We start from the raw sequence: 576,716 nt of genomic DNA on the forward strand, positions 1-576,716 counted from the left end.
CTTCCCTATATAGGGTTCCTACATCCTGGGTCAGATTTCCATCTTCCTTTTGTGACTTCAATTTTTGTCTGACTCCATTTTCCTCACCCTGCTCAGGCTCTGGTGATAGCCCATGCTTGGTTACCCTCTCATGTTGACATTCTCAATGTAGTCATGTTCTGACACACTGTGTCTCTGTCTCCCCTTTCTCACTCTGGAGATGCCATGCTTTGTGGGCCCATTAAATTATTTCTTCACTCCCTAAGTTTATGGTATATTTCTTTATTACTTCTAATTGTCAAAGTAAGCCTATGAGGTAGATGATGTCATTGCCATTTCACACCAGAAAGCTAAAATGGTTGAGTTTTTCCCAGGGTAATTCAGCAAATGATTGAGCTGGGATTTGAACCCAAGTCTGTCAAACTCAGAAGTTCTGAAGCACTCTTCATACTAAAACACCTCCAGAGAAGCAGCCGGAGGTGCAGATAAAGGGGGAAAGGTAGCCTGTTTCAGCAGAAAAAGCACCATGTTTTCATTATTGTCTTGTGTTTGCATCCCATTTTCTTCATTTTTAAGCGGTGTGACATTTGGCAGTTAATCTTTCTGAAACTTAGTTTCTTTATCCGGAAAATGGAGCCAAAAATAAAATCTGTCATGCCTACATTATGATTTTGATTTGAGATTCCAGTGAGGTAATGGATGTAAATACACTGAAAAATTTAAGGGACAATACAATGGAAGTTGTCTAATATGCATTTTTAAGGGAACCAAAAGGGATCTTGGGGAGGGGGTGGATTGTCCAAATCAAATGCCACATCATCATCACCTTTTTCTGAAATCAGCCATTCATTCAAGATAGGTCCAGAGGGTTAATTTGGGTCATTTGGACTAGAAATATATTTATGTTATTACAAATGAACTGATCCCCAAATGTCAGAGGAACTTGAAGTTGTCACTTTTAAGTTATGATTTGTTTCAAGAAGTTTTGCCTGGAAATATAAATTTTGGAGTTATCAGCATGTAGATAATATTAAAAACTATCAGACTGTATAAGATTATCTGGAAAGTTAGTGGAGATAAAAAGAGAGAGAGTAGTAATCCAGTACTGAACCATAGGGTACTCCATAATTAAGAGTCTGAGGAAATAAGGAAGACTCAGCAAAGAATACCAAACAGAAATGGCCAGTAAAACAAGAAGGAAGAAGTGGATGGATCAAACAGAATACCAACAATAAAACATAGACCTAAATCCAGACATAATAACTCAATTACATGTAAATGTCTAAACTTCAAAAGCCAAATCCAGTCCCCAGTCCACTATGTGTGGTTTTTTTGTTTTTTTGTTTTGTTTTGTTTTTTGAGATGGAGTCTCACTCTGTCACCCAGGCTGGAGTACAATGGTGTGATCTCGACACACTGCAACCTCCGCCTCCAGGATTCAAGCGATTCTCCTGCCTTTGCCTCCCGAGTAGCTGGGATTACAGGCACCTGCCACCATGCCCAGTTAATTTTTGTATTTTTAGTAGAGACGGGTTTCACCATGTCGGCCAGGCTGGTCTTGAACTCCTGACCTTAGGGGATCCTCCTGCCTCAGCTTCCCAAAGTGCTGGGATTACTGGTGTGAGCCACCACCTCCAGCCCAGTCCACTATGTGTTTTTGTAAATAAAGTTTTATTGGAACACAACTATGCCCATTTGTTTACATGTTGTCTATGGCTGCTTTCCCAATACAACAGACTTTAGTAATTGCTACACAGGATGTATGGCTTGCAAAGCCCAAAATATTTACTTTCTGCCTTTACAGAAAAAGATTGTCAGAACGGATTTTTTAAAAATGACCCAACTATATGCTGTCTACAATAAAGTCACTTTGGTGAAAAGTAAAAGGATGGGAAAAAATGCAACATGCAAACATTAAACAAAAGAAAGATGGAGAGGCTATATTAATAATAAAATAGACTTCAGAGCAAAGATAACTTCAAAAGATAGAGTCACTGCATAATAACAAAAGGGGTGACTTGTTATGACATTACAATCCAAAATGTGTACACATTCTAAAAACAGTGAATCAGAATATGAAGCAAACACTGGCAGAACTGAGACAAGAAATAGACAAATTTACAATTATATTTGGTAACTTCAACACTCCTTTCTTAGTAATCCATACAACTAATAGACGGAACAAATATATAGAAGAACTGAGCAACACTATCAGTTAACTTGGTCTAATTGAAATTTATTGAATATACCTCAAACAAGAGTAGAAAACACATCCTTTTTTTTTTTTTTTTTTTTGAGATGGAGTCTCTCTGTCGCCCCAGCTAGAGTGCAGTGGTGCAATCTCTGCTCAATACAACCTCTGCCTCCTGGGTTCAAGCAATCCTCCCGCTTCAGCCTCCCAACTAGCTGGCATTACAGGTGCCTGCCACCACACCCGGCTAATTTTTGTATTTTTAGTAGAGACAGGGTTTTGCCATGTTGGCCAGGCTGGTCTCGAACTCCTGACCTCAGGTGATCCGCCTGCCTCTGCCTCCCAAAGTACTGGGATTACAGGCATGAGCCACCTTGCCTGGCCAAATACATGTTCTTTTCAAGTGCTCATGGAGCATTGACTAAGATAAACCATATCTTGGGTCATAAAATAAAACAACAAATTTAAAAGTATTGAAATAATTCAAAGTCTATTCTCTGTACATAATGGAAGTAGATTAAAAATCAGTAAGAAAGCTGAACACAGTGGCTCACACCTGTAATCCCAGGACCTTGGGAGGCCAAGGCAAAAGGATCACTTAAGCCCAGGAGTTTGAGACCAGCCTGGAAAACAGAGTGAGACCCCATCTTTACAATTCTTTTTTTAATCTGCCAGGCATGGTTCTGTGCACCTGTGGTTCCAGCTACTTGGGAGGCTGGAGTGGGAGGATCACTTGAGCCTGAGAGGTTGAGGCTGAAGTGAGTCGTGATTGTGCCACTGCACTCCAGTCTAGGAAACAGGGTGAGATCTTGTCTCAAAAAAAAAAAAAAAAAAAACAGTCAATAAGAAAGATAATAGAAGCCCAGGCACAGTGGCTCACACCTGTAATCTCAGCACTTTGGGAGGCCAAGGGCAGGTGGATTGCTTGAGCCCAGGAGTTTGAGACCAGCCTGGCCAACATGGCAAAACCCGGTCTCTATAAAAATTAGCTGTGGTGGTGTACATCTGTAGTTCCAGCTACTTGGGAGGCTGAGGCACAAGAATTGCTTGAACCCAGGAATCTCAAGTCAATAATCTAAAATGGATTAGAGCTAGAAAAAGTATAGCAAAATAAATCCAAAGCAAAATGAATGAAGGAAATGAAGACAACTGTAGAGATCAATGAAACTGTAAACAGAAAAATAATAGGGAACATCAGTGAAACCAAAGCTTTGTAGGTCAAAATCAATGAAAAAAAGTCAGTTAAACCAAGTTCTTTGTAAAGGTCAGTAAAACTGATAAACTTTTAGGCAAACTGATAAGGAGCAAAAGAGAGATGACAAAAAATACCAGTGTTAGGAATGAAAATGGGAACAGTACCAGAAATCCTGCAAGAAATGAAAGGTATAAGAGAATACAACAAACAGCTATATGCACACAAATTTGAGATTATAGATGAAATACACCAACTCCTCTAAAATCACAAATGACTAAACCCATATAAGAGGAAGTAGATAACCTGAATTAGTCCTTGTAACTATTGAAGACATTGAAGTCATAGTTTAAATTTTATACATAAGAAATCTCCAGGTTCAGATATTTTCACTGGCAAATTCTACCAAAATTTATAAAAGAAACACCACCAATTCTACACTGTCTCAACATTAGGAAGATGTCAATTCTCTCCAAATTAATTTAGATTTAATATAACTCCCATAAAAATCCCCAAATAATTTTTTGTACATATAGACAAGCTCATTCTAAAATTTATATGGAAAGGCAAAGGAACTAGAATAGTCCAAACATTTTTTTTAAAAGAATAAAATTTGAAGACTCATGCTAGCTGGATTTTAAAAATTACTATAAGCTACAGTAATGAAGATAGTGTGATACTGGTGAAGTGACAGACAAACATATCAACTTAATGGATTAGAGATTCCAGAACTAGGTCCACACAAATATGAGCAACTGATTTAATTGGTGTATTTAGACTGTTATTTACATTTAATGTAATTATTGATATGTCAAGACTTAAATTTGCCATTTTATTATTTGTTTTGTTATCTTTGTTGTTCTTTTTTTCTTTTCCTGCTTTCCTGTGGGTTACTTGAACATTTTTTAGAATTCCATTTTTATTTCTCTATAGTATTTTGGAGTGTATCTCTTTGTATAGTTTTTTTAGTAGTTACTCCATACATATATAAAATTTATGCATATATAACAGTCCAAATACACTTAATATAATTGCTGGTAAGCTAGAATTTTATGTTTGACATTTTGTTATTGGCTTTCTGAGTGTCATGTCCTTTTTGTTTCTCTATTCCTCTATGAATGGCTTCTTTTGTGTTAAATATATATATTTTCTAGTCTATTATTTTAATTCCTTTGATATTTATTTTACTATAGCCATTTGAGTTATTTTGTTAATGATTGCCCCAGGGATTATAATTAACAATGTAAAACAATCTAGTTCAGATTGACACCAATTTAATTTCTATAGTAGACAGTGAAAACCTGTTCCAATATGGCTTTTTTCCCGTTTCCCTCTTTTGTACTATTTTATTTATACCAATTAAATTTGTATACATTATAAACTCATCAACACAGTTGTATAATTGTTGCTTTATGCAGTTGTCATTTAAATAAGGTAAAATTTAACAGTGTCATAAACAAAAAAATATTTATATTGTCTTTTATATTTACTTACATAATTTCCTTTATTGGTGTTCTTTATTTCTTTGTGTGGATACAAGTTACTCTCGAGTGTTCTTTTGTATCAGCCTAAAGGACTCCCTTTAATATTTCTTATGTGGTATGTGTGCTAACAATACATTTTCTCCATTTTTCTGTATTTGAGAATGCCTAAGTTTCTGTTTTCTTGAAGAAGAGTTTGGCTGATATCGAATTCTTGGTCAACAGCTTTTTTTCTTTGATCTCTTTGAATATGTCCTCCCACTGTCTTCTGGCTTCCATAGTTTCTGATGAGAAGTGACCTGTTACTCTTATTGAAGCTCCCTTATACTTGAAGTCTTTTCTCTTACTAGTTTAAAAATTCTTTTTGACTTTCAACAGTTTGACCATGATGGGTCTAAGTGTGGATCTTTTTGTCTTTATCCTGCTTGGAATTCTTTTAGCTTCTCGGATGTGCATATTAGTGTTTTTCATCAGATTTGGGGAGTTTCCTGCCTTATTTATTCAAATACCCTTTCTTTCTTTTCTTACTATCTTCTCCTTCTGAGATGCTTATTATACATATATTGATATGCTTGATGGTGACCTCACAAATATCTAAGGCTCAGATAGTTTTTCTTTTTTTTTTTTTTTTTGTTCCTCAAGCTGGATAATATCAATGACCTATGTTTAAATTCACCGATTCTTTCTTCTGCCTGCTCAGATTGTCTCTTGAGCCTTCTTGTGAATTTGTTATTTCAGCCTTATACTTTTCAACTTAATATTTCTATTTGTTTTTTTTAAAAGTTTCTATCTCTTTATCGATATTCTCTATTTGATGAGACAACCTCCTTTAGACATGGTTTTCTTTACTTTTTTTGAAAATATTTATAATAGCTGATTTAAAGTCTTTCTGTAGTAAGCTGATATGGTTTGGCTGTGTCCTCACCCAAATCTCATCTTAAATTATACTCCCATAATTCCCACATTTTGTGGGAGGGAGCTGGTGGGAGATAATTTGAATCATGGGGGCAGTTTCCCCCATACTGTTCTCGTGGTAGTGAATAAGTCTCATGAGATCTGGTGGTTTTATCAGGGGTTTTTGCTTTTGCATCTTCCTCATTTTCTCTTGCCACTGCCATGTAAGAAGTGCCTTTTGCCTCCTGCCATGATTCTGAGGCCTCCCCAGCCATGTGGAACTGTAAGTCCAATTAAACATCTTTTTCTTCCCAGTCTCAGGTATGTCTTTATCAGCAGCATGAAAACGGACTAATACATAAGTTCTGAGCTTCCTTAGGGATAGTGTGTATTGACTGTTTATGGATGGGAGCATACTTCTTTGGGCCCCCTTTTTTTGGTAAGTTCATAATATTTTATTGAAAATTGGACATTTTAAACAATATAATTTGTCAACTTTGTCAATCATACTACTCCATCCAGGGTTTGCTTGTTTCTGCTTATTGTCATTGCTGTTTGTTTAGTGTTTTTCCTGGACTAATTGTGTAAAGTTTGTATTTTTTTATTCTGTATGACTATTGAAGTCAGCGCTTAGTTAGCTTAATAGACAGCCCTTGTTTGGGCAGAGATTTTCTCAAATACCTTGAACATATGAGTCTTCCAGTCTTCATAGAGGAACTCTGTGTGTGAGTTGGAACATACCTTCAATATTCTGGCTGAGAATTTACAACTCTGCCTTAGGCTTTACTTCCTGCATGAGAAGTACCTCAAGCTGGCCTGAGATAAGAACTTAGGACCCTTTCAGGTCTTTCTTGGGCATGTTCTCATCCCTGCACATGCATGGTCTTCTAGATTCCCAGGGATGTGTCAGAGCTTTTCAAAGCCCCCTGTAGATATTTCATTTCCCAGTTTTTTTGTTTTTTTGTTTGTTTGTTTTTGTTTTTTGCTCAGCCTCTTGTTGGCTCTGGAGGTAACAACACCTCCAGTTGCAATATTAAACAATTGCTACTGATTGTTTTTGACAAATGGTAAGGCTGTTCACACAGAGTGAGCTCTTGAGTCTAAGCCCTGAGAAGGTAGCTTTTCAGTAAGCTGTGAGATCAAATAGTGAATTTTAGTGGGGGGTGGAGTTTTTGAGAAGCTCCCAACTTGTTCTACTCACTCCAGTGACTAGTAGGTACTAGTTTTCATAGCTGTTAAGGTTGCAGGGCTTTCAGTCTTCAAGGCTCATACTGTGGAGCTGGGGAGAGGAGAATGACATTAGAGAAGTTAAAATGCCACAGGCATTTCACCAAGATTCAGCTGTTTTGCTTGAATAAATTCTCTTCCAATTGTTGCTAGCCTTCAGTTAATTTCCAGATTCTGAAAAAGTTGATTTTTGACTGTTTTGGCAGTGTTTTTATGTCTTTCATAGAGGAGTGGATTTTTGAAGATTTTTACTCTGCTGTTCCAGAGGTAGAAACCTTAACTCACTTTTAAGTGTGGTTTGACATCAGAATACCTTTTAAAAAAACCCTGCACTTAAAAATATATATATTTCTAAATATATTTCATATCTATATATGTAATATATAAATAGAAGTATATATATAAATAGAACTATATATGTATTTATGACTGGTATGAAAATTGAACATGTCGTCTTCTAGCACTTTTATTTCAAAATCACCTTTCCTTGCCTGGCATGTCCAGAGACTCATCTTCCTGGGGAACGCAATTGCACTCAGAGGAATAAGACAGTAAACAATTAACAGATAAAGTGCACATGACTGTTAGCAGGAAGCTCCTAGTTCGTAAGAATTTGGGACCTTTACTCCATGCTCCAAATTTTTAAACTACCTTTTTAAGAGATTCCACAGAAGTAGTCTTATTTGCCATTCCCATAAGTCTTAAATAAATACAAGCTTTGTATCCCAGCTGTATCCTACATAAAAATACTTCAAATTTATTTGCCTGGATGTGTTGCTTGGCAGGTATATTTGTTACATAATAATATAAACTAGACTTTAATCTTGGACTTCCTGAATGAATTTGTGATTCAGCCCCATATCTGCTGACACACCAGCTCTTTTCAGCCTTCCATATGCCCACAGACTGTAAGCCAATTTAAACTTCCTCATGTAGCTGAACTCAGTTAGGTAAACCTGGAATCAACAGAAATGCTCCTTATTTCAGCCAAATGCACATAAAACAGTCATTTCAGTCCATGAAGGAGGAAAGCCTGCTTGCTGTGAATTCCTTATTATCTCAGAGACTGAATGCCTGTCCTTGTGTAGCTGTGAAGGATTCTATGTTCTCCCTAAGTTGGGGAGATGATGTGAGTGGCCCCTCAGGAAACAGAAACCTTTCCAACCTCCCCTGGCTCCTGCCACTCTGGACTGCCTGCAGTTCTGGAGGGCTGTGTTCTTTGGGATGTGTCCTACACCTAAATCTGAACCAGGGGAGGAAAAAAAAAAGAAGGGAAAAAATGCCCTTGACTTTTAAAATAAGATGTGCAGGCCTTCTGCCAAGGAGCTGGAACGGCAAGGCAGGGAACAGGGTACCCTGGAACAAATGGGAGACCTGAGAGATCTTCACCTGGGAAGACACTGCTGGGGCCCATGGCCTTTGTTCTGTTAAATCTTGGCAAGGACCTGTGACAGGGCTGTGGTGTGGGAGCTGCATGATGGTCCATGAAACAGGCCTTCTGGGCCCACCCATGAATGAGGAAGGGTCTGTTGTTCAGAACTCTCCAGGTCAAATCACAGGATTTGTAAAGAGATTCAGGACAGCAGTCACTGGGCCCTGCCTCCCGCCTCAGAGGCCTCACTCACATTTCCTCTGTTGTCAGAGGCAGCCTTAGTGAACCAGGCAAGGGCACATCTCGCTTTCCACCCTCCTTTGATCTCAGCAACCCTCACACTCCTTGTCTCAAATTGTCCTCCCTGACATTCTGGAAGCTGTGGAAGGGCATTTAGTGTACCTGCCCCATCCAAAGCTGTATTCTCTGCAAGGATCAAGCACATAAAAGGCACTTGCTCAATATTCATCATTAACATTTAAAACATTTAAATGGGTGCTGCTTTTTTCCATCCAACAATATGAAAAATGGTGACCTTTAAGTGAAAGAGAATAAATAGGATTTTAAAAAACATTTAGGCTGGGTGTGGTGGCTCACACCTGGAACGCCTGTAATCCCAGTACTTTGGGAGGCTGAAGCAGGTGGATCACCTGAGCTCAGGAGTTCGAGACCAGCCTGGCCAACACGACGAAACCCCGCCTCTACTAAAAATGCAAAAATTAGCCGGGTGGTGGTGCACCTGTAATCCCAGCCACTTGTGAGGCTGAGGCAGGAGAATAGCTTGAATCTGGGAGGCAGAGGTGGCAGTGAGCCGAGATTGTGCGACTGCACTCCAGACTGGGGGACAGAGCGAGACTACGTCTAAAAACAAAATAAAACAAAAAACAAAAAAAACCATTTACGCCTTATCCATGAAACAACATAGATGGAGGTGATGTGTCCTTCTGCTCAGGTAATTCGAGAATTCCCCAGACAAAGGCAGAAATGAAGGAGAATGGCCAAGTATGTAGCTAGTGATTCCCTATGCATAAGCCAGCTGCATACATGCCACCCCTTATGTGACATTCCCACGAACATCTGAGGTGTCCCCCATGGCTCTGCACAGTTCCTCCTGAGCAAGCCATACTCCTTTGTTATTTCCAAACTTGAGAATCTTAATTAGTACTAGCCACCAATTACCTAATACACACTTCACAGCTGATCGGCACACTCCAGTGGATCAGGGATTGCAGTTGAGAGCACTGGTTGCTTGAGTTGGGAGTTGATGTCTCTCAGTCAAAGACCACCAGGAACCCACATATAGTCAACAAAGTCAGGTTTACTATTTGCTGCAGCAAAAGAGATTGCATATGGGGGGTGTCTTTGTTTTCTGTTGCTATAACAGAATACCACAGACTGGGTAACTTACAAAGAAAATGTTTAGCTCATGGTTCTGGAGGCTGGGAAGTTCAAGAGCATGGAACTGGCATCTTGTGAGGCCTTCTTGCTGCATCATACCACGGTGAAGGGCATTACATGGTGAGAGGGCAACAGCAGGAGAGCCAGAGAGAGCTCGCTTCTATAATAAAGCCCTTCCCTCAATAACGAACCCACTCCTGTGATAGTGACATTAATCCATTTATGACCACAGAGGCCTCATTAACCCATTAATCCATTCATGAGGGCAGAGCTAACACTAATTCATTCATGAGGGCAGAGGGATTAATTTTCCAACACATGAACATTTGGGGACACATTCAAACCATAGCAGAGAGGAACTGAGGAACATCTTAACAGGAGGGAATTGGGGACAGACAGGGCATTTGAGACCAGAGAAAGTCATAGGATGATCCTGGAAGGGATGGGTGAGATTTTGTAAACTAGAGAGTTTCTGGAAGAGTCAGTACTCTTGTCTGGCTGTGTGAGTGAGTGGGTGTTAGGAGAGTTTATGCTTAGATGATTTGTGACATTCATGTTCTGAATGGGTGCCATTTATGGGTTAGCTCTAGAGCAGCAATGTTGAAAACTTGTGGCTTGTTTCAACTCTCAGTTCTCCCTGACAGCCTTGCTGCCAATAGAGCAATTTTTCACTCCGTCACTGGAAAAGTGACGATGAGAGAAATGAGAGAAATGGACACCAGGAAATGACTCTGCCCACCGTACAACTGTCTGTCACCATGCAAAGAGGGAGAGTTGCATGCAGGGATGCTAAAGGAGAAAAGACACCCTGGGCAATTTCTCAGGGGGACCGCCTTGACCTGGGAGGCATTTCTATGGAATTCCTGTCCATTTGTCTTTTGACTCACTTTTGATCTTGATTATAATTTTTTCCCTTCTGTTTGTCCAAGAGGAAAAGGAAATGTGGGTCATGCATCCTGGTTCTTAGGGCAGAGCCTGGCTTTAATTAGCATGCAGATGGAACCCACATAGTCCTTCACTTGCTCTGTAATGTCACCTGAAGTTAATAAAAGCAGAGATTCCAATTAGTTAGCCTGACTCACTGGTAGACTATAGTGGAGGGAGGCTTCCCTGGCTTTACTGAGGGTGTATCTTAGTGCATTCGGGTTGCTATAATAAACTACCTTAGGCTGGGTGACTAATAAACAATAAAAATTTATTTCTCACAGTTCTGGAGGTTGGAAAGTCCAGGATCAAGGTTCCAGCAGGTTTGGTGTCTGGTGAGGACCTGTTTCATGACCCATAAATGGTGCCTTTTTACTGTGTCCTCACATGATGAAAGGTAGCAGACATACTCTGGGTTTCTCTTTTTTTTTTTTTTTTTTTTTTTGAGACAATCTCACTCTGTCACCCAGGCTGGAGTTCAGTGCTGCAATCTCGGCTCACTGCAACCTCTGTCTCCCAGGTTCAAGGGATTCTTCTCCCTCAGCCTCCCAAGTAGCTGGGATTACAGATGTCTACCAACACACCTGGCTAACTTTTGTATTTTTAGTAGAGACGGGGGTTTCACCATGTTGGCCGGGCTGGTCTTGAACTCCTGACCTCAAGCAATCTGCCCACCTTGGCCTCCCAAAGTGCTAGGATTATAGGCATGAGCCACCGCACTCAGCCTCTGGGTTTCTTTTATAAGGACACTAATCCCATTTATGAGAGCTCCACTTTTATAAACTAATCACCTCCCAAAAGCCCTACTTCGTAACACCATCACCTTGGAGATGAGGTTTCAACATATTAATTTAGGTGGTTGGGGGAGACATAAACATCCAGACCACAGAAAGGGGTAAGAGCCGAATCAGCTGCTGCAGGAATATTGTTACAGAGGAGGGAGACAGCAGGCCTGGAAGAGGAGGTTTCGGGGAGGGAGTGTTTTTGATCCTGCAGATTCTGAGGAGAGAATGGCTTTGATTTTGTTTGCTGTTCTCCAGGCAAATCCAGGGTGGGGATTAAGAGTCCATAGCCCTTCCTGTTCCTGGAGTCAATGAATCTCTTTATGAAATATGCTGATTGAGCCCCTTGTTTCATCTTTTTACTGCTGAAGTGAGTAGAATCATGTCATTACTAGTTATAAAATTAGTCCATGTCTTTTTCAGAAATAGAAAAAGAAAAAAGTCCACGATGTTTGAAAATCAGCTCCCTGAATGTCCCAGTATGACTCTGCCCTCATTGCAAAATGGCTTTCCTCTCTGGCTTTAAATTTAGCTGCAGTTACACTAATAAAGTCATCATCTTGCTCCAAGATCATTAGCAAAGAAAGGGATGGCTGAGCTAGGATGTGGACTTGAAGTGAAGTGACTGGTTGGCAGTTGGTGGCTGTCTATGTTCCCTAGGATGGGGATGACCCCTTTCAGCAATAGGTGATTTACCCTCAGCTGGTGTTTGGAGGGGAGGTTGGGATACTAGGTGTGTTCATTTCCTAGGGCTGCTGGAACAAAATACCACAAACCAGGTGGCATTCTCTCACAGTTCTGGAGGCTACAAGTCTGAAATAAAGGTTTATACAGGGCCACACTTCCTCCAAAGGCTGCAGGGAATGATCCTTCCTTATCTTTTCCTAGCTTTTGGTGATTGCCAGCAATCTCAGCATCCCTTTGCTGTGAAAGCATGACACCAATCTCTGCTTCTGTCTTTTCTCTCTCTCTCTGCATGTTTCCCTCTCTGTCTCTCTCTCTCTCTGTGTGTGTGTGTGTGTGTGTGTGTGTGTGTTTTCTCTTATGGATGCCAGTCATTGTATGATGATTCCATCTTAACTAATTACATCTGCAAAGACATTATTACTAAATAACATCACATTCATAGGTACCAGGTGTTAGGACATTGACTTGGTTTGGCTGTGTCCCCATCCAAATCTCATCTTGAATTGTAGCTCCCACAATTCCCATGTGTCATGGGAGGGACCTGGTGGGAGATAACTGAATCATGGGGGCAGGTCTTCCCCATGCTGTTCTTGTGATAGTGAATAAGTCTTAGGAGATCCGATGGTTTTATAAAGAGGAGTTCCCCTGCACAAGTTCCCTCTTGTCTGCTGCTATGTAAGACATGCCTTTGCTTCCCCTTTGCCTTCCGCTATGATTGTGAGGCCTCCCCAGCCATGCAGAACTGTCAGTCCGTTGGACCTCTTTTTCTTTATAAATTACCCAATCTTGGGTATGTCTTTATCAGCAGCATGAAAATGGACTAATACAGACACAAACATATCTTTTTGAGAGACACAGTTCAGCCTACAACACAAAGCCTATTATGCTCCTCAAGCAAGAGGCTGGGACAGAGCTAAGGCTGGCCCTGATCAGACTCTTCCATGATGCTGGAAAGGATATTCCAACCTTTGATACAGGCCATTCTAGCCTGAGTTTTGCAATTTAAGTAATCAGGCTGGGCACTGTGGCTCACGCCTGTAATCCCAGCACTTTGGGAGGCTGAGGTGGGAGGATTGTGCGAGCCTGAGAGGTGGAGACTGAAGTGGCATGAGAACATGCCACTGCACTGGCATGAGAATATACCACTGCACTCCAGCCTGGGTGACAGAGCAAAACCCTGTCTCAAAAAAAAAAAAAAAAGAAGAAGAAGAAGAAGAAGAAATTAATTTTGGGGGAAGGGTAAGGCAGGTGCACAGAGTCAAATGTGTTCTGTTCCTCAGTCCACAGCATAATCTCCCCATCAATGATAGAGGGATCTTGTCATTTTATTTTCTCCCTTTCTGCCCTGACTCAGTCAGGATAGTTATGCTGGAGCAACAGACAACCTTAAAATCATTGTGGCTTAAAACAACAAAGGACTATTTTTTGCTCATGCTTTTGTGCCTCATAGATCAGCAGTTCACTGTGATCACTCACACACCTGAGCTGACAGGGCAACCTCCACATTGAGTGGGGCCATTGGCCATATGAGAGGAGCGAGAACTCTGGGGGTCCCAGCATCTGTGAGTTCCTTGGCCTGGAAGAGACTGGCACCATTTCTGAGCCACCACTGGTCCCAGTGCCATGCCCTCCCATGAGGGCACAGAGTGCCAGCCTATCATGGGCCCAGAGGTGGGAGACGAGGAAGTATTAGGCCAAATTTGCTAATGTCTACCACAAATGCCAACTGTTTTGTGCCTTGTCCATCACCTGGCCCACAGGACAGGCTGGCACTGGAGCTGCCTCAGTGAGCATGCAGACAAGATGCCTGCTCTTGTGGAGCTGGGATCCCAGCAGGTCAGGTCTGTAGGGATGCTTTTGGCTGCAAACAAGAACTCCAACTGAAACCTACTTAAATCATAACCACGTTATCTCACATAACAGCAAGTCCAGCATTAGTATGAGAAAGACTCCCTAGAGGGCAATGTTCTTGCCTCCTACAGCTTTCAAGCCCAGGTCTGGCACTCCCTGGGAGCTGGACAGGAATGAAGGAATGGGAGCAGTAAATTACCTTGCCACTCAGGGCCCCAGCAAGGGGTGAGGAGTGAACTCTTCCTATGATGGAGGTTTGCCTGGGTCAGGTGGACAAACGAGTCAAAGAGGCAGAGATCTTTATTTGCAGAAACATGTCTGGCCACTCAGCCAACCATAAGAAAGGAAGGCAAGCTATTGCGTAAGTGCCACCGCGTGGCTGAGGTGAATCCTGGCATAAGCAAGCAAGGTATATGACAGAGCACACTTTCCCCCTAAAGAATGCATCTAAAGCGCTCCCTGAGCTAAGAAACTAGATTGCTACGATCTACTTTCTCATTAAACGTGGTCAGATTCAGAAAATCCCATCAGCCCAAATCTAATTTTCATCATCATAGTCTCTTGTTTGCAAGTCAGCTAATATTTCTGCGGTCTGGCCAATGCTGTGTTTTCTTGGAAATCCTCTTTGTGACAAAGGGTGGCCTAAGTTTCTCATTAGACTTCCTCTAATAAGAACCAACTTCTCCATGAATCAAGTGCCAACTTCTCCATGAATTGGTCTTGACTCTTCCAGTGATCCCTTTCCCCCAACTTCTGACCTTGGTGAACCTGCAGCACCACCCACATTGGATTTTTCACTCTGTTTCTACCATTGTTCAAAGTATCCCCTTGTGACAGATGTGGAGATCTTACTTCTGAACTAGAGGGTAAGTTTTATTTTAGGCAGAAATCATTTGTTTGAAAAGAACACCCAAAAGAATGCATGCAAAGGAAGACTGAAAGGACACAGGGCTATCTGATAAAACCCACTGACGGGAAGCCAGGTTGCATGAGGCACTGGAAACCCAAACAGGAAACCAGGAGTGGCGTTTTGAAAATTGGCCCTAAAATCCTTTGAAACCTCTCAGCTCAATTCAATTTAGTAAGTACTCACTGGCCTAGGTCCACCTCCCAGGACTCAGTGGCTTCTTGTGACTACTTTGACCAACAGAGTATGGTGGAGGTAACAATATGTGATTGGGTCCTAAAAGGCCACGTAGCTTCCACATTGTTCCCTGGAACACTCATGCTAGTAACACGAGCCACTGTGTTAGAAGCCCAACTACTCTGAGGCCACCTGGCTCAGAGGTGGCTTTATTGGGAGTCTGAACTTGTGCCCAAGGAGAGATATGAGGAAGTCAGACTCAAATGGGTCACTTTCCACCAACCACTGCCTCAGCTTTACCAAGCTCTCCCTGCAGGGAAGGAAAGATGAATTTTTGTGACTCTTAGCTTGTACATATGAAAATCTCTAAGTGTTTACGAGCTGCATAAATATTCCTGAATGTCTGCTGTGTCCTACACACACTGTTCTAGGTGCTAAGCCACATGGAGAGCCCAAGGGTAGATGTTCCAGTTATCAGTCCTAGTCTTTAGGTCATCCCAGCCCAGGCAGACATGTGAGTGACCCTTAGGTAACCCCAGCCCCCAGGCATGGAGTCTTCCCAGCTGATGGAAGCAAAGACATTGTGGAGCAAATAGAAACTATTCCCCTGTGCTCTCTCTGAACTACTGGCCCACCGAATCCATGATAATTCATAATGAAATAATTGTTTTAAGCCACTAAGTGGTGGGATATTTTATGCAGCAATAATAAGCAGAACACAAAATTAAATTCTATCCTTCCAAGCCCTATGTTCTATTGTTTCCTTTCTTCCCACATCAGCATCATTGTTCTGTTTGTAGACAAGTTGTCTTTCCCTTGTGCACATGAGCCCAATATGGCCATCCAAAGCTTTACACCACTGCCTCATTCAAACACTCAGGAGAGATTCTGAGTCCTAAGGCCAAACTCCTAGGATATGGGATCCAACTGTCATTGCACACGATTACGGTGTTTGCAACACCCAAGTGACGTGGATGATATACATTGGGCCCTCCATACCCACAGGTTCTGCACAATCAACCAACTGCATATCAAAAATATTCAGAAAAAAGGAATAAAAATAACATACGTTTTAAAACGTATAGCAACTATTTATACAGCATTTACTTTGTATCAGATATTATAAATAATCTATAGATTACTTAAATTATGCAAGAGAATGTGCATAGGCTCTCTTCATATACTATGCCATTTCTGGTTTTTTTTGAGACAGAGTCTCGCTCTGTCACCTAGGCTGGAGTGCAGCAGCGCTATCTCGGCTCACTGCAAACTCCACCTCCTGAGTTCAAGTGATTCTCCTGCCTCAGCCTCCAAGTAGTTGGGATTACAGGCATGTGCCACCACACCCAGCTAATTTTTATATTTTTAGTAGAGATGGAGTTTCACCATGTTGGCCAGGCTGGTCTCAAACTCCTGACCTCAGGTGATCCACTCGCCTTGGCCACCCAAAGAGCTGGGATTACAGGTGTGACCCACCGCACCCAGCCCTATGCCATTTTTCTATCAGGGACTTGAGCATCCATGGATTTTGGTATCTATGGGGGGTCCTGGAGCCCATCCTCTGCAGATACCAAGGGATGACTGTAATTACATATATTACACATACATTTACTATATACTGACAAACACCTTTCACTGCTTTTGTTTTTGTAGTTCTCATCCCTCTTTGACATTACACATTTTTTCATTTACACATCTATTGTCTGTCCCCTTGCCAAAATGTAAGCTCCATGAAGTCAGTGTCTTCAGCAATCTTATCCACTGTAACTTCAGCAAGTAGAACAGTGCCTGGAATGCAGTAGACATTCAGGAATATTCACGCAGCTCATAAACACTTAGAGATTTTCATATGCACAAGCTAAGAGTCATAAAAGTTTATCTTTCCATCCCTGCAGTGAGAGCTTGGTAAAGCTGAGGCAGTGGTTGGTGGAAAGTGAGCAACCCATTCGAGTCTGACTTCCTCTCTCCTTGGGCACATGTTCAGACTCCCAACAAACCCATCAAGTTGACTGTGACTCTGCAGTGGTATTTCATTGTTGGCTTATTTTTCTTTTTGTTTGCTAGTGTTGTAGGTATAATAATTCTTAAAAAGTGATTTTTAAAACCCATCCAGAATCCTAGCTAACTTTCTACTGCTCAAGTGCCCAGGATCTATTTGGCTTGCCTCTTGTCTCTTCCTGGTGGCAGCTGACTGATACCCAGATACCCAAGTCAGGCAGGTGGGCTAGCTGTAGAATACCCCTCCACTCAGGCCCCTCTGTCCTTCCAAAGGAGGGTTTGGTGGGTGGGGCAGATGTGAGAACTGGAGGCGTCACTGGGGCCTTCTTTGATTCAGGAACAAGAATGCTCATACATTGCTGTTGGGGGTGGAAAATAACATAATTCTTACAGAGGAAAAATTGGCCCTAAAGATACAAAGGCAAAAATACAAAAAGACATATGCATATTGCTGCAATATTTTTAATAGCAAAGGGCTAGAAACAACCCAAATGTCAATCAGGAGTGACTGGTTGAATAAACAATGGTATGCTGTCATAATGAAGCATTACAATGGAAAACATACTATATGGTTCTATGGAGTGACAGCCAATATTTTAAGCAAAATAGAAGGGTCCAGGAAAGTGTGAAATAGCATGCTATCATTTATCATTTGTTTATATTGCTTAAATGGAAGGATAAAAGGGGAAATTTGATTACAGCAGAAGAGCAGCAGGAAATAGGGTGGAGGGAACCGGTCAGAAGATAAACTCTGAATACATTTTGTTTTGTAGATTTGACTTTGAAACCATGTAAATAGTTTACATTATTATAAAACAAAGTTAAAATTAAAAAGCAATTTCTAAAAATTTCAGGAAAATGAAGGAGGTATAGTCAGTAAATCCTGATTCTAGTTTGGAGCATGCCACAGAGAGGGGAACCATTCCAAGTAACTTTACAACAGTAAGTTGACTGTCTGTCCCTAATTGCATAAATGCTGAGGACACAAAGAATTGAAGAAAAAGAATGATTTTAGCTGTCTTTAGTTATCACATTTGTGTGTTAAGGTTGGCATTGTTCTTATAAGAACTTTTTTAAATGTGTAGTTATTTTTAAAAGGAGGTTTTCAGAATGAGAGAAAGAGAGCAGATAGAGGATCAATGAAGCTATGTTAAAAATGAAAACAAGGCCAGGCGCGGTGGCTATGCCTGTAATCCCAGCACTTTGGGAGGCTGAGGCGGGCAGACCACTTGAGGACAGGAGTTTGAGACCAGCTTGGCCAACATGGCAAAACCCTGTCTCTACTGAAAATACAAAAATTAGCTAGGTGTGGTGGTGCATGCCTGTAATCCCAGCTACTCAGGAGGCTGAGGCATGAGAATCACTTGAACCCAGGAGGTGGAGGTTGCGGTGAGCCAAGATTGCACCACTGCACTCCAGCCTGGGCAACAGAGCTGGACTGTCTCAAAAATAAAATAAAATAAAATGAAAACACTACAAAAAATAAAAATTTGCTGGGCATAATGGCATGGACCTGTAGTCCCAGCTACTCGGAGGCTGAGGTGGAAGGATCGCTTGAGCCCAGGAATTTGAGGTTGCAGTGAGCTATGGTTGTACCATTGCAGTCTACTCTGAGTGACACAGAGAGACCCTGTCCCTATGCCAGTTCTCCCCTCTAAATAATAAAAAACCCACAGTAGTCCTGAATTAAATTGGAAGTATCAGCATGAACGCATGTAGTGTTTTATCTTAAAAAAATACTAATAATACATATTTCCTAGCTCTAGCCACTAAAGCCAAGGAACTATGATGTAGCCGCTACCAGTGAGCACTCTGAACACTCAGACCTTGATGTCTAATTACCATCCCCCACTAGAAGGAACCAGGCATTACTGGGAGAAACAGCTGATTTCAGGGCAGGGGCAGAAAATATACAAGATGAAAAAGACTACTAGGGTCATGTCAAAAGGAATCAGCCACCTCGAAGCAGCTCCCAAGAACCAAAGATAGAACAATTTGAGCAAAAACAAAGACAGTAACTGTAATTACTATTAATACAGATGATAACGCACATGATAACATCAGATATGTTTCAACCATGAGTTCATAATGTACTCAAAGAAGAAAACAACTCTCACAGGGCATATTGGAAAGATGCCTGTGAACCATCTCATTTTGAAAACTGAAAAATAAAGGGAGGAAAGCCAAGAATCAATCCTACTTTTCTTATACAAACCAAATCTCAGGGTAACCAAAGAACTGATGAGAGTATGTTTCTCTTTATAAAGTATGTCAGCTAATAAACAAAGAAAAAATCAATAGCACTAGAATATTAATTGCAACCCCTACAGAAGTAATGGATCTGTGCAATCTGCGGGTGCTAACATCAGAAAAGAGAGGCAACCAGATATTTTGCTCCTCCTACTGGAAGGATCTGTCACCACCAATAAAGTAGTCTTGCCTAAATAAATCTAACTTGAATCTGACTAACTCTCTAGATTTATAAGAAATAGAGAAGACAGAGATGCACTCAGAAAAACTCATACTGTGAAAAATTCTACAAGATAAATGACCCTATATTTTGTCTTCCAACAAACCTTCAGATTATTCCAATATATGCTGAAGTGTGAGACCCACTGCTACAGATTTAAAAAAGGCTTAAAATGCATATCAATAAATCACAGTGCATAGACCTACTGCAAGTAAACAAAAAAATATAAGCCACTCAGAGAAATGTCAACGATGGCTGAATATTTAAAGGTATTAAGGAATTAATGTTTTAGATGTGAATGGTATTTTGGTTATCCTTTTTTTAAAAGTTGTCTTTTAGAGATACATTCTAAAATATTTATAGATGAAATGATAGGATTGGAAATCGTCATGAGGTGGGGTGATAGTAGATGAAACAAGTTGGCCATGTGTTCATTGTTGAAGCTACTGATTCAGACATGGGGTTCATTATACTATTCTTTCTACTTTTGCATATGTTTGCAACTTTGCATGATAAAAAGTCTTAAAGCCCCTCCCTCAAATAATATGAAACTATATTACCTGGAAAGGGGTGCAAATGAATTCTGGTTAACCAGTAGTTACTCTTAGTACAGAGTGGAGCTCTCAAAGGACAAAAGAGAAGTTGATTCCATAGAGGAGAGTGAGGAGAGAGCATACAGAGAACAAGACACTCCACAGGGAGAAGTGCCCAGCCATTATCCACAAAAGACCCATCATCCACATCATCCACAAGAAGTGCCCAGCCATCATTGTCCACAGCCATCATCCACATCCTAAGCAGTCAGCCATTTATACTTTGGTGCTGTGGGCACCGGGGCTGGGTGCGTGATTTCATCAGTGGGAAGCAGGTTTGATGACGGCAGGTCTTGGTGATGGAAACTGTTGCTTTAAACTGGGCTGTTTGGCATCGAAGTCCTATCATATACCAGTTTAGAGGGCACCTGCTCTGGAGACTCCCCAAACACTCCCCACCTTCTGGCATGTGAGAGGCTTGTCCCCCTGAACACATCATATCTCAATATATCCCACATATATCCCACATCATATGTCATCATATCTCACATATGATGTGTGTGATGTGTGGGCTGTCCCTAGCCCACAGCTGTGACATCTCCCATTCAGGAACCTGGCCAGGCCCTTAGACTCTTCCGCCTGGTGTTGTGCACATGGGACTGGGTGGTGTGCAGGCTTCTGGCCCAGCATAGCTACATTTAGAAACATAAGCCTGTGGATAATGTTTTAATGAAGTCTTGTAACTTTAGTTTGCATGTCCTTTTTCTGTTGTTAGAGATCGCAGCTGAGCCCATGGGAGAAGAAACATTTCAAAAGCAACTCTTGACTGTGTCTCAACCTTTGTCCAAACAACAGTACAAGAATAAACCATCTTAGAAACCATCTTGATGTAGGGCTTGATCATTGAACTAGTGACACACTTCTGGCTCCATCTCATACCAGGGCAAACACAAAGATTTAAATAAAATATGTGTGAGGAAATCTCACCAGCAGCTTGACATGTAATTAGATAATGAAACTTTCTTACAGCTTCGCTACCTCTTAAGTTTTAGCTTGAATGATCTTCCCCACCCTACCCCACACCCCATCCTACCACACCCCACTCAGCTCTGGCCAGTGTTTTCTCTCTTTGATCACCTGGAGGGCGTCACCCTGTAGTGAATTCATCAGAAACAAAAGGCCATGGAATCTATGACAACTCAAGCATTTTCCTAAACTCTCCACGGCCAGGTATTGTCCTTACCAATCTCCCATGTGGTCAAAACAAATTTATATTGTGGAACAGTCCCAAACATCACCTCTGTGTTCTCTGACTCATTTATTCCAGTGTATCCAACCCAGACAGGAAGAGAGCCAGCCATCCCCTCCTAGAAGGAAGTGGGCTGTCTCATGCTCAGGTAGAAGTCAGGCGGGCAGGAAGGAGCAATCACTTTTATTTTTTCAGTTATACTACCAGGTTATGTATTTGAGATATGATTTCTCAAAAGGGAAGTAACTCAGGCAGAATCCATGCTTTTAACAATGGGTCCTTGGTCTAGAAGGATCTGCGTGGGGTTTAAGGCCCTCCTGTGACTCTCTGATGAGAAGGCAGGCAGGCAGGCATGTCACAGAGGAAAAGGCAGATAAGAACAACGTGCTGGGTCATGGGAGGAGACTCCACTTCCTATGCCACATGCGCAGAGGCATGACTAGGGCCCCCCGCACGACTAGAACCGTTTCATTCATAGCAAGCCTGGCTATAAAAATGCAGAAGGGCTGATAGTCACCTGACACACATTGCCACCTTTTCTCTCCCCAGCTAGTTCAAACTCACAAGGCCATTTGCACAGCATTTTGGAAAGCCACCCGTCCCCTGGATGAAAAAGTTTTAAGAAAGTTAGTGCATAATCTAAGAGAAGGGCCTCAAAGCAGGAAAAAAAAAAAAAAAAAGTGATGGCAGCAGTTGAGTTTTGTGGCTGCTCTTCTGTGCTATTCCATGGGACGCCGTGCAACGCTGCCCTAGAAGCCTGGGTGCACTGGCGAGAGGGCGGGAACAGGCGGGAGGGTCCACGCAGTCAGTGCCCGAAGCTGAGCCTTCGGGGAAGAGCAATGAGGTCAGCTCTCCACACCCCAGTGCCCCTGTGTACCCTCAGAAGTCATAGGGGGATACAAAGATGGTGACCTTGGACACATGGTTGGCCTGGAAGGAGCGGTCCAGGTATTCCGACATGTCGACGTCCACCTCCAGCGTCTGAGGCCCCTCCAGGGTCTGCACAAGGATCAGCTCCCCAGTCTGCCGGTCTGAACGCTGCATCACAAAGTGGCCGCGGCTGTTCCCACCCACGATCCCAAACCGCAGGCTGTTGGGCCCAGCTCGGCCGGGGGCAGAGGCTGTGGCCATGCGGAACAGCGTGACGGGCGTCTTCAGGTTGGAAGGCAGAGAGAGGTAATGGAAGGAGATGGTCTTGGGCAGATGGCGGCAGGGCCTGCTGTCCATGGGGCAGGGGTTCCGCTCACACTGGCTGGAGCGGAGAGGCAAAATGGAGGCAGTCAGCCTTGGGGAGTCTCATGAAGAGCTGCTCTGACCCGGCTGCCCACCTGCCCTCTTGCAGAGGCCACCTAGATGACCTTTCCCAGCCATGGGTCCTTCACCCAGGAGCTATGGAGCTGCAGACGAGTGAATGTAGCTGGTGTCAGGCATGGCAAAGGAAGGGCTGCTGCTTCTGTTCCTGCTCAAGGGTGCTCCCTGCCCACCTGGGTACGTGTGTCTGTGTGCACATACATTTATTTATGCTATTACTATCATTTTTACAGAAAAATAAAGCCTGGGAATATTAAATAACGATGGCAATGCTGATATTCAAACCAGGTGCCCTTTCTCCATGTGCTGCGACCTCGCTCAGTAATGGCAGGACCTCAGCAGTTAGCCAGCAACATCCTGTAATGCAGTGCTTCCCACACGGTGTACGGTGAACTTCCTAAACACAGCAGCATGTATTTTATTTATTTATTTATTTTTAGACAGAGTCTCACTCTGTCGCCCAGGCTGGAGTGCAATGGCATGATCTAGGCTCTCTGCAACCTCCACCTCCCAGGCTCTAGTGATTCTCCTGTCTCAGCCTCCTGGGTAGCTGGGATTACAGGTGCCCGCCACCACGCCCAGCTAATTTTTGTATTTTTAGTAGAGACGGGGTTTCACCATGCTGGCCAGGCTGGTCTCGAACTCCTGATCTCAAGTGATCCGCCCTCCTCGGCCTCCCAGAGTGCTCAAATTATAAGCATAAGCCACTGTGCCTGGCCATCATGTGTATTCTCAACGCAGGAAGCCCTGTTTTCCTTAATCGTTTGGAAAGAGGGTCTTGTGGAAATGCTTTCGATATTTCTCTATCTTGTTAAAAGACAAATGCAATCTAGTATATTTGGTGATTCTGTAGCATCATGATTATGCAGTCAACTGTCACATCCAGCTGTTGGTCGAATGCCCCAGAGGCCATAATAGACCCGTTCCCTATCCCTTCACCGAGTGACTTCATGAGGAAGGTTCTGATGTCTTCACTCTCTCTAAAAACTGCCATGCTTCAATGCCACTAAGTTTCTTGCTGCTTCTAATCTGCTTTAACTCAACAGCAATTCAAATAATTAAGTTACCCTCCATGGCTGTTACTTCATTTCAAAGACAATGCTAGGGCTCTTGTGATCTCTTTTTGAGAGGAAAATGTAAGTGCTTTGTGATAGTTGTAGTCATTCCCCTTAAAGGCCCATCTCCCAACTTAAAAAAAAAAAAAAAAGCTCTACCTGCTGTTTAAGAGTTGCAGTTACTAGATGTAGAACCTTCTAGTACTATTGGAAAAGCAGAGTGATATAATACAGGGTGCACGGGATATGCAGTGTAACTCAAGGGAGTCTATAGTTCCTGGCTATGTGAATGCTGTCACCTCCCAAATCCATGTGATCTATACCTGTCTCCTGGGCTGCTATGGGTTTATCAGGGTAATGTCACCAACAGCTTCTTCCCTTCAGTGCCTGCCCTGGCTTTGCCATCCTGGGGTGGCAGCAACCCCATCAACCTCTATGTAGTGGGGGTGCACTTAGTATATTACTCCCATGGGGAATGGGGTTCTTATTTCTCCAGAGCAGCAACGCATTAAATGCAACCACTAAGCGGAAATGGAAATTCAGAGACACCAGCCTCCCAGCCTCCTGCCTCTCATCTTTCTATGGTATAACTGTACCTTCTCCCAAGAACCTCTAGGAAGCATCCAGCCCAGCCACACTTGGAGGCCTGGGTGAGGGTGTGCCTCCCCTGGAGATACTCACAATGGAGACGTCTTCACGTAGCTCACATTGCCGCTGCCCTCGGGGCACTCAGGGCTGACACACTGGAAGCTTCCACCGGTGTTGATGCATGTGGTCCCCTGGGGGCACACCGGCTGCAGGCCCACACATTCATCCACATCTGAGATACAGGACATACAACAGGTGAGAATCGCCCTGACCTTCCCTCCATTGCAGGCAGAACCACATGAGAGACCCTGCAGGTCCTGTAATGTGGTGCTCCCTGCTCCTGGCACTTATTCTTAAAGCAGAAAGCCTGCCTTCCTTAACTGTGTGGAATCAGGGCCCTGAGGAAATGCCAGGGAGTGCCCCTCCCTGGGATCCTGTCCTCTTTCCCTGGGGTATGACAGGTGGCAAGGATGGTGGAAAGCACCAGGTGAGTGTTACTGGTCACAATGCTTCTCTCAGACCTATCTGCTTCTCAGCCCAAGTGCCCCATTACCCTCCATGGCTGTTATTCTTCATATATATATGTGTGTGTGTGTGTATATATGTATATGGTATATATATATGTATATATGGTATATATATACACACACCATATATACGTATATATGGTATATATATGGTGTGTGTATATATATATACCATATACATATATATACATATACCATATACATATATATACCATATATATACATATACCATATACATATATATACCATATATACCATATACATATACATACCATATATATACCATATACAGCATATATATACCATATACCTATATATACTATATATACACACTTTTTTAAATTAGAATCTTCTAGAAAGTCTTCCCTGCCAGCCTCACCCCATGCGAGTGCAGACACCTCAATATCATGATTTGCATGAGTTCTCTGCTCCCTTTGCAGACATCCAGAGAGTCTCCCCAGCTGGAGGCCGTCCTTCCCAACCCCAAGCAACCCCAGGTGGGCCTTCGTGAGCACTGTGGGAGGGAGGGAGTGTGGGTGGCTATCTGGATGCCTTCTCCTGCTCCAGCCCCAGGTCACCCACTCCTCAGAGCCCTGCAGCGGGGCCCCAGTGGGATGTCACCGGGGAGCCACCTCTCCCCTCACATTCCCACGTCAGCCCATGGAGGAGCCCTCTGCCCTCTCTTCTCCCGTTCTCCCTTGGTGGGTCAGAGCTGTTGTCTGGAGCCAGCAGGGCTCCCCTCTGTGTCCTGTTTCCATGGGGGAAGTCCAGCTGGGGAGGTGGGCCTGTCCACCCTCCTAGTGTGAGGTATGCCTGCAGGAGCAGAACCAGTCCCCCCGAAAGGCCCACTGCAGCACGGTGGTTTAAGGGCCAAGGGTCAGGATGATCCCGCTTGGGCTTCAGGCCTGAGATGTGTGCTCTGACTCAGCTCATGTGGAGATTCAGCATGTCTACATCAATTGACATCTGTATTTTCCCTAAGTGGAGGTGGGGAAACACAGGAGGCTTCCTGTTAGGCACCCAGTGTCCCTGGGACTTGTCCTGTAGTGATGATGGTGACTGTTGCGAGGGTTCTCAGCCTCTCTGTTCTACAACCAACCCACTCTGCACACATCCTTCCTAATCTCTTAGGTGCCTCCCATCCCTGCTGCAGACATTCCTTGTCAACTTAAGATGTTCTTTCCCACTCTGCCAGGAATCAGCCTCAGAAACCTCAACCCGGCCCTCCAGGAAACCACTGCTGACGGACAGGATTCAGCACTGGGGTGAAACCTGAGCCAGTTATTTTCCATCTGCGCCGCTGCCCCCCAACCCACTCTCTGCACCTGAGAGGCTGACTGGTTTTTAGCTGGGGTTGGCAAATGACAGTGACCCAGCCTGAGGAGTCCTGACCTGCCTGGATGTGGTTCTGATGGAGGCTGTGTCCTTGATCAGAGCCACAATCTTTCAGGCTCTGATAAGCCCCCTCACTTCCTGTACCTCACAAGCCAGGGGTAGTGATGCCCCCGACTCTTGTCCCTCCCTGGGTGCTCCGCCTCCCTTGTTGTCCTCAGCTACCATCAGACAAGGCTGGTGCTGTAGCGCCCGACCTCACTAAGACATAAGTGCCTGTAAGGTGCTGCCCCTTTCAGAGGTGGACTTACAGGTGGACACAGGGTCACGGAGTCTCACGGGTTCCTCCTGGCCACCCATTAGCTGGGCCTTTAGGCCCAGCCCTAGCTGAAGGAATTGTTGAGTGGGTAGAATTGACCAGACCTTGAAGAAAACAAAAAACCCATTTACTCAAATAAAGTCGGAAAAGACTAGTTGCCAAGATGTTTAAGGAATTCATTTTCCTATTTATGTAGATGATGATGTGGCCTGACCTTTGAGAAGCCCTTTGGTTGGTGGCTTTTTAAAAATCCAATGTATCTGAAACTGTGACTCTCCTAACCACCTCACTCCCGATTGTGAGGTCCTGGGGGTTCAGCACAGCAGCAGGTGGCTGGGTGCAGACGACACTCTGTAGCCTCACTCACCCTCACAGCTCTTCCCGTCGGCCAGAGTTCGGTATCCACTGGGGCAGGTGCAACGGTAAGAGCCCGGGGTGTTCACGCAGGCGTGCATGCAGAGCCGGGGGCGCCCCTCCTGCCCGTAGAGCTCACACTCGTTCACATCTGCAGACAGAAGTGCTCACTGTGACTTTAGGAGCCATGCAGCAAGTGTTGCCAGCTGTGACCCAGAACAATCATGCTTCAATTCCTGGAGGCAGTGGCAGCTGCAGTTAAGTGGCTGGGCCTCGGGCAGCCGCCATGCCCTACCCCCAGCAGAGCACGCACAAGAGGAGCAGGTGTGCTTCCCTTTCTCCTAAGCCGAGGGCCCAGAGGGCTAAAAGGAGGAGTAAGAGGGAGCTGAAGTGCTAGGCCCTAGAAAGGCATCACTGTCTTAGGCTGAAGACACCTGGGGAGACCCTGCAGAGGCTGGCAAATCAAGCCTATTCCCAGAAAGTAGGGATGGGTTAACAGCCCCATGTTAACTCTCTTTATCTTTGGGAATCCTCCTTTCTGTGCTGTAAAATGAGGCTATTAGCACCAACTGACCAGATCTCAGATTCGAACTCCTGCTTTGCGTTGTTTGGGGAGAGAACTCTGGTAATCGGGAGAGCACAGCAAAACTGAGCCGTCAGGAAAGCTAAGCCCAGAGGGGACCAAGGAATGAGTCCCACACCCCTACCCAGCTCCGGGCCCGCTCTACCAACACAGCGATTTAAGCTCCTCCTTGCCACCCGTAGATGTGATTCCAGCCAGGACGGAGGGGATGGAGGGTCTCAAGGCTCTCCTGAACCAAGCGCGTGTGGCTTGGGCATAGGCTGGACCAGGTTCTGAGGTGGGGCGAGCTCTGATCTCTATGAATTAGCTGCCTTCTAGCAATCATTAGGTCAACACTTACCTATAATGCAAAGTGGCCAGGCCTTCTGAGACCGCGCGCAGGAAGCCACCCGTGCCGGCAGGAGGGCGGTGGGTGAGAGCCCCTTCCCCGCCCCATGTCCTCCCCGGGCTGTCCCCAGTGTCCTGGCGGAGCCCGCGCCTACCCTGGCAGACGCTGTCGCCGGCGGCGCCGCTCAGGTGGAATCCGGCCTCGCAGCTGCAGTGCTGAGCCCGCTCCACCTGCGCACAGCGCGGCGCGCGGCTGAAGGCAGAGTCGCCGGCCACGCTGCCGTCGGGGGCGGCTGCGGGGAGAAGACACGCTCAGTGCCGGGCCCTGGCGCACCTGCCGTGGGCCCAACCTTGGGTAGGGGCCGGGAGCAGAACCAAGACGGAGGCACGGCCCCTTCTCAAAGGGCTTACTCTGGAGTAGGGAAAGGAAAGACAAGTAATTAACCACAAACCCAGACGACCCGTCCAGGGCCTACCCAAAGGGGGCGCAGGGCAGGAAGCGCACTCGAATAGAAAGGTGCATGAAAATGCAGGCCGCCAAGCCGCACCCCGAGAAGGACAGCTAGGGCAAATCCACGTCTTCACTTAAAAAGACTTGAACACCCCAAAATTCTAACAGTGATCACTAGAGTTTAAAACCACGGGCCACTATTTTTTGTTTCTTTGTGTGTGTGTGTGTGTATTTTTTATTTTATTATTTTTAATTTTAGGTTTGAAGACCTTCAACATGTGAAGGTTTGTTACATAGATAAACACGTGTCACAGGGGGTTATTGTACACATCACCCAGGTATTAAGCCCAGTACCCAATAGTTACCTTTTCTGCTCCTCTCCCTCCTCCCCAACCCCTCAAGTAGACCCCAGTGTCTGTTGTTTCCTTCTTTGTGTTCATAAGTTGTTATCAATTAACTCCCAGTTATAAGTGAGAACATGCAGTATTTGGTTTTCTGTTCCTATGTTAGTTTGCTAAGGATGGTAGCCTCCAGCTCCATCCGTGTTTCCACAAAAGACATGATCTCATTCTTTTTTGTGGCTGCATAATATTCCATGGTGTATATGTACCACATTTTCTTTTCTTTTCTTTTCTTTTTTTTTTTTTTTTTGAGACGGAGTCTCACTCTGTCGCCCAGGCTGGAGTGCAGTGGCACGATCTCCGCTCACTGCGAGCTCTGCCTCCTGGGTTCATGCCATTCTCCTGCCTCAGCCTCCCAAGTAGCTGGGACTACAGGTGCCCACCACCACACCGGGCAAATTTTTTTGTATTTTTTTAGTAGAGACAGGGTTTCACCATGTTAGCCAGGATGGTCTTGATCTCCTGACTTCATGATCTGCCCGCCTCGGCCTCCCAAAGTGCTGGAATTACAGGCATGAGCCACCACACCCAGCCCCATGTACCGCATTTTCTTTATCCAGTCTGTTATTGACGAGCATTTAGGTTGGTTCCATGTCTTTGCTATTGTGAACAGTGCTGCAACAAATATTCGAGTGCATGTGTCTTTATGGTAGAATGTTTTGTGTTGCTCTGGGTATATACCCAGTAATAGGATTGCTGGGTCAAGTGGTAGTTCTGCTTTTAGCTCTTTGAGGAATCACCATACTGCTTTCCACAATGGTTGAACTAATTTACACTCCCACCAACAGTGTATAAGGGTTTCCTTTTCTCCACAACCTCTCCAGGATCGGTTACTTTTTGGCTTTTTAATAATAGCCATTCTGAGGGGTGTGAGATAGTATCTCACACCAGATAGTTTTGATTTGCATTTCTTTAATCATCAGTGATATGGAGCTTTTTTTTCCATATGCTTGTTGGCCTGTTGTAGGTTTTCTTTTGAGAAGTTTCTGTTCATGTACGTTGCCCACTTTTTAATGGGGTTGTTTGTTTTTCTCTTGTAAATTTAAGTTCCTTATAGACGCTGGATATTAGACCTTTGTCAGATGCATAGTTTGCAAATATTTTCTCCCATTCTGTAGGTTGTCTGTTTACTCCTTTGATACTTTCTTTTGCTATGCAGAAGCTCTTAAGTTTAATTAGAATCCGTTTGTCAATTTTTGCTTTTGTTGTAATTGCTTTTGGTATCTTTGTCATGAAATCTTTGTCCATTCCTCTGTCAGGATGGTATTGCCTACGTTGTCTTCCAGGGTTTTTGTAGTTTTGGATTTTACATCTAACTCTTTAATCCATCTTGAGTTGATTTTTGTCTATGGTGTAAGAAGTGGTTCAGCTTCAGTCTTCTGCATATGGCTAGCCAGTTATCCCAGCACCATTTATTGAATAGGAGTCTTTTCCCCATTCTTGTTTTTGTCAGCTTGGTCAAAGATCAGATGGTCATAGATGTGTGGCCTTATTTCTGTGCTCTCCGTTCCATTGGTCTACGTGCCTGTTTTTGTACCAGTACCATGCTGTTTTGGTCACTGTAGCCTTGTGGTATAGTTTGAAGTTGGGTAATGTGATTCCTTTAGCTTTGTTCTTTTTGCTTAGGATTGCCTTGGGTATTCAGGATCTTTTTGGGTTCCATATGCATGTTAAAGTAATTTTTTCTAGTTCCGTGAACAATGTCTTTGGTAGTTTGATAGGAATAGCATTGAATCTGTAAGTTGTTTTGGGCAGTGTAGCCATTTTAATGATATTGATTCTTTGTATCCATAAGCATGGAATGTTTTTTCATTTGTCTGTGTCTTCTCTGATTTTTTTGAGCCATGTTTTGTAATTCTCATTATAGAGATCTTTCACCTCCCTGGTTAGCTGTATTCCTAGGTATTTTATTTGTGTGTGTGTGGCAAATTGTGAACAGGATTGTCTTTCTGATTTGGCTCTCAGTTTGGTTGTTGTTGGTATATAGGAATGCTAGTGATTTTTCTACATTGATTTTGTATCCTGCAACTTTGCTGAAGTTGTTTATCAGCTGAAGGAACTTTTGGGCTGAGACTTTGGGATTTTCTAGATATAGAATCATGTCATCTGCAAACAGAGATAGTTTGATTTCCTCTCTTCCTATTTGGATGCGCTTTATTTCTTGCTCTCGCCTGTTGCTCTCGCCAGGACTTCCAATACTATGTTGAATAGAAGTGATGAGAAAGGGCATCCCTGTCTTATGCCAGTTTTCAAGGAGAATGCTTTCAGCTTTTGCCCATTCCGTACAATGTTGGCTGTGAGTTTGTCATAGATGGCTCTTATTATTTTGAGGTCTGTTCCTTCAATACCTAGTTTGTTGAGAGTTTTTAACATGAAGAGATGTTGAATTTCATCAAAAGCCTTTTTGCATCTATTGAGATAATCATGTAGTTTTGCTTTTAGTTCTGTTTATATGATGAATCACATTTATTGATTTTTATATGTTGAATCAACCTTGTATCCCAGGGAGGAAGCCTACTTGATCATGGTGGATTCGCTTTTTCATGTGCTGCTGGATTTGGTTTGCAAGTATTTTGTTGAGGATTTTTGTATCAATGTTCATCAAGGATATTGGCCTGACATTTTCTTTTTTTGTTGTGTCTCTGCCAGGTTTTGGTATCGAGATGACTCTGGCCTCATCGAATAAGTTGGGGAGAGGTCCCTCCTCCTCAGTTTTTTGGAATAGTTTCTGTAGGAATGGTACCAGCTCTTCTTTGTACATCTGGTAGAATTTGGCTGTGAATCCGTCAGGTACTGGGCTTTTTTTGGTTGGTAGGCTATTTATGACCAATTCAATTTCAGAGCTCATTATTGGTCTGTTCATGGGCCACTATTTTTTGTTCCTGGTTTTTTGTTTGTTTCCTTTTTTTTTTTTTTTTTTTTTTGTATTTCTTGTACTTTTCTAAAGTGTTCACATTTTTGGTTTTTACCAGGAACATAAATTTCTCTTTCTCTCTCTCTCTTTCTTTTTGAGACAGAGTCTCGCTGTGTCACCCAGGCTGGAGTGCAGTGGCACGATCTCGGCTTACTGCAGCCTCTATCTCCCGCATTCAAATGATTCTCCTGCCTCTGCCTCTGAACAGTTGGAATTACAGGTGCACGTCACCACACCCTGCTATTTTTTTTTTTGTATTGTTAGTAGAGACAGGGTTTTACCATGTTGGCCAGGCTGGTCTCAAACTCCCAACCTCAAATGATCCACCCACCTCAGCCTCCCAAAGTGCTGGGATTACAGGCATGAGTCATCATGCTTGGCCAAATTATATTTCTAATCAGGAAAAAATGTTATTTTTCTGAAAGTTTTTCAAGGATTGATGGGAATCAAACACAAGTGGACAAATCCTGCATGATTCTACTTAGATGAGGTCCCTAGAGCAGTCAGACTCACAGAGACAGAAAGAAGAATGAATGGTGATTACCAGGGGCTGTGGGGAGGGCAATGGGGAGTTGTCCTGTTATGGGTACAGAAGCTCAGTTTTGCAAGACAAAAAGAATTCTGGAGCTGGATGGTGGTGATAGTCGCACAACAATGTGAATGTGATTGATGCCACTGAGCTGTACAGTTAAAAAGGATGAAACTGGTAAATTTTATGTTATATATATTTTATCATCATAAAAAATAGGGTGAATGGATTTTTAAAAAAGGAATTGGAGGGATGCTCCTCCAGGGAACTGGAAAGGCATGGGCCAGCTGATGGGAAGGAAGGTGTCAGGCTGAGGGACAAGGTGAGCAAGAGCCCAGATGCGTGATGGCTGTTCATGGAGACTATGAGGATAGGAGCTGGCTTCGGATATGCCTGCTTGCTTCCCCTCCTTCCCATTCCTGGGGAAGATTCTGGCCATGGGGACAGTTTATAACAGGCCCCCCTGGACCTGAGCAACAATTGTCTAAAGATCCTTGGGCGGGCATGGTGGCTCACACCTGTAATCCCAGCACTTTTGGAGGGCAAGGCAGGCAGATCACTTGAGGTCAGGAGTTGGAGACCAGCCTGGCCAACATGGTGAAACCCCGTTTCTACTAAAAATACAAATATTAGGCAGGAGTGGTGACAGACACCTGTAATCCCAGCTACTCGGGAGGCTGAGGCAGGAGAATCACTTGAACTCAGGAGGCGGAGGTTGCAGTGAGCTGAGATGGTGCCACTGCACACTCCAGCCTGGGCAACAGAGTGAGACTCCATCTCAAAAAAAAAATAAAATCCCACAGTGGGAGGAAACCCTAAAGAGTGGGGTTTAGAACATTCAGTGACCAGGACTGGCATATTTAGGGCAGAAGGGAACCCATTTCTTTTTCCCTCTTGTTTGTAAACAAGGGGAGAGGCAGTGAGGTCTCCAAGAAAGCCCTGTCTCTGGCCTCAGTTTCCATAGAAAGCAATCCCAGGGATAGGAGCTGTAAGGGGCCTCTGAGCTCGGGAGGACAGCCTCATTCTGAGAAAGTGCCCAGCCAGCTGACTCAGCTGAACTGAATCAAGGCATATTAAGCAGCAAATCTCTTGGGGCACTATTTAAACCTGACCTTGGGCTGGGTCCAGGGCCAGGATCATAAGTATTGATAAAGCTCTTATCCACTGGACACTGCACTAGCCCCAATGTCCCTTCCCCCCACAGATATTTCATACAGCAATAAAGACAAACAGGCATAACACACCAGACTTTTCTGGCTAAGGAATAGGATATCTTTGGGGCTGAATGAAATCTTGGTTGCATCATGGTGCGGGAACCCCTGTCCATCCTCCACAGATTCCTTATCACTGGATTTTCTTGCCATATGCAAAACCAGGCACCACGTGACTTCTTAGACTCTCTGGGTCGAGATATGTTGAGACTCAAGATGTGAATAATAATCTCAAAACCAGTCAAATGTATAGTTATCCAGCTCTCAAAATACTTGGGCCTGCATCAATAGCTGCTAATTTTGCAAGATGTAATGGGAACACTGGAAAGAAAAGGTGGTTCTGCTGTAAGAAATGCTGACCAAGCAAAGGTGGCAACAGTGAAACTTCTCGGGCCACATTCCCAATCTAGGGGATTTTTACGTTGGGAGTCAGTTCTTGCGCTTGTGTTTTCTACCATAAGAAGGATCAAAACTCTGGTTGCATCAAAGAGCTAAGCTCTGTCAAGTGACCACCTTAGAAAACCAGAGGGATCGGTGGATGTGAAACAGAGAGGAAAAGCTACATCTTTGAGTGGGGGACTGAGCTCCCTACATGTCTGCATTTGGGGACCTATGCCTAGGGTCCTCCTCTCCCCACAGCAGGATGTCCTCACCTAACCCCATGGTGGCTACATACCAGTCTGGTCCTGATGCTGACAGCGGTTCCCAGTCCTTCCTGGAGGACAAATGCATCTGTACTGGTTGACTCCTTCTACACATGTACCACCATTTTGACAAGGCTGGCTGGAGCATTCACTGATACCTAGGAAGATAAATAATTTTCAAATATAAGGATGCGAGTTCTAGGTCTAAAACAAATACAATAAAAAACTGATGAAGGGTTAACTTCCTCTATGTTGTAGGATAACTCCCACTTTCTACCTGACCCCACCCACTCTTTCCACCCTCTCCACCCGCAAGAGCTGCCAGGGGGCCGATGGGGCTGATATGCAGCCCTATTGCATCTCCATTCAGCAGGCCCTGCACCCAGGCACACACTGCCCACCTGGGGCTCTGCATGCAGGAGCTGGCCTATGACCTGGCCATACCCCACCCACAGGCACCATTTTCTAATTTGCAAAGGTGCAGTGTAGACAGCTGTAGCCAGACAGAAGTGGCTACCTGTGGGCATCTGCCCACATTGCCTTTGAGTCAGGCCCTGCAACCCACAAACCTTCTGCTCCATCAGCCAGCACCTGGGAGAAACATTTTTAAACAGGAACAAAATTCAGTGCAGTTATAAAGGGGAGGGATGGCCCACTGGAATGTCCAGGGTTGGGGAAAATGAATTCTCCAAATTCCCAACCAGAAGCCCTACTGTGCTTGACCAGGTAAGAGTTTTTTGACATTTCCTTAACATTGGTAAAGGGAGATGTTCCTTGCTCATCTACACGACACTTCTGTGGAAAAGGTCTTTGTAGAGAGAGATTGTTATTTTAAAAAGCTCAGTAGACTTTTTTTCTCTGAGTGGTAGGCTTACAGGTGATTTTTCTTTGCTAGTTTATAATTTTTTGTATTCTTCCCTTTTCCCATAATAATCCTGTATACATTTGTTTTAATTAGAAAAAAAATGATTGTTTTAAAACCTAGAGGTCACGTGTTAGCGGGGCATGGTGGTGCGCGCCTGTAATCCCAGCTACTTGGGAGTCTGAGGCAGGAGAATCGCTTGAACCCGGGAGGCGGAGGTTGCAGTGAGCCGAGATCCCGCCACTGCACTCCAGCCTGGGTGACAGAATGAGACTCCGTCTCAAAAACAAAAAACCAACCAACCAAACAAACAAACAAAACCCCATAGGCCACATGTGCTTGTTATGAATTCCCTAAGCCCAGTTTTAGTGCACAGAAATAGGCCATTTCCATCAGAGAGAGGCTTGTCAGTTCACTGACTTGACCACATTATCTTCGGAAAGAAAACTGAAAACACCTCCTTGTTGGCATAAAAGCAGCCTTTCCTGTGTGTCTATCAAGAGGAAGAAACAGGTGCTTTGCTCCTAATGAGAACGACAGACTTGTTTTGGGTGGAATGGGAGGGACTTAGGCTTCCCTTAAGCCTCCTGGAGATTGGGATGTCATTAGACTCTTAAACAGTTTCTATCTGTTGCAAAAAGACAGGCTGCCCGAATGCTGCTCATCCCTGGAGAAGGAGCCATTTCAGTTTCTCAGTAACCTCAGCCTGGTTGCACTGTCCCTCATACATTCTGTTTGCAGAAGACCGGTTTCCAGGAATGTGTCTGAAATGACTGTACACAAATGCTTGGGGTTGCTTAGAGCTTGGGGTTACTGTTATCCATTGTCCAGCTCCATGGTTGCCCACCAGCGTAGTCTGGAAGTGGACAGATCACTAGGCCGTGAAGTTGTGGGCAGAGAGCCAGAAAATGTGAACACCAGTATCTTGTAGCTTGGCCCCAGTAGGGCCAGTGCCGTGGTCTCTCCTTTGCTGCCTGCCAAAAGAAGGCATTGAGCCTGATCTGTACCTGAACCATGTGGATGGGGGTTGGGGATCATCGGTGCAGCAGAGAAACGCACAGCTGTCCCAGGACCGTACACTCTGTCTCCCTCTCTGGATCCACCCAGTGTATTCATTTCTAGACAGGCTGCATTCAGACTCTCTTTATCTGTTATCTTGATCTGCAATCAGAGGCATCCAATGGCCTGATGTCCAGCCCGGCACCCACTCTGTGTCCTGATTGAAGTACAGTTGTCATCACACCCACGTATGTCCCAGGCTGTGGCATTCAGTCAAGTGCATGGCAGGGGCTGGCAAGCCAAAGCCCAGATGATAATTCTGCTTTCATCTGCTGTTTCGTGAAGATGAAACTTCACGTAAGTAAGTTTCATCTTACTGTTTTCATGAAGCCTAGCTAAGGATTTTATATGCATGACCGAACTTTTTTCTTTTATTTCTAATTCCTTCCTGACTTTTTTCTTTTATTTCTAATTCCTTCCTGGGTTCTATCAACTCATTTCCTGTTTTTCATTTTTCCAATCACCTCATTTTTGAGTGTTTTCTCATTTTTATCTAAACTGTTCTTTCCTTGCTTTTATCTTTTAAACATTTCTTTCAGCTTGTGATACTCTAGGTTATAGTTTTTATCTGTTTTATGGCCATGTCTTTCCGGCATTTCTTTATTGTCTATAGAAATTTTACTCTTTTTTTTATAATATCCTCTAAGGAATTTGTCAAGAATCCTTTTCATTACTCAGAATTAAGTGAAATGTTTTCCCATATAGCTTTGCTAACTTCATGACTCTGAAATTCTCACTTCACTTCTGTTGTTTTTCCAACGTGAGCAAACACAGGGCCTCACACTTTCTCAGCTCTGCCTCCTTTGCACTTTTGTCTGGATGACCATCTCTTTCATTTGCACCTATTTTCCTTGTTGTGCACAGTTTGGACTCTCCTCCCGTTAAAGTCTCCTTAATATTAAGACTTTGCCCTGGGAAATTTTGGAGGTTCCTGTGGGGCAGGCTGTTCCAGCAACTGAAACTTCCTATTGAAAAGATGAACTTACAGCCAGGTGTGGTGGCTCACACCTGTAACCCCAGCACTTTGGGAGGTTGAGGCGGGTGGATCACTTGAGGCCAGGAGTTCAAGACCAGCCTGGCCAACATGGCGAAAACTTATCTTTATTAAAAATACAAAAAATTAGCCGGGCATGGTGGTGGGCACCTGTAGTTCCAGCTACTTGGGAGGCTGAGGCAGGAAAATCGCTTGAACCCAGGAGGCAGAGGTTGCATGAGCCGAGATCGCACCACTACTCTCCAGTCTGGGCAACAGAGTGAGACTCTGTCTCAAAAAAAAAAAAAAAAAGAAAAGAAAAGAAAGAAAAAGAAAAGGTGAGTTCCATACCTGAGAAAACTGATCCAGAAAGGCTGGCACTGAGACAGATCCTAATCAAATGACTGAATTTTAGAGAAAAAAAATATATTTTGGGGGCATTCAGGCAAAAAGACAAATATAATAGCACAACAGCATCAGTTTAAAACAGAAGACACAGAGTGACATAAGATACTCAAGAAAAATGTGAGATAGGTGTTTTATATCCAATGGAACTAACAACCAGTAAAAAAGCTGCACACTTTTTGAAAGTGGGAAAACTCAGGAAATTGCTCTAACTAAACAGACATCAGAATAAGGATGGTAGTGACATTCGCTGAGGCAGAAGAGACGTTATCAACCAATTCTAAGTTATAAAACTGATTTTGACCCTGATTCAAACAAAGTGTTAAAAAAGTGTGAGACAATTGGGGGAATTTTTACTCTAATTAGATATTGATGATGTTAAGGAATTTGCTGTGTTAATCACTGGATTTTAGGTACATAAGTTCATTCTACTATTCTCTGTAGTTTGGTGTGTTTGAAACTTTCCATAGTGAAAAAATCTTTTAAGATGCTTAATGGCCGGGTGCGGTGGCTAGCGCCTGTAATCCTAGCACTTTGGGAGGCCGAGGCAGGCGGATCATGAGGTCAGGAGATCGAGACCATCCTGGCTAACACGGTGAAACCCTGTCTTTGCTAAAAATACAAAAAAATTAGCTGGGCGTGGTGGCGGGCACCTGTAGTCCCAGCTACTCGGGAGGCTGAGGCAGGAGAATGGCATGAACCCAGGAGGCGGAGCTTGCAGTGAGCCGAGATTGTGCCATTTAGTAAAGCCTAGAATAGCCCTTAGGAGGAAGTGCTTCCTAATCATAAAGAGTTACATGTAGAAAGAAGAGGTAATGAAAAATTGCTCACGTTAATATCTATACACAGATGATACTGAATATGTGCAACTTGGATGTATGTGTATGTGCTTAGATAAAAGACTAGAAGGAAATTCATCTTTTTTTCATTAATTTAATCATTTGGTAAATCAGCCAGCCAGTCAGTTACTCAGTAACTATTTATTGAGTGGCTACTATATATTTAAAAGGCAGCTCTTTCTACTCAAATTTTTTTTATAAAGGTCTCGGGGGAAAGGCCTCATGATACAGAAGGTGAGATGGACTGAAGCTCTGCTCCCTTCTCACTGCAAAATGCCCTTCCAAAACTCCATCCAGCACCACTGGCCCTGCTTTCCACAGCCTCCCCGAAGTCTGCCTCTCCCGGCCCTTCCTGTCTCCTTTCGCCCTCCTCCTTCTCCATTTGACTTCTCAATGCCCTGCAGGTCTCTGCCTGAGTCACGTTTCTGTCTCCACCCTCTCCTTGCAGGTCCTCCTACCACTGCCCATGGATTTCAGTACTATCTTATGCAAATAACTCCCAACTGGGTACCTCCAACCCTTCTGCTGCCTTGAGCTCCAGACGATGTCTACCCATCTAGGGTGGAATGAATGGATCTCCACTAGGGTGTCTGTCGCACAGCCATTTTAACGTAATATGTCCAAAATGGAATTCTGATCAATGACCCACACACGAGCTGTTTAAAAACAAACCACATCCGTCGCTCAGTCTTCATTATCTCTGTAAATGACACCCGGCACACCATCATCCAAGCCTGAGCCTGGGAGCCTTGATTTCTCCTCCTGGCTCACAGCCCACATGGGATGGCAGCAAATTCCATCGGTTCTGTCTCTAAAAATACCTAGAATCTCCGCTGCCACAATCTCTCCCCTGGACTTCTGCAATAGCCACCTATGTGTTTTCCCAGCTTCCATTCTTGTCATCTCCAATGCATTCTCTATGCAGCAGCGACACTTGTCTTAACCCTGTTTATTGGGCTTAGAACTAAAATCCCACCACCTGCATGGCCCATGACTACAGTGCTGGCCTGCACGTCTCTCCACCTCACCTGGCTCACTCTCAGCTCATATAATCTCCAGCAACAAGGTTCTATAATTTCATTTTTCATTTCTTCAATTGTGCCAAATTCTTCCCTTCCCTGGGGGTCTTTGCTCATTCTCCTTCCTTTTCTTTTCTTTTTTTTTTTTTTTTTCACTTTCGAGACAGGGTCTCACTCTGTCACCCAGGCTGGAGTGCAGTAGCATGATCTCGACTCACTGCAATCTCTGCCTCCCGGGTTCAAGTGATTCTCCCAGCTCAGCCTCCAGAGTAGCTGGGATTATAGGCGCATGCCACCATGCCCGGCTAATTTTTGTATTTTTAGTACAGATGAGGTTTTGCCAAGTTGGCCAGGCTGGTCTCGAACTCCTGACCTCAAGTGATCCACTCCTTTTCTTTTTCTTTTCTTTTCTTTTCTGTTTTTTTGTTTTGTTTTGTTTTGTTTGAGATGGAGTTTTGCTCTTGTCACCCAGGCTGGAGTGCAATGGTGCGATCTCAGCTCACTGCAATCTCCGCCTCCCGGGTTCAAGCGATTCTTCTGCCTCAGCCTCCCAAGTAGCTGAGATTACAGGCGCCTGCCACCACAGCCAGCTAACTTTTTACATTTTTATTAGAGACGGGGTTTCACCATGTTGGCCAGGCTGGTCTCGAACTCCTGACCTCAAGTGATCCATCCACCTCGGCCTCCCAAAGTGCTGGGATTACAGGCATGAACCACCGCGCCTGGCCCCTTCTTCCTTTTCTTAAAACAGTGTCTGCCCTGTGCTGCCCAACTACCTGCTCTTTGCCTGGCTAGATCCCATTCCTCCTTTCATCTCAGTGTCATTGTCCCCTGCTCAGAGGCCCTCAACTGCTCCTTGCCCCATGCTGTTTACTCTGTCCCTTGTTAGGTCATGTGTGGCCCTCACCACAAACGTCAGCTCGCTTCCCTTGGTGTGTGGCTGCCTGCTTTGCTTTGCCTCCCCTCTTAGCCTGTGCACCCCAGAGGCCAGGGTCGTGTCTGTGGGATTCGACATTGAGTCCCTGGCATCTGGCACCAGCTTTGTGAATGGCTGGTGCTCAGTAAAAATTGGCTGAATAAAAGAATGAAGGTTAAAAATAAAGGGTGGGGACGACTGACAAAGATTCCTTTCCACCAGCATGATGATAAGTGACAACGGTATTTATATCTCTCCAATTCGTTTCTTTGGTTATCCACGTTGTCAAAGGCACAAGATCTTCAGCTATGGTTACCAATTCAGAAAGCTTTACGTCTTAAAAACATGGCCTTCAGAGAAAGTAGGAGGAAAAAAGGAAAATAAAGGAGAAATGGAGAAAGCCAAGTGGCTGCTTTCCACTCTGGAGTTCTGGAGTCCACCTACGCCTGCTGTTTGTTTGTTTTCTTTTGTTTGTTTGTTTTTCTCCCGAGACGGAGTCTTGCTGTGTCACCCAGGCTGGAGTGCAGTGGTGTGATTTCGGCTCACTGCAACTTCTGCCTCCCAGGTTCAAGCAATTCTCCCTGCCTCAGCCTCCTGAGTAGCTGGGATTACAGGTGCCCACCACCACGTATTTTTTATTTTTTAGTAGAGATGGGGTTTTGCCACGTTGGCCAGGCTGGTCTTGAACTCCTGACCTCAGGTGATCTGCTGCCCTGGCCTCACAAAGTGCCGGGATTACAGGCGTGAGCCACCGCTCCTGGCCTGCCTGCTGTTTTTTAATGGCGTAATTGTGTACACACAATTTCCTTCCCTGCCAAGTTGGGTTCATCACTGTCTTTCCAAGCAGCTGACTAGAGTTGGAGTGAGGGACAATTATGACAGCACTGCCAAATTTGTCACTGGCACTGATATTTTGGGCCTTGAAATGAATTCTCTGTAATTAAGAAGATTATGCCCCACCCCCACTCTGTGGTCATAACACATGGCAACCACACGACTGGTGGTTTGGAACATGCAGTGGGTGTGCTCAGTGGTTGCTGGTAAGTTTCTAGGTTTGGTCACTAGATTGTTGAGTTCCAGCCTGTGTCCCGTCCACACCCTTAATACTGTCACAATTGGTCATCAAACAGCAGTCAGGAGCACTATTTCTCCCTCCTGGCAAGTTTGGCTGACACCGCTTTGAGGCTCTTGCTGGAGACAACAACCATGAATCACATCAATTCCTGCTGAGAACAGAAGTGTCGGTGCAGGCAGAGTCTACTCACTTAGGAGGGGCCGTGGCCAGCAGCTGCTGGAGCAGCTTGGTTGTAACACATGAGTATTTTTGTTCAATCACCACCATGGGGTCAATGCCCAGGCCCCATCTATGCTTCAAGAGAAGAAAAATCTCCATCTAAGATCTCATCCTGGACTGGCCATCACCTTGTTCCCTGAGTTAGTCCTTCCCAAGTTTTTGATAGCACATGCTGCCCGAGTAGGCATCCCGAAGGTGGGCTGCATCATGCAGCTCTTTGGTGTGGAAGTCAGGGTAGAAGGGAAAAGGGCTATGCAGGAGGCTATGGGGAGATGAGAGACGAGCACAAGGTGCATCTGGAATGAGCTGGTACGTCCAAGGGCAAGACTCGGGAGGATACCACGTTGGACCACGGGAAAGGTCAGTAGGCTTGCTGGACGCCTGGCAGGTGGGACCGTCTGCTCTGCACCATGGTCCCCCAGGCAAAGTCCGCCCTCCACATCTCAAGAAAGGGAAGTCTGCCCAGCAGGGCTGTGGGCTCTGATCTTTGCAAGAGTTGGCTTGGCCTTCCCAAAACATCAGGGCAAGTAGCAGTGAACATAACATAACATAACATAACATAACATCATAACATAACATAACATAACATAACATAAATAACATAACATAACGTGTCTTTCCTGGACAGAGATGACACACATACATCTGTCTACTGTTTTACCTGTGGCTGGCAGTCATTCTGACCGGTTTGGGCCCAAAATGCATTAGCACTTCAAAATTTTCAATATATTTTCTGCTTCTGGCAATAGCAAGAATGAACCAAGTGGTGCTTCTCAAAATTTAGTTAACGGCAGTATTACTTAGGGAACATATTAAAAATGCAGATGTTTTGGGTCTCATCTATAAAAGTTCCGACTGGATCGGTCTTTTGAGACCTCAGAATCTATCTTTCATGAGCTTCCTGGGTGACTCTGGGGGACCTGAATGTTTGAGATCATGGCACAAATTAGGACGCGGCAGGACCCTCTTTTCCATTGAGGGGGTCCTGCTGCAGCGAGGCAGGTGCAAATGCATAACTAAAGCACCCAAGGTCAAGAAGGAAGCTTGTGGACACACCCAGGATCCTCTAGGAAGGCATTCTTGGCCAGCCACTAGGATGGAGATGGACTGTGGGGAGCGCTTTGGGTCTCCACCTTTGTCAAGTAACCACGTGTTCCTTTGCTTGAGTCACTTCTCACGACTATGTCTCTGGGCCTCCAGTGTTTTGTATCTATCATCTCCCTAAAAAGGCATTCTTTCTGCTATCTTCTCTGATGAACTCATCTTTTTCATTTTAATCACATGATGTGCATTGTAGTATGTCGCCATTGAGGACAGAATATTTGGATGATATCTGAGCAAGCAAGAAAAAACAGCACACACATAAGTAAGATGTGCTTTCACTTGCAGCACCGCTTGGGGGCGCGTGGGCAGGTGCAGCCCTTCTGCTGAGTGGCAGGCAGTGCTCAGTTCAAAGCGAGCCTGAAGCCAGCGGGCCCCCTCCAGCCACAGATACACAGCCCAGAGACAAAGTAGGGCGATAAGAAGGCCTTGTCAACATTGTTTGTGGTGGCCGGGAGTTGACTGCAATCAGGTGCCCATGGCAGGGGGTGGACAGATCAGATGTGGGGGTGCACCCCAGAGAGGACGAGGCAGCTATCAGAGGCACTGGAGCAGACTGCACGTGGTAATGCAAATGGGTCCTGAAAGTGCTGAGTAGACCGAGAAGGAAACCAACCAGGGTCTGTCACTCAATCTGTAAGTTAAAAATACTGACGCCCAAAGCAATAAAACTGAAATATCTGTGTGTACCCATCTCCCCCGCCATGGCTTATCACCCAGGAGGTGCTTAACCTGGCTTGAGATCTTTCAGAGTCAAGTAAGTAAATACCAGATATTGGCATTTCCCCTGTTTTGTTCGCATGTTACATGACTTGTACTTCCTGACTGGTTCCTAAGTGGGTCTGAGAGCCGGTCATCAACCTTTGAACCATCATCACTCTTTCCAGGGGTCAGGAAAGAGAAGCCTAAATTGTAAATGTGATTCTGGTTTCCCTGAGCTTCTCATGGCAATCCATACTCATCTTTAGGGATGGCATACTTTCTGGAGTTCCTCTATGTTTTCAAGTAATTTAAGCATCCAAAGTCCTCTCTTGGCCAGGTGTGGTGGATCACACCTGTAATCCCAGCACTTTGGGAGGCCGAGACAGGCAGATAACTTGAAGCCAGGAGTTGGAGACCAGTCTGGCCAACATGGTGAAATCCCTTTTCTACTAAAAATACGAAAGTTAGCTGAACGTGGTGGTGGGCACCTGTAGTCCCAGCTACTCAGGAGGCTGAGGCAGGAGAATCGCTGGAACCCGGGAGGCAGAGGTTGCAGTGAGCTGACATTATGCCACTGCACTCCAGACTGGGCAACGGAGCGAGACTCTGTCTCAAACAAAAACAAAAACAAAAACAAAGTCCTCTCTCTACTCTGCTCTTTGCAATCTTCTTGTTTATATAATGTCCATGTTTCTCCTTCAACTCTTTGGCTAGAATCATGGACATTCTGCCTCAGCAGATGTCCCACGAACCTTGCTCTGAAAATGACTGGTGACTGGTAGCCAAGATTTTTTTGACCATGGGTTTTTGAAAAGCCAACAGATTTTTTGTGCCAAGGCTGATTTTCCTCTATATCAAAAAAGTGCTGTTTTTAAACCTAGCACAGACAGAAGCCTTCTCATGCCTCCCCCACACAGTGGACTCTCCTGGAGCCTGTTGATACCAAGTCCCAATGCAGACAGAAAGGACACCTGAGGAGTTTCCTCAGCCCCAGAGGTTACCAGCAGCCTCACAGACAGACTGCAGGCCCAGAACGGAGCAGCCACAGCAGCATCATCCTGCAGTACCTTCCTCTGGTCCCTTTCCCCAACCCATGAGCAGCTTCTTGCCCTCACATTGATAAGAACAAGTCACTGGTGTCCAGAGCAGAGAGTGGTGTGAAGGAGCGCAGACTCTGGGGTCAGAGTGTCCAGGTGTGAAGCATCTTAACTGTGCCCCCCACCCCCTAGCTGTGTAACCTTAGGCAAGTTCTTGAACCTCTGTGTGCCTCAATTTCCCCATATGCAAAACAAGACTAAATTATTGTGAAGATATAGTGAGCTCATACAGATAGAGACCAGCGCCAACCCGGCATGGAGGTGAGTGATCAGGCACATTGGCTGCTGTTCTGTGGTTGAGGAATGATTAAAGAACCAAGCAGAAAATGTTCCAAGCAATGACCCTTTCTATGCAAGAAACCCTTGCTATGCTGTGATGGGTCCAGCGCAGTGGGATGGGAAGGAGAGACGATACCTCTACAGTGGGGCTGCTCCCCTGTCCAGGTGCCATTGGGAAGACACACCACGCTGCTGGGCCCGACCAGCCGGAACCCAGGGTTGCAGGTAAAATGGACTTCGTGATCCACTAAGTACTTGCTTCCAAACTTTCTGCCGTCTGCGGGGGTGTTCAGAGCCGGGCAGGAAACTGTAAGGAGAGATGGAAGGATTACGAGCTCCTCATCCTGGACATAGCCCTTAGACATTACTGAATTACAGGACTTCCCATCTTGAAGTGCCCTCTGTTGCATGCCTGCTGCAGGCTGTGCACTGTGCTGGTCATTCTGCATGCTGCGTCTCATCAAGTCCTCAAAGCTCTCTTGGGGTTGGGTGGTACGATGCCTGCTTAGCAAAAGGTGATGAGACTGGGGCTCAGAGACACTAAGTGCTGTGTGCAAGGCCTCGAAGCATGGGAGGCCCACCCTGCAATGATCCGCTTCATCACTGCCACCTACTCACTCTGATTTTCTGGAGCTCCAATCCCACTGGGTTTCTTTAGGTCTCCTGAACAGGCCGGGCTCAGCCCCAGCTCCAGGCCTGGGATTTTGCTCTTCTCTCTGCCTGGAATGTTCTTTCCTCAGAGCTTCCACACCTGGCTCCTTCTCACTCTCCAGGTCTCCACTCATATGCCACCACCTCCCCGCGTGTTCCCTGGCCACCGTGCCTAACCCAGACCCCCCCAGACACTCTTCCCCAGGCGCTCACTCTGCTGTCTTCTCAGTATCTGTAACCATCCGAACTTTCTTATTGACTTGCCTCTTTCTAGATATGTTGTCAGTCCTCTCCATCAGAATGCATCTGGCCTATGTTCCTGTGTATCCCCAGCACCAGCCCACTGCCTGGCACATAGTGAATACTGGATAAATCAGAAATCATTCTTGAACAAATGAATGAATGGAGCCTTATTTATTGCATCTTTACTATGTGCCAGGCACTATATTAGGGACTTGGGCTATATCCATGAACAAAATAGACAAAACCCAACCCTCAGGAAGCCCACCATCTAGCAGGGGAGATAATAAGCAATGGCGAAGTGTGGGGCCATGTAGAAAATGAAAGCAGGGAATGATGCTGGAGATGCCGGAGAGAGGGCATCATTTTGAATACAGTGGTCAGGGCAGGCCTCACCAGAACGAGTTGAAGGTGAAGGCACAGCCAGACAGATGTCTGGGGAGGGCAGAGGGACAGCTGGTCAAACATCCTGAGGTGGGGATGTGCCTGGCAGGTCTGAGGAATGTCAAGGAGGCAACAGGACTGGAGTAGAGTGGACGAGGTGGAAAGTAGTTAGACATGAGTCAGGCAACAGGATCAAGACAGCTCAGAGTTACACGGGGCATTGGAAAGAAAACAAAAAGGCCATGCAACTTGTTCTCCGTGTGAGACCGGGCCCCTGGAGGTTTGAGCCCAGGCAGGAAGCAGCCTGACTCTCAGCAGCACTCCTGCTGCGGTTTGATTGTGAAGTGCCCGTACAAGAGGAAGGGGAGGGAAGCTCAGGCCAGGGTAGTAGCTGAGCATGAGGGACATGGTTCGAATCCTGGCTGCTCTGTGAAGATTTCCCAAAGGACTGATGTGGTTGGAGAGAGACGGAGTGAAGCTAGCCTGTTCCTCTTCTTTTTGCAACAGAGCATCACGCATGGGCGACGAGGGAATGCCCAAAGTTAGGATGGCTTGGATTTGGATTCAGTTTAGATGGAAATTCAGAGCCACTTCTGAAACGCATTTAAGGTAAATTCCAAGTGTCATTTGCCATGTTCATATTTTAAACAGGCACAAACAGAACTGTTGCTTCAACTGTGCAGGTCAAAGCAAGTGACAGAGTCACTGAGCATCCCCCATGAGGATGCACTGATCAGGGGTGTCCTGGACCAGAGGCCACTAAGGAGCGTGATGGGCCTCCCTGTCCAGGAGTGCAGCTGGCAGGATGGTGTAGCCCTGCCCAAAATCCCACCTGGGCCGGACACAACCTGGGGTTCTTTGAGGAGCAGCCGTGGCAGCCTGAGCTGGGGCGGAGGGAGGTGCCGGACCCTCCGAGGATGCTCGGTGGCCTTTGGTGATTGGGGAATATCTGCCCATTGCTGCATCGCCTTCCTTGAGTAAAGCTCCAAGTTGGCCCCCAGTGGTAATAACCTTGTGAGTAGCAAGCGAGTGAGAGCTCACGTCCCAGGACTCGGCTGCTCCCGGGGTTCTGCCTCAGCCTCTGAAATAAATTACTTTATAGTTCTTTTTTTTTTTTTTTTTACATCTAGTACTTTATTGTGTTAAAGAGTTTTAAAATGCATTGGGGGAAAATAGTAGGGTCTCTTTGGGGATGAAAAATCTTTAAAAACCTCGACAAAAGAAAACTACCTGCAACTCACAAATACACCATACCTGAATAGATTGAACAGTATCTGGCACTTAATAGATGCTTAATAAATGTGAATGGAGTGGATTAATGGATACAAATTAATTAAAAATCAATTTGTAGTCACATCCCAAATGGGAGCTGAAGGCCCTTCTCTAGTGACAGAAGGAGAACGTGTCCTTTGGTTGATTCTGTTGGCGAGAAGCACATCCTACTGAGTGTGCAGAGCCACAGCGAAGCTCCCTGCGCCTTCCGAGGTGAAGTTAGCATGTAAGGAGTGAGACCCACAGTTAAGCAGTCTCAGCAACATGGGAACATGAATCCGCTGAGGCTGCTCTGGATGAACCCTGAAGCTGATGGGTTGTGATGATGCACCCAGGAAACAGGAGGGAGGTACTTCATATGGAAGCCAGAGAGGAAGACCAAGAATTCTCCAGAACTGGAAATTATTCTTCCTGACTCCCAGCAAATTCCCTTAAAAAAAAAAAAGGCAAAACAGGCCTGGCACGGGAGCACCTGCCTGTAATCCCAGCACTTTGCGAAGCTGAGGCTGGAGGATCGCTTGAGCCTGGGAGTTCAAGATCAGCTTGGGCAACATAGTGAGACCCCATCTTTACAAAATTTTCAAAATCAGGTGCAGTGGTGTGCACCTGTAGTCGTAGCTACTTAGGAGGCTGAGGTGAGAGGATCGCTTGAGCCTGGGAGGCTGCAGTGAACTAGGATCACTCCACTGCTCTCCAGCCTGGGTGACAGAGCGAGACCTTGTCTCTCTTTTAAAAAGCAATAAGGTAGTTTTCCCACTATGTGCCATTTGATCTGGGCAGGTGTCTGGCTTTCCTCCAGGTGCGGGCCCAACCCCCACCACACCCTGAAAAGGGATCCTGACAGCTGCCTGTCCTCTGCAGGGCTGTCACAGGATCAGCCTCTGCACGCATAAAGTACCCAGCACAGGGTCCCCCACACACTTAGAGATACAATACATGATGGCAATTTTTTAAAAAGGGAATTTGGCACTTTAAAAAATGTTGTACATTTCAGAGATGAAAGCCCCTGAATCTTGGGAAGGAGGATGAATAATGTAATAATAACTGCCTTTCTATCTGTCCAGCGGGCAGGGCCCTCTCACATGGGCAGGGGAATTGTATAACATTCCCTGTGGGCTCCACTGAAACTCCCAGGGACCACAGGCAGCTCTGACCCCATGAAAACAAGGAAGGCTTTGTGGAGTCAGGCCTTGAGCAGGAAAAAAAAAATCACTAGATCAGGGACCTCTGACCGCTAACTTACTTGTCTTGGCCTCAGTTTCCCCATCTGGAGCAGGAAGGAAAGTCACCCTGCCTGCCCCGTGGAGTTGGGGTGTGTGGAGCCCCAGTGAGGGCTTGGGCCTCACAGTGCCTTGGAAAGTGTGAGGCTTGGCTGGTGGTTATTTCTGCAGCTGTGGAGCCAAGGAAAACAGGAACGGACTCAGTGCCGTTGAGAGCTGGATTTGCCACCATCATCTCCGAGAAGGTAGGAAATCCAACGCCTTCCCCAGGAAACTTCAACTCACTCAACAAAGACAGCCCTTGATAAATGTGTCTGCAGTGAGTAAATGATGTCAGATATTCCACAGGCTCCTGACTTTGAATGAACATGATGACTGGCCCCTGCCCCTCAGCACCCTAAGACACCGGAGGAAACCAGCCGCCAATCTCTGGGTCTTGGCGGTGTGAAAGCTGTTACAGGGCAAGCATGAAAAAGTGCCCCTGTGTCTGTCAGAGTCCTGCCCTCATGGGAGGGAGTCTGGGGTGTCGGCTGTAGCCTCATCAGACAAGTGGAGCTTGTCCTCAGCAGCCCTTCCCTCCCAACCGTCCTGGTACTAACGGGGACTCCCTGGAGGGTGCACTTTCACGCCTGAAGCACTGGAGCCAACCTTGGTCATGGACTGGAACCAGTGTATTGCACTGGCGCGGGCTGGGGGTGTGTGTGTGTGCGCGCGCGTGTGCATGTGTGTGCGTGCGCGCGCGTGTGTGCGCTTGTGTGCGTGTGTGTGCGCGCGTGCGTGCGCGCGCGCGTGCGCGTGTGTGCACGCACAGAGGGTGTGGAGGAACTCAGTGCTTTCCACTCTGCTATGAACTTAAAACTGCTCTAAAAAATTATATTAAAATAAAATCAAAAATGAAAACAAAACCAAAGCTGGATCCAACTTGTGGATGGGGAAGGGAAAAGCAGTGCGAGACCTAAAAGTGGCGCCTCGCAACAGTTTGGTCAGTATGAAGACATGATAGTTGTTAAGGCCAGAATGAAAAGGCTTAAGAAGAAAAGGGGTGACATTCAGGCTGAGGGAGAAGAAAGAGGGCAACTGCCTTTCTAATGTGCTCACCCCACCCCCACTGCCACCAACCAGGCTTACAAATGGGCCACAGATTGGCCCGGCGCGGTGGCTCGCGCCTGTAATCCCAGCACTTTGGGAGGCTGAGGCGGGCGGATCACAAGGTCAGGAGATCGAGACCATCCTGGGTAACACGGTGAAACCCCGTCTCTACTAAAAATACAAAAAAATTAGCCGGGGCGTGGTGGCGGGCGCCTGTAGTTCCCGCTACTCGGGAGGCTGAGGCAGGAGAATGGTGTGAACCCGGGAGGCGGGGCTTGCAGTGAGCCGAGATCGCGCCCCTGCACTCCAGCCTGGGCGACGGACAGAGCGAGACTCCGTCTCAAATAAATAAATAAATAAATAAATAAATAAATAAATAAATAAATAAATAAATAAAAAAGGGGGGGCCACAGTTGGAAGATGGAAGGTGATGGGGGAAGGGTGAGGGGTGACGAGGGGGCCTCCGGCTGGGAGCATCTCGGGGAGAGTGCTTGAGTGCTGCGCTGCCACCCCAGCAGTGCCGACGTGGGGACCCACCTGGAAGGGCATCTGGGGCCACCCTGCTCACAGAGTTCTGCAGCGCGGCCAGCCGGCTCTTCATGTGGCGGATGCCCTCGGCGAAGCGTGTCTCCTGGCCCTTCAGCAGCTGCTGCAGCTGGCGGATGGCCGAGAGGAGCTGCTGTTTGCTGAGACAGTTCTGCGGAGAGAAGACATCGCCACCACCACCCATTGAGACTGACTCAGTCTCACATGCTCGTCTGAGCTTCCGAAGTCACCGAAGCCACGGGGTCCAAACCGCGTTTGAAGCTCACTAAACGCAACGTAAAAGTGACCTGCCGCTGGACAGCCCCAAGCACACGTATGGTAGCCCCAGTTCACCCCTTGACAAAAACAAAATGCAGGCAGGACGGATGACTCTAAATGACCGGGTGGATGAACAGTTATTTGAACCCAAAGAGCCTTATAATCACTACGCTGCCACTCTGAGAGATTCTAATTCTTCACTCTAAGTTAATGCTCTGAAAACCCTCGGCCTTGGCAAACATTTTCTTTCTGTCACTCTTAGACATTTTTAAAAGCAAAGGGCCAATAATACATGTAAAACAGGCAAAACAGGAATGCCCAATGGTTCCTATTCTTTAAAGACATATAACATGGGAAATAAGAAAAAAAAAACCCACTAGAGTTAAAGAGGCATTCAATAAAAGTCAATGTTCGTTCTGATGATTTTTTTTAAGCCATAGAAAGGCAGAAAATGGAGGATCATGCTTATCATGATAAAGGCTACCTAACTTAAAGCAGCATCAAGCATCATACTTTTTGTTTGCTTGTTCAAACAACAGAAACTTATTTCCTCACAGTTCTGGGGCTAGAAGTCCAAGATCAAGGCATCGGCAGTGTTAGTTTCTAGTGATGTCTTCTAGATGACAGATGGCCACTCTCCGGAGGTGCCAGCATTCTACTTAATGCTAAAATTCTCAAGGTTTCCTGGCCGGGTACGGTGGCTCATGCCTGTAATCCCAGCACTTTGGGTGGTCAAGTTGGGTGGATTGCTTGAGGCCAGAAGTTCGAGACCAACCTGTGCAATATAGTGAGACCTCATCTTTACAAAAAATTTAAAAATTCAGCCAGGCTCGGTGGTTCACGCCTGTAATCCTAGCACTTTGGGAGGCTGAGCCGAGCGGATCATGTGAGGTCAGAAGTTCGAAACCAGCGTGGCCAACATGGTGAAACCCAGTCTCAACTAAAAATATTTTTTAAATTAGCCGGGCATGGTGGCAGGTGCCTGTAATCCCAGCTACTCGGGAGGCTGAGGCAGGAGAATCGCTTGAACCTGGGAGGCAGAGGTTGCAGTGAGCCGAGATTGCACCACTGCACTCCAGGCTGGGCAACAGAGCAAGACTCTGTCTCAAAATAATAAATAAAATAAAATAAAATAATTAAAAACAAAAAAATTAGCCAAGCCCGGTGATGTATGCCTGTAGTGCCAGCTACTTGGAAGGCTGAGGTGACAGGATTGCCTGAGCCTGGGAGGGAGGTTGCAGTGAGCTGCAATCACATCACTGCACTCCAGCCTGGATAACATTGAAACCCTATCTCAAAAACAACAACGACAACAAAACCAAACTAAATATTTCCAATCTCAACTGCCTTTAAGAACCAGGACAGCCTGGGCGCGGTGGTTCACGCCTGTAATCCCAGCACTTTGGGAGGCCAAGGCGGGCGGATCACGAGGTCAGGAGATCGAGACCATCCTGGCTAACACGGTGAAACCCCGTCTCTATTAAAAATACAAAAAATTATCCGGGTGAGGTGGCGGGTGCCTGTAGTCCCAGCTACTCAGGAGGCTGAGGCAGGAGAATGGCGTGAACCCCGGGGGGCAGAGCCTGCAGTGAGCCGAGATCGCGCCACTGCACTCCAACCTAGGCGACAGCGAGACTCCATCTCAAAAAAAAAAAAAAAAAAGAACCAAAGAACCAGAACAGGCTGGGTGCAGTGGCTCACGCCTGTAATCCTAGCACTTTGGGATCACTTGCATCCAGGAGTTCAAGACCACCCTGGGCAACAGACTGAGACCCTGTCTCTACAAAAAATAAAAAATTAGCTGGGCATGGTGGTGCGTGCCTGTAGGCAGGAAGATCACTTGAGCCTGGGAGGTTGAGGCTGCAGTGAGTCATGATTGCACCACCGTACTCAGCTTTGGTGACAGAGTGAGACCCTGCCTCAAAAAAATTAATTACCTAATTAAGAAAAAGAGCCAGGACATGAAAAATAGTAAAGGAGGGTGAATCAAGTGGGGAGGGATGGGACCTCGGCCTTGTGGAGCAAGCAGGTCTCTACTAAGGCCATTCACATTCACTGGGGGCTGTGTGTTACAACAGCACAGCCTGGACTCTGCTGCCTGCACAGGAGACAGGAGACACATCAAGACAATGATGATGGTTATCTTTAGGGATAGGCTTATGGATTATGTTTTAATTTAATTTAATTTTTTTTTAATGAGATAGAGTCTCACTCTATCACCCAGGCTGGAGTGCAATGGCACAATCTCAACTCGCTGCAACCTCCACCTCCCGGGTTCAAGTGATTCTCATGCCTCAGCCTCCGTAGTAGCTGGGATTACAGGTGCCCGCCGCCATGCCCCGCTAATTTTTGTATTTTTAGTAGAGACGGGGCTTCGCCATGTTGCCCAGGCTGGTCTCGAACTCCTGACTTCAGGTGATCTGCCTGCCTCGGCCTCCCAAAGTGCTGGGATTACAGGTGTGAGCCACCGCACCCAGCCTTAATTTTATTTTTTCTACTTAATTTTTTTTCTACTGAGTATTGGTTTTATAATTCAAAAAAACTCTCTAAAATACAGTGGGACAGTAAAGTGGCAGGGAGGTGTGTGGCCCCCACAGCCAGGGTGGCTTCCAGCCTCACCAACGAAGCACCACAACCACAACCACCACCACCACCGCGGTGGGAATGGAGCCAGTGCTGCTCTCCCAGGGAGGCTGCCAGGCCTCTGCACCGTGGAGATTTCACCAAACAGATGACTCACAGGCCAGACTGAATGGATGCTTTTGACACAGTTGAATCCCCAGTTGCCCCTGGAATTCGTTAATCCCGGGGGCTCCTGGGCCTCCACCATACCCAGGGCCTGACGAGGCACAGCCCCAAACGCAATTGCTCGGAAGAGAAGTTTGGTTTGTTTTCCTTCCTACTCCCACATTGTGGTCCCTCCCACGCAGGTCCTGGGGCACTCAGGAGCGACCTCCTGCAACCCCGTACCTGCCCAGCACCGTGCAGCCCTGCCACCCAAACCTGATTTCCCACACTCACGTCCCCTTCCTTAAAAAAGGGGGGCTCTGCTTTTATAGATGACTTCATGGTTTATATGTCAATTGCATTTGTGTACTTCAGTCTACAAAGAGCTTCTTCGCTGTAACAAAGAATAGTTCAGCTACTGGCTGGCAGCAACCCTGTGGAGAAACGGGGCTTGTCTCCATTTCATAGAGAAAGATATGGAGGCTGAAAGTCAAACACCTTCCCCCAAATCATGGGGCTTAGGAGCAGTAGAGCCAGGCCAGGAAGTCTGACTCCCACCCAGCCCCGCCGGCCACCCCAATGGACTGCCTCCTTTGTTCTCACAGGCTCCTGTGTGGTGAATGATCTTATTGATGAATTTGCACTAGGGATTGATAGGACTGAGCCCAAATGCCCCACAGTAGATTTCTCACTCCCGTGCAAAGTTCAGGTTGGGCACCTGGGCAGCGGGGGCAGGAGGCGTGAAGGGAAGGTGGAGGAGACGTCCTTGCCCACATCCAGCCAGGCAAGCAGCTGCCTCCTGCGCTACGAGCTGGCCAGGCCCTGACAGCTGAAAGTGGGTTCACGGAGCCGCAGCTGCCCCGGGTACATGGAGGGCTCAGTTTTGAAGCCGGGAGAAATCTGTGCCAAAGGCTGTGCTGGGAAGGGCAAGCATACTGCCAGGAACCTGGGGTGATGGCCTGGGGCTCCAGGAAGTAAAGGAAGCAGGGGAGTGTGTGTGGAGGGACAGGGTCTTGTCTTCTACTTGGCCGCTGGGCAGCCAAGTATTTCTAACCCCAGTGCTGCTGGCTCCGGGCACAACTGCCCTCTGCTTCCGGTGGCACTTCCTGCTCCGTGGGCAACAGGCGCCAGCTGCTTTCTCCCCGGTGCTCATTGAGGGTGAGATGTGCCCAGCTTGCCAGTTACCACGGAAAAACCTTAAACATCTTCAAGACCAAGCAAACCAAGGCTGCATCTCCATCCCAGGCGGGGAGGGAGACAGAAAGGCTGCAGGCTGACTTGCCGAGGGAAGGTGAGGAGGCTGTGGCCCATCCCAGCCTCCAACCTCTCTGGAGTGAGGCTGATGAAACAGAGCGTGGTACAAGGAAGCATCTTGCTGCTCTCGGCAAGCCAGCATGCCGGGGTTGGGGCCAGGGAGCCCGAGAAGCAGAGAGTATCCGTGCCTTTGACATGAGGTTTGAGGGTCTGAGCTGCAGCTGCTCCTAACAGGGCCGGTCCTGGATGCCATGCTCATCTGTCACCCGAGTTGGCATAGCACAGGCATCACCGAGCTCCTTTGCAAAGCTAGATGATGAAGCTGGAATCCTTACATACCAAGACATGCACCCATGAGACCCACATTATGGGGACAAACAAGGTCATGTGAGGTCAATGCCCCCTTTTGCCAAGCTGAGAAAGCTCTATCATTTTGCTTGATCATAAAAAGAAAGCATAATCTCTGCAAAACAATTCAAAATACAGAAAAATGCATTCAAACAAAGAACAAGTCCCACAACCAGAGACAACCACTGTTAGCTTTTCGTTGGGTTTCAAGTCTTGGGTTCGACACAGGTGCTCCCTTGCACAGACGTCACCACGCAGCCACACAGGATGCAGGCTCTATGTCAGCTCTTTCCCCTCAACACTGGCTGTGGCATCATTTTCATGTTAACGAGCAGAGCAACCGGCCTGTCTCTGAGTCTCAATTCTCATTCCTCAATGCACTCTTTTCAGTCTGGGCAGGGGGCTCCTTGCCCACAGCCACAGTTGTCTGCCATTCCCCTCCCAAACCCACCACCCTCCCCTGCTCTGAGCCATGCATGGAAGCAGGCCATTTCCTTCCATGCACATGTGGCCCTTGCCGAGGTCAGGCCAAGGGTGCTGTGAGGGGCTGTGGGATGGACAGGAAGCCGGCCGGACCCTCAAGGGCTGTCCACCTGCTGCTCAGTGAAGGGCTGGCTTTTGGGCGAGGCTTTCCCATCTCAGGGTTCCAGGTCCCAACTGTGAAAAGCAACCCCAGGCTCTGCACAGCCCTCGAAGCTGACCTCCCACTCTGCAAGGTGGGATTGGGTGAAGGTCAGATCCAGACAGGGCAGCAAGGGGAGGCCCCTGCACCCCAGGAAGGACAGAGCGTGTTCCAGAGACCGTCCCCTCGAAGCTGAGGAAGCTGCCATGTCTGGGTCCTCACTTTCCCAGGCCTCTTCCAGGGCTCTTGAGGTGCCCCGTTTTAAATCTTTTTCTTAGAGAGATCCCCTCAAATGGTATAAATTTTCATCCCCTCAAAACCATTCGTGGCCCAACTTATGTCATTGACAGTAAATAATGACGAATAGTTTCCATTTCTTTGAATTAATAACTTCTTTGAAATGGAACTAAGAGGAGACATGCAGTGAAACCTTCCATCTTTGAGTAGAAAAATATCAAGGTTTACCGTTTCTGTTATGAAACTCTTTAAAGGGGTGAGTACTTCATCTAACTTGACACCAATGGCAATGTTTGCAGAGAACCAGTTAGAGAAGGAACAAGAGATGTCACCCCATCCAGGTTTTTCCAAGCTGGAGTAGAGGTGGCATGGATGGTTCTGGAAGACGCAGACCAGTGCTGAGAGCTGGGCGAGGGGAGGAGCTGGTTTTAAGGCTCTTGGAAGCAAGAAGGCCCATGGAACGCTCCATCCACCCCTGCCCTTCTCCGGGAATTCTTGTCCATCTCCCCTCCAGCCCCTTCTCACACAGTGTTTACTCCGGCGGGTCCACGGAAGATTCCTCAGAGATCAGGAGGCTCCCTTCCTCTGAGAACTGACTACCACTTGCAGGATGGCTGGGCCTCCAGAGACATTTCGTACCCCCAGACCCTACCTCCTGGTCCAAGGGTGGACACAGCCAAAGATGGGTGTGTGTCCCCCGGCTCACCCGGTCCCCTGCCAGCAGGCCTGACCCCTCCCATCCCATCCAGGCCCCCATGCTGTTTGGGCTCATCTGGAACCTGCTCTGAAGGCAACAGAGGGTACGGAGAAGCTTCAGGGGTATGTACGGAAACATGGGGACTGGTCCCTGGGGCTTCTGTTCTCCTGTAACCTGGCTCGATGGTCCTCCTCACAGTGACAGTCTTGGTACAGTGACACCTTTTGAGAGCCTCTTTGGTGACAATAGAGCTCCAAGACCTCCAATGGCCACGGATGACCCCTAGACTTGGAGGGGCCGTCTCCCACGCTGGTTTCTCCCAAGCCACAGCTATGCGTCATGTCAGCATTTTGTTAATGGGAACACAGATGTTTTGATGCCTTAGGTCTCTGAAAGGACCGAGCAACTTGCCAAATGTGTGCCTGCTGGCCAAGGCTCGGAGTCTTCAGCGTCTGAGTCATGTCGAATTCGTGAATGTGCTTTCTACAGAACTTATTTTTATTTTTCAACCGAGCCAGAGGCGGGTTATAAATCCTCGACTACTCTTCATGCCAGAGACCTCTGCTCAGCACCCACATATATGAGGAGAGAAAGTGGGTGCTTCTGGAGGAAGTGAGAGAATTTCACTTGGGGAGTTGCCTGAGGCCTTTGGATTAGTCAGAACTCTCTACAGAAACAGAAGCAATAAGAAAGAGATATATATTATATATACACACACATGCATACATATATATATGTAATATTGTAATATATAACATACTTATTAATATATGGAGAGAGAAAGAGAGATTTTAAGAGATTGTCACGCAGTTGTGGGGGCTGGCAAGTCCAATTTTAAGGAATTTTAAGGAACTGTCGAGCAGTTATGGGGGCTGGCAAGTCCAACCTCTGCAGGGCAGGAGCAGGCTGGAGACCCAGGGCCAGCTGCAGGTGATGCTGCAGCTCAAGGTCAAAGGCAGAAGGCAGTGTGGAGGCCCAACTCCCTCCTCAGGGGACCTCAGTCTTTTGCATGAGGGCCACCCACATTAGGAGGTGAATCGGCTTTTCTCAAAGGCTGCCGATTTAAATGCTAGTCATATCTAAACAATCGCTTCTCAGCAACATCTGGACTGGTGTTTGAGCAAATATCTGGAAACCATGTCTTAACTAAATTGACACATAAAATTAACCACCCCAGCCCTCCAGCTGGAGGCTCCCTTTGGGGCTCTGCACCCCAGGATGCTCAGGGTACTTCGAGTTTGATCCCTGCTGGCTGCCTGTAATTCTACATTTACACTCCATGCGCATTCCAGTCTGGTTTTTAAAACAGCCACAGGAGCGATGACAAAAACAGCGGGTGCCAAGAGCCGGCACTGCGGCCACACTTCACCCAGGAACCCATGACAGCACAGGACGTGGCACCATTACAACACCCACTTGACAGGGGCGGAAGCCGCATAAGTCTCTGAGCCACGGTGGCCTATCCAGGATTTAAAACCCAGTGTGCCTTCTCCAGCCGCTGGTGTGACAAGATGGCTGGACTCACCTTAGAGAGGGGTGCACAGAGAACCTTCGTGAGTCCTGCCTCATTCACCCTGTCACCTCACAGCACCCCCTTGAAAGCCTTGGTGTCCACCTTTGGTCACCCTCCCAGCCACCTCTCCCCTGGCCGCTTGGCATTCTTGAGGACAGAAAACAAATTTTAGACAACTTGGAATCCTTGACACTGAGAATAGGATCTGAGTGTACACTAGATGCCCATTTGAATGAACAAACGAGTGAACGAGTGAATGAGGAGTGAAGGAATGGCGTCAGTATGAGCCAAAGACAATCTCTTGCTCATCTTACCACCAAACTCACTTTCCCCATTTCACCTGCTTGCTGCCCAGCTAACCTTTGTCCAGAGGCCACCTGCACCTGTGGATTGGGTTGTGCCTTTCACAGCCTCGGTATTATCTTCAGGAAGTCTCTGAGGTCCCCAATGCCCAAGCCAAGCGAGGAGCTTGGGGTCCACACACATGGCATCCAGCAGCTGCAATCCCCTCCTAGGTACACAAGCCGGGTATTTGAGCCTTCTCCTCACATCTCACAACCTGAGAGCCTCCTACCAGCAAAAATGGCAGCACATTTTGTCTATTTCCTTTTGGGATTTAACACAATATGAATATAGAAGGGAGAGAAAGTTTAGTAGATAAAAAGGAATCAAAGAAGGCAGCAATGAAAAACTAATACATTCTGTCAGCTCCATGGTAAGGAGTTTCCCTTTATTCTCAGCGGCGAGGAGACTTGTGGGATGTAGGCAGGGGCGTGATGCAGCCTGGCCTCTGACCTCTGTCTTTGGGAAATACAGATTTTACGAAAGCAAGTGAGGATGCAGGGAGGAGAGATGTGACAGGACTGCCGTGGTACAGGAGAGGATAATTTCTGTTGCACCACTGCCAACCCACTCAGAAACACTTGGGATTTTCCCCTAGAGAGAGTAGGAAAATCAGAAAACACACCCCACTTTTTATTTAGCCATCATCACCATTCATGTTAGTTATTCCAAGAATAAAGACTCCAAGACCCCGGACCCTGACAATGTACTCAGGCACACCGCCATCATTTGACCCTTCCCTTCCCGTTTGCCCACGGAATCCAGCGGAATCCGTTCTGCCAGCGGAATCCAGGCCCTCTTACCATGAACCTCCCCAGGCTATACCCACCTTGGGGCCTTTGCACCATCTGGGCCCTCTGCCCGGAGAATCTGCCCCCAGGTCCTCTAGAGTGGAGTCCTCTAGAGTTGTCTTTCCACTTCGACTTAGAAGTCCCCTCCTTAGAGAGCTCCCTACCTGCTTGCTTAACCTGGAGTAGCTCGTGGCCACCCTCCAATGCAGCACCCCGCTTAGGCAATCGTTGGCCCTCTGATACTTTTCTAATTTGTCTGGTTTTTCTCTTCCTGCCTGGTGAGCTAAGTGGCAGTGGGGACTGTGTCAGCTGCATCTTTCTCTCTCCTGTCACGTATTTAGCATTTGTTATGGACCTGGTCTTTGAATATTATTCATTTTCTTCAACTATGACCCCATGAGATGGGAATGTCTATTATCTCCACTGTTCAGAGGAAGAAACTGATTCACAAGGGGCAGGAACTTGCCCCAGATCAGTCAACCAGGAAGGATCCGAGCCAAGATCAAGCCAGGCCTGGGAGTCTTCACCACCTGCTACGCTGCCTCAGGCCCTGCTGCCTCCCAGAACAGCATCTTTCCTGTGCTAGCCTCTCAGGACATAGTTGTGGGATGAGCCCACTATCTTACTAGTTAGATTCTTTTTGTCATGCAATCAGAGAAAAGGCCTAAATTGCAGGAGGACTGAGGTGATACTGACCCGTTCAGGAGATACTAACATGTCTGTATGTTTTTACACTACAGTCTGATGCTTCTCTGGATGCATTTTTTTTTCTTCTGGTACAGCAGAGACCCCTGTCTTTGAGCTCAGTGGTCCTCTGTCTTTGTTCAAATCAGCCCGGGAGTCATCTGATGCTCTCAGCTCCCCAGGGGCAGTTGAGGCTTTCTGGACAATGCAACCAGTTGCTGGTCTTGCTCTCTGACCCCAGCCCCTCCTTCAGAGATGGGGTGCGCATGGGAAAGGGCTGCTCCAGAGCTCATAGCCCCCTCCCCTTCCATCTAAGGTCCAGAGGGAACTGATTTCCAGCAGACGGGGAAACGTCTCAGATAGTGGCCAACCAGATGGCAAGAATGGGGCCAAGGGTGGCTCAGGGACTTTCCAGTTCCCTCCCAGTCACCACCAATATCCCCCATGCCTCTGGTCTTTGATGTGAACAACTGTCATGTCTCAATCTTACTACTTAGGCACCCAGCCCTACGCTGAGTTCCTTGGGTCTCACTTCCCATCGAGGCTGCCTCCTTTGAGAGATTCTGGTGTCCAGAGAGGAACACATTTTCCTATATACAGGAGGAGAGATGATTACTTCCTTGAGATACACATTTTACTTACTTGAGTTACAAATTGTACTTGAGAATTGTGCAAATGGATGGGTTTGGGTCCAGTCAAATTTTGGGTGCTTATTTTTTCTTTAACAAAAATGTGTGTCGTGTCCTTATTTTAGGTTTCAGGCAGTTACTGAAGAGCATGGAAAGTCCTGGCAGGGAGTTTGAAAGGATAAAGAAAGTTCAACGCACCCTGGGAGTCTTCTCTGGAGCCCCAGGGCTGCACAAACCCTTGCCCCGATGGGTCAGGGGAGAGTGGCCAGCACAGTCAGGACTTTGTCAACAGCTGTGCCCAAACAGTGGACCCTGATCCTGGCACAGCTGGCTGAGAGGCAGGTCTGAGCCAGCATATGGAGGGAGGGCTGGTACCCAAAGGGAAGGGGAGCAGCTTCAAAGGCATCTGGCTCGATCTGCCTGGAATCAAGTCTAGTGCCAAACAGGATTCCCCAGGGTGAGCAGACCTGGGAGGACATCCGTTCCTGATTGAAAGACTCCAGGCTAGCCCAAGAAACCACTGAACTGGCTGGCCACGTCTCCTTTCCCAGTGGGCCATGGTGTGGATCGGGCCCTTTACACTCACTGCCCAATGCCCCCAGGGCCAGAAATGACCCCAAGGGAGCAAGGGGACTTCCATTCTCCTCTGCAATCAGGGCTGCCCTTGACAGGACATAGATTTCATTCTTGAATGTGCCAGGGAGAGGTGGAGGCTGCTAGAGAAAGCAGAAGATGCCAGGAGGACCTCCCCATCACCACCCTGCCCTGATTCCACCCATCTGTCTAAACACAGGTGCCTGTGGGAGTAAGTCTTTGTGTCACTATGATGGAGGATTTGCAAAAATCACCCCAGGTCTTCCTCCCTGTGCCAATGCCATATGCAAGGAGACTCTGCTCTCTTTTCATCAAAAAGGAAGTCTGTTTTCCCACCTTTCATATGTGGGCTGGACTTGTGGCTTGCTTTGGCCAACAGGATGCAGTGGAAGTCATGCTCCAGTTCCGAGCCTGGGTCTCAAGAAGTCTGTGAGCTTCTGCTCAGTCTTGGTGCTCTACAACCACCATCACCACCACCACCACCACAACCACCATGAGAAAAGCCCCAGCTAGCCTCCTGGAGGATGAGAGGCCTCACGGAGCAGAGCCTGCATGCACCAGATGAACTGCCCTAGACCAACCAGCCCCAGCTAGCTTGGCAGCTGACTACAGACAAACGAGCAAGGCCAGTCCAGATGAGCTGAGTCTGGCCCTGACTAGCACAGCAGACCAGCTGAGCTTGGCTCAAATTGCTACCCTGGCCTGCCAACTTCAGATCCAGAGCTTCTCTCTTAAAATCAAAGCAAGATCACTGTCTGTTTTGTTCCCAGTGCCTGGGCCATTGTAGGCACCAAATATCTGTTTTATGAAATACCTCATTTTAGATAGCGGTATTTATCTCAGATCAATAGATCTGAATGATTCACAAGCCCCTGCTGTTTCAGCTCATCTTCATGCATTAGTATTAAAATCTCTACTTCAGGGTTAGTGAACACTCCTGGTGCTAGGATGAGGGCAGATACCCCTGTCAATCATGGTGTCCTTTCATGCCAAGCTCTAGAGTGACTGAGGAGCCATCTCAACCTGGACTCTAGGCAGTCCCAGGCAATCAATCCGAATTGACACTGATGGGCTGACTTCCCAGGCCACACTAGGCCGGAAAGGAGCAAGCTTTTGTTTTCATTTTTCCACCCTTCAGCTCATTTTTTTTTTTCTCAGACCAAGAAATAAGTCTCAAGTCCTGCTCCAGCGCGAGGTCTTGATTTTCCCTGGGAAGTCAGTGGGGAGGAGAGCTGGCGGGCAGTGAGTCGGAGAGAGCGCGGGTCAGCTTTCCTCCTCTCACTTCCTCCTCTGGCCTTGCTCCCAACTGTAGGATTCAGCCACCACTTTTTTTTGGCCACAGCAGACCCCCCACCTACGACCCGGGATCATGATGCTACTGTTGGCTGCTTAAAAGTTTCCGTGTAGAAAAAGTGTGATATCTACTGTAGGCAAGTGATTTGACAAGCCCAGCAATAATGAGTTAAAAATCATTTTCCTAAGGATGGGTTCAAAAAAATAAGGGAGTAAGCCAAAGAAAGAGGAAGACATGTGATCTCGAAAATGTAGACTCCAGCTCAGGATAGCAGAGAGACTCTCTCCCAAAGCCCCTGTGTAGCCGCAGGGCCACGAGCCCAGGGAGGGCAGCAGCAAGGCGGGAGCCGAATGCAGAGAGGCCGGGGGAGTCTGGGCTCCAGGGACAAGCAGCCCTGGCAGAACACTGACTGGGAAGGAGATCCTGGAAACAATTGTGCTTGTGTAGACAGCAGACTGAGGCAAAAGGGAATAAACTCTAGGAAAATTAAAAAGTTACACAAGAAAGGAAATTAATCATAGGGGACTACTTGGCTCTGTAGTGGATTATGGAACAAAGCACTTATCTGTCATTATAGGAGATCAATTGTGTAGAAATGCGGAGTGGTCCCCAGAGTATTTAGAAGTAGGTGCCTCAAGAGAGAGGTGCTATGGACCAATTTCTTGAAAGATACAAACTACCAAAACTCACCCCAGGGAAGAAAAATTGCCAACCTAAATAGCTCTGTATCTAAGAAATTGAATTCATAGTTAAAACTTTCCAGAAGTCTCCAGGCCCACATGGTTTCATTGGTAAATTCTACCAGACATTTCAGGAACTGGCACCAATTCTACACCATCTCTTCCAGAAGACAGAAAATCCACTTTATTAACAGACTAAAGAAAAACCACAGGACCATATCAAGTGAAGTAGACAAAAAGCATGTGAAAAAATTCAATGTCCATTCATAATAAGTATTGTATCAAACTAGGACAAGAAGGAAACCTTAGCCAGACAAATAACACCTACAAAAAACCTACAGCCAGAACATACTTAATGTTGAAAAAACGAATCCTTTCTTCCTAAGTTCTAGAACAAGGCAAGAATGTTCGCTCTCCTGTTAAAAACTGTACTTGAAATTTTAGTCCATGTAATAAGGCTAAATACATAAATAAATGACACATACATTAGAAAGGAAGAAATAAAACTGCTCTAATACATAGATGACATGATTGTCCATGTAAAAAAACCCCTGGAAATGTATTTTTTTTAATTCCCTATAAATAATGATCGAGTTCTACAAGGTCACAAGATACAAGGTCAACGCAGAAAAGCCCATTGGATTTCTCCATACTAGGGATATCCACTTGGAAATGAATTTAAAAAAAAAAAAAGCTTCAAAAATGAAATAATTAGGTATAAGTCTAACACAGCATGTTTGTGTTGAAAACTAAAAATATATATATACTGATGAAAGAAACCAAAGAATATCTAAATAAGTAGAAAGACATTTTGTGTTCACAGGTTGGAAGACTCAGTACATTTAAGATGCCAATTCTCCTCTAATTGATCTATAGATTTAATGCAATCCCAATACAAATTCCAGTAGTTTCTGGTTGTTGTTGTTGTTTTTGAGACAGAGTTTTGCTCTTGTTGCCCAGGCTGGAGTGCCATGGTGCGATCTCAGCTTGTGGCTCACTGCAGTCTCTGCCTCCCAGGTTCAAGCAATTCTCCTGCCTCAGCCTTCTGAGTAGCTGGGATTACAGGCATGTGCCACCACGCCTGGTTAATTATGTATTTTTAGTACAGACGGGGTTTCACCATGTTTGCCAGGCTGGTCTCAGACTCCTGACCTCAGGTGGTCTGCCCACCTTGCCCTCCCAAAGTGCTGGGATTACAGGCGTGAGCCACAGTGCCCGGCCCAGTAGAATTTCTTATAGGCATAGACAACTGATTCTGAAATGTTAATGAAAAGGCAAAGAAACTAGAATAGCCAAAGGAATTTTGAAAAGGAATAATAAAGTTGGAGGACTCACTTTACTCAATTTTAACACTTACTGTAAAGCTACAGTAATCAAGATAAGTGTGTTTATTGGCAGAAATTTCTCCATACATGTATGATGAACGATTTTTGACAAAGTTGCTAAGGCAAGTGTGTGAATCAGCAGTCTTTCAACAACAAATGGTATTGGAACAATTGGATATCCACATGAAAAAGTGGCCCTCAAGATGAATCTCACACCTCATTTTTAAAAAGTAACTCAACATGGATCATAATAAAAATGTAAAACTATAAAAATTTTAGAAGAAAATTTTCATGACCTGAGGTTAGGCCAAGAGTGCTTAGACTTGACACCCAAAACACAATCCATTAAAATAAAAAATTGATAAACTAAAGTTCATTAAAATTTAAAATTTTGCTCTGCAAAAGTCATTGTTAAGCTACAAACTGAGAGAAAATATTTATAACTCACATATCCAAAAAAGGCTTTGTATTTAGAATATATAAAGAGCGCTCAAAATTTATTAAAAACAATCAGGATTTGCCTGTAATCCCAAATACTCTAGAGGCTGAGGCAGGAGGGTCACTCGAGCCCAGTAATTCCACGGCTGGCCTGGGCAACATAGAAAGACCCCATCTCAAAAAAATAAAAAGAAAGAAAAAGAAACAAACAATCAATTTTTTTAATGGGCAGAAGGCTCGAACAGACGTTTTGCCCAATAGACTATTTGGCAAATAATCACATGAAGAGATGTCCAATGTCATTAGTCATTAGGGAAATGGAAATTAAAACCGCAATGAGATACCACTGCATGCTTACTAGAATGACTTGGAGAAACAAATCAACCCAAGAACTCTAAGTGCTGGTAAGGATGCAGTGTAGTGAGGTCTTTCATAAATGTAAAGTGGTCAAACTAATACAGAATATAGTTGGGCAGCTTCTTACAAAGTTAAACACACATTTACCATATGACCCAACAATCCCACTCCCAGGTATTTGCCCATAAGAAATGAAAATACATTCACATGAAAAGCGTATTTTGAATGCTTACACCAGCTGTATTCACAATTGCCCAAAACTGGAATGACACCACGGGTGGGTGTTGTTCAGTGGGTGAACCGATAAACAGTAGAGGCCAGGCACGGTGGCTCACGCCTGTAATCCCAACACTTTGGGAGGCCGAGGCGGGCGGATCACAAGGTCAAGAGATAGAGACCATCCTGGCTAACAAGGTGAAACCCCGTCTCTACTAAAAATACAAAAATTAGCTGGGCGTGGTGGCGGGAGCCTGTAATCCCAGCTACTCGGGAGGCTGAGGCAGGAGAATCGCTTGAACCCGGGAGGCGGAGGTGGCAGTGAGCCAAGATCACGCCACTGCACTCCAGCCTGAGTGACAGAGCAAGACTCCGTCTCAAAAAAAAAAAAAAGAAAAAAGAAAACAGAAACAAAAACAAAAGCAAAAACAAAAAGGAGCCTGTAGCTTGGGTGATTCTTACATGCATTATACGAAGTTAATTTTCTTATTTAGAATCAAAAAAGTGCAGCTCGCTGCCAGTGCTCATTTAATTTTACAGAAACATGTTTTTTGAAGCTGAAGCAAATCTGAATGATTTTCAATGTGAAAATAAAATATAAAAACTGTTCTTGTAGTTATTTCAAAGCAGAACTAACATCAGAATTGTCTGAATCATTAAAATCGTCTATTTGGGAAAAATCGGATGCATCGATTGAATCTTCGGCCAACAACTGTTCCAGAGCGATGTTAATATCACGCGTAGGAGAGCTATGTTTTCTAGGATTTGACATTTTCAGCGATCAAGAATTACTATATTTTGTAAATGGAAATACCACTACTAAGAACAGAATGCTATAAATAGAATGATGTCTGTTACTTCCAAAGTTGATATACTAAGCAATGTGAAAATAATAAAAGATATTTTGTGACAAAGTTATCTCGGGGTAAATGCTGCAGCCACAAGAACTGCCCAACACATATTCTCAGAGAAAATGAGATTAAAGAAACTAAACCCAAAAGGCCATGTACTCTTTTCCATTTATATGACATTGTGGAGGCCGGGTGCGGTGACTCACAGCTATAATCCCAGCACTTTACGAGGCTGAGATGGGAGGATTGCTTGAGCCCAGGAGTTCGAGACCAGCCTAGGCAACATGGCAAAACCCTGTCTCTAAAACAAAATAAAATAAAAAATTGTATGACATGATGGAGAAGACAAAATTGTAACGATAAAGAATAGATAAGGGCTGCCAAGGCTGGGGTGGGCAGTGGGTGTGACTTCAAAGAGCAGCATGATGTAGTTTTGGGGGCGGTGGAACTGTTCTGTACCCTGATTGTGGTGGTGGTTGCCACACATAGAATATAGTTCCATGGTTAAAATCATGAAATTATACATGAACAACATTTATTTTTATTTAATTATAAAAAGCAATGTATCAAATGGGAGGAGGCAACTAAAAGAATGAACCTCTCATGGTGGAATTTGGAGACCTGTGACATCTGATCACAGGGAGAGGGTCAGGGAGGGAAGCCTGCTTAAACACCATAGCAGCTCCCCACACAGGCGAGGAGGTGGCCGGGAGCCTGCATCCCCTGCCCGCCCAGAGCTACTGTGGGCTGAAGGTGAAGTGCGAGATGATGGTTAGATATTTGTTCTGATCTCCCCAATGAGGTGTTTCTCTTCCAGTGGGAAGGCCACAGGGTGGGCACAGTGTCCAGAAAGGGCTCCTGCTCTCTGCACACCCCATACTTCTCAGCCTCCCTTCCTTCCCCATGACCACCTGCTCTTCATCAGCCAGTGACAAAAACCTGCAAAGTGACTTGGGACAGATGCGCTGACAAGAGGGACACAGTGGATAGCCACAGAGGAGAGCAGGAGAGAGATGAGACTCCATCCCCGCAGGACCACTGCTCTGGACCCTGCAGCACACAGCCTCCCCTCCCCTGTAACACATACACAATCACAGAGACACAATCACCAACACACAAAAACATGTGCATACCCAATCACACACACAGCACAGATATGCACACCCACATACACTTACCATCACACATACAATCACTCACACAGACAGATGCACACACAACCACAGGTACCAATGCAAAAAGGTGTGTACACACAACCACACACAGAGACACATACATCTATTGACACACACACACACACAAACACACACATACACTCATGATATTACCCTTGCGCTGTATCCTAAAACACAAAGCAAGCACATTTGCCAGCAAACGGGAACCCCAGACAGGGTTGTGGCCCACCCCCATGAGGAGCACCGCAGTCTCCATCTAGAGCTCCTTGGAGCTGCTGTGTCAGTGGGCCTTGGTCGAGGAAGCCTGTCCTCAGTGCCTCCCACCTGACCCATCTCATCTCCTCCATGGCAAGATATGATCCTGTGGGCACAGCTCATTCTCCAAACTTGCTGAGTCTCCACCAACCAATGGCTCTTACTGGTGGGTTCAGGGGTCCCAGGGCTCACACTACTTTAAGGCCAGGTGGGTCCCTGCCCCTGGAGCCCTATAGTGGGAATACAGACAATAAACTTGAAACCTACCAAAATATACCATTACAAATGGTGATCGGTACTATGCCAGAGCCCTTCAGGGGACCCAAACAGGAAATACAGGGGCAGAGAGAGGACTTGTTTAGAGTAGAGAGAGTTCTGGAAGGCCTCTGCAGAGGATTACTTATTTGAGCAGAGACCCAAAACGTGGAAGGAGTCAGGTAATGCTTGTTCCAGCATGCACCAGGCCCTGGGGCCTCCTTTACAATTCACCCTTTAAGCTTGCCCGGACAGGGTTGAGGGTGGAGAAGGGGAGACCCCTGGCCACATAGGACTGTGGGTGAAAGAGAGTCTCACTAGAATTTTTAAATGACCATCTATGGGCAATCTCTTTTGTTCCCTTTCCCCTCACAAAGCACCTAAGACAGGTGTTTTGCAGCTCAAGACAGTAAGGTTTAGAGGATAAGAAACTTGAGAAAGACTGGATGTGGCGGGACAGGGATTGGACCCAGAAGTTCTGGGTACAGAGTCTGGGTGAGCTCACTTTGCCTCTGCAGCAGCTGCAAACATATGACAAGGGCTTCGGTCTCACCTGGTTTCTAGGTAACCTCAGGAGACAGGTGTTTACCTCATTCCCTGAGCAGCAAAGGTCACACAATGGCAGGGCCTGGTTCTCAAGCATCTCATCACACATCCTGTCCACGCTGCCTCCTTGGAGCCTAGGCTGGGGAGCCGGCTTAGGGATGTACCCACCTATGCTTCTGGCATTGGGCTCAAGGTCTGAGGTGGGGTTTTACTTTGTTCTGTAACCTGCAAAGTTGATAGGAGACCCCATTGCTCTGTTGGGTGGGTTTAGCGTGGCCCCAAACTGGGCCTCTGCTGCCTGGTCACTGAGTATCTCCCTGTGGTGCCCCCTCACCACCTTCTGCACTAACATCACCACGTCTCGTCTGAGCCAAATTCTGCCTGCCTGGAATCCCTTCCTGCACCGTAGGGGCCTCTAGGTGGCCATGGGCATGCCTGCCTGGCCCAGGAAGTCAGTCTCTGGCCAGGGAGTATGGGCAAGTGTCTGCAGGCCAGGAAGAAATCTTGGAGCCCAACAAGAGAGACTGGGTTTATTCCTCTCATTTCTGGTTGTGTGACCTTGAATACGTCTCATCCTCCCTGGGCCTCACTTTCATCATCTGCAAAATGGGGGTAACAGTCCCCACTTCACAGGGTTGCTCCGGGAATGAAGTGACTGGAAGATACCCTGCAGGGAGCCTGAGACACACCAGGCACTCGGGAAGCGTGTGCAGGCTCTCCGCCACCCACTGCTGTTGGTATTGTGCAGGTGGCGGGGTCGCCAGTCCATGGCCGGGCCCCTCACCCTGGCTTGCCAGGGCTACTCTGCTGGATGTGGGTCCCGGACTCGGCAATTCAAGTTCTCGCCTTAATTTTAAAAATCAGTTGCTAATGGTTAATATAAAAGCGAATCTGGTCAAGTATTAAACAAATAAATCCGGTGAGATTCGAACAAATGCCAATGGCAAGAACAGAAAAATTAAACAGCAAGCCGCCTGTATATGTGTTTAAGAAAATGTAGTCCCACATCCAGGGCCTCGCCGGCTCAGGAAGGGGCCGCTTCAGAAACCTCCCGGGCCACCTCTGCCTGGGAAATGCCACCGACTGCTAAGAAAGTCCCGCGAGTGTTCTCATATTTCGGTTGGAAATTTAACTGTCGGAGTTTGGAGGGCGGGGGCGTTCTCTAAGCTAATTAGGGGACCCGGAGCTCTCACGGAGACCCAGGAAAGACCAATGTCTCGTAACTGCCCGAGAAATCTTCCTCCCCCCGGCGGTTCTCACGCGGAGTCCTCTCCCACAATGGACCGACGCTTTCGCACCCCAGCCCGGGTCCTCCCAGGGGCCCGGCCAGCGATGCATCTGAGATGACAGATGGGGGACCCTGCACCTCTCTCTGAAAACTGAACCCCAGCCCCAGGCATCGCTCCAAGCTCTCAACCCAGGCATCCGAGTGGAAAGTGGCAAGCCCAGGCCCCCCAGCCTTGGTGCTGCCTCCCCTGCGCGCGGGACAGGGGAGACAGGCGGGAGGGACACTGACCTGGGAAGCCCGCGGCTCGGGGCAGGCGAGGATCAGGAGCAGAAGGAAGAGCGCGCGCGGAGAGCTGGGCACCATCTTGCCAATCGGAATCCTGCCGCTTGGGAGGGGGAAATAACTTTGTCGGCCTCCCCTGCCGAGTGTGTCCCAGCGATGCGGCAGCCGCCCCTGCAGGGTGCGGGGCGCCGCGCGGCCGGGGGGCGGCTGGGGCAGGGAGGGAGGCAGGAGGCCCCCGAGCGCAGTGCGTCCCGCGGGGATCGGCGCCGCCCGGCCCTTGCTAGGGTCCAGGTGCGCCGTGCACCGGACCCTGGAGCGGCGCGGCCACGAGCGTCCGCAGCTGCCCGCACGAGACAGTCCGGGCGAGGCGGGGAGGCGCCAGCCCCTTTGGCTAAGGACGAGGGAGGAGGGGCCGCCCGGCCAGGAATGCGCCTGGGAGCGCGCCCAACCCGCGCGGCTCCCCGAGGAGGCCGGGCGCGACGCCGAGGACGAGCGCGGGCATCCTCAGGGCCTGGCAGGGATGGGCGGCCAGTGCCCCGCATATGTGCGGGTGACTGGAAGCCCACCCTGGGCAGGTTCACTCCTGACTGTCCTATTTCCCAACCAAGTAGACTGAGGCTCAGTCACCAAGGACAAGTGGCAGAACAGAAACCCAAACCCAGGTCTGTCCTACTTCAAAGCCCACGCGACACCCTCCTCCCGACATTCCTAGAAGGGGGCCAGGAGATGGGCTTCATAAGCTTGACATGGGGTGGACTGAGTTCTCCATCCGAATAAACTAGTGTCCCTTTAAGTAATGCAACGGGGGTGTGAGAACGCGCACGCACAGTGAGGAGATACACACACAGTGATACAGTGAGGGGATCTACAGTCCTTCTGATTCACCGTCCTCCTTGCTCAAGGGAAGGAGAAACTCAGTTTAAATCGGAGGTCAGGTTCTAGAACACTGCATGCCTTGCTGAAGTCGAATCAGGAAGTGCCAGGCCGGCATGAGCAGTCTGAAGTCCCCTGCCATCAGGGCTGTGGTACAACCAGATGCCTCAGACCTGAGCTCCCGGAAGGCATGACTGACGTTCTTCCTGGAAGGTTTTCTGAAGGCAGTCACTGCAGATGTCCTGGGACACACAAGTCTGGTCAAGCCCCAGATCTCTTTTTCCTCTTCCACATTTCACTTTGTTGAGCCCACTCAGAGCTCAGGGAATGGGGAGCCCACAAGACTGTGACCGCAGAGCAGGAGCTGTTTCCCAGCAGAGGCCAGAAAGGAAAGTTGGAGTCCTGGCTTAGTCCCTTCAAACTGCTATAGCAAAATACCATAAACTGAGTGGCTTATAAACAATAGAACGTATTTCTCACAGTTCTGGAGACTGGGAGGTCCAAGATCAAGGTGTCAATAGATTAGGTGTTTGGCGAGGGCCAGAGTTCTGGTTCCCGTGTCCTCACAGGGGAAAGGCAGCTCTCTGGGGCCTCTTTTCTGAGGGCACTAATCCCAATTGTGAGGGCTCTGCACTCACGACCTAGTCACCTCCCAAAGGTCCCACTTCCTAATGCCATCATCTTGGGAATGAGGTTTCCAACATATAAATTTAGGGGAGACACCAACATTCAGAACCTAGCCAGTGCCCCAAAAAGCAGGGGACATGGTTTAGGCTGGCCTCCTGGGCATTGGTTGCCCAGGAAATCCTACAGTGCTGCTCCCCCAACCTTCCCATGCAAAGGAGGTGGAACGGGACCCATGTAAACTTTTTTTTTTCTTTGAGACGGAGTCTTGCTCTGTTGCCCAGGCTGGAGTGCAGTGGCCTGATCTCAGCTCACTGCAGCCTTGCCTCCCTGGTTCAAGTAATTCTCCTGCCTCAGCCTCCCAAGCAGCTGGGGCTACAGGCATGCACCACCACACCTAGCTAATTTTTGTATTTTTAGTAGAGACAGGTTTTCACCATGTTGGCCAGGCTTGTCTTGAACTCCTGACCTCAAATGACCCACCCGCCTCAGCCTCCCAAAGTGCTGGGATTATAGGTGTGAGCCACTGCAGCCTGCAAGGGATCCATGTAATTTTATTTTGCATTCCTGGTTGAACATCCTGAAGAGAGACATGGTCATACCCCTGCTTCTCCCTATCCAGGTGGAGAGGACGGGACAGCATGGCCCGATCCAGGGCAGCCTGTGGAGATGGTGGTTTTCTGCCTCGATCTCTCATGTGTTTGCTGTCTATACCAAAAGCCAGTGCCCTGCTCCCTCTCTGTCTCTCTGTCCTCTGCCCTATCCTTGAAAAGCTTCCTCCTGGTCAGTGTGGCTGCATTTATTAATATTTTGTGTCCTATCCCACCTTGTGTTTACATGGCGACCTTCTCTGGAAGGCCAGCTGTTCTGGCTCTCAGCCTTGTTCTGGCTATGCACTGGGAACCAGACATCGGGCAGATGTAAGCAAGCCTTCTTTTCTCTTCTCCTGCCCTTTCTGTGGAGTCATAAAGCTGGAAGAGATTCTTGATTTCACAGATGAAGAAGCTGAATCGGGGCATGGTTGACTGACTTGCCCAAGGAATGCAAACTCTGGTCTCAAGATCCCCCTCCCAGAGCGGTGCTGTTTCTAGGACAGACTACCTTTGACTTTATCCCACCTCTCATTTTAGGGCTACTATGTTGCTTATATTAAATATATGATCATAGCATTTCAGGAATTTTATTTACAGTAATGGGGGGTTTTCTGTTTTTTTGTTGTTGTTGTTTTTTGTTTTCTTGGGTTTTTGCTTTTGTTTTTACTTTTCAAATATTTCTAAGTTTCAACAGGATTTTTTTTCCTATGTAATTATTTATATTTGTAACCCTTTCCCTATGGCTGCCTTCCCTCTAAGTGTTCTGGCATCTGGTCTGAATGAACCTTCTAAGATCTGACTGCCCCAGCAGCACTGTCCTTTCTCTGTCTTTGTCCTCAGCTGCCCTGGATCTGCAGTAATCAAGGCAGAGCCTATCAAGTCCAGAACCTACCAAGGCTGTCTACAAGCAGACAGCCCATGAAAATCAGCTGGGTGCTCTACCTTTAAGCCCCCAACCCTCACCTTTAACTGAATACAATGGGCCTATCAGCCTTTTTTTTTTTTTTTTTTTTTGAGACAGTCTCACTCTATCGCCCAGGCTGGAGTGCAGTGGCATGATCTCAGCTCACTGTAACCTCTGCTGCCTCACAGAGGCAATCTAGTCTCCTGCCTCAGCCTCTCAAGTAGCTGGGATTACAGGCACCTGCCACCACGCCCAGCTGATTTTTGTATTTTTAGAAGAGACGGGGTTTCACCATCTTGGCCAGGCTGGTCTTGAACTCCTGACCTCGTGATCCACCCGTCTCGGCCTCCTAAAGTGCTGGGATTACAGCCATGAGCCACCATGCCTGGCCCTTATCAGCTATTTTATTCCTCTATTTCCCCTCTATTTAGTTTTCAAGAGAATATTCTTGAGTGTCGGGGGATTGGTTTGGTGGGGTTCAACATGTCTACAGAAAGTATTTTAAACGTCTTTTGGTAAGATCAGTTGCCATCTCCTTGGATTAGTGCTCTGATACATTCAGGTTCTCTGTGTAACATAGGCATGCAACACAAAATGGGAAGATTTGTTGCAGAAATTTGTCTTTAAGACCCCAACAGAGGCCAGGTGCGGTGGTTCATGCCTGTAATCTCAGCACTTTGGGAGCTGAAACAGGCGGATCACTTGAGGTCAGGAGTTCGAGACCAGCCTGGCCAAGATGATGAAACCCTGTCTCTACTAAAAGTACAAAAATTAGCCGAGTGTGGTAGCAGGCACCTGTAATCCCAGCTACCTGGGAGGCTGAGGCAGGAGACTCACTTGAACATAGGAGGCAGAGGTTGCAATGACTTAAGATTGTGCCACTGCACTCTGGCCTGGGCAACAGAGTGAGACTCCATCTAAAAAAAAAAAAAAAAAAAAAAAAGCTGGGTGTGGTGGCTCACACCTATAATCCCAGCATTTGGGAGGCTGAGGTGGGCGGATTGCGAGGTCAGGAGATCGAGACCATCCTGGCTATTATGGTGAAACCCCATCTCTACTAAAAATACAACAAATTAGCTGGGCATGGTGGTGGGCACCTGTAGTCCCAGCTACTCGGGAGGCTGAGGCAGGAGAATGGCATGAACCCGGGAGGCGGAGCTTGCAGTGAGCCAAGATTGCTACTGCACTCTAGCCTGGGCGACAGAGTGAGACTCTGTCTCAGAAAGACAAAAATAAATTAAATAAATAAACAGATGCCAGCAGAAGCAAGATCCAGTCTGAAATTATCCTTCCAGAGCTGTCCTGGGGGCTCCTCTGGGTCCCCAGTGGTGCCCCATACCATGTTGCATACCAGTTTGGGTTCATGGACTTACTGATTCAGCTATGGCTGAGTCTTACTGTCAGCTCATTTGCAGCTGCTTCTCTCCCTTTTCATCCTTTACCCCACATTTCTCTGTGGTTCTAAATGTCATCAACCCCTACGAAGCACCTACAGAGGTCCCGGGAACAAAGTCCAGCATGTTAGCCTGACAGGATAATAGGGTAGAAACAGTGTAGGGAGAATGGTCTAGCAGGGGCGCAGTGACTTCATCCAATTCATTCATTACAAAAATATCTATCAAGTGCCAACTCCGGGCATGGCCCTGTGCCAGGCACGACATTCTCACATTATATCTAGAGCTTTAGCCAACAGAACTGTGCAGTCCTGTGCTGAAAGGTGAAGAGACTGTCTACTTATGTATGATATCAGGACTGCCAGTAAAACCGTTCCCCCTAGAAAAGCATTTCCAATTTTACAAGATGAAAGCCTGTAGAAAAGCAGATTTCACTGTGCTGTGACTAAAGACCAAACACCAGTTAACATCTGCCAAAAGGAGCAAGACATTGAACATCCACAAATGCCATTCCACATGCCTTTGGAAGCAGCAGAGATGGTGGATGCAGTCAGGCACACACAGCCTTTGAAGTCAGACGTGCCTCGGCCAAATCTTACCCCCTTCTTGCTGCCAGTGTGAACTTGTAACCTCTTAATCTTTACAGGCCTCAGCTTCTTGATTTATATATGAGAATACAAGTATTTATCAAAGAGATTATGAGATTTCAAAATAATAAAGTGCCTAACACAATGCTGAGCATAAAGTAAGTGCTCAGTTAAAGGGACATTGCTTATACTGATGGTCCTTCATACAGGGACAACATAAGAAGGAAACAAACATGTCTTGAGCACCTACTGTAAACCAGTCACAAATGCTCTCATTTGTTCTCATGACAACCCAGTGAAATGGGTCCCATTATTAATCTCATTTTACAGATTGTGAAACTGAGGCTTAGAATGCTTCAGCAGGTTGCCCAAGATCAAACTGAAATTGAGTAAATGCTAAGCAAAAAGAAAACCTGGATAAAAGGTGTAAGTGCTAATTTTGCAACTTTTAAGTCTAAAATTATCTTTAAATAAATGTGTGTATAATTTAATATTTTATTTCACCTTATGTCAGTTATACATTATAGTTTTCAAGGAATTCTTTAATTTTATCTAATTTGCCAAATTTAGTGGCATAAAATGGTATTATTCACTTATCTTTTTCATGGCTGTAGGATCTGTAGTGGTAGCCCTTCTTTTATTCCTAATATTGATGATTTGTGCTCTTTCCCTTTTTTCTTAATTATTATAGCTAAACATTTATAAATTTTGTTTTTCTTCTCAAAGAGCCAACTTTTTGCTTTGTTAATTTTCTCAAGTGTTTAAAATTTCATTGGTTTCTGCTCATATCTTTATTTGTTTCAATAGCACCTAGGATTTGTTTTAATCAGGTGTGGTAAGATACATAGACATGAAAATAATTTCCATGAAGAAAGAAGTTTTTATTATACTCACAGTCTCCTAAGAACAAGAGGGATGGTATATCATGCAGGATCACACAGGAAAATGCCCAGGTGAGATGAGCAGGCAGAGAGAGAGGAAAAGAGAGAAAGGGAGAGAGAGAGAGAGGAACTGTGGACAAGTGACTTTATTGTGGTTTTTGCAGGAAGGAACAATTGAAACAAGGTAAGCAAGCTAAGCAGGTTTAGGATTGGATAGTTTGAAGAGTTTGGATGGGCTCTAGGCTCTAGGGGTGGTCCGTAGTTGTCCAGTACCCAGCTTTGCGGTGTTTAGGGCAAAAGGATATCGTAGCAGATAAAAGGAAGCAAGCAGGAGTATGAACTTGGGGTTATTTGGTTTGCATATAAAATGCATGCTCTAGAGCAAGTCATTTACTATCTTTCAGAATTTGCAAACTCCAGAGGAGCAGTCCTTTCAGGTCAGCAAGGCCCCAGATGCAAGAATATTGAAAATACAGAAAATAAGAAAATACAGCTTATATTATATTATTATTTTATTGCTTTCTCTTTCTTTGGGTTTACTCACTCAGCTCTTTTTTTCCTAGATTATCAAAATTGAAATATAGGTAATTGACTTTATACCTTTCTTCTTTCCCAATATAAGTGCTTAAAGTTACAGCATTCCCTCTAAGTACTACTTTAGCTGCATACCATAAATTTTGATATATGGTGTTTTTATTTTCATGTAGTTCAGAATGCTTTCTAATTTTTCTCATAATTTTTTCTTTGATCCATGGGTTACTTAGAACTGTGTGGTTTAATTTCCACATATTTGGTTTCTTTCAGATATCTTATTATTTATTTACAATTTAATTCCACTGTGGTCAGAGAAGACATTGTATGTTTTCAGTTCTTTTCTTTTTCTTTCTCTTTCTTTTTCTTTCTTTCTTTCCTTCTCTTCTTTCTCTCTCTCTCTCTCTCCACTGTATGTTTTCAGTCCTTCCTTCCTTCCTTCCTTTTCTTTCTTTCTTTTCTTTCTTTTTGGACAGAGTCTCACTCTGTCACTGAGTGTGCCTTTTTTAGATAGCATATAATTGAGTCTCACCTTTTTATCCAATGTGAAAAATCTTTGCCTTTTAAGCTGAGTGGTTTATTTAAATTTAATGTAATTATTGATATGTCTGAATTTAGGCCTACCATTTTATCATTTGTTTTCTATTTGTTTCCTCTGTTTGTTTGTTTATTTATTGAGACAGAATCTTGCTCTGTCTTCCAGGTTGCAGTGCAATTTTGGCTCACTGCAAAATTTTGCAATTTTGGCAAAATTGCAATTTTTGCAATTTTGGCTCACTGCAACCTCCGCCTCCTGGGTTCAAGTGATTCTCCTGCCTCAGCCTCCTGAGTAGCTGGGATTTCAGGCACCTGCCACCACACCTGGCTAATTTTTGTATCTTTAGTAGAGACGGGGTTTCACCATGTTGGCCAGGCTGGTCTCAAACTCCTGACCTCAGGTGATCCGCCCACCTCGGCCTCCCAAAGTGCTGGGATTACAGGCGTGAGCCACTGTACTCAGCCAGTTCCCTCTGTTTTTTTATTACTCTGTTTTCCTTTTCTGCCTTCTTTTAGATTAATTGATTGAATGTTTAAAATTTCACTTCAATTCTTTTATTGACTTTTAACGTGTATACCTCTGCATTATTGTTATAATTGTTTAATGTCTGCCACTGGATCACAATATACATTCTTAATTTATCACAGTGTTTTTTAGCGTTAACAGTGTATACAGCATATAAAATGTAAGATTGCCAGATGTGGTGACTCATGTCTGTAATCCCAGCACTTTGGGAGGCCAAGGCAGGTGGATCGCTTGAGGCCAGGAGTTCTAGACCAGCCTGGGCAAGATAGTGAGACCCTGTCTCTACGAAAATAAAATGAAAAACATTATCCAGGCATGGTGGTGTGTGCCTGTAGTCCCAGCTACTTAGAAGGCTGAGGCAGGAGGATCACTTGAACCTGAACGGTTGAGAGTGCAGTGAGCCGTGATAGAGCCACTACACTCCAGTCTGGGCAACAGAACAGAACAAGACCCTGTCTCAAAAAAAAAAAAAAAAAAAGTTAATAAGTAAATTAAATAAAATGTAAAAAGCTTGCAATGAAATGGGCCAATTACCAACTCCTGTCATTTATGCTATGGTGGTCATATGCATATTATGTCCATATATGTTAAAAACCCTGTAGTGTAATATTCTAATTTTTGCTTTAAATAGGCATATGTGTTTTTAACAAATTTTTAGCAAGAACACTCTTATATTTATAGATAGATTTACAATTTCTGGCGCTCTTCACTTTGTTTTGAAGACCCAAGTTCCCTTCTGATATCATTTTCCTTCAGCAGGAAAAACACTCATTAGCATACTTTGTATTGTAGGGTCACTAGCAACACATTTTTAAAAATATGATTTATCTGAAAATGTCTTTATTTTGACTTTGTCCTTGAAGACTATTTTTGGTAGATATAGAATTCTGGGTTGACTTTTTTTACATTCGGCACTTTAACAATATCACTGACCTGTTCTCTAGCATCCATTCTGTCTGATGAGAGGTCAGATTCATTTCTGTCATTGTTCCTCTCTATGTGGTGTGCCATTTCTTCCCGTTCATTGTGGTTTCAATATTATATTTGTGTCTTTGGATTTCTGCAGGTAAAACATGCCTACATGTACTTTTCTGCATATTCTGGTTGGAGTGCACTTAGCTTCTTGAATCTATAAATTTGTGTCTTTTACCAAATTTAGGGAGTTTGGGCCATTATTTAACCCAGTAATTTTTCTCCTTTATTCTCTCTTTCCTGTCCCTTTAGAATTAGTTTAGCGTTAGAACTCTTACGATGGTCCCACAAGTCCACAAGGCACTGTTCTTTCTTTTTTCTTTCTTTCTTTTTTTTATTTTGAGATGGAGTCTCGCTCATCTCGGCTCACTGCAAGCTCCGCCTCCCGGGTTCACGCCATTCTCCTGCCTCAGCCTCCGGAGTAGCTGGGACTACAGGCGCCCGTCACCACGCCTGGCTAATTTTTTTTGTATTTTTAGTAGAGACGGGGTTTCACCGTGTTAGCCAGGATGGTCTCGATCTCCTGACCTCGTGATCCGCCCGTCTCGGCCTCCCAAAGTGCTGGGATTACAGGCGTGAGCCACCGCGCCCGGCTCTTTTTTCTTTTTTCTTCGTGTATTTAAGGTTGAATATTTTCTATTGGTCTAACTTCAAGTTCATTGACTCTTCTGTCACCTCAATCCATCACTAAACACATCCAGTGAATTTTTTATTATATAAGTTGGTCTCATATTTCCATTTTTTGTTATTGTTTTTGTTTTTTTTTAAATATTGTTTTCTATTGAGATTTTCTATTTGGTTATTTATTATAAACTTTGTCTTCCCCTTTAGCTCTTTGGGCATAGTTATAACTGCAGTTTTAAAATCCTTTTTTTGGTCATTTACCATCTGGTATGCTCTGAGGCTCAACAGCTATTGCTTGTCTTCTGAGTATAGGTCACTTTTTCTGGTTTACTAGTATGCCTAGTTATTTGGGATTGTATCCAGGGATTGTTAATGATATGTTGTAGATGTTCCTTATTCTGTTGTGTTACCCTGAATATAACTTTTTAAAATTGAGGTATAATTCATTTACCACAAAATTCACCACGTTATAGGGTATGACAGAGTGGCTTTTTAGTATGTTCACAAAGTTGTGCAATCATCACAAATATCTAATTTAAGAACATTTTCATCATTCAAAAAAGGTATCCTATGCCCATTAGCAGTCATTCCTCATTCTTTTATCCCTTTGGCACTAGGAAACCACTAATCTACTTTCTGTCTTTATGAATTTGCCTATTCTGGGCATTTTGTAAAAACAGAATAATAAAATATGGGGCTTTTGTGAGTGCTTTTCTTTCACTTAACATGCTTCAAGAATCATCTATGTTGTCACATTTAACAGTACTTCATTGACTTTTATGGCTGAATAATATTCAGTTGTATGGATATATCATATTTGGGTTATCCATTCATCAACTGATGAAAATTTGGTTTGTTTACAATTTGTGGCTATTATGGCGAATCCTACAATGAGCATTCGTGTACAAATTTTTATGTAGACATGTTTTCATTTCTGTTAGGTATATACCTAGGAGTGGTATTGCTGGGTCATATGGTAACTCTTTAATCATTTGATTAACTGCCAGATTGTTTTCCAAAGGGGCTGTACCATTTTACTTCCCACCAGCAGTTTAGAAGAGTTCCAGTTTCTCCATATTCTCATGAACACTGTTATTTTCCTTTTTTGTTGTTTCTATTATGACAGTGATCTTAGTGGGTGTAAAGTGGTATCTTATTAAGGTTGTGATTTTCATTTTCTTGATTAGTAATGATTAGAGCATCTTTTTATGTGCTTATTGGCCTGTCGTATATCTTCCTAAAATGTGTATTCAGAACCTTTGCCATGTTTTGGTTGGATTATTTGTCCTTTTATTATTGAGTTGAAGGAGTTCTTTATACAGTCTAGATACAAGTCCCTGATCAGATATATGACTTGCAAATAGTTTCTCCCATTCTGTGGGTTGATTTTCATTTTTTGATAGTGTCCTTTGAAGCACAAAAGTTCTTAATTTTGATGAAGTCCAATCTATCTGTTTCTTTCTTTTGTTGCTTACGCTTTTGGCGTGAACTCTAAAAATAGTTTGTCAAATCTAAGGTCATGAAGATTTACCCGTATGTTTTCTTCTTAGAGATTTATGGATCTAGCTCTTAAATTCATGTCTTTGGTCCATTTTGAGTTAATTTTTGTATATATTCTCAGGTAGGAGTCCAACTTCATTCTTTTGCATGTGGCTATGCAGTTGTCCCAGCACTATTTGTTAAAGAGACTGTTCTTTCTCCATTGAATGGTCTTGGCACTCTTGCTGAAAGTCATCTGACCATAGATGTATGGGTTTATTTCTAGACTCTGAATTCTATTCCATTGATCTATATACTATCCTTTTGCAGTTACTTAACTGTCTTGATTATAGTTGCTTTAAAGTAAGTTTTGAGATGTGTGAGTCCTCCTCTTAGTTCTTATTCAACATTATTTTGGCTATTCTGGATCCCTTGAAATTGCATATGAATTTTAAAATCAGCTTCTCAATTTCTACAAAGAAGTTGGCAGGGATTCTGGTAAGGATTGCATTATCAGAATCTAGGTCAATTTGGGGAAGACTGCTATCTTAACAATGTTAAGTCTTCTGTGAACATGGAATTTGTTCAATTCATTTATAGCTTATTTAATTTTTTCAACAATATTTTACGGTTTTTAGTGTATAAGTTTTGCACTTCCTTTGTCAGATTCATTCCTAAGTATTTTATTTTATTTTATGTATTTTAGAGAGAGAGTCTCACTCTGTTGCCCAGGCTGGAGTGCATTGGTGTGATCATAGCTCACTGCAACCTCCAACTCCTGGGCTGAAGTGGTCCTCCTGCCCTAGCCTCCTGAATAGGTAGGACCAAAAATGTCCATCATCATGCCTGGTTAATCTTTTTTTTTTTTTTTTTTGAGACACAGTCTTTGTCACCCAAGCTGGAGTGCAGTGACGTGATCTTGGCTCACTGCAGCCTCTGCTTCCAGCATTCAAGTGATTCTCCTGCCTCAGCCTCCTGAGTAGCTGGGATTACAGGCGCCCACCACCATGCCCAGCTATTTTTTATATTTTTAGTAGAGACAGGTTTTCGCCATGTTGGCCAGGCTGGTCTCAAACTCCTTACCTCAAGTGATCTGCCCGCCTTGGCTTCCCAAAATGCCGAGTAATTCTTTTAATCTTTAGTAGGGTCTCCCTATATTGTCCAGGCTGATTCTGAACTCCTGGCCTCAAGCGATCCTTCTGCCTCAGCCTCCCAAAGTGTTAGGATTACAGGCAGGAGCCACTGTATTTTGTTCTTTTTGATGCTATTGTAAATGGGTTTCTTACTTTCATTTTTGGATTATTCATTGCAAGCTTAAGAAATATGATTGATTTTCATATGTCAATCTTGTATCCTGAAACCTTACAGAACTCATTGTTGTTCTAATAGTTTTTTAGTGGATTCCTTAGAGATTTTTATATACAAGATCATTAAATCTGCAAATAGAGATATTTTTATTTTTCCATTTCAATAACTTTTATTTCCCTTTCTCTCTCTCTTTCTTTCTTTTCTGATTTCCCTGGCTAGAAGCTCCAGTACAATGTTGAACAGAAGTGGTGAGAGAGGACATTCCTGTCTTTTCCAGATCTTAGGGGGTGTCTTAGTCTGTTCGGACTGTTATAACAAAATATCTTGGACTGGGTAACTTATTAACAACACAAATTTATTGCTCACAGCTCTGGGGGCTAGGAAGTCCAAGATCAAGGTGCCAGTAGATTCAATGTCTGGTAAGAGCTTGGTCTGTGCCTCATAGATGGCAACTTCTTATTGAATCCTCACATGGCAGAAGGGGCAAACAAGCTCTCTTGGGCCTCTTTGATAAGGGCAGTAATCAAATTCATGAGGATGATGCCATCATGACATAATCACTTTCTATAGGTTGCACCTCTTTTTATTTTTAATTAGACTTTAAGTTCTTGGATACATGTGCAGAACGTGCAGGTTTGTTACATAGGTAGGTCGCACCTCTTAATACTATTCCACTGGGGATTAGGTTTCAACATACGAACTTGTGGGGGACACAAACATTCAGACCATAACTGGGGGAAAGCTTCTAGTCTTTTGCCATTTAGTATGACGTTAACTATGGGTTTTTTTCTGTAGGTACCCTTTGTCATGTTGAGATTTCACTCTACCTCTAGTTTGTTGGTATTTTTTTTTTTATTATGAAAGGGTATTTCATTTTGGCAAATGCTTTTTCTACAACTATTGAGATACTCATAGCATTTTTGAGTTTCTGTCCTATTCATATGATGTATTACATTAATTTTCAGGTGTTAAACCATCTTTGCATTCCCAGGATAAATCCTGCTTGGTCCTGGTGTATAATTCTTTTCATATGTTGCTGGATTTGGTTTGCTACTATTTTGTTGAGAACATTTGCTTCCATATTCATGAAAGATATTGGTCTGTAGTTTTCTCATGTTGTCTTTGGTCAGTTTGAGCATCAGGGTAATTCTGACCTCATAAAATGTGATGGGAAGTGCCTTCTTCTATTTTTGGGAAGAATTCATGAAGAATTGGCACTAATCATTCTTATTCTTTTTCTTCTCTTTCTCTTCCTTCCTTCCTTCCTTTCCTTCTCCTCCTTCTCTTCCGTCTTTTCCGTCTCCCTCCTCCACCCTCCCTCCTCCTCCCTCCTTCCTCTTCCTCCTCCTTCTCCTCTTCTTCTTCTCCCTCTTTCTCCCTTCTCCTTCTCCTCCCTTCTCCTTCTTTTTGAGACAGGGTCTCACTCTGTTGCCCAGGCAGGAGTGCAGTAGTGTGATCATGGCTCACTGCAGCCTTGACCTCCTGGGCTCAAGCAATCTTCCTGTCTCAGCCCCCTGAGTAGCTGGGACTACAGGTGTACACCACCATGCCTGGCTAATTTTTTAATTTTTTTTTTTTTGTAGAGAAGGGATTTCGCCATGTTGCCCAGGCTGGTCTCGAACTCCTGAGCTCAAGTGATGCACTTGCCTTGGCCTCCCAAAGTGCTAGGATTGCAGGCATAAGCCACTGCACCCAGGCTAATTCTTCTTTAAATGTTTAGTAGAGTTCAATGGTGAAGTCATCTGGGCCTGGACTTTTCTTTGTAGGTAGTTTTTACAAATTACTAATTGAATCTTATCACTTACTACGAGTCTATTCAGATTGCCTATTTATTCTTGAGTCAGTTTTGGTAGTTTTTATCTTCCAGGAATTTGTCCATTTCATGTAAGTTGTTTTACTGACAAAATGTTATTCATTATATTCACATATTCCCTCTCCTTTTTTGCTCTTTGTTTTCTGTATGTCTTATCTTCTTTGTTCCTCCACTGCTGTCTCCTGTTTTGTTCAAAAAATTTAGTAGTTTACCATTTTAATTCCTTTCCCATTTCTTTTAGTACATTTTTTAAAAGTTATTTTCTTAGTGTTGCCTTGGGGTCTACCAATAATGCCTTATTTTATTTATTTATTTATTTTTTTGAGACAGAGTCTCACTCTGTTGCCCAGGCTGGAGTGCCATGGCACAATGGCGGCTCACTGCCACCTCTGCCTCCTGGATTCAAGCAATTCTCCTGCCTCTGCTTCCTGAGTAGCTGGGGTTACAGGCGCGTGCCACCACGCCCGGCTAATTTTTGTATTTTTAGTAGAGACGGGGTTTCACCATGTTGGTCAGGCTGGCCTCAAACTCCTGACCTCGTGATCCACCCACCTCGGCCTCCCAAAGTGCTGGGATTACAGGCATGAGCCACCGCACCTGGCCAATAATACCTTAATTTATAAGATTTTAGTTCTGAGTAAAACCAGTTTTAATAGTATGCAAAACACCTGCTCCTGTATGGCTTCTCTCCTCCTCTCCTTTATGCTGCTATTGTCACGAGTTGTATTTTTACACATTATATGCCCATCAACTTAGATTTATCAATAATACATGTTTCTTTTAAATATACTAGGAGAAAAAAAGAGTTACAAACAAAAATACATTTATACTGTCTTTTATATTTGGCTAGTTATCTTTACTGGTACTGTTTATTTCTTCAAATGTATTCAAATTACTGTTTAGTGTTCTTTAATTTCAGCCCAAAGTACTTACTTTAGTTTTGTTTTTTTTGTTTGTTTGTTTGGTTTTTTTTTTTTGAGATGGAGTTTTGCTCTTGTTGCCAGCTGGAGTGCAATAGCACTGTCTCAGCTCATTGCAACTTCTGCCTCCTCAGTTCAAGCGATTCTTCTGCCTCAACCTCCTGAGTAGCTGGGATCACAGTTGCCCACCACCACGCCTGGCTACTTTTTATATTTGTAGTGGCGACAGGGTTTCACCATGTTGCCCAGGCTGGTCTCGAACTCCTGACCTCAGGTGATCTACCCGCCTCAGCCTCCCAAAGTACTGGGATTACAGACGTGAGCCACCGCACCTGGCCTACTTTAGTATTTCTTGCATGGCAAAACTACTAACAACAAATTCAGTTTTTATCTCAACTGTCTGTATTTCTATTCATGTTGAATGGATAGTTTGCTTGGATATAGAATTCTTGACTGACGGTTTTTCTTTCAGTACTTTAAATATATCATCCCATTGCCTTCTTACCATCATAGTTTCTGAGGGGGAAAAATTAGTTGTTAATGTTACAGAGGATTTTTACTAGGCAATGAGTCACTTCTCTCTTTCAAAACTCCATCTTTGGTTCTGGTTTTCCATCATTTGATTATGATGTTTCAGTACAGATCTCTTTGAGTTTATCTTATTTGGAGTTTGCTAATCTTTCTGCTTAGGTAGACTGTTTTTTGTCAAGTTTGAAAAGTTTTCAACCACTATTTATTCAAGTATTTTTCTTCCTCTCTCTTCTTCTTCTCGTACTCTCACCATGTGTGTGTCTGTATGCTTGAGGTTGTTCCACAGGTCTCTGAGATTCTGTTAATTTTTCTTCATTCTATCTTCTTTTTGTTCCTCACACTGAATAATCTCAATTGACCTATATTCAGATTCACTGATTTTCTTCTACCTGCTCAGATCTGCTCTTGAGCACCCTCTAATAAATGTTTTGTCTCAGTTATTGTACTTTTCATTATAAGAATTTTCATTTGGTTCATTTTTATCATTGCTATCTCTATTGACATTATTTGGTCAAACACCATTCTCATACTTTTGCATTTATACTTTTTTAGCTCATTGAATACTTACAAAACAGCTTACAGTTTTTGTCTAGTAAGTCAAACATCTGGTCTTTCTCAGGAACATTTTGTTTTGATGCTCTTTTTTTTCTTGTGAGAGATACACTGTCATTTCTTTGCTTATGTCATAATTTTTTGGTAAATACTAGACATTTTAAGTAATATAATGTGGTAACTCTGAAAACCAGTTCCTTCGCCTTCAATGGTTTGCTATTGTTACTACTTGTTATAGTAGTTGTTTAGTGAGTTCTCTAAACTAATTCCGTAAAGTCTGTATATTTTGTGATATGTGGTCACTGAAGTCTCTACTCAGTTATGTAATGGTTAGACAATTATTGGACAGAGACTTTCTTAACCTCTCGGAACCAGTAAATCTCCCAGTCTTTGCCGAGGTGCTTGTGTGTATGGTGGGGCACACCTTCAGCACTCATTCAGGCAGTTTACAACTAACTCTGCCTTAGCCTTCACTTCTTGTTTGTGGTCTTTGCTGAGCATGCAGAGCCCTATGCATGCATGTGACCTTTTAGATTCCTGTAAGTATGTTGAAGGTTTTTCAAAGGCCTTATGGTCATCTCATTCTTCAGACTTTCCTTTTAAGGTTTTTGGTCAGTGTGTTGTTTGCTTTGAATGTTATTTTTTGCTTTAGGCAGCTGTGACATTAAAAAACATGCCTGTGAATACTTTTAATAAGTATCCCCTGGAAAGAGGCATTTAGCACTGGGAAAGCTGTGACTCAGGTCAAATAAAGACAAGCCTTTCTAGCAGACTCCACTGAACCCCAAGGAAATCTCCACTTATCAAATGAAGAAACAGAGAACTGGAATTATGACCATGTAGAGACAAGAATTTGGAAGCTGAAAAGACAATGAAGTCATATGAAATGACGTAGCAAGTGGTCACCAAAGCATATAAAATGTATTTCAAGTTTTGATGCCCAGTCCAACCCTTCTGTGGCATCTCTTTCCCCCTGACAATAAGGACCAGAGGTGAGAAAAACAAACTAGGAGGCAGTCTTCAACCCTGGTCTGAGGGAACTGTAGCCAGTGACGCTTTCCTGGTCCTCCATTTCCTCATTTGTAAAATGATCTTAGAGGCTCTTTCCAGCTTTAAAGTTTTAAAATATACCAAAATAACTGTTTTTCCAGGGCAGTGCTGTGTGAATTATTTTTAAGTTTTTTTTCTTCATCCCCAAATTTGTTTAGTGGCATTTGGTAAGTAAATTTATAAAATCTGTAAAGGGAAGAATTAGAGAAAAGAAAAAAGATTAGAACTCTTCAAGAGACATTACTTTGGCACCACCTGCTGGATAGCTTTCACATTTTTTCCTGTGCATAAACTTCCATTGCAGCTTCTTGTTTTTTCAAAATGATTTTAAGGAAATACTGTCAAAATTATTTACATCTGAAATCAGATATAAATCAGGTCAGCCTCTGACCAGATGTAAATATCAGGTCACCTCTGTTAATGTAGCTGTACATTCCCTATCACTTAAGGGGCATAAAACTTGCTCTGGGTAACTTCATCTCAACACAAGTGAATCAATCCTGGAATGTGTTTGAATTTCATATGCCATTTGTTTCAATTGAGTCTCAGTCACACCTCAATCATTGCTGTACCTTCCACGTTAACCTTAGCTGCCTCCTGAAGGCTATGCACCAGGCACTTTAGATACATTGTCTTACTTAACCTTCTCTAACAAGCAAACAGCACTTTGTTAACCGAAACTCCTCTCTCCTCAGGACTTCGAGGACAACCCTTCTAGGATGATTCCCACCAGTATTATACCAGCCTTGCCACCTGCCAGGATGGTAAACTATCAAATTATTTAACCTCTCTCTCAGTTTTCTAATCTATGAACCAAGGGAACTAATACTTCATTGGCTACTGTGAGAATACAGTGGTTACCAAAGCCTGGCACTCTGCAAGTGCTCCCAAGTCTGCCAAAATTGTCATCAGTCTTATGACAACAGCCCTTCCTTTCCCTCTGGGACTATCCATCTTGTCCCTCTCACTCCTCACATGTCAAAGGTGGGAGAATGTCCATGAAGAAAATTCTCCATGTCCCATCTACTTACAGCAAGATGGATTTTTTAAATTAATAAGATTAAGCTGTGAACCAAGACACACTTTTCTAGATTTTCTGATACATAGTCTAAGGCACTATTATTATTATTATTATTATTATTATTATTATATTATTATTATTGAGAGTCTCACTCTGTCGCCCAGGCTGGAGTGCAGTGGCACAATCTCGGCTCACTGCAAGCTCCGCCTCCCAGATTCACGCCATTCTCCTGCCTTAGCCTCCCGAGTAGCTGGGACTACAGGTGCCTGCCACCATGCCCGGCTAATTTTTTTCTATTTTTAGTAGAGATGCGGTTTCATCGTGTTAGCCAGAATGGTATTGATCTCCTGACCTCGTGACCCACCCGTCTCGGTCTCCCAAAGTGCTGGGATTACAGGCGTGAGCCACTACGCCCGGCCTTTTTTTTTTTAATTATCTTTATTTCAAAATAATAATTAATTATGTAATTATTTATGTAATTAAGAATTATGTAATTACTTAATTCTGTAACTTTACAGAAAAGTTGGAAGATAGAATGCATTTTTTCTGAACCATGAGAGTAAGTTGCTCTACCTTATTTTTACATAGATAAGCATTCACATATGTGCCACTGCATCACAGTTCTTATAAGTATTTTTATTATAAATTCATCATAATTTAATGGCTATACAATATCTCATAAAGTAGCTGGTTAAACCATAATTCACTTAACTATGATATTGTTTGTCTCTAATTTTATTTCTACTTTAATATTATAATAAACACTTTTGTGGAGAAACTTTATTCTGTATTTTGAATCATTTTTTAAAATATCACCAGAATTGACATTATTCAAAGGTTATAAACACATTGTTGAACTTTTCACAAAAAAGGAAATCAACTATATTACCATCATTAATAAGTGTGCTCATTTCATCAGACTTTGAAAGCAAAGGGATTTTACAAATATACCATAGTACAAACTTATGTTAATTTGATTTTTTAAACTATCCCCTATCTTTTGTTTTGCATTTCTTTACTACTACTGAGGTTGAGCACTTTTCCATGTTTGATTAGCTGTGCCTCCTGTTTTAAGAATTTTATGTCCTGCCATCTATTGGAGTCTATATATGTCTATATGTCCTACAGATTTATACAATCTAGCACCAATAAATACTATCAAGAATCAATCATTCAAATTCAGAGCATTTTTATTAAAAGAACAAAATATTAAGGCACAGAATACATCAATCTTTCAAATGAAAACCCTTCAAACGGTTATGTCCTACATTCAACGAAACTTCTTCCAAATTACGGAATAATTTAACTTTTTAAAATAGAAAAATACAAGTTCTTAAATGCCTAAAATTTCTCCCCAAATAAATGTTTTCTTAGTTTTAATGAAGTCTCTTCATGCAGTACTGAGCTCCAATATTATAATGTACACTTCCTTAAAAATCTAGTTTTGCCACTTATATACATTCAATATGTTTAACCAGTATATTAACCAGTATATTAACCAATATGTTAAACTTCTTTTAAGTATAAGGCTTGGTATTTTGTATTGCTTATTGCATGCTTTGATCATACAAAGACACAAGTACCAGAACTAGTGATTATAAATCTAGCATAGCATCTGTCAACTTTAGTCATGTACAGCCTAGTGCAACAGACTCGAACTTTTTTTTAAAAAAAGGATACATAACTCAAAATGTATATGTACTTTTTTATACTTTCAGCTTGACAGTATAGTAATGTAAACATTGTACTGTAATACAAGGGGAAATGGTGGTATTTTCTACAGGATGTGTAAGTTAAAATATTATTTTCTTTACAAGAAAAATATGGGAACATTCTATCATCTCTCAGGCTTAAAAAATTCACATATTCACATATTTTTCCTTATTTTTACAATAAAATTAATTGCTATCTAAAGCAGATATTTAAATACTAATCTAAATCAAATCATGAAAATTCCCTTTTAAGCAAATGTCACACATCATATGAATGAATGGCATAACCAGAACACTTAAGCATTTTGCCTAGAAAAACATCAAACCAGACCCGTATCCTCACTAACAGTGAGACCCATCCTGACGGGGGCATGCTAAAAGTAAACTGATTTGAGTGCCTCAGAGGCCCTGATGGCCAGTTTCAGGAAACTGTGCAGAAGCAGGGATGATGAGCTGCTCAGTAGCCCTAGGTATAACTTCTCCTGGTGTCCTTCCTGTGAACTACAGCTATGGCACTACAGCACCCCTCTTGCGTATGTAAGGGGCCTAAGAAGACCCTTCATAGAAATACTCGATCCAGGTCATCAGTCATCAAGAGATGGCACAAATATTACTGAAGGTGACAGACAGCACATGCCCTTCTAGTAACAGTATTTGTAATGAGGTTACTAGGAGGGAATTCTGCTTTCTCTGGATGGAAGAAAAGTTTGCACTGCAGCCTGTAGCTGAGCTACAGAGGTAGCATCATTTATCCTACCAGCTGTAGAACGACATGTTTTGGTAAACATTACTGAGATTCTGTCAGAGACAGTTTCCCTTTATTAACATACTCACCATTAACTCCACACTCCCACTCTACCAGATTTGCAGCTCCTACTGCCTGCAAGCCCAATATTCCACATTTTAAAATTCAACTAGAGCCACATAATGAGTAGGGGGTCAATCTGTCTCAAAACTTGGGGAATGGGGTATTAGATAAAAATGTTACTGGGCTAAGGGGAGAATACAACAGAACATAAATGCTGGGAATTATAGTGGGTGGGAACCCATTACTGCAGCAGAAACTGAAATAAGAAATGGAATTCACAATTGTTAAACTACTTTTTTTTTCTCCCTAGGAAGGATATCCCAAAGCAAGGGCATCTTGAAAAACATGATTTTCTCGGTAATGTTTGCCAATACCGTTCACTTTCCACATGGTCACGACTGAAAACACATTTACCAATATCTTTCAAGCGATATGACTACCAGAAATAGATCTTCTTTACTACCCTCTCTGAAATGAGTAAACAAGAAATAAATTCAGAAGGTAGGCTTTTGAAAGAAAAAGAAAAAAAATTGCTTGCGGCTTCACAGTGAAAAAAATTGGAGTGTTTGTGCCGGTTAAGATTTTAATGTTTTCTTAATCAAAATTCTCTGAAGTCATTCTCAATTTACAAGGTTAGAACTCCTTCAAAGAAAAGACATACAAGACTCTAGCTTTAATTATTATTCTAAATGTCCACTAGCCCTGTATCTTTGGTCATGAAAGCAGCAAAACATTCACATTTTCATCATACTACATTCAATTGCCTTTCAAGTTTAGAACATTCTACATTTTAAAAAAAGACATTAAAGCAAAAGATTTCATATTACACATTATAAATATATGATGTAACGAAATAAGGTATAAAACATGGTTGAAGCTTAAGAAATTAATTATAAAATCAATAGTGATGTAGCATGCAACTAAATGTATGTTTTTATTATGAAATGTAATATGCCAAGATTATGTAAAAGATACAGTTCTAATTTCCACAAAGTTCACCAGTAATGGGTCTCCCAGCTTGCCAGTTAGGAAGTGCTCTGGGGGAGCCACGTGGCCACCACCCACCCCAGCAGACTCAGCAGCATCGCATGTACACATGGCCTGAGTGAGGGACAATGAGGGTAATTCTTTGGTAGTGACCCTGAAGACATCTCTCTCTGTGCACTTGTGTTCCCCTGAGCTCAGAGAAGACCTAACTCCATGATTTGATGTGCATGATGAGACTCAAACAAGGGCTTTGTATAGATTTTTTAAAAAGGGTGGGTGGGGGGGAGTGGAAAAAACCTATAAATATGCCTATATTCAAACATTAACTGTTTTACTTAATATCAAATCACTTCAGTACAAATGTCAAAGAAAAGTATTATTGCATCTAGTAAACCCAAGACACAGAGACACGGATATACTATACTCCAGAAAATCACAATATCTACCTCAAAGGTGACTAGAAAAAAGACCAAGGGTATTTATTAAAAAACATTTTTCTTTAATCTGGAATTGTCATATGTTCCAGAGAAAAGAGGGAGAACCCAAACCCACAGGCCTGCCACCTATCAGCTAAGAGGCATCTGTGCAGATCTTTATCATAATACTTTCCTCAGGTTATTTCCAAATCCAATTTAACGGATATTCAACTGACACTCAAGAGTCAGCTTTAAAAGGACTGTAGAACCTCCTACCATCTGAATTCTTCATTTTGATACACAGACTTCCAAGATAACACAATAAAAATTTTTAGGCAATATCAAATCAAAGCTCACTTTCAGTCTTGATGAAGGATAGTCCTTCAGGCTTAACTACATTTCACTTATACGGGTTCCAATCACATTATCTTTTCTGAAGAGAACATTTTTTCAGCCATTTCAGATCTGGTCATGATTTCCTGAAGAAAAAAAAAAGAAGATATGTATCAACATGTTGATACTACTTCCAGAACCCTAACAAAAATTTTCTAATCTTTCAACAGCCACATTTAGGGAAACTAAATATATTCCATAATATACATGGAAATATTACATGCAGAAAATAAAAGGCCAAGTACAGTGACTCATGCCTGTAATCTCAGCACTTTGGGAGGCCGAGGCGGGAAGACTGCTTGACGCTAGGAGTTCGAGACCGGCCTGGGCAACATAGAGAGACCTCATCCTTATAAAAAATTTAAAAATTAAAAAATAACCATATAATCCATACTCTCCAATAATGTATAGTCAGTTATCTGCTGAGAAGTTCAGAAAACTTCAACTTCCTGCTAGCTAGAAAACATGTCAAGTTCAGAATCTCCAATGAGAGGCAGGAATAGAACTAAAATGGATTTCTTAGGCCTAGCTCATCTAGAGATTTGCCTCACTTTACTAAATTAATGTATTATTGAAATTACAAATGAATTATTTACTAAAACTTTAAATACAGAAAGATGTAGCATAAAATTCCTTTTAAAGGGGCATTTAAATTACTTTTAATCTACATGCTACATCTTTCTGTAGAGTTATGAATCTTTCTGTAATGCTACATCTTTCTGTAGAGTTATAAATCTTGAAGTTTAACTGTTTTGCAGCAAGGCCTTCTCAAACCTTCCCATCCCAGTACAGTCAAATAACAGACTGATGCCAAAATCATTTCCTTCTCTTTCAACGTATACAGCTCTGGCCCCTCTTATGTGCTACAGCCACCATACAAGTTACAACTTAGCTACCACTAACTTCCCTCCACTCGTCCTTTTTGAAAGTTAATGTTCCGTGCATCCAGTCTTTAATTCTTACACTTCAGATTTCTTCCCGCCTTGTGCCACACAACTTAATGTCCAAGTGATCCACAGCTAATTTTTTTCCCAAAAACTTTCCTAAATCCACATCCTCTATCCAAATTTCCTGCTTAGTAAATGAAAATGAGATTGAAACTTTAATATCTCAGCAAAATGTCTACAAGTATCAGAGATTAATTTAGATAAACTGCCATCTTAAAATCTTTTAAACTCAAGATTTCATAAAATAATCCTTCATTTCTTTCATACCAATAAGTATTTATCTTGTTCTTGTTTGAAATGGGGACTTTATTCATAAATCCTTTCAACTTTACCCACAAATCAATTCATAGCATCTTTCTGTCTGTTCAATTTATAATAATCTTAAAAAGTAGCTTTCAGAACTTCTTTCTGAAATACATCTCTACTTTGTGAAAATATCAGCTCCAAGGAAATATGCAAAAATATATTTTACCTCATCTGAATCCACTAACACTGGAAGAGCTCTGAAATAAAAGGGAAAAAAAGGTGATAATGTTGTTAACAGTAAGGCCAGTGTATCCACGAAAGCCGAATACAGGCACATGCCATGGCCCACTAATTCTCACTCCTGGGTATCCACAGGTGACAGAAGGGAGCATCTAGGCTCGCAGACAGACATGCAGGAGTTTTCGCAGCAGTGCTGTTCTCAATAGCACTCAACTGAAAATAACCCCAATGGGTAAACTGCGGGTTATTCAGACAATGGAATACTATACAGCAAAGCAAATGGATGATGTATTGAGGGATAAAATTTTAAAACCTGACACAAATAATCTACAGTTGTAGACTTCAAGACAGCAGGACCTTTGGGAAAGTGGGCTCCTGACGTGAAAGGGAAATAGGAAATGGGCTTTTTAGAGCACTTAGTGTTATTCTGTTTCTTGATCTGGGTGACGATTACACAAATGTGCTCATCCAAAAATTTTATTGCGGACCTAACCCATTTATGAGTAAACACATTATGAAAGGTGGTATTTACAGAATCCAGCATTTGCTTAACTTCTGTGTCATTATGACCACTGCCTGGATGTCTGCCAGCAAAGGGTACCAGAGAGAAGTGTTATATAACAGAACTTTTGCTCAACAAAGATAATATAGATAAAAAGAAAAGACGAATGTAACAAATGTTAAGTAAGTTTAATCTAGCCTCAATGTGCGACAGAGGTCTGAGGGAGGAGAGCCTGAAGGAAATGTCCAAGTTCCACAGTTTTGCCATGAAAGAGCCACGCACAACGCCAGAGGATGCTACCTACGGTGCGGTCCATGGTGAAGCCAGGAGGGCCAGGAGACTGACTAGGTGTGAGGAAGGAGCCAAGGCAGACTGTTTGGAATAATACGATTAAGGAAAATATGGGGGAGAAGACGGCGTTAGAGGAAAGGTGAACCAGAAGGCAGTCTGCTACATGCTTGGCACCTTGTTTAGAGCTAAACACTAGCAATATCAACAACGGTCCCTGCTATGACGTTAATGACTACTTAAAACTTATTAAGAACGATTCAGTGCATTAAAGAGGGAGATAAGCTATGCTAATGTCACCTTCATGGGTTATCGAAGATGAGGAAATTCACAGTGAATATCATACCAATATCTCATAATACATATCATGTGGTTATTCATGATCTGTTTAAAATGTCCCATGACTTATAAAATTTTTGTTCCATTTCCACAGATGTATAAGGGGAAGGCTTTTCTCTGTGTTTAAAGTCTAAATACTAAACTTGCTATGTAAATTGTACATTAATTTTGGATAGTATTGGGCTACATTTCTTGTGTTAATGTTTTCATAAGTGAAGAAGCAAAGGTTCCCAAGAACCTAAAATTTTGGAAATCATCTTAGATTATAGAGCTCTACTCATTTCACATAAATGGTTCATGAAGACATCAAATAAGAAGTTCAATCTTCTATATTTCAAAGGATTTTTTGTAACCAAGAATATATTTCTATCTACAGAAAAAAATAGTAGAGAATGGTGACTTCCTCACATGCAAAGAGAACTACCTAGGAGCCTTATTGGTTTCCAGCAAGAAGTGATGGCACAGTAGGAGGTAAGCCTGCTTAAATAATTTCCTTCTAAAATGCTTAGTTATGAGTTTCCAAATCTGGAAAATAATGGTGGCCACCTAATTTGAATCTCTCCATATAGTCTTGCTCAAAAAACCATAAAATTACTAAGGATCACAAACAAAACCACAAAAGATACATGCCTTCAGCATTACCAGAAAAACACCACAAACTTGAAATTATATGTAAATAGAGAAATAAATGTCAAATTCCAACAGATTCCCTGCTGTGACTGCAAGCTCATGGGTACACAGAGTAGGGAAACAGAGGGTTGAGAGACTTTGGGAAAAATAGTAGAGGGGTGGGAGGACTCAGACAACCATAGACAAAATTCAACCCCTCCAAAAAAGCCCAACACTTAGTGCCAACAGACTGAATAAAACTAGTGACTTGGAAGAAGTTCACAGCACCTGCTACAAGGAAGGGGCTCAAATCGAGTGCGACAAAAAGTAGCACCCTTGAACGATCATTGTTTTCAGGAAAGGATGATATATAAAAAAGAAGAATATTCCTTGGAGATGTGATCGTGTAGTAAATAAAAAGAAGACAGTAAAAAGTTGGTGGGGGGGCGGTGGGAGAAGGTCTGCAGAAATAAAAGAAAAACAAAACAACACCAACCTCTCCTACTCCATACCATCAACGTCATCCATAAAAGAAACTACAACTCATGCGCACTGATGGAAAAAGGCACTCAAACCAGGAACCTTCATCATAAAATCTCTCAGAATGGGAAAACAAAATCAATTCCATATAACAGTGCAGGAAAGAAAAAAGAAGGAAAATGAAAATCAAAACATTTTACAGTAGAAGAAAACTATAGTTATAACACACAATACTCCAAATTAAATACAATAACTTAAAAAGAACATTTGGCAATATTAAAAACATTCTACAGTAAGAAATCTAAAAACCAAGAGCAGAAGTAGATAAAAACAAAGCATGAAGAAATTCAAAGAATCAATCATAATCAGAAAAAAAATTAAAGAAAAAGACAAAAATGATTCCAGTGCAGTGATGCAGAAAATTACAAGGCACCCAAGGGAGAATAAATTCAACAAAAATCTTAATGTGTGGTAGGACAACAACATAGAAAATGAAACAAAGAAGGAAAAAAGGATCACAGAGAATGTGATTACAATACAAGAGAGCAAGTAAAGCTGGACAGAAAAGGTCAGATGATCCCTTCCACAAAAAACACTGACAAAACCTGGACCAAAATGTCAAAAATAAGTAGCTGGCCGGGTACAGTGGCTCATGCCTGTAATCCTAGCACTTTGGAAGGCCGAGGCAGATTGATCACCTGAGGTCAGGAGTTCGAGGCCAGCCTGGCCAACATGGTGAAACCCCGTCTCTACTAAAAATACAAAATTAGCTGGGTGTGGTGGCGCCTGCCTGTAATCCCAGCTACCCAGGAGGCTGAGGCAGAAGAATCACTGGAACTTGGGAGGCAGAGGCTGCAGTGAGCTGAGATTACGCCACTGCACTGCACTCCACCCTGGGTGAAAGAGCAAGACTCCGTCTCAAAAAAAAAAAAAAAAGTAGCTGAAGGCACTGGAAAATGACCATGGGACATGGATCTGAGAAGCTCAACAAATTCCAAGGAGGATAGACAAAAAAAAAAAAAAAAAAAAGACCATACTTAGGCATATCATAAACACAATGCAGAAAGCCAAATATAAAGGAAAAATCAGAAAAACAGCAAAAGATAAATGTCACATCACACACATGAGAACAATACAATTAATGACTACTTTCTCCTCAAAAACAACAAAAGCCAGAAGATATTGGAAAGACATGTTGGAAGTGCTCAAACAAAAGTCAATCAAGATTTCTATATCCAGCAAAACTATCCTTTAAAAAGGAAGGAAAAGTAAATACATTTTCACAGAAATAAAATTGAGAGAATTTGTTGTCAGCAGACCTATCCTATAAGAAATATTAAAGAAAGACCTATAGGAGGAAGGTCTTAGCTCATATATAGAGGAAAGAAAGAAGAAAAAGTAAATACATGGGAAATATAAAAGAATATATACACCCATATTTTCCTTTTCTGACTGCTAAAATAAAAAAGTATAACAGTGTATTGTTAGTTTCATAATGAATAGGCAGTTCTTACTTTGCACAGACTATTTATACATTAATTTCAGTTACCACAGTTTAGTTAAATAACACTAGTCCCCCAACAAGACAGTTTGAATTCCATAGTTAAATATATTTAACACTAGTCCCCAACAAGGCAGTTTGCATTCCAGTAATTCATAAGTGCAATGACATATCACTTCATAGTCACTAAGAGCTAAAATCAAAAAGGTGGACAATAATAAGTGTTAACAAAAAGTTTGGAGAAGTTGGAACCCTCATATATTGCTGATAGGATTATAAAATAATGCAGCTGCTTTGAAAAACAGCTTGGCACTTCCTCAAAATGTTAAACATAGAGTTACCATATGATCTAGCAATTCCACTTTAGGTATACAGCCAAGAGAAATGAAAATATATGCCCACACAAACCTAGAATTATCATATTCATAATGACGAAAACTAAAGAGAAAGTGAAAATCCTGAAGGCAGACAATTCCCCAGCCCTTGTCACCCAAAAAAACCTCAACCCACACAAACAAAACCCATATAACATGTGGAGGAACACAGATAAGAACTAAAGCAGACATCTTTCTGAAACTATGAAAGCCAGAAGACATTCAAGTGACCAACCTTTTAAGTGTTGAAAGAAAAAAAAGGTCAACAAAGAATTGTATTCCCACAAAAATTTATTCAATAAAGGTGAAACAAAGACTTTTTCAGACAAACAAAAATCTGACAGATTCACTACCAGCATACCTGCACTACAAGAAAGAAATGTAAAGGCAATTCTTCAGGCAAAAGGAATATCATAGTACACAGAAGCTATCTAAACAGAAACCAGATGGGGGCTAGGGAGGGAAAGACCAATATGTAAAAAAATTTTATCATACTTGGCTATTCTATTTTTCACTATGGAAACAGCTATCTGGAATTCTTGTGTCAAACAGAACATAGATAAAGAGGATCCTGAATAGCTCAAAGTTTCCAGAGGCGATTCCTATACTCATGTTTTTCCTCCAAAAGCCTCCTCACAATACATGGTGCTGTGGTTACCTTTAAAAAAAAAAAAGTTTACATACATTTGACGATTTCCATAATAGATAAAAAATGAAATGATCCTGATAATGGCAGATCAGAAAAAGCTAGAGTTGGTTAGAGGCCACTAGTTTTAAAATGGTTGCTGTACTGTGAAAAACAAAACAAGCCAGGGTTTTGTTTTCTTTGTAGTTCTGTAAGGGCCATGGACTGGTGATAGGGGCTTACCCAAGTACATGGAAGTACGAGGTTTGAAAAGCACATGACAAAGGATGAGAACGATCCCTTTTAAACTACAGCCTAAAATTTACAATCAAACTGTAACAGAAGATAACTTACACATCTGTGAATGAAGAGGGAATATTTTCTTCTACCCACTTCAAATCTTCATCCTGTAGAAATATTTATACTTAGCATTTGCTTAATATCACCTGACAGCAGAATTTTTAAAACAGAATATATATATAACTTAAGTGTTTAAATGTAAATATTTGACATTCTTTTAGTTTCTACATATGTCCTAAGTTGGCACTCATGCCATACAGAAATTATGCCACTGTTTTCTTACACACGCAAAAATTAGATTTCAGATTTCTACACTTCTTGGTTTTAGTTGGATGTATGAAATATTATTTTTTTTGTCCTGAGAAATCACAGTAAAAACACAAAGTTCATTTGTAAGATAGAAAATAGCAAGGATATTGAATTTTTGCTTTGCCACACTCATTATGCCTCCTAATTTGTTCAAGTTCTTATATAATGAGTTTATAACTTTAAAAAAAAAAGATGATAATACAAACATTCTTTTTTTTTTTTTTTTTTTTTTTTTTTTTTTGAGACAGAGTCTGACTCTGTCGCCCAGGCTGGAGTGCAGCGGTGTGATCTTGGCTCACTGCAACCTCCGCCTCCCAGGTTCAAGCAATTCTCCTGTTTCAGCCTCCTGAGTAGCTGGGATTACAGGCACCTGACACCACATCCGCCTACTTTTTGTAATTTTAGTAGAGATGGGGTTTCACCATGTTGCCCAGGCTGGTCTCGAACTCCTGAGCTCAAGCGATCTGCCTGCCTCAGCCTCCCAAAGTGCTGGGATTACAGGCATTAGCCACCGGGCCTGATCTCAAATATTCTAACTTTAGAAAAGCCTATTTATTTGTATCACTCATTTATGCTCATCTCCCTACAGGAGGCAAGAAAAGGAAAGCAGGTCAGCTGAGATAGCTATCTGTCTATGTCTATCTTATCTAACTACCTAGCTATCTATTTTATCTATCCATCTATCCTTTCTATCCATCCCTCCAGTCTATGTTATCCATCTTGTTTATTTATCCATCTGTCGAATCTATTAGAGAATCTGCCAAATCTAACAGATAAAAAATGTCTTCACATATTATCTATCCTGTCAGAACTTATATATGCATACATAAATTTTTACATAGTATTAATCACAGCACATATAGTTATAAGAAAGGAAAGTATAAAACTATATGATAGACATTTCCATTTTACATCGTTGTCTTCAAAAACATTTTTATGCATAAATAACATGCAGAAAATATTTTTTAGCTCATCTCTGCCCAATGTTTTACAATTTTATTCAAGCTTCCCACTTCAAAAAAAAAAATCTGTTAATTTTGGTAACCGTGTAGGTAACACATAAAGTTCTTTACCAACAGATAACAAATGTTATTTTAAAATGGCTTCAAAAATCACTTTCATATGCTGAAAAGTTAACACAAGCTTTTATTGGAACAAAGCTTTCCCATCTCGAACGTGCAGATGAACAGCCTATGGAATCTTTTCGAAAAGCAGATTCCAATTCAGGAGGGTCCAGGGTAGGCCTGAGACTCTGCATCTCTAACAAGTTCCCAGATGATGCTCATGCTGCTGGCCTAGGAACAGCAGGTGAGAAGTGAGATCTACAATGAAGGTATTTCAGTTATGGACAACCAGGATTGCTACTTGGCAACACTAATTTTTATAACAACAACAACAAAATCTTAGTAAAAACTGTTCTTCTGAGAGTCAATGAATATGACACTCGTATAGCCCTCTAAAGTAGTGAAGACTAAGGAAGACTAAGATTGTACTAAATATATACCATACTCACAAAGTTCTCAGAAGTGGCAGGCTTAGCTGTTCCATTGGAAACTGATTTTGAGGCTCTTAATTTTATTCCTTCGGCTACGAGAGACATTATAAACATATATATAAAATCACAAAATAATATTTTCCTTTAGAAATTTAATAATCTAATAAGAAAAAATACTATATCTTTTTAGAAATGGAGGGTTAATAATGGACACTTTAGGCAGGATGCTGGATTTACCATTTGGGAATGTAGGAAAGATATATGAAAAAAGGTCACAGATTTTTGAAAACTATTTGTCAGAACCACCAGGTTTTCAAGTTTCTTGTTTGAATCCTAGTTTTAGAGTTTAAACAAGGATACATGCATACATATTTCCTTAATTGCAATTATTTTAAAGTTTATGGATTTAAAAATCTTCAGGATTCATGGTACATTCAAGAACAAAACACATCTTTGGGTATGCTTTACATCCCTGATGTACAAATTTTGAAATGTGCGTATGGCATAAAGAAGATAGGAAAGATCAAGATTTCTTTCATATTTGACCAAGGCTCTTCTGCATGTTTGCAGTTTCAGTGGAGCAAAGGCTAAGTGTCTGCCTCACTGGAATCTTGGGCAAAGCAATTAACTTCCTGTGACTTAGTGTTTCTGACTATAAACTGGGGATAATAATAATTTCTACCTCATAGAGTTCTAGTGGCCATTGAACAAGTTAGCACATATAAAATGCCTGACACACAGTCTATGCCCAGTAAGTAGTCACTTTTGTTATTACCCTAATTTACAAATATTGCTTCTCCATAAACTAGAACAATTATAACATAAGCTGATGTAATAAATAAAAATGAGGTTCCTCAATCCAAAAATGTTTTCCTGGGACATTCGAAACCCCAACATTTCTCTCAGAAGGGGAATACAGTGATTTTTGAACACTGAAGCGTGTGTGTGTGTATATATATATATTACAAATTTTAAGTGTACAGTCTGAAGAAACCTGACAAATATATACACTTGAGTAACTGCCATGCCAATCAATACAGTTAACATTTCCATTATCACAGAAGGTTCTTTAAGTTCCTTTCTGGTCAATCCCCACCTCACCAAAAGCAACCACTGCTCTGATTTAGATAATCATCTAAATCATGCAACACTTTCATGCAAGATAAACATTTTTGAGATTAAGTTATGTTATAGAGTGTTGGTTACTTTTTATTACTGAAAAGTATTCCATTGTATGGATATACAGCAATTTATTTATCTTTTCACCTGTTTGTAGATAATTGTGTTACTTCCAGTTTTGGACTATTAAGAATAAAGCTGCTGTAAACATTCTTGTGTTTCTGTAGACATCTGCTTCATTTTTCTGGGTAAACCTTAGAGTGGAACAGTTGAACTGTATGGTAGGTATATGCTTAACTTTGTAAGAAGCTGTCACATTGCTTTCTAAAGCGGTCATGCTATTTTACATTCCTTCAAGTACTGTATGAGAGAGCCAGCTGTTCCACATCCTCTCCAATAGTTCATGCTATCTATCAGACTTTTTAATTTTAACCATTCTAGCAGATGTGTGGTGGCAGCTCATTATGGTCTTAATTTGCATTTCCCTGATGACTGATTATATTGAGCACCTTTTAACGGGTTTATTGGCCATTCCTATGTCTTCTTTGAAGTGTCTACACTAGTCTTCTGCTCATTTTTTGCAACATAGGTTATCATTTATTGATTTACAGGAATTCTACTTATATTCTGGATATAAGCCCTTTGTCAGATATGTATGTACTGAGAATATTTTATCTCCCACTGTAGCTAGCCTTCTTATTTTCTTAAATTCTTCCTGATGAGCATAGATTTTAAATTTTGATAAAGTCTCATTTTTTAATTTAATGGTTACTGTTTTTCGTGTCCTAAGAAATTACCCCATCCAACGTCATTAAAATATTTTCCTTTTTTCTTCTAGAAGAATAACAGTTGAAGCTTTTCCATTAGGTCTGTGATCCATCTTGAATTGATTGTGAGATGTGCAACAAAAGTCTAATGATTTTTTTTTCTACACATTTATCCAGTTGTTCCAGTACCATTTATTAAAAAGACTATCCTCTCTTCATGTAAGCCTTGGTGCCTTTGTCAAAAATCAACTGACCACACATGCATGGGTTTATTCCTGGACTCTATTTTACTACCTTGATGGATTTCTCTATCCTTATGCCAATACCACACTGTCTGGATTGCTGTAATCTGAAATAATTATGTCTTGAAATCAGCATAAATCCACTAATTTTATTTTATTGAGAGATAATTCGCATACCATATTGAAGTACAGTTAGATTTTGAGATATTCACAGAGATTTGAGATATTCACCACTCTCCAATTTTGGAAAATTTTCATCACCCCACAAAGAAACCCCAAACCCATTAGCAGTCAGTCCCTACTTTCCCCCTCCTCTAACCTGTGACAAGCACTGATCTACTTTCCGCCTCTACAGACTTGTCTATTCTGGACCTTTCATATAAACAAAATTATACAGTATGTGGTCTTTTGTGATTGGCTTCTTTCACTTAAAATAATGTTTTCAAGGTTCATCCATGTTGTAACTACAAGAATGTTAAGGATCTTCTACGTCTTTTGCTTTTCCATATACATTTTAGAATCAACTTAACCACTGTATTTTTTTTAAGTCAGCTAGAATTATAATTGGGATTGCACTGAATCTGTTTATCAGACTGGGAAACTGACAGCTTAATACTGAGAGTTCCAATTCAGACACAGGTTCTATCTCTACATTTACTTATTCTAAAATTTATCTCTGCATTGTTTTATAGTGTTCATTGCAGAGGTTTTACGTATTTTTCATTAAACTTATTCCAAGTATTTTATTTTTGAAGGTATGGTAAATAACATTTTAAACTTCACCTTCAATTGTTTTCAGTTAATATGTAGAAAAACAACTGACTTCTGTACATTGGACCTATACCCTATGACTGTCACAGTCACTTAGTTCTACCGTACTTTTTCTTCTCTTTAGACTCCTTGGGATTTTTCCATACATAACCTTGTTGCCTGCGAATAAACACAGTTTTACTTCCTCCCTTCCACATGTTCTTTCTTGCACATTCTTTGGAGTTTTGTTTTGCTTCTCTGCACTAGGTAGGACCTCCCATACAATGCAGAATCAAAGTGGTATGTACATACCCTTGCACTTTATCCCTAATCTTGAGAAGAAAGTGTTCACTATTTCACCATTAAATAGAATTTTAACTGTGGAGTGTTTTCATACCATTTTAGAATTAGTTTGCTGAGGCTTTTGTTATTTGTACCCACTGAGATACTTTTGTCATTTTTTTCTTCTTTCTTCTTTTATTTGTACTATTTTATTTTTATTTTTATTTATTTATTTATGTTTTTGAGACAGAGTCTTGTTCTGTTGTCCAGGCTGGCGTGCAGTGGCTTGGCTCACTGCAAACTCTGCCTCCTGGGTTCATGCAATTCTCCCGTCTCTGCCTCCTAAGTAGCTGGGATTACAGGCACACACCACCACGCCCGGCTAATTTTTGTATTTTTAGTCAAGAGGGGGGTTTTGCCATGTTGGCCAGGCTGGTCTCAAACTCCTGACCTCAGGTGATCTGCCTGCCTCAGTCTCCCAAACTGCTGGGATTACAGGCATGAGCCACCGCACCCAGCCTTATTTGTACTATTTTAATATGATGAATTATACCGAGTGATTTTCGGAATGTTAAAACAGCCTTGCAACCCTGGGATAAAGTCCACTTGATCATGATTGTCTTTCTATATTTTGCTAGATTTTATTTGCTAATATTTTTAAAGAATTTTTGTATGCCCACTCATTAATGATATATTGGTGTATAATTGGTCTATAATTTTTGGTCTATAATTTTTTCTTGTAACGTCTGTTAGACTTTGGCATTTCAGTTGTACTGGCCTTTTAAGTACTCCCACCTCCTTTACATTCTAAAGATTTTGTGTAAAATTAGAATATTTCTTCCATTTCTTCCTTAAGTATTTGAAAGGACTCACTAGTGAATCCATTTGGGCCTGGTACTTCATAGGAAGATTTTAAATTAAAAAAAATTTTTTTAAATTTCTAATAGATCAGAGCTATTCAGACTTAGTGGCACAGGGTTAGAATTAAAATTGGGGTGTTGTATGTATTTTTCAATGAACTTATATTTTTCAATGAACTTGTCTGCCTCATCCAGATTGCCCAATTTGTTACCATAAAGTTGTTCATAATATTTCCTTATTTACCTTTTTTACCATAGTAATGTCCTCTCTATCATTTCCAACATTAGAAGTTTGTCTTACTGTACTACAGTTGACCTTTGAATAATATGGGTTTGAACTGCTCAGGTCCACCTACATGCAAGTTTTTTTCAATAAAAGTGACACCATATATGTCTGCCTTTGCTGCCTCCCCTTTCCTTCTACCTAATAACATTTTCTTTGCTCCACCTACCTTATTGTAAGAATACAGTATAAAATACATATAATATACAAAATATGTGATAACTATGTTAACAGTAAGGCTTCTGGTCAACAGTTGACTATCAGTAGTTAAGTTTTGGGAGAGTCAAAAGTTATAAGTAGATTTTCAACTGCTCAGGAGTTTGGTGCCCCTAACCCTACATTGTTCAAGGGTCCACTGTACTTTCTCTTTATTTCTGGTTTAGAGTAGCTAGAGGTTAAGCCACTTTTCACTAAGCTTTTCAAAGTAATTACTTTTAGATTTGATGATTTTTTTCTATTTCTTTTCCTGTTTTCTATTTCATCGATGTATTAGAGAACCAAAACAGAAGGTGAAAAAGAATGTTACTAAGAGAAGCAAAAGTAAGAGGACAAAAAAATGAAACAAAGATAAAATTACCCTCCACATCTGAGTTACTTATTGATGTTGCCTTAACAGATGCTTAGATTACAATAAAATTAATAAAATGATAAAATGCTATGTAGAAAATAACAGAAAGAATGAAAATATCATTAAAACTTTAAGTAGAAATGCTTTCAGCATGATCAGAAATTACAGGTGTGCATACTTTAAAAAGAGCAAGAAGATGCAACTCAAAGAAACTTAGCAATCATCAAGATGAACATTATTTAGCAGCTAAGCACAATATACATCAAACCATTCTTATGAAAAACAGTGTAACTATTTCAACATTTTACGAAATGAGTAACAAGCTCAAACTACAATAGTCTTCAAAATTTCATCACTGACCTTTCTGTTACTGTCTACCAAAATAAGGTTTCTGAAGATAAAAGTTTTTAAAATATTTTATAGAAAAAAACAATATATGTGACCTTGCATCACGGGTAAAGGTACAATATTTCTGTTGCAATATGTACAATGGTCATTTAAAAAGAAAACATATTACTCACTTAAATTTTCAGAAGTTACCATGAATTCCTCAATTTCATCATCAGAATCATCTATTAAGGGCATGAAGGCATATCTATAGCAAAAACAAGGAGTAGTTTTACTAGTATGTTTAAACTTGTTCAATTTTCAGTTTATATCTAAAAGCCATTGTATAAAAAATCTACATTTAAAAAATTTCTTATACTTTAAAATAATGAAAACATAATTATTTTCAAATTAGCTAAAATTATCATTAAGAAATTGTGAAACTGGAGCTCTCAAACCCTGTTTGTAAAAGCATAAGTGGGTAAAATCTTTCTGCAAAGCAATTTTGCAATATTTAATGTTGAGGGAAGGGAACTTTCTGCTGTTTCTTTCTCCATGTCAGGTTTACCTCTCTGCCCACCACTTGTCAGTTTATTCCCTAAAAAAAGAAAAGTTGCTAATCTGATTGGTGAAAATAAAGCCCACTGAATGGGCCACAATTCCTAGGGTGATAAGCTCAAAATACTGCTGATGGAGTGTGAATCAAGACAACCTTTCTGGAGGGTCATTTGGCAATAGCCATTAAAGTAAAAATTCATTTACCTTACATTACACTAACAAAAGTTTGCCAAGATGATGTCCAACAGCATTCTGAAAACATTATTGATAATAGCAAAAATCTATTTTTTAAACAAAATGTCTAATAACCAGGGACTGCTTATATAAATTATATTACATTCATGTTATAAAATGCCATAAAACCATTAAAAGTAATGTGGTAGATCTATACATGCTGATATGGAAAGATAGTTGTTTTTTTTTGTGGTTTTTTTTTTTTTTTTTTTTTGAGACAGGGTCTGGCTCTGTTGCCCAAGCTGGAGTGCAGTAGCAGTGGCATGATCTCAGTTCACTGCAACCTCCACCTCCTGGGCTCAGGCCATCCTCCCACCTCAGCCTCCCAAGTAGCTGGGAGTACAGGCACATACCACCGCACCTGGCTAATTTTTGTATTTTTTTGTAGAAAGAGGGTTTTGCCTTGTTGCCCAGGCTGGTCTCGAATTCCTGGGCTCAAGTCATACACCCACCTTGGCCTCCCAAAGTGCTAGGATTATAGGCGTGACCTTAAACAGGAAGGTACAGAACAGTATGTGTATGTATATGCGTGTGTGTATATATATATATATGTATTATTGTATAATTTTAAAAAGGACAGGAGAAACACACTGATAGAGGTTGAGTAGCCTTTATGCAAAATGCCTGAGACCAGAAGTGTTTTGAGTTTTGGATGTTTTCAGATTTTGGAACATTTGCATTATCCTTACCAGTTGAGCATCCCAAATCTGAAAATCTGAAATTCAAAATGTTCCAATGAGCACTTCCTTTGAGTATCCTGTCCGTGCTCAAAAAGTTTTGGATTTTGTAGCATTCTGGATTGGGATTTGGGATGTTGAATCTGTACATACTTTTTCATTTTTTCCTAAAGGATGGACAAGAACTTAAGTTCTCTCCTTGGGGCAAAGGGATAAAGCAAGGAAGCTGAGGCTTCCTATCACATGCAGTCTCAAGTACAACTTTCTGAACTTGACACTCAAGTCTTTTGTCATTTTGGCCGTACTTCTCCCTTCCAGCTTGATCTCCCTCCAATATGAGTATGTGGTATTAACCAAACTGCATGTCTCACTGGCCTCCAAAGTATCTCATGCCTTTCCCACCATCCCAGAAAATGGACACTCTTTCCCAGTTCAGTCATTCGCCATCCTATTCCTTTCCTCAAGGTGTAATGTAAGCGCTGTCGCTTCAAGAAGTCTTCCTCAACCCTCTTCCATCTTCCCCTGGACTAGTCTATACATCTCTTTTTTCACTGTCTTGCATTTGTTTTGCTTATCTCCCTACTTGACTGTATACTCCTTAAAAGCAACTATTCTCCTGGTTTCTATAAACGTGTTCTTGACACTATAGAAGGTGATCAACAAATCCTTGACGACTTGAAATTGCCCATGTTAGGTACCTCTGATTGTTTGCTGATGGTCTCCACAAAAACATGATTACAATAAGGATAAGCGAAAAAAGGAAGCTCCAAAATGCATCGTCAACCCAGCGTTCCATCCAATCCTAAAATAAGGACAATTCAAGCATGAAACGTTAATTTTCTGATAAGCATATAGGTTTCCCATTCAAATAATGTACAATGACAAGTACTAATGAAATCTTTCCAACCAGTAAGTCTTCCAAATAAACAAGCACATATTTTTTCAAGAAACCTATATTGTTCAAAATGTTTCTAAAGGGTTGTTTAACGTTACAAATATTCCCTGCCATAAAATTTTTGGGTTAACAGAAAGATTTCAAAATCAAAAGATGCAAAACATATACTTAGGATTTCAAATGGCAAATACTAAGGTCAGAAGGCCCAGCCTCTTCTTTTATTAAATTGTCTCTAAGGCAGCAAAAGCTCTGGATTTTCAGAGGGCTTTTTGTGATTATTTATATGGCACTAGAGACTAGCTCCAAATCTCGACAAATCCCCAAAAGAGGACCTTTCATATTCTAAGTGTAAGAATATATCTTCTTCCAACATGAGAACCCATAGAAAACATCACTCGACTCGGGAGGCTGAGGCAGATAATTGCTTGAACCCGGGAGGCGGAGGTTGCAGTGAGCTGAGATCGCACCACTGCGCTCCAGACTGGCTGACGGAGTGAGACTCTTCTCAAAAAAAAAAAGAAAACATCGCTCGAATGCCCATACTGAACACACGATCCTAGAAACATGCCAGTCTTAAGATTTCTAGTCCATCTAGATACAAACCACTCAATTTCACGGTGTGCAGGAAGAAAAGGATTTCCTGTTAGGGTATACAGGAAGAGAATTTATTTTCAAAATATATAAAAAAAACTTGACAAAAGGGCATAATAGGAAAAGGAGATTTCGGAGGAACTTTTTCAGACTCACTTGGAGGAGTTAAAAGTTTTTTTTTTGTTTTTTTTTTTTTGAGATGGAATCTCGCTGTGTCGCCCAGGCTGGGGTGCAGTGGCGCAATCTCAGCTCACTGCAAGCTCCACCTCCTGGGTTCACACCAGTCTCCTGCCTCAGCCTCCCCAGTAGCTGGGACTACAGGCACCCGCTAATTTTTTGTATTTTTAGTAGAGACGGGGTTTCACTGTGTTAGCCAGGATGGTCTCGATCTCCTGACCTCGTGATCCACCTGCCTTGGCCTCCCAGAGTGCTGAGATTACAGGCGTGAGCCACCACACCCAGCCAAAAGTTTTTATAACTCTGTAAAAAATAGTTCAAAGTAAAAACGAAAATCTCCATTAAAATCACCTCTATTTGCAAGCATAAACTAAATTCTTCAAAATTCTACAAAATAGTATAAATAAAAATAACTGTTTAAATAGGAAGGTTATACTTACTGATTGGCATTTTGCAATTCTAAATGTCTTAGTTGTCCACCCCATAAACACTATAGAAGCTGAAACACACACAAAAAGTCACCTTTGAAGGAATACAACAATACTAAGATAATTTACTGTAAGAAAAATTAAATAGCTTACCCAGCACAGCAAAGATCAGAGTATTTTTAAAATGTCTATATAACGAAAATTTCACAGTGTTCTTTCTTAGCCTTAGGGTCTTCATAGTTTGTGCCAAACTAATAAAAATGTGAAAAAAGTTAAGGAAAAACATTCCAGGTAATAATAAGAGGTTACAAAAAAAACCAGAATCTTCTACTATGTTTCCAAAGTCAGTACTGCTAAATACAGTTCCTAAAATTTGAAGCTAATGAAAACACAGAAAATGTTCTCTTGGCCAATACTGTACAATCATTATGCTTTATCACAGATTTTCTTTTACAATTTACCGTTGTCTGAACTAAGAAAACAAACTCCAAGGAAAAAACACGGAAGACCCATGATGCGTTCCACCAATGCCACGCACCCGCAACACGGGATAGAGCAGTGCACGCACTAAAACCCCTCCAAGTGAGACACTCTTTACAGATCACATTGTGACATGCCATTTGGCTTGTGCTTTTCCGGCCCTATTTCTTTCTTATTTTGTTCTTTCTAGTCTATTCTCATTTTATTATTTGAATAACCATAATTAAGAGGTTAGGTCATCTACCAATTCCATTTTATAAATTTTAAAACTAAAATTCATCAGATAAGACAAATCTGGACTTAGTTAAAGGCTTTATTTGAAAGATGACTGCAACGGGGGACGATTATTGCAACAGGAAGAATACTGCGACTATAAGATCTGCAAGAGTCTCAGAGGTCAGGCAGAAAAGGGTTTTTCTTTTATAGAGCACAGCAAACAAGGATAAAAAGCAGTAGGTGTGGGGAGTGAGTGGTGGGACTAGACACACTGATGAGGGAATGTCTTTTCTTGAGGTCTGCAGATTCTCGGGAGGGCTGTGTGTTGGCTCAGGCTGACGGTGAGTCAACGTTTACGGCCTGGAGGAAGAAGAATACTTACAGTTTGGTTCAGTGTTTTGTTCAGATCGATCAGTGGATATAAAGAGTTCATCTAATTATTCGTGATGCAAGGAATGGGAACTCAGAGGGTCTGTGCCCGGCCTTGTCATAGGTAGACAAGCGGGCCTCCAGGAGTCTTACCTAAGTCCAGTGGGGAAGGGGGTTCTCTGAGGTAAGTCTTTTCTCGGAACACAAATAGGGAAGGGGGTTTGGAGGGGGGTGTCTTAATCTTGGCTGTTTTCCAGGAGCACAGGGCTCAGGTGAAGTTCAACATTGCCAAGGATGAAGAAGCAAAAAGAAGACTTTTCCACTGACTCCTCAGCAGTGAAGCAGAATTCAAGCCAGCTCTCTCTGCTCTTAAATGAGAATTCCTTCCTCTGGAGCAGACCAACAAGCTTTGTTTATGAACCAAACACTAAAAATAACAGAGCTGAGCAACAGAATGGATGTGGCAAGTTTTAAAAATGTTAAATATGTCATTAATAAAAGACTTCGTTTTAGTACTAAAGCTACTTTAGTACAAAACTGCTTTTTAATCTTCTAAATGACCATCAAATTACAAAAGATCAATTTCTAAAGCAATACAATACAACCAATTCAGGTTACTATGAGAACTTTAAAAATGCAAATATACTTTATTCCTTAAATACATCAAAACATATACTTTTAACAATTCTTGACTAAAACCAAATTTTTAGGATTAAAAAAAAATCTGGTCTGGTTTAATAATTTAAAAAAAATGTTTTTAAGCTAAGGAATAAAAAGTAAATTTGAAATTGCCTAAGCCTCCACTTACCAAGACACTGTTAAATTTAGGTAAAGTGTAAATCATTCCTGCCATGGAAGGAAAGTAGTCACGAAAACAAATAGCCCTTCTGATCCTGAAGTGAGAGCGCGCTACTGTGGTAGGAAAAGGATATCCACCAGCACAAGCCAGAGTCAAGGAGAGAGAGGGGGAGGCTGGCCAGAAGAACAAGATCAGAATCACTCACCTGCAGCAAAACAGCAAAAAAAAAAAAAAAAAAAAAAAAAAGAAAGAAAGAAAAGAAAAGAGAAACAAAAGAGAAACAAGAAGAAAAAAAGGGGAGGAAGGGCCACAGGAGAAAGGCTAAGGCTATGGCTTTTGAATTTTTCAGCCTACTTTTTTTCCTATGACTTTAGAATTAGATTCTTAGAGGACTGGTTATAGTAAGTTCATCAAAATCAAAGGAAGCAGGGTCATTTTCCAAAGCACTCAATTATATACGTATTTAGTTCTGCTTTTTTTTTCTTGTCATTTATATCATTTAGGAAATCTGCTATCTTTCTGTATAGAAAAAGCAGACATTTCATTTTAGTGATAAAAATTACCAAACAGCAATCTGACAGCAAACTTCACAAATTCAGGCTCATGCAGAAATAGACATTAGACTTCCTTTGTCTCACCATGAAACACTAAAGATCTTTCACATTCTAGATTTGTTTGACTATTTCCTGAAACATTTTCATTATAAATATTCATAATTAAGCAAACTAAGTCTTTCATCTGTTTTCCTTATTTTCCTACCCCAATCTGACTAATCAGATACTGGAATGTGTGAAAGTCAATGCTGTCCATAAAGGTAATAAATTACCCTCACTCAAATCCAGATGGATTAGAGCCATCAGAGCTGCTTTCCTTTGGAATTTTCTGCCAAGCTGCATTACTGAGTGTTTTTCCCAATGAACTACCTTGTGGATGGTTAAGAACAAGAAATCGGCAGGGCACGGTGGCTCACGCCTGTAATCCCAGCACTTTGGGAGGCTGAGGCAGGCAGATCACAAGATAAAGAGATCAAGACCGTCCTGGCCAACACGGTGAAACCCCGTATCTACTAAAAATACAAAAAATTAGCTGGGCGTGGTGGCGCTCGCCTGTAGTCCCAGCTACTCGGGAGGCTGAGGCAGGAGAATCACTTGAACCTGGGAGGTGGAGGTTGCAGTGAGTTGAGATCACGCCACTGCACTCCAACCTGGTGACAGAGCGAGACTCCGTCTTAAAAAAAAAAAAAAGAACAAGAAGTATTTGAAATAAATATCTATAAATTACCAGAAAAGATAGTTTATTTTTTTTAAAAACGCAGTCTGCAGCTTAATTAATTGAATGAAGGACCATACTCCCTAACTTGTTAAAGTTCCAAGCATACATGGTTTTAGAAACAAGACAATTCTAAATTGAATAGATATAATCAGCTCATTTTCTAAACACACAATGACAGAAAATAAGACACTAAGATCTAAAGATAATCTGAGGTCAACAGGCAGGTTCATCTCCACTGTCATTCTGCCTATCCCAATGCAAGGTATGTTTATACCTCCTGCCCATTCTTAAGGCAGGAGAGTCCCCTTAACAAGCAGTCCTGTGGGACCTACAGACTTTGTGGTGAGTACTCTCTCTTATCACTGGAACACTGCTCACATGTAGAACTGAGGAACAGACTTCACATTTTTAGCAAATGAATGTCTTTAATTTTTTTTAACATAGAAAATATGAAAATGACACCAGAGGAAGATATTTATATTACTCTCTGAGAAAATCAGATTTATTTAACTATAATTTTATTCAACAAACTTGGATTCTGAACTAGCAGCTCTGAACAAAGTAGAATATGCTTTTTTAAACAAGTTCAGTCAGAAACAACTCTTTAGATCAGTTATTATTCCCTAAGTAGGCTCCTCAGACTCCTAAGATGTCCACAGATATAATTTGGTAAGTCTTTAACTGCCCTGTCATGCAAAGCTCCTTGTGTCTGTGTTCTGTGAAGAGAGGCTCCACAGCTGTTAGCAGATTTTCCAAGGCATGTCTGATCCTAGTACCCAAACAAGGTTAAGAATCACTGCTTTGACGAGTGAGGATAATGAATTACAAATTTTAGGTTTGTAGCACTCTTCATAGGCTTTTTAAGTTGGAAGCATATTGAGAATTCACAAACAGGGAATTTAAAGAATAGGTAGACCCAGCTTAGAAAACAACCCACAAGTGGCTCAGAAGAGCCTGTGAGGAGTGCTACGTTTGCCAGCACACCTGAAAAATGGGAGACCTTCCTTCTAGGGCATAGTGATGAGATCCAAGCCCTCTGGCCCTTCCTATGAGACACATAGATGAGAAAATGGAAAAAGATACAAGAAAAACAATTTTTTAAAAAAATTAATGTCAAAAAACTAAAAGACATAAGTATCAAAAACAGAGGAAACAAAGAACTTGGCAAAAAATGAAACCTATCGAACAGGAAAGCACTTCAAAGAGGACATAAATATAATAGAAACAGATCCAAAGAATGTTCTGGGATATGCATAACCCTGCATTCCACTCTGGTCAGTCACATTTTCTCTGGAATTCCTCCCATTTCCACAAGTGCCCCCATGAAGAAAAAGCAATGGGATTCCCCAGACTCAACTTGAGTCATCGAATCAGAGAAGACCCTCGAGGATCCAGTACTTACTGCCTCTAAAACTTCTCCTGCAATATGGCTGCAGCCCCTAAACCTTCTCTGAACCTGCTCTGTTCCACCCATTTCTAGCAAGTCTATCACATGGGTTCTTCTTTCCATACCCCCTACCCTACTTCTGACCCTCACCATCTCTTCTTTCGACCACTGCAAAGGCAAAGGAATACTGACTCACCTTCCTGCCTCTAGATTCTCCTTTCCCACGTCATCTTCTTCTGTCACCAGAGTTCTCACTGACACAGGTTTCATCACATTACTCACCTGTGCAGCTTCAATTCCTCTCCAGCCCCTGCCTCTGGAAGGCACTCAGCTCTTGAGCATGCCCTGCCACCCTTCCCTGAACCGCCTGCCAAGGCTCTCCCACGCATGTCCACCCAGAGGCAGGCTTCCCTGGACATTCTGCCACTGTCCCCCTCTGTTTTCCTGCTTCAACTATTTGCTCCCCTCCGTTCCTCCTAGAATGCCTCTTCCCTAATTACCTCCTTATTAATAGTAAACCCCTACTTGTCTTCCCAGTCTCAATTTAAATGTTGCCATCTCTGTGAAGTCTTTCCTGATTTTTATGCCAGCATTAACTTCTCTCTTCCCCTGTTGGCACAGCACCTCTCTAAGATGGCAACTACTACTGCTATATTGATGCCAGTTATGTATCTGTCTCCCCTACAAGGCTGTGAATCCCTTAAATTTAGGGACATCTTTTTCACCCATGCCTCGTCAGTATGGGGCACATACTGAGAATGAGCACTAACTGTTTGCTAAACTACACAGAAAAAATAAAGATATTCCTTGTTTGGGGAGTTGCTACTTTTTCACCTTCAAGTGAACCCTCGTATTAAGGTAACAAAAATGCATAACTGTATTTCTTTCTATTGTTATTACAAATTACATGTAATCTGATTTTCATGATACAACAAACTATTTTGAAGGACACAGTAAAGGATATGAACCACACAAAAATGGAGTCAATAACTGCTAAAATAATGTCATCAAGAACAACAGCTAAATGGTTAGAACCCTGAAAGATAAAAATAAGGGAAGAAACCTGAATGTAACACCTTCATTGCACTATAGCAATTATCATTTGATGAAGAAAAATAATTTAGCTTATCTCATTACTTTACAAAGCCACATAAAAGATTTAATTTCCTAAGAGGATTGTGTTTAAGCACATGGAAATGACCTGTTTTTTGATAGCAACAAGTGCTAATTTATGTGATGATAGCAACATAAAACTGTATTATGTAATGGCAAATAAAAAGCATCGTGTCCCCAACCTCACTAACACCAGCCATTTCAATCTCTCTCCTCCATACCAAACCGACAGCCAGGGCTATTAACGAAACAAACTCCCGATCTTTCCTGACTGTGTTGTGAAGGGACACAGAAAAAGTGAAGGGGGGGGTCCATGTTAGACATTTACTCTGACTAGTCATCTTTAAAAGTCACTATCTAAGATGTTGGCTATGTAAAATTTTTTTTTTTTTTTTGAGATGGAGTTTTGCTCTTGTTGCCCAGGCTGGAGTGCAATGGCGCAATCTCAGCTCACTGCAACCTCTGCCTCCCAGGTTCAAGCCATTCTCCTGCCTCAGCCTCCCAAGTAGCTAGGATTACAGGCGTGTGCCACAAAGCTATGTACAATTTTAAAGGAATACAATATATATGGTGTATTTACATGTGGGATATTTATCTTTTCTATTTCCTTCTGGCAAGTATTTATTATTATTATTATATGAATGCAGAGTTCTTCATGATCATACAAACGTGGAAATAAATATACTCAAAGACTAAAAGAGCATCTAACACAGAATGCAGGTGTATCAAAGACAACAGGGAGAAGAATGAGGCTTTTTAGCATTATTGGATAAATATTTATGATCTGATTTACACAGCTAATCCAAAGACATTTTAGGTAAAATGACAAAGGTCTTTGGATTAGGTAAGATATAATAAGCTTCTTAATCACTCAATCCTCAACCATTTATTCAAAAAACTGAAGCAACCATTAGTGGTAGCTCATATCTGTAATCCCAATACTTTGGGAGGCTGAGGTAAGAGGATCACTTGAGGCCAGCCAGGAACTCAAGACCAGCTTGGGCAACATAGTGAGACCCTGTCTCTACAAAAAATACAAAAATTAGTCTGGTGTGGTGGCCTGCACCTGTAGTCCCAGCTACTCGGGAGGCTGAGGTGGGAGGACTGCTTAAGCCTAGGAGATGGAGGCTGCAGTGAGCCATGATCATGCCACTGCGCTACTGCACCACTGCACCCCAGCCTAGGCAACAGAGCAAGACCCTGTCTCCAAAACCAACCAACCAACCAACCAACCAACCAACCAACCAACCAACCAACCAACCAATGAGACAACCAAACAAAAAACCGCACAAAATAAAAGTAAAAAAACTGAAGCTAGAAATCTAGGGGTCTTTGCAGACATAAATACTGATACTTCTCCAGAGAATAAAGTGCTGCTGCCCACATCCAGAGTCACCTTCCCCTTGAACATCACTTCCTCTAGGCTTTTCCAATGGTGGGGTCTACTGAATCCTCAAAATAGCTAGTCCCCAAGAGTCAGAGAAAATGAATAAACAAATGAGACTTAAAAGAGTGATGGAATGTACTGCATGTATACCTGAAGGGTGTAATTAACTTTCTGTTCACTTGATACATTTTAAAATCCAGGGTTAAGAATGATATTAAGGTATACCAGCTGCATAATGATAAAGACAAATGTTCTCTATGGAGAACAACCATGAACCTTTCTGGGATGGGACTGATACCTGGGATGATATCAAGCGGTGCCTTCGCAATCAGTCATATCATTTTAAGAAGCACTCTGTCTAGCCTTTGCCTTTCAGGAAGTATTTTAAAAGGGAAACATCCCATAGAAGAAAAGTTCAAATTGGGCCTTTTTCACAAGTTTCTATCTAAAAATTCATCTCAGGAGATACAAAGTAAAACCACATTTCACAGCAATAACAAAAAGGGGTGGTAGAATTATGTAGTTTTTACCCCAATGACTCTCATCACGCCTTCAACAGCTGCAAAGATTAAGTATAGAAGCCCCAGTCCGATCACCCGGTGCATGACTGTTCCTAAACGAGGCCTGGAATCAGGAAGAGGAAACAGAGAAAGAAGAAAAAGCATGGGTGAGTAAAATGCACCTGAATACAGTAACTGGCACCATTTCCAATACCAGGAAGTCACTATCTAATCACATCAGTCTGTTCCCGGCTCTGAGGTACTTTGTTTTAGGAAACAGGCCCAGGAACAAAGGGTCTCTTTCTCTAGGACCTGAAGCTATACTGATGCCTGTGAAGCAATATTTGGAGGCCACAAAGGTGCCAGAGGATTTTGCTGCTGAAATTCAAGCAACAGAATGAATATAATTCAGGTACTGTTTCTATAGAATGGAAGAGTAGGTTGATGAAATCTAGGAAGGTAAATGCCAACTTCTAAGTGCCACTGAGAAGTCTAACTTAATTCTTCCTGAGGTCTGTCTTTTCAGAGATAATTCACTTGTCTCATGACTTGGGCAGAGGAAGAGCAGGACAGGAGGAGATGGAAGTCCATGACCTCCTTTCTGATCACCAGCTCTCAACCAGAACAGGAGTGCTAACAGAATTTCATTTTCATTCTTTAAACTGAAAGAGTTAAAATAACATTTTTGGGCCAGGTGCAGTGGCTCATGCCTGTAATCCTAGCATCTTGGGAGGCCAAGGTACACAGATCACTTGAGCTCAGGAGTTCGAGACCAAACTGGCCAATGTGGTGAAACCCCGTCTCTACCAAAAAAAGCAAAAAATTAGCCGGGGGTGGTGGCTCGTGCCTGTAGTGCCAGCTACTCGGGAGGCTGAGGCACGAGAATCACTTGAACTTGGGAGGCAGAGGTTGCAGTAAGCCAAGATCGCGCCACTGCACTCTAGCCTGAGCGAGAGTGAGATTTTTGTCTCCAAAAAAACAAAAACAAAAAAAAAATTTTTTTTTGGCTCTTTCAAAATATAATTGAGTTGGGAAAATACAAAGATGGTGGTTTTTGCAATTAATAATTTAAAATAGAATAATTTCATGATATTTGCAAATCAGAATTTATTGCACATACATTTAAGGCTGCTCAAAAACCCTCCTCTCAGAGTAATTAGAAGAAAAAAACTGATTTAAAAAAATATTTAAGATAGTCAATTCAAAACAAAATATAAGTAAAAAATTAAGTTAGTGGTCATAGCTCATATTTAATTAAGACTATTTACCTAATCTAAGGAATCTAAATTCTGATTCATTATAATCAACTAACCAGAACCTCCAAATAACCAGAACTGTTACTGCTCTCACTTTATGGGTTGAGCCGAGCAAGCTAACAGTGAAGGGATTCATTTAAAAAGGGTTTGTATCTGTACCCATTCATTTAATCTTCTATTCCTTTCACAGTAACAACACTGCACCTGTTGGTATCTGATGTTCATAACCAGAGCTGTGAAAGGTACTGCAAGATTCTTCAACAAGAGGCCTTCGTTTCCTACACTGTACTAAGAACACAAAAGGCATTTGAGAAAGAATCTCCAATAAAAGTCCAGGGGGATAAAGGCTTCCAGGCTAAAATCCTGCTAACTCCCTAATCCCCAGCTCACAAGCAAACGGGCACGCACACAGGAGGAGAGCCTAGGGGTGCGAGTCACAGAGCAGAGGCCTGAGCCTGGGCCCCCGGGGGCCGGAGCTCAGGAACACAGGAGGGTGCAGCAGAGGAGGCTGGGGAGGAGTAGCCAGTGACGTGAGAGGATGGAAGACGAGCTCCCAGAAACCAGGCAAAGCTGGCACTCCTTAAAGCTGCTCACGGGACAACTGGACGAGGGCTGAGCAGGGCCATGTGATATGGCAGGGGGAGGTCATGGTGGCCTTGACAAGAGCAGTCTCAATAGAGCAATACTGGGGAGGCTGAGGTACAGACTACTCGTGTGAGAAGTTATGCTGCACAGGGGAAAGGTGAATGAGGCAGAAGCAGAGGAGAGGGCCATGTGGGGTGGAGGGAGGGCTTCACTTTAAAAAATGGTAGAAATAACGAGATGCTGATGGGGGTGACCCACCAGAGAGGAAAGCTGATGATGCAAGAAAAAGCAAAACCGAGCACTAGGACAGTTTCCCTTACAGTTGAGTGGGCACAAAGGCAGGGGTGGCCCGTGACTATCAAGAAGAGGAAAGTGGTTCATGCGGTCCAGATGTGGGGGAAATGACAGGGTCTGGAGGCACAGATGCAGTGGAATTCCCCTCTGATGGCTTCTACTTCCTCAGTGAAAAAAAACCTAAGGTCAGGGTAGAGTCTGAGAGAGAAGGGGTGAAACGGTCTTCTGCAGACAGGAGAGTGAGAAAATAGTGGCAAGGGGACTGAGTACAACTGCCAGCAGCACTGAGGGTGCACGTGAAGTTTAGGGTCATGAATGGCAAGTAGGCCCCCTCAGTGTGGTCCAGGGCTCTTTTTGGGCAAATTCCCCTGCTCGGGTGGGAGCCTGAGGCAGAAGGAAAGCTGGACTTAGCAAGGCTGGGGTTTTGTCAAGAAGGCTGACAAAGAGAAAGGCAGGGGTCTTTGGCTGTCAGTGTCCTGCTGGACCAGGGAATCCAAGCAAAAGGAAGAAGGTAAGGATATAAGATGGGGAGGGACAATGGAAGGTGCCAGGGTCAAAAGGCTGGAGGCCAACGTACAGTCAAAAGAGACTGACACCGACACGTTAAAGAAAGTAACAGGAAACAGAGAAGGTTGACAGTTGAAAAGCGGATTGCTTAAAACTGAGATTTTGAAGAGGGTGCAGTTATCCATATAATAAAGTCTAGAAAATGATACTGGGAATCAGTAGCTGAAACGTGGTGACAGGCAAGAGCAGGAGAGGTGGGGAGGTGAGGTCAGGTTACTTAAAGGGTCATCCACGTGGCTCCTGAGACCCCATGGCCTTCTGACAGATGAAATGCTGAGGACGACACCTGTGAAGCCAGTGCCCACAGAGCTGAGGGATGAGGGAGGGTCTGGAAGCTCACAGTGACCACAACAAGATGCAGCAGGTGACCCAGCCTGAAGAGTGAGCTTCTGGGAATCAGGGTTTTAGGAAAGAAGCAGGAAGAAAGGTCTGAAAAAACACAACAAGGATAGAAATCAAGTTCTCCCATAGTTATGCCCAGTGATTCACAGGTGAGAAGAGGAAAAGACCCGCCGGAGAGGGTCCAGAAGCAGGGTCCTCGAGGGACAGACAGGTTTCAGTCAGAAGTTTTGCTGACTCGGTGTTTAATCCACTCTCTCTTCCAACACTCAAATAGGACCATCAAAGCTTAATGATACTGTCTAAAAAACAGAAAAGGGTTTGAAAATGGTTTGAATCATTTTAGATTTTCCATTATCCTTAAAGCTGATTATTTATTCATCTAACTATATAAAGTTATCGAAATACAAATTCAGGGTCTTTATTGGAAGATAATATAAAATAGCAAGTATGTGGAAATCTTTTAAAAATGTGTTCTTGTAGATTTTTCCCAAAGGGATTTGTACTACAATACTTAGAAGTTCCATTTTCACAAAGGTCATAACGTAGACGGACTGAATCACTGGGCTGGGACCCAGCATTTTTCCCACACGCCAGTACTTACTTCACAATGCCATAGCCCAGGCTCACAATGATCACGAGAAGGCGAGCCAACGTCCTCTTAATCGCAGAAATCAACTCCGCAAATATCAATAAGCCTTGGGCTGAGGAAGAAAAAAATAAAATAATTCACTTTGTGTACACCTGGAAGCCTGCCAACCAAGATTCTCGACAACATGTCCTGTGTATAACTACATTCGAACTTCAGACTAATCAGCCACATTTGATTTAAAAGTCATTGAATCCAACTGATGTTTGAAAACTTCAGTGAAGGATTCACACTCTCCTAAAGAATTCACTCCCTATCTATCTAATCTGCTCCACTGGGCACAGCTTTCTTCTATCAGCCTGAACACTGTCTCCCTGAGCTTCCCTCTGTTCTTGCTCTTTGCAGAACTCTCTCTTCTTGTCCTGTAAATATTTAAAAACCACAACATCCTCTAGAGTTCTCTTTTCTCCAGGATCTCCTCATCATGTATTCATTTAAAATGTATCTGATATGCTCCTACTGTGTGGCTATAATAGTGAAAAAGACATCTTGATCCCTGCCTTCATGGAGCTTGTACTCTGGTTAGGCTAAGTAAATAGAACTCAGTGTGGTAACAGCAAGAGGTAACACATCATCCCTCCAGACTTGGAAGAAGGCCAGTCTAATCTACACCTGGGGGAACTAGAATTGGGTCCCGAAAAACTCAGAAAAAGTGACATCTAAATGAGGACTTGAAGGCTAAGCAGGAGTTAAGTATTTGGTGGTGGGGGATGACAAAGCAAAGAACATGGCACGTGCAAAGGCGTAGAGAAGAAAAGAGGAAAAGCAAACTATGTTGCAAGAAGTCAAAATTCATTATGCCTGCAGCAGAGAGTGTAATGGTAGATGTCAAGAAAAGAGGCTGGTCATAAAGGCAGGGACCAATCGTGCAGTTTGGAGCCCCTGTCATGGAGTCTGGACTCGATGTTAAGGGCAGTGGGAAGTCAATAACAATAAACAAAAGAACAAAGGAGGGATTGGTAAACTATGGCCCATGGGCCAAATCTGGCCCTACATCTGATCTGTTTTTGAACATAAAGTTTTATGGGAACACAGCAATGCTCATTTGTTTGCATGCTGTCTATGGCTGCTTTTATGCTTTGATGGCAAGGGTGAATAGTTACAACAGAGACCATATGGCCTGCAAAGCCAAAATATTTCCTCTATGGCCTTGACAGAAAAAATGTGCTGACTGCTAGAATAAAATGGATGGCTTTATTTTATCAAGATTGCTCTACCTACAATGGTTTGGAGAGGAACAAAACTGCAGGCAAGGAAAATGCTCAGGAGACTATTCCAGAAAACTAAGAGATGATGAGAGTACCGGCAGTGATGACGGAGAGAAGTAGAAAGAGATTCAGAAAGATATTCAGAAAATACGGTGGCAAAACCAGTTGTGAATCCATCTGATGTTTTCAGTTCACATTGTTTTCAGCTCCATCTTGCCTGCAAGAACTCACAAGAGACCTTGTCAAATGCCTCGAAGATAGATCTAGAACTACAGGCAGAGCAAGAAGCCAAGGAAGATGTGAAAGATGGTCCTGAGGTCTCCTGGCAGTATCATGCAGTGAGAGGAACACCTGGAAGGGCAGCAAGTGTGGGCTGGGGCGAGGTCGCCACACAAAGGCAGAAAGGATGAGCTCCATTTTTGCCATTCAGAGGTTGAGAAGATTGCAAGGCATTGAGAAGCTGTTTCGTAGATGACTGGATATATATGTCTGTAGCTCAGGATAGAGAGTTCCACAGGAGAGAAGCTTTAGGAGGAAAACAATGGATGAGCTCTCCGAAAGAGTGCAGAATGTGAAGAAGGGGTTTATCATCACAAATGTTGAGGGATGAGTGTGCTGTCAATCCCTCCATGGGCTGTCTATACTCCTCTTGAGGTAATGTGACTACAACCTTTCTGGTACAGTGTGGCCTGTACAGCAAGATTCTCAACTTTCCTTCCAGGCTCCTGCTGCAATCTGAGGTTGTGGGAGCTTGTGGGAGGCAACCACCCTATTATTACCTATGTTGAGTTTGCTTTTCATCAGCTTCAATTTTTAAATTCTTTTTAAAACTTTTCCATTGGTATTTTTGCAATTTGTACTCCAAACCTAAGTTCAAGGTCTTATCCATCAGATTTCACCTTTCTATTCAGCATGTCAACTCTCTTGCCTCTCATCACGTATCTTCAAGTGAAAAGGGTCTATCTAAAATGATTCTCTATGCCCCTAAGTATTTACGACCGTGGCCAGCCTCACATCATCCATAAAGTTTAAGAGAATGCTGTCTACATAGTCACACAATAAATGTTAGTTGAACAAACCAACAGATCCACAAGAAGAATAAAACAGCAACAAGGCCTAAAATCTGAGAGAGACACCATTCAAAGCCTCCTAGCTCAATGGTTCTCAACCCTAGATGCATATTGGAATCACCTGGAAGCCTCTACACAGCCCCAATTCCTAGGTCTGCCCTAATCAGACTCTCTGGCACTGGTACCATTTTAAAGTTCTTCAAGTGATGCTGATGCAAAACCAGGGATGAGAACCATTGCTCCAGACCAGTGCTGTCCCACAGACCCTTTTGCAATGATGGAAGTGGTCTACCTCTGTGCTGTCCAATACAGCAGTCACTGGTCACCTGTGGCTACTGAGCACTTGAGATGAAGCTAGAACAACTGAGGAACTTAATTTTTAATTTAATTTAATTTTACTTAAGTACCCAGATGTGGCTTGTGGCTACCACAGAAAACAGCAGTGGTCTAGACTGACCAGTGATTATCTCCATGAACTCTTTAGATATGGCGGCACCACCAGTTTTCAGCTCATCTTGTCCACAAAAAGTCACAAGAGACCTTGTCAAATGCCTTGAAGAAGTCAGCTATACTAAGTTTACTACATCTTCCTGTCAATCTAGCATCCCAAAACAAAAAAATTAGTCTGACATGATATTCTTAACGTACCCATGTTGGGTCCTAACAGTCAATGCTTCTCATCCTTCTAATGATTTTTCTAAATTTGATACTTCAAGATCAATGCTGGGCAAGACAGCCCCTGTCACAGAATTCCCACTTGGGAAAATCAGAAAGGACATCAGCTCCTGCCCACCTCTCCTATTGGACAGGACTCCTCAAAGACCCTGACAGCGGTCTGGGTATCTCTTCCAAGCCCTCTGGTGCCATCTCAGACAGCTTAGATTCCCTGAGGATGGCAGATGGCCTCTTACCTCTTCATGGATCTCAGGTTTTTGCTGCTCCTCACTAAAGTCCATGCCACCCTTTACCTTCACTAAACAAGAGATCACCACCACTGACAGCAAAGCATCAGAACTGCCTTCTCTACATTCAGGAATGCTTCAATTCTAAGCAGCAGATCTACCCTTCCTTCATCATCTGGTTTAGAGCACACATGCATGCACACGCACACACACACACACACCATAAAAAACTTCTTACAGAGTAGTGATATCTCTAATATGCATCCTGGATGTTTGTCCTTTCTTTATTCTTTGGTACATGTCCTTTTAAACTTTTTATTTGGGGAAATTTCAAATACTCCCAAAAAGAGAGAAAGCAATATAATGATTTCCCTTGTGCCCATCATGCAGCTTCAATAATTAGCAACGTTACGCCAAATTTGTTTCATCTATTGTCCAATTCATTTTTTTTCTAGAGTATTTCAAAATAAGTAACAGACACATAGTGCCAGCTACTCCAGAGGCTGAGGTGGGCAGATCATTTGGGCCTGGAGGTCGAGGCTGCAGTGAGCAAAAATTGCACCACTGCACTCTAGACCGGGCAACAGATCAAGACCTTGTCAATCAGTCAATCAATATCAGACAAAATCATGCCCTTTGAAAATCTGCACCAAGATCATTTGTAACTGGTCACTCAGAAGTACACTCTTGAGCACCGTCAACCCCTCTGAGCTCTCTCTTTCCAAAGGTTTGGTGGGAGAGTTGTACCTTTACTTCTCTGGCCTGAAATCTACTTTCTAGAAGTCTGGGGCACACATCTGAGGATGCCCAGCTGTATGGCCTCCCTGCTTCACATATTCCACTGCGTAAACTGTGATGGTGCCTCCACTGGTTATATGAAGATCTTTGTGGGAGTAAAGAGGTGGGGAGAGCACAAGGAGGCTGCAGGCACCATCCATTCCAGCACCCCTGATTTTACTCCCTGCGGCCAATTTCCTTTCGTTTTTTGAAGGAGAAGCAGAAAGAAAAGATGTGGGGGGAAGGAGAAGTATGTTAAAAGGATTGACAGCACCTGAAGTCTCCCTGTCCCGAACTTTGTGCTGCTTTAATGCAAGCTGAACCTTAGGAAACGGGACTTTTATTTTTCCCAGGAGGAAAGTGAGGGGAAATTTAGCAAGAAGGAAAACAGATAATGAAGAGAAGACACATGCTTGGCCAGATCAGAGGCCTACTCTGACATTCTTTTCTTGGCTTTCCTTCTCTTCATCTATAATATATCTGTTTCCAAACCACTGTTCAGAAGGGGGCCTCCCACTGCTCTGCTCATAAATACTGGGGAACTCTTAGATCATACTATATTTACAGAGACAGTCAAAACTTACTTGACAGTCCAGTGTTGCTGATGTTTTGGTATTCACTATAAAAAACTGCTTTTTCAAGCATTCCCAAAAAAATAACAGCTGCAATCCAGAACTGGATTCTTAATATATCTTTCCAATAACAGGCAGACCACGTCAGCCAGAGTATGCCATATAATATATAAACAATACACATCACCATGTAAAACTGTAGGAAGAGAAGCAATTGTAGTCAGTTAAGCCTTTTGGTCATTTGAAAGTTGGCACTTCTACATTCAAGTATCCAACCCTTCATTTTCCAGTCACTCTGGAACCAGAAATACAGGATATGTCAAAGCATTAACTACTGAGGAATTACTACCACAAAGCTCTTAGGGTATAAAATTCATTTTTTAAAAAGGAAAAAATGATGAGAAATACTCACAATCATTAGGGGCCAATCTGATGCAGAGATATATCCATGAGGCCCAATCATAGAAAGAGAAACTAGGATAGAGAAGAAGAGAGAGTTAATTAACAGTCAGTCTTAAATCTTTAAATGTAAGTTCATTTCCCAGAAGGCTCCAAGAATACAAACCACACTAACAAATGCTGAATTTGTATGTAGCACATACATGGTATTGGACAATTAGTATTTGTTTGATTATGTAACCTTACCAAGATACCTTTACTGTAAGACCAGAAACTGTAAAACTGCTAGAAGAAAACATAGGGAGAACACTACACAACACTGGTCTGAGCAATGATTTTTTGGATTTGATCCCAAAAGCACAGGCAACAAAAGCAAAAATAGACAACTGGGATTACATCAATATAAAAAGCTTCTTTGCAGCAAAGGAAACAATTAACAGTAGACATGGACAACTTAAGATACTGGGAGATAAAATTAGCAAGCCATATATCCAAGAAGGAGTTAATATCCAAAATACATAAGCTCAAACAACTCAATAGCAAGAAAACAAAAAACCCAATTAAAAGAATGGGCAGGCCGGGCGCGGTGGCTCACGCCTGTAATCCCAGCACTTTGGGAGGCCGAGGCGGGCAGATCACGAGGTCAGGAGATTGAGATCATCCTGGCTAACACGGTGAAACCCCGTCTCTACTAAAAATACAAAAAATTAGCCGGGCGTGGTGGCGAGCGCCTGTGGTCCCGGCTACTCAGGAGGCTGAGGCAGGAGAATGGTGTGAACCCAGGAGGTGGAGCTTGCAGTGAGCCGAGATCACGCCACTGCACTCCAGCCTGGGCGACAGAGTGAGACTCCATCTCAAAAAATAAAAAAAGATTAAAAAAATTAAAAAAAAAAGAATGGGCAAGGGGCCGGGCGTGACAGCTCACACCTGTAATCCCAGCACTTTGGAAGGCCAAGGTGGGCAGATCACTTAAGGTCAGGAGATCGAGACCAGCCTGACCAACATGGTGAAACCCATCTCTACTAAAAACAGAAAAATTAGCCAGGTGGGGTGGCGTGCACCTGTAATCCCAGCTGCTTGGGAAGCAGAGGCAGGAGAATCACTTGAACCTAGGAGGTGGAGGTTGCAGTGAGCTGAGATTGTGCCACCACACTCCAGCCTGGGTGACAGAGCAAACTCCTGTCTCAAAAAAAAAAAAAAAAAAAAAAAAAAAAAAGGCAAGGGACCTAAATAGATGTTTCTCAAAAGAAAACATATAAATGAGCAAAAGATATTAATACATGAAAAATGCTCAGCATCACTAGTCATTAGAGAAATGCAAATTAAAACCCCAATATCATTTCACACCTGTCAGAATGGCTTTTATCAAAAAGATGAAAGAGAGTAAGTGCTGATGAAGATGTGGAGAAAAGGGGTGCTTTGTGAAAATGTCAATCAGTACAGCCATTATAAAAAACAGCATGGAAGGTCCTCAAATAACTAAAAACAGAATCACCATATAATCCAGTAATCCCACTTTACTATTTACCAAAAAGATCTAAAATCAGTTTGTCAAAGAGCTGTCTGCACCCCCATGTTCACTGCAGTAGTATGAACAATAGCTAAGTTATGGAATCAAGGTAAGCGTCCATCAACAGATGAATGGATGAAGAAAATGTGTATATATACACAATGAAATACTATTCAGCCTTTAAAAAGAAGAAAATTCTGTCATTTGCAACAACATGGATGGAACTGGAAAACACTGTGCTGAGTGAAATGAGTCAAGCACAGAAAGACAAATACTGCACATTTTCACTTATATGTGGAATCTAAAACAATCAAACTCCTAATACGAGAGCAGAATGGTGGGTACAGAGGCTGGGGGGTAGGAGGCATGGGCAGATGATGGTCCAAGGGTAAAAAAAAATCTCACACAGGAGGAGTAAGTTTTTTCTTTTTTTGAGTTCTATTGCACAGCATGGTGAATAGTTAACAGAGTACTGTATGTTTCAAAATTGCTGAGAGAGTACATTTCAAATGTTCTCACCACAAAAAATGTTAAGCATTTGGGGTGATGAGTATGTTAACTAGTTTGACTTAATTATTCCACACTGTATTTATAGATTATAACATCACCTTGTACCCCATACATTTATGTCGTATGTAATTGTCAATTTACAATAAAAAGAAAAAAAGAGATCCCTCTACTTGTATACACGCTATTCTAAAAACCTGTGCCAAATCTGATCATATACAAGAGCACAGTAGTCCCAGCTACCAAACAAGACCTCAGACTGGCCCCCTTGCTAATTTACTCATCTCACCGGGACCTTGTCTTCCTTGACGTAACTTGGAATAAATTACCAAACTCACACATCTAGGTTGGGTTTTGTCTGAGACAGCAATAATAAACCATGTGCCGAGTACAGTGCAAAACATGCAGGGCTCAGTGACAGCTCCAGCTACTAATTAGCAGGGGCTCAAAACTGCCCGCTGGTGTCAGGGGAAAAGACACAATGCCTGGGAAAGAAGTGGACACAAGCCTAGTTCTATGGTCTGAATGTCCTCAAAAATTCATTAAAGCTTCATACCCACTGTGGTGGTATTAAGAGGTGAGGCCTTTTGGGAAGTGATTAAGTCATGAGGGCTCTGTCCTCATGAATAGATTAATGCCTTACAAAAGGCCTGGAGGGAACTAGCTTAGGCCCTTCCTTGCTCTTCTGCCTCCACCCCGTGAGAGCAGAGTGGTTGTCCCCTTTTGTGCTTCCTGCCCTTCCATCCTTTCTGCCATGTGAGAACACATCGTTTAAGGTGCCATCTTGGAAGCAGACACCAGGGACCTAACCAGACACCAAACTTGCTGGCACCTTGATCTTAGACATCCCAGCCTCAAGAACTGTGGGGAAATAAATTTCTGTTCTTTATAAATTACCCAGTGTCAAGTATTCTACTATAGCAGCACAAACAGACTAAGATAGGTGACAGAATGACATCAGGGTCCCTGCTCCCTCTACTTGGCACAGTCTGGCTCATGATGCCATCTCCAGAAGGAAGCCTTACCTCACACTCTTCCAGAGCAGCCACCTTGCCAGCTTCCCTCCAAGGGCCATGCAGTACACCAGACCGAGCCTCCTCTGCAGCAATGCCTACCTCACCTCATCAGTTTCTGCCAGCTGACTGGCTGAATCAGAGCAGTATCAAATCCCCAGGGCCCTCACATGCTGATTGGCTACTGCTGGCCCCAGCAGACACCCACTATGGAAAACATCAGCCAAAGTGATTCTAGAATACGGGAAAGCATTCATTCTCTTGAAAACTGCTTATTGCAAGTCTACTTTTGTGGCACTAAGGAACCACAGGTTAACAAGGCACAGAGGGTCTAACTTACAGTGGTGGGGGTGCCTCACAGACCATAGAAGCACATGCTGGCAGATATGCTGCTTCTACTCCTAGGCTACAGACAGATCCTTTAAAATAAAATTTGTCAAATAATAAAAATCTTAAATCCCTGATGATGGCCATTTTCAAGAAACAGAGAACATAACCTACTTGAAATACACAACTAAAAAGTTGCCTACACATTTCTACATGTTAAAAAAATTTTTTTAATCTGAAAGAATGGAGAATTTTATATCCCACTATGAAGTTTGAAATTTTAAAAATTTATCTTAACACAGTAAAATTTTAAATCAATTAAAAAATAAATAGTAGCAATAAGATAACTTAATGTTACATTTTAAGTATCTAAAATAAATGTATGATTAACAGAAATTCATTTTTGAATGATGTATTTGAAACAGAGAATGTTGACTCAGGTCAGTGACAAAAATACAGAATACAGAAAATGCAGACAGTAAACATGCATGCAGTTTAACTATACCATTCAAATTCCAGCTTGCATCTGTATTCTCCGTTTTAATAGAAACAATAAAGATATGAAACCCATCTTTTTGTGTTCTGGCTACAACATCCTGAAATAGAGATGAAAAAAATTCTTCGTTATTTTTAACAAATTGCTATGTAATATAGCTGAACAACTGTTTGCCATATTTTAAAATAATTGAATCGGGTTACTTTTTAAATTTTTCTATTTTTAAATTTTTTCCTTTTTTTTTTTTTTTTTTTTTTTGAGATGGGGGTCTCACCATGTTGCCCAGGCTGGTCTCAAACTCCTGACCCCTCATGTGATCCTCCTGCTTTGGCCTCCCAAAGTGCTGGGATTACAGGTGTGAGCCACTATGTCCAGTCATATTGGGTTTCTTTTAAACACACACACACACAGACACACACACACAGACACACACACACACACACAGACACACACACACAAATAAAACAGAAAAGGAATGGCAGGTAGTGGAAAGATAGCTATTTCTCTTATTTTTTAAACACCATCCTTCCAGACCTAAAAAGGTAAAGGAGGAAAGAAGCTTTTCTCATTCTTCAACGTTTTCTATCTTTTATATTTTTACAGGTTCCCTCTAATATTACCAATCTATAAATTGTTTAATATTATCAATAAAAAACTTTTTCTAGGGCTGAGCAGGGTGGCTCACACCTGTAATCCTAGCACTTTGGGAGGCCGAGGTGGGTGGATCACTTGAGCTCAGGAGTTTGAAACCAGCCTGGCCAACGTGGCAAAACCCTGTCTCTACTAAAAATACAAAAATTATCCAGGTGTGGTGGTAGGCACCTGTAGTCCCAGCTACTTAGGAGGCTGAGACAGAAGAATCGCTTGCACCTGGGAGGCGGAGGTTGCAGTGAGCTGAGATCACACCACTGCACACCAGCCTAGGTGACAGAACAAGCCTGTGTCTCAAAAAAACCTCTTTTTTCTAACAATACCCTTCTCATATTTTATCCTAATTTTATCAAACATTTTGTTTTATTTAAATGTGTGGTTTTCATTATTCATTTATTTTTTGAGATGGAGTCTCACTCTGTCACCCAGGCTGAAGTGCAATGGTGCGATCTTGTCTCACTGCAACCTCAGCCTCCTGGGTTCAAGCAATTCTCGTGCCTCAGCCTCCGAGTAGCTGGAATTCCAGGCACCTGCCACCACACCCGGCCTAATGTGTGGTTTTTAAATTGAATTGGGGGAAGAGGAAGTTAGATAACATTGTCAGAAATGACTCAGATTAAGTACATAAGCTAAATGATGCAACTTTCTTAAGGCACTATGTTACTTGCAATTCCACTAAGGAATAAAACTTCCCACTGTAATGCTTGTAAATTCTCCAGTGCCCTCCCATAACTGGATCACACTTCTTATACTCCATTTTCCTGAATATTTCCTATCCGTTTCTTTCATTTCCTACTCCTCATCATATGACAGATTTTGTACAAAGTTTGTCCTGGCCACTGCAGAGCGAGTGTCTTTCCATTATCAGACTTCTTTAGGGTGGTTGAAGAGAAAACATGAAGAGTCATAGTATAAAAGCAAACATTAAGCTCTCCCAAACCGGTTTTCAGTCCCTACACATAACTCCCAACCCTTTCGACCTCTTACTCAGTCTTCTGACTTTTAGTAATTCCCCAGAATGCCAAAATTTCCCTCCCACATGCTACATTCATGGTTTCTATTTCTTTAAATCCTTAATGACACGCACAGCCCATTGCTATGCTGTCTTGCACATTTAGAGGGGGAATTTTATTTTTTAAAGAAAAGAAAGGCTGCACAGAAATTCATCTTAAATTGCTTTAAGGATATTTTCAGACAACGATAGAAACATATACAAAATTCATATAGACATATATAAGAAAACTTTTTTTTGAGGCAGAGTCTTGCTCTGTCACCCAGGCTGAAGTTTAGTGGTGCAATTTCAGCTCACTGCAACCTCCACCTCCCAGGTTCAAGTGATTCTCATGCCTCAGCCTCCCAAGTAGCTAGGATTACAGGCATGTACCACCATGTCTGGCTAATTTTTGTATTTTTAGTAGAGATGAGGCTTTGCCATGTTGGCCAGGCTGGCATCAAACTGCTGGCCTCAAGCAATCAACCTGCTTCAGCCTCCCAAAGTGCTGGGATTGCAAGCAGGAGCCACTGCACCTGGCCTGAAAACATACGGTTTTAAATAATGTTTCCTTTTCCTTCCACAGTTCTAATAACCCTACTTTCTATCACTCTCCAAGTATCTATCCATCAGCGACTTTTTTCAGTCTTACGTTAACTTGTGTATATTTGATTTAAAGACAAATCAAACTGCTTACCATTGATCTTTCCTGGTTTGAAACATTTCTGATATTTATTAGTTCTTTATTCTGGAAAAAAAGAGTAAATAATGCCATTTTATACTGCTGCATTTCTACGGAGAAAAATTGTTTTAATAATTAAGAAAAAAGTTAGAAGAAAAATGAAAAATTAAAAAGCTAAACATCAAAGAACAAATCTCACTGTATCCCAAACACAAGTGACAAAGTTCTGCTTTTGAAAAATTGCCCCTATTATATAAAGAGATGGAATCTATGACTCACTGACACTCCTGAAAGAGATGGGAGAATGGAAGCAACTTGAAAAACCTATTTCAGTATATCATCCATGAGAACTTCCCCAACCTAGCTAGAGGGGCCAACATTCAAATTCAGGAAATGCAAAGAACCCCCACAAGATACTTTACAAGAAGATCATCCCCAAGACACATAAATCATCAGATTCTCCAAGGTCAAAATGAAGAAAAATGTTAAAGGCACCTAGAAAGAAAGGTCAGGTCACCCACAAAGGAAAGCCCATCAGATTAACATTAAGCCTCTCCACAGAAACCCTACAAGGAGAAGAGAATTGGAGGCCTATGTTCAACATTCTTAAACAAAAGAAATTCCAACCAAGAATTTTATGTCTGGCCAAACTAAGCCTCATAAGTGAAGGGGAAATAAGACCCTTTTTAGACAAGCAAATGCTGAGGGAATTCATTCAGACCTGCCTTACAAGAGCTCCTGAAAGAAGCACTAAATATGGAAAGACCATTACCAGCCACTAAAAAAACACACTTAAGTATACAAACCAGTGACACTATAAAGTAGCCACACAGATGAGTCTGCATAATAACCAGCTAACAACATGATGACACAATCAAACCCACAATGTCAATACTAAAAGCCCCAATTAAAAGGCACAGAATGTCAAGCTGGATAAATAAGCAAGACTCGTTGGTTTGCTGTCTTCAAGAGACTCATCTCTATAACGACACCCACAGGCTCAAAATAAAGGGTTGGAGAAAAATCTACCAAGCAAATGGAAAACAGAAAAAAAGCAGAGGTTGCAGGCCTAATTTCAGACAAAACTGACTTTAAACCAACAAAAATCAAAAAAGACACAGAAGGGCATTATGTAATGGTAAAGGGTTCAATTCAACTGAAGACTTAACTCTCTTAAATATATATGCACCCAACACAGGAGTACCCAGATTCATAAAGCAAGTTCTTAGAGACATTTAAAGAGACTTAGACTCCCACACAATAATAGTGAGAGACTTCAACACCCGACTGAAAGTATTAGATCACTGAGGCATAAAATTAACAAAGATATTCAGGACCTGAACTCAACACTGGATCAAATGGAGCTGATAGACATCTACAGAACTCTTCACCCAAAAATAATAGAATATACACTCTTCTCATCTCTGCATGGCACGTACTCTAAAATCAGCCAATGAGAAATAAAACAATGCTCAGAAAATGCAAAAGAACCAAAATCATACCAACCACTCTCTCAGACCACAACAATAAAATTGGAAATCAAGATTAAGAAAATCTTTCAAAACCATACAATTGCATGGATATTAAACAACCTGCTCCTGAATGACTTTTGGGTGAATAATGAAATTAAGGCAGAAATCAAGAAGTTCTCTGAAACTAATGAGAACAAAGATACAACATACCAGAATCTCTGTGACATAGCTAAGGCAATATTAAGAGGGAAATTTATAGCATTAAACACCCACAGTGAAAAGTTAAAAAGATCTTGGCTGGGTGCGGTAGCTCACACCTGTAATCCTGTAATCCCAGTACTTTGGGAGGCTGAGGCGGGTGGATCATCTGAGGTCACGAGTTCCAGACCAGCCTGGCCAACATGGCGAAACCTCATCTCTACTAAAAATACAAAAGTTAGCTGGGTGTGGTGGCAGGTGCCTGCAATCCCAGCTACTCAGGAGGCTGAGGCGGGAGAATCACTTGAACCTGGGAGGTGGAGGTTGCAGTGAGCCGAGATTGCGCCACTGCCCTCCAGCCTGGGGAACAGAATGAGACTCTGTCTCAAAAAAAAAAAAAAAAAAAAAGAAGAGTTAAAAAGATCTCAAATTAATTAACAACCTAACATCACAACTAAAAGAACTAGTGAAGCAAGAGCAAACCAACCTCAAAGCTAGCAGAAGACAAGAAATAACCAAAATCAGAGCTGAACTAAAGGAGACTGAGACATGAAAAACCATTCAAAAGATCAATGAATCCAGAAGCTGTTTTTTTGAGAAAATTAATCAGATAGACTGCTAGGTAGGTTAATAAAGAAGAAAAGACAGAGGATCCAATAAACTTAATTAGAAATGACAAACGGAATGTTACCACTGAGCCCACAGAAATACAAATAACCATCAGAAAATACTATCAATGCCTCTATGCACACAAACTAGAAAATTTAGAATAAATGGATAAATTACTGGACACATACACCCTCCCAAGACTAAACCAGGAAGAAACTGATTCCCTGAACAGACCAATAAGAAACTCTGAAATGGAAATAGCCTACCAACCAAAAAAAGGCCCAAGACCAGATGGATTCACAGCTAAATTCTACTAGAAGTACAAAGAAGAGCTGGTACCATTCCTACTGAAACTATTCCAAAAAACTGAGGAGAAGGGACTCCTCCCCAACTCATTCTATAAGGCCAGCATTATTCTGATACCAAAACATAGAAGAGACATGACAAAAGAAGGCTTCAGGCCAATATCTTTGATGAACACTGATGCAAAAATCCTCAACAAAATACTAGCAAACCAAATCCAGCAGCACATCAAAAAGTTAATCTACCATGATCAAGCAGGCTTTCCCCTGGGATGCAAGGTAGGTTCAACACATGCAAATCAATAAACATGATTTATTACATAAAGAGAATTAAAGACAGAAACCACATGATCATCTCAATAGATACAGAAAAGGCTTTGGATAAAATACAACATCCTTTCATGTTAAAAACTCTAATAAACTAGGTATTGAGGGAACAGATCTCAAAATAATAAGAGCCACCTATGACAAACTCATAGCCAACATCATACTTAATGGGCAAAAGCTGGAAGCATTACCCTTGACATCCGGCACAAGACAAGGATGCCCTCTCTCATCACTCCTATTTAACATGGTATTGGAAGTCCTGGCCAGAGCAATCAAGTAAGAGAAAGAAATAAAGGGCACCCAAATAGGAAGAGAAGAAGTCAAACTATCCCTGTGTGCAGACGACATGATTATATATCTAGAAAACCCCATACTCTCTGCCCAAAAGCTCCTTGAGCTGATAAGCAACTTCAGCAAAGTTTTGGGATACAAAATCAATATATAAAGATCACTAGCGGCTGGGCATGGTGGCTCACTCCTGTAATCCCAGCACTTTGGGAGGCCAAGGCAGCAGGATCACTTAAGGTCAGGAGTTTGAGAGCAGCCTGGCCAACATGGTGAAACCCCGTCTCTACTAAAAAAAAAATTCAAAAATTAGCCGGGCATGGTGACAGGTGCCTGTAATCCCAGCTACTCAGGAGGCTGAGGCAGGAGAATTGCTTGAACCTAGGAGGCGGAGGTTGCAGTGAGCAGAGACTGCGCCATTGCACTCCAGCCTGGATGACAGAGTGGGCAGTGGTGGTGGCGGCGGGGGGGCGGGGGGGGAATCACTAGCATACCTGTACACCAACAACAGCCAAGCCAAGAGCCAAATCATGAATGCAATCCCATAGGAATACAGCTAACCAAGGGGGTGAATGATCTCTACAATGAGAATTACAAAACACTGCTCAAAGAAATCAGAGATGACACAAACAAATGGAAAGATGTTCCATGCTCGGCCGGGCGCAGTGGCTCATGCCTGTAATCCCAGCACTTTGGAGGCCGAGGCGGGCGGATCATGAAGGCAGGAGATCAAGACCATCCTGGCTAACACAGTGAAACCCCATCTCTACTAAAAAAAATACAAAAAATTAGCCGGGCATGGTGGCGGGCGTCTGTAGTCCCAGCTACTTGGGAGGCTGAGGCAGGAGAATGGCATGAACCCGGGAGGCGGAGGTTGCAGTGAGTGGAGACTGCACCACTACACTCCAGCCTGGGGGACAGAGCAAGACTCCGTCTCAAAAAAAAGAAAAAAAAAAAAGATGTTCCATGCTCATGGATATGAAGAATTAATACTGTTAAAATGGCCCTGCTGCCCAAAGCAACTTACAGATTCAATGCTATTCCTATCAAACTACCAATGACACTCTTCACAAAACTAGAAAAAACTATTTTAAAATTCATATGGAACCAGAAGAGAGCCCGAATAGCCAAGGCAATCCTAACCAAAAGGAACAAAGCTGGAGGCATCATGCTACCTGACTTCAAACTATACCACAGGGCTATAGTAACCAAAACAGCATGGTACTGGTACAAAAACAGACACATAGACCAGTGGAACAGAATAGAGAGCCCAGAAATATCGGAGCACACCTATAATAATTTGGTCTTTAATAAAGTTGACAAAAACAAACAATGGTGAAAAGACTCCCTATTCAATAAATGGTGCTGGGATAACTGGCTAGCCATATGCAGAAGACTGAAACTGGACCCTTTGCTTACATTATATACAAAAATCAACTCAAGATGGATTAAAGAGTTAAATGTAAAACTTAAAACTATGAAAACCCTATGAAGACAACCTAGACCATACCATTCTGGACATAGGACAGGTGACGATTTCATGACAAAGTTGCCAAAAAAGCAATTGCAACAAAAGCAAAAATTGACAAATGGGATCTAATTAAACTAAAGAGTTTCTGCACAGCAAAAGAAACTATCAACAGAATAAAAAGATAACCTACAGAATGAGAGAAAATATTTGCAAGCAATGCATCTGACAAAGGTCTAATATCCAGTGTCTGTAAGGAACTTAAACAAATTTACAAGAAAAAAAACAAAAAACAAAATTAAAAAGAGGGCAAAGGACATGACCAGACATTTTTCAAAGGAAGACATGCATATGGCCAACAAGCATATTTTAAAAAGCTCAATATCACTGATCATCAGAGAGATGCAAATCAAAACCACAATGAGATACCATCTCACACCAGTCAGAATGGCTATTATTAAAAAGTCAAAAAATAACAGATGCTGGCAAGGTTGTGGAGAAAAGGGAATGCTTATACACTGCTGGTGGGAGTACAAATTGGTTCACCCATTGTGGAAAGCGGTGTGGCAATTCCTCAAAGAGCTGAAAAGAGAACTACCGTTTGACACAGTACTTCCATTACTGGGTATATTATATACCCAAAGGAATATAAATCGTTCTGTCATAAAGACACATGCACACATATGTTCACTGCAGCACCATTCACATTGCCAAAGATATGGAATCAACCTAAATTCCCATCAATGGTAGACTGGATAAAGAAAACGTGGTACATATACATCATGGAATAATATGCAGACATAAAAAAGGAGATCGTGTCCTTTGCAGGGACATGGATGGAGCTGGAAGCCATTTTCCTTAGCAAACTAACACAGGAACAGAAAACCAAATACCGCATATTCTCACTTATAAGTGGGAGCTAAATGATGAGAAAATGGACACAAAGAGGGGAACAGCAGACACAAAGAGGGGCCTACTTAAGGGTGAAGGCTGGGCAGAGGTAGAGGAGCAGAAAAAATGACTATTGGGTACTAAACTTAGTACCTGGGTCATGGAAATAATTCGTACAACAAATTCCTGTAACATGAGTTTACGATACAACAAACCTGCATATGTACCCCTGAAAATAAAAGTTAAAAAATAAAAATAAAACCTTCTCCTTAATGAGGATAGTGTTGCCATTGGCAGGGAAAGTGTTAGGAAGTAAAAGGGGGTTCTAGGTGCTAAAACGTTCTATAATTCATCAGGGTCTACATGGTTGTGCTCAGTTTTGTTGTCTGTTTTTTTTGAGACGGAGTCTCACTCTGTTGCCCAGGCTGGAGTGCAGTGGCGTGATCTCGGCTCACTGCAAGCTCCACCTCCCGAGTTCACGCCATTCTCCTGCCTCAGCCTCCCAAGTAGCTGGGACTACAGGTGCCCGCCACCACGCTCGGCTAATTTTTTGTATTTTTAGTAGAGACGAGGTTTCACTGTGTTAGCCAGGATGGTCTCGATCTCCTGACCTCATGATCCGCCCGCCTTGGCCTCCCAAAGTGCTGAGATTATGGGTGCGAGCCATTGTGCCTGGCCTTTTAAAAATTCATTGAGGAGTACACTGATGTGTACTTTTCTGTGTTTATTATATTTCAACACATTTTAAAGAGAACTCCTTTAAAACTTTTACTAAAGACATTTTTACTTCAGAATTTACAAAAGAACAAAAAATAAATTTAAATGCCTCATAATCTCACTAACCAAGGCTGACTGCTAGGTTTATTTTTGTTTTTGTTTTTGTTTTTTGAGACGGAGTCTCGCTCTTGTCCCCCAGTCTGGAGTGCAATGGCGTGATCTCGGCTCACTGCAACCTCTGCCTCCCGGGTTCAAGTGATTCTCCTGCCTCAACCTCCTGAGTGGCTGGGATTACAGGTGCGTACCACCACACCCAGCTAATTTTTTGTATTTTAAGTAGAGATGGGGTTTCACCATGTTGGCTAGGCTGGTCTCGAACTCCTGACCACAGGTGATCCACCCACCTCAGTCTCCCAAAGTGCTGGGATTACAGGTGTGAGCCACCGCGCCCAGCCACGTATCTTACTTATTATGTACTACTATACACACAAACAAACTAAACCTAAAAATTTACAAGTTAACCACCTTTATCAAAATCCTGATAAAACAGTACTTCAGTTGATACTTGTATTCAGTGGGAATAAAATAAACTTTATTTTAACATGGCAAGTCAGATACCACCTTTATCAAAATTCCCATAAAACATTACTTCAGTTGATACTTGTATTCACTGGGAATAAAATAAACTTTAACATGGCAAGTCAGATACTCACATTCAAAGAGGGAAACACCTGTGAATCACTGTTGCAATCTAAGTTTTCATTTTTTGTTGTCCAACAGTTGTCATTCTTCAAATAATGACAAAAGTCTTCATCAACACTAAGTTTATGTTTTTGGAACAGCTCCTATATAAGGTAAAATTCTGTTATAATTTATTCCCACACTTCTTATCCTAGAATATAAATAAAAGTTAATGTCTAAATAATACCTAAAGTATATTCAGTTTGAAATACCTGGAAATACACAATAGAATAAAATACCAAATAAAAACTGTTTCAAATATAATTTTAATATAATTGAGATAATCATAACCTTTTAGCCATTCCAGTGTGTTCAGATACAGTAATACATAACACAAGCACACTTACAATAAGAAAACTGACTAAGATACTACAATGAAATAGTTCCCAGAGAAATAAAACATACTTTGTTCTGGGGCTACTTGTATTTTATCCCATGTGTAAGAGATTTTACAGAGAAAGAAAGTAGCATTCAACTACAAAAAAGAGAAAGCAAACAGTAAGATACAGCAAAGGTAGCTGAGTGCAGAGGAGACGCTCATTTACACAACTACCTGAGGTTCCTGGCATCCTTGAATGGATGAATGAACCAGGCTCCTTAATGGCAGCTCCCAGTCATCAAAAAAAGTGGAGTTGGCTCCCACAGACCAAATATGGGACAATATGAGCAAAATATATAAAAACAGTAATAGATTATAACCTATATAACAAAGTAAAAATCAACAAGTCCAACCTGATGACTGACAGGTAAGACAGATTGATTAGGGGAGTAGAGAGAGTGCATCCTTATAGTAGAATGCTAATAAAGGAAGTAGAAAATCACCATTCAGCAATCAGCACAGTAATGACTGACTCATCAGGCAAGAATCATGAAAGGATGCTAAAACAAGTGGCTGAAGGTTTGATGAAAACCACAAGATATTTACATAGTTTCAAAAGTTTTTCCTCACAAGTTGTTGTTAATAACAAAGAGAAAAGTAGTAACTTTGGAATGGAAAAAATCTTGCAGATATGTCCTTGACCAACTGATCAAATTAACATCACCAAAAATGAGACAAATCAGTATTCTGTGGTATTCCTGCCAAAAATGTATAACTTGAATCTGATCATGAATAAACATCAGAAATATTCAAATTCAGGGGCATTTTGCAAAAATAAATGGTCTGTACACTTCAAAACTATCAATGCCATGACACACCAAAAAGGGGGGAAATCCAGATTATCAGGAACTAAAAACAAAAACAAGGAAAGGAAATGAAATGCAAACCTGAATTGGTTCCTGTACAGGGTGTGGAGTGTGTGTGCAGGGGGTGTGGGGGGGGGCCTGCTCTAAAAGACAATATTGGGACACTGGTGAACTTTTTTTTTTTTTTTTTTTTTTTTGAAGACAAGGTCTCACTGTCTCCCAGGCTGGAGTGCAGTGGTGCAATCACAGCACACTGCAACTTTGAACTCCTGGGCTCAAGGGATCCTCCGGCCTAAACCTCCCGAACAGCTGGGACTATAGGCACATGCCACTGTGTCTGGCTAATTTTTTAATTTTTTGTAGAGACAGGGTCTCACTTGTTGCCCAGGCTGGTCTTTAACTCCTGGGCTTAAGCGATCCTCTCGCCTCAGGTTCCCAAAGCGCAGGAATTACAGGTGTGACCCACCCTGCCCAGCTGCAAAATCTTAATAAGGTTTATATATAATAGCATTTTATCAGTGTTAAATTTGAATTCTATAATTATACTGTGAAAAAAATAAATGAGTATCTCTGTTCTTAGGAAATTTACATTGAAGTATTTAGTGTGAGGGTGTAAAATATTTAGAGATGAAGCCAAAAAGGCAGTTCAAGGAAAACGGCATGGTTCAATCCAAATAGAAATATAATACTAATAACAATACAGAAAGCCAGCTACAATGGCTCACGTCTATAATCCCAGAGACTCTGGAGGCTACCTGAGGCAACCTGCCAGGAGGGTCACTTGAGCCCAGGAGTTCAAGGCTGGAGTGAGCCATGATCGCACCACTGCACTCCAGCCTGGGTGACAGAGAGAGATCTCATATGTATTTACATGCATATACATGTATAGGTATATGTACATATATATGTATATGTATAGGTATATACATATATACATATATAATTTAAAAAGATATGGAAACCCATATATTATTCAAGGTAGAAGCCAAACAGGTAACAGAGAATCTGAAAAGGAAACAATCCCAAGCAACTATCATGAGAATCATCAAGAGAAACACCTTGCTGAGAGCCCAGTGCACATCCCAGGAGGAAGAAACCCAGGCTTCAGAGCCAGGTGCAGGAAAAGCCTTGCTCAGCACAGCCACTTTCTCCTTCTCTCTCAGAATCCTCTGCCTTTCCCCAGATACCTCCTTTCTTCTCCTCACCTCTTTCTGCGATCTACTTGTGCTCACTAAATCTACTTGTACTCAATACAGTTCTAGTTTCCCTATAATTTTTTTAAAAAGTGAAATATTTAAACTTCTTTTGCAAATTAAGCATTTATTTGTATGTACAGCATCTTTATCAATGACTCCTACGAGCCTGAATTTAAACATTTACTAACATTTTTCATATCATACAAGGCAACTAAAAGCTCGTAGTATTCTCAGCATGTAACTTGGTTTATTGCCATAAGTCCCAAAATTAATCTGTAGCACTTCTAAAACTGTAATCTCTATTTCTAGCCTCCTCGCTTGATGAGCTAATCTTTATACCCATAATTTTCCTTCATAGCTTTATATACATTAAAAACTTGTGTTTTACTTACTTCCAGATTAGAATGCTCATTGTGACAGGTATGATACTTCAAATGCCACACTATGGTAAACTTCACAGGCCCAGAACAATGGAATGACTTCACTGTTTAGAAAAAGAAAGTCTTGTTTTACATGAATAATACATACACTCTAATATAAACTTAAGGTTTTGAGAATGCAATTAAAAATAGGCTACTTTAATGTAACAATGAGTAAAACATTAGCTAATTTCTCCAAAAAGTCACTGTAAAGTGAGACAGATAAATTCATTAAATTGTTACAGTTAACCAAAAGCTGCTGTAATACTGCTCATTTCATGTATAAGTCTAAAATTAAATAAACTGAGTGGCCCGATATGCTAAGTCACTGCTTATTTCACTCTCAAACATTTTTCTCACTCACATATTCATTCAAAATATACTGAGTGAGCCCCATCCTGTGTGCCACCCTGTGAGATATGATGGTAAACAAGAACAATGCCTGTCTATGACTTAAGAGGTACTGGAGGAGTGAGTTTTAACAACTAAACAGGCACTCTCAGTAGTCCCAGAGGCTGAGAATAGTCAAGGGAGCACTGAGCAGGTCACCTATCATGGCCCAGGAGAGCATGAAGAATGGGTTCTGGGTAAGCTTGCTGGAGGAGGAGACCTGTAACTTGAAGGAAGAGCAGAAGTTAGCCTGGTGAAGAGAAGGGTGGACCAAACATGTAAATGCCCAGGGTGAGTGAAAGCACAGCATGAGTATGACCCCTGAAAATAGTCTGCTATGCTTAGAACACAGGCTGGGGAAAGGAGAAAGAGTTGAAGCTGGAGAAGAGTGCTGGGGAAAATTCATGAGGTCTTAGACCCTGCTGAGGAGTTTGGCCTTTCTTTTGAATGATCCAGGTAAGAGGGTGACACAAATAGGCAGACTGAAAAGCATTAAGTCTGGAGTTAAGGAGAGCTCTGTTGGGAACGTCCTCATGACATGGCAGCTGGCTTACCCCAGAGTGAGTGATTAGAGAGAGCAAAGATGCAGCCACAGTATCTTTTATAACTTAGCCTCAGAAGGGATGTGCCATTATTTCCACCATGCTCTATCAGTCACTCAGACCAACTCTGATAAAATGTGTTAGAGGACCACACAAGATCATGAATAACAGGAAGCAAGGATCACTGGGAGTCATCTCAAAGGCTGATAATGACAAAGAGCGAAACCAAACTGAGACCAGAGATTCAAGTTCAACAAACTGAGGCTGGTAGATTTTCTGGGGGACAGTACCCAAGAGATGGAAGCTACATAAAGAGAAAGAGAAATCTGCATAGTGATCCCCTGGAGTTTCTGGCTGAAGGGCAGCCTGCCCATGCATAGGAACAAGCCCAACAATTCTCAGAGCTCACGCAGAGTTGGGAACTGTTTGAGTTTCCACTAGCCAGAGTGGAAAGGCCTCGGTAAATATACCAGGTATTTGGAAGACAAGCAGAAAGACCACACCACAGAAGCACTGCTAAGTTTGCCCTAGACAAAAGGCTACTGCAGAACCATCCTAAAAGAACTTAACAAGAAAACTGGAAAGCATCAAACTGACTCACCAGGAACTTAAATGTCTGCTAGAACAAAGTCGTTAAAGGACTACAACGTCCTCCAGCACTCAAAAATGTGAAATTCACAATATGCACCAACCAAACAAACAAAAAGCCTGCTTGGATTTTGACTGGGATTAAACTGAATTTATAGATCGATCTGGGAAGAACTGACAGTATGATGTTTGCTACAGATTTTTCATAGATGCCTTTTATCAAGTTGAGGAAGTTTCCTTCTATTTCTGACTTTCTTTGAGTTTCTATCATGAATGGGTGTTGAATTTTTTTCAAATGCTCTTTCTGTATACTTTGAGATGATCATATGGTTCATTTCTTATATTCTGTTAATATGGTGAATTACATTGAGATATTTTTTAGCACAGGCTCCACATGACTTGAATGAGACAGCAGAAGAGAGGTTGCCTTAAAAAAGCCAGATATCTGATCTCCCAAACAGCATCGACATATATCCAAGGGACCAGTCCTTAGCTTAACAAGCACTAAAATCTGGCTCTGTGAAAACACAGATTCTCATCTCACCCTTTCCCAATGGTAGATGTGTACATTAGAATGCTCAATTACTCACTTTCATGATTACCATGTAGATGTATAAATTAGAATACTCAATTACTCACTTACAATGAACAGAAACCGTAAACTGGACTAGTAATGATCAACTCTTTCCCTTCAGCATGCCTCCCTGGAGGCCCAATACGGATGAGAAGGTGGTTTGGTGAGCATGGCACCAGACCAAGGAGGCTCAGGTGGATGCTATATCCACACCTGCCAGCCCCATGTCATAGCTGTGGTCATGGTTCAAGAAAACCTCTCCCCCAACAATGCTGTTGGACATGACCAGCATTTGCCTGACTAAACCCTAGTTTTATTATGCTTTTGCTCTTAAATCCCTCATGCTGTCCCATTCTTTCTTTAGATAAGTTAATAACAACGTCTTGATTGTAGTCTACTCATATGTTGATCTCAGGCATTTGTAATGATTTTTAAAAATCAAATTCTGTTTCAGTGGCTGACGTTACTTTTTTTTCCCATATAACTTTTTGTCAGCACCAGACTGAGGTTCTTTTAAATCCTTTGTCTAGACTTTGAGACATGAATTCATTAAATAAACAGATGCCAAAATTTTTTTCTCTCTCACCTTGGACTTCAATTTCCTCTTACCAAGCTCTTATCACAACTGATGATTGATATTACAGAGCTCCTTGAAACCACCTCTGCTTTCTAGCTGCTGGCTAGCCTGACTTCCCTCAGGAAAGACCCATAAAAGGAAGAATTGCCCCCAACAAATGAGCAGAGCATGATCTGTTGTGTGAAAGGAAAGAGGCATGACTTTGGATCCTGTAGAAGCCAGTTTGCTCTACCCAGCAAAAAACTGCTCCTTATCCTGAGACTTTAACTCTGGCAACCAATTTTCCTAGTTAGGTTACTGGAAACAATAAGAGGAATTGGGCCACAGTGAATACGATCCAATGAAAATCCAGTGAAATTCTTAAAAAACCTTGGTAGTTCTGGTATCTCAGTATTGACACAGAAAAGACAGGCCCTACCTAATGAATATTTTAACTTTTATCAACCTTAAAACTCTAATTAAAATGTTGTCCAGCAATTTTTACTTCTTACGAGGATATGTACGTTTTGAAAATTTTCAAGGCCATAAAGGGTTTATCACAATCATGACATTTCATATATTCGTAAAAGCAATTTATCTAGTTTTAAAAATCTGAGACTCAAAGTTAAATTTCACAAAAAACAAATTTTTTTTGTTCCTCTATTAGACTTTAATTATAATTTTCATAAAATGATTCACATTACATTTTCTGAAAGAAGATCAGAAAAATCCATTCTTGTGGGCCATGCACAGTGGCTCATGCCTGTAATCCCAGCACTTTGGGAGGCTGAAGTGGGTGGATCACCTGGGGTCAAGAGTTGGAGACCAGCCTGGCCAACATGGTGAAACCCCATCTTTACTAAAAATACAAAAATTAGCTGGGCGTGGTGGCATTCGCCTGTAATCTCAGCTACTACGGAGGCTGAGGCAGGAGAATCACTTGAACCTGAGAGGCGGAGGTTGCAGTCAGCCGAGATCTTGCCACTGCACTCCAGCCTGGGTGACAGAGAAAGACTCTGTCTCAAGAAAAAAAAAAAGAAAAATCCATTCTTGTAAATAACCAAGTGCTGACTGAAACAAAACAAAACCTTAAAATGTTAGAACTACTTAAAAACAAAACATTTGCTTAGTTTATTATATATGTTATATTCATTTACATGAATGTATTTGTTTATATTATGTTGTTTATATATATATTAGTATTTCATTATTCTTGTTTGTTTGTTTTTGAGACAGAGTCTCACTGTGTCGCCCAGGCTGGAGTGCAGTGGCGCGATCTCGGCTCACTGCAACCTCTGCCTCCCGGGTTCAAGTGATTCTCCTGCCTCAGCCTCCCAAGTAGCTGGGACTACAGGCGCCCACCACCATGCCCAGCTAACTTTTTTTGTATTTTTAGTAGAGACGGGGTTTCACTATGTTGGCCAGGCTCGTCTTGAACTCCCGACCTTGTGATCCACCTGCCTCGGCCTCCCAAAGTGCCGGGATTACAGGCGTGAGCCATTGCGCCCAGTCTAGTATTTTATTGTTTTATTATACTTACCAGATAACTTGATATCTGTAGAGTTAAACATAGTTTTCCTAAATATCAAAGGTCCTGATTTCTAAAATGAAAAACAAACACAGGAAGATCTTGTTAGAAAGTTTTTTTTGCAACTGTTTTACCCCACAACATATAGAGTTCTAAGCCTTGCACTCCTCTCTCTGACAAGAGTATTTTTTTTAATGTAAATCTGATCACATCACTAACTTGCTTAAAACCTTGTCATGGTTCTACTTCCTGCAGTTACCCTGAGGATCAGGAGGGCTCTGGCCTCTAGCAGACTCAGTTAGGGCCAGTGACACATAAGAGGTAAAAGATGCTGCCATTGCAGGATTAGTGCTGCTCAGACGTGACATGAACTGACTGCATTTGCATGTTGCTCTCCTGGCATCAATTTGAATGTACTTTTGATAAGGAACTGTCCCCCTCTCCCAGCTCCAAGTCGCTATGGTTTACCAATGCAATTACAACAGACCGAAATTCTTACTGTAGCCTATAGGACGTGAATAATCAAGTCCTGCCCACCTCTCAACTTTCCAGTTCCAGAAAAGCATGATATTCTTTCCTGCCCTCAGGATTAGTGGTCAACCTGAAAAATTTACTTTAAAATCCTTCCTTTCACCCTTTGTTCATCTAGTTGGCTCCTTCTCACCCTTCAAAGCCCAGCTCAAAAGCCCGTTCTGCAGGAATTCTTCCACTGTGGCCCATATCCGGCCAGGCCCTCCCTTATATAATCCCTAGCACCCTTTCTTCTTCACAACCTTTCCACAATTTAAATCAAATAATTGATTAGTTGTTTAATGTCTTCTCAGGAATAAAAATCCTGCAGTTAGAGACTGTGTTAAATGTACAAATGATTAGGCATTAAAAACAAAACAAAACAAAACAAAAAACACTGATAGGACAAGTGGTAACCTCTTCCCTTCCCCAACAGAGTTTCAACAACAACAATAAAATTCCCAACTTGGATCCTTCCTTTGAGCTCCAGATCCAAATACCCAACTGCCTAAAGGACATGTCCACTGGCAGATGTCCAACAGACAAACCTGTTTTAAACCAGACACACTCCTCTCTGCTCACCAACTTTTCCTACATTGTCCACCTTGGCTGGAGGTGGTACCATCTACAGTCACCCAAGCCATGGCTCCTTCCAGTTCCCCACTTCCATCACCCAATCCCCAAGGCATGCCTACTTTATCTCACAAACATTTATCAAATTTAGTTCTTCCTCTCCATCTCTGTCACCACTGCCCTAATTTAGGCCCTCTGCATTTCCTGCCTAATTTCTGCAATAGCTTAACTGGTACTTCTACCTCCAGTTCTGATCCTATAATTCATCTTTAGACAGCAGCCATAGTGATTAGCATTATGTCTAAGATCTTTCAATGGCTCCCTCATTCACATCCTAAAGTAGCTACTGGGAGTCTGGAGGTCTAATCCAACCTAAAAATGGGATATATTGGGCCCACAAGAGGCCTTTTTAAAACTTTTTAGTTGACATAATAAAAAGATGGATTCCAGTCTCACTTAAAAAAACGAGCTGGGGCAATTCTGTGCCCACTCTGCTAGAGTGTATGCAGAGTAAGCTGAAGCCAAATGGCAGCTGCTCTCTTCAGAATGGGCATGCAATCTGTAGTCCACAACATTCCTCACTACCCCCTCCAGTCCTGAACTTAGCCCACTGTGCTTAATGATATGACTTGCCTTGGCCAACACAGGTCCTTGAGTTTGAGGCCTCTGGCCTCAGGCTCAAGGCCAAGGTCAGGCATGGAAAGCTTGTGGTGACCTGAGTCCCCTCTAACAACCCTGCCAGAACTTGATGTAGCAGGAACACCAATAATTTCCTGCACTGCTGCTGCTCTGCTCCCCTCCTCTTCTTCATCAAGGTAGTACTTATCCATCTTTTAAGACTGAGGAGGCCGAGCGCGGTGGCTCACGCCCGTAATCCCAGCACTTTGGGAGGCTGAGGCGGGAGGATCACCTGAGGTCAGGAGTTCGAGACCAGCCTGATCAACATGGAAAAACCCTGCCTGTACTAAAAATACAAAATTAGCCAGGCGTGGTGGCACACACCTGTAATCCCAGCTACTCGGGAGGCTGAGGCAGGAGAATCCCTTGAACCCGGGAGGTGGAAGTTGCAGTGAGCCAAGATTGTGCCACTGCACTCCAGCCTGGGCAGCAAAAGCGAAACTTCGTCTCAAAAAAAAAAAAAAAAAAAAAAAAAAAAAAGACTGAGGCAGGTCTCTCCTCCAGGAAGCAGGGTTAGGTGACCCCCTTGGTGCTCCAGTAATATCCCAAGTATATCACAGTGTATATGACTATCTACTCATAAATCTGTTATCCCTATTATTGTGTGAACGTCTTGGGAGAAGGGGCTATGGCTAAAATTCATCTTTGCAACAGCAATGACCAGTCTAACATATGACACACAGTGGTGCTTCAACCATTTGCTCCCTTGTACACTCAAAAGAACCATTTCTTGGCCAGGTGTAGTGGCTCATGTCTGTAATCCCAATACTTTGGGAGGCTGAGGCAGGAGGATGGCTTGAGGCCAGCAATTAAAGACCAGCCTTGACAATATAATGAGACCCCTATCTCTACAAAAAAATTTAAAAATTAACTGGTGTGTGGCATGTACCTATAGTCCTCGCTACGTGGGAGACTGAGGCTAGAGGATTGCTTGAGCCCAGGAGTTTGAGGCTGCAGTGAGCCATATGACTGTGCCACTGCACTCCAGCCTAGGTAACAGAACAAGACTCTGTCTCAAACAAACAAACAAAAACAAAGAAACAAAATTTCTTGATAGATTTGCAGTACAAATGAAAGAAAGCCCCACTCTCCTTTCCTGTTTCTGACAACCTGAAATGAGGAAAATATAAGTCCACTCTTGGGAGAGAAGGGCTTTTAGACTTCTAGCGGCCCAGGGGCACACAGGAGTAAAATTAGCCTAAAGGTCATGCAGCACTCAAGGAGCAAACTTCTCTTTCTCATGCAGGAAGAAGTACACTTGGCAAAGATCTTTGCAGGTATGTTCACAGTACACTTGGCAAAGATCTATACAGATATGTTCAAGTAATCCAACAATATGCATGCAACTGATTCACTTCCAATATAGTTATATTGACAATTCACTATCGTAGCAGCAGGAAGCCATGAGAGTAGTTCACTGAGTTCTACTTTTTCCCGTTCAGGAAATTAAATAATGGAGATGTGCAGACTATATAACTGGCACACAAATTAGGTCACCAACCCAGAAGAATCCTGGAGGAAATGGCTGCACTAGGTCTTAAAAGATCCAGAAAGATACCCAGCGTGTTCCTCTGAGTAGCTTTTGTGTTGTGGGAAGTATTTGTAGTCCTTGGAACTACTTTCTTTTTCTGGTTAAGGAAATCAAAATATAAGTCTCATCTTTAGAACCTGGACATTATTTCATGCATGTGGAAAATACCCATCCCAAACAGTGCTGGATGAGTCATCTGACCCCAGAGAAGCCGGAGATAATGCCTCTTCCAGACTTCCTGTCTCTCTTTTGCAAGACTTTCCATAATTCTGCCCCTGCATCTCTCCCACATCATCTCCTCTAATTACTGGATGCCAAGTTTTCTAATAGCCTGCCTTGGAAAGAAGGTTTCCACCCACTCATGCCTCCAGATTCGCCTTTCAAGCACTCCCTAATCACAAGTCCCGCCCCACCTACACACACACTCTCTCTCCCGGAACTGTGACAGGAACTGTAGAGAAATTCAGGAACTCAAGAAGAGAGAAATAGAGGTAGGGTGACTACTGCACGTTTCCCCCTCATTTAAATTTTTTCTTTTCTTTCTTTTTTTTTTTTTAAGGAAGCGGCAGACCCGCTTTCTAAGTTTATGCAGAAACTGAAGCGCTGGCAAGTCCTCCCCGCGGCCTCAGGGGTGTGGCCCACTGTGGCTGCATCCGGACAGGAAGAGTCGAATCCCAAAGATGCTGCTAGATGTGCCGAGAGATTCCTGATCCAGCCAAAACATGTCAGAGCAGAATGAGGGCCACGGCGTCGGGCATGGTGACCCTCAGTAACAGTCCGAGCGCTCGGACCGGAGGGCCGTCCCACGCGCAATCCTGACGGCTCCTGCCTGCAGCCTAGGTCGGGCCGGAGGAGGGGCCGCTCCCCGCTCCCCGATTGTAACAGACAAAAGGCTCAGGGAGGGTATCAGGGGACCCGGTGCTGACCCGGCAGAGGCCAGGTGAACAAGCCCGGGGTCCCGGGGTCAAGCGAAGCCCCACGACGGCCCTGACGGCCCGAGACGTGCCACGCCTGGGTCCCGACACTCCACTTACGTCGTTGACTGTCTCTAACCAGAGCCCGAGCTCAGGGACCGCGCGCACAGCCGCCGGGGCCCAGCACAGGAGGCAGAGGGCGACGCGCAGCAGCGGGGCCCGGGCGGGAAAGCAGCGGCGGCGGCGTGGCAGGAGCCCGGCTACCGAGCGGCAGGCGGCGACCATCTTGACCTGGAAGCGGCACCTGGCGCTCCGAGACGCCTGCCACACCCGCACCTGGTGCAGCACCGCCCCAGGCAGGCGGGTCCGAATCCGGGACGCGGGGCTCGGACTCGGGTGTGGAGGAGGGGCTCGCGCTTGGGCCTGGGCGGAGAGGCGCCGTGCAGTTCTGGGAAACCCGGCCAGGACCGGGAGGCAGGGCTTAGGGCTCTGAGCCGGGCCCGAGCGTGCAGCTGGGAGATGCCTGGAAGGCAGAGATAGGAGCCAGGATGTGGAGTTGGCGCTGAGACGTGGAGGCTGGGCTCAGGGCCTGGCGTGGGCGTGAAGATAGAGGAGGAGCCGGAACGTGCAAGGGAGGGCTGGCAGCCCGAGCGCGGAGGCGGGGCCGGGTAGGGAGGCGCGGCCGGGTAGGGAGGCGCCGCCGGAGTGTGGAGACGAGGCGGGGCTCGGGAGTGTGGGGGCGGGGTGGGAGGCGTGGCTCGGGGCCAAGCTGGGTGTGGGGACAGGGCGGGGTTGGAGGCGGGCTCGGGACTGTGGAGGCGGGGCGGGGCTCGGGACCAGGCCGGAGTGCGGAGACAGGGTGCAGCAGGAAGGAAGAGCTTGGGGCCAGGCCGAGCGTGGAGGCGGGGCCGTGTGGAGGCGGGGCCGTGTGGAGGCGGGGCCGTGTGGAGGCGGGGCCGTGTGGAGGCGGGGCCGTGTGGAGGCGGGGCCGTGTGGAGGCGTGACGTGGGACAAGGCCGGGATTTGGAGGCAAGACCCGGCGGGGAGGCGGAGCCTGAGCGTAAAGGCGGGGCTGGTCAGGGAGATGGGGTCGGAGTGGGGAGGCGGAGTTGAGGACCAGGCAGTAGTGTGGAGACGGGGCTGGACGAGGAGAAGGGCTTGGGGTTAGGCCGTAGTGGGGAGGCCAGGTTGGGCGAGGAAGCAGGGCTTGGAGCAAGCCCTAGTACGGAGACGGGACTGGGCGGGGAGGCGTGGCCTGAGTGAGGAGACGGGCCTGATTGGGGAGGCGGGGCCTGAGTGGGGAGGCGGGGCCTGTCTGGGAGATGAGGCGCAGTGGGGAGGCGGGGCTCGCCGCCAGCGAGCGCGAGTGTCAAGGTCCTGGAGTCGCATGCCTACTAAGTGCTAGGGTTGGAGTGCAGTCTAGAGTTCTTTTCCCAGGGTGTCTCCATTTCTTGCGTCTTCTACACTTACCCCTGCCTCGACCCTCTCAGCTGTATGGAAACCGTTCTTTAAATTCAGGGAATGTGCCAGGAAATTGCTTTGAGGCCAAGGCCAGTTGAACACAAGGCATTGTGTTGTGAAGGTTAACGTTAATAGGACAGTTAATACTTTTCAGAACAAGTAGTTACTTGACTGGCTTAAAGCTCAGAGGGGTCAGGGCTTGGATCCGTCTTATTGTGTGCCTTCCCTTGCATTTTCAGCTGTAAGCTGAATACATGTTTTGCTGTCAAAGAGAATTAGTTCATTCATTATCAAATGTAAATAATATCCAGCAAGGGAATAGAATCCTGTGCTAATATTGTTATTAACGTAGAATAAGATCGATTTATAGTCCAAAGGCCTTGGCTGCTTTACCAGTCACCAGTAATTATTGAGGACCTACTATACACTAGAGATTGCATGTGCATCTTCCCAGCAAGCAATGTGATCAGTTCTGTTTAGGTCAGAATAACTGTAACAGGACCACAGGGGAACATCCACCAGAGATTTAGGAAGTAAGTGAGGGACAGGAGGAGAGAACAATACATGAAATTTAAGTTCTACAAGAAGAGTTAAGGGCGAGTTACCTGTGGGAGTGAGGGTTAAGTCTGAAGTTGTTTTAGTTACGAGAGAACTGGAGGAATGGAAAGATCTTCCAGATGACTGGATGTTGGTGTGAGACGGAGAGTGGCAAAGCTGAGAATATTTAAACAGTACCAAAACATACAGGCATTCCTAAATTAAGTTAGGCAGATGGCACCTTTAGTGTAAGAACACTGGAGAGGCAATGATTTTTTGTTTTGTTTTGTTTTTGAGACGGAGTCGCGCTCTGTCGCCCAGGCTGGAGTGCAGTGGTGCGAACTCGGCTCGCTGCAAGCTCCGCTTTCCGGGTTCACGCCATTCTCCTGCCTCAGCCTCCTGAGTAGCTGGGATTACAGGCGCCCGCCACCACGCCCGGCTAATTTTTTTATATTTTTTAGTAGAGACTGGGTTTCACCGTGTTAGCCAGGATGGTCTCGATCTCCTGACCTCATGATCCGCCTGCCTCGGCCTCCCAAAATGCTGGGATTACAGGCGTGAGCCACCGCGCCCGGCCCCAATGATGGTTTTTAAGTAAGGATGAGCTGATCAGAAAGATCGTGTTGGTTGTCAAATTGGGAAACAGGAGCGTAGGAGAGCCAGGGTGACACCATTTTAAAAATAACTCCATCTTAAAACTAGCAAGGTACATTTCTTGCTAGTCACCACCCATGGTCGTAAGATGTTTACGGTGGCTGGGCACGCCTGTAATCCCAGCACTTTGGGAGGTCAAGGCGGGTGGATAGTTTGAGCTCAGGAGTTTGAGACCAGCCTGGACAACATGGCGAAATCCTGTCTCTACACGAAATACAAAAATTAGCCAGGTGTGGTGGCGTGCCTGTGGTCCTGGCTACTCAAAGAAGCTGAGGCGGGAGGATCACTTGGGCCTGGGAGGCAGAAGTTGCAGTGAGCCCTGCACTCCAGCCTGTGTGACAGAGCCAGAACCTGTCACAAACAAAAAAAAAAAAAAGAAAGAAAGAGAAAGAGCTTTTCCAAGAGGCTGCCGAAGATGGCGGAGGTGCAGGTCCTGGTGCTTGATGGTCGAGGCCATCTCCTGGGCCGCCTGGCGGCCATCGTGGCTAAACAGGTACTGCTGGGCCGGAAGGTGGTGGTCGTACGCTGTGAAGGCATCAACATTTCTGGCAATTTCTACAGAAACAAGTTGAAGTACCTGGCTTTCCTCCGCAAGCGGATGAACACCAACCCTTCCCGAGGCCCCTACCACTTCCGGGCCCCCAGCCGCATCTTCTGGCGGACCGTGCGAGGTATGCTGCCCCACAAAACCAAGCGAGGCCAGGCCGCTCTGGACCGTCTCAAGGTGTTTGACGGCATCCCACCGCCCTACGACAAGAAAAAGCGGATGGTGGTTCCTGCTGCCCTCAAGGTCGTGCGTCTGAAGCCTACAAGAAAGTTTGCCTATCTGGGGCGCCTGGCTCACGAGGTTGGCTGGAAGTACCAGGCAGTGACAGCCACCCTGGAGGAGAAGAGGAAAGAGAAAGCCAAGATCCACTACCGGAAGAAGAAACAGCTCATGAGGCTACGGAAACAGGCCGAGAAGAACGTGGAGAAGAAAATTGACAAATACACAGAGGTCCTCAAGACCCACGGACTCCTGGTCTGAGCCCAATAAAGACTGTTAATTCCTCATGCGTTGCCTGCCCTTCCTCCATTGTCGCCCTGGAATGTACGGGACCCAGGGGCAGCAGCAGTCCAGGTGCCACAGGCACCCTGGGACATAGGAAGCTGGGAGCAAGGAAAGGGTCTTAGTCACTGCCTCCTGAAGTTGCTTGAAAGCACTTGGAGAATTGTGCAGGTGTCATTTATCTATGACCAATAGGAAGAGCAACCAGTTACTATGAGTGAAAGGGAGCCAGAAGACTGATTGGAGGGCCCTATCTTGTGAGTGGGGCATCTGTTGGACTTTCCACCTGGTCATATACTCTGCAGCTATTAGAATGTGCAAGCACTTGGGGACAGCATGAGCTTGCTGTTGTACACAGGGTATTTCTAGAAGCAGAAATAGACTGGGAAGATGCACAACCAAGGGGTTACAGGCATCACCCGTGCTCCTCACCTGTATTTTGTAATCAGAAATAAATTGCTTTTAAAGAAAAAAAAAAAAAAAAAAAAAAAAAAAAGAAAGAGAAAGAAAGCAAGAAAAGGAAAAAAAAAAAAAAAAAAGGAAAATGAGGAAGGTTAGAATGAACTATAATGCTGGCTTGCAACTGAAGATATCAGTGTGAACTCGTTTTTAAAATTTAGTTTTATAAATAGATGTAGATATGTGTGTGTGTGTGTGTGTGTTTATATTTTCTTGCACTGATTCCCAGGAGGACCTAGAAGCAGCGAAACCCCAGTAGCAATAGGTACATCTAGCACCAGATCTTGCTTTATAAATATCATTCTCCACTAAAATAAACCAGGGATCCTTGGAGAAGTGGCTGAGCCCAGGAATGGAATAGAGAAATTCATGATGAACTTGAGAATCTTGTTTTGCCAGAAAGTAAGGAAGTGGGTAAAAAATTATGAGGACACGTCAAAAAGGCATAGGAGCCAGTTTGAAGGAGCTCCCTTCCACTTACCAGATCTGGGACAATTTGGTCACCAAAATGATAGTAGTGGATTGTAACTCATTGACTCAAATAGGAATCCATGAGTCTATACTAACATAAATAAATAAATGATTACATAAATAGGAAAGAAAATCACTTTCTTACAGTTGGAAAACTAATAAATGCAGAAGGAATAACAAATTTAAAATATCACCATTTGGCAACTATCACAATTAAAATTGATTCAGAAAGAATCATCAATTCTATTCTAAAGTTAGTTGGCAAAAGCTTCATGAGGAAATATCTTCCAAAAATTACTTATTAATTACAAAGAGAAAAACAGTAATTATACAGTGGAGATACCTGGCAGACACCAACTTAATGATCAAGGTTAATCCCACAAGGATTGGGACAAACAGACATGATATGTATCATGATTTGATTAACTGAAAAGAAACAGCATGACTTCTGTGATATTCCTGCCAAAAATGCATGCCCAAAATGCAAAAATGCATCTAATCAAGGTATTCAAGGAAATGAGGAAAAAATTCACATACTTAAATCTAATCACAAGGAAACATCAGACAAACCCAAATTGAAAGACATTCTACAAAGTAACTAGCTGGTATAATTTACAAAAAAAAAAAAAAAAATATATATATATATATATATGCCAGGTTCTTGAAACAGCTGAGGAAGTTAGAGGTTAAAGGAGACCCAATAGACATGATAACTAAATGTGACATATAGGCCTAGCAGTCTGGAGCCTACACCAGAAAAATTGTTTTTGCTATTAAAATTCTTTAGACAATTGGTGAAATTTGAACAAGGACTTTAAGAAAATGGTATTGTCAATGTGAATTTCCTGAATGTGAAAATGGCACCGTTATCACACTGAGAAGGTCCTTTTTCTAGAGAAAAGCACACTGAAGTATTTAAAGGTAAGCGGGCACCACATCTGAACTTATTCTTTGGTGGTTACAAAAAACTTTTTATATATTATATATATAAGCTTTATATATGTATAACATGTATACCATCTCTAACTATCTATCAAGATAATCTAATAAAACCAATTTGAATGAAGAGTATGCAGGTGTTCTTTGTATTCTTCTTGCAACTTTTCTTTGAGTCTGAAATCATTTCAAAAGAAAAATTTCCAAAACTAAGAAAGAAGGGGGTAATCACTCTGTGGTTCTCCCTGTATATATGTTAATAAAATTTATATGCCTTTCTAAGAAGGAGGAGGAGGAAGGGAGAAGGAAGGGAGTATCTCACACCTCTCACATCCCATACAGGGATCCAACTTGGTGTCCTCCACAGCAGATGGAAAATTTATGATTACTTGGTAAAAATAGATTGACAGTCAACTGATTGCCAGAGTGCTTTACTCATTCTCTTTTGAGTCTTATGGGATTTAGAAAAACAAACAAATAAACAAACAAACAAAACAGCTACCATATAATTTTTAATTTGAAAAATTAAATCCTGGAGCAAACAAAAATTGTCCAAAGAACAAATAAGGAAAAATTTGGCAATAGTTGACTGTAAGCTAGAACTGAAAGGCCCCCATCAATAGACCAGTCCTTCCTCTAGTGGAATTTATTGCAGCTGTTATAAAACTGAATCACAGTTCAGAGGTTGCTGTGCAGGGAAATGAAAAGGCATTTGAGAACATGAAGTATCATGAGATCCTGAATTCAGTGCTATTAATGAGAGACTTTGGGGTATGGCTAACACCAAAAATGAATAGATGCTATTTTTGCATAAAAAGCTGTACATTTGATTCATTGCTTTTACTTAAAATATTGGATTGTATGAGAAATTTTGAGAGAGTATCATATAAAGCACCTTTTCCACATACTTCCATTTGCCTTCATTTAACTTTTTCTTCCCTAAATCAAAACTGATTTTAGTTTTGAGTTGAGGCTTATGGATAGGCAAACATAAAGGTTGTTTTTCTGATATTTCCTCTTCATGTGCAACTTATATATCACATAAATTGTAGGGACCAGCCCCACAGGGTCAGTGGGTCTCTCCCCGTGTGTGGAGATGAGAGAGTGTAGAAATAAAGACACAAGACAAAGAGATAAAAGAAAAGGCAGCTGGGCCCAGGGGACCACTACCACCAAGTCGCGGAGACTGGTAGTGGCCCCGAATGTCTGGCTGCGCTGTTATTTATTGGATATAAAGCAAAAGGGGCAGGGTAAAGAGTGTGAGTCATCTCCAATGATAGGTAAGGTCACGTGGGTCACGTGTCCACTGGACGGGGGGCCCTTGCCTGCCTGGCAGCCATGGCAGAGAGAGAGAGGGCGAGAGAGACAGCTTATGCCATTATTTCTGCATATCAGAGACTTTTAGTACGTTCACTAATTTTGCTACTGCTATCTAGAAGGCAGAGCCAGGTGTACAGTATGGAACATGAACGCGGACTAGGAGCGTGACCACTGAAGCACGGCATCACAGGGAGACGGTTAGGCCTCTGGATAACTGCGGGCAAGCCTGACTGATGTCAGGCCCTCCACAAGAGGTGGAGGAGTAGAGTCTTCTCTAAACTCCCCTGGAGAAAGGGAGACTCCCTTTCCCGGTCTGCTAAGTAGTGGGTGTTTTTCCTTGACACTTACGCTACCGCTAGACCACGGTCCGCCTGGCAACAGGCGTCTTCCCAGACGCTGGCGTTACCACTAGACCAAGGAGCCCTCTGGTGGCCCTGTCTGGGCATAACAGAAGGCTCACACTCTTGTCATCTGGTCACTCCTCACTGTGTCCCCTCAGCTCCTATCTCTGTATGGCCTGGTTTTTCCTAGATTATGATTATAGAGCGAGGATTATTATAATATTGGAATAAAGAGTAATTGCTACAAACTAATGATTAATGATATTCATATATAATCATGTCTATGATCTAGATCTAGTATAACTCTTGTTGTTTTATATATTTTATTATACTGGAACAGCTCGTACCCTCGGTCTCTTGCCTCGGCACCTGGATGGCTTGCCACATCTTATATATCATATAAATATTAATACTTTTTCTATTTTGTTGAATTTTTATTGTTTACTAATACTTCCTACAGAACACTTGTTATATAACCATCAAAATTCAAGAGCTCTAAGAAATGGATAGAATTGTTTCCACAGCAGTAGCCACTTTTCACCAGTAGGTGACACTAGCAGACTGATGATATTTTATATAAAATTGGGTCTTTCCTAAAGGTCTTTTAAATCTAGTCTTGTTTTCAGTTTCTAACTTTAATTGGTGACACTATATTTCTAATATATTTATTTTCAAATTAATAAACTTTATTTTTCAAGCAGTTTTAGATTCACAGCAAAATTGTGCGGAAAAGTGCAGACAGTACGCATATACTCCCTGTCCCCCCGCAACCTCTCCCCACTATCAACATCCCACATCACAGTAAGTAGCCCTAATTTAAGACATAAAAACTTTAATTTATTTGGAAGACACTATGTGCCTTACTGAGTGCTAGGTATTGCACAAATAGCTAGTAATGAAGGCAGCAGGGATTTTTGCATTATTAAGGAGCAATTTTATTTGTTAGTGTTTTTTTCTATTTGGCTATAACCAAGTTTCCAAGGAAGATTAGAACTCATGGCATTTAGTTAAGCAAATCAAGCAGCGTTTGGTATCTCCTACATCTGAGGAACTGCCTACATAAGAAGATCCATAAAAGGTAGTCCTTGCCGTCACCGGAGGGGATATGCATGTAAACAGCACGGTGGGAAAGTCCTTAAGTGTGGATATGAGGAGTGCTTTTGGGGAAATGTGGTTACTTTTTTCAAAAGAGGACTTATCTTTTAGAGGTTTCCTTCATTTGGATTTTCCTAGAAGTCGATCCTGAAATAAGGGCTTGAGTGGCAGTAGCTGATTTGGGAGGTAGAGTAAATGCCAGTAGGGGAGTATTATGGGCTGAACCCTGTCCCCTCCACCTCCCAAGTTCTTATGTTGGAGTCCTAACCTCCAGTACCTCAAAATGTGTATTCAGAGATAAGCCCTTTAAAGAGGTAATTACGGTAAAATGAGGTCATTAGGGTAGGCCCTAATCCAATGAGACTGGCATCCTTACAAGAAGAGGAGATTAGGACACAGAAATATGCAGAGGGGAGGGCCATGTGGAGATACAGGGAGAAAACAGCCATCTACAAGCCCAGGAGAGAGGAAATCAACCCTAATGACACCTTGATCTAGGACTTCTGGCCTCCAGAACTGTGAGAAAATACATTTCTATTGCCTAAATCAGCCTATCTTCTGGTACTTTGTTTTGGCAGCACTAGCAAACGAATCCAGGGAAAGAGCAAATGTGACAGAGAAAGGAATGCAGACATAAAGGGGACATTATCAAGTCAGCTACCACTGTGGGTGAATGGAACGCAATCCCACAGAGAAACTTAGGGAAAGGTGTGAGACAAACACCATAGAATTATCTCACACAAGGGTGAGGGAGCTGGGATGTGGAGGGCTACGCCGGGGAGAGCACCAATCACACTGGCGGTTCCAGCCCACTATGCGCAGGGCAGAGTGGCTTTTCTGAGCTTTAAGGAAAGCCTTCAAGCAAAGAGATGCAGATCATGACAGCTAGAAGTCAGCTCAGGCACACTGAAATGAAAAGGCAGGATAGACACAGGTGGAGCACTGGCAGGGACCCCTACAGAAACTCACCCTGAAATATTTACAGATGAGCTTACATGATGTCTGGGATTTGCTTCAAAATGCAAGAGGGAGGCTGGGCGCAGTGGCTTATGCCTGTTTTCCCAGCACTTTGGGAGGCCAAGGCAGGCAGATCACTTGAGGCCAGGAGTTCAAGACCAGCCTGGCCAACATGGGGAAACCCCGTCTCTACTAAAAATACAAAAATTAGCCAGGTGTAATGGCACGTGCTTGTAATCCCAGCTACTCAGGAGGCTTAGGCAGGAGAATTGCTTGAACCTGGGAGGTGGAGGTTGCAGTGAGCCAAGATTGTGCCATTGCACTCCAACCTGGGCAACAGAGTGAGGCTCTGTCTCAAAAAAAAAAAAAAAAAAAAAGCAAGAGGGAGAGAAGTGAGTGGGGGCACAGATAAAACAAGATTGGCCCTGATCTGATCATGTTTTAAAGCCTAGAGATGAAGACATAGGCAGTGACAAAACTATTCTGCCCACTTATATAAGCTTGAAGTTTTCCCTAATAAAACATTTGTTAACAAGTACATTCAAGACTTCTGCTAGATGTAATAATGGGTACCAAATTTACCCTCCTGCCTAGAACAACAACACAAAACCAGACCAAATAGATGAAATAACAGTTCTCAAGACACCGGATATCAGACAATGAAAGACAGTTACCCCTGAGTGAAGGAAAAAAAAGAAAGTTGAGTCCTATGACTGCCTCAGCTTACTGGCTTGAGAGAATGTTCAGACCACAGCATGGGGAGGAATAACTCTAGCAGAGCCGGGCAGATTCCCTGAGTTGAGAAGACAAAGCTGGGAGTTCAGTGTGAGCAAAGCAGCAGTGGTTTGCAGGACAATATATATGGAGAGGTGAGAGTGGTACAGAGAGAGTTCCTGAGATCTGCAAAAGGTCCCCTTTAAGTCTTCAGCAGAGAAATTATCAGCCACTGTATGTGAAGAAACTACATGAAGTAGAGGAAAGAGTCAGCAAAAAAAAAAAAAAAAGAAGAAGAAGAAGAAATAGTATCACAACAGGCTGGGAAAATAGCCTGTTCTCACCAGCTAACCTAGAAAACTTCCTAATTCACAGGGCATTGGTAGAATACTCAAAAAGGTCTTGCCTCAATAGTACAGAGTAATTAGTTTTAGACTAAACAGGGCTTGAGTCTCTTTTTATTTTTTCACCTCCTCCCAGATGAATTGAGCCTCAACAAACAAATCTTTAAAGCAAAACCCAAATGAACCAAACAGTTTCCAAGTAACTTAATTATGCCCTAGAACAAAGCCCAAGAATATTTATAGGAGTACAAAAATCTGTAACACTCAACTAGTAAAATTGTAATGTCTGGCATCAGTTGGAGATTACTAGGCATACAAAGAATCAGGATACTGTGAGACATAAAGAGGAGAAAAATAATCAGTTGAAACTGGCCAGAACTGACACATATGTTAGAATGAACAAAAAAGTCATTAAAAATTATAACTGTATCCTATATGTTCAAAAATTAAGTAGAAATATTAAAAGAAAAAACATGAAATCCAAATTTCTAAAGATGAAAAATGCAATGCCTGAAATAAATACACTGAATGGGCTTAATATAGCAAATTGGCTACTGCAGAAGATAAGATTAGTGAAACTGAAGACATAAGGATAGAAAATAACCAAAATCTAGGAGAAAAAAACTTAAAAAATTAACAGACTATTAGTGAGTATTCGAATGGCCTAATAAGATTAGTAAAACTGAAGACATAAGGATAGAAAATAACCAAAATCTTGGAGAAAAAACTTAAAAAATTAACAGACTATTAGTGAGTATTCAAATGGCCTAATATATGTGTAATTGGCTCCAAAAAACAGTGGAAAAAATAGAAAAATATTTGAAGGAAGAATGGTTGAAATGTTTCTAAACTTAATGAAACAATAAACCCATAGATCCAAGAAGTTCAATTAGAGCTAAACAAAAGAAACATGAAGAAAACTACTTCAAGGCACATCATAAGCAAATTGCACAAATCAGTGAAAAGAGAAACTCCTAAAAGCAGTTAGAGGGGAAAAAAAGACATGTTTGGTACAAGGGAAAGAATAAAGAGAAGGATGACATCAATTTTTTAGAAACATTGTAAGCAAAGAAGACAGTAGGGGGCCAGGCACAATGGCTTATGCCTGTAATGCCAGCACTTTGGAAGGCCAAGGCAGAGGGATCACTTGAGGCCCGGAGTTTGAGACCAGCCTGGTCAACACAGTAAAACTCTGTCTCTACCAAAACTACAAAAATTAGCCAGGTGTGGTGACACATGCCTCTAATCCCAGCTACTTGGGAGGCTGAGGTACAAGAATCACTTGAACTCGGGAGGCAGAGGTTGCAGTGAGCCACGATAGTGCCAGTGCACTCTAGCCTGAGTGACAGAGTTAGACTCTGTTTCAAAAAAAAAAAAAAAACAGTGTGGGGACATCTTTAAAGCATTGACATGGGCAACCCCCTTTGGGTCCCCTCCCATTTTATGGGAGCTCTTTTTTCACTCTATTAAATCTTGCAACTGCACACTCTTCTGGTCCGTGTTTGTTACGGCTCAAGCTGAGCTTTCACTCAGCATCCACCACTGCTGTTTGGTGCCATCGCAGACCTGCCACTGACTTCCATCCCTCTGGATCCAGCAGGCTGTCTGCTGCACTCCTGATCCAGTGAGGTGCCCGTTGCCCCTCCCAATTGGGCTAAAGGCTCACCATTGTTCCTGCGTGGCTAAGTGCCCAGGTTCATTCTAATCGAGCTGAACACTAGTCGTTGGGTTCCACAGCTCTCTTCCGTGACCCACGGCTTCTAATAGAGCTATAAAACTCACCACATAGCCCAAGATTCCATCCTTGGAATCCATGAGGCCAAGAACCCCAGGTCAGAGAACAAGAGGCTTGCCACCATCTTGGAAGCAGCCCACCACCATCTTGGGAGCTCTAAGAACAAGGAGCCCCCGCCACCCCCGGTAACATTTTAGCGACCATGAAGGGACCTCCAAAGCGGTAATATTGGACCACTTTAGCTTGCTATCCTCCCTTAGAATTGGAGGAAAATACCAGGCACCTGTCGGCTGGTTAAAAATGATTAGCATGGCTGCTGGACTTAAGACTCACGTGTGAGGCTGTCTGGGAAAGGGCTAACAACCCAACCCTTCTGGGTTGGGAGCATTGTTCTGCCTGGAACCAACTTCCGCTTTCAATTTTCCTGGGGAAGCCGAGGGCCAACTAGAGGCAGAAAGCTGTTGTCCTGAACTCCCAGCATTAGCCAGTTGAGATCATGGTGCAGCCAGAACTCTCTACTCAACAGTTGCCCATGCATGCACCCCTACCTTTCTTTCTGACCCATACATCCTGGGTCCCAACCACAACTTTCTTGAAAGTGTAGCCCCAAAATTCTCTTTACCTCTGAATCTACTTCCTCCAATCCCTGCCTCCTAGGTACTAATGGTTCAGACTTTCATTTCCTCTCCCAAGTATTAGAGCAAGTTGTATCTCCAAAGGGATCTAAGGAAGCTCTACACTGTGTCCTTAGGCATCTAGGCTATGAACCCAGGGAGTCTTGTCCCTGGTGTCCCTCCCAATTTAGGCATATAGCTCTCGACATGGGCAGTTATGTGGGACCTGTTCCCCATCACCCTTGCCAGGGCCCCAAGTTTGTAAATGGCTACGAGGATTGCTCTCCCATTGTGTAAGATGCTCTCTTCCCCCAATTTCTACCCAGCTTACCCCTCTGCAATACAATCTCCAAGCCTTAGCTCCTTTGCCAGGGCCTTAGAACTGATGACCAAGTACTTTAACAACTGGAACTGGGTCTACGACAACATAACAGATCAGGATGAAAGCGACTTGAGTAAGTCAAGGAAAGAAGAGACAGAGAGAGAGAGTGAGAGAGAAAAGAGAGGGAGAGAGAAAAGAGAGATAGAAGTAGTAAAGAAAAAACAGTGTGCCCTATTCCTTTAAAAGCCAGGGTAAATTTAAAACCTATAATTGATAATTGAAGAGCTTCTCCATGACCCTATAACACTTCAATACTACCTTGTTGTCAGTGTAAACAAGGGCGTTGCCTGAAAACACTGAGACCACTGACAACCAGTAACCTTCCTGTCAAAAATCCTTAACCCAGGAACCCGCGGATGACCCAAATGCATTCAATCTGTAGCAGCAACTGCTTTGCTAACAGAAGAAAGTAGAAAAGTAACTTTTAGAGGAAACCTCACTGTGAGCACACCTCGCCAGTTCAGAATTATTCTAAGTCAAAAAAGCAAAAAGGTAGCTTACTAACTCAAAAATCTTGAAGTATAGGGATAGTCGGTTAAAAAAAAAAAACAACATAACATTAACCACTGAAAATTCCCTTAACCCAGCAGATTTCCTAACAGGGGATTTAAATATCAATTACCATACAAAGGCCCAGCCAGACCTAGAAGGAACTCCCTTCAGGACAGGACAATAGATGGTTCCTCCCAAGTGATTGAGGAAAAAAAAAACACAATGGGTATTCAGTAATTGATAGGGAGACTCTTGTGGAAACAGAGTTAGGAAAATTGCCTAATAATTGATCTGCTCAAACGTGGGAGCTGTTTGCACTCAGCCAAGCCTTAAAGTACTTACAGAATCAAAAAAAAATTCTATCTCAATCCTGACTCAAAAGGTTACCTACACCCTCTGAAATGAATTTCCATAAGAACTGTTGTTTATAGGAATGCATCTTAATGGGGCAGCTGGGTTGTTATGAAATACTCAGGAACCCAGCCCAGCTTTAGGACTCACCCCTGAGCACAAAGGCAATGTTGGGCAGGCTGGTAAAGGACCACTAGAATCCAGCAGCCTGGACCCCTTTCTTTATGGTCAAGAAAGGCAGGAAAACAGGTGCAGGACTGCTACATTGGTGAGCGTAACTAATCCAATAAGCAGAAGTCCATGGGTAATTACGCACACTGGAAAGGAATAAGCATTAGGACCATAGAGGATGCTCTAGGACTAATGCTCATCGGAAAATGACTAGGGGTGCTGACATCCCTATGTTTTGTTTTGTTTTTTTTTTTCAGATGGGAAATGTTCCCTGCAAGGCAAAAACGCCCCTAAGATGTATTCTGGAGAATTCGGCCCAGTCAGAGTGTATGTACCTTTTTCCCTGTCAGACTCGAAGCAAATTAAAATAGACCTAGGTAAATTATCAGATAACCCTGATGGCTATATTGATGTTTAACAAGGGTTAGGACAATCCTTTGATCTGACATGGAGAGATATAATGTTACTGCTAGATCAGACACTAACCCCAAATGACAGAAGTGCCATCATAACTGCAGCCCTAGAGTTTGGTGATCTCTGGTATCTCAGTCAGGTCAACGATAGGATGACAATAGAGGAAAGAGAACAATTCCCCACAGACCAGCAGGCAGTTCCCAGCATAGACCTTCACTGGGACGCAGAATCAGAACATGGAGATTGGTGCCGCAGACATTTACTAACTTGTGTGCTAGAAGGACTAAGGAAAACTAGGAAGAAGCCTATAAATTATTCAGTGATGTCCACTATAACACAGGGAAAGGAAGAAAATCCTACTGCCTTTCTGGAGAGACTAAGGGAGGCATTGAGGAAGCATACCTCCCTGTCACCTGACTCTATTGAAGGCGAACTAATCTTAAAGCATAAGTTTATCACTCAGTCAGCTGCAGACATTAGAAAAAAAAAAAACTTCAAAAGTCCGCTTTAGGCCTGGAGCAAAACTTAGAAATCCTATTGAACTTGGCAACCTTGGTTTTTTATAATAGAGATCAGGAGGAGCAGGCAGAACAGGACAAACGAGATAAGAAAAAGGCCACTGCTTTAGTCATGACCCTCAGGCAAGCGGACTTTGGAGGCTCTGGAACACGGAACGGCTGGGCAAATGAAATGCCTAATAGCGCTGGCTTCCAGTGCGGTCGACAAGGACACTTTAAAAAAGATTGTCCAAATAGAAATAAGCCACCCCCTCGTCCATGCCCCTTATGTCAAGGGAATCACTGGAAGGCCCACTGCCCCAGGGGACGAAGGTCCTCTGAGTCAGAAGCCACTAACCAGATGATCCAGCAGCAGGACTGAGGGGGCCTGGGGCAAGTGCCAGCCCATGCCGTCACCCTCACAGAGCCCCGCGTATGCCTGACCATTGAAAGCCAGGAGGTTAACTGTCTCCTGGACACTGGCACGGCCTTCTCAGTCTTACGCTTCTGTCCTGGACAACTGTCTTCCAGATCTGTCGCTATCCGAGGGGTCCTAGGACAGGCAGTCACTAGGTACTTCTCCCAGCTGCCAAGGTGTGACTGGGGACCTTTACTCTTTTCACATGCCTTTCTAATTATGCCTGAAAGCCCCACTCCTTTCTTAGGGAGAGACATCCTAGCAAAAGCAAGGGCCATTATACACTAGAATTAGGAGAAGGAAAATGGGTAAATATATATACAGACTCTAAGTATGCTTACCTAGTCCTCCATGCTCACGCAGCAATATGGAGAGAAAGGGAATTCCTAACTTCCGAAGGAACACCTATCAAACATCAGGAAGCCATTAGGAGATTATTATTGGCTGTACAGAAACCTAAAGAGGTGGCAGTCTTACACTGCTGGGGTCATCAGAAAAGAAAGGAAAGGGAAATAGAAGGGAACTGCCAAGTGGATATTGAAGCCGAAAGAGCCACGAGGCAGGACCCTCCATTAGAAATGCTTATAGAAGTATCCCTAGTATGGGGTAATCCCCTCTGGGAAACCAAGCCCCACTACTCAGCAGGAGAAATAGATGGGTTTCACCTGCATCCGCCTCTGTGGGAAGAGACCACCAAACAGGCTTGGTTTGAGCAACAAGGCTATTTATTTCACCTGGGTGCAGGCGGGCTGAATCCGAAAAGAGAGTCAGCAAAGGGAGATGGGGTGGGGCCGTTTTATAAGATTTGGGTAGGTAAAGGAAAATTACAGTCAAAGGGGAGTTGTTCTCCGGCGGGCAGGGGTGGGGGTTACAAGGTGCTCAGTGGGGGAGCTTTTGAGCCAGGATGAGCCAGGAGAAGGAATTTCACAAGGTAATGTCATCAGTTAAGGCAGAGACAGGCCATTTTCACTTCTTTTGTGGTGGAATGTCATCAGTTAAGGCAGGAACAGGCCATTTTCACTTCTTCTGTGATTCTTCACTTGCTTCAGGCCATTTGTATGTATACGTGCAGGTCACAGGAGATACGATGGCTTAGCTTGGGCTCAGAGGCCTGACAATGGGGAACCTCATGAGGACATAGTTTCCTCCCCTCAGGACGGTTAGCCACCAAAGAAGGAAAAATACTTTTGCCTGCAGCTAATCAATGGAAATTACTTAAAACTCTTCACCAAACCTTTCACTTAGGCATTGATAGCACTCATCAGATGGCTGAATCTTTATTTACTGGACCAGGCCTTTTCAAAACTAACAAGCAGATAGTCAGGGCCTGTGAAGTGTGCCAAAGAAATAATCCCCTGCACTGCAGGCCATACATTTCAATCCCTGTATCTTTTTAACCTCCTTGTTAAGTTTGTCTCTTCCAGAATCGAAGCTGTAAAACTACAAATGGTTCTTCAAATGGAGCCCCAGGTGCAGTCCATGACTAAGATCTACCGCAGACCCCTGGACCAGCCTGCTAGCCCATGCTTCGATGTTGATGACATCAAAGGCACCCCTCCCGAGGAAATCTCAACTGCATGACCCCTACTGCGCCCTAGTTCAGAAGGAAGCAGTTAGAGCAGTCGTTGGCCCGCCTCCCCAACAGCACTTGGGTTTTCCTGTTGAGAGGAGGGACTGAGAGACAGGACTAGCTGCGTTTCCTAGGCCAGCTAAGAATCCCTAAGCCTAGCTGGGAAGGTGACTGTATCCACCTTTAAACACAGGGCTTGCAACTTAGCTCACACCCGACCAATCAGGTAGTAAAGAGAGCTCACTAAAATGCTAATTAGGCAAAAACAGGAGGTAAAGAAATAGCTAATATCTATCACCTGAGAGTACAGGGGGAGGGACAATGATTGGGATATAACCCAGGCATTCGAGCCGGCAACGGCAACCCCCTTTGGGTCTCCTTCCATTTTATGGGAGCTCTGTTTTCACTCTATTAAATCTTGCAAATGCAAAAAACAAAAACAAAAACAAAAACAAAAAAAAAACGTTGACATAAAAAATTCTTTCAATCTACAATTCTATACCCAGCAGAAATATCTTCCTAAAGCAAAGGAGACAGTGATGTCAACAAAATGGCAGACTAGAAAACTTGAAGGATTGTTCTTCACTTCAGAACATTGAAAAAACAAGCAGGAACTGTCTGAACAAACTTTGTTGGTGCTCTGGAAAACAACCCAGTGTTAACAGCAACCAAGCAAATGCCCAATCAAGAAAAAGACATCTTGGCTGGACATGGTGGCTCATGCCTGTAATCCTAGCACTTTGGGAGGCCAATATGGGAGGATCACTTGAGGCCAGGAGTTCAAGATCAGCCTGGTCAACATAGTGAGACCCTATCTCATTTTAAAAAAGAAAAGAAAAGAAATGAAATCTTCAAAGTGGTTGAAAAGTTTTGTAGTGATTTTATCTTTGCCCAGCATGACCCCACCCCCACCCACTGCTGCAGTGGCAGTCTCAGTCTTGAAACTGCAGAAGCTGGATTCCCAGTTCTCTCTCTCTCAAAGCAGAGGGGACAGAGCAGAGTTTATTTACAAATTATTATGTACACCTGTTCTAACTTCTCCACGGGATATCTGAAGGGTGAACACAAGGTGCTTCTCTCTGTCTTCCCTAACTTGGACCTCAGGAAGAAAAATGGTGAGTATCACTCATAAAAACTGCCAGGTGACTACAGACCCATGGATGCCTAAGGCAAGAGATTCTGGGTAGAGACGTACGATAGACCATCAAAGGCCTAAAGGAGAATCTGGGGTGAGATTTTTTGGGAACTTAGGACATGCAAAAGCAGCCATGTATACCAAGGAATTTAGAAAGCCACAAACACACCCAGGCAAAATCTATGCTTAGAAAAGACTTGAGAAGATACTAAGTGTTCACTAAAGGCTGACCCTAGGCTCAGGGTGAGCCTTGCTAAGTGCTGAAGGTGCGTCCCAGCATAGAGCTAACTTGCAAAGATTGGGAGAGGTGGTTGGTTTTTGGTTTTGTTGTTTATTTTGAGTTTTATTTGTTTGTTTCAGCTCCAAGTATTAAATTAACTCTCTGTCAAAACATATAAATTTAGTTTTGTGAGAGTTTTTATTATGAATGAATGCTGATTTTTACAGATATTTTTTCTGTGTCTACTGAGATAATCATGTGGGTTCTTGTCCCCTTTATGCTATTTGTTTGGTGTGAGTCATTATTTTTTACAATGATTTAATTAAGATATAATTCACACATACCATAAAATTCACTCTTTTTTATTTGTGGTAAAATATACACAACATATATCATCTTAGCCATTTTTAAGTGTACGGTTTTATAGCATTAAGGAAATTCACATTGTTGTGCAACGATTACCACTATCCATCTCCAGAACTTTTTCATCTTCCCCAGCTAAAACTCTATATTTGGTAAACATTAAGTCCCCATTCCTTCCTCCCCACAGCCCCTGGCAGTCACCATTCTGCTGTCTCTATAAATCTAATTACTCTGTGAACCTCATATAAGTTGAATATCATACAATATTTACTCTTTCCTGACTGGCTTCTTTCACTTAGCATACTATCTTCAAGGTTCATCCATGTTGTAGCTTGTGTCAGAATTTCCTTCCTCTTTAAGGCTGAATAATATTCCATTGTACATATATACCACATTTTGTTTTATCCATTCATCTATTGATGAACATTTAGTTCCTTTCTATCTTTTGGCTATTGTGAATAGTGCTGCTATGAACATTTATGTACAAGTTTTTATTTAAAGACGTGCTTCAATTCTTCTGGCTATGTAACTAACAGTGGAATTGCTGGGTCATATGGTAATTCTATGTTTAACTTTTTGAGGAACCGCCAAACTGTTTTGCAAAGCAGCTGTACCATTTTACATTCCCATCAGCTGCCTTAATAAAATAGCATAGACTAGGTGGTGTAAACAACAGAAATACAGTTCTGGAGACTGAAAGTCTAAGATCAAGGTGCCAGCAAGGTTGGTGTCTGGTGAGGGTTCTCTCCTTGGATTGCAGATGGCCACCTTCTCAATGTGTGCTCTCATGACCTATTCTTTGTGCATGCATGCAGAAAGAATGCAATTGAGCTCTTTGGTGTTTCTTCCTATTAAGGACACTAATCCTATCAGATTGGATCCCCACCCTTTTGACCTCATTTAACATTAATTATTTATTTAGAGGTCCCATCTAATAAAAATACAGCTGGGATTCAGAGCTTCAACGTATGAATTTTGGAATTTAGAATAATTGGAACCCTCATTCACGGCTGAATTATGAACTGAAAGTTTATAATTCAGCCATGAATGAGGGTTCCAATTATTCTACCTCCTTTCCAACCCTTGTTGTTGCCTGTCTTTTAGATTATATCCATCCTAGTGGGTGTGAAGTGGTATCTTGTGGTTATAATTTGAATTTCCCTAATGACTAATGATGTTGAGCATCTTTTCATGTGCTTATTGGCAACTTATAACCCTTCTTAGGAGAAATGTATATTTGAATCCTTTGCCTATTTTTAAATTGAGTTATTTGTCCTTTCATTGTTGAGTTGCAAGTGTTCTTTATATATTCAGGATATACATCTCTTTTTTTTTTTTTTTTTTTTTGAGACAGAGTCTCACTCTGTCACCAGGCTAGAGTGCTGTGGCACGATCTCGGCTCACTGCAACCTCCAGCTCCCTGGTTGAAGGGATTCTCCTGCCTCTGCCTCCCGAGTAGCTAGGATTACAGGCATGCTCCACCACACCCAGCTAATTTTTTTGCAGGATATACATCTCTTTTTATCTAGCATGACAACCTTTGTCTTTTTACTGGAATGATTAATCCATTTACACTTACTGAATTATTTACTCCTGGATAAACAAGAAACTTCCTGAACTTGCACTGTATTCTGCAAGCCACAGAAAGCAAAATGTAGAAATCATACTGGCTCAAGATGTTTAAGCACAACCTCTGACCAATCAATTGGCTTATTACTAAGCTACGTTGATCCAGGGGTGCCTTGTTGAAAGTCAGGCTTCAACATTTAAAAAAGTATAATTTTTAAAAAGCAACTGAGCAGAGACATTAGTGCTCAAACACTACAGGAGAAACACCATCTATAGAATTAATTCAGGCAAATTGCTAAACAAACACACAGCGATAATAACCACCTCTGGGAGAGGGGTACTTTAGAATCCAGAGTTTCTGAAATCTATGATCTGAAATACCCAGTTTCAACAAAAACATACAAAATATGCAAGTAAACAAGAAAGTTATCTCATATGGAGGAAAAAAGCCAATAGAAACTGTCTCTGGCGAGGCCTAGATATTGAACTTAGCAGATAAATGCAGTCATGTGCTGCATAGCAAGGTTTTGGCCAAAGTCAAACCACATGTCCAACTGTGTTCTGATAAGATTGTAATACAGTATTTTTACTGTCATTTTTCTATGTATAGGTATATAAATACTTGCCATTGTGTTACAATTGTCTTTAGTATTCAGTAGAGTACACATGCTGTACAGGTTTCTATAGGAGCAATAGGCCTAGGAGCAATAGGCTATACCATATAGCCCAAGTGTGTAGTCGGCTATGCCATCTAGGTTTGTGTAAGTACACTCTATGATGTTCTCACAATGATGGAATCGCCTAACAATGCATTTCTTAGAATGTATACCTATCGTTAAGTGACACATGACTGTACTTCATTATAGAAAAGCATCTATTTGTAGGCCGGGTGCGGTGGCTCATGCCTATAATCCCAGCACTTTGGGAGGCTGAGGCAGGTGGATCACCTGGAGTCGGGAGTTCGAGAGCAGCCTGACGGACATGGAGAAACCCCAGCCCCACTAAAAATACAAAATTAGCCAGGTGTGGTGGCACATGCCTGTAATCCCAGCTACTCGGGAGGCTGAGGCAGGAGAATCGCTTGAACCTGGGAGGTGGGGGTTGTGGTGAGGCAAGATTGCACGACTGCACTCCAGCCTGGGCAACAAGGGTGAAACTCCATCTCAAAAAAAAAGAAAAAAAGCAAAAGCATCTATTTGCAAATATGTTTGGAAAACTAAAGAACACCACGTTGTATATTTTTGAATTTAAAATTAAACAGAGAATATCAATTAAGAGATAGAAGTGATTAAAATAACTGAATGGAATTTCTGGAGTTGAAAAAGTACAATAACTGAAATGAAAAACTCACTAGAGGGCCTCAATAGTAGCTGTGAGCTGAGAGAAGAAGAATTAGCAAACTTGAAGATAGATCGTTAGAGATAATCTAGTATGAAGTATGGATGAAAAAACTGGCGAATTACACATTTTTATGATGAGAAACTATGTTTGTTAAAACAAGCCATGACTACTTGTGGAGTTAAATCAGCAGCCTGCATCCCCTTGAACTGCTCAGACTGTGGTATAATGGGATTTTGATTTTTAAGCCCCAGCTGATGGCCCTTTAATTTTAAGTCATGTGGGGCTGGGCCTTGGAGCTTGCTTCCAGGAAAGGCATTCTGTCCCTTTTCCGGAGGTTTCTTGTAGAGTCTCTAAATAGCATCTACAGGTGTGGCTGCTCTGCTTCACTATGCTACGAATGGACTTCAACAAAATGTGGAAGTCAGAGTATTCTGAAGAATATTCTTTAAAAGAAAATGATGGCTGGGTGCGGTGGCTCATGCCTATAATCCCAGCACTTTGGGAGGCCGAGGCAGGCGGATCACGAGGTCAGGAGTTCAAGACCAGCCTGGCCAATATGGTGAAACCCCGTCTCTACTAAAAATACAAAAATCAGCTGGGCGTAGTGGTGTATGCCTGTAGTCCCAGCTACTTGGGAGGCTGAGGCAGAAGAATCGCTTGAACCTAGGAGGCAGAGGTTGCAGTGAGCCGAGATCGTGCCTCTACACTCCAGCCTGGGCAACAGAGCGAGACTCCGTCTCAAAAAAAAAAAAAAAAAAAAAAAAGAAGACTATAGTTAAAAGAAAATGATTCATCCAAAGCCACCTGTTCCCTCCTTTGGACTGTTATTCAAGACAGCAAGGACTAGACTGCCTTTCTACACTTGATCTTAGCCAAAAGGCCGAGAAGCGATAAGGCCTAGACTGCCTTTCTTTGCAAGATCCCAATGCCCAGAACAGGGCCTTCCTCTCAGTGAATATTTGCAAATGGATGAGTGGGTTATAGGTGACCTCATATGATTGTTGTTCGAAAACACTTTCTTCATTAGAAAGTTTAAGTGTATAGTCTCAAATCTATTAATTAACAGTTATCATGTCCTTAAGGAATAGAAAGAGTTAATAGATATAATTCTCTGGTTTCTCTTTCATATATCTATCCATGGAATCCCATTTAAATAAGAGAGATTGTATGTAAAAATATTCTAAAATAGTGGTCCACAGGTTACAGTTTCTAGAAGTAATTATTACATTTATTTATTTTGAGACAGGGTCTCTGTTGCCCAGGCTGAAGTGTAGTGGCATGATTATGACTCACTGCTGCCTCGACCTCTGTGGCTCAAGTGATCCTCCCACTTCAGCCTCTGAAGTTGCTGAGACTGCAGGCATGTGGCACCATGCCCAGCTAATTTTTGTGTTTTTTGTAGAGATGGGATTGCACCATGTTGCCCAGACTGGTCTTGAACTCCTGGGCTCAAGCAATCCTCCCACCTCTGCCTTCCAAAGTGCTGATATTACAGGCATGAGCCACCATGCCCAGAATTATTGCATTTAAATAACAAAAAATTAAGTAATTATATATGCCTTTTAAAGTTAAATAGAATGGGAGTTTTGCTGCTATTCTCACTTAGAGCTTTAAAAGAAAGAAAATAAAATCTAAGGATAGGAACATTGTGCATCATTGAAACATTTATTAAAGAAAACAAAACTTCCCGTTTTCTCATTTGTCACTCAGTTACTAAACATCTTTAGAGAAGTTAAGTTGCTGTTGTAGCTAGTTTATTATTGGGTCAGTTACTTTCCCACGGACTCAGCAGAAGTTCCAACTTGCTTTTGCCATTGACCAGGAAAAGTTACAAAAGTCTTGACTTTCATGAATCAGAACTGGTCTGGCTAGAATCAGCCTGCTCTGTAAAAGAAGAGACTGTGGTTTGGCCCATTTCCCAGGTGGGGAACCTCTGCTAGGTCTGGCAGACATGGAGGCAGAGAGGGAATATCCCCTTCCTGGGATAGCATTCTGACCCAACACATGTCCCCAAATGCTCCTGGTAAAGCAAGCCACCATTGCTTGTCATAACCCACATATTGGGGAGAGGCGCAATGAGGCTTGTATCATCAGTAGCTAAACCCCAGGATAGACAAGAGGAAGGTAGTTCCAGCTCCTGAGCCCAGTGGCTGTTTGAGGTGAGGACTGAGGGCCTCCTCCTTCACTCTGAACTTCCCGAACTGTGCATTTCTGGCTAAGGCGAAATACTATCTCTTTCTCTTTTCAAATTATGAATGACTGTGTTTATTTTGGAGGGAGTTGATGAAACAATCAGCGAAAATGTTTCTTTTTCTTTTTTTGAGATGGAGTCTTGCTCTGTTGCCCCATCTAGAGTGCCATGGTGTGATTACAGCCCAGTGCAGCCTTGAGCTTTGAGGCTCAAGTGATCCTCCCACCTCAGCTTCCTGAGCAGCTGGGACCACAATTGCATGCCACCATCCCTGGCTAATTTCTTTTTTATTTTTTATAGAGACAGGGTCTCCCTATGTTGCCCAGGCTGGTCTTGAACTACTAGGTTCAAGCAATCCTCTCTCCTCGGCCATCAAAAGTGTTGGGATTACAGGCGTGAGCCACCACGCCTGGCTGAAAATATTTCGAATATGACAAATGTTGCTGGGTTTGCACTGCATAAGGAATGATGCCACAAATTGAGAACAGCCTCTTGTGAGTATAACATTCTTTCAAAGACCTTGCCTCCTCCCCTTCTTACACAGGGTATTGCAGAAAAAGGCATTGGTATGTTTACTGAACACTTGAGAAAACTGGGGCTCAAGGAAAGTCAAGTGACCTGCCCACGATTGCCCAAGGACATCTGGCAGGGTGAGCTCCTATCCAGCCCACCTCTGACCATATGGCCTGGCTCACGATGAAGAGTGCTTTGGTGTTTTTTTTTTTTCTTCAAGAGTTGCCCTGATGCTTGATTCTCATTTCTACTCATTAAGAAAAGTAACAGAAAGGAAAAAAAAACAACAACACAAAAGAAAGAAAATCCTCACAAGGGAGGGCAGGTCTCAACGTGCCAGTCACGAGTGCTTCTGGCATATGTCTGTTTCCTTGTCCTTTCGACCTCCTGATCCTGAGCCCCAGCATGGTTAAGACAATTAACCCGACTTGTTTCTTCCTGTTTCCTCTCTCCCTCTTTTTGCCTATAAGAGCCACTTACAAAAGTAATTTGAGTTTCTATGAAAGAGAATTTGAAAGGCTGTTTTCAGTTTATGCTCAGAAGACAGTATGAGAGTTTGCCAATGATTGGATCGTCTGAAAGTTAGTTCTTTCCAAATTTTCAAATATTCAGATGTGGCTAAGAAGAACACCAACATTCTCAGCGCGGAGACTTAAATGTGAAGAACAATGGTAGCCCAGCTTCATTCTCATTCATCACACCACTTTTAACCAACACTTGGGTGCATCACGCTGTGTGCTGAAGTGAATTTCTCTGCTACGTTTCTTGATGTCTCAAGAAAAGCCAGAAGCCGCAGCTGGCTCAGCTTTCTACACTCTCCTGCGGCAGAACTGGCCCAGGTTCCCCAGCCCTGCTCAGACCACACAGAAGATACTGGACAGGATTTAGAGAGCTGTGGGGCGTTTGATGAACTATTCATTGTACATTTTTTACATTATGCTGTTAAAATTAGAAATATAAAATACAAAGTACTGTATATGAGCATAGATATTTAATATTAAGTTTATATTAAACTTCCAAATAACATTTTTCAATGTTTATAATTACTTATTTTGCTCATAGATATGAGCATACCTTTCTATTTTGGGGTGGGTTTTTTTTGTTTGAACTAGTCACCATCAGGTTCTGATCAAGACTTTAATGATCAGTTCTTCAACTTCCTGCTACTTACCATCGATAAGAAACTGTTTGTACAAGTAGGTGATAAATTTTTTTATTTTTTAATGACCCAAAATTTTCAACAGTGTAAGTTATCTTTATAGGAGCTACAGCTTTTTTTCTTTCACGAATAAAATGTAATGGTGGCATTTTACAGATTCTTTTCAAACCCTCAGAACTTTTTTTTTTAATTTTTAGAGACACAGTCTCCCTCTGTCACCCAGGCTAGAGTGCAGTGGCACAATCACAGCTCATTGTAACCTCAAACTCCAGGGCTCAAGTGATCCTCCTGCCTCAGCCTCCAGAGTAGCTAGGACTATAGGCACACACCACCATTTCTGGCTAATTTTTTCTTGTAGATATAGGGTCTCACTATGTCGTCCAGGCTGGTCTTGAACTCCTGAGCTCAAGTGATCCTCCTGCCTTGCCTCCTGAAGTGTTGGGATTCCAGTTGTGAATCCCCACATCTGGCCAGAACTGTTTCATATGGAGCATTTCACAGTAACAGAGGAGCTGGCTCACCCTGGAGATTGGGTGCCTGGGTGGGCAGCTGGGACCAGAAGCTGGGTGAGAGCCACACTGTTGGACCCCATGTAGATTCTGATTCTTGAAGACTGTGGGAGAGGCCTAGGCGAGGCTGCTCACTGGTGGGGAGTAAACAGGCCTGAAGATGCCAGTGGCTCGGGGCCTGCTCAGCTGCCCCGAAGGCTGGGAAATCAACAATTCAACTGACTGCATCATTCTGCTGCCCTTACTAGCAGCATAAGTTAGCCTCTTCCTGCCTCAGTCTGCCCATCTGTGAAGTGGAGATAATAGTAGTACCTATCTGGTAGTGTTGTTATGAAAATTAAATGAGTGCCATGCCTGGCACAGAGTAAGAGTTATATGTTTATTAAATAAAGTAAAAGTGTTGAGAAGCTCTGGAGTCGATTTCTAATATGGTTTTGATCTGTGTCCCCACCCAAACTTCTTGTTCAGTTGTAATCTCCAGTGTTGAAGGTGGGGTCTGGAGGGAGGTGATTGGATCATGGGGGTGGATTTCTCATGAATGATTTGGCATCAGCCCCTTGGTGCTGTTCTCGTGATACTGAGTGAGTTCTTGTGAGATCTGGTTGTTGAAAAGTGTGCAGTACCTCCCCTCTCCCTCTTGCTCCTGCTCCTGCATGTGAGACATCTGCTCCCCTTTTGCCTTCTGCCATGATGGCAAGCTTCCTGAGGCCTCCCCAGAAGCTGAGCAGATGCCAGCACTGTGCCTCCTACATAACCTGCAGAATTGTGAGCCAATTAAACTTCTTTATAAATTACACAGTCCCAAGTATTTCTTTATAGCAATACAAGAATGGACTAATACAACCCCCAAATCACATGCATAGAACTAGCCAGAATCAGATGTTCTAAATTCTGGCTCCCCCACTGTTTAGATGTGGGCTACAAGCAGGTTACTCAGTCTCTCTAAGCCTGGATTTCTTGGCTCATACATGATGATGGCATTTGTACCATGTTATAATGACATACAGATTAAATAAGATGGTTCACATAAAGTTTCTGAAACAAGTACTCTACAAATGATAGCTATTACGAAGTGGCAGAGGCAGAACGTGAGCTCAGCTATGCCCTGCCCCACTGCCCATGCCTACCTCCCATGAGCTACGCCTCCCAAACAGAAAAGTGCTTCACCTGCCAGATTCTCTTCTTCAGCTGATTTTAAATCTTTCCATTCACATAGTATTTTTCAATCCTTTAATATTCTTTATTCCTTATCTACAGACCCTGGTGTGGTTTTTCCATATCTCTATAAAGCAATGCCAAGAATGGTCAGAGCAATTGCCCCAAGGACCAGGCATTAAGGGAATTCCTTTGCAAAGGCCACAAGTCTGCTGCCGACCACTGTCTTTCAAGTCTCAAGTAAGTTCAACATATCCTTCCTTATTCATATTTTATTAGGAAGCCATATCAGAAAATTAATCAGTTATACAACTTTAAACATTGAATGAATCATTCTTATCAAATACATCAAGACCAGAAGCCAAGTCAAATATGGCATTTCATTTTACAAATATTTTTACATTTAATAGTCATGAAAAAGAAAAGAACTTGAAAAAACAACTTCAACTCTGTACAAATGTTAATATCAAGGAGGAGCTGAAGCTTAATTTTAAGATATGCAAGATAAGTGAAATGAAATAAGTAATGTTTTATTAAAATATTCCTTGTCTTTTTCCATGATATACACATATTTTTTCTCTTTAAATAAATATATATTATGTATTTTTAATGACAGCTTACTTAACAACATTCATCTGGTGCTTTGGGGCCATGGAGTTCACTTGGTAAGGAAGACAAATACCAAAAACATCAGGTACAATTGGATTCTCCTACAGCAGAAGAATTGGCTTGATTTTTGGAATGTCTCCCCGCACCTCTCCTCACATCAGGACTTCTGAGCCTTCTGAGGAGTCGTCAGCAAACAAAAGTTCATCGGGCAATGAGCTTCCCAAGGGCAGCATGCTCGAATGGGACCAGGAGACCCCATTCCTAACAAGTCTCTCCCCCGGTAAAACACTGTTCTTTTCAGCTGTGACTGCAGCAGAGGGGGCAGAAGTCAGATCTTCCCATTCCTCACTGCCCCCATTCAGGATGTACCGTCCTTCATGAGGTTTGCTGTCATGAATTTCTGCTGTGACCACACTGATGGCAGCGCGGGGAGTGCAGGAGGCAATTATAGAGTCAGGGTCGATGTTCAAGTCTAGTGCAGCAAGGGTGGAGCCCTGGGCCAGGCCCTCAGAGCTCTCCAGCAACTGTGTATTGACGTAAATAACGTCTGCTTGGTTCCGAACGTCAGGCAAACTTTCTAAGAGTTTTTCTAGCTGCAGCCTCAATACTGAAAAGGTGGGGCGGTGTAAGGGATCGGTTCTCCAGCAAGAGCACATGATTTCATAGCTGAAAGTTAAAAAGAAGTGGATTATCTCCCAGCATAGCACCCATCTCTTTGTGCAATCCACGCCTTTGTTTTTACAGAATCTTTATCACATTTTAATCAGCATTCATTCTACTTTTTATAAAAATTATTGAGACTTTTTTGGTGGCCTAATATTTATACAACTTTTGTAAATGTTCCATGGTATTTGACAAAAAAGTGATTCTGTTTCTAGGAAGAGCACGTATGTGGCAATTACATCTAACTTTGCAGATGAGGAGTATTTAGGTCTCTTTCTTTATATAGCGGCTGGCAAACTATGGCCCATGAGCCAAATCCAGCCCACTGTCTACTTTGTAAATAAAGTTTTATTGGAACACAGCTATCCTTATTTGTTTACACGTTATCCGTGACTTCTTATGTCACAATGGCAGAGTTGAGCAGGTGCTAAAAGGCCTGCAAAGCCAAAAATATTTGCTATTTGGCACTTTATAGGAAAAGTTTGCTGACCTCTGTCCTATGCCGTCAAACTGAGTTGTTACCAGGACAGCTGAGTTAGTTGGGGCCCTGGGGCTAGGGCTAAGAAGATCAGGAGCAGGGGTGAGGGCAGGGGGTAGTTGTGTGCTGTGTATCACTCCATCTAGTCTTCTCAACAGCCCTGTCATTGTCACTTTGTAATGAAGATGACAGTGGGCTCAGGGACATTACAGAACGTGCCATGGCCATGTGGGTAGCCAGGGATTCAGATTCAGATTGGACAACTCCCGTGTCCAAGTGCTCCTCACAACCCCTTCCACTTTGTTTTATAGAGGGCAACTCTCTTCTGGGTGGTTTTTTCATCCCAGTGTCTAATATAGTTAAGAATTCCCAATGGAGGGACATTTAATGGAGCACAGTAAGACAGATGACAATTAGGAATCAATAGGCTGAGATGAAGAGTGAGTTATACCATCATTTCATTAAAAATGTTTTTTTTCTTATAATTGATAGACCTGACATTTCAGGGCCAGGCATGTTAATTGGCATGTGTGTATATATATGCCATATATGTGTGTGTATATATATACACACACACACATATACACACACACATATATGGCATATATATACACATATATGGCATATATATATATATATATATATATGCATGCCAATTAATATGCCTGGCCTGAAATGTGTATATATATAAAAATGTGTGTGTGTGTATATATATATATAATTTTAAAAATAGATGTATTTATGTTTTTAATAAGACGAAGTCTTGCTATTTTGCCCAGGCTGGTGGAGAACCCCTGAACTCCTGGGCTCAAGTGATCTTCTGCCTCAGCCTCCAGAGTAGCTGGAATTACAGGTACACACCAGCATGCCTAGGCATCATTTCATTTTGATTCTTTTCTGTTTTGAGAAACTGATAATTCATACGTCACTGGACAAAAAAATGACCCAAATTTAAATCATCTGACCCATGCAATAAATTACTAGCATCTTATGAACAGAAATATGCAATTTCCATATTGACATTTAGTTACAGCCTATGGAACCTTTGGCTAATTCTACTAACATGCTACTTCACACACAACATGCACATCTCATTCACGTAGATGTATAATAATATCTTTTCATCTGTCCACTTTCCAGCCTTTATCAACACTTGCACACGCATCCGGAAGCTGGAGGCTGGCAAAGTGCCATGCATGTAAAGAGCTTGATCCTGAATGTAGGCCTAGACAACAGCACGGCGCATTTCCCTGTCTCACAATCCTTGTTCTCATCTCAGGCTTAGGGGTTCTGTTTTGTTTCCCTGTCTTACCTTCTTTAGATGGTCACTTAAAGACTTGACAGACGGTTTCTGTTTTTATTTTTGAGGTTTTCAGGCGTAAGTCAATTTGCATGACTCTGTTTTCCACACAGCCTTGATTGTTTGCCATCTAAGATGAGCTTTGAGACATTCTGTTCTTAGGGACATAATCTCCTTTTCATTATTTCATCAAGAGGCTGTGGTATTTAACTTACTTTCATTTATTTCATGTCTTAGGAGAAAGTATTTAAATAATTTATCTTTATTTCCAAGTAGAATAGTATCAATATCACTTTGAAACTTCTTTTCCTTTAATATTCAATACCTTATCAAATGTATAAAAATATAAATATGACTTTTAAAGACATGGTGAACATGTATACTGTCTAACCTACTCCCACAAATGGGCAATTTCATCGTAGTAGAACAAGGAGATTAACAAGAAGCCCCCATCTGGTAAGTAATAGGAAGGCTGTGATATTTAGTGATTTAGATTTTATAAAATTTTATGGATGGAAAGAAAAATAAGTTTGGTAATTGCTTTTGTAAATGGTCATTTTTATTTTTCTGCTGAGATTTTATAAAAGATGTGATCATATAGGTTGCCACGGGCTGTATGGAGGAGAGAATGGGATTAGTTTAATGGGTAGAGACTTTCAGATTTACAAGATAAGAAGAGTTTTGGAGATAGATGGTGGTGATGGTTATACAACAGTGTGAATGTACTTCACGCCACTGAGCTGTACGCACTGATTAAGAGTACATTTTATGTTATGTATATTTTATCACAATTAAATGCAATCATATGAATTTACAAAATTTGTAAATGTATGACTTTACTCATATTTTTCAAGCACCTGCTTTGCTCCTGGCTCTGAGGATGGCTGAGTGCAAGGCTGCAAGTCTGCACGGGAAAATGATGCCCGTCTCCTATCAGCTGTGCTTCCACTGTGCTAGCCAGTATCTACCCAGCTCTGCCACTCAGCCCACTGTGACTCCCACCTTGTCCCTTCTCCAGATCTCAGATGCTTCAGGTGGCAGTGGAGGGAGGGATACATCAATGGGTAGAGGAGGGTTTCTGAGATGGGGAAGGTGGATGTAAGCTGGGGTTCTTGGGGCAGACAAGAAGCAGGCAAGAGGCAGGGCCAGCTCTGTGCCAGCCAACACACCAGGTCCTGGGTGCCAGGGTGAATAATAGTGTGAGGGCAATGCTAGGCTGGTCAGGTGTGTGAAGCGCGAGGGTGGTGCTGGGATGGGCATCAGGTGAGTCCCGGAGAGCAGCCCCTGAGTCCGCGCAACTGCAGCTTCAAGGTGGCTGATGCAGGTAGAACATGACCAGCAAGTGCCAGCTGTGTGTGGGCTGATGGGCCCTAACCGATCACTCCTCACTGCAGCCCCACAAAGGAAGAGATGCAGTCACACTCACAGACAGGGCAGCTGAGGCCTGGAGAGGAGAGGAACTGACTGAAGTCACGCCAACAGTCGGCGGCAGTGCCAGTCCATCTGACACAGGGCTCCTGCTCTCATCCGTGACCTTGACCTCCTTCACTATGAAAAGAGTCACTGACCTTTCCCTCACGTTTACTATTTCAGCCATCATGTGAAACACTTTAGATTGTTTTTTGGGTTTTGTTGTTGTTGTTTCTTTTTTTGAGACAGGATCTTGCTCTGTTTCCCAGGCTGGAGTGTGGTGGCACAATCATAGCTCACTGCAACCTCGACCTCCTAAACTCAAGTGATCCTCCCACCTCAGCCTCTTGAGCAGCTGGGACTACAGGCATGCCCGACAACACCCAGCTAATTTTGTTTATTTTTTGTAGAGATGGGGTCTCACTGTGTTGCCCAGGCTGATTTCAAACTCCTGGCCTCAAGCAATCCTCCTGTCTTGGCCTCCCAAAGTGCTAGGATTACAGGCATGAGCCACTGCACTCAGCCTGAGTTCATTTTACAAAGGAAATGTCTCAGAAATGGAACAGAGGCCTCTTTGGGGGATGCTGTTGTTACCCAGCATCTAGATTCGAGAGGAGATGGAAGAAAGCCTGGCTCACAGGGGCCCCGAGGCCACAGCACAGCCATAGCCCCCTTAGCACATTCAGGGCACAGAGCCCGCAGGAGGCGGGGGTGGCAGGTTCGCCCCTTTCTGCCTGACTTCCCCAGCCACACGGCGTGTGCTGACTCTGCTGCTTTGTCCCCTAAAATGTCTCACAGAAAACCGACTCAGCATTCACTTGTTTTGGCTCCAAAAACCACAACGTGACACAGCTTAGACCTTGCTAAGACCCAACATAATCACCGCAAATATCAATTTATTTTGGTGGGCGAGGAAAGCTCAGAAAGAAACTGCAACAAAACTCTTTCCATAGTCAACATTGTTTGACTGAAATGCTTCCTTATTTTCAGAAGCAGGCACTTCATAAACATGGCACTTTTAAAAACTACCATGAAACCCTAGAACTAATTTTATTAGCATTTCAGGATGTTTTAAAGGTTTTGCAGTGCTTGTTTCTCTTCTTAATGTTATACATCTACCACCACAATAAAAACCAACCACTACCAACGGGACGAAGCTCTGATGAAAACAGTTTCCTTCTTTTTGGCTTAGAAGGGACCTGGAAAGCCTGTGGGCAAATGGGCCCAGGCTGTCTCCCCCATATGAGGCAGCAGGGCGTGTGTGTGTGTGTGTGTGTGTGTGTGTGTGTGAGTGTGTGTGTGTGTGTGTCTAGGGAGGGTGCTGCCATGGACCCAGGCTCTCTCTCCCATGTGAGGCAGCAGGGCGTGTGTGTGTGTGTGTGTGGTGTGTGTGTGTGTCTAGGGAGGGTGCTGCCATGGACCCAGGCTCTCTCTCCCATATGAGGCAGCAGGGCGTGTGTGTGTGTGTGTGTGTGTGTGTCTAGGGAGGGTGCTGCCATGGACCCAGGCTCTCTCTCCCATATGAGGCAGCAGGGCGTGTGTGTGTGTGTGTGTGTGTGTGTGTGTGTGTGTGTGTGTCTAGGGAGGGTGCTGCCATGGACCCAGGCTCTCTCTCCCATGTGAGGCAGCAGGGCGTGTGTGTGTGTGTGTGTGTGTGTGGTGTGTGTGTGTGCCTAGGGAGGGTGCTGCCATGGACCCAGGCTCTCTCTCCCATATGAGGCAGCAGGGCGTGTGTGTGTGTGTGTGTGTGTCTAGGGAGGGTGCTGCCATGGACCCAGGCTCTCTCTCCCATATGAGGCAGCAGGGCGTGTGTGTGTGTGTGTGTGTGGTGTGTGTGTGTGTCTAGGGAGGGTGCTGCCATGGACCCAGGCTCTCTCTCCCATATGAGGCAGCAGGGCGTGTGTGTGTGTGTGTGTGTGTGTGTGTGTGTGTGTGTGTGTCTAGGGAGGGTGCTGCTATGGACCCAGGCTCTCTCTCCCATGTGAGGCAGCAGGGCGTGTGTGTGTGTGGTGTGTGTGTGTGTCTAGGGAGGGTGCTGCCATGGACCCAGGCTCTCTCTCCCATGTGAGGCAGCAGGGCGTGTGTGTGTGTGTGTGTGTGTGTGTGTCTAGGGAGGGTGCTGCCATGGACCCAGGCTCTCTCTCCCCTATGAGGCAGCAGGGCGTGTGTGTGTGTGTGCGTGTGTGTGTGTGTGTGTCTAGGGAGGGTGCTGCCATGGACCCAGGCTCTCTCTCCCATATGAGGCAGCAGGGCGTGTGTGTGTGTGTGTGCGTGTGTGTGTGTGTGTGTGTGTCTAGGGAGGGTGCTGCCATGGACCCAGGCTCTCTCTCCCATGTGAGGCAGCAGGGCGTGTGTGCGTGTGTGTGCGTGTGTGTGTGCGTGTGTCTAGGGAGGGTGCTGCCATGGACCCAGGCTCTCTCTCCCATATGAGGCAGCAGGGCGTGTGTGTGTGTGTGTGTGCGTGTGTGTGTGCGTGTGTCTAGGGAGGGTGCTGCCATGGACCCAGGCTCTCTCCCATATGAGGCAGCAGGGTGTGTGTGTGTGTGTGTGTGTGTGTGTAGGGAGGGTGCCGTCCACACTCACCTGTCCCAGCCCAGGCATGGCACTCCATGACAGAGCCAGCGCAGGCCCACAGTCCTGAAATGTTCTCGCTAAATATGGTGAGAATGCCCCTCTCCAAGCCCATGGCCCTTATTATACAGGGAGGAGACTCCCCATTAGGAAGGTTCAAATCACCATCACCAAGCTACCAGCAATGCCACAAGAAATTATTTTAATAAGGTCAGCAAAGTGCTTGGGGAAGATTAATTGCCATAGCCACTCACAGGGCCAGTTAGGAAGCAGAGCGTGGCCTGTTGACTCCGAGGCCTGGGTCTCTTCCCCATACTGCCTGGCCTTGAAGACGGGGGCCCTGTCAGGATGGGATGTGTGCTGTGTGTGTGTCACAGCTGGTAGTTCTTTCTACTGTCTAAACACATGATCTCTCAGGGAGCACTTTATTTTATTATTTTTTATTTTTTTTGAGATGGAGTTTCACTCTGCTGCCCAGGCTGGAGTGCAGTGGCACGATCTCAGCTCACTGCAAGCTCCGCCTCCCGGGTTCACGCCATTCTCCTGCCTCAGCCTCCCGAGTAGCTGGGACTACAGGTGCCCACCACCACACCCAGCTAATTTTTTGTATTTTTAGTGGAGACGGGGTTTCACTGTGTTAGCGAGGATGGTCTCGAACTCCTGACCTCGTAATCCACCCGCCTTGGCCTCCCAAAGTGCTGGGATTACAAGCGTGAACCACCGCACTCGGCCTTATTTTATTATTTTTTAATAAAGACAGGGTCTCTCTATGTTGCCCAGGCTGGTCTTAAACCCCTGGGCTCAAACGATCTGCCCTCTTTGGCCTCCCAAAGTGCCGGGATAACGTGCATGAGCCACTGCGCCCAGCCCCAGGGAGCATTCTAAAACACACATTTCTGGGCCCACTTTGTACCGAAAGCATCATAATTTCCGGGAACAGGGCCAAGGAATCGTATTGTTACACTATCTCCCAAGCGATTCTGATGAGCAGCCTGATCCCAAAGTCATTGGTTTAGATTTCTGAGTTTCCTGATGAAGGCTACTACGGTGAGTGGAGTGTTTGAAATGCTACATAGAAGGAGAAAGATAACTGGACCAAAAGAAGGTGAGGAATCATTCAAGGACCTCATGCACTATAAGGCAAAGCTATTATCTGTGGATATATTTCCTAGAGGTGTGTAAGGAATTTTAGGACAGGTGCCATTGCCTTGTCTTGACCGTGCCTGTCGTTGGAGACTGAGGCCCTTTGGATGAGTGAGCCTCAGTGGGCTCACTGGAGATACCACACACTATCTCCCACATCAGGAATGGCTCCTGGGCTGGGGTGTCTGTGGGTTCCACCCCTCTGCACATGCCCACCTGGCTAACAGCAGTCCCTTCCCCTCCCATGGCTGTGTTTCCGAGATCAGTGCAGAGCCAGGTGGCTGCCCCATGCAGAGTATGGAAGGGAGACACAGAAGCCCACTCACAGTTCATCCAGGCAGTCTTCGGGCTGCTTCAGCCTGTGGCCATGGAGAAGATAGTCATACATCTCATGGTTCTGGACCCCAGGATAGGGAGTCATTCCCCGCGTAGCTATTTCCCACATGGTCACGCCAAATGCCCACTGGGAACAAAGCAACAACAAGTCAGGATGCAAGCCTTTCCACAAAGCCTGAATGGACTTTTTCACTGGGAAAGGTCATTTCCTTAAACACTGATGATCATGCACAAAGCTGGCAATTATGTGTGAGACGCACTGCTCTCCCAGCGCGGCAATAACGTGGGGTTGGAGTGTCACAGTTCCCCACTTCTACAAAAGCTGTTCTGGGAAATCTGGCAGAGGCAGAAACAGCCTCGTCACACATCTGCTTAGTGCTCTCCTCCGCTGTTGCTGTGAGGTGCTTTTTTTTCCTTATCTCGGGTCAAGGGCGTAATTACACAGCACCTTTCATATAGCATCTAGGTTCCAAGAGCCAGTGGATGAACTCATTCAATTTAATGTGACTATGAACTATCCTAGTTGTGGGCAATGAGTCATCCTTTGACGGCAAGGAGAAATGGGAAGAAATTAAGGGCTTTTGCAAAGCACACATCTTCTGAATGTCAGGACACTTCATCAGAATCTACTGTTCCACTTGAATTAAAGTATCTGATGGTAAGATATAAAAGAGAGATCTGAGCAAGCTGCCAACCCTCAGTTTATCAAAGAGTAAAATGTCTTGCCATACCAGCTGAAGTCATTTCTTTCAATACACCCTACTCTTTGCGCTGTGGGACCCCTGAATCAAAGCTGTGTACGTACCACATCACTTTTACTTGTGTAGACTCGGTCTGCAAGACTTTCTATGGCGATCCATTTAACAGGCATCTTAGCAATGCGGCCTTGGCGGTAATAATCGCCACTGTAAATCTTCTTAGAGAGGCCGAAGTCCGCAACACAGACAGTCATGTCATCTCGCAACCTACAGAGAGCAGGTTATGTCTTCAGCAGCGTCAGAGGCAATGCCTTAAATTACTGGTCTGTATCAGACACAGGTGAAAACACTTGTGATAATTGACCAAAAGAACACAGAGACACCACCAGCCTGTGAGCATGCTGCATTGGGACCAATGGCAGAGCAAGTGAGGACCAACGGCAGAGCAAGAGCAAGAGCAAGTCATGCAATTTTTTTTTTTTTTGAGACTTTTGAGATAGAGTCTCACCCTGTCACCCAGGCTGGTGTGCAGTGGCACGATCTCGGCTCACAGCAACCTCTGCTTCCCGGGTTCAAGCAATTCTCCTGCCTCAGTCTCCCGAGTAGCTGGGATTACAAGTACACACTACCACAGCCGGCTAATTTTTTTTTTTTTTTTAGTAGACATGGAGTGTCACCATGTTGGCCAGGCTGGTCTCGGACTCCTGACCTCAAGTGATCTGCCCGCCTTGGCCTTCCAAAGTGCTGGGATTACAGGTGTGAGCCACCACGCCTGGCCTCAAGTGATGTAGTCTTGCATCACTCTGATCTGTGTGGGATGTGGACCAGCAAGGGCACCTGTCCACAGTGGATAGAAACAGCTGGAGAACATGGAGACGCAGCATAGCAGGAGCAGAAAGAGCAGCAGCTCAAAACCAGAGCCCTCTGGTGGACTGATCCAGGACCCCAGCAGCCTTCCTCCCAGAGGTCTGGAAGCAGCACTGGCCCTAAGGACTAAGTAAGCCCCCTGAGAGTTTGGGGAAGATGGGGAATTACATGCAGTAAGAGCAAGATGCTGGGCTTCTTGCTAAGATGGCCAGGTGGGTGCTTGAGGAATTAAATGAGAAATTAAATGGCTACAACTGCATTTGTAGCCCAAGCTACTAAAACAGCTCCTACACAAGAAGAAGGAAGAGGAGAAGAAAGAATAAAAGGAAGAGGAGAAGAAATAGATATAAAGTAGTCTGGGGAAGGTGACTAACTTGTCCCTGTTTGCCTGACACTGACTTTTTACACACAAAATCCCTTGTCCTGAGAAACCCCTCAGGCCAGGGTAGACTGCAAAGCTGGTCACCCTACCTACCTGCTGGGAAAACATGAAGGAAACAGTAAGGGAAAAAGAGTTTTCATGATTCTCCCTCCATGGTCGAAAAATTATTTAAATAATAACAATAACAAAACCAAAACCCCTTTAGTGTTTTCAAAAATGAGGTGAAAGGGGTAGGAGCCCTAGGGGCAGGGTCAGCTGGGAGGCGGGAGGGGGCAGGCCCCATTGTCACATCTCTGACCAAGAAAAACAAATGACAAAATACATTGAAGGACCACTCCCTCTTCTTGCAATAAAAAACTTAAAATCAAGACATAGTTATTGTTTTTGAAGATTTACAGCAGACAATGGCTCTGCTGAAGCAGGTTGAAGAAATAGGGAGAACCTAAGTCCACATTTCTTGTATAATGAAGCCATTGTCTGCTGTGAAAGGACAGCTTCCATGTATTCAAAGTACAAAACTTCTTCCTAAGGAAGTGTTGTGAAAACTTAGGGAAAAGCCTTTATGATTTTCACTGCTGTCTTTAAGAGGAGCTGATGTACACATAACTCTAGGTCCAAAGCTAGCTGATGGCTGGGGAAGGATCACAAGGGTCACACCTCACATTCCTACCGAGTGAGAGAGTGAAGGTAAAACTGGAGTCATAAGGGAAAGCTTTGGAAGCCAACCTGACTCTCTGATGCAGAGGCAGTGAAAACTCCCAAACACCCAGCCATATTTCCATCTTCGGAGCAAGCCACACCATCCCCCGCTGACTGCAGCTTCCTTGCCTATCTAAACAGGAACAGGTCATCTCCCTAACCCTGCAAAGACCAAACACCATGAGGTCCAAACCCTTCCAGGATAGCCGAGGACTCTTACATGCAGTTTCGAGCAGCTAAATCTCGATGAAGAAAATTCCTGTTGCTCAGATACTCCATTCCCAGGGCAATATCCACCATGAACTTCAATAGTGTCTGCAGAGGAATATGCTAGATGATAGAGGAAACAAGAAGAAAGACTATCTTTTAAAAAGGAAAACTTGCAAGCAGTTTCTGCCTGGGGGGGAAACGATGCTTTAATTTATTACAGTGCAGTGATGAAATAAGGAAACAAATCTTTTATTTCCATATCACTAATATCACAAATAAGGTTTTTAAAAAGGAATGAGAAAAACCTTAAACTTTTTGGCAAACATCATATTCTCTTTTCCCCATCTTTAAAAGTATTTACAGTGAATGACATTGTTTCTTTTCAGAAGGTATGAGGTCAAATGTGATCCTTCCCTGTATCCTTCAGAGTGGGACAGAGCACACGCATTGCACAGAGGAGGGAAAGGGACAGGTGGTCTGGCTTCAGCAGCGGCGAGGTGTGTGTGTGTGTCAGGGGTCTAATGTTTGGGAGGGGAAAAGTCCACTTAGGATGAGCTGTTTCCAATTAGGCACCCCTCTCTGCTACCATTTTACTACGAAATGTTTTGAAAGATACTCGTTTCTTCTAAACAGAAATTAGGAGAGTCTTCACCTCTTCCCACAGGGCCAAAGCACCACAAGGACATACTCAGGAATTTTCATTTTGCTCCCGTAGGCCCTGCCTATAAGTTTCAACAGTCTAGTGTTTTCTCTAGCTTATAAAAATCAAACTAGATCGCTATGTTAGAAAAGCAGCCACTGTTGGAATCAGTTATGAGGATGACTGCTGACAAAACTTCCATGTAGTAATGAAGTGTTTTAGTGCAATCATGGCCCTGCAGAAAAGGATTTGCACAAGTCCCTGGCAGTCATGAATGGGTCCCTCCATTATGTACCCTCCCCAAGGCACTGAATTTGCCATGGCTTCCTTTCCAAACGTGAGTTTTCCAAAATGGTACTCACGAAGACATTGCATTTTCCATGATTTTATACTCCAAGACACATGTCAATTACATACTGTATAAATAAATGAAATGTCTTAATCTTAAAGTATGGAAGTTTTATGCCTCTATTCTGTATTATTTGGGTATTTGGTTTTCTAGATACTGATTTCCAGGAAAGGATTTGGGTCATAAGAAATATTGCATCTTGCTGTCATTCATGAAGATGTAATGAGTATCAGGTACTATTCATTTGTGCTGTTTTTTCCTAGAACACTTCTGTTACTCCTGGAGACTGTGACCAAAAGTCACTTAAAAAATAATTGTGTAGCAGAATTAATAAATGAGTTCAGCAAGGTTGTAGGATACAAGATGGACATACAAAAATCAACTGTATTTTTATATACTAGTGATGAATAATCTGAAAATGAAATTAAGAAAATTCTTTCTTCTCCTCCTTCTTCTTGTGTAGGAGCTGTTTTAATAGCTTGGGCTACAAATGCAATTGTAGCCCTTTAATTTCTCAATTAATTCCTCAAGCACCCACCTAGCCAACTCTGGAGCTGTGCTACTTCTGGGCTTTATTGCATGAGATCCTGTATCTCCGTTGAAAGTCATTTTGAGTTGGGTTTTGTATTACATGCTGGTGAAGTCATTCTACTTGTTGTAGAACCTAAACATTGACCCCAACTTCTCTTTCCTGTTTTATCACCCCTCCTCCTATCCTTCCATTGCTTTGCTGTTGCCATGTGAGACAATCTGCTTTTCTTAAAACATAGGTATGCTCCCAGATCATTTGGTCTTTGCTCATTCTGATCTTGTGTGCTGCTCTTAATTTTCCACTGTACTCCTCCTACCACTCTTTTGAGGATATCCATGATGGCAGTGTGGAATTTTTTTTTTTTTTTGAGACGAAGTCGTGCTCTGTCACCCAGGCTGGAGTGGTGCAGTGGTGCGATCTGAGCTCACTGCAACCTCTCCCTCCCAGGTTCAAGAGATTCTCCTGCCTCAGCCTCCCAAGTAGCTGGGATTACAGGCATGCACCACCTCGCCCAGGTAATTTTTATGTTTTTAGTAGAGATGGGGTTTCTCCATGTTGGCCAGGCCAGTCTCAAACTCCTTGAAAGGTGAAGCCAGCTGGACTTCCTGGGTTGAGTGGGGACTTAGAGAACTTTTCTGTCTAGCTAGAGGATTGTAAATGCACCAATCAGTGCTCCATGTCTAGCTAAAGGATTGTAAAGGCACCATTCAGCACTCTGTAAAAACGCATCAATTGGTGCTCTGTGTCTAGCTAAAGGACTGTAAATGCACCAATCAGCACTCTGTGTCTAGCTAGAGGGTTGTAAATGCACCCAATCAGCACTCTGTAAAATGGACCAATCAGCACTCTGTAAAATGGACTAATCAGCAGGATGTGGGTGGGGACAAATAAGGGAATAAAAGCTGGCCACCCCCAGCCAGCAGTGGCAACCCACTTGAGTCCCCTTCCACACAGTAGAAGCTTTGTTCTTTCACTCTTCACAATAAATCTTGCTGCTGCTCACTCTTTGGGTCCATGCCACCTTTAAGAGCTGTAACACTCACTGCAAAGGTCCGCGGCTTCATTCTTGAAGTCAGTGAGACCAAGAACCCACCAGAAGGAACCAACTCCGGACACATCCTGACCTCAGGTGATCCACCCGCCTTGGCCTCCCAAACTGCTGGGATTACAGGCGTGAGCCACCACACCCAGTCAGCAGTGTAGAATATTTTAAACATTTCTCCAGTCAGAACTCATTTCTTCCCTGAAGCTCTAGCAGGCTGCTCACATCACTGTGTGATGCATATGTTATTACAGCCTATCTCCCTTTGTGCTATCGATCTCCATGAGAACTGGGGGTCATGTCTCATCATCTGCCTGTCTGCCCTGCACAGCTCCAGAGATGATGTCTGCCCTGGGCAGAGTGGCACTATGGGTCCAGCACCCAAGCCCTCCTGGAGAAGCATGTTTAAATACATTGATATTGGGCCATTGCAGTATCAAATACACTGATAATAGTCTTGGGCTGCTCTAGCAGGAGCAGGAGCTATTTATTCCAGGCAGCAAAGAAAAGATCTGAATAAAAGCTTGATTTTTCTGTTTGTCTATGCACTTTGTGTCTTCCACCTTATCTGTGGCTACTAAGCAACAAAATAGGAAACTACATTCCTTTTTATCTTTTTAATACTTGAAAGTTATTTTCCATCATTGAAAATACACTTGTATTTTTTTGCAAATGGAAACTATTCATCGGTCAGTAAAATGCTGTGTACTTGTTTCCCTTACTTGTTATTTTGTTCAAAAGGATATAAGATTACAGCAGAACTTTTGCCAGGCACAGATAAGCTGATTCTAAAGTTTCAGTGGAAGGGCAATGAAACCAGAATAGTTAAAACAATTCTGAAAAAGTAGAACAAAGTAGGAAGAATCACACTGGGTGATTTTAAGATTTATAACAAGCTTCAGTAATCAAGACAATGTGGTAGGGGCAAAGGATGGGCACAGAGTTTAATGAAACAGAACAGAGGACTCAGAAATGTACAACCAACTGCTTTTAGACAAAGGTACAAGAGCAACTCAATGGATTAAGGACAGTCTTTTCATGGATTAAGGATAGTCTTTTGCTATTGGTCATCTATACGCAAAAAAAGCAAACCTTAAACTAAATCTCAAACCCTATACAAAAAATAACTCAGAATTGGTCATATACTTAAATGTAAAATGTAAAAGAACACAATCTTTAGAAAAGAAATAGGAGAAAATCTTTTTACTAGGGGTTATGCAAAGAGTTCTTAGACATGAGAGCAAAAGCATGATTCATTTAAAAAAACTGATAAATTGGGCTTTATCAAAATTGAACTATTTTTGCCCATGTTAAGAGGATGACAAGCCACAAACTTGGAAAACAGTCTCTGGAAACCACATATCCAACAAAAGAACTGTATTTAGAACATATAAAGAATTCTCAAAATATGACAAGAAAATCAACAACTCAATTAAAAAATAAACAAAATACTTGAACAGCAGACACTCATCAAAGCGGATGTAAGGATGGCAAATAAGCACATGGCAAGATGCTCAACATCATTAGTCATTCGGGAAATGCAAATAAAAACCATGATGAGATATCACTCTACATCAATCAGGACAGCTATAAGGAAAAACCAGAAAAGCCAGCAACAATATTAAGTCCTAATAAGAATGGGGAGCACTGCATTTCTCACACACTGCTGGTGAGAATGTAAAATGGAATGGCCTCTCTGGAAAAGAGTTCTTATAAGGTTAAATATGCACTTACCATATGACCCAGCATCCTACTCTTGGGCATTTACTTTAGAAAAATGAAGACTTCATCCACAAATCTGTACATGAATTTTATAGCAGTCTCATTCATGATTGCTAAAACCTAGAAACAACCCATAAGTCCCTAAACAGGTGAAAAGATAAACTGTGGTAGAAGCATACAATGGAATACTACACAGCAATAAAGAAGGAATGAACTATTGATATACACAGCTTGGCTGGATCTCAAAGACATAATGCTGAGTGAAGGAAGCCAGTCTCAAAAGGTTATAAAATGGCTGGGTGCAGTGGCTCACACCTGTAATCCCAGCATTTTGGGAGGCCAAGGCGGGTGGATCATTTAAGGTCAGAAGTTTGAGACCAGCCTGACCAACATGGTGAAACCCCGTCTCTAGTACAAATACAAAAAAAAATTAGCCAGGCATGGTGGCAGGCGCCTGTAGTCTCAGCTACTCAGGAGGCTAAGGCAGGAGAATCGCTAGAACCCGGGAGGCATAGGTGGCAGTGAGCCAAGATTGCGCCCCTGCACTCCAGCCTGGGTGACAGAGTGAGACTCTGTCTCAAAAAGAAAAAAAAAAAAGGTTATAAACGTATGACTCCATTTATGTAACATTCTTGAATAGACAAAACTATTTGGGCCACCAAATAGCCCTGTGTATTTTTAATCTTTTTGCTACAAAATGCACTCTTGTACAATAACATGAAATTTCCACACCCCCAAGAAATTATTAGAAAAATTATACAACATAACAGCTAGGCACGGTGGCTCACGCCTGTCATCCCAGCACTTCGGGAGGCCAAGGCGGGCTGATCACTTGAGGTCGGGAGTTTGAGACCAGCCTGACCAACATGGAGAAACCCTGTCTCTACTAAAAATACAAAATTAGCCAGGCATGGCCGGGCACGGTGGCTCATGCCTGTAATCCCAGCACTTTGGGAGGCCAAAGTGGGCGGATCACAAGGTCAGGAGATCGAGACCATCCTGGCTAAAACAGTGAAACCCCGTCTCTACTAAAAATACAAAAAATTAGCTGGGTGTGGTGGCGGGCACCTTTAATCCCAGGTACTCGGGAGGCTGAGGCAGGAGAATGGCGTGAACCCGGGAGGCGGAGCTTGCAGTGAGCTGAGATCACGCCACTGCACTCCAGCCTGGGCAGCAGAGCGAGACTCCGTCTCAAAAAAAAATTAGCCAGGCATGATGGCGCATGCCTGTAATCCCAGCTACTCAGGAGGCTGAGGCAGGAGAATCACTTGAACCTGGGAGGCGGAGGCTGTGGTGAGCCGAGATTGAGCCATGGCACTCCAGCCTGGACAACAAGAGTGAAATTCCATCCCCCCGCCACCACCCCCCTCCCAAATTATACAACGTACCATAAATTAAATGTGAGTAAAATCACCCATCAACATGAAACAAAACCCACTGAAGATGTGGTGCCGCCACTCACAGGGATGTGTGGGGGCTGCCCTGCTGGAGAGGGGTGCACACAGAATGGGGCAGTCAGAAGAGCATTGAAGGCTCACAGTCTGCAGCCTAGGGGCCAATCCTGCTTTCACCATGGCCCCTTGTGCCTCAGTTTCCTCAGCTTAGATTCCACTAGTAACTACTTTTTAGGGTGGTTGTGCCACTGGTGCATTAATACATACAAAATACAGGCTGGCCTATGCTACATGCTTGAGAAAGGTTAGCCACTGTCATCCCAGGGGCAAGTGTGTATGTAGTGACGTGAAGGCCATGAGAAATGTAGGCACTGAGTGAACAATGAGAGATGAATGTCTGAAATCGCCAACAATTGTACTAAGGTGTTGGGAATTGTGGGTAATTTTTTATCCTTTTACAGACTTCCTATAATGCAATCATCTTTCTTTTTGGGGGAAAAAGAGGAGGAAAATACTCAGCCCTGTCTATTATATTTTCTGTGTAGGACTAGGCCCCTCACCTCTTTGGAAGAGTCTCGGTGATTTTATAACAGCTGTGTGATGCGGCTGCAGCTTCCTGTCTCTACGGTTAGTAATCATGTTGGTGAAAGACAAGTGCATTCTCATGGAAGAGAACAGGAGTACATGTGGGCATGGGGCCAGGGGGGAACTGGAAAAAAGAAAGGGGGCCACTCTCCTGTCCTGATCACTTAAGCTGTCCCTAGGAAGAAGAGAAAGAGTAAAAGGGGGAAAAAAAGCAAAGCAAAAGTCCCCTCCCCTCCATCACACACAGGCGTAAGATACCAACAACGTCAGCTGGAAGTGGAAGAGGAGGCTCCAGCATGTGCTGACCCTAAATTGGGTCTCACATTTTTGCCTATTTGTTTCAGCTTTCCCAAATTTTAAATAAAGGGCTGTTTCTACAGATGGACCTGTCTCTTGGGATGAGGACTAGTGTTTTTCTAAGCCGACTTCCCCCATGAAGGCCCTCAGTTGTCGTTCTTGTCATCATGGTTCACTGTAACTCTATCAGTCACCTGTGACCTGTGGTTATTAAGTTCATAAGTTACCGGAGGTCGGGGCACTTCAGTCTGAGGTTCCGCCTCTCTCTAGTTTCTCCATGCTGGAAGGATTCAGGGCAGGGGTTGCTGCCCCTCTTAGGGGCACTGCTGAGGCAAGCAAGCTGGCCTACCAATTCCCAACACATCTTCTGATCCTGAGGATGGATAGGCTCATGACAAAGAGAAGATGAATGGAGGGAGCATGTTCACCCTCAGTGAACAACTAGAAAGCAACTCCATGCAGCCTCCACCGGGGAACTGAAAGGCACCCTGCATCCAGAGATGTTATAATGAACAAGCCAAGAAGAGGGGACTCCAAAAACAAGAAGCTTCTCTGACAGCACATGGGGCCCAAACATCTTTTAGAAGGAATGTGGCTTCCCTGACATGAAGATGCTCAATGGCTGGGTGTGGGGGGTGGGGGGGAAGTGAATGCACATTTCTCTGTGTGGCTTCCCTGACATGAGGATGCTCAGTGACTGATGTGGGGGGGCGGGGGGAAGGGAATGCACATTTCTCTGCACAATCCCTCCTTCTAAACGGCAGACCCCGCAGCATATGGGGCTTCATATTCCAATCACCATCTCTGATCTATCTGCCAACATTCTCCAGGTTACTGAAACGAAGAAGTCCTGGCCCTGCCACCATGAGGTTCTGCATCTGTGCACGGACACCACAGCCCCCCAGTCTAGTTACCTTGCACACTTCCTGCCCCTATGCCCCCACTGGGCTCTGCCTGGCCCACTGGGCATTTCAGCCCCTGTGCTCCTGGTGCCCATGGCTCCCTCACTGTGAATAACCAATTGTCTGTCTCCTGTTCTCCTCTCACTCACCACCAGCAGGTCAGCTCCATGGGGCAGGAACCGCATCTGTCATGTTCCCTCCAGTGTCCCCAGAGCTCAGTGCCCACCTTAGAGTCAGCACTTGTTCACAGAGTGAACTAATGAACTTAATAAACCTTGTTTTTTTTATTTTTTTCAGATGGAGTCTCACTCTGTCGCCCAGGCTGGATTGTAGTGGCGTGATCTTGGCTCACTGCAACCTCAGCCTTCCTAGTTCAAATGATTCTCCTGCTTCAGCCTCCCAAGTAGCTGGGATTACTGGTGCCTGCCACCACACCTGGCTAATTTTTGTATTTTTTCATGAGAGATGGGGTTTCACCATGTTGGTCAGGCTGGTCTCGAACTGACCTCAAGTGATTCCCCCGCCTCAGCCTCCCAATGTGCTGGGATTACAGGCGTGAGCCACCGCACCTGGGCAGAACTTAATAAACCTCCTTTGGTTAATAGTTTGTGAGTGAGTCCCATGGCACTGCTTCACTTGGAAAAGTGACCTGGCTGACCCTAGGCCACTGTCACCCCAGGTTTGTAGATACAGGGGAGTGTTCAGAACTCCACCACACTGGTGCTGCATGGGACATTTTCCCCTGTGTTTTGTCTGCAGAGCCAGTGGGAGTGAGTTTTCATGGTCCCTAAGAACTAATTTCCTTGCACTTTCATCCTGTGGACTCATCAGACCATCAAGCAAGAGCAGCAAGAATTCTTTCCTGGAGCCATCGCTGATGCAGTGAAGGAAGCAGTTGTTCCTAATTGCACCACTGCACTCAGCGGTCCTCATACTGATGGCAGCTAAAGGGACAAAGGTGGGGTGTGTCCGAGAATGCCAAGGTGTAGACTGGGTGGTTCGGTTCCTTCCCAGGACCTGTGGTTTCTTACAGCTGTGATTAAGGGCAGTGATGATCTGGAGTGACTTTTGCCTTTTGCCCAGTCAGAGAATGACTGTTGACAGAGGCCAGCCACACCCTGTTCCCACATGTGTCCCAAGCAGAACCCCACAGGATCGCTGCCTTTTGCAACAGAGAAGATGCGTGCAAGGCAGGAAGGGGCGTCCTGCTTAGCTGGGCATGTAGTCAGGACACACACCGCCTGCTCGCAGTCCACCGTTTGTCCACAAAACATAACAGGAGGATACTGTTTTTGTTTCAGATAGGGAGGCCTAGGAAATGAAAGATACAATGTCCCCAGTGGCTATGATTCCTTAATGCTACAGCCCTCGAAGTCAGTACTGAAAACTGACCCTGAAGAAAGGCAAGCGTCTCTGTGGTCCTAAATTTCCTAGATGATCCGTAACTGCCTCTACAGCTACATCCAACATGCCCAGGGCTTCACAGTGCTCATGGTGGGTAAGTCAACATAGGGAGTGAAATGTTACAAACAGTTTTCAGAATGTCAGTTGTGCAGTCTTCTTTGTCACCAACACTTCTTCAAAGGTTGAAATCCAGAATGAGCTCTGTACAATTTCTTTTAGGAGAGTCACCTTCAATGGCCTTCCCACAGTCTGCAAGCTCTGGGGAGTATGCGGCCATGAGGGGTGTGAAGTGCAGAACCAGGAGCCTGGGCCACCCAACTTAAGTTGGTAAGGCTTTGTCCATAAGACTGTGCACACAGCCACTTACCCACCATAAAGCAGGATAATAATACCTGGAGCAGGCCTGCTGTGAGGATAGACCCCACATTTCAACCCTGGACACACAGGGAGCACTGAACAAAAGTCAACGTCCTCTCCTTCCTGGCTTCACTTTCAAGATTAGACTATTTGCTTGTCCTGGCTAAGTCACATAAGCCCTGAGAAGCGTTCAGGGGTAACACAAGGAGATCATTACCTTTGGTCCTGTCTCCAATCGGGAATAAAGTAAGTAAGTATGCAGGTCCCCGTATTTCATGAAGGGTAAAATTACCATGGGCTTTGGGATGCCTTGAGAGCTCATTTCTATACACACACCTGAAATTACAAACACAGCATCAATTACAAAGAGTCCTTGTTACTGTGACCAGAAGAGCCCTGGTGGACCACTGGACAAACTGAAGCCATGTGTTACCAAGTTAGCGGTTTGAAAAAACCAAGAGCGCCTAACTCACACTCTTCTAGAAAATGGAACACACACAGGGTCCACTACTGGTATTTTTTTTCCCCCTTTCAGATTAATGAGGGCATGAGGGCTGTCACAAATTAAACTGTAACAAGTATAGCCATCTAGAAACCTAGGAATTTGTTAAACTGAGTCTGAGGGGTAGTGACCCCATAAGATTTTTGTTTCAGATAAGGAGGCCTAGGAAATGAAAGACACAATGTCCCCAGTGGCTATGATTCCTTAACGCTACAACCCTCAAAGTCAATACTGAACTAGTATTGAACTAGGGCGAACTAGTTTCATGTGATAGATATTTAATCATGTGAAGAAGTCCACTGCAAATACTTAAACTATTACAATAACTTTGAAGGGCTATAGGTAAAATTCACATCCCTAAATTTTAACAGTTTTGCAAAGGAGAAGCTACAATATCATTTATCATGGAATCTGAGAGCCAGAGGCTGTCACCTGATCCCATGCTTGGAAAGCTCCTGCACTCTGTGGTGTGATCACAAAGTGCAATTGTTCTCATAGTCGGCTGAAGCCAACAGCAGTGAATGAATAACAGTAGCTTATTTGACATAATACTGTATACAAACATTGATTTTCACATCTCTCTGCAGTGTCAATCATATAAAACTTTGAAAGATCCCAAAAGAATTTAGCATGTATCCAGTCACAGGATGGCAAAACAAAAACAAAACACCAAGGTCAGCAGAAAATTCAATTATTTCCAGGTTACTCTTCTCTCTTGGGACAGAGCCACTTACACAGCATCCACTCCATACTTAATCTCCTGTTTTGTAATTTTTGGCCAATGGAGCTGCAAAGCCAAATTACGTTAAATCATGTTCTATGGAACTGTTAAATCATATTCCATGAAATCATCAATGTATCATGATCTTAAGAAATCAGTACTTTCAAACAGGTTAATAAATTATTTCTCAAAGATAAACCTACGTAATTTGTCTACTTTTTCACCTTTATCCCACTGCTATCTAACTCATGTATAACCTTAAATTAATAAAAATTATAACACAACCACCTCTGTGTCTTGCCTTTGAGTAACTGAGGACAATTTAATTCACACTCTCCTAGAATTCTGTGGAAAACTCAAATCATTCCTGAGCCCATCAGCGTCCAGAAAATGCAAACTCATTATTGCTATTAGCCTCAGAAAACATCATTATGAAGAAAAGTCTGGGTGAAAACCTCAATGTTATAAGTTATGTTGGGGTTATACAAAGTGTAAACTTATCTACACCAGAGATTTTTTCCTTTGGCACAGAGCAGATCAGCAGAGCCCTCTTGGCCACCCACTCCCGCATTTCTCAGAAGTACCTAGAAGTCGAATGACATTTGGGTGGCTAAAGTCTTTCATGCACGCTGCCTCACTGAGAAACTCCTCGATCTCCCGCTGCGAAAAGTTGTCCACTAAAGGAGAAAATAGGAAAGGTTAAGTATGGATAATTTACTCAATTAAGGGGAGTGGGTGGGCAACAGCAGTTCTGTTCTCTAAAACCCAGGTCAGGAAGAGATGAAACTATAGAGACAGGAAACAGATGAGTGGTTGTCAGGGGCTAGTAGGGCTAGGGGAGATAAGAGGGGGGCAAACAGGCAAAGCACAGGGGACTTTTGGGGCCAAGAAATAATTCTGTATGATACTGTAACGATGGATGCATGACACTACACATTTGTCAAAACCCACAGAGCTGTATAACACCAAGAGTGAACCCTAATGTAAAATATGGACTCTGGTTAATAATAATGTATCAGTATGGGTTCATCAATTGCAAAAAATGCAGCTCACTAATAAAAGACATTAATAATAGGAGAAATTATGTGTGTCAGGAGGGGACCTATGGGCATTCTCTGTACTTTCTGCCCAATTTTTCTGCAAACCTGAAACTGCTCTACAAAGTTAAAGTCTAATGGTAAAGAAAAAAAATTCCAAAAAAAAACCCCCAACACCAAAACAAACAATTCTAACTGATCTGTTGCAATTATATTTGCTTTTTTTAAAAAAAGAAAGAACCCCACACCTCTCTGTTTCTATTGTTGTATGTCCTGCAAGTCTGGTTCCTCAACCACGCCTTGTGAGTTGGATGCATTTTCATACCAAATTTTTTGAATTAAACTGGCTTGAGAGACATTTAAAATTCTGTATTATGCTAAGTGAAACAAGCCTGTCACAAAAGGATGAATACTCTATGACTCCACTTACATGAAGTACCTAGAGAGTCAAAATCAGAGACAGAAAATAGAATAGTGCTTGCCAGGGCTGGGAAGAGAGGGTAGTGGGGAGTCATTGTTCGGTAGGTGTAGAGGTTCAGTTTTGCAAGATGAAAAGTCTTGGGGCCGGGCGCAGTGGCTCACGCCTGTAATCCCAGCACTTTGGGAGGCTGAGGTGGGTGGATCACGAGGTCAGGAGATCGAGACCATCCTGGCTAACAAGGTGAAATCCCGTCTCTACTAAAAATACAAAAAATTAGCCGGGCGTGGTGGCGGGCGCCTGTAGTTCCGGCTACTTGTGAGGCTGAGGCAAGAGAATGGCCTCAACCCGGGAGGCGGAGCTTGCAGTGAGCTGAGATCGTGCTACCGCACTCCAGCCTGGGCGACAGAGCGAGACTCCGTCTCAAAGAAAAAAAGAAAAGAAAAGTTTTGGAGATGGATGGTAGTGATGGTTGTATAACATTATGAATATGGTTCTTAATACCACTGAATTGTACACTTAAAATGGTTAAAATGGTAAATTTTATATTATGTATATGTTGCCACAATTAAAAACAAACAAATAAAACAAAAAGTCTGGCTTGCCTTAGGGAATTTGCGTTAACAGGGTAAAACTACTGATTAAAATCATGCATGAGGGCATCTAATGCAGTGTCTATACCATCCTATGGGCTTAATATATATTGATCTTCTTTCTACTGAAGGAAATTTAGAAAAATTAAAAAATTTTTCTAATTAAAAGAAAATCTATACATCTGCAAAAATTTGCCCTCACCTATTCCTTTTGCTGCAAACAACCAGGTGGGGGAATAGAGGGGTAGGGCTCTGCCTGCAGACTATTCCCCAGGGGTCCAACCTGCAGGTAAAAGTAGCTGAGCCTGGGGATTTTGAAGCTAGAGATTATACTCTCAATCTTTGACAATTAGCAGGGGTGTAATCCCTATGCAATTTACCCTAATGAAATTAAATAACTGCAGAGTCAAGCCAGAGAAAAAGTGGGCTCCAGGCCCAGCTCCTCCCACCAGGCCTCCTAATATACCTGCCTTATATCCCTAATAGGGATTATGGAAGGACTCCCCACAGATGCACTGTGAGGCTCAGATAAAATCATACAAGAGGCAGGAACGGTGCAGAATATGGCTCAGTGCTTGGTTCAGCTCCAGTGAGTATTCTAACTTCAGGGTGTTTTAGTTTCTGGGGGCTAGTTCCTGAACCTCCTTTTTAGTTATGTTCATTTTCTCTTCCTGTTGTCCTGATGAAATACAGGAATAACTGCAATGTCCTTTGGCTAACAGTGAGTATTACATAAATATTAGTCATTATGGTCTACTTAAAAAGAAAAAGTACCGGTTCATGTGACTAGTTGGTTATTGTGGTTCCTTTTTATAGCTGAATTAAGCTTCAGCCTCCAGGCCAGGCGTGGTAGCTCACGGCTGTAATCCCAGCACTTTGGGAGGCCGAGGTGGGAGGATTACTTGAGGCCAAGAGTTCAAGACCAGCCTGGCCAACATGGTGAAACCCCATCTCTACAAAAAAATATAAAAATTAGCCAGGCATGGTGGTGCATGCCTGTAATCCCAGCTACTCAGGAGGCTGAGGCAGAAGAATTGCTCGAACCCAGAGGCAGAGGTTGCAGTGAGCCGAGTTCATGCCACTGCACTCCAGCCTGGGCGACAGAGCAATACTCTGTCTCAAAAAGAAAAAAATAAATAAACTTCAGCCTTTTCATTTAAGAGTCTCAGTACATGCTTATAATCTAACTTATGCTTTAATGTCCAGTAAATAGTGGATTTAAATTTTAGGAAGAATCCAATTTTACTTTATTCCCTGATCAAAAATATATTGAATAGGTACAAGGGGTTAATAAGGAAGCAACATCAAGAATATTGACAAACTGAGCACCAAATAATCTCCATCCATGATTCATGATGAAGACTGGGTGAAATGCCACGTGACCACGACCTATTTTCTAAGTTCCCCAGTGATAGGCCATGCCCAGCCAGACACCTATAGAATCAAACTTATACAGCTGTGTGGCCCCAGCTCCAGAAATGCACTTCCTGGAAGAAGGACATGGAGAGGAAATGCTGCCTTGCTCTGCCAGTGAAATCTGGTCATCTTATGGTAATGAAGAAGCCCAGCACAACCTGCCCCCTTTCTAGCTATTTCAATTAGACAAGTCAGCAAGTCACTATAGTTTCCTTAACTATATAGATTTTAAGCTGGGTGAGGTGGCTTATGCCTGTAATCCCAGAACTTTGGGAGGCCAAGGCAGGTGGATCATTTGAGGTCAGGAGTTCGAAACCAGCCTGGCCAACATGGAGAAACCCCATCTTCTCTACTAAAAATTCAAAAATTTAGCCAGGCATGTTGGTGGGTGCCTGTAATCCCAGCTACTCAGGAGACTGAGGCGGGAGAATCACCTGAACCCAGGAGGTACAGGCTGCAGTGAGCCAAGATGGCGCCACTGCATGCCAGCCTGTGTGACACAGTGAGACTCCATCTCAATTAAAAAAAAAAAAAGTATTTGAGAGGGCCTAGACTGCATAGATTTTAGAGTGTCCTAACTGGCATCTACCACTATTTTTGTCAACACTGTAATTTGTTCTCCTCCACACTGACATCAAAGTGAACTTTCTGGAATTTAACCTGCTCTATTCTTCATTTGGTTAAGACTCTTTTTTTTTTGAGACGGAGTCTCACTCTGTCACCCAGGCTGGAATGCAGTGGTGTGATCTCGGCTCAATGCAACTTCCGCCTCCCGAGTTCAAGTGATTCTCCTGCCTCAGTCACCTGGGATTACAGGTGTGTGTCACCACGCCCGGCTAATTTTTGTATTTTTAGTGGAGACGGGGTTTCACCAAGTTGGTCAGGCTGGTCTCAAACTCCTGACCTTGTGATCTGCCCGCCTCAGCCTCCCAAAGTGCTGGGATTACAGGCGTGAGCCACCGTGCCCGGCTGGTTAGGACTCTACTCCTTGCAGGATAAAGCAGGTTCTTGGCTGTGACTTACAGGACCCTCCCTGCCCCACTGCTGGCTCTCTTCCCAGCTTGCTTGGAAGTTCTAGCTTATGATAGCAACTCTTCATATGCCTTGACCAAATATTTCTCCTCTTTCTGGGGAACTTACTTGCCAGGCAGCCCGCAGCTTCCTCAGGGCCATGCAATCATCCTCAAATGAGGAAGTGGCCCCACCACACTAGACAGGCCGGCCAGAACAACCCCTGGGGTCAGATGTTGCTATTAGATCACCCCTGCCTCAGCAACTGATGCTCTACTTTGGAGTTGTTAGCTGTACTAGATGAGAGTGAGAGAAAGAGAGACAGTGAGAGAACGAGAGAGAGCAAGACAGACAGTATGTATGCATAGGCATGCAGGAGTTAGTAAAAATAAAAAATGTTATTGCCTTGAGTATAAAGAATATGTAATGCATGCATGAAGAGCTCATTAAAGTAAGTCCCCCTTGGTGACCAGTGTTCCACATTGCCTTCTGGCCCACTGGCAACTGAGATTGTGACATATGGCCTCATGGAGCACCCAATACTGAAGCAACTGCCCACCCTAGAAGAATGGGATTCATCACTGATAACTCACACTTCATGGTCTTCACTGCCACTTTCAGAGAGGTCCCATCTTCCTGCTTAAGATTTCCTTCCATTACAGACCCAAACTCTCCTGTGAAGTGAAAGAACACCTGTATGGACACTGTGCAAACTCTTCCCTGACCACAGAAATGCTACAGTGCCAGAGCTGCTGGTTTCATGTGGTATGAGAGCAACTCACCCACGGGCAGCCAGGCAGAGCCTGCCCAGGCCACCCACATCGCAAACCAGGGTGATGCGCCACGCTCTAGTCTCCTGCTTGTCACGAGCTTGGGTGGCTTGGGCCTACCTTTGCTCATCACTTTATTAAGCATTATAACCAATCCAAGACACTTAGAAGAGAACATGAAAAATATTATTGAAGTTTTTAAAGCACAAACTTTTAATACCATTATCATTCATCCTAAGAACAACTTAACAAGTTAAATACGTATTTTCATTTTTGTTCCTAATTAGAAAGGTGCCAAGAACAATGAACTTAAGAACTAGAGGAATAAACTTAAAGTACATAGGAAACTAATCATGAATTACATGCTTTTCAATGAAGAAAGAAAATTAATATTTTTCAAGGACCTGTATGTGCTAGGCATTGAAGAGAATCTTTTCATTTGCCAGATCTGAGTTTCAAAAATCAATAGTCTATCATTTTAAATAATAAAATATAACTATCCATAGTATAACTCAGAGTCCTGAGATGCTATTTTATTTAATAAATATATGTTAAAGAATTATTCTAAACTGCTACCTTCTTATCCCACATTTTAAAAGGATTACTTTAAATTGCTTACCTTCACCCAGAATTTTTCCAAGAATTAGAAGATTCCTGTCAATCACAACATCTTCTAGTTTATTTTGTAGTTCCTCACTGACTCCCAAGCTATGTACTGAAAAAGGAGTAACATAGTATGTACAAAAATTGTCAGCGTGTTTTCTTTCACTTGATAATTAAAATGAAATAAAGTCCTGTATAATAAAACATTCCTTATTTATTTATTTATTTATTTATTTATTTATTTATTTATTGAGCCAGAGTCTAGCTCTGTTGCCCAGCCTGGAGTGCAATGGTGCAACCTTGGCTCACTGCAACCTCTGCCTCCTGGGTTCAAGCGATTCTTGTGCCTCAACCTCCCAAGTAGCTGGGACTGCAGGCACGCACCACCACACCCAGCTAATTTATATATTTTCAGTAGAGACAGGTTTTATCATCTGGGCCAGGCTGGTCTCGAACTCCTGACCTCAAGTGATCTACCCACCTCGGCCTCCCAAAGTGCTGGGATTACAGGTGTGAACCACCATAGCCGGCCCCTTTTTTCATTTTGTATCTATTATTTCTCTCCCAAAAATGCCAGTAGTAAAATTTCATACTTTAGAATGATTAAACTAAGTATAATGAATCCTTCAGGGCAAGGTTAATTCTGAAGAATTACAAAAATCAGAACCACATTTCTCTTTCTGTTGTGTGGTAGCAGCAGCCGGTAATCAGATTCATGTAGGGGTGATTTGCCTTTGACTTAAAGGGGTAAGGAAGATAAGTCAATAGGTACTTTCTGGTGAATTCTTTACTATTAATATTATACCCTTGACTACAGTATACAAAAGAACCACACGTCCCCTACCCTCCCATGCCATGGACGGAGTCTCACAAACCACAGGAAACATCTAGAGAATAAGCTCTTATTTTACATACTGTATATGAAACCTATTATAACAGCATAGCAAGGGCTAAATTGAGCACTTTGAGGAATTGGAGAAAAAGATTTTTCTATAATAAAATATATAATATAGTAAGGTATATAATAGATGAGTCGTGTTGGCAACAAGAGAAATTAACCAGAAGGAGACCAGTTCAACAACTCTTGGCAAATGATTCAGTCTGGACCACAGTTAAGGCATGAACAAGCTCTTGAAAGATCAAAAAAATGTGGATAACTAGGACACATTAGTTCTCAGAGAAAAAACTTTATCCAGTGGTTCTCCAATAAAGGAAAGAAAGTGGTCTAAGTGACATATTTTAAAATTTTAAATTAAAAAAAAAAATTGAGGCTATCTAAAAGTCAAAACTTACAGACCAGAAAGGTAAAGAAATTAATAATATTCTACACCAAGCAAGTTTCTACTTCATAGCAACCTGTATTCTGTCATTCTTATGTATTTTCTTTATTGGGGGCAAACATCCAGAAGCATGAATTTGTTAATATTTGCATGTCCTTTCTATACTTTTTCTGAAATTATTCAGGAACACTAGTGTCTGTTTATTTCCGCTGTTTAAACCAGAAGCCCCCACTCTCTGATTCAGCAAAGCTCAAACCATAATTACCATAAAGCATGTTGGCAAATCATCCTCGGAGTTGGTTGCCAGGAAAACAGGAAATGAGGCTTGAGATTATGTTCGCTAGTTAGAAGTTTTCTTTAAATCCCTGGCCTCTACCCATCTTCTGTCGCCCTAGAAGGTTCCTCTTTTCTGCCACATTTCATGACATTGTGAGTCCTTTTAACCCCAGGTCAAGCTCCTGATTGCAGTAAATTAGCCCACAGAGCTGTGCATGGCAATGTCTGGCTATCTACTTGCTGCTTTTAAAGACATTTTGTACATTAAAAATATCCATTCTTCTTCGACATCTTTGGCTTTTGTTAGAAATCTGTCTATTGATCCTTCTTTGTTCTCAACTATTTTAACTTTTGCCAAAAAGGGAAATGAAAGTCAACTTACAGGTAAGTTCAATGGCTCGCCGACAGAAGGATTTCTTGGCTATATAATTCACCACTAATTCAGAATCCTCCTCTGTGAATGCATTCCTGGGTGAATGAAAACAAAGATACTTCACTATAAAAACAGGGCTACTGGGGCAGGCACTGATTCCACAAGGATGCTACAGAGCTTCCGCTTTTCAATGGGCTCTTCTACAACAAAAGCTTTCCCCCTAGAAGAAACGTGTTTCTTTCCTTTGATTTATTTTAGACTTACTTGGCAATATTGAAACTACTCTAGCCAGGTACCGCCAAGAACAGAGAATAACAGATAAGCTCCCAGTGGCCAAAGCTGTAACAGTCTGAGCAAGAAACTAAAGTAATACTAGACTATGAGTATAAAATGAATATCCATAAGTCTATACTTATGAAAATATGATTGAATGAATGAACGGAAGAAAAGACACCAATCTCCTGTGGTGAAGAATTCCAAATATTTTATGTAGCTAGTAAGGGGTGGAGGGAGTTAAACCCTCATGCTGTCAATATGGGCTATGCATAGTGACTTGCTTCCAAAGAACAGTAGGGAAAGGGAGAAAAAATAACTTCATGGTAGAGAAACCCAGCAAATACTACTTCAGCCAGGTGATCAATGTCAACACCAACAGTGATAAATCATGTTAATATGCACCCTTGATAAGAAGTGATGACAATGGCATTTTAATTCTGTGCTCCTCCTCTCAATCACCCATAACCCCTGCTCATTATCAGCAAAACATCGAACACATTGCAATAGAGGGGCATCCTACACAACACCCGACTAACACTTCTGAAAACTGGCAAGATCATCAAAGACAAGGAAGGTCTAAGAAATGGCCATAGCCAAGAGGAGCCTAAGGAGATGTGACGACTGACTGTAAAATGTGGCATCCTGGAAGGGATCCCAGAACACTAAAGGGACATTAGGTGAAAATTAAGGAAATCTCAAGAAAGTAGAGATGTTAGTTAATGACAATGGATCAATATTGGCTCATTAACTGTAACAAATGTATTGTACTAATTGTCAGGACCCTGAGCCCAAGCTAAGCCATCATATCCCCTGTGACCTGCACGTATACACCCAGATGGCCTGAAGCAACCGAAGATCCACAAAAGAAGTGAAAATAGCCAGTTCCTGCCTTACCTGATGACATTCCACCATTGTGATTTGTTCCTGCCCCACCCTAACTGATCAATTGACTTTGTGACAATACACCCTCCCTGCCCTTGGGATAATGTACTTTGTGGTATTCCCCCACCCTTGCGAATGTACTTTGTATGATACACCCTCCCTACCCTTGAGAAGGTACTTTGTAATATTCTCCCCACCCTTGAGAATGTAGTTTGCAAGATCCACCCCCTGCCTACAAAAAATTGGTCCTCCAGTGGATATTGGATATTGGATAACTCCACTGCCTATCCCAAACCTATAAGAACTAATGATAATTCCACCACCCTTTGCTGACTCCTTTTTCGGACTCAGCCCACCTGCACCCGGGTGATTAAAAAGCTTTATTGCTCACACAAAACCTGTTGGTGGTCTCTTTACATGGACACGTGTGACACTAATAATGTAAGCTGTTAATAATAGGGGAAACTAGGTATGGAGCATATGAGAAATCTCTGTACTATCTTCTCAATGTTTCTGTAAAATTAAAACTGTTCTAAAAAATAAGGCTGGGATTCATGCCTGTAATCCCAGCACTTTGGGAAGCTGAGGCAGGAGGATCACTTGAGCCCAGGAGTTCAAGACCAGCAAGGGAAACAAAGTGAGATGCCTCCTCTCTATAAAAAGTAAGAAAATTAGCCAGACATGGTGGTATGTGACTGTGGTCCCAGCTAATCGGGAGGCTGAGATGGGTGGATCACTTGGGTTCTGGAGGACAAGGCTGCAGTGAGCCATGAATGCACCACTGCACTCCAGCCTGGACGACAGAGCAAGATCATGTCTCAAAAAAATAAATTAATTTTAAAAATAAAAAATGAAGTCTATTTTAATAATCCATTTAGTCACTGTTTTAGACTAATTGGTGGGAAAGTATTATGAATTAGAAAGTCTAGATTACAGATTTAATCTCAAGTTACCTTAGGTACATAGATTATTTTAAAGAGATAACACAATTTTGAAAAAAATACTGATGTACACAAAGCAAAGCACTTGGAAAGACGTATGCCAAAATAGCAACCAACACCATCTATGGGCCTGAAATGGGCCTCACTTTCTCCTTTTGACTATTCGATATAATCTGATTTTTAAAAAAATATAATGTTACTTTTATAAGTAAAAATAAAAGTATTTTCATTTAAAAATGAGCTGGAAAGTGGTTTTACAAAAGGAACAAATGAATAGATCTTGTAGTAAGGATCCATGGGAACTGACTTCGGCATAGATAAAAATAACCTGTTACAAGTCTTTCATTTGTTTTAAGCTTCTGCTGAGTTTAATGGTTCCTGGAAATAGTTTTATTTCTAAATATTTGAAATAGTATTGTAATCTTGTTAATATATTTGCTGTACTCAGCAGCCCCACTTTTTGGTAATGTGGCATGTGCTGCTCCTTCTGGCTGGAATGCTCTTCTTCTCTCTCATCTAATGAATACCTGCTCTTTCTTCAGATCTTAGCTCTGGTGTCAGCCACTTCTGCACAAAGGCCTTCTCTGACTTTCTTACTGCAGCCAAATTTTTCTGACACATTCTTACCCCTTTATATAGAATGTATTACAGTTGCCATTTTTAATCTATTTTGTGATTGCTTGACTACTGCCTGACTCCCCATGAACTGTGAAACCCACGAGGGCAGGATTTTGTTCACCACTGTATTCTAGGCTACCGCAGTGCCCAGTGCCTAGCAGGCCTTTAATACATATTAATGAGCTACTCTTGCAGCTTCTGCAGAGGTTCTCTGTACTTGTTTTATGATGAACCCACATGTCACACCAAGATCCTGGGATGTATTTTAGTCAATTATATGTTCAAGATTTAGATCAGATTTTGTCCACTTCTTTAAAATAGTCATTCTTAGAATTCACATACTAAGGTATAACAATTGTAAGAATAGGCTTATAAAGACTAAAGTAACTGACCCCTAAGACTGGGATGAACACAAATAAAGGGTAGCCTGGCTGCCAATCTTAAGCCCTTCCCACGCCTATGGCAAGTCTTGGAGCGAGTGGGATGTTCTAGTAGCATTCTGAAGGTGGAGCAATGAAAGAGGGAGGCTCAGCCCCCTCCAAAGTATAGCCATACACCCCTCACTCATTCTGTCCCACTCCAACCTGCCAACAACCCTCCTGGGTTCAAGCAATTCCTGTGCCTCAGCCTCTAAAGTAGCTGGGATTACAGGCGTGTGCCATCATGCCCAGCTAATTTTTGTATTTTCTGTAGAGATGACATTTTGCCATGGTGGCCAGGCTGGTCTCAAACTCCTGACCTCAAGTGATCCGCCTGCCTTGGCCTCCCAAAGTGCTGGGATTACAGGCGTGAGCCACCGCACTCGGCCTATTTTTAAGGCTTCTAATAAAAGTCCTCACTTAACAGCAACCCAGTTTGAGTAGCAAAGGCCTACTGATACTCTTCTCTGTAAAGGAACCCTTTTCAGGGCTGGCTTTTGCTGGCAGCTGCTTCTGTAGACCATGGCGTAAGTCAGGAAGCTGCCTGAGCCCAGGGTATGCATAAGGCAGGGCAGCCATCTGGGAGCAATGTAAGCAGCTGGCCCAACAGGAAAGGCATAATCACTTGGTATAACAACCTTGTCAATACCAGTGGGCAAACATTTTTAGCTGGGAGACTTACCCAAACTTTGTCTCCTGGACTCTTTTTCTGATGGCCAAGGAGATGTATAAAACCAACCCAATCAAAATAAATCCACAAAAGCAGCCAAAGATGATGAGCACAGGATCTGCGTTGCCAGGCGCTGGAGTTGAAGAGGGGGCATAATCTACCCAACCTGGTGAAATACCAATAGACCAATCATGGGTTTGAAATATATGAGAAACACTGGCTTGTAACAGGGAAGAACAAATAGTCAAAGCTTTCAGAACTCAGTTAAATCTTTTATAACCTACAAATATAGGCAGGCCTCACTTTGTGTAAGCTGAGACCATGCGAAGAGATCTTAATAACTGATGGGAAACTAGCTTGATTTACTCATTCCACAACATATACACAGATCAAAATGTCACACTGTACTCCACAGGTATATACAATTTTTCAATTATTAATTAAAAATAGTAATTTTAAAATCAATGAGAAAACTCATGTCGTTATACATGTACAAGAAAATAACAAAATTACAACTAATATTTACTTCTACTGTAGTTTAAAATGTTAGAAACATGAAAAATTAAAGTGTCATTTCTTTGTAAAAAAAGATCGAGAGTAGGTTAAATAGTTTGCCTTCTAGTCATGTAACTTATGATACAGAGAAAATATAGTTTCTCTGTTTCGAAGAATTGTCACATTCCTTTCTAAGTTTGGATCGACTGCTAATGTTTTAGCTTTTGTTCTTTCAATGTTGTAAAATATCTCCCAGTATTCCTTCAATGCTGTTTTTTGACAGTGTCGCTTTCTCTGGGACATTTTCAACCTTTTTGTCACAACCTCTTGATGTATGTGCATAAGTTCACCTTCACTAAGGACCGCTGGTTCACATCTGAAGTTTATCAGCGGGGGCAGTTATCAACTTCCCACAGTCTTGCATTCAATTCAAATTTTACGTTGAACACTATCACTTTGCATTTCTTTACTGCACTTTTACCTTTGTTCACCAACTCCCTCTTTCAATTACCCATTTCTGTAAAATGTCATGTGGGTTTGTCCCTGGGAGACAAGGAGGCAACACAGCCACATGTCTCCGCAAGGTGGGCACAAAAAGAATGACAAAGGCGCAGTGACCAATCACAACAGACTTTGAAAGAAATGATGCCGTTGGTCATGATAGGATGTGCATCTGTTATTTCTACGATGGTTGGTGGCCTGAAGAGCCAGCAGCCCGAGTTTATGCTTTATGCCATTATGGTTAATATAGAATGGTAACTAAAATTTGAACTATATTTTTGGGGAATGGGTGTTATTTAACCGTGGTAATTGAAATTTGTGCATACTGGAGCCCTGCAAGGTAAGGACTGCCTGCATAGCAAACATGGCTTCCCCACGTTGGCCAGGTTGGTCTGGGACTCCTGACCTCAAGTGATCCAACCGCCTCGGCCTCCGAAAGTGCCGGGATTATAGGCATGAGCCACTGCGCCCAGCCTAAACTCCGATTTTTTAAAGCTGTCCCTTTAGAATCAGAATCTCATTGTCTTTGTTCTTGTTTTGTTTTGTTTTGTTTTGGAGATGGGGGCCTCACTCTGTCACCCAGCCAGGAGTACAATGGTGTGATCTTGGCTCACTGCAACCTCCACCTCCTGGGCTCAAGCTATCCTCCCAAGTAGCTGGGACCACAGGCGCATGCCACCACACCCTGCTAATTTTTGTTGTTGTCGTTATTTTAGATAGAGATGGGGTTTCACCATGTTGGCTAGGCTGGTCTTGAACTCCTGAGTTCAAGTGATCTGCCTGCCTTGGCCTCCCAAAGTGTTGGAATTACAGGCGTGAGTCACTGCGTCCAGCCAGAATCTCAGGGTCGTTGAATTTCTACCAGGTAGACACATCTTGCCTCCCCATCACCAGTTACTAATGTTTCCCAGAAACTGTGCCTATGTGCTGCAGGAACGTAATATGGTTCCATTTCAGCACCAAAAGGGAGAGCAAGTTTCAGGGTCACTGGGAACAGACAGGTGGGAACTCAATCATTTGCTCACAAGTTCTGTCTGCTATTGGGTACAAAGGTCATGTTTGGCAAAAACTTAATGTATAAGCACACTGATCTAGATGCCTATGCATGGACTTTATGACAGCCGTTTAACATTAAACAACCTAGGGCAGGTGAGAGTCAAACAAAGGTGGGTCCATTGGGTTATGGAGTGAGCAAAGCACTTGGTTCACTTGGGGTACCACAGTGGCACCGTGCCAAAGGACATTCCAGCAACATGCAAAAGCCAACACGCATGGCTGGGCATTTAGCTCCGTGGGCCCAGGGCAGTCTGAGGATGGCTTCCATAGGAAATATTTCATGTTCCGTGCAGACCAAAGCACAAAGCATGTTACCCAAGGCTTGAATGGGTAAAAACATGGCAAAGCAGTACTGTTTCAAACACAGCAAAACAAGCAACAGCAAATAAGCTGTCCCAATTGTAGACAGCTAAGGGTTAGCTATATTGCCTGTCTAAAATTCAGTCATGTACAGTATACATCATTGCAACTAAGTTCAATAAGTAAAGCCAAAGTTGGCATCTGAAAAGACTAATCTTCCAAGTAAGTTATTACCATTAATAGTAACTACAGGAGGGACCTATAGGTATCAGCAGTTCTGTAAAGCATGTTATCATATCATATCTTTATCATTGGAAAAATTATTTTTGATTCTTATTTTTCCCTTCTTTTTTTTTTTTTTCTTTTTTTGAGACAGGGTCTCACTCTGTTACCTAGCTAGACCACAGTGGTGTGATCGTAACTCACTGCAATCTCTGCCTCCTGGGTTCAAGCACTTCTCCCACCTCAGCCTCCCAAGTAGCTGGGACAACAGGCATGATCCACCATGCCCAGCAAATTTTAAAAATACATATATTTTTTGTAGAGACAGGGTCTCACTATGTTGCCCATTGCCCAGGTTGGTCTCAAACTCCTCCTGCTTTTGCCTCCTGAAGTGTTGAGATAAGCCCAGCCTTATTTTTCATTCTTTAATCAGCCATCCATCCCCCAGGTTACTTTCTGGCAATCTGTGCACTGCCTGGACCATCACTTCCTATCAGCCCTTACTGGGTATAGCTCTCACCGTGTGCAGGGATAAATATTTTCACTGGATCACTGAAGGGCCCAACTCCCCCTTTGGTGACGGCTGCGATCCTCACTGTGCACGTAGCATTGTGGACTTGAACAGAGATCCGAGCTCGGCTGCCATTCTGGCCAACTTCCTCCAAGAGCTCTTTCTGGAGACAGAGAGGAAGAGAGGAAATGAAAACACTGAGGTCTGGGCAAACTGCAGGTGCATCTACAGTTCCTTCTGAGGGAAGCCATCTCGCCCACGTCCGAGGCCAGAAGCCACACTTCCACAGCATTCCTTTGTCACTCAGGCCATGGCCAATGGAACCAAAAGTCAGGTAGGGACAGGATGTAACATCAAGTTTTGGGGGGCATTGGCAAGCTAGGGCCATGAGGGCATGGCACTTAGAGTGGTCCTAAAGAAGCTTCTGGAAGAGAGGGAGCACGTAGCAGATGCACCCAGACGGTAGAGCAAGCCTGACTCCTCAAGCCCTCGATCCTCAGAACCACCCACAGCACAATATGCCAGTCACACTGTCCCTTGACATTGTCCACCTGCCACCTGCCCTTGAACCAGCATGAGTGGCCTCCTATTCCTTGAAATTATTAGAATTTTGACTAAAATCTACCTGGAAGAGGGCACTGACACTTTTTTTTTTCTTTCAGTGTGACAAATGTACAACTTGCTCAATTTTCAAAACTCTGGTTTTACTTTTATGTGTATGTTATTTTAAAGTCACTGTCATTCAAATAAAGGGAAAAAAATAACCAGAACTAAGGGTTTATACAACACCTTCCTCCCCTTTTCCAAACCTCTGTAATCATAATGTTCTCTGGCGTAGGAAACTAATTTTGTGTTTGGGCCGGCTTTTCAAATGGAAATTGTAGGGGTTGTGAAAGCTGAAATGAAGTTCTAGGAACATGTCTTTATCTCTGAATTTTGGAAATTTGATTTCAGAGACAGAAAGAGATCTCAGGTCATGCAGGTCACAGATGTCACAGGTCACAGATGTCACAGGTCATCAATGAACAGCAAAGGCAGTGCTATTGGTAACTTTATTTCCTGGTCACTCACTCTCAAGCCAGTCACTTTCCTAGCAATGGTGAAGGATAGAACCATCTCAACCCTTAAGTAGAGAGCAGTCCATCATTCATGACCAAGGGGGCACCTGGGTTGGCCATCCAGAGACTGTTTCTAAATTTAAACAGGCAGTGGACATCATGGCCCAGAAATGCCCCCTGCAGAAAAAAACAAGCGGTTTTCTCTGCTCCCACACCACAAGAGTCAACACAGAAGACTTCTGTGACCTCTGGTCACCAAGAAGTGTATGAGAATTTTTCCCTACCAAAAACCAATCAGTCAATTCCACAGCAGACACCAGCTGGGCATTCTCCAACCCAGTTCAATTCCAACACTATCATCTGGAGATAGTGTCAGATCCCACAGGGTGAGGGCTCAGCCCCCAAGAGTCCCCCAAGTTTCAGGCACAAATCACAAGCCCCAGGTAGTTTGACCTGTACTTCTGACTGGCTGGCTATATAAATCAGGGACCCCATGACCCCCTCCTTGAGTTTGTTTAATTTGCTAGAGTGGCTCACAGAACTTAGGAAAAGACATTCACTGGTTTATTATTTTTTTCTTTTTTCTTTCTTTTTTTTTTTTTTTGAGACGGAGTCTTGCTCTGTCACCCAGGCTGGAGTGCAGTAGCGCTATCTCAGCTCACTGCAACCTCCACCTCCCAGGTTCAAGCAATTCTCCTTCCTCAGCCTCCTGAGTAGCTGGGACTACAGGTGCACACCACCACACCAAGCTAATTTTTGTATTTTCAGTAGAGACGGGGTTTCACCATGTTGGCCATGATGGTCTCAATCTCTTGACCTGGTGATCCACCTGCCTCAGCCTCCCAAAGTGCTGGGATTACAGGCGTGACCCACCATGCCTGGTCACTGGTTTATTATTAAGGATATTGCAGAAGATACAGATGAAGAGCTATACAGGGCAAGGCACATGGGAAGGGGTGCAGAGCTTTCATGCCCGCCCTGGGTGCACCACCCTCTGGAAACCTCCACGTATTCCACTACCTGGAAGCTCTCTGAACCCCATCCTCATGGGCCTTTCATGGAGGCTCCATTGGATAGGCGTGATTGACAGCCATGTAGAATTGTGATTGGACAAAAAAGGCATGGTCTAGTCCTATTAGACTGAGCGAGGAAACCCAACAAGACCTATCTGTTCAGATTCTTCTTGGCCTCTCTGTGCGTGGCTCCTTCCTCCAGGGAATGGAAACAGGACTCCTTCCGAAATGTGAGTCTTACGACTTCTAATCAGATCAGGTAGGTCAAAGAATTTCTTTATGGATGAGGGCAGGGGAAAATTAGAGCCCTGCCTTGGGGAGACAAAGGAGTACATGAAAGGAGGGCAGGAGAAGATCAGCAAGAGAGATTCTGTTTTCTGAGGCCTAAAGTGCCCAAACATTATAGCAAAAGACCGTCTTTCACCGTTAAAGCTCTGAAGCTACTTCAGAAACCAAGGACAAAAGGCCAATACTTCAACAAAAGATATGCTTGTTGTTTTAGTCCCTTAGGAAACAACAAGGGCTATGGGAGTAATAAGCCAGGACCCCGGGATGGAAAGCTCCCCTCCACACACATTATATATATATTGTGTGTGTACACACACAACCAGACACACAGTATATCGTAATATCACACCCCCAGACAAGGGATGAAAGGGAAAATATGACCGTTAAGAATGTTGGTTTTTCTACCCCACTGGACTCTGAGTCTATGAGATTTGCCATAGACTTTTCTTGGTTAATTAAGTGAACAAATTAATAATTAACCTTTTTTAAAAATATTCTCGTGATATCTTTTTCAGAAATACAGCATTGGGCTGGGCGAGGTGGCTCACACCTGTAATCCCAGCACTTTGGGAGGCTGAGGTGGGCAGATAACCTGAGGTCAGGGGTTCGAGGCCAGCCAGGCCAACATGGCAAAACTCCATCTCTACTAAAAATACAAAAATTAGCTGGGTGTAGTGGCATGCACCTGTAATCCCAGCTACTCGGGTGGCTGAGACAGGAGAAAAGTGTTAACCCAGGACACGGAGGATGCAGTGAACCAAGATCACGCCACCGCACTACAGCCTGAGACTCCGTTTCAAAACAAGCAACAAAAAAACATAAATAGAGCATTGTATTTACTGCAAACTAGTTTTGATTATGAGTTAGTTGGTCATTCTGTGTTTAATTTGGGAGCGGGGCAGAAAATCATCAGGTAGAGTAACTCCATGGACCAAACCCCCACGGTCATGGAGCCGTTTGGTGACTCAGGCCATTGCTGAGACATAACTAACACATCTGCTTCACAGTAGACAGTTCCTCCAAAGGACAAGCCTCACGGCCTGATGCGGAACACTGGCCTGCTTCTGGCTGCAGGCTCAAATATGATACCTCACTTATGAGAGAATCATCTCAAAATAAGAGGAATTACACGATTGGGAAAGAATTAAATGAACAGAAGAATAGAAACCCTAACAAAAACAAATTATTCTTTTGGAAATAAACATTCAAGTAGGCTATAATACAGTTTGAGCATCCCATATCCCAAAATCTGAAATCTGAAATGTTCCAAAATCCAAAACTTTTTGAGCACTGACATGACACAAAGGAAATGCTAAGTAAATAAGTTGAGATTTAGGATGCCCAACTGGTAAATATAATGCAAATATTCCAAAATCAGAAAGAATCCACAATCTGAAACACTTCTGGTCCCCAGACACTTTGGATAACGGATACTTAACCTGTGTCTACTCACTTAGGGCCTATGACTCAGTAGGAAACCCCAGAAAGGTTACTTTTTAAATTTCCACTTCTTATTCTCCTAAGTGAGTTAACAAATGTGTAACAGTGCCTGGCCCAGAGCAAATGCTCCCACCGTTCGATGATGGCCAGCATCATAGCCGTTGCCATCATTCTGAATATCAAAATATGACAAAGATGCTGGCCAGTGTTTATCAGTCACACATTTTGGAGATGGTCAAGGGTTATCATATTTTAGGGGTGGAATTATAATAAATGTTGCCATAGTGATTAGAAAGATATATGACATATATTTTAAAAGAGGTTTAACAATTTTCTCTAAGGATATCCTTAAATGGTAAACTTAAATATAGTTTTAAAATGATTCATGTTTTTTTAAAATGGATGTAATTTATCCATACTGTTTTGGTGCCAAGTATGTAAAGAACGGTGTGCCCCAATTCATATCCCCAAGTATTTAAGTCTGATTTTTCAAGTTGTCAGAGAAATCCACTAAAATCAGATGCACACAGGCGCTACCCCATGTGTATTATCTCTGGTGCTGTCAGGGTACAGATCACATAAGTTGGGGACATTTCTCTGACATGAGGTGGTCTGGTCATGGGGTGTATGCCACGGGCCAACTGCATATTTTTCATTGAGTGAGTTTTCATTTTTCACCAACACCAGGTTCATAGCCTCAAGGACTTAAACATCTGAAAGCATTTCCTGGTAATAAAATCAGATTTATAATATGGCACTTGATTGCAACTTTACTTACATGTAAGATAAGACACAGTGGATCTTGACAGTCAGAAAAGTAATAACACATCTTTGGAAAGTCAATTTGTTTTTTATCCTATGTGTGGCATTAGAGTTAGGCAGGGCAACTGCGGTGGTACTTGTTTTCAATGATCAAAAGACTTAAATATCCCCAACTACTTTATAAGAATTCACAACCCGTCCAGGAGTGGTGGCTCACGCCTGTAATCCCAGCACTTTGGGAGGCTGAGGCGGGTGGATCACGAGGTCAGGAGATCGAGACCATCCTGGCTAACACGGTGAAACCCCGTCTCTACTAAAAATACAAAAAATTAGCCGGGCATGGTGGCGGGCGCCTGTAGTCCCAGCTACTCGGGAGGCTGAGGCAGGAGAATGGCGTGAACCTGGAAGGCGGAACTTGCAGTGAGTGGAGACCGCGCCACTGCACTCCAGCCTGGGTGACAGAGCGAGACTCCGTCAAAAAAAAAAAAAAAAAAGAATTCACAACCCTATAACTGGTAACTGCATTTAAGACTCTGGCCTATTCTATAACCTCAATGAGATAAAAGTTTCTGTCTCATGACAACAACAAAGGTGACTTGTTCAAAGGGGTTTCAAATTCACAGGTATCAACACAAAACTCTCACATCTAACTCTTCAAAACACGTCCTGTTCTTCCTTCTTTCTACGGAGAGGCCACACTGTGGAATTTGAATGAGGCTGTATTATGAAGAAAGCCAAGGGCGCCTGGGAACGAGTAGGGGGGTTCTGAAAAGCCCTGGTTTTGGAGTCAGTCGGAGTGAGGTTTTTAGCCCACCTTTATGACTCTGCGGCAGTTACCCAGCATCTCTGAGCTTTAGTTTCCTCAACTGAAAATTGAGCATATTATCTTTCTCACAGTGTTTTTTGAGATAGAGTCTCGCTCTGTCCCCTAGGCTGGAGTGCAGTGGCGCCATCTTGGCTTACTGCAACCTCCGCCTCCTAGATTCAAGCGATTCTCCTGCCTCAGCTGCCCAAGTAGCTGGGACTACAGGTGCCCGCCACCAGGCTGGGCTAATTTTTGTATTTTTAGTAAAGACAGGGTTTCACCATGTTGGCTAGGCTGGTCTCGAACTCCTAACCTCAGGTGATCCACCTGCCTTGGCCTCCCAAAGTGCTGAGATTATAGGCGTGAGCCACCACGCCTGGCCTCACAGTTAAGGGTTAAATGAGTTCCTTTATGTCAAACACATAGTACACGATCTGGCATGCTGCCAGTAATCAGTGGTGGCTATGATTATTCTTATATCATGTTCAAGGTGGTGCTACAGTTGGGTCTTCTTTCCCTGTAAATAAATACAAAACCTTCTTACAGAATTGAGCTTGTGGTATCTTTCAAGTCTTAGTGCATTAGAGAAAATCATCAAGGCTGTCTAGTTCCCCAAACCAAGAAGCTTATTTGACCTACTCATGGAGTTTACCTCCATGTTAAGTTTCTCCTCCAGGCAAAATGTACCCTGTTTGATCAATCCCTGGGTTTCAGAAGAGGTTCAGATCCCTGGCTGGCCATGAGAACCTTGCCTATTCCTCATACTTTAAGACAACACCAGTTCAAATGCTCTGCTCTCCTTTGACAGTGAGAAAGAGGGAGAAAAGGAGACAGGAAGAGGCGGTGGGCACATGCCAACATCCAGGCACACAGCTCTGCTCATTAGGGGAGCTTGTTAGGAGGCTGAGGTCTTGGGCCAAGTACACTGCAGCTTCCCTGAGTCTCCAAAGAACTTGGTTCTCTGGGAGGCAGATGCTGCAGTGAGCCGAGATCGTGCCACTGCATTCCAGCCTGAATGACAGAGTGAGACTCTGTCTCAAATAAAAAAAAAAAAAAAAAAGTTAGTTCTATATATCATGCTGTCTCAAGGCTATAATAATCTCTGCTATGAGACTTCCTTCTAAGATCTATACCTTTGAAAACGAAGAGTAAACTAGCATTAGAGCAATAAACCCAAAGCAACAAACTCCATAAAAACCGCACGTATAAAAATGTGTCTCTGCCTAACATTTAGGCGATTCTGGGTCAAAGTTAAACAGAGTTATTTTCTGTTGAACTTCAAAGAGGCTTGAACTTGCCAGTATACACGGTGGGCCTTCAAGGTGGTATAATATGCAATATTTTGTAATTCTATTTGCTCACTGAACTCTTTTTTCACAGAAGATCCACTGACACTTTACGGGAATGAGGGTGGGTTGGGAAATACTAGTCCACACTTAATAGAAGACTGTCCCATTCACGGAGAGAAATTCTCCAGCTGGTTCAGATGGTGCAGCTGGGCCCACACATCAAATCCATAGTGCCACAAATGCCTACAAAGCAAGGTCAAAGCCCTGTGTTCAGACAGTACAAAGACGAGCAAGACCTGCCTCCAACTTCAAAGAGAACACATTGTATTTGTTCCTTATCTTTGGATTTTAAACTCTGATTTGGAAGGCAAGGAATCGCAAGAAAAATAGGACAAAAAAGGTAGGTATCATCGTTTGAGATATAATAAATATCCATTCAGTAAAGATCAAAGGATTCTTAGTCTGAAAGTGACATGACTGCTGTGGGAATGCAAAGCTACAAACCTGTCTTCTGTGTAGCTGCGATAAGCCAAGGAAAAACGACTGCCAAGAAAGTTCTGAAACTGCATGCACATGAAAAACCCCACCCTTAATTACAGTTATAATGAGAAATATCTTTCAAAAATATCCAACTGCTCTGTCCTGCATAAGGAAGTAGCTTTAGTATCAGTTATCTAAAAATGAAAATGAACGGATAATTTTGAGACAAGGTTTTGTCTAAGCTTTGCCCTTCTGAGATGAAGGAAATTGAAGGAAATCAAAGTGACAGATGCCAAGACCATCTTAAACTTCCTTTTGGGTGTGGGTTTCAGGGGACTCCCAGGGTCCGCCTTTCTTCCATGTTCTTATTTGTCCCTAGTTTTGGATCATAAGCTTGAAACTTAGCTGCATCAGAGAATGTTTTCCAAAGTAAAGTGAGCCACTGTGTCTTTGTGGTCACAAGACTGTCATGATGCATAAATATAGTGTAAAGCATAATAAAATGATCTCACTGGGATGATCTGGCATCCCTAAGGAGGTAAGTGACTGGAAAGGTCACAGCCTTAACTGTGGCAGTTCTGTTCTCCCTGCAGAGGGGACCGTTCTGAACAAAGGGCAATGAGAATGCACAGCCTAGCTGAGTGCTAATGGCATTTAGTGCACAAGGCTCTCCAGCCACAGTCATTCATAAGGTTTTCATCATTGCTGCCCTTCAGAACGCCTCGGCTCAAGAGGCCCCCTTCAGAAAAGCAGCTTTCACCCATGCCAGAAGTAGAAGGAGAAAGGATGACCTGCAGCTCTTTAAACAAACTGGCTTGTTTTTAGACAGCCTAAGTGTCTGCTGGTAATCACTATTTTCTGCCAAATAGAGAAAGATAAAATTCCTACTGAACCTTTATGCTTAGTATAGCTATACCAAGCATTCAGCATTGTGAACAAAAGCCTTTCTCTCAAAGAGGCATTTGATTCCTGCAACTCAGCCAATGGAGAAATGCAGTTAATCCAGAGGCACCTCGCACAAATGCCTTGGGACAAAAGACAAAAGGAAAGGCTGCTTCTCTCGCAGCTGTGACTTTTAAGCAGGATTGGTACTTAAAATGAATTAATACCATGATCATTTACTATGAGGCAGAACAACATGGACTTCTAAGCCTTCTTTTTCTCTACTTCCATCACCTACTGCTTCCAACAGTCTGCTTCCTGATAGGTAAACTGAGGCAGGGAAATTAAAATAAATTTTAAGTGTCCTTTCAGAAAATGGCAGTTTTGATAAATGCTGGATGATATGTGGCTAAAAATGATTACAACAAAGCTTGAGCATCATCAGTGGATGCATCTGCTCACCCATTCACCCTGTTCATCTCTATATGCAGCATCTATATCTGATGCTCCATATAGATGCCATGAAGAAGCTAAAATTTGGATCTATTATATGGTTTGGCTGTGTCCCCACCCAAACCTCATTTTGACTTGTAGCGCCATGGGAGGGTCCTGGTGGGAGGTAATTGAGTCATGGGGGCGGGGTTTTCCCGTGCTGTTCTCTTGACAGTGAGTCTCGTGAGATCCTATGGTTTTATAAAGGGGAGTTCCCCTGCACACTCTCTTGCCTGCCACCATGTAAGACGTGCCTTTGCTCCTTCTCTGCCTCCTGCCATGATTGTGAGGGCTCCCCAGCCATGTGGAACTGTGAGTCCATTAAACCTATTTTTCTTTATAATTACCTAGTCTCAGGTATGTCTTTATTAGCAGTGTGAAAACAGACTAATACAATCTGTCACTAGGGTTAGATTGATCAGGAATATGGCAACACAGAAGAAGCATGCTTTCCATGATCACAGTAAAGAAGAGACAGACTTGATAATGAAACCAGTGCATCTGCCCTTCCACGGATGTTCTGTGTCACAAAAGGAGGCAGCAATACCCCACTCTCTTCCTTTCCCAGGTGGGAAGGGAACCTGTCTAGAAGCTGCCCACCTAATCACACCCAGGCATCATCACCCAGCTGCCTTTCCTGCTGCTGTATTGGGTCCAGGGTTCACATCACAGCAGTGGTCTTTAGACTTCATAGAAATCAAAATCAAATGTCCCTCTGGGTTTGACTGGAGTCATGCCTAGCAAAGTCATTGGAAGGGCACTGGCTGGTACTTGGGGAGGAAGCCACTATTTCGCACATAGATTCCCTTTGCCTTTTGTTTGCCACTGTGAAATGAAACCAGTACTTACACTAGAGAGTCTTCACTGAACTTGCCAGCTTTAGCAAAAATCTAAAGGATCTTGCCAGCTTTAGATTGATTATAAGGCAGGAATTACCTGACATATTGATGCTCCCCTACCATACCCCTACCCAGTTCCAAGCACACAGTGGTATTCCAAATAAACATTGTGGATGATTCTGATATACATTTTCAGGGAGCAAGAAAACCTCTGTAGCTGGCAGGAGCCTGCTGCTGAGTTGCCTGCTCAGTCTTGGAAGACCAGAGTGGAATGTGCTCAGCAAATATGCTCTGGTGGAAAGAAGGCAGGTTGGAAGGTTACTTATATCAGCAAACTCAATGTAATTATTCATGAAAGGAGAATCATCTAGGTCATCATCATGATCTGTAAGTCTCAAGTTGTGCTCCTGAGCTCATGCTTATCATTGGCTCCCCTGCTATCAACAAATTTCTACCTGCCTTGGCTTCACTTTCAGGGCCCTGCATTTTAGGGTCAGAACTCCTCAATCCAGCTTCATCTCACACCTCGCTCTCACAAAAGCGTTATGTTCCAGACCTTCAAGTGAGTCAGAACTTAAAGCTGCCACGTTGTGCCTTCTCTCATGTTATCTTTTCCCATCTGAGACTCCTCAAATTTCATCTGTCAAAATTACTCTAAGCTGCGATGGTTAATATTATGTGTCAACTTGACTGGGTGACAGAGGTGCCCAGCTATGTGGCTCAACATGATTTCTGGGTGTGTCTGTGAAGGTGTTTCCAGTGAGATTATTATTTGAAACAGGGGACTCATAATGCAGACTGCCCTCTTCAGTGTGGCTGGGCCTCACTCAATCCATTGAGGGCCTGACAAGAACAAAAGGTAAAGAAAGGAGGAATTCTCCCCTTTTCTTCTGCCTGAATGCTTGAGCTGAGACATCAGTACTCTCCTATCCTTGGACTGAGATCTACACCACTGCCCCTGTTCTCAGGCCTTCAGACTCTGACTAAATTACACCACTGGCTCCTGGGTCTCCAGCTTCCAGATGGCAGATCGTGAGACTTCTCAGCCTCTGTAATTGCATGAGTCAATTTCTTATCATAAATCTCCTTCTATACATACATGTTCAATTAGCTGTTTCTCTAAAGAATCTTGACTAACACACAAGCCCAATTCAAGTACCACCTTTTCTGGGAGAGGCAGTCTGCCACAGGCTCCAGGCATCTTTGTTCATCCTTGCTGAGTGTGACAAACTGCAAGGCCTAACCATCCCCAACCCCGAGCCATGCTGGGGCTAGTCACGTGGGCAGTGAAGTAGGTCAAGGTGGCCACAGCATGACGACCGTGCAGCTGCACAGAGGATCAGCTTGTTTGCTGCTCACTACACAGGGTGCTGAGCCCTTGACCCTAGCACCCTCAGGTGCACAATCCACCAAGTGGGTACATCACATCGCCCAATGGGACTTGGTGGAGCAGGGAACCTGTGCCACCTGGCTGATGCACCTGGTTGTGTTATGTAGTGTCAGACTGCATGTCCTGATCCAGTAATTCTGATGTCTAATTTCGGCTTGTCTGCAGCTGTGCCAGGCTGGCCAGAGAGCTTGCTTGGTCTCCTCCTTTGGTGTCTGCTTACTTCTTGCCATTCTCTATGAGGATGAGGTTATTCCCTTATCTTCTTCTTTTGCAAAGTCCCATGAAATTTCCAAAAGGCCATGAATTGCTGGACTGCTAAGCCCTGTAGCTCCCTGACCTAATGCTACAACTTGGGTAGTCCACACTGTCATGCTATAAGAGCCTAAATTCCATGAGGGCAAAAGTCAGGTGATAACAGAGGATGAATTCTATGTCTATCTCATGAATAAGTAAAAGAATGAATGAATTAATGAATGAGTAAGTGAGGAAAGCCCCAAAAGATTCCTTAGAATTTTGTAACTGTTCAGTCACCTCTAATATTTACTATATTCTTTATGTTCCCCTGAAAGATGCCTTGCCTAACTCAATCACACCAGGTCTTTTCAAAACCAAATGAAAGCTTCTAAAACTGAAGTAAACCAGCAAGTTGAAAGGAGATGACTAATCGTGCTCTTCTAGGGTTTAGACTTACGGAAATCCCTGCACTCTGCCACACGTGGGATATCCGGTAGCCCACCAGTTCTCCATCCTGCTGCTTAGTCGGAGGCTTCATCCATCTGATGTCCACATTATCACTAGATTCATTCAGAAACACAGTGACATTTAAAGGTGCTACTGATGGGGCTACAAAAGAAAAAAGGAGAGAAGAATGAAGAACCACAAAGCACACACAGATGTATTCTCATCTGGGTTTTCAAGTGTTTGGTTTTCAAATGCTCTATGAAAAGCACTCAAATGAGACCAAGACTTATAGCACATTTTCACCTTTTCAACTAAGATTTTCACTGAGATATCAATGAGTTTTAAATAAGTGAGCCCTTTTAGGTTACTGAAGCCTAGAAATTCATTTCTTAAGTTGAAAATATCAGCCAGAACATAGTGAGACCCTTTCTACAAAACAAAACAAAAAAACTAAAAAATTAGCTGACTGCTTGGTGCACATCTGTAGTTCCAGTCCCTCAGGAGACAGGCAGGAGGATTCCTTGAGCCCAGGAGGTTGAGGCTACAGTGAGACATGATCATACCACTGCACTTCAGCCTGGGCAGAAAAAGCAAGCAAGGAAGAAAAGAAGGAAAGAAAGAGAAAGAGAAAGAAAAGAAGAAAATGTTGGCCAGGTATGGTGGCTCATGCCTATAATCCCAGCACTTTGGGAGGCCAGAGGGAGAGGATTGCTTGAGGTCAGGAGTTTGAGACCAGCCTGGACAACATAGTGAGACTCCAATCACCACTAAAAATAAAAAATTAGCTGGGTGTGATGGCACAGGTGTGTAGTCCCAGCTACTTGAGTGGCTGAGGAAAGATCACTTGACCCTGGAAAGTCAAGGCTGCAGTGAGCCGTAATTGCACCACTGCACTCTAGCCTGGGTGACAGGGCAAGACCCTAACTCAAAAGAAAAAAAAAAAAAAAAGGAAATTTCATGAGCACCTAAAGTAAAATAGCAAAGAAGAAGAAGGCAGGGAAGGTAGGGTGGGTGGTGCTCTGGACTCCTGGGGAAGTGAAGCAGACACAACTTGAACAATGTTCTCCAGCATAAACCTGTGGGGCAGAAAGTTAACATGGCCGGCTAGAGATCAGCTTGGTGGCATTTGAGATGCACAAGGTAGGAAACACTGCTGAGCTCAGAATGCAGCCACCATTTTAAAGTCCAGAGGCAAGTTACTGACAGTCTGAACAGAGCTAATCTGTCAACACATTTAAAAAGTGCGTGTGTGTGTGTGTGTGCACGAGTGTACGTGTACAAAATAATTTGGGAAACAAGTCAAGATCATTACTACAGTCTTTTTTGGGAGAGAATAACTTAACTATAGCTATTAAAATTGAAAATAATATGCTCTCTGACCAAATATTTTATTTCCAGGAATTTAATCTGCAGGTGATGTTATATTCATTGCAGCATAATAGTGACAAATAGAAATAAATGCAATGCTTGGTCAATAATTATGATATAATCTGGGAGATGGAGGTTGCAGTGAGCCAAGATCATGCCACTGCACTTCAGCCTGGGCAACAGAGTGAGACTCTGTCTCAAATAATAATAATAATACAAATTTTGATACATTTTCCAATGGAATACTTACTACCTCGTCACTGGAAAGAATTAGGTCATGTGTATTGATATAAAAAAATCCAATGGGGGAAAAATCAGATTGTAAAAAGTATATAGATCCATTTTAGAAATTAAAACAATAAACCTTCTATATCTAGAAAGAATAATAACAATTAGAATAATATACACCAAACTGTTGCCTGTAGTTGAATGAGGGGAGGTTAAATTCTATATTTCAGATATGTGTGAAAGGATACTATAACCCTCTTTTTCTCTGCTGATTCCAGAAACAGTAATCATGAAGTTAAAATGAATTTCAGCTTAGAAAACATCACACAACTAAAGCTGCCTATGAAATCAGTCGCACACTTTCAAACCTGTTGTAGAATTTGTGGATAAATATGGCCAACACAACATGTCTGTATGTCTGCCTCCTCCCAAAACCCCTCTATGATGGCAATAAAGAATTTAAAAAGATATAAACTCACAAGGCAAAGAGGAGTCAACAGTAGAAGAGAGATTTCAACACATATTTGAAAGCTGAAAAAGAGATGAAGAAGGTATAATTAACTCAGCAAGCCAATATTCTCCCAAAGAATCACAGAGCAGCTCAGAAGCTGTGGGCCCAGGTAGTAAAATGGGGACTAAAACTGGAAAGAATGATTGGAAGTCTGATTAACAAATAGTTGTGTCTCTGCCGGGCACAGTGGCTCACGCCTGTAATCCCAGCATTTTGGGAGGCCGAGGCGGGCGGATCACGAGGTCAGGAGATCGAGACCATCCTGGCCAACACGGTGAAACCCCGTCTCTACTAAAAATACAAAAAATTAGCCGGGCGTGGTGGCGGGCGCCTGTAGTCCCGGCTACTCAGGAGGCTGAGGCAGGAGAATGGCGTGAACCCAGGAGGCGGAGCTTGCAGTGAGCCGAGATTGTGCCACTGCAGTCCGGCCTGGGCAAAAGAGCAAGACTCCGTCTCAAAAAAAAAAAAAAAAAAGAAAAAAAGAAATAGTTGCGTCTCAAAGTCTGTTTTCTCCATGCCTACACACCTGGCAAGTATGCCCTCAAATATCCATAGGACACAGGGTGATTTATTCTCTGAAGCAGAAAGCCACTAAACTTAGGGCACCTGTAGAATGGAGGCATGATAAGGAGCCAGGCTGAAAACTGGGAAAATAAGTGAAAGTTTATATACTAAATAACAAGGACTCTACCTTCCCCTCCTCCCCCACTTGGCTACTAGAATATCAGCAGCCACGTTTAATTCCTGGAGCAGGACACTTCTTTTCTAGAGGAAGTGAGCGGCTACAGAGGAAAGAAACCAATTTTGACAGTTGGGGGGTATCGTATCTAGATCAAAACACTTAGGTCACTGTCCAATCACCTATAGTGAAGCCTACAAGCTCTGCCCATACCCACAGAGTTCCAATCAAATCAATGATTCTTCACTCTTCCATAGGAGCAGACAGCAGAAATTAGCAGAGGTCTGGGGAAGCCTCCCCACTGAATATCAGGGACCAAACAAAACCACACAGAACAGAGGGCTTAGAGGAGACAAAGCTAGTGTAGGGAACTAGAGAGACTAAAGACAAACAAACAAAAAATAATTGAGATATCCAGAAAAGACTCTTATGATTGAGAACCAGAAAAAAATTTTCAATGAAAAAAACTTGAAATTAGCAACATGATAAGTAAAATAAAATATTTAATAGAAGAATTGGAAGATAAATCAAGTAAATCTCCAAGAAGGTAGAATAAAAAGGCAAAGAAAATAGGCCAATTTGAAAAAAGAAAATTGAGGAAGCAATCGAAGAGGTCTAATTAACAATCGTCTAACACAATTTCTGGAAAAAACAGAGAGTGGAACATTTCCAAAGGAAAAAAAAAAGTTTAAGGACCAAAAGACTTGCATTTCCAGATCAAAGGGGCCACTGAATGCCCTTGATGACCAAAACAAATTGCACATCACAGCTTATCACAGAACCAGGATTAAAGAGAAAAGATATTTTAAAAACTAAAACTGAAAAACAGTTCACATAGAAAACTTAAGTATCAGAATTTTCCACAGCAACCCATGAAGCTAAAAAATGATACAAAAACACCTTTAAACTTCTGAGGGAAAATAATTTCAACCTAAATTTCTATATTTGGAAAAATTACTAAGCCAGTATTATATAAGGACATGCAAGTTCCCACAATCTTTACTTTTTATGTATACATTCTGTGGAAGCTAATTGAGAATGGGCTCCATGAAAACGAGGGCATAAACTAAGAAAGGCAAATACCCAGGAGAAGGCACCAGAATCCTTAGGATGCCTCTAAAGGAAAATAGAAAAAGAACCACACGGAACAATTAAAGGTAATGGTATCCAGGCTTCACATGGGGGAAGAATAGTGCCTGTTCCCATCAATCAGACTGGAAAATCTAATGATTCAAGAAGCACTGAGTAGGGCACACAGAATGGTCTTGTGTCAGCAGTGGGTAATAACCGACCTGAGACTGAGCCCTGCTCAGGTTCTGCCTAATAAATCTTAAAAGCAAGACCCTACAGGATTAAACAGTTTCCCACTAGCTTAACTGTGTCTCAAAACAAAGCTCACTATTTACAGAAATACAAGAATATCTAGCATCCAACACTGTAAAATTCTCAATGTCTGTAATCCAATCAAACATTATCAGGCGTGCAAAGAACCTGAAAAATACTACCTAGAGTGGAAACATAAATGAATCAGTTGAAACCACCCACAGATAACATAGATGTTAGGATAGCAAACAAAGACATTGCAACAGTTATGAAAAGGCTGGGCACGGTGGCTCATGCCTATAATCCCCTATTATAGGCTCATGCCTATAAACATTTTGGGAGGCTGAGGTGGGAAGATCATTTGAGGTCAGGAGTTTGAGAGCAGCCTGGGCAAAATAGTGAGACCCTGTTTCTATAAACAAACAAACAAACAAAAAACACGCTGGGTGTGGTGGCTCATGCCTGTTATCCCAGCACTTTGGGAGGCCAAGGCAGGCAGATCACCTGAGGTCAGGAGTTCAAGACCAGCCTAACATGGAGAAACCCCATCTCTACTAAAAATACAAAATTAGCTGGGCGTGGTGGTGCATGCCTGTAATCCCAGCTACTCAGGAGGCTGAGGCAGGAGAATTGCTTGAACCCAGGAAGCAGATGTTGCGGTGAGCCGAGATTACACCATTGCACTCCAGCCTGGGCAACGAGAGTGAAACTCCGTCTCAAAAAAAAAAACCAAAAAACAACCAAAAAACAAAACATAAAAAAACAAAAACAAAAATTAGCTGGGTGTGGTGGCATGCACCTGTAGTACCAGCTACACAGAAGGCGAAGGCGAAGGTGGGAGAAATGCTTAAGCCAGGAGTTCAAGACTGCAGTGAGCTATGATTGGTGCTGCACTCCAGCCTGTGTGACAGAATGAGACTCTGTCTCAAAAAAGGAAAATAAGAAAGAAAGAAAAAAGGAAAGTAATTATAACTGCATTCTGGATGGTCCAAAAGTTAGAGACATAAAAATGCAAAAAAGAGATAAAAATTACAGTGTATGAGATGAAATATAAACTGGATAGGACTAATGTCAGATGAGATACTGCACCAAAAAAGATGAGTGAAATTGAAGACATAGCAACAGAAACTATCCAAAATAAAATGCAGAGATAAAAGAAGGGGAAAATAATAACAGATCATCAGTGAGTTATGGGACAACTTCAAATGGTCTAATATATATGTAACTGGAGTCCTTAAAAAAGAGGATAGGTGGAAACAGAAAAAAAAATGTGAAGAAATAATGGCCAAACTTTTTCCAAATTTGATGTAAACAACAAATACAGAGAACCCAGAAGTTCAATAAACTCCAAACACAAGGCATATAAATAAAATTACACCAAAGCCTGTCACAATTCAATTGCTCAAAATCAGTGATAAGGGTGAAAATAGGAACAAAAGACACATTACATACAGAGGAACAAAGTTAGGATGATCACAGATTTCATGTGGGAAACAATGCAAGCGAGAAGGTAGGGGAGCAACTTCTTTTAATGTACTGAAAGTAAAAACAAACAAAAAAAAACAGCTAAAACTGTGAACCTACAGTTCTATACCTCATAAAAACACCTTTCAAAAATGAAGGCTAAAAATAAAAATAAGAACACTTCAAAAGTAAAATAAATATTTTCCCCAGACTACAGGAGCTGAATACTATAGCAGCAGATCCACACTAGAAGAAATGATTTTTTTAAAAAGTTCTTCAGGAAGAAGGAGAATGATGCCAGATAAAATACAAAGACCAAAAAATGAAGACCACTAGAAATGGTAACTATAACGCATAAACATGTGTTTTTCCTGGTTATATAAATCTCTTTGTAAAAGATTACGGACTGAACAAAAATAACAACAGTGTAGCAATGGTATTTTAAGATACATTAAAGTAAAATATTTGACAACAGTAGCCAAAAATATCTGAAGGAGAAAATGGAATATATGTGAAATGGTATAAATCACTTGAAGGTACACTGTGATAAGTTAAATATGTATACTGTGAATCCTAAAGCAACCACTAAAAGAACAGAAAAAGAGCTATGGCTAATAAGCCAAACAAAGAATAAAAAATAAGAATCATAAAAATATTAAACATAGAATCATAAAAATATTAATATTAAAAATATAAAAATAATTTTTAAATGAAAAAGAAGAAAAGGAGAACAAATTACAGATAGAACAAATAGAAAATACGATGCAATTAAACCTATCCATTTGAATGATTCGATTACATTTTAATGGACTTGTGGGTTATTTTATGTGTATATATGTGTGTATATGTACATATATATAATAACCTACACACACACACACACACACACACACACACACACACACAGGTTTTTGTCATGATTTCTGGCTTACAACTCCCATAGTCCTGGTTACAATCTTTTGCTATGATGTTGGGTGCTTTACGCCTCAGGGGCAGGCCTCAGAAAACAATCTCTCTGACCTCTTCCCGCCCTCCTTTCACCTGCCTCAATGCAGGACTCTAATCTTCCCAATCTTTCTGACTGTGGGTCATAAGACCCTTATTACAAAGGGGGTCCTGACCCATAACCTGGAGGAAGGAATGCTGACATCATGAAGCTTCCACAAAAAAACAAGAGAACAGGGTTCAGAGAGCTTCCAGATAGCTGAACATGTGCAGGTTCCTGGAGGGTGGTGCACCCAGGGAGGGCATGGAAGCTCCACACCCTTTCCCTCTATATCTCATCCTCTGCATCTCTTCATTTGTATCCTTTGTAATATCCTTTATGATAAACTGGTAAATATAAGTATTTCCCTGAGGTCTGTGAACCGTTCTAGCAAATTAACTGGACACAAAGCTGAGGTCATGGGAAACACTTAGTCAGTCAGAAGTTCCAGAGGCCCAGACTTGTGATTGGCATCTAAAGGCTGGGGACGGGGTTGGGAGGGAGGGGAGGCCTGGGGATTGAGTCCTCAACCTGTGGGATCTGAAGCTATCTCCATGTAGTGTCAGACTTGAATGGAGGACACTCAGCTGGTCTCCGCTGCAGAGCCGACTGCTTGCTGGTGGAGAGAAATCCCCACATATATTGGAGTGGCCGAAGGCTTCTGTATTGACCACTGTGTTGGTAACATGTATTGATTGTTGTGTTGTGAGAGAGCATGTTTTAAAGTGTGCTGCTATTATCTCCTATGTAAAAGAAAAGATTACCTATACACAACACGGCTAAGTTTTGTCACTGAATGCTTTTACAGTATGGAGGAAATATCTTTCCCATTTTCATCAGTCGCCTCAATAATTTTCTCCTCCAGAGACAAAGTCCAAACAAAGCAAAGTTTCAACTCTCAGTCAGGCCACCGGGAAGGGTTTGTTGAATCACATGTCACTGGGGGCAATATACATTCTGAACCCCAGGAATTACCTCCTTCAGTAGTGCTGGCTAGAATCCAAGGGCTCACTGCAGACCAGCCTATTTCATTCATGCAGGAAACACCAATGCTGTAATTAGCCAGGGCTTGCAGCTGCTTGATTTGGTACAGATGTGGTGAGGCAGAGGTGTTAAAAATCATGACTGAGCCATTACTCAGCGGATCAGCTTCCTTGACCTAAACGAAGAGTAAACATGAGGACCGGGCATTAGTAAGGTGGTGGGAATGTCAGGCACGGGGCATGTGTGCATTCGGTGCACGTGGCCCTTCCTCTACGCTAAGGGGAAGGACCTGCTTCCTTTCTGGGCACACACACATTTTCCCGCCAGCATCACTGTGTGTTACTCATGCCCTCGGACAATAACTGAACACCTGAGGAAAACGCCTAAAATAACAACTAACAATTCTCACTGTGGCAGGTAACGGAGCAAATAATTATGATGATTAGAATTCATATTATACTATAAAATAAAGCCTCTTCTCTCTTAGAACCTCTTCGATTCTTGACTTCTTTCAGCTGCTTCATGGAACAACAGAGAAAACGGATAATAATATGTGCTGGCAAACCCTGAAATATTTACTATTTTGCCTTTTAAAGGAAATATTTCCCCAATTCTGCTTTTAGAGGATGGGTTTCTTGCTTTCTTTTTCTTTTCTTTTCTTTTCTTTTTTTTTTTGAGATGGACCTTCGCTCTCTTTGCCCAGGCTGGAGTGCAGTGGTGTTATCTCAACTCACTGCAACCTCCGCCTCCCGGATTCAAGCAATTCTCCTGCCTCAGCCTCCTGAGTGGCTGGGATTACAGGCATGTGCCACCACGCGCAGCTAATTTTGTATTTTTAGTAGAGATGGGGTTTCACTATGTCGGCCATGCTGGCCTCGAACTCCTGACCTCAGGTGATCCACCTGCCTTGGACTTCCAAAGCGCTGGGATTACAGGCGTGAGCCACCACACCCAGCGTTTCTTAATCTTTCTTTTTATTATGTAACCTAAGGAACACTGCTCTTGCCTTGAGGCTAACTTTATTTTATTTTATTGTTATTATTATTACTACTTTTTTTGAGATGGAGTCTGACTCTGTTGCCCAGGCTGGAGTGCAATGGTTTGACCTCCGTCTCCCAGGTTCAAGTGATTCTCCCACCTCAGCCTTCAGAGTAGCTGGGATCACAGGTGCCTGCCACCATGCCCGGCTAACTTTTTTTTTTTTTTTTTTTTAGTAGAGATGGGGTTTCACCATGTTGGCCAGGCTGGTCTTGAACTCCTGATCTTAAGGGATCTGCCTGCCTTGGCCTCCCAAAGTGCTAGGATTACAGGCGTGAGCCAATGCACTCATCCTGAGGCTAATTTTAGTGTGTCCTTTATTCTTAACCCCTTCGACCCCAACAGAAATTGAATTCCAGAGGCACACACAGGAAATGTAGATTCTTGGCTTTTTTTTTTTTTTTTTTTTTTTTTTTTTTTTTGATGAGGAGATATAGCAAAGGGTCATTTGCCCCTCCTTCAGAAAACTTTTCTCCAAATCTCCTTTAAACATACTGCCTTATCTTTCCCTCCATAACTCCACCAGTCTCTCCACATCCCCCTCCAAATCTCTGTATACATAGGCAAGAGAGGGCGATTTCCAGCACAAGTCTAGTCCTGGGCGAAACTTCCATCTCTTTCCTTGCATACCTCCTGTCTGGGTATGGGGATAAGGGAGAGTATGGGATTTTGTTCTCCATTACATGCTTTTTCAAAATTTCTGTAATATGTGGCACTTATAAAATCAGAACAGACAAAATGATATCGGGTAAAACATGCAACTGAGAGCAATTTGGGAAAAATCCTCAGGCCACAAAATGTATTACCGTTAATAATGGGCTTGCAGTTCTGGGCTCTGGATATACAGTACGGTAATTTCAGGCTATGTGTGCTTGAATCTTAGGTCAGTGAACCAGAAATAAACATTCTGGAATTCCAAATCCCCTGGCGGATACCAGGAGTACGGTGTGGGGGTTGAGTTTCACCTGACTCAGACCCCGTGGGTGACAAGAAGGTATCATTTGGCCTGAGGAGCCACCAGAGGAGAAACGAGAACCCAGACGCTTGTCTTGGTGGTGGCTGTTGGCAGACATCACTTTTTGTTTGTTTCACTTTAGAGTGTGCACCTACTTCCTGGTGACCAACCACCAAAGCGAAGGTGGAGGAAACCTTTGGCTCTCCTCCCCGCCCCACTTCCAGAGACATGTGGGGAGCATTTCCAGGCTCAGGGACGCTCTCTGAGGGCACGTTCCTAGAGGAAAACAGAGTTTCTTTAACAGTCCTCCTCAGTCAGTGGGTCCTCAGGGAAAAGAGGCATGAAGTGGCAAGAAGTACGTGGGAGAGCTAAAATTAGAAATGGAGTGTGTGGCCCAAAAATGGGTGAAGAAAAGAGCTAAGATCAGGACCAAAGGAAGTGAGAGGGTGTGTCCTGCTAGTGCATGGATCTGAATCTCATCCAAAACATTCATTTGGTCCCGAGTCAGAGTTTAAAATTATAATTTTACAAAGCCATACTTGGTCCCTTCAAAAACTGGGAATACACTGTTAATGACAGAATAGAAAAGATAACTTTTAGAGCTTGTGCTGATTAACCCCAGTGGGACTGCAAGAGAATATAAAGGACACCTAGTTAAACTTGAATTTCAAAGAAACAAGTAACTTTTCAGTATAGGTATGTCACGACATTATTCATGCAGTTTAACTGGGTGTCCTGTATTCTTATTTGCCAAATCTGGAAAGCCTACCAGAGATGGAAAGGAGAAAGGATGAATGGAGGCTGAGCTAGCCAAGGGGGACAAGAACAGAATCATCATATCCAGCACCATAGAATCCAAGGTGGGCAAGAAAGCACTGGAATTTGGCTGTCTCAGGATGCTTCTTCATGTGTACCATGAACACCCAAAACCATGGCAGAGAGAGAGCAGGTAAATCTTGTGTGTGATCATCTTCCATCATCAGGGGTGACCTGGTGTTTTCAGACTTTTCAACCATCCTACCCACCTCACGTCACTGAGACCTGCCGTCTCAAGGTGGGGTGGTACTCTTCCTGAGAGTCTCCCTGAAGCTCACCATCCTCATGTTTCATGTCCTCTCAGGCTCTTCAAACAGCTCAGCACTTTGGTAACAGTTTTAAAAAGGGCTGGCCCATGCTTCAGTTATGTCCATGTATATAAATGTCTACCTCAGCCTGGGTGACATGGTGAAACTACATCTCTACTAAAAACACAAAAATGAGCCAGGCGCAGTGGCAGGTGCCTGTAGTCCCAGCTACTCAGGAGGCTGAGGCAGGAGAATTGCCTGAACCCGGGAGGCAGAGGTGGCAGTGAGTTGAGACTGAGCCATTGCATTCCAGCCTGGGCAATAAGCGCAAAACTCTGTCTCAAACAAACAAATAAATAAATGTCTACCTCTAGGGAAAGAGGCCCTGGATATTTCTAACAACAGAGCCCCAAAAGAACATGAAGCAAAAACTGATAGAACGGAAGGGAGAAACAGACAATTCAAAAATAAGAGCTGAGATCTCAATTCCCCATTTTCAATAACAGATGGAACCATGAGACAGAGTATCAGCAAGGCAACAGAAGACTGAAGACTCTAAACCAACAAGACCTAAACCACATGCACAAAACACTTCATCCAACAACAGCTGAATGTACATTCTTCTCAGGTGCACACAAAACTTTCTCCAGGATAGGACTTAGGTCATAAAACAAGCCTTAATAAATTTAAAAGGATCACAGTCATGTGAAGTATATTCTCCAAACACAGTAGAATAACATTAGAAATCAGTAAAGGAAGAAAATTTGGGAAATTCATAATTATGTGACAATTTAAATACACACTTCTAAATAATCAAGAGGACAAAAAAAATTCACAAGGAAAATGACAGAAAACTTGAGATGAACAACAACAACAACAACGAAAACCTTATGGGATGCAGCTAAAGCAGTGCTTACAGGGAAATGTAGAGTGTAAATGCCTGTTTTTTTTAATATATAAAAGAACACAATCAATAACCTAACCTCTACCTTACAAAACTAGAAAAAGAGCAAACTAAACCAAAGCAAACAGAAAAAAAAGAAACAAAAATTAAGGCAGAAATAAAGAAAATATAGAATACAAAAACAATAGAAAAAATTCACAAAATCAAAAGTTGGTTATTCAAAAAGATAAATAAGATTGACAAATTTTTAGCTGGATTGACTAAGAAAAATAAGAGAGAAGACAAATTACTAAAACCTGGAATGAAACAGGGGATCTTATTACTAACCTCAAAGAATAAAAAAGGTTATAATGGAATACTATATACTATGTTGTATACCAATAAATTAGATAACTGAGACGAAATGTTCAAGTTCCTATAACATAGAAACTACCAAAGCTGACTCAAGAAGTAATAGAAAATCTGAATAGACTTACACCAAGTAAAAAGATTGAGCTAATATTGAAAAAACTTTCCACAAAGAGAACAAATTTTATTAAATATTTAAAGAAGATTTAACATCAATCTTTCACAAATTCTTCCAAGAAAAGAACAAGAAGAAGGAGAAGGAGGAGGAGAAGGAGGAGAAGGAGGAGAAGGGAGAAGGGAGGAGGGAGGAGGAGGGAGGAGGAGGAGGAGGAGAAGGAGGAGGGAGGAGGGAGGAGTAGGGGGAGGAAGGACAAGGGAGGAGGAGGGAGGTGGAAGGAGGAGGAGGGAGGGGGAGGAGGAGAAGGAGGAGGAGGAGGAGGGAGGAGGGAGGAGTAGGGGGAGGAAGGACAAGGGAGGAGGAGGGAGGTGGAAGGAGGAGGAGGGAGGGGGAGGAGGAGGAGAAGGAGGAGGAGGAGGAGGAGGACTTTCATACTTATTCTAGAAGGTCAATATTACACTGATGCCAAAACCAGAAAAAGCTACCACAAGAAAACTACAGACAAATATCTCTTATGAATATAGACACAATTAGATAGTGGTAATGGCTGCACAATTCTTGAAGATACTAAACACCGTTGAATTGTACATTTTAAATAATGGGTGAATATAATGGTATATAAAATATATCTCAGCTGGGCATGGTGGCTCACACCAGTAATCCCAGCACTTTGGGAGGCTGAGGCTGGTGGATCACTTGAGGTCAGGAGTTTGAGAACAGCCTGGTCAACATGGTGAAACCCCATGTCTAGTAAATATACAAAAATTAGGTGGGCGTGGTGGCACCGGCCTGTAGTCCCAGCTACTCGGGTGGGTGAGGCAGGAGAATTGCTTGCACCCAGGAGGCAGAGGTTGCAGTGAGCCGAGATCACACCACTGCACTCCAGCCTAGGTAACAGAGTGAGACTACGTCTCAAATTAAAAAAAAAAAAGTAAACTATATCTCAAAAAAAGGTGTTAAAAAAAATCAATCACAAAAAAGACCATTCCTGGCGAGGAATTGTAGATGCAATAAGAATTCCTAACACTTACCAGTGCTTGGGAGGCTTACAGAAAAAAAAAAAAAAAAAAAAAACTGAGCAAGAATTAAGAAAGGCTGGGCCGGGCACGGTGGCTCAAGCCTGTAATCCCAGCACTTTGGGAGGCCGGGACAGGCGGATCACGAGGTCAGGAGATTGAGACCATCCTGGCCAACATGGTGAAACCCCATCTCTACTAAAAATACAAAAAATTAGCCGGGCGCGGTGGCGGGGGCCTGTGGTCCCAGCTACTCAGGAGGCTGAGGCAGGAGAATGGCGTGAACTCGGGAGGCGGAGCTTGCAGTGACCCGAGATGAGTGAGATGAGCAGAGATCGCACCACTGCACTCCAGCCTGGGCGACAGAGCGAGACTCCGTCTCAAAAAAAAAAAAAAGAAAGGCTGGAGGTGGTGGGTGAGGGTGGAGGCTATTTTAGGGATAATACAGGCTTTTACTCTTCAGGGAAGGAACACCTGTTAGATAAAAGTGGGAGGCGTTAAGAACAGAGAAATTAATTTGACTAGCAAGTAAAAACATCTAGTTGTCAACACAAAATTCTTTAGCTGTGTTGGCATGACTGGTCTGTGTCAGGTTAACATATTTTTAACTAATGAGACCAGATATTTAGTAAACTAATTCCTGACCCTACTGTATGATTAAGTACCAGGCAGGATGCATTAATAGTTTTAGTGGATAATTCCTGCATGTTCGGTAACCTGCTCCCAGATGCGATGTCCCTCCTGAGACGGAAGAGCTGATGGTTCTGATCGCTGCTTTAGGCATTGGAGCTTCCTGGACTTGAGTTCTGGTTCTGCCACTCATAGGCTGTGTGAGTACCCTGAGCCTGCAGTGCAGCGTGTGTTAAGTAAGATAATGTTTGCAAAGCCCCTGTGGTCCCTTAGTAAACAGTTGTTACTGCCACCATTTTCATTTTTATGAAGTGAAAACTCAAGAGCACAGCTTACATCATGGGCAAGTTATCATTTTAGGATGGCTAATAGCACCGTTTCATACCCATTCAAGGCAGCAGTGAAAAATGGCTGAAGATTCCACAAGGCCTGTAATGACCAGGATCCCCAGGTGACACTGGCTAAGGTGCTACGCTCAATAGCACAGACAACCTATCTTGTCCTGGCCCTTCTGTCCTTCATGGCCACCAGCCCAGGAGGAGCCACACTGGGGAGTGCCTGGGTTCCTCAACTCCTGGTCACAAGCATGTGTTTTGGGACCTTAAAAATGAACTCTCCCTGGTCTTGGCTGGGCGTGGTGGCTCACGCCTGTAATCCCAGCACTTCGGGAGGCCGAGGCGGGCGGATCACTTGAGGTTGGGAGTTTGAGACCAGCCTGACCAACATGGAGAAACCCCATCTCTACTAAAAATGCAAACTTAGCCGGGCATGGTGGTGCATGCCTGTAATCTCAGCTATTCAGGGGGCTGAGGCAGGAGAATCGTTTGAACCAGGTGGAGTTTGCGGTGAGCCGGGATCACACCATTGTACTCCAGCCTGGGCATCCAGCCTGGGCAACAAGAGCAAAACTTTGTCTCAAAAAAAAAAAAAAAAAGAAGAACTCTCCCTGGTCTCATGATGTTCTCCCTTGGAAACACATTTTCCTTCTGACTGGGCCCTGAATCCTGCACAGGAAGGACACAGTATCATGGGCAGAGCATGGACATGGAATAGTGCATGCATGCTGGACACTGAAGCAGGGAGGTCAGGGGACTCTGTACAGAGATGGAGAAATGCCCTCCGTGCCCATCCTTGGAAGGAAGAAAAATCCTTAAACCCACAGAGAGCACCAAACAGCTACTTCCCTCTTCACCCTGGAACTTTACCTGAATGCTGCAATTCCTGAACGGGGAGTATCCATCAAAACCAGGAACCCAGGAGATCAGAATGCTGTGTGCAGTGCTGTTACGGATGCTGACTTCAGTTGGTGGGGAGGGAATTGCTGCATAAAACAAAACACACACACACACACATACACACACAAACACAATTATAGATGACAGGCTACAGCTACCAAACAAATGCATTAATACCTGTTTTCGTTCCTTGAGATTAGTAAAGGGAAACATGTTTTCAAGAGGAGCCTCCCTATGCCTGAGGGTAATTGTGTTAGCCTATGGATGGGCCAAAGAAGTCTTCCAGTGAAGGGCCAAAGAAGCGGAACGCAGACCCACTTTCCTATTCACTAATGAAATGAGGAGACCTTTGAACTGGAAAAGATGTGGAAATACTCATGTCCTTTACTGAGTACATGTTCATGGACCCTACCGTGTGCACCTGGCTGGGCACTAGCTTCCTAAACAGAGACAGACTCATAGCCCTGCCCTCGTGGAGCACATGGCCTGGTATAGGAGACCCCCGTTAACCAAGAATAAGAGCGCCCTGTCACCAGAAGAGAGGGGTGCCACAGGAGAGTGTGTGCACGCATGAGTGTGCATGTGTATGTGTGCATGTGTAGGGGGAGCTTTCCAGGCCGAGGAAACACTAAGAGTCAGTTCAAGCAAAAGAGCCAGCTGCATCTGCTGGGGGAGGGGAAGGGGTGTGTGTCCTCGAATGGGTGGGCTATGACCTTGGAAACAGATGGGTGAAGGGTAGCTATTTCAATTAGAATCCAAGAAGGATCTTAAATTTGGGGAATCTTATTTCTTTGTGCTGAATTTAATTCGTAATAATAATTACACTCATAATTAAAAATGAAGGCTAACACTTCCTGTGCTTACTATGTGCCAGACACTTTGAGGGCTTTCTTTAATCATTCCTAGAATCCAATTAGAGAAGTAGTCTTACAATCCACATTCATAGATAAGGAAACAGGATCAGAGAAGTTAAAAGCTTGGCAAAAGTCACAGAGAGGTTGTAAGCAGTACAACAGGGACTTGAACTCTGGTCTGCCTGACCCTGGAGCTTGTGTCCCTCAACAGGACACTGGAGGCCTATTGCCAAGGGCAGCAAGCAGCCAGTGGGAACACCAGCAGGGACTGTGAGTCTGGTTTACCACCTGACCTGCTGTATGGCCCCAGGCACAGCTACACACGCCCTATCTACAACTACACACAGTTCTCTCCTCTATAAATGGGGATAGTACCAGCACTGCTCCATGGAGCTGTGGTGAGGAATAAATGTGGGGAACTGTGGATGAGGCCCAGGGAGGGTGTGGTGAGGATGAAGGTGATGATGGAATGAGCAGGAGAGAAGGAGGAAGGTGTGTCAAGACCATATCAAGCGTGCCCTGGGGGCCACATTTAGGAGTTTGGGTTTGACTAGTACACACAAAGCCTTGGGAATGGGGAAGAATAAGGTTTGACTCACTTTCCTCCACAGATTATTTGTGGAACTGCCCTAAAGCATCTGCCTTTCCAGACCAAAATTGGACCACATATACCATAGTAATTACACATTAGAAGAAGGGAGGCTTGGTAGCTTTGACATAAATTTTATAATAAATGAAAGCCAAAAACAGAAGTTTGGGGAATGATCTAACAGAATAAAACCTTAGCTGAGATTCTGAAGCATAAAATTGGAGAAGTGCTTTTCATTTTATACATTTTTAAATTTTAAGAGGTTTATACTTTATGAAAATGTCTTTACAAACTCACACCCACTCATGAATTTTTGACATTCCCAACATGTCTTTTGGAAATTGTAATAATGGGAATCGTGATGAAGGAAGGAAGTTATACACTTCCTCCAGTAATAACTTTTAGTTCGGTTATTTTTTTATCCCAGTAAACTTTTAAAATATTCCCTTTCATAGTGTTTGTCCAGTTGATTTGCTGAAACTAAAATTAGCGTCTTTTTTGAGTATAACTTCTTTTGTAATTTTGAGTCTCCTTCTGTATGTACCCAACCTTTAATTCATTATTAAACAAGTTCTCCTTTTTCCTTGCACTGTTTCCCTAAGGACAAGAGGAAAAGAACATGAGCCAAATAATTACTTCTCAATATTTAAACTATGATTAAATAGTAAAACATAAAATTTGCTTGAATTTCTATGACACACTAAGGAGGATGATTTAAAACGAAATAAAAAGATACTATCTAATTGTAGGTTTTTCTTTTCTTTCAAATTTCAAGTTTAACACCTTTGATCACACAGAAGGAGAATAAGGTAGATTGGGTTGAAATGTCTCCACTAGCCTGGAGGCCTTCAAATGTGTGCCTTTAATTCTATTATCATAACTCATGGCCAAGCAAGCTCAGCCTAGTGAAATCCTAGCTCAGAGGAAACAAGAGGAAGAGGGAGTTTAGGAGGAAGAGGGACAGGAGCATTGGGCTCCAAAGAGTGATCTGCTCCTTGCTTTTCCTCTGTCTCCCTGAGTCAGTAGGTGGCAGAGACTCATGTCAGGCCCCGCTGACCTGGGAAGGACAGGGTCCATTTCCTAGATCATGCCCCAAGACAGCCCCATCCCCAGGGCTCTTCAAGGGTTAATGAGTAGTTCACGGTGGAAGAGGGAAAAGTGAAAATAGGAATGAAGAAAGAGAAAACATTTTAGCTTGTTTTCTTCTTGGAGTAAGCAGAGCTAAACGAGTGAATGTTTATCAAAGACCTATATGCCAGGCGCTTCTGAGTAATTTACTTGTAGTAAATCAATAAGCCTCAACAATAGGTAGGTTCTGTAATTATCTCCACTTTTCAGAGGGGAACCCTGACACCAAAGAGGAGAAGTGAGTTGTCCAAGGTCACAAAGAACCTTGAGACAGTGAGAAAGCCAGGACCCACACGTGGGCGGCCAGCTGCAAGCTCATGCTGTGCCCTCACCAGCTCCCAGAACATGCATGGGGAGCCTAGCCTTGCTGCTTACCTTTGATGTTGATCTGCACTCCCTTGGACACGCTCAGCCCTTTGTCATTGTGGGCCTCACAACTGAAGACCGCCATCTCCGTCAGGCCTGGGATGGAAGGAGACTCATGAGACCAGCAGCAGAGAAACAGGCTGCTGTTCACTACAATTCTATGGTTGTCTTTGCATTATTTTACTTCTTGGTTCATGGCTTTTGGGCATTAGTGCAAAGTTAATTTAAAAGGTGTGCTAGCTATGGAGAAACAAACCTGGGATTACACCCAAGGCACCAAGAGCAAGGCAGCCATGGGCCCAAAAGGCAGCTGCTTTCATTTATTCAGATCCTGAATGGTGAGACATTAGGTAATAAAGCAGGATCATTCAGACTTTTACTGCAAATCGCTAGCCCCAATATCAAGGAAAGTGGGTTCTGAGGCTCACCTGATCCTGCTGCCTAACCCCCCAGTACACACAGTGCCACTATGCTATGCATGTTTCAGAATACCAGAAATAGCAAAATAAAAGCCACAGTTTAAAAATCTCAGATGATGTGTTGTGATGAATCCTTTTTTAATAGTAAAAACTGGTCAATTCACAAGGATGCATCATATAAATGCAAGGCGTTATAACTAATCGAAGAGAAGACACTAGTGCTAAATGAAAAATTCTATCATTTCAGAGGTTTGAAGACATCTTTAAAAAATTGATTTATTAATTTTAAGTAGGAAGACAAGTTAGCCAGATCTTGTTTTCTAATGCCATTCTCCAATAAATGGAACCAGGGCTCCTTGGAGAAATGGCTGATTCTCAGATTGGAGCAGGAAATATATAAGTCTGGAGTAAAATATAAAACAAACACAACACACAACGTACACACACACACGCACACACACACACACACACACACAGAGACAATGATAGGGCATGTCAAAGAGACACAGCAGCTAACTCAAAGAGTTCCCAATGGCCAAAGCTGGAACAATTTGAGCAGGAAAATAAAGTAGCTTTGGATTATAACCCAAAGAAGAAAAAAATATCCAGGAGTCTCTACTGATATCAACAAATAATTAGATAAATTGGAGAGAATAGACAAACCTTCTTGCAGAATAATTCCAAATAGTTTATTGGATATTCTGCCCTCAAAGAGGTGGAGCATAACTCCCCACTCCTTAATGGGCTGCATACAGTGACTCCTTCCAACAAGTACATTATGGAAAGAGCAAAAAAAGAAAGAAAGAAAGAAAGAAAACTTTTGAGTGGAGAAACTGACAAACTACCTGAGCCATATGATCAAGTGCTATATCATGTTGACAGAATGTACCCTTGGAAACAGGTGATGAAAATGTCACTTCACCTCTATGGTCTTGCTCCCGAGAACAAAAAAACCCCAGGCTAATGATGAAAAAAATACCAGTCAGTTCTAAATTGTGGGACATTCTACAAAACACCTGACCAGTGATACCTAAAACCTGTCTGTGGGGAAAAGAGAGAGAGATCAGATTGTTACTGTGTCTGTGTAGAAAGAAGTAGACATAGGAGACTCCATTTTGTTCTGTACTAAGAGAAATTCTCCTGCCTTGGGATGCTGTAAATCTATAACCTTACCCCCAACCCCGTGCTCTCTGAAACATGTGCTGTGTCCACTCAGGGTTAAAAGGATTAAGGGCTGTGCAAGATGTGCTTTGTTAAACAGATGCTTGAAGGCAGCATGCTCGTTAAGAGTCATCACCACTCCCTAATCTCAAGTACCCAGGGACACAAACACTGCGGAAGGCCACAGGGGCCTCTGCCTAGGAAAGCCAGGTATTGTCCAAGGTTTCTCCCCATGTGATAGTCTGAAATATGGCCTCGTGGGAAGGGAAAGACCTGACCGTCCCCCAGCCCGACACCCGTAAAGGGTCTGTGCTGAGGAGGATTAGTATAAGAGGAAGGAACGCCTCTTTGCAGTTGAGGCAAGAGGAAGGCATCGGTCTCCTGCCCATCCCTGGGCAATGGAATGTCTCGGTATAAAACCCCATTGTATGTTCCATCTACTGAGATAGGGAAAAACCGCCTTAGGGCTGCAGGTAGGACATGCGGCAGCAATACTGCTTTGTAAAGCATTGAGATGTTTATGTGTATGCATATCTAAAGCACAGCACTTAATTCTTTACCTTGTCTATGATGCAGAGACCTTTGTTCACGTGTTTATCTGCTGACCTTCTCTCCACTATTATCCTATGACCCTGCCACATCCCCCTCTCCGAGAAACACCCAAGAATGATCAATAAATACTAAGGGAACTCAGAGGCCGGCAGGATCCTCCATATGCTGAACACTGGTCCCCTGGGCCACCTTATTTCTTTCTCTATACTTTATCTCTGTGTCTTTTTCTTTTCCAAGTCTCTCGTTCCACCTAACAAGAAACACCCACAGGCGTGGAGGAGCAACCCACCCTTTCACTGTCAAGGTCATTCAAAACAAGGAAAGTTTGAGAAATTGTCACAGCCAAGAGGAGCCTAATAAGACATAGATGACTAAATGCAATGTGGTGTCCTGGATGAGATCCTGGGACAGAAAAAGGACAGGAGGTAAAAAGCTAAGGAAATATCACTAAAGTATGGACCTTAGTTAATGATGATGTATCTGTATTGGTTCATCAATTGTAGCAAATGCACCACACCAATGTAAAATGCTAACGATAGGGGAAAGTGGGGGTGGGGTTTATGGGAAATCACTGTATTATCCCCAGTGTTTTTCTATAAGTCTAAAACAATCCTAAAATTTGAAAAAAAAATTTTTTTTTTTGAGGTCGAGACTCACTCTGTCATCACCCAGGCAATGGTGCAATCCCGGCTCACTGCAACCTCCACCTCCCGGGCTCAAGTGATTCTCCTGCCTCGGCCTTCCAAGTAGTTGGGATTACAGGCACCCGCCACCATGCCCGGCTAATTCTGTATTTTTAGTAGAGACGGGGTATCACCATGTTGTCCAGGCTGGTCTTGAACTCCCGACCTCAGGTGATCCACCTGCCTTGGCCTCCTAAAACGCTAGGATTACAGGTGTGAGCCACCACACCCGACCTGAATGGTTATTTTTTAGAATTACAATTATACAAGTATTTACTATGTAGCTGAATCTGGAAACTTCTATATCTGTGGCACACAAAAACATCATCTGGCATACAGTAGTATCTTCATAAAATTGTTGAAAATATGCCACCATTTGCTTCTTGGCAGAAAAGCTTATTTTGTTTCTTCCGTCTACATGTGTAGGAAATTTTCCATCAGATATTTTTAAACTCAAAGCTTATCACTAATAAGAGTAATAAAATATTTGAAGAATGAAAGGGAAAAAACTTGCGGAGGGAAGCACAGCAGGCATCAGCCTAGAAAAGCTGTTCCTGGTCGGGTGTCTGCACAGCCACGACTGTGCCGGGGCTGCAGCCAAGTGGCCACTGCACGGCAGGGAGCTGTGACTGAGAGAAGCTGTAGAAAAAATGCATATCTGATCCTTTTTATATGAGTCCTTCTCCTGAGGGGTTAAATGTGCATAAAAAAGAAAATCAGTGCCGGTGGGTTTTTGTTATTTTCCATCTAGATGGAAGGTTGTCACCAGTGTCTGCGTTTCCCTGACTACACACGGGTCCCTCAGGGAAAAGCAAACCCATGCATCTCTGTCCTATGATTCGGCGGTAACCTTTCATTTCTTCAAAAATAACATGGTATTGTGCAGAGAATTTGACAGCTACTTCACAGTATCTTAATTTTCAAAGATGAGGAATACTTCCCTCAGACGGGAGGAAACCCTAAGCTGGATTAAATTAAATTCTCTTGAAAATTTAAAACGCCGGCCGGGTGCAGGGGCTCATGCCTGTAATCCCAGCACTTTGGGAGGCCGAGGCGGGCGGAGGTCAGGAGATTGAGGCCATCCTGGATAACACTGTGAAACGCTGTCTCTACTAAAAATACAAAAAATTAGCCGGGCGTGGTGGCGGGTGCCTGTAGTCCCAGCTACTCGGGAAGCTGAGGCAGGAGAATGGCTGAACCTGGGAGGCGGAGCTTGCAGTGAGCCGAGGTCGCGCCACTGCACCCCAGCCTGGGCGACAGAGCGAGATTCCATCTCAAAAAAAAAAGAAAATTTAAAGTGCTAAGAAACAAAAACTCCTGGTAGAAGCCATCTACTTTCATATTTTGGTCACTTCCTCTCAAGTGAGGCATGAAACTGCTACTAGTTTGTGTAGTGAATTAGAAAATATTTATTGCACTGAGGAGGAATATTTCTCTCACACCCATTACACACACATCTATAAAAGGATCCCTGTGATACTCTGCCTCGGGGTCTTTATATCTTCTGCTTGTATTCCTCCTAGAGAATTTTGAAAAATATACGTGGCCTCTGACACATTTTGAAGTTTGCATCCTTAAATTTTTCGTAATTTAAACATCTTCAAAGAATGTAATTTGAGGTACCTTGAATATCTTGACACCAACACCCACTGTAACGACTCTTCCCCAGCAGCAAGTTTTCCACCATGACTCTTCTACCACCCCCAAGAATTTCATCTTAATGGTACACATTTGAAAGTTTTTGCTTAAACCATGGGAACTTATTGGCAACAAAAACATACATATACCTTGAAATTGCAAAAATATTTTCTTCTGAATTGATTATACTCATTATTAGGATGCAATTAATCAAAACAATGTAAGTGATTCTTAAACATAAGTACAACTTTATTGGAAGAGCAATTTCTTTGCTGGACAAAATTTGGAATTTTCTTTTCTTTTTTTTTTGAGACTGAGACTCGCTCTGTCACCCAGGCTGGAGGGCAATGGCATGATCTTGGCTCACTGCAACCTCCACCTCCCAGGTTCAAGCGATTCTCCTGCCTCAGTCTCCCAAGTAGCTGGGATTACAGGCATGCATCACCACGCCCGGTTAATTTTTGTATTTTTAATGGAGACAGGGTTTTACCATATTGGCCAGGCTGGTCTTGAACTCCTGACCTCAGGTGATCCACCTGCCTCAGCCTCCCAAAGTGCTGGGATTACAGGCGTGAGCCACCACGTCCAGCCAAAATTTGGAATTTTCTGTCTCTGGAAATTTCTTAACCCCAAGACAATGCACCACAGCAACCATTCTCAAAATATGGTCAAGAGACTTCTGGGGATTCCAGAGACCCCTTCTGTAGTCCTCAGAGTCAAAACTATTTTCATAATAATAATATATTGTTTGCTCTTTTAATTATCATTATCTCAGGAATATATGATGGAATTTTCCAAAAGAATTTCCCAGAGGCTATATGATATATGATGATGCCATAGCATAGATGTATTAGCCAATGAAGTGTATGCTTGTGTATTTTTGTGTTTTAAAAGTTTTCAGTTTTAATTTCTAATTCAGTAAATATAGATAGATATGACCCACATAAACAAGAACTCTGGTTCTTGATAACTTATGACTGTAAAAGGATCTTGAGGCCAAGCACAGTGGGCTCACTCCTGTAATCCCAGCACTACAGGAGGCTGAGGCAGGAGGATCGCTTGAGTCCAGAAGTTCGAGAGTTCAAGTCCAGAAGTTGCCCCACCCTGGGGCAATATGGTGAAACCCCATCTCTACAAAAAATACAAAAATTAGCTGAGCATGGTGATATGCACCTGTAGTCCCAGCTACTTGGGAGGTTGAGATGGCTGAATCACCTGAGCCTAGGAGGTTGAGGCTACAGTGAGCACTCCAGGCTGGGCGACAGAGTCAGGTTCTGTCACACACACACAAAAACAAACAAACAAACAAACAAACAAACAAACAAAGGATCTTGAGACCAAAGCATTGAGAACTGATGCTTCATAGTGGTGATTCCAGACAAGCAAGAGAGGTCTTTTTTCTTTTGTAATGCAAGGAAGAGATGAAAGGAAAATAGGGAGGTGGAAAGGGAGAACTGGCGAAGTATCTGGACTTTGGGCACTTTGTCAAGCATTGATTTTAAGAAAGAAGATACATACAGGATGAGGATGGAGACACTGATCCCACTAAGGGGTCCATGCTCTGCTGATCACTGTTTCACAGTGAGGCCTTTAACACTTTGATTTTCATGCCTTGGCATCACTTTTAACCTTCCAGATCCTAAGCTCCCAAGTGAGATGCCCATTTCACCCACCAGGCTGCATGAACTTGCAAAACCTGGCTTATATTTAGAAAAATTGGCTTTGGCTCAATCAGAAGATACAGGGAGTTACTAACTTATCTTTTTTATATATTGGAGGAGACATTGGCAGTTTAAAATTAGTCATTTGACTTCAATTATTATCAAAACTCTTAGGAAACCCTTGAATACAAACTACAAAATTACATTCCAAACTTGTCATAAGGGGAAGAGCCAGCCCTGAGGTAAAACCGGAGGTTTATTTCACTGAGATCCATTATCCAGTTATAGAACCTATAGTAGGATCCTATAGTAGCAGATTTCAGGCCCAGTGGTCTTTAGTCCTAACAGGTTTATTAATGCTGAAAGGGAAACATTATCACAGAACATGACTTCAGGTCAAATGGACAGTCATTTCTCCTGTGTGTTTCTTTTCATAGTGCACACAAGGTCAAAAAAACAATATATAGCAAATGTCCTAGCACAAGACACGTACACCAAGTCTGAATTGCCTGGCAGTAACCACACAGTGTATTAAAACAGTGTACAAGGTCAGGTGGTTGGCGCCCATAGGCCAAAGAGATACCAGTAGAGAGAAGAGGAAACTAGTTCAAGCCAAAGGTAAATTTCTCCAAAACCAGACAGCACTTAGGGCCAAATATAGTCTTCTTTGCTTAATTTTTTCAGCTAAACTTTAATGGCTTAATGGCACTGGCTTCCCAACTAGACACTCGTTTATAAGCCTGGATTGACCATAGCAATGAGTGTACACTAGGAGAAGACAGCTCCCTCTCACTCGCCAGTTCTCTCTGTGTGGATGAACAGTAACTACCAGACTGGAATAGACCTTGACATTTTACAGCCCCAAACCCTTGTGACTTTCCAGGGAGAAAAAGCATCCACCTCCCTAAGTCTCCACCCTCCCACCCACTCTATCCTGAATGGCCCCGGGCACTGGAACCCCCACAATCTCCTGAGCCAACTCCTCTTCTAGTGGGTAGGTCATCCCTCTCAGAGCAATTTCTCCTTTTCACCCGACTCCATTATGATGGTTCACACCCCTCTTGCTTGGTCCTCTGCTGGTTTGAGAAAAGATATTTATGACACAGCTCTGAAAGATATTTTTAAGGAACATTCAGTAACAGGATGTTCCCTTGAGAGAAGGACAATCTGAATTGCTGAGGGAGCAACTCCTAAGAGCACAGTTGAGCTAGTTCTTTGAGTTCTGGATTAAGCAATCCTGCAAATTAACTAGATAAACAATTCTGTCCCTTCTTTTTCTTTTTTCCCTAGTGTCCATCTTTCTACCAAAGGAAGCAACAAATGGAAGATCATGCTGCATAAGTGAGGTAGCTTCTTAACTTGGACCTCTCTATCTGCTCTGCTTTCGTCCACTTGACAAATATTTACTGAGTATTTACTACAAGCCAGACATTTTTTCCAGAAACTTGGGATATATCCATGAATAAAACCAAGATCCCCACCCTTATAGAGCTCACATTTTCAGGGGGAGAAATGGGCAATAAATAATAACCTTGATAAGTAAGATGTATGGTATATTAGAAGGTGATAAGTACTATGGAAAATCAGAAGACGATCAGAGGGTCAGGATGGGTGGGGAAGCAAGCTGTAATTTTAAATGATGGGCGGGGGGCATCAGAGGTGGTTCCTTGAGAAATTGCCTCTGAGGAAAGAGTAGGAGTGAGGAAATGGGCCAAGTTGATACTCGGGGGCCTGGGGAGGTTCTAGGCAGAGGCAACATGTGGGAGAGGCCTTTTGCCTTTTTCTCTGAGTTGGGTAGAAAACCCAGAGCTCTGAGCAGAGGGCTGATATGATCTGACTTGTATCAGGATTGCTCCAGCGGCCACGTGGAGAATAGACCTTAAGAAGGCAGGTCTCGCCGGGCGCAGTGGCTCACACCTGTAATCCCAGCACTGGCCGAGGCGGGCGGATCACGAGGTCAGGAGATCGAGACCATCCTGGCTAACACGGTGAAACCCCACCTCTATTAAAAATACAAAAAATTAGCCGGGAGAGGTGGCTGGCCCCTGTAGTCCCAGCTATTTGGGAGGCTGAGGCAGGACAATGGCGTGAACCCGGGAGGTGGAGCTTGCAGTGAGCTGAGATCGCGCCACTGCACTCCAGCCTGGGTGACAAAAAAAAGAAAAAAAGGCAGGTCTCTTAATAGCTCCAAATGTTTTTCTAATATGTAAAATGGGTATTAAAAATGCCTAACTAGCCTGGACAACATAGTGAGATCCTGTCCTACAAAAAATTGGAAAAAAGCTTCTTATCCCTGTAGTCCTAGCTACTTGGGGCGCTGAGGTAGGGGGATTTGCTTGAGTGCAGGAGTTTTGAGGTTACATTGAGTAGAGATCACGCCACTGCACATCAGCCTGGGTGACAGAGCAAGACCTTGTCTCTAAACACAACAACAACAAAACTGCCTAATTATCACAGCTTGCTATGTGATTCAAAGTAATTCTTTACAGAAAGTACTGTGGGCATTATGAACTAATTTGTATAAATTCTAGTTATTATTGTTGTTTCTGTTATTACAAGGATATTAATAATTATATCCAGCTAACTAAAACAAAAGCTAGCTTAGCTGTTTCCTAGATGTGGATTTAAATATAAAATGAGTATTTTTTTAAAAAGAAAAGCCTGAAAGATCAATGCAAGCCCACCACTGTTAACAGAAAGGCAGGTCAAAATTGACAATGAGTTAGTAACTATTGCATATAAAAATAACAACACAAAAAATATAATAGGTGGCATTTCAATCATTCCTATAGGCAATCCTGGTACCAAGGGCTTTACATTCATTATTTCACTGAAACCTCATAAATATTTTATGTAGTAGACACTGCTATTATCCCTATTTTATATACAGAAGTTGAGTAACTTGCCCACGGATACATGACAGCAAAGTGGCATCAGTCTACATGCCAAAGCTAGAGCTCTTACCCACTAACTTTTTTTTTTAATACTTTAAGTTCTAGGGTACATGTGCACAATGTGCAGGTTTGTTACATATGTATACATGTGCCATGTTGGTGTACTGCACCCAGTAACTCGTCATTTACATTAGGTATATCTCCTAATGCTATCCCTCCCCACTCCCCTCACCCTATGACAGGCCCCGGTGTGTGATGTTCCCCTTTCTGTGTCCAAGTGTTCTCATTGTTCAATTCCCACCTATGAGTGAGAACATGCTTACCCGCTAACTTATAAAGCACTCCACCATTGAACACCATGAAGCTAAAGCTCTTTGCAGTTCTGCTCTTTATTTTGGGATTTGGTTTTGCCCATGATAAAATTATTTAAAAAAGAAACTTTTTATTTTGAAATAACTTTAGACTTACAAGAAGTTGCAAAAATAGCAGAGTTACTGTACATCCTTCACCCAGCTTTACCCAATGATAAGATCTTACATAACCATGGTATAATGATCAAAACCAGGAAAGTGACTTTGGTACAATATTATTAACTAAAACACAGGCCTTATTAAGATTTTACCAGTTTCTGCTTTGTTTTATTTTGGGGGGAAGAATGAGTGTATAGGTTTATGAAATTTTATGACAGGTACAGATTTGTGGCTACAGAACTGTTCCATTGCCAAAAAGAAGCTCCCTCTTCTACCCCCTTATAGAACATCCTACCCCCAAACCTAACCCCTGAAATTGTTCTGATATGTTCTCCATTAGCAAAATTTTGTCCTTTTGAGAATGTTATCTAAATGGAATTGTACAGCACGTAACCTTTGAGATTGGCTTTGTTCACTCAGAATAATGTCCTTTAGACAAAGTACTTCTTTTCATGTCCCTTAAAGAAAGCTCATACAACACAGAGGAAAAATAAAAACTTGTATCAAGAGGGAAAAGGCATATGACCTTCCTGTTCATAAACAATGCTTGCTCAAAGCAGTCCAAACAATCGGCTATTTAAACCACTTAGCATTCCCTCAGTAGAAGGGGTCGGCAAAGTTTACTTAGGGGTCAATTTCAGAGAGAATGGCGTCTCCCTGGGAACACTCACTGCTTTATTTACATCAGCATGTCAGGGGCAGCTGCTCTGCACAAGGCCCCCCAAAGCTGACCTCAGCACCTAGTTCCTCATACATGAATTACTGGAAGGGACTCAGGTATCAAACTAAAGCTTCCTCAAAATTAAAAAAAATTTAATTAAAAGTAAGTTTTTACGTAGTTCTTTTATAATGTTACAAAACGCAGACACAAGGGAACAGTCAGCAACTAGCTGACTTTTGAGAGTAACCCCTGTGAGCCCAGCACAATCCCCACAGTCAGCAGCCTGGGCCCCACGCCCTTCCTCCCTGGACTTGTTTTAGCCCTTTGGGTCTACAGAATGGACATTAAAGATCCTGTTCTATTAATTTTACAGGACCAGCTGGAGATATAAATGAGAAAAGAGATAAGAGTTTAAATGTAAAAATAATTTTATAAATACAAGTTACTTCATTATCATGATGTCCCTTTGTCCCAGTGAAAGGACCTAAAACTCGGGGACTATTTGTAATTCATTTGTTTGCTCATTAGTTCATTCATTCATTCACATAGTTCTTATGTGCCAGGCACTGTGCTGGGTGATGGGGCTAACCTAACTAATAAATCATACATAATAATCACTTGATTAGTAAGTGTTCTTGGAGGCCTGACAAATAGATAGAGGGTTTGTTCTTCAATGCAATGGGGAAGAGGCCTTGTGAATATACAGACAAGGGGGTGACCAGGAAGGTTTTCAGAGGAGAGCCGTGATTTGTGTGTCAAGTGAACAGGGGTTTGCCAGACAATGAGAAGGCAGCTTGGCAAGAAGACACAGTCACTTATGGGCCTGCGAAAAGTTCATCAGGTCTCACAAGCAGGTGCCTTTGCAGGTGAGGCAGGCGGAGACCGTGGGAAAGTTAGGCTGAAGCCCCAATGGGTCTCAGACTTCAGGGTAAAATGGTAGATTTTAACCTGCATGTAGTGGGGAGTCATGCCAGGAATGAGAAGCTCTGTATTTTAGGAGAACCTCTTTAATCACAAGGTGGAGCATCACTCACTATGGTGGTGGGGTAGGGGGATGAGAACAAGAAAGATTGGACCATAGGTAAGAGGTGACAGCAACAGTCCTGGCGATGAACCAGGAAAGCCTGAATTAAGGCCATGGTGGTGGAAGGGCAGAGGAAGAAATGAGCACAATTGACATTTGAGAACAATGTACAGGGCCCGGGCACAGTGGCTCACGCCTATAGTCTCAGCACTTTGAGAGGCCAAGGTGGGTGGATCACCTGAGATCAGGAGTTCAAGACTAGCCTGGCCAACATGGTGAAACCCCATCTCTACAAAAATACAAAAATGAGCCGGGCATGATAGTGGGTGCCTGTAATCCCAGCTGCTTGGGAGGCTGAGGCGGGAGAATCACTTGAACCCTGGAGGCAGAAGTTGCGATAAGCAGAGATTGCGCCATTGCACTCCAGCCTGGGCGACAGAGCAAAACTCCATCTCAAAAAAAAAAAAAAAAGAGAGAACAATATACAGATCTTGGCGATGATTGTTGGATGGGCGAGAGAGAAGAATCTGGGTAAGTTTCAGGTTTCTGGCTTGAATATATGATTACTCTTCCAGGCCTTCACTTCACTGTATAGCATGAGCTAGACCATCTTCACTATGAAACAGGCATTTAATAAATACTATCACTAAGAAAAATAAAGTCAGCAGCCCCACTTTCCAAACCCTTCACAAATAGGAAAACTGCCCGAGCAGTGCGGTATACTGCGTATTGATTTAGAAACTAGAATTTTGACTCAGCAGTTTAAGTAAGAGTTCTTCATTTACAGACACATTTGTCGCTATTCTAAAAACTCTAGAACAGCTGGTGAAATGTTAGTGAGGATTTCCATCATCATGGTTCAGTTTTTGGTTTTTGGTACCCGATGGCCCCTGATGGAGAGTGAATTCATCATGCACACCCACATTCAGAAGCACCTTCTGGTGAATGCTGCCGCAAGTGCTCTCCTACTGGTCATTTCTACAACTACCATGTTCCAGGCACTGAACCAGACCCCTGAATATGTGGCCAAAAAATCCTTCAGTTCCTGCCTTCAAGAGCCCCCCTGGTCTCATGGAAACAGGCAGAGGCGTAAATCAGATATTCTGACAGATGAGAGTATTTGCCATCAGACTGGCAAAAAGTCAAGACTGAATACTGTGTGTATGTGATATAGGGCACATATTACCATATTCCACTAAAAAGATTGCCAACTTGCAAGGCCTTTTTGGAGGGAGATTAGAATGTATTAAAATTTAAAATATGTTCACTTTTCCCTTCAACTCCCATTTAGATATCCCTCCTAAAGAAATACTGGTGGTGCTTGCTTTGGTAGCACATACACTAAAACTGGAACAATAACAGAGAAGATTAGTGTGGAGCCATTGCCCTGACAGCATGTGGTACTGTGGATTCCATGAGTGTGTACAGTGGGAAAGCAACAACACTCGGTTCCACCACCCCGTGCACTGGTCAGCTGGACAAACTCAGACAGGTATCTACCCTGGATAGACTTCACAGAGTTTTAGAAGACCAAAATGAACATTTTTGGAGCCTAAGTTTTGGCTCATTTGTTGGATCAGTGCATGTAAGAATTTGGTGAGATGCAAATGAACAAATAGTTCTTGTTCCTGTGACCAACAGGCTGTATGCTACAGTTCTATTCTGACTGTTCAGATTTTTAAGGATGATTGGATTAGGCTGCCCTGCTGTCTGGGTCTGTCTCCTAAGCTTTTCAGATCATCATGTAATTCCAATGACTCTTTTAAAGGGTACTGATGATTTGAACACTGTCAGATTGATTCCAGCTAAACCTAGTAGCCCCCCTTGAGAATTTTCACGTAACACCCTGGAAAAAAATGTGAGCCCAAGTCTTCTCTACCAAAGAAAAAAAAAAAGCTTCAAATTTTAAAAAGTAAAATTAAATTGTAAAGAACTTGAAATGCAAAATAGGTGGTCGTTGTAAGGGTGTAACTGACCTTTTAGAAATAAATCAGATCTCCAAGCTAAGACAAACTACAGCCTTGGGTATTAAAATAATTTGCACATCTTGTCACAAAAACACACTTCTAATTTTGAGAAAACATACAGAAAAGTTCTAGACAAACAGAGATGGACAGATTTTGTCCCTATTTTTATAAAACATACAAAAATCTATTTTCTGTTTACTAATAGTAAATAATTGGGAAATAAAATCAAATATGCTATTTATTAGTACATAAGTACTAAATTAATGCATTCTGATTGGCTGTACACTGTTGGTGAAAATGTAAATTGGCATAGCCATTAAGGAAAATAGTTTGGAGGTTCCTCAGAAAATTAAAAATAGAACTACCATATGATTCATCAATTCCCATACTGGGTATATATATCCAAAGGAAATGGTATGAGGATCTCAAAGAGGTATCTGTGGTCCCATATTCATTGCAGCATTATTCATAATAGCTTAGACATGGAAACAATGTAAGTGTCCATAAACAGATAAATGGATTAAAAAATTATGGTATATATATATATGGGAATATTATTCAGCGTGTACAAAAAAGAAAATCCTGGCATTTATGACAACATGGATGAAACTGGAAGACATTATGCTAAGTGAATAAACCAGACAAAGAAAAACTACTGCATGGTATCACTTACATGTGCAATCTAAAAAAGTTAAACTCACAGAAACAAAGAATAGAACCGTGGTTAAAAAGGGTGGGTGGAGGTGGGTGAGGACTGGGGAGATGTTGGTGAAAAGGTAGAAAGTTTTAGTCCACAGGATGAATAAGTTCTAGAGATCTAATGTACAGCACAGTTAACAAAACTGCACAGTATACTGGAAATTTGCTAGGAGGGTAGATCTTAAGTGTTCTCATCCTCCTACATGCCCTCCCCTGTCGCCTCCCTCCCTCCCCGCCCCCCCAACTCCGCCACAAATGGTAACTATGTGAAAAGATAGCTATATTAATGAGCTTGGCTGGAATAATCAGTTCACTATGTATTTCAAAACATTATATTGTATACCTTAAGTACATACAATTCCAATTTTAAAATAAAAAAAAAATTTAACAAATGACTTGTAAGACCTCTACAACAAAAACTACAAAAATTGCTGAGAGAAATTAAAGAAGACCTAAATAAATGAAGAGATATAATGTATTCATTGATTGGAAGGCTCAATATTGTCAAGATGTCTTTTTCTTCTAAACTTATCTATAAAAACAATACGATTGCAGACAAAATCACAGCAGGTATTTTTGTGTAAACATTGTCAAGTGGATTCTAGGATTTTTATAGAATTGGGCAAAAGACCTGAAGTGACGCTTCACCAAAAAAGAGACATGACTGATTAATAAGCACAAGAAAAGACACTAAAATCTTCTCTAAGTCTTGTCTAAAATTAGGCATCAGGAAAATGAAATGCAAACTAAAACCACAATAATCTACTAGATTTCAAATCCACTAAATGTCTACACTTAAGAAGACTGACCAAATCAAATGTTGGTAAGCATATCGATGAGCAACTGGAACTCTCTCATCCACTGTTGCTGGAATGAAAGATGGCACAATCACTTTGGAAAACCATTTGGTAGTTTCTTTAAAAGTTAAACATATGAAGCAGCAATTCCTCTCCTAGGCATTTATCCAAGACAAAATAAAAACATATGTCCTCCAAAAGACTTGCACTCAAATATTCATAGCTGCTTTATTCATAATAGCCAACTGCCACAAATATCCAAAATGTTTACCAAACAAATGGATAAACCAAATTAACACATTAATACAACAGAGTACTATATCAGCAATAAAAAATGATGTACTGGCCAGGCACGGTGGCTTATGCCTGTAATCCCAGCAATTTAGGAAGTGGAGGTGGTCGGATCATTTAAGGTCAGGAATTCGAGACCAGCCTGACCAACATGCTGAAACCCTGTCTCTACTTAAATACAAAAAGTAGCCAGGCGTAGTGGCAGGTGCCTGTAATTCGGCTACTCAGGAGGCTGAGGCAGGAGAATCGCTTGAACCCAGGAGGTGGAGCTTGCAGTAAGCCAAGATCGTGCCACTGCACTCCAGCCTGGGCAACAGAGCAAGACTCCTTCTGACAATAAAAATAAAAATAAAAATAAAGATGATGTACTAGTGATAAAACATCATGGATGAATCTCAAAGATATCATGTTGAGTGGAAGAAGCCATGGAAAGTATGTATGACACAAAAAAGTACATACTTTATATTCCATTTTTTGAAGTTCAAGAACAGGCAAAATTATTCTATGATGACAGATATAAGAACAGAATTGCCTATGGGAGATGATGACCCACTGGAAGGGATCATGAAGGACTTTCTGAAGTGATGGCAATATTCTATATCTTGACCGAGGTGGTAGCTACATGGGTGTCTACACTTAGGAAAACTCACTGAGTTGTACAACTGAATTCTATGCACTTAATTGTATGTCAATTTTACATCAATGAAAATAAGTCTTTATGGGATTTCAGAGTGATCATCCTATAAAGGGTAGAGTCTATTTTTTAAAATTGATTTTGAATAAAAAGTTACTTAATTAATTCCCTAAAAAAACTCAAAGAAAACTCAGATGAAGGAGAGAAAACCATAACATTCCTCCTGAAGTCACGGGTTAGAAAAGTGATTCAGAGTTAATAGGTAGGGGCTGGCATTCACTTACTGATCCATCCTAGCCATAAATATTTACTGAGTACTACTAGGAGGCAGGTACCTTTTCAGCCACTGGCAGTGCAGAGGTGAATGGGGGAGACAAAGCTCTTGTCCTTACTGAGCATATGTTCTCTAAGAAGCTAGACAAGGAGACCCAACGAATAAACTGGGTAATTATAGACGGTGACAAGTGCAATGGAGGAGTACACAGGAATATGGGATTGAGGGGACCTAAAACAGTTAAGAGTGATCAGGGATGGCCTCTCTGAAGAAGTGATGTTTGAGTTGGGTCATGGGACAAAGGGCCGACGGAAGAACACTGCAAGCAGATAGAAGAGACAGTGCAAAGGTCCTGAGGCAGGAAGGAACAGGATGTGCCTAGAGAAGTGAAAGACAATCAGTGTGACTCGTGCCTAACAAGCAGGATGGAGAGCATGGGATGGGGCTGGGTTGGATAGATAGGAAGGAGCTAGGACACGCAGCCCCTAGGGAAAGGGCAGGAAGGACTGGGTGACAGTCTAAGACAGAAGGGAGCTACTGCAGGGTTTTCAGCAGGCAGGTGATGTCATCTGCCACCCAGGAGGGTAGTTGGGAGTGGGGACAAGGCTGGGAGCAAAAAGGCCCAGTTAGGAAGCTACTGCAGAGGCGACAGCAAGAGCTGGCCGTGACATGGACCAGGGTGCTGGCAGCAGGGCGGAGAAAAGACAGATGTCAGATGTATTGTAGGAGCAGAACTGACAGAACTGCTGATGCCAACATGAAAAATGAGAAAAAGGAAGGATGGGAAAATGGTGATATCATTCACTAAGATGGAAAATTCTGGAGTGGAACAAGTCTGGGGTTAAGAGTTTCATTCTGAGATGCCTATGTACCCAGCAAGTGGCAATGCCAAGGAGGCGGTTGGATACATGAGCCTGCAACTCAGGAGAGGGGTCTGGGCTGGAGTTCAAGGTCATTTCTTATAGATGGTGTTAAACCATGGGCCCAAAGAAACTCTCCCAAGGGGAAGCATCTCAGAGTAAAAGAAGGGGACCCAGGATTGAGCCCTGCCATTCAAAACTCCAGTCAATGACAAAGGAGGAGCAATGAATTGGTGTCACTCAATGAAATGGAAGCCAGGACAGTGTTTCCAAAAGTCCACGCTGTGTCCTGAAGGCCTAGAACAGCCTCAGGCATACAGCAGTCCCTGGAGAAAGGAAGGAGGGAGGGAGTGTGGTAACCTTGCCTGATGTTGCTGAAAGATGCAATGAGAGGAGCCACAGAAGAGCCCACTGACTTCAGTGAATGGGAAACGTCAGTGGTATTGACAAGAGCATCATCAGTGATGTGCAGGACTAAAACTGGGCCACTTTCATTTGGATGGAAATCAAGATGACCATGGAATGTCCATTCAGCCACAATCCCACAAGGGCTCACACTTCCTGCAATAGCTCCCCATGATGAATCCACTCTCTCGGTGTCAAATCCACTGAGGTCTTCACGTCAGTGGTTCCATAAACGCAAGACCTGACAGACCAGCAAGGCCACAGCTACAACGGGAGATGCGAGCAGGGCTCCTGCTGCCTGGGCTCAGGGATTCTGGCCGCTTCAACAACTTAACCCTATGTACCCCCAGAGGCCCTCACCTATTTCCCCACCTTGGCCTGTGAATTCTCACACCTGTGATTCCCACCTGCCTTCCCGTCTACCTGGTCCCATAACTTTGCTGCCACACCTGTATTTTCATCTGTCTCCACTGCCTGCTAGTGGTGCACAGCAAGGGTCGCCAAACTTTTGATCCTGTCCGCTATTAGAGAATAAATCAATAAGCCCACGGCTCGGACTTACCTGGAACAGTTAGCACGGAGGGGGATTTTTCAGGCTGTTCGTTAACACGGCTACTGTTTTGAACCCAGAAAATGTTGACGGGCTCAGGCGGGCCCACAGCCTGACAGGTGAGGTTGAAGGCTGTGTTTCTGGTGACATTCATGCTCTCAGGCTGCTTAGTAAAGTGAGGAAGTCCTGCGGAGAAAACGTTACACAAAAGAATGTTTCAGATCTGAAAACAGAGACAGAGCCCAAAGGGGAACGGAAACTGGACTAGAACTTGGCAATAGATTTCTTTTTTTGCGGGGGGCGGGTGGGCATGGAGTCTTGCTCTGTCACCCAGGCTGGAGTGCAGTGGCCTGATGTCGGCTCACTGCAATCTCTACCTCCTGGGTTCAAGTGATTCTCCTGCCTCAGCCTCCTAAGTAGCTGGGATTACAGGTGCACACCACCAGGTCTGGCTAATTTTTGTATTTTTAGTAGAAATGGGGTTTCACCATGTTGGCCAGGCTGGCCTCGAACTCCTGACCTCAAGTGATCCTTGCCCCTTGGCCTCCCAAAGTGCTGGGATTATAGGCGTGCCACCGCGCCCAGCCTTGGCAAACAAGTGTTCTTTATCTACTGCCTCAGGCAGGTCTGTATTAATCAGTTTTCACCTCCTTAAGTTGGATAAGAAGGAGCACAGAGGCTAATTCCTGCCAGTCTACTTTAAGCCAGCTTTCTAGGATGCTTTGCCAAAGGGGCTATAAATAGTGACTCAGAACTGGTTTTACCAGAAGGCAGGCCACAGGCAGTTCTTACATCAGGTGTTGCTCAAACTCCTGGGACTGACTAGTTGGCAGGTTTTCAGTATTTCTTACCAAAATAAACGCAGAGTAAAACAAAGCTATGTAATAGATCTGTCCATGGTACGAAGACATTCTATTATGTGTGTGACTTTCAGATGGGTCATAAGGAATTTTAAAATCCACAGCCTTGTATAAGGCTGAGTGCATTTCAAAGCAAATTCTCATGAAAATTGTATAAACACAGTTGCAGTTACAATCCTTAAATCTACTGTACTTTCCAAAATCAAGGTCCCAAGGAAGCTCAGAGAAAGCCAGTCAGTACTTATTTGGGGCAGGTGTTCAAAAATATAACGAGTCCAGCTAATTGTGTTCTTTTGGGGATTGAGAACTCACAGATCTGGTTCCAGCAGGAATGACGTGGCAGTTATGTGAAATGGAATTCTTTTATCCTGTTTCAAGGTTTTTTTGAAACTCTATTTGGACTTAATATGTTCCTGCTCTGGGCATTTTTCTGGGATTCTGACAAATAAAATCTCCTGTAAATGTTTTTTTCCCAAATTAGCTGCAAATGTGGGAAACCCCCTCTTTGGCTGATGTTGACGTAACCCTGAGAAAGAGCTGTCCAGCCTGGGATGGGCCTAGAGCAAAGGTCATGAAGAGACTCCTCTGAGGGAGTCTCTTCCCCCTCCCCTCTGTCTTCCCCACTCACTCCTCCTCCTTCCATCTGTGCTCCCTGAGGCTTCCCTCCACATTGGTGGGCATCAATTTCAGGTTCACAAAAGAATGGGTAGCATAGCAGACTTTCAGTGGGAGATGTTTCTGATTGAAAAGCTAATCACCTGCTCTAAAGCCTGTGACAAGGAAGGTCAGGATAAAGTAGAAAAGGGAGGTGACCTAATGGCTCTGCTAAGAGGGGCACCTCAGAGAGGAGGGGCACAAGGGCCCCAGAGGGAAGCCCCCAGGGGTAGTGAGGAGTGACCTCTGAGGGTGATAATAAAGATGCTTCCTCCTTGCAGCCCTGCCATTGCAGAACCAGGCATGCAAACCCCCAAATCAGGGCACCAAACCAGGACCTGGGCTCACCTGGCCTGGTTCACCTGTGCATCAGCTCACATTGCCCATTAGAGTTCAAGTTCCCTGAGGGCAGAGATTGCCTTTTCCTAGCCTGATGTCTCACTCTTCATCCCCACGGACCTTCATATGATGTCATGGAATTTCTCTGAACCATGCACCTGACAGATACCAGTGCCCAAAAGAAGTCTCAGGCTGAGCTGTGGAGCCAGTCGAGGAAAACCACTCACCCTCCAGGGTTTCACTGTCTGCATAGGCAAGACAGGAAAAGATGCTGAATAATAAGCCAACAGCCACTTGACCAGGTGAGTGGTATCTGGTACCAGTACTGGAAACTGGATAGTAGAAAGCATTTTGCTTCTTAAAAAGAAGTCTTCAGCTTATTTTTATTGTCAATAATCTGTGGACAAGGAAGTCCAAAATCTCTTTTTATCTCACCTTTAATGCCTAGAATAGAGCTCAAACTTCAGGAATTGAATTCATTTCATTATTACTTACAGACTACAAAGAAGAGTACCTTGTAAAATTTCAGTGCTGATAGATTTGCAAGGTTTGCATACAGAGTTATAAATAGGCAGGCAAAACTCTAGAGTATTATACACAAAACATTTAACACAGGCCCTAAAACAAACAGCTCTCTGGCAATGGGACTCTGGTCTGTGGACTTACCTTGTACTTCGATGTAGATGGGATCAGACACGATCTCTTCATTGTTTATTTTCATCTTACAGATATACGACCCATTGTCTGAACGCTGCACACTGGTTATGCTGCAAAGAAAAACACATGAAGATATTTACAGTGACTACCCTTTGAGTTCCTATTATAGGATGGAAACTTCTTCAACTTCTTTGTCATATGCTGTGATAGTTAATTTTATATGTCAGCTTGGCTAGGCCATTGTACTCAGTTGTTTGGTCAAACCCCAGCCTAGATGTTGCTGTGAAGGTACTTTTCACATGTCACTAACATTTAAAGCAGCAGCCTTTGAGTAAAGCACATTACTCTTCATGACGGGGGTAGGCCCCATCCAAACAGTTGAAGGCCTTATAAGAAAAAGACAGAGGTCCCCAGGGAAAGAGGGGCTTCTGTTTCCAAACTGCCTGAGGACTCAAGACTGCAACATCAAGTCTTTCATGGGTCTCCACCCAACACCCTGCTGATTCCATATTTGTCAGCCCCCACTGTGTGTGAGCTAATTCCTTAAAATAAAGGAATTATTTTAAAGAATAATTCCTTAAAACAGAGGAATTATTTTAAGGAATTAATAATTTAGGAATTAATAAATAATTTAGGAATTCCTAAATAATTTAGGAATTAATTTAAGGAATTAAGGAAAATTCCTTAAAATAATTCCTCTTTCTCTCTCTTTCTAGATAAAGCTGTAGACACAGATCCTATAGGTTCGGTTTCTTGGAAAAACCCTGACTAATATATGTGCTATCACTTGTCTTGATTTTTTTTTTTTTTTTGAGACAGATTCTGTCTCACTCTGTAGCCCAGGCTGGAGTACAATGGCATGATCTCAGCTCACTGCAACATCTGCCTCCTGGGTTCAAGTGATTGTCCTGCCTCAGCCTCCTGAGTAGCTGGGATTACAGGCATGCACCACCATGCCCGATTAATTTTTGCATTTTTTAGTAGAGACAGGGATTTGCCATGTTGGCCAGGCTGGTCTCGAACTTCTGACCTTAGGGGATCCACACACCTTGGCCTCCCAAAGCGCTAGGATTATGGGCATGAGCCACCATGCCCGGCCACCTGTCTTGATTTCTATGGTAGACTCTGCATTGGGGTACTGCCCCCTCAAGGCATTTTGGAAATTTGTGGAGTTGTTTTTGGTGGTCACAATGACTAGGGGGGCTCCATGGGTTTTTAGGGGCCAAGGGCAACTGTTCCATATCCCAAATGACCTCCTGAGACTAGACCCTAATTCCATTTAACATACTTGTATGGTTTCAATATTCACCTAATTTACCAGGACTGCAATGACTATAAAAATGGAGAGCTGGTAGCCTTTGTCCTGTTTAGAACTTTCTGGGGCCCTAGCCATCATTTTGTAAGGTCTCTCACTGACAGCATGACCGTATTTGCAGCAGTCACAGGTCAAGTGCTTGAAGGTGCACCTAAGGTGCAAGTCCCTGGGTACTTAATGATCTCTCCTGGGGTGGACATGCCCAGTGTTTACATGTTGAAATGCACATTTTATTTTATTTTATTTTAGATGGGGTCTCACTCTGTCACCCAAGCTGGAGTGCAGTTGCACCATCATGGCTCACTGCAGCCTTGAACTCCTGGGCTCAAGCCATCTTCCCACCTGAGCCTCCCAAAGTGCTAGGATTACAGCCATGAGCCACCGTTCTCGGCCGGGGAACATTTTTAAATACTTTCAGATGCTCTCCAGAGGATTTCTTTATTGGCTCAAAGACACTCCTCTTTAAACACAGCAAAGAAGACCATGACCAGGAGAACAAAGAAAAAGAAGAAAAACATGGAAGTTCCACCTTCCTTCCTAGAAGCTTGCTTCCCTGTATAACCTATTTATTTCTAAACAAAATAAATCTCATCCCTCAACCTGTGAAGGGCTGAGGCTTAAGGCTTAAAAGAAACCAGGAAGCTGTCAAGGGTAGAGGGGGCTCCATCCTGAACCATGGCCTGATAGGCAGGGCTGGCAGCTGCCAGAGGATAGCACAGCCTGGTTAGCATCTGGAGCAGACATGTGGTAGTGAATGAGGTCCCCAGGTCTGAATGAGACAGAGTTTCCTTAGGTTGAATTCAGTTTTCTGAACACTAAACATTTTAAATTTACTTCTTCCCAACAATACCATTTTGCAGATCCTCATTGGCCTGTGATAAATAGAGCAGCTAAGACACAGCTCAACAATGGCATCAGTCAGAACTCGGGGGGTCAGAGCTACTCAGGTTAACATTACTTCCTTATTGTTCCCAGGATCCAGGAGTTAACAGTCCCCTGTCATTGCATTTCCTGATGTGTAAATCTGAGTGGCATCCCTTTGACTTGAAATGCTCTGTCTTCCCCTTTCCCCTCGTTCTTTTGTAGGAGCAATATAATTTTGGAATGCACCTGATGAATGAATGGTGGGCATGGGGGAGGTCCCAGGGATCAAGGAAAGGCCAGATCCTTTCATGCTTTGGGGCAGTGGCTGGATGTCACAATGCTTAGAGGTTACCAGGAGAAGATGAAAAGAGAATACACAGGACAAATATCTCCAAATAAGGAGCTGGCTGACCCTCTCCTGGTAGCCCCCTGGATATCATGGTGACAGGAAGGGCTGAAGAAAGATGGGAGAATTCTGTGCCTAGAATGATGTCCTGCCCATCGTGGGCAATGACTAGTGGTTGAGCGGTGACCTTGGCTTTCAGCAGTTCCTGAAGAGCCTGCACAACAGATGGATCTAATCTTTGGAGTTCAAAGGGAAACCAAGGCTACTGAAGAGGGGGTGCTTCTACATATTTCACAAATCCACTTTAGAAGAGGCATCATTTTCTTGAGGCAAGACCCAGGGGCTCAACAGAGTGAACCATGAGATCGGACAGACTGAGGACACTTGTGCCTTTGAAGACTGGCTCTGCCTCAAGGTCTGGGACCCGGGAGTGGCAGCAGGCTTGCAGCTGGACTCAGGGAGACAGGGACTAGAGAGAAAGTGAAGGCCGGGAGGGAGGTGGGGCACAGCCCCAGGAAGGCAGCCTGAGGGGACTGCACCCAGACCAGAGGTACAAAGCAGAGGTGCAGAGCCCCCAGAAGCCGAGAAACTATGAGGCACAAAGGACCGTTTGGCAGCACACCCTGGACTGTAGAAATCAGACTGCATAAGATGCCCAGGAGAACCTTAAGCCAACCAGCAAGGAGGATACACACCAGAAATAGAAAAGGAGCATGCAGAATGCAAAGAGAACTCAATCAGAATTTTGTCTTTAGTCATTCAAGGCAGGAAGGACTTAGCAGTTGTCTGGTAAAAATAGGCGCCTGCATTAATTAGCAAGGCCTGACCCATGCCACCTATATTACAGCAAAGATTTTCCATAAATCATTATACTTGTCGCTTTCTAGACATCCAAGGGAAAGGCTCCCACTGGGAGGGTGGGGTGTGGGGTGGGGCTGGAGACTGGAGGGGCTGTCCCTGGCTCTCCTCCCTCTGCCCAGAAAAACAGGAGGCTCAGTCTCTGTGGAGGCTCAACCAGAAAGGCTCCGGGCTCAGAACAGCAATCTAGGCATCCCAACCACCATGTAAGAGGAGCTCCAGAGGAAACGCGGAGAGTGGATGCGGAAGGGGGGAAGTTCAAGAAAGTGCCCCAGCACTGAAGATATGGGTGTTTCCTAACCGGACCCCCGGCTGGGCAGCACAGTAGGAGAAAAAAGACCCACCACATGGGGGCTTCATCAGGGAACGTTACAACTCTAAGATGAGGCGAAGATCCCAAAAGCTTCCAGAGAGAACAGAAGCAGATCACTTATGAATGAATCAGAATGACATCCTGCTTCTCTAGAGCAACCCAGAACTCAAAGGAAATATATCAGTGACTTCAAAGTTAAAACAAAAAATATTTTCCTTTCGAACTCTGTACCCAGCCAAACTGCCTCAAGGTGAAGGTAGTAAAAAGAATGGCATTTTCAGGCATGCAAGTCCCAGGAAGTTAGTGACGGATGAGCTCCTTGCCAAAGTAAAAGAGTAAAAGCCAAAGAGAGTGAGAAGCGGGGAGCATGTTCCAATGCAAGCTGACGGCTCTCGACTACCACAACCCTGCCGGTTTCAACTGCAAAGATGAAACAGAATTTAGAAACTTCACTGTTTGTCTTGAAGACCAGAAAATCAGACACTACAAGATTGAAGACAGAGGTAATTTAAGAAACATCCACAGCAGCGACTGGCCTGAGTTCTTTCAAAAGTATCTCAGAGATGTTAACTGTTGTTTAAAGATTCAAGATCGACAAGAAGCTATTGACTGGCTTCTTGGTTTAGCTGTTAGATTTGAATATGGAGATAATGCTGAAAAATACAAGGACTTAGTACCTGATAATGCAAAAACTGCTGACAATGCAACTAAAAATGCAGAACGATTGATAAATTTGGACGTAAATAATCCTGATTTTAAGCCTGGTGTAATGGCTTTGGCTAACCTGCTTCAGGTTCAATGTCATGATGATTGCCTGGTAATGCTTAAGGCAATTCAAATTTTGGTTCAGGAGCACCTGACACAGGATGCAGTTGCTAAAGCAAATCAAACAAAAGAGGGCTTGCCTGTTGCTTTAGACAAACATATTCTTGGTTTTGACACAGGAGATGCAGTTCTTAATGAAGCTACTCAAATTCTGTGATTGCTGCATACAGAAGAGCTCAGACAGCTACAGACAAAAATTAATGAAGCCATAGCAGCTGTTCAGGCAATTATTGCTGATGCAAGGACAGACCACAGGCTGGGAAAAGTTGGAAGATGAACACTTTAGGACTTCAGCTTTTCACCTATTTAGTCTATTTAGTACAATTGGGAACCATGTACACTTCTGGCATGTTTGGAAATCAATGTATCACATTCTCGGGGGAGGAATCCCAGAAAATTGAGTAAGTTCTAGAGGTTTACCACCATTACTTTTTTCTTTAATAAAGTTTAGGAAAGTAGAAAAAAAAAAAAGAGTAGAAGCCAAGAAAGAGGACCTGGGCTCTAGGAAACAGGAGCTGGACCACAGGAGGCATAGAGGATCCTCAGAATAGTAGTAAAGATAGCTGGACCCCAGACCCAGAGGGAACCTGATTAGACAGAGGCAGAAGGGAAGAAGCCAGGACAGGCATCTCCTAAATAAATAAATAAATAAATATCAGTACTGATAATTTTGTCGTGGTGTGAGGAGATGCATACATTCCTTTAGAGAAGAATGAGTGATTGATACTTAGGAAACTATTAAATTCAAGATAATCAAAAAGCTACTCAAGAATCGCTATGGGGCTGGGTGCAGTGGCTCATGCCTGTAATCCCAGTACTTTGGGAGGCTAAGGTGAGAGAGTCATTTGAGGCCAGGAGTTTGAGATCAGCCTGGGCAACATAACGAGAATCCATCTCTTACCAAAAAAAAAAAAAAAAAAAAAAAAAATTAAAAATTAGCTGGGCATGGTGGCACATGCCTGTAGCCCCAGCTACTTGGGAGGCTAAGATGGGAGGATTGTTTAAGCCCAAGAGTTTGAGGCTGCAGTGGGCTGTGATCGCACACTGCACTGCAGCCTGGAAGATAGAGTGAGACCCTGTCTCAAATTAATTAATTAATTAATTAAGTGCTAAGTCCTTAAGTGCTATGGCTTGAACATTCCCTTCAAAAGTTGTATTAAAACTTAATCCCCAATGTGGCAGTATGGAGATGTGAGGCCTTTAAGAGGTGATTGGGTCATGAGGACTCTGCCCTCATGAATGGATTAATCCATTCATGGATTAACAATGGGATAAAGAATTAATGGGAGTGGAACTGGCAGCTTTATAAGAAGAGGAAGAGAGACCTAAGCTAGCACATGCGCACGCTTAGCCCCCTCGCTGTGTGATGCCCTGCGTTGCCTTAGGACCCTGCAGAGTCGCATCAGCAAGAAGACCATTATCAGATGGGGGTCCTTGACCTTGAATGTCCCAGCCTCCTTAACTGTGAGAAATAAATTTCCTTTCTTTATAATTTACTCAGTTTCAAGTATTCTTTTATAAGCAACAGAAAACAGACTAAGACAAGAAGTAAAATATAATTATAGCATATTACATGATTCAGCTGAAAACAGAATTTCCATAGCCACAAAAAAATACCCTGGGTATTGATTTAACCACAGCTATGAGTAGCATTCTATTAGATTAACACACCATGCTGGAGACTAGCACACACATACAGACATACATAGGATTACATAGGGATTGAATATCACTGGAAAGATACCCAAGAGATGGGTAACCTCCATTCCCTACAGGGAGAGGGCTGGGGGCTGGAGTGGAAAAAAGACTTTTTGAATAGTCAGAATGTTCTACCACTGCTTAAGAAAAATGGTATAAAAATCTCATCACATTTTGGCCAAATACAAACATCTGAATGAGGGAAGACAAAAGAAATGGCACATACTCAGCCATGGTGTCTAGACAGGAACCACCTGGGTACAGCTGCATGGCCAGCAGCTGCAGAAACCCATCACCCCAGGGCAGCACAGGCTGGGTTAGCCCAGGCACATCTTATACACACACAGCATGTCTCTAACCCTCAGTCCTTACCACTACCAGTCTAGCCTGCTCAGAAATGACTTGGAAGTAGCAGTTATCCTCTAGAGTCTTTTTAAAAGAAATACAAAAAAAGGACAAATATTGTATGATGCCACCTATATGAGGTAGTTGGAGTAGTCAAACGCACAGAGAAAGAAAGTAGACTGTGGGAGGCTGAGGCAGAAGGATCACGTGAGCCCAGGAGTTCAAGACCAGCCTGGACAACATGGCAAAACCCTGTCTCTACAAATACAAAAAAACAAACAAAAAACAGCTAGGTACAGTGGCTCATGCCTGTGGTCCCAGCTACTGGGGAGGCTGAGGTGGGAGGATCGCCTGAGCCTGGGAGGTCGAGGCTGCAATAAGCCGTGATCGCACCACTGCGCTCCAGCCTGAGCAACAGAGTGAAACCCTGTCTCAAGAAAAATAAATAAATAAAATAAAAAAAAATAAAAAATAGAGTAGTGGTTACTCTACTGGAGTTCTGGAGATGGATGTGCAACGTGTGCTGATGGTTGCACAAAAACGTGAATGCCACTGAATTGTATACTCAAAATGGGTTGAAATGGGGGACTTTATGTTATATATATTTTACCATGTCAAAAAAATTAAAAATGAAAAAAAATAATTTTAAGAAATAGGTCCACTGTAAGCGCCCTGTTTTCACCTGCCACCGTTCACATGGTGCCGTCAGCGTAAGCCAAGGGCAAGGAAGTTCGAGCTGAAAGGAAGTCTTGTGAACAGGTCACAAGTCAGAAAGTATCAGGCATCTGTGGTTAATAACAGCTTTTCCAGCAGATGGTTTGGTTAAAGAAATTAGATTTTTATTTTCTAGATTCTGTTCTCATTGCCACCAAGAGCAGCAGAATAAAGAACCGGCAACAGGCCTCAGCCCCAGTAAGGCAAGATGGGAGGGAAAAGCCCAGCACAGAGAGCCCATGGGGGCCCCGAAAACACAGCATCCACAGTACCAGGAGCCTGCATGGAGATGCATGGAGATGGGGGCCCCAAAGGAAACAGGATGTCAGGAGACGCAAACTACCCGCTTTTGTTTTGTTTTGTTTTGTTTTCGAGGCAGTGTTGTTCTGTTGCCCAGGCTGGAGTGGATCATGGCTCACTGCAGCTTCAAACTCCGAGGCTCAAGCGATCCTCCCACCTCAGCCTCCTGAGTAGCTGGGACCACAAGTGTGCACCACCATGTCTGCCTAATTTTTTTTTTTTTTAAATTTTTTTGTAGCAATGGGGTCCTATTGTGTTGCTCGGGCTGGTCTCGAACTCCCGGGCTCAAGCAATCCTCCCTCTTTGGCCTCCCAAAGTGCTGGGATTACAGGCATAAGCCACCGTGCCTGGCCCCAACTTAACATTTTTACAAAGAAAATTTAATGAAACAGTAGAATCTTTCCAGCTTTAGCCACTAGGAACTATGCCAGAATTTAAAAAGCAGTGTGAATCCCTAGACTAAACAGAAAACAAACAACAAATACTTTCCCCTCACCACAAGACTCCCACCAGTTTTTGGTTTTGCTTGGGAGCTGGGCTTCCCTGTCGTCTGGTCTGGTGGCTGCTGCCCTTCTGGAGTGTTGCGCCTGACCAGGGCACATTTCCACCCAAGCTAGAGGGCTGTTTACTTGCTATACTAGACATCAGAGCTAATTATAATATATATCCCAAATTACACCCTTCTTTGGAGACTCCAGTGAAAGGTCTTGGCCAAGCAGTGTTCTGGAACCTGGACAAACGGATATGCTAGTTTCGAGCTGATATTGGATACAGGTGAGGCAGGTTAGTGGCTACAGCACCAAGGAGGAGGCCCAGCCCACTGACTCAAGTCTCATAAAGGAGGCCAGGTGAATGCTCTCGAGGGACCTCAACCTGTAGCAGACACTGAATGTTTTCTACACCTGTTAATCAAAGATGACTCCTGGCTCCATCAACAATAACAGACATCCAAGTGAAACAGGAAAAGAAGAGGGAGATTATTAGCATAAAACAAGCATAGCTCAAGAGGGCACCTAGGCTAGGAGCAGAACATCAGTTATTTCTTCCCTTGTATATACCCCAAACTCAGCATTTTAAAAAGAATTTGTCATTTACAAAAATTAAAAAATTTTTAATTTTATAATTTCATTTGCATCCTTCTATATTTGCTTTTATTTCACAACAGCAGATTACAGTGGCATATAGCAGCCTTAAAATATTTTGAAGACTTTTAGTAATATACAGAAATGTTCATAATATAAACTGAATGAAACAGAATATGTAATCATCTATGCAATAAAATACCTTAAAATATTTTGAAGACTTGCCGGGCGCAGTGGCTCATGCCTATAATACCAGCACTTTGGGAGGCCGAGGAGGGCAGATCATGAGGTCAGGAGATCAAGACCATCCTGGCTAACACCATGAAACTCTGTCTCTACTAAAAATACAAAAAATTAGCTGGGCATGGTGGTGGGCGCCTATACTCCCAGCTACTCAGGAGACTAAGTCAGGAGAATTGCTTAAACCCGGGAGGTGGAGGTTGCAATGAGCTGAGATTACGCCACTGCACTCCAGCCTGGGTGACAGAGCAAGACTCTGTCTCAAAAAACAAAAAAAATTTTTTGAAGACTTTTAATAATATACAGAAATATTCATAATATAAACTGAATGAAACAGGATATATAATCATCTATGCAATAAAAGATTAATTTCAAGAACATTTAATTTATATATAATTGGAAAATTTTTCTCAGAGTTGCAATTATAAGCCATTGTTTCTTTCTTTGTACTTGTTTGGTATTTTCCAAGTTTTTGACAAAATACATATATTACTATTAAAATAATTTAAACACACACACAAACACACACACACACACACACACACACACGAGCCAAGACCAAGTAGTTTAAAAATCTTTCAGGGACACTCTTGTGCATGATGCCAAATCTCCCTTAGTCTTTCCAGAGTACATGGGATTCGTACTTAAATGTCCATGAGCTCCTATTATTTCCATCTTTCTTCCCCAAGTTTCAATTAACTGAGATTTGATTGCAAGATGCGGTTGCTCCTGAGAGGCAGAAGTGTACCTCCCCCAGTCCTGGTGCCAGTTCCTCCTCCTTTAAATTAATACTTCAAGGACAAATCTAAAATCTGAAGGCAACACTACCTTAGCGCCGCCGCACCTGACGTTTGATTTGGCCCTTCCCCTCCATTCTGTTCACAACCATGAGCAGGAGGACAGGGACCAGGTCTGCCCAACTTGCCTCAATGTTCAGCCATCCCTCAGTTAACTATGCAGCCAACAAATAATGAATTGCCGGAAAACACCTTCATGTGCAAGGATGGCCATTTTGATAACTAGTGTGTACTTGCCTATGTGTATTGATTTTTACAATATCTCTATTTCTTGGTGTCTAAAATGACATCACCAGTGAATGTTACAGCTTTCCTTAGAGTAAATGACTTTATCACAGTCCTTTCTTCCTTTGGAAGGGAGAGAGCTATATAACAGCAGGGGCCACTATGGGAAAGAGGGTGTAAGAGCAATGGAAGGTGTGAGAAGTAACCAAAGCTCTGGGCCATTAGATACTCTAAACCACATCTTCAGCTAGGACAGGTGCTGTTTTAGGACCAAAGACCAGATGCTTTCCCTTCTCTTCCCCTTAAATGTAAGACCTGAAATCATATACACTCTAGAAGAAAACCTAGACAGTACCATTCAGGACATAGGCATGGGCAAAGACTTCATGATGAAAACACCAAAAGCAATGGCAACAAAAGCCAAAATTGACAAATGGGATCTAATTAAACTAAAGAGCTTCTGCATAGCAAAAGAAACTATCATCAGAGTGAGCAGGCAACCTATAGAATGCGAGAAAATTTCTGCAATCTATCCATCTGACAAAGGGCTAATATCCAGAATCTACAAAGAACTTAAACAAATTTACAAGAAAAAAACAAACGACCCCATCAAAAAGTGGGCAAAAGATATGAACAGACACTTCTCAAAAGAAGACATTTATGCGGCCAAAAAACACATGAAAAAAAGCTCATCATTATTGGTCATTGGAGAAATGTAAATCAAAACCACAATGAGATACCATCTCACACCAGTTTAAATGGCGATCATTAAAAAGTCAGGAAGCAACAGATGCTGGAGAGGATGTGGAGAAATAGGAACACTTTTACACTGTTGGTGGGAGTGTACATTAGTTCAACCTTTGTGGAAGACAGTGTGGCAATTCCTCAAGGATCTAGAACCAGAAATATCATTTGACCCAGCAATTCCATTACTGGGTATATACCCAAAGGATTAGAAATCATTCTACTATAAAGACATATGCACACATATGTTTATTACAGCATCATTCTCAACAGCAAAGACTTGGAATCAATCCAAATGTCCATCAATGATGGACTGAATTAAGAAAATGTGACACATATATGCCATGGAATACTATGCAGCCATAAAAAAGGATGAGTTCATGTCCTTTGCAGGGACATGGATGACGCTGGAACCCATCATTCTCAGCAAACTAACACAGGAACAGAAAACCAAATATTGCATATTCTCTCACTCATCAGTGGGAATTGAACAATGAGAACACGTGGACACAGGGAAGGGAACTTTCACATGTCGGGGCCTGTTGGGGTCGGGGGGCTGGGGGAGGGATAGCATTAGGAGAAATACCTAATGTAGATGATGGGTTGATGGGTGTAGCAAAGCACCATGGCACGTGTATACCTATGTAACAAACCTGCACATTCTGCACATGTATCCCAGAACTTAAAGTATAATGAAAAGAAAGATAAAACACCGGGTCAGTCTCTAGTAACTCACGATTGTGCCATATTTAAAGAATGAGTGCAGATACAAAGTATGGGGTCCTCAATCTAGAGACCTCATCATGTTAAAAATTCACATAAATTCTGCCTATTCTTATGGGAATTTCTATGTGTGATCCTAATACCTTTTAGAAAAAAAAGGTCCCATGACCAAACTGAAAATACCAGGTGTTTCTCTCTAGAGTCCTTTTGACCCCTGCCAATATACATCCATGTTCTCTGCCCCTAGTGATTTTAATTGCACATTCTCTTGAATAAACATAGTCCACATAGATGTCGCTAATGGCAACTCCAGCAAAATTGCAGGCTAATGAATTTCTAACAAAATTACTTATATTGAAAGCCTAAAACTATTTTTTAACTCTTCACTGTTCCTGGGAGCCACAGTAGATTTCCTTAGGGCCCAGGAGATGTGAGAAGAGAGGTCACTGCAGGTGTGCAAATCAGGCTCCCTGTTTAAGTAAGACTAGCTCACTGCCTAGTGACCCTGCTCATGGGGCTCAGTGTCCTCACCTAAAAAACAATGCACATTTAGCAACTCCAACATCATCCTCTCTTGCCAAGAAATTATATAAATATTTGTCATCTTGATTAAGTAACTATTGACAGAGCAGGAGTATCGCCATCTTGGACAAGCACTGTCATTCTAAAGTTCACCTTGATTAAAAACCGCCTAAATCTAAAGGGCATCAGCCTAATGGCTAAGGTCAGCATGACCATAAACCACAAATAACATCTCCAACCAAAAACATTCCAAACTCCTCCCTGACCTGAGACATGCCAGCCCTGAGATAACGTCCCCTTCGGCCAGAGAGACGTCAGCCCCAAGATAACCTCCCGTCTGACCAGAGACATTCCAACCCTGCTATAAACTTCTGCCCAACATACAAACATTCCAAGCTTGTGATAAGCCCCCTACCCTGAAACTAATATATACTCTTAGTCTATAAAAGATAATGCTCCTCACCAAAATTGGCCAGGAGCCCCTCTCAGGTTTATTTCTCTAAAATAAACCCATCTTTAACTGTTAAGCTGCATTTCGTGTTTCTTTCCTCTTTCTTTAACTCTTACAACTATAATTTATTTCATTGAATCACTGTGCAACTACTGTGCCCCTGAACATTATCTTAATAAAGTTGAAGAATCATATACAGGCAAATTTGGTATCATCATGTATGCTACCTAATTCAACTAAATGCTCATCATGGCCAGGCACGGTGGCTCACGCCTATAATCCCAGCACTTTGGGAGGCCGAGGCGGGTGGATCACGAGGTCAGGAGATCGAGACCATCCTGGCTAACACGGTGAAATCCTGTCTCTACTAAAAATACAAAAACTTAGCTGGGCATGGTGGTGGGCGCCTGTAGTCCCAGCTACTCGGGAGGCTGAGGCAGGAGAATGGCATGAACCCGGGAGGCAGAGTTTGCAGTGAGCCGAGGTTGCGCCACTGCACTCCAGCCTGGGTGACAGAGCGAGACTCCGTCTCAAAAAAGAAATGTTCATCATTTGCAAAAATTCTGATCGCTAAATTTGTTTTCAGGCTTAGTTTGGAGGTCAAATAAGATTTTTCTCCTTTAGAATGAGTTTATATATAATAAGCTGAAAACACACAGTAGAAAAAATTCTACTCCAAACTTCTAAAGTTCTCAAAATAATACCCAGGTCATCTTCTGTACTGTAAAGAGATGGGTCCAAAACAAGAAACTGACTAATCAAAATTTTAAAACTCTACAATTTAAGTCCTCTGAACAGCTCATGGCATCTGAGAGCAGAAGTAGAGCTGGCAGTCACATGGTCCAAGTCCATCTCTTCCTTTGGAAAATAGACCAGGGAAGATGAGGCAGCTCACCCACAGTCATACACTGGCCAAGTCCAGAGAGACAGCAAGGTAGGGCTATGCTCCCCTCCTAGGTGACACCCAATGAGACCAATGTGCCAGCTTGCTGTTCTTGAAATCTTTAAACTACTCCTCATTCACTTCTTTTTTTTTTTTTTTCTTTTGAGATGGAGTCTCGCTCTGTTGCCAGGCTGGAGTGCAGTGGTGCAATCTTGGCTTACTGCAACCTCCATCTCCCAGGTTCAAGCAATTCTCCTGCCTCAGTCTCCCCAGTATCTGGGACTATAGGCGTGCGCCACCACGCCCAGCTAATTTTCGTATTTTTAGTAGAGACGGGGTTTCAATACGTTGGCCAGGATGGTCTCGATCTCTTGACTTGTGATCCGCCTGCCTCGGTCATTCACTTATTATTAAATGATAGTTTTACTTATCTCTTCAGAAGCTATGTCTATGTAATTGTAAGACATCTGCTTTTTATAGTTGATGCAGAAAAAATATAGTCAAATCTCCTAAGCAGTCTTAGCCACTGGCTGAGAATGGCTGCCGAGAGACTCAGCCAGAGTAATGTGGAAGTTGCATTTTCTGCCTGGAGGCTAAGGGATTATCCACTAAGCAAGCCTACAACCTGGGGGAAAAAATGTAAAAAAAAGGGCACATCTTGTGGAAGTGTTGGCACACTAACCTGAGTAGTTAGGTCTGTGGTAATTGTGAGGTGGTTTTCTGAAAAGGAAACAAAATGATTCACTAAAAGGCATGACCCAGTATGGGACGGTGCCAAGTATCATGTCACAGAAAGTGAAAATGTAACAGATCAAAGAAGGCTCCACTCCAAAGTGGAGGAATTGCAGGAAAAAGGCTCTTGCTTCCACCCTGTGTGGCTCTGACCTCATTTTGTGCTTTTAACAACCACAGGCCAACCCAATTCTAAAACTGTGCACGCAACGAAATCCTGATGCAAAAAAACAAAAACAGAAAAGCAAAACACCTCCTGGCTAGGAGGAAAGAGGGGAGAATACAAAAGGGGTGGCAAGAAGAGAAGCATCTACCTGCCCGTCTGCAGCATTCTGAGACATGACAGCTGGGTCCCTGGGAAGACAGAGTATTCCAGGTATAAGTCCTGGCTTAGCTTATCCCTGTCTCACACAACCCTCCACCTCATCTAGCTTGCTCTTAAAAAACAAAGTGGAGCACTGAGATGATGGCCTGAGGCTTAGGGCCTGTCTCATTTCCAGAGACAGACTTTCCATCTCTTCCTGCCCCACGGTGCACGGGGGCTACATCAGCACTGCGAGGCGGTGGGGAGAGGTGGAAGGCAGGGGCGGCAGGGTAACTGAAGGGATGAGAGAGCTGCACTGGTTTTTATTTTTTGGGTTTTTTTTTTTTTTTTTTTTTTTGAGACAGGGTCTCACTATGTTGCCCAGGCTGGAATGCAGTGGCTAGTCACAGGTGAAATCCCACTACTGAACAGCGCAGGAGTTTCGACCTGCTCCGTTTCTGACCTGGGCCAGTTCACTCCTCCTTAGGCAACCTGGTGGTCCCCTGCTTTTGGTGGTAGTGGGGGGAATCCCCATATTGATGAAGATACCCAATTGGCATAGCACACTATAGCCCAGAACTCTCTAGCTCAAGCAATTGCACTGTTTAAAAAGCCCCACATGGCCAGGGTGATTTAAACGTCTCCTCCTACCCGGTAAGAAACACTGTTCCCACTCACTGGTAGAGCTCTTGGGTCCAGCTGTACTTGATATGATATGTAGGTCAGGTGGGAAGTAGCCTCCCAGGCCCAGCCCCTGAGTATCTGTTAACCAACAGTTCCAACACTGCCAAGCTCAGATTGAACACACACTGTCAGCTATCCTTCAACTCTCTAAAGGGACCAGTGGTTTGCTTAAATAGAAAACAAAAGGCTTTTGCTTTTGAGGCAGCATTAGCATAATGACATTTAAAAAGAAAGGAAGAGGCCTGGCAAGGTGGCTCATGCCTGTAATCCCAGCACTTTGGGAGGCCTAGGTGGCCGGATCACCCAAGGTCAGGAGTTTGAGACCAGCCTGGGCATCATGGTGAAACCTCATCGCTACAAAAAATACAAAAAAAAAAAAAAAAAAAATTAGCTGGGTGTGGTGGTGGGCGCCTGTAATCCCAGCTACGCCGGAGGCTGAGGCAGGAGAATCGTTTGAACTCAGGAGGTGGAGGTTGCAATGAGCTGAGATCGTGCCACTGCACTCCAGCCTGGGCTACAGAATGATACTCTGTCTCAATAAGTAAGTAAGTAAGTAAATAAATAAATAAATAAATAAATAAATAAATATTAAAACTAAAAAAATAAAAAAGGAAGAAAGAACACATACCTGAAGGAAGCGATTATTGCTGTAACTTCATCATCTGGATAAAACTGTGTAATTGCATGATGTGCCCCAAGCAATTCCTTCCCATCTTTCCACCAAGAAATTGTGGTGTCCTGGTATATATTAGGTACACTGATTGAGCAATTAAATTTGACACCTTTATGTTCAGAAAGTATTATGTGTCCAACTGTGTGTTTGAAGGCAAGAGGCGGTAGGGGCTTTGATTCGACAGAGGTCACCTGGGGAATGGCTACATTTCCTGTATGTGGTCTTCCAGGCTGGGTTGGTGAAAACATCAAGGCAGGCTGGTACCCAGTGGCGTGAGGAAGGGATAACAGCGGTGTGTGGTCAGTTTGCAGGCTCCCTGGAAAAGGTCCCGGGAATAGCGGGTAAGGCTTGGCTTCTTCCCTTGCCTCAGTGATAGCTGTAAAACAGAACATCCAAATTTTAGCCTTTTAAATAAGAAGAGTTTCCCAAGTAGGTTCCCAACTTCTTAGGCCAAGAAGAGAGAGCACTGGGGTGTCCTCTGTGCCCCAGGAAAAGATAAGCAGAATTCATTAACACACACATCTGGACATATTCTTATTCACCAGTTCATTCGTTTGTAAACTCGCCTCTGGAAGAGTCCTGAAGAAATGTAACCACCCCTACCAAAAATAAAAATTTTCTTATTACTGACTCATTCCAAGTCCTTCATGCCCAACTCAGCAGTATAAGAAGAAGGTGATGACACAGCAGGGCTCAAGGTCACTTTTCTTGGCCAGGCGCGGTGGCTCACACCTGTAATCTTGGCACTTTGGGAGGTCGAGACGGGAGGATCACCTGAGGTCAGGAGTTTGAGACAAGCCTGGCCAACATGGCAAAAACCTGTCTCTACTAAAAATACAAAAATTAGCTGGGCATGGTGGCACATTCCCGTAATCCCAGCTACTCAGGAGGTTGAAGCAGGAGAACAGCTTGAACCTGGGAGGCGAAGGTTACAGTGAGCCAAGGTAGCACCACAGCACTCCAGCCTGGGCGACAGAGAGAGACCCTGTCTCAAAATAAATAACTTTTCTTACTGTCTGCTCTGTCAGAGACTATGCTGCAAATTTGGCTGATAGTCTTTAAAAAGCTGATTGAGGTTCGAAAAAAAAAAAACCACCCCAAAAATTAGCCAGATGTGTTGGCATGCATCTGTAGTCCCAGCTACTTGGGGGGCTGAGGAAGGAGGATCGCTTGAGCCCAGGAGATCAAGGCTGTGGTGAGCCAAGATTGTGCCACTGCACTCCAGCCTGGGTGACAGAGTGAGACCCTGTATCAGGAAAAAAAAAAAAAAAAAAAAGCTGCTCATGGCCACAAAGAGATGAGTTTACAATTTTTGTGCCTTAACAACAAAAAAAGTGTTCTTAAGTTACCAGCTATAGAATACTGAAGCTTCCAGGAAAATGCTTGCTTGCTGGAATAAACCTGGAAATGTTTTTATTTCATCTGGTCCACAAGTATTTTAGACGGTTTCTGAGCAAGGGAAGGCTCATAATAGCTGTACTTTTAGCTTTCTGAGTGGCATTTTTGGACACAGATTCTACACTGGTTGTTATCTATTCAAATACGTTGGGAGGGAGTGAGTGAGACAGGTGGGTGAGAGAGATATAGGCCTAGCATTCTACATTATGGGTTGGTGACTGGGGGTACACAGTGGGGGCTCCATCCTTGCTCAAGGGCTGGCCTCCTGCCGTGCTCAGGACATCATGCCCTCCTGGGCTCCTGAGTGTGTGTGTGCAGGGAGTAGGGTGTTCTTTGCTCAGAGTTGTGCCCGATTTAGCAAATAACACAGGATGCCCAGTTAAGCTTGAATTTCGGATGAACAACAAATAATTGTTCTTTAAACAAACAGGGCTTTCTTGCTCTGTCACCCAGGCTGGAGAGCAGTGGTACAGTAACTCACTGCAACTTCAATCTCCTAGGCTCAAGCGATCCTCCTACCTCAGCCTCCCGAGTAGGTTGTACTATAGGCTCATGCTACCATGTCCAGCTAGTTTAAAATTTTTTCTTGTAGGGAGGGAGTCTGGCTATGTATGTGCCCAGGCTGGAATTTTTAAAATTTAAGTATTCAGTTAAGTATTTAATTGGCTAATGGGAGATATAAGTAGGAAATCGTGGGGCAGAAGGGAGGGGATCTGGGAATTTTTCCTCTAGGTTCCTCTCTGCCAAGCCACTCTGGACAGCACATTTGCCTCAACTGAAGGGCATACCCCTGTCTGGGAGCCCTTGCCATGCAGCTCCCTCTCCCATTCCAGCAACTGCTCCCTCCCAGGCCCCTTTGATGTTGGGGGCCAACTCTCATGGCTGTTGCCTTTGGGAACTGCCTCCTTAGTGAGTCAGGATCAATGCCAGATAGAAGAGATTTTCCTACAAGGATACAGGAAGACTTTTCCTTATCCTGAGGTCTTGGTGAGTGTGGGAGTGTAGGGCCTTCTGTGTGCTTTAGGGGAGGGCTATGTGGGTCAGCTGTGGGCTGGCCTGGAGCCCAGCTGTCCAGACAGATGAATGTGCCATCATGGGAGTGTTCACTTATGCTAGGGAGTGAAGATCAGGATGACAACAGACAGGGACCATTGCCTCTCCAGTCACTCACAGCCCACATGCCAGGCAAACCTTCACAAGGGTGGACCTATGCTCTTGGTAGGAGGAGGGGGCTCCCCTTCCTCTGATGTGTGGATGCTTTCTGCAGCAATGCATGTTCTGGCTGTTTGTCTCATGCCTGCAGAGCTCCCTCAAGGGTGCTCTACTTACTCATGTAGGCTTTGTTTTTGTTTGCTTTCTGAGATGGAGTCTCGCTCTGTCACCAGGCTGGAGTGGAGTGCAGTGGCGCAATCTCAGTTCTCTGCAACCTCTGCCTCCCAGGTTCAAGTGATTTTCCTGCCTCAGCCTTCTGAGTAGCTGGGACTACAGGTGCGCGCCACTATGCCCGGCTAATCTGTGTATTTTTAGTAGAGACGGGGTTTCACCATGTTAGCCAGGATGGTCTCGATCTCCTGACCTCGTGATCCGCCTGCCTCGGCCTCCCAAAGTGCTGGGATTACAGGCGTGAGCCACCACACTTGGCCCTTTATTCATACTTTGAAGCCCTGACAATTCACCTTTGCCACTTGGGTGGGCACACTCATCTGTGGTTCTTCCTATTCACTGAGCTACAGAGGACTCAGGAGTTAGGGGTTTAATCCAAATCACTTTTTCCCCCCATTTAAATATAGGTCCCTTTCTTAGAAGGCAAAAATGGGAAGTGGGAGAAGCAAATTATACCTTCGTTGGTTTAATTTATTTAAGAATATTTTAAATTTTTAATTAGGAACTTAACAAATTTGTTGTGAAAAAATTCAAATATTTATTGAAGCATATACAATATAAAATGAAAGTCTGGGGCTGGGCGCAGTGGCTCACGCCTGTAATCCCAGCACTTTGGGAGGCCGAGGCAGGTGGATCACGAGGTCAGGAGATCGAGACCATCCTGGCTAACATGGTGAAACCCCATCTGTACTAAAAATACAAAAAATTAGCCGGGCATGGTGGCAGACGCAGGTAGTCCCAGCTACTCGGGAGGCTGAGGCAGGAGAATGGCGGAACCCGGGAGGCGGAGCTTGCAGTGAGCCGAGATCACGCCACTGTACTCCAGCCTGGGGGACAGAGCGAGACTCTGTCTCAGAAAAAAAAAAAAATTAAAAAAAAAAATAATAAAGTCTGTTTTGTAAGCCCAACCCTGCAAGATAATAACCTCTGATTACAATTTGGGGTATAATCTTCAGTTTTCCATGAGCCAAGCTGTTCACCAAACAAAGTGTTAACTTGGTTACGGGCAAGGCCACCCACTAAAGTGACATCACTGAAGTCAGGGAGCCACGAAACCTACCCTGAAATCACTCAACACTCTAGATGGTTTAAAAGATATCTGGGCCAGGCGCGGTGGCTCACGCCTGTAATCCCAGCACTTTGGGAGGCTGAGGTGGGTGGATCACCTGAGGTCAGGAGTTCGAGACAAGCCTGGCCAACATGGTGAAACCCCGTCTCTACTAAAAATACCAAAATTTAGCCAAGCGTAGTGGCGGGTGCCTGTAATCCCAGCTACTCAGGAGGCTGAGACAGGAGAATCACTTGAACCCGGGAGGCAGAGGTTGCAGTGAGCCAAGATCTCACCATTGCACTTCAGCCTGGGCAACAAGAGCGAAACTCCGTCTCAAAAAAAAAAAAAAATATATATATATATATATATAGATATCTATATCTATATCTATATATCTATATATATCTATATATCTATATATATCTGATCTGTACAATTTGATTTACCAGAAGTTGATAGAATGATTTGATTGCCAACAGATATTTATATAGCACCTCCTGGGTTCAAGATTTGCTACGACAGTCAAATGGGATAAAGAAAGAGACTTATTTCAGGAACAGAGCCACAGTGGGTCCCAGGAGCTGAAGGGGAGATGGACATGGCTAACTGGGGGTGGGGAGGGGAGGCTGCCCATAGCATCAGGGAGGCCTTCTCTGACTAACCTCCTATAGTTAGCACCCCCAGGTTAGGTGCTAGGACCCTTTTGTAATACATCTTACGATTACTCATCCAGTTCTTTCTCCACTGCCGGACTGAAAGCTCCATGATACCTACCACCTACACTACAGCCAGTATGTAGGAGGTGCTCAAAATAGGTTTGTTGAATGAGTGAGTAAAGGATGGATCTGAGGAGGGATGGAGAAGGTGCCTGGGGCTGCCAGGGTCAAAGGTGGTGGGAAACTGAAGAGACAGGAAGTAGCCCAACCAGTTTGGGAACAGCAATTTAGCTGAAGAGTAGAGCTACTGTGCTAGAACAAAAATGGGAGATAAACCAAAATTAAGGTGAATGTGGAGAGCCCTGAATCCCAGTCGAGGCAGGAGAAGTTTCTGGAAGGCTTCTGAGCAAGGGAGAGCAAGGCTCAGAGCTAGGCTTGATGAGGGGGATTCTGGCACCAGCAACTGGCTGAGTAGAAGGAAGAAGAGCAGGAAGTGGGAACCTTCCAGGAAGGCAGTGAAGACCTGACTACAAGGGCAGTCAGTGAGGAGTAGGAAGGATACAGGAGACCGAGAAGAGGGGGCTGACAGCAACAGCATCCTCACTACCACCAGTGTTCCACAAAGGAAAGTCAGTCTGACACCAGATATTGAGGAAAGATGCAATCCTGGCATAAAGGAGAGTTCTCAGGAGTGGACAGCTGGTGGCTCGAGGCTGCTCAGGCTCAGTTTGCTCACAGGGAAAGTGGGGATGGCAACCATGGTGCCTCATAGGGTTGCCAACAGGAATAAAGGAGTTATTACTGTCTGGATCACAGTAAGCACTCAATGTTAGCTATTATTTTAATTATTTTCTCATTTTATTATGAGTTAGTAAAAATCTTCCATGGTCTAACCCTTGAGAACTGTTGGGACTGAGGCCGGACCCCCACGTGGCTGGTGAGATTGGTGAGGCTCCTACTGCACAATTTTAGGGGGGTGGTATTGCCATTCACATTGTTGTTGGCTGTATAAATTGTTCTCTAGAGCTGTGCAATGCATAACCTCACCAGCCCTATGTGGGGGCCCTGGGTGATTATACAAAATGTGAAGAAAAAAAAGCCAAAACAAAAACCATTCCAAGGTTTTGGACCCAAGGGTTTGGGCAATGATGAATTAGAAATTATATTTTAAGTTGCTAAATTTTTCATTGTTTCTATTACTTTGGTTGTATAACGTATCTTTTCCCCCTGTTTTTCCCCCACAGAAGTGGAATACTCTCAAAATTATTTTTGGGGAGTGATTGCAGAGGAATTCAAACTGAAAGGCTTACCCACATCAAAGACTTAATGCAAATGTGGTCGTTTCTACACAGCACATGGAAAAGTGGGGTGCCTCTGGTTGTAATTTGGGTGGAATTCACAAGAAATCTCCACCTTATCCCTCCCACCTTCTTCCAGGATTGCTTCCTCATGTGGACTGGATAAACAGCTGGAGTGGAATTTTAACTTCACATAAACGAGTGCTGCTAAGCTGCCTTGGATCACCAGCCTCCCACTCAGGTCCCAGAGTAGCTGCCCAGCTGCTCCAGCAGCTGCATTTACCAACTCCAGGGGCCACTCCATCCAGTCCTGGACTTGTGTGGTACAGCACCCCTGCCCTGTGCCCATGTGTTTCCAATCACCATGCAGCCCTTGACCAGAGCCCTAACGTCCGCTTCTTAAAGTCAGGGCTTTTGTCTCCATCATCTTTCTTCAGCACCCAGCACAGGACATGCCCAAGGGACGTGATTAATGAATGTTTATTCACATACTGCCCATTTTTCTGTGTGAGTTTGCCCTGTTTTTCTGAACATACTTGTCTGTAACTTCCTTGAAGGCTGGAGGTGGCATCATCTGAACCCACCATGATGATTGGCATGGAGTCACATGCAGCAAACATTTACAGAATAAACGGGTGTGACGTGCAGAGTCCTGAAGGGTGAGCAGGGAAGAGAGGTGGTCCAGGCAAGGACACTGCTGTGGCTGGAGACGGAACTTGGAGAGGCTGTCAGCATGCCTATGACACACAATTACAGTGGCTCAGACATTGAGGGACTTTGTGAATAGTCTCTTAGACTCAAAATTCGTTCATGAGGGCAAGCCAGTAAAGAATGTTATTTTCCATGTGATCAACTAGTGCATCCTACCCTCAAATCCATGAATCCTTGCTGAGCACTTGTCACATGCAGTGTGCAAAGGCAGAAGGGCTGGTGGGCAGTGCTGCTCAGAGGTTAGCTAGCAGCTTTGCAGTCAGAGGGCTGAGGCCCACCCAGTCCCTCACCACCTCAAGGTATGGCCTCAGGAAAGCTCTATAACTTCTTTGCACTCTTGTGAGGACAAGAGGATCTCAGCAGTAGGAGCTGATAGGCATCGAGTCCACCAGCAGACTCCAAAGATATTGGCTGACATGGCTGTTACTGGCTTGCATCTGAACCCTGGCCTGCTGGCCACCTAAAGTAGGAATTTCTAAAGCCAGGTCTGGGCCCTGCGGGGATAAGGGCTGAGTTTAATTAGTGATGTCTGCCTTGGACAATGCATGGGGAAGGGCAATACTAGAGTAATATAATTGCCAGCCATGAGTGAGAGGAAAAAATATACATCGGGCTTGGGATGCGAAGGGCTCTTAGCTCTAAGGCATCTCTCAGTCTCTCCAGGGATGGTCTCCACAAGCCTTTCCTAACATGAGCTCCTTTGATTTTCTTGAAGCTTGCTGATCACAGCCCAAGGTGATCACCGAGGTGACTAAAGAAAGCAGCAGCAACTGAAATTGCAGGTCCCATGATAGTGGGTGGGGATGTGGCAGCAAGCAGCCTCCCTGGCCCTGGAGTCCCTCCATGCTGTGGGAAGAGGGCTGAGCAGGGCAGGTGGCAGCCCTGTGGGACTGAGGGTGCTGGCTGGTGAACCCTGTTCAGTTCCACCCCACCCCAGCCACCCCAGGATGCTGTGTGCCATCAGCCTGCTTTATGATCCCAGGCACCTGGGAAGAGAGAGGAATAGCTCCTCTACCAGAGTTACAGTAATGGCAGGAGTGAGTGCCAGCCTGTGGGACCCATTACTCCTGCTCTTTCTATTCCTTCCCCAACAATAAAATGGGCAGAAGCATCAGCTGAGCTCTCTAAAGTTCAGCCTCAAACTCAAGAGGCCCAGGCTAGGCGTGGTGGCTCCCAGCACTTTGGAAGGCCGAAGCGGGAGGATTGCTTGAGCCCAGGAGTTCAAGATCAGCCTGGGCAACAGAGTGAGACAAGTCTCTACCAAAAATAAAAATAAAAGAAAAACGAGGCCCAGAGGAGGCTGCAAAAGAGTGAGGGCTTATCTTTCAGCTCCTAGAGGTTCTTTGCTTCCCAACTCAAGCACACACGAACATATGGCACATAAATGCATGGCCAAGAGGATGCACCTTATTCCAGAGGTACGCTGTTTCCTCACCAGTCTTGCTGTCTGCTGAAGGTATTTGCTATCAAACAGCCCTACAGCCCTTCTGCAGGTGGGTTTGTGATTTAGAGAAAGGCTTTTTTTTTTTTTTTGAGATCGCGTCTTAGTCTGTCACAGCCCAGGCTGGAGTGCAGTGGCATGATCTCAGCTCACTGCAAACCTCGCCTCCAGGGTTCAAGCAATTCTCCTGCCTCAGCCTCTTGAGTAGCAGGGATTACAGGCAGGTACCACCATGCCCAGCTAATTTTTGTATTTTTAGTAAAGACCGAGTTTCACCATGTTGATCAGGCTGGTGTCGAACTCCTGACTTCAGGTGATCTGCCTGCCTCCACCTCCCAAAGTTCAGAGAAAGGCTTTTGCATCTGGAATCCTGTAAATGCTGGTATCCCTGTTTCCCTACCCTCTCTAGGAGAAAACGCAGAATGTAGACCGGTGCCCCCACCCCCCATTTCTGTGTGCACACACCAGGCTGATATTTGAATCATGTCCTGAGCAGCTGCCCTGTCACCCAGGTTAAGGACTCCCACCCCACTCCCTTCACCCCCACAGCTAGCTGAGGCCAAACATAGCACAAAAGGAAATTTTCTACTTAGTACTATTTATGCAATACCCAAAGGATTCCTGATTGATAAAGTGTAGTGGCCAGGCGCAGTGGCTCACGCCTGTAATCCCAGCACTTTGGGAGGCCGAGGCGGGCAGATCACCTGAGGTTAGGAGTTCAAGACCAGCCTGGCCAACATGGCAAAACCCCGTCTCTACTAAAAAACACAAAAAGTAGCCAGGCCTGGTGGCGGGCGCCTGTAATCCCAGCTACTCGGGAGGGTGAGGCAGGGAGAATTGCTTGAACCCGGGAGGCAGAAGTTGCAGTGAGCTGAGATCACGCCACTGCACTCCAGCCTAGGCAACACAGTGAGACTCTGTTTCGGAAAATAAATAAATAAATAAATAAAATAAAGAGTAGCAACACTTCATTAGAAGAAAAACAAACAGAGTAGCAACACTTCATTAGAAGAAAAAGAAAAAAAAAAAAAACCTTCAACCAGAACTCACTTGACCTGATGGATCAGTCCTAAATTGCAAATGGTAATTATTAACTTCACTGGAGTGACCCTTGGGCCACTTGGAGAATGTTAAAGGAGGAAGAGGCGATCACGCCACCCATTTGCCCTAAGTGTAGCAAAGCCCTGCAAGAGAAACCGGGTGGCTAGCCCTGAGTCAGTGCTGGAGAGAACAGGCCTGGGGCTTGCAGGAAGGAAAGGAAGTAAATGGCTGGGCAGTGTGTGCCCCAAGAGGTCACAGCCCAGCCACAGGAGGAGAAAAGCCCAAGTGCTAGTGAAAGCCCAGAAATGCCTGCACGGTGGAAGGAACGTGAAGTTGCCTGTAAAACACGGTGTTGGCATTGGGTTGCCAGATAAAAAACAGTACAGCCCTTTACACCTGAATTTCAGATAAGCAACCAATATGGGAACACCCCGGATTTACTTAGTGGAACAAATATAACTTAGTATCATTTAGTCAAAACCAGCCGGAGCCACAGCACTAGGGATTTCATTGTTGCCCTTCCCATAGGCTGCTTCTTGGGGCTTAGAGCAGCATGGAGAGTGGGTCTGGAGGGGCAAACAGGGACCTGGCACACCAGGAAAGCTATCCAACCTCTCTGAACCAAGGCTTGCAGCATGAAGGGGCTGAGACATCTGAGCAAAAGCACAAAGGGCTTGCTTATCAGTGGGGTGACCTTCCTACTGCCCCTGGCCCCATACATTCCTTTTGGCTCAAAAAAAAAAAAAAAAAAAAGAAAAGAAAAAGAAAAAACACCAAAAAACAAAATGAGCAGAGGTACCTCTCTGCTTGGCCTTGAACACACATGTTAGCACGGCAAGCCCCAAGGGCCCCAAAGGGCTTTAGGTACCCTCTCATCATCCCTTTCAGCCTGTCCCCCACTTTTTCACTGGGGCATTTGCCTTTTTCTTCGTGGTGCTTTGCAAAAGAAGCTTCCCAAACAGACTGCAATGTTCATGTCCCTACCATGGGGGGCACCAATGCAACCAGAAAAGAGCCTTCCAGAATCTGACCACGACTTTTCACTACTTCTTCCAATTCTCCCACTATGCTGTCAAACCCAGCAGAACATCAGAATCTTCCAGGAAATGTTTTTAAGCTTTTGATGCCCATGTCCCACCCAGGGCTTGAATTTATTGGCTCAGGGTGCAGCTTGGGCACTGGGATTTAAAAAAAAATCTCCTCTTATGATTCTAATGTACAGCCAGGGTCAGACCCCTACTTTAGGGAATAGATTCAGGGGCACAAATCACTCTAAGGTGGGCCAGGGGGCTGCGGAAGGCCAGGGATGGGGGGCACTGAATGGCCTAGATGGAGCTCGCAAATCCTCATGCAGAGGGCCCAGGTTTGACTGCACGTGCTTTAGGAGATGAGGAGGCTGCAGGAGGGGTGGGGTGAGAACAAGAACCCTAAAGTCAGAGGGACAAGGCACAGCCCCAGCTCAGCCACGTAGAGGTCAGGTGACCTTGTGTAAGTCACCTGTCCATTCAAAACTCACTCTCCTCTTTCTGTAAAATGAGACAGTTTCCCTCCAGCCTTTGGGGCTCTGGGGTTGATTCTCCCCAAGACTCAGCTGTGGCTTTCACAAGACCCAGAAGAGATGCTGAGTCCCCAAGTTTAATTTCTCCATCATGCCACTCCCAAAACATACCCTCCAGCTCACCAGTACCTGAATTCTCTACTTCAGTACCTGTTTTCTCTCCAAGATAAGAGTGGAATATTGCACGTGAAACAATGCACAGTGTCTGGCATCCACAGACATGCAATAAATGGCAGCTATTATTTTCCTAACATGAAACATCTGATCTGTCTTGTTTCAAAGGTGCAACTAGTCATGCCTGGACTATCAATGCCAAACATATGGAACTGATTATGCTGACTCAGACCATTCAACTCTTGCAATGAAATATGAATACTGTATACAATATCATGTTTACTTAACCAAAGGTTTCCCTCTGCTTTCTCCACTGGCAGCATGCCAAGTGTCACAGAAAGGCTCTGAGGCAATACTGTCTGGCCAGGGTCTCAAAGGGGCTTTCCCCTCTGGGGGTCTGGGGTTGATACTGCCGGAGGCCCAACTGTGGCTTTCATAAGACCCAGATGAGATACTCAGTTCATGTTAACTTTTCCATCATGCCACTCCCAAAACATATACTCCAGCCTACCAGTACCTGAATTACTATTACTAAAAAGCCGATCCTTAAGGAAAAAACAATTTTCTTTTAAAATGTGACTATCTCCGGAAGACCAGACCTGTTAGCAAGAAGTTTGTTAAAGTCCTCCCTAAGTAACAGAGAACAAAGAATCCCCTCCAAAAACAGACTAGATGTACTTTTCCCTATTCTTCCCACTAAGTACACCCCAGAACACTAGATATTAAATAAGCATTTTCAAAACTCTGACTTAGAGTAGTCAAAAATCACATAGAACAGAACATAGATAGGATGGTGGTTGCCAGGGGCTAAGGGGAGAGGGAATGGGGAATTAGTGTTTAATGGTTACAGAGTTTCAGTTTTACAGGATGAAAATGAATGGTGGCCACGATTGCACAACATTATGAATATATTTAATTCCACTGAGCTCTACACTTAGAAATGGTTAAGATGGTAAATTATATGTTATGTGTCTTTTGGCATTTTTTTTTTTTTTAAGACAGAGTCTCACTCTGTCACCAGGCTGGAGTGTAGTCGCACGATCTCGACTCACTGCAACCTCCACCTCCCAGGTTTAAGCGATTCTCCTGCCTCGGCCTCCGGAGTAGCTGGGACTACAGGCGCACGCTACCACACCCAGCTAATTTTTCTATTTTTAGTAGAGATGGGGTTTCACCATGTTGGCCAGGATGGTCTCCATCTTTTGACCTTGTGATCCGCCCACCTCGGCCTCCCAAAGTGCTGGGATTACAGGCGTGGGCCACTGCGCCTGGCCTCGTCTTTTAGCATAATTTTAAAAAACAAGACAAAACTCTGAAAGGTAGAGAGAAGCAGGCAGACTGGCTAGGAACCTCAGGACTCAAGAACAAATGGGTTTCCTTTTGCCCCGTATGTCCTAGACTAGGAGCTAAAGACAAGGAAAGGGGCAGCCCAGCCAGACAGAAAACTTTTAGACAATAAACTGCTCTACTCCAGGCAAGCAACCCAAAACACATCACGGCCCCATCCCCATCCACACCAGCAAAAGTCAAGTGAGAAATCTAGACTTCCACCCTCACCAAGCTATAGAGAAGTACTACAAGTGGCCCTCCAGGGTGGTGTCAGAAAGGGCCTAGAGGAAGTAGCGAACTAAGATGTCTAGCCCCACTGACTGGTGTGAGGACCATGTGGGAGCCAGGCCTTCCATCCCCACCCAGCATTAATGAAGCAATGAAGCATCTCTCCTCCTCCCTACTGGGGCAGTATCTGGGGCCTGCAGAAAGTCAGGGCTTTCACTGCCAACCAGAAAGGAGGCCATCCTTCCCCCTACTCTAGTGTTTGGGGAGGCCAGGTGGGGAAGAATTGGAACAGAAATGAGGAACTTCTACCCCTCCGAGCCAGAGAGATATCAGTGGAAGCCTGGTGGGGAGCCGGAACTGCCACCTGACCTCTGACCAGCAGTAATGAAGATATCCCCACACTCAGATGTCAATGGAGGCTGAGTGAGGAACCTAGAATTCTACCCCTACCTGGCAGCAACGAGGCAGCATGCCCTCTTCCCTAGCCAGAGTAAGTCAGAGGAAAACAGGTAAAACAGAAGACTAAAATAAGATCCAGGGTCTCAAAATGTCTGTGTGCCAAAAAAAAAATAAATAAATAAAACTGATCTCAAGCAGAATGAAATGCCAACATCAAAATGACAAATCTTCTGAAAAATCTTTTAAAGAAGCAATCATAAAAATATTTAAATGAACAATTATGAACATGCTTGAAACATGAAAAAACAGAAAGCCACAGCAAAGAAATACAAAGTCTCGGTAAAGAAATAGAAGATCTTTTTAAAAATCAAAAGGAAATTTTAGAACTAAAAAAATACAATAACAAAATATTTAAAAACTCAATGGATAAGTTCAACAGTAAAATGAAAGGGGAACAAAAGAAAGAATCGGTATACTAAAAACAAAACAATAGAATTCAATTTGACCATGAGAAGAGACTGAAAAAAATGAATAGAGTCTCTGGGACTACTATTAAAGATCTAAAATCCATATCACTGAAGTCCTGAAAGGAGAGGAGAAAGAAAGCAAGGCTAAAAGGGAACTTGAAGGGCCAGGCACGGTGGCTCTTGCCTGTAATCCCAGCACTTTGGGAGGCCAAGGTGGGCGGAACTGCTTGAACCCGGGAGGCAGAGCTTGCAGTGAGCCAAGATGGTGCCATCAGAGTGCCACTGCACTCCAGCCTGGGTGACAGAATGAGACCCTGTTTCAAAAAAATAAAGAAAAGAAAAAATATAATCTATATTTATAGAACACTCTTCCCAACAATAGAATACACATTCTTTCGAAGATCAATGATATAAAGCAAACCTCAACAAATTAAAAATAACTGAAATCATATAGTTTATGTTCTCTAATTACAATGGAAATAACCAGATATTAATAACAGAAACACAACAGAAATTCTCAACACTTGCAAACTAAACTTATTTATTTATTTATTTTGGAGATGGAGTTTTTGCTCTTGTTGCCCAGGCTAGAGTGCAATAGTGCAATCTCAGCTTACTACAACCTCTGCCTCCTGGGTTCAAGTGATTCTCCTGCCTCAGCTTCCCAAATAGCTGGGATTACAGTCATGTGCCACCAAGACTGGCTAATTTTTTGTATTTAGTAGAGATGGGGTTTCACCATGTTAGTCAGACTGGTCTCAAACTCCTGACCTCAGGTGATCCACCTGCCTCAGCCTCCCAAAGTGCTGGGATTACAGGTGTGAGCCACCACGCCCAGCCACAAACTAAACTTCTAAATAGTCCATGCGTCAAAGAAAAGTGTCAAGAAAAAAATTTTTAAAAATACGTTGAACTAAATGAAAATAAAAACGCAACATGTCAAAATTTGTGGGATACAGCTAAAGCAGTGCTGGGGAAAATTTATAGTATTAAAATAGAGGAAAAGTCTCAAATCCATCATTTAAGTTTAGAACACAGGGAAAGAGCAAAATAAACCCAAAACAAGCAGAAAGAAGAAAATAATAGATAAAAAAAGAAAATGAAAAAAAAAGCAATACAGAATCAATGAAACAAACAACAAATTCTTTGAAAAGACCAATAAAATTAACAAACCTCTAACAACACCAACAAAGAAAAAAATGAGAAGACAAATTGTTAATATCAGGAATAAAACAGGGGAAATCACCATAGACTCTGCAGACATCAAAAGGATAAGTGAATAGTACAAATAACCACACATGAATTTGGTAGCATAGAGGAAGTGAATTAAATCTTCAAAAAACATAAACTATCACAACGTACCCCATATGAAATAGATAATTTGAATCAGGCTATAACTACTAAGGAAATTGAATTCATAATTTTTTAAACCACCGAAAAACAAATCTCCAGGCCCAGATGGTTTCACTGGAGAATTATGCCAAATGCTTAAAGAAGAATTAACACCAATTCCACATAATCTCCTTCAGAAATTAGAAGTGAGGGTGGAACTTCCTAATATATTTTATGAAGCTAGTATTGCTCTGATACCAAAACCAGACAAAAACAATATGGAAAAAACAGATCAACATTCTTCATGAATATAAACGCAAAAAAATTATTAACAAAATATCAACAAATAGAACTCACCAATATATAAAAATAATTATATACCACAATCAAGTGGAATTTATGCCATGGATAGAAAGCTAGTTCAGTATTTGAAAATCAGACAATGTCATCCAGCATACTAACAGACTAAAAAAATAAAAATCACATGATCATATTGATCATTTAACAAAATTCAATATTCGTTCATGGGGGAAAAAAAAACCCTCTAAGAAAATTAGGAAGAAGCCAGACATGGAGGCTCATGCCTGTAATCCCAGCACTTTGGGAGGCCAAGGCAGGTAGATCACCTGAGGTCAGGAGTTCAAGACCAGCATGGCCAACATGGTGAAACCCCGTCTCTACTAAAAATACAAAAATTAGGCTGGGCGCAGTGGCTCACACCTGCAGTCCCAGCTACTCGGGAGGCTGAGGCAGGAGAATGGCATGAACCCGGGAGGCAGAGCTTGCAGTGAGCCGTGATTGCACCATTGCACTCCAGCCTGGGCCACACAGCAAGACTCTGTCTCAAACAAACAAACAAAAATACAAAAATTAGCCGGGTGTGGTGGTGCACACCTGTAGTCCTGGCTACTTGGGGGCTGAGACAGGAGAATTGCTTGAACCTGGGAGGCAGAGGTTGCAGTGAGCCAAGATCGCGCCACTGCACTCCAGCCTGGGTGACAGAGGAGACTCCATCTCAAAAAAAAAAAAAAAAAAAAAAAAAAAAGAAAGAAAGAAAAGAGGGGCACATCCTCAACTTAATAAAGATCTGAAAAAAAAAATGGATGGGAACAAGGCAAGGATATCTGCTTTCCCCATTCTTATTCAACACTGTGCTGAAAGTTGTAGCCAATGCAATAAAGCAAGTAAAAGAAATAAAACACATCAGAAAGAAAAGATCAGAAAAGAAGAAAATAAACGCATTGCTATTTGCAGATATGATTATCTTCATAGAAAATTCCAAGGAAGGCTAGGCACAGTGGCTCATGCCTGCAATCCTAGCACTTTGGGAGGCTGAGGTGGGTGGATCACCTGAAGTCAGGAGTTCAACACCAGCCTGGCCAAAATGGTGAAACCCCACCTCTATCAAAAATACAAAAAAATTAGCCAGGCATGGTGGTGGCATGCGCCTGTAATCCCAGCTACTCCAGAGGCTGAGGCACAAGAATCGCTTGAGCCCTGGAGGCGGAGGTTGCAGTGAGCCGAGATTGCACCACTGTACTCCAACCTGGGTGACAGAGTGAGACTCCATCTCAAAAAAAGAAAAAGAAAAAAAAGAAAATTCCAAGGAATCTATAAAAAAGTCTCCTTGGAATAAATAAGTTATTTTATCAAGGTTGCAAGATACAAATTATTGTATTTCTACATATTAAGCAATAAACACATAGACATTGAAATTAAAAATACAATACCATTTACAATCACTCCAAATGGTGAAATACTTAGGTATAAATCTAACAAAGCACATACAGAACTCATCTGCTAAAAACAACAAAACACTGATGAAAGAAATACAAGAAGATATAACTAAATGGAGAGATATACTGTGTTCATAAATTGGAAATCTCAACCTAGAAAAAATATCAATTCTCCCCAAATTGATATACAGATTGTAGTATAATTTCAAAGTATATATTTGGCCTTTGTCCTTGATTCCTGGCATAGAGGTCCTTTAAGCAATGTTACAAATCTATGTTCAATATCTTCTACTGGGTAAAAAGCAAAGGACCCAGTACCTGTATCAACCCACACAGAAACTTTTTCACCTTTCGCCAGGCCTTTTACCTAGACGGTCTTCTCTAATCCTGTGAAGGGTGTATCACTGGAATTGTCCCCAGTTCATAGGTGAGGATCCTGAGGTTCCCAGGTGCTAAACGACTTGCCCAGCTCTCCATGGCTAGGAAGGAATGAAGAGGGCTTCTCACAGCCACCCCCGACCCTAACCTTGCAGTCCACATACAAGCCCCAGCTACTGAGCCCTGGGTTGCAGGTGGTTCTGAGGGTTGAATTGAGGGAAAGCTCCAGTGTGTGACAGCCAAGGGTGAGGATGGGGCACTGAATGATAAGCATGAGTGGTGAAAGAGCCAGTTGCATCACTCACTTCACAATCTAGTTGCAACCTGCCCTGAGGAGTATTCTCAGATCTGTTTAGAGTACTCTTGGGAAGAAATATCTTAGTCCAGATCTCCCATGGCAATAACCTGCCTATAAGATGTGCAGGTCTGACAACATATAATGGGGCTGAAATTGCATATAACCTACAACTCAGTATTTCCACTCCTAGACTCACACATGTCCATACGGAGACATGTAAGAAGGTTAAGGGCTCTCAACTTGGATAGGGGTTTTGATACCTATATTTATTAAAACTCATCAGACTCCACACTTAAAATCTGCACATTTAATTATGGCAAAGGAAACCTCACAATAGAAAAGAATAATGTTCATGGCAACGTTGTTTGTAATAGAAAAATTCAGGAAAACCTAAATGCCCATTAAGAGGCAATTGGGGCCGGGTGCGGTGGCTCATGCCTGTAATTCCAGCACTTTGGGAGACCGAGGTGGGCAAATCATGAGGTCGGGAATTCAAGACCGGGCTGGCCAGCATGGTGAAACCCCATCTCTACTAAAAACACACACACAAAAAATTAGCTGGGCATGGTGGTGGGCACCTGTAATCCTAGCTACTTGGTAGGCGGAGGCAGGAGAATCACTTGAACCTGGAAGGTGGAGGTTGCAGTGAGCCGAGATTGCGCCACTGCACTCCAGCCGGGGTGACAGCGTGAGACTCCGTCATAAATAAATAAATAAATAAATAAAGCGATTGGAAGCCAGGCACAGTGGCTCATGTCTGTAATCCCCACACTTTGGCAGGCCGAGGCAGGAGGATCACTTGACCCCAGGAGTTAGAGACCAGCCTCGACAATGTGGCAAAACCTCATCTCTACAAAAAAGTTAAAAAACAGCTGGCTGTGTTGGCATGCACCTGTAGTCCTAGCTACTCAAGAGGCTGAGGTGGGAGGATCACTTGAGCCCAGGAGTTTAGGCTCCAGTGAGCTATGATGGCACCACTGCATTTCAGCCTGGGCAACAGCCAACTCAAAAAAAAAAAAAAAAAAAAAAAAAAGGCTGGGCGCTATGGCTCATGCCTGTAATCCCAGCACTTGGGAGGCTGAGACGGGCAGATCACACTGGAGGTCAGGAGTTCAAGACCAGCCTGGCCAACATGGTGAAACCCCATCTTTACTAAAAATACAAAAATTAGCTGGGCATGGTGGTGTGCACCTGTAATCCCAACTACTCGGGAGACTGAGGCAGGAGAATCACTTGAACCCAGGAGGCGGAGGTTGCAGTGAGCTGAGATAGCGCCATTGCACTCCAGCCTGGGCAACAGAGAGAGACTCTGTCTCAAAAAAAAAGAAAGAAAACAAAAAAACAAAAGGAGGAGATTGGATAAATAAAACTATGGTATATTTACATATTTGTCTATGAAGATAAATGAACAAAGGTTACACTTTTCAACTCAGATGAATTTAGCAAACTTCACAAACAGTGAAAAAGCAAGCTGAAGAAGAAAGCATACTATTTATATGAAATTTTATAACATGTATGTGGTAAGCTGCTGCTAGTGTCCTGCTCAGCACCCATTTCCCCTTGTTTCCACAAAGGGGACCCAATCTCATTCAGGGTGGCAACTTGCCCAGCTAGCACACTTGACTTGCCACTCTTCCTGGCAGCTTGGAGTAATCAAGGAAAGGTTAGCTGAAGTCCATAGCATAGGGCTTCGTATCAAGTTATCACCTTCTTTTTTAAAAGCTGCTTTAATTAACATAATTGTACATATCTATGGAGCACATTACACATTATTGTTAACTATAGTAATCCTACAGTACTATGGAACACTAAACTTATCCCTCCTATCTTGCTGTAATTTTGAATTCTTTAACAAATCTCTTCCTATCCTCCCCTTCCTCCTATCCTTTCCAGGCCCTAGTATCCTTTGTTCTACTTTTTACTTCTACAAAACCAACTTTTTTGTTTAGCTTCCACCTATGAGTGAGGACATGTGGTGTTTAACTTTGTTTCTGGCTTGTTTTAATTAACCAAATGTCTTCCAGTTCCATCCATGTTGCTACCAATGACAGGATTTCATTACTTTATGGCTAAATATTTAATAGTATTCCATTTGTATATATATATATACACACACACACACACTTTTTTTTTAAGTTACAGGGTCAGCCGGGTGAGGTGGCTCATGTCTGTAATCCCAGAACTTTGGGAGGCTGAGGCGGGTGGATCACCTGAGGTCAGGAGTTCGAGATCAGCCTGGCCAACATGGTGAAACCCCATCTCAAATAAAAATACAAAAATTAGCCAGGCGTGGTGGCAGGCGCCTGTAATCCCAGCTACTCGGGGTGCCGAGGGAGAAGAATCACTTGAACCCAGGAGGCAGAAGCTGCAGTGAGCTGAGATCATGCCATTGCATTCCAGCCTGGGGGACAAGAGCGAGACTTTGCCTCAAAAAAAAAAAAAAAAAAAAAAACAGAGACAGGGTCTCACTCTGTTGCCCAGGCTGGAGTGCAGTAAGGCAATCATAGCTCAGTACAGTCTCAAACTCCTGGGCTCAAGGAGTCCTCCCACCTCAGCCTGCTGAGCAGCTATGACCATAGGCATGCACCACCATGTCTAGCTAATTTTTTTATTTCTAGTAGAGACCAGGTCTTGCCATGTTGCCAAAGCTTATACCACATTTTCTTTATCCATTCATCCATTGATGGACACCTAGACTGATTCCTTAGCTTGGCTATTGTGAATAGTGCTATATTAAACATGAGGGTGCAGATGTCTTTTTGATATACTGATATCCTTTCTTTTGGATAAATGACCAGTAGTGCAATTACAGGATCATATGGTAGTTCCATCTGCAGTTTTTTGAGGAACCTCCATACCATTCTTCATAGTGTTCCTGGACCAAACTGAGGGTTGGGCTGCTTATTCTCATGCCCAATAATGAGACGCAGATGAACTGGGAAAGAAGGGAGTTTATTTCTCCCTGGGTACAGGGAGAAGGCCTGGAAAACATCACCACATCAACTCAAAATTACGTTTTCCAGGGATTATATACCTTCTAAGCTATATGTCTACCTGTAAGTGTGCATTCATTTAAAGACATAAGTGATTAACTTCTTCTAATCTATAAGATCTGAGTCCTGAGGACCTTCTTCTGGAGCCTCAGTAAATGTACTTAATCTAAGTGAATCCAGGTGCTGGGGTGATTATCCTTATTCTCTTGTCTCCCGCTAAATCATGGAGGTTTGAGGAGTTCCTTCAGACCCCCAATAAACTTGTTTGTGGAGGTCTGGGGAATTTCTTAAGATCCCCAGTAAAACTTGTTTAATCCTAAATGGGGCCTGTTAAGAATTCCTTTGTTATCTTGTCATGATTCAAGGCCCAGGAAAGGCCTGGGCAAAACTTCTGGTGGGCTTTCATTACACTCCAGCCTTTGTATGAGGGCACGGGCTCTATTAGCTTTTAATATTTAACTTAACCACTCAGTGCTGAAACAGTTGTTACAGAGGCCTGCGTTAGTGAGACCTGGCCTGCCACAATAGTGGCTGTGATAGTTTAAATCCCCACCAGCAGTGTATGAGTTCCTTTTTCTCTGCACCTTTGCCAGCATTTGTTATTTTTTGCCTTTTTGACATAGCCATCCTAAATGCAATGAAATGAAACCCGGTTGTAATTTTGGTTTACATCTCCCTGATGATTAGTGATGTTAAGCATTTTTTCATATATTTATTTGTTAGCCATTTGTATTTCTTCTTTTGAGAAATATGTTTAGATCACTTGTTCATTTTTTAATCGGATTGCTTGTTTTTTGCTGTTGAGATGTTCCAGGCACCTTCTTGATAAAAAGGACAGACTCAGCTGGTATGAGACTTTTTGTCCTTTTCCCTTCTGCTTTTTTCTGCCTGGAATGCAAATGAAATGCCCAGAAGCACAGCAGCCATTTAAGGAACAATGTGTTCTAAAAGCATACACTATAGATGTCAGAGCCAAGAGCCAGGTCATTGACTTTATCATGGAGCCACTGTCTAATCCCAACCTGGTTGCTGTCAGACTGCTTGTTGTATGAGAAAAATACTCCCCTTTTGGTTACACCACTGAAGTAAGGTTTTCTGTTATATGCAATCAAATGTAAACCCCAACTGACATGGTGCAAAACAACACTATAGAGTGTTACCAACATAATCATGTCAATCATGGTCAAAGGATAAAGACATGCATGGGAATTGAAACACCCAATGTGGGATAACGGTTTTCTCTGGGTGGGAGTGAGGGGATGACACTGGAGAGAGGAACGACTGGGGACTTCCACTGTAGTGCTAATGTCTGACTTCTTACATCAAGTAGTGAGTACACAGGTGAGTTTTATTACCTGTTATATCCTTTTGTGTATCCTAAATATTTTATAATAAGATGTGAGTATAAAGAGTAGGTGAGAGGAAAAAATATAATGGTAAAAAGGGAAAGGCCTTACTATTTACTGGTTGGCCCACCTGATTAGCTGTATCTCTTTCCACCAACAGGTCCTAAAATCCTAAGGGCACTTGGCTTAATGAATCATCCAGCTCAACATTCTCACTTTGTCTAGGAATTGCCACCTCCCTTGGATAAGCATAATTAGCTTACTCCTACCCTCAATGGCCAGGTTCTGATACATACCCCTCCTGGGATGGGGTAATAGAGGCTCCCCACCACTGCCCAAGAATCAGACATCAGATATACTGCATCAGTGGAGTGTAATGAAAGAGGTGGCACAGAATGGCTTGGACATACACAAGGCAGGGCCATAGCCCCAAAGATTGAGTCCACGGGTCCTGGGAACCTGAGCTTCTACCTTGTGAAAATGCTTCCTAGGTAGTTCTGAAGCATACCTCTTCTTGAGAGCCCCTGTCATGAATCATTGTCTTTATCCTTATCTTCCCAGCCAGAATATTTAAGAGCGTTGCATTCTACAGTTTACATCACAAAATGTTTTTTAAATTTCCAATTATAAAATGACATAATAATATTGAATGAATAAACTTTTGAAAACTACATCATTCTCCCTGATCCTGAAGATTCTGCTGTTCCCCCTCGGGGGGGATATGCCCCACTCCATCCACCCCGGAAAAAGCTTAGTCCATCCCTCTGTCTCTCAGAAGATTTAGCAGGAAGAGGTCATATGTGTTTGGGGAGATCCAATATTCTCAGAAATATACCTCCATGTTTCCAGACTATTCTATTGCCCCAGAGTTGGAGGGGGTACTTACTGGAGGAACAGACAGCCCAGGTGGCAGAGAATGGCAACTGTCAACAGCAAAGAACCCACTAGCATCACTCTTTTTTTTGATACGGAGTTTTACTGTTATTGCCCAGGCTGGAGTGCAGTGGCACAATCTCGGCTCACTGCAACCTCCGCCTCCTGGGTTCAAGTGATTCTTCTGCCTCAGCCTCCCAAGTTGCTGGGATTACAGGCATGCACCACCACGCCTGGCTAATTTTTTGTATTTAGTAGAGACAGGGTTTTACCATGTTGGTCAGGCTGGTCTCAAACTCCTGACCTCAGGTGATCCACCCACCTTGACCTCCCAAAGTGCTGGGATTACAGGCGTGAGCCACCACACCTGGCTGCATCACTCATTTTTAATGAAACTCTTCACACAGCCTCCATCTCCATTTCTGGGCTGATGCCTAAGAAAGTTCACACCCAGAGTCACGCACAGGGCTGAGGGTCAAACTCAGGCTGAGGCTCTGTGTCCCAAACTGCAAGGGAGAAAGTATCCCTTCCCACCTCTCCCCTTTAGATGGAATCAGTGTTCTGCCCCAAAGGGGCCTAGAATCATCCATCTGCTTTCCCATTTGACAAGTGAGGATGTGGAGTTTTAGAAAGAGGACACACTATACCCCAGCTGTCCCCTGCAGGTTCCTCTCAAAGCTAGGGTGAGAACTTACATCTTTCAACTCCCAAAGTGGTTATTTTTTAAACTAAGAGTGAATCTAAAAAGCTTCTTTTTTTTATTTGCTCCAAAACTTTCAAAGAACATTGCTTTCATCACCAAATCTTCAAATCATGTGCCAGAATTGTAAAAAGGCTTAAAGGCTGGTTTCACTTCCTGTGTGGAGGCAGCCTGCCATTAATTGGAACAAGTGAAAAACTGGCCTCCAGGCACACACAACACTTGGGAAGTCCATGAATATTTATCACCTCACTGAGAATTCCCTAAGCGGCACAGTGACAGAAAACAACTTTCAGTTAAGTTTGAGTCTCTGTTCTAATATTCTCCACTAAGACAGCCTGTTCTTACTTGTGAAAGTGATCATTTTCAAAACCATAATGAAGCCAATCTGCTATTGGTAGCTCTAACCACAAGGCCCTAAGGCTTAAAATAACAAAACAATTCCTTCTCCAAAATAAACAAGGCTTTTCTTTGTGTATCTAATGAGAGGCAAGACCACAGCTAAGGCAAGTTCTAAGATGTTTACTGTCCCTGAATGCTGAGGTATCTAGATCCTCAAAGAAAAAGCAGATTACACAAAAAAAGGGACCTGTCAGAGAGCATTTGCATAAGTGCCAACCTGAGATCTAAATCCGGAGGATGGACCCCCCTACTGGAGTGACCTAGGGCAGAGCACTAACCCTGTGATGATTGGATCTTGTTTTCAAGGGACCAACAGAAATACATGGAAGGCACAGAGTACAAGGAGAAACATACAAGTGTAAAATGTGCTGGCAAAAAAATCCAGGCATTGAGCTTCTGAAATGAAATGGGGTTTCTCTAAGCACAAATATAAATGTTCTTAGCTTTTGGTGTAATTTTATTCCAAACATAAAGCCAACATCTGTTCACTCTTTCTCTTTCCCTCTGCCCCTTCTCCCTGCCTGCCACCTCCAAGACTCATGGAAAATCCATTTACCATTGAGTGAAAGAAGCACTGATAATTGAAGAACTAGCCAAGAAGGATGAAATAAAATGCTTTAGAATTGAGTGTAGGTTTCTGGCTGGGCACGGTGGCTCACGCCTATAATCCCAGCACTTTGGGAGGCTGAGGTGGGCCAATCACCTGAGGCCAGGAGTTCGAGACCAGCCAGGCCAACATTGTGAAACGTTGTCTCTACTAAAAAATACAAAAATTAGCTGGGTGTGGTAATGGGTGCCTGTAATCCCAGCTACTTGGGAGGCTGAGACAGGAGAACTGCTTGAACCCAGGAGGTTGAACCCTGGGTTCAATCGCTTGAACCCAGGAGGCTGCAGTAAGCTGAGATCGCGCCACTGCACTCCAGCCTGGGTGACAGAGTGAGCCTCCATGTCAAAAAAAAAAAAAAAAAAAAAGAACTGAGTGTAGGTTTCTCAATGAAATGTTTGAGACATAATCACCCTTTCTTCTTTATCACTCTGAAACACCAGGACCTGAGGAGGTGACCTGGCCATAGCAGCCCAGGGTTTCACATGCCGGCCATGTCCCTAGATCCTAGTGCCTGTCAGAGGCCCCGAGAGTGAAAATGTGGCAGCTCCCATGAAGGGATGGCTGTCCAGCTGCAGAGTTTCACAAAACTAGGGAAGATCTAGGCCCTCCCTTCCTGTGGCTAAGAATCTTTCACCCAGTTCAACAGCCATGGTTCAGACAGAGAAAACTAAGGCCTAGGAGGGAGGAAGTGCCAGCATGGCAGGTATTCTTAGTATCCTTGTTCTCCAAAAGGGGCCTGCTGATCCTAATGGAATTCTCTGCCCCTGCCAGGCTGCATTTTTAGCACTTCGGCTGGAGGCAGGAGTGGGAGACATAGAATGAAAAGAGAGGGAACTGGTTTAACTCCGGTCACGGGTTAGCCAATGCCCAGAGTGCCAGAGGGAGAGTAATCAGGGCTCCCTCCCGGGCACCTGAGGGTTGGCTCACCCATGCCATTAAGCAGGAAGTACCAGAAGCCAGGAGTGCACCTGGGGCCCTTTGCATTTCCTACAAGACCACCTGCGGACACATACTCACGCCTGTACACGGAATCTACTCTAAAAACCAAAGCCTCATTTTCTCTATGTTGCAGCCAACTGACCTCATTGGGAAAACCTAGCTCGATGTGGTAAAAAGGAAAAGAATTTTCTGAGCTGGGTGAGGTGGTTCACTCCTGTAATCCCAGCACTTTGAGAGGCCGAGGTGGGTGGATCGCGAGGTCAGGAGTTCAAGACCAGCCTGCCCAACACGGTGAAACCCCGTCTCTACTTAGAATACAAAAATTAGCCAGGTCTGGTGGAGGGCACCTGTAATCCCAGCTACTCAGGAGGCTGAGGCAGAGAATTGCTTGAACCCAGGAGCCGGAGGTTGCAGTGAGCCGAGATCGTGCCACATGCACTCCAGCCTGGGCGACAGAGCAAGATTCCATCTCAAAAAAAAAAAAAAAAGAATTTTCTGGATGTTCACACTCAAAAACCCTAAAACAAAACAAACACAAAAAATAAAAATAAAAAAATTTAAACCACACCCAGTTTGGAAAAGAGTTATGTGGGAAAAGTTGAACAGGAACTGGACTTCATTTTTATACCTTCCTGACAGGCACATGACAGGAAGCTATTCCTGTACTATGTCAAGTTTGAACTCCATAAGGGAAGGTATGGGGGCAGGGGTAGGAGGGGAATGGCAGTCAGGGCGGGCCCTGCTTCTCTGGAGAACTGCTTGGTCCTGGGTGGGTTTTGCTCAAACTACTAGGAAACAAAAACCTAAAGAGCTGCAGCAAAGGACTTGGGCACTCTAGGGCGACACCGGAGGGCCCCTTCACCAAAGCATTCTGAACAATGGAGGGTGGACCATTCAGGATACACTTCAATAAGAAAAGAACCCTCCTCCCAACACCTTTTGTCTAGGAAAAACATTTCCCCCAAACTTGAGTTCAGAAGAATGGAGGAGAACCATTGGTAATAATGGCAAATATATTTTAAGCACATATCACCTGCCATTAGCTCATTACGTCCTCCTAACAATTCTATGAAAAGAGCCTCCCACTGTACCCAAAAAGGAACAGAGGTCCTGAAAGTTAATCACCACCCCCAAAGCCCCAGAAGCCAGTCCCGGTTAACACTTTCATTCCAGTCCCCAGAGGCATAGTGTGCCTCACACAGTGTGAGCCCCCTTTCAGTTTTTATAATAATTAACCTCCTGCTGAGAAACATACCAATTCAGAGCCATGTGATTTGGGTTAAGATTAAACTAATGACAAGGGCCAAAGTCAAGGCACCCAGGGCTACCTGCCCCTGAGCAAGGAGTTGTTAGAACTGTGTTTAACATGAAAAATTACCTTCTGACATTTTTTTTTCTAGTTGGAATAGTTAGGACAATGTAAAATATGTTTGGGGTTAATACAGCCCAAAAATCTGTCTGGTTTTAATTGACTAGCTCCTCCAGCAATGAAATCACATTGGCATCACAGCAAAATAAAAGATTGTTTTCTATTAAACAAGCCCCGAATGTGAGGGCATGGGAGCTCCAGCAATTCTGTTTCTGGAAAAGCCAGTAGGAAAAGAGAAGGGTGAAGAGCACCTGGTAAGACATGCAGGGGCTTGGTTCCTTCATGCTGTGCTCTGATACTCACTGAGCACCCGTATGAGCTCCATGCTGTGTTAGCAGTGAAAAAGACAGCAGCCCTGCCACCAGGAGCTTACCTTGTGGTGGGGGGACAGTGGAGGAAAAGGAGTAAACAAAGAGGTAAGGCTGGGTGCCATAGCTCACGCCTGTAATCTCTGCACTTTGGGAGGCCGAGGTAGGCGAATCACCTGAGGTCAGGAGTTCGAGACCAGCCTGGCCAACATGGTGAAACCCTGTCTCTACTAAAAATACAAAAATTAGCCAGCTGTGGTGGCAGGTGCCTGTAATCCCAGCTACTGGGGAGGCTGAGGCAGGAGAATTGCTTGAACCTGGGAGGCGGAGGTTGCAGTGAGCGGAGAATTTGCCATTGCAAGACTCTGTCAATAAAGAAATAAAGAGAGGGAGGGAGGGAGGAAGGGAGGAAGGAAGGGAGGGAGGAAGGAAGGAAGGAAGGAAGGAAGGAACTGATCAGGTTGTGAGAAGCATTATCAGGAAATCAAATTTAAGGGATAGTGGGGTGTATGCGTATGATACTTTGGCAGGGGGTGGTTATTGGGGAAGGCTTCTCAAGGAGAACCTCTGAACTGAAACCCAAAGGATGAGAAGAAGCCAGCATGCCGAGATCTTGGGGAAAAGGTTCCAGCCAGAGGGAACAGTCACTGCAAAGGCTGCTCAGGCCCTAGAAAGAAGACACAGGTGGCCGGAGTGGTGGGAACAAGAGGGAAGTGAATGGAAATGGGTCAAAGAGGTTCGCTGTGAGTCTCTGCAAATTCTAGTAGGGAACAGGAAGCCACTGGAAGATTTTCAAATGGAAAATACAATCAGATTCATTTCCAAAATCTCATTCTGGCTATTATATGGAAAGCGACTGTTTCACATGTGTGTTCAAGGTCCCAGCTCAGTTTTTCTACCCAGCAGCATGTTCCCAATTCATAGGCATAAAAAGATTGAACCTCTTCTTGACCAATGCTGACTAGTAACTCACTGGCCCTTCTACAATTATCTGGAAATTATTTCAAAAATTAAGATTTAAAAATATAATTATTGGCTGGGTGTGGTGGCTCATGCCTGTAATCCCAGCACTTCGGGAGGCCAAGGCAGGCAGATCACCTGAGGTTGGGAGTTCGAGACCAACCTAACCAACACGGAGAAACCCTGTCTCTACCAAAAATACAAAATTAGCCAGGTGTGGTGGTGCATGCCTGTAATCCCAGCTACTCAGGAGGCTGAGGCAGGAGAACTGCTTGAACCCGGGAGGCGGGAAGTTGCGGTGAGCCGAGATTGTGCCATTGCACTCTAGCCTGGACAGCAAGAGCGAAACTCTATCTCAAAAACAAAAAAACATAATTATTGTTAATTTTTTAAAAATTGTATTCAGCTGTGCATGGTGGCTCATGCCTATAATCCCCACACTCTGAGAGGCTAAGGTGGGAAGATCGCTTGAGCCCAGGAGTTCAAGACCAGCCTGGGCAACATAGTGAGACCCTGTCTCTACAAAAAATAAAAAATTAGCCAGGCATGGTGGTATGTGCCTGTGGTCATAGCTACTTGGGAGGCTGAGGTGGGAGGATCACTTGAGCCCGGAAGGTTGAGGTTGCAGTGAGCCGTGATGGTGCCACTGCACTCTAGTCTGGGTGGCAGAATGAGACCCTGCCAAAAAAAAGAAAAAAGAAAGAAAAGAAAAGAATTCCACTCAGCACTTCAATGGGTCAGAATAATTTTCTAAAAGTATTCATTTTTAAAATATGCACGATGTACTTTCAAAAAGCATTTGAAGCCTTTGGAATAAAGCCCACAAGCAACAGAACAACTTAAAAGTTCCCTCTGGGAAGATGTTTACAATATACTGGAATACATGTTACAATATCAGTTTGGAAAAGAAATATTAACATTAAAGAATCTTAAAAGCCTAATTTACTGTAAGGGTTGAGTTTAGCTGCACACACAGCCTCGTCATGAGCTAAGTCCTCATAATGCGTTCATTTTTATCCACATTTATATTTATCTTGCTCCATCCTCTCCCTGGCCCTTCAGAGAGCCACCGCTTGCCTCATTTTGCTGCTCAACGGCACCCCCATCAGACACTGAGCAGAAAGGAAAGACTGGAAAGCCTCGAAATGCTCCTGGTGTGGCAGTTCCAGTTGTGTGTGTGCATGTCTTTGTGAGACGTGTAGTGTGTATGTGTGTTGGGGGGCAGAGGGGAATTCCTGGGTTACAGTGATGCTTAAATTTTATTCACCCATTCTTCTATACTGCTAACAGTGTAGAATCTACACACATATTCTCATTGTCTCTCTCTCTGTGTCCCCTGTGTGGTCAGCAAAGCGCTCAGACCCACCATGTGTAATAGGAAAATCTTAAAATTAGATGAAGAGTCTAATTTCCATGTTTAATTTCTTCATACAGCACTCCTTTGTGCTGTAATTCTGCCAGTGAGAATCCCATTCTTTAAGCTTTTCACAAGGTGAGATGTAAAACTGTCAGACATCTCATAGGTAAAGTTCAAAACCAAAAGCAAAAAGTGCAAGAACAATTGGTGAAACTTCTCATTCTTCCAGCTCGGTGGATTTTAAAAGGCCTTTTTATGATTGTCTGATTAAAGTTGATTGTCGGCTACAAAAATGTGTTATTACAGCCTTTTAAAATTTTAGAAAAACAAAGCACTCCAATTTTTAAGTATTTAACACAAAACTATTGTTCCCATTACTTTCTCCATAGTTCTCACCACATTCACTACCTCCAAGACTATTCACGGCCAGTCCTCACTAGTAGCAACAAACAACAGATTTGCAGCAGATTATGAAAAATGGGGCTGGCAGAAATGCTGAGGAATTTTTGAAGGTTTGGTGGAGGGAGGGGCAGTGGAGAACAGAACTGCTTTAGTTCTTTGCCTGGCTCTTAAAGTTTGTTTCAAATTGCTATGTTGCCCCAAATTATAAATTGCTTATGTAATTTAACGTGCAAAAAGTGGGTGCACTGTTTAAGAATTTTTCATTTGAGTAAATGAGCTTTCAAAGGAAAATCTCAAAGGAAAAACTTTTAAGTAACTTACTTGACTATAAACTGAGCTTTCCAGGTATTCCTAAAAAACATCTTTGACTGTAATAGGTGAAGGCTAGTCAAGTGCATTCTCGATCAAAAGAGAGAAAATCTACATGCTGAATGGAAATAGAAACCTTTTAGCTAAGAGAAAATACTTGGAATGTGATTTAGCATTTTTCCCCTTTCTTTTTCTTTTGGGTAAAGCCTGGTAAGTTTATTCCAGCCTCCTCAAGAAGTGCATCAGCGATCAAACTTGAAATCTGTTCATCACTCACTCCCCAAATAAGCTGTTCAAGCAGAATGAAACCGGCCTTCCTTGCCTCCACGTATCAGTCCAGCAGCTTGTATTAAAATGCCTGGAACAAGCCGGGCGCGGTGGCTCACGACTGTAATCCCAGAACTTTGGGAGGCCAAGGAGAGCAGATCACGAGGTCAAGAGATCGAGACCATCCTGGCCAACATGGTGAAACCCCGTCTCTACTAAAAATACAAAAATTAGCCGGACGTAGTAGCGCGCGTCTATAGTCTCAGCTACTCGGGAGGCTGAGGCAGGAGAATCGCTTGAACCCGGGAGGCGGAGACTGCAGTAAGCCGAGATCGCGCCGCTGCACTCCAGCCTGGCGACACAGCGAGACTCGGTCTCAAATTTAAAAAAAAAAAGCCTGTAACAACACTTCGCTGAATCCAGATAAACGTAAACGCTGCCGAGCACTGTAAGTTCGGTTCTGCCATAACAGGAGTGAAAAGAACGCTCCCCTTTTCCCACACTCTCTGGGTGCCCCTAAAAAGGGATACTAATAATGCCCGTAAGGGCCCATTGGGAGCAGCCAGGACTGCCGTCCCCCCCTGGCCGGTCGCTCGGCCTCAGTCTATCGCGGCTCCCGGACTGCGACTCCGACTCCCGCAGCCCGTTCGTTCGCCCCGCGCCGGTCCCTCGGGAGACCGGATCTGTGGCCCCCGGAACTCCGGCCAGAGCGGGGCCCCACCATGCAACTCTAGTGGAAAGTTCTCGTCGCATTCCAGACCAGACCTGCTACCTACGTTCCACTCGTAGGAACTTCAGGACTTGCAGCGCGCCCGGCCGAGCTCGATTTCCTCCTCTGCGGTGAAGAGGGGAGCCTGCAACGCCGACCCCGACCCGGCTTCACCACGATGCGCACCCACAAGCCAGGCTGGGTACCCTCGGGACGCTTGAGGCGCCGCGGTCAGTGGACGGTAGGTTCGCCTACGCCCCCTTCTCTGGCAGCGCAGTGGGTGGAGGGTGTTTGCAAACTTGTCCAGCAGCCAGGCGCGCCCCTGTGGACGCGCTCCCTCCCCAGAGGCCCCTGCTTCCTCCCGGGAGCCCCCACCCCCTCGCCTGGCCCCCAGCCGGGCGCACTCACCTCTACGCCAGAGCGCGGGGAGGAAGAGGCCCAGCAGCAGCGGCAGCGGGGCCGGCCCCATCCCGGGGCTGCGGATCTGTAATTTCTCTCCGGACGGATGGGCAGATGGACGTCCCGAACCTGTCCTGTCGCCGGCCAAGCGCGCCAGCGAAGCTCCCTGTCCAGGCGGCCCGGGCAGTGAGTGCCGAGTGGCGGAGCCAAGCGGCCGGCGGGAGGTGCCTAGGGCTGGAAGGGGCGGGCCGGGGGCCGAGCCGAGGCCGACCGGGGCTGGAGGAGAGGAGCGGGCAGGGGGGCGAGTCCCGGCGGGCCCAGCAGGTTGGGGTGGGAGGGGGCGGGAGGACGAGGGGGAGGTGTAAAGGGGAAAGGGAGGGGGTTGGAGAGAAGGGGCGGGCCGAAGGCCACCGCTGGGCGGACGGCGGGGAAGGGGGCGGAGAGGAAGGGGAGGGGGCTGAGAGACCCGGAGGGAGCTGGAAAGAGAAGTGAAGGGGAGGGGTGGACTGGAGGTCCACAGCAGAAGGCTCTGGCCGCTGCGCGGGTCCGGAGCCCCACACGTGTGGGTGGGAGATAGGGAAGGACAGAAGGTGGGAGAGGAGTAGAGGATGCCCGAGGCAGCCCCCAGACCCAAGAGGAGGGTCCAGAGGCGCCCCCGCATTCCAGGCTTGGCTGACACGGAAAACCCTGGCCGCGCCGCTCCCAGAGGCCGAGGCCACGGCGGCAGCGCCCCCTGCCGAGCGCTCCTCCACATCCATTCCGCTCGCCGCCGAGCGCTCCTCCACATCCATTCCGCCCCCTGCCGAGCGCTCCTCCACATCCATTCCGCCCCCTGCCGAGCGCTCCTCCACATCCATTCCGCCCCCTGCCGAGCGCTCCTCCACATCCATTCCGCTCGCCGCCGAGCGCCTCCTGGGTACCCGGCCCGAGGTGCGCGACACGGCCCTGGCGTCGAGGAGCTCACCTCCCCAGGGGGAGGGGTTCCTGGGAAAGGACGCTTTGCCGTGGCTCCGTGACGAGCCAGAGAGAGGTGACACTCAAGGAGGGAGATGAACGTGAATGACAAAGTGCAGAGCAGGAGTGGGGAGAGGGGGAACCACAGCACGTTACTCTCATGGACCTCCACAAGGTGTGCAGGGTCCAAGAGGCGGTAGCAGAGAGTGAATCGTAAGAGAAATGTAACTACTTACGCTAATAATGGCAACGGTAACTTAATTTATATACGTAGTTTCTTAAAGGTAACACTTTTAGAATGAATGTATTTTAATGTGGTCCCTTTAACAACATAACATGAGCCCGCTCCTCAAATCTCCCTAAACCTATCAGTGGTTCCTGCTGTCTCTGCATAAGCCAAGGTTCTGCAGTGGTCTACGAGGTTCTACGTGACCTGGTCCCCTTTCCTCTTTGGCCTCATCTCCTTACGCCTCTTCAATTTACGTTGGTCTCGTCAAGCGGTCCCTTGACCCCTACACTGGCTGGACACTTCCCGTAGATTTGGCTACGGGAAGGAGACAGGCAGCCCAGATGGGTTTAGACAGGTTATTACTTACACCGACAGCAAAAGCAAAATGAGTGTGGTGTCAGCTCCATGCATCCTTAGGCCTACAAGATAACACCAAACTGGGTCAGTGTTATCCTATGGATCTACATAATTTAACAAAAATAAATAAATAAATAAATAAATAAGACAACATGAGCCCTGCCGCTGAGTAGCCAAGTCTAAATTACACCAAGCAGTTTTATAGACTTCACAGGAGCCTGCCGCTGTATGCTTGGAGGGAAGCGGGCTGGGCGGTGGAGGGAGGGATATGGAAAGTCCTGCAGTCAACTGAAACGTTGGAGAAGGAAGAGAAATGGCCTTGCAGCAGTCTCCCATGGGGTAGGGATAGGAAACTGCCCACCAGTGGCTCCTCACCAGGCTTACCTATCCCTGCTTTAGGGGAAATCACAGGGCAGTCCAACAAGACTTGGGTCAGACCGTGGTCATACCTTGCCTACATGGCCTCGAGAGATGTGCAAGATTGCCAAGGACACCTCGGCAGAGCTGTTCTCCTGCAATTTCCTTGCTATTGCTCACATATACCAAGCACTCCTCCGCCCAAAGGTTTGCACTGGCTGTTCTCTCTGCCTGAAATGCTCTTCCCCTAGACACACAGCTTCCCAGTTGGCTCTCCTCCAAGTCAGCTCAAATCTCACTTTCTTGTTGAGGCCTGCCGTGTACAATACTCTTCAGCTATCCACCGGTGTTTGATTTACCACCCCAAACGTAGTGGGAGTAAAATGTCAGCCATTTTATTCGATTCCTGAATTCTGTGGATCGGAGGTTTGGACAGAGCACAGGGGAAATAGGTTGTCCTTGCTCCTCCATATCTGCCTGAGACCTTAGGCTCAAATGGTTGGGGATTAGAATCATGTAAAGTAAATTATAACCTGCGGGCCCATGGCTTCTTTTTGCAAATAATCGTTATCGAAACACAGTCATTCATGTTGGTAATTGTGACAGAGATTATGTGGCCCACAAAGCCATGCAATCTGGCCCTTTAGATAAAAAGTTGGCTAACCCCGATCTCAAGGCTCATTCACTCACATAGCTGCCATCTGCACTGGGATGACTTGGGCACTAGGGCTGCAGACTAACTGGAGCACCTAAACTAGGCTTCTCCATGGTGGCCTTGGAGTAGCTGGAAGTCTTGCATGGCAGCTCAGGGCTCCAAGAGCAAGCATTCCAGTAAACAAGGAGGAAGCTTCGTGGCCTTTTATGTCCTAGCCTCGGAGGTCACATAACTCCACCCTACTCTCTTGATGGAAGCAGTCACAACCCCACCCTCATGGGGAGGAGCCATAGAGGTTCAAGCCCAACCTCTTGAAGATAGAAGTGTCAAAGAAGTTGCAATTATGCTTTTAAAAATCTGCAAATGCCAAAATTTAGCTAAACTGTGAGATGTCAGCTCTACAATGTTAATTTTGTACTTGTGCGTCCAAATGATATTGCAATTTAATGTCCTAATTATTCAAGTGATCAGACTACATGTAGGAAAATATGAGCGACAAACAAACAAACAAAAAACAACCCGGACCCCATATTACATAACTAGTTCCAAGGCTGTTGTGCAACTTCAACAAGAAGACACTTACCTGGAACCCATTCTCCAATGCCCACTGTGTCTCCTGTGTCAGCTAAGACTCTGTGCTACAAGTAGGAGCCCCTACTGTTTAATACCTAAGAAAAAGAGAGAATGTTAAAGGCCTGCTGCAGTGTTCATCTAAGGGCTAGGGAAGATTACCCCCACTGATTCAAGTGTGAAAGAGCTGTAACCAAGGTAAAGTGGCATTGTGGTCACAATCTATGTGTCAAACATGTTCAACGTATCAGTGACAGGACTTGAGGCTTCCAATTGAAGGTCCCACAGGAGCGCGCCAGGCCACACACAAATGAAATGTGTGAAGACGTAGTCCTCAATGACCCTATGTCTAAACCCATACCTTGCTTCTCTTTGTCCTCTTACCCTGTCCCCTACCCCTTTCAGCTCTGTCTACAGCTATACCTGTAATTTATTTCCCCCTCCTGCCTCTAGTCTACCATGTAGACCCCCCAGTTCACCTCCCTCAGAAATCTTCTATCCCATCAGCTGGGTACAGTGGCTCACACCTGTAATCCCAACACTTTGGGGGGCCAAGGTGGGCAGATTACTTGAGGTCGGGAGTTCGAGACCAGCCTGGTCAACATGGTGAAACACTGTCTCTACTAAAAATACAAAAATTAGCTGGCTGTGGTGGCGCATGCCTGTAATCCCAGCTGAGGCAGGAGAATTGTTTGAACCTGGGAGGCAGAGGTTGCAGTGAGCTAAGATGGTGCCACTGCACTCCAGCCTGGGCAACAGAGAGAAAGACTCCGTCTCAAAAAAAAAAAAAAAAAAAAGCAATCTTCAGACCACTTTGGCACTTCGGACCACTTTGGCACTCACTCACCCAGCAGCTAGCATCCATACCACAATACTCTAGTAACAGCAGCCTGGTTTTCCTTTGGTGAACCATGCTTCCTACACTCACCTCCCTGTCCCTGGGTCTGGATGTGAGATTCTCTTTGCTGTCTTAAGACCATTATGTGTCCCTACTCTCTAGTCTCTGGCTTTGACTCTGATGTCATTAGACTAGACCAGCCCTGCTTGCTGCAGCCACGTAGACTCCTGAGTCTCTCCTAATTCTCTGAAGATGCAGTGCCTGCATCACGGTCACTCCCTTTACACTATCCCTGCCATGACTTTTGGTAGTTTCGGTACCTTATAAATGGTATTTCAACACCACACCTTCTAAACCCCTTGACCTCTTGTCCTTCATTCAGTATTCTGAGCAATATATTAGAAATGTAAGTGCCAAGTTCTTAAAATTTGCTGGATAACTGGAATGGTGCCCGTAAGAAAAGTCAACTCATAATGCCAAAAATCTTGAGGGAAGTACAAGCATCTTGTAGTTTCTTGCATAACACAGACAGTGCATGGAAGAGACCCTGTTCAATGTGCTGAACAACATAATGGGAGTATAGGTTTAAGGCCTTTGGGGGCATATATTTTAGGTAATGTAAACCATTTGAAATATTGAATCAAACACACATACACAAGTGCCGTCATATAATTGCCTTTTTTTTTTTTTTTTTTGAGACCGAATCTTGCTCTGTCACCAGGCTGTTGTGCAGTGGCGTGATCTTGGCTCACTGCAACCTCCGCCTCCCAGATTCAAGCGATTCTCCTGCCTCAACCTCCCGAGTAGCTGGGACTATAGGTGTGTGCCACCACACCCAGCTAATTTTTGTATTTTTAGTAGAGACGTGGTTTCACCATGTTGGCCAGGATGGCCTCCATCTCTTGACCTCATGATCCACCTGCCTCAGCATCCCAAAGTGCTGGGATTACAGGTGTCAGCCACTGCGCCTGGCCAGTTGTATAATCGTTAAGTGGAAGTTAAACGGTTTCACTGCTAAAAAATTACTGACCAGATCCAACATCTCGAGTTTGTTACAGCAAGAGGACACAATATAGCAAATAGCAGTAAAGTAAGAATAAGCATCTCAGTCAAAGGCTATTCATGGCCAGATAGGCCAGGTGCCAGCTCCTTTGTCCTAATTTCTGTAAGGAACGTGGCAGGATGCACTTTCTCTGTTGGATCAAAAACCATTGATGTGTGCATGGAACACCTCGGAAATGGGATCCAAAATGGAGTCTCAGCTGGGGATTTTTATATTTTGCTGGTCATCGGCATAGTCTTCAGGCATAACCAGCCTCAACAGCAGAGCCCTGTGGCAGGGGGTGGAGGGGTCTCGCTGAGACCAGGTGCAAATCATTTATCTCATTGTTTTCGAAAAGCGAAGTTGATGGTAGTACAAGTTTCCCTGAAGCTCCTCAGACTGATGGTTAAAAAGCAACATTATTAATCAATATGCGTCATGCTCTTGGCCAGGGGTCATTGCCATGCAGGAACTTCAAAACACTTCAAGCTAATTTCAGGCCTGCTGGAATTAACCCTCACAGTACAATCGCTTTTATAGTTGTCGTAAAGTGAAATGGTACAAGTAAAACACTCCATTCAGCACAGTGAACACGATACTGGAATAAAGTATTTCCTTTAGTGGTTTCTTGGAGTGTCTTTCAAGATAATCCATCCAATAGGCTGAAAAACTCATTGGAAGTAAAATCTCACTCTCATCCCATTGGAAATGGGGCAGCACCATTTAAAGATGCTCCTCATTGTGTTGAACAAGGTACAGAAGGCCAGTTGTTGAGCTTTTATAGTTGGTGGGTAAGTGACAACCCATTTAGCATCCTGGAAGAGGCATGAGAAGTGTATCTAAGTGTTACAGTTTGTTAGAAAAATGAGCTAGGGCCAGGTGTGGTGGCTCACGCCTGTAATCCCAGCAGTTTGGGAGGCCAAGGCGGGCAGACCATGAGATCAGGAGATGGAGACCATCCTGGCTAACGTGGCGAAACCCCATCTCCACTAAAAATACCAAAAAAATTAGCCAGGCGTGGTGGCACATGCCTGTAGTCCCAGCTATTCAAGAGGCTGAGACAGGAGAATTGCTTGAACCTGGGAAGCGAAGGTTTCAGTGAACCGAGATGGCACCACTGCACTCCGGCTGGGGTGACAGAGCGAGACTCCGTCTCAAAAAAAAAAAGAAAAATGAGCTAGTGGGCTAGGCATGGTGGCTAATGCCTGTAATCCCAGAACTTTGGGAGGCCAAGGAGGGCAGATCACCTGAGGTCAGGAGTTAGAGACCAGCCTGGCTAACATGGTAAACCCTGTATCTACTTAAAAAAATAAAAAAATTAGCCGGGCATGGTGGTGGATGCCTGTAGTCCTAGCTACTCAGGAGGCTGAGGCAGGAGAATCACTTGAACCTGGGAGGTGAGGTTGCAGTGGGCTGAGATCACACCACTGCACTCCATCCTGGACCACAGAGCGAGACTCTATCTCAAAAAAAAAAAAGAGATAGTGTATTTTTTCACTGTGCTGAGAAGTACAATGGAAGTTGCCTTGTCTGGCACTTGTGTCTGTTATGGAATTGAGAGTTCTGTCATGATACTTCCTTTAACATGCTCAACCACATACTAGGAGGCCAAGAGCCCAGTTTTTGAAATTGTTGGGGTGTAATGATGGAGAACCTAGGACATTTCATTCCATGTGCTGAACAACAGACTGGAAATACTAGTATCCAGCTTATGTAATTTGTTGGGGGGAGGTTGGGGAGGCAAAGTCAGGTTGTGTGTTTAAAAGGCTCAAATCACCACAATCAACTGCATATGGGAAGTACAATTATTAGAGCATGTAGAGGCTGCATTTCGAGAGTTGAACAATAAAGTGGAAGGATCAGTGTCTAGCCCTTATAGCTTTTGGAAACTTGAGACAGTATAGGTACAAAACTCCTTTCACTATGCTGAACAATATCTATGATGTGCAAATGTTTAAACATTAGGGTTCACTGGGGCACTGAAATGATGCTTAGAGGGGTCTCAAGTCAGCATAAAGTCATACTGGAAATACAAAGTCTAGCACTTGAAGATTGAGGGAAAGTGAGATGGTGGATGTAGGCTGGGCACAGTGGCTCATGCCTGTAATCCCAGCACTATGGGAGGCTGAGGCAGGCAGATGCTTGAGCCCAGGAGTTCGAGACCAGCCCAGGCAACATGGTGAAACTCTGTCTCTACAAAAAATACAAAAATTAGCCAGGCATGGTGGTGCATACCTGTGGTCCCAGCTACTCAGGAGGCTGAGATGGGAGGATCGCTTGAGCCCAGGAGGTCGAGGTTGCAGTGAGCCAAGATTGTGCCACTGTACTCCAGCCTGGGTAATAAAGCGAGACTCTGTCTTTAAAAAAAAAACAAAAAGAGAGAGAGATGGCTGCTGAGACCAGCTCGGTCATGGAGACCACAACCCAGTGGGGCTAGAGGAATTAAAGACACACACACAGAAATATAGGGTGTGGAGTGGGAAATCAGGGGCCTCACAGCCTTTGGAGCTGAGAGCCCCGAACAGAGTTTGACCCACATATTTATTGACAGCAAGCCAGTGATAAGCATTATTTCTATAGATTATAAATTAACTAAAAGTATTCCTTATGGGAAACAAAGGGATGCCTCGAAATAAAGGGATGGGCTCTGGCTACTTATCTGCAGCATGAACATGTCCTTAAGGCACAGATAGCTCACGCTATTGTTTGTGGTTTAAGTAAGTAGTTTTCTGCCCTGGGTGGGTCAGGTGTGTTCCTTGCCCTCATTCCGGTAAACCTACAACCTTCCAGCGTGGGCGTCAAGGCCATCACGAGCATGTCACCATGCTGCAGAGATTTTGTTTGTGGCTAGTTTTGGGACCAGTTTATGGCCAGATTTTGGGGCCTGTTCCCAAGAGATGGCAGATGTAGAAGACTCCATTCAGCATGCTGAAGAACATACCAGAAGCACAGAGGTCTAGGTTTTGTAGTTTATTGGGAAACTGCACTTATAATTTATTGGGAAACCACATAATGCCTGTAAGCAACTCCATTTAGTTTCTTGAGCAAAATACAGTAGTCTAAGTGCTTTGTCTTTGTAGTTTTAGAGGAGTTGAGATGGCGCATACAAAAGGATTCCATTCTACCTGCCAAAACCATCTTGGAAATAAGTTTCTTCTTCTTATAGTTTGTTGGAGAAATGGAGATGTTACACATAAGAGATTCCATTTGCTGTACAACACACTGAAATTAGAGGTCTGGCTCTTGTCATTTCCTGGGAATGGCTGGTGATTTGGTGATCTGTCAGGTGGCAGACAACAGGAAATCAACTAATAATAATTTTTTTTTTTTTGAGACAGAGTCTTGCTCTGCCCAGGCTGGAGTGCAGTGGCAAGATCTCAGCTCACTGCAACCTCTGCCATGTGGGTTCAAGCGATACTTCTGTCTCAGTCTCCCGAGTAGCTGGGACTACAGGCACGAGCCACTATGTCCGGCTAAATTTTTGTATTTTTAGTAGAGACGCGGTTTCACCGTGTTGGCTAGGCTGGTCTCGAACTCCTAATCTCTGGTGATCTGCCACCTCGGTCTCCCAAAATGCTGGGATTACAGGCATGAGCCAATGCACTGAGCTCAATAATGACTTTTTTTTTTTTTTTTTTTGAGAGGGAGTCTCCTCTGTCACCCAGGCTGGAGTGCAGTGGTGCGATCTTGGCTCACTGCAAGCTCCTGGCATTCTTTATGGTATTTCTCTTGTTTGCTTGCCACTAGGAGCACAATTATGTCAAAGAAAGAAAGAAAGGAGAAAAGGAAGGCAGGAAGGAAGGGAGGAAGGGGAAAAAATTAAAAAAAAAAATGTGTGTGCATGATGGAGCTGCTGCTAGATTGGTGAGTTTTTGAGTTCTGAATTTCCTTTGGACCTGTGGCCGAGGTTGTAAAACCTAAGCTTGTGGTTGTTTTTGTGTGTAAAAATTAAAAATAAAAAGCCTTTTCCCTTCCTCATAATAGCAAGGTATAGTAATTAATCTTTTATAATATCTTGTTTGTAACTCTTTCTGTCTGTTTCTCAACTTTGGAGACAGGTCACAAACCTATATGTGCCATCTAGGGGTATCTAGTGTAGACACACAGAATTTTTTTTTTGTTTTTGTTTTGAGACGAAGTCTCGCTCTTGTTCCCCAGGCTAGAGTGCAATGGCGTCATCTCAGCTCACTGCAACCTCTGCCTCCTGGGTTCAAGCAATTCTCCTGCCTCAGCCTCCTGAGTAGCTGGGATTACAGGCGCCTGCCACCATGCCTGGCTAATTTTTTTTTTTGTATTTTTAGTAGAGATGGGGATTTCACCATGTTGGCCAGGCTGGTCTCAAACTCCTGACCTCAGGTGATCCACCCGCCTTGGCCTCCCAAAGTGCTGGGATTACAGGCGTGAGCCACTGTGCCCGGCCTTTTTTTTTTTTTTCTTTTAATCACAGTTCTTAACAAACTTCCATAAATACCCAAAAGGGGAAAAGAAATTTGAGAATATGAAAGAGGTTAATAAATAGCCAAATATGTCAACCATTGAAAGGACACCTATTTTTTTTTTTAGATTAAACCACTGATTTGCAACTTTTATTGAAATAAATGTCATTTGTTAAAAACAAGGTTAATTTTGTAACTTGATCTCAACTGTTTTTTTAATAGCAGTTAAATTTTTACATAAAACATTGCAAAACTTCAACTAAAGGCCGGGCGTGGTGGCTCACGCCTGTAATCTCAGCACTTTGGGAGGCTGAGATGGGCAGATCACGAGGTCAGGAGATCAAGACCATCCTGGCTAACATGGTGAAACCCCATCTCTACTAAAAATACAAAAAATTAGCCAGGTGTGGTGGTGGGTACTTGTAGTCCCAGCTACTTGGGAGGCTGAGGCAGGAGAATGCGTGAACCCGGGAGGCAGTGCTTGCAGTGAGCTGAGATCGCGCCACTGCACTCCAGCCTGGGAGACAGAGCGAGACTCTGTCTCAAAAAAAAAAAACCTTCAACTAAAGAACAAATAAAACATTCAGACACAAGTTGACACTTTAAAAATTCTATAGATTTCAACAAATAATGAATGACTGTATATTAATTTATATTAGTCCTGTGGTCAGAATACATTTTCCAGTTAAAACATTTTTAATACATCTCCTGTACGGCACGGATAGCTTCTAGTGGGAATTAGTGTATAGTCTGTTCTTGATGAAGACAACACTAGACAGATGTTGCCTGATATCTGGATAATGCTGAATGTGACAAAACCAGCGAGACGCATTAAGATATTTCTTCTTTTCTTGAACTGTCAGGTCAACTATAAAGCGATGAAGTCCATAGTACAATAGGATATCTGCAAAGGTAGTTATATCCTGTAAGGTAGACTTTATCTTCAAGATATGAAATAAGATCCTTCAACAGGGTGTGGGCTGGGCACGGTGGCTCATGTCTGTAATCCCAGCACTTTGGGAGGCCGAGGTGGGTGGATCACAAGGTCAGGAGATCGAGACCATCCTGGCTAACATGGTGAAACCCTGTCTCTAATAAAAAAAATACAAAAAAATTAGCCGGGCGTTGTTGGCGGGCGCCTGTAGTCCCAGCTGTTCGGGAGGCTGAGGCAGGAGAATGGCGTGAACCCAGGAGGCAGAGCTTGCAGTGAGCAGAGATAGCGCCACTGCACTCCAGCCTGGGCGACAGAGCGAGACTCCGTCTCAAAAAAAAAAAAAAAACAAAAAAAAACCAGTGTGTGGCTATCATTTTTACTGGAGTGACTCTGTATTGTAACCATTGCTGAACTATTGCTTTTTCTTCTGCAGTACTCCCTAGCAAATATCCTTTGTTAGCTTGCTTGACTAGATGAGCTGCTATAGTAGTCAATCCTCTTAGACTTGGACCATTGTTTGTTTGAAGAACTGGAATCTGTCACTCGTCCTGAGCACTTTATTTATTATTCCCCTTACTCAGTCCCAGGGACTTCTCTAGTAGTGACAACTTGGCGGCTGCCGCCATCTTCTGGCGGTAGCTCGTGGAAGAGACCAACGTTTAACTTTTTGAGAACCTGTCAAACTGTTTTACCAAGCAGCTGCACCATTTTACATTCCTATCAATTATGTACAAGGGGTCAAATAACTCCAAATCTTCATAAACACTTGTTATTGTCTGTCTTTTTGATTATAGCTATCCTACTGGGTGTGAAGTGGTTTTGGCTTACATTTCCCTAATGACTAATGATGTTGGTCATCTTTTATCGTCCTTTTTGGCCACTTGTATAATATATTTTTGGCAAAATGTCTGTTCAAATCCTCTGCCCATTTTTAGACTGGGTTGTCTTTTTATGTTGAGTTGTAAGACTTCTTCACATATTCTGGATAACAGACTCTTATCAGATTATTTGCAAATCTTTTCTCCCATTCTGTGAGTTGTCTTTTCACTTTCTTGACAATACATTTGAAGCACAAAATTTAAAACTTTTCTCCAACTTATCAATTTTTTTCCTAGGTTCCTTGTGCTTTAGGTACCATATTTAAGACATCATTGCCTAATCCAAGGTTATGAAGATTTACAGCTATGTTTTCTTCTAAGTGTATAGCTTTACTCTTTTTTTTTTTTTTTTGAGACGAAGTCTCGCTCTTGTACCCCAGGCTGGAGTGCAATGGCGTGACCTCGACTCATTGCAACCGCCGCTTCCCAGGTTCAAGTGATTCTCCTGTCTCAGCCTCCTGAGTAGCTGGGATTACAGGCGCCTGCCACCACGCCTGGCTATTTTATTTATTTATTTATTTTTTGTATTTTTAGTAGAGATGGGGTTTCACCATGTTGGCCAGGCTGGTCTTGAACTCCTGACCTCAGGTGATCCGCCTGCCTTGGTCTCCCAAAGTGCTGGGATTACAGGTGTGAGCCACCGCGCCCGGCAGCTTTACTCTCATATCTGGGTCTTTGATGCACTTAAATTTTTGTATATGGTGTGTAGTATGAATCAAGATTCATTTTTTCCATCTGAATATACAAATATTACAACACTAACTGTTGAAAAGATGCTTCCCTCCTTCATTTGCTTTTGCAAGTTTGTAAAACAACAACAAAATCAACTGGCCTCACTCTGTAACTGAGGGCTGCACATATTGTCTTCCTTCCAAAGAGTACAATATGGAAAGTGGGGAAATGTAACATCATAGTAGAGAAATCTGACAAACACTATCTCAGTTAGGTGATCAAGGTTGACATCAGCAGCGATAAGTGATACTGTTGATAAGTACCTTTGATATGATGTGATGAAAATGACACTTTATGATCTTCCTTCCTGAAATCCATATCCCCAGGCTAATCATGAAGAAACATCAGACAAATTTCAGTTAAGGGATATTCTACAAACTAATGCAGTGGCTTGCACCTGGAGTCCCATCTGCTTGGGGGGTTGAAGCAGGAGGACTGCTTGAGCACAGGAGTTCAAGGCTGCAGTGAGCTGTGTTTGTGCCAATGCACTCTAGCCTAGGCAACACAGCAAGACTCTCTTAAAAAAAAACTGAATAAAGTATGAATTTTAATTACTAATAATGTGTTGATATTTCATTAATTTTAACAAATGTACTATACTAATGTAAAATACTAATAATAGGGAAACTGGATGTAGAAACTGGGTATAGGGTATGTGGGAAATTTTTGGACTAGCTGCAGTTTTTCTGTAAATCTAAACTTTTTTTTATTATTATACTTTAAGTTTTAGGGTACATGTGCACAATGTGCAGGTTAGTTACATATGTATACATGTGCCATGCTGGTGTGCTGCACCCATTAACTCATCATTTAGCATTAGGTATATCTCCTAAAGCTATCCCTCCCCCCTCCCCCCTCCCCCCACCCCACAACAGTCCCCAGAGTGTGATGTTCCCCTTCCTGGGTCCATGTGTTCTCATTGTTCAATTCCCACCTATGAGTGAGAATATGTGGTGTTTGGTTTTTTGTTCTTGCGATAGTTTACTGAGAATGATGATTTCCAATTTCATCCATGTCCCTACAAAGGACATGAACTCATCATTTTTTATGGCTGCATAGTATTCCATGGTGTATATGTGCCACATTTTCTTAATCCAGTCTATTGTTGTTGGACATTTGGGTTGGTTCCAAGTCTTTGCTATTGTGAATAGTGCCGCAATAAACATATGTGTGCATGTGTCTTTATAGCAGCATGATTTATAGTCCTTTGGGTATATACCCAGTAATGGGATGGCTGGGTCAAATGGTATTTCTAGTTCTAGATCCCTGAGGAATTGCCACACTGACTTCCACAAGGGTTGAACTAGTTTACAGTCCCACCAACAGTGTAAAAGTGTTCCTATTTCTCCACATCCTCTCCAGCACCTGTTGTTTCCTGACTTTTTAATGATTGCCATTCTAACTGGTGTGAGATGGTATCTCACTGTGGTTTTGACTTGCATTTCTCTGATGGCCAGTGATGGTGAGCATTTTTTCATGTGTTTTTTGGCTGCATAAATGTCTTCTTTTGAGAAGTGTCTGTTCATATCCTTCGCCCACTTTTTGATGGGGTTGTTAAACTTTTTTTTTTAAAAAAAGTTTAAAATATTGGCCGGGCGCAGTGGCTCACGCCTGTAATCCTAGCACTTTGGGAGGCCAAGGCGGGAGGATCACGAGGTCAGGAGTTCGAGACCAGCCTGGCCATCGTGGTGAAACCCTGTCTCTACTAAAAATACAAAAATTAGCTGGACGTGGTGGCGGGCGCCTGTAATCCCACCTTCTTGGAAGGCTGATGCAGGAGAATCGCTTGAACCCGGGAGGCGGAGGTTGCAGTGAGCCGAGATTGTGCCACGGCACTCCAGCCTGGGCGAAAGAGCAAGACTCTGTCTCAAGAAACACACACACACACATAAACAAAAGTTTAAAATATCAATTAGGTATATTTGTATTTAACTTTAACTGTTTCATGAATCTTTGTTTCTAACCTTTCTCCTATAACCCATTCTTTTTTTTTTTTTTTTTTGAGACAAGGTCTTGCTCTGTTGCCCAGGCTGGATGGAGTGCAGTGGCGCGATCATAGCTCACTGTGGCCTCAAACTCCCGGTTCAAGTGATCCTCCAGACTCCCAAGCAGCTGGGACTACAGGTGCGCACCACGCCGCCAGGCTAATTTTTAAAATTTTTCTTTTGTGGAGACAGGGTCTCGCTATATTGCCCAGGCTGGTTTCAAACTCTTGGGCTCCAGCAATCCTCTCGCCTGGCCTCCCAAAGTGCTGGGATTACAGGCGCGAGTGGCCGCTGGGGTTCTTAACGTGGGTCTTTGAATCGCCTCAAGAAGTGTCTCTGAATCTGGGAATTGCAAGCAACGTTTCTGTGAGGACCTTCACACAGTTCATCCACTCTTCGAAGAGTATGGACCGAAAAAGGCATAGAGCATTCACTGCACGTAGAGAAAATCAGCAACCCCTGCTCCCCACCCTCAGCCTGAGGTGCCTACCTCCACGTGGGGTCAGGAGGCGGAAGCGAAACCAGAAGAAAAAACCCTGAGATCTATAAGGCAGTTCAGGTCCCTAGTGACATGAACTAAAGAGAACTTGGACGCCAGGACTGTAGCAGACAGAATCCGGCTTCGGGGTTCGCATCAGTCGCACGGAAGGTGGAAATAGCCCCCAAGTTGTACCCCGCCGCGGTCTTCCCTCAACAGCGCAGGCGCCGGGACTGCTAGGACGCCGCGCGCCTCCCGCGATGCCCCGCCCCGGCGCGAGGCAAGACGGGAAAGTCAAGATGGACGCGTCCATTTGAACGTCTCGCACGCCTTCCTGCCATTAGCACTCGAGCCCGCTGCTGTTGCCCGTTCTTCCTCCGGAATAGGGGAGGGAGAGGGAATGAGAAGCTGCTGTGGCCGAAGAGTCACTGTGAAGGACCCCGCCGCTGCCCTCGGGCCTCCTCGGCCCCTGCGCCTCCGGGGAGCAGCCGGGGCTCGCCGCGCCTGACGCGTCCCGAGTTATACAGGTGCGGGCGCCGTACCGCAGCACTTGGTGGTCTGTCGCGCGCCGCGTGACTCCCACCTGTCCCGAGGCCGAGCCTCCCCTGGTGGCCGTAGGTCTGGAAACCCGGGGGACTGGGAACCTGAGGGACTGGGAACCCGAGGGACTGGGAACCCGAGGGAGGGCCTTGAGCGTGCCCCGGGGCTGAGGGGGCTCCTGGCCTGCGGGCTGGGGTGCTCCTTCCGGCTCCTGCTTGCCAACCTCTTTCCTGAGCTGTGCGCAGCATCCCATGTGCAGCCTCAGCTTCTAGACTGGCGTCCAGCCCCTCTGAGCTGTTTTTCTGAGCCTCGGGCTCTCAGCCTGTTTTCACTGTCCTCTAGAAAGGCTGGGGAAGCTCTTGTGGAGACTTAAGCTCCCGTTAGTGTGCATTTGGGTCTCTCTTTTTTTTTTTTTTTGGCAGGGTAGTGTTTGTGGGAATCATTGCTGATACTGTTATTTATAGCATATAAATTTAATAGTATTTTTACGTGTAGCTGTTTATGTTGCACCTAACAAGTAAAAACATTTCTAAAAGTTTGGGGTACTGAAAAAGTATTAAATATGTGGCATTAATCGGTACAAAATGATAATTCTTTAACAATTCTGTAATTTTCTCTCAAAGTTATAAGAAAATAACATTATAAAATTGCAGAACTAAAGTTTCATAAAGTCAAAAGTTCGTTGATGTTGGTTATTCTGTTGAATAAAATATAGGAAGACCAGCTGAATTTTGTTTTCTTTTAAGGTTTTTTTTTTTGTGGGGTTTTTTTTTTTTTTTTTTTTGAGGAGTCTTGTTCTGTCTCCTAGGCTGGAGTGCAGTGGCGCCATCTCAGCTCACTGTAACCTCTGGCTCCCGTGTTCAAGCAATTCTCTGCTTCAGCCTCCCAAGTAGCTGGGATTACAGGCGCCCGCCATCACTGTCTGGCTAATTTTTGTATTTTTAGTAGAGATGGGGTTTCACCATCTTGGCCAGGCTGATCTTGAACTCCTGACCTCGTGATCCACCCGTCTCCGCCACCCAAAGTGCTGGGATTACAGGCGTGAGCCACCACGCCCTGCCCCTTGTAAGTTTTATAAGGCACTTTTTACTTGTGTTCCAAGTTCAAGTGTCCCAGTACTCATTTATTTCTAGCAGGAGGAAGAACAAAACTTGTGTCATGTTTTGTGACATAATTATATCCAGAATAACTTTTCTTTTTTTTTTTTTTTGAGACGGAGTTTTGCTCTTGTCCCCCAGGCTGGAGTACAATGGCGCAATCTCGGCTCACTGCAACCTCTGCCTCCCAGGTTGAAGCGATTCTCTTGCCTTAGCCTCCCAAGTAGCTGGGATTACAGGCGCCCACACCGTGCCTGAGTAATTTTTTTTTTTTTTTGTATTTTTAGTAGAGACAGGGTTTGACCATGTTGGCCAGGCTTGTGTCAAACTCCTGACCTCAGGTGATCCTCGCGCCTCGGCCTCCCAAAGTGCTGGGATTGCAGGCGTGAGCCATCGTGCCTGGCCAAGAATAACATTTAATTCACAGCAAAATAACTTTGTGGCTTTGGAGGAGCTGCAAAGGAACTACATAGGCTTTGGGTGTTTGTGTAACCATATAGGACTCTTGCCCTATGAGCAGCAAGTCAATACAGGGAAACAACGGGGATTGCAGCAGATAAAGTGTTTTACTTGCAGGGCCACCGAACTAGGAGACTGAGGAAACTTCAAGTCAGCCTCCCCAAAGAGTTAAGGTCTAGAGGTTTTTTTTTTGTTTTTGGTTTTTTTTTTTGAGACAGAGTCTTGCTCTGTTGCCCAGGCTGGAGTACAATGGCATGATCTCGGCTCACTGCAACCTCCGCCTCCTGGGTTCACGCCATTCTCCTGCCTCAGCCTCCCGAGTAGCTGGGACTACAGGCGCCCGCCACCAAGTCCAGCTAATTTTTTGTATTTTTAGTAGAGATGGGGTTTCACCATGTTAGCCAGGATGGTCTCGATCTCCTGACCTGGTGATCCGCCCGCTTTGGCCTCCCACAGTGCTGGGATTATAGGCGTGAGCCACCGCGCCTGGCCCAGAGGTTTTAAAGAGAGGGTAGTGGGCTAAGGTATTGATTGGTCAGAGAATGAAGGATGAAGTCATAGGACAGAGAGATAAACCACATTCTCATGCTAATGTGGTTCCTTGATGGGGTCTTAAGACTAGCTTGCATCATCTCAAAAGTCTTAGGCTCCTAACATTAAAAATGCTGTCTATAGGAACATGGTATATATAAACAGGTACAGGAAAGTGGATCAAAGGGCAATCTAATTATGCTTATCTGTACTTTTGTCTAAAGCCTGGCTGCTTCCTAACCTTGTGATGAAGGCTTTAACAGTTCATCCACATTTTTTTTAGTAATAAACTGTACTGTAATAGATTAATAATTAGATTAATTAGATGTAATAATTAATTAAAACCTAGTACCCTTAAATCTGCAAGCATAACTGTTCCATGGCTAGAGTTATTCATGCCTCGGTTCTTTGGGTTTCGACCAATAATTGAAATTGATTGTAGTTATATATTTAGGTGGGATTGGGGGTGTCACAGCTACTTAAGACATTTGAAAACCTATGTCTTTTGTAGATTGGTCAGCTGAAAGCAGTTCAACCTCTGATGAATTAGAGTAATGTGTGGTTTTTTATTGTTTTATTCCAATATGACAATGATCCCTTAGATGTACTTTTCAAATGAGGTTCTGGCATCTAACCAGAAATGACCTTAAATGTTGAGAAGCCATGTAGTTATGGGGCCATAGAGTACAACTTGTCTAAATACTTCATATATAAAGTATGGAAAAATTAGCGTATAGTAGTGGGAAACACAGGATAGGTGGTGCGGGACATAAGTACTTGTTGCATCTCAGTGGTTTCCTATAGTGGTAACTGTCAGTCTGTGGCTAAAATGTGATAATTGCAACTGTCTGAATCAGATCTAGAATGCCCTTTTATGTTATGACCAACTTATATACTTACCAGTCTGATATAATTACTTGACACCCATGTTAGGATTAATGACTTGTGTGTTTATGGTATTTTTATTCTAGTTTTGAGTCTGGAAGCTGACCAGAATGTGTTTGAATTCATACAGAAATAATGTTGATATTTGGAACCCATGTCGAACTTCTATGAAGAAAGGACAACGATGATTGCAGCAAGGGATTTGCAGGAATTTGTTCCTTTTGGTCGAGACCACTGCAAGCACCACCCTAATGCTTTGAACCTTCAACTTCGCCAGCTGCAGCCAGCTTCTGAATTATGGTCTTCTGATGGTGCTGCTGGCTTGGTGGGATCCCTTCAGGAGGTTACAATCCACGAGAAACAGAAGGTTCCATTGAGTTTCCCATTGTGTTTTTGAAATGTAGAGTGATATAATCTACTTGTAATTTAAGGCTACTAAGATGCAACTGAGAGATCGGTGTGATGCCACTTCTAGGGTAGAGTTAAGGTGTGGTAATTTCAATAAATGTTGAAAATAATGACTTTATTACATTGTCATAGCGACTTATTTAGATACCCTCTATAACTTGTGGTTTTATTTATTTTTTATTTTTCAATTTTTTTGTTTGAGATGAAGTTTTGCTCTTTTTGCCCGGGCTGGAGTGCACTGGTGCGATCTCAGCTCACCGCAACCTCTGCCTCCTGGATTCAAGCGATTCTCCTGCCTCAGCCTCCCGAGTAGCTGAGATTACAGGCATGTGCCACCACGCCCAGCTAATTTTGTATTTTTTTAGTAGAGGCGGGATTTCTCCATGTTGGTCAGGCTAGTCTCAAACTCCAGACCTCAGGTGATCCACCTGCCACGGCTTCCCAAAGTGCTGGGATTACAGGCGTGAGCCACCACACCCGGCGAGTAATAGTTCTTAAGTAGGGGAATGAGATGTTAAGTGTGTGTCAGAAAATGAATCCCTCCTGCCTTATTCCATTGTCATATCCCTTTGGGATACTAAAATCTCGGGGAGGGAAAGCCTATGTAGTTACAAATGGAAACTTCTCTTTCTTCCATTCATTTTGGTGGGTGGGACAAAGGAAAAGAAGGTGAATATATATGTGATTGCGAAGCAGGAAGTCTGCATTTCTGCGTGAACTCCCCGAGTGATTCCCACGTGCACCTCACTGTCCTTTCCCTACCCTACCTCATACACTTAATATGTCCTTTTAGTCTCCCAAGCATGTGATTTGACTTTTGGAACTATAGAGAAGGTGTACTTTTTGTTCGTTTTTGTTTTTGGCAGAGTAATATAGAGGAATAATATAAAACATTCAATATAGAGAATTATTGAGTAAATTCTTCATGTAATTCTGTAGTGTAATGCATATATCCACATCCTCTGTTAATCAGTGTACCAAACTTTGTAGGAGTTGTGTTTGAATTGAGTCTTACTCCATGGGCAAATAAATTTTGTTCCAGATTTTTGAAGAACAAAAAAAGAGTGCTTGAATATGTTTTACATGTGTTAATTTTAAAGGAAAGCTGGCAGTTAAGGAAAGGAGTAAGTGAAATTGGAGAAGATGTGGACTATGATGAGGAACTCTATGTTGCTGGAAATATGGTGATATGGAGCAAAGGAAGTAAAAGCCAGGCATTGGCAGTTTATAAAGCATTTACAGTTGACAGTCCTGTTCAGCAGGTGAGTTGATTTGAATTTTAGCATTTGATTCACTATTTAATGCAATTTAAAAAAAGTTTTGTTTTAAAATTTAACAGAAATGATAAAACCAGCATAATGATCTCAGCAGCTGGGTGTACGTTGTAACATGACATAATGTAATGTGAAGATAATGGCAGGAAAATAAAAATTTAATTTTATTTTATATATCATCACTTTTTTTACACTCTCCTTTGTCACTTTAATGGTAATCTTTAAACACTCTGTCCTTATGTAATTCAATTTGTTATTGCCAGCAAAAACCTATAAAACATGAAGAGTACAGAAATATTTTAACACATGATTACTATAATTGATTGCAAAGATTTGAATAAATAAAAATCGTGGGATTCATAATGGTAGAGAGAAAGGAAAAAATCTGCTTTGCAGCCATTGCAGTTGGCTGTTATAACTAACTGTTCTGAAAGTTGATAATGAAAGGGAAAGAATTAAGCATTTGCCATATTTTTTCAGGAAGACATGCAGTTCATCTCCATTTGATGAAGGAAAACTTGTACTTAGAGAAGAATGCTAGCTAATAAATGTAAAAGGAATTGTAGAATTAGAATATCACCATTTTGTAACCTCCAGTGCAATAATTGATTCCAACAAGGATTGTAAATGGATACTAACACTGTTGGTTGAAAGAATATTACCATGGCACCAACACATCACCCTGTGGATTACCTGATAATCCACAGGAACAAATGTACCTCTACTTTGGAGTTATTTGTCAGTCTCCACCTCAATCAAGTGATTGAGTTTAGCATAATTAGTAGTGACATGAAGGAGTATTATGTGCTTCTAGCTATAATACAGAATGAAGTACATGATGTCATCTAAGTTTTCTTCCCAAAAATATGAATATTTAGACCTAACTTCCTGTTTATAGGAAATATAGGCAATAGAGAATTATATTTTAAAATACCATGAGATAAGGAAATAGATAGCTAGGAATGGCTAAAGCTTTATTATTATTATTATTGTTTATTTATTTATTTGTTTTTTGAGATGGAGTCTTGCTCTGTCACCCAGGCTGGAGTGCAGTGGCATGATCTCAGCTCACTGCAAGCTCTGCCTCCCAGGTTCATGCCATTCTCCCGCCTCACCCTCCCGAGTAGCTGGGACTGCAGGTGCCCGTCACCACACCCGGCTAATTTTGTTTTTATATTTTTAGTAGAGCTGGGGTTTCACTGTGTTAGCCAGGATGGTCTCGATCTCCTGACCTTGTGATCTACCCACCCACCTCGGCCTCCCAAAGTGCTGGGATTACAGGCGTGAGCCATCATGCCCAGCCAAGCTTGATAATTATTAAAACTGGCTCATGGGGATTCATTATCCTATTCTGTTTACTTTGTATTTATTTGAAATTTTCCATTATAAAAAGTTTATAGTCTACATTCTGGTTTCTTTAAAAAAGTCACGGAGAAAGAAAAAAAGATGGGGACTGTTCTACATTGAAAGAGACTAAAGAGACATCACCAAATGCAGTATTTTTTGATCCTTGTTAAATGAACTTTGATTGAGTCCTGGTTTTAGAAAACTAGCTAAAAAGATATTTTTGGGGAAAATTTGGGAAAGTTGAAAATTACTGGCCAGTAGCTGATGTTAGAGAAGTATTATTTTTTTCTCAGGGATGATGATTTTATGGTTTTATAGGAGAACATCTTTATTTTTAGAAAAGGCATGGTGAAGTATTTAGGGGTGAAATGTCATGATGTGTGTGCAATTTATTTTTAGACAGTCAGCATTCCCATTCCAAAAATCCCATATGTACACAAATGCACACACACAAACAAATATGGCAAAATTTTCATGATTGTTGGATTTAGGTGAAATATGTTTGCTGCATTATTTCAACTTTTCTTACTGAAAATTTTTATAACAAAAAGTTGGAGGAAGAACTAATGCATTTATTGTAGTTGAATTAGGGTTGACAAGAGGTTTTGGAGGCTTTGACTAATGTTAAGTTTCATTTTTGTAAATGCTGAAATCTTTGTATCTGGATACTGCTTCCTCCCACTCCTCCCGCCTAACATTAACTATTTCCTGATGAGTACTGTATTGTAACTATTTATTGGAAAGGATAAACTGAATCATTATTCCAACATTTGAGGGCATATGTGAAAGCATTTGTGTCCTGGAGTGTTGAAGCCAGTGATCTTTTTGATGGTAATTTTTTTCCCATATAATTCATATAGTTAGTATAGATGTGAAAAGTGCATTTGATGATATCTAAGTAGTTCTTTGCTTCTATATCTTCATCTTAATTTCTCCAAGAACAGTTGCCTATTTACTAGATTCTATGGAAGTGCAGTTAGATATATTATCTCCTTTATCTTAAGATCACTTGTAAGTGTAATTGTAAGATTTGGAATTTCAGTCTTTTGATCTGGAAAATATATTGTTACTTAATCTTCTTGCTAATATGGAGAAAGATAATTTTCTATTTTGTTTATGAAATAATATCAGGTATATGTGACTCAGATTTTATCTGTTCATTGTTTTACCTATCCTGCAAGTATTTTTTTTTTTGGTTGTTCTTTTTATTTTTTCATTTATTCTTTTTGTTTTTTAATAGAGATGGGGGTCTCACTATGTTGTCCAGGCTGGTCTTGAACCCCTGGGCTCTAGTGATCCTCCTGGCTTGGCCTCCTAAAGTGCTGAGATTACAGGCGTGAGCCACTCTGCCTGGTCTTCTGCAAGTATTTAGTCTCACTCTGTTTCAGACATTATGCTGGGGCTGCTGGGACTACAAAGGTGAATGTAGTTTCTGCCATTGAAGGACTCATAACCTAGAAAGGAGAACAAACAGATCACCTGAAATGCTGTATTCTGAATGCTGTATAATAACTACCTGTCCACAGAGTGATGAGAGCCCAAAGGACTGAGTGCCAAAGGGAGGGTTTTTCAAAGAAGATGCTATTTGTGTTATAAAATGGTGGCAGAAGGGCATTCTAGGCAGAGGAAATCACAGCAAAAAGAATTATGGAAAAAGATGACTTTTTAAACTTCAGAATAGCTGTACACAAAGTGTGGGTGTGGAGAGATGCAAGTGGATGCTGGCAGTATACAGACCAAAGGGCCTTGTATATAAACCAAGGAATTTGTATTTTAAACTGTGTGCTGAAGGGAGCCTGCCAAGGATTTTAAAATGGAAGCGATCAATTTTGTGTTTTGAGAAGAGATTGCTTTGTTAGCAATATATATATAGGATTGACTGGAGAGGAGGGAGACTGTTGTCAGGGGCACTATTTTGTGACTGTTCAGGTAAAAGATTGGTGCCTTGGCAAAGAAGGGGTGATAAAGCAGAGGGAGATGTGGAAGGGGTTAGTGATCTCTTAGATATCAGGGATAAAAGAGATGTTAAAATATTTACTTTTAGAGGCTGAGAGGATGGGATTTCATCAAAGGAAGTTGAGACTGTAATCGGTGCATTGTAGATTTTGGACATTTCAGGTTGGAGCACAGCTCTCATGCATGGTTTTCTTCCTGAATTTTCATTTCTTAACCATTAAAATCTCCCACAACTCAACAATAAAACAAACTACCCAATTAAAAAATTGGGCAGAAGGACTTAAATGGACATTTTTCTAAAGATGCACACATGGTCGATAAGCACATGAAAAGATGCTCAGCTTCGCTAATCATTAGGCAAATGCAGATTACAACCACAATGAGATACCACTTTACTAGGTTGGCTGTTATTAAAGAAACATAACAAATGTTGGTGAGGATGTCCAGAAATTGGAACTCCTGTGCATTGCTGATGGGAATGTAACATAGCTGCTGTGGAAAAGTTTGGCAATTTCTCAAAAAGTTATACATGTAGCCAGGCATGGTGGTGCATGCCTGTACTCCCAAGCTGTTCAGGAGACTGAGGCAGGGGGGTCATGTGAACCCAGGAGTTCTAGGCTGCTGCGAGCTAGAATCATGCCTTGCATTGCAGTTTGGGTGACAGAGTGAGACCCCATCTCTTAAAAGAAAAGTTATACTTAGAATTACCATTATGATCCAGCAGTTCCAGTTCTAGGTATATGCACAATTGAATTGAGAACAGGGATTCACAGATACTTGTACACCAGTGTTTTCAGCAGCATTATTTATGATAGCCAAAAGGTAGAAACAACCCATGTCCATTGACAGATGAATGGATAAACAAATGTGGTATATGCTAACAGTGGAATATTGTTTAGCTTTAAAAAGGGATAAAATTCTGATACATGTCATAACATGGATGAACCTTGAAAACATTATGTTAAGTGAAATAAAATAGATATAAAAGGACAAATGTTGTACAGTTTCACTTACATGAGATACCTAGCACAGGCCCTTTCATAGGGAAAGTGGAATAGAGGTTACCAGAGCTCAGGGCATTGGGAAATGGGGAGTATTGTTTAATGGGCACGGAGTTTCTGTTTGAGATGAGGAAAAAGTTCTGGAAATGTGCAGTATTGTACAAGCTCACAAATTGTACTAAGCTCATCAATTTAATGTTAATGCTACTGAATTGTCTACTTAAAAATTGTTAAAATGTTAATTTTCATATTGTGTATATTTGACCACAGTTTAAAAAAAAACACAAAATGCTGTTAAATAATAAGTGATTGCCAGGTATGTCAGTTAAAGTTTAATAGCTTTTCCTAGTTTATATTTTGTAAGATGGGCTTTTAAGAAAGGGAGGAGTTAGTTTTTCTAAATACTTTTTCAAAAGTCAGTCTAGAGAGAGTCTAAGATCAGTTGTTTAATCTGGAGATTATAAAGTTTGAATAATCTTTTGTTTTGTAGAGGATATAGGGTTTAGTATGGTTTGAGCTACTATTTGAATTTTTGCTACAAAGTTTCTATCTGGTAGATTTTTTGATTCTTGTCTTCTCTTTTTGTAAAATTTATTTTTTTAATTTAAAATTTTAATTCCTATGGATCTTTTCATAAAATTTAATTGTAAACATATTTTGCCTTTCCTTATCATATTTATCATTTATTACTCTAATTTATTTTTTCTTATTCTTTTTGTTCCCATGATTGTACATGTTGAGCTGAGGAGGCAAAGTTATTACGTAGGTGCTATTATTATTATTTAGATGCCATTAGTTAATAGATGATTATTTAGATATAATTTTCTTAGGTAAGCATTTTGTTTTGATTTTAGGCATTGTGGTGTGACTTCATTATATCACAGGATAAGTCTGAAAAGGCCTACAGTAAGTTTCTTTTTGAAATTTTATTTTTCTTATGATGATTCCAAATATTTATCTCATTGTATTTTTCATTCAAATGAAGTAGCCACTAGTAATAGTGGTTTACCATAAGCATCTTTATATTGTGCATTAAATAATTTGTGCTGTTAGGATTGAACTCCTTTGAGGGAAAAAACACATAAGTCTTGTTGTACCCTTTCTTTTCAGGTAGCAATGAAGTAGAAAAATGCATATGTATATTGCAAAGCTCATGTATTAACATGCATAGCATAGAAGGAAAGGATTACATAGCTTCATTACCATTTCAGGTAAACAAGTGTTTCAAATTTTGGGGGGGTTTTGTTGGAGAACATTTTTGAATTAATTGGTTTTAGAGGCATGTCTTATGTCTCATGTTTCGTAGTAGTCAAAAATGTTATTTTTACTCAAAATAACTAAATTTTGGCAGCTTTAGTGGCTTACCATTTTTCTGTACTTCACAAAAAAATAAGTTATTTAATGAAGTGAATTAGGAAGTCTTCTGTGGTATGTGTTTGTTGGTTTAAATGATATGTAAGAACTTTTGGTTATATTAAATAAGGCATATGAATAACACCAGTCTTTTTTTGTTACTCATCGTCTTTTTAATGCCTAGGGCTATTGTTAACACATTGTCATTTTGTTACTGATCCTGGCCAGTGGCAGGAATTTCACATTGAACAACTCCTCTTTATTAGATTTGATTTTATCTTAGAGTTGCTTATTTGTATTACCTTTTAAGAAAATACCGTATTTCATGATTATGTTACTTTGTAAAGCTATTACTAAATTGGAAAATAAAACATTCTGTAATGTTTCTTTAAAACATTTTATAAAGGGGTAGGTTCTCTTACTTCTATCTTTTCCCACCCTTTTACCTGAAGGTTGCAAATGTTTGGCCCACTAAATATGGATTGTTGTTTGAACGAAGCGCTTCTTCACATGAAGTACCTCCAGGTTCACCCAGGTATTCATTTTATTCACTTCAGAATATTACTGCTTGGGATTTGTGTGTTTGTGTTGGTTCTGAGGTTTATCTAAAAGTTTGAGATGATGATAATTTTCATGTTGACAGCATAGATATATGCCATTTTGTCTCATCTCAGTACAAGTTGAGTATCCCTGATCCAAAAATCTGAAATTCTCCAAAATCTGCAACTTGTTGAGCTCCAGCATGACACTCAAAGGAAATGCTTATTGGAGCATTTCAGGTTTTGGATTCTCAAATTAGGGTTGCTGTCATCAAAAAGATAGGTCATGATCAAGTGGGTTTTGTCTCAGGGATGCAGGGATGGTTTAACATACACAAGTCAATAAATGTGACACATCACATAAACAGAATTAAAAACCATATGATCATCTCAATAGATGCAGAAAAAAGCATTGGATAAAATTCAGCATCCCTTGATGATAAAAACAAACTAGGCATAGAAGGGACTTACCACAAATTAATAAAAGTCATATACAACAAACCCACAGCCAACATCATACTGAATGGGGAAAAGTTGAAAGCATTCCCCCTGAGAACTGGAAGAAGACTAAGATGCCTGCTTTCACCACTTCTATTCAGCATAGTACTGGAAGTTCTGGCCAGAGCAATCAGGCAAGTGAAAGAAATAAAGGACATCCAGATTTGAAAAGAGGAAGTCATACTATCACTATTTGCTGATAATATGATTATATACCTAGAAAACCCTATAGACTCCTCCAAAAGACCCCTAGATTTCATAAATAAATTCAGTAAAGTCTCAGATTACAAAATCAATGTACACAGATCAATAGCACCGCTATACAGCAACAATGACAAAGCTGAAAATCAAATCAAGAACTCAGTCTCTTTTTTTTTGAGACGGAGTTTTGCTCTTGTTGCCCAGTCTGGAGTGCAGTGGCATGATCTCGGCTCACCACAACCTCTGCCTCCCAGGTTCAAGCGATTCTCCTGCTTCAGCCTCCTGAGTAACTGGGATTACAGGCATGCACCACCACGCCTGGCTAATTTTTTGTATTTTTAGTAGAGACGGGGTTTCTCCATGTTAGTCATGCTGGTCTCGAACTCCCGACCTCAGGTGATCCACCCACCTTGGCCTCCCAAAGTGCTGGGATTATAGGCATGAGCCACTGCACCTGGCCAAAAATTCAATCCCTTTTATAAGAGCAGCAAAAAGCCAAAAACAAAAACCTATGAATATGCTTAACCAAGGAGGTGAATCATCTCTATAAGGAGAACTACAAAACACTGCTGAAAGAAATCACAGATGACACAAACAAATGGTAACACATCCCATGATCATGGATTTGAAGAATCCATATTGTGAAAATGATCATCCTGCCAAAAGCAATCTATAGATTTCACCATAATTCTCATCAAAATAAGATCTTTTTTTTATAGAGTTAGAAAAAACAATTCTAAAATTCATGTGGAACCAAAAGCCCAAAATAGCCAAAACAATCCTAAGCAAAAAGAACAAGTATGTAGCCATCCCATATAATACAAGGTTATAATTAGCAAAATAGCATGGTACTGGTATAAAAGTAGGCACATAGACCAATGGAACAGAATAGAGAAACCAGAAATAAAGCCAAATACTTGTAATCAAGTATTTGATCTTTGATAAACAAGCTTACAAAAACATAAATTGGGGGAAAGGCATCCTATTTAGTAAATGGTGCTGGGAAAACTGATACCTTTTTTAGAAGAATGAAATTGGGTTTTTTTTATTTCTCACCTTATACAAAAGTCAGTTCAAGAGGGATCAAAGGCTTTAAGCCCTGAAACCATAAAAATTCTAGAAGATCACCTTGGAAAAACTCTTCTGGACATTGGCCTAGGCAAGGAATTTATGACTAAAACACCAGAAGCAAATGCAACAAAAACAATAAATAAATGGGACCTGATTAAAATAAAAAGCTTCTGCACAGCAAAAGAAATGTCAGAATAGACAGATAGTTCACACAGTGGGAGAAAATATTTGCAAACTATGCATCCAACAAAGCACTAGTATCCAGAATATATAAGGAACTCAGATCAGCAAGACAGAAGCTCAAAAAGTGGGTAAAGGACATGAATAGACAGTTCTCAAAAGAAGATACACAAATGGCCAACAAACATGAAACTGCTCAATATCACTAATCATCAGAGAAACACAAATTAAAACCACAGTGAGATCTCACCTTACTCTTTAAGGAATGGCCATTATTAAAGAGTCAGAAAAACAATAGATGTTGGCATGGATGTGGTGGAAGGGGAATGCTTATACACTGCTGGTGGGAACATAATTAGTATGACATCTATGGAAAACAGTATGGAGATTCCTTAAAGAACTAAAAGTACGTCTACCATTCAATCTAGCAGTCCCATTACTGGGTATCTACCCAAAGGAAATAAAAGTCATTATGTGAAAAAGATACATGCACATGTATGTTTATTGCAACACAATTCATAATTGCAAAGATAAGGAAGCAGCCTAAGTGCCCATTGACCAATGAGTGAATAAAGAAAATGTATATATACACCATGGAATACTAATCAGCCATAATGAGGAAATGAAATAATGTCTTTTGCAGCAAGTTGGATGGAACTGGAGGCCATGATTCTAAGTGAAGTAACCCAGGAATGGAAAACCAAATACTGCATGTTCTCACTTCCAAGTGAGAGCTAAGCAAGGAGTATGCAGAGGCTATTTACAGAGTGTTATGATGGACTTTGGAGACTCAGAAGGAGGAGGGTGGGAAGAAGGTGTGGGATAAACAAACTACATATTGCGTACAACATGCACTGAGGTGACAGGTGCACTAAAATCTCAGAATTCACCACTACATAATTCTGTGTCACCAAAAGCCACTTGTACCCCCAAAAGAATTAGGGTTGCTCAACCGTTAGTGTAAGGTAAATAATCCAAAACACTTACGGTCCCAAGTATTTCAGATAAGGGATACTCAGCCTGTATGTACACTCATGAACTCTACGCACTTGGCACTTAATTAGCCTTTTTTCCCAATCTGAGTGGTAAAATTGAACATGCAAATAAATGGCTTCAAAAAAGATTTGGCCGGGTGCGGTGGCCCACGCCTGTAATCCCACCACTTTTGGGAGGCCGAGGCGAGTGGATCACCTGAGGTCAGGAGTTCGAGACCAGCCTGCCCAACGTGGCGAAACCCTGTCTCTACTAAAAATACAAAAAATTAGCCAAGCGTGGTGGCAGGTGCCTGTAATCCCAGTTACTCGTGAGGCTGAGGCAGGAGAATCACTTGAACCTGGGAGATGGAAGTTGCAGTGAGCCGAGATCACATCACTGCACTCCAGCTGGGCGATGAGCAAAACTCCATCTCAAAAAAAATAAATAACAAGATTCAGTTCTTAGCTCTGCCATTTTCTCATTGTGCTGCTTTGAGCAGATCATTAGTGCTTTCTTAGCTATAGTTTCCTTATGCGTTACAGGAATATTATCATTTACCTCTTAGGACTTATGCAAAGTTAAACTAGCTAAATGTATATAAGCTTTGACACAGGGCCTAGTAGGTATTAAGTATGCAATAAATGGTAGATGTTTATTAGCGGTGTGTTTATCTTGTCTCCCTATGAATTATGAGCACAGCGAAGGGCAGCAACATACAGCACCTGTCATGTTGTGGTGCAAGAGGTAGACACTTGCTAAGTCTTAAAGAAATTGCTTATAGATTTTAATCTCTTTATGCTTTGAAAGAAAGCCTGTCTTCGCTCTAAAAAAAACAATTCCTTAAAAAATGTAGGCTTTTGGCCAGGTGTGGTGGCTCACGCCTGTAATCCCAGCACTTTGGGAGGCTGAGGCAGGTGGATCACCTGAGGTCAGGAGTTCAAGACCAGCCTGGCCAACATGGTGAAACCCCGTCTCTACTAAAAATACAAAAAAACTAGCTGGGCGTGGTGGTGTGTGCCTGTAATCCCAACTACTCGGGAGGTTGAGACAGGAGAATCGCTTGAACTTGGGAGGTGGAGGTTGCAGTGAGCCGAGATCATGCCCCTGCACTCTAGCCTGGGCAACAGAGTGAGACTCCATCTCAAAAAAAAAAAAGCAGACTTAATTTACTTGAAGTAGTTTGTTTCTTCCTTTTTTAAAAAATGTATTCCTTTGTCAGCAGATATGGGAGAATAAATTTCTTTCTTAGCTGCCAAAGACACACTGCCAGTAAGAGAGATCAATAAAAAAAGACCACTTTATGCACATTACTCCATTTGTTCTGTACTGTGATGACTGCTGTTTGCAGAAATTCCCTGGCTATATTGATTTCCCTCTGTTCGTGCATTGATAGAATTACTCTAAGGGGAGAGATTTCTAGGAATGAAATAGAAGACAATGTGAAAAATAGTATGTACAAAGTTTAGAAGATTGCATTTTGAGATGATAGGTTTCTAGTTGCTCGTGTAATCTGGAGATTTCTTTTCAATAGAAGTGCAAAATTTGTGTACAGACATACTCGTATTGGTAATTAATTGATTATTTGTTTATTGCTAGAGAACCTTTACCTACTATGTTCAGCATGCTGCACCCACTAGATGAAATAACTCCACTTGTTTGTAAATCTGGAAGTAAGTGTATTTCTATATTCTTTTAGATAAGCTCTTTTTTTTTTTGACTTTGGTGAGGGAGGTTATAAAGGCGCTTATATGAAAACTGACTTATAAAAATAATGTAAACATTTTACAAAAATAACTTCTATTTTGACTTTCTTGAATATCATGGTATTAACTGCTCAACAGTTATTTTAGTAAAAATAAGGCATATAAATCAGTGAGGAATACCGATATATTTATTAACCTACCTGTAGATGCTTTGTTCTTTAATACTTAATAAGTAAATGAATGATACTTAGATGAAGTAAAGTTTATTTTTTGTTGTTGTTTTGGGTTTTTTTTTTTGAGAGGGGTCTTGCTCTGTGGCCCAGGCTGGAGTGCAGTGGTGCGATCTCAGCTCACTGTAACCTCTGCCTCCCGAGTTCAAGTGATTATCCTGCCTCAGCCTCCCGAGTAGCTGGGATTACAGGCACACGCCACCATGCCTGGCTAATTTTTTATATTTTTGGTGGAGATGGGGTTTCATCATGTTAGCCAGGCTGGTATTGAACTCCTGACTTCAGGTGATCCACCCACCTCGGCCTCCCAAAGTTCTGAGATTACAGGGGTGAGCCACTGTGCCTAGCTGCTTTTTATCTTCTATATTATGTCTTGGCAAACTGTAGGCCATGGGCTAAATCTGGCCTGCAGCATGTTTTTGTAAAGCTTGTGAGCTAAGAATGGTTTTTTTTTTTTTTCTTTCTTTTTTAAGACAGAGTTTTGCTCTTGTTGCCCAGGCCAGAATACAATGGTGCGATCTTGGCTCACTGCAACCTCTGCCTCCTGGGTTCAAGTGATTATCTTGCTTCAGCCTCCCAAGTAGCTGGGATTACAGGCATGTGCCACCACACTCAGCTAATTTTGTATTTTTAGTAGAGACATAGTTTCACCATGTTGGTCAGGCTGGTCTTGAATTCCTGACCTCAGGTGATCCACCCACCTCGGCCTCCCAAAGTGCTGGGATTACATCATGATTCACCGCACCCAACATAAGAATGGTTTTCACCTTTTAAAGGGTTGTAGAAAATAACAAAGATTATGTGATAGAGTCAGTATGTGGACAGCAAACTGCACTATTTAGTCTTTGATCTTTTACAGAAAATGTTCAAATTTTATGTTGTTACTAATTGCAGACAACCCGAATAAACATACTAGGGCCTGGGATTAAATGGCATGCAGCCTTTTTTTTTTTTTTTTTAAAAGTACAATTTCCATTTTATTTTTTCTCTGGAGAATAGTCTGTCTTCAATCTTTTTATTTTCATTTTGTTTTTTTTGAGACGGAGTCTCGCTTTGTTACCCAGGCTGCAGTGCAATGGCACGATCTCAGCTCACTGCAGCCTCCGCCTCCCAGGTTCAAGCGATTCTCCTGTCTCAGCCTCCCTAGTAGCTGGGATTAGGGGTGTGCCATCACGCCCAGCTAATTTTTTGTATTTTAGTAGAGATGGGGTTTCACCCTGTTGCTCAGGCTGATCTCGAACTCCTGAGCTCAGGCAATCCACCCATCTCGGCCTCCCAAAGTGCTAGGATTACAGACATGAGCCACTGCGCCTGGCCTTGTCTTCAGTGTTTAAGGACTCAGCCCCTTACATGGGCTTTGGTGGGGGTTGTGGGGCAGCACTCCTCGAAGGTCTAAATCGGGGTGGGTGTGTTTGGTCCTTGTGGGCTTTACAAGGTGGATTCCTGACGACTTTTCTGTGAATTGCACATCTCACACAGTAATTTAGCTTCACATACAGCTTGGGAAGCACATAGGCATTGAAGACACTCGCTTCAGAAATGTCCCTGACTGCTGCAGCCTCCACCACATTTCGAATGATGAATTAATTTCTTTCTTTTTTTTTTGAGACAGAGACTCACTCTGTTGCCCAGGCTGGAGTGCAGTGGTGGGATCTGGGCTCACTGCAAGCTCCACCTTCCAGGTTCACACCATTCTCCTCCCTCAGCCTCCCGAGTAGCTGGGACTACAGGCACCCGCCACCACGACCTGCTAATTTTTTTATTTTAGTAGAGACGGGGTTTCACTGTGTTAGTCAGGATGGTCTCGATCTCCTGACCTCGTGAGCCGCCTGCCTCAGCCTCCCAAAGTGCTGGGATTACAGGCGTTAGCCACCGTGCCCAGCCTCGAATGATGAAATTTCTTAATGGCCTTGTCCTTGGGCATGGGTCGGGCACAGTTTGTGCAACGAATAGGCTGCATGTGGCTGTGCCCCTTTTTGGCATGATTGTTGTTCCTTCTTTTCTTTGTCATCTTGGAGGCACGGACTGGAGGGAGGAGTGCAGCCATTATTGATCATATTTTTGACTAATATTTAGTGAACTAGAAGTTGCTTATTTGTGATGTCAAGTAGGATACAAATAACACAGTATGATTATAATTTTGTAAAAATGTATAAAGTGTGTATATATGTATGAAAAAACCCAAAAATTCTCTAATGTATTAATAGTAGATATTTTGAGATGGTGGCATGATTTTTATTTATAAAGTATTTCTTATGATTATAGAATCATATTTTAAAATTTTTCAGTATTTTAACTGAGTGGGAAACATTTCCTGTCAAATGAGGATATGGAGACCAGTCCATGGTACTTTAGATTAAAAGCTGAACTCACTGGGAAAAACCTTATTTTGCATGTGTAACTAGTAAAGCAGAAACAACAGTGTACTGTTCGGCACTGTCTGAATAGTAATTATAGAGTACAGCTTTCATACAGAAAAACAGAACCAATAAGGAAGTCAAACTTGGCAGAATAGTTGAGTGCAATTTATAAATAAGTCAGTTGAAGAAATCATCGACCTTTTACCTGTGGCTGATTCGTTTAATGGTGAGAGTCAGCACAAATCTTAACATTTAGCAACAGCATGTATGTGAAGCTAAAACTTGTAATGCTCTCATCTTCAATGTATTTTAAGGGAGTTGATGCCTAAAGTAAATTTATTAAAAATTCAGAGTTAATTATTTAAGATAGTAATAGATTTTGTGCTCTCTTTGGCTTGGTTGTTCTTTATCTTTAACAATTTTAAGAGCTCCGTTCATAAATATCAGTCTTGTAAAGCCCATTGTTCTATACCTGATTTTTCTATTTTATTTTTAAGGTCTTTTTGGTTCATCACGGGTGCAATATGTTGTAGATCATGCAATGAAAATTGTTTTCCTCAATACTGACCCCTCTATTGTAATGACTTATGATGCTGTTCAAAATGTGCATTCTGTGTGGACTCTCCGGAGAGTCAAATCAGAGGTAAGGAGAAAGGCAAGTCACTTCTCCTTAATAGGAAAGGGTAGGCTGGGTGCCATGGCTCACACCTGTAATCCTAGCATTTTGAGAGGCCAAGGCAGGCGGATCACTTGAGGTCAGGACGTTCAAGACCAGCCTGGCCAACATGGTGAAACCCCATCTATACCAAAAATATAAAAAATTAGCCAGGTGTGGTGGCTTCTGTAATCCTATCTACTCGGGAGGCTGAGGCAGGAGAATCACTTGAACCTGGGAGGTGTAGGTTGCCGTGAGCCAAGATCGTGCCACTGCACTCCAGCCTGGGTGACAGAATGAGACTCCATCTCAAAAAAAAAAAAAAAAAAAGTATATATATATATATATATATATATATATATATATATATATATATATATATGAAAGAGTAGTTAATACTTCATACCCTCACCTTTTTTTTTTTTTTGGAAAAATCACTTGTGAATAGTTTTATTATTATTATTATCATCATCATCATCATCATCATCATCATCTCTAGAGACAGGGCCTCACTCTGTCACCCAGGCTGAAGTATAATGGCACAATTACAGTTCACTGCAGCCTTGAACTCCTGGGCTCAAGTGATTCTCCTGCCTCAGCCTTACGAATAGCTAGGACTACAAGTGTGTACCACCACTCCCAGCTAATTTTTAATTTTTTGTAGAGATGGGATCTTGCTATGTTGCCCAGGCTGGTCTTGAATTCCTTGGCTCAAGCTATCCTCTCTCCTCACCCTCCCAAAGTGCTGGGATTATAGATGTAAGCCACGGCACCTGGCCTTATTTGAGAAATAGATTGAGCTTCTTAGGAAAGAAGAAATACTGTGTCTTTAGTAACTGACTTCAACTTGCATTCTTACAAGGAAATTGCTACTTTATTCTAATTATTGTTTTTTTTTTCCTCTTTCTCTTTATTTTGACTTAAGGAAGAGAATGTTGTTTTAAAGTTCTCTGAACAGGGGGGAACCCCACAGAATGTGGCCACTAGCAGCTCCCTCACAGCACATCTCAGAAGCCTCTCCAAAGGAGATTCCCCTGTGACTTCACCTTTCCAGAATTACTCCTCCATTCACAGCCAGAGTCGCTCAACCTCATCACCCAGTCTACATTCTCGCTCACCTTCTATTTCCAACATGGCAGCTCTAAGGTAGAAGGGTTTCCTGGTTTTTCTTTCTAAGCTTTCTGTTTTGTTTTGAAGGATTTAGAATTTCTGTTGACAGCTGTTTTTAGGGGAAATATATTTAGGGGAGATGTTTTTTAGGGGAAATAGCCATTATCCCAATTGAGCCATTTTTTTTTTTTTTTTTTTGAGACGGAGTCTTGCTGTGTCACCCAGGCTGGTGTGCAGTGGCGCAATCTTGGCTCACTGCAAACTCTGCCTCCCAGGTTCATGCCATTCTCCTGCCTCAGCCTCCAGCTGGGACTACAGGCGCCTGCCACCATGCCTGGCTGAGTTTTTTTTTTTTGTATTTTTAGTAGAGATGGGGTTTCACCGTGTTAGCCAGGATGGTCTCGATCTCCTGACCTTGTGATCCGCCTGCCTTGGCCTCCCAAAGTGCGGGGATTACAGGCGTGAGCCACTGTGCTCAGCCCTGAGCCACTTTTACTAAGATTTCTAAGTTTACCATGTCACATTCTTTCCTGAGTCATTTTGAAGCTGCCTATGCTTGACCTAAGGTTAGTTGCCTCATTTCTACCACTATGTGGGCAACAGTTTGATGAATATTAATTCCCAAAATACTGTGGCACTATTTTATTTTTGCCTTAATTTATGTTAGTTTTTCTTTTTTTTTCTTGTTATTTGATATGTAAATGTATCTATTTCTCTATATAGATATATATTTAAATCACCAGATATGTATATCTGGTGTTACAGGGACATTGTTTTGTTGATATATATGTATGTCTGACTATACAGGGACATAGTTTAGAGCTTTTTGAATAATCATTCATTTTCCGAAAAAGAAGATGATCTAAGTTTTAGTTTTAAAAGATGAGTTCTTCTAATAATAATTCTAAATCTTTAGAATATAGTAAAGCACATTGACATGAACCATTTAAATAGCTACTCCTTTTTGAAAAATTTTAATTTCTGACCTGGATTATGCCATGAATGCTCTTCTGTCTGTGGAATTTTTGGAAGTGTCATTGGAGTGTGTGTCATATAAGCCTGCCCTGCTAACTGTGATGTACTCTCTCCTCTGTTTATTTTGCAGTCGTGCTCATTCTCCTGCGTTAGGAGTGCACTCTTTTTCAGGGGTGCAAAGGTTCAACATTTCAAGCCATAATCAGTCTCCAAAGAGACATAGTATTTCTCATTCTCCAAATAGTAATTCTAATGGCTCCTTTCTTGCACCAGAAACGGAGCCAATTGTTCCTGAACTGTGTATTGACCATTTGTGGACAGAAACGATTACTAATATAAGGTTTGTTATATATATTATTATATTCAAAGAAAAATGTTGCTGAAAGTCTTGGGAAATATATGGCATTTTGTTTAAAGTTTCCTTTTAATGTGATCAGTTATTAATATATGTAAAAATGTATAGAGATATGTATTAAGGCCACCTCAGTTTCAGTAGAGGATATTAATGATATTAAAGTGATCATAGGCTGGACGTGGTGGTTCATGCCTGTAATCCCAGCACTTTGGGAGGCTGAAGCTGGTAGATCACTTGAGCCTAGGAGTTCGAGACCAGCCTGGCCAACATTGTGAAACCCCGTCTCTACTAAAAATACAAAAATTAACTGGGTGTGGTGGTGCATACTTGTAATCCCAGCTACTCAGGTGGCTGAGGCAGAATTGCTTGAACCCAGGAGGCTGAGCTTGCAGTGAGCTGAGATCGTGCCACTGCACTCCAGCCTGGGTGACAGAGTGAGACTATCTCAAAAAAAAAAAAAAAGTCATTATAAAAATATTATTTTATCATCTGATATTTCTTCCTTTATAGTAATAATCTCTCATTTTTCGGGTGTTTTTTGTTCTGGGGAGAAACAGTTAATTTCTATCAATGAGGAAATGTGGGTTTTTTAGCATGTTTCCTAAGTTTTATGTTCATGTTAGTTGAGTGCCAGCTTTACATTTTGGGAAACATAGCTTAGATCTCTGTTCTGGGTGACCTTTCTTCTTTTATATTCTCTTTAATAATTCACGTGTTAATTTATATGCCAATGTGTGTGCTAGTTAACAGTCTAATAAGTCACTGTCCCTGTCCTCAAAAGAGGCAGATAGCTGAAGGATGGTGACACAGGAGAGACTACTTTTGTTGGTAGGGCTTTGAAAGATGAATAGGTATTTGCTAGGCAGGTAAGTTGAGAAAGACCACAGACGGCAGCTGGGATCAGAACAAAAGTTCTGGTGAGTGCATGGTGTATTTAGGGAATTACAAGTACTCCCACTCTGGTTTTTGCAGAGGGGAGGGAAAAGGCTAATGAAGAGGAGGCTTCCTAGGTGCAGTGGCTCACACCTGTAATCACTCACTTTGGGAGGCTGAGGCAGATGGATCACTTGAGCTCAGGAGTTCAAGACCAACCTGCCCAAAATGGTGAAACCCCATGTCTACTACAAATACAAAAATTAGCCAGGCATGATGGCGTGCATCTGTAGTCCCAGCTACTCTGGAGGCTGAGGTGAGAGAGTCATTTGAACCTGGGAGTTGGAGGTTGCAGTGAGCCAAGAGCACACTACTGCACTCCAGCTTGGGCAACAGAGTGAGACTGTCTGAAAAAGAAAAAAAGGAGGCTTGAGAGATTACTGATTGCCCTTTAGGCCTCTGGTCTGTTTGATGACAGCGGTAAGAAGGCACTTTATAAGTGTGTCAGAAGTTTGGGAAAGAGCAGGACAATAAATGTGGAATTGTCAGCTTATAGGTGGTGATTGAGGTAAGAGAATTAGATTAGAATTGAAGAATTATTGTATTCAATAATTGTGTGTACATGTAGTATATAGGCCTTTTCCCAAGGAGAGGGTTTTAACATTCCTTAGATTCTCAAAGGGATTTGTGGCCTCCAAATAGTTAAAATCCAGTGGTGTAGAATGAGAAGAGGGCTAGGAACTGAAGTCCTGGAAACTTAAGATTTGGGGAATGGAAAGAGACAAAGCTGGCACAGAGAGACAAAGCAAAAGAGGTCAGATGGGAGAAGCAGCAGGAAATACAGAATACAAAAAAGAACATTTCAAGAATACAGAGATGCCAGTATTGCCAGGTACTGGTGAAGTGTGGCCCTGAGAGTTGAACCCAGAGAGGAGGTACCTGGGTGGCAGTGGGTTCCTTGGTGACCTTGGCCAGAGCATTTTAAGCTGGGAGGGTGGCGGGGGAAAGTGGGGTAGAAAAAGTACATGGGGACTGAGGAAATGAACATAGGCATACAGGCTCTTTAAGGAGTTTGCCTTTGAATAGGAATGAAGATACAAAATTAGAGGGAGTCTTGGTCAAGTAGAGTTTTGTTTTTGCTGAACTATAATAAAATTAGTTTTCATGACATCTTGCCCCAGTATTTTCTTTTTCTTTTTTTTTTGAGAGAGGGTCTCACTCTGTCACCCAGGTTGGAGCACAGTGAGTGACTCAGTCACAGCTCACTGCAGCCTTGGCCTGCTGGGCTCTGGTGATTCCCCAACCTCAGCCTCCCAGGTAGCTGGGACTATAGGCACACACCACCACGCCTGACTAATTTTTTGTAATTTTTGCAGAGAAAGGATTTTGCCGTGATGCCCAGGCTGGTCTCAAACTCCTGGGCTCAAGCAACCTGCTTGCCTCTGCCTCCCAAAGTAATGGGATTACAGGTGTGAGCCACTGTGCCTGGCCCCCAATATTTTCTTACCTAACCACAATACAAGTTTTATATCCAGTCGAATTGAGAAGGTCTTTTATATACTCTAATGTTGAGTCCATTTTGTATTTTAAGACTTTTAATGTGAAATAGTAGGCTATACGGACTATACTCAAGGGAAAGTATTGAAAATACAGAACAGAGGAAATGATTGATGGAACAAGTAACCAGAAAGGTGCACAAGTGGTGAGATTAGCCTTGGGATAAAGAAGTGAAGGTTGATCAGATATGTAAGGCAGGAGGTTGAGCTCAAGCCTTAGAGCCTCGTTTTATCTGAAATGGAAGGCAAATGCATAATCTTAGAGAGAATGAAATGGGGAATAGGTAGTCTGAAGAAAGTAAAGATGTGGATACAATGTTGAAGTAGTCTGTCTGGTTTGTTTCTCATATATCAAATAAAAGTATCCTACAATTATAGATCATTTTTCTTTAAATAACTTATTTGTAAGTTGAATATATTATAGATTCTTATTTTTTAGATTTATGGGTCTTCTGTAGCACTATTTATTTATTTATTTATTTATTGAGATAGAGTTTTGCTCTTGTTGCCCTGGCTGGAGTGCAATGGCGTGATCTTGGCTCACCGCAACCTCTGCCTCCCAGGTTCAATCGATTATCCTGCCTCAGCCTCCCGAGTAGCTGGGATTACAGGATTACTGGCTAATTTTGTATTTTTAGTAGAGACGGGGTTTCTCCATGTTGGTCAGGCTGGTCTTGAACTCCTGACCTCAGGTGATCTGCCCACCTTGGCCTCCCAAAGTGCTGGGATTACAGGCGTGAGCCACCACACCCGGCCTTCTGTAGCACTTTAGAAGGAAGGGTTTGGGAATTAGAGATATGATTTCAAAAAGAGATGTGAATGAGGCCTAATCTGAGAAGGAGAGGGGGTAGATAGGAGAAATAGCATTATGAAAGATCTGGCCCTTTGCGGGATAGGAATTCAAGTTTGCATGCATTACTTTACAAGTAGGTGGCTTAGTTTGCATTACTTTACAAGTAGGGAGCTTACATAGTATGTAATTTAAAAGTTCATCAGTAATTGTTAAATTTATTGTAGCTTTCCCCAACAAAGCTGTGTAACGAGCTCATAATCAAAGAACTGAAAGGATCTTAGAGATCATGAAGTTTAATTCTTAGAAATGTTTGTGTCTTTGAGATTATTGCTTGACCTAAGTAGTTTTTAGATTTCTTGCAGAATATTTTCAAAGACTTTTTTTTTTTTTTTTTTCTTTTTGAGACGGAGTCTGGCTCTGTCGCCCAGGCTGGAGTGCACTGGCGCGATCTTGGCTTACTGCAAGCTCCGGCTCCTGGGTTCATGCCATTCTCGCGCCTCAGCCTCCAGAGTAGCTGCGACCACAGGCGCCCGCCATCATGCCTGGCTAATTTATTTTGTATTTTTAGTAGAGACGGGATTTCACCGTGTTAGCCAGGATAGTCTGGATCTCCTGACCTCGTGATCTGCCCGCCTCGGCCTCCCAAAGTGTTGGGATTACAGGTGTGAGCCACCGCGCCCGGCCTCAAAGACTTTTAATAGTTACTGTGGTAGATTCTTGGACCAGTGCTGACAGTTACTTTATTAATGTATCTATTATAGAGAGAAAAATTCACAAGCCTCAAAAGTGTTTATTACATCTGACCTATGTGGGCAAAAGTTCCTGTGCTTTTTAGTAGAGTCCCAGCTCCACTTACGGTAGGTGGATGTCTTTCCCATTGTTTCTGTATAAATAACTCAGCACTGCTTTTTCTTTTTCTTTTTCTTTTCTTTCCTTTTTTTTGGCTTAAGTAGTTTTATTTAGAAATAATTTACATGTCATAAAATTAACATGTTTTTACTGTATAATTAAATGATTTTTAGTAAATTACAGTGTTATACAACCATCACCATGACCCAATTTTACAAGATTTATATCACCATAAAAAGATTTCCTTGTGCTTGTTTGTAGTCAGTCTTGTTCCCATTTCCAGCCTCAGGCAACCATGCTAGGCTTCTGCCTTTATAGATTAATTTTTCTGGACATTTATATATATATATAATGTATGTACACACAGTGTACCTTTTTGTGTTTAGCTTTCACTTAGCGTGATGTTTTTAGGATCCACCATTTTGTAACGTATCATTATTTCATACCTATTGCTATGTAATAGTCCATTGTATAGATCTACCACCATGTTTTGCTTATCTGTTCATCAGCTGACGGACTTTTGGTTTATTTCCACCTCTTGACTACTGAGAATTATGACCATATGAACATTTGAACAAAGGTCTTGAGCAAAAATGTGGACATATGTGATTTTATTTTTCTTGGGTAAATGCCTAGGATTGGGTCATTGGGTTGAATGGTAAATTCATGTTTAACTTTTTAAGAAATCACCAAACTGTTTTCCAAATAGCCTGTATCATTTTATATTCCCACCAGCAAAATATGAAGGTTAATGTCTCTTTATCCTTGACAGGATTGGATATCATCACACTCTTTGATTGTAGCTATTTTCTAGTGGTTGTGAAGTGGCTTTAATTTGCTTTTCTCTAATGCATTCTGATGTTGATCATCTCATGAAGTTATTAGCCATTCATTTATCTTCTTAGGTAAAATAGCTATTCAGATCTTTTGCCCATTTATTTACCTTCATATTTTGAAATACGATAGATTAAAGGAAGTTACAAAAGAGTAAACAAGTCCTGTGTACCTTGCATTCTTTTTCCCTCACAGGTAACCTCTTATATAACTATAATACATTATCATAACCAGGAGATAGATGATGTACACACTTTATTTCAAATTTCATCAATTTGACATGTACTCATTTATGTGTATGTATGGTTCTATGCAGTTTTTTCACATATGTAGATGTGTGTAAATACCACCACAATCAAGATACAAAACATCTTTATCTCTCTTACGTTAACTCCTTATAGTCACATACACCATTACCCACTGATCCTGGTAACCACTAATTCTCCATCTTGATAATTTGGCATTTGTGAATGTTATATAAATGGGCTCATACAGTATGTAAACTTTTGAGATTGTCTTTTTCTGTTCAGTATAATACTTTTAATACCCATACAGGTTGTTGCACGTATCAAGTTTCTTTTTTATTTTATTATTTAGCTGTGTAAAGTTTCAAGAGAGTAATGATAAAACCCAGCTCATCTTTGGTTCAGTGACCAACATACCAGCAAAGGATGCAGCACCAGTGGAGGTAATGTAGGCACATTTGAGAAGTTGACAATTACGCTTCATCAGATTTTTCAGTCAAAAAATCTGTTAATTTGCTCAGATTGGGAAATACATTTTTTGTCTTTTTTTTTTTTTTTTTTTTAAGAAAATAGACACCATGCTGGTCTTGGAAGGCAGTGGAAACCTGGTGCTATACACAGGAGTGGTTCGGGTAAGCAATAAGTAGCACTTCATGCCTTTAGTAGGACTTCAGGCTGCCTGCATGAATATTTGTAATGTTACTTTAGATTGATATTTTAAATTTGTTATGTTCCTGTCTGCACAATTTGGCAGAAGAATTTTGTTAATAATTCTCAGTGAAGCTTCCCATTTAGGTGGGTCCTAATTTGGAGGGCTATGGCTCACTGCTATTAAATGCATTGGTACTCTAAACCTGTCACAGATGGGAAACCTTCAATGAGTATAGGTAGATTTTTTTTTTTTTTTTTAAAGTTAAAGTTTTGAAATTGAAGCATGGGTACCTTTGGTAAGTACTAAAGTTTTGGTAAAGTTTCACTATATTAAATGTGGTATATGTTAGCTGTATTTTTTTTTTTTTTTTTTTTTTGAGACGGAGTCTCGCTCTGTTGCCCAGGGTGGAGTGCAATGGCACGATCTCGGCTTACTGCAAGCTCCGCCTCCCGGGTTCACACTATTCTCCTGCCTCAGCCTCCCGAGTAGCTGGGACTATAGGCGCCCGCCACCACGCCTGGCTAATTTTTTGTATTTTTAGTAGAGACGGGGTTTCACCATGTTAGCCAGGGTGGTCTCGATCTCCTGACCTCGTGATCCACCCACCTCGGCCTCCTAAAGTGCTGGGATTACAGGCGTGAGCCACCGCGCCCAGCCGTTAGCTGTATTTTTTTAACATTTGTGAAATGTACGTAGAGAATATACATTTTACAAATTTAAATTATGAAATTTAAATACATACAATTTGAATAATAATAATGAAGTGAATATTCATCTATCCAGTACTCTGGTTAAGAAATAGAATATTGCCAGTATCCTTATTTTTATTACATTCTTTTCTGATTGCATCCTATCTTCCCCTGCCCTCGAGATAGACAGAATCCTGATTTTGTGATAAATCAGTTGTTTGTATTACTAGTTTTTACAGTTATGTATGTATCACTAAAGAATGCATTATTTAGTTTTCCTTGTTTTTGAATTTTTATATAAAAAAAGATACCATGTACTCGCCTCTGATGTAGTTATTTTGCTCAACATTATATTTGTTTTAGATTTGTCTGTGTTGATGCGTGTGTTGTTTACTCATTCAGTGTGATGTATATATTTAATAGTATTCCATCGTACCTCGTTTTGTGCTTTGCTTTATTGTACTTCACAGATACTGCATTTTTTTTTTACAGATTGAAGGTTTGTGGCAACTTCGTGTTGAGCAAGTCTGTTGGTGCCATTTTTCCAGCAGCATGTGCTCATTTTGTGTCACTGTTTCAAATATTGATAATTCTTGCAATATTTCAAACCTTTCTGTTATTAGTTTATCTGTTATGGTGACCTGTGATCAGTGGTCTTTGATGTTATTATTGGAATTCTTTTGGGGCACCACGAACTGTACCCATATAAGATGAGGAACTTAATTGATAAATGTTTTGTGTGGTCTGCCTGATCATTTGACCCCTTTCCTGTCTCTCTCTCTTCTCCTGCCTCACTATATCCTGAGACAAAACAATATTGAAATTAGACCAATTAGTAACCCTCTAATGGCCTCTAAGTTTTCAAATGAAGGGAAGAATCACAAGTTTCTCACTTTACATCAAAAACTAGAAATGATTAAGCTTAGTGAGGAAGGCGTGTTGAAAGCTGAGATAGGTTGAGAGCCAGACCACCTGTGCACAAGAGCCAACTTGCGCATGCAGAGGAAAAGCTCTCGAAGGAAATTAAAAGTGCTATTTCAGTGAACATGGCAACTGATAAAGCGAAACAGCCTTATCGCTGATATGAAGAAAGTTTTAGTGTCTGGACAGAAGATCAAACCAGCCATAACATTCCCTTATGCTGAAGTCGAATCCACAGCAAGGCCCTAACTCTCTTCAATTCTGTGACGGCCAAGAAAGGTGAAGAAGCTGCAGACGAAAAGTTGTAAGCTAACAGAGGTTGATTCTTGAGGTTTAAGGAAAAAAGCCCTCCCCATAACACAAAAGTGCAAGGTGAAGCAGCATGTGCTGATATAGAAGCTGCTAAGATAATTGATGCAGGTGGCTACACTAAACAGATTTTCAGTGTGGATGAAACAGCTTTCTGTTGGAAGAAGATGCCATCTAGGACTTTCATAACCTGAGAGGAGAAGTCGGTGCCTGGCTTCAAAGGAGAGTCTGACCCTCTTGTTAGGGGCTAATGCAGCTGGTGACTTAAAGTTGAAGCCCGTGCTCATTTACCATTCCAAAAATCTTAGGGCCCTTAAGAATTATGCCAAGTCTGCTCTGCCTGGGCTGTATAAATGGAGCGACAAAGACTGGATGCCAGCACACCTGTTTATAGCATGGTTTACTGAATGTGTTAAGCCCACTGTTGAGACGTATTGCTCAGAAAAAAGATTCCTTTCAAAATATTACTGCTCATTGACAGTGCACCTGGTCATCTAAGAGCTCTGAGGGAGATGTACAGGAGATGAATGTTGTTTTCATGCCTGCTGACATATCTGTTCTGCAGCCTGTGAAGGAGTAATTTTGACTTTCAAGTCTTACTATGAAATACATTACTTAACTAGAGCTGCCGTAGATAGTGATTCCTCTAAGAGATCTGGCAAAGTCCATTGAAAACCTTCTGGGCCGGGCGTGGCAGCTCACGCCTGTAATCCTAGCACTTTGGGAGGCCGAGGCAGGTGGATCACGAGGTCAGGAGATCGAGACCATCCTGGCTAACACGGTGAAACCCTGTGTCTACTAAAAGTACAAAAAATTAGCCGGGCATGGTGGCGGGTGCCTGTAGTTCCAGCTACTCGGGAGGCTAAGGCAGGAGACTGGCATGAACCCAGGAGGCGGAGCTTGCAGTGAGCTGAGATTGTGCCACTGCACTCCAGCCTGGGCGACAGAGGGAGACTCCATCTCAAAAAAAAAACCTTCTGGAAAGGATTCACCTTTCTAGATGCCATTAAGAATATTCATGATTCATGGGAGGAGGACAAAATATCAGCATAAACAGGAATTTGGAAGAAGTTGATTCCAACCCTCATGGGTGACTTTGAGGGGCTCAAAACTTCAGTGGAGGAAGTCACTGCAGATGTGGTGGAAATAGCAAGAGAATTAGAATTAGAAGTAGAGCCTGAAGATGTGACTAAATTGCCAAGATCTTATGATTAAACCTGAACAGAATTGCCAAACTTGAACAGAATTGCCAAAATCTTATGATCAAACTTGAAGAGTTGCTTCTTCTGGATGAGCAAAGAAAGTGGGAACATACAGAAAGCAAATATTAAATGGCAGATTTAAATCCCACTAGGCCACTAATTAAATACAATGGTCTAACACAAATAACAGAGACTAGCAGAAGAGATTAGAAAGTACAGCCCAACTATATATGTTGGTTATAAGAAGTGTTCTTCAAATATAATGACATAGGTAAGTTAAAGGCTGGAAAGAAGATATATTATGCAAACAGTAATCAAAAGATAGCTGGAGTCGCTATAAAGTGGGGAAAAAAAAACGACCAGGAACAAAGAGAGACTTTAAAGGGCCAAATCACCAAGAAGGCACCCTTGAGTATTTTGTAAATGTCAGTTCATTCCATTTGGTTGATAATGTTGTTCATGTCCTCTCCAACCTTGGCAATTTCTTTTCTCTTCTGTTTTTTTGATACAGTATCTCGCTCTGTTACTCAGGCTGGAGTGCAGTGGTGGGATCACAGCTCACTGCACCCATGACCTCCTGACTCAAGCGATCCTCCCACCTCAGCCTCCCAAAGTGCTGGGATATTACAGACATGAGCCACCACATCCAGCCTGGCAAACTTTTTATGTAGGAGTTCAGACAAGTATCTTAGCCTCTATGGGCCACATGCAGTCTCTGTTACATATTTGTCTTGTTTTATTCTTTCCTTAACCATTTAAGTACATAAAACCTATTCTTAGCTCACAGACTGTACAAAAACAGGATACAAGCCAGATTTGGTCATGGAACATGGTTTGCTGACCAAGGATCTAAATAGATGCAGAGAAATCATTTGATGAAATCAAATATCCGTGACTAAAAAAAATCCTCAGCATCTAGAAATAGAAGGGGACTTCCTCAAATAGACGAGGGACATTCAAAATTTTCACTGTCCCTCCTGATGAGGAGGAAGGGATGGCCATGACTTTTTTCTTGGTGTTTGCAAAGAGTAGGGCAGATATAGTGAAAAGTTTCTGTCCTGGTTGGTCATTCTTTTACCAACACTTTGGCTGGAAAGAGTAAGATTTTCTTAGGGCGTGTTTTGTCTGTGAACGTTGGCATGTCTGTGTTATAGGCACTTTGAAAGCCTGAGGCCTGGTTATGTAAGGAGTCAAAAAGACCAGAAACCTAGGGAATTCATCATTAGGTCATTCCTGGGTCTCAGGTTACTAGCCAGTTTGTCTTCTTTTCTTCACTTTTTCAGAATCTTCTGTTAGTTGCATTATAAATTTTATTCAGTTTTTTTTCTTTTTGGTGATTAATGAGGGAATAGCATGGTATGTGCTTATTCCATCTTTTCGTAAATTACGGGTTTGAGATAGCTTTTAAAAAATTATGCATAATTAGTTCTCACTGTTATTTTTGTTTTTTAAGCCTAAGGATTTTATTGGGGCAACTTCTGTTATTTTGTTAGCTGTTGAATAGTGTGTTAACATGAATATGTACATTGTTAAGATCTCATTTTAGTTCTGAGCATCTCCTTTTTAGTCTTATCAAGTTTTCAGCCTGTACAGATGTGAATTTCTGTTTTTGCTAAGTACCCTACAGATAGCCAAAATAAGGAGTGGTTAGCACGGATTGTCAACTCATTCTTTTTTTTTTTTTGAGACAGAGTTTCGTTCTTGTTGCCCGGGCTGGAGTGCAGTGGCGCGATCTCGGCTCACTGCAAGTTCCACCTGCCGGGTTCACACCATTCTCCTGCCTCAGCCTCAGAGTAGCTGAGACTACAGGCGCCCGCCACCACGCCCGGCTAATTTTTTTTTTTTAATTTTTAGTAGAGATGAGGTTTCACTGTGTTAGGCAGGATGCTCTTGAACTCCTGACCTTGTGATCCGCCCGCCTCGGCCTCCCAAAGTGTTAGGATTACAGGCATGAGCCACCGCGCCCGGCCGCTGTTCTTACTGTCTTTATGACCAAAAAGGTAGAAGAGTACATAGTGTGCAGATTTTTATATAATGTGTTGAGTATATTAACATTCCTCTCCTTGCCTGCAAAAAAAGTCTTCAGTAATGAAGAGAAGGAATCCAACCAAGAGAAATTATACCAAGGTATGAGAGGTCTAGGTGGGCAGATGGCTTCAGCCCAGAAGTTCAAGACCAGCCTGGATAACATGGTGAAACCCTGTCTCTACCAAAAAATACAAAATTAACCAGGCATAGTGGCATGTGCCTGTAGTTCCAGCTACTCAGGAGGCTGAAGTGGGAGGATCACTTGAGCCTGGTAGGTTGAGGCTGCAGTGAGCTGAGATCATGCCACTGTACTCCACCCACGGGAAAAGAGTGAGATCTTATCTCAAAAAAAAAAAAAAAAAAAATTATACCAACATATTTACAGTTGGATAGTGGAATTCAATAGATTATTGACATTTGAATTGTTTCTTTGCTGTGTTTGGTGAGCATCAACTTAGAAATATCAAAAGAAATATATGTTTACATTCCTTAACATTTTATTTAAGGATGTGATGCATTAAAGGCAGTTTTTTTTTTTCCACATGTTTTTATTGCTTAAAGGTGGGAAAGGTTTTTATTCCTGGATTGCCAGCTCCCTCTCTGACGATGTCCAACACAATGCCTCGGCCCAGTACTCCACTAGATGGCGTTAGTACTCCAAAGCCTCTTAGTAAACTCCTTGGATCATTGGACGAGGTAAGAAAAGGACTAGGTGTTGCCAAAAAGTTAACATTTTTTAAAGAAGTTTGGTTAAACATTAGTTCTTTCCATGGTTAACTTAATTTTAGTTTCTACTTGCAGAATAAATGTTTTCAAACAGAAGTGATTCAGTTAACATACACTGACCTCCCTTGTGATGTATGTGATACTTTTTGAAGGTGCTGGAGAGATGGAAATGATACATTCTTTTCCATCTAGGGATCTCACAATTGTGTGGAGTTGATGTACTGTCTGCATAAGAAATTAGAATTTAAGAAAGACTCATGACTCAGTAATGTGGAAAAGAGAGTACCATCGTTGATTGACTGATGGGAAGATACCATCCAATGGGAGGCCATGGCAAAATCAAAGCCTCATCTCTGAGAGACATGTCCGTCTTCGTTTGGACCTTGGGGTTGAGTAGGATATCTGTTGGTAGAAAGGAGCATTCAGGGCAAGGAGAAACCACACAGGCACAGGCAGGAAGGCCAGATAATGCGGAACATTTTTTAATGGATATTTGTATCTTCATCTCCTAGTCATAAGGACTCAATAAATCTGTAGAATAAATACTTATAAAAGTACAAGTAGTCTGTAGGGTGAGGCAGGATAGGGTTTGGATAACAATAATAACCTTTTTTGAGCATTTTCTATGTGCTAGGCATTGTTCTCAGTGCTTTATTAGTATTAATTATTTCCTTAGAACAGCTTTATTGAGAAGATAGTACTATGATTCTTTTTTTTTACAAATGAGATAGAGGTTACAAATGAAATAAACCTACTAAGTGGTAGAACTGGGATTTACACTCTTACTAATGTGCTCTTAAAGGGAGAAAGGATGAAAAGGTGGTTTTCTTCTGAATGCAATTGACAGGGCATTACAGGATTTTGAGAAAGGAGTTATGAGGTTTTGGATCTGTGTTGTAAATAGGTGTATTTTGGGATTAAAGATAAGGAGACCAGTTAGCCTCCAAGTGAGGTTGTCTGTGTCAGTTTAAGAAGTATGAGAGGGTCTGAGCTAGGGCAGTATATGTGTGGAAAGGAGGGATTAATATGAGAGGCCTTGAGAGGTGGAAATGAGTTTGTCAGCTGATTGGTTTTGTGCTGCTGGGCTGGGGAAAGGTGATGTGGAATGAGGCTCCGAATTCTCTGAACGACCTGGGAAGGTACCTGGATTTACCAAGGTAGGAAGCCTGGAGAAAAGTGGTTTGTATTTAAAGGACATGTGAGTGTGGATGTTTAGGGACGGTTCAAAGGGAAGGTTAGTGCTATGAGTTGTATTTGATAATGTCTATGTCTTCATTATATTTTTAAACATGTGCCACATTGAATTTTTTTTCCTTCAAACCAGCACATTTGCAGAACATTCAAAGGGGGAACTGGAGAAGTGTCAGAGTGTTTTGTGTGATTTGGAAGAATTTCTTTTATAATGGAAAATGGTTTCCAACTTTTTTAGAATTCTATAAGCCTGGTAATAGTGCCTTTTTGATAGGTGTAAGGTCATGGAAATGATAGTCTAACACATTGGCTGATGGCTTTTCCACTTCTCTGGAAGATTTTGCTAGTAGACTTAGAGCCCGGACCAGTGGAGCTGAATTTTTCCTGGTGACTTTTAGAGTAGAATCTGGAATAGAATAAATACATCTTAGTCTTGATTGTCAGTGTTGACAAGATATTCACTTAGAGATATATAAATTGAATTAAAGGAATCAAAAAAGGATCAGTGGTCATGACTAGAGATTAAGATTGGAAGCATCTGCATGTAGATAGTAACTAAGATCATTTAAATTTTTTGTTTGCATATCTGCAGTTAAGCAAATAAATGCTGTTCCTGTATTTTTGAATAAATAATTGCTTATAGGGGAAATACCACTAAGTACTGGTCTCATTTGTTGGCTTTTTCATTACTGTCCTTTCTTCCTGGGCTCTTAGTTCCTCAGCTGCCTCAAATCACAGTTTAGTCTTTTTTTTTTTTTTTTTTTTTTGAGATGGAGTCTTGCCCTGTCATCTAGGCTGGAGTACAGTGGGGCAATCTCACCGTACTGCAACCTCCACCTCCTGGGTTCAAGCGATTCTCCTGCCTCAGCCTCCCAAATAGCTGGGACTACAGGCACCTGCCACCACACCTGGCTAATTTTTGTATTTTTAGTAGAGATGGGGTTTCACCATGTTGGCCAGGCTGGTCTTGAACTCTTGACCTCAAGTGATCCACCCGCCTCAGCCTCCCAAAGTGCTGGGATTATAGGCATGAGCCACCGCGTGCCCCAGCTCACAGTTTAGTCTTTAGCCCTGTAAGGTTGCTAACAGTGCTGCTGGCTTCTCTCCCTCTTAGCTATGACTTTCCTTGCATATTGTCACCCTTTCCATATGTTCCTCTTACCACCAAAATTTGCAGATGGCCAGAGCAGAAAAAGCAAGGTTCTCCAAGAACGTTGGCCCCCTTCCCTGCAGTTGCCTTCTCTCCTAGATCTTGGTCCCTCAAGTCCAGGTTGCTTCCACAGCTTTTCCATAGCCACCAATCAGATGTTTTCCTTTTACCTACCTTTTCTAGTTGTTTTCTGTGACGACCTTGGTTTGCTGATACTTCATTTTATCTGGAACAAAATGTTTTAAAGAGCCTGGGTCTTGCCGTGTCATCCAGGCTGGAGGGCAGTGACTATTCATAGGCTCACTACAGCCTCAAATTCCTAGGCTTAAGTGATTCTCCTGTCTCAGTCTTCTGAGTAGCTGGGACTATACAGGTGTGCACCACCATGCTTGGCTTGGAGCAGAATGTTTTTGAATCATTACATTATATTGTTTGTTAGACCATATGCAAAAAAGAAATAGTTAAATTTCCTTGTCCTTAATTTCTCAGAAAACAATTCATTTGTGTCGTATTTACAACTTTTTACAGGTTGTTCTGTTGTCCCCAGTTCCAGAACTGAGGGATTCTTCAAAACTTCATGATTCTCTCTATAATGAGGATTGTACTTTCCAACAGCTTGGAACTTACATTCATTCTATCAGAGATCCTGTCCATAACAGAGTCACCCTAGTAAGTATAAACATTTGGTAGCTTTCCAAGAAGTGGGCTGGCATTTCAAATTTGACAGAATACAGAATTTTGTCTGAAAAATGACAACAAACATTTCTCATGATTTAAAAAAATCTATTGTGTCATTTTTTGGCACGATTTTACTTTTTACTATACAGTAATTCTGCTTGTTTTCTACAGTTTCTGTATTATTAAAAACTTAGTGAAAACAAAAGCTTGTTGAGTCAGTTGAATTGTATATTGATGTGATTTTTTGTCTTCTCATTAAAAGTAAATGTCCTTTTGATGATGGTGACTCACTGTATAAAGATTAGACACTTTTTATTAAAACAAGCATTTTGGAAAACATTTTGCAAATAATTACATTTAAAGTTTCTGAAATTCGGAAGTGTTCATTTCTGTTTGAAAATTGTTTTTCATTTATTTTATTGCTTTGATGGGCAAAGTCTTGTACCAGCTATTTTTAAGACATTCAAAGACTTAGAATGCACAGATTTTATTTACTTTCTCATTTGTTTCCATCTAGGAACTGAGTAATGGCTCCATGGTTAGGATCACTATTCCTGAAATTGCCACCTCTGAATTAGGTACGATTGAGAAGTTTCATTTATAAGACATGAAGTAATTGTGATTTACATTAATAATTGGGGTTTTAAACATTACTTTGACATTTTTGAAGCCACTGGATCAAGTTCTTAGCTTTGTAGAGGAGCTTTAAAGAGCTAGGGAGTGCTTTGTGATGTCCACTCTATGTGTGCTCTAAGGCTGGAGTACAGGTGAAGGATGTGCTAGTTCTGTTCCCTGAGGTTCTTCTGTTGGGGAATATTGTGCAGTATAATAATATATGGACATGCCTGCTGGGCATGGTGGCTCACACCTGTAATCCCAACACTTTGTGAGACTGAGGTGGGTGGATCGCTTGATGTCGGTAGTTCGAGACTAGCCTGGCCAACGTCGTGAAACCCTTTCTCTACTAAAAATACAAAAATCAGCGGGGTGTGGTGGCGCACTTCTGTAATCTCAGCTACTTGGGAGTCTGAGGCAGGAGAATCGCTTGAACCTAGAATGCGGAGGTTGCAGTGAGCCGAGATCGTGCCACTGCACTCCAGGTGATAGAGTGAGACTCTGTCTCAAAAAAAAAAAAAAAAAAAAAAATATATATATATATATATATGTATATGTATATATGTATATATATGGACATGCCTCTTGCAAGAACATCTGGGAAACTGGAAGCTTAAGCAACTAAGATAATTCTTGGCATATTTAATGTTTTTTTTTCTGTAATGTATTAATGATGTTTTTAATTTTAAAATAAATATCTCAATTTTCAGATAAATTGTGAAAGTAACCTAATTGCCTTAATTGAATAAAACTTAATATTATTGTCAAAATACAATCAGAATTATCTTAATAAATATTGGATTCTGCTTGAATTATTCCTGAGATGCAATTTCAAAAATGCTTGAGGAGAATATTTCTGAACATAGCATAGTAAACAAAATGTTAGAATTGAAGGGATTTGCCAACAAACGTAGGTTAAGAAAAGAATGCCTGTATGATATAAGGAAGTTCATGACATATCTTGGTTTCAAATCTAACTGCCAAAGCAGGCAGATTGTAGACAAGAATGACTTTTACATTTTAGGAATTTTCACTGCTAGTAAATGGTATTCCAAGTTGATATAGAGATTCCTTGCCTTCTAAAAGGTTTTTTTTTTTTGAGATGGAGTCTCGCTCTGTCGCCCAGGTTCTGGAGTGCAGTGGCGCGATCTTGGCTCACTGCAAGCTCCGCCTCCCGGGTTCATGCCATTCTCCTGCCTCAGCCTCCCGAGTAGCTGGGACTACAGGTGCCCGCCACCACGCCCGGCTAATTTTTTTGTATTTTTAGTAGAGACGGGGTTTCACTGTGTTAGCCAGGATAGTCTCGATCTCCTGACCTCGTGATCCACCTGCCTCGGCCTCCCAAAGTGCTGGGATTACAGGCTTGAGCCACCGCGCCCGGCTCTAAAAGGTATTTCATAATCCCAAGGCCAGGTACCTAGAACTATTATAAGCCTAAGCAAAATATATAAAAACAAATAATAATGGAAGAAATTAAATAAATGAAAACAAAAAATCTTACCCCTTTATAGCCAAACAGAAGCCCCATAGTTTATGCACATAAGTTTATGTACTTTACCTGCAAAGGGTTCTCACACACTCATGCAGCATTGGGTTTACACTTATTTTGGATTCAGCTATGACATACTTGGTTATTTGGTATTTTAATATTATTTGCTTCCAACCTGTGCTGTGTGAGTTTGCACATTGCAAACTGATGGGATAGAGGATATGTTGATGAGGGTGGGCCCAGTGGCATGACAGTGGAAGGGGAAAAAAGAATCCTGGAAGAGAGGATATGTGAGTACACAAACATTGCAGTTTGGGATTATTTACTACTAAAAGCAGATTTGGGTCTCTTCACAGTGGTAGCCCTGGCCACTCTGAGGGGATCATTGTATGACAGTGTAGTGCTATAATTGATGTGGAGCCATTGAGAATGGTATAAGGGCAGGTGTGGTGGGCTCGTGCTTGTAATCCCCTCCCTTTGGAAGGCTGAGGTGAGGGGGTTGCTTGAGGCCAGGAGTTTGAGACCAGCTTGGACAACATAGTGAGACTCTGTCTCTACAAAAAGAAAAATAAAATCAGCCAGGCATGCTGGCATGCATCTGTAGTCCTTGCTACTTGGGAAGCTTGAGCTGGTGGACCACTTGAGCCCAGGAGTTGGAGGTGACAGTGAGCTATAATTGCACCACTGCACTCCAGCCTGGGGACAGAGGAAGACCCTGTTTCCCCTTACCAAAAAAAGATGGTGTAAATTATGTGGTATTAATTCTTAACCCTTTTAAGACAGAGAGCCTGTGAAACATTTTAGAAACTGAATGACATCGGAAATAAAGTTATAAAGCTTTGGTTAATAGGCATGTTAACTCATTTAGAACATCATATAATGCTAGCTAAGCATTGCTATTCGTGGATGCATATATTGAATATTATATATTTACTGAAGTATATAGGCAATATTTTATATAAATGTATAAACATAGAAGTTGTATGTTTTTCATAGTGACTTTTTTTTTTTTTTGAGACAGAGTTTCGCTCTAGTCATCCAGGCTGAAGTGCAATGGCGTGATCTTGGCTCACTGCAACCTCTGCCTCCCGGGTTCAGGCGATTCTCCTGCCTCAGCCTCCTGAGTAGCTGGGATTACAGGTGCCTGCCACAATGCCCAACTAATTTTTGTATTTTTAGTAGAAATGGGGTTTCACCATGTTGGTCAGGCTGGTTTCGAACTCCTGACCTCAGGTGATCCACCCGCCTTGACCTCGCAAAGTGCTTAGATTATAGGCGTGAGTCACCATGCCTGGCCCATAGTGACTTTTAATTTGTCACCCGAGCTAGAAGGGGAGCAGTTAGTAATTGCTGGGCAATGGATGTAAATCAGGACTGTCTCTGGCAAACTGGGCTATTTGGTTACTTTATTTCTGATGCAAAATTAATGATCAAAAAGCTGTCCTTGGCCGGGCACAGTGGCTCACACCTGTAATCCGAGTGCTTTGGGAGGCCAAGGCGGGTGGATCATGAGGTCAGGAGTTTGAGACCAGCCTGGCCAACATGGTGAAACATGGTCTCTACTAAAAATACAAAAATTAGCCTGGGGCAGTGACAGACGCCTGTAATCCCAGCTACTTGGTGGCTGAGGCAGGAGAATCGCTTGAACTCAGGAGGCAGAAGTTGCAGTGTGCCAAGACCGTGCCACAGCACTCCAGCCTGGCAACAGAGCGAGACACCCTCTCAAAAAAAAAAAAAAAAAAAAAAAAGCTGTCTTCAGACCCCTTTCAAGCCCTGTTGAATTCAGTAGTTGGTTTTAGTTTCAGATGATGGGTTAGGTAATGTTTGCATCCCATTGGCTCTTTAATGACAGTTTTCTTTTCATAATAATTGGCCTTTACATAGTAGAAGTTAAAAAACTTGGTTATTGAAAGGGGAAAAGAAATGCATGCAGAGTAAGAATACTAAAATTAATCTTTGCTTTTAATAGTACAAACGTGTTTGCAAGCAATTAAGTTTATCCTGCCAAAAGAAATAGCAGTTCAGATGCTTGTCAAGTGGTACAATGTCCACAGTGCTCCAGGAGGACCCAGTTATCACTCAGAGTGGAATTTATTTGTGACTTGTCTCATGAACATGATGGGTTATAACACAGACCGCTTAGCATGGACTAGAAATGTAAGTAAATACAGTTGTTTTCTTTATGAGTTATTCTGTTAATGTAATGGTTGCATAATTGGTAATATAACATTGAGATTACATAATAGGCGTATCATATTCAAAATAATAGAATAATATTAAGATTTATTGTATCTATATATTGTAAATCAAATCTCACTTAATATTTAATATTAACATTTTACTAGTGATTATAATTACTGAGCTTTAGGATGTTAAAGCATATATGACTATTTCTCATTTCACCTTTGTAAAATGACTGCAAGTTATGCTAGGATTAGTGATAGTCTTGGTTTTATTAATGAAGAAACTGGATCACAAAGAAATCACAGATCTGTGATTTTTTAAAAACTGTGACTAGACTGCATCTTCTGACTCCTTGTTTAACATTGTTTTCTGAAGACAAGATTGTCTTTTTACACACATATTGCTTGGGATGTGAAGAGGAAGGTTTGATTTGAGGGAGATTTAAAGTACTTTAGCCTGAGTATCTACTCTGTTAATGGTATAAGGCCTTATCTCTCACCCTCTTCCCGCAGTAAAATCCTTACAGGCCCTTATTAGATTATTTACAAAATCAGCAGAGTGGTGTCTTCAGTATTGGTGATCGCCTTCTAGCTTTGGAGATCACTCCCAGGACAACTTTGCCTTGGTCACTCTGAAAAAAAATCACTCTAGATTGTAATTACCCCCTTTCCAGGTAGCTCAGCTGTACCATTCTATATGTTTTAGTCTTGCACAGCAAATCCTTTTTTTTTTTTTTTTTGAGACAGAATGTCGCTCTGTTGCCCAGGCTGGAGTGCAATGGCGCAATCTCAGCTCACTACAGGCTCTGCCTCCTGGGTTCACGCCATTTTCCTGCCTCAGCCTCCCGAGTAGCCGGGACTACAGGCGCCCGCCACCACGCCTGGCTAATTTTTTGTATTTTTAGTGGAGACGGGGTTTCACCGTATTAGCCAGGATGGTCTCGATCTCCTGACCTCGTGATCTGCCCGTCTCAGCCTCCCAAAGTGCTGGAATTACAGGCGTGAGCCACCGCGCCTGGCCAGCAAATCCATTTTTAAAATTTGTTTTTTGTCTTAATTATGAAAGGAAAATGTGGAAAATGGAGGAATTAAGAAAATAATTATACTACTCAGAGATAACCACTCTAAATATTTTTGATGTTAGCTTCTATATAAAAATACCAATGAAAATTTCCCGTATCATTAAAATTTTTTTCTAAAATATCTCCATCATTTCTTCATAGTGTAGTTTTATCATAATTAACCAATAGCTAATAATTGTACCTTGTGAATCTGTTGTTTTCCTTATTGTAATTTATAAACATCCTTTTTCACGAATCTTTAACCACATCTCTAGTTACTTCCCAAGAATTGAATCTTAAAAGAGAAACTGTGAGGTCAAGTAATGTTTGGAAAGGGGTTCGCCGGTGACATTCTTACTAGCATCATTTAAAAGCGCCCATTTCACTGCAATGTTTATTTGTGGTGTGGTGAACCTTTGCCAGCTTCCTGAGAAATTTTATCTTATTTCTCTATAAGTAAATGGGAATGTTTTTTTCAAAATTTCATCAGTTATTTATAGTTCTTATTTTTTGATTCGTATTTCATGTCCTTTGTCTATGTTCCAGTCTCTTCTCAGTCCAGTGGCCACAGTAATCCTGTTTGATAACGTCAGGTTGCGTTCGTCACGCCTCTGCATAGAATCCCCCAGTGACTTCCCATGTCACTCAGAGTAAAGGCCATAGGCTTATAAGATGCCATGTGACCTAGCCCTTGCTCACCTTCCTGCTCTTATTTCTTAATGCTTTGCACGCATCATCCCAGCCACATTGGCCTCAGCTCTGTTCCCTGAGCACTGCCAGCATGTTTCTGCCTCTGAGTGTTAGCACTTGCCGTTACCTCTATGGAGAATGCTTTCCCTCTGACAAGATGTGCTTAGGTCTTTATTCAGATGTCACCTCAGTGCTGCCTGTCCTGCCTCTCTCTATAGAATTACACCTGCCTCCATACCTTTAGTGCCATTTACCTGTTTTTTTTTCTTCTCACTTAAATATAATATACTATATGTTTTACTTATTTTGTTTTGTGTCCTTCCTCCCCCAACTGGAATGTAAATTCTAGGAAGGCAAAGATTTTTGCTTAGTTTTGTTTACTACTCTCTCTCTCCAGGACCTGTGGTATTGCCTGGCATAGAAGGATACTCAGTGAACATTTGTTGAGTGAATGCCGTTTTCCATCTGAGTGAGATACTGTTTTTAAGAGTTTGTGTCTATTTCAGCACATGAAGGAATTGCTCTCTGCAATTTCCTTGAGAGAAATCTTATGGGAAAATAGGGACAATTTTCTTTTCTTTTCTTTCCTTTTTTAAGACGGGGTTTCGCTCTGTGGTCTAGGCTGGAATGCAGTGGCGCTATCCTGGCTCACTACAACCTCTGCCTCCTAAGTTGAAGCGATTCTTGTGCCTCAGCCTCCTGAGTAGCTGGGATTACAGGCGTGTACCTCCACGCCTGGCTAATTTCTTTATTTTTAGTAGAGACGGGGTTTTGCCATGTCGGCTATGATGGTTTCAAACTCCTGAGCTCAAGTAATCCTCCCACCTTGGCCTCCCAAAGTGCTAGGATTACCTTCTTTTCTTATTTTAAACAAGTGTATCCAAGTGACATTATCCCCAATTTTTCTGTTCTTTATTACATGTGAAAAGATTAAGCCTCATAGAAACTGGATTTCTACATTATGAAAAAGCACGTCAGCTTTCTGTAGTTTTGTGTATCATTGTCCTTGGAACTTGTTGATGAGTACAGATTGTTGTGTCCTAGTCTCTGGCAGAGAACCTATGCCCCCTCGCGTTTCCATGTTTTGGGGAGGACTGAGCACCTACCCATTTTTTCCTTTGCAGAGAAGGACATGGCTCTTTGACTTACTTATTGCATGATAATTATAAAGGAAGGAATAAGGAAATCAATTCTTGAGGCCAAGTTGCTTTGCCATTTATTTATAGGACTGCATGGTTAAACCCTTGTTATCTTTTGTCCTCATAGTCAAAGCTTAGGATAAAATGGTCCTCATTGGCAAATGGCTTTCATTTTGCTTTGTTCAGATTTATTCTTTTTGTTTTCATATATATAATGTGGTGGAGTACAGAATTTCTGCCAATGACTCGTTACACAATTTTTGGCATTTCTTTGTGCTTTCTTTAATTTGCTGATGTGTTACATGAGTGCACTGGACTGTACATTGTAGGAACAGTTGCATTTGGGGTTAACTTTTTGTGGCTTCCGGGCTGCTGTTTTTTTCATTAGATAAATATTGAATCCCTGCTGTGGGCCAGGCATGATGCCAGGTTTCTCACATATACCCCAGACAAAACAGATTGTTCCTCTGGAATTGACTGTCTTGGGGGAAACAAATAAATAATATATGATAAATGTGTTATGATAGATGAAGGGTAAGGGTCCATAGGAGCATATAACAGGGTTGGCTAACCTGAGACACATTGAAAGAGTGAAGATTAAACAGATCCATGTATGGCACAAAGAGCCATCCTTATCAGGCAATTTCTACTTTCTCATAACTCCAGGCCTTATGAATCTGATAATTATAGCAGGAACATTCTTTTTGACTGTGGGACTTTGTGTGTGTTACATTTTGGTTGAAGTTTTAGGTTAGATAGTTACTGTTATATTTGTTGCTTTGATTTCACTGTTACTACCAGGTTTTTTATAATATATATGAGTTGGGCTGTTTTTTATTTGAACGCTTCACAAGCAGATCTTCTCTCTCAATAACATTCAGTTTTAAAAATCACTTTATTGCTACCTATGTTTAGTTTTTATATAGAAATCAACTCTGTTTAGGTGAGTGAGTTGATAAATATCTAAGTTTTTCAGCATAGGAAAATAACCATTGCCATTTATAGAGTTACAGTTTATTAGTTGATGGTCAATGCCCATGTGAAGTAGCTGGGGCAGCAAAGATTATGCCAGGGGAAATTGAAGAAGAGCAACTTGTAGAAAACTGCTTTGATGTAGTTGTACTAGTTAGAAGATAGGCTCACTATTGTAATAGAAAGGCCTCAAAAGATACAATGGCTCAAACACAATAAAAATGTCTGTCTTGCTTACATAACAGGGCTTAGCAGATAAACAGGCCACACAGTTATTCAGGAACCCAGGTTGATGGAGGATCTTTTATCTTTGGTTCAAAGATTGCCGTTGGTTGACTGCATTCCAGTCAGGTGGAAGGGGCAAAGAGCCTGGAGGAGCAGGGGTAGGACTGGACTGGTCCTGAAAGTGATGACAGTGACTTCCATTTATAATTAACTCTGTCAAAGGGTCACACCTAACTTCAAAGGAGGCAGACGTATGTATGTAGTCTGGCTGTGGGTTCAGGAGAAAGAGGAGAAAAAAGATTTTCCAGAGTAGCTACTTGTCTCTGCCATAGAATTGTTAGATAGTTTACTGTAGGTGGACTGTAAATAAATGTTTGCTTAGTTCTAACATTTGACTGATATTGGGTTGATCCTTTGAGACTTGGTATATTGTGGATATGCCTAAAGTTTCTTTTTCTACCAAAGATGTGATGTAATCTATGTCGTTACAGAAGTAGGAGAGGGAAGGAAACTACCATTAAAATCAGTCCTTAGGAGCCCAGGCACTGTTCTAGATGTTTGCATATATTAATATGATTTCATTTCATCTTTACAGTAACCTGGAAGAAAGATATTTAAATAATGACTTTCCAGATCAAAAAATGAGTTTTGATGGCTTTTCTCAGTTTTCATAATTGGCAGAACTGATTTCTGAATCCTTTAAGTTGATCAGTGGACAGGAATGCATTTATGATTTTTATCTTTTCTTTTGGGGTTACTTTTCAGTTTGACTTTGAAGGATCACTTTCTCCTGTCATTGCGCCCAAAAAAGCAAGGCCTTCCGAGACTGGATCTGATGATGTAAGCATTATTATTTCTTGCTAATATAAATTAATTTATGGATATTCATACTATTCTTCCACTTCTGTGGTATTCCTATCAATTCCTCTATCTTTCCAACACCTTTCACTTTATTTATTTTAATACTGAATAGCAATTATTTTGAAGAGTAGGATGTGTTACATTTTCTGTGGTCTTTAATGATTTTCTAAAAATTAATACATGTATTACTGCATGATTTCAGTTTGGGTTTGTAGACATTTTAGTATCAACTGATCACCTGAAATGACAGCATTTACCTTTTTTATGCAGTGTTTTTTAAATTAAGGTTCTCAGTTGTATCAGGTTCCATGGTATATTCCTTTTTTTTTTTTTTGAGACGGAGTATCGCTCTTGTCGCCCGGGATGGAGTGCAGTGGCACGATCTGAGCTCACTGCAATCTCCGCCTCCCAGGTTCAAGCAGTTCTCCTGCCTCAGCCTCCTGAATAGCTGGGATTACAGGCGCCCGCCACCATGCCCGGCTAATTTTTGTAGTTTTGGTGGAGACAGGGTTTCACCATGTTGGCCAGGCTGGTCTCGAACTCCTGACGTCAAGTTACCTTCCTAACCTTGGCGTCCCAAAGTGCTGAGATTACAGGCATGAGCCACCACACCTGGCCTCCATGGTATTATTCTTAAGTGGTCCAAATATGTTTTTTTAAATTGTGGTGTAATTTACAAAAATGAAATACAGCTTGAGTTTACAGTTTGATCAGTTTTAATATATGCACACTCATGTAACCTACACTCCTATAAAGACACACAATATTTTTATAACTCCATAAAATTTCCTTCTGCGGTTTTTTTTTTTTTGAGACGGAGTCTCGCCTTATCCCCCAGGCTGGAGTGCAGTGGCACGATGTCGGCTTTCCACCTTCTGGGTTGAAGCTATTCTCCTGCCTCAGCCTCCTGAATAGCTGGGATTATAGGCATGCGCCACCACACCTGGCCAACTTTTGTATTTTTAGTAGAGATGGGGTTTTACCATGTTGGTCAGGCTGGTCTTAAACTCCTGACCTCGTGATCTGCCCACCTCGGCCTCCCAAAGTTCTGGGATTACAGGCATGAGCCACTGGGCCCGGCCCCTCTTGCTGTTTTTAATCAGCTTTATTCTCTTCTTCTAGCAATCACTGATCTGAATTCTGTCACCATATCTTAGTTATACCTGTTCTAGAACTTGATGTAAATAAAATAATATAGTATGTAATCTTTGGTATAAGATTTATTCAGCATAATGCTTTTGAGATTAATTCATATTGTTAACAGATACCAGTAGTTTGTGCTTTTTTATTGCTGAGTAGTGTGAATATACCATAGTTTGTTTATCCATCCTTCTTCTGCTGGTAGATATCTAGGCTATTTCCTTTTTTTTTTTTTTTAAGTCTTATGAATAAAGCAAGCTACTGCCAAAATTCACTGGCAAGTCTTTGTGGATATATATTTTCTTCTTTTTTTTTTGAGACGGAGTCTTGCTCTGTCATCCAGGCTGGAGTGCAGTGGCACGATCTCGGCTCACTGCAACCTCTGACTCCCGAGTTCAGGCAGTTCTCATGCCTCAGCCTCCCCAGTAGCTAGAATTACAGGTGTGTGCCACCATGCCTGGCTAATTTTTGTATTTTTAGTAGAGACTGGATTTTGCCATGTTGGCCAGTCTGGTCTCAAACTCCTGGCCTCAATAATCTGCCCATGTTGGCCTCCCAAAGTGCTGAGATTACAGGTGTGAGCCACCATGCCCAGCCCGTGGACGTACATTTTCATTTCTTTTCTTTTTTTTTTAAGAGACAGGGTGTCACTCTGTTGCCTATGCTGGACTGCAGTGATGCTATCGTAGTTGACTGTAATCTTGAACTCCTAGGCTCAAGCCATCCTCCTACCTCAGCCTCCAAGTAGCTAGGACTACCGGTATGCTCCATCATGCCTGGCTAATTTTTAAATTTTTTTGGTAGAGACAAGGTCTTACTATAATATGTTGCCCAGGCTGGTCTCAAACTCCTGGGCTCAAGCAGTCCTCCTGCCCCTATCTCTCAAAGTGCTGCGATTACAGGTGTGAATTTTAATTTAATTTAATTTCTTTTAAATTAAAATTCACATCTGTAATTTTAATTTCTTTTAATTTAATTTCTTTTAAATGAAAATTCACGCCTGTAATCACAGCACTTTGAGGGGTAGGGGCAGGAGGACTGCTTCAGCCCAGGAGACCAGCCTGGGCAACATATTATAGTAAGACCAGTTGTCTACCAAAAAAATTTGAAAATTAGCCAGGCATGATGGCGCATAACCTGTAGTCCTAGCTACTTGGAGGCTGAGGTAGCAGGATGTTAAACACTCTTTCATGTGCTCATTAGCTGCTTATGTATCTTTTTGTGAAGTTTCTGTTCAAATCTTTATCGACTTGTAAGTTAGATTTTAAAAAATATATAAGCTGGTGAAGTTCTTACATGTTCTAGACATGAATTCTTGACCATATTTTCCCTTAGAATGTGGCTTTAACAGTGTCTTTGATGAGCAGAATTTTTTATTTTAGTTATCCAATATATCAGTTTTTTATTTTATTTTATTTTATTTTTGAGACGGAGTCTCGCTCTGTTGCCCAGGCTGAAGTGCAGTGGCATGATCTCAGCTCACTGCAAGCTCCGCCTCCCAGGTTCATGCCATTCTCCTGCCTCAGCCTCCCCAATAGCTGGGACTAACAGGCACCCGCCACCACACCCAGCTAATTTTTTTGTTTTTTTTTAGAAGAGATGGGGTTCCACCGTGTTAGCCAGGATGGTCTCGATCTCCTGACCTCGTGATCCACCCGCCTCGGCATCCCAAAGTGCTGGGATTACAGGCATGAGCCACTGCACCCGGCCCAGTTTTTTCTTTTATGGTTAGTTCTTTCTGTATCTAGTCTAAGAATTTTTAATTTAGAATAACACACTGTATTAAGCCTTATAAAAACACCAGTAAATTCCAAGATCTGGAAATAGCATAAACCACATTCTCTGAACCAAATGCAGTAAATCACAAGTAGAACCAAAATAGACTGAACATTTGGAAAATGTAGTCCAATCAGTCTGAATATAAAAATCAGTTGATTATTAGATTATATTACTAGCCCTGGCATCTTATACATGTGGAAAGATGAATACACCAGATGAATGCAGGTGGACCTTCCTTCTTACCAAAACACAGTTCAGTGTAGTGGCCACTAACTTGCCATCTACTTTTCCTATAAAACCTAGCCTGAGATAATCTTAAATTTTCTCTCTCAATCTCTACCTAAATAGTATAATTCTTCTCCCAATGTCTTTCCTAAGAGGGCATGAAAAGATTTTTTTTAATGGTTTTTAAAGGTGGCTTGCCTTAACGTTTATAACTGGCTTGCTATTTTATAGTTACTTCATTCTTAGCATTATCTTTTTTTTTTTAACATACTCTTAGATCAACTTAATGTGAAAATGAAACTTGAATTGTTTTAAGTGAATTAATTTTCTTATGATATTATAAGGAGGTATTATTTTTAAAAATTAATATTCTTTTTATTCTTCTCAGGACTGGGAATATTTACTAAATTCAGACTACCACCAGAATGTTGAGTCTCATCTTTTGAACAGATCTTTATGTCTGAGTCCTTCAGAAGCTTCACAGATGAAGGATGAGGATTTTTCACAGAATCTCAGTCTGGATTCTTCTACACTTCTCTTTACGCACATACCTGCAATTTTTTTCGTTCTTCACCTTGTGTATGAGGAGCTTAAGTTGAATACTCTAATGGGAGAAGGAATTTGTTCACTTGTTGAACTTCTCGTTCAGTTGGCAAGGTAAATTTGTTTGTAGGTTAGAAACTGCCAGGAAGTCCTGAGATGACTGTCTTTTCCATGATATCATATAGGGACCTTGTAAATAATTTTCTGAAATCTACCTTCTCAGAAAACTAGGGCATCTCTGTAAACCACAGAGTTGTTTGAAGATACTGGTTTTGTAAGGGCCTGTGAGCCATGCAGGGATTTTTAGTCTTTGTCCTGAGATTAGTGGAAGGTCACGAAAAAATGGAGATGACCTGCTCAGATTTTCATTTTGACAGGATGACCGACTGGCTATACTGCGGTGGGAGTTCTAGAATAACATCTGCTGTTTTGTAATATCCACATTCAAATAGTGCTTTATAGTTGACAAAATCATAGTTTACATATAAAGTCTCAAACAAGGTAAGTTTCCTATTTTAGTGATGAGGAAACTTGCCTAAATTTGTTTCCTGGGATATGAGTGTTTGATAGTTGTAGACTCATTTTGCTCTGCTATCCTTGTTGCAGTCTGAGGTTGTCCCTGTCTTTGAGGCACTCATAGTAGATCCACAATAAGATAGTTCTAAAAATACGTTTCAACACCTTTCAAGAGCTTTGAAGCACCTGGTGTATGGCTCAGAATTCTAGGGTCATACTTATGTGTTGTTTGACCTTTATGACCTTTGGTGATAAAGAAGTTGAATTTGAATTGAAATGTCAACCTCTGAGTTAAGATATAGTACATTTTCTAATTTCTGTTGTCTTTTTTGAGATCTTGAAATTCAATCCTGAGACATGGCAGTTTTAATCAATGGTAAATATCTCTTAGGATGTCATTACTATCATGAAAATTCTTTTGTAATTAAGTAATTTCCAAACCATAATCATGGCTCTCTGAAATAAGTAATGTGTATGATGTTTTACATTTTATCAGGTTTTTTTTTTTTTTTACATATTTTATCTTATTTAATCTTTAAAACTTCAGAGTAAGTGAGCTGGTATTGCCCCATTTTCTAGAAGAAAATACTGAGGTTTATAGACATGACTTATGGAAGATCACACAGCTAGTAAATAGCAGAGGAGGAACTAGATCACGGTGCTTTTACTGTAGTTTTACTTCCACAAAATTTAGCAAAAAGAGATTGGGTTCCATTTGTCACACTGGGCACTTTAAAGTCCAAAAATACAATAGAGAGACTCTAGATTTGGTTATCTTTCTCATAAGTAAGTTTTTAAATTGAAAGATTCAACTAATGAATCCTTCCAATTCTGTTGGGAGAAAGTGCTGTAATACCTTCTTTTTTACATGCCCTTACTGTTTTAGGGACTTAAAATTGGGGCCTTATGTAGATCATTACTATAGAGACTACCCAACGCTTGTCAGAACTACTGGACAAGTGTGCACAATTGATCCAGGTAAGTAGTCGTGCTTTTAAATATTTTGTCAACAGTGTAGTGATATTTCCTTGTATCTTTCTCAATGAATAGCAGAGGATGTATTTCTTACCATTAGCTTCTAAGTCAGGGGCAGTGCCTTTCCACCAGGCAGATTTTAGTTCATAGTGCTTGTTTTCTGACACGTGGTAAGCCATACTATCTTCAGTGTTTAGGGAAAATTTTACCCATCCCTAAGGTTCTGACTTGCAAAAGTCAGAGAAAGAGCTTCCAGCGTCAAGGATGCTTTTTTTTTTTTTTTTTTTGGAGACGGAGTCTCGCTCTGTCACCCAGGCTGGGGTGCAGTGGCGCGATCTTGGCTCACTGCAAGCTCTGCCTCCTGGGTTCACGCCATTCTCCTGCCTCAGCCTCCTGAGTAGCTGGGACTACAGGTGCCCGCCACCACACCTGGCTAATTTTTCTGTATTTTTATTAGAGACGAGGTTTAACCGTGTTACACAGGATAGTCTTGATCTCCTGACCTTGTGATCCACCCGCCTCGGCCTCCCAAAGTGCTGGAATTACAGGCGTGAGCCACCGCGCCAGGCCACCAAGGATGCTTTTAACTTAGACTTGTAGTGTACAGTTAGTACCACTAACCATATGCTACTTAAATTCAATTAAAATAAAACATATATTTCCTCAGTGCACTAGCCGCATTTTGAGAACTCAGTAGCCACATGGGGCTAGTGCTACCATATTGGACAGTGCAGATACAGACACAGAACATTTCCATCACCACTGTACTATCCTAGACCCTGAGCTAAAGGTACTGAAATTTGGGTCCCAGTTGTTGGAACAGACCTGAATCCTGGATGTTTCTTTTGTTTTTTTCACCTTTAGGGTTAGGTCAAGATTTTTGATTAGATTCTGCTTTTTTTTTTTTTTTTTTTGAGACAGGGTCTCACTCTGTCGCCCAGACGGGAGTGCAGTGGTACGATCTTGGCTCACTGCATCCTCTGCCTTCCAGGCTCAAGCGATTCTCCTGCCTCAGCCTCCCAAGTGCCTGGGATTGCCTGGGGTTATAGATGTGTGCCACCACACCTGGCTAATTTTTGTATTTTTAGTAGTGATGGGGTTTCACCATGTTGGCCACGCTGGCCTCGAACTCCTGACCTCAAGTGATCCACCTGACTCAGCCTCCCAAGGGGCTGGGATTACAGGTGTTAGCCACCACATCCAGCCTTTGGTTAGATTCTTTATATGCCTTGGGAACAAGAATTTGCTAAATTTCCATCCAGGATGGGATAAAATAGAAGTCATTTAAATTCTACATTTAATAACATAGTTACTTATGTACTGTGGCAGAAAACATGAAGCATTTTGGAGAATATGGAAAAACGTTATTCCTTTTTTTTTTTTTTTTGAGACAGAGTCTTGCTCTGTCTCTTAGGCGTGATCTCGGCTCACTGCAACCTCCACCTCCTGGGTTCAGGTGATTCTTCTGCCTCAGTCTCCCAAGTAGCTGGGACTATGGGTGCGCACCACCAGGCCCAGCTAATTTTTTTTTGTATTTTTAGTAAAAATGGGGTTTCACCATATTGGCCAGGCTGTTCTTTAACTCCTGACCTCGTGATCCACCTGCTTGGGCCTCCCAAAGTACTGGGGTTACAGGCGTGAGCCACTGCACACGGCTGGAAAAATATTATTCTAGTTGTTTCAAAATGACAAGTAACTGTTGATCATCTTCCGTTTAAAATAAAATAATGTTGTCTTAATGTATTTTCGTGTCTTTTTGAATATTTATCTAATTTTAAAGGTCAAACAGGATTTATGCATCATCCATCATTTTTTACATCTGAGCCACCAAGTATTTATCAGTGGGTGAGTTCTTGTCTGAAGGGTGAAGGAATGCCGCCTTATCCTTACCTCCCTGGAATCTGTGAAAGAAGCAGACTTGTAGTCTTGGTATGTATGTGGAGTGTTACTACCTATCTCCTTTTTCTTTTAAAATTTAGTTTTCAAAAGTACACCTGATATTAAGTTTTTCTTTCTGTGTATAGTTCTGTGAATTTCAGTACGTGTATAGATTCATGTAATTACTACAATGAGGATATAGAACATTTACATCACCCTCAAAAATTTCTCTCATGATTTCGAGACTCATCCAAGTTGTTTCCTGTATCGACAGTTCATTGCATTCTATGGCTAATTAGTAGTTGATTGCATGAATGTGCCATAGTTGGTTTTTCATTCAAGATAATTGGGTTGATTTCAGTTTTTAGCAATTGTAAATATAGATGCTGTCAGCATTCATGCTTAGCGTTTTATGTGAATGTAAGTTTTGCTTTCTCTAGGACAGGTACCTAGGAGTAGGATTGATGGGTCATATAGTTAAGTTTATATTTTGTTTTTAAAGAAACTGTCATCTGTTTTCCAGAGTGGCTCTTCCATTTTACATTTTTACCAGCAATATTTAAGAGATCATTTACCTGCATTCTTGTTGGTGTTTGGTATTGTCACTCTTTTTTATTTTTGTCTTTCTGAGAGATGTGTAGTTATACCTCATTGTGGTTTTAACTTGTATTTTCCTAATGGCCAATGATGTTTTCAGGGTTCTAGGTATGAGGTTTTGTCAGATATGTGGTTTGCAGATATTTTCTTCTGGTTTCTACTTTGTCTTGTCTCGTCATTCTCTTAATACATCAAAGAGCAAAAGTGTTTAATTTTGATGAAGCTAGTTTATCTGTATTTTTCTTTAATGGATGTTGCTTTTAGTGTCATGTCTAATAATTCTTTGTTTAACTTCAGGTTTTGAATATTTTCTCCTGGGTTTCTTTGCATGTTTTACATTTAGATCTCTAATCCATTTTGTTAATCTATTATAACATGTCAGGTTTTAAGTCAAGGTTTTTATTATTTCATTTGGATATCCAGTTCTTTCAGCACTGTTTTTTGAAAAGACTATCCTTTCTCTATTGCATTTGCACTTTTGTCAAAAGTTAATTTGGCCACATTCTTGTGTGTCTGTTTCTGGACTTTCTATTCTGGTTCATTGATCTTTGTGGCTGTCTACGCTGTCATTACTGTAGCTTTATAGTAAGTCTTTAAAATTGATTAGCGTTACTCCTCCCTTCATTACTCTTCTTGCCTTTTCATGCTGATTTTATTTTCATTTTTATTTTTGAGACAGAGTCTCACTCTGTTGCCTAGGCTAGAGTGCAGTGGAGTGATCTCAGCTCACTGCAACCGCCACCTTCTGGGTTCAGGCGATTCTCCTGCCTCAGCCTCCCAAATAGCTGGGATTACAGGATCCCACACCACGCCCGGCTAATTTTTTGTATTTTTAGTAGAGACGGGGTTTCACCATATTGTCCAGGCTGGTCTCGAACTTTCAACCTCAAGTGATCCGCCTGGCTCAGCCTCCCAAATTGCTGGGATTACAGGTGTGAGCCACCGCGCCCGTCCCATACTGATTTTATAATCAGCTTGTCTATAGCTACAAAGAAAAATCCTGCTGAAATTTTTTTCAAGAAACACTTCTTTATTTATTTTTATTATTTTTTGTTTACCTCTAGCTGCAAATCTCATGATTTATTTATTTTTAGAAATTAGTTTGTTATTACTGGTTAATACATGTCCAAGATCAAACCTTCATATAGAACCATAGGGCTGTAACGGTGAATAAGGTAAGTTTCTTGGCATACCTGTTCCTCAGTCCCCCCATCCTGGAGCAGCCTGCTCATAGGCCCCTTGTGGGCCTTTCCAGGTGGGGTCTTCCCAGGCTTGCCGGAGAACCATATGCTTTTGTCCCTTCTCTCAAATGTTGGCAGACTGTAAATGTCTTTGCCCCCTGCCCTTCTTTTTCTTTACTCTACATTTTGCTCTGCTTCATGGTGAGAAGTGCTTCAGAGTCCCCCCCATGGCTCCAAAACAGACATACAGAATGATGATTCTGTTTAAAAAACACAGATTTTTTTAATGATAGCAAAATATATATAACATAATATTTGTCATTGAAATTGTTATTATTATTGTTTCTTGAGACGGAGTCACTCTGTTGCCCAGGCTGGAGTGCAGTGGCACGATCTCGGCTCACTGCAACCTCCGCCACCTGGGTTCAAGCGATTCTCCTGCCTCAGCCTCCCGAGTAGCTGGGATTACAGGCATTAGTCACCAAGTCTGGCTAATTTTTGTATTTTTAGTAGAGATGGGGGTTCACCATGTTGGCCAGGCTGGTCTTGAACTCCTGACATCAGGTGATCTGCCCACCTTGGCCTCCCAAAGTGCAGGGGTTACAGGCGTGAGCCACTGTGCCCGGCCTGAAATTATTTTTGAGTGTACAATCCAGTGGCGTTGAATACGTTCACATTGTTATGTTGTCATCACCACTGTCCGTACCCAAGACTTTTTCATCATCCCCAACATAAACTCTGTACCTATTAGACAGTGACTCCCCATTCCCCTTCCTCCCAGGCCCTAGTAATTCCATTCTGTTTCTTATGAATTTGTCTCTTGTAAGTACCTCATGTTATGGGAATCAAGCAATATTTATCTCTCTGTGTCTGGCTTATTTCACTTAGCATAATGTTTTCAATGTTCATTCATATTGTAGCATGTATCAAAATTACATTGTTTTAAAGGCAGTATTCTATATAGTATTCCATTGTATGGATATACCACAATTTATCATTTCACCTGATGATGGACATTTGGGTTGTTTCCACCTTTTGACTGTTGCGAATAGTGCTGCTGTGAACCATGGGTATGCAAATATCTGTTCAAGTCTCTGCTTTCAGTTCTTTTTAATATACACCTGGTGGTGGAATTGTTGGGTCATATGGTAGGTAGTTCGATGTTTAACTTTTTGAGGAACTGCTAAACTCATTTTCATAGTGGCTATACCATTTTACATCCTAATCAGCAATGCAAGAGGAAGGGTTCCAATTTCTCCACAGTCTTGCCAACACATATTATTATTTTCTATTTGTTTTTTTAAAAATTATAGCCATCCTAGTATTTATGAAGTGATATCTCATTGTTTTGATTTGCCTCCTTAATGATTAGTGATATTGAGCATATTTTCTTGTGTTTATTGGCCATTTACGTATCTTCTTTGAAGAAAGATCTATGCAGATCTTTTGTGTATTTGAAAATTGGATTTTTATTTTCGAGTTTAGGCATTTTTATGCTCTAGATATTAATGTGTCAGATACATGATTTGCAAATATTTTCTCCCATTCTATAGGTTTTTCTGTGAATGTCTTTTCAGTAAAACTGGCATGAGTGCTCAGTTTACCTCTCTGGCCTTTCATCTTAGTTTTATCCTCTTGGTATTCCTTTATAACTTGTCAGCTCAGAGATCTATTTATAAAAATATTAATTTATTTTTATTTATAAAAATATTCTGAAAAATATCAACAGAAGCCCTTGTTGATAGGTTTTTGGTTTCGTCATTATAAGCTTTATTGGACTTTTTTTATTTTTTATTTTTTTTATTTGAGACAGGGTCTTACTCTGTCACCCAGGCTGGAGTGCAGTGGTGCAATCATGGCTCACTGCAGCCTCAACCTCCCGGGGCTCAAGCAGTCCTTCCACCTCGGCCTCCTGAGTAGCTGGGACCACAGGTGCACACCATCACACCTGGCTAATTTTTGTATTTTTAGTAGAGATGGGATTTTACCATGTTGCCCAGGCTGGTCTTGAACTCCTGACCGCAAGTGATAAATTTTTTTTATGTGATGTTTAGCTAATGAGACATTTGTAGTAACCTTCTAGCTTATGGTGGCTCTTTTTCTATTGAGTCACTTGTATATGCGGAGATGGCATTGTCTGTGTACCATTTGTTGAAATGAGGGAAAGGAAGGAAGTGAGATAACATTTATTGGGAGCCTGTTGTCTTCAAGGAACTTTATGTATGTTTTCTCATTTAATAGAGAGATCTTATGTACTTTTGTGTTTGTGTTATATGTTGAATATTTTAACTCTTTTGAGAGACTTTTTCCTTTGTCTTATCTTTTTCTTTTCCTCTTCAAAGCAAATAACACTACAGCTCGGTACTACTAGATACTTCTTAGATAGTGAGAGAGCACTATTCGATACCTGTTGGAATGACTGAAAATAACTTTTGGTGAGGATATGGAGCAACCGAAACTCTCATACATTACTGGTGGGACTGCAAAAGTGGCATGGCACTTTGCAAAACTGTTTGGCAGTTTCTTGTGAAGTTAAACATACACTTTGGTATTTACTTAAGAGAAATGAAAACATATGCCTACATAAAGACCCGCATGTATGTGAATGTCTTTGGGGCCAGGTGCGGTGGCATAATCTGAGCACTTTGGGAGGCCGAGGAGGGCGGATCACGAGGTCAGGAGATCGAGACCATCCTGGCCAACATGGTGAAACCCTGTCTCTACTAAAAATACAAAAATTAGCTGGACGTGGTGGCGCATGCCTGTAATCCCAGCCACTCTGGAGGCTGAGGTGGGAGAATCGCTTGAACCCAGGAGGCGGAGGTTGCAGTGAGCCGAGATCGTGCCACTGCACTCCAGCCTGGCGACGTAGTGAGACTCCGTCTCAAAAAAATAAATAAATAAATAAATAAATAAATAAATAAATAAAGCAGCTTTGGTCATAGTGACCACAAACTGGAACCAAATGTTCATCAGTTTTTGAGTAGGTAAACAAAGTTTGGTATGTCTGTATAATGGAATACTACTTAGGATGAAAAGGAAGAAACTGGTGATCCTTGGAGAGACGTGAATGAATCTCAAAGACTTAGGCTAAGTTAAAGAAGTAGCACAAAGAAGACTACATATCATATGATTCATTTACATGATATTGTAGGATAGACAAAACTGTAGAGCAAGAAAACAGATGAATTGTTTCCAGTGCTGAGTGTAGGAGGAAAGGATTGACTACAAAAGGAACAAGGGAACTTTTTGGTGTGATGAAAGTATACTATATTGTGAGTGTGGTAGTGGTTATGTGATATAACATTTGTCGAAACTCACAGAGCTGTACACCTAAAATGGATGAATTATTCTATGTTATAATTATTTTCTAGTTATACTTCAATTATGTAGCTAGGTGTGGTGGCTCATACCTATAATCCCAGCAGTTTGGGAGGCTGAGGCAGAAGGATTGCTCGAGGTCATGAGTTTGAGCCCAGCCTGGGCAACACAGCGAGACTCCATCTTTACAAAAAATAAAAATAATATAAAAGAATTAGCTGGGCATGGTGGTGTGTGCCTGTAGTCCTAGCTACTCTGGAGACTGAAGCAGGAAGATTACTTGAGCCAAGGAGTTTGAGGCTGCAGTGAGCTGTGATTGTGTCACTGCACTCCAGCCTGGGTGACAAAGTGAGATGCTGTCTCTGAAAAGAGAAAAATAATGTTAATTTTCTTCTTTTGCAGAGTATTGCACTGTACATACTTGGTGATGAGAGCTCGGTTTCTGATGAATCCTCACAGTATTTAACCAGAATAACTATAGGTAAGTTGGTGCAATGTTGCCTCTGGAAACAAATTTTTGTAAATGTCAGTATCAGAATTGAAAAAAGAATTGAATTTTTCTTGTTTGCTTTGGCGGCCATGTCTTACCTTTTTAGTACTGTTCTGGTCTGTTGCAGTCTGTTGTCCACAACTAATTTTCAGCTATCAGGATTACTTAAAATCTAATACATCTTGTATTTTCAGTGCGGGTAAAAAGGACTATTTTAGCCTGAAGGAAATTATTGTACCATTGACTCTTGAACAACATGAGTTTGAGTTGTGTGGGTCCACTTACAATGAAATTCTTTTCAGTCAAATGCAGATAGAAAATGCAGTATTCTCTGATGTGAAACCCATATGCAGGTTCTGCAGGGCCAGTTGCAGGACTTGAGCATGCACGGATTTGGGTTCGCATGGGGTGTCCTAACCAGTCCCCTGAGTATTCTGAGGGCCTTGACTGTACTTTTCAGCCTGCCACAGTATTGCTTATTTTATTGTTTTTTTAGATGTTGTTTGCTAATTGATTCTTATTTTCAAATGTCTTCTACATGTTACATGTTTTCTTTACCAGGATGACTATCAAAATTAAGTTTCATTTTGTTGCCTTTTAGCCCTCCAGAAGTTGCAAGTAGAACAAGAGGAAAACAGGTGACTTTTATTTAGACTGTGCTTTTATGTCAAACACTTAAAACAATATTATTTACTGTTCTGCTTAATAACTTTATGTTTTATTCTCTTATAGGTTTAGTTTCAGGCATTCTACATCTGTTTCTAGTCTAGCTGAAAGATTGGTTGTCTGGATGACTAATGTAGGTGAGAGCTTCTTTGTTACCTCCTAACTAGGCCGTGCTTCCTCTAGACCAGCTAGAAGTGGAAGGCATGAGGAGAGAGCGGCTCTGGCTTTGTGAACAGGCCTCACGAGATTGAGGTTATGGTTCATCAAGCCATGTTCTTTTTTTCTCGACCATCTCACAACTTTCATATAATAATATTTGAGATACCAGCTTTTTATCTTGATGCATAAGGAATCTTTATTTGCCATTTAATTGGAACATTTGAGGCTGTGGCTATGTAAGCTGGTCTCTGAGAATGGAGAACTCTAATCACCTACATACACACCTGAAATCATTGTGATACTCAGATATCAGAAATGGGTGGTTTTGGCAAAGTCTAAAAGCAATAATATAAACATTTCAGGGTATACTTTTGAAGGATAAATGCACTTTTGAAGGGATTTCAGGCACCAAGATGAACATTGAACTGGGAAGAGGAAGAGGAAGGAAAAGAGTTCTATATTCCCTATTCCCCAAACCTATGCTCCTAGGTTTTAAATTAAGTAAAATACCAAAGAAATTTTTTTTCACAAAGAACTGAAAAACAAAAATTACTGCCACGAAGACATGATTTTAAAAATGAGGCTGTTAGATGGGATGTATGTTAAAAAGTAAAGTTTTAATGAATATTAAAAGATGTTTTTGAAGTCTTATCTAAAGTATGTTCTAAATGAAGTTTCTGACAGGTTTTTTTTTTTTTTCGCATTTTACCTTAAAAATGACAATAACTGTTGCATAGTATACATACAGGATACCTATGCTGAAAAATATTGGATTAGTTCTATCCATTTGTATATTGCATAATATTTAATAAGTGTTATTCTCATATAAGGAAACATTTTTTGCCTCAATAGTTAATCGACTTTTTATATTATAAATAATGCATAGTATTATAAAATTTAGAAAATCATAAGAAAAACATGATTTAATTAACCTGAGGATAAAAAAAATTTAAATATGAAATATGGTGTACTTACAAAATAATATGTCAAACGTATATGTTTAGTTTAGAGAATGGTACTAAAGTGAGTATTGATGTACTGGTCACCCACCCCTAGAAACAGAACATTACCCGCATAGTAGAAGGCCCTCACATATCTGTTCTTGGATGGTCCCCTCCTGTCACACACCCCAGTGTTATAGTGAACCACTGCCCTACCTACATTTGTGTTACCTTACTCTTGTTTTTCTTTATAGTTTTACATCTTTATAAATTGCTAGGTCGTATGTAGTTTTGAAAATACATAGATGTAAATATGTGTTCCTTTTTCTTCACTCAACTTTGTTTTTTAAAGATTCATCCATGTCGACTCATGTAGCAGTAGCAGTGGGCCATTCATTTTCTCTGATATAGGGATTACTTTGTTTGAACGTATCATAATTTAATTACCCATTCTATTGATGATCGACAATCGGACTCACCCCTTTCTCCATCTCTTTTTTTTTTCCATAACAAACCAGTATTGCTAATGAATATTTTTATACCTGTGTCTTGGTGTACATGGGTATAAGTTTCTATATGGCTGTTGATGGATCAAATGGGTGGATTGACCTATACATACCAACTGTTTTCCAAAGTGGTTGTACCAGTTTACACTACCATTGGCTATGGATAAGAATTATTGTTGCTCGGGCCGGGCGCGGTGGCTCATGCCTGTAATCCCAGCACTTTGGGAGGCCGAGGCGGGTGGATCACGAGGTCAGGAGATCGAGACCATCCTGGCTAATACAGTGAAACCCTGTCTCTACTAAAAAAAAATTACAAAAAAAATTAGCCGGGCATGGTGGTGGGCGCCTGTAGTCCCAGCTACTTGGGAGGCTGAGGCAGGAGAATGGCGTGAACCCGGGAGGAGGAGCTTGCAGTGAGCCGAGATCACACCACTGCACTCCATCCTGGGCGACAGAGCGAGACTCCATCTCAAAAAAAAAAAAAAAAGAATAAAAAGAATTATTATTGCTCTACATAGTTGCCAACATTTAGTATTGATTGGCTTTGGCATTTATATTTCTCAGTGGCTTTAATTTGCATTTTCCTGATCACTAATTAGGTAGAGCATCTTTTCATATGCATGTTGCCCATTTATGTTTCCCCTTCTAGGAAATGTCTTTCTGTCCTTTATATTTTTCTATTAGATTGTCTTTTTTTCTTCAGGTTTTTACAAGTTCTTTCAAAGAGACTTCCTATACTAGTCCCTGATGTCAAGACATTAGTCTGGCAGTAAGATGGATAAAATGAACTTATTTGTCAGGATAGATATTGTTGCCAACTTCAGTCAGGATAATTGGGACAGTGGCAAGTCTAAATTAAAATTTTTCTCTCTTCCTTTAACCATTAGGATTCACTTTAAGAGATTTGGAAACTCTTCCCTTTGGAATTGCTCTTCCCATCAGAGATGCAATTTATCACTGTCGTGAGCAGCCTGCCTCAGACTGGCCAGAAGCTGTCTGTCTCTTGATTGGACGTCAGGATCTTTCCAAGCAGGCCTGCGAAGGAAACTTACCCAAAGGGAAGTCTGTGAGTATCAACATAGAAAGTTCAGAGTTCCAATTTTAGCCTTAAATAAAATCATAAAGTAGAAATGTTCTTCATTTTCCTTTAAGGCTTTTTCTAAGTATATATATTAGCTTGTCTTTTATATTATATGCCAGACGGGGTTTGTAATTGTACGTGTCTTATTAATTGTTAAGTTGAGCATTAGGAGCAGGAGATTTTGTGAATGTTCTGTCTTGTGCCTGGATCTTTCTTTGCCTTGAATCAGGACAAGTCCTGAGGGTAGTCATGGAAACTACCATGGCTGTTTCCCTACTTGTACCATATTAGTAATTAACCACTTTGTAATTATTACATAGGAAAAGGGAGAGCACATATATCCTGAATTTGGATGAGTAATTATATATAAATATTTTCTACTGCATATTTTTTGATGTGTTGAATTTTTTGAATTTAACCTTTTAAATAGGTGTAAACATATTTGTTTAATCACATAAAACTGCAGCCCCAGGGAAAAAATGTGTTTTTTTCAGTAGAGTTGTTTAAAAAGATGTCTTAAGCTATCCCTCCCGAAATACTGTCTTTCATCAATCATTAAGTCTGTTTTTTTTTTTTAAATGAGTTCTAGGAATCCTGCAAGTAGAAAGTTAAATTATTTCATTACTCTCCAATTACCTTTTTAAATCATCCTCAAAACTTGAAAATGAAACTTTTAAAACTTATTCTAGAATTCTAGGTAACTTTAAAAAATGAACAGTAGAATCTCATCAAGGAGGATTCAGGAATAATAATTCCACTCCTGGTGACTCTTTTATGTTCATGTCCCTGAGAAGACAGTGGGAATTTGGCCTTACCTCTTAGTAGCTTTTGAATCAATACATAATAATCAGTACATTGTAACTGTGAGTCACCTTAGGTCTTATTACTACTTCTTCAGAGCCTATATCAAAACTTATTCCTAACCTCAGAGTTGCCTAATGTGTACCCATGCCGGAGTCAGTTTCCATGGGCATCTGATCTCCAGCAGGGTCATTCCAGCACGTCTCTCCTTTAATCTGCACCTCTATCACAGCTCTTCGTTGAATTAGTATTTACATCCTGTTTTAAACAGAAAACAAATCTTTTTGCTTATAAAATGATTTTCCTGTGAGAGAGAGCAGTTCAGCACCATTAGCATTAAAACATTAATCTGTATTTGAATGTGATTTTAAGTAATTAGTCTAAATACAGTTTGTTCAGTTATTTGAGGCTACATTTTATAATTAATCCCATCTAAATTTATTTTGTCACTGTTTGAGACTATGTTTTATAGCTAACTCACCCATTAGAATATAGTTTTTTTTTTTAATTAGATATTTTATAGGAACTAAAAATGAATTTTTAGGAACTAAAAGTGATTATTTGGTCGTATCTACTTTTTTTTCAGGCTGACCTTGTTGGTTTCACATTAAATGTTGCAAAACTTTAACATTTCAACTTGGAGTTATTCTTTTGTTAAAAGAGTATAATACTGTTTTTGAGAGAATATGATATGATTCCATGCAATTCACATCTGTGTTGCAGTTAGATTTAATTATTTGGACTGGGAAGCCCCATATTAAAGCACATGCTGGGCTTAGAACATGATGACAATCAAGGAATTTACCCTCTTACTTGTTTTGCTGCAGTTCAGTACTTTTCCTTCTAAGAAATTTTTATTGGAAACACATTTTTTTAAAAATAGTGAAAACTGGCTGGGTGTGGTGGCGCATGCCTGTAATCTCAGCACTTTGGGGTGGCCAAGGCGGAGGACTGCTTGAGCCCAGGAGTTTGAGACCAGCCTAGGCAACATAGTGAGACCTCATCTCTACTTAAAACAATTTTTTAAAAAATTTAGCCAGGTGTGGTGGTATGTGCCTGTAGTCCTAGCTATCTGGGAGGCTGAGGTGGTTGGATCTCCTTGAGGTGAGGAGTTCAAGACCAGCCTGGTCAACAGGGCAAGACTCTGTCTCTACAAAAAATAAAAAAAATTATCTGGGTGGGCGATGCACATATGTAGTCCCAGCTACTCGGGAGGCTAAGGTTGAAAGACTGCTTGAGCCCAAGAGGTTGAGGTTGCAGGGAGCCAGGATCACACCACTGCACTCCAGCCTGAGTGGCAGAGTAAGACACTGTCTCAAAAAAAAAAAAAAAAAAAAAAAAACTTAATAATGAAATCCCACCATGATCCTGTCTATTTAAAGTAGTAAAGTAAAAAGTATTTCATTGTGTGACTTTCCCCAACCCTTGGTGTATATCCTTTCAGGCTTTTTTCCTTCTCCTTCTATTAATGAACAGACAATATTTAAATTAGCATTATTAGCAGTGACTAGTATTCATATTCTACTTGCAATAAATTTTTTTAAAAAATGATGAGGATGTAGTTAGATTTTTTTTAATAGTTTATTCAGAATATTTCTCTGTTTGTATCCAGCCCCTTGACTGTTGTTCTAAATTTAAACTCTCCCTGTCACTTCCAAATATTTCCAAGTAGGCAATGTAGTACTTTTGTTTGTTTGTTTGTTTGTTTGAGACAGAATCTCACTCTGTCACCCAGGCTGGAGTACAGTGGCACGATCTCGGCTCACTGCAACCTTTGCCTCCCGCGTTCAAGTGATTCTCCAGCCTCAGCCTCCCCAGTAGCTGGGACTACAGGCGTGCGCCACTGTGTCTGGCTAGCTAATTTTTGTATTTTTAGTAGAGACCGGGTTTCACCATGTTGGCCAGGCTGGTCTGGAACCCCTGGCCTCGGGTGATCCGCCCACCTCGGCCTCCCAAAGTGCTGGGATTACAGAGTGTGAGCCACCACACCCGGCCAGCAATATAGTACTTTTTAGAAAGATTTGTAGATTAGAGTCCCAGTATACATTGTGGCTCCAACCCATGCCTGCTTTGGAAAACATATTTTCTCTGTGCTAGTATAGTCATGGCACATCAGCCTATATATCCTCATGTTCAGCAAGTGCATGTTAACTGCTTTTGAAATTATTATTACAATAAAGTCTGTTACTCAGGTGCTCTCATCAGATGTTCCTTCAGGAACAGAAACTGAGGAGGAAGATGATGGCATGAATGACATGAATCACGAGGTCATGTCATTAATATGGAGTGAAGATTTAAGGGTGCAGGATGTGCGAAGGCTTCTTCAGAGTGCGCATCCTGTCCGTGTCAACGTAGTGCAGTACCCAGAGCTCAGTGACCACGAGTTCATCGAGGAAAAGGAAAACAGGTGAAAGAAAACACGCGCACTATCTCTTGTCACGTTTCATTGTTACATTTGTGTCTTGTTTATATTTGTTTTTCCTTCAAGTTTTTAGCATTTAAAACCCTAAAGAGATTTAAAAGATACTTTCAAGTGAAAATATGCCCTGTGTTTTAAGTTTTCATCCAACTTCAACAAACCACGTGTGTTAGCAAAATGTCTTTGGCTTTTGAGGACGTAATTGTTGTATTTCATACCGTCCTCCTCTTGAAATACATATAACGGTTTACTCTTTAGAAAAGGTGAATGTAAAACTATTTTGCCTGATAGTTACCTTAAGAATTTACAAACAAGGAAAACACTGGACTTGTTTTTCTGTGTCTTGATCAGGAATAGATTTTGAGGTTAGTGGGGTTTTTAGTGTAGTTTAAACTTGTATGAGTATTTTTTTTTTTTTGGATATGATAGACGATACTCCAAATAAAAATAGATAAGCCTTTCTTCTGCCACTCCCCTGCACAGGATACATCCCTTGATACATTATAAGACTCACATGCCTATGACATTCCAGAGCTATTCTCTTGGGACACTTCTGTTTTAAAATTCTCTCCTGTTCTTTTATCTGCTTGTCTCTATCATCTATCATTCATCTGCCACTGTTTTCTAGTTCTCTTTACTTTTTTTATGGTACTGTTTTGAGGGGAACCGTCACCCACACTTAGCCACAGGCTGCTGAAGATCTGAATTAGTTGTGATTTCCCTATTAACTGTTTCCTCTCCACATGTACCCAGTTATTAGTCACCTGTGAATAAAAAGATGGAGTGACAGAAGTTGAGTTTAGAGCATAGGATTTATGAGCATGGCCTCTAGAGCCAGGCATGGCCATGCTGTGCTGGGTGACTTTGGTTAAATTACTTTACCTCTTGTTGCCTCAGTTGCTTCATCTGTAAAAGTAGGCATACTTCATGGGATGGTGCTGTGTATCAAGTGAATTATTTTTACATAGCACTTAGAATACTGCTCAATACATAGTAAAGCTCAGTGCAGTCAGCCATTATTAGTAGTAGAGTTCATTGATTCTAAGATGCAAGTTTTTTCACTTTTTAATATCTCTGAAATCAGTTATGTATTTCAGTGAACAGGTGTCATAGTTTAATTGGCAGTGCTTTTTCTTTCTTAGTTTCTCATGAAATAATGATACATCTTATCAGTGGCATCTTATATTCAGGGGATATAATATTGTTCTCATTATAATTTTGTTACTTGCACAAAGTTGAAGTGAATTATGTGTAAGATTTCCTCTAAAAAAATTCTATGGGTTGCAACAGCCTCTTGGCTTTGAATTTTCCTGATCCCAAATTAATGTTGCGGTTGTGTTCCCAGAGAATCTTTAAGACAGCAAAATTTTTCTTTCCAGTTAGCTAGAAAAGCAGTTATGTGTGTCCAGTTAAGGAGGGAGTATGCTTATGAATAGCTTTGTCTGCAGAGAAAATGTTTGTCAGTTGTCAGCCTCTGAAGGGATATTTCTGTGTCTTCAGATATAGCTTGTATAGGCATTTCTTAGTTATAAATGCCCTACTTCCAAAATTTCTGTTAGTTTTTTTTAAGTGGCTATATGGAATGTTAAGCTATTTTAACATAGGAACAAGTTGAAGAGTGGTGTATTAATTTCACAGTAGAGCCGACAGAAACCATTTTAACCTTGAACATACCTGATACATAATGGTATTAGTCCTATAAATCTAGCCACCATGTAAGTGAAACCAATCTGTATTTCCCTTGGAGACACCATGAAATCCATTCACCTCTAACACAAGGACCTTGTTTATTTTCTTGTGTGCAGGCCACAGAAATGGTACTTCTGAGGCTGTATTGGCAAAAGGGATGGGAGGAGGATCCCACATGTACTGAGGACAGCTAGACTGAAATTAACACAGTGATAAAAACCCCAAAAGTACTGTATTTTCCTTTGAGAAGGTTAGCATCCATCGGAGTGGAATTTTAAATTTCTTTTTTTTGAATGCCTAGAGAGAGTCGGCTTGGTTTATAGGCCAGGTGGTTTTCATTCAATGTAAATATGAAACAAAACAGAGGAAATATGTCTCTCCCTAAGAGTGTAATAGGAACAAGAATATTAAAATGAAAATAATCATGTTTGGGTAGTTCACTCACATCTCTGTATGAATTTACTTTGAGACAACTTCATCTTACACAGTACACCTTCTTTTGAAATACTTACAGATGATATTTCAATTGCGCTTTGCTTTAAACATTTTCACATGTTGGTTTTTACTTTAATTACAGATTGCTCCAATTGTGTCAGCGAACTATGGCTCTTCCTGTAGGACGAGGAATGTTTACCTTGTTTTCGTACCATCCTGTTCCAACAGAGCCATTGCCTATTCCTAAATTGAATCTGACTGGTATGTTAAATTCTGGGCTCAATGAGAAAGGAAAATGATTAAGTACATGCATTAAGTGTAGTTCTTTAAATTAGTTAAAACAAAAGAAATGCTCTCTCTATCCCCAGTGATTTTGAATTTTCCTAATAGCTGCTGTAGTGGTTATCACAGCTCAAATGCCATGTCAAACTAAACTTTGAGAGAAGCAGAATATAGTTCATTACTGATTTTTGCTTTTTAATGAGGTGATTTCAAGATATAAAAAGTCACTTGGAAAAGTTCAGAAAGATATTATTGATAACGATGAGACTATTGAATTTTAAATAATCTTAAGTATAATTGTAAAAATATTTAGTTTTAAAATGTCTTATGTCATAGTTTAAACAGATGATCATTGTATAAATCAAGAAATGTACTAAGCAAAAAGAGAAACAATGGTCACTTGCAGTACTCCCACTCTTCTGAGTCACTCCTTTTAACATTTTAGTATATATGTTTACTAAGTTTATTTCCACATATTTATAATTTTATATTTGTTTAATTATCAGAAAATTTAAATCTATTTTAGATTTTTAAAAAAATTTACAGTGAACATCCTTTTATATCTAGCAAATAAATTTATGTGTTTATAATTATGTGTATGTATTGTATACACGTGTTTTTAATCGATACATTCATTTTTATTTGCTTCAGAGTATTTCATTCAGTGGATATACCATAGTTTATAGAAGCAGCCTGGTATTGTTGGAAATTACAGTTTTTTGGTATTATAAACATTGTTGGGGCGTATTCGTCCTGTGTATTTAGGCTAAATGCTTAGAAGTAGAACTCTTAGGACAGCAAGATGAATGGTTTTAAGGAACATGTCAAATTGCCTTTCTGGTTGGCACAAGTTTTTATTTCTGCCATATATAACTGTAGTTATAGTCTTGATTACAATGAATTTTATAGTGCATGTCCTCCTAATGCTGATTTGAATGTGTTCTAAAGGTGACAATTACATAGTTGAAATTATCACTGAAACTCTATTATAGTATATATGGTTTTGTGAAACCTATACAAAATGTATGTATATAATGTATGTTGTAGTAGTGTATAGTATATGTGGTAGTATATAATGTATAATTTAATATATGATAAATAGTACATAATATATGCAAACATAATTATACAGTATTTTAAATTGCATACTTTAAAAAATCCAGAGTTCCACTCAGATTTGTGAAAAGCTTGTGCTTTGAGCAGCATGCAGGAAATGAGATTGACTAAGTGAAAGAACACATTCCCATCTCCATATCATGCTTATTCTGAGCCCTAATCTCACTGAGGGACATAGTGAGCAGAGTTGCTTTTATATTTAAATTGTCTCAGAGGTAAAACACCTATGGCAAAATTTTAACAATTATTGATTCTTGATGGAAGGCATGGTATATAGATGTTCATTTTAGTAGTCTTTCCAACTGTTTATATGAAAGATTTCATATAATAAGTGCAGATTAAAAAGAAAATCTAATGCAAAATTGGCAAATGTTAAAATGCATTCAATCTGGGTGATGTAGCACTCAAGCGATACTTGGGTGGGTTTAAAAAATACATACATGCATCTTTTTTTCCGAATACACTTAATTGAATTTGCATGATTTAAAATGTGTTTATGACATTAATCCAACATTTTATTCTTTTAGTCATTCTGGTAGGCCAAAAAGAAAGGTTATCCTGTTAATTTAGGAAAGAATATTTTCTTAAATAGTTGCTTAACCCACACTGATGTGGCCTGTTGTACTTTTGTATGTTGTTATTCTCATTGAAGAAAATTTACCTTACCCTTTGCATTTTATTTTCTCTCATGTATAAATATTATGTCTTTTGCATATGATGAATGAATGTTTCAGAAAGGTCACTCAGTTTTTTCATATTGATATGTCTGCCTTTTTTGAGAAAGTACAAGTGTAACTTATGAACTTATTACTCATTGTGGTGCTAACACTAGCAGCTGAGTTAGCTTTTAGGTACAAAAAGCATATAGTAAAGACAAATAAGTCTTACTTTGTGCTTTGTGTGTGTATGTGTACATGCTACAAATAAGACACTTTGCATCTACTTAATATTTATTTTACATAACATCTTAGAACTCTTTAAAAATGGTATTTTTAAAGCTGCAGTGAAATGGATAACTTTATGCAGTAATTAAAATATTTATGTTAATTATTTTATCCGTGACTTAAGACAATATTCAAAATATATTTAAAAAGATTCAATGTTTGCTGTGTATAATGTAGATCAAAAAGAAAAGAATCAAGAAAAAATTCGTAGAGAACATATAGCATTGTGAACATATAATTTACATTGTTCTTAAATAAATGGACCTTTTACGTATAATCTGGTGAATGCCCTTTTGAAGTTCACTGGGTGACTCAAGTCTATAAAAGGATGTTTTTTACAAAACTATCTCTAAGCATTTTAAATGATAGCATATAATTAGATATCTATATCTGTATGTATATAGAGAGAGAGAAAAAAAAAGAGAGAGAAGGGGGCATATATATAGGTAAGACCTGTAGCAGATTTATTAAGGTTCTTGTTTCCTTTTTTTTTTTTCTTTTTTGAGATGCAGTCTCTGTCTGCTGCCCAGGTGGGAGTGCAGTGGCATGATCTTGGCTCACTGCAACCTCTGCCTCCCAGGTTCAAGTGATTCTCATGCCTCAGCCTCCCAAGTAGCTGGGACAGGCATGCACCACCAGGCCTGGCTTTTGTCTTTTCTTAAGATGTCATTTTTCCTTAATGTCTAGGGGAAAATATAGGATAGAACATTTGAAATTAACATCAGTGTCATCAGATGTTGGGATTTATAACTTGTATAGTTTAACAGTGATGTTAGTCTTCATTTTGGTTTTTAAGCTCTCTGTTTGAAAGAAAAAATGAGTGATTATCCCAGTCATCTCTGTATAATGTTAAATTGGTATCAGTTATCTCATTATATAGCCTCATACATTTTAACAAAAAGGACAATGAACTGTTTAGACAGTGAAGGTTTTTCCAGTTCCATTAAGTTTGACTCACATGTACAAAAGTTTTAAGTGGTCATAGAGACCTAACATTCCAGGCATTATGGGGTTAATGGTTTTGAATGTAGAAAACGTAAGTAATCTTAGTCTCAAAGATCTAAATTTAACAATCTTGGTTTTGTGAATTGTTATTCTCTCTATGTTCTTCGTTTGGCTGGATAGGGCGTGCCCCTCCTCGGAACACAACAGTAGACCTTAATAGTGGAAACATCGATGTGCCTCCCAACATGACAAGCTGGGCCAGCTTTCATAATGGTGTGGCTGCTGGCCTGAAGATAGCTCCTGCCTCCCAGATCGACTCAGCTTGGATTGTTTACAATAAGCCCAAGCATGCTGAGTTAGCCAATGAGTATGCTGGCTTTCTCATGGCTCTGGGTTTGAATGGGCACCTTACCAAGCTGGCGACTCTCAATATCCATGACTACTTGACCAAGGTGAGACCTGTGCTCCCAGTGCCTGGCTTTGTGCCTTGGCTGGCTATTGTAGTAGCTCCTAATTGCTCTATTTGCTCTTCTTTCTTCATTCTTGTACTTCTAAGTCCATTTGTCTCATAGTACATGGAATAATCTTTCTAAAGCGTAAATCAGAGTATGTCACTTCCCTGGTCAAAGCCATTTAATTAATGATCTCCCATTGCTTTTTTTTTTTTTTTTGAGTAAGGCAGGGTAGAATTTAATGAGTGACAAGAAAGCTCTCAACAGCGAGAGGGGACCCGAAGGTGGGTTGCCAGCCTCGAGGCTGAGTCTAGAGGTTTTTATGGGCTTGAAATGGGGGAGGTGCATGCTGATTGGTCTGTGGGTATGCTTGAAAAAGCACCATTTAGAAATAGGCAACTGGGGAAGGGCGGGTATATGTAAAGTAGGTGAAGGATAAGGACCAATCAGGAGAGAGCATGTCAAACAGGAATGAGAGCTCTCTAGTCCATGGATTTATCCAGAACTTGTAGCTTGGTTTTCAGGCTTTCGACTGTCCTTGGCTTGAAGGTTGAGTTTCATCTGAGAATTTACCTGCCTCCTACTGCTGTCAATCCCTGCTCTGAAGAGGTATATCTAACTGCTGTTCGGATAGGGGTGATGACTGTTCTGCTTCATGCTGACGGAGGGTGTTGTTTTGGGAAACAGCAGTCAGGTCTCTCTTAGAGGCCTATCTAAGTGTCCCCTGGTAAAAGAGAGCCATCAACTGAGGTTCCATTTGCATGACCACTTGGAGTTTGATGGCCTCTAGGCGAGAAAAAACAAATTTTACAAGGAGGTTAAGTACACATGGACCAAATATGAGTATTACAATGAGAACACAAAGAGGAACTAAAAGGGGGAAAATCCATGCCCATATATTAGGGACACCTAGAAAGGACAGGAAGAAAACCTCTGAAAATGGATTGTTCTATTCCAGGATTTTGCAAAATAGGGTTGTCATGGGCATGTCCCCCTAGATTATTAGATATGTTATAATTAGGCATTGCAATGCTTTTAATTAGATTTCTGATCCATAGGCTGCAGAATCCAGTAATGCCTGATAATCCCCTTAGTTAGCTGAGGGTCTTGGGGAGAAGGAAGGAGAAAATGGATCCAATTCTCTCCTCGCCCAGTGTCCTGGTCCCTTCTGACAAGACCAGGCATAGGTACTTCACTGAAGTCTGACAGAGTTGAGCCTTGGACTTTGAAACTTTATGTCCTCTGTCAGTTAGAAAATTAAGAAGAGCCTTATTGCCTTTCTGAGAAATTTCCTCAGTTGGGGCACAGAGTAGAGTGTAATCTACATATTAAGACTAACTTGAGTTTGAAAGAACTCAGAGAGATCTTTTGAGATTGCCTGCCCAAACAGGTGGGGGCTGTCTTGGAATCCCTGTGGTAACACCATCCAGGTTAGCTGGGTAGTCTGGTTGGAGGGATCCCTGAATGCAAACAAGTTTTGGGAGTTGGGGTATAATGGTATGCAAAAAAAAAGCATCTTTTAATTCCGAGAATGCAAACCGTTTAGTTCCTTCAGGTATCTAAGTTAACAAAGTATAGGGATTGGGAACCACTGGGTAAATTGGTTAATTACACCAGTTACTCATTAAGGAGGTGGAGATCCTGGACCAGTCTCCATTCCCTGTTGGGTTTCTTTCTGTACTCCCAATACTAGGATATTACAAAGACTGTTGCAGGGTTTAACAAGGCCCTGCATCCTTAGGTTATTAATGATGGCTTCTAGTTGTTTCCTAGCTTCTGGTTTTAGGGGATATTGTCTTTAATTAGGGAAGGAGATGAGATCCCTGAGATGGATTTGGACTGGTGAGACTGTTGAGCTCAGCCAGTATTTTCCTGAATTGCCCAAACCTCTGGATTAATATCAGTCTCCACCAGAGGGAGGCAAAGAGTCTGTCCTGGAGCCATAAGGATGGTGGTTCCCATGTGAGCTAAAATATCCCTACCTCAGAGGAGTCGGGCTTTCAGGTATGATTAAAAAGGCATAGGTAAACGAAAGGTCTCCCTAGGTACAGCTAAGGGATTGAGAAAAATATCGAGTCAGAGGCTTTCCTGAGACGCCCCTCACAGTTGTGCTAAGGGAGGAAGGGAGGCCCAGAATGGAGAGGAGAACAGGAATGGCTGCTCTGGTGTGGAGTAGGAAGTCCGTCCTCTGAGTCCTTTGACCTCCAGACTCACCCAGGACTCCTGGATGGTAATGCAGCCTGGGCTTTCAGAGCTGGGGTGGAGAGCCCTGGGACCCATCAGTCCTGCTGGACCATTTGAGAAGCCAGCTCTGAACCTTGGGACGTATGTTTCTGGAGGCAGTTTGTCTTCCAGTAGTCTCCCTTACAGATTGGACAGGGCCATGGGGGCTGCTTCTGATTTCGGGGGCAGATTCTCTTTTAGTGCCCCCACACTGATAACAGCCGGTCATAGAATGAGAAGCTCCCTGGGATCGAGAGGTTTATATGCCTGTATGGCAGCTATTAGTGCCTCTGCCTTTTTCTCGTTCCTTTTCTCCCTTTTTCTTGGGCTTCCTCATGGTCCCGATTATAAAAGACCAAGGTGGTGACTTTCAGGATTTTCTTTAGAGTACTGTCTGGTGCAATAGCTAACTTTTTGCAGCATTCTTCCAATATCTGGGGCTGCTTGGGTTATAAACTTGTCTTTCAAAATTAACTATCCTTTTATAGAGTCAGGAGAGAGATGTGTGTTTAATTAAAGCCTCTCTCAGTTTTTCCAGGAAAACAGAAGGGTTCTCTTCAGACCCTTGGTTTATGGTTGATAACTTAATGTAATTGAGAGATTTGGCTCTAGTTCTCAGATCTTCCACTGTGCATCCCTGAAAATGTTTTCTCGGCCACTTTCCTAGAGCAGTGTCTGAGTCCCATTGAGGATTATTGGTGGATGCTGCCTGCTTGGCTGTCAGAAAGGGCTCCCTAATTTCTTCCCCCTTTTGGTAGGTGCCATAATAAGATAAACATTTCATCTCCAAATGTCTCAGTGACCTGTAAAGCCGCCTGCTTCTCTGAAGCTCCAAGAGTCTAGTTGAGAAGTAACATGATACCCTTCCATGAAAGCTCAGACACTTGAGTAAGGTTCTGAAAGGCTTCAATATACCTATCAAGGTCGACACAATTGTCCTAGATTTCTTTTTATCTGCCTCAAGTCTTGTAAAGAAAAGGGGACTTGTACTTTGATAGGACCATCTTCACTATGCATTTCCTGTAAAGGAGGAAGTGATGCTGGAGCGCATCCAGGTTGAACTCTTCTAACAGGATGAGGTTCAAAAGGGGGCCTGGATAAGCGGGACGAGATGATCCAAGACGAGCTGGGACCTGGGCTGGTGCAGGGGCCTCTGTCTCCTTTTCTAAGGAGGCAGACTGTTTTTTCCCTTCTGCCTGGATTAAGTCTGGCTGGATATCACTGCTATAAGTGCAAGGTCTATTATACATTGCTGACAGAGCTTGGGGTTATTCTGCAGGGCAAAAAAGGCCTGTACATATGGAATTTTGGACCATTTTCCTTCTCTGTGGTTGAAGAGATCTAGCTATAGGATAGTATTATAGTTGTTATTTTCCCCAGCTGACTAGGTCTCCCCATCTTCCAACTTCTAGCTGGGCCAAGCCTTGGTACTGATAAATACCAGGTATTTTTTCTTCAGAGTCTGAGGATCAAAGGAGTCCCAATGTCTTGCACTTGAGAGGAGTGCAGGCTACCCATTTAGAAAGAGACAGGGGAGAAAAAGGCATCCTTAGTCTTTCCCTCTGCTGTGCTAGAGTCCAAGGCGTCTCTCAGGCTTGCCTTGGTCATGGATGTGCGCACAACCGCCATTCATGACCGGGGAGGATCAAGCCAGCAGGAGTAGTTGCGTTCACTTGCACTCAGCCTTGACCCTCCTTGTCAACTGCCTTTGATTTCTCTGAATTCGATATGAGCTCAAGACAAAGATGAATCCTGGGGGTCCCTGCATATTATTTGTCTATAATTCTCATCTGGCTGGCAGTTTATTTAGCTTCATCAAGCATAACCCAGCATCCTGCCCTGAAAAGAAGCAATTTCTCAAAGAGACACATAACTAAGTAACATTTCTCAGAAGAGCAGTAGGAAAAACATGATAGGAAAGATTGGAAGTCTTTGTCCGACACCTGAACAGGCTGTTGGGGACTGGGGGCCGGTGTAGGGTCCTTCGGATGTACCCTTGGCCAGATACCTTTAGTTGCCCCAGGACCTTATTCTGATCCCACATGATGGCTGAACTTCTGTGAAGGGAAACTGGTTTAGAACAAGGCCAACATTCCCAACACCAGAGGGCAAAGGGGGATCGACCATTGCTCTTAATATACATTCTAGGAGCTGGTGTGATCCTGTTCACTTCTCCAGCCCTAGTTGGTACCACTGTTCTTCGTTTTTTTTTTTTTGATATGGAGTCTCACCCTGTCACCTAGGCTGGAGTGCAGTGGTGTGATCTCGTCTCACTACAGCCTCTACCTCCCAGGTTCAAGCAATTCTCCTGCCTCAGCCTTCTGAGTAGCTGGGATTACAGGTGCGCACTACCACACCTGGGTAATTTTTGTATTTTTGATGGAAACGGGGTTTCACCATATTGGCCAGGCTGGTCTTGAACTCCTGATCTCAGGTGATCTGCCCACTTCAGCCTCCCAAAGTGCTGGGATTATAGGTGGGAGCCTCTGCACCCAGCCCCACTCTTCTTGCTACCCCACACTCTAACCATACAGATTGGCTATTTTAGCTCCCTGGCAAACTAAACTCTTTCACTTCACAGCGTTATTTTTTTTTAAGGAATCTTTATTTATATAAATATATAAAATTCACATACCATACAATTCACTGTTTAAAGTATGTGGTACAGTGGTTTTTAGTATATTCACAGAGTTGTGCATCCATCACCACTGTTAATTTTAGAACATCTTTTTCACCCCATAAAGGAACCTTGTACCCACTAGTGGTGACTCCCCATTCCTCTACCTCACCCCCTCACCTTCACTTCACCTCCTGCCAACCACTAATCTACTTTCCGCGTCTATGGGTTTGCCTTTTCCGGACCTTTCATATGAATGGAGTCATACAAAATATGGTATTTTAGTATGGGCTTCTTTCACTTAGCCTGATAATTTTAGGGTTCATCCATGTTGTGCCATCTATCAGCAATACATTCCTTTTTATTGTTGAATAAATGTTTTATTTTATGAATGTACATTTTATTCATAAGTTGATGAATATTTGGGTTATTTGTACTTTTTAGCTATTACGAATAATACTGCTATGAACATTTGTATACATGTTTTTGTGCGGATGTATGTTTTCATTACTCAAGAGTAATGAAGTAATGGTAAGTAGTGGTACATACTTAGGAGTGGAATTGCTGGGTTATATGGTAACTCTGTTTAACTTTTTGAGGAACTGTAAACTGTTTTCCATAATGACTGCACCATTATACAACCCCATCAGCGATACATGAGAGTTCCAATCTCTCCATATTTTTGCCAACACTTGTTATATTGTGTTGAGTTCAGCCTCATTATTTTGAATGTGTCCTTCCACTTTTCCCAGCACTGTTTTTTGAAGACTGCCCTTTACCTGTTGAATTGTCTTGGCACCCTTGTGGTCAGTTGATGTTAATGTGAGGGTTTATTTCTGAATCGCCTCAGAGCCATTTATTTACGTGCTGTTTTATCACCTGAAACAGTCTTCCTCACCTTCTAAACTTGAGTGTCCCCTTTCCTGCCACTGTTCCTGGCTAATTTGTTTTCATCCTTCAGGTCCTAATATAAATTTCTTTGTATAATCTTTAGAGATTTCATCCCTAATAGTCCTCTAGTCCCTCCCAATCTAAATTAAGCTATTTTAAAATACTCTTTCATAATACTTTGTACTTTCTTATTGTACTACTTTTTAATAATATATTTGTTTATGTTTTTTAATTTAACACTTTTTTTCCTATTAAGACATTAGGTCCATGAGAGCAAGGACCATGTTTGTTTAGTTTACTGCTGTATTCTCAGTGCCTCTCACCTTGCCTGTCAACATAAAAGTACTTCTTGAAAGTGGCAGGCAGTATTTTATTTTAAACTATGTATTTGTTTTGTTTCTATCTTAGGGCCATGAAATGACAAGCATTGGACTGCTACTTGGTGTTTCTGCTGCAAAACTAGGCACCATGGATATGTCTATTACTCGGCTTCTTAGCATTCACATTCCTGCTCTCTTACCCCCAACGTCCACAGAGCTGGATGTTCCTCACAATGTCCAAGTGGCTGCAGTGGTTGGCATTGGCCTTGTATATCAAGGGACAGCTCACAGACATACTGCAGAAGTCCTGTTGGCTGAGATAGGTATGGGATTAATAGTGCTGAATCTTCATAGGCATGTACTCTCCACTCCACATGAACCCAAGTAAAAATGATAGTAAAATTATAAAAATTAAGGAAAGACAATGGTAGCTTTTGTGAGCAAAGAATGATCTAGTACTAATTAAAAAAAAACAACAAAACTCTAAGTAATGTTATCCAAGGCTAATGTAACTGCAGGTTATTAACCTCCATATTTATTTGCTAGCTCATTACTGAATTCCAGTGGTCACATTTAATGAGGTACCTGTGGTTTTAATCAGCTATGAGTATGCTGTTTATCCTGCTTTACCAGCAGTGTCTAGCAGTGGCCTGCACTTAAAACTCAGAGTAGATTGTTTTGGTCCCTGAGAGACACTAAACTAAACACATCACAGTGTTTACTGTGTTGGATAACAGTACTTCCAATAGAAGTCAAGTAATGGACTCCTGCTTTCCTCCTTTACATGCTGGTGGGTATGTTGGTGATGAACCTGGAAATGGTAAGGTCCACACACTCACTTTAGTGAACATTGTCTCTGTTTTTTATTGGGTCCAAACTTTTTGGAAATCTTTATGTGTTGTCATCTTTTTCTGCCAAATGGAAATGCTATTGGCATTATTAATATGCTCAACAATTTAGTTACATACTTATATGTCCTATTCAAGATCTTTTCTATATGCATTTGTGAATATATTGTTAAAGATGTATTATTCTTTAGTATAATTGTATCAGATAGCTATTGCCACAGTGATGCTACATACATACAGGCATAGCATTGGCCCAGGAAGCTCTGCTTTAGGCTGTAGATGTGTAGCCGGCTGTTCTGCTGCCGTTCTGCCTCACCTGCCTCATTCTGGGACCCAGGCTGGAGGGTGTGTTTCTCTCGTGGTGTTGATAGAAACCTAAGAGAGAACCAGTGAAGATTGGGACCCATAATTTAGTCTACTATAATGATAAATGAAATTATTCCCGAAGTTGAAATGTTTTGGCTATCACAATACATGGTAGCATAAGTCAGAGATCTGAAAAACGCTAATTCTGAAAATATTCAACACTGGTTGTTAAAGCATGTTCATCTGCAAAGTAGTCTACCCTTCTTTGGCTATATCATGATGATGTCTAATGGTGTCATTGCATAGTCTCACAGCTGCGGCATACCTCTTTCACACTGTATATAGAAGATTTCATCTTTATTTAATATGTATATGCCTTTTTATATAATTACTGTCAGAATGTACATTAAAATTTTTTTTTTTTTTTTTTGAGACAGAGTCTTGCTCTGTTGCCCAGCCTGGAGTGCAGTGGTGCAATCTCGGCTCACTGCAAGCTCCGCCTCCCGGGTTCACGCCATTCTCCTGCCTCAGCCTCCCGAGTAGCTGGGACTACAGGCGCCCGCCACTACGCCTGGCTAATTATTTTGTATTTTTAGTAGAGACAGGGTTTCATGGTGTTAGCCAGGATAGTCTGGATCTCCTGACCTTGTGATCCGCCATCTGAGCCTCCCAAAGTGCTGGGATTACAGGCATGAGCCACTGTGCCCCGCCTAAAAATTGTTTTTATAGATCATTGTTATAAATGGGTTTTAAAACAAATTTTGTATAATATTCATTGAGTCGATGGTCTGTAAAATGCCTTTTTTTAACTTTTAGAACTTTTTAGATTGTTTCTAATAATCCTTTGTTGTTATGTATAAACATTACACTGATTACCTTTGTGTAATTTTTTTCTTTAATTTTTATTATTTATTTATTTATTTAGAGACAGAGTCTCGCTCTGTCACCCAGGCTGGAGTGGAGTGGCGCGATCTCGGTTCACTGCAGCCTCCGCCTCCCAGGTTCAAGCATTTCTCCTACCTCAGCCTACCAAGTAGCTGGGATTACAGGTGTCTGTCAGCATGCCTGGCTAATTTTTGTAGTTTTAGTAGAGATGGGATTTCTCCATGTCGGACAGGCTGGTCTCGAACTCGTTGACCTCAAGTGATCCGCCTGCCTTGGCCTCCCAAAGTGCTGGGATTACAGGCAAGGGCCACCACGTCCAGCCTTTTTTCTTTTTTTTTTAATTGCATTTTTTTCCTATAGGGATGAAATTTCAGGAATGTGAACATTTTTTTCAGAGGGAAGGGTTTTAATACATAGTACATTTTATCGTTTTCAACAAGGTAGTGTTAGAGTTATAGGGTGCTTTTTAAAAGTATGAATTTTGTATCCAGTCAGACTTCTAGGATCAGTACACAGAAAGTCTACCATAGTAGGGCTCATTATTATATACACTCAAAATAAATGTCTAAACATAATATTTAACACCTTAACAACATAAGTAAGTGACCTCCTTATTCATTATTATCATTCGAACATGTTTCACCACATGTGATGTGTGGATTTGAAAGTAATGAAAACAAAATGTAAGATATTTTGTTGTTGTTGTTGCTGAGATGGTGTCTCACTCTGTCACCCAGGCTGGAGTGCAGTGACCTGATTTTGGCTCACTGCAACCTCCACCTCCCAGGTTCAAGCGATTCTCCTGCCTCAGCCTCCCCAGTAGCTGATATTACAGGCACCTGACACCCTGGCTAGTTTTTGTATTTTTAGTAGAGACAGGTTTTCACCATGTTGGCCATCTGGTCTCCAAATCCTGACGTCAAGTGATCCACCTGCCTCGGCCTCCCAAAGTGCTGGGATTACAGGCATGAGCCAGCACACCCGGCCCAGATGTTTTAACAAAAAAATAAAACTTTTTTTTGAATACTCTTACCTTTTTCCCTTTAAAATTTTTTTCTACTACTTGGTAATTGTTTTGGTAAGACTCAAAGTTTCACAGTATTTGAATATCATCGCTTATAAAGACTTAAATTGGCAATTTAAAAAGAACTATTTTGGGCCCTTTTTTTTTGGTAGGTAAACCTACAGTTGTGGACACCATTTATTATAGTGTCATAACTTTCTGAATGGAGTTATATTCCGTTCGTATGTCCAGTGCAACTTGCTAGAAAGTTAACTCGAGATGAGATTTTGAGAAGCTAGTTTGAACTGTGTTGCTTTTCTTTTTACAGGACGGCCTCCTGGTCCTGAAATGGAATACTGCACTGACAGAGAGTCATACTCCTTAGCTGCTGGCTTGGCCCTGGGCATGGTCTGCTTGGGGGTAAGCATAGCCTATGCCTTCCCATGCTTCAGTTAGTACATCTACATGTTGAGACAAATAACGTTGACAGCTAAACCTGAATATTGTCCCTTACTATGACTTAATCTGCTGCCCAGCTCTCTTGTCTTTTTGGATATTTTTCAAAGTACCAGATTTGCAAATTGAGAGAAACTGTGGTCAAGAGTGGGACTTTAAGATTTCTTTTCCTCCAGCTTACAGTGTTCATGAACAAACTAAAGGGAATAAAGTTTTTTTTTTTTAAAGCGTTCAGGACATAGAATGAATAAGTGACAGCCCACTATGACTGAAAACAGAGAATAGTGAAAACGTATATGATCGGGAGCCTTAAGAGTCTATAGTAGCTGCTTGAAACAAACCCTAACCCCCTTTTGCCATAGTGATGTTCACTGTGTATCCCAGAATGTTGTCCCAGTAGCATCTTCCTTGTGACAAAATGCAGTATCAGATTGACCCATCTTTAACTCCATCTAAGAGATGTGTACAGAATTACCAGAAATGTTTCATTAAATGATTGTTTCACTTGAAATGTGGTTCCCCTTGAAAAACCACCAATACATTGTTATGGTCAAAGTAAATGATATAAAGAAAGTTATAAGGCTGAGGTGATCGGATCACCTGAGATCAGGGGTTCGAGACCAACCTGACCAACATGGAGAAACCCCATCTCTACTAAAAATACAAAATTAGCCAGGTGTGGTGGCGCATGCCTGTAATCCCAGCTACTCGGGAGGCTGAGGCAGGACAATCGCTTGAACCCAGGAGGCGGAGGTTGTGGTGAATCGAGATCACACCATTGCACTCCAGCCTGGGCAACAAGAGTGAGACTCCATCTTAAAAAAAAAAAAGTTATAGTGGAAGGAATTTTTTCTCATGTGTGTTCTGAAAATCCACCTTGTGGTTGACCATCTGTTAGGGCCTTGAATTCACATTGGCACATAAGCTAAAGAGGCTGGTGGTATAATGGAAAATAATCAGCTGGGTGTGGTGGCTCACGCCTGTAATCCCAGCACTTTGGGAGGCCGAGATGGGTGGATCACGAGGTCAGGAGATCCAGACCATCCTGGCTAACACGGTGAAACCCCGTCTCTACTAAAAATACAAAAAAATTAGCTGGGCATGGTGGTGGGTGCTTGTAGTCCCAGCTACTCAGGATGCTGAGGCAGGGGAATGGTGTGAACCCAGGAGGTGGAGCTTGCAGAGAGTCGAGATCGTGCCACTGCACTCCAGCCTGGGCAAGAAGGCAAGACTCCATCTCAAAAAAAAAAAAAAAAAAGAAAAGAATCACACAGGGAATTGCAACTTGAATTCTGGTCCTAACTAGTGAGTCAAGTCATTTAACTACATTATTGTCTGTTGCTTAATCAGCTTCATGGATTGTTGAGCCAGATGGCCGTGTTTTATATATAGCCCTGCAACTTAACTATAATAGCTGTATAACCTTGGGCTTAATCCCTCTGTGCCACACTTTCCTTATTTATAAAATAGGGTTTTAATAGTAGCTATTTGATATGGCTGTTCATTCATGTTAAACACACAGAATAGTGCCTGACACAGAGCATGCATTTAATAAATTACTATTATTATCATAGTTATTGTTGGAAAAATTCTTAAGTACAATAATGACAGTATTCAGGTATTTACAGTTCCAGTTTCAATTATATAACTAATATTTTTCTTTATTGTTAAATGTAACTAACTCTAAAGCTCTTATGTATTTTAAGACAGTACTTAAAGTTGAACATTCATGTATTAAAACTTTTATGAGAATTATTAATATTTATTAACTCATGATTAATGTTTGCTTTAAATTGGAAATAAAAAAAAACAAAACCCGAAATAACCTGCTTTGAAGTTAGTTCATTTTTATATTTGTTATGGGTATGTGTTATGGATCTTCCTTCATAAAATTTCTTTTCACTCGTCTGTTATTGTCTTTTCCAGCATGGCAGCAATTTGATAGGTATGTCTGATCTCAATGTGCCTGAGCAGCTCTATCAGTACATGGTTGGAGGACATAGGCGCTTTCAAACAGGAATGCATAGGGAGAAACATAAATCACCAAGTTATCAAATCAAAGTAAGTACACAGCAAAGTAATAGATCAAAAGTCTGGAAGCTGGGAAGTTAATTGGAAAATACTAGTGTTCATACTGACATTGGTAAATGTGTTAATTTTAAGCATAGTTATTATTCAGAGGAATTTTATAATAATTTAGAACTCTTTTACATGCATAAACTCTTCTTTCAATAGGAAGGAGATACCATAAATGTGGATGTGACTTGTCCAGGTGCTACTCTAGCTTTGGCTATGATCTACTTAAAAACCAATAACAGGTATTTCTACCCACTCACCCTTCCTCCCGCGGTGATAGTGTGATATCCTCTCTGACCTTGGTTGTAAAATTCGGTTATCTCATGTGTTTCTTTCCCCTGTGCTGGATTAAGCTGATTTTTGTTCTTTCAAGTACTGTAAGTTTTTGAAAGAAAACTTACAGTATTTGAAGTTATAAAGATTTTACCTGGAAATAATGTATTTGGCTATTTTAATGGTATTTGACAATATAGTTTTCAATTTCTGTTCATTTCTGTTTTGTAGTTGATGTCAGTAACACCCAAACAATGCCCATGTTTGTTTTCATTAATTTAGCATATTGCTGTGAGGACTGGTTAAGCCAGAAATACTTATCATTTAGTGTGATCTTGGTTACCATGTAAAACAATGGTTTTTGCCTACTTCAGGAGCTTTTGTAATTACCAAACCGTCTACCTTCCTAACTTGCTATATTAATGCTGATGCTTGAAAGTAAGATCTTTGGCATTTATGCTTACACTTTGCATGAGGAATAAGTTGAGTACAAGACGTTATGCCATGTCTTAAGTCTATTAATTAAAAACAAATTCTAAGATTCAAGGAGTTTTCAGTGTTCCACATTTCTCCCTTTAGAAAAAGTAAATGTGTGCAGAATTAACAAAGTGTTTAAAAATAGATATTTATTACTTTACTATTTGGATGAATGTGTAGGGCAGTGCTTCCTTGGCACTGGGGATATTTCATTGAGCAAAACTAAAAATATCTTCCCTCATGGAGTTTATGTTATAGTAAGACATACATGTACATCTGTCATAACTATTACATTAGAAGGTGTGAAGTATTGTGAAAAATATGTAGAGCAGTAGTGGAGTGGGAAGAAATGTTTTGAAATAGAGCTTGAGATTCTTGATTGTCTTGCCCTCTACTTGAACAGTGTCCCTTACTGTTTTCCTCCACCACCAGATCTATTGCAGATTGGCTCCGAGCCCCTGACACCATGTATTTGTTGGACTTTGTGAAGCCAGAATTTCTCTTGCTTAGGGTATGCTTTGTCTTCATTTGTGTTAACATGAGAAGTCTATTTGTGGTTCTTAAACTTAGCTTGTAAGCCGGGCACAGTGGCTCACGCCTGTAATCCCAGCACTTCAGAAGGTTGAGGCAGGAGGATTGCTTGAGTCCAGGAGTTTGAGACCAGCCTGGGCAACACAGGCTGTTCTCCATGAATGAATGAATGAATGAATGGCAAACATAAATGTCTTTACAAGAGAGCCTTTTATTTTTAATTTGTCATGCATATCTAATTGGCAGTGTTCATTTGAAATTTCACAAATAGGACTTTGGGAATCCCAAGAAAGGTAACCACGTTGATATATAATACTTGGAGTGACATTTCACTGTCTCACATTATTATTCAAAACTTCCTAAAAAGCAACAAGTGATTAGGACTTTTTTACTGCTTTGTTTTACATTTTTGGATTACTATCAGGGATGTGATAATACTGTTAAGGTTGAATCTAAAGAAAGTAACAATTTGACTTAATTGTCTAAAATTTTCCCTCTAATTCTTTTTTTTTCTGATGTTTAAACTTAGCATATGGAAGCTTTTAAATTATGTGTAGACAGAGCTATGATTCTTTCCTTTGTGATTTTTTTCTTTTCCAGAGTACATTTTAAAAAGTACCCCCACAAGCTCTCTAAACTTTGGTGATATTCAACTCAATTTTAGTTTTTCTTTGTTAAAATTTAAATCTTTATTTTAATGAGTAGTTTAATGAGTAAGACGGTTCCCAACTTAGGATTTTTAACTTAACCATAGTGTGAAAGCGGTACTCATTCAGAAGAAACTACTTCCAATTTTAATTTTAATTTTTTTCTTGTACTCCTGGCAGTATGATGCTCTCATGGTGTTTGGTAATGGCAGCAAGCTGCAGCTCCCAGTCAGCCATGCAGTCATGAGGGTAAATGACCCATACTCTACAGTTTACTATGCTGACAGAGAATTTCACTCAATTATAGGCTAATTTGAGTGCTTGGAGCATGTTTAAGGTAGGCTAGGCCAAGCTGTATTGTTTGGCAGGCAAGGTGTATTAAATGTATTTTCTTTTTCTTTTTTTTTTTTTTATGAGATGGAGTCTCACTCTGTTGCCCAGGCTGGAGTGCAGTGACACCATCTTGGCTCACTGCAACCTTTGCCTCCTGGGTTCAAGCTATTCTTGTGCCTCAGCCTCCTGAGTAGCTAGGACTACAGGTGTGTGCCACCATGCCCGGCTAATTTTTGTATTTTTAGTAGATATGGGGTTTCACCATGTTGGCCAGCCTGGTGTCAAACTCCTGGCCTTCAGTGATCTGCCCGCCTTGGTCTCCCAAAGTGCTGGGATTATAGACATGAGCCACTGAGCCTGGCCTAAGTGTATTTTCAGCTTAAGGTATTTTCAACTTACAATAGGTTTATCAGTACATAACCTTCCTGCATTTGCATATACTTATTTTTCAAAATTCTCAACAGTTGGGAACTGATTCTTAAATTGTTCTGTTTATTATTATCATTGTTATAAAATGTATGAACTTTACTTGCTCTAATTGATTTTATCTCTGTTGCATTTTGAAGACACTTGCTCGATGCCTGATTTTGTGGGATGATATTTTACCAAATTCCAAGTGGGTTGACAGCAATGTTCCTCAAGTAAGTACATATAATAAATATTATATCTTTAGTAGCATAAAATTATGATTTCTTATGGGATTTTTCAAAATTCTGTAAAATATTTTTTCTTATGAAGGCAATGTTGATCATTAGGATACCTCTTAAAGACCTAAGAACTTTCATTTTAAGATTCTGTGCTGCACAGACCACCGCCTTCTCTTTTAGCCTCAGGTCCCTAGAAATTGTAGTTTTTAAAAATTAAATATGAATATCGGTGTTGCGTGGGAGTTAAAAAAAGAAAGGAAAAAACTAAATATATTTGCCAGAATACTCTAAAAAAGTGTTGATATTTTTGTCATAATTAAGTGCACATTTCTAAGATGCTATTTTACTTCGTGACAATTTTAGATCTCCTAATAACTCTTTTAATTACTTTATATCATATTTATTCGATAAGCCAAGTATACTAGTTAAAAATAAACAGATTTTTTTGGTAAAAACTGAAAACTGAATATTGTAACTAGCCACTGCCCTTAGACAACTGTCCATGTCTAGTGGTCTCAGTTTCTTTATGTAGATTGTTTCTTTCAGTATTTTCAGAAGAAAAATCTCAAAGATTGAAAGAAGTTTATATGAACACCCACATCACCAATAGACTCTATAATAATATTTTACTGTATAAACATGTTTAATCACTTATCTATCCACTTATCTATTCGTCTATCTAATCCAGCATTTTTTGATGAATTTCAATGTTCTAAACAGTAATACACTCCATCCTAAAATTGTACCATACATATTAACTGGAATTGTTATTTACATTTTTTCCTTTTAAGATAAAATTTATATATTGTGAAATGCACAAATGTTAAGTATCCTATTGGATAAGATTTGACTAACTAACACATAGACCTGTGGAAACCAGCCTCTATCCCTTGTGCCCCTTCCCTCTTTGTGCATTCACCTGTACCCCCAGGGTAACCAATGTGTATTTTGTTTTTCTCCCAAAATATGTTAATTTCCAGATGTAGAACTTTATATTAATGAAGCCACATATGGCATATACCCTTTTGTATAAGACTTCTTTCAGCGTTTTCAAGATATTGAGTATATTAATAGTTCATCCTTTTTATTATTGGGTGGTACAGATTGAGTATTTCTTATCTGAAATGCTTGGGACCAGAAGCGTTTTTGGATTTTGGAATACTCGAAATTATACTTACTGGTTGAGCATCCCTAATCTGAAACTCTGACATCCGAAATACTTCAGTGAGCATTTCCTTTGGGCATCATGTTAATGTTCAAAAAGGTTTGGATTTTGAGCATTTTGGATTTTGGATTTTCGGATTAGGGATCCTCAACTTGTGTATTCCATTTGCAATCCTATTAGGTAGGGTTGGAATTACTGAGGCATAGGGTAGATGGTATATTTAGTTTTATTAGAAATGATAAATCTTTTCCCAAAGTGGCTGTACCATTTGACACATTGACCAACAGTGTTTGAGAGTGTTGGCTGTTGCCCATCTAACCGATAATTAATGGTGTTAGTTTTTTAAGTTTTAGTGCTGCTGATGAATACGTAATGATATCTGACTGTTGTTTAAATTTGCATTTCTCTGCTGACTGTTAATGTTGAGAACTTTTTCATTGGTTTATTGGTCCTCCATCTATCTTTTTTTGTGAAGTGTCTGTGCATGTCTTTTGCTTATTTTTTAAAAAAATTTGTATTTTTATTACTGCGTTGCTGGAGTTTTTTTAATGCATTCTAGAAACCCGTTCTTTGTCAGATTTCTTTTTTTTTTTTTTGAGACGAGTCTTGCTCTGTCGCCCAGGCTGGAGTGCAGTGGCGTGATCTCGGCTCACTGCAAGCTCCGCCTCCCAGGTTCACGGCATTCTCCTGCCTCAGTCTCCCGAGTAGCTGGGACTACAGGCATCCGCCACCACGCCCTGCTAATTTTTTGTATTTTTAGTAGAGACGGGGTTTCACTGTGTTAGCCAAGATGGTCTCGATCTCCTGACCTCGTGATCTGCCCGCCTCAGCCTCCCGAAGTGCTGGGATTACAGGCGTGAGCCACCACGCCTGGCCTGTCAGATTTCTTTTGCAAATATCCCTCCCAATCTGTGGCTTGCATATTCATTTTCTTAGTAATAATTTTGATGAGCAGAAGATATTAGAATGTTAAATAATGTCTGATTTGTCAGTTTTTTCTTATGGTTATTCTCTATTCCTATGAAAAAAACCATTTGTCTAACCCCATCATGAAGATAATCTTTTCTGCTTTTCTCTAAAAGCTTCCAAAGTTTTAGTTTTTATGTATACTTACATAATTCATTTCAAAGTAATTTTGTATATGATATGAGGTACAGGTTGAGGTTGTCTACCAGGGAAGCTCATCAGAGACTCAGCGCCCAAGTTTTTAATTGGGAGCTGACATGTAGGTAAGGTACCCTCTGCCTTGTATGTACCCAAGTTCCAGATTCTCAGGAGAATGTGTATTAGCCTAAACCACATTGTTTGTAGTTCAAGCACGCTAAACACAGATATATACATTTTGTTTTAAAGCAACCGGTTAATTTACTTGGAATCAGATTGTCATTCTTTCTTGGTTGCTAGCTCTAATTTTGGTGCACGTCTTTATCCTGTGGGCTGTTGGAGTCTGCCCTGTGCACACATGGTTCATGGATCAGGCAGACATTTGCACAGAATTTATATACAGAGCTTGGAGCCCTGTCTCTGTGGCTCTCTCCTTTGTCATATTCTGTCCTCACCTCCCAATGGGTGTGGTATTTTCCTGTATCCTGGTTGTTAAGGCCAAGAAGGTTATGAGCTTTTAATTGTAGCTTTTGCCATCTTTCTTGGCGCAGATAGACCTGCTTTCAGAGCAGAAACCGCAGAAAGGAAAATGTATCTAGTGGTGTTCCTCTCTTCCATGGATCGACTCTCCCCTCTAGAATCTGCTTGCTTTTGTTCTCACTCCAGTGTCTTGAGGTCAGGAGTTGGTGAATTAAGCCCACCTGATCTTTAGAAAGAAAATTTTATTGGAATATGGCCATGCCCATTTGTTTACTTATTGTCTGTAGCTGTTTTTTGGTACAAATGCATAGATCAGTAGTTGCTGGTATTTACTATTTGACCCTTTTAGAAATAGTTTACCGACCCCTGCCATAGATAGTTTGGATTTTATATTTTGTCTAGGGTTTATACTTGTTGTATGAGTTGATCTGATAGGAGTTTATTCATCTATTATTTGAGGAAGTAGAACTCCTAGGTTTGTTTTTATTTGTTTAGTTCTTCCAGTTTTGTTAATCACTGATATGAAAGAGGTGAGGAAGAATTGTTTTTAAATGACTCGCTCATTTGTTACCATAATTTTAACTCTAGCATATTCAGATGTCAGCGATTTTAGTTTTTTTGAAAGTGCTCTTTAAAATGTATATTGTAGGATGAAACGCTTTTTCTTTCACTCCTTCATTCAGCACATACTCAATCCTCTGTAAATGCAAGGCACATGCTAAATTCTATAATACATTAAAGATACATCAGACATATAGAGTGTTCTCAAAAAACTTTAGTTTATTAAATGCACTAAGTTCAGCTTACTGAGATTAAACATGTATACAAGTAACTATAATTCCAAAGTGGAAAGTATAAATTCATGTCAGAGAGTGGTCTTTTTTGCGGCCTGGTGTGGTGACTCATGCCTGTAATCCCAGCACTTTGGGAAGCCAAGGTGGGCACATCACTTGAGGTCAGAGTTCGAGACCAGCCTGGCCAGCGTGGTGAAACCCTGTCTCTACAAAAAAAAAAAAAAAAAAAAAAAAACACCACAAAAAACAGTGGTCGTTTTTTGTTTTTATGAAAATATGGTTTTTGGACTTTTAGTGTAGAATAACATCTCTCTCTTTTTTACTTCAGACTTTATAATGTTATATTTGGTCTTTATTACATCAGGGATACTGCAAATAGGAGAGATAACAATTTCATAGTTCTCCTGATTGATATTTCCTATCAGCTTCCACTTTTCTCTGGGTTCTCATCTGGAGCTACATTGATTCTGGAGCAGGGTTCCTTGTAGTGAGCAACCTAGCGTTAAAAGGAGGATTTTTTTTTTTTTAAAGGTCACTTTGTAAACTGCTTGTCTGTTTGAACTTAGGGCATATGTAAAATAACAACTAGCATCTTCATAGCACTTTTTCTTTCATAAAAAGCTTTACATACAGGGTGCGGTTACTCACGCCTATAAATCCTAGCGCTTTGGGAGGCCAAGGAGGGTGGATTGCTTAAGCCCAGGAGTTCAACACCAGCCTGGGCATCATAGTGAGATCCCATCTCTACAGAAAAATACAAAAATTAGCCAAGCATGGTGGTGTGCACCTATAGTCCTAGCTACTTGGGAAGCTGAGATGGGAGGATTGCTTGAGTCCGGGAGGTAGGGCTGCAATGAGCCGTGATTGCACCACTGCACTCCAACCTGGGTGACAGAGGGAGACCCTGTCTCAAGGCAAAAAAAAAGAAGAAAGATATTTTAAGTCTTTGATTTGGTGATATTCAGTACATAAGAAGACTGTATTATAAGTGCCTTCTAATATTTATTTATTTTATTTTATTTTATTTTTGAGACTGAGACAGGGTTTTGCCCTGTTGCCCAGGCTGGAGTGCAGTGGTGCGATCTTGGCTCACTGCAACCTCCACTTAGCGGGCTCAAGTGATTCTCGTGCCTCAGCCTCCTGAGTAGCTGGGATTACAGGCCCAGCTAATTTTTTGTTTTTCAGTAGATACGGGTTTCACCATGTTGGCCAGGCTGGTCTCGAACTCCAGGCTTCAAGTGATCCGCCTGCCTTGGCCTCCCAAAGTGCTGGGATTACAGGCGTGTAAGCCACTGTGTTCGGCCAATATTTATTGTTTTATTGAAGAAAACATCCTGAAATGTTAAGAAATCTTCTAAGAAATCTCAGAAGATTAAAAGAATAAATCTTAAATACATTCATATGTTTAGCAAACATTAGCTTTATCTTTTTTGGCTTTTTTCTTTTAGGAGAAAAGGATCAAATGTCTTCTTGGTTGTTACAGCTAGATATTCTGTGTATGTTTTTTGGTAAATTGTTCATTACCTATACTAAAAGGAAAAGGATATCTTTTCTAAACAATAGTTGTAACATAGCTGATAAACATATTGACAGTTTAGCTTAGCTTAGCCTAGTGAATAACCTCACCTGTGGTAGGTATGTTGGATTAATGCTGGAAACATCCCGTAAAGAAGAAGTCTGATTAGAGTTGTCTCCTATTTCTCTTTTCCCACTTCCCCTCACCCCTGCCCCAATTCTAAAGCCATCATCTTTGTATTTCAGTTGACTGGTATGCAATATTATGACCCTGTTACTGATTTAGAATATACTTACGTCTTCCTGTTTATATTTGTTCAGCCCTATTTAATTATTATTATTATTATTTTTTTTTTTTTTTGAGACGGAGTCTCACTCTATCACCCAGGCTGGAGTGCAGTGGCGTGATCTTGGCTCACTGCATCCTCCACCTCCCAGATTCAAGCGATTCTACTGCCTCAGCCTCTTAAGTAGCTGGGATTACAGGCGTGTGCCACCACGCCCAGCTAATTTTTGTATTTTTAATAGAGATGGGGTTTCACCATGTTGGTCAGGCTGGTCTCGAACTCCTGACCTCGTGATCCACCTGCCTTGGCCTTCCAAAGTGCTGGGATTACAGTCGTGAGCCACCATGCCTGCCCTTAATTATTATTCTTACTTAGCCCATCTTAGATTTGAAATTTGATTACATTCAATGAGATTAAAATATAGGCTTTTGAGTGAAATGGTTTGGTAAAGCTTACTTTATATAAATATAGCCATGATAAGCAGTATGTTATTCTTCAGATTATTAAATATTTGTAATGAGAACAGTGATATCTAAGTATTCTTGCTTTCTATATTGACAGATTATAAGAGAAAATAGTATCTCTCTCAGTGAAATCGAATTGCCGTGCTCAGAGGATTTGAATTTGGAAACTTTGTCGTAAGTGATGTATAATGCAAATTAGCTATCCTAGCGTCTATCAGATAATTAAATTGAAATATACCATGTGGGAGTAATATTGTCCTTGATTAAGTAATTATGAATCCCACATGTTTCTAACCAATTGTTTATCAGATGTTCATGATGTTGGTTAAAGCTCTCTGAAGTATAGAGCTCTTGCCCTCAAAAAGCAATATTGGAGATTTAACTTGTATGTATTTGTCTTTTATCCTTTCCATTAACGAAATTGGCAACAATTTTAAAAATTGTTTTTGCTGCATATGAAACTGTAGGCAAGGGGCAAACTTCATGAGTAAGGTGACCCGATGCTTCTGCTGAAAAAAAAATACATAGAAATCTGCTGACTGAGTAGAGGGCACTTCATCATTCCCAGAAAGATATAAACTAGCTTAGAGAACTGGAATATTTATTGTTACTTATTTCAAGTTAATTTTAAAGTAAAATAATGATTATTAAATTTCTTGTCACCTGTTTTCAGCCAAGCACATGTCTACATAATTGCAGGAGCCTGTTTGTCTCTGGGTTTTCGATTTGCTGGCTCAGAAAACTTATCAGCATTTAACTGTTTGGTAAGAAGTATTTTAGTTTACTATGTTCTTTTTGTTTGTTTGTTTTAACAAAGCTTTAAGTTGCTTCTTTTAACTTGGAATTTTTTCTTTTGTTTTTCTAGCATAAATTTGCCAAAGATTTTATGACTTATTTGTCTGCACCTAATGCTTCTGTTGTAAGTCTTTTTATCATTCTCCTTGGGAATAAAATTAAACTTGAAAAAAATTTACTGTTGATCCAGTTACTTATGTGTTATCAGATATCTCTGCTGTTTGTTTGAATGTAGAATGAGAGATTTGAAGAACCATTAGCTCATCTTTTTATTTTTGTTTTGCGATATTAACTTAGGTGAGAATATGATTACCCTGGAAGGATGCACAGGTATCTAGTTCTTGTGACAAGAGAATAAAAAAGGCCATAATATTCACGGGTTGTCATACCTCATGTAATTCTGTCTCAGTATTAAATATTGGGAATTTCCTTTTTAAAAAATATTAGTACTTAGTAAGGATTCAGTTGCTTTTGAGGCATTGCTTCTCTGATGACAAGACTGAGAGATTTTATTTCCTGGTAAAAGCTACGTGGATTTATGCAACACTATTTATAATATGGAAAAGTTAGAAACATCAAAAAAGTCTAAAAGTAGTTAATTAAATTTGATTATGGTATATTTATATATTCTTACACGGTGGAGCTACCAAAATCACGTTATACAAGAATTTTTTGTGGCTGGGTGCAGTGGCTCATGCCTATAATCCTAGCAACTTTTGGAGACTGAAGCAGGAGGATCATTTGAGCCCAGGAGGTTGAGATCAGCCTGGGCAACATAGGGAGACCCCATCTCTACAAAAAATAAAAAATTGGCCAGGTGTGGTGACACACACATGTAGTCCCAGCAACTTGGGAGGCTGAGGTGGGTGGATCCTTTGACCCCAGGAGGTTGAGGCTTTTGCATCACTGCACTTCAGCCTGGGTGACAGAGTGAGAGACCCTGTCTCAAAAAACAACAACAACAACAAAAAAGAAACAACTTTTTTTTGTGAGTGAAGCTTGCTTGTAATAGGTCATTTAAAAGGTTAAAAATATTGTGTAGAGTAACATCTCCATTTCATTTGGAAAAAATATGTGTAGGTAAAGGAAAAATTCAGAGAAAAAGCCAAAACATTAACACCAGTTATCTTTGGGTGTGACATTCCAAGTGATTGTTATGTCTTGATATTCAATATTTGAAATTATCTCTGTTGAACTTATATTTCATAATCAGGGAAAATATTTGTATTTACAGATTTTTTTTTTTTTCTGAGACAGTGTCTCGCTCTGTCGCCCAGGCTGAAGTGCAGTGGTACGATCTAGGCTCACTGCGAGCTCCGCCCCCCCGGGTTCACGCCATTCTCCTGCCTCAGCCTCCTGAGCAGCTGGGACCACAGGCGCCCGCCACCATGCCCGGCTAACTTTTTGTATGTTTTAGTGGAGACGGGGTTTCACTGTGTTAGCCGGGATGGTCTCGATCTCCTGACCTCGTGATCTGCCCGCCTTGGCCTTCCAAAGTGCTGGGATTACAGGCATGAGCCACAGCGCCCAGCCCAGATTTTTTTTTAAGTTACAAACTTTTGTAGTCTTCTAATGATGGCTAAGCTAGTTCTGATAATAAAGAAATGTAACACAACAGTTACAGTGATGTCATCTCTTCACCTTACAGACAGGTCCTTATAACCTAGAAACTTGTCTGAGCGTGGTGCTGCTGTCTCTCGCCATGGTCATGGCTGGCTCAGGAAACCTAAAGGTTTTGCAGCTTTGTCGCTTCTTACACATGAAAACGGGTGGTGAAATGAACTATGGTTTTCACTTAGCCCACCACATGGCCCTTGGACTTCTATTTTTGGGAGGAGGAAGGTAAGTGAATATGTATTTTTCCAATGAAAAGATCTCATTGGTGAGATCTATAAGGGTGACTTACCTTGATCTTGAAGATAACATGAAAAATTTAAATTCTGACTAGCTCTTAGCTTAACTAGCAGCATTATTCGACTTGATGGGCTTCTTTGTAGTTTAACCGTCAACTTATGGTCTACTCAGTAGAATTACCATCCTCTCTGACACACTGAGCATCACTGTATTTCTCAGAATAGTCTGTGCTCTGTTCTTCAGTGCATCACTGCTTGTGCCCAACTGGTTAAAAATTTTACCATTCCACTAAGCTACTTTCTCAGAAAGGTCACAAACAAAATCGTTTACCAGATCCTGTGACATTTTCTTAGTTTTCAGCTTTCTTGATCTTTTTCCAACATGTGCCATTCCTGACTACATCCTTTATAAGACTGCCCTGGCTTTAGATGAACCAAAAACCATGTACAGAAAAGTGTATAAATCATAGGTGCGCAGGTCAAAGAGCTATCTACCACAGAAAAATCTCTTTGTTATCATGTAGATCAAGATTCTGTATAGCACTTTCAACTCACAGCACCCGTCTCTGCTTCTGCCATGCACCCCTCTCAATCACTATTACCTTCCTTTCCCCAAAGATAGCCCTATCTAGTCTTCTAACACCTTACGTTGGTTTTGCCTGTTTTTGACATTTAAATTGAATTATACACGATGTATCTTTTTGCACTTTACTTTTGCTCAACATTATGTTTGTAAGATTCATGTTGTATGTAGCAATGGATTATTCAAGTTTCAGTGTTGTATTACACTTTCATTGTATGACTGTACCACATTTTATTGATCTCCCCCATTGATGGATATGCTTCTTGCTTCTAGTTTGGGGCTGTTATGAACAGTGCTGTTAGGGAAAGTTGTACATGTCTTCAATTTTGTTGTATATAGAACTGTGTGGAATTGGGTCATAGCTTGTAAGTGTGTATTCACTTTCAGTGAATAATACCATCAGTGCTGCAGTGCACTTGTACCATTTTACATACTCATGGGCAGGATGTGAAGTTCAGTTGTTCCATATCCTTGTCAACCCTTGTTATTGGTATAGTCTTTTTAGTAGTCTTTTTAGTTTTAGCCAACTAGTAGGTATATAACAGGATCTCATTGTGGCTTTAATTTCTGTATTTCTGAATAATGTTCTTGAGTACCATTTTACACTTTTAATAGCCAACTGCAAAACCTCTTTTGTGATGTCCAAATCTCTTGCTACCCAGTTTTTATATTTATCTATTTTAAAATTTTTATTTGTGGTAAAATACACATAACATAAAACTTATCAGTTTTTAAGTATGCAATTAAGTAGTGTTAATTATATTCACACGGCTGTGCAACCAGTCTCCAGAAATTTTTCATCTTGCAAAACTGACATTCTATAGCCATTGAACAACTCCCTGTTTGCCCCTCCCACCAGCCTCTGGCAGCCACCATTCTACTTTCTGTTTTGATGAGGTTGACTGCTCCACATTGGTTTAGCTTTGTATTGATTTCTATGGATTCTTTAAACTATGTCCTAAGCCCTTGGTCAGCTTTGTTTGTTGCAGTTATCTTTGCCACCCTAGGGCTTGTTTGCCTTTTCACTCTCTCTCAGTGGTGTCTTTTGATGACACAATTATTAATGTTCTTCTTTTATAGTTTTTACTTTTTTGTGTTGCTTATGAAATATTTTCTTACCTAGAGAAAAGGAGATATTCTCCTATCTTATCTTCTAGAAGTTTTTAGCTTTTCCATTCACATTTGAATCTAAAATCTACCTGGCATGGATTTTTCTCCATGTTTTTTTCCCACTGCTATTGAAAAGTTTATCCTTCTCCACTGCTCTGCAGTACCACTTCTATTATATAAGTTAAGTGCCTATACACCTGTGTTTATTTCTGGGCTATTAGGTTTTGCTGGTCTGTTTTTCTGTACTTGCACCAATACTCCATTGTCTTATGAGTCTTGGTATCCAGTTGAGTAAATCCTTCAACCTCGGTTTTCTTCTTCAGAAGTGTGTTTTTCTCTTGGCTCCTTGCATTTTCATATAAATATTGGAATCTGTTCCATACTAAATAATCTGATAAAATATTGATCAGAATTGCCTTGATTGTATGTGTCTGTGATAAGGAGATTAGAATCTGTTACAGTATTGTCTTCCATTCTGTGAATATGGTATACCCCTGCATATATTTAGCTGTAGTGTGTGTGACCTTGATCAATGGCTACAGTGTCTGTGTAGGCTAATTTTCCCCTCTTCTTTAAGACTGAGCTTACCATTGGAACTCACCTTTTCAGAAGTACAACAAGTAAAGTTGATCAGAAAGGTGTGCATTTCCTCTCAACATGTTTTGTGGAATTGTCTTTCTTTAATTGTTTACAATTAATAATGGTTAAAGAAATATTACTATGAAAATTCTTATTTATTTTATTCTATGATTTTTGAAAATTTTTTCCTTTCAAAATGAGCTTCTCCGTGTCTCTTAATCCCATCTTTCATTGTTCCAAACTGTATGACTTTCCTTGCTCTTCTTTCGTATCGAATAGATTTTTCTACCATTCTGCTACTGCTTTTCTAGTGATTTTTGGTTTTTAAATGGTCATGTATACTCTGTAACAACATTTAAACTTAGCATAGCTACACCATTATGTTTCTACCCAAAATTTCTAACATTAGTATCTTAATATTTATCTTTGAATTTTGGTTTATCAAAAGGGTACAAAGAAAATGGCTTATTCCATGCACATGCCAAAATAGATGTATCTCTTTGCTTAAATTTTGAAATCTCTTCTTTCTAATCCATTAAATATATAAGCATATATAATGAATTATAAGTCTTTATTTAATACTCCAATTATTTTAAAAGACAGGGAAAGAGATTTGGGTATATGTGTGTGCATGTTTGTGTGTAAGAAAAGTATTTATACTCAATAGTTTTAGAAGTGGTTTTATGTGATGTCCTACACCATCTTTATTTCAAAATATTTTTTAGAAAAACTCTGGGACTTTAGATTAATTTGCCTGTTTGCTATACTAAATTTGAGCAACAATAAAGTAATTTAAGGAAAATTTTAATAGACCCTTTACCAAGAGAATATTTTTAAAGTCTATAAAACTTTATCTTAAAAGTGTATCATATTGGTGAGAAAAGAATTTATATTTAGAGGAATAGTTGTTTATACAGTCATTGTAACTTTTTTTTTTTTTTTGAGACAGAGCCTCGCTCTGTCGCCCAGGCTGGAGTGCAGTGGCGCTATCTTGGCTCACTGCAAGCTCCGCCTCCCGGGTTCACGCCGTTCTCCTGCCTCAGCCTTCAAAGTAGCTGGGACTATAGGCGCCCGCCACGGCGCCCGGCTAATTTTTTGTATTTTTAGTAGAGATGGGGTTTCACCGTGTTAGCCAGGATGGTCTTGATCTCCTGACCTCGTGATCCTCCCGCCTCGGCCTCCCAAAGTGCTGGGATTACAGGCGTGAGCCACCGCGCATGGCCTCGTCGTAACTTTTTAATGATAACTTTTGCCTTTTCATTTAGTCAGTCATTCTAAAGAAATCCTCATGCTTCACAGAAACAGAAAAAACTGTTTAAATACCAATTACAACATCCTGTATTTTTAAAAATCAGATTTATAATTGTATAAATAGGCATCTACATTAATAAAATTGGATAAGAAGGTGGCATACTTGGTACATGACTCTTCAATATTTATAATTTCTAGGACTGCATTCATGGGCTTCACTACTGTGCTATTTTATGTTAAAACCTTGCTTCAAGGGTTGAAATTTAACATTTATGGGATATTACTTTGGCTTTAAATAGTGATGATCTTGAAATGGCCCAAGGACTAAATGAAAAGTGGAATGTTCACACCACTGACACTCTTGTATTATGAGGGCATCTTATCAGTATGCCTTACTATACCCCAGTTTCCTGATTCTCAAGAATGCCTTGAAAGTATGTGCAATATAATCAATAACATCTGTCCCCACCGAACTTACTTTGCAGGTACTCTTTGAGTACATCAAATTCTTCCATTGCCGCTCTTCTCTGTGCCCTTTATCCGCACTTCCCAGCTCACAGCACTGACAACCGGTGAGTCTAGTGATTCTGTCTTCAATGTGATACTTATTAAGTTCTCTAAGGGGATCATTTGGTTGTATTTTGGTTTCATGGAATTATTTCCAAATTAGCATTGTTTTGTTCTTCAACTTAGTTATATTCCTGGCTAAATCTTTTAAGAAAATTATCTCACAAAGTGTTAGACCGGAGGATAACTTTGGACACCTGATGACTGACCAGTCTTCCACCATTCTCAGATCTATAGAACTGCTCTAAACCCAAAAGGAGATCAAGTAAAGTTGTCTTTAGGGAAAAAATCATCAGGTAAAGGATAGTTGCCAAGGGAAGTTCAGGATACTTTTTTTGTGCTCTAATTATTTAATTCCAAGAGAAAACTTTGTCTGATTTAGTGGCAATGTCTGTATGAGTTTCTTTTTTTCCTTTCACATAGATGCCGAGAAATTGTGTATAAATGACATAGACGGGACAAGAAAAGCAAAATACAGCAAAAAACCAGAGACAATTTAGAAGTGGCAGTGAGCGGTAGAACTTCAAACCATGTAGAAGCAGTTAAAAGCTCTGTGTTTTCGGGTACGAGGAACCACCAACACTTCAGTTTCCCTAGATATAGTTTGAGACATAGCAGATCTCTTGCATATGGGGACAGAGAAGAAAATAGCCCCTATAAGACACCTGAGCCCTGTGCTCAACTGAAGGCATCCCGTGTTGTCTCCCCAGAGACAGGTCAAGAGCCCTTTATTGTTTATAGGAGAAGGGTCAGGAGCACTTATCACAGTAACCTAAGCCATCATTTTAAACTACACTACAATGTATAACCAACGACAGAAGAAAGATAGCTGTTTTACAAAAGTAGCCTAATCTGAAGACCACACTCTGATGGTAGGTGCAGCACAAGAATATTGTTAAGTTAATACACTTCTGACATGTGGCCTCATGCCTGTCATTTAGGAAAGATTTTTTGAGTTGTTAAAGCCAATTATTGGCTAGGGTACAGTGGAGAGCCACACTCACATACTGCTGGTCATAGCTATTTGGCTTAGCTATTGTAAATAAAGCCATTTTCCATTTGGTGACAAGAATCTTTTTTTTTTTTTTTTTCGAGATAGAGTCTCGCTCTGTCGCCCAGGCTGGAGTGCAGTGGTGTGATCTCAGGTCACTGCAAGCTCCGCCTCCCGGGTTCATGCCATTCTCCTGCCTCAGCCTCCCAGGTAGCTGGGACTACAGGCACCTGCCACCACGCCCAGCTAACTTTTTGTGTATTTTAGTAGAGACGGGGCTTCACCGTATTAGCCAGGATGGTCTCCATCTCCTGACCTTGTGATCCGCCTGCCTCAGCCTCCCAAAGTGCTGGGATTACAGGCGTGAGCCACTGCACCTGGCTGGTGACAAGAATCTTTATGTAATTTGTTAGTGTCATTTTTTTCTGATCTTTATTGATTTTATTTTTAATAGATTTATAGAAAGAAGAGGGAAGTTATTGTCTATAAAGCTTTTTAAAATTGAAGTCTCATTTTATCCTTCTTTTTTTTTTTTTTGAGACAGAGTCTCACTCTGTTGCCCAGGCTGGAGTGTAGTGGTGTGATCTCAGCTCACTGCAAGCTCCGCCTCCCAGGTTCACGCCATTCTCCTATCTCAGCCTCCTGAGTAGCTGGGACTACAGGCGCCAGCCACTGCGCCTGGCTAATTTTTTTGTATTTTAGTAGAGACGGGGTTTCACCATGTTAGCCAGGATGGTCTTGATCTCCTGACCTTGTGATCCACTCATCTTGGCCTCCCAAAGTGCTGGGATTACAGGTGTGAGCCACTGCACCTGGGCGATTTTTTTTTGGTTTTTCTTCTGAGATGGAGTCTTCCTCTGTTGCCCAGGCTGCAGTGCAGTGGCGTGATCTCAGCTCACTGCAACCTCCATCTCCTGGGTTCAAGTGATTCTCCTCCCTCAGCCTCCCGAGTAGCTGGGATTTCAGGCATGTGCCACCAGGCCTGGCTAACTTTTGTCTTTTTAGTAGAGATAGGGTTTCATCATGTTGGCCAGGCTCATCTCGAACTCCTGACCTCAGGTGATCCACCTGCCTTGGCCTCCGAAAGTGCTGGGATTACAGGTGTGAGCCACTGTGCCCAGCCTATTTTTCTTTTATGAGATCTTAAAATATGAAAACTTTTTTGTTTTTACATTCTAAAATAGAAATCTTAAAGTTTAAAAAACTGTTTGAGAACCCCAAAGAAAAACATTGCCATACCCACATAGATGTTTGATGTACTGTGTTTTAAGGACGTGTGTATATGTATGTGCAAGTATGTATGTGTAGAAGAACTTTGCTCTCTGAGAAGAATTGACATCCTGTCTTCCCCCTTCTTCCCTATCAATCCTTAAGGAAAAAGAAAAAAAAAAATCTGAGAAGATAAAAACAGATGCCTATGTTGAGTGGAAAGGGATTTTTGAGAGTGATTGATTTTATAAGTGGTCAGTTTGATAGTAAATATTTTCATGTTATGACACTTTTTACCTCCCTGTAAAACCTCTTCACTGTGAAGACTAAAGTAAAGAATTATTGGGTCAAAGATCAGTTATATAAAATTTTTAAAAGATAATTTCTCCATTACTTTTTAATAGAATCTTATCTGCCTGTAAGATTTCTGTTCATTTGAAGATATTACTTGAGCTTCTGTCCTGTCTTAGCTTATAGGCAACAGCAGATTGCAGAGCTCATATTGTCACAGTTGTTTGTTACCCACCCTCTGTCTTTTTTGTGAACAGGTATCATCTCCAGGCTCTCCGGCACCTCTATGTGCTGGCCGCGGAGCCCAGGCTTCTAGTGCCTGTGGATGTGGACACAAACACGCCCTGCTATGCCCTCTTAGAAGTTACCTACAAGGTATCTCTCCCTATCATTTACTTGTAATTTTATTACCACTCATCTGTCTTTGCAGGTCATAATATTTCAAATGTGTTGTCCAGTAAAAGGTGATAAGTAATGAATTGAACTTTCATAAAAATGGAAGCTTCCAAAGTTATTGTATATCCTGCCAGGCCATTCATGCTCATTTATACGCTCTGGGTATCACTTTTTAGGGATCATCAGCTACTCTTTTGTCCTTAGAGCTTATAATTTGAAAATGTCCCTGTTAACTTTATGTGACTGACAGTAGTGTTTTATATAACTGATTGAGTTAGACCCATTCTTAGATTTGTTAGCTGAAACTTGAAAACCCAAAATTGTGTATTTGATGACAGCTTTCATTTAGATGCATAGATTACAAGTTTTATATCCTCCTTTCATTCAGCAAATTATTAAGTACCTTCTGTGACTCAAAACCATGCTAGGCTCTGGGGTACAAAATGAGATGACATTGTCATTTTCCTTAAGGAACTTCTATCCCCTGGGGAGCCAGGCATGGATACAATGGGAATAGAGGGTGATAACTGGAGATGTCTGTGGAATGCAGGGGAAGCAGAGAAGCACCCTCACTTAGCTGTTAGTTATGGGGTTGAGGCTGTCAACAGTGGACAGTGTTTGGACTAGGCCTGGCCCACTGAGTGGAGCTCCTTCCCAGCGGAGAAGGCAATGTGCAGAAACCCAGCAGCATTGGAGCACGGCCTTTGGTCCTGCTGGCCTATGAGGAGCAAGGCTTGAAGTGATGGGAAGGATACATACCCTGTGAGGAATTTAGACATCAGTCCTTTAAGATTTGAGTACCAGAGAGGATTTTATGCCATTTAAAGGTCTCTGTATGAACTGCGGGGATGGGGGGAGGTATAGCGTGGAGATGTTTCTTCTTTGTTGTTTCCACTGACTACCTAGTGAATTGTGGCTGGACTTTTACATTTGTAAAGGGCACTCAGTGGTATGAACAAACCAAAGAAGAATTGATGGCTCCTACCCTTCTTCCAGAACTCCATCTTTTAAAGCAGGTAAGCTGGGCGTGGTCAGGAGTTGGGTCCAAGGGGTCAATTCAACAGAATGGCATAGCGTTAAAGATAGCTAAATAAAAGCCTCTGCTTTCTTCATGTATTGTAGCAGATAAGAAAGCTGCAGCAGGAGGAAAAGTCAGAAAGAATAGAGCAAGTCTTGTCTTAGAGATCTTTATTGATAGCTTAGGTGGCCTCAGAACATGATTTACATTCATTTTTTGTCTGGAAATGGAGCTTGTTAACCTCCAGATGCCTCTTTCTGGCTGTTATTGTTTCCTCTGAGAAACATAGGTTTCAGTTTGTCAGATGAGCATATTTTTCAGCTTTGGGTTGACTATGTTTACGTTTATCTTGACAGATTAAAGTAAAAGGCCCAAGATACTGGGAACTGCTTATAGATTTAAGCAAAGGAACACAACACTTGAAGTAAGTACATTAAATTTCTCAAATTTACCTTTTAGGAAGTGAATAGAAGTATATAAGAAGGTATAAATTATAGATTATTATCTGGAATGTGACTCATCACCCTTTAATCTCATTCAAGACTATATGTAGGGTATGTCTTCTGTAAAACAGTCTGTATCTTTGAAACAGGACTTGTGTTAGAAAGTGAAAGTTTTAATTTCAAACTCCAACCCTAAATATTTATTTATTGAGAAACTTGCACTGACTTCCTTGTGACAGTAAAGGACTTATCTCTTGGTATATTAACATAAGATTTAGTTTAAGAAAGTGTATTAGTCCATTTTCACACTGCTATAAAGAACTACCTGAGACTGGGTAATTTATAAAGAAAAGGGATTTAATTGACTCACAGTTCTGCCTGGCTGGGGAGGCCTCAGGAAACTTACAATCATGGCAGAAGGCAAAGGGGAAGCAAGGCATGTCTTGTATGGCAGCAAGAGAGAGAGAGAGGTGCAACACTTTTAAACCATCAGATCTCGTGAGAACTCACTCACTATCATGAGAACAGCATGAGGGAAATCTGCCCCCATGATCCAATCACCCCCAACCAGGTCCCTCTCCTGACATGTGGGGATTACAGTTTGACATGAGATTTGGGTGGGGACACAGAGCCTAACCATGTCAGAAAGTAAAGCTGATTTGTACATGCACAAAAGAACTTTATTAATCAGTGTTTATCAGACCACATCTTTTGTTGCATCTCTTTACCATTCTTTTGCTAGAAAGTTCTCCTAAATTTAAGATTATTGTAGATAATATATACTACTCACCCAGTTTATTTTGGGTGGAAATAATCACATGCAGTTATTTTAGAGTGTTGATACGTTTATACCTAAAGTAGCATGTCAATTAAGCCTTTAAATTTCAAGGAAGTTTAACAAGCATGTAAAAGTTTTTATAGTTTGGTCCCAATGTGAATTTTTCCAGACTATATATTAGCTGTTTTCTGTATTGTTCTGTCCTTAGATTTGCAGCATTATTTTCTTCTTGCTGCAAACCAATTAATAGATATTTAGTACCTCATGTACCCTAGGTATAGAGCTAGGGGATATAGGGAATACAAAGAAATGTTAGACAAAATGCTATCTTTGAAGCTCGTAATTGAGCCAGTAGTCAAAGTGCCTCCTCATTTAACAAGTTCCATGAATCTAGACACCAAAGAAAAACAGAACTTTATTCTAGGCTTTCTCATAGGGACTGATTTAATCTTAGACACAGTAAATAATCATTTACCTTAGTGGAAAATGGTAAAAGCTTCATCTCCTGTGAACATGGTACTGGGAAAACACTGTTTCCAGCCAAGAACTGCCAATAATACCTTATATTAAATTCATTCCTTTTCTTTCAGGTCCATCCTTTCCAAGGATGGGGTTTTATATGTTAAACTCCGGGCGGGTCAGCTCTCCTACAAAGAAGATCCAATGGGATGGCAAAGTTTGTTGGCTCAGACTGTTGCTAACAGGAACTCTGAAGCCCGGGCTTTCAAGGTAGTATTATTGATTGGTAAAAACGGAAAGAAATAATTCTAAATTGCTGGCTTCCTCGCCCATTGCTATAAACTTCAAAGGTGGATCTGCTTCCTTTTTCATTGTTGCAGATTGTAAAGACTGACTGTGGTTCTGTTTGCTTTTTATGTGATGGCCATAATAAAATATAATGAATACAAAATACTGTATATAATAAGTAATATATATATAATAAAGTAAAATACTGTAAGTTAATGTTTACATTTAGCAGCAAGGACAGTCACACCATATCTTGACACTGTAACAAATAGTGATTTTATTATTCATCTTCAAATTGGTGAAGATTTACTTAATTTCATAGCAAAAATAGAAAATGAGTTTTGCAAGCTAGCAATTATTAACTCCATTTAAAAACCACCATTTGTTTCCTTAATCTTGGTGAGGATAAACTGATGACAGATTCAGACTTCTTTTATTAGTTTGCTTTATTATTTGCACAGTACTCGGCTGCCAGTGCAGTAGTGTTTGAAATAAGGAAATAGTTACGATAAATGAGGGTAGGAAGCAATCTCATTCCCACGGCGGGGTCAGCACATATTTTGCTCTATATTCTTGACTCAGATAAGTTTCCAACACAAGAAATTTGTCCCATAATCAGGCATTCAGACTTCTGAATTTAACTTCAGTTTCCTGTAATTCCATGAGCAACTGTGTCCCTGCTGGTGATACAAAGTAGAGTAGTCTAAAGTAGTTAGGACCCTAAAGAATAATTAGACGGCAAAAGTGGGGCAGGCGGACTGGATGAGTGGCAGCCAGAGGACTGAGTTAGCATCCTTTGTTCTTCCAAGTACGGAGACAGCAGTTTATTTTAATTCAACTCATATTTCATTTTAGTCAGTTACTTATGACCGAGCCTTTATAATGGTTCCCAGGATTGAAATGTATAAATAGTTCCCAGGGTTGACATTGGTGAATTTTGTTTGGCAGTATTCAGTAAGTTGTTTATGAAATACTTTTGAAAGATTTTTGGACACAGTTTAACTTAAATTTGTAGTATTGCTTCTTCTAAAAATTAGAGCATATTCCAAAGACTCTAACCCAATTTGTGAAGAAAATAGATAAGTTTAGACTTGAGTTTGAACGAAGAAAGTACATAAAAATTAAAAGCGATTTCTATTTCCTGCCTACTGGAGTTCAGAAATAAAATATAAACCTCAGTGGAAAATAGTAATACCTTCATATTTCATTTTCAGTCTTGAACCTTGAGTGATACTGTTTTTTTCCCAAGTTTAAAAAGTTGTGGTAAAATGCACACAATTTATTGTCTTAACCATTGCAAGTTACAGCTCAGTAATACTAAGTGCATTCACATTGTTGCACAACCATCACCACCATCCATCTCTGAACTGTTTCATCTTGCAGACCTGAAATCTATACCTGTAACAATAACCCCTCATTCTACTTCCCCTAGTCCCTGGCAACCACCGTTCTATTTTATGTCTCTGTGATTTTGATTATACTAAGTACCTCATTTATGTGGTTTCATACACTGTTTATCTTTTTGTGGCTGGCTTGAGTGATATTCTTTTTTCCTTACCTTTTCAGTAACAATTCTAGTTTCTGGTAGGCTTTTTAATTAGTCAGTGAAGGAGGGAAAAGCCTTTTTTGGATGAGTTGTGTAAACAGGAAGACCTGTTTGTTATTGGCCTTTTGATAAATTAGTAGCTCATGTTAACTTGTGCAAAAGCTTCTTGTAACTTCTTAGCAGAACAGGTTGATGAGGCAAGTTTGCATCATCTGGGTTTTTTTGGGAATGTTGTGTGACAAAGGGGAGGTAGAGTTGTTAGAACTGTGTGTATTACAGTTTAAGCGTAAGGAAAATAATCTTTTGTTATCTTATACTGTTGTGGTTGTTTGTTTTTTTAGCCAGAAACAATCTCAGCATTCACTTCTGATCCAGCACTTCTGTCATTTGCTGAATATTTCTGCAAGCCAACTGTGAACATGGGTCAGGTATATATTCTATGGTTTGCCGAGCCCCAGGACTAGAATTTGTTATTATTTCTATGCATGGGTCACCCAAAACATCTCTACTATCTATATCTATCTTTGAGATTGATGACATGCGTCAGTCACATTGGATGACTTTTGCTTGGCACGTATAGATTTGCATAGCCTAAAACTATTAAATTCAGCAACTTTCTACCTTGATAGAAGAAACAACTTAAAATTTATAAGACATCAGTTTTGACAGATGATAGTTTCTGTCATCTACAAGAATGATACCCATCCATATTCTGCTTTATGTTTTCAGTGTTTACCACCTTTCTCTTATTTTTATGTAATTTCATTAACTGTTTCCTCTGTATGTTATAACCCTTCTTTTTATTGTTCATACACCTGTTACCTTCAAGATTCCAAGGGTGCTTAGCAGATTTTTCTTTATTTTTTTGTTTTTTGTTTTTTGAGACAGGGTCGGTTTTTTCTGTTGCCCAGGCTGGAGTGCAGTGACGTGATCATGGCTCACTGCATCCTTGACCTCCTGGAGTGAAGCCATCCTTCCACCTCAGCCTCCTGAGTAGCTGGGACTACAGGCATGTAGCCACCATGCCTGGCTACTTTTTTAAAAAAAATTTTTGTAGAGATGGAGTCTCACTATATTGCCCAGGCTGGTCTTGAACTTCTGGGCTCAAATGATCCTCCCACCTTGGACTCCCAAAGTGCTGGGATTATAGGCATGAGCCACTGTGCCTGGCCCAGATCTTTGACTTAATCCACCATAGAGACAAGGAAAGATTGGATGCATATATGGCCTTCAGAAAATTTCTCAACCTCTCCAAAATGTAGTTTCCTCATTTCTAAAAGTGATTATAATAGAACCTACCTTACAGTATTGTTTTGAGGATTAAGTGAAATAACCTTCCCCTCTCTTTTTTATTGAATCTTTACTATACATGGGATACTCTGCTAATACTTAAATGTCATTTAATTATGACCCTGAGAATAGATATTTTATCATTCTGGGCTTACAGATGAGGAAACTGCCACTGAGAGATGTCACATGCCCAAGATCACACAGCTAGTAAGAGCTGGGCTGTGCACTCCAGGTCACGGGTCTCTAATAAAGCCCATGCCCACCCTTAACCCCAGCTGGACTTGACTCTGCCGCCTCCCCTAAACTTGTTCTGGTCAGTGTTTTTTTTCTTGCAGCTTTGTTAACTCTGTTTCCTTTCTGGATCCTACTCTTCCCAGCCCAACCCAAGGCATAGCTCTGTGATGTCCTATCTACTCATTTTGTCCTAGTTTGGTCCATTCCTCTCTTCTGTAGCACTTACTATCCTTAACTGTCTCTTGGGACTTAATTTTTTTTTTTTAATTAATGTTTAATGTTACATGTGCTGTGGCTTTTTAAAAAAGATTGTAGTGTTACTTTTATGTCATTCATTATAAAACTTAAGAATGGGCCATAGTAGTGCTATACAATTCGTTTTTGAATTGATTTTGGAATATACTTTGTGCTACAAAACTTCTGATTTTCTGCAGAAACAGGAAATTCTGGATCTCTTTTCTTCAGTACTCTATGAATGTGTTACCCAGGAGACCCCAGAGATGTTGCCTGCATACATAGCAATGGATCAGGTATGGATCCAAAAACCTATACCAATTCTGGTGAAATTTGTCCTGTAGTTCAAGTAACTCACTGAATAGTGTGGTAAGGTTCCTAGTGTCCTTCCTTTTAGTTTCCCATTTGCTTTTGGAAATTTAAGAAAGGAAACCATATAAAATTTGAAAGCTCTCAAAAATCCAAAAAGCTTGGGCTTTATGTTGACAGGAGTGCCCCTTGGGGGGCTGTCTTCCTTTAAGGGTTCCCATTCCTCCCTTTTGTCTCCCCTGACTAGGAGAGGAGGGGAGCACTCCCTCCCTCTCTCCCATCTTATTTTTGCCTCCCTCCTGGCAATGCCTCTTTGTAGAAGTCTGCATGTGAGCCGTTAGTGAACAGAGCCCTAGCGATGGCAGTACTGTGAAATTAGACCTATGTGATGAAGCTTGCAAGAGGTTACAGAGTCCATATGTAGTTATCTAGGTGTTGGAGTTCATTTTAAAATTTCTCTTGTTATTGCTATTTTAAAAGAGCCTAAAGGGGTAATGCAGAAAATAATGCTTAATAATGTTCTTAAAGGATCAGACCAATTTATTCACTTTAGGCAAATTAGTAATACATACACCTTTTCAGTATTATCATATCTTTCAGACCCAGATTTGGAGTTAAGCCAAGCCAGTAGTTTTCTAACCTGGCAGAAATTTGCCTTGGTATCTTAAAAATACAGATCCTTTAATTCCATGCCTCATCTATTGAATCAGAATTTCTGGGGTGAGATCCAGAATCTAGTTTTAAACAGCTCTTTAAGTGAATATAATAAGTTCACAGCTGAGCATCTAAGACTCAGTGTCTAAGAGAAATAACCTTTAACGGTAAAAATAATTTGCTAAAAAGCTGAATGGAAAAATATATTTAGTCAGAGGATAATTCCCCCAAACCAGAAAACACACAGTGTTAAGTAACATCATTAAAAACCAAGTTCCAATATAACTAAGTAGGCCCAGAATGCCATTATTGTCTGGAATCCACCCTTTTTTGGTTGGAAAGTATGGATATATGGTATCCACGCTGGCACTGCTTCTCACAGTGCCTCTTTGTATAGCAGCCAGATAACAAGTTGTGTTATTTGCTGGATGAGAATCTTGCAGGCTGAGAATGTGTCTTTTTACTCTCTGAACCCTCACACCTTTACAGTCATGGGTGGCAGGTCTTTATGCATGAATATCTTCTCTGGTTGCAGCTGTAGTGACTTGCAGATGGATCTCAAGGGCAGTATTATTAGTAGTGTTCTTCTTGCCCTCTACCCCCTGGGATCTCTGCCATGTCATTGTACCCAGCTTGAGTTTCCCAGAGGTGACTGGCTATGACCTTTTGGGACTTGATTATTCGGAGCTGTTGAGCCAAGAATGAGCTCATTCACCTTTGTTACTTTTACCTGCAAGCTGCTCATGTAGGGCCATATTGAAGGAGGTGAGCCATGCACCTGTACCCAGTGACGGCTCCTCTGTGGGCAGACTGCATCAAAACACAGAACGGACCCCCCCCTCCGACCCTTTATAATTAGGAGCCACATTTAAAAAATACTCAGTCTACAACTCTGATAAAGAGACAGAGCACTCTTTGATTAAATAGATTGTTGTCCTCTTTCCTCTTCAAGGCTATAAGAAGACTTGGGAGAAGAGAAATGTCTGAGACTTCTGAACTTTGGCAGATAAAGTTGGTGTTAGAGTTTTTCAGCTCCCGAAGCCATCAGGAGCGGCTGCAGAACCACCCTAAGCGGGGGCTCTTTATGAACTCGGAATTCCTCCCTGTTGTGAAGTGCACCATTGATAATACCCTGGACCAGTGGCTACAAGGTAATAGTAGCATTGTAGCATAGCGCTCTTGTGCTTTTGAGATACATTCGGTTCAGGCTTTTCTGTTGTAACTTTGTTTTTTCATTGGTAAGCAAGATAAATCTCAGTATAAGCAAGAATGGCTATAGATTTAACGTTTCCAGCTAGATGAGTTAGACTTTGATTATCTACTTTAGCTTCTTTAGTAAAATACATCTGACCCAGGCAGATAATATTTATAGCATTTTAAATACCACTTGGTGCTCAGGACCTTGTTCTCTCTTCCCTAGCATCAGATCACATTTCCTTTCCAGTGCCTCTGTCTCCTGTTTCCTAGGGGTGTGGCCTGTCGCCTTCCTGAGGCCAGCAGCCATCCTGTTTTTGTACTGGCACCACATGTACATGTAGAAGTTGACGTGTGCTTGCTGAGTGAGCTTGTTGTACCAACTCAGTTTTGAAAACCTGGGACCGCACAGCTATGTGATGTCACAGTGGTGGCTTTCTATCAGCAGGATTTGTGATTGCAAGGAAATCGTAGTTACTCATTAACAGTGTAGAAGTGATTCTGACTTACATGAGGCAAGCGATGGGGCCTTTAGATTTATGGAAATGTATCTGTGTGTTAAATACACCTGAAACTGATTTTCAGGAGTAGACTCCTTGATCTTTTCATTCTTTTTAGTTCATTCAAATGCTCCCAGTAAATATCTGACAGTTGCTTGCTTTGGGTTAATACTAACCTTAGTAATAGTAGTAGAAACAATTCTTGCTTTGATTAGTGAAAACTATTAGTAATCAATAGACCCTAAGCGTTTGAATATAATTCAGTTTAAAACTATCCACCTGTAACACTAGGAAATAAATTTCTGAAAAAAATTAAATTGTAAACCAAGTTGTGAGGGATATACTTGGAAAGCCTGATTTCAGACTCTCCATGTTTATATTTAAAAGCTGCATTGTATTTGTCATTTCCTGTTCAGATTCAAAGATCATATAGCTTCATAATTTTTTTGATAGTCATTTTTATCCTCATTTTTGGGGAAAAACATGTTATTTCAAAGGTTTTCGTGTTTCGTTTTTATTCAATTTAACATTTGATCACCTATGGCAGACCTTTGCTATTGATAAGAAATACTTCCTTAAATCTTTGCAGATTCCCTGATTTGCACATTTCATATAATGTATGGAACTTTGGCAGTGATTAGAACATTCTCTAAAACAGGGCCCTGATTGTCTTGTTGCTCTTTAGCGCATTTGGTGGTTTCCAGCATTGCTGTCAGCCTCCATTGAATTTGACTTGCCACACAGATTTATCAAAAATGTGTTTATTTTTTAGTGAAAAACTAGAATTTTTTTTAAAACAAAACCTCTTAAATATATAGTCTCCTCTCTTACAAGCACTAGCAGTTGGCATTGGGGTAGAGAACAATAAATTAACTGAAAATTGGAAATTGCATTCATATTTGTGTGTAAAAATCACAGATGCATATGTGGACTTTCAGGATCACTCACTAACAACTCATTAGATCTGAGATAACCCATTAAATCACTACACTAATCTGAAAATGCAGCCAATTTATATTATATAAATGTCGGTTTTGTTTTTTCTTTTTTTGAGACAGAGTCTCGTTCTGTCGCCAGGGTGGAGTGCAGTGGCGCGATCTCAGCTCACTGCAACCTCCACCTCCTGGGTTCAAGCGAGTGTCCTGCCTCAGCCTCCTGAGTAGCTGGGATTACAGGCGCACGCCACCATACCCAGCTAATTTTTGTACTTTTAGTAGAGACGGGGTTTCACCATGTTGTTCAGTCTGGTCTCGAACTCCTGACCTCATGATCTACGTGCCTTGGCCTCCCAAAGTGCTGGGATTACAGGCGTGAGCCATGGCGCCTGGCCTATATAAATGTTTTGTACAGTATTTATCTCCTCAAATTATAATTTTGGGCAAAGAAAGCGGGTTTCAAGTTTAAGAACTTTAAAAAGTTTTATTAACTTTTTCATATTTTGTTATGGAAATTTAAAGAATATACAAAGTAAGTAGACTAGTGTAATAAACCACAACACCAATTTTAATAGTTGCCAGCATTCTCCTATTTTTGCGTCATTTGTACTTTCACCCATTGCCACACTCAATTTTCCAAATTGTGCCATTTTACTTTCCCACCAGCAGTGGATTGCAATGCAATTTTTGGCATTGTCCTTTTTTTTTTTTTTTTTTTTTAAGACTTGTCAAGTGCAGTAGGAAAGCAAAGTAAACCCAAAGCAAGCAAATAAAAGCAGAAACCAATGAAACCAAAAACAGATAAGCAATAGAGAAAATCAGTGAAACAAAATGCTGGTAGACATGAGAAAGTCATTGAAGAGAGGCTGAACCACCATGCTCTCCTTCATGATGAGCTGTTCAAAGAAGAATCTCATCTGTTCTCCCTTAACCTTTCTCCCTCTGCTGCCTCCCCCAAACCTAAATGTTTCCACCTCCCAGTAGACTGACATCCTCACAACTGTGTTCAGTGGAGTCTACAGTTTTCATCTCACTCCATCTCTACAATGGTGAGGCTTTTAGCTACATTTTCCTTCTTGAAATGAGCCTCCCTTGACTTTGTCATAGCACACTTTCCCAATTTTTAAAAAAAATCCTCTTTAAAAATTCTCAGTATTTGTCACCATTTCACTGTCACTACTTTGTTGACCCTTTTGGAAGTCATCCTTGCTCCTTTCCCTCCTTCCCTTCTCTGCAATAGCTGACCCATTGCTGATGCCTTTCAATCCTCATCATAGATATTTCTTGAATTTTTCCACATTTTACTATTTCTACCTAGAACAGAATGATTATTTTGTGCCTGGACCACTGTTATAGCCTCCTAAATAGCCTCCTTGCTTTTTCTCATCTCCATTCCAACCATCTCAATTTAACTGACAGAACAGTCTTTTAAAGAATAAACTGATGTAACACTCCTGCTTAAAGCTTTTCAATGGCTCCTGATTCAGCTGTGAAAGAAATCCCTACTGTGTGGCACCAGGAGCTGTGTGACCTGCAAGGCGCCTGTTTTCCTCAACAAAGCCTCTTTTATACCACTTGCTCCTCACACCACCCTGGCCCCTTCCACTTACTCAAAAACACTGAGCTCCTTTTCACTGTGGGGCCATTGAATATGCTGTTTTCCCTCCCTAGAACCTTTTCCTCTCATTCTTCACCTGCCCAACTCATATTTATCCATGCAGCCTCAGTTTTAATGGCATTTCCTCCCAGGCCTTCCAAGACCACTCTCCCTCAGGCAGCTTTCCAGACATCTTTAGCCTGCCCGCTCATGCTCTCTACCTTTTTTCTGTATCAAAATGCCTTTGTTTGCAAGTAACAGAAGGCCTGACTTAACCTGCCTTTAAACAGTAAGGACACAAGTATGCCTATGTTATTAGAGGTCTGCAGGTAAGGCACGTAAAGGGTCATCTTTTTCCAGTGTCTTCAACTCCATTTCTCTGAGGTTCCATCAGCTACATTCTGTGCCATGACTTTATCCTCAGTGCATTTTTCGGATGGTAATCAAATGGCTGTAACATGTTCACCTGTAGCTCAGCATGATACTCAGACGAAGAATAGAGTTGCTTCTAGGAGTTTTGTGATGAGAATGAGGGAATTTCTTTCCCTGGAGCCTCCAGCAAGCTTGTCATTAAGTACCTCCTCAGGTTTCTGGCTCGAGTTGCATCTCATGCACACCCCTCAATCTATCCCTGTGGCAGAGAATGTCTCTTATTGAAAAAATGGCCTGGGTCTGCCTGTCTCTGAACTAACACTGTATCAGGAGAATGGGATTGCCTTGATCACCCAAGATCAGTGATTCTCAAAGTGTGGTTTATGGAGCAGCATGACCTGGGAACTTGTTAGAAATGGAGTTTTTCTGGCCCCACCCCAGACCTACTGAATAAGAATCTCTGTGCTCTGTGCATGGAGTGGGGCCCACTCATCTGTGGTTTAACAAGCCCTCCAGGTGATTCTGGTACATGTTAAAGTTTGAGGACCCCTGGCCAAGACTAATAAGGATCTAGTTCTGGAGCTGAAGTCAGTCCCATCAAATATCATATATGGTGGAGGGTAGGGTGTGACAAGGGCTATTTCGGGGAGACACCCACGTGACCACCTTTATAGCACGCATCACAATTTGTAATTATGCATTTGTTTGTGTCATTATTTGTGTAATATCTGTCTCCCCCAACAACACTCTAAACTCTACAATGACAGGGACTCAGTCTAGCTTGTCAGAGTAGCCTCAATACCGGCTATAGAACCTGCTTTATATATGCTGAGCATTCAATAAGTTCTTGATGAAAAAGTAATAGAAGATATTTCTTGTGCCTCTCAGTTCTGTCATCAGTTGGTTCCATTCCATTTGTTTCTCTCACAGTCGGGGGTGATATGTGTGTGCACGCCTACCTCAGCGGGCAGCCCTTGGAGGAATCACAGCTGAGCATGCTGGCCTGCTTCCTCGTCTACCACTCTGTGCCAGCTCCACGGCACCTGCCACCTATAGGACTAGAAGGTAATTGCATATCTAAGTCTTATCTTCAGTACCTCTGTTACCTATCCCTTTATGTTCTAGTTTCTCGGTAGTTACTGCCCCTAGTTTGACTTTCCTCTTCATTAATGTTGCAGTGTCATTGTTAGGGACTTTTTTGGAGCAAAAAAGAAAAAATTATCAACTTTATATATGAATAACTTTCATTTTTATTCAGAAAAGGATGGATTCTTCTTCACAGAGCCCCAAACACTGATCTATACTAATAAACTAAATATTCCATATTATTCTTCACTAATTGATTTTTTTATTAAAGCTATTTTTCTTTATTTTCTAGGTTTTCAGTTGGGTTTTTTACAATCACATGTAATCTTAATTTCTAATATTACAAAGCTTTACAACTAATAAATACCTAATTTTGTGTTTGAATTTTTTTATAATAGTTTTAAAAATTAATAGTGTTATCACCTGATTGTATTTTTCAGAATATAGAAACAGATAAAAAAAATTTATCCATTAAGCTGAATACTAAGATATGATGAATTCTAAGCACCCAATTTTTTTGAGATTCTCAAAAAAAATATTTTTTGATAAGGGCAAAGATTGTTCCATTTAATCATTTAAACTTGAAGTTTAATTACATTACTAGTTTTTTGCTGTTTTGCAAGCCTCTGATAAAAGTTTACTATCTAGAGACTTCTAGTTATGGCCATGATGGAATTGCTTTTATTGGACTCACTTGCCCTCAAAAACAAATATAAAAGCTAAAAAAAAAAAAATAAGAAAAGGGAAGTACAACAGGGAGAGCTTTATATTCACCCTAGCTTCTCCCCCAAAGGCATTTGCCAGTTCATAGTACAAGAAGTAGAGTGCCAGCAAAAAGCAGCAATGCTGCAGGGCTGAGGAGCCAGAGGTTGGGTTTGTGATTGCCCAAGAGCCTAGAACTTGAGGAACACAGTCTCAGGCAGGAGAGAACAATAGAAATCATAACTCAGACTCTGGATATACCTTTCCCTTGAGTTACTTAATGATATTTTAGCCTTCATATACATGGGATAAGACTTCAAGAGATCTAGCAGAAGCCACAAGGCCAAAAATGTAAGCAAAAATGTCAGCAGCAGCATAGGACTGAGGAGACAAAGGGTGGAATTCAACGCTTGTTAAAGTGAAGTGGCTCTGATCAGCATCCCAGCTCCTCAGGTGAATTAATACATGGCCAAGCCCTAAGCCTGCTCTAGCCTAATTTTAGATCTGGTCTGCTTCAGTTTCACTCCAAGCAGACTTGACCTACAATTAGCCTAGAGCAGAACTAAGGTGATCTGTGTGCTTTCTCCCCACCTGACAGAAGAAAATGTAACCTTCATAGGAGAAAGAAAACATACCCAGAGCCCCCGCAATTTTTAGTCTACAGGATTCAGTGTTGAATCAAAAATTATGAAACATAATAATAATAAAAAAACATAATAGAAACAGACTTATGTGTGATTCAGATATTGGAGTTATCATACTGGGACTTAAAATAACTATGTCTAATGTTTCCAGGAAAATAGAAGGAATGATAGGGAATTTCACCAGAAACCTGGGGTCAATAAAAAAGAGTTAAATGGAAATTCTAGAACTGAAAAATATAGTAACTGAAATGAAGATCTCAGTATTGGATTATTTGAAGTGAACTGGAAGACACTTATCTGCTGGAAGACAAGTAGAAAGTAAACAGACTGAAGCACAGAGGGAAGAATGATTAGGAAATACAGAGAAGAGTACAAGAGACATGTGGAAACCGTGAAAAAAAAAACATGCATGGGGTTGGAATAAGAGAATAAGAGGAGAGAAAAAATGAGTTAGAAGCAATATTTGAAGAGACAGAAGCTAAGAATTTTGAAAAATGGTGTTAAATATTAACCCACAGTGAACCCTAAGCAGGATAAATACAAAGAAAACCATACCTAGTCACATTAATAGTCAAACTACTAAAAGGAAAAGGAAGACATTTTGAAAGTATAGACTTCTTTTCAGGCCAGGCTGGACAAACAGGGTTGTTCAATGGTCAACTGTATTAGAACCAGTAAAATACCACTTAGATAGTATTTGAAGGTAGACAGGCACTTTTGCACATTATATTTAAAGAATTTATATATATATATATATAAAATTAAACAATATTAGTAGTTTCACATGTAGTTATAGGTCACTTTCTGAAGTCTAGAATGGGTAAATTCTATCAAATCATATACAGGTTTGAGTATCCTTAATCTGAAATCTGAAGTGTTTGAAATTGAAAACGTTTTGAGCACCAACATGATGCTCAGAGGAAATGTTCATTACAGCATTTTGGATTTGGGATTTTTGGATTAAGAATGCTCAGCCGGGGCTGGGCGCAGTGGCTCACGCCTGTAATCCCAGCACTTTGGGAGGCCGAGGCGGGCGGATCACGAGGTCAGGAGATCGAGACCATCCTGGCTAACACAGTGAAACCCCATCTCTACTAAAAATACAAAAAAAATTAGCTGGGCGTGGTGGCGGGCGCCTGTAGTCCCAGCTACTCGGGGGGCTGAGGCAGGAGAATGGGTGAACCCAGGAGGTGGAGTTTGCAGTGAGCCGAGAGAGCGCCACTGCACTCCAGCCCCGGTGGCAAAGTGAGACTTCATCTCCAAAAAAAAAAAAAAAGAAAAGAAATCTCAGCCAGTAGGTGTAATGCAGATATTCCAAAATCTAAAAAAATCCAGAATCCAAAACACCTCTCTTTGGAAGCATTTTGGAAAAGGGATACTCAATTTACATTACAGTGTATTAAGGAATTTCATAATTTTAAATATTGTCTTTGCATAGTCATTTTCAAAGGGAAAAATGCCTGTTTTAAACATGATTATGTTTCTGAAGCTTCCTTGAAAGGAGAGGTATGGCTGAATTTATTTAGAGATGTGACCTTCCCACCCCATTTCCATTTTAGGGAGCACAAGCTTTGCTGAACTGCTCTTCAAATTTAAGCAGCTAAAAATGCCAGTGCGAGCTTTGCTGAGATTGGCTCCTTTGCTTCTTGGAAATCCACAGCCAATGGTGATGTGACCGTGTCTGGCGGTGAACCTACCCTGAAACGTGACTTCTGCACAAAAAACGTGACCAAACATCAAAGCTAAAGCAATGTTTATAAAGTTTTATGGTATAACTAGGGGGAAATGAGCTGCACAAACCTTAATGTATTTTAAATCTGTTGCTGTCATCATTAACGTTATATGATATATAAAAGCAAGTTAAAATTTACTTTTGTAAATAAAGTTTTTGGTTTGTTTTCAAAACTCTCGATGATTGCTTTAGTTTTGGACTTAGAGAATAGAGCAGGGGTTGCTGGAGTGAATATTGATTTTTAAAGTCTTTGAACTGTGGTGGTATAGGTGAAGTGACTATGTCCAAAAATGCCAAGTTTTAAAAGAAGCTATGTCATAAAGTTTTACTTTCTGTGGCAAAAGAGCGCTTTAGCATTTCCTCAGATGTCACAGTTGTCCTATCTAAAATAAGTTTGTACTTCTGGTGACAATGCCAGACAGTCTTATGATGTGATCACCTTAAACAGGAGAAGGAGATTTTTGCCCTCAGTTGCTCAACATGAGGTACTGTGGACTGAATTGTGTCCTCCCAGAATTATATATTGAGGCCCTAATCCCTGTGTGACTGTATTAGGCAATAGGGCATATAGGAGATTACTAAGGTTAAGTGAGGTCATCATAAGGGTGGGGCCTTAATTCAGTAGAATTGGTGGCCTCCTAAGCAGAGGAAGAGAGATTTTTCTTTCTCTCTCTGCCATGTGAAGACACAGTGAGGAGTCGGCCGTCTGCAAGCCAAGAAGAGCCTTTATCAGGAACAGACTTGGCTAGCACCTTGATCGTGGACCTCCAGCCTCCAAAATTGCGAGAAAATACATTTCCGTCGTTGAAACCACCCAGTCTGTGGTATTTTGTTATGGCAGCCCAGACAGACTAATACGTGAAGCCTGCTCTAAATAGATAAAATAAGAAATTACTACAGAGGGCTCTTTAGAAATTATATTTAAAAACAAGACAATCCATATTTACCTAAGATTTACAGAATGTATGTCTGTAAAAGGAGGGATTTCTGGACTAGATGATGATGAAAAATGTTCATATAAAGGCACCTCCAGCTTCGAGTTGCCAACACAGGAGGAAGAATGCTCCCTGCTGTTCAGATGCTGATATGTGTCCTGTGCTTCCTGGATGGCCAGTGGGATCATAAGCTGGTAGAAGCAAGATCTTCATCCACTGACTTCATATTTCTTCCACATCCTGAACTGTGGTGTTTGACTTTAAAAATAAATTAAAGCAAATAGAAATGTTTCCATTGAGATTTTGGCAAAAACCCACATGGCATTTGCGTCTGCAGAGTAGACTTGGAAGGCATGCACCTGGAGGCCAAGTGGTATTCTCTGGACTCTCTGTCCTTGCATTTGCGTGGCTGCCCTGAGGACTCGCTTCTTCCTGGATGTGAAGCAGAGGCACGATGGGGCTGACTGAGAGGCTGAAATGTGCTTCTCTTCACAGTTACATAGTTTTCTTCTAATTAAAAATAAATTTTAAGTGGTAGATTATGAAAATTCCATTTGAATCAAGATTTTAAAAATTCAATATCAAACCAGTTGTTACTGTCTTCACTCTCCGTTGTTTACGATTGTGTGCTTTTCCCTGAATAAAGAATGACTGGAGAGACATTAGTTGTTTGCACACATATTAACTCATACTTAAGGGAGAACAGCTTTTAGAACATTGTCAATGAAAGCAAATATCAGCTTTAAAAGAGAGAGGACAGAAAGACTGCAGATGGTCTGGAAGCAGCATTTTTAGGCCGTCTGATTAGCTAGCAGGGAGCAAAGGGGAGGCTGGGAAGTCAGCCCTTGAGTAGGCCTGCTGGATCATCAAATAAATCAATTGCAGCTATTTTTGGGGCCTCAAAAAATCCTGAGGGTATGGCTCACCATCCAGAACCTGCAGCCTCCTTAGAGCCATGGCTCAAAGGGAAGTGCTGCAGAAAAACATTTGGCTGTTAAGTGTTTTGGCCCAAAAATAGCACACATCATTTCCTGTTAAAGCCTGTTGGCCCGAAGTAGTCACACTGCTCTACCTCATGTGCCCAGGACTGGGAGGAGAGGCAGACGCTGGTGAGGATCTTATGCCAGTTACAGCATGGTTCCTAACTTACTAATTCCCTGTGCCCATCTTTTCTACTTAGATAGATAGAAATAGGTATCATTGCTTCCATAGACATAATTAAAGAAACCATACAATTTACACATACACTCAGAGTGGTGGTTCTTTCCCCAGTAGACGCTGACATCTGCGTTCCTCCCTTGCAGGTCTTCTGAAGGACCTAGCAGGAGACTCAGGTTGAAACCCTACAGAACCTCGCCGTGTGCCGCCCAGTCTTCCTTGAATAAGGCCATTTTCTCACCCTTTGTCTAGTAACTAGCTGACTCCACAGCTCATGGTAAGGGGCATGTCTCAGCTCAGGGGGTCTCCTGACATCCCAGAGGAAGCAAGAAGGTGGGGGTCTTTCACCTCTCAGCCTGATGATCTGTGCACACCCACTTGGTGGGAGGCCAGGGTGCCTGTGGGCAGATGGGTCAGAGTGTGGGCCAGGATTTGGAGTAGAAGCCAGAGCATGTGAAAATCCAAACCAGGAAGACTTCGTTGCCTCCCGCATGTGGGGTTGAAGGCCTCTCTTCTGTGGTCTCCCATCCTCATGCTGATCAAATTTGGGGGGAAATGTCTCACTGTGTGAGGATCACCCCAATTAAGTTGTGGGGGAGGACACAGAATCTGATCCCCTCTGTATCCTTAGCGCATGCTACCTCCAGCCAGCAGGGGAAAGAAGCAGAGGTGAGGTGGGAGAGGTGGCCACTCTGGACGGTGTAACTGGGCTGGCTGCCTCTCAGCGCCCACGAGCACCCCACAGATATCCACGCTAGTGTACAAAGGTTCCCAAGTGGTGGCCTTTTCCTGCTTCCAAGGGCTGCCCGGGTTCCCCCCTCTCTGAAATACATTGGTTGCTTCTCATTACGTCACAAGCTGCAGAAAAAAAATTTAAATAAAAAGCCTCTACGGCTGTGTCCTTAACTCTTACCTGTGGATAAGGATGGACTTGCCTGCCCAACATCCTCTATCTTATGTCTTTGGGTGAAAGGGAAGCTGGAATGGGCAGTAGGGGCTGCTTGGGGCAGTCAGGACCTTCAGGCTTCAGGCAAGGAGACCCACTGATCAGACACCTGCATCAAATGTCAGTGCTGACAGATCCCTTAGATGGCACCGGTCCTGCCCCTCCTACAGTGAGATCCCTGTGGCTCAGGGAGGGAGGTTGACTGCCCCAAAGCACCCATCACAACCCTAATGAAGCTGACTTTCAACCACACTTCCTATACCCCACCCTGAACCGGGTCCAGTACTGCCTGCATTCCCAGTCCAGCAGACTCTTAGGAGAAAGCAGTGATTAAATGTAAGTTAAAAGGACTTGGCACCAGGAAGAGTTTATGAACACATTTGAGAAGCAGACATACTAACTCTTCTTTACACCTTTGGAAAAGCAAAGGCTTTGTGTAATTGGAATTTGATTAACTGAATTAATCTATGTGTTGCTTTCTTGGTCACATTATAACAACCACCTTAATCTACATTTTTTTCTCATAGCTAAAAAGATTTATTCCTATTTCATATGGTACATTATTATATGAAATCTTAAAATAAGTTATTGATTGATTGAAGCAGAGTCTCCCTCTGTTGCCCAGGCTGGCGTCGGTGACCTGACCATAGCTCACTCCAGCTCACTGCAGGCTCAACTTTCTGGGTTCAAGCGATCCTCCTGCCTCAGCCTCCTGAGTAAATGGGACTACAGGTGCACACCACCACACCCAGCTAAATTTTTTTAATTTTTGTGGAGATGAAGTATTGCTATGGTGCCGTCTGGTCTCAGACTCCTGGCCTCAGGTGATTCTCCTGCCTTGGCCTCCCAAAGTGCTAGGATTACAGGTATGAGCCACTGCACCCAGCCTAAAATAAAATTTTTATACTAAATTCAGTAAAATATATAAATAACTGGAAAGTCTTAATTCTCAGTGCTTTCTTTGTCTCTGTAGTTAAGGGATCTGTCACACTCGGGCACTCTTCCTTGTGATGCTGTAGGCCATGTGCTTTAAGAACTCAGGCACACTAGCTCATTAGGGGAGCTTAACATAAGGATGGAGGTTGGAAGCTAGTTGGTGCCACTCGTGTTTCTTTCATTTGTCTTAACGTTCATTTTTGTGCATATCAAGAATATTTTAGACCAGGCGTGGTGGCTCACGCCTGTAATCCCAACACTTTGGAAGGCCAAGGTGGGCGGATCACCTGAGGTCAGGAGTTCGGGACCAGCCTGGCCAACATGGCAAAACCCCGTCTCTACTAAAAAAAAAAAAAATATATATATATATATATATATATATATATATATATATATATATATATATAAATTAGCCAGGTGTGGTGGCACATGCCTGTAATCCCAGCTACTCGGGAGGCTAAGGCAGGAGAATCACTTGAACCAGGGAGGCAGAGATTGCAGTGAGCCGAGATCGTGCCATTGCACTTCAGCCTGGGCGACAGAGCAAGACTCCATCTCAAAAAATAAGAATATTGTAAGTGCTGCTTACTGTACCAATTCAGAAATTAGGGCAGTTTCATCAGCTGGAAATGTGGGTAAATGTATGCAACTCTAAAGTTGAAGGAAGATGCGTTAGCAAATCCATCATGGTTAGCATCCCTAGCTGCCATCTGCCTGCCCCGTTGGATCTAGAGAAGATGAGGTCAAACCTTTCTCTCTCCATGTTCTGTGCAAATTTCTGCAAATCCACAGAGCAGGGTGTAGGTGCTGTCTCCAGTGTCACTTCCCTCCAAACTCCCCGCTCTGTTGCACTAATTCATTTGTGGCTCGTCTCACTGTGCCCCATGCGTGGGCTGAATGTCAGTCAGCTTGGCATCTTCACTGCCTCCTTTTGTCTCTCCTTAGCTTCCAGCTGTTTTCCCCATGTAGTGTCAGATGAGAGTCTTCCAGTGGGAGATGCCCATGCAGGGCCTGGAGGATAGAGGAGGAGGTGAAGCCTTTACTCTCCTGCACTGGCTACAGCAGACACAGGGCAGATGGCATACTCCTGACTGCAGGAAGCTAATACCAGCTGTGGCAGGTGTCACCACTCCTGAGTTTCTGGAAGTTTACAGGAGCTTCTCTGTCCTCTGCTTCCTTCATTTTCCTGTTTGGATCTCTGAGCAAAATCCATGACCCCTTGAGGGATGCAATGCTCAGATGTAAAGTCGTCCCCATCCTCGAGTCCCACCAAAACCACCCACTGCCACTCAGGGACTAGGCTTTGCTTCTAGAATTTCTAGCCCTCTGGTTACCTCCTCTGAGCTCCCAGTGCTGTTCACTTTTCCATTCTCAAATCCTCAGTTGTTCTCTAAAATGCCAGAATTTCTTTGCAATTTCCTAACCCCTGAACAAACTCACCTGGGTGGCACCAATCTCAAAGCTGCAGCAGTGGGTCTCACTATGCTTTCAGTACAGCCTTACATAAGTTCAGAGAAAGCCTGGACTGAGGAAATGAAAACCTGCCCTGCTGCTCATCAGGCTGGTGATTCTTTATCCAGTCCACTGGTGGTGAGCCCCTGGGTTGATTCCATGTCTCTGCTATTGTGAATAGTGCTGGGATGAACACGTGAGTGTGTGTGTCTTTTTGATAGAACAATTTATTTTCTGTTAGATAGATATACTCAGTAATGGGATTGCTGGGTCACATGGCAGTTCTCTTTTACATTCTCTGAGAAATCTCGACACTGCTTTCCACAGTGGCTGAACTAATTGACACTCTCACCAGCAGCGTGTAAGTGATCCCTTTTCTGTGCAGCCTTCCCAGCATGTGTCATTGTTTTACTTTTTTAAAAAACAATAGCCATTCTAACTGGGGTGAGATGGTCTTTCATTGTGGTTTTGGTTTGTATTTCTCTGATGATTAGTGATTAGTGATATTGAGAATATTTTCATGTTTGACTGCTTGTATGTCTTCTTTTAGAAGTGTCTGTGCGTGTCCTTTGCCCACTTTTTAATGGGGTTGTTTTTTGCTTGTTGATTTAAGTTCACTGCTTCTTTGTTGCGGGAGGGGGAAGGCGGGGATGGGCGGGAGCTACAAGAAAAGAGGCATCCCCTCAGACACCGGGTTAAAGAAGGAAGAGGCTCTATTCAGCTGGGAGCATTGGCAGACTTGCGTCTCAAGAACCGAGCTCTCTGAAGAAAGAGTTCCTGGCCCTTTTAAGGGCTTACAACTCTAAGGGATCCACGTGAAAGGGTCGTGATAGATTAAGATCTATAGATAGCACATGTGGTTAGAGTGCGGGGTTAATCTTTTTCAGCTTTTACTTCCTCCTTCTCTTCAGAGACAGGAGACAGTAAGAGAAATGGCCTCTCTCCTCATTCCCCCCTTTGAGAACCTCACTCACTAGTGGGAGTTCTCACTTTCATCTTCACTATCCAGGTCTTCCTGAGAGACAGCTGAGGTCTTTTGATGAACAAAGGTGGTAACGGAGCCTCTTAGTGACTGGAGAAATATGGGTAATGTGCAGGGGAGTAACATGCAGGTTCCTAATACTATTATTATTCCTATTATAAGAGTTTTAAATCCTCCTAGAGCTGGAAACCATTTTCCAAACAGGAATCCAGGATCAAGCCTATGCTAAACCTGCACGGGCACATGTGCCAGCTTTGTCATGTCTCTAACTATCCTCATGCTTCGGCTGTGCATGGACCAGTCAGCTTCCGAGTGTTACTGGAGCAGGGCTTGTCGTCTTCTTCAGAGTCACTATGCAGGTGTTGTCCGGGCTTGGTCTCGCCTCCCAGGTCTCAGTTGGCCGGGAGCGTCCGCAGACTTGTGTCTCAAGAACTGAGCTCTTATCTTTTCCTTGAATGACCTGAGAGACTTTGTTAACATTTGTGGCCTTCTGAGCTCCCTTCTTTAACCCTTCCAGAAGGGCTTCCCTGTATCGGTTTAGCCTTTGCATATGCTGTCCCACTGGGGGTCTGTTCCTGGTAATTGGATCCTCACATACTCTTGGGGGTTTTGGTAATCAGCTGGAACATGTTCTTCCAGCCACTTAGTTGCTGCTTGGAGTACTCTCCTTTCATCTGTGTTAAAGAGGTACATGAGCAACTGGTGGCAATCAGCTCAGGTGGGGTTGTGGGTCTGGATAATAGTTTGGAGCAAACCAATTATAGCTTGAGGCTTTTCAGTGTAGGATGGGGTATTGTTTTTCCAATTGAGGAGATCGACAGAGGTGAAGGGTTTGTACACAAAGGCATGCCTTTCCACCATATGCCCATCCTCATCTACCCCAGTATACTGTTGCTTTCTCATGGGCATTTGTATCCCAGTTCTAGGCCTCAAATGGGCTGCCAAGGGAGGGGTTTCTCCTGAGGTCTCACATCCTGTCTTTTCTACCCTGGGTGGCCTAGGGGTATGTAGGCCTTGGGAAGCTCAGGCGCGGTGGCCTCAGGAGTGGGAGGCCTTCATTCTTGGTGAAACGGGGGGCCACTGGTGCTGTTTCTTACCATGAATCTTCTGATGTTGGGTCGGACAGGACTTTAGGAGCTGACTCCCCTCAGCGGGTGGAGCAGGATTCTTCTTTGGCTGTCTGTCCCTTTGCTACTAGTACTGCTGCTGCCTGTCCTCTTAACGACTGGCGGGGGGGAGTCTAAAACCAGCTGTAACCAAGTGTCTATGTACGGAAACTGGTCTGGGTGTCCTGGCTTACCAGTTACCTTGTGCCATACCTTTGAAACAAGGGGCCAGTCTAGGCTTCCTTCTGATGGCCAACCTACTTCTAATGCCGGCCAGTCTATCTCACACAAAGTTCTAAGTTTTCCTGTTGTCATAGTAACTCCATAGTCCCCATTAAATCCTTTCTTGAAATTTTTCAACATAGTTCCTAGTGGAGTGGGCTTACTTTGCGTTCCACCCATCTTCCTCCTGAGACAAAACAACACTCACACCACAAGAAGGAAAGTCTAAAGGGGTCACTCACTCATCTTGCCCGTCTCAAACTCAAGCACTCATTCACTTTCACTTTCCTTTTTGCAAACAAGTTAAGCCAAATCAAAATCAATACTGAGATCAAAGTGCTGATAAGGGCACATTGTGGGTGATCAGGCGACGCTTCCACTCAAATGGAGCGGGCAAATTCCCAGGACTGGTCCTACTGTATTCCAGATGTCCAGACTCCAAGCGCCGGTTCCTTCCCGGTGTTCAGCTGCTGCATTGATCCTCCATGGGGCCCTGCCGTGCACTGCTCTGATGAGGCGTTCCACCAGGGCAAATGCCTACCTGGCAGTGCTCTCAGGATCCGCATTGCTCAAGCTGGCTGGAGTCCCCCACAGGGATGCTCCGCAGGGCAGGCCTAAGCTGCCTAAGGGGCTCCCTCAACTGTCCATTAATCACCTCACTTCTGGGTCAGGGAACCAAGAAATGTAGCAGGACAAGCCGCAGACAAAACCCCTCAGACACCGGGTTAAAGAAGGAAGAGGCTTTATTTGGCCGGGAGCATTGGCCGACTTGTGTCTCAAGAACTGAGCTCTCATCTTTTCCTTGAATGACCTCAAAGACTTTGTTAACATTTGTGGCCTTCTGAGCTCCCTTCTTTAACCTGGTGTCTGAGGGGTTTTGTCTGCAGCTCGTCCTGCTACAGTGACACTTAGCCTCAGTCTCATTTCCAGTAGGGTCAAACTGATGACCTGACATACTTATTTTCTGTGCTCTCAGCTGTGTCTAAATATCCCTGTGAACCACTATAAATTCATGGGCAATCAAGCGTGGCCCAAAAATATGACGAGAGTGGTGCAGACCTGCCTACAATAGCCCTTGAAGCTGATTGAGGCAGTGCCTAGATGCCCTGCAAGAAGGCTGGTGACACCTACCCCTGTCTGAGGCATCTTCCTCATGTCTGGTAGATGCTCTCTTCCTGCTCCTCCCCCATTGTCCCTGGGGCTCCTCAAGGCTCTCGAGGCAGCCACTGATGGCCAGGTTCTCTGTGGGAGTTGGCTCTCCTGTCAGCCCTCCTTCCTTCTCTCTTTTGCCCACATTCCCTCCTCTCCTGTCTTCCCCCAAAATTCAAAAACTGTTTTTATTCCTGCTGCATCCCCAATCATTCATCTGGAGACTCACAGGTGGTCCCTTCCCCATCCCCTGAGACTCCTTGGGAGAAGATAGTTCAGGATCCGAGACTTGGTCTAGTACAGGAATGAGTGATAGCCACCCTGAGTGAGTGCCTTCATGGCTCTCTGGAGTTCCAGGCCCTTGAAGCGGAGCTTACACTTACCCAGAGTGCAGCCCCATGACAGTGTGAAAGAGCACTGGCTGTAGCCAAGCGTTAGGGACCAAATGCTTCCAAGATTCCAGAGCGTTGGTCTAGATTCACTGATGACATCACATCATTCCACGAGGAATGGCTCTTTGGTTTATAAAAGGCACTCAAGGAAAAGGCCATGAGCCTCACAGGGAAGGGGGTTAGTGTCCCAGCCCGAATGCTGGAGTCACCTGCTCTTACCCCAACATGACCTTCACGTGGGGCCTCATCTTGTGTTCAATCAAATCCATTAATGATTTCAAATGAAAATGTTACATTCACATAGCAGAAAATTGAGAATATGCAAAATTAAAAGTTGATTAACCTCTCATCTATACTACAAAGTTACAAATATTGTTTATTTTTATTTTGCCTTGTGTTTAGTATCATATTAAAATTTAAAAATGTAAGCTTTAATATTTTGAGATAATCATAGATTCACATGTGATTGTAAGAAGTAACACAGAGGGGCTCTAGATACCCCTCATCAAAATTTCTCCAGTGGTAACAACTTGCATAACTATAGTTCAATATCACAATAGGAAATTGAGTTTGGTACAATCCATTGACCTTGTTCAGATTTCATCAGACTTATATACACTTGCTAGTGTGTGTGCATTTTGTTCTATGCAATTTTATCTCATGTATACACTTGTGTGACCACCACCAAGTTACAGAACAGTTGTATTATAAGAATACTTCCTATTACTTTTTTTAGAACTTCATCTTCCCTAATCCCTGGCAACCACTAATCTTTACAACCTTATAATTTTGTTATTTGAACAATATTGACCAGGCATGGTGGCTCACGCCTCTAATCCGGGCACTTTGGGAGGTCAAGGTGGGCGGATCACTTGAGCTCAGGGGTTTGAGACCAGCCTGGGCAACATGTTGAAACCCCATCTCTACAGAAAATACAAAAATTAGCCAGGCGTGGTGGTGCGCACCTGTAGTCCAAGCTACTTGTAGGGCCGAGTTGGGAGAATCACTTGAGCCCAGGAGGTCAAGCCTGCAATGATCTATGTTTGTACTATTACTGGTGGTGAATCCATGTGGGTCTGCAGCAACTTCAGTTCTTGCCTCCTCAAAAGAAAGAATTCGACTGAAGAGCATAAGGCAGAAGAAGAGACTGGGGCAAATTTTAGAGCAGGAGTAAAAGTTTATTAAAAAGCTTTAGAGAAGGAACAAAAGGAAGGAAAGAACACTTGGAAGAGGCCCAAGTGGGCAACTTGAAGGACAAAAGTGCAGGGTTCATTGGGGTTTGGTATGCAGGCATACTTCTGGGGTTTTGTGTTCCTTCTCCCCTGATTCTTTCTTTGGGGTGGGCTGTCTGCATGCACAGTGGCCTGCTAGCGCTTGTGAAAGGAGCATGTGCAGTGTGCTGACTGGAGTTGTATGCATGCTCACCTGAGGCATTCTTCCCTTACCAGCTGAATGCCCCTAGGAGGTCATACACCAGTTAAACTCTGCCATCTTGCCTCTTAGTCTGCGTGTGTGAGCCTACTTCTTCAACTCCTGAGATTTTACTGGGAAGCTACTGATCACCAGGTTCAGGTATTTTCTATTTATCAGGAAACTGCCTTTCTCTGGCACTGGCTGTAACCAATTATTATTTTAGAGAGACAGTTAACAACTGCTTGACCATCACCTGGTGGTTGCCTAACATTCCTGGTTGGGGGTTTTGGGGGGCTCTCTCCTGCCCTGCTCAGACCTGACCAGGTACCTACTATAACAGCACCACTGCACTCCACCCTGGGTGACAAAGCAATCCTGTCTCAAAACAAAAAGAAAACAAAAATGAAAAGCCCCCAGTATTACCTAAATGGAACCAGCCAGTATATAATCTGGGATTGGTGTTTTTCACTTAGCATAATTCCCGATATCCAGCCAAGTTGTTGCATGAATCAATAGTTAATTCATTTTTATTGCCTAGTGGTGCTCCCAGTCATACGATAAGGGCACATTGACTTTGTAAGAAGCTGCCATACTTTGTTCTAGAGTGGTCCTGCCATTGTACATGCCTGCCAGCAGTGTCTGAGTGATCCATTTTCTCTGCATTGCCAGTGTTTGGTGTTATCGTTATTTTCTACTTTAACCATATAAGACTGTGGTTTTAACTGAAATATCTTTTCAATAACATCACACAGATGGCAAATAATGTTTATCCTTTGCCCATGTCTTCTCATTATTGAGCCATAATTTTAAAAGATATTTTATTGGGTAAACATATTTACATAACAGTAAATGCCTTAATTGTCTTTGTATATTCTCAATATAATTTCTTTATCATTTATATGGCTTGCAAATATTTTCTCCCATTCTGTATTTTTTTTTTTTTTTTTTTTTGAGACGGAGTCTCGCTCTGTCACCCAGGCTGGAGTGCAGTGGTGAGATCTCGGCTCCCTGTAACCTCTGCCTCCGGTATTCAAGCAATTCTCCTGCCTCAGGCTCCTGAGTAGCTGGGACTACAGGTGCATGCCACCACACTCGGCTAATTTTTGTATTTTCAGTAGAAATGGGGTTTCACCACGTTGGTCAGGCTGGTCTCAAACTCCTGATCTCAAGTGATCTGCCTGCCTTGGTCTCCCAGAGTGCTGGGATTACAGGCGTGAGCCACCACGTCCAGCCCTCCCTTCCTTCCTTCCTTCCTTTCTTTCTTTCTTCCTTTCTTTTTCTTTCTTTCTCTTTCTTTCCTTCTTTCTCCTTCCTTCCTTTCCTTCTTTTCTTTCTTTCTTCCTCTGTCTCTTTCTTTCTTTCTTTGTCTGTCTTCTTTTCTTTCTTTCCGTCTCTCTCTCCTTCCTTCCTTCCTTTCCTTTCTTCCTTCCCTTTCCCTCCCTTCCCCTCCTCCCTCCCCTCCCCTCCCCTCTCCTCACTTCCCCTCCTCTCTTCTCTTCTCTTCTCTTCTTTTTTCTTTCTCTCACTACATTGCCCAGGCTGGAGTGCAGGAACCTAGATTCAAAGATACAATTTTAGCACTCTGTAGCCTTGAACTCCTGGCCTCAAGTGATCCTCCCATCTCAGCCTCCTGAGTAGCTAGGACTATAGGCCCATGCCATAATGCCCAGCTCAAGGAGTGATACTTTGTCTTGTGCATCCTCTGTCTTGCCTTTCCACTTAGCTATGGCCTGGCTAGAGTTCTTAATGAGAGAAGTCTGCTATAATCCTTTCTCCCAAAGAGCTTTATACACTACATGGTCACTTTCTTCCATATACGGGAGAAGAGTAAACTTGCTCTCTCACATCATCATTACCAAATCTCAGCTGGGCAATTAAAGGAAATACTTGGATATTTACTTATCCAAATACTTGGACAATTTCCAAAGTAGAATTATCACAGTTTTGGCTTTGAGAAAGAACTTGGTATTATTGCAGGTATTTTGGGAACACTTATATAATATTTTCTATTATACTTCTTGAGAGGGGTTGGTTATTTAGTGACCTGAATTAAGGCATTATAATATTAATTTAAAGAATGGGGCATCAATTTCATTGGTAAGTTTCCTCTTTTCTTCAGCAGAAAAGAGATAAGAATGTTCATTTATGCATAAAAGAACTTGTCAAATGCTTTTTTTTCCCCATCAGTTAATATGATCATGTAATTTTTCCTCCTTAGTCTGTTGATATGGTGAATTACACTGATTGCTTTTCAAATTTTGAGTCAGCCTTATATCCCTGGAATAACTTAGTCATGGTTAAGAAAAAATATATATTGCTGAATTTTATTTGTTGACATTTTGTTAAAGATTTTTATATATATCTTCATGACAAATATTGGTCTGTAATTTTTAAAATACTGTTTTTATCTGGTTTTGGTATGAGGGTAATATTAGTTTCATAAAATAAATTAGGAAGTATTCCCTGACTTTTTTTTTTTGTAAGAGATTTTATAAAATTGGTGTTTAAACTTTTAAAAACATTTGTTAGAATTCTCGAGGGAAGTTATCTGAATCTAGAGATTTCTTTTATGTGAGTTTTACAATTACAAATTCAATTTCTTAAATTATCTATTTCATCTTGAGTGAGTTGTGGCAGTTTGTAAGTTTCAAAGAAGTAGTTCATATATCTAAGTTGACAAATTTGTTTGTAGAGTTGTTTATAGTATTCCCTTATTATCATTTAATGTTTTAAATATCTATATCCCCTCTTTCATTCATGATATTGATAATTTGTGTCTTTGTTTTCTTTGTTAGATTTGCTAGAGGTTTATTTTATTAATCTTTTAAAATAATCAACTCTTTGTTTCATTGATTCTCTACTGTGTTTCTGGTTTCAATTATATTAGTTTCTGCTCTTTACTATTTCCTTCTTTCTGTTTTGGTTTTCTTATATTTATTTATTTTAGAGACAAGGTTTGCTCTGTCATGCAGGCTGGAGTGCATGATTATAGCTCCCTGTAACCTTGAACTCCTGGACTGAAGCAATCCTCCCACCTCATCCTCCTGAGTAGCTAGGACTACAGGTGCATGCTGCCACACCTGGCTAATGTTCTTTATTTTTTGTAGAGATGGAGTCTTGCTATGTTGCCCAGTCTGATCCCAAACTCCTGGACTCAAGCAATTGTCCCAGTTCTGCCTCCCAAATCACTGGGATTATAGGTGTGAGGCACCTTGCCTGGCCTGTTTTGGTTTTATTTTGATCTTTTTCTAATTTTTAAAGGTGGAAACTTAGATTATTGATTTGAGACTTCTTTTCTTACGTAAGTATTTAATGCTGTGAATTTTCCTCTTAGCACTGCTTTAGGTACATTTCACAAATTTTATGTGATAGTTTCATTTTCATTCAGTTCTATGTATTTTAAAAATTTTCTGAGAAATTGAGAACTTTCTTTTTGACCCATGGATTACTTATAATTGTGTTGTATAGTTTTAAAGTGTTTGAAGATTTTTCATATGTCTTTCTGTTATTGATTTCTAGTTTGATTCCATTATGGTATGAAAATATACTCTGTATGATTTCAATTTTAATTTTGTTGAGATTTGTTTTATGGCCCTGGATATGGTCTATCTTGATAAATGTTTTGTGGACATTTGAAAAGATAATGTGTGCTGTCTGATGTCACTGGGGCAAAGTTCTACAAATCTCAATTATATTCTTTTCATTGACACTGTTTTTGTGTTCTTCAAAATCCTTGCTGATTTTCTGCCTAGTTGTTCTTTTTTATTATCATTTTTTATTTCTTTATTTGGTGGTTTTGCCTAGTTGTTCTATCAGTTGTTGAGAGAGAGTGTTGAAATTTCCAACTATAATGTGATTTCTCTCTTTCTCCTTTTGGTTCTATCAGTTTTTGCTTTACATATTTTGCAGCTGTGTTATTTGATGCATGTACATTTAAGATTGCTATGTCTTCCTGGTAGATTGACTCTTATCATTATGTAATATCCCTTTATGTCTCTGATAATCTTTTTTCTCTGAAGTCTGCTTTATCTGATATTAATATAGCAACTCCTCCTTTGTTTTGACTGATGCTTACATGGTAACATGGTGTATATTTTTCTCATCCATATATGTTCAACTTACTTATATTCTTATATTTGAAGTTAATTTCATATGGATAGCATATAGTTGGGTCATGATTTTTAATCCACTCTGCCAGTTTCTGTTTTTTAATAGGTCTATTTAGACAATTTACATTTAATATAAGTATGATATATTAAGGCTGAGTCTGCCATTTTATCTATCTGTGCTTATTTGTGTGTTTATCTCTTTTTTTTCTCTGTTTTATCTTCCTTGCTTTCCTGTGGATTGCTTGAAAATATTTTATAATTCCATTTTGACTTATAGTGTTTTTTGAGTGTATTTCCTTGTATCAATTTTTTAGTGGTTGCTCTAGGTGCTACATCCTGTACATGTAACTCAGGAAAGTCTATTTGAGTTGATGTTTTATCAGTTCGAATAAAGTGTAGAAACTTCATCTCCCTTTAGATAACTTTACCCTATCACATTGATAATATAATTATCTTAAATAGTTTCTTTCTATATCTCGAGAAGTATATTAGACAATGTTATAATTTTTGCATCAACCATCATAGTTTAGAAAACTTGGGAAGCTAAGTGTAGCATATATTTACCCATATTTTTTCTCTTTTTGTCCTTTCTTCCTTTCTGCTATTAGAAGATTCTTTCTATCATCATTTCCTATCCATCTCAAGAAATTTCCTTAGTTATTCTTTTAGGGTAGGTCTGTTGGCAATAAATCCTGTTTGTTTTCCTTTATTTGACAATATGTTGATTTTCCCTGCATTCCTAAGGGATATTTGTGCTAGATATAGAATTAGGGGTTGACAGGTCTTTTCTTTCATTACTTGAAAAAAATCTGTCACCTCCTCTAGTCTCTTGTTTCTGATGAGAAACACATTGTCATTTGAATTGTTTTCCTCTTATAGGTAAAATGTCATTTCAATGTTTTCAAGATTTCTTCCTTTCGTTTCAGAATTGTGATTATAATATGTCTTAGCACGGATTCTTTTGAGTTTGGGGTTTGGAATTTGCTCAGCTACTCGAATCTGTAGCTTTTTGTCAAATTTGTCATTTTTCAACTGTTGTTTCTTTGAATACTTTTTAAGCCCCATACTCTTTCTCCTCTTTTTCTTGGTTTTTGATCATGCAAATGCTAGACCTTTTAAAAATAGTCCCATGGACCCCTGAAGCTCTTTCCCCCTGCCTTAGTATATATTCTTTTTCTGGCTCAGATTGGGTACCTTCTATTTTTCTATATTGAAGTCCATTGATTCTTTTCTCTATTCTCTTGTTTCTGCTCTTCAGCCATATTGCTAAAATATTTATTTTGTTTATTGTATTTTTTTCAATTCTAAAATTTCTATGTGGTCCTTTTCAATATCTTTTTTGCTGAGACGTTTTTATTCTTTCATTTGTTTCAAGCATTTTCATAATTGCTCACTGAAGCTTTTCTATTTTAGCGAGTGTTCTTTGACATTGTGTTGGCAGAGGGGAAAAGGGCATTGCCTTCTTAGTGCCAGATGGGAGTGGAAGTCCAGGTTACCCATTTGGCACCATTGACACCTATGCTGGGAAGGGGTTCCTTGTTACTGCTAGGTAGAGGTCAGAGTCTTAAGATTTCCATGTAACTTTCACCAACACTACTGAGGGGGAAGGGCATGCTTCATTAATGCCAGGCATGAATGAAATTCCTGGATCTCATCTGGTTTTGTCCAACACCATTCTGGCTGGCATGGGATGGGTAGGGTGCTTTGTTGCAGCCAGGAGAGGGTGCAAGTCTAGATTCTCCACTCAGCCTTTGCTAACAAGTGTGGGGCTGGAGTCACATTTTTTTCATGGTGTTTGGCTGGGGGTGCTTATGTTGTAGACAGAAGTTTTCTGCCTTATTAGGCTGACTTTTTTTCTGGTCCTTTGGCTGGGGAAGCTTTTCTTGGGGCCTTTTTTTTTTTTTGGCTGTGCCTGTTGGTATTTCTAGGTTGCTGCTTCTCTGGCACCCAGTTTGAGACATAAGAAGCCAAAAAGAGGCCAGGCACAATGGCTCACACCTGTAATCCCAGCACTTTGGGAGGCCAAGGTGGGCTGATCACTTGAGGTCAGGAGTTCAAGACCAGCCTGGCCAACATGGTGAAACCCCATCTCTACTATAGATACAAACATTAGCTAGGCATGGTGGCAGGCACCTGTAATCTCAGCTATTCGGGAGGCTGAGGCAGGAGAATCGCTTGAATTCAGGAGCTGGAGATTGGAGTGAGCTGAGATCACACCACTGCTGTGCTCCAGCCTGGATGATGGAGTGAGTGAGACTGTCTAAAAAAAAGAAGCCAATCAGAGAACTTATAACCATGTCATTCATTTCTTATGTCCTGGGATCCTTATTCAGTTTGTCTTCTTTCCATATTTCAAAGTCTTTCATGCTTCATATATAACGTCCAGTGTTTTCGCAGCACTTAGAAGGAGGAATAGAGAGAAATTTATCTACTCCATCTTGTCCATAACCAGAGGTTCAAGAGAGTAATTTTATTTTGCCATTAAATTTTGAGTGTCTAGAGGCCATTACTGTTAGCAAACTTTCTTCAACAGAGGGAGTGTTTACCCTGAAAGCTGCATTTATATAAAAAATAAGGCACCAAAAAATTAGGAAGAAAAATGCAACCTGAGAGTATGTGATAACTTCATGTACACTTCTTTTCTCTTTTATTTGTTCACTATTATACCTAAAAGTTATGGGAATAGAGAATAACATTAATAACGTTCTGACAATCCTTGGAATTCTAAGAGAATATAAGACATCCCTCTCTCTTTTATTTTAAGAAAGCATGGAATACTGATCAGCAAAAAAAGAAACGACTTGGGTGGATCTCAAGGGAATTATTCTGAGTAAAAAAATCTTTGAGGGTTATATGCTGCATGATTCCATTTATATAGCATTATTGAAGTGACAAATTTATGGAGGTCGAGAACAGATTTGTAGCTGCCAGTTTAGGGAAGAGGGTAGGGAGAGGGATGGCTGTGGCTATGAAAGAAATAGCATGAGGATTCCTTGTACTGTGTTATCTGTGGTGGTGGTGGTCATACAAATCTACACATAATAAAACTGCATAGACACACACACATACTGGAGTGCATGTAAAAGTGGTGAAATATCAATAGACGAAAGGATGGTATCAATGGCAATTTTGTGGTTGAGGCCAGACACTACCCAGAGACTTCAGTGACCCTCCCCTGCTGGTGATATTGTACTATATAGTCCTGCAAGTTTTCACCATTGGGGAAACTGGGTGAAGGGTGTATGGGAGTCTCTCTAGTATTTCTTATAACTGTATGTGTCAGTCTACAATGAATTCAAAAGAAAAAAGTTTTTAAAAGCAAAGCAAAGCATTTTGCTATTTTGTACTTTCTTCCTCTGCCGACTGCCCTACTCACTTCCCTGGTGCAAAGAGGAAATGGACAGTCTAATGTGGCTTCTGCTTAATAGTCTCTTGTGTGCATAGAGAACCTGTTTTTTCCCAATTGTGTAAGAGTTGGTTGTTCTTTTCTCCATGAGCTATTGTTTGGGCTTTGAGTGAGTGAGGGGAGATTTGGTCCTATTCTGGAGTTACAAGAGGGAGAATCTGACTTATGTAGGCACCATTGGTTTCCACTGCTGTCCTTAATGCCCTTCTGAATAATCCAGGTGATTTTCTCTGCACAGTCCTGAGGCTACATCCACTGAGACTGGCTCTGTACAAAGATGCTAAACGCCAGACACTCCCCAGATACCTCTGTGCCCCCTCCCCTATTGATGGAGAGCAGAAGAGATATGAGTCTTTCACGGAGGCTGACATCACATGCAGACTTTGGCCTCAAGTCTTTGTCACGTGCCAAGGACAGAAGAAATACCGTGAACTAGAAAGCTTTTGTGAGTATAAGGAGGAGAAAAAAATTAGCCAGAGTTGCAAGATGCTTTATGTTGTTTCAAGTTTGTTCTCATCTCTAAAGGTAAACTATAGGACCCACCTGCTGGGGCAGGTAGATGAGATTATCCTGCATTAGTGAACTGTAGCATCTGACTTTCATAGAGAATGGTTTTCTTAGTAGAAATTGGGGTGCAAAAAAATGAATGCAGTTATGGGAACTTTGCGATGAGATGCAAAATATCTGGGTAGAAAGCAGATAAATTACCCTCATGTATGTATTTTAGTGTAAAGTGGACATGATTACTAGGTAAAATGCACAGAATTTCTCAGTTTTCATTGATGGTATGAAATGTCTCACACTCAAATGTCAGTAAGGGCCAGAAGAAAATGTAAATATAAGGAGTTAGTGGATAAATAATAATAGAAACTATGGGGCATTGTCAATAAACTGGAGATCTTGAATTCAATATGAATGTTTTCAAATTCAAATTTTTAAACATTGTGATGGCTGGATAATCACATCTGACCACAAATGGTCAGCAGCTGCTTCAATATAAGTTGTGCTTGGCTTTTCTACATTATGAACCCGGAAATTAAGCTTTTCTGTATATAACAAAAGCACAAATATCAATGGCTTAAACAAGATTAGGTCACCTGCTTCTCGTTAGGATGTAGAAAGACATGAAGACTTTCCTCCTGTGGTGATGACAAGAATGAACCACATAAGAATCATACGTTCATGGGGCTTTCAAAGATTGGAAGATGTAAGGAAGCTCTGATGAACTGAATTGCAGAGGACACACCCTCTAGATGAGCAGAGACCCTGGAGCTCTCTGGGGCAAGTGCCTGAATGAGTTCAGGTGGGAAAAGTAGCAGCTGCCTACAGGCAGGAGGCTTTGCAGGGTTAAGGAGGAGCATCCTGCGTCAGGGGCAACATTTGGCTCTGGAGGAATTCCGAATGCAAATATCCATCTCTCAGCCCAACAACTCTCTTCCTTACCTGGAATTTTGCTGGGAAAGTGGCATTGGAGAAGGGGTTGGTAGCAGGGAGAATACAGACAGCCTTACACATCTCTGTGAGGCTTGGGTTCTGGAGCCCTGCAGAAGGTGAACCTAAAGGTGAATCCAAACTGTCTGAAACAGTAGCCACTCCCCAGCTTCCAAACATGAAGAAAAGGTAAGAATCCTTTAATTATAGCAATGCAAGAGGCTGGGGTTGGGCTACCAGAGTTTCTTACATTAGATGTAAAGTGGTATGATATGAATTCAAGACAGAGATTGCCAGACTGGATAAAAAAGCAAGACCAAACCATACAGTATTTACAGAGATACACTTTAAATATGACACAGATACATTGAAAGTAAATGGATGGAAAAGGAAAAACATGGTAATGTCCAGACTCAATGTGAGAGGGAACTCACACAGAGGTGTGGCTGATTTTGGCATTGGGAGGTGTGACTCATTGGCATTGGGAGGCATGGGCCATTGGCACTGGGAGGTATGGCCCATTGGTACTGGAAGGCATGGCCCATTAGGACTGGGAGTTATTGAGCATTGGGACTGGGAGGTACGGCTCAATGGCACTGGGAAGCATGGACCATTGGTGGGAACCATGGCTCACTGCACTGGGAGATGTGGACCATTGGCTGGGAGGTGCAGCTCATTGCCCTGGGAGGTGTGGATCATTGCAATGGGAGGTGTGGACCATTGCATGAGGAAGCATGGACCATTGCACTGGGAGGTGCAGCTCATTGCCCTGGGAGGTGTGGACCACTGCACTGGGAAGTGTGGCCACTGCACTGGGAGGTGCGGACTATTGCCCTGGGAGGTGCGGACCATAGCACTGGGAGGTGCAGGTTATTGCCCTGGGAGGCATGGATCCTTGAACTGGGATGCGTGGACCATTGCAGTGGGAGGTGTGGGCTACTGGGGGCCATGTGGCATTTGAGTTATGGCAGAATGGGTCTGAGAAAGAGAATTCTGGGCTAAGAGAGTCTTCCGTTCTTTCTTGTTTCCTCCTCTGGAAATGGCTACCTCTTCTTCCTCAAAGGAAGCTGAGGAATGTCTGCAGCAGGCAGGCTGTGTGGGGACTTCTAGACCACAAAGGCTTGTCTCTGTGACAGCTTAGGCCGGGTGGGGTGTTCATGGCTGTGAACCGGCCTAGGTTGGCTTAGCGCGCCCTCTAGTGGGAGAAGGTCTAAAGAGCAAAATGCGAGCGTCCTTGCCACAGGGCAGAAATGATGCTGAACGTGCACGCCACATCAAAGGACATACATGCTTAAGGGACTTGTGCTTAACAATTACTGTGATTAGTCCGTTCTCACGCTGCTCTAAGGACACACCCGAGACTGGGTAATTTATAAAGGTGTTTTAATAGACTCACAATTCCACATGGCTGGGGAGCCCTCACAATCATGGCTGAAGGCGAAGAAGCAAAGGCACGTCTTATATGGTGTGTGCAGGGGAACTGCCCTTTATAAAACCATCCAGTCTCGTGAGACTTATTCACTATCACGAGAACAGCACGGGAAAAACCCACTCCCATGGTTCAATTACCTCCCCTGGGTCCCTCCCATGACATGTGGGGATTGTGGGAGCAACAATTCAAGATGAGATTTGGGTGGAGATAGAGCAAAACCATATCAGTCACCATCTTAAATTGTTAATACATTGGAATTTATTTATGTCTGTTGTAAAAAAGGCCAGTCGCTTAGCTATTTCATGGCGGTTTTGAGGAATTACCACCATAACTTATGGGAGAGTGTTTTGGTAAATGGTTACATAAGTATGAGGAATTTTAATTTTTTCATTAGAAATAATGCGTGGAATTTATAGGACAATTTATTAAGAAGCTTAAATGTATGTATGGTTCGTTGATTAATCTAGGGCCATTTCTCTCTTAGAGAGATTGAGTGTGTGGTAAGGCTTCCTCCTTGGTGGGCCTTTTGGTGATAGGATGGTCAAGTGAGGAAGGGCTGTGCTCCTGCGGCTCCTAATTCTGAATTACATTTATTGGTCCATGCAGTCTGGTTAGTGCCTGAGTTTATGTATGGGAAATGAATTCCATTTCTACATGCTGGGTCCTTATCAGAGCAGAAAAAAGAACCCACGCTATGCAGATACATAAATGTCACCCACATGAACAAGGCACTGTCTTCAGTATGGCATGAAGGGGGCAGTGATGGATGGGCAGCTGGAGAGGGGAGCGTGTTCAGATGAGACAGGCTGGTGCAGACATCTGGGGTCAACCACAGCAGACACTAAAATGCAGTGGGGCCGTGGTGAGGGGGATGGAGGGGATGTGGGAGGTGAGTGGGAGCTGAGGGAAGAGGAGTGGCTCAGAATGCAGCGGGGGTCTGCGAGAGGACCAGAGAGGGAGGAAGCCTCTCCTTGGGAAGAGTTAGGGGCAGGTCAGGAGAGGTTCCAGGTAGAGTCAGAGGTGGCTGGGCTGGGGTGGCGAAAGCCGCCCTTATCCTCCCTGTGACTCTTAGGGTCATTGCACTGCTTTTCTGCTTCCAGATGAGATGGAGTAGCAGGGACGGCGTTTATCCTTTCACCTGACATAATTAACACAGGACAAAATAGATGAGGAAAGAAACAACAAAGCGAAACTGTTGCCATCAGACAGCGCAGAGCTGTGGTCCCTGAGAGGGAGAGACAGACAAGAGGAGTGCTAGGATTTCCCCAGAGGGCGTGGCCTGGACACTTTCCAAGCTGTGGCCCATGGATGTGGCTGCTGTCGTGGTGGGGTCCCTTCGGGGAAAGCACTTTGTCAGTGAACAGCAACATCCTTTTCTGATTTTTCTAGTACCACGCATTGTTTTCTCCCATTGTCCAACAAAGGAGGCAAGAATGCAGTGTGCCGCATTCCTCCTGCAGCAGCGCTCCGGTGGCGTACCTTAACCTCGCTTTTGTTTTTTCATGTGTTGGCTGAGTCAGTGAGTGTGCTGTGGTGGACCTCTGCCATTTGTAGCTCCTCAAATCTTTTCAGCACCCTCTTCACAGTTTGATAGTTCCCCACAGTGTACCTCCTGCCTTCTAATGAGTCTCCAAATATTCCATTTCACAGCTGTCCTTGCTTTTGAGGTGCAAACATATGATTTAGGTCAAGGCATCATAGGCACCCACTCAAGGCTTTGATCCCAAACAGTTCCCATGGCTGGGGCAGATTGCGGTGGAGGGGCAGGGGCAGGGGCTGACAGCTGTGGCAGAGGCGTCCTGATTCAGCTGCCTCCAGATGGGGCCAGAGTGGCTGCCCCTCACTGCATTAGTTCTATGGTATGGCACTGGGGGTCTCTTTCTCCAGCATTCGATTTGGTATGTTATCTTTTTTTTTTTTCTTTGATCAGCTTTTCATTATCTCTATTCACAAGTTGTTATAATATTGCTATTTATCAGTTTAATGTAACACATATGATAAAAACAGATGATAAAAAGTATCATATTAACAATGAGAACATTATTGGCTGGGTGCGGTGGTTCACGCCTGTAATCCCAGCACTTTGGGAGGCCGAGGAGGGCGGATCACCTGAGGTCGGAAGTTTGAGACCAGCCTGACCAACATGGAGAAACCCTGTCTCTACTAAAAATACAAAATTAGCCAGGTGTGGTGGCGCATGCCTGTAATTCCAGCTGCTAGGGAGGGTGAGGCAGGAGAATCGCTTGAACCTGGGAGGCGGAGGTTGTGGTGAGCTGAGATCGCGCCATTGCACTCCAGCCTGGGCAATAAGAGTGAAACTCCGTCTCAAAAAAAAAAAAAAAAAAAAGAGAGAACATTATTTTACACAACCGATTGACTGAATATGCAGCCTCTTGCAACAATAACTTAGACCCAACTCTACCCTCGGAATGGACCACTTTTATGATTCTCCTAAAAAGTTTTGAGTTGGATATAGTTTCTTGTTGCTTCTTTCTGTGATCCGAGACTTAAGAATGAGTCTCTGGAAACGCAGCAATTGGAACCAGACCTCCCCAGGATCAAAGAGGACAGGAGTGGGAGAAAGGACGCAGGACACGACTCCCACCGTCTCCAGCACTGCGCCGTATGCTTGACCTCAGAGCATGCAGGCACTCAAGGTCAAGTGTGCAGCCACGTCTATATCCTGCATCTCAAGTGCTCGCAACTGTGACAATTAGCAGATATGGGAGAGAGGAGGCATATCATGGAGGAATGAGTCAGTCCCAAAAATTACATGAACATTTCTGAAATTTCAATACCAAGGGTTAACTTCTAAAGTACTAGTGTATAAACAGAAGCCATATAGCTAGCCATGAACTGAAATGCATGTACCATACAGTGAAGGAGCTCCTGTGCATACAAAACCACCCACGTCTCATGTATCTCTAATTTAAAAATAACTCATTCTCTTGCTGGATATGCAAGTGAGTGGTGGAGAAAGCGGTGTATCTGCAAGGCTGGCGGGGGTTAAGGATTTCATTGCTTCCAAAAGACGTGGGCAAGAGAACTTTATTACTCACTGAAGGGGATTCTTCCTTCTCAGCCAAGATGGTCCCATTTAAATCACTTTTGAATTTCCTTTCAAGCTTCAATTGTGCAAATTCTAGTTGTGGTTGAGGATCGTCCCCAACAGCTTTTTGAGTTATTCCTTGGACTCTTCCTTTTTCTACTATGTTTTCATGAATAATTCTAGAATCCATATTTATATCCAGCCCAAGGCTTCTTTCCTGTAGAGGTGTCGTCGAGTTGTGAGCTTCAAAGATCTGATCATACTGTTTAAAAACAATAGCCTTGGGAGTCCAGATGTCAGCTTCTCAGCAATTATCAGTGCCTGACCCAGAAGCGGTCTATTGCACCTCAGCTTGGAGGAAAAAGTGAAGGCACATGCAGTCTGGGAAAAAAAGAAAGAGAAAGGAAGGAAAAGGCAGGCAGGCAGGCAGGAAGGAAGGAGAGAAAAAGAAAGGTGGTAGGTTTGTATGTACTGGCTTGGATTTGTGTGCTGTGTTCCCCAGGCAATTCTAATCCAGACGGCATTCCCCTCAATGTCTCTAAAGCTGTCACATTTGTAAACGCTTACTGCAGAATTTTCTTTTTTTTCTTTTCTTTCTTTTTTTTTTTTTTCTGAGACAGAGTCTCACTCTGTTGCCCAGGCTGGAATGCAGTGGTGTAATCTCAGCTCACTGCAACCTCTGCCCCTGGGTTCAAGTGATTCTTCTGCCTCAGCCTCCCGAGTAGCTGGGATTACAGGTACCTGCCACTGCACCTGGCTAATTTTTATATTTTTTTAGTAGAGACGGGGTTTCACCATCTTGGCCAGGCTGGTCTTGAACTCATGACCTCGTGATCCACCTGCCTCTGCCTCCTGAAGTGTTGGGATTATAGGCATGAGCCACCGTGCCCGGCCTGAGGAATTTTCTTAAATGAATTTTTAAGTTGTTTCATATCAAAAAGGTCAGCATCTTCACCTGGTCCTTTACTCATCTGAAAAGCATCCCAAACTTTCTTGTGCTGATGAAATTGAGTATAAACTGTGTCTCAAAGGGCTGCGTCATAGGGATTTGCATGCTTCTCACACAGCAGAACCAAGTGCTGAACGAGAGAGTCCTTTCTGTGCCGGAAATTTAAAGTCTGCAGTTGATTTTCAGACAAAAAATCCCAGGCTTTAGGATTGTTGTCATTTCCGTCATGGGGATCCTCTTTCTCTCTTTTCTTTTCTCTTTCTTTCTTTCTTTCTTTCCTTTCTTTCTCTCTCTCTTTTTCTTTCTCTTTCTCTCTTTATTTCTCTCTCTTTCTTTCCTTTCTCTTTCTTTCTTTCTCTCTTTCTCTCTTTATTTCTCTCTCTCTCTTTCTCTCTGTCTCTCTCTCTTTCTGCCTCTCTTGCCTTTCTTGCCTGCCTGCCTGCTTGCCTGCTTTCTTTCTTTCTTTCTTTTCTTTTCTTTTCTTTCGACAGGGTCTTGTTCTGTCACTCAGCCTGGAGTGCAGTGGTGTGATCTCAGCTCACTGCAACCTCGACCTTCCGGGCTCTATCGATCCTCTCACCTCAGCCTCCTGAGTAGCTGGGTCTACAGCATGTGCCACCACGCCTGGCTAATTTTATTTTTTGTAGAGATGGGGTCTCACTATGTTGCCCAGGCTGGCCTTGAACTCCTGGGCTCAAATGATCTTCCTGCCTTGGCCTCCCAAAGTGCTGGGATTACAGGAGTGAGCCATCACACCCAGCCATGAGGATGTTTGAGATGATCCTCTTAATAAACTCAGCAACAGTCTCATCCATCTCTCTGTCATGGCCCACGTCTTCAGCTACCTCTCTCCTCCTGCATGCTATCTTTGTCCTATAATAAATCGTTCACTCCTGAAACCTGGTAGAGGGGATTCTGTTGTCTATAACCCCCACCAGTGCATTTCTATCTAACGGTTAGGAAAACCTCCTTGGCTGGGCACAGTAGCTCTCACCTATAATCTCAGCACTTTGGAAGGCCGAGGCAGGCAGATCACCTGAGGCCGGGAGTTCGAGACCAGTCTGGCCAACGTGGTGAAACCTTGTCTCTACTAAAAATACAAAAAAATTTAGTTGGCTGTGGTGGTGTGTGTCTGTAGTCCCAGCTACTTGGGAGGCTGAGGCAGGAGAATTGCTTGAACCCGGGAGGCAGAGGTTGTAGTGAGCCGAGATCACACCATTGCACTCCAGCCTGGGTGACAGAGTGAGACTCTGTCTCAAAAAGAAAAGAAAAGAAAAGAAAAGAAAGGAAAGCTCCCAACTAAACAGTCAATGGCCTGCTCATAACAGGAGACACAGGGGAGGTGGTCCAGGGTGGGTGAGTCAGCCGTTCAGCAGCATCGTGCAGAAGCCAGTTCCTTCCACCTTCTACTCATTGTTGTGCGGCTTCTTCCCCTTTGCGATCTGGTGCTGCATTCCATCTCTAGTCTTCGGGCATCACTACTTTTCCCTGTGGTGCTCAACAGGCCACACAGGGCAGCTCTGACGTTGGCCAAGTGGAACTGATGTGGAGACACAAATCCATGGAGAGGAGGCAGCTTCTCCTTGGAAGCAGAATCTCCCTTTTTATATCCATGAGAAACAGCCAGGAGAGCAGGAAGCCAAGGGCTTTCTCCTTTTCTGTTGCATGCCAGCGCCCGCTTTGGCTATGAGCAGCAGGTCTCTCTCCCTTCACCACTGCATTTGGATGAGACTCAGAGGCTGCTTTTGCTGTCATCTGTTTGGCTTACTTGGTAAGTTTCTGTGATTTGAGGCTTGTCACCACTTGTAGAGTTTTTGCTTGATCGTGTGTTGTTTGTCCAGCTTTGGTTAAGGCCGCTTAAACCCCTGACCTTTGGAGACTTTGTGTGCAGGTTTCCTATTTCATCATTGTCGTGTTTTGTCGCAAAGTCAGGTTTGCATCTTGGAGAGCTTTCTGGTCCCCCTTCCTGAGTTTTGTGCCCAGTTTTGTTGATGAGTCCACCATAAATCTTGTGGATGGAATCTTCCAGGTGCTTCTGGACTTTTCTGTTCTTTTGCTTCGCCTGTGTAGTGAGAGGGAGAAGTCCAACATTAAATGAGCCCCATTTTTACTCAACGTCTCTTTCTCCCTGACCACTCTGTGTAAAATGCAATCCTAACTCCTTCCTGACCGGCACTTCTAGTCCTCTTTATCCTGTTTTTTCTTTCTCCATAGCGCTTATCACCCTTTCCTATGCCGTCTCTGCCTCCAGATCTGGAATATAAAGTCCTCAGTAGGAAATACCTTTATCTCTTTTGTTCACTGAGGTATTCTAATTGCTCAGAATGGTACCTGACACATATTAGGTGCCCAATAAATAGTTTGTGAATAAATGAGTGAATAAATACTCAGGATTTTTAACAAAAGCCACCAAAGAAAACATGCCTAATTTATTCAGGAAGTGGAAATCTTGGGTGGGATGAATTCCTTATGAGACCTGCGAGAAGCGCAGGTGATAGTTTGTGTGTGTGTTCGTTGTGCATTTTTATTGGTATAAAACAGAAGCACTGGGAAGTGTGGGAAGTGCGCATGTCATGAGGATGCAGGCCCTTGGCTGGCTTGTTTATTTCAGGGGTGGTTAGGCGTTGTCGCCCTGGGTGGAGGGGTCAGCGACGAGCCCTCTGAGGCCATCCTGTGACATCCCCTGGGCACCTCCTAGTGTTTGTCATTCCCGACGCCCCAGGCCAGTGTCCTTGGCCTTGGAGATCTCAGGCTCTGCTGGTTTCCCCACCTCCCTGGCTGTCCCTTTTTAGTCCTTTCCCACCTCCTGACCAGACACTGAACATCCTTGGGGCTGGTCTCCTTCATTTCTTGCTATATTCTTTTTTTTTTAAAGACGGAATCTCGCTCTGTCACCCAGGCTGGAGTGCAGTGGCATGATATCGGCTCACTGCAACCTCCGCCTCCTGGGTTCAAGTGTCTCCTGGCTCAGCCTCCCAAGTAACTGGGACTACAGGCATGAGCCACCATGCCCGGCAAATTTTTGTATTTTTTAGTAGAGACAGGGTTTCGCCATATTGGCCAGGGTGGTCTCGAACTCCTGATCTCAAGTGATCCTCCCGGCTCAGCCTCCCAAAGTGTTGGGATTATAGACGTGAGCCACCGCGCCCGGCCACTATATTCTCTTTCTATTCAATTTCATTCTTCCCTGTGCCTCTGCTTACCATGGGGCACCCACTTGCAGAGGATGCCTGATTCCATGCCCTGGCTCCCTCCTTGGTGGCCTCATGCATCTCAAACTCAATATACCCAATGCTGTGCTCAGACCTTCCAGCTCAAATGCGCTCTGTCTCAGACATGCTGCAACCATCCTCCTGGGAGTTGACACCTCCCCACCGTATCCCCTCACATCCAGTCTCTCAGCATGTTCCCTTGATCCTAACTTCTAAAGTGTCCTTGAACCTACTCACTTCTACCTCCCATGTGCCCACCAGACCCAGCCCCAACCACTTTTCGCTGAGGTAACCTCAGTAGAATTTACACTGGTCTCCCTTCATTCTCTCACGCACACGACAAACCATTCGGTACCCTGAAGCTGGTGTGGTTTTTGAAAAGCTCAAATTTGATTGTGTCTTTAATGAGTTCCCATTGCTCTGAGGTCAGTGTGGCATCTTTCATGGGGAAGGTCATGGCCAGCCCCCTTCCCCTTCTCTTCCTATGTTCCAGCCACCATGACCTACTGTCCAGTGGTCATGAGCTGAGTCCCTCATACCCAAGGCTTTTCCAGATGCTTTTTCTCTGCTGGAACACTGTTCTTGCCTTGCATTGCTAGCAAAGATCCCCATGTTCATTAAGTGCCTCTTAAATGTGACCTCTCCAGGGAAGCCTCCTCCACTCCCATTGCCCTGGCTCAGTCAGACCCCTCTGTGTCTTCCTTGTTGGTGCTCTCTCCTCTTGTCATTAAATCACTCCATGTTTAATGTCTGTATCCTCTACTTGACTGTATGCTCTACAAGGGCAGGGTCTAGGCTGGCTTGGATGTTATGCTGCTGAATCTGCAGGGCGAAGTGTAGGAGGTGCTCAATAAACTGAATAGATTCTGAATAGATGTTCACTGAGGGTAATACTGAGGAGTGGGGTTGTTCTCGATCCTTACTGTAGACTCCAAATGCCAGTACTGTTGGGCGTTGCTTCCTCTGAAACACTCCTTGAAGCTCCGAGTCTCCTTTGGATGGTTTTACCCAACTCCACTCATGCCTCCATCCCTTGCTGCCTCTCCAGACACTTGCCTTCCTTGTCATTTTCAGGCCGTCAGCTACAGTGACTGGGAATGTGTACCACTTGGCTCTCACACTCGCCTCTCACTGTCGTTTTTCTCTCACGGGAGTTTATCATCTATTCTTCTCATTTCCTTGCCTTCCTCTCTGCAGCACCGATAAATCATCAGTTTCACCCGAACTTCAGAAAGAAGCCATTCCTTAATTTTGGCAGAAGCACGATGGAGTAGAAAGTGACCAAGGAGACTGACTTCTGATCATGTCTCTATTGTGACATGCCTTCATGAGCTCCCGTTGTTCTTGGGGTTAAGGCCTTTAATATATGTTACAAGGTTGGAATCACTCTGGGGAAATGGCCGAAACTCCCTGAGCTTTGTTTCCTCAAGAGGAATGTGAGGTGGATTGGATTAAATTCCACCTACAACCATTTCCATCTCTTACATTTCCAGAATTTGTCCCAGAATCATAGAAGCAAACCTTGTTCAGAGAGGCCATATCCAGCTTTGCAAAATAAAAAAAAAGTCACTGTGCTGGTGAGATGGGCCTCAATCCTGGTCACATTTCTCTCTTCTCTCCAGATATCTATGCTTCCTCCCTCTCCTGCCTCCCCAGAACATAAACAGCTCCCTGAGGGTTGAGGATGTTCCTTCGTCCCACTCCCAACCTGTCACCCCCAACTTCCAGATTTCTTTAAAAGTCAAAGAGAAAGGAAATTTTCAGGAAGGAGATCATGTCTAAGAGCTTTTTATTAGTCTCATCTTCCAATTTCCTGTAGACTCAAACTTCTTTCTTTCTGTCGTGCGGGGTTTAATATCCAGTGGCTGTTTGACAACAGCACCAGGAAATGGAATTTCCATCCTGATTCTGCCTGGAACCTTGGGCAAAGTGCCCAAACCTTCTGCCTCGCTCTCCTCCTGGGAGTAACAATCCCCACCCTACAGCCTTCTGGGGCAAGCAACAGAGACCTAATATGAAAATGGAACCAGAGAGTTCTGATGGATGTAAAGTCCTCAATAAATGCATGCAGGTAATATTTGTTAATTTTTGCCATAGGCAGGCTGCAGCCCCCAGGCAAACTCTGAGTAGAAGGAGCCTATAAAAACAAGCCTCCTGCTTCTCTCTCTCTCTCTCATTTTTTTTTTTTTAATTTTTTTTTTAGACGGAGTCTTCCTCTGTCGCCCAGGCTGGAGTGCAATGGTGCGATCTCGGCTCACTGCAAACTCCGCCTCCCGGGTGCATGCCATTCTCCTGCCTCAGTCTCCTGAGTAGCTGGGACTACAGGCGCCCGCCACCATGCCCGACTAATTTTTTGTATTTTTAGTAGAGACGGGGTTTCATCGTGTTAGCCAGGATGGTCTCGATCTCCTAACCTCGTGATCCGCTCTCCTCAGCCTCCCAAAGTGCTGGGATTACAGGCGTGAGCCACCGCACCCGGCCGCCTCCTGCTTCTCTCTTGCAGCCTGGGTTCTGCTCTGGTGTCTCCCCAGCTCATTGCCGGTTGACGGCACATTGGGCTCCCTGTCAGTCAGGTTGGCCACGTGAGGAGGAGTCAATGAGGCACTGCTTCCTGCCAAGCTGAGGCTGCCCTTCTTTTTTTTTTTTTTTTTTTTTTTTGAGACGGAGTCTCACTCTGTCGCCCTGGCTGGAGTGCAGTGGCGCGATCTCGGCTCACTGCAAGCTCCGCCTCCCGGGTTCACGCCATTCTCCTGCCTCAGCCTCCCGAGTAGCTGGGACTACAGGCGCCCGCTACCACGCCCGGCTAATTTTTTGTATTTTTAGTAGAGACGGGGTTTCACCGTGTTAGCCAGGATGGTCTGGTGAGCCTGTCTCAGGGAAGGTTCTTTTCCTAAATTTCAGGTGGGATTCTAAACAGGACACCACTGATTTTTAAAAAAATGAACCTATCAGGACATGCATTTTTTTTTTTTTTTTTTTTTTTTTTCTTTTTTATTGATCATTCTTGGGTGTTTCTCGCAGAGGGGGATTTGGCAGGGTCACAGGACAATAGTGGAGGGAAGGTCAGCAGATAAACAAGTGAACAAAGTTCTCTGGTTTTCCTAGGCAGAGGACCCTGCGGCCTTCCGCAGTGTTTGTGTCCCTGGGTACTTGAGATTAAGGAGTGGTGATGACTCTTAACGAACATGCTGCCTTCAAGCATCTGTTTAACAAAGCACATCTTGCACCGCCCTTAATCCATTCAACCCTGAGTGGATACAGCACATGTTTCAGAGAGCACAGGGTTGGGGGTAAGGTCACAGATCAACAGGATCCCAAGGCAGAAGAATTTTTCTTAGTACAGAACAAAATGAAAAGTCTCCCATGTCTACCTCTTTCTACACAGACACAGCAACCATCCGATTTCTCAATCTTTTCCCCACCTTTCCCCCCTTTCTATTCCACAAAACCGCCATTGTCTTCATGGCCCGTTCTCAATGAGCTGTTGAGTACACCTCCCAGATGGGGTGGTGGCCGGGCAGAGGAGCTCCTCACTTCCCAGTAGGGGCGGCCGGGCAGAAGCGCCCCTCACCTCCCGGACGGGGCGGCTGGCCAGGCGGGGGGCTGACCCCCCACCTCCCTCCTGGACAGGGCAGCTGGCCGGGCAGAGGGGCTCCTCACTTCCCAGTAGGGGCGGCCGGGCAGAGGCGCCCCTCACTTCCAAGACAGGGCGGCTGGCCCGGCGGGGGGCTGACCCCCCCACCTCCCTCCCGGAAGGGGCGGCTGGCCGGGCAGAGGGGCTCCTCACTTCCCAGTAGGGGCGGCCGGGCAGAAGCGCCCCTCACCTCCTGGACGGGGCGGCTGGCCGGGCGGGGGGCTGACCCCCCCCCACCTCCCTCCCGGACGGGGCTGCTGGCCGGGCTGGGGGCTGACCCCCCACCTCCCTCCCGGACAGGGCGGCTGGCCGGGCAGAGGGGCTCCTCACTTCCCAGTAGGGGCGGCCGGGCAGAGGCGCCCCTCACTTCCCCGACAGGGCGGCTGGCCCGGCGGGGGGCTGACCCCCCCCACCTCCCTCCCGGAGGGGGCGGCTGGCCGGGCAGAGGGGCTCCTCACTTCCCGGTAGGGGCGGCCGGGCAGAGGCGCCCCTCACCTCCCGGACAGGGCGGCTGGCCGGGCGGGGGGCTGACCCCCCCACCTCCCTCCCGGACGGGGCAGCTGGCCGGGCGGGGGCTGACCCCCCCACCTCCCTCCCGGACGGGGCGGCTGGCCGGGCAGAGGGGCTCCTCACTTCCCAGAAGGGGCGGCCGGGCAGAGGCGCCCCTCACCTCCCGGATGGGGCGGCTGGCCAGGTGGGGGGCTAACCCCCCCACCTCCCTCCCGGACGGGGCGGCTGGCCGGGCCGGGGGCTGACCCCCCCATCTCCCTCCCAGACAGAGCGGCTGGCCGGGCAGAGGGGCTCCTCACTTCCCAGTAGGGGCGGCCGGGCAGAGGCGCCCCCCCCACCTCCTGGACAGGGCGGCTGGCCGGGCAGGGGGCTGATCCCCCCACCTCCCTCCCGGACGGGGCGGCTGGCCAGGCGGGGGGCTGATCCCCCCACCTCCCTCCCGGACGGGGCAGCTGGCCGGGTGGGGGGCTGACCCCCCCACCTCCCTCCCGGATGGGGCGGCTGGCTGGGAGGGGGGCTGACCCCCCCACCTCCCTCCCGGACGGGGCGGCTGGCCGGGCAGAGGGGCTCCTCACTTCCCAGTAGGGGCGGCCGGGCAGAGGCACCCCTCGCCTCCCGGACGGGGCGGCTGGCCAGGCGTGGGGCTGACCCCCCCACCTCCCTCCCGGACGAGGCGGCTGGCCGGGCAGAGGGGCTCCTCACTTCCCGGTAGGGGCGGCCGGGCAGAGGTGCCCCTCACCTCCCGGACGGGGCGGCTGGCCGGGCGGGGGGCTGATCCCCCCACCTCCCTCCCGGACGGGGCGGCTGGCCGGGCGGGGGGCTGACCCCCCCACCTCCCTCCCAGACGAGGAGGGAGGACGCTCCTCACTTCTCAGACCCGATGGCTGCCAGGTGGAGGGGCTCCTCACTTCTCAGAAGGGGCGGCTGCCGGGCGGAGGGGCTCCTCACTTCTCAGACGGGGCGGTTGCCAGGCAGAGGGTCTCCTCACTTCTCAGACAGGGTGGCTGGGCAGAGACACTCCTCACATCCTGGACGGGGCGGCAGGGCAGAGGTGCTCCCCACATCTCAGACGATGGGCGGCCGGGCAGAGACGCTCCTCACTTCCCAGATGTGATGGCGGCCGGGAAGAGGTGTTCCTCACTTCCTAGGTGGGATGGCGGCCGGGCAGAGACGCTCCTCACTTTCCAGACTGGGCAGCCAGGCAGAGGGGCTCCTCACATCCCAGATGATGGGCAGTCAGGCGGAGACGCTCCTCACTTCCCAGACGGGGTGGCTGCCAGGCAGAGGCTGCAATCTCGGCACTTAGGGAGGCCAAGGCAGGCGGCTGGGAGGTGGTTGTAGCGAGCCGAGATCACGCCACTGCACTCCAGCCTGGGCGCCATTGAGCACTGAGTTAACGAGACTCCGTCTGCAATCCCGGCACCTCGGGAGGCCGAGGCTGGCGGATCACTCGCGGTTAGGAGCTGGAGACCAGCCCAGCCGACACATCGAAACCCCGTCTCCACCAAAAAAATACGAAAACCAGTCAGGCGTGGCGGCGCACGCCTGCAATCGCAGGCACTCGGCAGGCTGAGGCAGGAAAATCGGGCAGGGAGGTTGCAGTGAGCTGAGATGGCAGCAGTACCGTCCAGCTTCGGCTCGGCATCAGAGGGAGACCGTGGAAAGAGGGGAGAGGGGAGAGGGGAGAGGGGAGAGGGGGGAGGGGGGAGGGGAGAGGGGAGAGGGGAGAGGGGAGAGGGGAGAGGGAGCTCTATCTACCACACAGTCCTTCTCTGAATATCCGAGACCAGGACATGCATTTTCATGGGTGTAATCCTGTTTGAAGTGGTCACATTTGGGGTTTTTATGTACTTGCTCCTATTACTGGTGAAACTTCTGTGAATGGGCTTCAGAACATGAATAGCCTCAGTGGTGGCAGAGTCTCATGATTTCAAGTTACCTTATAGTTGAGAAATAGCCCTGCAGGGTAGGTGATGGCGTACTCCCCACTTGCCATTCTATCTGGAACCCGGAAGTTGGTCAATCCATATTCACTGAAATGAACCAAGAAATGAGACTGTGGCTATAAGGTTGAGGATGTTCATTTGCTTGTGAAGCTTCTAAACAAGATCTTCCAAACAGTTAAGAGAACACTTGGATATCTTTATGATGGTGTGTTTGCTTTGAAAAATAAATATGAAAGAGAACCATTATGTTATAGCTCCGCTTTCTAGTGAGTACCCCGTCAAGGCATCATGTCCCTCTGTGTAGCAATGGAAAGGCATTTAACCCAATGATTGAACCTCTCTGTGCCTCAGTTTCCTCATCTCTAAAATAATAATAGAACCTAGCTCATATAACTGTTAAGGGAGATCAAAGGAGGTAAAATGTTGTGACAAAAGTTGCATAACACAGTGGAGTGTATTTCATTCATTCCCAAGTCTGAACTTACGTGCAGAATAATGCCACAATCTATGGCCCTGTGTCCTGAAATGCAAGAGCTCCAAGGGGCTGTTCCCTCAGATAATAACCTAGGTGATGGGAAACCTTGGCTAGGGAGCACAGACCTGGAGGTCGGTTCCAGTGTGGGACAGTTGGTCATATTTCCCAGTCACCCTCTGCCATGCAAAGTGGGTGAGGCAGTGGCTCTGGCCAGTTCATTGGCAGGTGGCAAAACCTTGTCCAGTCTTTGGCATTGGGCATGTGATACCATCGATGGCCTGTAGGTGGCACAAGTTGTCCATCACTGCCGCCAGCTTTGCTCCATTGGGTGCTTTCTCAGAAGGGGAAGATCTATTTCTAATCCAGTCCTGGCTTTATGGCAATGCTTAATCACATGGAAGGGAACATGCAATAACTACTGGTATTTCTGTAAACATGCATGCTAAGAAGCAGCTGCCAGTTGGAAATGAGGATGGAGGGAACACTCAGTGAGAGGTCTCCTGAGGACACTCTAAAAAAGGAAAATCCTGAGGGTTTTAAAATTTTAGAGCCAGTTAACCTTCGTGACTCATGGAGAGAAACGTTTAGAACCCAGAAGGACAATGAGAATACATCCTGTGGATTGTAACCTGGTCCAAGGTCCACCTTGCCCTCTCCACCTTCCTTCAGCTGTGAAGTTTAGGAAGGAGAGACAAGATCCCCTTGCATGGAGTCAGCTTACCCACCTCATGACCCCCAGCAGGGCCGGGCTGCACCTTCTGGGCTGTTTGCTTATTTTTTTATTCTTTTGTCCTGGCAAGTTGCCTGCTTCTTGGGTTTGTCGTTTCCCGGAGGAAAGTTTATTTGAATCTCATTCTACCCTTAATAAAATTGGCACCAGATAAATACGAAGCGGATGAAGAGACACACTGCAGCAAAACAAAAAGTGGAACGTGGTCAACAACGGGGCGATGAGGACTTTAATACATGTGTACACTTTCTAAATAAAAAATTTTCATTGTAGTAAAATACACATAACATAAAATTTACCATCTTAGCCGTTTCTAAGTGTACAGTTTGGTAGTGTCAAGTACGTCCACACTGTTGGGCAGCTAATCTCCAGGACTCTTCATCTTGTAAAACAGAAACTCTCTACCCATTACACAACAGCTCCCTGTTCTTCTCTCCCCCAACCCCTAACAGCCACCATTCTACTTCCTTTCTCTATGAACTTGATTACTCTAGTGTCAAAGAAAAGAATCGAACTCTGTAAGATATTTGAAGAGATTTATTCTGAGCCAAATATGAGTGACCGTGGCCCCCGACACAGCCCTCAGGAGGTCCTGAGAACATGTGCCCAAGGTGGTCGGGGCGTAGCTTGGTTTTATACATTTTAGAGAGGCATGAGACATCAATCAAATACATTTAAGAAATACATTGGTTTGGTTCAGAAAGGCGGGACAACTCAAAACTGGGTCGGGGGGACTTCCAGCTTATAGGTAGGTTAAAAATTTTTCTGGTTTACAATTGGCTGAGTTTATCTAAAGACCTGGGACCAATGGAAAGAAATGTCTGGGTTAAGATAAAGGATTATGGAGACCCAAGTTTTTATTTTGCAGAGAAAGCCTTCAAGTGGTAGGCTTCAGAGGGAACAGGTTTTAAAATGTTTCTTATCAGACTTAAAGTCTGTGTTGATGTCAGTGCTGGAGAGGTATCATGAGGCATGTCTGACCCCTGCTTTCCATCATGGCCTGAAACAGTCTCTCAGGTTAAATTTTAAAAGAGCCCTGGCTGAGAAGGAAGCCCTTTCAGATGGTTGCAGGGGCATGGGGGGATGCTTAGAATTTTATTTTTGGTTTACTCTAGGTACCTCATATAAGTGGAATCACACTATTTTGTCTTTTAGTGACTGGGATATTTCAGCATAATGTCCACAAAGTTCATCCGTGTTGTAGCATGTGTCAGAATATCCTTCCTGTTTAAGCTGAATAATATTCTATTGCATGCGTGATGGTTAATTTTATGTGTCAACTTGACTGGGTTAAGGGGTGTCCAGATAGCTGGTACATTATCTTTGGGTTTGTCCGTGAGGACGTTTCCAGAAGAGATGAGCATTTGAATTAGTAGGCTGAATAAAGAAGGTCCGCCTTCGCCAGTGGGTGGGCATCAACCAATCTGTTGAGGGCCCAAGTAGAATAAAAAAGGCAGAGGAGGGCCGGGCTCGGTGCCTCACGCCTGTAATCCCAGCACTTTGGGAGGCCAAGGCAGGCGGATCACGAGGTCAGGAGATCGAGACCATCCTGGCTAACACGGTGAAACCCCGTCTCTACTAAAAATACAAAAAAAAATTAGCTGGGCGTGGTGGCGGGCGCCTGTAGTCCCAGCTACTTGAGAGGCTGAGGCAGGAGAATGACGTGAACCCAGGAGGTGGAGCTTGCAGTGAGCTGAGATCGCGTCACTGTACTCCAGCCTGGGCGACAGAGCGAGACTCCGTCTAAAAAAAAAAAACGCAGAGGAGGAGCAAATTCTCTCTTTCTCTTCTTAGCTGGAGTATCTGTCTTCTCCTGCCCTGGGGAATTGGAGCTCCTGGTTCTCGGGCTTTCTGACTCGGGGACTCATCACCCTTAGCCCCCCAGGTTCCCAGGCCTTCAGCTGAACGTTGGTCACTCCAATGGCTCCCCTGGTTCCCAGGCCTTCAGATTCAGCCTGAACGACACCATGGCTTTCCTAGTTTTCCAGCTTGCAGATGGCATAGGGTGGGCCTCTTTGGCCCCCTTAATTGGATGAGCCAATGCCTGTAATAAATCTCCTCTTATGTATCTGTATATATTCTACTGGTTTTGTTTTTCTGGAGAACCCCGACTAATAGAGTATGTACATACCACATTTTGTGTATCCACCCGTTCACCAACGGACACTCAGGCTGCTGCCTTCTGGCCATTGTGCATAACACTGCCGAGAACATGGTGTAAAATGCCTCTTCAAGACCCTGCTTTCAACTCCTTTGGGTATATGCCCAGAAGTTGAATTGCTTGTTCATACAGAATTTATTTTTAATTTTTTGTGTGTGGAACAGCCATACTATTTTCCATGGTGGTTGCATCATTTTACATGTCCATCAACAGTGCACAAGGGTTCCCATTTGTCCACATCCTTGCCAACATTTGTTATTTTCTGTTTTTCTTTTTTCTTGATGGTAGCCATCCTAATGAGTGTGAGATGGTGTGTGGACACTTCGGGTTTGCTCTTTCTAGGGCTTTTTCTGGAGTGGGCAAGGCTCCCTGATCCCTTCCTATGAAAGTGGTGTGACCGTAAAGATGGCATTTTCCTGCTGGTCGTGGTGGCATGCGCCTGGAATCCCAGCTACTCGGGAGACTGAGGTGGAAGGATTGCTTGAGCTGAGGAGTTTGAGGCTGCAGAGCACTATGATTGCTCCTGGAAATAGTCACTGCACTGGAGCCTGGGTGACATAGTGAGACCTTGTCTCAAAACCAACCAACCAACCAACCAACCCACCCAGACATTTCCCCTTCTGCCCTCCCCTCAGAGCTCTGCCTAGAGAGCCTGCTGAGTGTGGGTACTTCTGGGTTAGTGTGTCCACCCTAGGAGCCCACTTGAGAGTGACTTTATTTGGAACAATCTTCAGTCACAGGAATCTTCTGGGAAGTCACCAGACCATTGCCTTGAAGAGTACACAGCCTCAGACCCTCTGGGGACAGGAGCAAGGCAGGCTGATTTATTAACCACGCTGCGTCACCCTTTTGCCCTAGAGGTTAGATGGTCCCAGGAGCCCCCCTCGCCAAGACGCTCCTCAGAGTGGGGGTAGGAGGGTGGGAAGTTCTAGATCCTCAGTCTGGCCTTCAAGTATTCCATTATGTTGCCGGGGACATGGCGCACCCACATTTATCCGAAGGACAGGGGTCTCCAGAAATGTCTGCCCACAGTATCCTTTGGTTACCTCCAAAACATTCTCTTGAAGTTGTTTAACTGCCATACATTGTTGTGGGCCAGCCTTTTATTCCCAGATTCACTTATTTAAAAAAAAAAAAAAACAACTCTCGAGCATCTCTGAAGAGAGAGGTTATATGGCAGATGCAAGTCAGCAGAAGGCAGAGAGCTGAGAATGATGGGGAGAGAGACACAGGGCTCACGGTGTGACAAGCTTCTTGGTGAGTGGTCAAGTGCGTAATGGCCAGGTAGGCGGCTGGTGGGATGTGCTCAGGCAGACCTGCGTCTGAGTCCCAGGCTAGTCACTAATTTGCTCTGCGTCCTTGGGCAAGCTCCTTCCTTTCTCTGTGCCTCAGCTTCCTCATATACTAAATGAGGGTAGTGAGAGCTAGCTCAGAGCTGTTGGGAGGTTTAAACGAGTGGATGATGTAAATAGAAGTGTCAGGAATAGTGTAGGTGCTCTTTAGTGTTGACCCACTGCTGTGGTTTGAGTGTGTCCAAAGTTCGTGTGTTGGAAACCTAATTCACAACACCAACAGTGTTTGGATGGGGCACCTTCAGGAGATGATTAGGTCGTGAGGGCTCTGCCATCATCAATGGATTAATAGTGTTACCTTAGGAGTGGGTTAATCATTGAGGGAGTGGTTTCTTGATTAATGGATAAGTTCAGTCCCCTTTCTCTATTGCTCCCTCCTGCTCTTTTGTCCTTCTACCTTCCCCCATGGGATGACACAGCAAGAAAGTCTTTGCCAGATGCAGTCTCCTTGACCTTGAACTTCCCAGCCTTCAGAGCTGTAAGAAATAATTTTTTTTGTTTTCTTTTTAAAATAAACCACCTGTATGTGGTATTCTGTTACAGGCTCAGATACTTTCTTTCTCCACTAGCCACTTGCTCAGTACAAGTTGAGAGAAGAGTGTTGTGAAGCCCAAGTTTAGGCAGAGAGAAGCAGGTTAGGGCAAGTGAGCAGGCAGGGTTTGTCTCTCACCCACCTGCATTTAGCCAACAGCTACCAGTGGCAGCCACTGGGCTGGTGGACATGTTCCCTGCCACGGAGAGAGGGGAGTGGTCCAGCTGCAAGGCTCTAGTTCTGGGATCTAGTCTTGGTGACGGAGGATCCTGGAACCATCTAACCTCTGGGGCAAGAGGGTGACGCCGTGTGGTTAATAAGTCAGCCTGCCTTGCTCCTGTCCCCAGAGGGTCTGAGGCTGTCTACTCTTCAAAGCAATGGTCTGGTGACATCCCAGAAGATTCCTGTGACTGAATATTATTCCAGATAAAGTCACTCCCTGGCAAAGGGATAAGTCCCTACCCAGTAGCTGCCCAAATTTTTTTTCGAAACGGAGTCTCACTCTGTCACCCAGGCTGCAGTGCAGTGGTGCAGTCTTGGCTCACTGCAACCTCTGCTTCCCAGGTTCAAGTGATTCTCCTGCTTCAGCCTCCCGAGTAGCTGGGACTATAGGTGCTTGCCACCACGCCCAGCTAATTTTTGTATTTTTAGTAGAGATGGGGTTTCCCCATGTTGGCCAGGCTGGTCTGGAACTCCTGACCTCAGGTGATGTGCCCACCTCGGCCTCCCAAAGTCCTGGGATTACAGGCGTGAGCCACTGTGCCCGACCTCCTGCCCAGATTTCTATTTTATTCTTGCACTCAGCCAACGGCCTGGCTGCCCAGAGGCAGGTACAACTTATTCAAGAGCAGGAGAATTCCAATTTTATTATTTAAAAAATCACATAATTAACTGAGTATTATAAGCTTTGAGATGTTTGTTGGTTAATAAAGATGAATGGGCTATTTGAGGTAATGGCTTTTAATTAAATGGAAGCTAATAACTTTGGTAAGTTTGTCCGAGTAGTAATCTTGGCTAACAGTTTGAAGTTTTGTACAATAATCTTGGCTAACAATTTGTAGCTTGCCTTGCACTGATTTCATAGCATTCATTGTTTACAACACGGAGAACACCCACTTTACAGATAGGAAAACGGAGGCTGAGGCTGAGGGCACAGGAAGGCTGTGGGGGGATTGCAGTCCACAGCAGCCCTGGGGGTCTCAAGGGCATATTCCTTTTAATCATGGCTTCCCACACAACATGCATCCCTAATTCTGTTCAGTTGGCCCCTGACTAAAGCTCAGCTTTAGGGCAGGAGATTTAAAATACAAACTCATTATATCTGCAGGTGTGGGCTGCAGGGAAGGCTTGGAGATGTAAAATCCTCCTTTGATGCCATGTAGAGAGAGGAAAGACTGCATGCAGGCCCAGCTCTGCTACTCACGGCCTATACAACCCTGCACACTTTATCACAGAGTTTGAATCTTTTCTCTTCTTGCAGCTCTTCTTCTGTTAAGGGACCTAGAGCAGGACATAATCATCTGTTCTTCTTATGGAGGGGCTAAGGAACAAGAAAAATGGTAAGGAGCAAAAAATGGGGCCAGGTCATTTGACAAGGAACCCTGGGAAATGCAAAAGTTGTATATTCTTTGCTGAGTTGGAGCATTAGTGACCTTTCTCTCTTTTCTTGTGAATTTACAGGAGTTGCAAAGGCCCAGCACCTCCCTGTGGCTTTTAAAACCAGGTATGTGGGCAATGCTCAGCAGAGACTGAGGGCCATGGCCGGGGTGCCCTGCAGCCCTTTCATGCCGGGCAGCTGCAGCCTTTAATTTGGGGGCTATTGTGGTATTGTTGGTATTATTCCGGGTTTGGGCTTCAAGAGAACCTGTGATGATTTCTTTGTTATTTCACAGAAATTGGTCCGAACGGTTGGCATGTAATGTGGTGGCACTGGTTCTCCTGAGTTTGCCCAAAACCTTGCCAGGAGAACCAGGCAGTGGACGGGCGTGTGGTCAGTGTGGGGACCTGCAAACACCACTGTCCACACCTCATGCTCTTGCTCAAGAATTTTCCCAGGCTCCGTGCATGTGTAAATTTGCAAAAATAACAAAGCCAACCTTCATTGTTTGTCCTCTAAATAAGAAGAAGCTTCGTGGTTTGTGTTCGAGTGAAACAGCAAGGGAGAATTTTGATCCTGTGGAATCTGGCCAGACCTTACAGGGTTGAGGGGTCTCTGCACTCACATTTGCTGTGTTCCTGTCCCTCTGCCTCTCACCTTTGAATGCCTCCCTGGGGCAGATGCTCCCGGCTCCTACTCCTCGGATCCTTTGTGTAATTTCTCACAAATTTCTAGAGCTCACATGGACCTTCCTTTCATAGTCCAGGAACACACAGGGTTGATCCTCGAGGCCTGTGCCTCTCTCTGGGCACCCATAACACCCTGCTCCGTGTTTGCTTCACCTTGGAGTAATCACCTTGCACTCACCCCATTGTCTTTGGGGGCTTATGTTTTGTGGGTGATAGAGTGCATCATCTATGAGGTAAAATCTTTTATGTGTGTTTGCTTATTCCAGGATGCATTGGTGGCCAGGCTGTGCTCATTCTGGCTCACTGAGGGTGTGTTATCATCCTGCCATGGGCCACCCTCTTCTAGAAGGAACAGACCATCAGGGTCTCCCTCCCAGCCCCCTGTTCCAGGTAATCACAGCGTTCTGCAGGAACAAAGGTGTAGACTGAAAGTAAGTTAAAGGACAGGGCTGGGGCCTATAGACTGATTTTTCGGAGTAAGGAGGTGGGCCCTTTTGAAAATATTGAGATATAATTTATATAAGATAAAATTTACGGCTGGGCTAGGTGGCTCACACCTGTATTTCCAGCACTTTGGGAGGCCGAGGTGGGTGGATCACCTGAGGTCGGGAGTTTGAGACCAGCCCCACACAAAACCCTGTCTCTACTAAAAATACAAAAATTAGCCGGGCATGGTGGCACGTGCCTGTAATCCCAGCTACTTGGGAGGCTGAGGCAGGAGAATTGCTTGAAGCCGGGAGGCAGAGGTTGCAGTGAGCCGAGATAGCGCCATTGCACTCCAGCCTGGCTGACAAGTGCGAGCAAAACTGCGTCTCCAAAAAAAAAAAAAGATAAAATTTACCTATTTTAAGTGCACACAATGAATTTTGGTAACTGTTTGCATTTGTATAACCACCCGACAATGAGATACAGAACACTTCATCACCCCCAATAGTTCCCTCGAGCCTCTTTGCAGTTTCTCCCCTCCCTTTGGCCTCAGCAACCAGTCTGTGAGTCTAGTTTTGCCTTTCTAGTCTTTCACGTTAATGGAATCAAGAAGTGTGTACTCTTTTATGTCTGGCTTCTTGCATTCAGCATATTTTGGAGCCTTGTCCATGTCACTGTGTGATTTCTCTTTATTACTGAGTAGTAATGCATTGTACAGAGGTAGCACAATTTGGTTTTTCATTCACCAGTTGGTGAATATTTGAGTTGTTTCCAGTTTTGGGCAATTAGGAATAAAGTTGCTATAAACATTAATGTACAGGACTTTGTGGGGAGTTCTATTTTCATTTCTCTTTGGTTCATATTCAGGAGTGGGTTTGCTAGGTCACAGGATAGACATATGTTAAAACTTTGTAAGATACTGCAAAACTGTTTTCCAAGGTGGCTATACCATTTGTATTCAAAATCAGCACTTTTAGCCTAGAGCGTATAACTGGCCTTCCTGAAATCCATGGATATCTATCTGTGCAAGGGTTTTAGAGACATTTTATTGACTCCCACATGTAATTAAGTTACTTGGCTTTTAGGCAAGAGATGATACCATGTCTACGGATGAGATGACTCTAGTTTTGAACTCTGGGTTTTGCAGAAGAGTTTGCATTGTCCTCCTCCTGAGGAAAGCAGATACATCCGCCACGATGCATGTGAGTCAGGTCTTCTGTGTGTCCTCTGAATCAGGTTCGCATGTGTGCCTCTAATGGCGTTTCAAGTTCATCCTGTGTTGAGATAATGCCTGAAGGCGAGAGGAAAAAATATCTGTGGTTGTCAAATCGGGTGAAAAGTGATTAATCATGGAGACATTTACGGCATGCTGAACTGTTTCGTTTCCTGACCTTTATCCCACGTGCGTTAGGGGCAGGCGGGGTCAAGTTTAAATCCAAGATGACAAGTGTCTGAGGCTAAGGAAGGTTTCTGCTGAATACTTGGCTTAGAGTCAATGGCTCCGTGTCTCACACCTGGTGAAAACCGACTCGCAATTGAAAGACACAGCATGGGAGTGTCAAACACTTGCTGACTTGGCCTTGGGCTAGAGCTTCTTGCAAGGGTTTTAGAACTGACACACCCTTTGGATGTGCTGGGGGCATCTGGTTTTTGGTGCCTGAGTCACAAATCCTGGAATACATTTGCCCCCAGTGTTTCCATACCATTGGAAGTGCATTATGGCTGCTTCTCTTAGAGTCCTTTAACCTGTTCCTCAAGAGTCAGCTTTGTCAACTTGATGTATCTCATGGCAGGCATGGACTCATGCCTGTGTGTCCCATCGTATCCCCAGATCATGAGATTTGTGGGGTTCAGCCAGTGTCATTTACTGATCACTAGGTCCAGGGCCAAGTTCAGGTGAGGTTCACTCCATCTAAGCTGTGTTTTGGGGGAGGGAGGGTCTCTATTTTTTCATTTAGAGAAGTGACTAGACACTAGAAAATGTCACAGAGTAAACGTATGGACTACAGCTTGTTTTCTGAAAAGGTTTAGGGATCCCGTGTTAGTACTGAAAGACCCTTTGAGGCCTCATCCCCTCCACCCAGTGGGCACACAGGCCTCTGACCTTCAGCGCCGAGTCTCCCTTGAGGTCAGCTTCTCTTCATCTTTCACTTCTTTTCTCTTCCTTTCACCCCTGCTGGTTGCAGCGACAAGGTCCCTGCCAACTGCGGTGTGCACACTGGCGGGCCTTCACCTCCCTTAAAATCCAGCTCTCGAAATGCCTGCAAGGGAGCAGCCTGCAATATTACTTAATTTGTCTTTAATCTGGTATTCCTAGAATAATCCCAGAGAATAGAGTGGCCTACTGTACACACTCTGGATTACTCAATAAAGAACATGATGGGAAACGGCAGTATTTTTCTGTTTTAAAATAAGTAGGTTTGGAGGGAGCTGGGAAACTGCGGGCTTTAGTTACAAAATGACTATAATTGTGGGAGACGTATTTTCTTTCAATGTTGAAACACATTGGACAGGATATACAATTTAGAAATAATTTACAGTTAGAGAAAGGCCCTTTCATCTGAGAGGGGGCGCATCTTCTGATTGGAAAGGATGGTCCCAGGGGATGAGGGATCGGGCCCCAGGTGAGCTTCATCTTTTTCTCTTCCAACTTCAGTGTGGCCAAACAGAGCAGAAAGTCATCACGTAGAAGGACAAAGTCCGTGTGTTTTTGTTTTTGTTTTTGTTTTTCTCTCATGAGAGAAGCAGGCAAGGGCTGCCTGAGAAGGTGAAGGCTCACCTGTGGCAGGCTTGCTGCAAGCTGGCTGCAGACTGAAGGCCACCCAGAGGCTTTGGTCACCAAGGGTGGCATGATGGGTGACCTTCTCCTTGCTCATGCAGCTCTCACCAGCAAATTTCTACGGAATGCCCACTCCGTGCAGGGTACTGTGCCCAGCACGAGGGATGCCAGGACCCGGAAGAAAGAACTCTGTTAGAGAACCACAGCTGATAGCTGCCAGTCAGCAGTAAAGGTTCAAAGCTTGGCCTGGCCGAGGAGCTATCACGGAGGGCTCTGCAGGCCAGGATCTTGTAATGGGAGTGTGTCAGCAGAGTGGAGGGGTTGGAGGAGCGAGCCCAGGTATGCAGGGGTATGGATGGGCCGAGAGCCTTGGGCCTGGCCTGGCTGAAGGCTGTCCTGACGAGGCACTGGCAAGTGGGCTTGGGAGGCAGATGGATGACCAGACACGGCCCCACAGAGATCAGCCCAAAGCGCTTGGACCCAGGGCATCTGGGATGGTTCTTGAGGTGAGCGCATGAAGCCTTGTTTTAGACACATGCACTAGAGGGCTCCAGCCTCCCTGCAAGCCCTCCTCCTCTCTCTCTCCTCACTGTTGAGGCGAGTGCTGTGTCTGCCTTAGATTCCTTCTGCAGGCTTCTGTCTGCCTGCCAGCAGATGCCTCTATGTCTGTCAGCCCTCAGAATGTCAGGCACATGCACTACCCACTGTGTGTGTGGGGTGTGTGTGTGTGTGAACATGTCAGATACCCACACAGGCTCTCCACTGTTCAGTGTGTCTCCGGTCTGGGACCTGGGGGTGCAAATAGTCACCATCTACATCCATCTTCTTCTGCTTCTCTCTTAGGCATTTCCAACTCAACATACACCAGCCTGAACTCTCTATCCACATCCCTTTCCAGCATGCTCTTCCTCCAGCCCCTACTGACCCCATCACAGGAAAAAGCCATTCTGTTCTTCCAGTTACTCAGGGCGACAGCCTCGGAGTCATCATCGATGTCTTTTTCCTCTCACACCTGACACCTGACCTGTGGCCATCCTGTTGACTCTCCCCTTGAAATACATCCAGAATCCAGCCCCTTGTCCCCACTCCAGCACTCACAGTCACATTGCACCTGGTCTGGGCCCCGGCAAGTGCTGCCCTGTGGGACTCCCTGCTTCTCCCCTTGCTCCACCCTGTCTATTCTCTGTAGCCTTTAAGAACAAGTCAGGGCATTTCACTGTCCTGCTCAAAACCATCAAATCGTTTCCCGTTTCCTTCAGAATGACATTCACAGTCCTTTCCGTCACAGCTCTGCGTGGCCTGTGGTGCCTCTGTATCCTCATCTCTGACTTAGTTTACTCCACCCCATTCTCCTTCTTCATCAGACTCCCAGGCAGTCCTTCACGAGCAGCATGCACCTGCTCCAGAGCCTCGGCACCAGCTGCTTTCCCTACCCAGAACACTCTCCTTCCCACATCTTCACAGCCGCTTTCCCTATCCAGAACACTCTCCTTCCCACATCTTCACAGCCAGCTGTTTCATTCCCTCCAAGTCCCTTATCAGAGAGGCTTTTTCAGTCACTTTGAGTAAAACAGAAACCTACCTTTTCATCATTCTTGACCCCTTAACTAAACTTGCTTGAGTTTTTGTTGTTGTTGTTTGCTCGTTTTTTACTTATTACCACTTGACATCACTTTTGTGGGAATCCCCTTGCTTTTATGGAAATATGTAAGAGTAAAGAACTTCATCTTATTTTCCGATTATCCCCAGGTCCTAGAACAGTGCTGGCATTTGGAAGCTGTTCAGTATTTGCTGAATAAATGAAATGAATTATGCTGTGATTCATTGTGTGTTTGGAGGTGTTTGGAGGGACTGGCATGGGAGGATTGGATTCTACGGTGGTAATAGTGACATGGCATGATGAAGGCATGGAGTAGAGGGGCGGCCACAGAAATGCAAAGGAAGGATGACTGAGGGAGAGGCCTCTAGCTCGGTTGTTGCAGGACAGGGATGCTTGACTGGCAGTGCCTTGGATGACTCGTTATAAGAGCTGTACTCCAGACTCAGGATCTGCTTTAACCATAGGTTTTCAGATTTCTCCTGGGGTCCAGTCAACTCCCATGCCAGTCCCTTGTTCCATGATCGCAGGCCCTGCTCCAATTCCTTAACTCTCATTCTGTAACCGTAACCCAAATGGCTAAGCCTGAGGTTGCAGGCTGACCTTTAGAGAAAAAGTTGAACTTTCTCTTTAAAGCTAAGTGGGAAAAAAACGATGATGGATAAAATGTAAAGATGCACAAAGGTACCGGTTTGTACCTGGGTGTTTGAATTTCTTTACATTTTGCCGTCAGTTGTACATGGCCATTTGAAATGAGTAATTTAATATTCTGCTGATTTTTAAATACATAGATCATTTTCATGGCACTACATAGTAAATCTGTGCTTTGCTTGTCTGCTATCTGTGTGCTTAGGTTCACACCAGTTCTGGTCATGAAGCTATAGCTCAGGCATTATCATGGACTTCCTAGAAGCTGCCTTGCCAGCAAGGAGCCTAAGAGGTGTTCAGAAAAATTATCCAAAACTTGGAAATAAGGAAAGAGGATGACTCTATGTCCTTTAAAGTCCAGATCAGAGCATTGTCTATTAGATCCACTCAAGGATTATTTAAATCTCAAGGAGAATGTAACTTTGCTTCACATACTGTTTACTAGTAACTGGCTGCCTGTCAACTTGTGGGAGATAAGCTGGATACAATTTTGTCCAGTACAGATGCAAATGATTCCCTTCCCTTCCCTTCCCTTCCCTTCCCTTCCCTTCCCTTCCCTTCCCTTCCCTCCCCTCCCCTCCCCTCCCCTTCCCTTCCCTTTCCCTCCCTCCCTCCTTCTCTCTTTCTTTTCTTTTCGCTCTCTCTCTCTTTCTTTCTTTCTTTCTCTCATTCTGTCACCCAGGCTAGAGTGCAGTGGCATGATCTCAGCTCATTGCAACCTCTGCCTTCCGGGTTCAAGTGATTCTTCTGCCTCAGCCTCCCAAGTAGCTGGGACCACTGGTGTGCACCACCACGCCTGGCTAATTTTTGTATTTTTAGTAGAGGTGGGGTTCTGTTATGTTGCCCAGGTTGGTCTTGAATTCCTGAGCTCAAGCAATCCCCCCACTTTGGCCTCCCAAAGTGCTGGGATTATAGACATGAGCCACCGCATCCAGCCAGCTCTTTTATGTTTAAATCGGCCAAACATGATCGATTTCCTTCAGGTTCAAAAGATTACCCAAACATTACAATTGTATTGTGCCATAGAACATTAACCAGTTTTGTATGTAACTTAGCAAACTTTTTTCAGCATTCTTTCTGACATACGATACATCTGTGTTCCTCAAATGCTTTGAGAATCGGCTTTTCCATCCTATGGGTTCCCTCAGTAATGAGTTAAAGAATTGTGCTCGCTACATGTATGAGGGTATGAGAGCCAAGTTCCTAATATTTTGAAAATGATGTTTTGATGGAGGAGATAAAAAGTCTCCTGTGTTAGCTATATAAACCCAAACCTACAAAATGATGTCAAGTACCATAGAATGTATACAAAAGACATAACCTACTCCTCCCACCAATTTCTATTTTATTAGCATGCATTTCTCAGGAAAGACTGTTCAAAAGGTAAGGAGAGAATACCATTCTACCATTCTGCCAACTCAAGTCAGACCAGCTATTTCTCTTTGCTTATTCACTTCCTGTTTTCTCTTAATAAATTTATTTAAAGACAATTTATTAGAGAAAAAGTTGTCTTACAAATGCGAATTGTAAGTTGTCTTACTGATGTGATCCAGCAATCCGTCCTGGCCGGCACCCTGCCAGGTCTGTAATTAAGACTGGGGGTTTGCTCTGCAAGGACACATTCTCCACCTTTGTCTGGGGGGCTCTGTACTCAGTCTTGCGGTTTGTCTGTGGAGCTGAGGTGCTGGTTGGGAATCAGGAGACGTCAGTTCCGGTCTCAGCAAAGCTGCTGCGAGGTGCGGGGCAGAGGCCTGGTTTACCTGTTATACCACATGCCCTTGACTTCCCTGTGGTAGGTGCCCCTGATTCCGCTCCAGCTCTTGCTTTGCATGTAATTTACACTGAGGTTGCAAACAACTGCTTATTCCTGTGGGACTTAGTTTTTTCCTTAGGGCCAATCTGAAAAACTTACCTCCTTAGTTACATCCTACGGATTTGCAGACAAATAGGGGAAAGAAATGGAAGAAATAAGGGAAAATGTTATCCAAAGTTGGAAATAAGAATAGAAGATTACTCTATGTGCTTTCGATGTCATACTAGAAGAAGCCGCTTTGTGTAGCACCATTATTCTGAATGGAGAAATCTGTGGTTGCTTTAGTCATGGAGACTACATCACAACTAGGGTTTTCCTTTTATTTTTGAGATGTGTGTGATGCGGGAGGATAGGGGTACAGCATTCTAGAAATGGCCTCATTTTGCATATCCTCAGGTCCAAAGTTAAAATAACTTTCTGTTCTAAGAAGCTTTAAAAGTGGTTCATGGACCAGGCACAGTGGCTCACGCCTGTAATCCCAGCACTTTGGGAGGCTGAGGTGGGCGTATCACATGAGGTCCAGAGATTGAGACCATCCTGGCCAACATGGTGAAACCCCATCTCTACTAAAAATACAAAAAAATTTGCTGGGCGTGGTGGCGTGTGCCTGTAGTCCCTGCTACTTGGGAGGCTGAGGCAGGAGAATTGTTTCAACCCAGGAGGCAGAGGTTGTAGTGAGCCAAGATCCTGCCACTTCACTCCAGCCTGGTGACAGAGCTAGACTCAGTCTCAAAATAAAGTGGTTCATTTCTTTCTAAAATCGTTAATTGAACATTAAAAAACATTGGTAAGAAAAATTGAACCAAGAAGGTTTTGGGTTATACTGTAGGTCAGTGAGCTTTAAGTTTCTGTGTCTCTGAAGCTACATGGCTGGACGATAGCTGAAGTCAGTGCCCTGAGTGAAGCCTGAAGAGGAGCTGATGGATTTTTCTGGTGGGGAAGGCCTGTGGCTGCACTCAGAGAGAGCTGGGCCAGGCGGGGTGAGGCACGGTCACTCCAAGTTCACAGACCCACTCTGATCCTTGAATGGGTCTGTCCTGAAATAATGGGGAATCCTGGAACATGCTGCTTTGTGTAGACACCTTTGTCCTTTGCAAGTTTTAAAGGTATTTGTCCCCTGGGTTTCATTTGAAATGCTTTTTTTTCTTCTTCTTCTTCTTTTTTTTTTTTTTTTGCCAGATACTTTCACTAGGAGCAGTATCCAGAAAGCTATGTTTCTAACCTACCTTGTTGTTTGCCTCTTGGGCAAATGGGTTTGTTTACCTTATTGACTCAGTTCAGTGGAAAATATTACCCTGATTGGGATGGAGATGGGGCTGCTGTTCTGAAATAATTACGCAAGTTTACCTGTTCAGGTGGGACACAGCTTCTTGTGTTAGTCACAGATGAATTTTGAAAATTTATACATAGTGCAATAAATGCTGGTTTCTTTCCCCTTCCTCACTCCTTCCTGGGGCCTATATGTGTGTATCTCTAACACACATACACACACACGCAGGCACACACATACTCATACACATGCACACTCACACACAAGAGGATACGTTGCATATACAGCTCAATGCTACAAAGAAGCCCTTTTACCAGAAGAGCACACGGGAACTCTGCTGAAGTTTGACAGTGTGATTGTCTTGTGGCTACTCTACCCTGAGGCCAGAGCACAGTGAGGGCCTCCCTCCTGCCCCCAGCCACACCAAAGAGGGGGCAGGGGGTCACAGGGAGCAAAAGAGGAGCTTTTTGCCATCACCATGAGACGGTGACCACAGGAGCCTGGCTCGAAGGTGAGGATGGGGCTGGTGACTGGTGCCTGTGGATTCCGGAGTGGTTGGCCTACACAGCCTACTGAGAGGTACAGCATGGTCCTTTGCGTCCCTGTGGACTCCGAGTGCCTGCCATGGTTTGGAAGGTCCACTGAAGGCTGAGTGCTCAGCGGCGTTGCCAGCCAGCTGGATGCATGTAAACAGCATTGTGAATGGAGAACATTCTTTCACCTTATTCTTGCACATTCTTCTCCCCTACTTAGCTTCTTATCCTTCCTATCTACTCATCTAGCTAGCAATCCCTAAAATTAAATCATTTATAAATGAGTCCAATGAGGGTCTTTTTTTGAAAACTGGATTTAGTGAATAAGGCAGACCCCTGTTTTTGGATAGGGCTTTGCCTCTTGCTATTAAGGAGGAATAACTTGTTCCCAACTTGGTTGGTGACCCCAGCTGAGGAGGAACAAGTGGCAGATGAGTCCCAAGGAAGACCCCTAGGGGGAATGGCTGGAGGTAGCTGTACCAGGGATGAAAAGGGTGGGGGTGGTGATGAGGGGAACGCAGCCCTTCATGCAAAGAAGTGGGTGTTTGAAATCAGTGGGTGACTATTGTTTTGGCAATGTGGGCTCCTTAGGTCATACACAGTGGCCTTAGAAAGCCAGCCCTGCCTCTCTTCCCTCAACTGATGGTGGATTTGTGTAATGAGATCACCGTCTTCTTGAAAAACACTTCCAGGGTAGCTCATTACAAAGCCTCGCACGGTGTTCGGAGCAGGGCGAGCTGCAAGGCCCCGGGCTTTCCATTCTGAAAGAGCCGTGGGTGTCGGGGTGGCTGCCAGCTGTGAGAGCTCCGTGGGTGGGGACTCTGTCCCTCAAAGCCACGCACTCAGGCTTGCCCATTCTAGTGTCTCTGTGGGAGACACAAAGCTGAGGTTTCTCTAGGAATGGGGAGCTCCAGCTGGGAGGATATGGAATTTGAATGCAGCATCTGCCTTTAGCTCAGCCCCGAAGGGAGTCAGACAGAATCTGGTGAGAAGGAGGCCACTGAGTGATCTGATGTCCCCTCATCTGGCCTGGACCTTTTTTTAAGTGCAACTCAGCCCAGCCCTCAGGTGCATCCCCCGGCATCCCAATCACCTGCGAATTGTGATTCCCTCTCAGGGCTTCGGTAAGTGATTCAGTGGAGGCAGCCAGCAATTAAAAGAAGCAATTAAAGATCTTTTATTAAAAGATCTTTATGACAGGCTGGGCAAGGTGGCCTGGACCTGTAATCCCAGAGCTTTGGGAGGCTGAGGAGGGAGGATCACTTGAGCTCAGGAATTTGAGACCAGCCTGAGCAACATAGTGAGCCCCTGTCTTTACAAAAAATGAAAAAAATTAGCCAGACATGGCTAAAAAACCATCTTTATGACAAATTGTTAAATAAAGAATGTAAGTGATGGAATGATATATGTAGCAGATTTTTATCTGTATGTATGCAAATATATAAAGTTCTGTAAGATTGCACACTAAACCATTGGCACAGATGGAGAGTAAAGAACTTTAATTTTTTACTCTATAGGCTTTTCCCCCACAACATTTCAGATATTCTTTTTTTATTTGTTGAGACAGGGGCTTGCTCTGCTGCCCAAGCTGGACTGCAGTGGCACCAACATAACTCACTGCAGCCTTCACCTCCCAGGCTCAAGCAATCCTCCCACCTCAGCCTCCCAAGTAGCTGGGACTACAGTGCAGTGGTCACCATATCTGGCTAATATTTTATTGTTTGTAGAGACAGGGTCTCACTATTTGTCCACGCTGGTCTCAAACTCCTGGCCTCAAGCGATCCTCCTGCCTCAGTCTCCCAAAGTGCTGGGATTACAGGCATGTGCCACTATGCCCAGCCAGCAGATACCCTTGAAAACGTGATGTATCATATAATACAAGCAGTGTACACTCTCCTTGCTATTTGAAATGCCTCTGAAAATGAAAACCTAACTCTACACTAAAAAATTGTGTTGCGGCGGGGCGTGGTGACTCACACCTGTAATCCCAGCACTTTGGGAGGCCAAGGTGGGCGGATCACGAGGTCAGGAAATCGAGACCATCCTGGCTAACATGGTGAAACCCGGTCTCTACTAAAAATACAAAAAGTTAGCCAGGTGTGGTGACACACACCTGTAATCCCAGCTACTTGGGAGGCTGAGGCAGAAGAATCGCTTGAACCCGGGAGGCAGAGCTTCCAGTGAACTGAGATCATGCCACTGCACTCCAGCCCAGGAGACAGTGCGAGACTCCATCTCAAACAAACAAACAAACAAACAAAACCCAAAAAACAACAAAAACAAAAACAAAGACTTCTGTTGCATCTGACATGAAAAGGGCACATAGTCTTCAAATGTCAAGTTTTCTCCATAGCCTCCCAGTCTTGCTTGGGCTGTAACTCCTTATTCCAACCATCTCTTTGCTAATTCCTTCATTCATCGTGGGCTTCATTATTGTCAATTCTTAATCAAGCTTCAATTTTACAAACCCAGCCTTTACATTTTGGTGAAGCAATTTTGGGAGATTTCCCACAATTCAGGAGAAAGCATCTGGAACAATGCAAACTCGAAGAACAAAGAACACCAGAGGAGTCTCATGATGCTTTGATTTTTTCTTATTTCTTTTCTTTATCATGATAAGCTTGTTTTTTTTTTGTTTGTTTCCAACTGTGCGTTGCCTTATTCTCATATACTTGGATTAAAAAAAATCAAGTTACTAGATTTGTATAAGACTGTCCTGACGGCAGAGATTCTCTTGAAGTAGTTTCACTACTTAACCATTCTCTGTTGATGAACTCATCATAACCAAGTTCTTCTGTCAGAGGTCTAGTAGCTTCAGACGCAGTCAGAGCTGTAGTCAGTGTTAAAATATCAGAATCCATCCTCGGAGGATTTCTCTGTTGTTCGGCATCAAACGCCGCTTCCCTTGCTCTGCAGGCCTCTGCTAATCGCCTGCGGCCTTCTGCAAGTTCCTGCATTCTGCTCGGGGCAATTGGGTAATTAATTCCTAAGACGATGACACGTGGGTGTTGGAGGCAGAGATTCGGCAACACGGCTAGGCCTGGTCAGTTCAGGGGCTCAGACTTGGGCGTGGCCTCTACACGCTCCTGTTCGGTTGCTCTGAAAACCATCGGATGGCCCGGTCATTGTCATCGGAACTTCCCCGGCCTCCTCACGCTGTACCACCTGGGCTCCTACCTTTCTTGGCCTCCCTTTACCTGCCTGCCCAGTGGTAGACCACAGGGTCAGCTGAGCCTCTCCTAGGAAACTTGGAATAACAACAGCACAGCTGAGTGTGCACGCGCCCTCACATATCCTGCAGACTGTTGTCCCCATGTAGACATGTTCCCATGAGTAAGGACTTATCTATTATTTGAATACTTGGTACATTTATAAAAAGAAAACAATAGTACAAGAAGAAAGAGAGAGTGTGTAGCAGGCCCCAGATGCCCGAGTTCCCCTGGGCAGAACCTCTTCCCAGCCTGGTCTCTGGCATCTGGGAAGGCCACTCTGCCTTAACTCCTGCTGGAGACACTCAGCTCACAGCTGCTGACAATGTGATGCTCCGTTTTCACTGTAACTGTGGCGGACGTCCTGGATCTCACTGAGGAGTAAGAGGAGGGTCGTTCCCTAAGGCATCTCTCCTCCTCCCCAACTCATCCACCAAAGCAGGAGTGGCCACTCTGAGAATGCAGTGAAAGCACTGGATTTGCTACCAATGCCAACGCAAATACTGCACACCTTGCATGACACCTTAGGGCCAAAGGGTCTGGGTTGGGAGCTTTTGCCTTAGGGAGGTGCTTGCTCCTTTAGCAATGAGTTCTATTCTCTGCCCTCCTTCATCTGAAAACATGCAACCCTGAGCTGCCAGCAGCCAGAGAATGCAGGACTAATGTTCAGGGGGAAGGCAAGATGGTCCCGGGGCTTGAAGGTGTCAGGGGCTGCAGGTGGCTGCTATGGTAGAACTCTAGGAGACTGCTCAGTCTTGGGGGAGTCAAGAGCATAGCTGGGGGCTCCGTGTGTCCAGGCATTTCCTAAATACGCTAGTCACTGTCGCGAAACCTCCCACACCTGAAGGGGCAACCAGTCAGCTTACACTGGGCAAATCGCAGCCAGGAGCAGACTAGAGATAATGTCTGCCCTGTCCTCACCACCGCTTCCTCTCTCTTTCTCCATTTTCTCTCTCTCTTGCCTAACTCAGCAGGAGTTATAGCTACTGTTGGGTTTGCACTTAACAAAGTCTATGAGGGTCTCTGTTGACATTTTGGCAAGAGGGGCCCGGAATGCCCCTTGTGTGGTTCACCTCCATCCTCAGCCACGTCACTGACATTTTGGAGTGAAGAAGCCCTTTGGTGAGATGCCAGTCCAATTTGGATTTTGCTCAGTGTTGAGCCTGGGCACCGGGCCCATTCCTGCATTCACTGCACATTAGGATGTGGCTGTCGGCTGAGACATTTCAGGAGAGTGGGGTAATCCTGAATGGAGTTGGCCTGCCTGGGCTCAAATTCCAGCCCTGCCATTGACCTGCTGGGTGACCATGGACAGGTTTCTTAACCTCTCTGGCACAGAGGTTCCTTGGCCATCAGTGGGGATAACAGTTGAAACCATGTTATGAAGTCACTGAGAATGAAATGAGATCTTTCTTATAGAGTTTTGTTTGCATTATTATGCCAGGCACATGAGAAGTACTTTGGAGTCATGACTTTCAATCGTGTTTGGCACCAGAGAGAGGGATTGTGGTTCTGAACCACTTCTCTGAGTAAAATAATCTCTCAGTGTCTCTCCTTCTTCCACATCACTGTGCACATAATTTTTCTTTAAAACTTTGAATATAAAATTAGCCAGGCATGGTGGTGCACACCTGTAGTCCTAGCTACTTGGGAGGCTGAGGCAGGAGAATCGCTTGAACTTGGGAGGTAGAGGTTAAGTGAGCCGAGATCCGAGATCGCACCACTGCACTCCAGCCTGGGTGACAGAGCAAAAGACCCTGTCTCAAAAAAACCAAAAAAACCCAAAAACACTTTGAGGTGTATTTTTTGCCATTAGGGATGTAAGTCCAGTGGATCAATAGATGTCTTTGTGACTCACAGTGATGCAGATGAGCCACAGTGGTGCATTCATTCATTCATTCATTCAGCAATGACTTCTCTAACTGCACATTGCTGGCTGGGCCTTCACTTCTGCACATAGTGTGCAGGGGAGCAGATATCTCAGAGTCCTGATTGAAACAGGCCCGAGTCTCGTGCTCCTTCTGGGGAGAAGTTTGCCCTTTTCAGCCCGAGGTCAGGGTGGGGTGAGTGGTCACTGCCAGAGGGCCGTGTTAGGAATCATTTAGGACTCATGTGGCCTGGATGGCTGCCCACTCACCTGGGGTGTGAGGGTGTGAGCTTTTCCTTTTCCTGGAAAGTTCTTTTCAAGTGTGAGGGGTGGGATGAAGACTTTGTCCACATGTTTTCTCCCTGCCCTGACTCACTTGTGGTTTTCGTTCCCAGAATCTCCTCTGCCGTGTTTTGGTTTTGAGGAAGTCGTGTGTGTGCCTTGCTTCTCTCCACTGGCCTCACCCACTTCACCACACCAGACCTTCCAAGGAAACATTCTGGATGTGCAGTTTTCTAGCAGTTGAGAGAAGAAATGGTGAGGGACATGCTATTTTGCACCATTTTGTTCTTGAATATTTTTAGTTCAAGAAAAACAATAATACCACACCCAAACTAGCGTTCCATTGCACTCACCTTTTAGAAACACGAGAGAACCTCTTGAGCTTAGCTGTTGTGGTCCTACCTCCAGCCTCTGCCCATGCAAGCCCTGCTCTCAGCTGGCTCCCAGTCGGTCTTTCCTGAGCTGTTGCATCCTCCCCAAGCCACCAGGCCACAGGGCTTTCTTTCTTCCTGTGTGGCGCTGGTCAGGGTGGGTTTTTCACCTTTTCCTTTTCATTAGCTTCTGGCACATCACCCCAACTTGCCGGTGAACCCCTGAGGAGAGGGACTAAACCCTGACCTTTACAAAAGGTTTCTGTAAAATCAAATCATAATCACTGTAAGTTAAAATAATGCAAACAAAACAAAAGCGCAAGGAAGAAAGTCAGTGTCAGTTACAATCCAGCCCCCTAGAGACATCCGCTGCCCATGCCGGCTGCAGCATCCCTCTGGCTATCTCTCTCTACACCTGTATCAGGTGCTGCTTACGGAGGTTGTTACAAGAGTGGGATGGTAATAGGCGTTGCTGCTGTGGGACTGACCAGCACTACACTGCTTTGTCATTTCCTTCTTTCTCTTTTTTTTTTTTTTGAGACAGAGTCTCGCACTGTCACCCTGGCTGGAATGCAGTGGCGCGGTCTCGGCTCACTGCAACCTCCGCCTCCTGGGTTCAAGCAATTCTCCTGCCTCAGCCTCCCGAGTAGCTAGGATTACAGGCGCATGCCACCATGCCCAGCTAATTTTTTGTAGTTTTAGTAGAGACAGGGTTTCACCATGTTGGCCAGGCTGGTCTTGAACTCCTGACCTCGTGATTTGCCTGCCTTGGCCTTACAAAGTGCTGGGATTACAGGCGTGAGCCACTGTGCCTGGCCTGCTTTGTTATTTCTTGCTCTTGCTTTGTCATCTGCTTCCCTTCCCAACCCGGGGGACCCATTTTTAGCATAATATTATGTAAGAAATAGGTACTCTAGCAAGCCTTGATTGATGGCCTTGACTGATTATTCAACACACATTTCTTTTCTTTTTATTATTATACTTTAAGTTATAGGGTACATGTGCACAACTTGCAGTTTGTTACATATGTATACATGTGCCATGTTGGTGTGCTGCACCCGTTAACTCGTCATTTACATTAGGTATATCTCCTAATGCTATCCCTCCCCACTCCCCCATTCCACGACAGGCCCCAGTGTGTGATGTTCCCCACCCTGTGTCCAAGTGTTCTCATTGTTCAATTCCCACCTATGAGTGAGAACATGTGGTCAACACACATTTCTTAAGAGACAGAATGACACATGGTCAAGAACACAGCCCAGTAGCCAAACTGCCAGGGTTTGAGGCCTGCGTATATCTGGCTGACCCTGGGCAAGTAACACAAATTCTCCATGCCTCAGTTTCCATATCTTTAAAATGAGGATTAGAATAGCACCTACCTCACATGTTTATACTAATACTTGATTGTGTTCTAAACAGCGCCTGCCTTGTGGCAAGTGTTTGGTGAGAGTTCTATTGACCATCTATTAATGTGCAAAGTCCTGGGAATATGGGAAGTGAAGGCTACAGCAGCTCTCACGAGTCATGCCATGCATGCAGTGAATGACACTATAAGGGCCACTGGAGGGCAGTCAGCTTGGGATCTCTATCCATGGCAGCATTGAGGAAGGGTGCTTAAGCCAGCATGGGAGGGGCAGGAGAGCATCCTCCTGCAAGGGTGCCCTGGCCTTCCTCACCTCCCCGCCCATGCAGAGAATAACATTTGCACCACTCACACTGGGAGGTGCTGGTGGGACGAGGCTGCTCATGGCTGAAGGGGACCTGCAGGGCTCTGCATGCTCTGGACATCCTGGTTTCCCCTGCACAGCCTCCATGGCAGGGGTGAAGGACTCTGATGGTGCATGTCACACCTGAGCAGCTTGGGTGGTGAGACAGTGTTTCTTGGCCCTGTCTCTTCTCTTCTGTTGCTGTGTCCTTGATTTCAGTCCAGAAATCCTATGGGCCCTGTGTCCCCTTCTCCTGTGTTCTTCACCTCAGTGGCTGGTGATCTCCAGCTTGAGGACCATTGCAGAAGCAACAAGGAGCTTGGAAGTTTATTTCTATCCAACAAGAAAAGATCATGACTCTCTTTGTTTTCTGGTCTGGATACTAGAAATGAGAGATCAGGAGAGGAGAGGCTACATAGACTTTAATTATGCCCAGGCAAGTTTCTAAAAAACATTTACACTAAGCAGCTGTCTTCTGAGGGTGCTAAATAAACCCTTCTCATCCGAGGCTTGCCCTCGGCCCTGGGCTGCAGCAGGAGGGCCTTCACTCACATCCCCAGTTGTGGGGCTACCTGAGTCTTGCTGCGAGCTGGGGGTGTGATTGATGTAGGGGTTTGCGAGATGGGAGCGAGCAGGGATTCTGCAGGGATTTCCTAAGTCCACTGTTTTGGTTAGATTCTCTTGTTCTTCCGGTTCCCCAACAGATTTCACCATCACATAAATCAATGCTGAAGTGAGTTGTGGCACGAGTAGTTCCAAGCAATCCATAATCAATATGTACATTTAACACTGGGACAAATGGCTCAGTTTCCATTACAAAATTGACCTTCAATCATATTCAGTTTGGGGTGATATGGAAAGGCAGTCTAACTGAAGAGAGCGTAGTTGGGGTGTTGGTGTAACTGCCCAGTGTGTTCTCCTTGCCCCCTGCCCAGATACAGCCAATTTATCAGGAACAGAAGAATTGCAATAGAGAAAGAGTTGAATACACACAGAGCCAGCTGAACAGGAGACCGGAGTTTTATTACTCAAGTCAGTCTCCCTGAAAATTTGGAGGCTAGGGCTAAGGATAGTTTGGTGGGCAGGGCTAGGGGAATGGGTGCTGCTGATTAGTTGGGGATGCAATCATAGAGGTGTGGAAAATGGTTCTCACGCTGTGAGTTCACTTCTGGGTGGGAGCTTCAGGAGCAGTTGAGCCAAGAGTCATGGGTCTGGGTGGGGCCACTCGGTCATCAGAAATGCAAAATCCTGAAAGGACATCCCAAAAGGCCGATCTTAGGTTCTACAAGAGCGATGTTATCTGTGGGACTTGGTAATCATTTATGCCTACATCTTAGCAGAATTCAGCCCCTCTCATCCCCCTAACTTTGTGGTCTCTCATCAGTTTTACAAAGGTGGTTAGTTTTGGGGAAGGGCTATCATCATTGAAACTATAAACTAAATTTCTCCCAAAGTTAGCTTGCCCCAGGTCCAGGAATGACCAAGGATACTCTGGAGGTTAAAAGCAAGATGGGGGTGATTAAATCAGATCTCTTTCACTGTCATAATTTCCTCACTGTTATAATTTTTGCAAAGGCAGTTTCATTGGGAGGTTACCTGGAGGCGGCAGGACACCTGTGCACAGGTGAGTCTGCAGGGGAGTAGGCGTTGGTCTGGAACTGCTTCTGACCTTGGGTGCACAGGTCACGTGACCTCAGGCAAATCCCTTAACCTCTTAACTTTCCTTTTTTCTTTAAAACTAAGAGCAGTAAATTGTGTTCCAGATGCTAGTGGGTGTCTCATCAAGAAGGTTCCATGGGCAAGTATGTCTGGAAAAAGCTGGTCTTCCACGTCCTCTCAATTACAAGTTCATTAGCATATTAAAGACTCTGCAGATACCTGCAGGAAGAAAACTGTTTGGTGTTCAGCAAGCACTTTCCCCTTGTTTTTTGACCACAAAACCTCCTTTCTGTGGTGATGGGGGGACACATTTTGGGAAATATTGGTCTAGGGGTTCTTCCTGTGCTCTAACCTTGTGATGTAAACATTTTGCCTGCAAAGCGCATGTTGTTGACCTTGGCCTTAGCAGCCTCTGCCGAGGCCTGCTTTAGGAGGGAAAGCCTCGGGCAGCAGAGTCGCAGAGCTCGGCCCTACCACCAGCTTCCAAAACATGGCATCCAGAAGAGCTTCAGTTCAAAACCAAACCTCACTGTAAACTTGCAACTGAAATTGTTGCAAGTTCCCTGTGGGTGAGAAACACAGGGCAGTGTGTCTGCATTCTTCCCTGTCGTGGAACCTGCCATGTCCCAGCAGCCACCAGGGTCCTGGCCCTCCCCTCCCCTCTCCCCTGGGCCGCTGTCATTAGCCCAGCTGACTCCCAGCCCCCTCCCTTCCTCTGTGCCTCGTGCCCTGGTTCTGCTTTTGGAGGAGCCAGCCTTGGCTGAGCAAGTGGCCAGCATTGGGAGGGAGCAGAATGGCTCCTGTTACTCCCTCCCTTCCTCAGTTTGGAGCAGGAAGCATCCACCTCTTACCTGTAAGAGTCACCAATGACTATATCTGGAGACTTATTAGTTTCTGTGGCTTGAAAAAAGCTTTTCAAAATATGAAAATCACTTGTATTTACATAGCTTTTTCACTCTTCGAAGGCTTCACTCATGATCTGGTTTAGTTGTCTTCAAGCCCCATGTCTGGAAAGGCAGTGGGCAGAGACATATGTTATAGACCCTGCAGCCCACAGAGCAGAAGAGGCTGAGGGAGTCCTTCACGTTATCTTGGCAGTGGCAGGAGTTCTAAGCAGTCTCCCTCAGGATTCCCTGAGCTGTGATGGCCTAGCTCACTCCATAGATGGACGCTTCCAGGCTGGCTGGAATGCTGCCCCTTCCCGTGGATTTGGGTTGACTCCCAGGCTGACCACAGAAAGAAATGTCCCTTACTTCCAGAAGCTCAGGAGTGAGGGTGCAGAACACCCTTCCTGGGGGCTTCTGTATCAGCAACAGGGGCTTTCTTGCACTGCTTTGTCAGGATATTTGGGGCATGTGTAAGTCTAAGGCCAAATTCCTTGGCCTGCATTGGAGAAGCAATTTCCTTATCTAAACAGGTGAAGGGCGAGTGGAAGAAGCCAGGTGGGGGGGCTCTAGGGGCACGCAGATGATTATGTAGAGTCAAAATAGAGTCAAAAGCACCCATGTAAGGGACATGTGGGCAGTGCTGCTGGGCTTCTTACTAGAGAGCACACTCTTTGCTGCTCCATCAGGGACATGCTGTCCAGTCTCTGGCCCCCTCTCTGCTGCAGCCATGGGGCTTCAGAAGCCTCAACCAGTGTTCCAGGTGGCCAGAGATGTCCTGTGAGATGGAAGCTGTTGCTTTCTTCAAGCTCCACACTGGGTGGATGAACCGTCAGTAACTTTATGTATCCTGTGGCTTATACCTGACACTTTTTCTTTGTTTTAAATCTCTCAGTGTAAACAGAGTAATTATATAACCCTTTCCTGCAACCCATTTATTACAGTGTTTAAAAAAATAATCTCAAAAGACGCTGTCCTAAGTCAGGTGTGCTGAGACATTTTGTTTTGAGTTTCCAGAATTATTGCAATCCTTTGCTGTTCGCCCTTGGCCCCTGCCCCATTTTGCTCTTGGGAACAGGAACCAGAGGCTGGCACTGGGCACCAGGCTCAGCTCTGCAAGAGCAAAGCCAGACCAGGACAAGAGCTGCTGATTTTTACAGCCATGTTTAACTAAAATTCCACATAGAACATTTTCTAAAAACCCAAACTTTGAACCATTTATTATGGAACATTTTTTTCTTATAATTTTTGGTAGAAATTTCTTTTCAGTAGCTTTTTAAAATTATAAAGTCAACATATAGAAAATAATAGAGGGGCAAAGAGAAGATAAAAATGAAACATAATCTCACCATCCAGAGATACCCACTTTTGACATTTTGTTGTATTTCTTCCCAGTTCTCTGTATATACACATATATGTGTAATTTTATTGTTGTTTTGGAATTCGTTGTGTATAAATTTTGTACTATAGCTTTCCACTTTGCATCATATAACTATGTTTCTGCATCATTAAATAGTCTTGAAAAACACCATCTTGAAGTTGCTACAATAGATTCCATCTTATAGCAGTGCCATAATTATTTAACTGTTCCCATATTGTGGGACAGATGCACTGTTGCCAGTTTTTCACAACTATATATAAAGCTTCAATGAACATCTTTGCAAAGAAGCCCAAGTTTCTGACTCCTTCCTTCCCATGGTTTGCCAGAAGGGTTATTGCCAGGTGGAGGGATATAAATTCCTTTATTATAAAGGCCTGAAACCCAGATTGCCAAATTGTTTTCCAGAATACTTCTTCCAAAGACACATGCCTGAGGCTGCCAGCAACTGCCAGCAACCTCAGCTGGGGGCTGTGGAGGTGAGAGGAGGCCATTTATTCATTGCACACGCTTTCTGTGATTTCTGAGATGAAGAGAGAGGTTGAGACTTGACTTGTTGCTTACAGAGCCGTAGGCCACAACGGAGGAAGGGAATGAATGAGTGTTGAGAATGCACCTGTGTCAGATCTGATGGGAACCATAATGACCCAATGCCTATCACCCAAGCTGTGGTGAGCAGTAACATCCAGCAGGTGTGTGGACTCCTGAATTCCTGACGTTTCTTCTGACTTTTCTCTGTACCCAGTTAACAGCCGGCAGGTTCCAAGCACGCTCAGGTCAGGCTGGACTCTCTCTCTGAAGAACATCAAAATTGTCACTTTACACGTAATTGTAAGTACACAGACTCTGGGAAGGCAGTCCTTAGGGTGTCCTGAGAGGAAGTATTGGCTTTCTGCAGTAATGTTTCTCTTTTGTTCGGGTTCAGAGGCTACTTTTCTTGCTAACTGCTGAGTTCTGAGCCTCCTGGGTGAAGTAGATTCTGAGTGCCAGTGAAGCAGAACATAATGATCCTCAAATTTAGGTTTATTTCTTTAAATAACCATAAAAAAGATTTGTAGAAAGGTCTTAGCTAAAAACACGATGCCTGGAGCCAGCCATACACTCAGCCAATGTTCGTGATGCTGAAATGAAATGAAGTGACGAATGTCACCCCAGGAGGTGTCCAAAGAGCACCCTCCAGGGGTCAAAACCTCTACCAGGCATCCATTGCCACCTCTTCCCAAGACAGCTGAGGGCCCAGGACCACCAGGACCAGGGCGGAAGGTCAAGCATTAGACGCTCCAGGTGCCTTGTCCCCCAGGCTGGCGTCTTCCCGGTGCCAGGTGCCAGTAGAAATGTGAGAAACAGTGTCCTGCTGCAGGTGTGTGACACCACAGAGCCATGGGCTGTCGTGGCTGATGTCCATGGGGTTGAATCTGGGCTTCGGTGGCTCTGCAGACATTACTTAATCTCACTCAGCATCACATCCTTTCATCTATAAAATGGGCTTACAGGCTGTCCACCTTCTGAGTGGTTGGAATCACTGATGGAAAAGTTGATACTGGAAGTGTACTGAAAAACTTAGGAGGGCTGGGCACGGTGGGTCACGCCTGTCATCCCAGCACTTTATGAGGCTGAGGTGGGCGGATCACTTGAGGCCAGGAGTTCAAGACCAGCCTGGCCAACATGGTGAAACCCCGTCTCTACTAAAATACAAAAATTAGCTGTGCATGGTGGCACACGCCTGTAATCCCAGCTACTTGGGAGGCTGAGGCAGGAGAATCGCTTGAACCCAGGAGGTGGAGGTTGTAGTGAGCCGAGACTGTGCCACTGCATTCCAGCCTGGGTGACAGAGCAAGATTCGGTCTGAAAAAAAAAGAAAAGCTTGGGAGTTGCTAAATGAATGTTACCTTCCATGTGCCTTGTCCCACAGATTGAGCAATCCAGGAGCAGGGGCAGTGACCTAGAATCACTAGGGGTGATTATCATAAGAGATTTTCAGTATGTATGGGGGCCTTTGGGGGAGATATTTTCCCTCGAACTGAGGGAGGTCTTCTTGCGTCTTCAGGTGGTGCTTGTCCCACGGGCGGGATGCACAGTGGCTCCTACACATGGGGTTTGGCAACCCTGTCCCTCCTCACCTTGGTGCCCCAGCAGTCCCTTCATATTTCTGTCCTTCGCATCTTCTCTGAATTCCTGAATTCCTAGCTGCTGCCTTGGCAGCATGGCCTGAACACTGTGCCCACTGGTTAGAGGGCAGAGGTGTTCCCTGGGCTCATAGGGAGCCCAGCCGGGCACAGGGCACAGCACTTGCAGGTGGATGGAGGCTCAGGAGGCACAAGGGTATTGCGGGCAGATGAAGTGGGGCTGTCCCCTCGCCTGCCCTTGCTGAGAAGGAGACTCTGGTGGGGTCAGAGGGTCCCAGTCCCTGGCAGGGCAGCCTAGTGGGTACCGTTTGGGAACAGGCAACTCATAGCCTACTGCCGCTTGTGCATGGTTCAGCCTATAGAAGGCAGCCTTGGCTTGCAGCCCAGTCCCAGTTCCTTCCAGGTGGGACCACAAGACCTGAGCTATGTGACACAGAGCATGACAACTTTCACGTGGGCCACCTCTTCTAGAATGGCTGTGAGGCCTGACAGGTCCCTGCGCCCCCTTGGACAGCTAGACTTGTGACAGTAAGTGATCAAACAGGGACAGGGCCTGGTGTGTGGCCGTCCCTCTGCCCATAGGAGGTTACCAGGTCTAGGCTGAGCTGGAGCTCCATAGCACTGGTTTCTAGAATAGTGCAGATGCTGGGCCTATCCTGGAGGCTACACTTAAAATAAAAAAAGAACCAAAAAATCTTTATTAGGGTGTAACTCTTCACAGTTATTCCTAGTGCATAGGGGAGCAACTGTTCATGATGTTTTCTGGAGGCTTCTTAAAGGAAACCTCTCACCCTCTCGGGTGTGGCACTTGGCTGCTGGGAACAGACAGTTTATCTTGCAGAGAAAACTGTTTTGCAAGAGGTTTCCCACCATTATGGTCTGAGGGAGGGTCCCTGCCAGCTTTTCTTAGTCACTTGGGCTTAGAGGGAAGGTGGTTTTCGTTTTTTTTTTCTCTGTTCTTTTTTTCTGAAGGCAAGAGCCATCTGGGGGCAGGGCACACATGGGTAATTACCCTGACTTAGGGAGACAAAAGGACTGCTGATCAGCAGTTCTCAGGGCAGCTGCAGGTGGCTGATGCTTTTGGTGGAATGTCACAAAGTACCCAGGCTGGGGGTGAGTCAGAAATCCTTAGGTCACTTGTGGTTTTCTTTCATGGTTTTGCTGTGACTATTAACTTGTTTTTACTTAACAAGAAAAACAGGTGTTTGGGTGTCTGTTTGAAACAGTGCTGCCCTGCTGTTAGCAACTCACTGTAGTCACGAGGCTGCCCTGGCTTGGCGACACTGAATACCTAACTGGAATAAGGAGCAAACCCTGGAAGAAGCCGGAAGCCAGTCCCGTGAGAGGGATGGGGCATCCCTGAGCACAAATACAGAACCTGGTTGTTGTGAATTTAAATCGAACTTGGAGTCAATCAGCCAATTCATTAATCTGAATTGCTTACTTACTGCGCCAGCCCCTAGCACCCTCCCGCACACCTTTGGAGATGAACTTCCACCTTGGAATAAGCGTGTGTGCTTGGATCTTGGCTTTGCTTTCATACGTGTAGCCAGGTGAGCCGGCAGCTCTCACCTGAGTTGTGTTGCTTTCTGGAGGGAAATAGAGGCAGTGCCTTTGTCCACATGCTACTGTGGGTTTTCTTTCCACCTGGCCAGGCAGCCAGATGCTGCACCTTTTTAAGTCTCATTAACGTCAACGTGTGCACTGCCCGTTACCAGTACCAAGAGACTGACAAGAACTCCTGCCTCCCCAGCTGCAGGTGCTGAAGGCTTCCCTCAAGTCCTTAGGCCTTAAAGGATGAGTTTCAGGCTTTCTGCAAAGACTATCAGAAATGAGAATCTGGCTCAAAGCAAGTCTGTGCAATTCTGCACAGGGATCAAAGGAAATGGAGGCACCAGTTTGAGTCCTGGGCCTTGGGCCTGGACATGGCTGGGATCTGCCAGAAAAACAGACCAGGAACTCTTTTTTTTCTTTTTTTTTTTTGAGACAGTTTCTTGCTCTTGTCACCCAGGCTGGAGTGCAGCGGCACGAACGCAGCAACTTACCGCCGCATTGACTTCCTGGGCTCAAGTGATTCTCCCACCTCAGCCTCCCAAGTAGCTGAAACGACAGGCATGTGCCGGCTAATTTTTCAGTTTTTTGTAGAGATGGGGTCACACTATGTTGCCCAGGCTGATCTCTGACTCCTTGGCTCAAGTGATCCTCCTGCCTTGGCCTCCCAAAGTGCTGGGATTACAGACATGAGCCACCACGCCCAGCCTGCTCTTTTTTTTTTTTTTTTTAATTTCTTTAAAAAAATTTTTAAAAAGAAAATTGGGTGGAGAAAAACAAAGTGTTTTTTAAAAGAAAAAACAAAAACAGGAGTGGGGCTGTATTCTGCAGCTTGGAGCACAGGTGACTGTAATGCCGAATAGCGATTGCTCAGGGCATAGCCTTCCCCATCCCCTGCCACCAAACCAGACCCCAAGGCTGTGGGAATTCCTGGAAATCATGGGGTACTTGTGCTCTGTCCTGTATGGCCGAGAGCTCCAAAGATTTGCTGCCTTGCTGTGCCACTGCGGCTGGCAGGGAAGAACCAGAGCAGCCGGTGAGTCAGACACTCGGGGTGATTGTTGCTGAAGTCATTTCTGAGGGAGGTGGCCAGCACCTCACTGCAACCAACTGCTCTCCAGGAGGCACCAGTTACAAAGGTGGGCGAGTGCAGTCGCTGCAGGCAGACTTTGCTCTGTATCTTGCTGTGTCCCCAGTACTGTGGACATGCCCAGATCCCAGCACACAGTTCATCTGTTGGATTAATCTGTTTTATTCTTTTTGAAGAAGAGGCAATCCAGGGTGGAAAGCCTGACAGTGCATCACCCGTCACTTCAGGAGACATCCTCACCTCCGATTCCTTATGTATATCAGATAGGGTGTTCGTGGGCCCTTGCCTGGGCCTCCCTGAGGTGTGAATTGCCTATGTGAAGGGAAGTTGAAGCTGGTGCCTTGTAGGTCCCCTAACAGTGGCTGCAGGTGAGCCCTGAGCCATCTGGGCAAAGCCAGCTGTCATAAATGACCAAGCAAGTTGGCTTGTGGCTAAAGTGATGTCCTCACCAGCATGTCCTCGCCAGAAGGGTGAAACTTCATCAGGACAGGCCGCACGCCAGTCGCAACTGCCCTTGAGGCAAATGAGAGACTCCTTCCATCTCTGCAATTCCCACACTTGGGGAGTGCCTGTGCTTTGCAGAGGCCCACGGTGAAGAGACAAGAGTGGCTTATTGCCTGGCTGGGGAAGCCCAGGGCTCAGGGCTCCTGGCACAGGGAAGGTGCTGGGAGCCCACAGGCTTCCAAGGGCCTGAGTGAGGATGGCTGGTGGATGTCTACCCTGCTGGCCACGCTCACTACTCACCAAGGCAGAGTTGGCTCTGCTCAGCCTCTGAATGCCTAGGAGGCATTTGTTGTCTGTGCAGGGACAATGAGAATCCAGGATTAGAGGGGGACAAGGGTCCTAAAATCCACACAGGCCACTCCTAAGGTTTGTTGATTTGACTAGCATGAATTGAGTGCCTACCGTATACAGGGAACTGTGCCAGGTTCACAGGGATGTGTCTGTGGCTGGTAGTGGATGAAATGAGGCATCGTGACAGGAGCTGCTGTCAAGCTTCCCGGACCCTGAAGGTTCTCAATGAGGCATCGTGACAGGAGCTGCTGTCAAGCTTCCCAGAGCCTGAAGGTTCTTAGGGAAGTGGAGATGGGGATGACAGGGGCATTTAGGAACTACCAACAGAAGAGAAGCATTTACTCTTTTCTCTTTCTTTCTTTCTTTTTTTTTTTTTTTTGAGACAGGGTCTCACTCTGTGGCCCGGGCTAGAGTGCAGTGTGGTGTGATCATAGCTCACTGCAGCCTCGGTCTCCCAGGTTCAAGCGATCCTCCCACCTCAGCCTCCCGAGTAGCTGGGACTACAGATGTGCACCACCACACCCGGTGAATTTCTGTATTTTTTTGTAGAGACAGGGTCTTGCCATGTTGCCCAGGCTGGTCTCGAATTCCTGGGCTCAAGCAATTCGCTCACCTCAGCCTCCCAAAGTGTTGGGATTACAGGTGTGAGCCACTGCGCCCTGCCAGCTCTTTTATGTTTAAAATCCAGTCCTTGGTTTTTGTTTATCCATCTGGCAGTGGCTCCAGGAATACAATCACCCCAGCATGTCTGCCACTTACCTGCCCAGGTCGATCTTCCCATCTATCAGACTTGGGCACAAAGTGTGGTGGGTTGGTGCCTAGAAGAGAGATCAGGAGGAGGGGAGACCCCACAGAGCAGTCTGGTGCCCCTCCTCCTGTGTTTACCGGCTTCCTTGGAAACCAGGAGCATGCTTTACTGCCTGTGCTCCATTGTCCTCTCACTTCCTGGAGATGGACACTGAGTCCCTTTTTCTCTCTCCCAACATCGAATGACCCTGACCTTTCCTTCCTCCACAGTCTGCACTTCACCAGAACATGATCTCGCTCTGTGCGAAGATGCATGTGGTCCGGGGAGGGGAGCCCGGCCCGGCCTGTCCTCCAAGTCTGCCTTCGGGAGGGAGCGAGAAGTCCGTGGGCTCAAGCTGAGTGTCTCTCCCCGCAGCCATTAGGAGTCCACCAGCTGTGGACACTTGGGAGGGGTTCTTCATTCTTGGGGCCTCCCTTCCTTTGTGCTCACACAGAGAGGGAGCTGTGAAAACTGCTCTAACACAAGGGCCTGGGAGAGAAGGTGGACCGACTGCACCTTTCATCTGGTGTGGGTGGGGAATTGTCTTTCCTTGTTCTCAGTTCATGTGAAGGGAGTTTCCTCTCCCCTACCACGGAGGGGCAGTGTTGGGCTGAACACTTTGTTTTTCTCCACCCGATTTTCTGACTTGGCCCCAGGGAGGTGCTGTGTTTTGTCTGACCAGAGAGACTGTTGAGGGCCTGATGCACATTGGCTCAACTTATGAGTGACCATGGCCACCATGTTGCTGTCATGAACTCTCTCCCTCTCTCTCTCCTCCTCTCTGTCTCTCTCACCCACCACGCATCTCACCACCGGGAAGAAGTGCCAGGGCCCTTCTCTGTTTTCTTTCTGAGGGAAAAGGACATCTGTGGCAGAACCAGTCTCTTTTGACAGCCCATTTCTTGCCTGCCATCTGCTGGACCTTTGGGCCGGGCGTAACCTTCCAAACGGGACTTGGCAGACTCAATCCTCCCCTTTGGCAGTTCCGAGCCCAAGACTTGAGGGTGATGCTAGGAGCCTCCAGTTCGCCCTCTGGGACCAACCAAGTTCTAGAATCCAGCTTTTGCACAGAGCGGTGAGCTTTCCAACTTTGGGGTTGTCTAGTCCTTATGTTCATCAAGTGTTCTCTCACATGAGTTGTAAGATTTCAGGGAAATGTAAGTTTTCTTGAGCTCTGGCTAATCAGAAATACTCTTAGAAGTGTCTCCACTCATTCATGAGTATCATCCATGTCCTTATTGCAGTCACATTTTACGAGTTGCACTGATCTCATTGGCCAGTCTCTGCTCCGTGGTGTCCAGGACCTCAGCTGGTGAGGCGCAAAGTGTCAGGTGAGGTGCAAAGGCTGAGGCCTGGAGTCCTCCAAGGCTCCCTTGCACTTATGGCACTTCATGCCAGTTATCAGCTGGGACTTCGGTTGGAGCAGGCTGCCAGCACACCTGCGTGTGGCCCGGGCCTTCTCTCAGCACTGTAGCCTCAGGGCGGGAGTGGGTGTCAGATTTCTTACTTGGGGCTCAAGATTGCAAATACCAAGGTGGAGACTGCATCTCATTTTATGACCCAACCTTGGAAGTCATGTGAAACACTGGCTACATTCTTTTGGTTGCAGGCAAGTCCCAAACCTTTCCAGATTCAAGACATAGGGAATTAGATTCTAGCTCTTGGTGGAGGAAGATGAGTTTCTAGAATAGCATGTGGGATGGGAGGTATTCTGAGGCTACCTTTGGAAACACAATCTGCCATAGACCAGTCAGGGAGAAGGAAACTGTAATGCTTCCTCTTTCATCTGCCCAGGCTTACTGGTAGACACATGGTTGAGAAGGGCACAACCTAGGCCAGGTGCAGTGGCTCACACCTGTAATCCCAGCACTTTAGGAGGCTGAGGTGTGCAGATCACTTGAGGTCAGGAGTTTGAGACCAGCCTGGCCAACATGGTGAAACCCTGTCTCTGCTGAAAATACAAAAATTAGCCAGGCATCGTGGCAGGCACCCATAATCCCACCTACTCGGGAGGCTGAGGTGGGAGAATGCCTTGAACCCGGGTGGCAGAGGTTGCAGTGAGCCAAGATCACAGCACTGCACTCCAGTCTGGGCAACAGAGTAAGACTCCATCTCAAAATAAATAAATAAATAAAGCAAAACCTGGCAGGAAAGCTCCCATGAACAACCAGTAATGGAAACAGTTGCAGATTTTCATGCCTTTGACCAGGAAACACCCACATGGAGGGCAGGGGGCTTGGGCACCTCCATGTGGTTGGCCAGCTCCACGGGCTCTTCTGTACTCTTGAATCTGAGCTCTTGCATTATGCAGTGAAGTAGCTATTTCCTTGCCATTTTGGGCCAAAAATACTACCACAAAGCGGGGATGATAGCTTTCTGTAAAAGTGCTTTGTGTAGTGCCTGGGACCTAGTACATGCTTAACAAAGAAGAATATTATTATTCTTGTCTGGCTTTCTCATAATCATTAATGCATGCTCTAGGAGGAATACTGTGTCCTTTCTCTTCTTCTCCTTTTTTTTTTTTTTTTTTTTGAGATGGAGTCTTACTCTGTCGCCCAGGCTGGAGTGCAGTGGCTTGATCTCTGCTCACTGCAACCTCTGCCTCCTGGGTTCACACCATTCTTCTGCCTCCGTCTCGCAAGTAGCTGGGACTACAGGTGTCCGCCACCACGCCCAGCTAACTTTTTTGTATTTTTAGTAGAGATGGGGTTTCACCATGTTGGTCAGGCTGGTCTTGAACTCTTGACCTCAGGTGATCCACCTGCCTCGGCCTCCCAAAGTGCTGGGATTACAGGCATGAGCCACCACGCCCAGCCTCTCTTCTTTAGTCCAGAAGATGGACTGTGTGAAGAAAGTCTCCACCCAGCCACTGTCCTGAGGGTTTATAAAAGTCCACCTCACCCTTACCAGCTCGAGTTCCTAAAAGGTGAGGAACTTTGTGGTGATAATTTTAACATTACAGTATCTATTCAGATAGGTAGAAAACTGACTTATTCTTTTTATTTTTTTATTTTTTATTTTTATTTTTTGAGATGTAGTCTTGCTCTGTCACCCAGGCTGGAGTACAGTGGCGCAATCTCAGTTCACTGCAACCTCCACCTCCCAAGTTCAAGCAATTCTCCTGCCTCAGCCTCCCAAGTAGCTGGGACTACAGGCACCATATTAGCCAGGATGGTCTTGATCTCCTGACCTTGTGATCCACCCACCTCGGACTCCCAAAGTGCTGGGATTACAGGTGTGAGCCACCTCACCTGGCCTAAACTGCCTTATTTTAAAGCCTTTAGATTGTTATGTGTTTTGGGCATGTAATGCCTATTGAATGAATCTTATGTGTGGTGAGCATAATTATTTCAAAACATCTATGATCCAATAATTCTTTAATATTATCTCCTTGAACTTGCACACTGGCTGTCTATCACTCTTCAGGCAGAAAAGAAAGTAAATTTCTTCTTCTTCTTTAAACAAGTGGCTTCAGGATCACAGTAACATTTGTTGTAGGGCTGTGTGTGTGTGTGTGTGTGTATGTGTGTGTGTGTGTCTATCATGTTTTGATATTTAGATGCCTAGACTCAGAGCAGTAGCTCTGCTGGGGACTTAGTGAGTGATGGAATACTAGCAAATGGCCACACGTGGGTGTGCATTCTCCACGTATGGATCAGAGACCTGGAGCACATGGAGGTTCTGCCAGCTCGCACACCAGCATTTAGCAAGCAGATGGTCCTGGCAATATTCGCAGCCATTGAAAATCATGTTTTCCAAGAATATTTAATGACGGAGAGAAATATGATCTAACGTGAAGTGAATTGCATCAAGACTCTGAACTGTGTACCCAGGATGGTCTGATGAGTCAGCTATAATAACCACAGGCAGGAAGTGGAGCCAACCAAACCCTGCTGACTCATTCCCATGGACAGGGAGAAGGGGAGGAAGCGCCTATAGAAGGTGCCCAGCCCTGGGAAGGTCAGTTAACGCCTGACTGACAGGGTCAGAGGAGGAGGAGGAGGAGCAGCGAGCCAGGCAAGAAAGGGGGTGAGGCTGCTGGGAACAGGACAGGGCAGCACCCCTGCAAAGGTCATCATGTGGACCATTTTCCCAGGTGCCAACCCCAAACTGTCCTACCCTTTTCACTAAAGGGTGTTGGCTGCCGAGCTCTTGTTTGGTAGTTCCTTGAGGGTCCCTTAAAGTCACGTCTACATGCTTTTTAAATTTTAATTTTACAGTACTATTTGAAAGGCAACTTGAATGTGGTCTAGTCCCATAACTAGAGGGTCGGCTGAAATGAATCTATGTGGCTTCAAAAATAAATTGCAAATGTATCTTTCGGTTGTCAACCCTAATAGTTATCAATAACTTGCTTTGGGAAAGATCTTTCATCTCTATGTATTTACTATGATTAGACTCTATTAATACTATTAATATTAATAATAATATTAATCTCTGTGGCCTTTGCAAACAGTGGTGTTTATTTATTTGTAGCTGTTGGTTCAGATAGAACTGAAAAGGAGGGAAAGTGGTTTGTCTTAAGAAGGTGACGAGATGGAAAAGAACACCTTCTGGTTCTGAAGTGACCGCTTTCCACGTGCCATTTTCCCGGCCCTGCTGCCCTGTGACCTCTCCCAGGATCACTTAAGGAAAGAAAGAGGAGCTCAGACTTCCCTTCAGGGGCCTGACACCCTGGGGGCTTGGCTGCCACAGGAGTTTCTTGGCATTCAGGCTGGGGACATCCTAATTCTTGCACCTGAGAGGCCCTGTCTCTCTTCCTCCAACAGTTACTGATAGGCATCACGGGGTTGATTGGTGTGTGTCTAAGTTCCTTCCAAGGGAAAAGTTGTGCACATCCTTGTTAAGAGGAAAAGAAAAAAAAAAAGCTTGTTTTTTTTTCAGGAGGTATACATGTTTATTGTTGAAAATGTGTATATTGACTCTCTGCTATGTATCTTCTTGTTTTTTTAAATTTTTACTTTGAAATAATTATAGACTTATATGAAGTTGTAAACGTAGTACAGAGAGGTCCTGGGTACCCTCCACCCAGGTTCCCCCATTGGTTATATCTTACATAATTGTAGTACAGTACCCAAACCAGGAACCTGGCTTTGGTATATTGTGTGTGTATAGTTTTATGACATTTTATTACATGTGGAGAGCACCGAAACCACTACCACAATCAGGACACAGAACTGATTCGTCGCCACAAAGGGACACTGCGCTTCCCCTCCGCAGTCACACCCCCTCCGCCCCCATCGTCCCCAACCCCCGGTAACCACTAATCTGTTCTCCGTGTCTATATTTTAGAAATGTTATATAAATGGAATCACACAGTATATGACCTTTTGAAGCTGGATTTTATTTAATTAATTTATTTATTTGAGACAGAGTCTGGCTCTGTTGCCCAGGCTGGAGTGCAGTGGCGTGATCTTGACTCACTGCAACCTCTGCCTCCTGGGTTAAAGCAACTCTAGTGCCTCAGTCTCCCAAGTAGCTGGGATTACAGGCATGTGCCACCACTCTTGGCTAATTTTTATATAGTATTTTCAGTAGAGATGGGGTTTCATCATGTTGGCCAGGCTGGTCTCAAACTCCTGGCCTCAAGTGATCTGCCTGCCTTGGCCTCCCAAAGTGCTTGAATTACAGGTGTGAGCCATCATGCCCAGCTGGAGACTGGGTTTTTTGTTTTTTTGTTTTTTTTTTTCACTCAGCAGGATTCCCTAGAGACCCATCCAAGTTGTGGCATGTATCAATAGTCCATTCTTTTTTTGTTGCTGAGTAGTACTCCATGGTGGTCATTAATTTTATGTGCCAACTTGGCTAGGTCATGGTACCCAGATATTTGGTCATGCGTTATTCTGGATGTTTCTGTGAAAGTATTTTTTTTTTTTTTTTTTGAGACAGAGTCTCTCTCTGTTGCCCAGGCTGGAGTGCAGTGGCGCAGTCTCGGCTCACTGCAAGCTCTGCCTCCGGGGTTCACACCATTCTCCTGCCTCAGCTTCCTGAGGTAGCTGGGACTACAGGCGCCCGCCACCACGCCTGGCTAATTTTTTTTGTTTTTTTGTTTTTTTGTTTTTGAGACAGAGTCTGGCTCCGTCGCCCAGGCTGGAGTGCAGTAGTGCAATCTCGGCTCACTGCAAGCTCCGCCTCCTGGGTTCATGCCATTCTCCTGCCTCAGCCTCCCGAGTAGCTGGGACTACACGCGCCCGCCACTGTGCCAGGCTAATTTTTTGTATTTTTAGTAGAGACGGGGTTCCACCGTGTTAGGATGGTCTTGATCTCCTGACCTTGTGATCCGCCCACCTCGGCCTCCCAAAGTGCTGGAATTACAGGCGTCAGCCACCGTGCCCAGCCCACGCCTGCCTAATTTTTTGTATTTTTTAATAGAGACGGGGTTTCACCACTTTAGTCAGGATGGTCTTAATCTCCTGACCTCGTGATCCACCCACATCGGCCTCCCAAAGTGCTGGGATTACAGGCGTGAGCCACTGTGCCCGGTCTCTGTGAAAGTATTTTCAAGATGAGATTAACATTTACATCGGTAGACTTTGAGTAAAGCAGACTATTCTCTATAATGTGGGTGGGCCTCATCCAATCATTTGAAGGCCTTAATAGAACAAAGACTGATGTTACCCAAGGAAGAGGGAATTCTGCCAGCTGACTGCGTTGAGACTTGAGCTGCAACCTCAACTCATTCCAGCCTGGCAGCCTACCTTGCAGATTTTGGGCTTGCCAGCCTCCATAATCATGTGAGGCAATTCTTAAAATAAATCTTTCTGTCTCTTTACACACACACACACACACACACACACACACACGCTCGCACATGCACGCACATGCACACCCTATTGGTTCTGTTTCTCTAGAGAACCCTGACTAATACATCCGTGGCATGGATATACTACAGTTTGCTCAACTATTCACTCATTGAAGGATATTTTGGTTGTTTCCAGTTTTTGGCTATCATAAATAAAGTAACAATGAATATTTGTATAAAGGTTTTTGTGCAGACATAAGTTTTTATTTCTCTGGGATAAATACCCAGAATTGCAATTACTGTGTTATAAGGTAAGGGTATGTTTAGCTTTTTAAGAAACTGCCAAACTATTCCCCAGAGTGGCTGTAGATTTTTATGTTCCTACTGGCAATGTGGGAGAGACCCAGTTTCTCCACATCTTTATCAGCATTTGCTATTGTTACTACTTTTATTTTAGAGGTTCTAATAGGTGCGTCGTGATATCACATCATCATTGGTTTTAATGTGCATTTCCCTGATGGCTTGTGTGTTAGTTAGTTTGCATTGCTATAAAGGACTACCTGAGGATGGGTAATTTGTAAAGAAAAGAGGTTTATTTTGGCTCACGGTTCTGCAGGCTGTACAGGAGGTATGGTGCGGCATTTTCTTCTGGTGAGGCTTTAGGAAGCTTTTAGCCATGGCAGAAAGTGAAAAGGGAGCTAGTGTGTCACATGGCAAGAGAGGAAGCAAGAGAGATGCCAGGCTCTTTTAAACAACCAGCTGTTGTGTGAACTCACAGAGCAAGAACTCACCCATCACCCAGCCGTTTATGAGGGATCCGCCACCATGACCCAAAACCTCCCACCAGGCCCTACCTCCATCAGGAATTGCATTTCAACATGAGATTTCGAGGGCACAAATATCTAAACTATATCAACTTGTAATGCGGAACATGTTTTCGTGTGCTTATTCGGCATTTGTAAACTGTCCTGCAGTAAAATTTCTCTTCAACTCTTTGCCCATTTTTTAATTGAATTTTTTTCCTGTTTTTCAAGAGTTAAAAAATATATTTTAGATATAAGCTCTTTGTCACAAATATGGTTTGCAAATTATTTCTCCAAGTCTGTGATAGGATTAACTTTTAAATGTTCCCCAAGAACCTTATCCCCTATTCAGTCAAACACGGATCTACTGCTGTGAGGGATTTTCAGATGCAATTAAGGTTACTAAGCAGCTGACTTCAAAATAGGAAGATTTTCTTGAATTATCTGAATGAGGAAAACAGAAGAGATGAGGCAGAAGAGGAGGTCAGAGTAATTCCAAGAGTGAGAAAGGACTCAACCCACCACTGATGACTTCAAGATGGAGGAAGTAAGGCAGGAGCCAAGGAATGCAGGAAGAGCCTAGAAGCTCAGAATAAACCTGGGCTGCCAGCCAGTAGGAAAATGGGAACCTCAATCCTATAACTGCGTGGAACTGAACTCTGCCAACAACCAGAATGAGCCTGAAAGTGTATTAATCACCAGAGCCCCCAGAAAGGCACACAACCTTCCTGCTATGGGAGATTAGGAACAAAGAAACCAGTTGAGCCTGCCAGATTTCTGACTTACAGAAATGTGAGATAATAAATGGGTGTTTCAAGCTGCCAAATTTGTGGTAATTTGTTATGGAAGCAACGGAGCACTAATACATAGACTGTGGTTTGTCTTTTCGTCTTTTTACCAAGGTCTTTCACAGAGCAATAGCTTTAACTTTGATAAAGTCTAATTTGTCATTTATTTTCCTTTATGGGTTATGCTTTGGTATCAAGTTTAAGGACTGTTTACCAAGCCCTGTGTTCTGAAGATCTCCCCCAGGTATTCTTCTAAAGGTTTCATAATTTACATTTTATTTATTTTATTTTATTTTTTATTTATTTATTTTTTTGAGATGGAGTCTCGCTCTGTTACCCAGGTTGGAGTGCAGTGGCACGATCTCTGCTCACTGCAACCTCTGGCTCTCGAGTTCAAGCAATTTTCCTGCCTCAGCCTCCTGAGTAGAGTAGCTGGGACTACAGGCACACACCATCACACCTGGCTAATTTTTGTATTTTTAGTAGAGATGGGGTGTTGCCATGTTGGCCAGGCTGGTCTTGAACTCCTGACCTCAGGGAATCCACCTACCTCAGCCTCCCAAAGTGCTGGGATTACAGGCATGAGCCACCATGCCTGGCCCATAGTTTACATTTTATATTCAAATATATGATCTCTTTTTGAGTTAATTTTTGTGTAAAAAGTGAGGTGTAAGTAAAAAATTTTCCTTCCTTCCTTCCTTCCCTCTTCCTTCCTTCCTTTTGCCATTGAACATCCCCTTACTCCAGCATCATTTGTTGAAAAGACTACTCTTCTTCCATAGAATTGCTTTTGAACCATTATCAAAAATCAGTTGGCTTTCTCTTCTGTTTCATTGGTCTGTGCATTTATTTTCCTGCCAATATCACACAGTCTTCATTACTGAACTATACAATAACTCTTAAAATTGGGCCAAGGGACTCCTCCCATTTTATTTTTTGAAATTGTTTTAGCTATTCTAGTTTATTTGATTTTTCCATATAAGTCATAGAATAACCTTATTTATATTTAAAAATATCTTTCTAGGATTTCAGTAGAAATTATTTAAACCTGTACATCTATCTGGGAGAATTGGCAACTTTACTATGTTGTTTATTACAATTCATGAACATAGTATATCTATTTGTTTAGTTCTTTGATTTTTTTCATCACTATTTTTTGGATCTAGGAGTTTTAATTTTTTGGTAGATTTCATAGCGTTTTCCATGGACATCATCATGTCATCTGCAAAGAGCAACGCTTTACTTTTTTTCTTTCTGATCTGTACGCCTTTTCCTTTTATTTACTTTTTTTTTTTGCCTGTGGTGCTACTAAAACTTTCAGTACTAAGTTGATAATAGCATGACAGCAGACATCCTTACCTTGTTCTTAGGTGGAAAACATTCACTTTCATCAAGTTTGGTGTTAGCCATCGTTTTTGTAGATGTTGTTTATCAAGTTGATATTCTCATCTATTCCTAGTTTTCTGAGAGATTTTGTCATGAATGGGTATTGAATTCTGTCAAATGTTTTCTCCACATCAGTTGATAAGATCATGTGATTTGTGTTCTTTCTCCTGTTGATGGTGAATTACATTGATTGACTTTCAAGTATTGCACCAACCTTGCACCCCTGAAATAAACCCCACTTGGTCATGTGGTATAATTCTTTTTATATATTACTAAATTTTATTTATTAATATTTTGTTAAGAATTTTTGCATCTATACTTAATGAAAGGTATTGGTTTCTAAGTTTTTTTTGTACTGTCTTTGGTTTTATATCAGGTGATACTAGATTCATAAAATAAATTGAGAAGTATTCCTTTCTTTTATTTTCTGGAAGAAATTGCGTAAAATTGGTGTTTTAAACATATTTGTTAGAATTTCCTTCTGTGAAACCATCTAGGCCTGGAGTTTTTTTAAGACAGTTTAAAAATTATTAGTTATTTATTAGTTTCAGGGCTATTGATAGTCTCTATTTCATCTTGGTGAGTTGTGGTAGTTGGTACTTTTCAAGGAATTGGGTTATTTCACTGAAGTTGTCAAATTTATGCATGTAGTGTTGTTTGTAGTATTTCTTTATTATCTGTGCAGTGTTTACAATAGCTATGGCTTTATCTCCGATTTCATTTGTGATGTTGGTAATTTGTGTTTTCCCTTTCTTTTTTCTTGCTGGAGATTTGTCAATTTCATTGATCTTTTCAAAGAACCAGCTTTTTGTTTCACTGATTTTCTGTATTAATTTTTCTGTTTTCAGTTTTATTGATTTTTGCTTTGTTCTGATTTCTGGTGTTCTTCCTCCACCCTCCAGCAGGAGAAGCTTGAACTGGGCTTAGGAGAAGTGAGTGGGGTGAGGAAGCCATCTCCACTTTAGGGAGTTGCAGACGGGAGTGGATGAAGCTGGAGGCCAACAGCCTAAGTAGCTGAGAGGGGGTGCTAGAGTAGGTGTTGTTGATTTACTCTCTTTCTGACTCCAGGTTGCACTGCAGAATGAGCTGAAGGTGGTGAGGAGGCAGCCCCCACCAGCACTTCCTGACCTCTCTTTAAGGGGACTCTGGCTCTGGCAGGGCTTTGGGTGCTTGAAGGGTACTCTCTAGTTTAAAACCTCATAAGCCCTGTCAGCAAGAAATGGATGAGGAAGCTGAGACTCCCTAAGCCTCTATGTGGTGAGTGTGTCCCTCCTTACCTGAAGATCCTGAGAATTCTGAGCTCTTCACTTGTGCTTAAGGACAGTGACCTCAGGAGGATTCTTTCTGAAAACGTTTGCACTGGGCATCCTAGTCTCCTCCCTGGGTCCAAGAGGACTTTGTTGGGTGTGGAGGTGAGGTGGACTGGGTGGTATCCAGTCTGCCCTCCTGCCCTGAAATGGCCTGAGTTGTGTCTGTGCTTTAGTTACCCCAGGTTGTCATGGGGCAGCCAGGCGCAAGCAGAGTGAGTGGGGCCTGGTGGCACAGCAGGGCCTCCATTTAACAGGAGAACCCAGGCTGCTCTCCACATATAAATATAGGAAGGGAAAGTTTCCCAGACCTTTTGGAGTTTAGACAGCTCTTATAAAATGGCATTTTGATGAGCTGAGCATAAATGAATTGGAAACATTCAGATAACATTTCCCCAGAGTGTAGAAACCGAGGACAAAAGTGCTTGGCAAAGAGTTTGAGGGGCTGGGCCAAGAGTTTGAAAAATGATTTGAGATGTTGTGATGAACCCAAACTACCACCAGCTTCTCCTGGCTCAGCTGCTTTGGAGAGCCTGGGAGAGGGGGCCTCAGGCAGGAGAGGAGAGATGCTTTCTTTCCCTGGGAATGGAGAGAGCCACTTTGAAACCATGCTCACCTACATGTAGCTTCCCACCTGGGCTGTATTTGCTGCTAGCGACCAACCATCCGTCCATCCATTCATCTGTCCATCCGTCCATCCATCCATCCATCCATCCATCCATCCATCCATCCATCCATCGATCCGTCCATCCATCCGTCCATCCATCTAACTATTCACTGTTTGTCCATCCATCTACCATTTATCCATCCCTTCATCTGTCTGTCCATTCAACCATCCATTCATCCAACCAACACTTGTTAAACACCTACTGTGTAGATGGCTCTGGGAAGACAGAAGGTAACGAGACTTAGCCCCTTCTCTTGCAGAGCTCAGTGTCATGGTGGGAGAATCTTATAAACGAAGATTTGAGGACAGGCAAGCGCTGCAGAATCCCAGGGAGGAGTCACATACTTGTGAAACTGTGAGGGTGACAAGCTTGCCAAATCTTCCAGTGTTACCCCAGCAGGGTGTTAGGATGCCTCTAAGTTGGACCAGGGACCCTCAAGATGAGATGTTATTTGGAATAGAAGGTAAAGGAAGGGGTTCACCTTGCCCCTGAGCTCAGAGCTACACCAAACCTACTGTAAGACAGTGGAATTCAGACATCACAGCAGTGGGATGGTCATCATTGGTAAGGGAGAGACCTCTTTCTCTTAACATTGACCCCAGGACCACTGCTTTACCCCATGCAGCTCCTAACCGAATCCTATGGGGAAGATACTGCTGTTCTCTCAGGAAATGGAAGCTAAGTGTGAGGACTCAGTTTGGGGCCACCTGGCTGGCAAAGGGAGAACTGAGACTTGAATCTGGGCCCATTGACTCCTGTACTGGGCAGTGGGGCTTCTACCCAGTAGGTGAGAGAAGAACTAGGGGTATACTGGTTGCTGCCAAATCCAGGCTCTGTCATTGGGCTATGGGTGTAGTGTTTGACCTTAGCCAGGTAGGGAAGTTGCTGAGAATGGCAAAGCTGTAAGCTGCAAGGATATTCAGGCCCAGGGAGGTCTCTTGTTGAACCTAGGTCCTTCTTAGTGTGGGAGACAGAATCTTGGAATAGATTTGGAGGCCATATGACCTGAATGCTGATTACGCAAATCATCCTGTCCCAAAAGGGGACTTTTATATTATGGACTTTTTTTCTCTTAGATGCAATTATGCTCTGTGTCAGTGGTATACATTCAAGTGTTGGAGAACCTAGGATAAATATTTCAGCTTTCTTTTCCTCACTTAGGTCTCTAAGTCACTACCCCAAGAAGCCCCTTGACAATGTGCCCGGCTGGTGAGAGGATTCTTTGAATGATGTCTGCACACTGACTTTCTCCTAAGCGTAGAATCACTGTCACTGACAAATGCAGACTGGAGCTGGGGTGTGGTGCTGCCAACTGAAATACCTGGAAAGCAATGCTGTTTGTAATCAGATTGTCCAGCCTGGAGGACGGCTCTTAGAAAAGTTCCAAACAAATCAAAATACAGACTTCTCTTGATGGGTACAATGGTTGCATTCCTGGGAAATTCAGTGTATTTTAAGCCATGTAAAAAAACACCCCATACAATGTTTACATATAAAATGGAATTAGGTTCCAGGCTCAGGTAATTAATAGATTTTTACCCATGAGGCTGTCAACAAGGATGTTTGAAAATCATTTGGGATGTGGGATGATTCTTTGTTGTCAGGGATTGTTCTGGATTTCTTACTGCATCTGCCAAATTCTGTCAGTGTCCGTTCCCTGTCATGGTGATGACAGAAAAGGCCCTACTGATTTTCGAAGTTTCTCCGAGGGGGCCTCCTCCCACCGCTGCCCTGAGAAAACCCACTTGCATGAATGAAACATTTTGTAGAGCATCAGAAAGCAGACTGTACCTGCCATCATCTCTGTTTGCTAAAGAGGTGCTTCTCTCTTTCCCACTGAGAACACCTGACCATTGTAGAAGTCCAGAAACTTCTGAGGGTCATCCAAAATTAGCCCTTTGAATCACAACATGTTACAATGGTTTTTCTGGACAGGTAATTTTTTTCACCTATATTGCTTGAAATGACCAAAACAACCACCATTAAAAATACTCTCTAAAAAATTGGTTCTTTAGAAGGCCCTCTGGTCTTAACTGTAGCAAAGGTACTGGAGCATGACTTGCATAAACATTGCCAATTACTAAATATGGGGTGTGAAGTATCACAAGCTTTACAAGGAGCCCCAGTTACCATGGGGACAAAAGGCAAAATTCTGTCTTCTGCACCCTTTGTCTACTGTCTGTGGTCATCAGGCTCCTGGGCACAGCTTCTGGTGGGACATGCCCCACTGGATTGCCATGGGCTTGAGCCACAGCATGGGAAATCACTCAGGCGCCATTGCTGGGTGGCAGAACTTGGAGGCTCTTGGATCCATAGCTGGGACCTGAGTGTGATGGGGTCAGGTGGGCCTGTCCTCAGCCAGGCTGGGATGTCCAGCTGTTGCTGGTGTCCCCAGCCGGGGCTTGGAGCGAAGCTGGGAGGCATACAGCACTTACCATCCCAAACTCAGTTCCATCCATGATAGGAGCCCCAGTTAAGAATCCAAACCGGCCCACGTCAGGAAGTTTGTTTGTAAAATAAAAGTTCAGAGCTGCCCCTTATGTACACATCACAGTGATAGGAACCCTGGAGAATAAGAAAGAACTCGAAAGCTGGTTCCTCACTTGGGGAAAAAAAAAAAAGTAACCAACAGGTCCTTGTTGTGCCTCCATCAGCGGCGGCTGTGCTTTGGAAGCTCTCTCACTAGTTAGTAACAGCTGCGTACGCTCGGGGCCAGGCAGGGTTCAGAGCACTTCACAGACACAGGCAGCACACAATGCAAGCCTGCTCCATTTCCCATGCAGAACAGGGAGTGAGAGTTTGGACAGGGAGGAATACCAGCTCCACCCAAAAAACTGCATCCCAATCTATCACTCCCCGAGGTGTGACAGCAAGAGTTCTTAGGGTGAGAGTTTCCATAGCAAACGTGGTGGATTTAGTCCCCCAACTGTTCAGTCTTCTGACTCTTTCAATCCTCTGATGCTTTGAACCCTCCCCACTGCCCTATGAGGGAGATGCTGTTAAGGCCCTTTCATGAAACTGAGGACCAACAAGTGAACCTTTAGGTCACTTTAAAGTCATGTGACTTGCTCACAGTCACTCTGCTGGGAAGTAAAAGGGACTAGAAAGCAGGCTGCCCAGCCTCAAAGTCTGCAGCAGAGCTGGTGTTCTGACAGATGACAAACTGAGCAGCCAGGCTCTGGGACTTCTTGGCCCAGGGAAGCCCCTCACCAGCGTGACAGGTCTGGGTTCTGCTAGGGAAGCCCCATCTTCTTGCAGGATGATAGAATAGGAAACCTGCGAGCCAACACAGGCCCCGCAGCTCCGCGGGTGCTGGGGCGAGCCCGGGGAGTTGGAGATTGGTCTGTGCTCACCCCAAGAACTGAGTCCACACACACCCCTGCCCCCTCATTATCCATCAGAAAATCTGATGTTAGAGACTGGGCTCCAGGGCACCTCAGATCGTGTCCTGCCGTCTCAGAATGCTTTGAGAACGTGGGAGGCCGAAAGGGGGGTTTTGGAGGCCTTGAGACCATCCTCACATTCTCCATCAATTGTAAGCAGTGCTCACTGGACAGTCTCCACTTCCTAGTGTGGCAGCTGGCACCTCCTGCTCCTCATGGCTGGGTGGAGAGTGTGACCAGTCCTGGCCAATTCGCTGTGAGCTGAAGTGATACTGTTAAGTGCTGATCTGAGACCCTTGAGAGTGTTCCTCTATCAATCAGTGTCCCTGAGTGACCCCAGTGAGCACCAGAAGTTGGGGCTGCAGTTGAAAACCAAGGCCCTCCTAGCCCTGGGCAGTGATGGCCATCTGGCAGAGAAAGCCAAACCAAGAGAATTAGGTATCCAGGAAAATATCAGTCAGAGAGCTTCAGCACTGTGCCAAAACTGTCACATGGCTGGAAAGCGGTGAGAAAGGATTTGAACCCAGGGCTGCTTCCAGAGTGCAGGCATCCTGCCTCCCAATAATGGACTTGTGGTTCCTGATGCAGACAGCTGTGGAGTAATGATGAGAGGCCCAAGGGGTCAGTGACAGAGGCTGCTTCCCAGAGTGCCCGTTTCTCTGGACACGTGGTGTGTCCTAGAATTAATTGGGGCAGAAGATGTGCTGGAAAGAGGAGCTGAACACCAGCCTCAGATGACTGGGAAAGCTGTTAGAAGTTATTCAGTGAGCAGGTGGCCTTGTCATACTCTCCTTTCTCTCTCTGCCCTGCTCTGGGCACTGATTCCATGCCAGCTGCTTCACCTATGACCCTGTGAGGGCAGTGCTTATTACGCCGGGTCACAGAGAAGGTCCCTAACCAGCCCACTGGGTCAGCTCTGCACTTGCCTCACCTCAGTCATCAGCTTCAGGCCTGCAACACAGGACATGGGAACGATTTTAGGGAAATATTGCCTAAGTTAAGAGAGTCCTCTAGCTTGGCTAGATGTCTTAGTTTAGGCCACAGAAATACTACAAACTGGGTAATTTATAGGTAATAGAAGTTTATTTCTCACAGTCCTGGAGACTGGGAAGTCCAAGATCAAGGTGTCAGCAGGTTCAGTGTCTGGTGAAAGCCTCTTCCTTATAGATGGCAGCATCTTGGTGTCCTTACAGGGTAGAGGGGCAAAATGGGGGCGGCAGCTCTCTGAGGCCTCTTTTAGAAGGGCATAATCCCATCCATTAGAGTGGAGCCCTCGTGGCCTAATCATCTCCCAAGGACCCCACTTCTTAATACCATTACCTTGGGGGTTAGGTTCCAACATATGAATTTTGAAGGTACGCATGCATTTAAACCATAACACTAGATATAGGATAGACCTAATCCATTACCAAGGCTTGGCCTGGGCAGGGATGAATGTGAGTTGTGTGGAGGAGGGGGTGACATGCTGTTTAATCTTCACCACGTCTTCAGTGCATTTTCCAGAGAAAAATGACTTATTTCTGGTCCTCGGGCATGTGGTTGACACCAATGCTCCTCAAACCTGAAAGTGCACAGGCATGCATGTTTATAGCGGCACAATTCACAATTGCAAAAACGTGGAACCAACCCAAGTGCCCATCAATCAATGGGTGGATAGAGAAACTGTGGTATATGTATGCAATGGAATACTACTCAGCCATAAAATGAATGAATTAATGGCATTTGCAACAACAACCCTGGATGACGTTGGAGAATATTATTCTAAGCAAAGTAACTCAGGAATGGAAAACCAAACATCATATGTTCTCACTCATAAGTGGGAGCTAAGCTACGAGGATGCAAAGGCCCAAGAATGACACAATGGACTTTAGGGACTCAGGGGGAAAGAATGGGAAGGGAGTGAGGGATAAAAGACTATAAATTGGGCCGGGCACAGTGGCTCACGCCTGTAATCCCAGCACCTTGGGAGGCCGAGGCGGGCGGATCACAAGGTCAGGAGATCGAGACCATCCTGGCTAACACGGTGAAACCCCGTCTCTTCTAAAAATACAAAAAATTAGCTGGGCATGGTGGCAGGTGCCTGTAGTCCCAGCTACTCGGGAGGCTGAGGCAGGAGAGTGGCGTGAACCCGGGAGGCGGAGCTTGCAGTGAGCTGAGATCGCACCACTGCACTCCAGCCTGGGCGACAGAGCGAGACTCCGTCTCAAAAAAAAAAAAAAAAAAAAAAAAAAGGCTACAAATTGGGTGCGGCGTATACTGCTTGGGTGATGGGTGCACCAAAATCTCAAATCACTATTGAACTTACTCATGTAACCAAACACCACCTGTTCCCCAATAACCTATAATAAAAAATTAAGAAAAAAACCCCCAAAAAACCCTTGAAAGTGCATATGAATGATCAGGAATCTTGCTGACAGGCAGATTCTGGAAGAGCAGGTCTGGGATGGGGCCTGAATTCTCTGGAGGTGCCCTGCTGTTCTGATGATAGCAATAACTGATAAGATACTTTAATACCAGGCCCTGTGCAAACAGGTTTCAGAGTAGGCTAGATCTTATTTGGGCTCTGAAATTTTGCCAATTTGGCCACAGAATAGATTGTCAGCTCCAAAATAAGTTTCATTTTCTAGCATATTGAAATAATTAGAAGAAAGGGAACCTTTCTTGCTCTTTTGGAATAAAGAAGACAATGAGGCCTGTGAACCAAGGCTAAACCACTGTGGTAGGTGGAATTCTAAGATGGTGCCGAAGATGCTTGTCCCCCTGGCTTACACACGGCTTCTCCCACCTGTTCAGTCAAACACGAATTGAGGTGCTGCCATGAAGGGATTTTGCAGATGTAGTTAAGGTCCCAAATAAGTTGACTGTAAGGAAAATAGACTATCCTGGGTGAGCCTGACCTAATTGGGTGAGCCCTTAGAAAGGCCCAGGCTCTTGTTGGTGCAAGAGATTTGGAATCTAAGAGGGGTGGATGCGAGGGAGATACTCAATTCCTGGGGTGGAAGAAATGGCAGGGAATATGGATGGCCGCCAACAAGGAGAGTTCAGTTTCCTTGTGGTTCTGTAGGGACTTCCACCCTACAATTCATTCATCCAACAACTTAAATGAGCTTGCAGAATCTTCCCTTGATCCTCTAGAAAACAACACTGCTCATCTGATGCTTTGAGTTCAGTCCTGTGAGACCCTGAAGGGAGAATGCAGGCACACCACACCCAGACTTCTGACCTAATAAACTGTATGTAACAAACGGGTGTTGTGTGAAGCTGTTAAGTTTGTGATAATTTGATATGCACCAACATAAAACAAATACAGTCACAAGAGGGGAACTTTGCAGCCTTAGCAGCACTTGTGGGGGTGCAGCCCTGTGCATGTGGCTTAGCAGGGTTCATCTTTCATATCGACATGATGGGTCAGAAGTGTCACAGATAGGGTACCTGGAACCTGAAAGACATAGGTTTTGTATCTAAAATTTGATTTCTTCCATTTTTCTTGTAGAAAAAAAGACTGTGTGTTAAGAGAAGAATTATTATTTCCTTAAAGTAATTTGTGCCTGGTATGATATTTATGTTTTTCTGGCCAGCTCAGTAGGAAAAATATGGTTTGAAAATATTTGGCTAAACACTGAAGCTCACCAAGGGAGGTGAGGGTGGGGAGTGGGGTAGGAGCTCTGAAGCGGGGTCTGAATGGGGTCATATGTTGCATGTTTACTTTCCTTTTGCTTACATGTTATTTTGGTTTCTAAAGATTTAGTTGCTTAGCTAAGAGGTGCATGATATTCAGCTTTATTGCCTAGACATGTTGGGGGTAGTCCTTCTTAGAAGAGCTCTGAAGAAAGACTCCTCAGGTGCACATTCCATTCCTCTGTGCTCCCCAACTCCAGCCACTAGGGAACTCCCACCTGGATGAGGTCGGACTTTATTTTATTTATTTATTTAGTTTTTGAGATGGAGTCTCGCTCTGTCGCCCAGGTAGGAGTGTAGTGGCGTGATCTCGGCTCACTGAAACCTTGGTCTCCTGGGTTCAAGTGATTCTTGTGCCTCAGCCTCCCAAGTAGCTGGGACTACAGATGCGCACCACCATACCCAGCTAATCTTTGTATTTTTAGTAGAGACGGGGTTTCTCCATGTTGGCTAGGCTGGTCTCGAACTCATGACCTCAAGTAATCTGCCCGCCTCGGCCTCCCAAAGTGCTGGGATTACAGGCGTGAGCCACTGCACCCGGCTAAGATCGGATTTTCAAGACTCTGAAGAGATCTCAGTGATGGGACTTTCCATGGATGATCTTGTAAACCCACAAGGCTTAACCTCATTTTTGAATAGCCCAACATCATTCGTTATTATTACTATGCCATAATTATTATGATGAACTTAGTATTTTAACAGGGGCACAGATCTCTGACTTCTGGGAGAATTCATGTCTTATTCTCCAATCTCGAGTTGAAGCTTTTCAACAGAACTGGCTTAATTTGGAGGCACAGTTCACCTCAAGTTGTTTGTAACTTCATCTTTCCTCACTCTTACCTATTAGATGGGTTAATGCCTGGACCTAACTTTAGAGTGGATTTAAGGGGGCTATTTAAGTGACCCAAGTCAAGTTCTTGACTTACATGTCCTTGAGGGGTCTAGACTTTAACACGTTGGAAGATTAGGGGGTAGCTGGGGAAGGGTGAGCAGACATGCTGAAGCTGGGGCATATGTTCCCATTGGAGGTGTAGCACACGCGGTCTATGGGGGCATGCAAGAAGCATTGCCAAGTGAGAGACCAGAGAGCAGGGGCCATGTGGAGGTGATTGCTAAGGCCCATATTGTGTCCGGAATTGGTGGGTTCTTGGTCTCACTGACTTCAAGAATGAAGCCGCGGACCCTCGCGGTGAGTGTTACAGCTCTTAAGGTGGCGCGTCTGGTTTGTTCCTTCTGACGTTTGGATATGTTTGGAGTTTCTTCCTTCTGGTGCGTTCGTGGTCTCGCTGGCTCAGGAGTGAAGCTGCAGACCTTCGCAGTGAGTGTTACAGCTCTTAAGGTGGTGCGTCTGGAGTTGTTCGTTCCTGCTGGTGGGCTCATGGTCTTGCTGGCTCAGGAGTGAAGCTGCAGACCTTCGCGGTGAGGGTTATAGCTCATAAAAGCAGCGTGACCCAAAGAGTGAGCAGTAGCAAGATTTATTGCAAAGAGCAAAAGAAAGCTCCCACAGTGTGGAAGGGGACCCGAGCCGGTTGCCACTGCTGGCTCCGGTGGCCTGCTTTTATTCTCTTATCTGGCCCCACCCACGTCCTGCTGATTGGTAGAGCCGAGTGGTCTGTTCTGACAGGGCGCTGATTGGTGCTTTTACAATCCCTGAGCTAGACACAAAGGTTCTCCACGTCCCCACCAGATTAGAGTATAGATACAAAGGTTCTCCAAGGCCCCACCAGAGTAGCTAGATACAGAGTGTCCATTGGTGCATTCACAAACCCTGAGCTAGACACAGGGTGCTGATTGGTGTGTTTGCAAACCTTGAGCTAGATATAGAGTGCTGATTGGTGTATCTACAATCCCTGCACTAGCCATAAAGGTTCTCCAAGGTCCCACCAGAGTAGCTAAATACAGAGTGTCCATTGGTGCATTCACAAACCCTGAGCTAGACACAGGGTGCTGATTGGTGTGTTTACAAACCTTGAGCTAGATACAGAGTGCTGATTGGTGTATCTACAATCCCTGCGCTGGACATAAAGGTTCTCCACCTCCCCACCAGACTCAGGAGCCCAGCTGGCTTCACCCAGTGGATCCTGCACCGTGGCTGCAGGTGGAGCTGCCTGCCAGTCCCGCGCCCTGCGCCTGCACTCCTCAGCCCTTGGGTGGTCGATGGGACTGGGCGCTGTGGAGCAGAGGGTGGCGCTCGTCAGGGAGGCTCTGGCCGCACAGGAGCCCATGGAGGGGGTGGGAGGCTCAGGCATGGCGGGCTGCAGGTCCCGAGCCCTGCCCTGCAGGAAGGCAGCTAAGGCCCGGTGAGAAATTGAGTGCAGCGCTGGTGGGCTGGCACTGCTGGGGGTCCCAGTATACCCTCCACAGCCGCTGGCCCGGGTGCTAAGTCCCTCACTGCCCGGGGCCGGCAGGGCCGGCCGGGCAGGCGGGCTGCTCCGAGTGCAGAGCCCGCCAAGGCCACGCCCACCCGGAACTCCAGCTGGCCCGCATGCGCCGCGCGCAGCCTCGGTTCCCGCTCGCGCCTCTCCCTCTACACCTCCCTGCAAGCTGAGGGAGCCAGCTCCGGCCTTGGCCAGCCCAGAAGGGGCTCCCACAGTGCAGCCGTGGGCTGAAGGGCTCTTCAAGTGCCACCAAAGTGGTGGCCCAGGCAGAGGAGGCGCGGAGAGCAAGCGAGGGCTGTGAGGACTGTCAGCACGCTGTCACCTCTCAATATCAGAGAAAAGAACCTGGAGGCAGAGGTGAGGACTGGGTGATGGGTGTGATGTGGGAGGTGTCCGGGAAAGAGGAGGTGAGCTTGACTCTAAGGCTTCCAGCCTGGACGCGTGAGCAGATGGAGAAATAGGAAGGCGGGCTCATAGAGAGGGGTGGTTGGAGGAGGCATGGGAAGGGCTCGAGACTTCATGTATTTAACATGTTTGAAGACAGTTGGTTGGGGAGACTTACAGTCTGTTGGAAAAATGTCCAGTGCTAGGAGAGAGGCGGGGATAGACTGGGAAGAGCCACTGATAGCTATGCTTTCTTCTATACTCAGTTTTGTTAACTTTGCCCTCTGACCATCCCCTACTGTATGAGGATTTGTAACCAAACAGCCCTAGGAAGCAAACTGGGTGGCTTATACCAACAGACATTTACTCTTACACAGTTTTGGAGGCCAGAAGTCTGAAATCAAGGTGTTGGCAGAGCTCTGCTCCCTCCGGAGGCTGTAAGGGAGGATCCTTTCCTTGTCTCTTTTAGCTGCTGCTAGCAATTCTTGGTGTTCCTTGGCTTGTAGCTGCATCACTCCGATCTCTCTGCCTTGGTCTTCACATAGTCTTCTTCCCTGTGTGCCGCTCCACTTCTTATAAAGACGCCAATCATATTGCATTTAGGGTTCACCCTATTGCAGTATGATCTCATCTGAATGAATTATATCTGTAAAGACCCTATTTCCAAATGAGGACACATTCTGAGGTTCCAGATAGACCTGAATTTTTGGAGGAACACTTGTGAACCCAGTACACCTTTCTTACAATGTACATTTCGAATTCCAGATGTGCAAAATGTGGATACTCATTTCAGGACCACAGTTGCAAGATACATGATGGTATTGAAATTTGCATGCATAGCATCAGGCTATCTTGAAGTTGGGGTTGTCCATTCACGTAATGTAAGTTTGATGCAGGCTGGCTCTGGTATTTGTAGTTCTTTTCATGTAAGAGCCAACACAGAACTCGGTGCCTTTCTAGCTATCCCCCATAAAACATCACTGAGAGTTTTCTAGGGAGGATGTAAAGGAGGTTTTTCATGTCATCACAGCCACCAGCTGACACATCCTTGCTGGACTCTGGAGGGCTCTCTTTCCGACCCCTCTCCAGCCCAGCCCAGCCTCAGTGGCTGCTCTCATCCTCCAGGACTTCCTTCATCCCCACCAGAGGAGGCTCTTGCTCCTTTCCCGTTGTATGGAGTTGTGATGGATGCAGCTGCCTTGGCAAGGGTCATGTCCCCAGTCTCCCTTCCCTCTAGATGGGGCCCCTTGACCAGTTCCCACCAGTGAGATGGGAGTGGACGTGATGTGGGTCACCTCACCTAAGTGGTTGTCTGCTGGCCAGAGGCCACCACGAGTTGGAAGGATCCTGGATCCCTGAACCATGGTGTGGAAGGCTGCCTGCTGAACACTCACCTTGGACTGCCTGTGAGCAAGAAAGAACTTTCATCGTGAGACATCTCTGAGCATGGAGGTTTATCGGTCACAGCACTCATGTCCCCTCTCAGACCACCTTCTACACAGCTGGGAAGTCTCCATCCTTGACTACCAGGTGCAGTTCAGCCCTGTCCCTGCTCCTATTCCCATCTCACAACCCAGGCCTGTCGTGGGGCTCAGTGGAACCCATTGCTGCCCAGGGTGCAGGGCCCTCTTCATAGAGGGTATTAGGGATGATAAACAACTCAGAATTGTTTGGGGGGGGCAAGGTATGGGACTCATGCCTATAATCCCAACATTTTGGGAGGTCAAGGCAGGAGAATCGCTTGAGGGCAGGAGAATCGCTTGAGGGCAGGAGTTGAAGACCAGCCTGGGCAACATAGTGAGACCCCATCTCTACAAAAATAAAAATAAAAAAATAGCTAGACATGGTAGCAGGTGCCTTTGTTCCCAGCTACTTGGGAGGCGGAGGTGGGAGGATTGCTTGAGCCCAGGAGTTTGAGGCTGCAGTGAGCTATGATTGTGCCATGCACTCCAGTCTGGGTGACAGAGTGAGACCCTGTCTCTAAAAAAATAAAAAAGAATCCTTCTGGTGCAGGTTAAACTTAAGCAAATACAATGCTTGCTGTGGTATCTTTTTGGGGGGAGAATTTCATTTTTTCATCTGCTCACCTGAAAAATTCAGTTCTTGGTGCAAGACTAGGATAGCATTGGTGTGACCAATGCATTCTACACCACTGCCATCTCATCTGATACAGAATACGTCCCAGTGGTTTCTGTCACCAAGAAGCCTCTCATTGGCATTGAATCATCACGGATGCACATGGCAGCTCTCATTTCAACAGAAATCTGTGATTTTTAAAATGATGATGCAAGTCTGTGGCTTTTGAGCTTTGTGCTGTTTTCGTTTAACGTCTTCTTGAGTGTGACTGCTTTCCTTTTGAGGCCTGGGGACCCAGGAGTAAATAAAACAAAGCTCACTACTCTCATGAACTGACAGTTAACTTTAAGCCCAAAGTTTGGTTTTTGTTCTGCAATCAGTTTTATGCTATTTTTTCTTTTCTTAATGTTAACATTCTGCAGCTGTATATGGAGCTGTGGCAAGGGGATTGCTTTGGAGCCTGGCAGACGCGGGCTGGAATGGTCCCTCTGCCCCCACTCTGGGTTTCCCTGGGGGTGTCGTGGGCTGCTGCTGCCTGCTGGCTTAGCTACTGTAAGGAATCAAGGTGTCAGTGTAGGCCTGGTGCCTGATCCTGGGGAACCAGTTGGTGAATTACTCATTTTGTATGAATAATGCATGACTTTTGCATTTTACAAATCATCAAATGTAGTGCACATGGATCACATTGTTTTTGGTTTATCAAATACCTAGAAAATCACTCCATTTCCCAAGGCAACCTTGCCCTGGTCCTTCCACCCCGATGTTGCTTTCTCCTTCTATTCCTCATCTACTTACTCCCCTGACTCAGCATCATCAGATCAAAGGAAAACACAAGGTTCCTCGGGGCACTTGAAAATGAGCCGTGACTACTTAGGAGAAGAGAAGCAAAGGACTAGATTCAGGGAAGAGGGGCGGGGGGAGGCAGGGCAGTTCTGGCAGTTAAGCCAACACCCAGGAGAATCTTGTTTGTCTCCATTTCAGCACAGAACTATAATCATGATTTTTCTTGAGGCCCATCCTGACTGTTACCAAGCTGCGGCGTGGACAGGCTGGCATTTTGCATTTGCATCTGCTGATTTAAAACAGGAAAAGGTGTATCTTTTTAAAGCAATAAGAATGTGGATATTCTAGCTGTGATTGCTATGCACAGCTGAAAACACTTCTTCCCACGTGGTTCGGGTTCTGTCATGGGGTGCCCCTGTCTGTGGAATGCTTTCTGTAACCTTGAACTGGCTTGGTTTAATTTGCTGCACGTAAAGATATCCCCCAAGTGCAGTTTTGGAGGCACCTGATTCTATGCGGTTAATGAGGGTTCCCGTCCTTATTCTACGTCAAACTATTGTGAATGAAAAACAGGTGAAATCTGATCACCACGATTGACTTTGAATGGATAGGTTTTTTAAAAATAGGTTTTTATTTTCTAAAGATAAAGGTAATATAAGCTCATGTTTGAAAAAAAAAAATGAAAATCAGCAAAGTACCAAGAAGGAGGTACACACACACACACACACACACACACACACACACACACACACACACACATATAAAATCCTACTCAGGATTTGTATTCTTGCTGATTTTATTTTGGGCTTCCTTAATCTGCTTGTCATTTTCTACCTTCTCCCTCTATCACTTTAAATCAATGATTCTCCATGGTCTCCTTTCTTGAAATTTTTCTGAATACATGTGATCTCTCTTAGAATGTTTTTGTTGTTGAAACTCAGAGGGAAGTGAGCCCTGGGCTTTTCCTTAGCGGTGAGCTTGGGGCCAAGGCTACGTGGAAGCCACTCCAAACCCCCAGGGAAGGCAGACCTTGTTAAAAAGGGGCATTCAGGGCAGCTCCCGAGGACAGGATAAGAACAAGGACAGGGTCCATGGGGACAGGCCCATAGGAGTATTTGGGGGCTTCTGTGAGGCAAGCACTGGTCTAAGGGCTTGAAGATAATTAGCTGGCTCTCCCTCCTCAGGTGCTCTGATTACCCCATTTGCAGATACCAGGGGGAGGTATGGGGATGGGCGGGCACCCAGGTGGGGCTCCTGTTGCAGGCTTTGGCTGGCTAGGATGATGCCCAGCTGTGTAGCTTGGTATCCGCCACTCTTGTATGGGGCCTGAGTGCCTGGTAAGGAGCAGACACTGGCTAAATAGTTATTGAATGGCTAAATGTATGGAGCTTTTAAATAACAATCAATAATCAATGGTATTGAAGGAAATGAGCCTGTTCCTAAAGAAGAAAGTCCCCATACCAGCCCAGCTTTAGACACCTGACTACTAAATCCTTTGTTCAGGTCTGTGGAGGGTGACCAGCAGTCCAGGTTTCTCTCCATTTGTCAAACGTGGCCACATATGTTCATATGTGGTTTTGTGTCCCCAGAGTGCTCCCAGGGCCCGTGGTGCTCCAGCAGTCAGTGTGGCCAAAGCCCCAGTCACCTGTGTGAGCAAATGCCGAGTTTCTGGGCCTTCCTGGCGAGCAGCTCCATGAGCCAAGCGGGTCCTACATGCTTGGCTCCAGGGTCTGTATCTTCCCATGGGTTGCATAAGCTCTTGTTTCATCTTCCTGTGCCTTCTGTTTTGAAGTTATTTTATTGTGAAAAACTAAATACACAGAAGCACAGAGAACACACCAATCCCTGTGCTCATACCACCCGGATTTGGTCATCAGTACTGTCTCGTCATTCTTGCCTTGGGTCTTTGTTTTAATGCTATATTAAGGCATTGTATAGAGGTGGGAGTCTCACTGGCTCTCCCCACTCCCCGGGCCCCCTGCCCCAGAGGCAGCCTCCTCACTACAGGTTTGTGCCCCTCCAGCCCATTTCTTACACTTGTCCATACAGTCCACACACACAGCCAGAGCAGAGAAGTTTATGCCTACCATTCAGCATCTGTGGTTCTTAGGATGTTACCACATTTGCTTACTTTCCTCCTGTCCTCTTTGCTGAAGTGTTTTATCACAGATCCTAGTCATCCTGTCATTTCATCCTAACAGCTGTGTGTAATGCTACACTGTTTACTTTTTTTTTTTTTTTTTACATAGCCACAAAGCTACTATCAAATGTAACAAAAGCAGTGAGAATTTCTTACCATCTGTAGTCAGATTTCCCTGTCTTAAAAATATCTTTTTCGGTTGGTCTGTGTGAATTAGAGTCCAGATGCTGTGTGTGGAGCATCCTTCCCTCTCCTGTTTTATTTTTATTCCATGAAAGCAAAGGAACCCAATCACTTGCCTGGGAAACAGCCCCCATTCGGGGGTCTCCTTTTGCTCTCAGAGTGTCATAGAGCCTGATCCTGTGTTTCTTTAACTCCAAGAAATGGATATTTATCTAAAGGCTGGACTAGAAGCTGGTTCAGCTTTTGGGACAGGACTTCTTTGTAGGTGCAGAAGTTTTACTTATTTGTTTATTTTAGCTCATCACTGTCATCTGTATCTTCCTGGAGTTTGAACTAGCTTGTTCCCTTTAACTGCTGAGCAGGGCATATTCTACTTCTCCATTCTGCCTGTCTCAATCCATTTGGGCTTCTATAACAGAATGCCATCTGGGGTGGCTTATAAACAACAGAAATTTATTCTTCACAGTTCCGGAGGTTGGGAAGTCCAAGATCAGGGTGCTAGCAGATTTGGTGGCTGGTGAGGGTCTTCTTCCTGGTTCACAGATGATGCCTTCTTGCTGTGTGCTCACGTGGTGGAAGGAGTGAGCGAGCTCTCTGGGGCCTCTTTTATAAAGGCACTAATCCCTTGTATGAGGATCTTAGTCTCGTGACCTGAGCACCTCCAAAAGGCCCCACCTCCTAAATACCATCACATTGGGGATTGGGTTTCAACACATGAATTCTTGGGGGACACACGCATTCAGCCTGTTGCACTGCCGTCAGTGGATATTCGGTTGTCTCCACCGTTCTGCTGTCCATGCGGAGCTGCAGGGCACACTCTCCCTTAGGGACATGTGCAAGACGATCTCTAGGGGTTTGGTCCAGGTATGTAGTTACTATGCATAACCCTTCTTTAGAGGAAGTAGAAATACCTCACTACTGATGGTAAATATCTGAGCCCACAGCACTGAGTCCAAACATTGATATTCATATAGTTTAGGCTTGCATTTTAACTGGTTTCAGTTTCTCTCTCGTTTTTCAGACAATGGATGTTCTTGTGTGTTTTTGCCTTTGGGGTTTTTTTTTTAATTACTCAAAAAAGCTTTATTTATTTATTTATTTTAAATTTAGTTCTCTGGTTCTGTATTTGTGCCTTCAGCATGTTCCCAACAACTTTCTGCTCCTCAATAAGGAAAGCACACTTGGTCCGGTCACAGACACATTTGGCACTCATGGGACCACCATCAGCCTTGCTGACTTTTTTCATTCTAGACAATCTCCTAAGAACTTTGGTCTCACAGCGCAAATCCCTCCATTTGCCTGGGCACAGGTCACATGCAGATATGGGTGTCTTCCCAGCCTTCTTGGTATAAAGTAAGCAATTCTATTATCAGAAGTTTGGGAAAGTCTGGTTTTGTTAGAGGCTGCATTGTAGGAAAGCCTATGCCCAATGCAGGACCATTCTGAGTGCCTCCAGACACTATCCCTGCAAGAGCACAGTTTTAAGTTTCACTTTCAAATAAAATACACCAGTTACAAAAATAATGAGTCAATCGCTTAATTTATAAAGTAAAAATCACCTTGAAACCTACTTTTTCCATAAGCATCGTTCATAATTTGTTGACTGTCCTTCCAAATTTTTTTATATTTGTACACAAACATGCAAATATTTGAGCATTCCATTTAACACAATACGGGCCCCCATATGTATATTTTTCTATGGCTATTTAACAAAAACATTCCATGGACATCTTTTCATGTCAATGTGCTCAGATGAGCCTTTTTTTTTTTTTTTTTTTTTTTTTTTTGAGATGGCATCTCACTCCATCACTCAGGCTGGAGCGCAGTGGTGTGATCTTGGCTCACTGCAACCTCCACCTCCCAGGATCAAGTGATTCTCCTGCCTCAGCCTCCTGAGTAGCTGGGCCTACAGGCACGTACCACCACGCCTGGCTACCTTTTTGTATTTTTAGCAGAGACGGGGTTTCACCATGTTGGCCAGGCTGGTCTCGAACTCCTGACCTCAAGTGATCCACCCACCCTCAGCCTTACAAAATGTTGGGATTACAGGCGTGAGCCACCGCGCCTGGCCCAAGTCATTTCATTTAATGGCTGGGTAGCATTTGATGGCCCAGGGATAGCAGGATTTATTTAAACATCTTTTTATTGAAGGGCATTGAAATTTTTTTCCCAATTTTTTGTTTTAAAAAACAAACCCATGGATCATTCTGCATGTCTATATCTTTGCACCCTTGAGGAAGTGTGTCTTTAGCATAGATTCCCAGGAGTGAGATGGCGGATAGAAAGATATTTCAGATTTTGATAAATACTGCCAAACTGTCCTCCCCCCAAAAAGTGATGCCAACGTATGGCTCTGCCAGAAGTGTACCAGAGCCAAGCCTGACTTTTAGGAGAAAAACACAATTATCTGACCTCGACTAGAAATAGCACAGAGGTTTAGAAGACAGGGTGCAAATGGGGAAAGAGAGGGGCTGCTGGACAAATCTGCCCCTAGATGTGTTCTATTTGGCCGGCAGTGTTTACATGCTGGAAAAAATTAGTTGTTAATATTTCAAAGCAGGAGATTTAAAATCTGGATCTTCTGCCTCTCTTGGAAATTTGCAAGTGGGCAGGAGGTGAGTGGTGGCTGCCCCTTGCACATGGGGCAGGGGTCTCTGGGGCTGCCGGGCCTCTTTATTTGTCCCTTGAACCACCAGCCCCTGCCTGCGTCTGGGTTCGTGACCTCCAGAGGAGCATACCTAGAATGTTTGCAGGGCTGGGGGTGGAATGGCATAATTTGCTTAGACATGGTAACAGTAGGTTTCTATTTTTATCTCGATCTTTTTTATCTTGCAGTTTTTAAACTGTTGCAGAATGAAATAGAACCACCAGATTTTTCATAATTTACAGATTCCTTTCATGTGTGTCTGAGTTGTTTTATGTTTCTCACTTTTTTTTTTTTTTTTTTTTTTTTAGTATTTATTGATCATTCTTGGGTGTTTCTCCGAGAGGGGGATTTGGCAGGGTCATAGGACAATAGTGGAGGGAAGGTCAGCAGATAAACATGTGAACAAGGGTCTCTGGTTTTCCTAGGCAGAGGACCCTGTGGCCTTCCGCAGTGTTTGTGTCCCTGGGTACTTGAGATTAGGGAGTGGTGATGACTCTTAACGAGCGTGCTGCCTTCAAGCATCTGTTTAACAAAGCACATCTTGCTCCGCCCTTAATCCATTTAACCCTGAGTGGACACAGCACATGTTTCAGAGAGCAGGGGGTTGGGGGTAAGGTTATAGATTAACAGCATCCCAAGGCAGGAGAATTTCTCTTAGTACAGAACAAAATGGAGTCTCCTATGTCTACTTCTTTCTACACAGACACCATAACAATCTGATTTCTCTTTCTTTTCCCCACATTTCCCCCTTTTTCTATTCGACAAAACCGCCATCGTCATCATGGCCCGTTCTCAATGACCTGTTGGGTACACCTCCCAGACGGGGTGGCGGCCGGGCAGAGGGGCTCCTCACTTCTCAGACGGGGCGGCCGGGCAGAGATGCTCCTCACCTCCCAGACAGGGTGGCGGTCAGGCAGAGACACTCCTCAGTTCCCAGCTGGGGTCGTGGCCAGAAGGAGGTGCTCCGCACATCCCAGACGGGGCGGCAGGGCAGAGGCGCTCCCCACATCTCAGACGACGGGCGGCCGGGCAGAGACGCTCCTCACTTCCCAGATGGGATGGCGGCCGGGAAGAGGCACTCCTCAGTTCCCAGACTGGGCGGCTGGGCAAAGGGGCTCCTCACATCCCAGACGATGGGCGGCCAGGCAGAGACGCTCCTCATTTCCCAGACGGGATGGCGGCCGGGAAGAGGCGCTCCTCACTTCCCAGACTGGGCGTCTGGGCAGAGGGGCTCCTCACATCCCAGACGATGGGCGGCCAGGCAGAGACGCTCCTCACTTCCCAGACGGGATGGCTGCCGGGCGGAGGGGCTCCTCACTTCTCAGAAGGGGCGGCTGCTGGACGGAGGGGCTCCTCACTTCTCAGACGGGGCGGTTGCCGGGCAGAGGGTCTCCTCACTTCTCAGACGGGGCGGCTGGGCAGAGATGCTCCTCACATCCCGGACGGGGCGGCAGGGCAAAGGTGCTCCCCACATCTCAGACGATGGGCGGCCGGCAGAGACGCTCCTCACTTCCCAGATGTGATGGCGGCCGGGAAGAGGCGCTCCTCACTTCCTAGATGGGATGGCGGCCGGGCAGAGACGCTCCTCACTTTCCAGACTGGGCAGCCAGGCAGAGGGGCTCCTCACATCCCAGACGATGGGCGGCCAGGCAGAGACGCTCCTCACTTCCCAGACGGGGTGGCAGCCGGGCAGAGGCTGCAATCTCGGCACTTCGGGAGGCCAAGGCAGGCGGCTGGGAGGTGGAGGTTGTAGCGAGTTGAGATCACGCCACTGCACTCCAGCCTGGGCAACATTGAGCACTGAGTGAGGGAGACTCCGTCTGCAATCCCAGCACCACGGGAGGCCGAGGCTGGCATATCACTCGCGGTCAGGAGCTGGAGACCAGTCCGGCCAACATGGCGAAACCCCGTCTCCACCAAAAAATACAAAAACCAGTCAGGCGTGGCAGCGCGCGCCTGCAATCCCAGGCACTCGGCAGGCTGAGGCAGGAGAATCAGGCAGGGAGGTTGCAGTGAGCCGAGATGGCGGCAGCACAGTCCAGCCTCGGCTCGGCATCAGAGGGAGACCGTGGAGAGAGAGGGAGAGGGAGACCGGGGAGAGGGAGAGGGAGACCGGGGAGAGGGAGAGGGCTGTTTCTCACTTTTACAAAAGTTTTTTTCCCTTCTGGGAAGTTGGGGCTATCCCACTCCACAGAGGCCTCCTACAAAGGACAGGTCCCCAAGAGAGAAGAGGGTCGCCATCCAGGTACCAAGTCTGATTCCTGTGCCTCCTCACCTAGGACCATGCCAATTCCTCCAGGCAGAGGAGCCAGTTGGTCAGAGGAGGTGGGGAGGGCCTGATGCCAGAGAGTTTCCTGGGTAAACTGAGGCTCACTGCCTTTTTTTTTGAGGATTTGCCTGCCAGGGCAGAAGCCTTCTAGTGGCCCTGAACTGAGAGTGGAGGCAGCTGGGTCCCTCCTTTGTTGCCCTTTCACCGCTTCCTCCAGCCTGCGTTGCAACTCTGTGAGGAAAAGCTTGGCAAGGGGATGGTGAAGGTTTGACGTCACCAGCCCAGTGAGCATTTGACCATTACCATGGGAAGGTCAGGCCAGGGCCAGCTCTTTTCGTATTGACTTTGGTTTCCTTCCTCTTGGGTCTCTTTCACTGATCATCCCACTCTTGTTATTCGGGGCTGTCCTCAAGTTTTAATTTACTTATGCTCAAATACCTCGGCTCTGTATTCTTATTGAAATAAGATACACTCATGTGCTCCCACCCTTCACTTCTCCATGGCATGTCTGTGTCTTGGAACATTTTGAAACATGATGGTTATTCCATTAATTAAAAAAAGAAGAAGGAAGCTGCCACATGTTAAACTCTGCTTCACAAATGAGTCTGAGGAGAAGAGAATGGTATCTTCAAGCCCAGGTAGAGTAATTCTCATCCTACAGCTGACCCAAGGACCAGCACTGAAGATCAGCAAGGCGAGCCACTCTGACTGGCAGGCAGGCGGCCCCTTCCCTCTGTCCATAGCAGGCCTGAGAGTCACACTGTGGAGGAGAGGGGCGACCTACCTGCCCTCTTCATCGCCAGTACCACCACTGCTTCTCCCTTTAGCCGAGTTTCTCCCCGTGCCCTGCCTTGTAGAGATCTTCCAATGCGTCCTAAGTCTCTTCCCCAAGAAAACGATGTTGGCTGCTAGCTGCCAAGAGGTGGGGGCTGGGAGCTGGGGGCTGGGGTTAGTGTCTGCATAAGGCCACAGCTGCATTGTGCAGGTGGCTGGGACCTCCAGTTTAAAAAGTTTATTTATAGATCACTGTCGAGTTCAGACTCGTCTATAAATGTGAAACGCTCATTCCATGCCCAGGCCCATGCCTGGTTTAGAGCAATTGAAACGAAAAACAAATTTAAAAAGTTAATTTAAAAATTTCAGCTTTACTTAAAATTATTAACATGCACAATTTGTTTTTTAAAATAGAGGTACTCTGGGCATGCTGTCCTAGTTAGCTGTTGGGTTAAGTTGTACTAATGCATAGGTGTTTACCTTTTGGGGTGTGAAAAGGTTGATGCCCCCATAGGTCTGCTAGCCCTTTGCTCCTGTTAAATTAGATCTCTTTGAAAAATGCTTAGTTCTCAGCACAGGGCCCAGCCTGCGATGTCAGCCCAGGCTCCAGTGTCTGCATTACTATATACTATTATTATTGCCACACAGGCAGGCCCGCCTCTCTGAAGCTGTGTTGCTGAGGATGAAATGTCAGAATTGAGGCTGCACTCAAGCCAGGGCATATTTCCTGATTGCTCTGTGTTCACAAATACGTGTCCGTCAAGTCACAGAGCACTTCCTGACGGACACCTCAATGGCCTTCTGTGCTGGAGGTGGACGTGATCTGAAGGCCGTGCCGCAGCCTCATATGGGCTGTCCCTCCCAGGGAGGACCTGCACCCCAAGCCCCCTCCTCTGGCCACAGCCTTTGAGCTGAAGGAGAGTGGTGATGCAGCGGGAGGCACTTTTGTGGGGCTTGTCGTGGTTTTTCAATGGGTTGATCTGTTGACCAAAACTCTGGAGACATCTTAGATCCCCTTCTGTTACCACAAGAGGGTGTTTTAAAACAACCTTGCAAGTTCTCATAACTAAATACACTTAAATATCCATTTGCTCTAAAACCAAGGCAGCATGTCACACGCAGAGTGGGCACAGTGCAGTGGAAAGGCTGACCTCACAGAGGGTGACCAGCAGCCGCACAGGCGGGACAGTCGCCCTCAGCGTTCATTCTCCGTGTTCTTGGCCCCCTGACTCAGCCCTCCCTTGGTTTATGGTGAGTGTTTAATGTCCACCTTCACTTCTAGACGTACGGGTGGGACTTTTCTGTCTTGTTCACCTCTGTGTCCCCAGCTGGTGCCTGACAACTAGTAGGTGCCCAGCACAAAGTTGTGAACAGACTAAATGGATGGGTGCTATTTTATATTTAATGGTTTAGAAATGCTTGTGAATGGAGTTTAAATTAAAAAAAATCAAAATTGATTTAGAGAAATTGAGCTTGATTATATTAAAAAAAAAAAAACAAAAAAAACAAAAAAAGCAACCCTCCTCACACCCCTCATCAAGCGCACACACACCTTGAAAAAGGGCAGGAATGCCAAGATGTTAACTGTGCTTGTTTACTGATGGTCAAACTAGGGATGGATTTTCCATGCTTTTTGAAGGTAATTTTTAATGTTTTCCAAACTGTCATCAATACATGTATATTGCCTTTATTCCATGGCAAATAAATGCAAAGTAAACAGAAAAATCAAATATTTCACTTTTTCTTTTCTGAATCACAAAAATCCAGTAAGTTGGGTGGGAGAGCAGGGCCCTCAATGGTGGGGAGCACCTGTCCTAGGTCACCTGTGTTATGTGACTTAGGGGGTGAATAAATGTATTTTTTTTGTTTTTGGTCATGCTCTGTAATCAAGTGTGCAGCTTGGAGCAGGCCAGTAAGAAACTCAGCAATGTCAAAAGCGGGCACAGGGATTCCACCACTGCTGCCTGGCCATGCGCTTGGTCTACTCCATTCATGCAAGTTTGGTTCTTTGCTCTCACAATGGTTAGTTTTACATGTGAATTTCTGTGGGTCGCAGGACACTCTTGGATGTGTCTGTGGGGTGTTTCAGAATGAGGTTAGTATCTGAATCAGTGACTCTGTCAGGGAGACCTCCCTCCCCAGTGTGGGTGGTGCCATTCAATCCACTGAGGGCCTGAACAGAACACAAGACAGAGGAAGGAGGAACTTGCCTCTTTTCTACCTCACTGCTTTAGCTGGGGCATCTCAACTCATTTTCTCCACCCTTGGCCTGGGATGTATATCATTAGCTCTCTGGGTTCTCAGGCCTTGGGACTCGGTCTGAATTACACCACTGGGTCTCCAGCTTGTTGATGGCAGATCATGGAGTTTCTCAGGTTCCATAATGTGTGAGCCAATACCTCAGAATAAATCACACACACATGCACACACACACACACATATGTACATATATTCAGTTTCTTTCTGTAGCCTCAGATTTGCAGTGGAACATAATGATAGACTTGGTGTCTCAGCCACAGTCCATTTGGAGTGAAAACCTAAGGCAGGCAGAAATCAAATGGATGCAGCACAGGCGAGCCCCCAAGTTGGGGCTTAGGCCAGGAGGGTTCTTGGTGTCACTCAGGAAAGAATTCATGTGTGAGCTGGAGGTGTCAGACAGCAACTTTTATTGAAGCGGCAGTGTATAGCAGCAGCAGAGGAACTGCTCCTTGCAGAGCAGGGCTACCCATAGGCAGTGTGCCCGCAGAAGCAGCTCAGGGGCAGTTCAGCAGTTATAGTTATACCCACTTTTAATTACATGCAAATTAAGGGGAGGATTATGCAGAAATGTTTAGAAAAAGGGTGGTAACTTCTGGGTCATTGCCTTGGAAAGGGTTGATAACTTCCAGGTGTTGCCATGGCAGTGGTAAACTGACATGGCAGTGGTGGGCATGTCTTATGGAGAGGTACTTTAGCCTCTTACCTGTCTCAGCCAGTCTTTAATCTGGTCTGGAGTCCAAGCCCTGCCTTCAGAGTCGAGTCCCACTGCCTGCCTCAAAACTGGACAAGGAAGTTTCAAAAATCTGAGGAGAAACAACCCCTGTCAGGCATATTTCATGAATGCCATCAACAGGACCACATCAGATACTACAGCTAAAGTCTTATGGCTAAAGTCCTCAGAGCTTCATGTGCTTCCAGAAGGGCTGTTCCATAGAATTCCTTCGTTCCTCAGGCTGACGGTCTAGAGCTGGTATTGGAGAGAGCTGGGCAGGCTGGTGCCCTCTGGGCCCAGGGCTGTGATTTCTGCAGTGCCTTGGCCTCTGCCTGTGTGAGCCTCTGTTCTCCTCTGTGGAATGCAGGTCACAGAGCCTGCCCTGCAAGACTGTTAAGAGTCAGCAAGGGGCTCCACACTCCATGGTTTTCTTACTTCCTTTTCCTTCCTAGATAGGGCTGGTATCCACCTCCCTGATTTTAAGAGGTTTCCTTGTCCTCTCTCCTCTGCTCTCTTTTCCTTTCATTTTAAAGTACCTTTATAACTTTTCAGCAAAAGTTTTCTTATCACCGCTTAATGTTGTCCTTTTGGGCTTAGGGATATCTTAGCAGAATTTCCTGGATCAGCTGTTTCTTTTAAGACATAAAAATCGCAAATTAAATTACATTTATTTGGTGGCTACTGTGTGCCTTTGCCTGTAATATGTATACCAGTGAGAAATAGAAAAGAATTAGAACGTGATGCTGATACGGTTTGGCTCTCTGTCCCCACCCAAATCTTATATTGCAGCTCCCATAATTCCCATGTGTTGTGGGAGGGACCCGGTGGTAGATGATTGAATCATGGGGGTGGGTCTTTCCCATGCTATTCTTCTGATAGTGAATGGGTCTCATGAGATCTGATGGTTTTAAAAACGGGAGTTTCCCTGCACAGTCTCTCCATTTGCCTGCTGCCATTCATGTAAAACGTGACTTGCTCCTCCTTGCCTTCTGCCATGATCATGAGGCTTCCCCTGCCATGTGGAACTGTAAGTCCAATTAAATCTCTTTCTTTTGTAAATTGCCCAGTCTTGGGTATATCTTTATCAGCAGTGTGAAAATGGACCAATACAGATGCTTTTCAAAAAAAGGGTTTACTTCTTTATTTTCTTTACCATAGTGAGTGCCTGAAATTAATAACATTTTAATAAACCTTTGTTTCAGTAGAATCTTGTCTATACCTAATACTGTTGCCATTATAACCACCACCACCACCATCACCACCACCATCAGCTCCACCATCATCACCACTGGTACTGCTAATGCTGCTGTCACCACCACTGCTGCCACTAATATCACCAGTACTGCCAGCACTACCACTAACACCACCGTCACCACCACTATGACTACTAATATCACCATTACTGCCGTCACTACCAATGACACAACCATCAACACTACCATGAATACTAACAACACCATCATGGCCACTGTTACCAGTAACACCACCATCACCATCACCACCATCATTGCAGTTATACCACCATCAATGGTCATCACCACTACTATTACCATCATCACCACCATCACCTGTATCAACATATCACCACCATCACCACCACCAACACCATCAGCATAACATTACTACTACTACCGCTCCCCCAAGATCCCTGCCATCACCGTCACTACCACCACTACCACTAACACCACTGTCACCACTGTCACCTTTACCTCAGTCCCAACATCACCATCACCATCATCATCTCTACTACAATCACTCACCACCACTACAATGATCATCACCACCTCTGTTGCCATCACAACCACTACCATCACCTCCATCATAATCCCCATCACCACCACCAGCAGCATCCTCACCACCCTCATCCCACATGTGGACCACACTCAGAGCAGAGGTTTTCAGATTACACTTGTAAAACCCTCTTCAGTCTGAGGCAAGCCCCATGATTTGTTTCTCATATTGCAGTTTCTCATAAAATTCCACCTGAAGAAAGAGTTCGAGACCTTAAAGACTACTTTAAAACCCTGCCTGCACAGTGCTTCATCACACTTGCTCACACACGCATACATGTTTTCTGGGGAGCATTTGTGAAGATGTAAATGTGCTGTCTGAGGAGGGTGCACAGTGAAGGGGGAAGCACCATAGATTTGTGTCATTAGAGAGCAGGGTCACCTTGGGTGCCATGGGGAGAGGCCAGGCTTCACACTCCTGGGCTAGCATCACAGAAGGAAGGTGGAAGAAAGTGATAAGGGAAGAGAAACTTGAAGGCAGCAGGGTCAAATATTGTTTTTATTTCCAAGGCATATTAAGGATGAGATGGGTTAGTTTAAGTTTAGGAAGAGGAGTGGAGGAGGCTGTGAGATTTTTGCAGGGCTCAGTGTGAGGACAGGCATTCCCCACCAGTCTGCAGCCCCCTGCCGGGTCACTCCACCTGATGCCAGGGCCAGGCGGGCTCTCCTGGGAGGCTTCTCTCTCCACGCTTATTTCTGGCCCATCTCATCTTTGCAGGCAATGGCAGGAGTTTTGTCTTTTTTGGATCAGAAGTATTGGAGAGCCTTATTGGATAATTCTGTCCCTTTAGATTTTACTCTCTGTGGAAAAAGACATATTAATACTTTCACTAGATACATAGTATATCATGCTTTGATAAATCCAGCACCGAAACAGGCCTGAGACATACAAACAGTTCCAGTACTAATGACAGTTCCTTCATTTATTTACTCAACAGTGATTTCTTTGCCCGACTGTGTCAGATGTGGAAACACTGTGAGGTGGGGGCGGCTTTTCCAGCGTTCCAGAAGCTAGCTGAAGTTTGCTTCCCTTTTCTGCTCTGAGGGGCAACTAGATGGGTGTAGGGGTAGGAATGGGGAACCTGAGGCAGGAGAGGGGTGTATTATGAGAGAACCAGGCTCCAGGGTAGACTTCTGGGGTGCAAGCTGACATGCCTCCCAGTGGGCAGGTGGTGGTGGGCACAGAGGGCCAGCTGTGAGGCAGAGGGGAGTGGGGGCTGCGGGGAATGTGGAACACATGCCCATCTCAATGGAACAAAGCACTGAGGTCTAGCCAAGTTTTGCCATGAGAAAAGGAGGGCCCATTGTTGCCAGATTTTCTAATCTTTTTTTTCCAAGAGAAGCTGGAATCTAAACTTTTTAAATGCAAAAATGCTTCATTTTTAAATGTAGATAACTCCTTGCATTAACAAAAATCATAATAACCATGAGGTCAAACAAACACATTTAGGAATAGTATCTGGTCTCCAGATAGCCAGTTTGCCTTCTCTGTTCTATCCAGTAAAGGATTTCCAGTCTCCAAGTGAACACACAGAAAAAAATATTGGAGTATCTATGGCTAAAGAAGACTTACTTAGCAAAGAACCATTTTCCCTCCATTGGCATATTTTTGAGAATCTATTGGGGAAGAGCCCTGGTTTGAGATGGTTCTGGTGGGCTGGGATGTTCAACACCCCTTTCCTGGGGCCAGGAAGCAGTTTGTGGTCAGGTCACTGGTCGTGGAGTGAGGGGACCTGGATTTTAAGCATGACCAATGCTAATCAATCATTCCTTCCCCAGCCACCCATTTATTACCTGTGAAATGAGAGAAATGAATTGGGCTTGGAATTTCAAAATGAGTATGTGTGTGTGTGTGTGTTTAATATTCTTACTCAAAACTACTCAAAAAAAATGCAGCGAAAGAAGCAGATGAGTGAAGATCATCTGCAGTTTAGGGGAAGGGAGGGTCTGCAGCCTCATGCCTCCGCCTCCCCAGGCCCTGGAAGCATGTGCCAACCTCTGGCCTGTCTTTTCCAGATCCTTTGTGCTGAATCTGTTTTTCTTTATGCTCGTCTCAGAGCCAAACTTTTGGGGATATAAATTTGGTCAAATGCCTTTAAGGAGGAGAACTTGGCCAGAGCAGATTCTCACTTTAAAAAAGGATAGTGGAAAATCCAGACCTCAAGACATTTTATGCGCCAAAACATAAAGTGTATTTTTCTGGTGAGTTGGAACTCCCACTTCAACTAAGAAAAGAAATATAGCCTAAAGGAATCTTCAGAAACAGGAGATACTGTCTTGAAGTAAGCATGGGTCCAGGTACTGCTTGGCTACCGTTAGTTAGTGAAAGATCACAATTTCAGTCCTTAGGACACTGATGGAAAAATCGAGATGGATTACATCCTGCCCAGCGCACAGGACCCTAGGGAGTGATGGTTGTCATCTGTCTAGTTCTTCCTGCTGTGTGTTTGGCCTTCATAAGAGCAGCGACCACCAACAATGATGTGAAGTGTGGAGACTAAACTTTGGAAGGATGGAAAGAGCCAGCAGAGGGAGACGGCATTTGGAATGACTTAATGCCGTGTTCTCAGGCAGTGTTCTCACAGGGGTGCTGTCTGTCACTCTGTAAACATGCACGTTTGTGGAACTAAAATCCAAGCAAAGAGCCTCTGAACAGTTGTAATGGAGTTGATAACAGCTATCTTGAGCTGCAGATATATTATCTCATTGAGTCCTCATAACCACCCTTTGAACAAATAATTTGACAGATGTCACAGATGAGACTCCAGGATCACAGAGCAGCAGAAGTGGTGGGGTTGGAGCCCTTCACCCCGTCTGTTTTCCAGACCGTGCTCAACCCTATTGGTGTTTGTAAGAAGCCAATTCCTGCCTGTCCCACTGATGTGTAGGATTTGTGAAGGGCCCTGGGGATCCTTGTCCTTAGTGCTGCCTACAGAAGCCTTGCTTCCTTGGGGATGAATGTAGAGTCAAAGCATAGCCGAGTCGGCCTCCAAGGTTGCTGCCCTGCCCTCGCTGCTGGTTCTAGGAGAGTCTGTGGTTTGCTCCGTTCTTGGCTGAGATTCATAGAGGTTCCTGGTTTAGCCTCTCGGTTTCACCTTCTCTGGCAGGTTCTGGGTTGACTCAGAAGCTGGGTGTCAGGCTGTGAGCAATGGTCTAACTGCCTGGGTGCTGTTCTGCAGGAGAAAAATGCAAAAATGCAAAACAGAGTCCACCCTTTGCTTCCCAAGGGTCCTCTGGGACCTGGCACGTCTTGGAGTTGCAGGAGGTAGCCATATGAGCGACATGGGCTCTCTAGGTGCCAGAGCTGGGAGGAAGGAGAGCCAGGCACTGGTGGGGAGAGGGCCTGGGTCCTACTGGGGGCTCCTGGCACCCACAGTCTGACTGGGATGTGAGGAAAGAAAAAAGCTCTGGACAGGGCAAGAAGGGGTTTCCTGGGGCAAGAGGAGCCCAAGAAAGGAAACCAGAGGGCAGGAGGGCTGGTGGCCTGGAGTTGGGGGATGGGTGCACACCACAAGTCCCATCCAGCAGCTTGTGTCTGCAATTCAAAGCTGGTCCCGGTTTAAGCCTCAGATGTTGCTCTCAGGCCAAAAATGCATAATGATTTTCACAAATGAAATAAAGTGAGGCTTAGGCATTATTATCTTTGAAAAGAGATGTTTTTCTCTCCCTCTTCATCCCTTCTTCAGGCACCCTTCCCAAATTACAGTGAAAATCATCTCTGTCCAGGGCTTTGCACAGAGGTTGCATGCATTGGCAGGAAGTACAGTGTGAATCACATCTACTGACAAAATCTGAGTCTCTGGCCCTGTGATTTTTTTTTTTTTTTTTTTTTTGGCAGAATGCATGTCACTAACAGAACTCTAGAGAGGACTTCAGGGTTTCTGAGTTGAGATGGGCCTTAGAGATCACCACCTTAATTCCCTTATTTTATAGAAGAGCCCCAGGAGACTGGCGGGGTGGGGACAATGGCTAAGGCCACTTAGTCAGCTACTGGTGCAGACCAGGCAAGGGCCTGGAGTGAGGGCTGCGACTGGAGTCATGGCTGTGCTATTTACTAGTTATGTCATTTTGGGAAAACCACCTGACCTCTCTAAAACTCGCCTCTCTCAAGTGCAAAATGAGAACAAGAATGTCATCTACTATAGCATTTTGGTGAGAATTAAGTGAGTAGAAGCAAGTTCATCTGTCTAACTCTTCTGTCATTAGTGGTTTCCATGCCTTACTCATTTAAACCATTAGCTACTTCTATTTATAATTTTATATCTATTTATATCTATTTATAGGTTTATGATTCAATTAAACGAATGTTTATTTCACCCATACTATGCATCCAGTAATTAGGCCAGACATATGACAAATTGAAGGCCTTAGCTCCACCGTCTGGAAACGTGCAGCCTCCACATGGAGGGAATGGTTGAAGGGATGGCAGGGGTGTGGCACTGAGTGTTGAGGGTTGGAGAACGACTGCACCTCAGGGCACAGGAGGTGCCAGGGAAGGAGGCTGGGAAGGAATCATCCTTGTGGCGGGAGACCCAGGAGAAGGGAGTGGGCATGAAAGCAGGAGAGAGATTTGAGATGCAGGAGGTGCCAGGGGTCTGAGGAGTGAGTAGATGTGCGAGTTTTCTGTCCACTGACCTTGACTCCATCAACTTCATAAGGGAGAATATTAGTAGGAAGGGGCTGGGGGAGGAAGAAGCTGAAAGAGACAGGGCACATGTGCCCTCATGCCATTGGGTCCAGATCTATTGGATTATCCCGGGGGAACAAGGCCTGGAAGCTTACACCCTAGACAGGCACCCAGTGGTAAGAAGCCCCAGGCCGGGAGCCCACAGAGGTGGCCTTGTATACTCAGGAGTAAGAAGCCTGGCTCTGCCACTCACTCCCTATATGGCCCTTAAGTAATCTCTTTGGCTTCTTTGAGTCCAGTTTCCTCCTCTGTAAACTGGGCCACTAATAGCACTGGTCTCATAGGGTGCTGAAAGGATCAAATGGGGAAATATATGGAACTGACTTAGGCCCATGCAGGAGAAATGTTGAATACATGCTTGCCATTAGTTTTGAGGCTTTGGTCTTCTCATATTTAAAAAGGAAGATGGCAATAGCTTTTCTGCTCTGGAAAAAGAATGAGACAGGGTAATGTGTGTGAAAGTAATTTGGAAATGTAAATGTGTAATGTAGTATTATTGTTGGAGGAGCCTTCAGTTCACTTTCGTTGAGGAGGTCGAGGGAACATTAGGGACATGCGGAATTTTATGTGTTGAGTTAGGAGAATAAGCTAGAGAATCACATGCTGGGTTTCAAAAGGAAAAATGGTCTTAAATAAAACTGTGTGTTTTCCCAGTGAATTTGTGGAAAGAACATAAAATCCCCCATTATTGGTCTCTGTTTTAATGAAAGAAAGGGAAACTGTATTTAAAGGGCCTGTCGACCATATCAACAATGTGTGGGTAACATCAGTGAGCATAGGAGGGAATCATCTAGGGCAAACTTAACTTTCAAAATGGGCCTGGTGTGGTGGCTCATGACTGTAATCCCAGTGCTTTGGGAGGCTGAGGTGGGAGGATTGCTTGAGCCCAAGAGTTTGAGGCTGCAGTGAGGCATGATTGTGCCACTGCAGTCCAGTCTGGGTGACAGAGCAAGACTCTCTAGAAAAATAAATAAATAAATAAATACATAAAAAGAGTAGGCCCTTTGAGTCCCAAATCAATTGCCTAAGTATGCTACCTTATAAGGTAGTCTATTAAACCTTTGTGAAACGATTATGCTAGCACTGATTGTCGGGCACACACTGCTCAGTGGGGATTCCCACGTGTTCTGCCCCACACGTTACTGATGACGGGCCTTTCAGAATTGTGTTTCAAAATATTTCCATCTGAGCATTATGCTTTATGCTGGCCATGCGAACACCTTATTTAAGGGAAGGAGAGAGAACTGCATTTTGAGTTTCTCATCGTGTATTTTCAACCCACTGCAGGCTAGATTACCTGCCCCTCAGTATTAAAATTACGAGGTCTCAACCCCGCTTGATGCTCTATTAACAATCTGGTACCATGTGGAACACAATCAGGAAGCCTCTGAGCTGGAGAAAGTGTGCGGTTATTGTTATTGATTGCATCAAAAGACAGGCATGTGATCAGGGAGAAGCTGGTGAGGAGGAAAGGCGAGGCTCCTTCCAGGGCCTGGGAGGGGTGAAGGGCCTGTCCGTCCAGCACGGATTCTCTGGCACCAACTGGGTGTCCCACACTCAGTTCAATTCTGATGTTAACTACCCAGAGTTGGCACAGACCCCACAGGTGAAGGGGCTTGGCAAGACTGTCCTCACTTCAGGCACCAGCTGTAAGTCCTGGGTCTCCAGGCTACTCATACTTCTGTCCAACTTGGCTACAAATTTGAGAGTTCCCATGACCTCCCTTCTGGTTGGATGGTTTGCTAGAATGACTCACAGAGCTCAGGAATGTGCTACAGGTTACAACTACAGTTTTATTATAATGGATACAAATGAGCAGCCAGATGGAGAGATGTAGGGCAGCAAGGTCTGGGGCAGGGGTGGGGGCGGGGACAGCGGCAGGTGCAGGAGCTTCTGTCCCGCTGGAGTCAGGGTGCTGCACCCTCCCAGAGAGTCAATTATGTTCACCAGCCAGGAAGTCCCCAAGCCTCTCTGTTGCAGTATTTGTCCAGGGTTTCACTAAGTAGGCATGTGTGATGAAATCATTGGCATGTGACTGAACTCAAATTTTCAGCTCCTTCTGCTCCCTGGAGATCAGGGCGTGGGGCTGAAACCTCCAACTCTCTAATCACGTGCTTGGCCTTTCTGACGTGGCCAGCCTCTCCCCTGAAACTATGCGAGGGCCACCTCCTTCGTGCAAACTCAGGTAGGAGTTATATAAGGGGCTGTTTCTGAATAACAAAGCACAGTGAAATCACTCAGGAAATGAGAAGGGTTTGGGAAGCTCTGTGCCAGAAACCATGGACAAAGACAAACAGGTATTTTGATGAGACCACAGCACAAGTTTGTTCATCACAGAGTCCTGGGTTCAGATCCTGGCTTCTCCTTGCTGGGTGAGGCTCTGCCCTCTCAGAACCTGATATGCTTCCTGAGTAAGGTGAGGGGACTGACAGGACCTGCCTCTCAGGGTTGTTGTCCAAATTCAGTGGGTAAGGCTGAGAAAGGCTTGATGGGAGATCAAGAGATGGCAGGATTCAGGGTGGCAGTGGCGCTGCAGTGAGGGGTATGCACAAACACCACACTGTGGACACAGACCCCAGACAGTCCTTAAAACGCTCAACACATAAGTCTAGGACAGAAAACTTGGTCAACATTTGGAATTTACTGTTTTTTTTTGTTGTTGTTTGGTTTTGTTTTTTGAATCAGAGTCTTGCTCTGTTGCCCAGGCTGGAGTGCAGTGGCGCAATCTTGGCTCACTGCAGCCTCTGCCTCCTAGGCTCAAGTGATTCTCCTGCCTCAGCTTCCTGAGTAGCTGGGATTACAGGTGCATGCTACTATGCCCGCTAATTTTTTTATTTTTAGTAGAGACAGGGTTTCACCATGTTGGCCAGGCTGGTCTCGAACTCCTGACCTCAAGTGGTCCACCCACCCTGGCCTCCCAAAGTGCTGGGATTATGGGTGTGAGCCACCACGCCTGGCCTTGGAATTTACGGTTTTGAGAGAAGGTCTTGCTTGAAAATCCAAATAGTTTGAAAGTTGATGGGAAGGATAGTTGCTGACACTAAGACTGAGCCCTAATTAGCTATGGAGGAAACATGGGTATTTTAGGGACCACTCACTTAAAGGTTAGTGGTCAGAACCACTGATCTTTTAGTTCTGAGAGGAAAGGCCTCTCCAAACACCTCATGTCCAGGACTGTGAGTGATACATCCTAGTCTGAACAGCCCATGGGTTTGACCTGATGGCCTTTTTTTTTTTTTCATTTTTTATTTTTTGAAACAGGGTCTTGCTCTGTTGCCCAGACTGGAGTGCAGTGGTGCAATCAAGGCTTGCTGCAGCTTCAACTTCCTGGCCTCAGATTATCCTCCCACCCCAGCCTCCTGAGTAGCTGGGACTACAGGCATGCACCACCATGGCCAGCTAATTTTTGTATTTTTTTGTAGAGATAGGGTTTCACCATGTTGCCCAGGATGGTCTCAAACTCCTGAACTTGAGCCATCCGCTCACCTCGGCCTCCCAAAGTTGATGGCTTTTCTTGAGCCATCAACTTGATTTTAATTGTCTTTATTACACTCATTGTTTCTCAGGAAAAATAATGAGCTGTGAAAACACTATCATATTTCAATCTTAGAAGCTTGGTTGGTAATTGTGATCAGAAGTATCTGTTGGATATAAAGTACATGCCAAGTTGAACCAGGTTTCCTCCTGCTTCATCCTCACCTGGGCAGTCTCACTGCTGAGACCCTCGGTATAAGACCTCCAGCTGTCGAAAGTGAAGCAGTGTGACAGGCCTTAGGCAGCCTGGTCCCAGGGAGAGCATGGGGCGTGAGGAGGTACGACTTCCAATCCCAGCTGTGCCTAGACATGTCTGAGTACCCTTGGGAAACTCATTTCCAATTCCTGGGCCTTGGTTTCCTCATCGTAAAGTGAAAAGATTCGACTAGATGTCATGCATCTTTTTGCCCCCAGCTGTCACTGTCCATAGCATGGATGGTCCTACCCCAGCCAGCACCTCTGGAGCTGTTACTGAGCATTGACTACGTGCCAGGCCCTGTACTAACACTTTCCACACTCTGTCTCACTGCCCCCCTCCCAGGAAGTAAGACCTGTATCATCCTTATTTGTTGGGCGGGGAATTTGAGGCTCAGAGGTTGAGTGACTTTTTTTGGGGTTTCAGCTGGTCACTCGGGAGCTGGGTTGGAGTCCAGTTGTGCCTGAGTCCACTGAATAAAAGCATTATTGGGAACTGGCTTCATTAACAATGAGCCCCAGTGGAAAAGTAGTATGGAATGGAAATGGAAATGGAAATGCAGTGGAAATGTAGAGTGGATATGGTGTAAGACACCTCAAAAGCTTAAGGAGCGGGAGCTAGAGAGACAGAGAGACCGAGAGACAGAGAGAGAGAGAGAGAAATCCCCAATTTCCTGGGTAACAGACACACACCCTTCTCTACCCTGGCTCAGGGCTGGCCATGGCTGTCGTGGCTGCTTTCTGGCCAGCAGAAAGGAATAACCTTGTCACCCGGGAGCGGCGGTGGGTGACGGCACTCCATGAAGAAACCTTTGCCCTCTGGCTGGTAATAAAATAAAGAAAGCTTCAAGTAAGGTGACACAGAACAGAAGTAAGAATAGCGGCAAGGTTATTCTGAGAAAGGCAGAGAGGTCTGTGCGTCGGCTGTGGAAGGATGGAGTCCTGGCACTTGCTAACCTGCCCGGCTCGTCCGCCTGGAGTTATCGTGAAGGCAGGAGGGAGGATGTCGAGCAGGAGGGGAATTGAAACCATTTAGTCTTGGGGCTGAGATTGTGTTTTACGTATTTGGCAAAGACATTTTCAGTCATTACTTGGATTAACCCTTGCTGGGAGCACAAAGAACAAATCCACGCACGTCGTCCTTTGCTGTGGAAAGATGAGGCGCTCAAGGAGCAGGCACACTCCCTTTGCACGCCGACCCCAGCAGGGGAGTGGAGAGCCCACTTGAGGCCCAGGGCCTCACAGAGCTCCATCAAGGACACCCAGACGTCATCTTGCCTTTTCGACAGATAACAATACTGTGTCCCCGCAGCTGGAAGGTGGGCTCCAAGTGTGATGGTTGCAGAAGAGGCTGCTCTCCTATTTGCCTCTCTGAGTGGCTTTCTGCCTTGTCTTGTGTTTCCCCAAAACAGAACCCCCTTTCTGCCCCCACACCATACTCTACCTCCTCACCAACAATAAAAACAAACCCAATTGGGAATGGTTGTACTTTAAGGCTCTGTATGAAGGTTTGGGTCAGAACTGCCTACTCCATGCGGAAGTCTGAGTGCCTTCGTGGAGGTGGCAGGCCCAGGGCATCCTAGCTGTGGCAGGGCTGAGAACATCAAGCCCATTGCGGGGTCACTAGTAATGCCAGCAGCACATACCGTAGCAAATGACAGTGACTTAAAAAGCAAAAAACGGAAATAATAAATTCCCAGAGCAAGACTCTTGGGAGAGTGATTTATCCATAGCATTGTCAATAAGCATCAATAGAAGAAGGGGAAACTTTCAGGTAGAGTTTCTGTTTTTTTTTGTTTTTGTTTTTTTTAAGAAATCTGATCTTTAGTAAAATCTGTGAATCTCTTCACCAACTGAAGACCCTCTGGGAGTGAGGGGCTTGCAGAACTCTTTTAAGAGTCTCCCCAGTTGCATTCTTGATTTTCTTTTTTCTTTTCTCTCTTTTGGAACAAAGCCTTAGAAGTTTTTATGATTTGTAACATATATTGATCAGATGTGGGTAAAAATCTCAAAACCATTCCCTCGGGTTGACTGTCTTGCTTATCTTTCCTTTCTGAAAAATGAGACTTGTGCATATCAAAAGATTGGGGCAAAATAAATAAGAGTGATATTTCAGAGAAAAACCCAATGACAAATGAAAAGTCCAAGGCTGACAGCCAGTGTCTGCAGAGGAGGAAACAGAGCAGATACTGACCATGAAGTAGCATCTGTGGCCTGTGGGCTGCTCTAGAAATTGAGTAGAGTGGTCTGAGGCCGGTCACCAAGGGTGCTGCAGCTGGATTAGCAGAGCGCACATCTGTGTGTGTTCTGGGCATTATTTTCTTTTAATTAAGCTGAAGAATTACCTGCACCTTTATTGACAGAGAAACACTGAAACATTATTGTCTAACAGAAATAAATACCAGAGCTCTGGTCTCTTTCTTTGGAGGTGGTGGGGGTGGTGGGTGAGAGGCAGCTGAGGGTGGGCTTTGCAGGCTTGTTAACAGGGAGAAACATCCCCCGGCAGAGGCCTTCCGCCCACAGCACAGCCATCTGATGCCATTTCTCGGCTACACACCAAGATGTATGACTGGTGCTCTGTGCTAGTTAGTGAGCTAGGCTTGGTGTGCGAATTTATTTAAATCTCACAACAGCCCTGTAAATAGATCTAACTATCCTGGGGCTACAGGTGAGAAAAATGAGGTTCAGTAATGCTGAGCAGCCTCTTTGAGGCCCTGCAGCCTGTGATCAGTGAAGGTGGGATGAGGCTCAGGTGGGCTCTCTACTCCCCTGCTGGGGTTGGTCTGCACAGAGCTCCCCCATCCACAACCTCTCTGTTTTTAAGGCAGGGTCTTCAAAGCCAAACTGACTGAGCGCAGGCAGCCAAGCAGCTGTTCAGCCCTCAGGCTATGATTCCGCAGTTGTCTCAAGAACTTGATGTGTGCCTGGGTCACCAATACCAGAACAGGGGATGTGGGCAGAAGGCCCAAGGGTGAGAATACAACTTGCCTTCCTTTTCTTTTTCAGGATTCAAGGGGGGCGGGGGGCTAGAGTTTTTCCAGTGTGGGAGGAAGGTGTCAGGCTCTAAACTAGATTATGAGCATGGAAACTCTGTAGGAGTATGAACATCAGAATGAAATATCATGATTAATAGAACTATTAGAAACCGGAACAATTATTTTGTCCTTGTCTTGCATTTTTTGGACAACATTTTCCACTTACACAAAACTTTGTATTGCAATGGATGAGACTTGAAATTTTGTAGAAATGATCTGGAAAGAAGTATGCAGAGCCATATTCCTTTCCCTGGAAGGTGATCCTTGAGGCAACAGCATCCATTCTTCCACTTAGGCACGGCACCAACAACAGGCCCACACACTTAGCAACCACATTGTCCATTTGTTATTTCTTTTTAGTCTCAGTGGTATTGGTATAGTGGTTTTTGACGGAGTTGACTCCATTGGTTGTAAACAGAGAGGGGACTGTGAATGACTTGAGAGGGGCATGAATAGATTGTGTGCTAGAAAATAATGGGCTTGTTAACCATGACCCAGCTGATCTATAACACATTCCAAATTGTGCATTCACTTCTTTGCCAAGATTGGAAGCTGATATTTACAAATCCCCATAAATGATAAAGATGTGGTTCAAAAGAAGCAGCCGTGCTATACCTCAATGCAGACCTTCCCAGTGTGGACAGGTTCAGGGTCCAGTGAGTTAGGGTGGGATCACTGGGCCAGTGTACCTCTGTGCTCCCACATTTCAGCCCACATTCCAGCCCTTAGATGCAGCAAGGAATGCTCACGGGAACCCCCATCTGTCAGCCTGCTTTTGGAACACTCCAGATAGGAGGGAGGGCAGAGGGAAGGGTCTCAGCAGTGCTAGCTCAGGGGACAGCTCTCCTGCAATGCTGATGTGCTGCTTCTGAAGACAAGTGCCAAGTGGCTTCCAGGGGCTGTGGTGTCATTGGGAGGCCACCGTCCTACAGGCACTGCCTGGAATAATGGCTAGAAACCCAATACAGATGGTTTTCTTGATGGACAAGTCTGCCCTTGAGACATTATCAATAAAGGGAAAAACTTTTTGCTAGGGCCCATTGTCGTTCAGTTTTATAGAATAAAGAGCAGGACTTGAGCCTGGGATTGAATGAGACTTTCCATAGCATGTGTGGACCTCTTGAAAAGAACATCACTTATAGTTGAAATTTTGTGTTTGTGGTCATTTCTGTAAAAATTTGAGGTTAGTCTTTTTATTAGCAATGTGATATCTCTGGGGTGGAATCAAACAGCATCCCAGTGTTTTCCTCTGGAAGGCACATTTTACCTTCTAGGTGCATGGATTTTGTGCATTGGATTTGAATTCCCTAAGAATATTTCTCCAGAAATGAACCCAGTCTTGCAGAAGCTGCCTTTGGTAATATGCAGAGGCAATCTGGGTCTGTGTTAGTAGGAGGTGGTATCTTGCAGAGTTGGAGAGCACAGGCCAAATGCCAGCTCCACTACTAACCAGCAGTGGGAGCTTGTCAAAGTGCCTACAGTTTTGTACTTTAATATCCTCCTCTGTCAAATGGAATGATGATGGTAAACTATGCTTCATAGGCTTGTTGTGAGGATTAAACAAGTTAATACATATCAAGGGCGTAGAGCACATCCTGACACTCAACTGTACTCATCCTTTACTCAACTGTGCTAGTTAGCAGTGCTGCTGAAGGGCTGAAGCAGTGCTGCTGAGTTCTGACATATAGGAGAATTGTGTGCTGGACTTCCAGTGTTGCACACTTGCCTTCTGAAATCTGCCTAATATTTTTCCCTGGTCATCTTCAGAGACACTTTTTTTTTTTCCAGTCAGCTCTATGCATGCACATTTCTTCCTTTTGTGCTATCAGGAAGGAACTGAAGATGGTTCAAAACTATGAGAGGAGGCAAGTGTGATGGAGTTTTCCATGAGGACCAAGTCAGCCCTTCTAAATGTCTCTCTCTCATACTCAGAATAGCAGCTGCTCCATTTCAGCAAGACCAAGCACTTGATTCCTGGAAAATGTGATAAGAGAGGAATCCAGTCTTGCTTTTTGACTTTGCTTGCAGATTCTGCTTAGACTCACTCTCACCTGCACTGCTTTTTATGCACACTTCTTCTGGCAGTTTCTGGATGACCTCTCTTGCCTTGCCTTCCAAATGCTTTCTTTGGTAAAGCTTTTGACATACACAGTGAACGGTGCACACACCATGATGAATTATTACAGAATCAACATACTTGTCTATATTCCACCTAACTACAGATATTGAACATTGCAAGCACTCAGTATGCTGCCTCATGCCTCCTCATAAGCATTACTTCCTTCAACGTTAGCCAGTATCCTGACTTTTCTCACAATAGATTAATTTTTGGCTGTTTCAAAACTATGTATAAATGTAACTGCATGGTTTCATTCTTTTGAGCTTGGCTTCTTTTGATTGATATTCTGCCTGTGAGATTCCTCCACATTGTTGACAGTGGTAGCGCTTTCTTTTCCATTGTTGTATAGGGCTCCATCGTGTAAATTTTATCCATACACTTGATTTATTCATCCATCCTTTTTTAATGGACATTCGGGTTGTTTTCAGTTTTTGACTACCATGAATAATGCTACTATGAACATGCCTTTTGGTGACTATATGTAGGCATTTCTGTTGAGTCTGTGCCTAGGAGTGGAACTGATGAGTCATAAGGTATGCAACTGTTCAGCTTCAGTAAATTCTGTCTAATAGTTGTCAAAAGTGCTTGAACCAACTTATATCCTACTAGTAGTATATGAATATTCCTTTGCTGAACATCCTCACCAACACTTGGTATTATTGGTTTATTTTCTGGAGTGTGTGCAGTCGTATCTCATTGTGGCTTCAGTTATATTTCTTTGATGATTAATAATGTCCTGTACCTTTTCATATTTTTTTTGCCATTTGGATATCTCCTTTTTTGAAGGGCCTGTTTACATTATTTGCTCAATTTTAAATTGGGTTATCAGAGCTTGTCTGATTTAGAGATGTTCTTTATATATCCTGTATATGAGTCCCTTGTTGGATACCTATGCTACAGTTACTTTGTCCTACTAGATTATTTGCTTTTTTGCTTTCTGAATAGTGTCTTTTTTCTCAATATTCTTAATTTTAATGAAGTGAAATTTAGCAATTTTTCACTTACTCATTGGCGATTTTGTGTCCTATTTGAGAAATCTTTGCCTAGCTCAAGGCTATAAAATTATTTTCCTATGTAATGTTAGAGAAACTTTATTGATTTGCCTTTCACATTTAGATTTATGGTACTACCGAAATTGATTTTTGTATATGGTATGAGGTAGGCATCAAGCTTTGTTTTTTTCCGTTCATATATCCAATTGAACCAAAACCATTTATTGAAAAAATAATGTACTTTTATCCTTTGTCTAGGATATTGCTATAGAACCATTGCTGTAAATCAAGTGGACTTATATGTGAAGGTCTGTTTCTGTACTCCTTATTCTGTACAATGTATCTATTTGTTGACTCTTTTATGAGAAACCACACTGTCTTAACTACTGTAGTTTAGTTCCAACCTTGTTCCCCTGCAAGATTATCTTGGCTATTCTTGGAGCTGTGTGTTTCTATATATTTTAGAATCAGCTTGTCACATTACACACACACACACACACACACACCCCACCATGCTGAGATTTTGATTCGAATGGCATTGCAGTTATAGATGATTAGGGGAGAATCAATACTTTTACAATACAGAATCACAAAATCTTCTGATCCATGAACATAGTTCATCCTTCCATGTATTAGGTTGGTGCAAAAGTAACTGCAGTTTCAAATATTTATGCCTCATTTAATTTTTCTCAGTTATGTTTTATGGCTGTCTGTAAAATTTTGTACTTTTGTAATTAAAAAAATTTAACATCTCTATTGAGATATAATTCACATACCATACAATTCACCTGTTTAAAGTGTATAACTCAATAGTTTTGATATATTGCATTATTAATTTTTAAAAATTGTGGTAAGATATGTATAACATAAAGTTTACCATTTTAAACATTTTAAAGCAAAAATAACATTCTCAATGTTGCACCATCATCACTTCTATTTCCAGAACTTTTTCATGATTCCTAACAAATTCTGTAACCATTGGGCGATAACGTCCCATTTTTCCTCCCCCAATCCCATCAATAACCTCTAATTTATCTTCTGTCTCTATAAATTTGCCTATTATTTGTCCTTTTGTTCCTGTTTATTTTTATTTTTATATTTTTCTGAGATGGAGTTTCGCTCTTGTTGCCCAGGCTGGAGTGCAATGGCACAATCTTGGCTCACCACAACCTCCACCTCCCAGGTTTAAGTGATTCTCCTACCTCAGCCTCCCGAATAGCTGGGATTACAGAGATGCACCACCACGCCCGGCTAATTTTGTATTTTTAGTAGAGATGGAGTTTCTCCATGTTTGTCAGGCTGGTCTCAAATTCCAGACCTCAGGTGATCCGCCTGCCTCGGCCTCCCAAAGTGCTGGGATTACAGGTGTGAGTCACCACACTCGGCCTTGTTTCTGTTTTTTAAACTTAGTATCATGTCTTCAGTGTTCACCCATGTTGTAGCATGTATTAAAACTTCATTCCTTTTTGTGGCTTAGTAATATTCCATTGTATGTGTACAACTTATTTTATTCTCTCATTTGTCTGTTAATGAGCAATTAAGTTGTTTGTAAATTTTGGCTATTGTGAATAATGCTGCAATGAACATTGACATAAAAATATCTGTTCAAGTTTCTGTTTTTAATTCCTTTTGATTTATACCTAGGATTGAATTGCTGGATCATATGGTAATTTAATGTTTAGCTTTTTGAGAAACTGCCAAACTGCTTTTATAGTAGTTGGAGCTCTTTACATTCCCACCAGAAATGTATGAGGGTTCCAACTCTCCACAGCTTCATCAATGATTATCTTCCTTAGCATTTTTTTTTTAAATAAAAGCCATCTTAAAGGTTGTAAAGTGGTGTCTCATTGTGGTTTTGATTTGCATATCTCTGATGATGTTGAACATTTTTACACTTGATCTTAGCCAAAAGGCCGAGAAGCGATTGATGTTGAACATTTTTTCATGTGCTTGTGCTTATTGGCATTTGTATATCTTCTTTGGAAAAAGTTTTATTCAAATCATTTTTTTCACTTTTAAATTGTGTAACTTGTCTTTTTAGCTATATAAGTGTTCTTTATATATTCTAAATAATAGACTATTATTAGATATATAATTTTTCCCTACTATGTGCATTGTTTTTCATTTTCTTGATAGTGTACTTCGACACACAAAAGTTTTTAATTTTAATAAATTCTGATTAATTTATTTTTTCTTCAGTTGCTTGTGTTTTCAGTGTCATAGTCAATAAGCCATTGCTTAATCCAATATTATGAAGACTTACACCTATGTTTTTGTCTAGTTTTATAGTTTATTTCTTATATTCAGGTTGTTGATACATTTTGAATTAATTTTTGTATATTGAGTGAGGAAAGGGTCCAACTTTATTCTTTTTTGTGTGGATATCCTGCTATCTCAATACCATTTGATGAAGGGAGTATTCTTTTTTTTATTGAGATGGAGTCTTGCTCTGTTGCCCAGGCTGGAGTGCAATGGCATGATCTCAGTTCACTGCAGCCTCTGCTTCCCGGGTCTAAGCAATTCTCCTGCCTCAGCCTCCCGAGTAGCTGGGATTACAGGCACCTGCCACCATGCCCAGCTAATTTTTGTATTTTTAGTAGAGACAGGGTTTCACCATGTTGGTCAGGCTGGTCTCAAACTCCTGACCTCAGGTGATCCACCTGCTCTGGCCTCCCAAAGTGCTGGGATTACAGGCGTGAGCCACTGAGCCCAGCCAAAGGGAGTATTCTTTAGCTATTGAATGCATGGAGTGCTTTATAGACATAAGACTAGTTTGCTTATACTGTTGTTAATGTCTTATATTTCTTTGAAGATCTTCTGTCTGGTTGTTCTATACATTATTGAAACTGGATTTTTTAAAATTCAGGTTGAAATATATATAGATTCAGGTTGAAATATACATAGTTCTACCTCATTGTAAGCTGTTCTTGGATCTTGAATCTTACTGTGATTGGAAAAAAAAAAAAGTGGAGTATTGAACTTTCTATTATTATTGAATTGTCTATTTCTCCTTTCAACTCAATCATTTCTTGCTTCATGTATTTTATGGGCATATTGTTAGATGCATATACGTGTATAATTGTTATATCTTCTTGGTTGATTGACCCTTTTATCTTTCTAAATGTTCTATCACTACAGTAACAACAATTTTTTTCTTAAAGATTATTTTAAAAATATTAGTATAGCCACTCAGCTTTCTTTTGGTTACTGTTTGCGTGGTGTATCTTTTTCCATTCTTTTATTTTCAACCTATTTGTGTCTTTAACTCTAAAGAATGTATCTTGTATTCAACATATATTTGGCTCATTGAGAAAACAATTCTTCCAATCTCAACCTAATAGGAGAGATTAACCCATTTATATGTAATATAATTACTAATAAGGTAGTATTTAGGTTTGCCATTTTTGCTATTTTTTTCTATATGTCTTATGTATTTTTGCCCCTCAGTTTCTCCATTGCTGCATTCCCTTTTTGTTAAATATTTTCTAGAGTACCAATTTAATACACTTGTAATTTCTTTTAATATGTGTGTGTGTTTCTAGTAAACATATATACATGTGCATTTACAAATGCATAGTGGGAGTCCCACAAATATAAATAAATACATATTTGTTTATATATAAAATGTTTGTATATATATGTGTGTATATATATACACATATATAATATATAAGTATATGTATAAATATATAATATAATTATATATAAGTATAATTATATATATACACACACACATATATATCTATATAATTTTCTTAGTGGTTGTCCTGGGGATTAACGTTAACATCTTAATTTATAACAATCTAATTTGTAACAATTAGATTAATACCTACTCAATTTTGATGGTATACAAAACCTTTGCTCCTGTATAGTTTCATTTGCTTCTTTGTGCTCTTATTGCCACAAATTACATCTTTATACATTGTATGTCCATCAACTTAAATTTACAATTATTGCATTATGCAGTTGTTTCTCAAATCAGATAGAAAAAAGGAATTATATGCAAACATTCAATTATACTCTCTTTTACATTTATCTATGTATTTACCTTTGCCAGTGCTCTTTATTTCTGCTTGTGGACTCAAGCTACTTTAATTTTATTTCAGCCTGTGGAACTCCATTTAATATTTCTTATAAAGCAGGTGAGCTAAGGACAAGCCCTGTCAGTTTTGGTTTATGTTGGATATCTTAATTTCTTCTTTTTTAAAGGATAGTTTTGCTAGATATAGAATTCTTAGTTGCCAATTTTTTCTTTCAGCTCTTTGAATATGTAATCTCACTGCCTTTGAGCCTCCATGGTTTCCGATGATAAATTAGCTATTAATCTTATTGGCAAATCTTTATATATGACGAGTCACTTCTCTCTTGCTGCTTTTAAGATTTCTCTCTGTCTTGAGCTTTCAACCATGTCATTATCTTACGTCTTGGTTGGGGTATATTTGAGTTTATCTTATTTGTAGTTCTTGTAGCTTCTCATATGTGTAGATTAAAATTTTTCATAAAATTTGGGAGGTCTTTGGCCTGTTTGTTTAAATATTGTTTTTACACATTCTCTTTATCTTCTCCTTCTGGGGTACCCACTGTACATTTGATAGTATGCTTGATGGTATCCCAGAAGTCACTGCACTCTGTTCATTTTTCTTTATTCTTTTTTCTTTCTGTTCCTCATACTGGATTATCTCAATTGAAATACCTTCAAATTTGCAGATTCTTTTTTTCTGCCTGCTCATTTTGCTCTTTATTTCTTGTAATCATTTTTCATTTCAGTTATGGTACTTTTCAACTCCAGTGTTTCTATTTAATTTCTTTTAATAATTAATAATAAAATAATCTCTTTATTGATACTATTTGTAAAGGCATTGTTTTTATGCTTTCCTTTAGTTCTTTAAACATAGCTATTTTGATTTTTAAGTGAGGATAGCTGATTTAAAATAGCTGATTGACTAGTAATTCCAATGCCTGGGTTTCCACATGGACAGTTTCTATTAATTTCTGTTTTTTCTGCATACCAGTTATTCTTTTTTTTGTGTTTTTGAACATCTCTCCCCACCCCTTTTTTTTTGTTTTGAAAATTGGACATTTCAAATGATATAGTGTGGCAACTCTGGAAATAATGTTTTCTTTTGTTTTGTTGTTGTAGCTTCTTGTCTTAGTAGTTGTTGTTTGTTTAGTGATTTTTATGAACTGATTAGTTAAAGTGTGTGCTTTGTAGTATGTGGCCACTGAAGTCTCTACTTGCTTTACATGGTGGCTGGCTAATAACTTGACAAAGATTTCTTTAAATGAGTAACCAGTAAGTCTCCAGTCTTTGTGTTTCTGCTGAGCATTTCTCTGTGGGTGTTGGGACGCTGCTTAACGGTCAGCCAGGTAGTTGACCACTATGCCTTAGCCTTCACTTCTTGCTTGGAGAGACTCAAGGTCAGTTAGAAGTGAGAGATAAGAGCTTTCTCAGCTATTTTCCTGAGCACACACACACTCCTTGTAGATTCCCAGGACTGTGTGGGAGCTTTTCAAAGCCCATATAGACATCTCACTTCTCAGCTTTTCCTTTTAAGTTTTTTGGTTAGCCTATTGTTTGGTCCAACTATTATCTATTACCTCAGGTAGCTGTAATTAAAAAATATTCAACAAAGGCCTCTGAAGGAAGAAAGTTAGAGTGACACCTTTCCAGTATATGCCAGGGAAACACCAAATAGGCCAATTAATAGCTTTTTGTTGGGATTAAGGCTTTTAAAGTACTCTAGACCCATAATACTCTCTCAGGCCCTGGGAATGTGGCTGTTAATTTTCAAGGTTGCCACAGAGCTGGGAAGTAAAGGATGAGACTAGAGTATGTTCAATTGCCACAAAGCTTGCTTTTCTTTATGAGATTCAGCAATTTTTCTTGATTAAATTCTCCCTGGGTTGCTGGGAGCTTTTGGTTAATTTTCAGACTTCTGGAAACAGTTGATTTTGAGAATTTTTACCCATTTTTTATTGCTTTTATGGAGGGGAAATTTTTGGAATTCATTACTCTTCTGTTTTTGCTGATGTCTTCTCAGTATTTTATTTGACTTATTTTATTTATCTCCTATATAATTATGTCTATTTTATTATATATATATACATATATATATACATATATATATATATTTCTTTTTTTCTTTTTTTTTTTTTTGAGATGGAGTCTCACTATGTCACCCAGGCTAGAGTGCAGTGACGCGATCTTGGCTCACTGTAACCTCCGCCTCCTGGGTTCAAGTGATGCTCCTGCCTCAGCCTCCCAAGTAGCTGGGACTACAGGCGCATGCCACCATGCCTGGTTAATTTTTATATTTTTAGTAGAGATGGGGTTTTGCCATGTTGGCCAGGCTGGTCTTGAACTCCTGATCTCAGGTGATCCACCTGCCTTGGCTTCCCAAAGTGCTGGGATTACAAGCGTAAGCCACCACCTAGAATAGATAAATTCTATTATATTTTTATCTCTATAACAAAAGAACCTAGGGTTCATATGGAAGTGAACTTCATTACTGCTATTTCAAATGTACAAATCATCAAAAGTGTTGCAATATTTTTGTCACTTGGTATTTCCCTGCTTTGATCTCAATATAACTACCTACTGCCAAAAGGATCCAAGAGAATACATGTGACACACAGACATATGTCTTATTTTCCTATTCATATAATCTGTTTTACATTTCTTTTTCTCTCTCTTCCTGCCTCTTTTTGTATTAATAAAGTATTTTTATCACTTGATATCCACTTTGCATTAACTCATTAGTTTTTTAAACCTTGGGCAATTACATCCAAATACAAATGAATATTTTTACCATTTCTCAGTCAATGTTATAACCTTAGAACACTTTAACTTTATTTACCCATCTCATGCCTTTATGCTCTTATAGTAATCATGAATTTTAATTCTAAATATATTTTAGTTTCTGTAAGCCATCATCATTATTGTTTTGTACAACCAATATTTAACTACATTTACCCAATATACAATGTTTTCCTATGTTGTGAGCTATTTTCTTTCAGCCTTAAAGAAAAACCATTCCATTGTTCCTACTGGAAAGTTAACCATAAGTCTCACTGTTGCTCCTTTGAAGAAAATATGTTTTCCTCCCTCTAGCTACTTTTAATATTTTCTTTTGTCTTTAGTTTTCTCTGATTTTATTATAGTACACTGCAGAAGGTGCTGTCTATGTTTCACATGTATTTTCTTGGATCCTTTTGGCAGTAGGTAGTTATATTGAGATCAAAGCAGGGAAATACCAAGTGACAAAAAAATTGCAACACTTTTGATGATTTATAAATTTGAAATAGCAGTAATGAAGTTCATTTCCATATGAACTTTAGGTCTCTTTGTTATACAGATAAAAATATAAAACAAGCCTAATTCTCAGCATATCATTTGTACTCTGTAAATGTTACAAATAAATATTTCAGTAATCTTTTCAATGAGGGAATAAATGAATGAAGCAGCCCAAATTAATGATTAGGCCAAATTAAAGATATGTGGGCCTCAGTTTTGATCTGGCAATCATTTCATTTTGTTGAACACATCCCTGAAACTCTCTTTGGGCCACTTTCTTCAGGTTATTTATTCACCTGTAACAGGATAGTACTGGTGTGGAACATCTTCAGGTTCTCCTTTAGCTCTACTAGTCTGTGCAACATCTGAAACAAAGTATCTCTGTGCACTGAAGCCAGCCCCCTCGGTGGCTTCTCAGCCTGTCCCAGGGCTTCCAGGCAAAACAGACTTACCTAACTCATAATTTTTTCTCTGTGGGTGCCTCACTTCAGTGCAGGAGTAAGAAGATGATGAGGGTTGCTCTGTTCTACCCCAAATCAGACATTTCCTGTGCTCCCTCTAGCTCTGTGTCACCACCTTTGCTTTGCTTTGCACCTGCATATCCATCTTTTTGTCTGCTGCCTTCTTCCTGTCTATGTGTCTACCCAGTGCCTGGTGTAACATCTGACCCATGGCAGGCTCTCATTGAATCATGAAGGGGGTTCCTCCATTGGAAGTTCTACTTCTAATGGCACAGTCTTCTTCCTATCAAGTGGAAACATTTTTTCCTCCTCCAGATGAAGTTTTTTTTTTTTTTTCTGAGACAGAGTCTCGCTCTTGTCACCGAGTGCAGTGGCGCGATCTCAGCTCACTGCAAGCTCTGCCTCCTGGATTCACGCCATTCTCCTGCCTCAGCCTCCTGAGTAGCTGGGACTACAGGCGCCCGCCACCATGCCTGGCTAATTTTTTGTGTTTTTAGTAGAGATGGGGTTTCACTGGGTTAGCCAGGATGGTCTCGATCTCCTGACCTCGTGATCCGCCCACCTTGGCCACACAAAGTGCTGGGTTTACAGGTGTGAGCCACCGCGCCTGGCCATGAAGTTTATACTTAATGATGGGAAAGAGATTGTTTTAAAAAAGTGTGAAACCAGAACTGCTCAGAAACTTTTCCTTCAGTGCAAGTTACTCACCTGTGGGAAGAGAAAATTAGAAGGAGGAAGGTGCTTGGCTCAGCTTCCCTCTTCTGGCTGTGCTTCCGCTTTCCCCTGCTCACCCCCATCCTCTGCATTCCTGGTTCTGGATACCAGGCTCCTCATACTCACAAGGCAATTAGGTTCCCATGCAAGAGGAAGACTTACTCATTTGGGAGGGCATTGTGGGCAGGTGTGATTTGGGGCGTGCTTGGGCTCTTGTCAGCTCACACAGCAGAGCTCACTCAGCCTCTTATCTGCAGCTCTCAGCAGCAGCAGCAGCAGTTCCTCTTTTGCCTTCTTGAATTTTCCTTGGTCCAGTCCCTTGAAAACTTGTAAGGCCTTGACTGCCCCACCTACTCAGTCCACCACAGGGTAAATCCATGGCTACCATTGCTACCAAACTTTTCAAGTTGGATATCTTGATAAAAGATTTTTCTGATACCCAATCCACCTTCCTTGAACCTTCTTTATTTGGGGAAAAGACAATGTGGTTTCCAGCCTCAACTCCAGCTTTCCAGTTGGGTGACCTTGGGTGAACTTTTTGGTAAATCAGTGACAAAGATTCCTCATCTGTAACAATTACAGCAGCAGGCATATGTGAAAGCTCCTGGCTGCCACCTTCAAATCTGGACTTCATTGTCCACTAACAGAGATACCTTAGAACAGAAACCTGTCTTGGTCTCTGCTTCTCTTTCTGCATGTTAGGGACTTATGACATCCCTGTGAGAAATATCAAATGAGATGATGCTCGTAATAGCCGTAGCAGAGTTTCTAACTCAATACATGTTCATGGTTGTTGCTTCCGCAGCCTCTGAGACATGGTAAATAGTCAAGATCAATTTCCTCCTTTTTTCTTGGCTTAGTGGTGTTTGAGCAACAAGTCAAATCCTGATTTCTCTCTCTACTTCAGGAATCATAGGAAGAATGTAAAGTGGGAATGCTGCCTCTTCTGATGCCTTATGGTTCCCAGCTGAGGTTGCAGATGTGGGCTTCCTGGAAAACACTGTTGTACTCTTTAAGGAACCCTTTCCCAGTCAGTTATTTGCTGAACTGAATGGTCCTTCATTCCTGGGCTTGCCTACATTTCACAAAATTGCAGATTTACTTCTTTTAAATAAAAAGAGAAGTTTCCTATGGAGACCTCAGCAAAGTCCTATGAGAAGGCAGAAATCTGCCAGGGATGACACATGGGTGCTCACCCTGGGTCACAATTGCTCTGTCATAACTGCCCTTTGCAAATGGAGACAATAACATCAGATACAAAAAAAAAAATCATTGAGGGGTTAACATTGGGTGAAACCCCTCTAGTAATTCAATAGGTCACAGTCCACAAAACCACAGTTTATTATGATGATTGTTGTTCCATGTTAGAATTCTGAGAATTGGTGACAAAGAAATGTCAGATATTGTGCCTCCTTAGTGTGAATTCACTATTTTTATAACATCATCTTGACCTTCATCAGATAGTAAAAGAAACCACATCACCTGTTGAGGATTCGTTTTTTTTTTTTCTCCCTTTATTAACCAGTCTTTTATTCTAGATTTATATCTGATTTCCTTGACTTTTAACACAAGGATTCTTAAGATGATTAATTTTGTTGGCGCCTATGGGTTTGATTTTCTATGGTAGGGAGTGGCAGGGGTGTGAACTTTGGTTCTCACCCTTTCTTAAGCAGCACACCAACCTTCCACATGATGTTTTTTCCTGTTGGAGTAGCTGCTGAACTTGGAAACTTGCTTTTCTAGTTTATGTCAAGTGTTACAAGAACCTAGACAACCAAAAAATTATGAGTGACTTTATAATCAAACAACACAAGCAGACATTCCTGTGAAAAGGCACCTGGATCCACAGGGAAATGGAGTAGGAAAAGATGGTCAGGATGTTACTAATGTGTGTGTGTGCATGCACGCCTGTGTGTTCTTCAGGGGACTAGGAGTTATTCAGAGGCTCTGTACTGGGACTGGGGACCTGGGGAGGCATCATTGCATAGTAGCTAATGGACAACCTCTGGGGTCCAACCAATTTGGGATCCAATCCCTACTTTCCATTTAGGGACTGTGGCTGTATGAACTTGCAAAAGGGACACAGCTTCTCTATGACACTGTATCCCTGTTATGGGCTGAATTGTATCCTCCCAAATCCATATGTTGAAGTCTTAACCCCCAGTACCTCAGAATGTAGCTGTACTTGGAGACAAGGTCTGCAGTCGTTTGCTATGACAGCCCTAGCAAATGAATACACTCCCATTCCATATAATGGAGGTGATGACAGCAATAGTTACCTAACAGGACTGTAGTGAAGATTGAACAAGACCAGGCATGTAAAGCTTTCAGCAAAGGCCTGATGCAATGCATGCATTATGACCATAGGTATTACTTTCTATTGTTGCAGTAACAAATCATCACAAACTCTGTGACATAAAACAACACAGATCTACCATCTTACCATTCTGGAGGTCAGAAGTACAACATGGATCTCACTATGTGAAAATCAAGGTGTTGACAGACCTATGTTTCTTTCTGGAGACTCTAGGGGAGAATCTCTTTCCTTGTTTATCTGGGTTATTTGCAGAACTCAGTTCCGTGTGGTTGTAGGACTGAATTCTCCATTTTCTTGCTCGCTGTAGACTGAGGGCCATTCCTAGCTTCTGGAGGCCATCACATTTCTTGGCTTGTGGCTTCCTTCCCCCATCTTCAAAGCCAACAATGGTGGGTTGAGCCCTTCTCATTACATCTCTGACCAACTCTTCTGCTGCTCTATCTTTTTTTTATTTTTTATTTTTATTGTAGAGGTGGGGTCTTACTATGGGGTTGCCTAGGCTGGCCTTGAACTCCTGGCCTCAAGGAATTCTTCTGCCTTGGCCTCCCTTGGCCCTGGGATTACAGGCAGGAGCCACCATGCCTGATCCCTCTTTTGTTTTTAATAGCTCAGGTGATTCAGTTGGGCCCACTAGGTAATCCAGAATAATCACTCTATCAGCTGATTAACAACCTTAATTCCTTCTGCAACCTTATTCCTTTTTGTCACATAACCAGTAACCTATTATTCTGGAACCTGTAATATCTTTATACTCAGGTTCTAGGAATTATTAGGCAGATATCTTTGTAGGGCAGCTATTCTTCCTACCATACCATCACAATCATCATCCTCATTCAGAATGCATTGGCCTTGGGGTTGAGAGCTCCCTCATCTTGAGGAAAGACTTGCCCCAAAGGCGAAGAGGAAGAGAGGGGAGAGGCTGACTGAAGTTCTCTTCCTTCAGCACTAGCCAAGAGGGAGTTTCTGGATGTTTAGGTGGTGAGACGTGGAGAGATGTGGGTCCTTGAGGTGGCTGAAATTATGCTAATCTGTGCCCTCAGACTGACTGGTTCTGACAGCATGGCCCTGCATCTCAGCTCTGAGCCAGCCTGTGGAAGGAAGGGAGAATGGATGCCTCAGCTGGCATCTGTGTGAAAGTGGCTCAGTGGCAACACACACGTGTCCATGTACACACACGCGCACACACACACACACACCCCTGCGGGCTTGACTAGAAAACATGGCATCTGAAAGAGTTCAAAGAACTTAGATTGAGTACAGAAGATTGACAACTTTTTAAAAATCTACAAATCATGCTTCTTTCAGTGTGATACCAATATTGCACCCCTACTATGTGTCAGGCCCAGGGTCAGGTGCTGTATGTGCATTAGCTCTCTTAGGATTACCCAAAGCTCTGCGAGGATTTTCCCTTTTACCAATGACAGAACTAAGGTGTAGAAAGGTGGAGGGCAAAGGCTGCTGCTCAAGGCCCTCAACTGGTAAGTGGTAGAGCCAGGCAGAGCCTTCAGTGAACACAAGGAATAGACGGCCTTACGACAACACAGAGGACTTAGGTTAGACATGAGACTAACTTGGGAAAAACAAAGCTTACTGCAAGGCTTTGCAATGAATTACTAGAAGGCTGTGGAATCTTCTGAATGCCATGGGAAATAGGATGGTTTCTTAATAGCCAGAAGGTGGAAGCAACACAAGTGTCCATAGATGGATAAATGGATAAACAATGTGGTATGTCCATAAAATGGAAAACAATTAAGCTTTAAAAAGAAAAGACACTTTGACATATGCAACAGCATGGATGAACCTTGAGGATATTATGCTGAGTGAGATAAGCCAGTCACAAAAAGACAAATACTATATGCTTCCACTTATTTGTGGTATCTAGAGTTGTCAAATTCATAGAGACAGAAAGTAGAATGGTGGTTGCCAGGGGCAGGCAGGGAGAGGGGAGTAGGGAGCCAATGTTTAATGGGTATGGAGTTTCAAATGGGATGATGAAACCCATCGTAGATGGTGGTGATTGTTACACAATAATGTGAATGTACTTCATGCCACTGAACAGTACACTTAAAAATAGTTCAGATGGTGAACTATTGGGTTACATGTATTTTATCACAATTAAAACAATAGGATGGTTAAATGTGGTAATTCATGAAGGTGAGTGCTCGTCTCTAAGGCAGGCTGTCATGCCCTCGGGTGCCACGTGACTTGCTGTGAATACCAATATAACTATCATGTCATCCCCCGTCCTGGTCCATATCCCCTGATGTTCTCTTGATTGTTAGCTGGTAATTCTGCCCCTTATGCTTAGCTTTTAATGCATCACATGGTTGAGAGCTCTCCACCAGGGCTCTGCTGGCTTGGGCCCCCAGGGGTGGTGTTTTTGTGGGTAAGCCCGGGTTTGTGGTTTCTAAGACATTGACTAGGTTTTATGTTGCGTGCCTGGGAAGAAGACCTGGGTGCTTTTTGCCAGAAAAAAGCCTTGTGCCTGATTGACATGTGGGTGAGTTTTGAAGAGTATACCTAAGATTGGCTTTGGAATGTGTGATCCAAAAAGGAAAACAATGTGTGATCTTGTTTTTGGTGCAGATGGAAACATAAAAGAATTTGTGCTTCTCTCAAAGTTCCAGAAATTTTGAGGCACAACTTCTGGTAAATCATAGAGGACCTTTAAGTCAAGATTCAGATTTTGGTGGTAGATATCTTTGGATAATGCCTCCTTTTAGCCCACTGAAGTTCTTTTCCTTCATCACTGTTTTGCAATTCTCCTAAAAGAGTTCAAGTCCAAGACTTTGTGATTGCCTCTTCCTTCTTTCTTCCCCACAGCCAGTTGGAGGTGGTAGCCCTTAGTGCAGGGACTAGCAAGGTTGGGTATCCTCTTAGCTACTTTGTGTGGGTTTCTCTTTGTGTAAATTGCCTATCCACATCCTCCTATTTTAAAAAGAGGATTATTACTGTTTTCTTATGAAATTGCTTATAAATTTTGGACACTAATTCTTTATTGACAATGTGTGTTGCAAATTTTTTTGTTCCAATCTGTTGTTTTCAAACTCTATTTTTGTTGTTGTACATAATTGAGATATGTATGTAGTCCTTTTCTTTATAGCTGTTGCATTTCATTTCTACTCTACTCTAGATTTACCAAAATGTGATCTTACAGTTTTTTTGTAATGCTTCTATAGTGTGTATTTTATGTTTGTTCTTTAATTCACTTGAAATTCATTTTTGTGTGTATGGTGTGAGGTAGGAATCTAAACTTTGTTTTGTCCCACATAGATACTGGATTGAATCCCCAAATTTTATTTTTATTTCTTAACTTTAGAGACAAGGTGTTACTGTGTCACCAGGCTGAGGTTTAGTGGCACGATCATAGCTCACTGCAGCCTCGAACTACTGGGCTCAAGCTATCCTCCTGCCTCGGCCTCCCAAGTAGTTAGGACTACAGGTTTGCATCACCATGCCTGGCTTCTTCTTAGTTTTTTTTTTTTTTTTTTTTTTGGTAGAGATGGGATCTTGCTATGTTGTCCAGGCTGGTCTCAAACCCCTGTGCTCAAGCAATCCTACTGCCTCAGCCTCCCAAAGTGCTGGGATTACTGGCATGAGCCACTGTGCCCCACCAAACTTTAATTTCCCACTGACCTGAGATCCCATCACTTTCACATTCAGTGGCTTACATACCCGTATCTACACCCACATGCACTCCTAAATTATACATTGTTGACTCCTCTCTCCTATTTAGAGTTATTTATCTAGTTTTTGATCTAGTTTTCAAGAAAAGCACTTTTTATTTTATTGAGCAACTCTACTACTTTATTACCTCAACTTTATTTATGTTTTTGTATTTATTCTACACTTCCTTGTTTTTTTTTTCTTTTTGAGTTGAATGTTCTATGCATTTATTTTCATTTTTAGAATTATCTAATATTTGCATTAAAGACTAAGTTTTTTTCAGAATATCTGTCTGACTGCAATTTATGGGTTTTGATATGCATTGCCCTGTGTTTGTTTTAAAATAGTTTATAATCCTGTTTGAGTTTTACTGTTTTTTAAAACGTTGTTTTAAAGTTCTCAAATGAATTGGATTTTTGTTTCTTCTTTTGCTATTAATTTATATTTTATGAAATTGTGTTTCGTGAAGGTGCCCTGTGAGATTTCTGCTTTGAGAAACCTGCCGAGGTTTTCTTTGAAGCTGATAGTGATCAATTTTTGGACAGGTTTTGTGTGTTTGCAATTTATGTGTATTTTCTGCTTGTTGGATACAAAGTTCTCTATTAAATAATTTCTGTTGGTAATATTTAAAAAATCTTCTAAATTATTACTTTTTTGGGTATATTCAATCTGTTGATTTCTGAAAGAAGTGGGTTAAAATATCCATGTGAGATGGACTCATCCATTTCTTGTCTTTCTATCATCAGTTTTTAAATTAAATATTTTGGAATTAGTTGTTAGCTGCTTAAAGGTAGATGATTTTTATATAGATTCTACCTTTTTTAAATTAGAAATATTTTTGTCTCCTTTGATGCTTTTATCTTTGAACTCTGTTGTCTGAAATTAACATTATTGATCTGGTATCTATTTGTTAGTGTTTGCCTGTGATGCCTTTTGGTTTGTTTTGCTTTAGCCTTCTTGCATTATTTTATTTCAGGAGTGTCCCTCATTCTCAGAATTTCTACCTTTACAGAGAAATTGTACTGGTCACTGATCTGTTAGAATTTATTTTTGCCATGTTACTTTATCTCTAAAATGCTACTGGTTCTTCTCCTTTTTGATTAAAAAAAAAAACCAAACAACTTCTTACCTTCTGTTGGATTTTCTTCTTTTTGCTGCTTTCATTTTTATTCTAATGGTTTGAAAGCAATATATCTCAATTATACATTTTTTTCTAGTGATTATTCCTAAAACTGTAATTTATACATTGACACTTATTTCCTCTCTCAGTGTCAATTTAATTTCATCTATATTCCTCATTGTTTACTGTATTGTCTGAATAAAACAAGAATCTTAACTTTTATTTCCCCTGCCATCACCACTTCTCATTTAAGATTATATGGAATGATCATCAAGAGTATTGTCTTTTCTTGTGATTGATAGTTGTTTAGATGTAAGTATATATTGCTCTTTTCTTATCACTTAAAAAAAAATTCCCCGACAGTCTCTTGGATCATACTGCATTTTGCTGTAGGCTATCCTTTAGTAATTCTTTCAGAGAAGGTGCCTGAATATTAAACTTCCTATTTCCCTATTAATCAGGTGTTGCTGCATTAATGCCATCTAATAATTAATACACGACTTTGTGACTTATAATGGCAAACATATATTTTCCTTGTTTGTGGCTCTTTGGGTCAGCTGGAATTTGTCTGCTTCTGGTTGGGCTTGACTGGGCTTAGCTCCAGCTGTAAGTTGAATTTGAGTCTGTTCCATGTGTCTGGTTCTGGGAGCAGTGGCTCCCTGGGGCATATTCTTCTCATGGCAAATCACAGGAGCTCGAGAGGCCAGCAAAACCGTGCAGACACACCCCAATTTTTGCTCACATATCATTGGCCAAAGCAAGTCACTTGGCCAAGCCCAAAACCAATGGGGTGGGGTTGATAGGGTCCCACAGTGGAGGGAGACAGTGAATAACTGGAAGCAATAATCTAATTTACCATGACATAACTGGAAACAGTTTTCTTTTTCCTCACACTTGAATGATAGTTTGGTTGAGTATAGGATTTTAAGTTCTTTTAATTTATTTTCTTTTTCTTTTTCTAAAAAAATTAATCCTATCCTCTCTCATGCCTTGAAGATTTTACTTGTTCTCTTTTTAGTAGTTTTTACTTTAAACATTTTAAATTTCTATTTGTAAAAGAATATATACCTATGATTGGTATCAGTTTAATTATGTCTATTTAAAGATTATCTTCTGTTTCTTCCTAATTCTTTTTCTGGATAATTTATTTTTCTATTTGTGTGTTTGAAGCTTTTTTTTTCTGATGGATTATAGTCTTCTTTAAATACTTATGCTTTTGTTGATGTCCCTTTCAGTTTTGTATTGAAGGTTGTCTGACTGCTATTTCCCCTTTATTACAG

At 43.1% G+C, this 576,716-nt stretch overlaps 5 protein-coding genes and 5 pseudogenes across 12 annotated transcripts; 5 read left to right on the top strand and 5 right to left on the bottom strand.

Moving 5' to 3' along the window:
- Window positions 1-21,479: 21,479 nt before the first annotated feature.
- On the bottom strand, window positions 21,480-69,767 carry FBLN7 (fibulin 7). Its single transcript, XM_003804790.5, has 8 exons — window positions 69,411-69,767; window positions 49,798-49,957; window positions 44,541-44,711; window positions 33,891-34,016; window positions 27,864-28,001; window positions 26,812-26,949; window positions 24,360-24,498; window positions 21,480-22,564 (listed from the first exon to the last, which is right to left on the bottom strand). The coding sequence occupies exons 1-8, from the start codon at window positions 69,483-69,485 to the stop codon at window positions 22,192-22,194; spliced, it is 1,320 nt and encodes a 439-aa protein (XP_003804838.3). The 5' UTR covers window positions 69,486-69,767; the 3' UTR covers window positions 21,480-22,191.
- An 18,529-nt stretch (window positions 69,768-88,296) lies between these two features.
- Window positions 88,297-149,678, bottom strand: TMEM87B (transmembrane protein 87B). Of its 3 annotated transcripts, none has more exons than XM_055107416.2 (19): window positions 149,086-149,678; window positions 144,772-144,832; window positions 140,555-140,646; window positions 137,754-137,885; window positions 130,787-130,837; window positions 128,457-128,547; window positions 124,608-124,669; window positions 124,208-124,391; window positions 119,622-119,721; window positions 116,007-116,100; window positions 113,939-114,012; window positions 108,607-108,713; window positions 108,466-108,524; window positions 107,061-107,164; window positions 105,088-105,161; window positions 99,714-99,787; window positions 97,946-97,998; window positions 92,860-92,890; window positions 88,297-91,526 (listed from the first exon to the last, which is right to left on the bottom strand). In XM_055107416.2, the coding sequence occupies exons 1-19, from the start codon at window positions 149,248-149,250 to the stop codon at window positions 91,467-91,469; spliced, it is 1,668 nt and encodes a 555-aa protein (XP_054963391.1). In that variant the 5' UTR covers window positions 149,251-149,678; the 3' UTR covers window positions 88,297-91,466. The 3 variants fall into 3 exon arrangements, with proteins under 3 accessions (XP_054963391.1, XP_054963390.1, XP_054963392.1); XM_055107415.2 differs by lacking the exon at window positions 113,939-114,012 and adding an exon at window positions 110,449-110,522 and having other exon boundaries at window positions 149,086-149,646; XM_055107417.2 differs by lacking the exons at window positions 88,297-91,526; window positions 92,860-92,890 and adding an exon at window positions 92,897-97,624 and having other exon boundaries at window positions 149,086-149,648.
- Window positions 149,679-150,130: 452 nt separating this feature from the next.
- LOC117977006 (large ribosomal subunit protein uL13) lies at window positions 150,131-152,670 on the top strand. The gene has a single exon (XM_055107418.2). It carries the CDS (start codon window positions 152,033-152,035, stop codon window positions 152,642-152,644), a length of 612 nt encoding a protein of 203 aa, XP_054963393.1. The 5' UTR covers window positions 150,131-152,032; the 3' UTR covers window positions 152,645-152,670.
- A 4,927-nt stretch (window positions 152,671-157,597) lies between these two features.
- LOC129397109 (uncharacterized) lies at window positions 157,598-164,528 on the top strand (annotated as a pseudogene).
- Window positions 164,529-176,358: 11,830 nt separating this feature from the next.
- On the bottom strand, window positions 176,359-309,141 carry MERTK (MER proto-oncogene, tyrosine kinase). Of its 2 annotated transcripts, none has more exons than XM_034953551.3 (19): window positions 308,344-309,141; window positions 277,532-277,952; window positions 261,948-262,048; window positions 259,441-259,614; window positions 241,798-241,884; window positions 238,822-238,937; window positions 231,535-231,718; window positions 224,012-224,163; window positions 212,592-212,745; window positions 209,510-209,663; window positions 205,701-205,786; window positions 203,779-203,874; window positions 202,983-203,063; window positions 198,499-198,591; window positions 196,909-197,027; window positions 187,478-187,587; window positions 185,417-185,576; window positions 184,602-184,738; window positions 176,359-177,376 (listed from the first exon to the last, which is right to left on the bottom strand). In XM_034953551.3, the coding sequence occupies exons 1-19, from the start codon at window positions 309,119-309,121 to the stop codon at window positions 176,863-176,865; spliced, it is 3,717 nt and encodes a 1,238-aa protein (XP_034809442.3). In that variant the 5' UTR covers window positions 309,122-309,141; the 3' UTR covers window positions 176,359-176,862. The 2 variants fall into 2 exon arrangements, with proteins under 2 accessions (XP_034809442.3, XP_034809443.2); XM_034953552.3 differs by lacking the exon at window positions 308,344-309,141 and adding an exon at window positions 308,003-308,273.
- On the top strand, window positions 254,093-254,971 carry LOC112438914 (zinc transporter 6-like; annotated as a pseudogene).
- Window positions 265,933-266,811, top strand: LOC100979850 (RNA transcription, translation and transport factor protein-like; annotated as a pseudogene).
- Window positions 309,142-311,302: 2,161 nt separating the features above from the next.
- LOC117979227 (eukaryotic translation elongation factor 1 epsilon-1-like) lies at window positions 311,303-321,150 on the bottom strand (annotated as a pseudogene).
- A 1,769-nt stretch (window positions 321,151-322,919) lies between these two features.
- On the top strand, window positions 322,920-441,000 carry ANAPC1 (anaphase promoting complex subunit 1). 5 transcript variants are annotated; one of them, XM_034953559.3, is made up of 48 exons: window positions 322,920-323,306; window positions 326,422-326,658; window positions 327,800-327,961; window positions 333,132-333,183; window positions 333,388-333,488; window positions 334,083-334,165; window positions 338,691-338,764; window positions 341,885-342,030; window positions 342,968-343,188; window positions 344,258-344,467; window positions 348,466-348,561; window positions 349,985-350,075; window positions 350,199-350,264; window positions 355,995-356,129; window positions 359,029-359,169; window positions 359,696-359,756; window positions 363,252-363,439; window positions 368,318-368,392; window positions 371,946-372,214; window positions 373,503-373,594; window positions 375,372-375,520; window positions 380,971-381,049; window positions 381,660-381,696; window positions 381,791-381,861; window positions 384,218-384,396; window positions 387,393-387,619; window positions 389,898-390,016; window positions 393,223-393,494; window positions 399,634-399,868; window positions 402,916-403,007; window positions 404,970-405,104; window positions 405,279-405,361; window positions 406,302-406,380; window positions 407,947-408,021; window positions 413,934-414,010; window positions 414,510-414,600; window positions 414,702-414,755; window positions 416,280-416,473; window positions 420,493-420,579; window positions 423,323-423,440; window positions 424,400-424,477; window positions 424,836-424,903; window positions 426,291-426,429; window positions 428,335-428,421; window positions 429,952-430,047; window positions 431,667-431,865; window positions 436,243-436,377; window positions 439,304-441,000. In XM_034953559.3, the coding sequence occupies exons 2-48, from the start codon at window positions 326,446-326,448 to the stop codon at window positions 439,417-439,419; spliced, it is 5,847 nt and encodes a 1,948-aa protein (XP_034809450.2). In that variant the 5' UTR covers window positions 322,920-323,306; window positions 326,422-326,445; the 3' UTR covers window positions 439,420-441,000. The 5 variants fall into 5 exon arrangements, with proteins under 5 accessions (XP_034809450.2, XP_034809451.2, XP_054963396.1 ...); XM_034953560.3 differs by having other exon boundaries at window positions 387,405-387,619; XM_055107421.2 differs by lacking the exon at window positions 322,920-323,306 and having other exon boundaries at window positions 326,520-326,778.
- A 20,441-nt stretch (window positions 441,001-461,441) lies between these two features.
- On the bottom strand, window positions 461,442-468,367 carry LOC129397213 (centromere protein N-like; annotated as a pseudogene).
- Between the last annotated feature and the right edge of the window lie 108,349 nt (window positions 468,368-576,716).

Source organism: Pan paniscus, chromosome 12, assembly GCF_029289425.2.
Source record: "Pan paniscus chromosome 12, NHGRI_mPanPan1-v2.0_pri, whole genome shotgun sequence".
Lineage (NCBI taxonomy): Eukaryota > Metazoa > Chordata > Mammalia > Primates > Hominidae > Pan > Pan paniscus.

What these genes read in the sequence shown, in the direction of transcription:
- FBLN7 (XM_003804790.5), bottom strand. Translation starts at nt 69,485, where the DNA reads ATGGTGCCCAGCTCTCCGCGCGCGCTCTTCCTTCTGCTCCTGATCCTC. An exon ending in GGCCCCAGATGCCCTTCCAG is followed by an intron (nt 44,712 to 49,797) that starts GTGGGTCCCCAC and finishes CTCTCCTTACAG; the next exon opens with TTTCCTGCCCGGCTCTGAAC. An exon ending in GGAGCAGCCCCACTGTAGAG is followed by an intron (nt 34,017 to 44,540) that starts GTATCGTCTCTC and finishes TTATCTTCCTAG; the next exon opens with GTATCAGTGAATGCTCCAGC.
- TMEM87B (XM_055107416.2), bottom strand. Translation starts at nt 149,250, where the DNA reads ATGGTCGCCGCCTGCCGCTCGGTAGCCGGGCTCCTGCCACGCCGCCGC. An exon ending in CCATCAGCAAACAATCAGAG is followed by an intron (nt 105,162 to 107,060) that starts GTACCTAACATG and finishes TTTTTGCTATAG; the next exon opens with ATATGCCTTCATGCCCTTAA. An exon ending in CCCTCTTCATTCACAGATGT is followed by an intron (nt 92,891 to 97,945) that starts GTAAGTTATCTT and finishes CTTTTATTTCAG; the next exon opens with AGCTCTTCCAGTGTTAGTGG.
- LOC117977006 (XM_055107418.2), top strand. Translation starts at nt 152,033, where the DNA reads ATGGCGGAGGTGCAGGTCCTGGTGCTTGATGGTCGAGGCCATCTCCTG.
- MERTK (XM_034953551.3), bottom strand. Translation starts at nt 309,121, where the DNA reads ATGTGGAGGAGCGCTCGGCGGCGAGCGGAATGGATGTGGAGGAGCGCT. An exon ending in GCAATAATCGCTTCCTTCAG is followed by an intron (nt 262,049 to 277,531) that starts GTATGTGTTCTT and finishes TTTTCTTTGCAG; the next exon opens with CATAACCAGTGTGCAGCGTT. An exon ending in GATTGGAGACAGGACCAAAG is followed by an intron (nt 187,588 to 196,908) that starts GTAATGATCTCC and finishes TCTATCATCTAG; the next exon opens with CATATTCCTCTGCAGACACT.
- ANAPC1 (XM_034953559.3), top strand. Translation starts at nt 326,446, where the DNA reads ATGTCGAACTTCTATGAAGAAAGGACAACGATGATTGCAGCAAGGGAT. An exon ending in GAAGCAGACTTGTAGTCTTG is followed by an intron (nt 375,521 to 380,970) that starts GTATGTATGTGG and finishes CTTCTTTTGCAG; the next exon opens with AGTATTGCACTGTACATACT. An exon ending in TACTTAAAAACCAATAACAG is followed by an intron (nt 405,362 to 406,301) that starts GTATTTCTACCC and finishes CTCCACCACCAG; the next exon opens with ATCTATTGCAGATTGGCTCC.